The sequence below is a fragment of the Mustelus asterias genome, chromosome 14 (assembly GCF_964213995.1).
Source record: "Mustelus asterias chromosome 14, sMusAst1.hap1.1, whole genome shotgun sequence".
In the NCBI taxonomy this organism is placed as follows: domain Eukaryota; kingdom Metazoa; phylum Chordata; class Chondrichthyes; order Carcharhiniformes; family Triakidae; genus Mustelus; species Mustelus asterias.
In genome coordinates this window covers 82,795,591-83,372,306 of record NC_135814.1, presented here as the reverse complement: position 1 = coordinate 83,372,306, position 576,716 = coordinate 82,795,591, and the positions used below count along the sequence as shown (strand labels likewise).

At 44.3% G+C, this 576,716-nt stretch overlaps 10 protein-coding genes, 1 long non-coding RNA gene and 1 pseudogene across 24 annotated transcripts; 3 read left to right on the top strand and 9 right to left on the bottom strand.

Moving 5' to 3' along the window:
- Positions 1-25,585: 25,585 nt before the first annotated feature.
- LOC144503814 (gamma-crystallin S-1-like) lies at positions 25,586-30,335 on the bottom strand. The gene is made up of 3 exons (XM_078228735.1): positions 30,327-30,335; positions 30,002-30,244; positions 25,586-25,861 (listed from the first exon to the last, which is right to left on the bottom strand). The coding sequence occupies exons 1-3, from the start codon at positions 30,333-30,335 to the stop codon at positions 25,586-25,588; spliced, it is 528 nt and encodes a 175-aa protein (XP_078084861.1).
- A 20,458-nt stretch (positions 30,336-50,793) lies between these two features.
- On the bottom strand, positions 50,794-64,029 carry LOC144503410 (gamma-crystallin M2-like). The gene is made up of 5 exons (XM_078227721.1): positions 63,884-64,029; positions 61,678-61,687; positions 58,922-59,065; positions 54,255-54,521; positions 50,794-51,069 (listed from the first exon to the last, which is right to left on the bottom strand). Exons 1-5 carry the CDS (start codon positions 64,027-64,029, stop codon positions 50,794-50,796), a joined length of 843 nt encoding a protein of 280 aa, XP_078083847.1.
- Positions 64,030-89,433: 25,404 nt separating this feature from the next.
- On the bottom strand, positions 89,434-94,991 carry LOC144503804 (gamma-crystallin S-1-like). 4 transcript variants are annotated; one of them, XM_078228713.1, is made up of 3 exons: positions 94,980-94,991; positions 90,455-90,701; positions 89,434-89,702 (listed from the first exon to the last, which is right to left on the bottom strand). In XM_078228713.1, the coding sequence occupies exons 1-3, from the start codon at positions 94,989-94,991 to the stop codon at positions 89,434-89,436; spliced, it is 528 nt and encodes a 175-aa protein (XP_078084839.1). The 4 variants fall into 4 exon arrangements, with proteins under 4 accessions (XP_078084839.1, XP_078084837.1, XP_078084840.1 ...); XM_078228711.1 differs by lacking the exon at positions 94,980-94,991 and adding an exon at positions 91,036-91,050; XM_078228714.1 differs by lacking the exon at positions 94,980-94,991 and adding an exon at positions 90,806-90,814.
- A 22,082-nt stretch (positions 94,992-117,073) lies between these two features.
- On the bottom strand, positions 117,074-121,279 carry LOC144503805 (gamma-crystallin M2-like). 3 transcript variants are annotated; one of them, XM_078228717.1, is made up of 4 exons: positions 121,271-121,279; positions 120,921-121,163; positions 120,823-120,826; positions 117,074-117,342 (listed from the first exon to the last, which is right to left on the bottom strand). In XM_078228717.1, the coding sequence occupies exons 1-4, from the start codon at positions 121,277-121,279 to the stop codon at positions 117,074-117,076; spliced, it is 525 nt and encodes a 174-aa protein (XP_078084843.1). The 3 variants fall into 3 exon arrangements, with proteins under 3 accessions (XP_078084843.1, XP_078084844.1, XP_078084842.1); XM_078228718.1 differs by lacking the exon at positions 120,823-120,826 and adding an exon at position 120,635; XM_078228716.1 differs by lacking the exon at positions 120,823-120,826 and having other exon boundaries at positions 117,074-117,349.
- Positions 121,280-151,106: 29,827 nt separating this feature from the next.
- Positions 151,107-157,515, bottom strand: LOC144503409 (uncharacterized). The gene is made up of 4 exons (XM_078227720.1): positions 157,064-157,515; positions 154,571-154,664; positions 154,232-154,474; positions 151,107-151,382 (listed from the first exon to the last, which is right to left on the bottom strand). Exons 1-4 carry the CDS (start codon positions 157,513-157,515, stop codon positions 151,107-151,109), a joined length of 1,065 nt encoding a protein of 354 aa, XP_078083846.1.
- A 24,765-nt stretch (positions 157,516-182,280) lies between these two features.
- LOC144503802 (gamma-crystallin M2) lies at positions 182,281-185,618 on the bottom strand. 4 transcript variants are annotated; one of them, XM_078228707.1, is made up of 4 exons: positions 185,610-185,618; positions 185,278-185,524; positions 184,499-184,502; positions 182,281-182,551 (listed from the first exon to the last, which is right to left on the bottom strand). In XM_078228707.1, exons 1-4 carry the CDS (start codon positions 185,616-185,618, stop codon positions 182,281-182,283), a joined length of 531 nt encoding a protein of 176 aa, XP_078084833.1. The 4 variants fall into 4 exon arrangements, with proteins under 4 accessions (XP_078084833.1, XP_078084835.1, XP_078084836.1 ...); XM_078228709.1 differs by lacking the exon at positions 184,499-184,502 and adding an exon at positions 184,754-184,772 and having other exon boundaries at positions 185,296-185,524; XM_078228710.1 differs by lacking the exon at positions 184,499-184,502 and adding an exon at positions 183,021-183,039 and having other exon boundaries at positions 185,299-185,524.
- Positions 185,619-199,879: 14,261 nt separating this feature from the next.
- On the bottom strand, positions 199,880-225,716 carry c9h2orf80 (chromosome 9 C2orf80 homolog). The gene is made up of 8 exons (XM_078229239.1): positions 224,719-225,716; positions 219,583-219,664; positions 215,664-215,746; positions 212,853-212,940; positions 209,556-209,633; positions 204,385-204,469; positions 201,491-201,606; positions 199,880-200,481 (listed from the first exon to the last, which is right to left on the bottom strand). The coding sequence occupies exons 2-8, from the start codon at positions 219,607-219,609 to the stop codon at positions 200,428-200,430; spliced, it is 531 nt and encodes a 176-aa protein (XP_078085365.1). The 5' UTR covers positions 219,610-219,664; positions 224,719-225,716; the 3' UTR covers positions 199,880-200,427.
- Positions 225,717-231,175: 5,459 nt separating this feature from the next.
- On the top strand, positions 231,176-273,432 carry LOC144503806 (uncharacterized). Of its 3 annotated transcripts, none has more exons than XM_078228719.1 (9): positions 231,176-231,747; positions 237,142-237,292; positions 240,319-240,494; positions 240,869-240,973; positions 250,590-250,663; positions 251,380-251,621; positions 257,748-260,645; positions 265,707-265,842; positions 271,769-273,432. In XM_078228719.1, exons 2-9 carry the CDS (start codon positions 237,151-237,153, stop codon positions 271,902-271,904), a joined length of 3,909 nt encoding a protein of 1,302 aa, XP_078084845.1. In that variant the 5' UTR covers positions 231,176-231,747; positions 237,142-237,150; the 3' UTR covers positions 271,905-273,432. The 3 variants fall into 3 exon arrangements, with proteins under 3 accessions (XP_078084845.1, XP_078084846.1, XP_078084847.1); XM_078228720.1 differs by having other exon boundaries at positions 231,426-231,747; positions 240,319-240,422; XM_078228721.1 differs by lacking the exons at positions 231,176-231,747; positions 237,142-237,292; positions 240,319-240,494; positions 240,869-240,973 and adding an exon at positions 247,623-247,655.
- A 3,127-nt stretch (positions 273,433-276,559) lies between these two features.
- On the bottom strand, positions 276,560-302,500 carry idh1 (isocitrate dehydrogenase (NADP(+)) 1). The gene is made up of 9 exons (XM_078228722.1): positions 301,136-302,500; positions 298,522-298,660; positions 295,881-296,172; positions 284,411-284,516; positions 283,654-283,831; positions 283,085-283,236; positions 282,544-282,684; positions 279,728-279,890; positions 276,560-276,834 (listed from the first exon to the last, which is right to left on the bottom strand). The coding sequence occupies exons 2-9, from the start codon at positions 298,644-298,646 to the stop codon at positions 276,741-276,743; spliced, it is 1,251 nt and encodes a 416-aa protein (XP_078084848.1). The 5' UTR covers positions 298,647-298,660; positions 301,136-302,500; the 3' UTR covers positions 276,560-276,740.
- A 3,348-nt stretch (positions 302,501-305,848) lies between these two features.
- LOC144504074 (uncharacterized) lies at positions 305,849-314,986 on the bottom strand. Its single transcript, XR_013499578.1, has 3 exons — positions 314,865-314,986; positions 309,886-310,187; positions 305,849-308,401 (listed from the first exon to the last, which is right to left on the bottom strand). It is a non-coding gene; the product is annotated as an uncharacterized LOC144504074 (long non-coding RNA).
- Positions 314,987-315,196: 210 nt separating this feature from the next.
- pikfyve (phosphoinositide kinase, FYVE finger containing) lies at positions 315,197-477,036 on the top strand. 4 transcript variants are annotated; one of them, XM_078228703.1, is made up of 42 exons: positions 315,197-315,391; positions 354,973-355,153; positions 356,431-356,625; positions 369,021-369,139; positions 370,654-370,825; positions 374,004-374,211; positions 383,158-383,247; positions 386,267-386,405; positions 392,789-392,946; positions 394,428-394,539; positions 403,183-403,330; positions 410,364-410,531; positions 411,589-411,651; positions 412,979-413,108; positions 413,680-413,860; positions 414,606-414,680; positions 414,796-414,903; positions 415,115-415,255; positions 415,867-415,993; positions 417,563-418,782; positions 420,465-420,565; positions 428,956-429,027; positions 433,677-433,848; positions 433,978-434,156; positions 435,069-435,182; positions 435,272-435,380; positions 435,505-435,659; positions 437,320-437,410; positions 438,914-438,974; positions 440,425-440,580; positions 448,875-448,995; positions 450,405-450,500; positions 450,586-450,669; positions 451,843-451,934; positions 452,123-452,287; positions 454,559-454,615; positions 459,027-459,203; positions 461,106-461,209; positions 467,984-468,112; positions 468,526-468,787; positions 470,353-470,427; positions 475,750-477,036. In XM_078228703.1, the coding sequence occupies exons 2-42, from the start codon at positions 354,982-354,984 to the stop codon at positions 475,863-475,865; spliced, it is 6,414 nt and encodes a 2,137-aa protein (XP_078084829.1). In that variant the 5' UTR covers positions 315,197-315,391; positions 354,973-354,981; the 3' UTR covers positions 475,866-477,036. The 4 variants fall into 4 exon arrangements, with proteins under 4 accessions (XP_078084829.1, XP_078084831.1, XP_078084832.1 ...); XM_078228704.1 differs by having other exon boundaries at positions 315,227-315,391; positions 356,431-356,619; XM_078228705.1 differs by lacking the exon at positions 452,123-452,287.
- On the top strand, positions 416,263-416,609 carry LOC144503963 (cytochrome b-c1 complex subunit 8 pseudogene; annotated as a pseudogene).
- Positions 477,037-576,716: the final 99,680 nt, after the last annotated feature.

Below are 576,716 nucleotides of genomic sequence, written 5' to 3'. Positions count from 1 at the left end.
GGTCAATGGACAGCCCGCTACAATTCCCATGGTGGGTGGGACGGGAAAATTCCGCCCTAGGTCGGGGTGGGAATTGGCTGAGAAGTTTGATCTTGCTTCTTGTGAACCCCTGAGAAGGTCACCATTTCGGAGTTCGATTCAAAGAGTTCCAACTTTCTTTCCTGGATAGTTACCCAGGAAATGTTAGACAGAAAAAAGCTAGTTGAACTCCTGGTTAACTTTAAAACTGGGTCCCCAATTCTCACCCTACTTGCAACTGACCCATTAACCCCTTCCGGTCCAATCCAACTACCCACCTCTTGTGCCTACCAACTTTGTCACCCTGACCCCCTACTACTCTGAACTCCCCTACCATCTTGACTTCCCATTACCCTGGCCCCTGACCTCATTTACTGTGCATGAGTGAACTCTGGAGGTAGCTGTCTAACTTGCTTCATAATGATGATGAATGTTAATAGTCCAGCCATTATTCTAAAGGCCAGTCATGGCCATTATATCCTTTCATAGAATCATAGATTACCTGCAGTGCAGAAGAGGCCATTTGGCCCATCATGTCTGCACTAACTCTCTAACAGAATCTTACCCAGGCCCTCTCCCCTGCCCTATCCCTGTAACCTCATACATTTTCCATGGCTAATCCATCTAACCTAGACATCTTGTGACACTAAGGGGGCAATTTAGCATGACTAATCCACCTAACCTGCACATCTTTGGAGTGTGGGAGGAAATTGAAGCACCCGGAGGAACACAAACAGACATGGGGAGAACGTGCAGAATCTGCACAGTGACCCAAACCAGGAATCGAACACAGGTCCCTGGTGCTGTAAGGTAGCAGGGCTGGCCACTGTGCCACTGTGCTGCCCCTTTGATATTATCCTATTGTTCATTCAGTAATGCTTAATTTTTACTTCAGCAAAAGTGGACAAAGTGGTGTTTGAATGGTTTTTTGTGTTAGTTCTCTTATGGGAAGAATGTTTGTGAGAACGAATAGTATAATCATAAAAAAATGGTCTTGGGCAAGTCTGGTAGTCTTTTGCTCCCAACTCAGTGGCACAGTGGTTAGCACTGCTGCCTCACAGAGCCAGGGACGCAGGTTCGATTGCTGGCTTGGGTCACTGTCTGTGCGGAGTCTGCACATTCTCCCCGTGTCTGCGTGGGTTTCCTCTGGGTGCTCCAGTTTCCTTTCACAGTCCGAAAGATGTGCTGGTTAGATGCATTGGCCATGCTAAATTCTCCCTCAGTGTACCCGAACAGGTGCCGGAGTATGGCAACTAGGGGATTTTCACAGTAACTTCATTGCAGTGTTAATGTAAGCCTACTTGTGACACTAATAAATAAACTTAAACAACTTAAATTCTTCAGTTCTGTTGAAGTAAGAGGGATGCCCCATGCACCAGTAACCAAAGCCAGCCCATTTTACACCCTGCCCCATGTTCTCTTCTATTCAATCATCAGATGGTGTCAATGTTTTATTAGCCATTTGACAATACTGCCCAGGGTGAATTTCTACACGTTGGTGTTTCTCATGGATTTCCAACCATCTGTTCTTTGTCCAACTCCATTGATTTCATTGTTATTTCCATTGTTATTTAGATGAACCCAATTCAGTTCAGATAATCACCACAGCATTGCCATGCAGTAGCAAGCACCCAGCACAGTATTGTGTGAAGGAGGCACTGGAGTGACTATGTTCTGCCACACTCAGTCTTTTCCAACGTGTAACTACACATGGATGCATAATGAAGACACTATGAGCAATAAACACACCTAAGTGATACAAAGCGCTGAGTTTAACTATTCAACTTAGATATTCAACTAACCTCAACCATCACAAAAATTAAATATTGCAAAGCGTTAAACTGGAAATTATACCTGCTTGGCAGAGAACAGCTATAACAAGGAAAGCAATCATTCAGAAATCATAGAAACCCTACAGTACAGAAAGAGGCCATTCGGCCCATCGAGTCTGCACCGACCACAATCCCACCCAGGCCCTACCCCCACATTCCTACATATTTTACCCGCTAATCCCTCTAATCTACACATCCCAGGACACTAAGGGGCAATTTGTTTTTTTTAGTATGGCCAATCAACCTAACCCGCACATCTTTGGATATTTCAATTCTTGTGTACAGTAAGTTGGCAGACAAAGAATCTTCCAGATTGTGTTGATTCCCCTATTTAAGTATCTCTCTCTCTCTCTTGTCATTCTCCTTGCATATATAAACTTGAATCTGTACATTCCCAATTCCCATCGCTCCGCCATTGGTGGGCAAGGTTTCAGCTCTCTGTGATTCCTTCCCCAAAATCTCTCCATCTCTCCAACTCCCACATCTTTTACGATACACCAGAGAACATATCTCTGATCAAGCTATTGGCCACCCGTCTGAGTGGGCCACATCATCGGAGTGGCAGTCACAATGGAATGTCGCGGTGGAACAGTGGTTAGCACTGATGTCTCACAGCGCCAGGAACCCAGGTTCAATTCCAGCCTTGGTCACTGTGTGGAGTTTACACATTCTCCCCGTGTCCGCATGGGTTCCTCTGGGTGCTCCAGCATCCTCCCACACTCCAAAGATTGGTAGGTTAGGTGGATTGGCCATGATAAATTGCCTCTTATGTCCTAAGATGTGTAGGGTAGGGCATCAGCTGAGTAAATACATGAGGTCATGGGGATAGAGCCTGGATAGGATGCTCTCTCAGAGAGTTGGTGCAGGCTTAATGGGCCAAATGGCCTCCTTCTGCACTGTGGGGATTCTATGATTCTATGAATTGCCATTCCACTCTTGGTTACTTATCCTAAAATGCAGCCTCACCTTACTCGGTGGATACCAATGTGATGGCTTGAGCAGATTCTGATATCTCTGGCCAGTTTGAGCTTCACTTTAGAAATTCCCAGGACAGGTAATGACTTCCTGTGGATTTTATAGATGTATTTGAAATCATAGAATCCCTACAGTACAGAAAGAGGCCATTCAGCCCATCGAGTCTGCACCGACCACAATCCCACCCAGGCCCTACCCCCATATCCCTACATATTTACCCACTAATCCCTCTAACCTACGCATCTCAGGACACTAAGGGCAATTTTTAGCATGGCAAATCAACCTACCCACACATCTTTGGACTGTGGGAGGAAACCAGAGCACCCAGAGGAAACCCACGCAGACACGAGGAGAATGTGCAAACTCCACACAGACAGTGACCCAAACCGGGAATCGAACCCAGGTCCCTGGAGCTGTGAAGCAGCAGTGCTAACCACTGTGCTACCGTGCCGCCCCGTGCATGTAACCGACCCTCAGGCTGAGAAGAAAAACTCGCGCTACAACAGATCATCTACTGCAAATAATTTAGAAGTTACTATTCTTCCCACAAGTGATGGGTGTTTAAAAGGCCCTCAAATCACCCCCTCCCTCCACGCACACATTTGAATTCATTTCAGGGATTCTATATCTTCAATTAAGCAAAAGAGAAACTATGAGTAGTAAACAATAAGTGTGTATGTTCTGGTTGCCAGGACTACCTCCAGGGTGGATCAGATGTGATGCTGAAGATGAAGGTGAGCAATTGGCTTTGTCTTGCTCCTGGATGGGTGGCACACCAGATGCTGGCATTGAGCTGAAAGTTGGCTCTATCTCTCTCTAACCAGTTCAAATACACAGAATTACCTCATCGCAAAGACTGATATTAACTCAGCAATGACCTTACAGTGCACAGGACGGACTGTCATCTCCACACAGACTTGCCGACTTCTTTTAGGTGGGTAAGCTGACATTGCACCTTTTTGACATGTTAATTTGTCAAATAATACCTGCATACATATATGACTGTGTAGATTGCTCAATGAGAATTAAATGTATTCATTATCTTGTCTTTTTTTTTAATCCATGTTGGTTATTGGGTCAATTATGAATCACATCATTCGCAGATAAACAAGGAGCAGAGAACAAATCAGAAAACTTGTTAAGGTATAAAATGTTAGAAAGTGGATAAAAATGAATCAAACAATTATTTTGAAGTTTACTTATTAGTGTCACAAGTAGGCTTACATTAACACTGCAATAAAGTTACTGTGAAAATCTCCTAGTCGCCACACTCTGGTGCCTGTTCGGGTACACTGAGAGAGAATTTAGCATGGCCAATACACCTAACCAGCATGTCTTTCCGAATGTGGGAGGAAACCAGAGCACCCGGAGGAAACCCACACAGACACGGGGAGAACGTGCAGATTCCACACTGACAGTGACCCAAGCCAGGAATCAAACCCGGGTCACTGATGCTGTGAGGCAGCAGCGCTAATCACTATACCACCATACCACCTGGTGTACATTGCTGTGTGGTGGGACAATCTATTCTGATCCAAAATGAATACCAGCGCAAGGGATGTCAGGAATCTCCTTCGGGGATTGAGTCGCATCACTCTTTTCCCAATCTAGGGCTACATATGACTCCGTTACACACCAATGGAATTGTCAGCTGTCCAATGAATGGACATGGCAGACTGTGTCAACAATCTTTCAAGTGTATAAGTGAATGGGTGATCAGCGTCAGCAATGCTCATATTCTGAATTTAAAATATTATGGCTGATAGCTTCAATCAAACCAAAATCCATAACTTTCCCCACATCTTTCTGGTACCTGTTTCCTTGCTGGTGTACTATGATGACCTTTGAGAGCATTTTCTCATTTCTTGGACAGGACATCTTTGGTATAGGATAGGAACATGGGAATTAGGAGCAGAAGTAGGCAATAGAGCCCTTCGAGCCTGCTCCACCATTCAATCAGATCATGGCTGATCTCTTCCTGGTCTCAAATCCACCTCCCCACCTGTTCCTCATATCCCTTTAACTCATTTTTAAAATCAGATATATGTATCTCCTTCTTGAAACCATTAAATGATTCAGGCTCCACCATGCAGCGAGTTCCACAAATTCACCACCCTCTGCGAGAAGTAGTTCCTCCTCATCTCAGTTTTAAATCTACCAACTCTCAACCTACACCTGTGACCTCTTGTTCTAGATTGACCCACAAGCGGAAACACTTTGTCTACATTTACCTTATCAATCCCTTTTAGTATTTTCTCTGCCTCGATCAGATCCCCTCTCATCCTCCTAAACTCCAGCGAGCATAAGCCCAAACTCATACGTATTGGTGGATCAGTAACTAACAAGAAGAATAAGCACAGAATAAGCACAGAACTGCATTTCTCTCTCCACAGATGCTGCCCGACCTGCTGAGATTATCCAGCATTTTCTCTTTTCATTTCAGATTTCTGCTAACTGTAGTATTTTGCTTTTAACTAACGAGTGAACACAGATTGAAACGAATTTGCAAAAGAACCCAGTGGGGTTAAGGAGAAATGTTCTATGCAACAAATGCTCCCGATCTGGAATACACTGCTTGAAAGAGAATCAAAGCAACTGCGATTCTCGTCTGCTGAAGAATTACCAGTGACCTTTATGTGGTATAAAGGGAACAGACCAATCAACGAATCCAACTCCAAGTTCAGCATCACTTCAACCAAAACCTCTTCTTGATTAATCATCAGGAAATTTGAAGCGATGAATGCAGGAAATTACAGCTGTCTTGCCAGAAATGCAATTGGAGAAAGTGTCCTGAATGCATCCGTGAATTCTACAAAGCATGGTAAGTTATGAACTATGAACAATTCTACACTTGATGCAGATTTGAATCAGCAGTTAGCAAAAACAATTCATTTCAAATTGACTTCAGGTCCTGCATGAATGGATGTTCCATCATGTGTTAATGGACTGTACAAAATTCCCTATTAAGCTAAGCATATTGGGCGGGATGTTCCAGCCGCACTCGCCCCAAGACCGGAAAATCCCGCCCGAGGTCAACGGACCTAGCATGGTCCTGTCCCGCCCACTACGATTCCTGTGGCGGGTGGGACAGGAAAATTCCACCCATTGTGTCAGGTTTTAACATTGTAGTGGAAATGTGGAAAACTGCTGTGAGCAAATCGACCCTCTGTAAAAGACAGTTTGATATCCATTCCATTGCAATCTAAAGAAGGAGCATTGAGTGGATGTGTAGTGAGCAGTCCATTTGATAATCGTGCATTGTACACAACCAGTTAAAATTAAAATTAGTTCCAATATCATGGTTAAAATATTGAATGGTTCATTACTAAAGTTCCTGAAAATATCAATCTATTAATTGGGAAAATAATAGAGATGACAAATCCTTCTTGATTGAAACAAATTAGCCAATGACCCTAAGAGCCTGCCACATTACTTAATCCATGTTCAGGTTTGGATCCAGGGAGTTTGATCCTTTCTTTATGACCATGTGTTAGTGACCTGAAAACACACCACTGTTTTCTTCTAAACTTTGCTTCCATGAAATGCTGAACCCTGTCTTTTACACCAAAGCTGCAACGATCGATCCCATTCTCACAGGGCAGGATTTTCCGGCCACACTCGCCCCAAAACCGGAAAATCCCACCCAAGGTCAGCGGACCTTTCCATGGTTCTCCCCTCGCCCAGTATGATTCCCGTGGCAGGCGGAATGGGAAAATTCGTCCCAGGGTAATTTTAATTCTGGAAAGTGGTAGAAAAGTTTGGTGGTGTCCCCATGCATCTGCTATCTTGCCTTTTTCTGTAACAGAGGTTTGGAAGGTGTTGTCTTAGGAGCCTTGGTAAGTTGCTGCAGTGCAGCTTGTAGGTGGTACACACTGCTGCCATTGTTCATTGGTGGTGGAGAGAGTGAAGGTTCGTGGAAGGGATACCAATCAATCAGGTTGCTTTGTCCTGAATGATGTTAAGCATCTTGAGTGTTGTTGTGCTGCACTCATCCAGACAAGTGAAGAGTTTACTATTCTGTCCTGACACGTGCCTTGTAGATGTTGGACAGGCTTTGGGGAATCAGAGAGTTACCCAGCCTCAGACCTGCTCTTGTAGTCACAGTAATTATATAGCTAGTCCAGTTCAGTTTCTGGTCAATGGTAACCCCCAGGATGTTGACAGAGGGGCATTCAGCGGTGGTAATACCATTGAATGGCAAGGGGAGGTGTTTAGAATCTCTCTTGTTGGCGATGGTCATTGACTGGCACTTGTGTAGCGTGAATGTTACTTGCTACATGCCAAGCCTGAATGTTGTCCAAGTCTTGCTGCATGTGAACACGGATTATCTCAGTAACTGAGGAGTCGTGATGGGGGATTTTAACATTGTGTAATCTTCAGCAAACATGCCCATTTCTGATATCTTGTTGGAAGGAAGGCCATTGATGAAGTAGATGAAAATGGTTGGGCCTAGGGCCCTACCCTAAGGGACTGCTGAAGTGATGTTCAGTAACTAAGATACTAAGTTTAAGCTTATTTATTAGTGTCATAAGTAGGCTTACATTCACATTGCAATGAGGTTACTGTGAAAATCCCCTAGTCGCCACACTCCGGCGCCTGTTCGGTACACTGAGGGAGAATTTAGCATGGCCAAAGAACCTAACCTGCATGTCTTTTGGACTGTAGGAGGAAACTGGAGCATCCGGGGAAATCCACACAAACATGGGGAGAACGTGCAGACTCCGCACAGTGACCCAAACCGGGAATTGAACCCGGGTCCCTGGCACTGTGAGGCAGCAGTGCTAACCACTGTGCCACCGTGCCGCCCTAAAAGATGATTGATGTTCAACAATCACAATCATCTTCTTATGTGCCAGGTATAGAATATAGAACATAGAACATTACAGCGCAGTACAGGCCCTTCGGCCCTCGATGTTGCGCCGACCAGTGAAACCAATCTAAAGCCCCTCTAATCTACATCATTCCAATATCATCCATATGTTTATCCAATAACCATTTGAATGCTCTTAATGCTCTTAAGCTATGACTCCAACCAGCAGGGAATTTCCCTTCCCCGCAATTCCTATTGACTCCAGTTTTGCTAGGGGCTTCTTGATGCCATCTTCATTCAAATGCTGCCTAATGTCAAGGACAGTCACTTTCACATCACCCTTTGGGTTCAGCTCTTTTGTCAATGCTTAAACTAACGCTGTATTGAGCTCAGGATCTAAGTGACGCTGGCAAATTACTAACTGGGATTGAGTGAGTAAGTGTCATTTGCTAACCTTGTTGATGACACCTTCCATCACTTTACTGATGATCGAGAGTAGACAGGTGGGGCAGTAATTGTCCAAGTTGGATTTGTCCTGTTTTTTTGTGTACGGAACATACCTGATTTTCCACATTGCTGGGTAGATGCCAGTGTTATAGCTGCATTGGAACAGCTTGGCTAGGGGCAAGTTCAGTTCAGCTGCCTCAGCAAAGCAGACAGCATAATTAAGGAGCCCACGCACGCCGGACATTCTCTCTTCCACCTTCTTCCGTCGGGAAAAATATACAAAAGTCTGAGGTTACAGACCAATTGACTCAAGGACAGCTTCTTCCCTGCTGCTGTCAGAGTTTTGAATGGACTTACCTTGCATTAAGTTGATTTTTCTCTACACCCTAGCTATGACTGTAACACTACATTCTCCACTCACTTGTTTCCTTCTCTATGAACGGTATGTTTTGTCTGTATAGCGCGCAAGAAACAACACTTTTCACTGTATAGAGTCATCGAGGTTTACAGCATGGAAACAGGCCCTTCGGCCCAACTTGTCCATGCCGCCCTTTTTTTTTTAAACCCCTAAGCTAATCCCAATTGCCCGCATTTGGCCCATATCCGTCTATACCCATCTTACCCATGTAACTATCTAAATGCTTTTTAAAACACAAAATTGTACCCGCCTCTACTACTACCTCTGGCAACTTGTTCCAGACACTCACCACACTTTGTGTGCAAAAATTGCCCCTCTGGACACTTTTGTACCTCTCCCCTCTCACCTTAAACCTATATCCTCTAGTTTTAGACGCCGCTACCTTTGGGAAAGGATATTGACTATCAAGCTGATCTGTGCCCCGCATTATTTTATAGACCTCTATAAGATCACCCCTCAGCCTGCTACGCTCCAGAGAAAAAAGTCCCAGTCTATCCAGTCTCTCCTTATAACTTAAACCATCAAGTCCAGGCAGCAGCCTAGTAAATCTTTTCTGCACTCTTTCTAGTTAAATAATATCCTTTCTATAATAGGGTGACCAGAACTGTACACAGTATTCCAAATGTGGCCTTACCAATGTCTTGTACAACTTCAATAAGATGTCCCAACTCCTGTATTCAATGTTCTGACGAATGAAACCAAGCATGCTGAATGCCTTCTTCACCACTCTGTCCACCTGTGACTGCACTTTCAAGGAGCTATGAACATGTACCCATAGATCTCTTTGTTCTGTAACTCTCCCCAATGCCCTACCATTAACTGTGTAAGTCCTGCCCTGGTTTAATCTACCAAAATGCATCACCTCGCAATAATCTAAATTAAACTCCATCTGCCATTCGTCAGCCCAGTCCATGTAGACAACATCACCTGCACTGCCCTCATCTACCTTCTTGGTTACCCCTTCAAAACCTCAATCAAATTTGTGAGACATGATTTTCCACTCACAAAGCCATGCTGACTGTCCCTAATCAGTCCTTGCCTCTCTAAATGCCTGTAGATCCTGTCTCTCAAAATACCATGTTATACCAATTAACCAATTTACCAAAATACCAATTAACATGTATGTTAATACATGTGACAATAATAAATCAAATCAAATCAAATCAAAAAGTTCTGGAGCACAAGTCTTCAGTATGATTGCTGGAGTAATGTCAGGGGCCAAAATATTCAACACCTTCAGTCACTTTTAATATGTGGAGTGAATCAAGTTGACTGAAGGCTGAAACCTATGATGCTGTTGAACTCAGGAAGAGGCTAAGATGGATTATCCACTTGGCACTTTAGGCTGAAGATGGCCTTGTCTTTTGCAATGATGTATTAGGCTTCCTCATCATTAAGAATGGGGATATTAGTGAAGTTTCCTCCTCCAGTTGGACTGGATGTGGCAGGACTGCAGAGATTTGACGTGATCCATTAGTTGTGGGATTGCTCAGCTCCATCTATTGTATGCTGCTTCTGCTGTTCATATGCAATTTGTCCTGTGTTGTAGCTTCACCAGGTTGACACTGCAATTTTAGGGATGTCTGGTGTTGCTCCTGGCAAGCCCTTCTTTGCTCTTCACTCAACTGTGGCAGTATTGGGTCAATGTCCAATACACTTTTCCATTGATTTTGGCTGGTAAGAAAATTGTGTTGTGTGTAATGTGTGGACAATTCAATATTGTTTGTTTTACGTAATTGCCAAAACATATTTGGGCTTCTTTTAGTTTTTGGCCACAGTATCTACGACGTACAATTTTAATCAGACACCAAAATCTTTTCCTGATTTTCCTTCTAACTAGATTGATGGAAGGGGGTGGAGGTGGCAATTATCAATTCATTCAGCAATGAGGATGCTGGCAGAATGGGATACTCCCACTTGTTTTCCACACCACTAGACTTTATAGTCCTCAGAGTGAGTGGAGAATGACATCATGTGGGACTTTGCCAATTTGGCTGCAGGTTAAAATTGCTCTGCAATGGGATGGAAATTATTTTGGTGTGAGATTTGTGTCCTATTTGATATCAGCAGTTTTACACTACTACACAATGTCAATATTACCCACAGTGAATCCAGAGCATCTCCTCTAAAAGGCTATGGAGAGTGAACTGTGTTATTCATTAACCTGTTAACCTGTCAGCTTGTTAGAATTGACTTTTTGTTCTTTTCTTCAGTGAGTGTGAGTGTACTAGTGAAAGTGAAAGGTGCTGTCATCGGAAGTGGAACAGTCATTCTGATTTTAGGAGGGATTGGAATTTGGTGGTGTGTCAAAAATGATTGAAGTGACTGACATCCTTTTAAAATTGTTTCTCCTGCTTTCTTTGCATGGTTAAAGAGAAGATTGGCCAGAAAATTACATTTCAATATTGGACTGAAATAGTGTTGTGATATTACGATTGTTATAATACTGCTGGATTGAAATCAGATCAAAATTATTCAAACAGCAATAGAGGTAAATGTAGATCAGGACAACAACAGTAATCTTCAAGATCCTAGGAAGGTAGGGGCAGTGAGGAGGCAGCATGGTGGCACAGTGGTTAGCATTGCTGCCTCACACCACCAGGGACCCGGGTTCGAATCCAGCTTCGGTCACTGTCTGTGTGGAGTTTGCACTTCCTTCCTGTGCGTGCGTGGGTTTCCACCCACATTCCAAAGATGTGGGGGTTAGGTTTGACTGGCCATGCTAAATTGACCCTTAGTGTCAGGGGGGCTAGCAGGGTACATGTGTGGGGTTACGGAGTTAGGGCTGAGGTGGAATTGTGGTCGGTACAGACTCAATGAGCCGAATGGCCTCCTTCTATGCTGTATGGATTCTATGAGTTTCTAATGGATTAGACACCAATCATAAGCTGTTTCATCACATTTATTTCTACAACTGAGTCCCCATGTCTTGACATCCTCCAACTTCTGCATGATGCTTTTGCTGCCATCATTATTTTATGTTGCTGTCCCTCATATCTCCTCAACCTGCACTGGAGATTAGAACCATAGAACCATAGAAAATTACAGCTCAGAAACAGGCCTTTTGGCCATTCTTGTCTGTGCTGAACCATTTTTTGCCTAGTCCCACTGACCTGCACTTGGACCATATCTCTCCACACCCCTCTCATCCATGAACCCGTCCAAGTTTTTCTTAAATGTTAAAAGTTTCAGATCATAAGAATGTTTGCATTTACCACTTTATCCGGCAGCTCATTCCACACTCCCACCACTCTCTGCGTGAAGAAGCCCCCCCCTAATATTCCCTTTAAACTTTTCTCCTTTCACCCTTAACCCATGCCCTCTGGTTTTTTTCTCTCCTAGCCTCAGCGGAAAAAGCCTGCTTGCATTCACTCTATCTATACCCATCAAAATCTTATACACCTCTATCAAATCTCCCCTCAATCTTCTACGCTCCAGGGAATAAAGTCCCAACCTATTCAATCTCTCTCTGTAACTCAGCTTCTCAAGTCCCGGCAACATCCTTGTGAACCTTCTCTGTACTCTTTCAACCTTATTTACATCCTTCCTGTAACTAGGTGACCAAAACTGTACACAATACTCCAAATTCGGCCTCACCAATGCCTTATATAACCTTACCATAACACTCCAACTTTTATACTCGATACTCCGATTTATAAAGGCCAATGTACCAAAGGCACTCTTTACGGGTCGTCATAGGGTCTATCCACCTGTGACGTCACTTTTAGGGAATTCTGTACCTGTATTCCCAGATCCCTCTGTTCAACTGCACTCTTCAGAGTCCTACCATTTACCCTGTACGTTCTTCTTTGGTTTGTCCTTCCAAAGTGCAATATCTCACACTTGTCTGCGTTAAATTCCATTTGCCATTTTTCAGCCCATTTTTCTAGTTGGTCCAAATCCCTCTGCAAGCTTTGAAAACCTTCCTCACTGTCCACTACACCTCCAATCTTTGTATCATCAGCAAACTTGCTGATCCAATTTACCACATTATCATCCAGATTAAGGAGGTAACCTCCTCACATCACCTTCCATCACAAACCCGTACTTGTCCTGATTACGCTGTCTCTCGATTTTCTCTTCATCAGGATGGTGGACACTTTCAAACCACTTTATTATTGCTTCCTTTGAAAGATTACCCTTAACTCCATGCTCAGCAACTCCATCATGTTGAAATTAGCACACCCCTACCCCACCTCCTCACTGCCCCTACCCTCCCAGGATCTTGAAGATTACTGTTGTTGTCCTGATCTACATTTACCTCTATTGGAATAATTTTGATCTGATTTCAATCCGGCAGTATTTTAATAATCGTAATCTTTATGCCTTTTACCATGACGTCTCTACTTTTATGTGTATCTTGATACCTACAGGATCATTGATTGATCTCTGTAACCTCCTCCAGCCCCTAACAACCCTCCCTTACTGGGTAGAATCCTATGGTTCCCATAACCCTCCCTATCTCTGTAATCTTCTCCAGCCCATATAAATCTCCCTCATCACCCAGTCCCTAAAACCCCTAATCACTACAGCTTCCTCCAGCCCCATAACCCTCTTTATCTCTGAAACTTCTCCAGCCCCTACAACCCCCAATCACTGTAGCTTCCTCCAGACCCTATAACCCTCTTTATCTCTAAACTTTCTCCAGCCCCTACAACCCTCTTTATCTCTGAAACATCTTCAGCCCCTACAACCTCCAATCTCTGTAACTTCCTCAAGCACCTACAACCCTTTTTGTCTTTGAACCTCCTCCGGCCCCTGCTGTCGTCTCTATCTCTGTAACCTCCTCCAATCTCTACAAACATTCTTATGATCTGTAACTTCCACCAGCCACTACAACTCTCGCAATCTCTGTAGCCTCCTCCAGTCCCTACTATGATCATTATCTCAGTAACCTCCTCCAGCCCCTGCAAACTTCCTTATGATCTGTAACCTACTCCAGCCACTACAAACTTCCCTATCATCCTCCAATCCCTACAACCATCCTTATTTCTGTAATCCCCTCCAGCCCCTACAAACTTCCCTATGATCTGTATTCTCTTCCAGCCCCTACAATTCTCTCTAATGCTATTGGCTCCCCCAATCCCTACAACCATCCCTATCTCCACAACCTTCTCCAGCCTCTACACACCTCCCTATGATCTGTAAACCTCTCCAGCCCCTACAAATGTTCAATCTCTACAACCACCTCCAGCCCCTACAAACCTCCTTATGATCTGCAAGCTCCTCCAGCCTCTACAATCTCCCAATTTCTATAACCTCCTCCTACCCCTATGACCCTCTTTATCTCTGGACCTTCTTTAGTTTTCTGTTGCTTTCTCCATGGCAATGACTGGACCAATCTGCGGTGACTTTCCAACCAACCAGCACCCTTTCCTCCTATGGTATAAATTGTTGATATATTCTGTTGGAATTCTTGCATTTGTCCTGATGGTCAGCATTGCTGTCTCACAGTGACAGGGACCCGGGTTCGATTCCCGGCTTGGGTCACTGTCTCCCCGTGTCTGCGTGGGTTTCCTCTGGATGCTCCGGTTTCCTCCCACAGACTGAAAGATGTGCTAGTTAGGTGCATTGGCCATGCTAAATTCTCCCTCAGTGCACCCGAATAGGCGCCGGAGTGTGGCAACTAGGGGATTTTCACAGTAACTTCATTGCAGTGTTAATGTCAGCCTATTTGTGACACTAATAAATAAATAATAAAAATAATAAATAAATTGTGGCTTTGACCAAGAGCCCAACAGGCAATATGTGCTATAATCAGTAAATTTAGAAACTTAAAATTTAATAATAATGAATATATATATTTAACAATACAAAACACATTGATTTTTTAAATACCAACTGACATCAGAATGTAACTACTTATTTGGTGGAAGTGGGAAGTGTGGAGAGCACTTCACAAGCAAGCATGCTACTTCATCCATATAACTCCTTCAAAAACTTTCTGAATCAAAAAATAACCAAAGCCTATGTTAAATTGATTTTTTTCCAGAATTCTTTCACTGTCTTTCTAATATCTTCTTTATTTGTAACCATTTTTTTCTCCATCCAAGTTCTGATGTTTACTATTTAACCTCATAAGAAAAAGTGTCCTTAAGACCACAATTTTTAATTTATACTGTTTCACAAAAGCAGTCTTGCTTTAAATCTAATTAAATTAAAGCAAAATGCCTTGACCTGCTCAAATTGAGTTTCTGCCAAGTATTTAAACAACTTCATGGCTGAAATTTATAATTTGGGGACAAAAGTATTGTCGGTGCTCTTTGTACAAGGAATTTTTGCTTAAATAAATACACACCAACATCTTTAACTCAAAGGGCAGGGATTATTGGCCTTGCTCGTCCCGAAATTGTAAAATCCCACCCGAGGTCAAGGGTCCTTTCCATTGTTTGCCCCTCACCCGCTCCCATTCCCGTAGCGGGCAGGGTGGTATAATTCCAGCCAGAATGTTACTCCATTCTTTTTATATTTTTCCAATTCTTTCAGTTTCAATAAAATGTTCATGTTTAATTCCACTCAGTACAGAAGCAACTTATCAACTTCAGTGGTGGTTTCCATTTTAATTTTTCAGGATGTCTTTTGCCTGGGATTGACAGGCTTTGTCAGCTGTTCCTTGTGATGTGCCAGTGCTGCTGTCATTCCTGGTTTCATTACAAATTATTGCACGCATATTTAATTCAGGGTTACCACTGTGCCTTCTCAAATCATTCATGAACTGGATTGATTGCTTTCATAATTGCATCTGGTTTGCAACAAGGTAGTAAACTGATTGAAATATCAGGCATGCAATCTGGATATTGTAAACCAATGCATTTTTCACCTTTTATAGAAACAATCACATTTTTAAATATGTAACTAGTTCTTTATTTCTATTATTTTCAAAAATGTAGACTGGTTGTGTTGTAACTCTGTGTGTGGAGTCTGTCTCATGACAGATCCCTGGGGCATTCCACTGGTGACCGACTTCCATTCAGAAAAACCACTCTCTGCCTTCTGCAGGCAAGCCAGTTCTGAATCTACAAGGCAACAGCCCCTTGGATCCCATGCCCTCTCACTTTCTCGAGAAGTCTTGCATGGGGGACCTTATCGAACGCCTTGCTGATGTCCATGTAAACCACATCTACTGCTTTTCCTTCGTCAATGTGTTTAGTCACATTTTCAAAGAACTCCACCAGGCTCGTAAGGCACAATTTGCCTTTGACAAAGCCATGCTGACTACTTTTGAGCATACTAAACTTCTCTAAATATTCATAAATCCTGTCCCTCAGGATCTTCTCCATCAACTTACCAACCACTGAGGTTAGACTCATCGGTCGGTAATTTCCTGAGCTATCCCTATTCCCTTTCTTGAATACAGGAACTACATCCGCAATCCTCCAATCCTCCAGAACCTCTCCCGTCTCCATCCACGAAGCAAAGATCATCGCCAGAGGCTCTGCAATCTCTTCCCTCGCCTCCCACAGTAACCTGGGGTACATCCCATCCGGTCCCGGTGACTTACCTATCTTGATGCTGTTCAAAATTTCCAACACATCCTCTTTCTTAATGTCCACTTTAACATGTTTAGGGTGGAAGCTGGAGAAGTGGAGCATCGTGAGGTTATCCGTGGCCTTGCAGTACAGTGAAGTACTCGCATTCTGAACATTATTTTGTAAATTGAGTTTGTGTCTTTATATGCTCCGTTTGTGAACAGAACTCCCACTCACCTGACAAAGGAGCAGCGCTCCGAAAGCTAGTGGCTTTTGCTGCCAAATAAACCTGTTGGACTTTAACCTGGTGTTGTTAGACTCCTTACTGTGTTTACCCCAGTCCAACGCCGACATCTCCACTTCATGACTTTTCCGATCTTACCAGAGAACAAAAATTGGCATGATCGTGACCCTGCCCAAAACAGGTGAAACGTCAATTTGCAATTTTTTGCATTCATCACAATGTAATTAGTAAGCTTCACTCCCAATCATCCCAGCTCACCTGCCCTAACCACTTCATTCACTGCAGCTGCAATTGGTGAGGGGAACATCTAGTATAAAAGTCGGCTTCAGGCGCTTGAGCAGTCAGGGTGAGTCTCTGCGCTGCTCAGGTGGAGTTGTTTTGTGGCAGCCATGTTGCGTTTCAGGTCAGGGGGGGAGGAGCCTGTGAGTGTGTTGGGGAGGGGGGGGTTGTTGTTGCTCACTTCGGCCTCTCAGCACAAACCGGGTCTTAGTGCTGACTTGGGATTCTAGTGTTGGCAGCAGCAGGCACTGTTGGTGGTGGGGGATGGGCTGGAAACTCTCTGAAGTGGCAGTGCTACAGCCTCAGGACTTGTCAAGCAGCACCGTCTGGGGCCATTACTCCATGGTTCAGGGTGTGTGTGTGGGGAGGGGGAAAGGGGACTCTGTTGCCATTCTGGGGGAGTGTGGGGGAGATGTGGGGGGGGTCTGTGTTGCCATTCTGGGGGGCTATGGGTATGGATTGTTGTGGCTGTGTTGCCATTCTGGGAGAGTGCGGGGGAGATGTGGGGGGTCTGTGTTGCCATTCTGGGGGGCCGAGGGGAATATGGAGGGGCTGTGTTGCCATTCTGGGGGAGGGGGTGGAATTGGAGACTATGTGTTGCTGGAGGGGGAAATGAGCCTCTGCGATAATCAGGGGCAAGGGAGAGAAAAGGTAATGTCACTCAGCAATTGGGGCCAGGTGATGATGAAGGGACCACATGCAAAGGGGTCCTGGGAGGGCTGGGAGGCTAATGATGGGGGGGAAACCTCGTGTCTGTGAGGATGAGTGAGCTGTATCTGGCCCCGCAGGGGTCCGGGGGGTTCTGTCAGGAGAGCTGCTTTTTTATCATTTTCTGCACATGCGCAGCTTGTGGCTCCAATCTGAGCTGCTGACTGTCTGGCAAATTAAGCCCCACCCACTGCCCCTCGTGGCTAGAAATGCTCTAGCCCATAATTTCAATGTCTAAGTACATAAGATTGGGAGTGAAAAGATTGAGCTGTTCATCAAATGATTTTTTTTCACAGCTCACAGACAGGCAGGCAGCTTATTTCAATTTTTAATCGGCTGGCCATTTAAATAAATTGACAACTTGGCAGCTCTACCCACCTTAACCATGCTTCAGGAACAGTTACCATTTCTCAAAAGATTTGTAACTTCCAGATTGCAGGATAAGGCCCTTGCTTCAGTGTTGCAACTCAGCAATGAGTTCAAATTGCCCTGCTGATTTTGGGTTTCCCTCATGTATGAGGCACATCCCACCCCTCACCACCTCACCCCTGCCACCCCCACCGCCTAGAGTGAGTATAGGATCACTCAAAAATTAGGCCAGCATGGTGGCACAGTGGCTAACACTGCTGCCTCATAGCATCAGGGACCCGGGTTCATCATAGAAACCCTACAGTGCAGAAGGAGGCCATTCGGCCCATCGAGTCTGCATCGACCACAATCCCACCCAGGCCCCACCCCCACATATTTTACCCACTAATTCCGCTAACCCACGCATCTCAGAACTCTAAGGGGCAATTTTTAACCTGGCCAATCAACCTAACCCGCACATCTTTGGACTGCGGGAGGAAACCGGAGCACCCGGAGGAAACCCACGCAGACACGAGGAGAACGTGCAAACTCCACACAGACAGTGATCCGAGCCGGGAATCGAACCCGGGACCCTGGAGCTGTGAAGCAGCAGTGCTAACCACTGTGCTACCGTGCCGCCCCGTTCAATTCTGTTCTTGGGTGACTGTTTGTGTGGAGTGTGCACATTCTCCTCGTGTCCTGCTCCAGTTTCCTCCCACAGTCCAAAGATGTGCGGGTTAGGTTGATTGGCCATGGTAAATTGCCCCTTCATATCAGGGGGATTAGCAGGGTAAATACGTGGGGTTACGGGAATGGGCCTGGGTGGGTTTGTTGTCAGTTAAGGCTCGATGAGTCGAATGGCCTCCTTCTGCACTGTAGGGATTCTATGGTTCAATAAACATCTGGGTCCCATCCGTTTTTTTGAAAGTCTCCACGGCTACCTGCAAATCCAGGCCATGGTGTCAAGCTGAACTGCACTGAGGTAACCTATGCCCAGATTTTGGCTCTGGCAAGTTTAGTATGGTGTGACAAAATTACTTTGCATTGGTACTAAGTTTGCAGTGTCAAGACACATTAGATCCAGGAGCTATTTTCATAAAAGCATCTGTACTTCAAGTAGTCAAGTTATCTGTTATTATGGTGGCCATATAATTTTTGAGCAAGTTAATTGCTTTTGATATTATAATTTAATAAGTACCTTCTTGCTTATCTCATTACCAGCTCCAGCAAATGACTGTTTGCATACTGTCACCTGTCTACATCTTAGTAATTAAAGTGAAACAGAATTAATGCATACATTGTACACAGTAATTGCTGCTTTCGATGTGTGGAAGGAACTGATGTATTCGAATCATGCTATTTTTGCCAATATCCTGCGGTGCAGCTTGGTAACTTGATCAGTGAAGAATATTTTGTTGTCTGACTGTGTAGAGGAGCTATGGTCTACAACGAAGCTCTCAAGTTAATGTTATTCTTGTTGATTACAAAGGGCCCTCACTGGGAAAAACAACAGGGCCAACCAAACACTTTTAATCATTTTCATTGTTCTAATATATAAATAGGATTGACAGTGAAATGAGATTGCTTACGTCATGCTGCATCTTGTAGTCAGACTCCAGACAATACAATTTGAGTTTACACACACAGGGAAAATTATAAATCTCTGCTGTACTCAGTTCTGGCATCCCCTGTCAAGATTTGCAACAACCAAGGTATTAGCAGCTCAATTCTGAGGAGATAGCAGTTGATCCCTGTAATTAACTTGATATTTGAAGCATATGTTTCTGCCATGTTATTTTCTAAGTACTCTGATCTTCCCCTGACACAATAGACGAACAAAATATATCTTCATGCCAACATATATCAATGCTGCCCACGTACAGAATTAAATGGGGCTTTCAGAAGAAACTTAGTTAACCAGTAAAGAATGGTAAGAATGTGAAACTTGCTACCACTGGGAGCAGCCAAAATGTTACAGGAAAGCTTAAGGGGATGCAAACAAAACATATGAGGGAGAGGGGAATAAAGGGTTATACCAAAACTAGGGAACACCTGTTTCAAAATTATGTAATCCAGGTCAGAAACTCCAAGGCATTTTATGAAGTCAGTCTAGACCATCGGTGTGATTTTACAGCATCACTCATCCTGAAACCGGAAAATTCCACCCAAGGTCAACGGACTTTTCCATTCTCCGCTCCTCGCCCACTCTGATTCCCGTGGTGGGCGAGGAGCGGAGAATTCCGGCGCATATGTTTTGCACTTTGAATTTGGCACAGGTGAGCATATGCTGTTCCACTCCATGATTCAAGTGACCCTCTAAGAAGCTTTTATCAGTTAAGTGTCCTGTTCCAAGCTAACCAACCCCCTACAAAGCCTCGATTGAGGCTTAGCACAGAAAGCAAGTATGCTCACGTGATGCTGGATTTTGCAGCTTTCCAACAATACCTGCGATAGATTACTCCTTTGGATGTTGAATTGAAAATGCTGGGGCCTTCTCAATTCTGGAACTTCCGGTACACCTTGAGAGACACAGCTTGCCTGTAGCTTCTAGCTGCACCTCACAGACAGCAGAATTTTCACTCCAAAGAGAGACAGAGAACACTGCTTTCAGTCTGCAGTCCAAACATCTTTTGACAAAATGAAAGTAAAAGCTTTGGATTTCTCCTGTGAAACAAAACAATCCAAAGGCACCTGACCTGTCAATCATTTGCAAAGCAAACCCCAGGCAGCAATTCCAAAAGGGTCATAAAACTCCAGGACTCCAGCAATAGACCCAGGTTAAAAATAAACATTGCTTCAATTATCCTGCTTCAGCAGCAATAAAAGATACCAGTACAGACAGGATGGCAACAAAGCGAAAAGGCCAGGCCTGCTTGAAAAACTGCAGAGAAACGTGATTAAAATATATTTCTTAAAGGCACAATATCACACAAAACAAGGAGCCACTCATTTAAGATGGTTATGAGAAGAATTATTTTCTCTGAGGCGCGTGAGTCTCTGGAACTCTCTTCCTCAAAAGGCAGTGGAAGCACAATCTTTGAATGTTTTAAGGCAGAGCTGGATCAATTCTTGGTTAAGAAGGGGCTAAAAGCTTGTCGGGGGTAGGTGGAAATGTGGAGTTGAGGTTAAAATCAGGTCACCCAAGTTCCTAACCCAGGAAGGATGTTCTCGATGGTAGGGGTGTCCAGAACCAGGGGTCACACTCTGAAGATACAGCGTAGACCATTTAGGACAGAGATCTTCACCCAAAGTGTGGTGAGGCTGTGGAATTAATTATCACAGGAAGTAGTTGATGCCAAAACATTGAATATATTCAAGAGGCGACTAGATATACACTTGGGGCGAATGGAATCAAAGGTTATGGAGAGAAAGCAGGAGTAGGCTCAAAAGACCGAATGGCCCATTCCTGCACCTATCTTCTATGTTTCTATCTGATTGAATGGTAGAGCAGGCTCAAAGGGCAGAGTGGCCTACTCCTGTTCCTAATTTGTATGTTCAAATGTATGCCTGGGAGAGGAATGAAGATAGTTGCTAGGGAACGGAGTTTGCAAAGAGGACCAAAGACAATGGGCGGGATTCTCCAGCTGCACATATCCTCAAGACTAGGAATACCCACCCGAGCCCAACAGATCTTTGAATGGTCCGCTGAATGTTCTGTCTAGCCCACGATGATTTCTGTGGCAGGTGGGACAAGTGAATTTTGGCCAATGACTTCAATTTTACTGATTATTCATTGATGAAAATGACTGCGCATCCAGTCCTGAATGTCAGATAAGTAAGTGGTTTGATAACTTAACATAGAGAAGTCAAGTGGTGAGGAAAACTGGAAGGGCACAAATATCCTGGCTGGGAGTTTTGCTAGAGTGTTTCGGCAGGGTTTAAACTAGTGTGGCAGGGGTGTGGGGATCAAAACAGTAGGTCAGTCAGTACTGAGGCTGGGGTCGAGCTGGGGGCCAGGGCAAGGCTAGATAAGAAGAAGAGCATTCTGGAGCAGGATGACCTGAGTGGGCCTGGAGGTCTGGAGTGCATCTGCTTCAATGCGAGGAGCGTAACGGGTAGACAGACGAACTTAGGGCCTTAATGCTTACACGGAATTTAGATGTGGTTGCGGTGACGGAGACATGGTTAAAAGGACAGGACTGGCAGCTGAATATTCTGGGGTATAAGTGTTTTAGGCGAGACAGAGGAGGGGCTAAAAAAGGTGGGGGAGTATCGGTATTAGTTAGGGGGCATATTACAGCGGTGCAGAGGGTGGACAATTTAGAGGGGTCATGTAATGAGTCGCTGTGGGTGGAGCTCAGAAACATGAAAGGTGCAATCACTATGCTGGGGGTGTACTACAGACCACCCAACAGCCCACGGGAAGTGGAGGAACAGATATGTCAGGAGATTCTGGATATGTGCAGAAAAAATAGGGTTGTTGTAGTGGAAGACTTCAATTTCCCTGGTATAGACTGGAAAGTGCTTAGGGCTGGGAGTCTGAACGGGGAGGAATTTTTAAAATGCGTACTGGAAGGTTCTTTGGAACAGTATGTAGATAGCCCAACTAGAGAGGGGGCTATACTGGATCTAGTTCTGGGAAATGAGCCCGGTCAGGTCGTCAAAGTTTCGGTAGGGAAACATGTGGCAAATAGTGACCACAACTCTGTTAACTTTAGGAGAGTAATGGACAAGGACAAGTGCTGTCCTAAGGGTAGGGTGCTAAATTGGGGGAAGGCTAACTATAGCCGGATCAGGCAGGAATTGGTGGCCGTTGATTGGGAGAGGCTGTTCGGGGGTAAGTCCACATCTGGCATGTGGGAGTCTTTTAAGGAACAGTTGATAAGGCTGCAGGACAGGCATGTGCCTGTAAAAAGGAAGGATAGGAAAGGTAGGATTCGAGAGCTGTGGATAACCAGGGAAATTGAGGATCTGATCAAAAAGAAAAGAGAGGCGTACGTTAAGTCCAGGCAACTGAAAACAGATGCAGCTCTGGAGGAATACAGAGAGAGTAGGAAAGAACTCAAACGGGGAGTTAGAAGGGCAAAAAGAGGTCACGAAATGTTCTTGGCAGACAGGATTAAGGAGAATCCTAAGGCATTTTATTCATATGTTAGGAACAAAAGAGTTGTCAGGGAAAAAGTCGGACCTCTCAGGGACAAAGGAGGGGAATTATGCTTAGAACCCAAGGGATTAGGGGAGATCCTAAATGAATACTAAACATCGGTATTCACAAAGGAGAGGGACTTGTTGACTGGGAGTGTCTCAGAGGGAGGTGTTGACCCCTTAGAGAGAATCTCCATTACAAGGGAGGAAGTGTTAGGTTTTTTAGGTAACATTAAAACTGACAAATCCCCAGGGCCTGATGGCATCTATCCTAGACTCCTCAGGGAGACAAGAGATGTAATTGCTGGGCCTCTGACGGAAATCTTTGTCTCTTCATTGGACACAGGTGAGGCCCTTGAGGATTGGAGGATAGCGAATGTGGTACCGTTATTTAAGAAGGGTAGCAGGGATAACCCAGGTAATTATAGGCCAGTGAGCTTGACGTCCGTGGTGGGGAAGTTGTTGGAGAGGATTCTTAGAGACAAGATGTATGCTCATTTAGAATGGAACAATCTCATTAGTGATAGACAGCATGGTTTTGTAAAATGGAGGTCGTGCCTTACAAATTTGGTGGAGTTTTTTGAGGAAGTGACAAAAACGGTTGACGAAGGAAGGGTCGTGGGTGTCGTCTATATGGATTTCAGTAAGGCATTTGATAAAGTCCCTCATGGCAGGTTGGTTAAGAAGGTTAAGGCTCATGGGATACAAGGAGAGGTGGCGAGATGGGTAGAAAACTGGCTTGGCCACAGGAGACAGAGGGTAACAGTCGAAGGGTCTTTTTCTGGAGGTCTGTGACCAGTGGTGTTCCGCAGGGCTCTGTACTGGGACCTCTGCTATTTGTGATATATACAAATGATTTGGAAGAAGGTATAACTGGTGTTATCAGCAAGTTTGCGGATGACACGAAGATGGCTGGACTTGCGGATAGCGATGAACATTGTCGGACAATAGAGCAGGATATAGAAAGGCTGGAAAATTGGGTGGAGAAATGGCAGATGGAATTTAATCCAGATAAATGCAAAGTGATGCATTTTGGAAGAACTAATGTAGGGGGGAGTTATACAATAAATGGCAGAGCCATCAAGAGTATAGAAACACAGAGGGACCTAGGTGTGCAAGTCCACAAATCCTTGAAGGTGGCAACACAGGTGGAGAAGGTGGTGAAGGCATATGGTATGCTTGCCTTTATAGGACGGGGTATAGAGTATAAAAGCTGGAGTCTGATGTTGCAGCTGTATAGAATGCTGGTGAGGACACATTTGGAGTACTGGTCGCCGCACTACCAGAAGGACATGGAGGCTTTAGAGAGAGTGCAGAGAAGGTTTACCAGGATGTTGCCTGGTATGGAGAGTCTTAGCTATGAGGAGAGATTGGGTAAACTGGGCTTGTTCTCCCTGGAAAGACGAAGAATGAGGGGAGACCTAATAGAGGTGTACAAAATTATGAAGGGTATAGATAGGGTGAACAGTGGGAAGCTTTTTCCCAGGTCGGAGGTGACGATCACGAGGGATCACAGGCTCAAGGTGAGAGGGGCGAGGTATAACTCAGATATCAGAGGGACGTTTTTTATACAGAGTGTGGTGGGGGCCTGGAATGCGCTGCCAAGTAGGGTGGTGGAGGCAGACACGCTGGCATTGTTTAAGACTTACCTGGATAGTCACATGAGCAGTCTGGGAATGGAAGGATACAAACGAATGGTCTAGTTGGGCCAATGAGCGGCACAGGCTTGGAGGGCCGAAGGGCCTGTTTCCTGTGCTGTACTGTTCTTTGTTCTCGTATGAGAACCAATCCTGTGCTTCCAGTGTGTCATGGAGGCGCAGCAAAGAAATGAGAAATAGGAGGAGGCGAAGAACAGTTCCTTGGGAGACTCTGGCTACAATGAGATAGATGAGAATAGAACCCAATTGAGAGCAGTCCCACCCAGCTATCAACAATGGAGAGTCATTGGAGTAGGATCGTGTGTCAACTCATACAATAGAATCATAGAATCACAGAATCCCTACAGTACAGAAAGAGACCATTCGGCCCATTGACCACAATCTCACCCAGGCCCTATTCTCCTAACTCTCATTTACCCTGCTAATCCCCCTAACACTAGGATCAATTTATCATGGCCAATCAAGCTAACGCATACATCTTTGGACTGTGGGGAGGAAACCGGAGCACCCCAGAGGAAACCAATGCAGACACAGGGAGAAAGTGCAAACTCCACACAGACGGTGACCAGAGGCTGGAATTGAACCCAGGCCCCTGGCGCTGCGAGGCAGCAGTGCTAACCACTGTGCCACCATGCTGCCCCAACTGTTCTCAAATGCTACACCTTTTATACTCATTCACGTCAGCAAAGCCATTATTGCTTTCTCCTCAATATCATAGAAATCATAGAAACCCTACAGTGCAGAAGGAGGCCATTCGGCCCATCGAGTCTGCACCGACCACAATCCCACCCCACATATTTACCCGCTAATCCCTCTAACCTACGCATCCCAGGACTCTAAGGGGCAATTTTTAACCTGGCCAATCAACCTAACCCGCACATCTTTGGACTGTGGGAGGAAACCGGAGCACCCGGAGGAAACCCACGCAGACACGAGGAGAATGTGCAAACTCCACACAGACAGTGACCCGAGCCGGGAATCGAACCCGGGACCCTGGAGCTGTGAAGCAGCAGTGCTAACCACTGTGCTACCGTGCCGCCCTGACTGCTGTTTCAACCACCAAAGGTTGGATCGGACCCAGGTCCCTGGTGCTGTGAGGCAGCAGAGTGAACCATTGTGCCTCCCTTAACTAAAATCATAGGTAAAATACTCTCTATGAGATGCCTATTAGTGTTATAGATCTTTTCACAAGAATCCAAAAAGTATCCAAATCAGTAAAATTGTGGATGACCAAGTAAAATTTATTTTATTTAATTTCAGAAATGATTCAACATCAATCTTTGTCAAGAACAATCTAGAAATCCCTCATGCGTCTGAAAGATCCGACAGTTGAGTTGTCGCCGCCCCAGTCACTGTGTCTCCTGTATTCACCGGGTCTCATGAAGTACTGTCGACCTCTGTAGTTGGGCTGTTCATAGAAGATCCAGTAACCATCCATCACATGGGAGGAGTTAATGTCACGGTAACGGAAACGATCGTAGACAGAGGGACAGTCATCCATGAATTCCATCATCTGTCCCCCAAAGTCAGGCCTCTCGTAAATCCTCATTTTGTAGTTGCCACCTCGGTTCTGTAATAGAGATGAAAGCTAAGTTAGAATTACCCCCAAATATGCAGTCAGCTCCCCTACAAGAAGGATCACAGTGTGCTTGCTGCTATCACTCTTTGCATCAGCTCTTGTCCATCGAGTCTGTGTAACTACATGTTATTTTCCAAGCTGGAGCTATATTTGCCGTTAGAATTTTACTACGATATCGCATGAATTCTCATTCTATGGTAAGTTTTAAGTTGATCTATCAGTGTCACAAGTAGGCTTACATTGACACTGCAATGAAGTTACTGTGAAAATCCCCTAGTCACCACATTCCAGTGCCTGTTCGGGTACACCGAGGGAGAATTTAGCATGGTCAATCCACCTAACCAGCACGTCTTTCAGACTGTGGGAGGAAACCGGAGCACCCGGAGGAAACCCACACAGACACGGGGAGAATGTGCAAACTCCACACAGACAGTGACCCAAGCCAGAAATCGAACCCGGGACCCTGGCGCTGTGAGGCAGCAGTGCTAACCACTGTGCTGCACAGCTTTCTTTAAACTTAGTAAACTTCCTTTACTGTAATACGAAGAAAGTCATATGTTTGATGAACCTGCAAATACACATCTGTTACATCTGGAGAGGATGCTTCAGAGAGAGGGCATTTATCAATGGATGTAAATGATGTTATTAAAAGGGAAAGCAAAGACTAGTCAATACAACCTTACTACAAAACATAGTATTTGTAAAACAAAACAATAAAATATTTTTAAAACTTTAGGCTGATTTCAGTGGATCTGCGTAGACAGCTATTTATTTAAGTTCTGTGAAACCTGATGTATGAAGTGATCCTTCAGAAAAAAACTCATGTACATCCTACATTAGATATAAATCTGCTGGGGGTAAAACATATCTACTTGCGAACGTGACCAGGACTGCAGAACATGAATGGATGCAGAGATGCTTCAGTGTGATTTGGACAGGCTGAGTGTGTGGGCATATGCATGGCAGATGCAGTATAATGTGGATAAATGTGAGGTTATCCACTTTGGTAGCAATAATAGGAAGACAGAGTACTAAAATGGATGTAAATTGAGACCATTGGAGACACATTGAGACCTTGGTGTCCTTCTGCATCAGTCGCTGAAAGTAAGCGCACAGGTACAGCAGGCGGTAAAGTAGGCAAATGGTATGGTGGCCTTCATAGTGAGAGGATTTGAGTATAGGAATAAGAATGTTTTGCTGCAATTGTATAGGGCATTGGTGAGGCCACACCTGGAACAGCGTGTGCAGTTTTGGTGTCCTTAACTGAGGAACGATACCCTTGCTTTAGAGGGAGTACGGCAAAGGTTTACCAGGCTGATTCCTGGGATGACAGGTTGTCATATGAGGAGAGACTAAGTCGGTTAGGATTATACTCACTGGAGTTTAGAAGAGTGAGAGGGAATCTCATAGAAACTCAAAATTCTAACAGGGGTAGACAGGGTAGATTCAGAAATCTACAGGGGGATTATAGAACGAGGGGTCATAGTTTGAGGATAAGGGGTAAACCTTTTAGAACTGAGGTGAGGAGAAATTTCTTCACACAGAGAGTAGTGAATGTGTGGAATTCACTACCACAGAAAATAGTTGAGGCCAAAACGTTGTGTGATTTCAAGAAGGAATTAGATATAGCTCTTGGGCTAAAGAGATCAAGGGATATTGGGGAAGGGGGGATCAGAATATTGAATTTGATGATCAGCCATGATCATAATGAATGGCGGAGCATGCTTAAAGGGCCAAATGGCCTACTCCTGTTTCTAATTTCTATGTTTCTATATTATATCCAGTCACTGAGTGCTCTTCCCAAAGGCAGGTCAATGGCTCATTGTCTCCTGATGCTTCATCCTGAGCTGTTTTCTTGGCAGCTTTTGTTAGTGGTGGTTTGCTATTGCCTCCCACTCTCAGGGGCAGGATGAGGAGGTAGGTTGCAGGTCTACCTCAGCTGGGAAAGGAATCAAACCCATGGTGTCATCATTATTCTGGATCACACATTAGTCATCGAAGCTAAGCAGCCACCAACAAATCCAACAGCAAATTTAGATGTCTTTACCAGGAGGGTGGCTAGACAGTGGAACTCATTACCACAAGGAGCAGTTGAAGTGAATAGCATGCATGTATTGAAGGGGTATCTACAAAAATACATGCAATAGAGTGGAATAGGAAGATATGTTCATAGAATCCCTACAGTGCAGAAGGAGGCCACTTGGCCCATTGAGCCTGCACCAACAACAATCCCACCCAGGCCCTATCCCCACAACCCCACATATTTACCCTGATACTAAAGGGCAATTTTGCATGGCCAATCATGCTAACCTTCACATCACTGGAGTGTGGGAGGAAACTGGAGCACCCAGAGGAAACTCACGCAGGCATGGCAAGAATGTACAAACTCCACACAGTCACCCAAAGCCAGAATTGAATCCGGGTCCCTGGCGCTGTGACGCAGCAGTGCTAACCGCTGTGTCACCGTGCCACCCTGAGCACAGTAGTCAATTTCATATCAGCATGTGATGGAAATTGGTAACAACATATTGTTACAATCCCAGCTGATGTTACTATGAGAGAGTCAGGTTCCAATGAAATGGAATCCTGCCTCAATAAACGATAACTTTATGATGGACAGATTTGCAGGGCTACCAATTAACTTTTAACCACAGAATTAAACATTTATTAAACATGAAAAGATTGACTATAACACAATACTTCTTCTTACCCCACCTTTAATTTTTTTTCATTCATTCGTTGGCTGGTCAGCATTTATCGCCCATCCCTAGTTGCCCAAAGGCAGTTGAGAGTCAACCACATTGCTGTGGTTCTGGAGTCATATGTAGGCCAGACCAGGTAAGGACAGCAGATTTCCTTCTCTGCTTGAGCCAGATGGGTTTTTCTAACAATCGACAATGGTTTCACGGTCATCAGTAGATTCTCAATTTCAGATATTTTTTATTGAATTCAAATTCCACTATCTGCCGTGGTGGGATTCGAACCCGGGTCCCCAGAACATTAGCTAAGTTTCTGCATTACGAGTGTAGTGATAATACCATTAGACCATCGCCTCCCCTTCACAAATATATACAAATTCTTAAAGCTAACGGAATATATCTTATACAATATATTTCCCCGCAAGGACACAGTCCCTGTAAACCAACAGACCAACTGTGGTCAGACATACCCCCCTCTGAAACCATGTGGCAGATGCCACCCAATCCAACTTCTGTGGATTTTTCATTGAATCTCCCCAGATGCTTATTACACTGTGGGCCATCTGGTCTCACTGGAACTCTGGCTGCCACACAAGTTTTTCCAAACTCAATTCTTATAAGAAACATATCTTAGAATCTCCTCCCAAACAATGCTTTCTCTCAGATGCCTTCATCAAGGATCCATTTACAGGATTTAAACTTCTCCTTTCAGTATTCCTCTGCCGTGCATTGCCACGTGCATGCAAGCTTCCACACCATCTCTCAGGTACCCAGCCATGCCAACAGAAAACCACCATTTCACAGGCTGTATTAAGATATCACCAACCTTAGGATTACTTCAGATATCTGGCTTTTCACTAGCCAACTTCACCAGGTCTGCACCTTACAGTTCTGTCTCTAACTGGGATCTTGTTCAGATTCCCATTCTTTTTCCCTTTGACTCCAGTCTTCCTGGGCTTTTCTCTCATTCCATGGTTTCTAGAACTATCTGTTCTTTAGCTTCTGTCACTTGATTTCTAACCATTGTTCTGCCTCTCTGTTGGCAGTGTCTGTGAGAGCTGCTTTCTTTTCAGGTACCTGGTTCCAACTGAATCACAAGTGCTTATGCTATTCAGTGTTGGCCCTTGGTTGCTAAGCAACAGACCCTAGTCTTTCTTTAAATTCTGTTTGTGTTAATGTGGTAAACACTTTAAGGTAGGCATGGTTTGAAATGAAGCCAAAACCCACAAAAATGCAGGCACCTTTATTTAACATTAAGCTAAGAAAAGTTTTAACCCTTTCTTACACAGAACCATAAAATTAAACTTACTTAAAACTATACCTTGTTTCTAATACACACAACTACAAGTAAGGTTACTTAAAATGATATTTGTTTCCTAACAATACGAAACTGACAAAGATATCAAGTCTTTGTGAATAAGTAGCAACTTACATATGGGTAGGTGCGACAAGACCTGATGTTGTCATTGAATCCCATCCAGCGCTGGTAGTCAGGATATTCTCCCCTGTTCAGAACATACTGGTATCCCGTGTAATTGGTTCTCTCGTACAGCACCCACCAGTCACCCATGACACGGATGGAGTTACAGCGGCTGAAGTATGAGTGCAGGTCAGCACAGTCAGTGCTGCACTCATAGTGCCGACCCTGGAAGTTCCTGTCCTCGTAAAAGATGATCTGTGGAAAAAGATATGTTCAATTACGAAATCATCAGAGAAAGAAATGAAGCATTAATATGGAATGAATACAAAATCCTTACCTTTCCCATTTTGAGCCCACTGTTATCTCAGTAACTCACTGATTCTAGCTCTGAATCATACTGCTTGCTATTTATATGCTGCTGGACTTTTACGGTTCTAACAATTCAGAACAGAAAATCAGCAAAAAAACTATGTCACATGCAGTGCAAAGAGCACCACCTCAAAGCCAATCTATTGATTCTTTCCCTTTTGCCAACATGTAATTTTAATTGTTGCCTTAAAAAAAAAAGAACAGAGAATGAGAGGATTCTGCACTTTCCATGCCCTGGTTCTGCTGAACTTTTGGAGCAAGTTACAATTCCAAAACAGTTTGGTTTGCAATCGTGCAGACTTGCCACCTCTCAAACTGCCCAAGAAGGGGACAAAAACACCCACAATGTAATGGCTACATTATACAATTGTGGAGATCAAGTGTGGTGTAACTACATGAAAAAAAAATCCATGAATTTATAAAGTGTTTGTCAGACTTTAGTGGGGAAATGCTGCAAAACATTATACAAAATACTATTAGGGGTGGCACAGTGGTTAGCACTGCCTCAGAGCGCCAGGGACCTGGGTTCGATTCCCGACTTGGGTCAGTGTGTGGAGTTTGTACATTCTTCCTGTGTCTGCGTGGGTTTCATCCGGGTGCTCCAATTTCCTCCCACAGTCCAAAGACGTGTGGGTTGGGTTGATTGGCCAGGCTAAATTGACCCTAGTGTCAGGGGAACTAGCAGGGTAAATATGAAGGATTATGAAAATAGGGCCTGGGTAGGATTGTGGTCAGTGCAGACTTGATGGGCCGAATGAACTCCTCCTGCACTGTAGGGATTCTTCCTCTTCTACTCAGATCGACGCAGGCAATACGTGAAATGGCCAATATTGTTTTGGACATAAATAATTCATTCATCAACCTGTGGAATCCTGCAGGAATTTAATTTGCCACATATCATTTACTCTGGACGTAAGTGACATGCAGGAGAATAGAACATTTGAAAGGACACTGTGCTTCATCGCCACATAATTACTGTAAAATCAGCTTTCAAAATCTACGCGGCCAATTATGATAGGTCAAGATATGTTTTGAAATGCATTTTGTTAGCAGTTAATAATCTCAAAAAGTTATTTTAACTTTGCTGAGATCCCATTTCAAATATTAGGGCCCATTTTAACATGTTCCACGAGGTGGTAATGAGGCACTAGCCACCTTAGATTCACATTCCCCTTCTGTCTGCTGTTATTTAGTCCAGAGCATTTGAAGAGTGGCTCTAAAGCAGGTAGGAGTCGCATTACATGATGGCAATTGAGAGTTTATGTTGTGATGAACACCTGCATAATATATTCGAGTTTTTAAAAATACATACTTTCTTTGAGACTTATTTCAGTCATAGAGATATAAGGCACAGAAACAGACCCTTCGGCCCAACTCGCCCATAGAACATAGAACATAACAGCGCAGTACAGGCCCTTCGGCCCTCGATATTGCGCCGACCTGTGAAACCAATCTAAAGCCCCTCTAATCTACACTATTCCAATATCATCCATACGTTTATCCAATAACCATTTGAAAGCTCTTAATGTTGGCGAGTCCACTACTGTTGCAGGCAGGGCATTCCACGCCCTTACTACTCTCTGAGTAAAGAACCTACCTCTAACATCTGTCTTATATCACTCACCCCTCAATTTAAAGCTATGTCCCCTCGTGTTAGCCATCACCATCCGAGGAAAAAGGCTCTCACTATCCACCCTATCTAATCCTCTGATCATCTTGTATGCCTCTATTAAGTCACCTCTTAACCTTCTTCTCTCTAAAGCAACCTCAAGTCCCTCAGCCTTTCCTCATACGATCTTCCCACCATACCAGGCAACATCCTGGTAAATCTCCTCTGCACCCTTTTCAACACTTCCACATCTTTCCTATAATGCGGCGACCAGAACTGTACGCAATACTCCAAGTGTGGCCGTACCAGAGTTTTGTACAGTTGCAGCATGACCTCCTGGCTCCGAAACTCAATCCCTCTACCAATAAAAGCGAACACACTGTACTCCTTCTTAACAACCCTATCAACCTGGGTGCCAACTTTCAGGGATCTATGCACATGGACACCCAGATCCCTCTGTTCATCCATACTACCAAGTATCTTACTATTAGTCCTGTATTCCTGTTACTCCTTCCAAAGTGAATCACCTCACACTTTTCCACATTAAACTCCATTTGCCACCTCTCAGCCCAGCTCTGCAGCTTATCAATGTCCCTCTGTAACCTGCCACTTCCCTCCGCACTGTCTACAACTCCACCGACTTTAGTGTCATCCGCAAATTTACTTATCCATCCTTCTACGCCCTTATCCAGGTCATTAATAAAAATGACAAACAGCAGTGGCCCCAAAACAGATGCTTGCGGTACACCACTAGTAACTGAACTCCAGGATGAATATTTCCCATCACCACCACCCTTTGTTTTCTTACAGCTAGCCAATTCCTGATCCAAACCACTAAATCACCCTCAATCCCATGTGTCCGTATTTTCTGCAACAGCTTACCATGGGAAACCTTATCAAACGCTTTGCTGAAATCCATATACACCACATCAACCGCTTTACCCTCATCCAACTCTTTGGTCATCTTCTCAAAGAACTCAATAACGTTTGTGAGGCACGACCTACCCTTCACAAAACCGTGCTGACTATCCCTAATCAAATTATTCCTTTCTAGGTGATTATAAATCCTATCTCTTATACCAAAACTTTGCCCAGAACAGAAGTCAGGCTCACCAGTCTATAATTACCAGGGTTGTCCCTACTCCCCTTCTTGAACAAGGGGACAACATTTGCTATCCTCCAGTCTTCTGGCACTGTTCCTGTAGACAATGACGACACAAAGATCAAAGCCAAAAGCTCTGCAATCTCCTCTCTAGCCTCCCAGAGAATCCTAGAATAAATCCCATCTGGCCCAGGGGACTTATCTAATTTTACCCTTTCCAGAATTGATAACACCTCATGAACCTCAATGCCGACCAGGTTTCCTAAACTGAACTAGTTCCATTTGCCTGCATTTGGTCCATATCCTTCTAAACCTTTCCCATCCATCTTCCTGTCCAAATGTATTTTATATACAAGAAAAACCAAGCAGCGTTCCTTAATGACTATTGGCCGGTGACATCCATCATTATGAAGTGCTTTGAAAGATTAGTCATGGCACGAGTCAATGCCAGCCTCCTGGACTTCCTGGATCCAATACATTTTGCCTACCGCTACAACAGGTCCACAGCAGACACCATCTCCCTGAGCCTGCACTCAACCCTGGAACACCTAGAAAACAAGGACACCTATCTCAGACTCTTATTTCTTGACTACAGCTCAGCCTTCAACACCATTATTCCCATGTAACTCATCTCCGTGGCCTGGGCCTCGGCACCTCCCTCTGCGACTGGATCCTGAACTTCCTAACTCTCAGACTACAATCAGTAAGGATAGGCAACAACACCTCCTCCACGATCATCCTCAATACCGGTGCCCCACAAGGCTGTGTTCTCAGCGCCCTACTATACTCCGTACACACTTATGACTGTGCGGCCAAATTCCCCTCCAGCTCAATTGTCAAGTTTGCTGACGACAGCACCGTGGTGGGTGGGATCTCAAACAATGACGAGACAGAGTACAGGAATGAGATAGAGAATCTAGTGAATTGGTGCGGCAACAATAATCTCTCCTTCAATGTTAGCAAAATGAAGGAGATTGTCACTGACTTCAGGAAGCGTAAAGGAGAACATGCCCCTGTCTACATCAATGGGGATGAAGTAGAAAGGGTCGAGAGCTTCAAGTTTTTAGGTGTCCAGATCACCAACAACCTGTCCTGGTACCCCCATGCTGACACTATAGTTAAGAAAGCCCACCAACGCCTCTACTTTCTTAGAAGACTAAGGAAATTTGGCATGTCAGCTACGACTCTCACCAACATTTACACCATAGAAAGCATTCTTTCTGCTTGTATTACAGCTTGGTATGGCTCCTGCTCTGCCCAAGACCGCAAGGATCTACAAAAGGTTGTGAATGTAGCCCAATCCATCACGCAAACCAGCCTCCCATCCATTGACTCTGTCTACATTCCCCACTGCCTCGGCAAAGCAACCAGCATAATTAAGGACCCCACGCACCCCGGACATTCTCTCTTCCACCTTCTTCCGTCGGGAAAAAGGTACAAAAGTCTGAGGTCACGTACCAATCGACTCAAGAACAGCTTCTTCTCTGCTGCTGTCAGACTTTCGAATGGACTTACCTTGCATTAAGTTGATCCTTCTCTATACCCTAGCTATGACTGTAACACTACATTCTGCACTCTCTCATTTCCTTCTCTATGAATGGTATGCTTTGTTTGAGTAGCGGCAAGAAACAATACTTTTCACTACGTTAATACACGTGACAATAATAAATCAAATTTTAAATGTTGTAATTGTACCCATCTCAACCACCTCCTCTGGCAGCTCATTCCATATACACACCACCCACTGTGTGAAAAAGTTGCCTGTCAGGTCCCTTATAAATCTTTCCATTCTCACTTTAAACCTATGTCCTCCAGTTTTGGACTCCCCTACCCTGGGGAAAAGACCTTGGCAATTCACCTTATCTATGCCCTTAAATGCTCTCATCTGGGGGAGGCAAATGGGATACAAAGAACAAAGAACAGCACAGGAACAGGCCCTTCGGCCCTCCAAGCCTGTTCCGACCGTGCTGCCCAACAACTAAAACCCCCTACCCTTCCGGGGACCATATCCCTCTATTCCCATCCTATTCATGTATTTGTCAAGACGCCCCTTAAAAGTCACGATCGTACCTGCTTCCACTACATCCCCTGGCAGCGAGTTCCAGGCACCCACCATCCTCTTGTAATAAAACTTGCCTCATACATCTCCTTTAAACCTTGCCCCTTAAACCTTTGCCCCTAGTATTTGACTCTCCCACCGTGGGAGAAAGCTTATAAGACCATAAGACATAGGAGCGGAAGTAAGGCCATTCGGCCCATCGAGTCCACTCCACCATTCAATCATGGTTGATTTCAACTCCATTTACCCGCTCTCTCCCCATAGCCCTTAATTCCTCGAGAAATCAAGAATTTATCAATTTCTGTCTTGAAGACGCTCAACGTCTCGGCCTCCACAGTCCTCTGTGGCAATGAATTCCACAGACCTACCACTCTCTGGCTGAAGAAATTTCTCCTCATCTCTGTTCTAAAGTGACTCCCTTTTATTCTAAGGCTGTGCCCCCGCGTCCTAGTCTCCCCTGCTAATGGAAACAACTTCCCTACGTCCATCCTATCTAAGCCGTTCATTATTTTGTAAGTCTCTATCAGATCTCCCCTCAACCTCCTAAACTCCAATGAATATAATCCCACGATCCTCAGACGTTCATCGTATGTCAGGCCTACCATTCCTGGGATCATCCGTGTGAATCTCCGCTGGACCCGCTCCAGTGCCAGTATGTCCTTCCTGAGGTGTGGGGCCCAAAATTGCTCACAGTACTCCAAATGGGGCCTAACCAGTGCTTTATAAAGCCTCAGAAGTACATCCCTGCTTTTGTATTCCAAGCCTCTTGAGATAAATGACAACATTAAATTTGCTTTCTTAATTACGGACTCAACCTGCAAGTTTACCTTTAGAGAATCCTGGACTAGGACTCCCAAGTCCTTTGCACTTTAGCATTATGAATTTTGTCACCGTTTAGAAAATAGTCCATGCCTCTATTCTTTTTTCCAAAGTGCAAGACCTCGCACTTGCCCACGTTGAATTTCATCAGCCACTTCTTGGACCACTCTCCTAAACTGTCTAAATCTTTCTGCAGCCTCCCCACCTCCTCAATACTACCTGCCCCTCCACCTATCTTTGTATCATCGGCAAACTTGGCCAGAATGCCCCCAGTCCCGTCATCTAGATCGTTAATATATAAAGAGAACAGCTGTGGCCCCAACACTGAACCCTGCGGGACACCACTTGTCACCGGTTGCCATTCTGAGAAAGAACCTTTTATCCCAACTCTCTGCCTTCTGTCTGACAGCCAATCGTCAATCCATGTTAGTACCTTGCCTCGAATACCATGGGCCCTTATTTTACTCAGCAGTCTCCCGTGAGGCACCTTGTCAAAGGCCTTTTGGAAGTCAAGATAGATAACATCCATTGGCTCTCCTTGGTCTAACCTATTTGTTATCTCTTCAAAGAACTCTAACAGGTTTGTCAGGCACGACCTCCCCTTACTAAATCCATGCTGACTTGTCTTAAACCGACCCTGCACTTCCAAGAATTTAGAAATCTCATCCTTAACGATGGATTCTAGAATTTTGCCAACAACTGAGGTTAGGCTAATTGGCTTATAATTTTCCATCTTTTTTCTTGTTCCCTTCTTGAACAGTGGGGTTACAACAGCGATTTTCCAATCCTCTGGGACTTTCCCTGACTCCAGTGACTTTTGAAAGATCATAACTAACGCCTCCACTATTTCTTCAGCTATCTCCTTTAGAACTCTAGGATGTAGCCCATCTGGGCCCGGAGATTTATCAATTTTCAGACCTTTTAGTTTCTCTAGCACTTTCTCCTTTGTGATGGCAACCATATTCAACTCTGCCCCCTGACTTTCCTGAATTGTTGGGATATTACTCATGTCTTCTACTGTGAAGACTGACGCAAAGTACTTATTAAGTTCCTCAGCTATTTCCTTGTCTCCCATCACTAGATTACCAGCGTCATTTTGGAGCGGCCCAATGTCTACTTTTGCCTCCCGTTTGTTTTTAATGTATTTAAAGAAACTTTTACTATCATTCCTAATGTTACTGGCTAGCCTACCTTCATATTTGATCCTCTCCTTCCTTATTTCTCTCTTTGTTATCCTCTGTTTGTTTTTATAGCCTTCCCAATCTTCTGACTTCCCACTACTCTTTGCCACATTATAGGCTCTCTCTTTTGCCTTGATGCATTCCCTGACTTCCTTTGTCAGCCATGGCTGCCTAATCCCCCCTCTGATAACCTTTCTTTTGTTTGGGATGAACCTCTGCACTGTGTCCTCAATTACTCCCAGAAACTCCTGCCATTGCTGTTCTACTGTCTTTCCCACTAGGCTCCGCTTCCAGTCGATTTTTGTCAGTTCCTCCCTCATGCGCCTGTAATTACCTTTATTTAACTGTAGAACCTTCACATCTGATTCTGCCTTCCTTCTTTCAAATTGCAGACTGAATTCTACCATATTATGATCACTGCTTCCTTAGTGTTCCCTTACTTTAAGATCTTTTATCACGTCTGGCTCATTACATAACACTAAGTCCAGAATAGCCTGTTCCCTCGTGGGCTCCATCACAAGCTGTTCCAAAAAGCCATCCTGTAAACATTCAATGAATTCCCTTTCTTTGGGTCCACTGGCAACATTATTTACCCAGTCCACCTGCACATTGAAATCCCCCATGATCACTGTGACCTTGCCTTTCTGACATGCCCTTTCTATTTCGTGGTGCATTTTGTGCCCCTGGTCCTGACCACTGTCAGGAGGCCTGTACATAACTCCCATTATGGTTTTTTTGCCTTTTGCCTTTTGCTTCTGACTATCCATTCTGTCCATACCCCTCATAATCTGGTAGACTTCTATCAGGTCACCCTCAACCTCCGTTGTTGCGGTGAGAACAAACCAAGTTTCTCCAACCTCTCCTCATAGCTAATGCCCTCCATACCAGGCAACATCCTGGTAAATCTTTTCTGTACCCTCTCCAAAGCCTTCACATCCTTCTGGTAGTGTGGCAATCAGAATTGAACATTATATTCCAAATGCGGCCTTAATAAGGTTCTATAAAGCTGCAACATGACTTGCCAATTTTTAAACTCAATGCTCCGGCTGATGCAGACAAGCATGCCGTATGCCTTCTTGCCTACCTTCTCCACCTGCGTTGCTATTTTCAGTGACCTGTGTACCTGTACACCCAGATCCCTCTGTCTATCAATAGTCTTAAGGGTTCTGCCATTTACTGTATATTTCCCATCTGTATTAGACCTTCCAAAATGCTTTACCTCACATTTGTCCGGATTAAACTCCATCTGCCATTTCTCCGCCCAAGTCTCCAACCGATCTATATCCTGCTGTATCCTCTGATGGTCCTCATCGCTATCCGCAGTTCTACCAACCTTTGTGTCGTCCACAAACTTACCAATCAAATCAGTTATATTTTCCTCAATCATTTTATATATATTACAAACAACAAAAGTCCTAGCACTGATCCCTGAGGAACGCCACTTGTCACAGCACTCTATTCGAAATGCACCCTTCCATTACTACCCTTCTATGGTGAACCATAAATGGTTACCACTATGGGTACTGAACCATAGATGGTTAGCACTATGGGTACTTGTACATATGTTACTCTTGTTACTGTTGGGGTTAGGGTTGGGGTGTTCCACCTGTTGGTATTGTTCTGTGGTACACTCCGGTTGGCTCCGCCTTCCTATAGGAGTATAAAGGTCACTGCACTTCCTAGTGACCCTTTAGTCTGGGATTGTATTGTTAAGCAGTATGCTCTATTCTTGTTGCTAATAAAAGCCTTTATTTCCCGGGTACAATCAGCCTCCCGCGTGAATTAATCGCGCATCACCTTCTTTGACCGAGCCAGTTCTGTATCCATCTTCTGATCCCATGCAACTTCACCTTCTACACCAGTCTGCCATGGGGGACCTTGTCAAAGGCCTTACTGAAGTCCATGTAGACAGCATTCACTACCCTACCCTCAATCATCTTCATCACTTCCTTGAAAAACTCGATCAAGTTAGTGAGACACGACCTCCCTTCACAAAACCATGTTGCCTCTCGCTAATACACCCACTTATTTCCAAGTGGGAGTAAATCCTGTCTCGAAGAATCCTCTCCAATAATTTCCCTACCACTGACGTAAGGCTCACCAGCCTGTAATTACCTGGATTATCCTTGCTACCCTTCTTAAACAAAGGAACAACATTGGCTATTCTCCAATCCTCTGGGACCTCCCTTGTAGCCAATGAGGTTACAAAGACTTGTCTCATGGCCCCAGCAATTTCCTCCTTTGCCTCTCTCAGTGTTCTGGGGTATATCCCATCAGCCCTGGGGACTTGTCTACTTTAATGTTTCTCAGGAACCCCAATACCTCCTCCTTTTTGATCTCAACATGACTCAAACTATCTACCCACCTTTCCCCAGACTCATTATCCACCAAGTCCTTCCCTTTAGTGAATACTGATGCAAAGTACTTATTCAAAACCTCGTCCATTTCCTCTGGCTCCAAGCATAGATTGCCCCTCCTGTCCTTGAGTGGGTCAACCCTCTTGCTCTTTATATATGTATAAAAAGCCTTGGGATTTTCCTTAATCCTGCTGGCCAATGACTTTTTGTGATCCCTTTTAGCCCTCCTTACTCCTTGCCTAAGTTTCTTTCTACTTTCCTTGTGTTTCACATTTGCTTCGTGTGTTCCCAGCCTCCTAACCCCGACAAATGCTTCCTTTTTCTCTGACTCGGCTCACAATATCTCTCATTATCCACTGTTCACAAAACTTGCCATACTTATCCTTCATCCTTAGAGGAATGTGCTGGTCCTGAGTTCCTATCAACTTACACTTGAAAGCCTCCCACATGCCAGATGTTGATTTGCCCTCAAACATCTGCCCCCCAACTACATTCTTCAGTTCCTGCCTAATATTGTTGTAATTAGTCTTTCCCCAATTTAGCACCTTCACTTGAGGACTACACTTATCTTTATCCATCAGTACCTTAAAGCTTACTGAATTGTGGTCACTATTCCCGAACTGCTCCGCTACTGAAACGTCGACCACCTGGCCGGGCTCATTCCCTAATACCAGGTCCAGTACGGCCTCTTCCCTAGTTGGACTATCTACATACTGTTCCAAGAAGCCCTCCTGGATGCTCCTAACAAACTCTGCCCCATCCACACCCCTAGCACTAAGTGAGTCCCAGTCAATATAGGGAAACATAAAATCTCTGACCACAACAACCCTGTTATTTTCACACCTTGCCAAAATTTGCCTACATATCTGTTCCACTTTCTCCCTCTGGCTGTTGGGAGGCCTATAGTAAACCTCCAATATTGTGACTACACCCTTCCTATTCCTGAGCTCTACCCATATTGCCTCGCTGTATGAGCACTCCGAGGTGTCCTCCCACAGTACAGCTGTGATATTCTCCTTAACCAGTAGTGCAACTCCCCCACCCCTTTTACATCCCCTTCTCTCCTGCCTGAAACATCTGTATCCTGGAACGTTAAGCTGCCAATCCTGTCCTTCCCTTAACCAAGTCTCTGTAATAGCAACAACATCATAGTTCCAAGTAATAATCCAAGCTCTAAGTTCATCTGCCTTACCTGTTACACTTCTCACATCGAATATTCACCTTTATTTCAAAGGGAATGGAGTATAAAACTAGGGAAGTCTTGTTAAAACTATACAAGGCACTTGTTAGACCACACCTGGAATGCTGTGAACAATTTTACAAAGAACAAAGAAAATTACAGCACAGGAACAGACCCTTCGGCCCTCCAAGCTGGCACCGACCATGCTGCCCAGCTGAACTAAAACCTCCTACCTCTCTGGGGACCATATCCCTCCATTTCGGCGTAAACAGGCAGAGGTGGGGTAGGTTTAGACAGTTTTTCCTGTGTCATTGGAAGAAAGGGGGAATTATGATTGTGAGGCCAGTTTGTTGTTCTCAGTGTCTGATGTGGGAGGCCCTGGAGTCAGCTAGCCTCCCGGACGTCCATATCTGCGCCAGGTGCATCGAGCTGCAGCTCTTAAGGGACCGCGTTGGGGAACTGGAACTGCAGCTCAATGACCTTCATCTGGTTAGGGAGAATGAGGAGGTGATAGAGAGGAGTTACAGGCAGGTGGTCACACCGGGGCCACGGGAGACAGACAAGTGGGTCACTGTTAGGAAGGGGAAGGGGAAAGGTCAGGTACTAGAGAGTACCCCAGTGGCTGTGCCCCTTAAAAATAAGTACTCCTGTTTGAGTGCTGTTGGGAGGAGCAGCCTACCTGGGGGAAGCAACAGTGGCCGTGCCTCCGGCGCAGAGTCCGGCCCGGCAGCTCAGAAGGGTAGGGAAAGGGAGGATGAGCAAACTGACCACAGCACCAGGGTACAGGGAGCCGTTCAAGTGGGGGGAGAAACAAAAAATGTAGTAGAAATTGGAGATAGTACATTTTTGGATGATGTTGGGGGGGGGGACTTAGCAGAGGTAAGCAATGGTGTACAGGTCACTGGCTCAGAGTCTGTCCTTGTGGCTCAGAAGGGAAGGGGGGAGAGGAGTAGAGGATTAGCCATTGGGGACTCCATAGTTAAAGGGACGGATAGGAGATTCTGCGGGAACGAGAGAGACTCGCGGTTGGTGTGTTGCCTCCCAGGAGCCAGAGTCCATGATGTCTCGGATCGTGTTTTCGAAATCCTTAAGGGGGAGGGGGACCAGCCCCAAGTTGTGGTTCACATCGGCACTCAAGACATAGGTAGGAAAAGGGATGGGGATGTAAGGCAGAAATTCAGGGAGTTAGGGTGGAAGCTTAGGGTTAGAACAAACAAATTTGTTATCTCTGGTTTGTTACCCGTGCCACGTGATAGTGAGGAGAGGAATAGGGAGAGAGAGCAGTTGAACACGTGGTTACAGGGATGGTGCAGGAGGGAGGGATTCAGATACCTGGACAATTGGGGCTCTTTCTGGGGTAGGTGGGACCTCTACAAACAGGATGGTCTGCACCTGAACCAGAGGGGTACCAATATCTTGGGGAGGAAATTTGTTAATGCTCTTCGGGAGGGTTTAAACTAATTCAGCAGGGGGGTGGATACCTGAATTGTAGCTCCGGTGTACGGGAGGTTGAGAGTAGTGAGGTCATGGATGAGGTTTCAGAGTCGCAGGAGTGTACTGGCAGGCAGGAAGGTGGTTTGAAGTGTGTATACTTCAACGCCAGGAGCATCCGGAATAAGGTGGGTGAGCTTGCAACATGGGTTGGTACCTGGGATTTCGATGTTGTGGCCATCTCGGAGACATGGACAGAGCAGGGCCAGGAATGGTTGTTGCAGGTTCCAGGGTTTAGATGTTTCAGTAAATGTAGGGAAGGTGGTAAAAGAGGGGGAGATGTGGCATTGTTAGTCAAGGACAGTATTACGGTGGCAGAAAGGACATTTGATGAGGACTCGTCTACTGAGGTAGTTTGGGCTGAGGTTAGAAACAGGAAAGGAGAGATCACCCTGTTGGGAGTTTTTTATAGACCTCCGAAAAATTCCAGAGATGTAGAGGAAAAGATTGCAAAGATGATTCTGGATAGGAGTGAAAGTAACAGGGTAGTTGTACTGGGGGACTTTAACTTTACAAATATTGACTGGAAAAGCTATAGTTTGAGTACTTTAGAGGGGTCGGTTTTTGTCCAGTGTGTGCAGGAAGGCTTCCTGACGCAGTATGTAGATAGACCAACAAGAGGCGAGGCCACATTGGATTTGGTACTGGATAATGAACCAGGCCAGATGTTAGATTTGGAGGTAAGTGAGCACTTTGGTGACAGTGACCACAATTCGATGACGTTTACTTTAGCAATGGAAAAGGATAGGTATATACCAAAGGGCAAGAGTTATAGCTGGGGGAAAGGAAATTATGATGCGATTAGGCGAGATTTAGCTGGCATAGGTTGGGGAAGGAAATCTGCAGGGGATGGGCACAATTGTAATGTGGAGCTTGTTCAAGGAACAGCTACTACGCGTCCTTGATAAATATGTAGCTGTCAGGCAGGGAGGAAGCAGACGTGTGAGGGAACCGTGGTTTACTAAGGAGGTTGAATCTCTTGTGAAGAGGAAGAAGGAGACTTATGTTAAGATGAGACGTGAAGGCTCAGTTAGGGTGCTTGAGAGTTACAAGTTAGCCAGGAAGGACCTAAAGAAAGAGTTAAGAAGAGCCAGAAGGGGACATGAGAAGTCTTTGGCAGGTAGGATCAAGGAAAACCCTAAAGCTTTCTATAGGTATGTCAGGAGTAAAAGAATGACTAGGGTAAGATTAGGGCCAGTCAAGGACAGTGGTGGGAAGTTGTGCGTGGAGTCTGAAGAGATAGGTGAGGCACTAAATGAATATTTTTCGTCGGTATTCACACTGGAGAGGGACAGTGTTGTCGAGGGGAGTACTGAGATGCAGGCTGTTGGACTGGATGGGATTGATGTTCATAAGGAGGAAGTGTTAGCAATTCTGGAAAGGGTAAAAATAGATAAGTCCCCTGGGCCGGATGGGATTTATCCTAGGATTCTCTGGGAGGCTAGGGAGCAGATTACAGAGCCTTTGACTTTGATCTTTGTGTCGTCATTGTCTACAGGAACAGTGCCAGAAGACTGGAGGATAGCAAATGTTGTCCCCTTGTTCAAGAAGGGGAGTAGGGACAACCCTGGTAATTATAGACTGGTGAGCCTTACTTCTGTTCTGGGCCAAGTATTGGAAAGGATTATAAGAGATAGGATTTATAATCACCTAGAAAGGAATAATTTGATTAGGGATAGTCAGCACGGTTTTGTGAAGGGTAGGTCGTGCCTCACAAACCTTATTGAGTTCTTTGAGAAGGTGACCAAAGAGGTGGATGAGGGTAAAGCGGTTGATGTGGTGTATATGGATTTCAGCAAAGCGTTTGATAAGGTTCCCCATGGTAAGCTTTTGCAGAAAATTCGGACACATGGGATTGAGGGTGATTTAGTGGTTTGGATCAGGAATTGGCTAGCTGTAAGAAAACAAAGGGTGGTGGTTGATGGGAAATATTCATCCTGGAGTTCAGTTACTCGTGGTGTACTGCAAGGATCTGTTTTGGGGCCACTGCTGTTTGTCATTTTTATTAATGACCTGGATGACGATGTGGAAGGATGGATTAGTAAATTTGCGGATGACACTATAGTCAGTGGAGTTGTAGACAGTGCGGAGGGAAGTGGCAGGTTACAGAGGGACATTGATAAGCTGCAGAGCTGGGCTGAGAGGTGGCAAATGGAGTTTAATGTGGAAAAGTGTGAGGTGATTCACTTTGGAAGGAGTAACAGGAATACAGAGTACTGGGCTAATGGTAAGATACTTGGTAGGGTGGATGAACAGAGGGATCTGGGTGTCCATGTGCATAGATCCCTGAAAGTTGGCACCCAGGTTGATAGGGTTGTTAAGAAGGCGTACGGTGTGTTAGCTTTTATTGGTAGAGGGATTGAGTTTCGGAGCCAGGAGGTCATGCTGCAACTGTACAAAACTCTGGTGCAGCCACACTTGGAGTATTGCGTACAGTTCTGGTCGCCGCAGTATAGAAAAGATGTGGAAGTGTTGGAAAGGGTGCAGAGGAGATTTACCAGGACGTTGCCTGGTATGGTGGGAAAATCGTATGAGGAAAGGCTGAGGGACTTGAGGTTGTTTTCGTTAGAGAGAAGAAGGTTAAGAGATGACTTAATAGAGGCATACAAGATGATCAGAGGATTAGATAGGATGGATAGTGAGAGCCTTTTTCCTCGGATGGTGATGGCTGGCATGAGGAGACATAGCTTTAAATTGAGGGGTGAGAGATATAGGACAGATGTTAGAGGTGGGTTCTTTACTCAGAGAGTAGTAAGGGCGTGGAATGCCCTGCCTGCAGCAGTAGTGGACTCGCCAACATTAAGAGCATTCAAATGGTTATTAGATAAACATATGGATGATATTGGAATAGTGTAAATTAGAGGGGCTTTAGATTGGTTCCACTGGTCGGCGCAACATCGAGGGCCGAAGGGCCTGTACTGCGCTGTAATGTTCTATGTTCTATTTCCATCCTATTCATGTATTTGTCAAGACGCCCCTTAAAAGTCAGTATCATATCTGTTTGCACTCCTCCCCCGGCAGCAAGTTAGAGACACCCACCACTCTCTGTGTAAAAAAACTTGCCTCATACATCTCCTTTAAATTTTGCCCCTCGCACCTTAAACGTTTGGCCCCTAGTAATTGACTCGTCCATACTACAAAAAAGCTTCTGACTATGTACAATGTCCATGCCCCTCATAATCTTGTAGACTTCTATCAGTTCGCCCCTCAGTCTTCGTGAGAACAAAGCAAGTTTCTCCAACTTCCCCTCATTGCTAATGCCCTCCATACCAGGCAACATCCTGGTAAATCTTCTGTACTCTCACCAAAGCCTCCATATCCATCAGGTCGTCAGTCGACCAGAATTGAACACTATATTCCAAGTGTGGCCTAACTAAGGTTCTATAAAGCGGCAACATGACTTGCCAATTTTTAAACTCAATGCCTTGGCTGATGAAGGCAAGCATGCCGTATGCTTTCTTGACTATCTTCTCCACTTGTGTTTCTACTTTCAGTGTACCTGTACACCCAGATTCCTCTGCCTATCAGTGCTCTTAAGGGTTCTGCCATTTACTGTATATTTCCTCTCTGTATTAGACCTTCCAAAATGCATTACCTCACATTTGTCCAGATTAAACGCCATCTGCCATCTCTCCGACCAACTCTCCAACCGATCTATATCCTGTTGTATCCTTTGATGGTCCTCATCACTATCTGCAATTCCACCAACCTTTGTATCGTCCGCAAACTTACTAATCGAACCAGTTACATTTTCCTCCAAATCATTTATATATATATATTACAAACAGCAAAGGTCCCAGCACTGATCCCTGAGGAACGCCACTTGTCACAGCCCTCCAATCAGAAATGCACCCTTCCACTGCTACCCCCTGTCTTCTATGACCGAGCCAGCCCTGTATCCATTTTGGTCCCCTTATCTGAGGAAAGATATGATGGCATTAGAGACAGTCCAGAGAAAGTTCACTAGGTTGATCCCGAGTATGGAGGGATTTTATCAGGAGAGGTTGAGCAGGTTGGGCCTGTACTCATTAGTGTTTAGAAGAATGAGAGGTGACCTTATTGAGATATAGATGATTTTTAATAGCCCTGACAGGGTGGATGCTGAGAGGTTGTTTCCCCTTTTGAGAGAGTCCAGTGTCAAAGTACCACTAATCAGAGTATGGCAATCACCTTAAGAGAAACGTCAGTAAAACATGACAGTCATGAATAGGATCTTTTTCCCAGGGAAGAGGAATTGAAAACTAGAGGGCATGGGTTTAAGGTGAGAGGGGAAAGATTTAAAAGGGACCTGAGGGACAACTTCTTCACGTAGAGGGGGTGTGTTTATGGAATGAGCTGCCAGAGAAAGTGGTTGAGGCAGGTACAATAGCAACATTTAAATAAGTACATGGATGGGAAAGGATTAGAAGGATATGGGCCAAACACGGACAATTGGGACTAGCTGGGAGGACACCATGGTCAGCATGGACTGGTTGGGCCGAAGGGCCTGTTTCCATGCTGTACTATTCTATAACTCTAAAATCTGTAACATTGTTTGTGTTATAAATAGAAACAGCAACAGCACTTTGCAGCTGGAGGTCCTTGTATGCCAGCAGCTCTGAAGTAGAGGCTTATAATAAACCAGCTTGAACCTAAAGACTAGCGTGAAGTGGTTCTTCCACGACAACCATTTACTGTGACCAAGGAGTCACCCATTAAAGACAGAGGAGAATAAATTTCTGCTCTGAGCACAGTCAATTTGTGGAATTCTTTACCAGAGAGCTGTAGAGGTTGGGTTGTTAAGTATGTTCAAGCATGAGATAGACAGAGTTTTAATCAGTAATCAAGGGTTATGGGGATAAGGTGGGGAAATGGAGTTGAGGATTATCACATCAGATCAGTCACGGTCTCATCGAATGGCCGAGCAGTCCTGATGGACTAAAGGGCCTACTTCTGCTCCTACATCTTACAGACTAAAATGGTTTCAAATTAACAAAAAGATGGTCAAATCTAATTAAATCATTAAAGACAAGCCTAAGACAATGTCATCCCTGGGGATTTGTAGACAGCCCTCTCCTTATCTTACTGAAGATATTTATGAAGGTCCCCATAATATTTCAGAATGGAAAACTAACCATTCAAACGTTAATTGCTTGGTGAAAAGTCCTTGATTTTCTTTTTCTAAAATAGCTCTTCAGGCGAGCTGATTAAGCATTTTGTTTAAAGTACAGCTGTTTCTTCAGAAGGAACACTTCAAAATGCAGCTTAGGAAACAACAACAAAACTCACTCCAACTTATAAATCGAAGAAAGGGTTCAATAAAGAAACATCATAGCTCCCCATTTAGTACTCCACCAAGTTACCCACAAGTCTACATAGTTCCTTATTTATAGTGAATCAGTTGGTCAGCTGACTATTACATCACTCTGTGATTGGTTCCATGTTTTACTGGGTCAGCTGACCCTTACATCTTGTTCCCATTGGTCACATTACATCCAATACAAATTTGTCACTGGTTACATTCTAATACCAGCAGTTGCAGATAATTCATCTGAACCAAAAAGCTTTTAGTGTGTGCTTGAAGCACGTGTTTTGGGTAGAACGTCAGCAACATTTGAATGAAGAAAAGCCTTCTGCGCTCAATTTCTTTCTCTCCCTTTCCATTGAAAAACTGAGCCTTCAGTTTGAAGACTGTCTTCACTGCTGTAGTAGACAGAGATTTTAAAAGAAAGAATTCAGTTTCAAGGCAGCATCTCCAGAGGAGAAAGAAATACCAGTTACAATTTTAAACCATCTCAACATTGAATCCATCTCAATCATTAAATCCATTTGGGAGCCAGACAAGATAAAAACAACATGTGGGCTTCTTTTACTGACCAATTCCAGCTTCCCCTACTCTACAGTCTGTGGGCCCTATTTTACCATTTTGATTCTAAGGGCTGGGCGAACTTGAAACTGGGAGTGTTTCAGATCTGACTTTTAGGCTCATTCTGAGGCGCCCCCATACGCGTGGGTGTGGTTTTCGAATGTGTGTGCACGTGTTTGTTGCAGAAGTTGCGACATATTTTTATGTTTCACCAACGGTGGTTTTAGTGCAATAAAACTCACCCTTTACTTTGCTAAAGTCAAGAAAACCTGTCTGACTAGTTCTTTGGGTGGCAAGCATAACTTTTCTTTCAAATAAAAATTCTTCTGTGGTCAAACGAACAGAGGGAAATGAAGGGACCCATTGAACCCTCCTCACCTGGTTCTAATATTGCATCGATAAGACCAGGGATCCGGGTTTGGATTTCTGGCTTGGGTCACTGTCTGTGCGGAGTCTGCACATTCTCCCCGTGTCTGTGTGGGTTTCCTCCGGGTGCTCCAGTTTCCTCCCATTGTCCGAAAGACATGCTGGTTAGGTGCATTGGCCATGCTAAATTCTCCCTCAGTGTACCCGAACAGGCACCGGAGTGTGGTAACTAGGGGATTTTCACAGTAACTTTATTGCAGTATTAATATACAGCTTGGTATGACTCCTGCTCTGCCCAAGGCCACAAGGAACTACAAAAGGTCGTGAATGTAGCCCAATCCATCACGCAAACCAGCCGCCCATCCATTGACTCTGTCTACACTTCCCGCTGCCTCGGCAAAGCAGCCAGCATAATTAAGGACCCCACGCACCCCAGACATTCTCTCTTCCACCTTCATCCTTCGGGAAAAAGATACAAAAGCCTGAGGTCACATACCAATCGACTCAAGAACAGCTTCCTCCCTGCTGCTGTCAGACTTTTGAATGGACTTACTTTGCATTAAGTTGATCTTTCTCTACACCCTAGCTATGACTGTAACATTACATTCTGCACTCTCTCATTTCATAAGAACATAAGAACTAGGAGCAGGAGTATTCCATCTGGCCCCTCGAGCCTGCTCCGCCATTCAATAAGAACATGGCTGATCTTTTTGTGGACTCAGCTCCACTTACCCGCCCGCTCACCATAACCCTTAATTCCTTTACTGTTCAAAAATTGATCTATCCTTGCCTTAAAAACACTCAATGAGGTAACTACAACTGCTTCACTGGGCAGGGAATTCCACAGATTCACAACCCTTTGTGTGAAGAAGTTCCTCCTCAACTCAGTCCTAAATCTGCTTCCCCTTATTTTAAGGCTATGCCCCCTAGTTCTAGTTTCACCCGCCAGTGAAAACAACTTCCCCTGCTTCTATCTTATCTATTCCCTTCATAATCTTATATGTTTCTAAAAGATTTCCCCTCATTCTTCTGAGTTCCAATGAGTATAGCCCCAGTCTACTCAGTCTCTCCTCATAAGCCAACCCTCTCAACTCCGGAATCAACCTAGTGAATCTCCTCTGCACCCCCTCCAGTGCCAGTATATCCTTTCTCAAGTAAGGAGACCAAAACTGTACACAGTACTCCAGGTGTGGCCTCACCAGCACCTTATACAGCTGCAACATAATCTCGCTGTTTTTAAACTCCATCCCTCTAGCAATGAAGGACAAAATTCCATTTGCCTTCTTAATTACCTGCTGCATCTGTAAACCAACTCCTTGAGATTCCTGCACAAGGACACCCAGGTCCCTCTGCACAGCAGCATGCTGCAATTTTTTACCATTTAAATAATAGTCCATTTTGCTGTTATTCCTACCAAAATGGATGACCTCACATTTACCAACATTGTACTCCATCTGCCAGACCCTTGCCCACTCACTTAGACTATCTATATTCCTTTGCAGACTTTCAGCGTCCTCTGCACATTTTGCTCTGCCACTCATCTTAGTGTCATCTGCGAATTTTGACACACTACACTTGGTCCCCAACTCCAAATCATCTATGTAAATCGTAAACAATTGCGGTCCCAACACTGATCCCTGAGGCACACCACTAGTCACTGATCGCCAACCAGAGAAACACCCATTTACCCCCACTCTTTGCTTTCTGTTAGTTAACCAATCCTCTATCCATGCTAATACAGTGGAGCCCCGTTTTAACGCGATGGTTGGGGTCCATAAAATGTGATCATCCACCATTTCAAGTTCGAATTGTCTTTCCGGTTCCTGAAGTTAAAAAACTGCCCCCTCCCCCACTCTCTTTTTATTTTTCTTCTGCTTTTAATCACAATTCAAACTGTTTCATTTCTTTTTCCTGCTCAAACTGTTTTAATTCATCTTTGTTTTTCCCTTGCCATTGCCTCTAATTCAAGCCGTTTCATTATTGAATTCCAGTCAATACCAAAGCAGGCAGTATTTCTGACAAATTTAAATGCTGAGCTATCACTTCAATTATCTCCTTCCTCCTCGCCCCTTCAGGTAAAGCCAACTGCAACTTATTCGCCAATTCCAAATAAAAAAGTAAAATACTGCAGATGCTGGAATCTGAAACAAAAACAGAAAATGCTGGAAAATCTCAGCAGGTCTGACAGCATCTGTGGGGAGAGAATAGAGCCAACATTTTGAGTCTAGATGACCCTTCACCAGAGCTCTGAGTCATCTAGACTTGGAACAGTCCTTTCACTGAACTGAAATGCTCCACATCCCAAATATAAAATACTCTTTCAGAGAGATTTCAAAATAAGCACACATATGAAAACATGTCAAATAAACGTATTTTATTATGTTCAGAAATATTTGCCAGACAAATCTATTCTTTTTAAGAATAATCTAGAAATCCCGCATGCGTCTGAAAGATCCGATAGTTGGACAAGATGCACCCCAATCACTGAATCTCCTGTATTCACCGGGCCTCATGAAGTACTGTCGGCCTCTGTAGTTGGGGTGTTCATAGAAGGTCCAGTAACCGTCCATCACATGGGAGGAGTGAATGTCACGGTAACGGAAACGATCGTAGACAGAAGGACAGTCATCCATGAATTCCATCATCTGTCCCCCAAAGTCAGGCCTCTCGTAAATCCTCATTCTGTAGTTTCCATCTCGGTACTGGAATAGAGACAAGATTGTATTGCATATTTAGTCATATATATTTATATTTTGTATCTATAGAAAAGGAACTTGAATAAAAATATTTGATCATTGAGTTTTTCTACATTAAAGGGAATAAAGTGGAAAAATATGATAACAGTTCCTGAGTGAATCGTTCTATTATAACCTGGTTACCACCATGCATTTTTCATCATTATGTTGGGAACAGTGAAATGTTTGGGAAGAGTTGAATCTAATTAATCTATATAACTGGTTAAAACAGAAAATGTTGGAAAATTCCAGCTGGTCTGACAGCATCTGTGGAGAGAGAATAGAGCCAATGTTTTGAGTCTTTGCCTTTATATAACTGATTAGTTCCTTAACTGAGCAACATTTTAATTATTGTCTTCCTGAGATTGATTGAATGGTTTGTGTGTAAACCTTCAGTCAAAGTGGAGTTCAAACTAAGCTCACTCTCCCCCACCCGCTATCCCTCTCAAATTTTCCCCATCAATCACATAGAGTATTTGATATTAAAATAAGATCTGAGTGTGCGGTTTTGAGATCGTGTAACTTTATTCCAACAATGAACATGGATAGGTATTTCATTGGGAAAGTTTGAGATTTTTACTAGTATAGCACAGGTAAAGACTGAGCTTGTGAAAATCTGAAAAGCAGTGGATAGGTACCAAGAAGACCCAGCTCTGAATCTCTGCCATTAAACACACCAAAGCTCATTGGATGAAATAACAATTCCACAATATTTATTTCATTGGCTACATAGGAGGCCTCTTCCCCCTTCCAAAGAGCATTGGCTGGGAAGGATTGGAGTGATGTCTTGAAGTGTTAAAATGTCAATTCTACATCCCAAAGTGGGACCCACAATTTTGAGTTAGCCATACTTTCGAAGGTAACATTGCTTTGGGTCAAAAGTCATATGTTGACCAGACAAGAGTGCTAGATTTCCTTCCCTAAAGGGATCAAATCGGTTTTTACGACGATCCAGAACATGGTCAACATTATTGATGCAAGCTTTTTATTCTCGATTTATTTAACAACTGAATTTAAATTTCTCAGCTGCCGTTGTCATATTTTAACCCCAAATCATTAGTCCAAGTCTCTGATTTACTAGTCCAGAAATACAACCACTGTTCTCCTCAACTCTTTGCTCATAGGAGCCGGGGAAAGGCTTCACAATAGCCATCCAGAGAATGTGTTCCTAGACAGCCGGGTCCTGGCCTAAGTCCAGCTGTTCCAGTAGGCCCTTGCAGATGTTACTGTTGAGGTCAATTGCAATGACCAAAGATTTGGGGGCCTGTTACTGTTCACAACACATTGGCATCCTTGTTCTTACTCCAGAAATAGGTGAGGATAAAGCCAAGTTCAATAATGAGGAGAACAAAAGTTCAAATCTAGATATCCTTTAGTTTTTGTTTGATTATCTTTGAGGACTGGGGATTTTGTTTGTTGCCTGTTAGCTGAGGGGATTGATGATTGGATTAGAAAGATTGAATTCAAAATAATTTGAGGAAAGAAATAACTCAATATTACAAATACTTTTTTCCTGATCTCGGTTTCCACATTCCTCCATTTATCAATGGCCTTAACTGTATTTACTGCGGTGTTTGGGTTAACAGCTATAAGAATAATAGTCACATATTCTCCACTGTATGGGCGGCATGGCCGCACAGTGGTTAGCACTGCTGCCCCACAGCGCCAGAGACCCGGGTTCAATTTCTCAGCTTGGGGCACTTTCTGTATGGATTTTGCACGTTCTTCCCGTGTCTGCGTGGGTTTCCTCCGCGTGCTCCAGTTTCCTCCCACAGTCCAAAAGACGTGCTTGTTAGGTGGATTGACCATGCTAAATTCTCCCTCAGTGTACGCGAGCATGCGCTGGAGTATGCCAACTAGGGGATTTTCACAGTAACTTAATTGCAGTGTTAATGTAAGCCTACCTGTGACAGTAATAAATAAACTTAAACTAAACTACATTGTGCATGAACAGCTCAGCATCAAAGCAGATAATAATTCACTCCTTATATGTGATTGGTATAAACAGTTAAATTGTCCAATTAACCAGACTCATAGGCCAGAATTCTCCTACTTCATCTACAGTTAGGATTTCCCCCTCCTGTTGCACTGAATGGAGTTCTGGCTGAGTGCGGGCAGCAATGACAGGGTGAACAAGATTGGAAATCCCAACCATAAATTTAGAACATAGAACATAGAACATAGAACATTACAGCGCAGAACAGGCCCTTCGGCCCACGATGTTGCACCGACCAGTTAAAAATAAAAACTGTGACCCTCCAACCTAAACCAATTTCTTTTCGTCCATGAACCTATCTACGGATCTCTTAAACGCCCCCAAACTAGGCGCATTTACTACTGATGCTGGCAGGGCATTCCAATCCCTCACCACCCTCTGGGTAAAGAACCTACCCCTGATTTAGCAGCAACATAAATCATTTGGCACATATATGGTATGCACTTAACCCTTTTCTAATGTTTAGACAATGTACTCCTGAGAACCTACATATATAACTTTACTATTGTATCAGCAATATCAGCCAGTCACTGCAAACAGGCTGGCAGAAATGGCAGGATGGGTGACACTGCTGTGCCTTTAGGAAAAGTATTCTAATCATGTTGCTCTGGAGTTTTTTAAGCAGGCCAGGCCTTTGTTGTTATTGTTTCTGTGATGTCTGTACTGGTATCTTTGATTGTTGTTGAAGCAGGATAATGGGCCTTCAGTTTTTTAATGCAGTGTCCTGGAATTTTATAACCCTTTTGGAATTGTAGGCTGAAGAATGATTGCCAGGTCAGGCGCCTTTGGACAGTTTTTTTTTCTCAAAGGGGAACACAAGGTTTTTAATTTCAGTTTGGTTAGAAGCTGTTTAGACTATAGGCTGAAAGCAATTTTTTTTGTCTCTGGTGTTGGAAATTTAGCTGTCAGTGGCTGGCTTGCTAGAAGCTGGAGGCAAGTAGTGTCTCTGTCATTATCAACCATTATTTTGCAATTCAGTCTGTGTCTAAATATGCCCTGTTTGTGAACCCAACTCTCCACTCACCTGATGAAGGAGCAGCGCTCCGAAAGCTCGCGATACCAAATAAACCTGTAGCACTTTAACCTGGTGTTGTGAGACTTCTTACAGTTCTGGAGGTTGTTGGCTAATATCTAGATCTCTAGCGGCATGGGATACGTTTATCACAAAATTATAACTTACGTGTGGGTAGGAGCGACACGAGCCGATGTTGTCATTGAATCCCATCCAGCGCTGGTAGTCAGGATATTCTCCCCTATTCAGAACATACTGGTATCCCATGTAATTGGGTTTCTCATACGCCACCCACCAGTCACTCTCCACACGGATGGAGTTACAGCGACTGAAGTAAGGGGACAGGTCAGCACAGTCACTGCTGCACTCATAGTGCCGACCCTGGAAGTTCCTGTCCTCGTAAAAGATGACCTAAAGTAAACACAACACATTTAGTCATTAGTTTAGAATATAAAGATACTTGATAAAATGATAATGATGCTTAAAATGAAAGCATATCAAATGTAGAAGCAAAAAGAGTCCATCTTGCCTTTCCCATTTTGAACTGACAGCTTAGTAACTGACAATGTTTTACTGCCTCACACAGCTTGCTGTTTAAATACTGGGCAAAATGCTGCAGTGGACAGTACTTTTGTTGGTCTAATGATTCAGGACTGAAAGTCAGCAAGAAAAGAAACAAAACCCCTCATAACCATTACAAAGAAACACCTGAACGGCACCTGATGTGTCACTGATTCTTTTGAATTTGCAACCACCTCATTTTAACTGTTCTTTGATTGGGAGAGAGGGGGAGAAACAATGAAATCCAGATTGCTTGCTATATATTAATTCGACCGCTCTTTTGACCTGAAATGAGTTTTCCAGCAATTGTTTCAGAAATGCATATCGCAATCTAAGCCTGTTACACACCCCATAGCAAAGCTGGGTATCAGCTGGTTTGGCCAAAGATATCAATGTCTTCAACCTCCAGAACTGAGTTTGGGTATGTTCTCTGCATCAGCTCATGTCACTTGTATTTAGATAATCATTTGGTTTATGTAGGTAGCACTGATCAAGTACTGATTAGAAATCAGCCTTCCATCCATTGACTCTGGGCCCGAAATGGGCGCTAAAACTTGGTAAAGTCGGGAGTGAGGCCATTAACACGATCCGTGCCCGTGTCTGTGCAGATGCCCACTTTACCAAGACCCAAAAATGGCCATGATCCGAACCACGCCCGAAATGGGCGCAATGACGATTTAAATGGCATTTGCATGCATTTAAATTGAATTAATGGGCTGCCCACCCAACTTTACCAGCATTTCCCCCTTTACCACTGCATTCGCCAATCGGAATCGGTGCTCAATATAAGTCCAATTCGGGTGCTTCATCGGTGAGGGTTAGTGAGGAGGTAAATGCATGGCGTCCGACGGCTCTCTGCTGCTCACGGGTGTCCTGTTCTTGCAGCCATTTTCTGTCTCGAATCGGTGGCAGCTCTGTAAATGTGTGGGGGGGGGTGGGGGTGCTGTTGCTCTGCCGAGTCTCCAATGTCTGTCTTGCAGCACAGACCCGGGTCTCAGCACTGACCTCGGGTCTTGTGGTGCTGCTGGGTCCTAGCGCACTCAGGACACTACCAGCTGAAGGATGTGCACAAAGCCCTTGCAGATAGCACTGCTGCAGTCTCTCAACCTTGCAAGGAGCTGTGATTGTGGGGAGCACATAGCTGGGGGAATTGGGGGCATGGGGGGGCTGTGATTGTGGGGAGCATGTAGCTGGGGGAATTGGGGGGTATGGGGGGGCTGTGATTGTGGGGAGCATGTGGCTGGGGGAATTGGGGGCATGGGGGGGCTGTGATTGTGGGGAGCATGTGGCTGGGGGATTTGGGGGCATGGGGGGGCTGTGATTGTGAGGAGCATGTGGCTGGGGGAATTGGGGGCATGGGGGGGCTGTGATTGTGGGGAACATGTGGCTGGGGGAATTGGGGGGGGTGGGAGGGCTCTGATTGTTGATGTGTTGGGGGCAAGCAGCATTGCATGACTTCCACATTTGTTTATCTCCACCTCCATCACCCCCCCGCCCCCACCCCTTCAGAGTGACAAGATGCTTTTGCAATGCAACCAATCGATCTTGCTGTTCATTTGGTTGCTGCTGGAGCTGAGGAGAAGGAATTGGAGGATGAATTGCAGGCAGAGGAGGCCCAGGACTTACCACTTGCAGGACCAGAGGGAGACGACCACCAGAGGCAGGAGATGTCTGCCATTCACCCAGAGCGGGAGCTTCGGAGGAGGAGGGAGCAGAGACCCCGGCAGTTCTGAGCACAAGTGTCATTTGAACAGATGTCGGATACCGTGTGCCGCCGACATCTCTAACTCCGAAAGGAGACCATACGACACCTGTGCAACCTGTTGCAGGACCTGGCATCAAGAGGCGGGAGAGGCACCCACTCTCGGTGGCTGTCAAATTGATGGCCACTCTGAACTTCTATGTGACTGGTTCCTTCCAGAGCCCGAGCGGAGATGTCTGTGGCATCTCCCAGTCTTCAGTGTACACCTGCTGATGACGCCTGTGCGGAGGGAGGCCTGTGTCTGAGGTGGAGATGCGCTATAATGAGGCCCATGTAGCCACCTGTGCAACAGTAGAGAGGTGTATTGGGCCCCTCAAGATGCGGTTCCAGTGCCTGGACTGATCTGGAAGGGCCCTCCAATACAGCCCCCTGATCTCCCCCTGCATAGTGGTGGTGTGCTGTGCCTTGCACAGTCTGGCTCTGCAGCGAGATGACATATTGGAGGAAGAGGAGGCGGAGGATGTGGAGGCTGGCCAGCCGGCCGTCACTGGGGAGGATGACCAACAGGAGGAGGAGGAAGAGGAGGAAGAGCACGCTGAGGAACACCAGCCAGGCGATGGAGGGCTGACATCTCAAATGAGGCATGCGAGGGCAGCAAGGGAGGCTCAGATAACCAGGCGGTTCAGTTGCTAGGAGATGGTGATTGTGGATTCCATTCCCCCCCCCCGCAAATGCCTTCTATATACCCTGCACATTGTCACACCAGAGTGGTGGGCCTGGGTACTCTGTGTTAGTGAGTTTTTTGGCAGGCAGGAGGGTGATGATGACTCGCTAAGCACCATTCAGATGATGCCCTGGTGCAAACTAGTCTGACTCCTACCTGAGCTCCACATGCACGCTGGCACCTGGGCCCACGCCTGTGTAGTGGATAAGGGATCCGAAACCTCCATACAGGGCCCTGGGGCGGGTGGGGTGGGAATCACTCGTGGGGTATGAGAGACCAATGGCTTCCTTTTCTCAGTGACACCGTATTGAGGGGCCTCCCCAACTGATATTAGAGTGTGACCCAGTCTCAGAGGGCACTTGCTGCGGCCATTGAGAGATGGCCTATGACCCAAGTGGCCATCGCGGAGGGATTGACCACCACGGGTAGGACGCAGGTGGCCCTCCAGGACTGGCAGTGCCAGGTGACGCCGGAGCTTCTGGAGCTCACTGCAGAAGCACCAGTGTCCCATGGAGTGACCCAGATGAGGCATCCATCGGGTGATCGTCAAAGGGCCAGGAATCATATTTGGCACAACTTGTTTGCAGGTGGGTGTTGAAAAAAACATTTATTTACAATAAAGGCGTTTAGATAAGCTGTTTAACATAAAAACTTGTGAAAAGAAAACGTTAAGGTGCTTACACTTCTTTCTAACTAGTGCAGCCCTTCACCCGTGCCATCTCAGTGCAACTACAACTTCCTAACCTTACGTGGCCTACCACCACGTCTCAGTGACTCCCCAGAATGTACATTGGAGATGGAGGGGGCCAGCTGCCTACCTCGCCCCATGGCCTGTGATGCGCGTGGCGGGCGACCTCTGGAGGCCCTGGACCTTGAGGGCCCTGGCCGGCTTCCAGGTGTCTGGGATGTTTCCATGACATCCTCTTCATCCCACTGCCCCTGAGATGCCCCGGTGTCAGGAAGTGGGGAGTCAGAAGGTGTAGCTACAGCCACAGTCTCCTGGCTGGAAGGCCCGGCATGGGCTCGAGCCCTTCCTCCTCCCTTGGAGTCCCTGTTGACCCCTGGGTCACTCCATGGGACACTGGTGCTTCTGCAGTGAGCTCCAGAAGCTCCGGCGTCACCTGGCACTGCCAGTCCTGGAGGGCCACCTGCGTCCTACCCGTGGTGGTCAATCCCTCCGCGATGGCCACTTGGGTCATAGGCCATCTCTCAATGGCCGCAGCAAGTGCCCTCTGAGACTGGGCCACCTTCTCAAGGGTTGCTGCCATTGCCCGCTGTGTCTCAGCGCTGTCCCGCTGGGTCTCCTGCAAGCTCTCGAGCCTCTCAGCCATGGGCCACAGAATTTCGAGAAGCCTGTTCAGTCCCTCCGCTGTGACCTGCTGTGACTGGGCCATTGCTTGGAGCCTGTCACCCATGGTGAGGATCCCCTGCCCCAGGTTTTCCACTGCAGAAGCCACCCTTGCAGTGTTGCCGTTGGAAGCACGCAAGACAGGCAATAGCTGGTCCACCTGAAAGCTCTGGGACTCCTCCCAGCAGCCTTACAGTTGGTCCAGTGTGGCCGTCAGCCCCTCCTGCATTCCCTGGCTCTGTTGCTGCATCTCCAGCAGCTGAGGGAGAAGTGATCTCAGAGCCCAGCATGTAGGCTGGAACCAGCTGAGTCTTCACCTGCGGCAGGCCCCCGCATGCCAGAGGCTTCGGACGTTCCCTCCCCCACCCGATGTACATCAGCAGATGTGTCGTGCTCACCTGAGAGTGACCCAGAAGCCTCAACACTGACTGGACCCACCGACGTGTCAGTATCTGGGATGGTGAGTTGTGAGGTACAAGCAGACGGATGAACGGTGCCACCTTTGGAGGTCCCTTCACCCATATCCTCCGAGGACTCGCCCGGGCTGTTTTGACCAGGATGGGTAGGAGCTGCAGCAGGGACCTGCGGTCCAGAAGGCACCGGGGCATCGGGATCTGTCCCTGCAACACAGGACACAAGGTTTAGTGCAAGAGAGGGAGAGGAATCTGGGATGCCAAACACATGAATCACATGTCTCCATTGAACATAGAACAAAGCACCAACAAAATTACATCAAGGAATAGGCCCTTTGGCCCTCCAAGCCTGTAGCGACCAAGCTGCCTATCTGATTTGTTTGCCCCTACCCTTCCAGGGGCCATATGCCTCTATTCCCATCCCATTCAGATAGCTGTAGAGATGCCCCTTAAATGTTCCTATGGTTTCTGCATCCACGACCTTCCCCGGCACCCACGACCACTATGCAAATAAACATGCTGCGTACATCTCCTTTACAACTTGCCCCTTGCACCCGAAACTCGTGGCCCCAAGAAGTTGTCTCAAAGTGAGCGTAGGAATGACAGGTGCTCACATCTGGATGGCAGCCAGACCATGCTGTCGCTCCCAGCCCGCGTGTCCCCTTCTCTGGAGAGCTCCAGTGCCCGCTCCTCAAAGGGGATGAGGACCCAAAAGTCTGGATCACCACCCCCTGTCTTCGCCCTCTCACAGCTGTTGTGCTCGGTCTTCCTCTGTGGCGACAAAAGGATAGTACGAAGTCTCACAACATCAGGTTAAAGTCCAACAGGTTTATTTGGTAGCAAAAGCCACTAGCTTTCGGAGCGCTGCCCCTTCGTCAGGTGAGTGGGAGTTCTGTTCACAAACAGGGCATATAAAGACACTAACTCAATTTACTAAATAATGGTTGGAATGCGAGTCTTTACAGGTAATCAAGTCTTAAAGGTACAGACAATGTGAGTGGAACGAGGGTTAAGCACAGGTTAAAGAGACTGTATTGTCTCCAGCCAGGACAGTTAGTGAGATTTTGCAAGCCCGGGCAAGTCGTGGGGGTTACAGATAGTGTGACATGAATCCAAGATCCCGGTTGAGGCCGTCCTCATGTGTGCCGAACTTGGCTATCAGTCTCTGCTCAGCAACTCTGCGCTGTCGTGTGTCGTGAAGGCCGCCTTGGAGAACGCTTACCCGAAGATCAGAGGCCGAATGCCCGTGACCGCTGAAGTGCTCCCCAACAGGAAGAGAACGCTCTTGTCTGGTGATTGTCGAGCAGTGTTCATTCATCCGCTGTCATAGCGTCTGCATGGTCTCCCCAATGTACCATGCCTCGCGACATTCTTTCCTGCAGCGTATCAGGTAGACAAAGTTGGCTGAGTTGCAAGAGTATGTACCGTGTACCTGGTGGATGGTATTCGACCAGCTGAGACTTTCCAGCATTTTCTGTTTTTGTTTCAGATTCCAGCATCCACAGTATTTTACTTTTAACTTGACTTATGGAGGTTGGCCGGAGGAAAAATGGAGAGGAAACTTTTTCTCCTCATCACCAATGTAGTAATTCAGCCAAACGTCAGTTTCCTATCACCAACACTCTATATTGTGCACCAAAGGAAAGGACCGCTCCTGTGGCTTACAGTCAGGGAATCTTCACCTCAGGACCTACAACAACGGTCTGGATAGAGTAACAGGTTTAAAAACCCCTGCTGACCGCTTCCCATTGGGCGCGCCTCCAGCTTGCTCAATAAGGCAGCTCATACTTCACGAAGCTCAATTGATGTTCCCCCTTGGCCTTCATGGGCATCATAACATGCTCAATTGCTGTTTTCCCCCTTACACTGGTATTCTTGCGAAGTGTCCTGATGAGTGCAAGACAAAAAACTTCCGCACGTCTCTTTTTCCAGCGATACTCAATTTCTGTACCACCAAACAACTATAAAAGGTGATGTCCAAAATTATGACATGTTATTGGTGAAGGAACAGCGAAGGTGTCATGATTATATCGTTATGTTTATTCGATATATTGAATGTCTTGAATTCTTTTAACATCAGCTTTCTCACTTCCAACAATTAATGCAAGGTGCTCTGGAGCTTTTTTGTTGCTCAGGTTGAGTTCATCCATTGAACTGTAACTGCCACATTCTTCCTTCCTTCCACACACCAAGCTTTCTGTTCTCTGACTGTACAACTCACCTCACAATATTGTAAAGTATTTACAGTACTGAAACAGGTAATTCAACCCAATGTATGTCCATCCTGGTGTTTATGGCCCCATTCCTCAGCATTTAACTCCATACAATGTACTTCAATTCCTATCACCCTCATATGCTTATATAGCCTGTCATTAAATGCATCTATTCTATTCACCTCAATTACTCACTTGAGGGTAGCACAGTGGTTAGCACTGCTGCTTCACAATGCCAGGGACCCGGGTTCGATTAAGGCTTGGGTCACTACCTGTGCGGAGTCTGAACGTTCTCCCCGTGTATGTGTGGGTTTCCTCTGGGTGCTCCGGTTTTCTCTCACAGTCCGAAAGATGGGCTGGTTAGGTGCATTGGCCGTGCTAAACTCTCTCTCAGTGTACACGAACAGGCTCCGGAGTGTGGCGACTAAGGGATTTTCACAGTAACTTCATTGCAGTGTTAATGTAAGCCTACTTGTGACACTAATAAATGAATAAATAAAATATCATTGCAAGTTCTCCGTGCTATGCTCTTTTTGAGTAAAAACAACTCACTCTTTCAAATAGCCCCCAGCAAACAGAAACATAACTGATCATTCTAAAATATACCATAGACATTCTGTGAAAAAAAGGATTAACCCTTTAGTTCTGTAGAACTGAAACTTGGGCAGTGTAACAGTACATTCTGGAATCTCTGTGGCTGGACCCAGAAAAGACTTACATGTTCTGCTGCAGTTATTGGAATAACTTGCTGTGAATCTTGCAACAACAAGATTCTTGCATTGAGACCTGGTATGAGCAAACATTTGGTTTAATTGTCTGTGTGAGTTACAGGAAGACAAGCAGTGGCAAAGTAATATGCTCCATGTTGATGTTCTTCGATTTGATTTATTATTTTCACGTGTGATAGTATACAGTGAAAAGTATTGTTTCTTGTGCGCTATACGGACAAAACATACCGTTCATAGAGAAGGTGAGGAGAGGGTGCAGAATGTAGCGTTACAGTCATAGCTAGGGTGTAGAGAAAGATCAGCTTAATGTGAGGTAGGTCCATTCAAAAGTCCGATGGCAGCAGGGAAGAAGTTGTTCTTGAGTCGGTTGGTACGTAATCTCAGACTTTTGTATCTTTTTCCCGGTGAAAGAAGGTGGAAGAGAGAATGCCCGGGATGTGTGGGGTCCTTGATTTTGTTGGCTGCTTTTGTAAGGCAGTGATAAATGTAGACAGAGTCAATGGATTGCGAGGTATCAGTTATACCTCGCAATATAACTGATCACTTTTGTCATTTAATCTGATCTTCTACTCTGTCACAGTTTCCATGATGGTTTGCGTGATGGGTTGGGCTTCATCGTAGTTTCTTGCGGTCTTGGTCAGAGCCATACCAAGCGGATATATCTCCAAAGGATGCTTTCTATGGTGCATCTATAAAGGTTAGTGAGAGTCTTGGCAGAAATGCCGAATTCCCTTAGTCTCCTGAGAAAGTAGAGGCGTTGGTAGGTTTTCTTAACTATAGTGTTGGCATGGGGGGATTAGGATAGTTGTTGGTGATCTGGAGACGTAGAAACGTGAAGCTCTTGACCATTTCTACTTCATCCAGATTGATGTAGACGGGGGCATGTCCTCCACAACGCTTCCTGAAGTTGATGACTATGGTGTCCTGTATCACTTGGAGGAGGAGGTTGTGCAGTGAATCTCAATTTCTAAACCATGTAACTGCAAGGAGGAAGATTTATATTTTGTCATGGAGATAAGGTAAAATGCCTGCATTTGGAATCAATTCATGGAGTTCAAAGACAACTGGCTTCAATGTGATGACCACATGAAAAGTCCACCATTAACATTGAAAAGAATTATGATTTTTTTATTCAAAGCAGGACCATTTAAAACATTGAGCAAATTAAAAATCCCACTGACACACCCAACTGGAACAGAGGATAAGATTTTTAAATTATTGAATAGAATATCCTTGCCTGTAAAAGCACTGGTGCGCCCACCTGTAATGCTAACCTTTGTTAATAATTAAATCATAGAAATCATAGAATCATAGAAACCCTACAGTGCAGAAGGAGGCCATTCGGCCCATCGAGTCTGCACCGACCACAATCCCACCCAGGCCCTACCCCCACATATTTTACCCACTAATCCCTCTAACCTACGCATCCCAGGATTCTAAGGGGCAATTTTTTTTTTTAAACCTGGCCAATCAACCTAACCCGCACATCTTTGGACTGTGGGAGGAAACCGGAGCACCCGGAGGAAACCCACGCAGACACGAGGAGAATGTGCAAACTCCACACAGACAGTGACCGAATCGAACCCGGGACCCTGGAGCTGTGAAGCAGCAGTGCTAGCCACTGTGCTACCGTGCCGCCCTTTTTTTTTTGAATCTCCATCTTTTTAATTCTCATAAATACAGAACGCTCATGCTAAACAGCAGCGGTAATTAATATGACTTATATAAAAATAGGAACAATAGTGGGAACTCTGAAGTCAAACAGTGCAGATGTTGTAGTTGGGGTTTAGGATCAGGCACATCATATCTGTCCTAAGTAATGCCTGGTTTAGAAATATTGGACGCAAAATGTTCAATTTTTGCACATCTTTCACAAAAAATAAACATGCACAAATGCTAAGAAAATTTTAAAAAGATTTTGGTCTATTTGAGTTGAATCTACTCTTTAATTTCACGCTTCATCCTGACATGCCTGTTACAGGATGTGGATGGTCAGAGTTTCTTGATAACAGATTGATGGGACGGTATTTATGTGCAGTAAAGTTCCGTCGATAACTCTGCAGAGATCAACAGTTGTTCTTTACCTTGCTTTCTTGGCATTTAATGTAAAGCAGCTCTTAAGTGCCTGAAACTCTTTTGCGCACATGTCCTTTCTGAGGTCCTTGCTTCCCTGGGTATTTGCAGCCACAGATCTCCCATATGCTGACGCTTCTTCAGCACATGCTGCCATAAAGTGGGGGAAGCTCCTGAGTTTATCCCGGGTGCGGGTCAACAATTAAAGTTGAAAATCTTTGAGAAAAACCTGTTAACTTATATTATTATTGGCATTTTTTCTTGCACAATGACAAAGAAGTTCTTGCTTTAATTATTTAATCCTTCACACTCTTGTCACCCAGATTTGAGACATGAGACACATTTTGCTGGACTTATTACATCTCTTTTTACCTCACAATATAACTGATCATTTTTGTCATTTAATCTGATCTTCTACTCTGTCACAGTTTCCATTTTGTTCTTTCTTTCACTCCACACTTTTCCCCAAAAATTGTTACATCTCCAAGTATTCCCATTTCTGAAAAAGGGCCTTCCAACAGAAGCATTGGCATGGATTTCCATCACCGAGGCAGGTAGCAGGATTTGGGCTCGCCTTGGGAGAAAGTGCCCAGAGAGGATCTTCACTGCCAAGGGCTGGGTGCAGGGCTATAGTCAGGCCAACCCACCCTGAAAAGAGGTCGGAGGAAGTCACAGGAGCTGCTAGGAGCCGGGGTGGGATGTTCTAAAGCTCTGCCTCGAAACTGTGAGACTTCATCACAGTTAAAAATAAACACAGCCTTCACACCCCACACCCCTCATTTACTCCCCATGCCCCAGTAATGTCACCTTGTGACCCACAGGCCAGGTTATTCCCCTCCACCAAAGCTTAATGGCTCCTGTAGAAAGATAGAAAAGAAAAGAGCTACTATAAGATTGCCAGTCTCTGCCAGGGTTTTTGTTTAATCAACTTAGATGCAGAATTCACTTTATCAATGGGCAGCAAGTTTGCTCGTAATTGTAATGAGGTCTTTTAAATACTTTGTAGTTTGTAATATCTTTAATTAGTCCATACATATAAATATATCTTCTATACATTTTTAGAAATTAAACAAAGAAACTTTGATGCACAGTTATAGAGTGCCCTTTTGATACCAAACATATGTTAGATACATTCATTTAAAGCACCCAACTGTTGGGATCACAAGGCCATAAAGGACACTTAATTCCCTCACCAGACACCCTATCAGAAACAACTGATACAAGAGTGAGTTTTAATGAAGCTGCCTTCACAGTTGCTAATCAAAACAGAGTCAGAAAGATATTAATGTCTTAGCTAACAAAAGAGTTGTGGCAGGGGACTTGGTGGGAACTGACAAAAGTTAATGGTAACATGATGATACCCATTTTAATTGTAGGTAGTGATAAAAAGCTCAGTCATTGAATTGATAAGCAATATATACATGTGTTTCATTATGTTGGCAATAAACAAAACTTATCAGGGCTATAATTGGGAAATATCCTGAAGGCAAGATCAGTTGACCACATCCCTTAGAGATTCAGTTAACTTCACTGACAAGGCCATAAAATACTAATGGCTTTTGTAGGCCCCCTTTACCAATTAAAGGATGCCCATCTGAAACTGTTTCAGTGAAGGCGCTTTGTGAGGCTGCTATCAAAAATAGAGAGATGGGGCCTGATTTTACCATTTTCATTCGAAATGCTGAATCTGGGCGCAATTCAGATCTGACTTGGAAACCTGCTTTCAGGCGCTCCCGTACGCACTGAACCTGAAAAAAAATCACGAGTCTGAATTGCGCTGTGGGCGGAGCTTATCACGCCCGAAATGATCGGAGCTCTGAACTGCACATGCGCAGTGAGGAAAAAAATTTGAAAATCGCGCCGCTGTCACATCGCTCCCGGGCCGCAAAAAACGGATAAAGCAGCCTGGGAGCAAAGGTCCCCACAGACATCACCCCCACCCCGACAACACAACTTTCCCCCTTATCCACCCACCTCCCCCCCGCTACCCAGACCAATCATGACCCTCTGCCCCCCTTCCCCCCCCCCACCAGAGAATGATCTGGCCTCCCTCTTCCCTCACCCCTCCCCACCAGACAACGATCTGGCCTCCCCCCCACCACTCCCCCCACCCCACCTCCCCCCCCCCGCACCCCCCGCCACCGCCACCAGAGATACATCTGACCTGCCACCTCCTCCCCCCCATCAGAAAATGATCGGGCCTCCCTTCTCCCACCCCCATCCCCCCACCAGAGAATGATCTGGCCTGCCTCCCTCCCACCTCCACCACCGATCTGAGTCAGAGAGTCGCTGGAAGCTCTTCAGCAGCTGGAGCGCCCGAAACAGACCTTTGCTGGACATCTCTGTTTCGCGCCAAATCTGGATGCGCGAATGCGATTGTAAAGGGGGAAATGCTGATAAAGTTGGACGGGCAGTTCATTAATTCAATTTAAATGCATGCAAATGCATTTAAATCGCCGTTGCGCCTGTTTCGGGCACGAATCGGATTGCGCATTTTCGGGCCTTGGTAAAGTGGGCATTTGCGCGGATGTGGACGCGGATCGTGTTAATGGCCTCATGCCCGACTTTATCACATTTTCGCGCCCTAAAATGGGCGCGACGTAATGGTAAAATCGGGCCCATGGTGTCTGACTAAGAGACTAGGGTAAGAGTTTTAACAACACCAGGTTAAAGTCCAACAGGTTTATTTGGTAGCAAATGCCATTAGCTTTTGGAGCACTGCCCCTTCGTCAGATGGAGTGGATATCTGAGACACAGAATCAAGTTACAGAAACTTGTCTCCTGGACTTGCAGAATCTCACTATCTGTCCTGTCTGGAGACAATACACATCTCTTTAACCTGTGCTTAATGCTCCCTCCATTCACATTGTCTGGATCTTTAAGACCTGGTTGGCTGTAGAGATTCGCATTCTAATCAGTATTCTGTAACTTGATTTTGTGTCTCTGTATGCCCTGTTTGAGAGCAGATATCCACTCCATCTGACGAAGGAGCAGCGCTCCGAAAGCTAATGGCATTTGCTACCAAATAAACCTGTTGGACTTTAACCTGGTGTTGTTAAAACTCTTACTGTGTTTACCCCAGTCCAACACCGGCATCTCCACATCAGAAGAGACTAGAGGACAGGCTTAGGGATGATATATTGGGGTATCCCATAAGGTATCGTGATCTCATAGATCAAGGTGGTTCAATCCTTTTCTCTATTGGATCAATAGTAAAGTATGTAATTTGTAACACTTTTGATTGGATTGTGTCCAACTGACTGTGAGCTGCAGAATTTGTGTGGTGGAGTGGTATCTCTGATCCATTGTGTTGAGAGACTATCCCCCTTGGTAGCAAGTAACATAAAGACAATCTGCCAGTTAAGTATCTTGTGTTAAATGTGTGTTTGTGTCGGAAGTCGAGATTTTGACACCTTCATGCCTCCTATGCCAAGTGAAGCCCCTTAAACACCCCCATGGCTCCTCATGGCCCTATACTAATGTATGGCACCCCGACCCCTCATGACCCCATGCCTCATTACGCATGCTTGGCTGAAAGCCCAGAAATACATTTCATAGAATCATAGAATCCCTACAGTGCAGAAGGAGGCCATTCAGCCCATCGAGTTTGCACCGACTCACCGACAAAGCATCTTCCCAGGCCTACCTTCCTCCCCACCCTCACCCCCACGCCCCACCATGATCTATCCCCATGCATTTACCCTGCTAATCCCCCCTAACCTACATACCTTGGGACACTAAGGTGCAATTTAGCATGGCCAATCCACCTAACCTGCACATCCTTGGACTTTGGAGGAAAATGGAACATCCAGAGGAAACCCACATAGACACGGGGAGACCGTGCAAGCTCCACACAGTCACCCAAGGCTGGAATTGTACCGAGGTTGCTGGTGCTGTGAGGCAGCAATGTCAACCATTGTGCCACCATGCCACCAATTTGCGTTTAGGCATAGAACATAGACATAGAACATTACAGCGCAGTACAGGCCCTTTGGCCCTCGATGTTGCGCCGACCAGTGGAACCAATCTAAAGCCCCTCTAATCTACACCATTCCAATATCATCCATATGTTTATCCAATAACCATTTGAATGCTCTTAATGTTGATGTGTCCACTACTGCTGCAGGCAGGGCATTCCACGCCCTTACTACTCTCTGAGTAAAGAACCTACCTCTAACATATGTCCTATATCTCTCACCCCTCAGTTTAAAGCTATGTCCCCTCGTGCTAGCTATCACCATCTGAGGAAAAAGGCTCTCACTATCCACCCTATCTAATCCTCTGATCATCTTGTATGCCTCTATTAAAAACACCTGGAAACACCTGAGCCCCAGAGAAAGCATTGCTTCATTGACAGCTCTGGGCTCTGATTTCTGTTGCCAATTTCACAATATTTATTCACATAATGCTAAGTAGTTTTGAGTGCTTGCAGTTTCAGCTATTGAGGATTATCTGGAAGATTGACATCTTTATTGCCCTGTAGCAGTATATTCTTGCAAAAATGGAAAGTAATCAATGAAGGATTGTTTTTTATAACTGTTTTTATACATACAGTCACTATAGGTTCCTCTGTTTCGATACATTGCATAGTGGGTGAGTGGGCATGGAAGTACTATAACTTGGCATGGGTGGACTGAGGGGCCATAGAGGTTTTAGGAGGTGGCATACATTGGCATGGGGTACAGGTGAGCCATGGGGATTGTTTGGGGCACATAGCTAGGCATGGAGGGAATGAGGAGGACCTTTTGAACTTCCATTTCAGAGGTCCCCTCATGTAGACTTTAGTCCATCAACATCTCTGAGGTTTTGTGAGCCACAACTCATCAAAACACTGGTCTATCCAGGTCCAATGTGCAAGGTGTGCACTTTTGACCCAAATCCAGCCCGCATCTTTAAAATCACTCCTGAAAATCCAGGAATGGCACCGGGAATCCCAAAATCTGATCCTGGCACCATTTTTAAAGGGCTCCTGAGCCATTCCAACTTGCTGAGAATCCATTAACTCTGTTTTTCTGTCCACAGACCTTAGGAGTATTCCCAGCGTTTTATGTTTTTGTTTCAGATTTCCAGCATTGGCAGTATTTTTATATTAAACAACACATTGCACCTTCAGTTTTCCAGCAACTGCTGTACTTTTTTCCTGTAAGGATATGTTGGGGCCTGCTAACAGTTGGATTTTGGTTTATTCTTTCTTGGGATACGGGTGTCAGCTAGGCCAACATTTATTGCCCATCTTTAATTGCTCTTGAGGAGGTGGTGGTGAGCTGGTGCAGTCTATGGGCAGGATCATCGAGCTCAACGGCTGCCAGGATTATCTGGTACCGCTGAAAGACTTTTGTTTGGAGTGCTGAATTTCCCACGACGAGTCCCACTATGATGAGGCTGGAAAATCACAGCCTGTGCATTGTAGGTACACTCACAATACTGATAGGGAGAGAGTTCCATGATTTTGACCCAGCCACAGTGAAGGAACAGCACAATATTTCCATGTCAGGATGGTGAGCGACTTGGAGGGGAACTTGATATTGGTGGTGTTCCCATGTTTCTGATGCCCTTGTCCTTCTAGGTGGTAGAAGTTACAGGTTTGGAATGTGCTGTCGAAGGAAACTTGATGAGATCCTGCAGTCCATCTTGTAGCTGGTACACACACTGCTGCCACTGTGCATTGGTAGTGGAGGCAGTGGATGTTTAAAGTGGTGAATGTGGTGCCAATCAACTGGATGGAGTTGAGTTTCTTGAGTGCGGTTGGAGCTGCACTAAACCAGGCAATTGGATAGTTTTCCATCACACTCCTGTCTTGTGCCATGTAAATGGTATACAGGTTACGGGGAGGCAGGAAGCGAGTTACTCTCCACAGAGAGTGTACATGTGCACAGATCATTGAAGGTCATGATGTGGAGATGCCGGCGTTGGACTGGGGTAAGCACAGTAAGAAGCCTCACAACACCAGGTTAAAGTCCAACAGGTTTATTTGGCAGCACTAGCTTTCGGAGTCTCAGGCTCCTTCATCAGGTGAGTGAAGAGCTGTGTTTGAGCACAACTCTTCACTCACCTGATGAAGGAGCCTGAGACTCCGAAAGTTAGTGCCGCCAAATAAACCTGTTGGACTTTAACCTGGTGTTTTGAGACTTCTTACTATCATTGAAGGTGGCAGGATAGGTGAAGAGAACAGTTAATAAAGCATATAGTATTCTGGGCTCAATTAATAGGGGCATAGAGTACAAGAATAAAGAGATTATACTGAACTTACGCAAGACACCAGTCAGACATCAACTGGAATATTGTGTACAGTTCTGGATGCCACACTATAGAAAGGATGTAAATGCATTGGAAAGAGTGCAGAAGAGGTTTATAAGAATGGTTCCAGGGATGAGAAACTTCAGTTATGAAGATAGATTGGAGAGGTTGGACTGTTGCCCTTGGAGAGGAGAAGGCCTAGAGGAGATTTGATAGAGGTGTTGATAATCATGAGAGGGCTGGACAGAGTAGATATGGAGAAACTGTTCCTGCTTTTAAGAAGAAAGAGAAAGAGAGCACGGATTTAAGGTGATTTGCAAAAGAAGCAAACGTGATGTGAAAAACATCTTTTTCACACAACGAGTGGTTCGCATCTGGAATGCACTGTCTGGAAGTTGGTGGAAGCAGGTTTAATCGAGGCATTCAAGAGGACATGAGATGGTTATTTGAATAAAAACAATGTGCAGGGTTACGGGGGAAAGGCAGGGGAATGACGCTGAAGTCATAGGCCGGGATTCTCCCATAAAAATTCTGAGTCCCCAGTTTGTGAAAAACTGGAGTTACTCCCTGATGTAGGGGGGCGAATTAGGCTAATAAACACATAACCACAGATTTAGGAACATTAACACGACACTAACTTTAGAATGATGAGCTTGGATTATGGGAACATGAGCCAGCCAGGGCTGTTGCGATAGAAGACAGCTCTGTATGATTGACAAATATTTCTCAATTAAAACGTGTATTTTGAAGTTACAAGATGGATGTGTTTTGCTTTTGGTTACATTTTGTGAAACTTCAGTCAGTGACAAAATACAGGGAGAGGGAAGGAACAATAGTTCCACTGAAATTTCATTCTTCTGGTGGAGCGGGCAGAGGGGGGAGTGATTTTTGGAGGGGAGGGCAGAACTGGAAGATAAGATAAGCTGAATTTATTTTTACTTACTTTTTTCGGAGTTTTTTTTTTTGGTTTTTTTTCCTGAGCAACAGGAAACCGGAAATAGGTCGCAGGGAGACCAGGGACGGTTTTTTGCCCAATAAATTTGAACGGGGAGGTAACCCGAGACTCTACATATGTAATATCTCCACCCTCCCCCTCCTCTAACCTAAAAAAAAAGACTCGGTGTGACAGCAGGTGAGCTTTTTTTTTTCTTTTTCTTCTTTTCTCTTTCGTTTCTTATTAAGGGAAGTTAGCAGGGATGTCAGTGCAGGCAGCGCAATGTTCCTCCTGTGGGATGTTTGAAGTGAGGGACACCATTAGTGTCCCAGCTGAGTACACCTGTAGAAGTGCACCCAATTCCAGCTCCTTGAAGACCGTGTTAGGGATCTGGAGCTGGAACTGGATGAACTCAGGATCATTCGGGAGGCAGAGACAATTATAGATAAAAGCTACAGGGAGGTTCATACTCCTAGGAATGAGGATACTTGGGTGACTGTTAGAAGGGATAAGAAGCAGTCAGTGCAGCGATCCCCTGTGGCCGTTCCTCTGTGTAACAAATATACCGTTTTGGATACTGTTGGGGAGGACGACTTACCAGGGGTAAGCCATGGGGTACAGGTCTCTGGCACAGAGTCTGTCCCTGTTGCTCAGAAGGGAAAGGGGAGGACGAGTAGAGCATTAGTCATTGGGGACTCCATAGTTAGGGGGACGGATAGGAGATTCTGTGGGAACAAGAAAGACTCGTGGTTGGTGTGTTGCCTCCCAGGTGCCGGGGTCCATGATGTCTTGGATCGTGTTTTCGAGATCCTTAAATGGGAGGGGGACCAGCCCCAAGTTGTAGTTCACAGAGGCACCAATGACATAGGTAGGAAAAGAGATGGGGATGTAAGGCAGAAATTCAGGGAGTTAGGGTGGAAGCTTAGAGCTAGAACAAATAGAGTTGTTATTTCTGGTTTGTTACCCGTGCCACGTGCTAGCAACGAGAGGAATAGGGAGAGAGCAGTTGAACACGTAGCTACAGGGATGGTGCAGGAGGGAAGGATTCAGATACCTGGATAATTGGGGCTCATTCTGGGGTAAGTGGGACCTCTACAAACGGGATGGTCTTCACCTGGACCAGAGGGGTACCAATATCCTGGGGGGGAAATTTGCTAATGCTCTTCCGGAGGGTTTAAACTAATTCGGCGTGGGGATGGGAACCTGAATTGTTGCTCTAGTGTACAGGAGGATGTGAGTGGTGAGGTCATGAATAAGGTTTCAAGGTCGCAGGGGTGTACCGGCAGGCAGGAAGGTGGTTTGAAGTGTGTCTACTTCAACGCCAGGAGCATCCGGAATAAGGTGGGTGAACTTGCAGCATGGGTTGGTACCTGGGACTTCGATGTTGTGACCATTTCGGAGACATGGATAGAGCAGGGACAGGAATGGTTGTTGCAGGTTCCAGGGTTTAGATGTTTCAGTAAGATCAGGGAAGGTGGTAAAAGAGGGGGAGGTGTGGCATTGTTAGTCAAGGACAGTATTACGGTGGCAGAAAGGATGGTTTGATGAGGACTCGTCTACTGAGGTAGTATGGGCTGAGGTTAGAAACAGGAAAGGGGGGGTCAGCCTATTAGGAGTTTTCTATAGGTCTCCAAAAAGTTCCAGAGATGTAGAGGAAAGGATTGCAAAGATGATTCTGGATAGGAGCGAAAGTAACAGGGTAGTTGTTATGGGGGACTTTAACTTTACAAATATTGACTGGAAACACTACAGTTCGAGTACTTTAGATGGGCAGTTTTTGTCCAATGTGTGCAGGAGGGTTTCCTGACGCAGTATGTAGATAAGCCAACAAGAGGCGAGGCCACATTGGATTTGGTACTGGGTAATGAACCAGGCCAGGTGTTAGATTTGGAGGTAGATGAGCACTTTGGTGACAGTGACCACAATTGGGTTACGTTTACTTTAGCGATGGAAAGGGATAGGTATATACCGCAGGGCAAGTGTTATAGCTGGGGGAAAGGAAATTATGATGCGATGAGGCGAGATTTAGGATGCATAGGATGGGGAAGAAATCTGCAGGGGATGGGCACAATTGTAATGTGGAGCTTGTTCAAGGAACAGCTACTATGTGTCCTTGATAAGTATGTACCTGTTAGGCAGGGAGGAAGTGGTCGAGCAAGGGAACCGTGGTTTACTAAAAAAGTTGAATCTCTTGTAAAGAGGAAGAAGGAGACTTATGTAAAGATGAGACATGAAGGCTCAGTTAGGGCACTTGAGAGTTACAAGTTAGCCAGGAAGGACTTGAAGAGAGAGCTAAGAAGAGCCAGGAGGGGACATGAGAAGTCTTTGCCAGGTAGGATCAAGGAAAACCCTAAAGCTTTCAATAGGTATGTCAGGAATAAAAGATTGACTAGGGTAAGATTAGGGCCAGTCAAGGACAGTAGTGGGAAGTTGTGTGTGGAGTCTGAAGAGATAGGAGAGGCGCTAAATGAATATTTTTCGTCAGTATTCACACAGGAAAAAGACAATGTTGTCGAAGAGAATACTGAGATACAGGCTATTAGACTAGATGGGATTGAGGTTCATAAGGAGGAGGTGTTAGTAATTCTGGCAAGTGTGAAAATAGATACGTCCCCTGGGCCGGATGGGATTTATCCTAGGATTCTCTGGGAGGCTAGGGAGGAGACTGCAGAGCCTTTGGCTTTGACCTTTATGTCGTCATTGTCTACAGGAATAGTGCCAGAAGACTGGAGGATAGCAAATGTTGTCCCTTTGTTCAAGAAGGGGAGTAGGGAAAACCCTGGTAATTATAGACCAGTGAGCCTTACTTCTGTTGTGGGAAAAGTTTTGGAAAGGATTATAAGAGATAGGATTTATAATCATCTGGAAAGGAACAATTTGATTAAGGATAGTCAATACGGTTTTGTGAAAGGTAGGTCGTGCCTCCCAAACCTTATTGAGTTCTTTGAGAAGGTGACCAAAGAGGTGGATGAGTGTAAAGCAGTTGATGTGGTGTATATGGATTTCAGTAAAGCGTTTGATAAGGTTCCCCACGGTAGGCTATTGCAGAAAATACAGAGGCATGGGATTGAGGGTGATTTTGCGGTTTGGATCAGAAATTGGAGAGCTGTAAGAAGACAGAGGGTGGTGGTTGATGGGAAATGTTCATCCTGGAGTTCAGTTACTAGTGGTGTACCGCAAGGATCTGTTTTGGGGCCACTGCTGTTTGTCATTTTTATAAATGACCTGGATGAGGGCGTAGAAGGATGGGTTAGTAAATTTGCGGATGACACTAAAGTCGGTGGAGTTGTGGACAGTGCGGAAGGATGTTGCAGGTTACAGAGGGACATTGATAAGCTGCAGAGCTGGGCTGAGAGGTGGCAAATGGAGTTTAATGTGGAAAAGTGTGAGGTGATTCACTTTGGAAGGAGTAACAAGAATACAGAGTACTGGGCTAATGGTAAGATACTTGGTAGTGTGGATGAGCAGAGAGATCTCAGTGTCCATGTGCGTAGATCCTTGAAAGTTGGCACCCAGGTTGATAGGGTTGTTAAGAAGGCGTACGGTGTGTTAGCTTTTTTTGGTAGAGGATTGAGTTTCAGAGCCATGATATCATGTTGCAGCTGTACAAAAGTCTGGTGCGGTCGCACGTGGAGTATTGTGTACAGTTCTGGTCACCGCATTATAGGAAGGATGTGGAAGCGTTGGAAAGGGTGCAGAGGAGATTTACCAGGATGTTGCCTGTATGGTGGGAAGGTCTTATGAGGAAAGGCTGAGTGACTTGAGGCTGTTTTCGTTAGAGAGAAGAAGGTTAAGAGGTGACTTAATAGAGGCATACAAGATGATCAGAGGATTAGATAGGGTGGACAGTGAGAGCCTTTTTCCTCGGATGGTGATGGCTAGCACGAGGGGACATAGCTTTAAATTAAGGGGTGAGAGATATAGGACAGACGTTAGAGTAGGTTCTTTATTCAGAGAGTAGTAAGGGCGTGGAATGCCCTGCCTGCAGCAGTAGTGGACTCGTCAACATTAAGGGCATTTAAATGGTCATTGGATAAACATATACAAAGAACAATACAGCACAGGAACATGATATTTGATGATATTTGGATGATATTTGAATAGTGTAGGTTAGATGGGCTTTAGATTGGTTTCACAGGTCGGCGCAACATCGCGGGCCGAAGGGCCTGTACTGCGCTGTAATGTTCTATGTTCTATGAAAGCAGGAATGCTATCAGCAGTGGTCAGGAACAAGGTGGCTACCAATGCTAGCCTTATGAATGCAGTCATACAACTCCGAGAGATAACGCAGTGGCGAGCAGACATGAAGAATTTCTCAGATCGGACGAGAGTCACATGAGTTCAATTCGGTGGGAATCATTTCACTGTCCAGCATCCCATATTGCTGGGCAACAGAAGGGAGGTAACATCCGTAATATAATAACAGATGAAATCCCATTAGGTCATGATGTGTATTCTAATTAGCTGGAGTTAATGACAGGATGATTATTGACTGATTTGTATTAATGTTTACTGGATAATGCCCACCGGAAAGGTAGGCAATATGATTTTGGAAATGTATAATTGCCTTCACTGGGGCATTGTTCTTGATATTCGGCTGCCCGCATTCTATACCTTGAGTGCAGGGCTTCCTCATATCATTCTCCCATTCGATCATTTGGTTAAATAAAGTCACATCTTCAAAATCAGTACACTGCATTTTGAGTCTTTGTATTAGCATTAGTAGCTATACATCGCCTTGAGAGGAAACCCCGTTCTACAATTTGGCGCTGCGGAGCAAGGTGTTATCACTAGCTTCAGACGGCAGGATGGGACTCCTCAGTGGGGGTGAGTATGTTTTTATATTGACCACAATTAGTTAGAGGAGCCCCTGTCAGGCCATCAGGACCGTAAGTTGACTCACCTGAATTACTGTGAGGGGTTGTGGGGCACAGTGTTACTGAGGGCTGGAGAAGACGTGAGTAGTTTGGGGGCTTAATACGGAGGTGAAAAAGACCCCAGATCAGTCCGGGAGCAGCGCCAGAGAGAGAGACGCGCTCACGGGGGGCAGCACCATTGGGTGACGAGACTCCAAAAAAGAGAGGGAGCCGCACCATTGGGTGACGAGACTCCAAAAAAGAGAGGGAGCCGCACCATTGGGTGACGAGACTCAAACAAAATGTTGGCACAACGGTCAGGTTGTACTAAGGGGTGTTAAAAATAAAAAAGAAAGCGAGAAGTCCCCAAGGAGAGAGTAGTGAGAGTCCCGGATGGGCTTTAGAGTGGGACTCCAGTAGTTTACAGAAAGAAAGAGACAGGGATTCAGAGAGACACACAGAGAGAGACAGCGGGAGAAAGAGACAGAGACGGAGAGAAAGAGAGAGAGAGAAAGACAGGGACAGAGGAAGAGAGAGACAGAGAGAGAGAGATAGAGAGAGAAAGATAGAGAGATAGACAGTCAAACAGGCTGTGATCCGGCAGCCTGTGGACCGGACAGAGGAGAGAGAGAGCTGGAGTTAACAGAGAGAAAAAAACCCAGTGAGAAATTCTCAGAGCGGGAAGTAAGGGGTTAAAAAATGACAGCAGAGAGAGAAAGAGAGCGGGTAGACAGGCTGTGGGTGAGTGCGAGAGCACCCTTGTGTGAATGCTTGGGAATTGCAGGTGATGGCAGAATTAAGACTAATGCAGACACTTTATAAATCAAAGATACTAAAGTCTCAAAGTAAGATACTAAAGTCTTGAATTCCACATTTTTGGGGGCTGATCAATGACCAAGATCATTCTTTAAAAAAGAGGGTAAGAATTTGGCAGAGATTTGGGCTCTTTGTGACTGCATTGGTCTAAAAATGGCAAACTGTTGTGTCTGAAAAGTTGTAAGTAGGTGAAGAGAGTGTGATAGTCTTCAGCAGGTATGGTTGAGAATCGGGATACTTAAAAGTGATGATAAAGCTTGTTTTTTATTAATGTTAACAATGGAAAGATAGGGATTAATCTTTGATTCATAAGTACAGGGTTTTGATGTGATGACATTCATTTCAGAAAATGCACTATGCCCTATTTTGAAACAAGAGAGTTAACCCATTCTCTCCCAAATAGAATAGATCTTTGTATTTCAAGATTTTGTGGTAGCTTTCAAATAGTAAAATCATTAGCTTAAATCAAAACATAGCAGAGGGGAGAGAGAGCATTCAGGCATTTAGTGAAGAGTTACATAAAGTAGAATGAGGGTGTGAGTTTAATGATTGGTAGATTGGTAAAAAGAAAGCAGTGAGAGAAATGATCCAGTGGAATAAATGAATGCTTAAAGGAAAGGAACAGGTAAGCAAGGTACAGAGTGAACAGGGTAATAAAAGAGACATTATGGAAGAGATGATAGTAGACAGAGTAGATCAGGATTAAAGGTGGGATTCATTTGGTGAATACAGAGAACAACAATGGTAATAAACGAGATATTTAAAGGGATTCTAAGAAATAAAACACAGTTTAGATGAAAGCTATGGATGAAGGAACAAGCTTTTAAAAAAGAGATGAAAGAGACACTAATGGACAGTTAGAAATATAGAAACATAGAAAAACTACAGCACAATACAGGCCCTTCAGCCCACAAAGTTGTGCCGAACATGTCCCTACCTTAACGATTACTAGGCTTACCGATAACTCTCTATCTTACTAAGTTCCATGTACTTATCTAAAAGTCTCTTAAAAGACCCTATCGAATCCACCTCCACCACTGTTGCTGGCAGCCCATTCCACGCACCCACCACCCTCTGAGTGAAAAACTTACCCCTGACATCTCCTCTGTACCTACTCTCCAGCACCTTAAACCTGTGTCCTCTTGTGGCAACCATTTCAGCCCTGGGAAAAAGCCTCTGACTATCCACTCGATCAATACCTCTCAACATCTTATACACCTCTATCAGGTCACCCCTCATCCTTCGTCTCTCCAAGGAGAAAAGGCTGAGCTCACTCAACCTATCCTCATAAGGCATGCTCCCCAACCCAGGCAACATCCTTGTAAATCTCCTCTGCACCCTTTCTATGGCTTCCACATCTTTCCTGTAATGAGGCGACCAGAACTAAGCACAGTACTCCAAGTGTGGTCTGACCAGGGTCTTATATAGCTGCAACATTATCTCACGACTTCTAAACTCAATTCATCGATTGATGAAGGCCAGTACACCATACGCCTTCTTAACCACAGCCTCAATCTGCACAGCTGCTTTGAGCGTCCTACGAACTTGGACCCCAAGATCCTTCTGATCTTCCACTCTGCCAAGAGTCCTACCATTAAGATTATATTCCGCCATCCTATTTAACCTGCCAAAATGAACCACCTCACACTTATCTGGGTTGAACTCCATCTGCCACTTCTCCGCCCAGTCTTGCATCCTATCAATGTCTCGCTGCAACTTCTGACATCCCTCCACACTATCTACAACACCTCCAACCTTTGTGTCATCAGCAAACTTACCAACCCATCCCTCCACTTCCTCATCCAGGTCATTTATTAATATCACGAAGAGTAAGGGTCCCAGAACAGATCCCTGGGGCACTCCACTGGCGACCAACCTCCATGCAGAATATGACCCATCTATAACCACTCCTTGCCTTCTGTGGGCAAGCCAGTTCTGGATCCACAAAGCAATGTCACCTTGGGTCCCATGCCCCCTCACTTTCTCAATAAGCCTTGCATGGTGCACCTTATTGAATGCCTTGCTGAAGTCCATCTATACTACATCTACTGCTCTTCCTTCATCAATGTGTTTAGTCACATCCTCAAAAAATTCAATCAGGCTCGTAAGGCATGATCTGCCTTTGACAAAGCCATGCTGACTACTCTTAATCATATTATACCTCTCCAAATGTTCATAAATCCTGCCTCTCAGGATCTTCTCCATCAACTTACCAACCACTGAGGTTAGACTCACTGGTCTATAATTTGAAAGTTGAAAGCTCACAAAACTGTTTTCTGAGCTTGGGATAATTCTTAACAAATGATGATGTTATTTAAGAATATGAACGAGCAACCAAAATAAGTTATTGCCCAGAATCAAATTGAAAGGTTTGATTTCTGTTTCAAATATGTTATTATGTTGTAGAAGTCAGTAAGAAAAAGAGGAATTTCATAGGACCGCAAGGTTACATTTTATGTGCAAAGACTTCTCATCAGGAAGGGGAAAGACAAATATTGGAGCCTTTTAACTATTGCAGGAATTTTGTGGAGGATTATGCTGTACTTGCCAAACCTTTACAGAACCTGATTAAGGGAGGAAAGGCTAATAGTGAGGAAGTAGCATGGTGAGACACGGAAGCACAAGCTTTTTCAGATTTAAAACAAGCCATGGGTCTACTGGATCTTACCAAGCTATTTCATATTTTTGTTGGGAGGGTGATGGAGCGAAAGCTGCAGTAGCAACCCAACAGCATGGGGATAGATAGATTCAGTAGCCAGGGGAATGCATCGATGTGTAAGGGCTTTAGCATGTGCCTCCTGGGCCATGAGAGTGTCCAAGCCACTTACCTTGATGGGAAAAATAATTCTCGACAGCCCTCACACAATTGTTCAGCTTTTAGAAGCAGGAAGGTTAAAAAGATGTTCAAAGTGGGAGGCAAATCTTTTGCCAGGAGACAAACATGTAGGGATCAGCTGAGATGTAAGAGGAAATCCTGCAGGAGGGTTAACAGAGCAAGGAACAGAGCATGAATGTATAGCGGAAGTGACAGAAGGAGCGAGCGAAGGGGGTTAGCAAAGGAACCACTCACGGGGAGGGAGTGATTAATCTGTAAGTAAATGGAGCCAGGAAGTATGTCATTGGCCAATTTCGCACAGCATGAATGACGAAAGAACAGTGATTGCAGGAGAACAAATCCCAGGGAGCAATTCAGCACAAGTGGCAGAGTTGTCAGCTTTGACCAATGCTTTAGAATGGGGTAAAGGAAAATGAGTAAATGTGTTCACAACAGCTGATACACCTTTGGCGTAGTCCATGACGACATGACAGCTTGGGGAAGAAGGGGATTTGTAACACCTAATAGGAAACATATCCAGCATGAACATCTAAATAGGAATTTACTTCAGGCAGCTCACAGTCCCTTAGAAGCTGCAGTAATAAAAATACAGGCTCCTCAGATGATTTCCACCCAGGCCCAAGAAGAAGGATTTACTTGCAGCCCTAATCCCCCAGCAGCCCTGACCACCCCCCCCCCCCCCCCCCCCCCACCCAATGGCCAGCCCCGATCACCGGCCTCCCTCTGCCTGTGATCCCAGTGCAGAGTGGCAGCAAGTCCCTCCCCACCTCCACCCATCACCAACAGGCCCCGCCCCCAATAGGCCCCAAGCCCTCTGGCACCACCCCCTCGGCACTGCCTAATGTCCAGTGGGTAGCAGCAAGGTGCCCCTTGGGCATTGCCAGTTTGCCCCTTGGGCAGTGCCAGGTGGCCAGGCTGGCATTGCCCAGGGGGCACCACCTTACCCCCTGATGCACGATTAAATCACTCGGGAGGCTGGATCGTACCCGGGAAATAAAGGCTTTTATTACTAACAAGAGTGGAGCATACTATATACAATACAATCCCAGACTAAAGGGTCACCAGGCAGTGCAGTGACCTTTATACTCCTACAGGTAGGCGGAGTCAACTGGAGTGTACCACAGAACAATATCAACAGGTAGAACACCCCAACCCTAACCCCAACAGTGACAACAGTAACATATCTACAAGTACCCATAGTGCTGACCATCTATGGTTCAGTACTCATAGTGGTAATCAACTATGGTTCACCACATTCACCCCTCCTTTAAAACAAAGGCCGGCGGGGCAAAAAAACAGAACAACTGTCCATATATTCACAAGTTCAGTCGTATTGGAGGACCGCACCGTCTCTGCGACCGTCTCTGCGACCTCCTCAACACTGGCAGTAACGCCGGTTCTGGTGAGCGTGATGACCTTCTCTCCAAGGCGGTGTCCAGTGACTCCTCCAGTTCCTCACGGACAGGTGGACCACGAGGTGGCGACAATCTGCTGGACTCGAGCACGCCTCGAGGTGGCGACAATCTCCTGGACTCAGGCAAGCTGTACACGGGAGTAAGAGGATTAAGTGGTGGTCCCGATACTGCCCGCGCCGTGTCAGGAGAGGAGATAAAGGTCAAGGGGCCCCTAACTAGGGGTGTGGGAGCGACTGGGGTTTCCAAGTCCCCTGCAGGCGTCAGATCTCTAATAGAGACCGTGTCCTCTCGCCCATCAGGATATGCCACATAGGCATATTGAGGGTTGGCGTGGAGGAGATGGACCTGTTCAACCAAAGGGTCGGACTTGCGGGTCCTAACATGCCGCCGCAGGAGGACAGGTCCTGAGTACATCAACCAAGACGGCAATGAGGTCCCAGAGGAAGACTTCCTCGGGAAGGAAAACATCCTCTCATGTGGAGTAGCGTTGGTTGCCGTACACAGGAGGGACCGGATGGAATGGAGCGCATCAGAAAGTACCTTTTGCCAACAGGAGACTGGAAGACCCTTAGACCTCAACGCCAGTAAGACAGCCTTCCAGACTGTAGCATTTTCTCTTTCAACCTGCCCGTTACCCCTGGGGTTGTAACTCGTAGTTCTACTTGAGGCAATCCCTTTTGAGAGCAGGTATTGCCTCAAGTCGTCGCTCATAAATGACAAGCCCCTATCACTGTGGATATAGCTGGGGTAACCGAACAGGGTGAAAAGATCCCGTAATGCTTTGATAACCGAGGCAGCAGTGATGTCTGAACAGGGAATGGCAAAAGGGAATCGGGAGTACTCGTCAATCACGTTGAGGAAGTACACGTTCCGATCTGTCGAAGGAAGGGGGCCCTTGAAGTCCACACTCAGTCTTTCAAAAGGGCGAGTGGCTTTAATGAGGTGTGCCCTGTCAGGTCGGTAGAAGTGCGGTTTGCATTCAGCACATACCTGGCAGCTTCGGGTTATGGACCTGACATCATCCACTGAGTAGGGTAGATTCCGGGCCTTTACGAAATGGAAGAGCCGAGTGATCCCCGGATGGCAGAGATCATTGTGGAGGGCCTGTAATCGATCCTCCTGCACACTGGCACATGTTCCACGCGACAGGGCGTCTGAGGGCTCATTGAGCTTCCCCGGACGGTACATGATATCATAGTTGTAGGTGGAGAGCTCGATTCTCCACCTCATGATTTTATCATTTTTGATCTTACCCCATAACGTGTTGTTGAACATGAACGCCACGGACCGTTGGTCCGTGAGCAGGGTGAATCGTTTTCCCGCCAAGTAATGGCGCCAATGCCGTACGGCCTCCACAATGGCCTGAGCTTCTTTTTCCACCGCGGAGTGCCGAATTTCAGGGCCTTGGAGGGTGCGAGAGAAAAAGGCGACGGGCCTGCCCGCCTGGTTAAGTGTGGCGGCCAGGGCGAAATCAGATGTATCGCTCTCCACCTGAAAGGGGATGGACTCATCAACAGCGTGCATCGTGGCTTTCGCGATGTCGGCTTTTATCCCTTCAAAGGCTAAGCGAGCCTCTGCTGCTAGGGGAAAAGAGGTAGACTTTATGAGCGGACGGGCTTTGTCCGCATAATTGGGAACCCACTGTGCATAGTATGAAAAGAAACCTAAGCATCTTCTCAGTGCTTTGATGCTAGTGGGCAGGGGAAGTTCAAGGAGGGGGCGCATACGGTCTGGATCAGGGCCAAGGACCCCGTTTTCCACCACGTAGCCGAGAATTGCTAGGCGGCGCTTGCTAAATACGCACTTCTCCCTGTTGTAGGTCAGATTCAGGCGAGACGCAGTGCGTAAAAATCTAAGGAGATTGGCATCGTGGTCCTGCTGGTCATGGCCGCAGATAGTGACGTTGTCCAGGTACAGGAAGGTAGCCCGCTGCCCGTTCTGGTCCACCATTCGGTCCATTGCACGCTGGAAGACCGAGACCCCATTCGTGACGTCAAAAGGAACCCTTAAAAAGTGGTAAAGACGACCATCCGCCTCAAAGGCCATATATTTTCGGTCCTCTGGGCGAATGGGGAGTTGGTGGTAGGCTGACTTCAAGTCAATGGTGGAGAACACCCGGTACTGCACAATCTGGTTGACCATGTCAGATATGCGCGGGAGAGGATACGCGTCCAGCTGCGTGTATCTATTAATGGTCTGACTATAGTCTATGACCATCCGGGGTTTGTCTCCAGTTTTAACCACCACGACTTGCGCTCTCCATGGACTAGTGCTAGGTTGAATGATCCCTTCCCTGAGGAGCCGCTGAACTTCAGATCGAATAAAGATCCAATCCTCAGCGCTGTAACGCCTGCTCTTAGTTGCGATGGGCTTGCAGCCTGGCACGAGATTATCGAATAAAGATGGCGGGGTGATTCTGAGTGTCAAGAGGCTACACGTGGTGCGCGCTGGGCAATTTGGAGGCTGCTGATCTCCCACTGAAAGTGGAGGGAGTGGCCCATTGTACTGCAGGGTTACACTCCTCAGGTGGACCATAAAGTCTAGTCCCAGGAGTATCGGAGCGCAAAGGTGCGGTAACACGAAGAGCCTGAAGTTCTCATAAACTGTGCCCCGCACCGTTAGGTTGACCACGCAGCTCCCAAGCACGGTAACAGATCGGGACCTCGACGCCATCGAAATTGTCTGTCTGACAGTCCATACTCGGAGACCGCACCGTTTCACGGTGTCAGGGTGAATGAAACTCTCCGTGCTCCCGCTGTCAAACAAACAATGAATTAGGCGTCCATTTACCTCTATGCCCATCATGGACTTGTCGAGTCTGTGAGGCTTGGCCTGGTCCAGGATGATTGACGCCACCATTGCGTCTTGAGTGCAACTGCAGGCAGCTGAGATGGTTGATGATGGTGACCCCTGCTGGTCGTCTGCGGTCGGTGCCGACCAAAATGGCTGCGCCCATGGATCGCACATGGTCGTTGGCGCTAAAAGTGGCGGCCCCTGCAGGTCACACGTGTCTTGCGTCTTCGTCGTCAGGAATGGCGGCGCTCTGGAATCGCACGTGGTGGAAGACCTCGAAGAAGCTGGAGACAAGGAGACAGGCTCTGGAGAATCACATGCCACGCTGCTATGCTTGGAGGGTGGTTTAGCCCTGCAGACTTTGGCATAATGCCCTTTCTTCCCACATGCAGAGCAAAATACCGTTCTGGCTGGACATCGCTGCCGAGGGTGTTTCGCCAATCCACAGAAATAGCACCGCGGGCCTCCTGGAGCTGCCGCCGTCGTCAAGTCCGAGGTTGAAAGCACAATCGCGCAGTTTTTCTGAGCCGCTGGGTAGAGTTGAGTCGGTGGCTGTACTTGCCACGATGTTCCCACGTGGTCAGTGGGGTAAGTTTCTAGACTTCTGGAGGCCGTTTCCATCGTGTCAGCCAATTCCACTGTCTTAGCGAGGTCTAGGTTACCTTGCTCTAGCAGCCGCAGGCGAATATATGACGAGCCGATTCCCGCCACGAATGCATCTCGGATCAAGTCATTCGTATACTGGGCCGCCGACACTGGCTTGCAGTTGCAGGCTCTGGCTAGCTGCTGAAGTTCGCGCAGGTACTGTCCTGTCGTTTCGCCGGGCTGCCGCCGTCGAGTGGCTGGAAGGTGTCGAGCATGAATCTCGTTTGGCAGTTTGTTGTACAGTTTCTTAAGTAGTTCAATGGCCCCTTTGTAGTCTTGGGCATCGCGGATTGCTAAGTATCCAGTGTCGCTTACCCTTGCGTGGAGTACCCGCAGTCTATCGGCGTCATTTTGAATGGCTGTTGAGGCATCGATGTAGTCTTGAAAACACTTTAACCAATGGTCGAAAGTGTTCGACGCTCCCGCTGCACGTGGATCTAAGGTAAGCCGATCGGGTTTTAACATTTGCTCCATGGTTTTTTTTACCAAAATTTTGTTACTAATAAAATTGATGCGCGATTAAATCACTCGGGAGGCTAGATCGTACCCGGGAAATAAAGGCTTTTATTACTAACAAGAATGGAGCATACTATATAACAATACAATCCCAGACTAAAGGGTCACCCGGCAGTGCAGTGACCTTTATACTCCTCCAGGTAGGTGGAGCCAACTGGAGTGTACCACAGAACAATATCAACAGGTAGAACACCCCAACCCTAACCCCAACAGTGACAACAGTAACATATCTACAAGTTCCCATAGTGCTGACCATCTATGGTTCAGTACCCATAGTGGTAACCAACTATGGTTCACCACAGCCCCTTACCCCCTTGTGCTGTGGGGGGGCTTCAATGGCCTCTTTTCCCTCCAAGGTGTCAGCTGCCTTTTCCCTGTTCATGGGGAGCAGTTGTAAACCCGGTTGGAATTAATCACACCTAGCGGGGCTGGGCGGGGGGGGAGGGGGGCGAGGGCGGGGGATGACACGAGAGGGTTGGGGATTTCAGTCCCGGGCCAGCTAATCAAATGTAAATCCTGATTTCCATATTGTAATCAGCTCAGCCATTTCTGGCGTGGAGCTGGATACGCTGGAAATCTTAGGCTGGGAAACTCGCCTAAGACATCCAGCAGGAGGCCCGCAAAACAGCTTCTGCTGATGTCTCCTGGCTGCTCGAGCAGCTTAGAGGGCTGGGAGAATCACCCCATAATCCGCATTTGGAGAGCATTAGTCTCCTATTGACCCATAACAATTCTGTGATTCTGGTTCTGATTCTGAGTTCCCAGCCTTTGACCTGCTCTAGTATCCACAGTATTCCCATGGCTGAACCAGTTCAGTTTCTGTTCATTGGCAAGCCCCAGGATTTTGATAATGGTGATATCTGGGTCTGGCATTAAGGATATGCAGAGGTCTGGATTCAGTGGGCTGAGTTATATGGGAGGTGGGGACATATTCCATATCCTGTTCCCTCTCCCCCACCCCTCCACCATTTAGCCTGCCCCTGACCTCAGTAACCTAAGGAGTCCAAAATGGTATTGATGGAAAAGGACTAGAATACTGTTGAAATCATATTGATGTTTGATTTTCTTAAGATATTATGATGTAATTACTTGATGTAATTATTATAAGGATGGCTCACTGGCGCAGTGGTTAGCACTGCTGCCTCACAACGCCAGGGACACAGGTTCAATTCCAGCCTGGGTGACTGCCTGTGTGGACTTTGCAAATTCTCCCCATGTCTGCGTAGGTTTCCTCCAGGTGCTCCAGTTTCCTCCCACACTCCAAAGATGTGGAGGCTAGGTGGATTGGCCATGCTAAGTTGCCCCTAAGTTTGTATGTGAGTACGAATGTGGCTATGCTTGATGTGGTGTAGTGTCCCTCAAGCAGTAAGCCCTTGGCGAGAGAAAAGCAACATGTTCCAGGAATAATTAGCCTCAGAAACAGACAAAGTATGACCTCTACACTGTCAGGTGGGGAAAGGTTAAGAGAGAGAGAACGAGGAGAGAGAGAGAGCGAAAAAGGGTGGCATGGTGGCACAGTGATTGCCTCACACAGTGCTGCCTCACAACGTCAGGGACCTGGGTTCAATTCCAGCCTCGGGTGACTGTCTGTGTGGCATTTGCATATTCTCCCTGTGTCTGCATGGGTTTCCTCCGGGTGCTCGGGTTTCCTCACACACTCCAAATATGTGCGGATTAGGTTGACTGGCCATGCTAAATTAACTCTAGTGTCAGGGGGATTAGCAGGGTAAATATGTGGGATTACATATGTGGGATTGTTGTTGGTGCAGACTCGATGGGCCGAATGGCTTCCTTCTGCACTGTAGGGATTCTAAGATTCTATGATTGTGTTATATAGATTTTGCTGTTGCTATATACTGTGCAGTGGCTCAGAACTAAGTCATTTAAACAGCTTGGAAAATATTATTAAAACTATTTAATTGGTTATTCCTTTGGAAGTTGCTGCTTTGCTAAGTGTAGCTTTAAATTAAGCAGTGGGAAATTTGATTCTTCAATTCATGCCGATTAGGTGTCCCATATTGTAGCATTTGGCAGCTGGTTTTGATCTGTTATCGATTAGAAATTTGATTGCACATTGTTATGACCTGTATCAATCAGGAGTGATCAAAGGTGCAACACTATGACCATGTTTGAGGTGAAACATCTTACAGATGGGTGTATATGCAAGGATGATGTATTTTGCTGAAAAAGAGACATGCCATCAAAGCTTTTCATCTTGCACTCATAGAGTCATAGAGGTTTACAGCATGGAAACAGGCCCTTCGGCCCAACTTGTCCATGCTGCCCTTTTTTTAAAAACTCCTAAGCTAGTCCCACTTGCCCGCATTTGGCCCATATCCCTTCCAAACCCATCTTACTCATGTCGCTGCCTAAATGCTTTTTAAAAGACAAAATTGTACCCACCTCTACTACTACCTCTGGTAGCTTGTTCCAGACACTCACCACCCTCTGTGTGAAAAAATTGCTCCTCTGGACACTTTTGTATCTCTCCCCTCTCACCTTAAACCTATGCCCTCTAGTTTTAGACTCCCCTACCTCTGGAAAAAGGTATTGACTATCTAGCTGATCTGTGCCCCTCATTATTTTATACACGTCTATAAGATCATCCCTCAGCCTTCTACGCTCCAGAGAAAAAAGTCCCAGTCTATCCAGCCTCTCCTTATAACTCAAACCATCAAGTCCCGGTAGCATCCTTTCTGCACTCTTTCTAGTTTTAAAATATCCTTTCTATAATAGGGTGATCAGAACTGTACACAGCATTTTAAGTGTGGCTTTACTAATGTCTTGTACAACTTCAACAAAACGTCCCAACTCCTGTATTCAATGTTCTGACCGATGAAACCAAGCATGCCGAATGCCTTCTTCAGCACTCTGTCCACTTGTGACTCCACTTTCAAGCAGCTATGAACATGTACTCTTAGATCTCTTTGTTCTGTAACTCTCCCCAATGCCCTACCATTAACTGAGTAAGTCTTGCCAAGGTTCAATCTACCAAAATCATCACTTTGCATTTATCTAAATTAAATTCAGTCTGCCATTCATCAGCCCACTGGCCCAATTAATCAAGATCCCGTTGCAATCCGAGATAACCTTTTTCACTGTCCATTATGCCCCATCAATCTTGGTGTCATTTGCAAACTTACTAACCATGCCTCCTATATTCTCATCCAAATCATTAATATAAATGACAAATAACAGTGGGCCCAGCACTGATTCCTGAGGCACACCTCAGGACAGTCATCACGGTAGCACAGTGGTTAGTACTGCTGCTTCACAGCTCCAGGGACCTGGGTTCGATTCCCGGCTTGGGTCACTGTCTGTGTGGAGTTTGCACATTCTCCTCGTGTCTGCGTGGGTTTCCTCCGGGTGCTCCGATTTCCTCCCACAGTCCAAAGATGTGCGGGTTAGGTTGATTGGCCGTGCTAAATTGTCTCTTAGTGTCCTGAGATGTGTAGGTTAGAGGGATTAGGGGTAAAATATGTAGGGCCTGGGTGGGATTGTGGTTGGTGCAGACTCGATGGGCCAAATGGCCTCTTTCTGCACTGTAGGGTTTCTATGATTCTCATCAGAACAGCTTGCGAGAATTTTCCAACAGTAGCGGGAAGAACAACAATTTAATTTGCAGCGTGGGAGAACAGAATGCTGATTTGTTGGCAACTGTTAGAAAGTTTTTGTTGAGCTATCCTAATCAGTGCAAGACAAAAAACTTTGATAGCATGTCTCTTTGTTCAGCAATTCTATATAACCAAATGACTAATAAAGAAACAGAGAAACATAGAAAATAGGAGCAGGGTGTAGGCCATTCGGCCCTTTGATCGTACTCCACCATTCAATATGATCATGGCTGATCCTCTATCTCAATGCCATACTGCCACGCTTTACCCATACCTCTTGACATTTTTAGAGTCCAGAAATCTATCTATTTCCTTCCCATTCAGTGACTTGCTCTCCACAGCTACTGTAGTAGAGAATTCCGAAGGTTCACCGCCTTCTGAGTGAAGACATTTCTCCTCATCTCAGTCCTAAATGGCCTACTCCATATCCTGAGACTGTGACCCCCTGTTTTAGACCCCCCAGCCAGAGGAAACAACATTGTTACACCCAGTTTGTCCAGCCCTGTCAGAATTTTATACGTGTCAATTAGATCCCCTGTCATTATTCTAAATTCCAGCGAATACAGACGCAGTCCACCCGCTCTCTCCTCAGATGATAATCCTGTCATCCTAGTAACAGTCTGGTGAACCTTTGCTCCACTCCCTCTGTGGCAAGTATACCCTTTCTTAGATAAGGAAACCAAAACTGCACACTATACTCCAGATGTGGCCTCAGCAAGGCCTGTTATGTATATTCTATATTACAGGATCATTCCCTTCACTTCCTCAATACAACTGTTATTTATTATCTTAGTCATAGAACGGTTTAATGAATTAAATATGCAAAGTATTAGTCAAGTAAATTATATTTTATTTATGCTTTAAAATATTTCAGATAAAGTCAGACTTTCAACACCATTTTAAAAGTCTCTCATGCGTCTGAAAGATCCGATAGTTGAGTTGTAGCCGCCCCAGTCACTGTATCTCCTGTATTCACCGGGTCTCATGAAGTACTGTCGGCCTCTGTAGTTGGGCTGTTCATAGAAGATCCAGTAACCTTCCATCACATGGCAGGAGTGAATGTCACGGTAACGGAAACGATCGTAGACAGAGGGACAGTCATCCATGATTTCCATCATCTGTCCCCCAAAGTCAGGCCTCTCGTAAATCCTCATTCGGTAGTTTCCATCTCGGTACTGGAATAAAGCATTTTAATTTATCTTCAACTTATAAGCATGAAAATGTGCATACTGTAATACAACTGGCATTTTATACGATCAATTTATTGATCAGGAAATAAGGCACAAATAATGAATTTGTATCTCAGCTCGTGCTTAATGATGCATGTCTAATATATGTGCATGTCACTGGCTGGGCCAGCATTTATTGCCCATCCCTAACTGCCCTCCATTTCAGAGAGCATTTAAGAGTCAACCACATTACTGTTGCTCTGGAGTCACATGAAGGCCAGCCCAGGTAAGGACGGCAGATTTCCTTCCCTAAAGGACATTAGTGAACCAGATGGGTTTTTACTAGAATCGTTGGACTTTTAATTCCAGATTTTTTATTGAATTCAAATTTCACCATCTGCTGTGGTGGGATTTGAACCCAGGTCACCAGATCTTGCCCTAGGTCTCTGAATTATTAGCCTGGTGACAATACCACTACACTATAGCCTCTCTCCTCTATTAACAACATTTGGAAAGAAGTAAGTTTTCATTAGGTGGCCCTTGAGCTGAATTTTGGGCAGGATGCCCTTGCTGGATCTAAGTGGACATGGTCTTACCCAACTATTATCAATAGTTAAATAGAGAATGGTAACAGTGTCATAAATGAAGGTTACAGCAATACATTGATTATTAATATTAATATGTAATGTTAAACAAAAAACATAAAACATGTGAGAAAACAATTTATAATTTACAGTCGTGGATTTGTAACTTACGTGTGGGTAGGAGCGACATGAGCCAATATTGTCATTGAATCCCATCCAGCGCTGGTAGTCAGGATATTCTCCCCTGGTCAGAACATACTGGTATCCCATGTAATTGGGTCTCTCATACACCACCCACCAGTCACTCTCCACACGGATGGAGTTACAGCGACTGAAGTAAGGGGACAGGTCAGCACAGTCACTGCTGCACTCATAGTGCCGACCCTGGAAGTTCCTGTCCTCGTAAAAGAAGATCTAGAAGAGAGAAGCAGGGAAAATAAAGAAATAATTTCAATTAATAATTTAGCAATCTTAAGGACAAAAATTACATTACAACATATAAATTGGAAGAGTCTTGCCTTTCCCATTTTGACCTCGCAGTTAGCTAAGCTACTGGCTGCATGTTGCTCTACCCCACACAGCTCGGTATTTATACAACGGACAGTAACACCTTCCTGGGTTGTATCTTTGTTATTCTAATGGTCCAGGATTGAAAGTCAGCAGAAAAACATCTCGGTGGCACATCCATTGTCGAAAAGAAATACCTGTATTCATTTTAAAAGCCGCATCACTAATTCTCTCATTTTGCCTTTAACACTGTCATTGTTCTGTAACAACAAGTCCAAGAATGAAAGCTTGCGTTGTTTCTATGAGCTGTTGTGGTGGCATTTACACACAAAATACTCAAGCACATCTCTGCTGAGTTAGGTATTTTTATTGATTAGAAATCTGAATAACAATTGTGCCTGCATTATTCATATTTTTGTTTTAAAAAAGGAAAGTTTGCATTCAGTTTGTAGATGTGACCTGATGCTTTTAATGGTCAGGAACTTTCTCTGCACTTGTCACCCACATGTGGACCAAAATGTACAATTTATTGAAAGGGGTTTTAAACTGCATTAGGAAAATTATCAATCTCAGTTAAACTGATCCTCAGACAGAGGAAAAGCTAATGCCATGATGCTGAAGAATTAGTTCTGCAAAGTGCTGCTAAAACCAGTAGGTAGTTATCATATATTGTGATACAATATGGTTATGAACTGTTATCGATGACAGGAACACATACAAAAGGGATATAGTGCCACAGGGGAATAGCAGTGTAAAATGGCACAGTTACAGTGCTAATTGACTGTATTTTTCTGGCTGGGTGAGCTAGGATGGGCCAATTGACTTTTCTCATTCTTGTCCATGTTGCAATTCGGGAGAAGTTAAACGAACCACAATGGAGAAATTCAACTTTTTTTAAAAAAAATTATTTATTGATGTCATAAGTAGGCTTACATTAACACTGCAATGAAGTTACGGTGAAAATCCCCAAGTCACCAAACTCCAGCACTAAGGGAAAATTCAGCATGGCCAATGCACCTAACTAGCTTTCAGACTGTGGGAGGAAACCGGAGGACCCAGAGGGAACCCACGCAAAGACGGGGAGAACGTGCAGACTCCGCACAGACAGTGACCCAAGCCAGGAATCAAACCTGGGTTCCTGGCACTGTGAATCAGCAGTGCTAACCGCTGTGCCACTGTGTCTCATGGCTGTTGTAAGGTGTTGGGCATAGTTTGGTAGGCCTTTTAAGGATTTGATGGTCTTCAGTACTTCAGCAGTAAATATTCAAGTGAATCAATAGCTTTTCTAAGCTCCTCCATTGTGTGTTCAATAACCACCTGCACCATGGCAGGCAAGCTTCCTGCCACGTGGTGTCCTGGTGTCTAGAGTTCCTCAATGACAGTGTTCTTTCTCGAGTACAACTCAAGGTAGTGTTCCATTCACTCTCCAGCTGCTCATTGGAGTTGGCGATGGCCTCTCCTGCCTTTGTTTTCAATGGAACTGTTTCCATTGCTGATGGACCTGTTGCCTTTTTGATCATTTCATACATACTCCTGAGGGCAGCACGATGGCACAGTGGTTAACACTGCTACCTCACAGCGGCGGGGACCCGGATTCGATTCCCAGCTTCGGTCGCTGTCTATGCAGAGTCTGCACCCAGTGTCTGTGTGGGTTTCCTCCCAAAAGATGTGCGAGTTAGATGCATTGGCCATGCTAAATTCTCCCTCAGTGTACCCAAACAGGCACTGGAGTGGGGTGACTCGGGGATTTTCACAGTAATTTCATTGCAGTGCTAATGTAAGCCTGTGGTAAACCACTGTTAGATTATTGCCTGTGTGTGTGTGTGACATGCCTGGGCATGCCCCTGTCGGCCCTGCTTGGGACTCCGCCCCCCTGGTCCAGGTATAAAGGTGACTGCTCCCCACCCCCTGCCTCAGTGTCTGGACCCGTTCACCGGCATGGGTGTGCTCCAAGTCTTTTGCTAATAAAAGCCTATTTGTTCCAGCATACAAACTAGTCTTTGCTTGATTGATAGTGCATCAATTTTATTAGCAAAAGTTTTGGGATGGAGCAGATACTAAAACCCGATAGACTTGAATTGGATCCTCAAGCTGTAGGAGCTTCTAACAGTTTCGATCACTGGCTGCGATGTTTCGAAACTTTCCTCACCGCCTCCGCCTCCGTCGTCCGGACCGAAACCGACAAGCTACATGTGCTCCACGCCCGGGTAAGCAATCAAGTATTCTCGATGATTAGAGACGCTGAAACTTACAAGGATGCGATCGAACTTTTAAAAGGCCAGTACAACAAACAGTCTAATGAAATCTACGCCAGACATCTTCTGGCTACTCGCAGACAACAGCCAGGAGAATCGGGCGATCAATTCCTGCGTGCATTGCGAGCACTTGGTAGGGCCTGCAACTGCAAGGCCGTAACAGCCGCCCAAAACACTGAGGACTTAATCAGAGATGCCTATGTCACGGGTATCAGGTCAAACTATATCTGACAACGACTGCTGGAACAGGGTGGGCTGGACCGACAAAAGACTGTGGCGCTTGCCGACTCGTTAGAGGTGGCCTTCTGTAATCTCGAGGCCTACACCCCCGACCACGGGGGTGCATCGTGGACACCGTGGTTGCCGACACCTCTGTACTCAAGAGGGCCGCAGGCCTATGCCACGCCACGTCCCACCAATGACCCGACCGCTGCGGCAGTCTCCGGAGGCCCGAAGTGCTACTTCTGCGGCCTGGGGAAGCACCCCTGACAACGCTGCCGGGCGAAGGATGCGATCTGCTCCGGGTATGGAAAGAAGGGCCATTACGTGAAGGTATGCAGGGCGAAATCGACCTCTAAGCCAAGTAGCGCCGCGTGCGACCCGCGGGGGCCGCCATCCTGGGCGCCGGTAGCCGCGTGCGGGCCGCCATCTTGGACGCCTTCAGCCGCGTGTGAGCTGCCATCTTAGATGCCGTCAGCCACGTCGCAAAATCCAACAGTGGCTTCGATTGCGCTGGACCAATCCAGGCCTCACCAACTCGCCAGGTCCATGATGGACATCGAGGTAAACGGTCGCACTACAAACTGTTTATTTGACTGTGGGAGTACGGAGAGCTTTATTCACCCTAACACAGTGAGTCGCTACGCCCTTTCAGTACTGCCAGTGAAGCAAACGATCTCCATGGCTTCAAAGTCCCACTCGGTGGATGTCCTCGGGTACTGCGTGGCGACCTGACTGTACGGGGCACAGTGTACAAAAATTTCAGGCTCCTCGTGCTGCCACAACTCTGCGCTGCCGTACTCCTGGGGCTAGATTTCCTGGGTCACTTTAAAAGTGTCACCATGGAGTATAATGGGCCTTTTCCCCCGCTCTCCGTTTGCAATCAGCACTACTTAGATTGCCCACTGCGCACCACCTGCAGCCTCTCGACCCTTAAAGTCCCCCCTCCCTCACTGTTTGAAAATCTCACCCCCGACTGCAAGCCCATCGCCACCAAGAGCAGATGGTACAGTGCTGGAGACAGAGCTTTTATCAGGTCCAAAGTACAACGGCTCCTGGGGGAGGGGATCATTGAGGCCAGTACCAGCCCCTGGAGAGCCCAAGTAGTAGTTGTTAAGACTGGAGAGAAACATCGCATGGTCATTGACTGCAGTCAGACCATTAACCGCAACACGCAGCCGGACGCGTACCCCCTTCCCTGCATATCTGACATGGTTAATCAGATTGCGCAATATCGGGTGTTCTCCACCATCGACTTAAAATCTGCATACCACCAGCTCCCTATCCGCCCGGAAGTCTTCTAGTATACTGCCTTCAAGGTGGATGGCCGCCTCTATCACTTCCTTAGGGTCCCCTTCAGTGTCACCAACGGGGTCTCGTTTTTCCAGCGTGAGGTGGACCGAATGGTAGACCAGAACGGGCTGCGGGCCACCTTCCCGTACCTGGATAACGTCACCATCTGCGGCCATGATCAGCAGGACCACGACGCCAACCTTCACAAATTCCTCCACACTCCTAAACCGGATCTATAATGAGGAGAAGTGCGTATTCCGCACACACCGCCTTGCCATCCTTGGTTGTGTTGTGGAAAACGGGACCGCATGCGTCCCCTCCTGGAACTCCCCCTCCCCACCAGCCTCAAAGCACTGAGGAGATGCCTGGGCTTCTTCTCGTATTACGCCCAGTGGGTCCCCAATTATGCAGATAAAGCCCGTCCGCTCATCAAATCCACCTCTTTTCCCCTGACGGCAGAGGCCGCCTGGCCTTCGACCGCATCAAAGCAGACATCGCGAAGGCCACGATGCACGCTGTAAATGAATCCATCCTGTTCCAGGTGGAGAGCGATGCGTCTGACTTCTCCCTAGCCGCCACCCTTAACCAGGCGGGCAGACCCGTGGCCTTCTTCTCACGAACCCTCCAAGGCCCTGAAATTCGACACTCCTCTGTCGAAAAGGAGGCCCAAGCCATAGTGGAAGCTGTACGGCACTGGCGCCACTACTTAGCTGGTAAACGATTCACCCTACTCACGGACCAACGGTCAGTTGCATTCATGTTTAATAACACGCAGCGGGGCAAGATCAAAAATGATAAAATATTGAGGTGGAGAATCGAGCTTTCCACCTACAATTACGACATCTTATACTAGCCCGGGAAGCTCAATGAGCCCCCAGACGCTCTGTCCCGGGGAATATGTGCCAGCGCACAAATAGACCAATTGCAGACTCTCCACAACGACCTCTGCCACCTGGAGGTCACCAGGTTTTTTCACTTCATTAAAGCCCGTAACCTGCCCTAATCCATTGAGGAAGTCAGGTCTATAACCAGACACTGCCAGGTCTGCGCAGAGTGCAAGCCGCACTTCCATCGGCCAGACAGAGCACACCTCATAAAGGCCACCCGCCCTTTCGAACGCCTAAGCATCGACTTCAAAGGCCCCCTCCCCTCTTCTGACCGCAACATATACTTCTTCAACGTCATTGATGAATATTCACGTTTCCCCTTCGCTACTCCCTGCCCGGATATGACCTCGGCCACGGTCGTCAGGGCCCTGCACAGCCTCTTCACCCTGTTCGGTTTCCCTAACTATATCCATAGCGATCGGGGATCCTCCTTTATGAGAGATGAGTTGCAACAGTACCTGCTCTCCAAAGGCATAGCCTCAAGTAGGACCACCAGCTACAACCCCAGGGGGAACGGACAGGTAGAGAGGGAGAACGCGACAGTCTGGAAGGCCGTTTTACTAGCTCTGAGGTCTAAAGGTCTTCCAGTCACCCGCTGGCAAGAGGTCCTCCCTGATGCACTACACTCGATTAGATCACTCCTTTGCACAGCTACCAATGCTACCCCTCATGAAAGAATGTTTGTTTTCCCCAGAACGTCCTCCTCGGGGACCTCACTACCGTCGTGGCTGATGTCCCCAGGCCCTGTCCTGCTCCGGAAGCATGTGAGGACCCGTAAGTCGGACCCCCTGGTCGAAAGGGTCCAACTCCTCCACGCCAACCCCCAATACACCTATGTGGCGTATCCCGACGGGCTGAAGAACACGGTCTCTATTCGAGACCTGGCATCTGCAGGTGCCCCAGGGACCACGATGACCCACAACCCCACACCCCCAACCCCCGTATACAGCACGCCTGAACCCCAGGAGCCGCCACCACGCACCCGACAATCGGAAGGAACTACAGATGACTCGAGCGACTACAGCCTGGCGCCTGAACCAACACCGCGGCCACCGGAACCGACACCACATCCAGCACTACGGCGGTCGCAGTGGCAGATCAAGCCCCCAGAGAGACTAAATTTGTAATTCTGCAAATATTGTTCCACCCACCTCACCCCCGCCGGACTCTTTTTTAAAAAGCAGGGGGTGAATGTGGTAAACCACTGTTAGCTTATTGCCTGTGTGTGTGTGACATGCCTGGACATGCCCCTGCCGGCCTGGCCTGGGACTCCGCCCCCCCCGGTCCAGGTATAAAGGTGACTGCTCCCCACCCTCTGCCTCAATGTCTGGACCAGTTCATCGGCATGGGTGTGCCCCAAGTCTTTTGCTAATAAAAGCCTATTTGTTCTAGCATACAAACTGGTCTTTGCTTGATTGATAGTGCATCAAAGCCTACTTATGACACTAATAAATAAACATAAACTTTATTCCATGTGCCAAGGGACATCTGGATATTATGGCAGTCACCAATGGTTTGGGTTGAGAGTGGATGGAGAAAACCATTTGTCAGAATTTCAATCATTGAGGGTAGCAGGTGTAGGTGAAGCTGACCCCTTGCTCATACAGTTGCTCTGAACTCTTCCCTGTCAGATGAACATGTCCTGCTTTTCTTTCAGTGACCCATTCTGAACAAGCCTGGTTTCTTATAGGGAAGCTATGTCAGCCTATCAAGTTACATTCGATCCTGGCTGTCCTGTGCATGTTATTGACCAGTTGCATGTTGGTTGCCAGTCCCATACAGATGACCCAACATTCCAACTTGTCAGTCAAAGAGTTGGCATCTTCTTCCTTTTTCTTTGTTTTGTTTGTGTGCCTTGTGCGATGGATTCCACCCACTTGTTGAGCAGAGCTCCAAGCACTCATTGAAACATTTGGACCGTGGTGGGGGTTAGCATCTTACTAGTGGGAGCTGCCCAACTTGAGGTGGGTGGTGGCTGGTCAGTGGAACAGGATGGGCCCTTCCCACCACTGGAGACTAAGAAGGCTACTAAAAATAGAATCAAAAGAGCCAAGTTGAACTACGAAAGGAAACTAGCAGAAAAAATAAACACAGACACCAAAAGCTTCTCGGAGTATACAAAGAGGAAGAGAATGGCTAAAGTAAATGTTGGCCCTTTAGAGGACAATACTGGTGAGGTATTAATGGGGAATGCAGAGATGGCAGAGGCACTAAACCAATAGTCTAAACTAAGCCTCTGGCTTCACGGTAGAGAATAATGAAGATTTTCCAAAAGCTGTAGTTAATGCAGTGCAACTTGGTGAAATAACCATCACTCGGGAAAAGGTATTGAATAAACTAATGGAATTAAAGGCAGATAGGTCTCTGGACCTGATACCCTGCACCCTAGGGTATTAAAGGAGATGGCAGCAGAGATACTGGATGCATTGATTGTGATCTTTCAAAATGCCTTGGATTCTGGTAAGGTCCCGGTGGATTGGAAACACGCTAATGTGATGCTCCGAATCAAAAATAGGAAACTATTGGCCAGCCAGCTTGACCTCTGTGGTGGGGAAGTTTCCAGAATCAATCATTAAGGAGGAGATGAATGAGCATTTGGAAAGGTAAAGCTCAATCCACCATTGTCAGCGTGGTTTTATGAAGGGAAAGTCATGCTTGGCAAACTTGCTTGAGTTCTTTGAGGACACAACCAGCAAGGTGGACACAACCAGCAAATGGGGAACCTGTGGATGTGATGTATCTAGACTTCCAGAAGGCATTTGACAAGGTGCCATATAAAAGACTGATCCAGAAGGTGAGATTGCAGTGGATTGGGGGTAGAGTACGAGATTGGATTGAGGATTGGCTGACTGACAGAAAGCAGAGGGTTGGGATAAATGGGTCCTTCTCTGGCTGGCGAAATGTAACTAGCGGGGAGCCGCTGGGGTCAGTCCTCGGACCTCAACTGTTTACAATCTATATAAATGATCTGCAAGCAGAGACAGAGTGTAACATAGCAAAATTTGCAGATTATACTAAAAATAGGTGGGAAAGCAGGCAGTGAAGAGGATATAAAGATTTTACAGACAGATGTAGATAGGCTAGGAGAATGGGCCAAAAATTTGGCAGATGGAGTTAATGTGGATAAGTGTGATGTTATCCAGTTTGGCAGACAAAATAGAAAGGCAAGTTATTACGTAAATAGAAAGCAGATTCAAAATGCATCTGGGCAGAGGGATCTGGGCGTCTATGTTAATGAATCACAGAAAGTTGGTATGCAGGTGCAGTATAATAAAAAAAGGCAAATGGAATGTTGGCATTTATTGCAAAGGGACTGGAATATAAAAGTTGTTGCAATTGTGTAGAGTGTTGGCGAGACCACATCTGGAGTATTGTGTCCAGTTTTGGTCTCTTTATTTAAGGAAGGATGTGGTGGCATTGGAGGCAGTTCAGAGGAGGTTCACCAGATTGATTCCGGGGATGAAAGGGTTGACGTATGAGGAGAGATTAAACAGTTTGGACTTATACTCCCTGGAGTTTAGAAGGATAAGAGGGGATCTGATCAAGGTATATAAATTTTAAAAGGGAGTGATAAAGTAAACGTAGATCAAATGATTCCTTTTATGGGACAATCTAGAACAAGAGATCACAGGTAGAGGCTGAGAGGCAGTAGATTTAAAACTGAGATGAGGAGGAACTACTTCTCACAGAGGGTTGTAAATTTGTGGAACACGTTTGCCCCGTAGTGCAGTGGAGTCTGAATCGTTGAATGGTTCCAAGAGGGAGATAGACATATTTCTAACAAAGGAAGGGAAAGAGGGATATGGGGAACAGGTGAGGAGGTGGGTTTGAGACCAGGGAGAGATCAGCCATGATTTTCTTGAATGGTGGAGCAGACTCGAAGAACTGAATTGCCTACTTCTGCTCCTAATTCCGAAGTTGCTGTGGAGACAACTCTCCCCCTCCCCCATAGCACTTGTTCTTTATGCCAATCAAGTTGGGCTTATTACTCATAATTGCTGTCTTCCATGTTGTGTTAATGCAGAGTAATGAAACTGGATTGTCCTCTCCAGGATGCAAGTCTGGACAAAATTTATGTAGGACCCGGATTACCCAAATGTCAGAGTCCCTCTCTCAACCTCCCCAGCTGAGTCCAAATGATTCATTTGGGGGTGCTAGAGAAGGGGAGAGGTTAAAGAACTCTGCTCGACCCCAGCCCAGCAATACACACTCCCCACGTTCCACCCACAGTCTCCCAGAATGGTAACACAGCCTCCCTATTTTCTCCACAGCCCCCCAAAATGGCAACACAGTCCCTCCCCATCCCCCCCTCCAACTCACAAACACACCCAGAACCCATGCAGTAATGGCCCCAGACAGTGCTGCTTGACAAGTCCTGAGGCTGCAGCAGTGCCACCTCAGAGAGTTTCCAGCCCATCCCCCACCAGTAACAGTGCCTGCTGCTGCCAGCACTAGGATCCAAAGTCAGCGCTAAGACTCGAGGGCAGCGCTCAGACCTGGGTCCGTGCTGAGAGTCTGAAGTCAGACCCCATGAGCATCAAACAGCCCTCCTGACACAGGCCTCCCCCAACCTGAAATGTTACATGGCTGCCATGAAACAACTCCTCAGAGCAGCACGGAGCAGTTTGAACGCAGAGACTTACCTCCTCGCTCACCATCACCGCTGCAGTGCCCGAAACAGACTTTTATACTTGAGGTGTTTTCCTGACCAATCCAGCTGCAGTGAGTGAGGTTGTTAAGGCAGGTGAGCTAGGTCGCATCACACCCAATTTTTTGACTTTTTCCCACCACAAAATAGATGCGGTGAGGCCGTAAAATTCTGTCCTTTGGCAGAGTTTTCTCCATTAACCTTCAATCTATTCTGCACTGCCTGATTATTGCTTTATCAGTTTACCATCACGTTTTCTTCATTTCTAACATTCTAATTGATGAATAAGAACATAAGAACCAGGAGCAGGAGTAGGCCATCTGGCCCCTCGAGCCTGCTCTGCCATCCAATAAGATCATGGCTGATCTTTTCGAGGACTCAGCTCGACTTACCCGCTCACTCACCATAACCCTTAATTCCTTTACTGTTCAAAAATTTATCTATCCTTGCCTTAAAAACATTCAATGAGGTAGCCTCAACTGCTTCACTGGGCAGGGAATTCCACAGATTCACAACCCTTTGTGTGAAGATGCTCCTCTTCAACTCGGTCCTAAATCTGCTCGCCCTTATTTTGAGGCCATGCGCCCGAAGTTCTGGTTTCACCTGCCAGTGGAAACAACCTCCCTGCTTCTATCTTATCTATTCCCTTCATAATCGTATATGTTTCTACAAATAGTCAGCTATTTGTCACTGTTCATTTTTCTTACCGCATATGATTAAACATATTGGCCCCGCCCGCCACGGGAATCGGAGCACACAAGAGGTGGACAATGGAAAGATCCGTTGACCTCGGGTGGGATTTTCCGGTTTTGGGCAAGCGAGGCTGTAACGTCCCACCCATTGTACGGTCAGTATAGTCCCCCCTATTATTCGTCATTTATATAAATGACATTGATGACTATGTGGGGGGGTAGGATTAGTAAGTTTGCGGATGACACAAAGAATGGATGGATGGTTAACAGTGAGACGGAGTGTCTTGGGCTACAAGAAGATATAGATGGAATGGTCAAATGGGCAGAAAAGAGGCAGGTGGGATTTAACCCTGAAAAGTGTGAGGTGATACACTTTGGAAGGAGTAATTTGACAATGAAGTATTCAATGAATGGCAGGACATTGGGATGTTCTGCAGAACAAAGGGACCTTGGTGTGTTTATCCACAGATTTCTGAAGGCGGAAGGGCATGTTAATAGGGTGGTGAAGAAGGCATATGGGACACTATGCCTCAATCGAGGCATAGATTACAAAAACAGGATAGTCATGTTGGAGTGGTATAGCACTTTGGTGAGGCCTGAGCTAGAGTACTGTGTGCAGTTCTGGTCACCACATTATCCAAAGGATGTCATTGCATTGGAGAGCGTGCAGAGGAGATTCAACAGGATGCTGCCTAGGATGGAACATTTAAGTTATGAAGAGAGGCTGTGTAACACTTGGGTTGTTTTGGTTGGATCGGAGAAGACAGGGGGGTGACCTGATTGAGGTGTACACAATTATGAGGGACATGGACAGAGTGGACAAGGAGCAGCTGTTTCCCTTAGTTGAAGGGTCAGTCATGAGGCGACATAGGTTCAAGGTGAGGGGCAGGAGGTTTAGGGGTGATGTGAGGAAAGATTTTTTACCCAGGAGATTGGGACAGTCTGGAATGTGTTGCCTGGGAGGGTGGTAGAGACGGGCATGGGCCAAGTGCCGGCAGATGGGATTAGGTGGGAGTTCAGGTGTTTCAAATGTGTCGGTGTAGATTCGATGGGCCGAAGGGCCTCTTCTGCACTGTATGCTCCATGATTCTATGAATTTATGATTCTATCAGTAAGTATACTTTCGAAAAAAGCATCTGCATTGGGGTGGCACGGTGGCACAGTGGTTAGCACTGCTGCCTCACAGCGCCAGGGACAGAGGTTTGAACTTTGGCGTGGGTCACTGTCTGTGCAGAGACTGCACGTTCTCTCCATGTCTGCATGGGTTTCCTCCGGGTACTCTAGTTTCCTTCCACAGTCTGAAAGATGTGCTGGTTAGGTGCATTGACCATACTAAAATTCTCCCTCAGTGTACCCGAACAGGTGCCAGAGTGTGACGACTAAGGGATTTTCACATTAATTCCATTGCAGTGTTAATGTAAGCCTAGTTGTAACACTCATAAAAAAAATAGCAACACAATGAATATTAAGTTCAAAGGATGAAAACAACACAAATATTGCCCAGATTTTGGAGTCAGTAGAAAAGTGATGGCCTTTACTGCTGACTTTTTAAAAAACTAGCAATCTCTCCAGTGTGGATTTTATCTATCCCAATGTTCATCTGAATTTTGTTTCCAGTAAGGGGATCTCCAGGTACCCAGTAACAATGTAGTCACCCTGCAAGGTAAGCATCCAATTCAAATGAACTTTCACATACAGCAATCAAGGAAGTTAAAAAGACTGATTGGTCTTCATTTTTCCTACGTTTTATAGGGAGGGAAATAAAGATTGAGACCAACACATTAGAAATGGTAATATCAAAAAACAAACTTGAAAAAATCTTATATTAAAAATCGATGGGTTTTTTTGTTATAATGGAAACATTTGTCATTGCACAAATATAACATTAGTTTTTGGGTCCAGAGAGGTTCTCAAGCAATAGATTAAACTTGGCACTGTGTTGAAACAATTGCACTTTATTGATGAATTTTTCAGGGCTTTAAACAGTGATATACAGCATTAAAAGGGCAGTTCTTGCCAATTCAGTGATTTCTAAAGATTACCTGCTGTGGGAACCTCAACAGCACACATTGTGGAAGAGGAAGGAATCACCAACAACAAGCTCTGGATTCCAGCATTTAATCCCACATGCACGGACACCAATGTCACGATTTTATGGTGGAATATTACAGTCCCACCAAAGTGGGGCGGTACGGTGGCATAGTGGTTAGCACTGTTGCTGCACAGTGGTTAGCACTGTTGCTGCACAGTGGTTAGCACTGTTGCTGCACAGTGGTTAGCACTGTTGCCTCACAGTGCCAGGGACCCAGGTACGATTCCCGGCTTGGGTCACTGTCTGTGTGGAGTCTGCATGTTCTCCTTGTGTCTGCATGGGTTTCCTCTGGGTGCTCCGGTTTCCTCCCACAGTTCAAAAGATATGCTGGTTACATGCTAAATTATCCCTCAGTGTACTCGAACAGGCGCTGGAGCATGGTGACCAGGGAATTTTCACAGCAACTTAATTGCAGTATTAATAAAGTTTATTTGTTCGTCACAAGTAGGCTTACATTAACACTGCAATGAATTGTTAATGTAAGCCTACTTGTGACACTAATAAACAAACTTAAACTTAAAGACTTAAACAGCAAATTAAATGGCCCACCACATCTGCTGGGGGTGGGGGGCGGGGAAAGACATGTAAAAGTGTAAAAGGACTGTAAAAGTATTGAAAACCTTGTCAACATTATATCCACAAAGGATGGGAATAGAGGGAAATATTCCCAGATAGAGTAGGGGGTTTTAGTTCAGCCGGGCAGTATGGTCGGTGCAGGCTTGGAGGGCTGAAGGGCCTGGTCCTGTGCTGTAATGTTCTTTTCAAACTGTAGTACTGCAGTGTAGACGATAAATTCAGAGAACATTCAAAACAAAGTTTGTTCTGAATAATAGGGATTTTTCTCATATCTTTCTCTATGATTGTATTTTCTCTCTCCATGAGTTTAGCACAATGTAGATTTCAGTATCAAGCTTGCCTACATTTTCACAGTAATGAGTGAACTTAGGACAATACATTCTTTCATTAGCTTAACTTTTCTTCAAGACTAAAATTCTCTTAATAAACAGATTAACTGGTCATTCATTTTGCTGCTCTTTTGGGACTTGCTCTTTGCACGCAACAACAGTGAGTGCACCGTACAAGTAATTCATCAGGGGGTGAATTCAAAAGACATGACAAGGAATTATATAAATTCTTCCATCTTAATATAAATCAGTACCAGTAAAGTATACGTAAAAAGGACATGAAAACAGATGCAATCATTTCACGTCACCTGCCAGGAAGACAGGACACACTTAATGTTTTGTTCTGGCAGCAGGTCAGCTTTTTGTAAATAATACAACTAATTCCAATTACTTAAATCAAAGTTGGGCCGGAATTCTCCCCGCCCCACTATCGCTGCCAGTGAGAATGGAGAATTTGGCACTCAGCCAAATCTCCATTCACAGCAGCAGGACCAGAAAGTCCCAGCCGCAGGTGAGGTCCGAGAATTCCGACCAAATGGTAGTCTACACTTCCTGTTGTCTTGGAAAAGCAACCAGCATAATTAAGGACCCGACGCACCCCGGACATACTCACTTCCACCTTCTTCCATCATGAAAAAGATACAAAATTCTGAAGTCACATATCAACTGACTCAAGAACAGCTTCTTTCCTGCTGCCATCAGACTTTTGAATGGACCTATCTTGTGTTAAGTTGATCTTTGTCTACATCCTAGCTATGACTGTAACTCTACATTCCCTCGTTTCCTTCTCTATGAATGGTATGCTTTGTCTGTATAGTGCGTAAGAAACAATACTTTTCGCTGTATACTAATACATGTGACAATAATAAGTCAAATCAAATCAAATCAAACATCTCATTTTGAGGAAAATGCTTGAATGGGATTTTTCAAGATTGCAAAACAGACATTTTAACTCGATAAATGAAAAAAAATGTCACTTTATTCAATTCATTTTAAGTTTGAAGGAGGCAGGAAGATAGCTTATAGCCAATTCTGTCAAATGAGTATTCTTCCAGGTGACAGATTATACTGCAATATTTGATCATTTACCATTGCACTTTTCAGATAAGTTAGATAGATAGATAGATACCCTACAGTGCAGAAAGAGGCCCTTCGGCCCATCGAGTCTGCACCGACCACAATCCCACCCAGGCCCTATCTCCATATCCCTACATATTTACCCACTAATCCCTACACATCTCAGGACACGAGGGGCAATTTTAGCATGGCCTATCAACCTAACCTGCACATCTTTGGACTGTGGGAGGAAACCAGAGCACCCGGAGGAAACCCACGCAGACACGAGGAGAATGTGCAAACTTCACACAGATAGTGACCCAAGCTGGGAATCGAACCCAGGTCCCTGGAGCTGTGAAGCAGCAGTGTTAACCATTGTGCTACCGTGCCACCCTGCCACCAAGTTAATTTAGTTGGTCAAATTGCTTGAAAATTAATGACACCAGGTGAAAGTCCAACAGGTTTATTTGGTAGCAAATACCATAAGCTTTCAGAGCGCTGCTCCTTCGTCAAATGGAGTGGAAATGTGCTCTCAAACAGTGCACAGAGACACAAAATCAAGTTACAGAATACTGATTAGAATGCGAATCCCTACAGCCAGCCAGGTCTTAAAAGTACAGACAATGTGGGTGGAGGGAGCCTAAGCACAGGTTAAAGAGATGTGTATTGTCTCCAGACAGAACAGCTAGTGAGATTCTGCAAGTCCAGGGGGCAAGCTGTGGGGGTTACTGATAATGTGACATAAATCCAAGATCCCGGTTTAGGCCGTCCTCATGTGTGCAGAACTTGGCTATCAGTCTCTGCTCAGCGACTCTGCGCTGTCGTGTGTCATGAAGGCTGCCTTGGAGAACGCTTACCTGAAGATCCAAGGCTGAATGCCTGTGACTGCTGAAGTGCTCCCCCACAGGAAGAGAACAGTCTTGCCTGGTGATTGTCGAGTGGTGTTCATTCATCCGTTGTCGTAGCATCTGCATGGTTTCCCCAATGTACCATGCCTCGGGACATCCTTTCCTGCAGCGTATCAGGTAGACAATGACAATGATCCAGCACGTCTTGCAGAGGTTGCTGTGGCAGGGTTGTGTGGTGTTGTGTGATGCTACGGCATCTCCTCCGGAGCCTTCAACATGTCATTGATGAAGACGAACATCTCACCAAGGCCATCCCCACACCCCCACTTCTTGCCTTCAAACAACCACGCAACCTCAAACAGACCATTGTCCGCAGCAAACTACCCAGCCTTCAGGAGAACAGTGACCACGACACCACACAACCCTGCCACAGCAACCTCTGCGAGACGACACGGATCATCGACACGGATGCCATCATCTCATGTGAGAACACCATCCGCCAGGTACACGGTACATACCCTTGCAACTCGGCCAACATTGTCTACCTGATACGCTGCAAGAAAGGATGTCCTGAGGCATGGTACATTGGGGAAACCATGCAGACGCTACAACAACGGATGAATGAACACCGCTCGACAATCACCAGGCAAGACTGTTCTCTTCTTGTGGGGGAACACTTCAGCAGTCACGGGCATTCAGCCTTGGATCTTCAGGTAAGCGTTCTCCAAGGCGGCCTTCACGACACACGACAGCGCAGAGTCGCTGAGCAGAAACTGATAGCCAAGTTCCGCACACATGAGGACGGCCTAAACTGGGATCTTGGATTTATGTCACATTATCAGTAACCCCCACAGCTTGCCTCCTGGACTTGCAGAATCTCACTAGCTGTTCTGTCTGGAGACAATACACATCTCTTTAACCTGTGTTTAATGCTCCCTCCACCCACATTGTCTGTACCTTTAAGACCTGGCTGGCTGTAGGGATTCGCATTCTAATTAGTATTCTGTAACTTGATTTTGTGTCTCTGTGCACTGTTTGAGAGCACATTTCCACTCCATCTGACGAAGGAGCAGCGCTCCGAAAGCTTATGGTATTTGCTACCAAATAAACCTGTTGGACTTTAACCTGGTGTTGTGAGACTTCTTACTGTGTTCACCCCAGTCCAACGCCAGCATCTCCACATCATGAAAATTAATGATGCAGACTTTTTCAACTTAAGTAATCAATAAATATGAAAGTAAAAGTGGTTAACAGCATTTGGAGCTAATTAAACCGTGACAAACTAAAAAATGCACCTTTTTTTGGATTTTATTTGTTCAAAATATAACAGGGTTGACATCAAAATATATCATGGCATCCATTCTGAGTGCATTAAAAGCATTAAAAGTGCATTACCTTTGCTTGCATCTAATTTGCAACAATATTTTTTCATTCATGGGATGTAAGCATCGCTGGCTCGGCCAGCATTTATTGCCCATCCCTAACTGACCACGAGGAGGTGTCGGTGAGTCTTATTGAACAGCTGAGGTCCATGTGGTGTAGGTTCACTCAGTGCTGTTAGAATTCCAGCAATATAAAACATGCAATCACAATGTTCCAGGATTTTGCCCCAGCGACAGTGAAGCAATGGCAATATATTTGCAAGTCAGGATGGTGAGTGGTTTTGAGGGGAACATTTAGGTGGTGGTGTTCCCATGTGTTTTCTGCCCTTGTCCTTCTAGATGGTAGTGGTCATGTGTTTGGAAAGTGCTGTCAAAGAAGCCTCAGTGAGTTCCTGCAGTGAATCTTGCAGATGATACACACAGCTGCCACTGTCTGTGGAGCAAATGAATCTTTGTGGAAGGGGTGCCTATCCAGCAGGCTGCTTTGCCCTGGTTTATTTCAAGCTTTGTGAGTGCTGTTGGAGCTGCACTCATCCAGGCAATGGGAGGGTGTTCCATCACACTTCTGACATGTACCTTGTAGGTGGTGGATGGGTTTTGGGAAGTCAAGGTGGGCGATCTTACCTTCTTAACAAAGGAAAGCTCCATAAAACTCCAAGGCTAAACAGATGGGCAGGCACTGCAGGAAGATAACGTCAAGGAGGACAGCTCTCCGTTTCTCTGATGGAGATCTTGCCAGGTTGCTGGATGTGATGGAGGCAAGGCCAGACACTCTCTTCCCCCCCCCCCCCAGCAGGATGCTGCCCCGGAGGAAGGGATGGAGACGCAGCCTGGGAAGTGGTGGCAGCATGCGTTAGTGCCAGGGCACTGGCCAGGGGAGCAAGGAAGCAGTGCCACAAGAAACTGAATGAACTAATCCGGGCAGCACCTCATCTAGCACCTTCCGCCGACATGACTTCCAGATCTCCCCACCCCCAGCACCCTTCATGCTTCCAGCCCCTGACCCCCAAGCACCTCCCTTCTCCCACACAAGAGTATCACAATCCTTGCCCTCTGAGGGCCACCCCCTGGCACCCTCCTGGACGTATGCCATCAGATTTTACATGGTTCCTTCTTTCCCCACAGGAGAAGAGTGCCCATAATCGCCAGGAGATGGCGAAGACAGAGGTTCGTGTGCCCGAGATCCGGATCCTCAACCACTTAGAGGAGTGGGCACTTGAGCTTGCAGGAGCAGAGGGGATCCATACCATAAGTGACAGCCAGGTTGGGCTGGAGCATAGAAGTGAGCACCTGCCAATTCACTCATTGGAGATATCTCCCTGTCCCTCCCTTGCACTCATAAGACCATAATATACAGGAGCAGAATTCGGCCACTTGGCCCATTGTGTCTGCTCCGCCATTCAATCATGGCTGATATTTTTCTCATCCCCATTCTCCTGCCTTTTCCCCATAACCCCTGATCCCCTTATCAATCAAGAACCTATCTATCTGTCTTAAAGACACTCAATGACCTGGCCTCCACAGCGTTCTGCGGCAAAGAGTTCCACAGATTCACCACTCTCTGGCTGAAGAAATTCCTCCTCATCTCTGTTTCAAAGGATTGTCATCTCTGTTTTAAAGGATCGTCCCTTTAGCCTGAGGTTGTGCCCTCAGTTCTAGTTTTTCCTACTAGTGGAAACATCCTCTCCATGTCCACTCTATCCGGGCCTCGCAGCATATCCACCCTCTTCTTTCTAAACTCCAAGTACAGACCAGAGTCCTCAACCGTTCCTCATATGACAAGCTCTTCATTCCAGGGATCATTCTTGTGAACCTCCTCTGTACCCCTTCCAAGGCCAGCACATCTTCCTTAGATACGAAGCCAACACTGCTCATAATACTCCAGATGGGATCTGACCAGAGTCTTATACAGCCTCAGAAGTACATCCCTGTTCTTGTGTTCAAACCCTCTTGACACGAATGCTAACATTGCATTTGCCTTCCTAACTGCCAACTGAACCTGCACGTTAATCTTAAGAGTATCTTGAACAAGGACTCCCAAGTCCCTTTGTGTTTCTGATTTCCTAAGCATTTTCCCATTTAGAAAATAGTCTATGCCTCCATTTCTCCTTCCAAAGTGCATAACCTCACACTTTTCCACATTGTATTCCATCTGCCACTTCTTTGCCCACTCTCCTAATCTGTCCAAGTCCTTCTGCAGCCTCCTTGTTTCCTCAATATTACCTGTCCCTCTACATATCTTTGTATCATCTGCAAACTTAGCAACAGTGCCTTCAGTTCCTTCCTCCAAATTGTTAATGTATATTGTGAAACACTGTGGTCCCAAAACAGACCCCTGGGCACACCACGAGTCACCAGTTACCATCCTGAAAAAGACCCCAATATCCCCACTCTCTGCTTTCTGCCAGTCAGCCAATCCTCTATCCATGCCAGGAGCTTACCCTTAACACCATGGGCACTTAACTTATTTAACAGTCTCCTATGTTGCACCTTGACAAAGACCTTCTGGAAATCTAAATAAATCACGTCCACTGGTTCTCCTTTATCTAACTTCCTTGTTACCTCCTCAAGGAACTCTAACAGATTTGTCAGACATGACCGCTTCTTGGTGAAGCCGTGCTGACTCAGTCCTATTTTATCATGCACTTCCAAGTACTCCGCGATCTCAATCTTTAATAATGGACTCTAAAATATTGCCAAAGATCGAAGTCAAGCTAACTGGCCTATGATTTACCATCTGCTGCCTCCCTCCCTTCTTAAACAGTGGTGTTACATTAGCTACTTTCCAGTCCTCTGGGACCCTCCCTGCCTCCAGTGATTCCTGAAAGATCACCAATGCCTCCACAATTTCCTCAGCTGTCTCTTTTAGAACCCTGGAGTGTAGTCCATCCGGTCCAGGTGATTTATCCACCTTCAGACCTTTCAGTTTCCCCAGAATCTTCTCCTTGGTGATAGCCACTACTTTCACCTGTGCCCCCTGATTTTCCTGGAGCTCTGGCTCCCACTGGTGTCTTCCACTGTGAAGACTGATGCAAAGTAACTATGCAGTTCCTCTGCCATTGCTTTGTGTCCTATTATTACTTCTCCAGCCTCATTTTCCAGTGGTCCAATGGCTATTTTTGCCCCGACAGCTCGGAAGACTCCTCGGAGGAAGCTGATGGCTGAACATCCAAGGCCTCGGCGGCACGGTAGCACAGTGGTTAGCACTGCTGCTTCACAGCTCCAGGGTCCCGGGTTCGATTCCCAGCTCGGGTCACTGTCTGTGTGGAGTTTGCACATTCTCCTCGTGTCTGCGTGGGTTTCCTCCGGGTGCTCCGGTTTCCTCCCACAGTCCAAAGATGTGCGGGTTAGGTTGATTGGCCAGGTTAAAAATTGTCCCTTAGAGTCCTGGGATGCGTAGGTTAGAGGGATTAGCGGGTAAAATGTGTGGGGGTAGGGCCTGGGTGGGATTGTGGTCGGTGCAGACTCGATGGGCCGAATGGCCTCCTTCTGCACTGTAGGGTTTCTATGTTTCTATGTTTCTATGAAGGGACCTCCAAGGCCGGCATCAGTTTTGCGTCAGCTTCTACCTCACAGTTCAACATCTCAGAGACTCTCACATCAGCAGGTCAAGTTAGTGGCAAGGCATCTGGGTCACTCTCTGGTGAGCACGACACATCTGATAATGTACATCGGGTGAGGACGGAACATCCAAGGCCTCTGGCCCGCGGGAACCTGCCGGAGACAAGGACTCACCTGGCCCCAAGTGACATGCTGGGCCTCTGAGATCACGTCTCCCTCATCTGCTGGAGATGCAGCAACAGAGCCAGGGAATGCAGGAGGGGCTGACAACAACACTGGACCAACAGCAAAGCTGTTGGGAGGTGTCCCAAAGCTTTCAGGTGGTCCACCTATTGCCTGTCTTGCATGGTTCCCAGGCCAACACTGCAAGGGTGGCGTTCGTGGCGGAAAGTCCAGGGCAGAAAATCATCACCATGAGTGGCAGGCTCCACACAATGGCCGAGTCACAGCAGGCCACAGCGGAATCCCAGAGTGCTGCGGCCGAGTCACAGGGGACCACAGCTGAGGGACTGAACAGGCTTCTTGAGATTCTGCAGCCCATGGCTGAGAGGGTTGAGAGCTTGCAGGAGACCCAGCAAGACAGTGCTGAGTCACAGCCCTCGAGAACATGGCCCATTCAAGAGGGTCATGGCTGAAGGGCTGCAGATCATGGCCCAGTCTCAGTGGGCACTTGCTGCTGCTATTCACAGTTGGCCCCAGACTCAGAGGGCCATCGCCAAAGGCTCGAGCGCCATGGTAAGAATGCAGGACTGGCAATGCCAGGTGATGCCGGAGCTTCTGGAGCTCATTGCGGAAGCATCACTGTCTCATGTAGTGACCCGGGGCCCACAGGAACCCCAGTGGAGGAGGAAGGGTTCGAGCCCATGCGTGGGCCTTCCAGCCAGGAGACTGCAGCTGTGACTACAACTTCTGACTCCCCCCTTCCTGACACCGGGGCATCTCAGGGACGAACCTGGTGGCATGGACACACCCATGACATCTGGAAGCCGGCCAGAGCCCTCAAGGTCCAGGCCCTTCAGAGGATGATCGCCAAGGGCATCACAGGCCATAGGGCCCAGTAGGCAGTTGGCCACCTCCACCTCCTATGTACATCCTTGGGAGACACCGAGACACATTGGTAGGCCATGTAAAATTAAGAAGTTGTAGCAGCAGCAAGATGGCATGGGTGAAGGAGCACACCAGTTAGATAGAAAATTTTAAAAGAACAAAGAACAAAGAAAATTACAGCACAAGCCTGTACCGACCATGCTGCCTGACTTAGCTAAAACCCCCTACCCTTCCGGGGAAAATATCCCTCTATTCCCATCCCATTCATGTATTTGTCAAGACGCCTCTTAAAAGTCACTACCATATCCGCTTCCACTACCTCCCCCGGCAACGAGTTCCAGGCACCCACTACTCTGTGTAAAAAATCTGCCTCGTACATCTCCTTTAAACCTTGCCCCTCGCACCTTAAACCTGTGCTCCCTAGTAATTGACTCTTCCACCCTGGGAAAAATCTTCTGACTATCCACTCTGTCCATGCCTCTCATAATCTTGTAGACTTCTATCAGGTCTCCCCTCAACCTCTGTCGTTCCACTGAGGACAAACCAAGTTTCTCCAACCTCTCCTCATAGCTAATGCCCTCCATACCAGGCAACATCCTGGTAAATCTTTTCTGTACCCTCTCCAAAGCCTCCACATCCTTCTGGTAGTGTGGCGACCAGAATTGAACACTATATTCCAAGTGCTGCCTAACTAAGGTTCTATAAAGCTGCAACATTACTTGCCAATTTTTAAACTCAATGCCCCGGCCGATGAAGGCAAGCATGCCGTATACCTTCTTGATTACCTTTTCCACCTACATTGCCACTTTCAGTGAGCTGTGTACCTGTACACCCAGATCCCTTTGCCTATCAATACTCTTAAGGGTTCTGCCATTTACTGTATATTTCCTGTCTGTATTAGACCTTCCAAAATGCATTACCTCACATTTGTCCGGATTAAACTCCATCTGCCATCTCTCTGCCCAAGTCTCCAACTGATCTATATCCTGCTGTAACCTCTGATGGTCCTCATCGCTATCCGCAAATTCACCAACCTTTGTGTCGTCCGCAAACTTACTAACCAAACCAGTAACATTTACCAGGCACTTTAAAGTCTCACTTTCACTTGTTAAATATGAGCATTTTGATGGCATTTTTATTGGCACCAATAAATGTTATTGCACCCCACAGCTGTGACTAATACAAGACTCAGGAGCTCTTTATTTGCTGGTGTGGATCAACTCTCCAGATGCCAGGACTGCACTGGATAGCTTGTCAGGAGTTTAATCAGAATCTTAATGACTGGTAGATATTTGTTAGGATTCTTGTTTAATATCTCTTTACCAAAACTGCTTTGTTTCCAGCAACATTTGGAACATTCCATTTGATTTATTGAATAAAAACATTAGTCGGCTGGAAAGACTGTTGAACATCCTACTTTAAACATGCCAGGGTTCACCCACCCCAAATATTTTTGTCGGAATTCCCCACTTAAAGATGAGCAGGCAGTGTGTAAACGGTACTAGATCAGTTTAGTTTAAACCTTTATTTAGATATTGAGAACAATCCCAATGTATCCCTGTCCATTTTCTGCTGTATCATTTGTTAGTACAGTAATCTGTTAATTGTTGGGGAATTTTGGCGGCATGGTGGCACAGTGGTTAGCACTGCTGCCTCACAGCACCAGGATCCCAGGTTCAGTTCTGGCCTTGGGTCATTCACTGTCTGTGTGGAGTTTGCACATTCTCCCCGTATCTGCGTGGGTTTCCTCCGGGTGCTCTGGTTTCCTCCCACACTCCAAAGATGTGCGGGTTAGGTTGATTGGCTATGCTAAATTGCCTTTTAGTGTCGGAGGATTAGCAGGGTAAATGTGTGGGGTTGCAGGAATAGGCCCTGGATGGGATTGTAGTTGGTACAGACTCAATGGGCTGAATGGCCTCCTTCTGTACTGTTGGGATTGTATATTCTTTATGATTATATATATATCTCTGATTAGGCTCCAACAGGAATGTACTTATTCCGACCTTCACTGGAGGGGCCCTCCACATTGATGTCATTGGTGAAAGGTCCTCACTACACTTCTACTGTGAAAATCAAGGCGCTCAAATCATTCACTGGCTGCAGCTGGTGGCATGCAGTGGCAGCGACTTACAACATCTGCCATGGCAGCCCCAGAACCCGGGAGATATCTCCACCCCCCTTCCCCCACCCACCCTGAGGCCCTACATGGGTGTTCAATGCTCCCTTACCCCCACCCAGAAGAGGGCCCAGGTGCCAGCGTGCATGTGGAGCTCAGATAGGAGTCATTCTAGTTTGCACTAGAGCAAGTTTAAAGTTTATTTATTAGTGTCACAAGTAGGCTTACATTAACACTGCAATGAAGTTACTGTGAAAATTCCCTAGTCGCCAAACTCAGGTGCCTGTTCGGGTACACTGAGGGAGAATATAGCATGGCCAATGCACCTAACCAGCACATCTTTCAGACTATAGAGCTCCCAGAGGAAACACACGCAGAGACAGGGAGAAAGTGCATGCTCTGCGCAGACCGTGACCCAAGCCAGGAATCGAACCGGGTCCCTGGCGTTGTGAGACAGCAATGCAAACCATTGTGCCACCGTGCCACCTAAGTTGTTATTTGACACAGTTGAGGCATTACATATTTTTAGAAAATCTCTTTTAAAGGTTTTTTTAAATCGTTTAAATAAAGTTTGAAGACTGTTTCGGAATGGCCCCAAGCTTCCAGACAGAATTGTGAATTTCTGACTGGGTCAACTCTTCTGAGAGGATGAAAGAGAATCTTTCATTTAGTTATGTTTTGCTGTGGCCTCAGACAGGAGATAATGAAGCTGTGTTGACACCGCATTGTAAGAATGAAAACTTTGCCTTAGCCAGGACCAGAGGTGTGAGAAGGGCTTTTTGAAATGTTGATGCCTTATTAGGGAGATGACTCTTTGATTTGATTTGATTTATTATTGTCACATGTATTAGTATACAGTGAAAAGTATTGCTTCTTGCGCGCTGTACAGACAAAGCATTCTGTTCATAGAGAAAGAAATGAGAGAGTGCAGAATGTAGTGTTACAGACATAGCTAGGGTATGGAGAAAGATCAACTCAAAGTGAGGTAGGTCCATTCAAAAATCTGATGGCAGCAGGGAAAAAGCTGCTCTTGAGTTGGTTGGTACATGACTTCAGACTTTTGTATCTTTTTCCCGACGGAAGAAGGTGGAAGAGAGTAATCCAGGGTGGGTGGGTTCTTTAATTATGCTGGCTGCTTTGCTGAGGCAGCAGGAAGTGTAGACAGAGTCAATGGATGGGAGGTTGGTTTGCGTAATGGATTGGGCTGCATTCACGACCTTTTGTAGATAGAGGAAAGGCATGGAGAAACAGCCACCACTTCCCTGCTCGAAGTAACCAAGCAGTTTGAAAGTGCCAAGCCTGCAGAATCAGAAAAAAGAAAGCCTCTTTACACTCTGAAAACCCCGAACACGCCAACTGAACTGACAAATTAAAGCAACCTCCAGCCATTCAACAACTGCAGGGACATCTCTACAACCTCAAGAACTTCAGGCAAGGGCAGCACAGTGGTTAGCTCTACTGCTTCACAGCACCATTGACCCGGGTTCAATTCCGACCTCAGGATCCCCGTGTGGAGTCTGCACGTTCTCCCGTGTCTGCATGAGTTTCCTCCGGGTGCTCCAGTTTCCTCCCACACTCTAAAGATGTGCGGGTTAGGTTAAACGGCCATGCTCAATTGCCCCTTCACAGAGTAAATACGTGGGTTTAGGGAGGTAGAGCCTGGGTAGGATTGTTTTCGGTGCCGGCTCACGAGGCTGAATGGCCTCCTTCGGCACTGTAGGGATTCTATGAATGCAACTTATCAACTTCAACACATATCAGGCTTGTGCCTAACAGAGATTCATCTTGAATTACATTTCTACATCTCGTTTTATTTTGATTTGTAACCAATCTTTGTGTGTGCATGTGTTAGTAACTTTATCTTTCCTGAAGTAACTTCTAGATAAATAAAATAAGTGAAATAAACTATTTTTTTCTTTTTCAAGTCAAAAGGCTGGGTTATTTTTAAAAATTGAATTATTCACCCCAAGGGTAAAATAAACACACCCACATACAAACACGTTGTTTATGGGTGACTGAGGGGAAACATTTTTAAAGTGTCTGTCACACAATGATACAATGTACCTATTTGACTGGTGTATAATTTTAAACATCTTGAAATGTGACAAACTAAAGCTTTTTCTTCATTCATGGGATGTGGGCATTGCTGGCTAGATTTATTGCTCATCCCTAATTGCCCTTGAGAAGGTGGTGGTGAGCTGCTTCACAGCTCCAGGGACCTGGGTTCAATTCCCGTCTTGGGTCACTGTCTGTGTGGAGTTTTCACATTCTCCCCGTGTCTGTGTGGGTTTCCTCCGGGTGCTCCGGTTTCCTCCCACAGTCCAAAGATGTGCGGGTTAGGTTAATTGGCCATGCTAAATTGCCCCTTGGTGTCCCGGGATGCGTAGGTTGGAGGGATTAGCGGGTAAAATATGTAGGGGTATGGGGATAGGGCCTGGGTGGGATTGTGGTCGGTGCAGACTCGATGGGCTGAATGGCCTTTTTCTGCACTATAGGGATTCTATGATTCTATCATTCTATGAGTCAATGCTGAAGGTGGTAGATGCGCTGTCATTAAAGTGGGTTACTTTGCCCTGGATGGTGTCAAGCTCCCTGAGTGTTGTTGGAGCGGCACTCATCTGTGCAAATGGAGAGCATTCCATTGCACTCCTGACTTGCACCCTGTAGATGGTGGATGGGCTTTGGAGTGTCAGGAGGTGAGTTAATCTCTGCAGAATTCCCAGCGTCTGACCTGCTCATGTAGCCACAGTATTTATATGGCTTTGTCCAACTCAATATCTGGTTAATGTTAACCCCCCTACGCCCCAGGATGTTGATGGTTGAGGATTCAGTGATGGTAATGCCGTTGAATGTCACGGGGAGATGGTTGGAATCTCTCTCATTGGAGATGGTCATTGCCTGTATAGCGTGAATGTTACTTGCCACTTATCCGCCCGTTCTGAATGTTGTCCAGGTCTTGCTACATATGGGCATGGACTGCTTCAGTATCTGAGGAGTTGCAAATAGTGTGGAAAATTGTGCAATCACCAGCAACCATCAGTAAGCCAATTTGTTTTTCCTTTCTAACTAATCATTTATAGGAATTGATATTTTATATAATCTTTAACTATTGATTTCAATTGTATCTCAGTCAAATCACTATTAAAATTATTCGAAAAGCTCCCAAATGGTTTACATGAAAATTCAAAAACTGCCGTAAGCTGACAGCTCAGAGATGGATTCTTTATTTCTGTTCAGAAAATCATTGGCGATTCAAAGTAATGTTTTACAGCAGTTATCTAGTAATCCATCATTCGCCTGAAAGATCCAATTGTTGAACAAGAGCTGCCCCAGTCGCTGAATCTTCTGTATTCACCGGGTCTCATGAAGTACTGTCGGCCTCTGTAGTTGGGCTGTTCATAGAAGATCCAGTAACCGTCCATCACATGGGAGGAGTTAATGTCACGGTAACGGAAACGATCGTAGACAGAGGGACAGTCATCCATGAATTCCATCATCTGTCCCCCAAAGTCAGGTCTCTCGTAAATTCTCATTTTGTAGTTTCCACCTTGGTACTGTAATATAGAATGAGAGAATCTGAGAATAGTACAGCAGAATAAGAGGCCATTCAGCCCATCAGACTTTATCAAATCGCAATTCGGTTAGTCCAATGCCCACAACCTTTCCCCAAACTCCTTCAATTTTACACCTTCAAGTATTTAACCAATTACCCTTTGAAGTTGATGACTGAAACACTATCTATCAGCCTATCTGATAGTGAATGTGAAACCTATTAAGTTCATGAGTTTTTATTTTTGAACGGTATATTTAATTTTTGATGAAATGGAGGAATGAAGAAGGATCATCTGACTTGTTCTAAATTCGACTGACTAAACTTGGTTAAACTTTGATTGTTAAAGGTGACTGGGAAGAAAGTGCAAGGTATTCACATTTGTAGACAATGGCAGAAACGTTTCTGCTGGCAGTGGATAGATTGCTCGTCTTGATAGTCCTAGGAAGGTGTTCAGAATATTTTATAAATGGTTATACTTTAATTGCCTATTTAGTTTAATATGGAATTAAGTTGGGACTCTAAAGGATAACTAATCAGCATTTCTATCTGGATACAAAACATGCATGATCCACATTGCATTGGAGATGGGTTTTGAGAGGGGAAGGGCTTTGAGAGAGGAAGTTATTTGTAGAATTGGGATTCAAGCTTTCCTAAAGATATCCTTGAAACTCACAGACAAGTCAGTCTGTCAACATCTGAGAGAGAGAAAGCAGTTAAAGGCAGTCAGTCTCTTTTGTTCATCACATAAGAATGCAGGGAGGAGCTTACGTTCAAATTGTAAAGGCCAAATTCACAAGGATTTAGAATGAGGCTGGAGGATTTGCCTAACTCGAGCTAGAGGGAGAATGTCTAGGGAAAACTCTTACCATGAAAGATAGTTCTGGAGTTAAATTTCACCAGGCTGGGAAAGGAACATAACAGAAGTAAACCCTCTGGAGAATTACTCTGAACTGGTTCTGGGGAGAATAGAGTGTCTACTTAAAAGGCAGTGTGAAATATAACCATAGCATGGGATTTTAAGTGTGATAAAAGTTAAGGGAGAAAGTTTTCTCCATTGTTTAAAGTATAAGTTGCCTATAAAATAATGTTTAGCTAATTTTACTTTCAGTTTGCTTGTTACAATAAAAGTCTTAAAATGGAGTTTGTAACATTGTAGGAAAAATGTTTTGCTCATGTCACCTCTGGTTCTTTTGCCAATCACTTTAAATCTCTAGTTACTGACACTTCAGGAATTGGAAACAGTTTGCCTTTATTTACTTTATGTACCTTTCATGTTTTCAAACATTTCTATTAAATCTCATCCATTCTTCTGCACTCCAAGAAGGACAACTTAATTTTCTTAAATCTATTCACCATCTAATCTTCTATCCCTGGAGTCACCCTAGTGTATCTCATCTCTACCCCTCCAAATGCTTGATCTCCTTCTTAAAGTATGGCATCCACAATGGATACAATCGTTCAGTTGGGACCAAATTACGGGATTTGCCAGTCTTGAGATGAGCGTGGCCGGAAAATCCCACCCATAAAGTTGGCACCCAGCTGAATGCGACCATGCTTATCATTACAGCAACACTACACTCAACACCATTCTCTTGGCTCCCTGTCCTGACAAACATCACTCCTTCACATATCTGCCAACTTGCAACAACCCACAAAATGATAGAAACAATTTGCAATGCCTCCCCCCGCTCCAACTCACACCTGCCACTTCATGCTGACCTAGTTAGCCCACTCAAGCTACAACTCCCATCAAGAAGGCTGTTCTGGAAAAAATGCTCCCACACAAGACTTAAATGCAAATTCCACCTGGACAAATGAATGGGAATCCTTGGACACGGCAAACAAGTATATGGTCTTAAACCCAACCCAACAGCTGCCTGGTTTCAATCTTCCAATGAAAGAGTGGTCCACCTTCAACAGGTTCAGACCTGGCCCCTGCTTGGCCAACCTCCACAGATGGGGCATTAGTGTCAGCCACCTATGTGCCTTTGGGAAAGAGAAAACTATGCATCACATCATAGAAGAATGTCCAATCCACAGATTCAGCGGAGGCCTATTCACACTCAACAGGGCAGAACCAGGAGAAACTGCATGGCTTAGGTACTTCGCATTCGCTAAATAAATAAATAATCAAAAACAACAGTGGCCTAAGTACCAAACCTCCCCAGAATGCCAATGAATATCTCTCTCCTGTCCAAATACCAGCCATGTTTTCTATCCCGTAACCAATTTTGTATTCATGCGGTTTCTGTTGCTTTTATCACATGGGCTTCAATTTTGCTGCCAAACATTAAATAAGATCATATCTGCGATGAGACTGAGAGTATATAGGGTGAGATTTTCCATTCCCCAGTGACATGTTTTCCGAGCAGTCAGCTCGCAATTGGCCGACTGTGGGATCTTCCAGTCCTGCCGCTAATGTCTATGGTATATAGCGCAACTCGCCCATGCTGCCACTGGGGAATATGCTGTTGGAGCGGGAGGAAGCGCTGCCTTTGGCGGGACTGGAAAATCCCACCAGCAGGAAGGGCTGGAAAATCCTGACTCTACAGACTAATATAAAACAGACCACATCAAAGGAATAACAGGGCTGTTGTAAAAGTAACAGCATTTAGAGGACTTAATTTGTCTTTGCTCCATCCATTTGTTTATTCTGAATAGAAAGTGCAGATCACTGAGCAACACATTTATTGAAAGTATACAGAACCTCAGTGGTGAGTAGAATAGTGCAACTATTGATTTTTTACATGCATGGTAACTAGATCTGATGTGACATCAGTTGTCTTTGTATTTTCATCTTGGCACTAGTTATTTTACTCCAGTAGGTTAGTAAGTGTCAGCCCCCAGTGGAGCTGCTGCCATATTTAACAATTTACCCTTTCTCTAGCACTGATACTTTGCAGGCAAGTTGGAGAAGAGCTAGCCGGCTGAATCGTCATTTTAATTTAGTCTTGCCATAAGATCAATAGCAGGAATAGAAAAAGTTATTGGAGTAGATACAGTATGTGGCAAGTACAGAATATCAGTATCACTGTGGCAATATCTGAAATCAATGTAAGCTATTAGTTTGTGTCCGAAGTATACTACTGGTATTAAAACTTCTTTGATATAATCGTTGGATAAAGGAGCTGTCCTGTTTAATAAAACCTCATAAATAGAATCATAGAAACCCTACAGTGCAGAAGGAGGCCATTCGGCCCATCGAGTCTGCACCGACCACAATCCCACCCAGGCCCTACCCCCACATACTTACCCGCTAATCCCTCTAACCTACACATCCCAGGACTCTAAGGGGCAATTTTTAACCTGGCCAATCAACCTAACCCGCACATCTTTGGACTGTGGGAGGAAACCGGACCACCCGGAGGAAACACACGCAGACACGAGGAGAATGTGCAAACTCCACACAGACAGTGACCCGAGCCGGGAATCGAACCCGGGACCCTGGAGCTGTGAAGCAGCAGTGCTAACCACTGTGCTACCGTGCCGCCCAAATAAAGAGATGAAACAACAGTTCTAAAGAAAAATGAGTTGTATAACCATTAAACAAGTTAGTCAAGTTTGTATCTTACGTGTGGGTAGGTGCGACATGACCTGATGTTGTCATTGAATCCCATCCAGCGCTGGTAGTCAGGATATTCTCCCCTGCTCAGAACATACTGGTATCCCGTGTAATTGGGTTTCTCATACAGTACCCACCAGTCACTGTCCACACGGATGGAGTTACAGCGGCTGAAGTATGAGTGCAGGTCAGCACAGTCAGTGCTGCACTCATAGTGCCGACCCTGGAAGTTCCTGTCCTCGTAGAAGGTGATCTGCAGAAAGCAGTTAAATTATAAATCAATAATTTAACAAGGTGAGGTACTTTAGTATGGAATAAAAATGGAAAATGCCACATGTGAACTAAAAGCGTGAAGGTTACCTTTCCCATTTTGTGTTCTCAGTTGCTCGCTGAATGTGTCTCTGTTTTCTACAGAACGGTATTTATAGTCTGGACTGGAAGGTCAATGTAAAGAATGCATTATTATTCTGATGACTCAGAGCTATACATCAGCAAAAAAAACAATAGAGAATTTCCATACAATGCGAATGCTATTCCTGTAGATATATTTAAAGACCAGTCATCAGATCTTTTCATTTTGCTTTGACCTCATTTTAATTATTCTGTCACTGAATTACTGAAGGAGAGTTCATGATGCTTCTCAAATCTAATGATATGACATGCATTCAAAATGTTGAATGTCCAACTCTTTTAAATATGATCAAAAGTTTTTATAAAGTTTATTTTATTAGTGTCACAATTTGGCTTCCATTAACACCGCAATGAAGTTACTGTGGAAATCCCCTAGTCGCCACACTCCAGCACCTGTTCGGGTACACTGAGGGAGAATTTAGCATGGCCAATGCACCCAAGCAGCACATCTTTCGGACTGTGGAAGGAAACCGGAGCACTCGGAGGGAACACACGCAGACACAGGTAGAACGTGCAGACTCCGCACAGACAGTGACCCAAGCTGGGAATTGAACACAGGTCTCTGGTACCACCGTGCCACCCAAGAAGTGAGGGCTCATTTGGGATTTGAAACCGAGACCTCTTGCATACTCATTTAGTGAGGACCCCGAAGCGAGTATCATACCTCTAGACCAGCGAGCCCAGAGATCATTCTATTGAATTTGTGTTCCTTGTTTCTTTCCTTAAAACCACTACTTTTTCCTCTGTATTTACCAAAAACGAATGTAGAACAGGCATGGGAAATTGGTTGAAATTGGCCTCAGCTTAAGCAAAATCTATGCATTCATCAAGTTAATGATGTTGGTTCATAGGTTTTGCGACACTTATCAATGCTTTTCCACTGCTGTAGTGTGAAAGTATTTTCTACTCCAGCCCTTGACATTCTGATCCTGAAATCATTTAGACTTATGCGCTGAATCACAGTAACTTCATTGCAGTGTAAGCCTACTTGTGACCCAAATAAATAAAATAAAGGTATTGACTCTTTCTCAAACTCACTCTTAGCATGGTTTATTACTAAATCTGCTGACTGCAATTGTTTAAATAGGGCTTCCAATTGTTTGACATGATCTTTTCACGTGTTGCTGTAAATCAGTATGTGATCCAAGTAAACCACATAGTTAGGAACATTAGTGAGTACTTGATTCATTTTTGGGAAGTGGCTGCAGCATTTTCTAGCCCGACTGGCATTACTTGGCATTGGTACAGTCCACTTGGTGAGACAAAAGCCGAGATCTCCCTTGCTCATGGCATTAAAGGTACTTGCCAGTCTCGTTTCAACAAATCTATCTTGGTAAGGAATGTGGCATTGCCAACACTGTCAATACAATCTTCGAAACGAGGGACTGACAGGAATCTGCTTTTGTTACTGCATTCACCTTTTTCCAACCTGTAAAGAATCTGGTTGCCCCATCAGTTTAGACACCAACACAACTGGAGCACTGCATCTGGTACAACCAGGCTTGAGTTAGGTGATTTTCTATTGAAATTTCGCTGTCACTTGAGCTTTTATGTCTGGACTTAAATGATAAGCTGATGTTTTGGCGGTGAAAACTCGCCTATGTCCACATCATTCAAGGCTGAAGTTGTACACCCTGCTTTATCCCTACAGTTTCCTTTAAATTCTGCAAGAACTTCACTAGGTCCTCTCTTTGTCCTGACTCTAAATATGGGGCAGAATTTTACAATTTTTCTTTGAAAGAGCTGTCTTGCGCGGGAAAAGTAGAGGGCTGCCTTGTCATGTTTTTCCTTCACATTTTAAACACTTCAAAAACAATGGAAGGGGCGAGTCCCACAATGCCAGGCTGGTGGAGCGAGTTCTGATACAGCCCGCCAGCAGCATAGGATCTTGAAAAATCGGAGAACCCCCAATGGCCGTGAAACAAATCCTCCCACCACAGACATGGAAACTCCTCCCTACCAACCAACCCCCACCAGCCCCCACAGACACGAAACCCTGCCCCACACGGTCACATACCTCCACCCTATGGAACACCCATTGGCACTCCAGGGTGCAGTGCCTGGGCAGTGCCAGAGTTCTGTACTGGGGGCTGAACTCACCTGTGCAGTTCCAGCAGGCTCTGTTCGGCAGTTGCACGTTGATGCGCGATATAACACACGAGAGGCTGGATGTACTCGGGAAATAAAGGCTTTTATTGCCAACAATAACAGAGCTACCATATACAGTATATGATCCCAGACTAAAGGGTCACCAGGCAGAGCAGTGACCTTTATACCTCTCCCAGGAGGCGGAGCCGACTGGGGTGTACCATAAGGACTATATTAACAGGTAGAACAGCCCAACCCTAACCCCAACAGTAACATATCTACAGACTCATAGTACTGGCCAGACCATCGCTCAGCACTACCTGGTGGGAACCAACAATGGTTCACCACATTCACCCCTCCTTTGAAAACAAAGGCCGGCGGGGTACAAACACAGAACAATTGTTCATCTGTCTATAAGTTCAAGCGGTCTTGGGGACCGCACCGTCGCTGTGACCTCCTCAACACCGGCGATGACACCGGTTCAGGCAATCGCGGTGACGTTCTCTCCAAGGCGATGTCCAGCGACTCCTCCAGTGCCTCACGGGCCGGTAGACCACGAGGTGGTGACAATCCGCTGAACTCGGGCACGCCTTGAAGTGGCGACAATCTTCTGGACTCAGGCAAGCTGTACACGGGAGTAAGAGGGTTAAGTGGTGGTCCCGATACTGCCCGTGCGTATCAGGAGGGGAAATAATGGTTGGGGGGGTCTCAAACAGGAGGTGTGGGAGCGACAGGGGTTTCCAAGCCCCCTGCTGGCGCTAGATCTCGAATCGAGACGGTGTCCTCTCGCCCATCAGGATATGCCACGTAGGCATACTGAGGGTTGGCGTGGAGGAGATGGACCTGTTCAACCAAAGGGTCGGACTTGCGGGTCCTAACATGTTGCCGCAGGAGGACAGGTCCTGAGTACGTCAACCAAGACGGTAATGAGGTCCCAGAGGAAGACTTCCTAGGGAATGAAAACATTCTCTCATGAGGAGTAGCGTTGGTTGCCATACACAGGAGTGAGCGTATGGAGTGGAGCGCATCAGGGAGCACCTCTTGCCAACGGGAGACTGGAAGACCTTTAGACCTCAACGCCAGTAAGACAGCCTTCCAGACCGTAGCATTCTCTCGTTCGACCTGTCCGTTACCCCTTGGGTTGTAGCTCGTGGTTCTACTTGAGGCAATCCCATATGAGAGCAGGTATTGCCTCAAGTCATCGCTCATGAACGACGAGCCCCTATCGCTGTGGATATAACAGGGGTAACCGAACAGGGTGAAAAGATCACGAAATGCCTTGATAACCGTGGCAGCGGTCATATCAGAACAGGGAATGACAAAGGGGAATCGTGAGTACTCATCAACCACATTGAGGAAGTACACGTTCCGATCTGTCGAGGGAAGGGGGCCCTTAAAGTCCACACTCAGTCTTTCGAATGGACGAGTGGCCTTAACGAGTTGTGCCCTGTCAGGTCGGTAAAAGTGCGGTTTGCATTCCGCGCATACCCGGCAGCTTCTGGTTATGGACCTGACATCCTCCACCGAGTAGGGTAGATTCCGGGGTTTTATGAAGTGGTAGAGCCGAGTGACCCCCGGATGGCAGAGGTCATTGTGGAGAGCCTGCAATCGATTCTCCTGCATACTAGCGCATGTTCCACGCGACAGGGCATCCGAGGGCTCGTTGAGCTTCCCTGGACGATACATGATATCATAATTGTAGGTGGAGAGTTCGATTCTCCACCTCAAGATCTTATCATTCTTGATATTACCCCGTAACGTGTTGTTGAACATGAATGCCACGGACCACTGGTCCGTGAGCAGAGTGAACCGTTTTCCCGCCAAGTAATGGTGCCAATGCCGGACGGCCTCCACAATGGCCTGGGCCTCCATTTCCACCGCCGAATGTCGAATTTCAGGGCCTTGGAGGGTGCGAGAAAAAATGGCGACGGGCCTGCCCGCCTGGTTAAGTGTGGCGGCCAGGGCGAAATCAGATGCATCACTCTCCACCTGGAAGGGGATGGACTCATCGATAGCGTGCATCGTGGCTTTCGTGATGTCGGCTTTTATTCTTGCAAAGGCTAAGCGAGCCTCTGGTGCTCGGGGAAAAGAGGTAGACTTGATGAGCGGACGGGCTTTGTCCGCGTAATTGGGAACCCACTGTGCGTAGTATGAGAAGAAGCCTAAGCATCTTCTCAGTGCTTTTGCACTAGTGGGCAGGGGAAGTTCGAGGAGAGGACGCATACGGTCTGGATCAGGGCCAAGGACCCCGTTTTCCACCACGTATCCGAGGATAGCTAGGCGGCGCGTGCGAAATACACACTTCTCCCTGTTGTAGGTCAGATTCAGGCGAGATGCAGTTCGTAAGAATCTAAGAAGGTTGGCATCGTGGTCCTGCTGGTCATGGCCACAGATGGTGACGTTATCCAGGTACGGGAAGGTAGCCCGCAGTCCGTTCTGGTCCACCATTCGGTCCATCGCACGCTGGAAGACCGAGACCCCATTCGTGACACCAAAAGGAACCCTTAAAAAATGGTACAGGCGACCATCCGCCTCAAAGGCCGTGTATTGTCGGTCCTCTGGGCGAATGGGGAGCTGGTGTTAAGCAGATTTTAAGTTGATGGTGGAGAACACCTGGTACTGCGCAATCTGGTTGACCATGTCAGATATGCGCGGGAGGGGATACGCATCCAGCTGCGTGTATTTGTTAATGGTCTGACTATAGTCTATGACCATCCGGGGTTTGTTCCCATTCTTAACCACCACGACTTGCGCTCTCCAAGGACTAGCGCTAGGTTGGATGATCCCTTCCTTGAGGAGCCGCTGAACTTCAGATCGAATGAAGATCTGATCCTCAGCGCTGTAACGCCTGCTCTTTGTTGCGATGGGCTTGCAGCCTGGCACGTGATTCTGGAATAGGGAGGGTGTGGTAATCCTAAGCGTTGAGAGACTACATGTGGAGCGCATTGGGCAATTTAGAGGCTGCGGGTCTCCCACTGAAAGTGGAGGGAGTGGCCCACCGTACTGCAGGGTTACACTCTTCAAGTGGACCATAAAATCTAGTCCTAGGAGTATTGGCGCGCAAAGGTGCGGTAACACAAGGAGCTTGAAGTTCTCATAAACCGTGCCCTGCACCGTCACATTGACCACGCAACTCCCTAGCACGGTGACAGACCGGGACCTTGACACCATCGAAATTGTCTGCTTGACAGTCTGAATCTGGAGACCACACCGCTTCACGGTGTCTGGGTGAATGAAGCTCTCCGTGCTCCCGCTGTCAAACAAACAATAAATCGGGCGTTTGTTTACCTGTATGTCCATCATGGACTTGTCGAGTCTGTGAGGCTTGGCCTGGTCCAGGATGATTGACGCCACCATTGGTTCGTGGGCGCAACTGCAGGCAGCTGAGATGGTTGATTACGACCCCTGCTGGTCATTCGCGGTCGGTGCCGACCAAAATGGCTGCCCCCATAGGTCGCACGTGGACGATGGCGCCAAAACCTGCGGCCCCTGCAGGTTGCACGTGTCTTGCGACTCCGTCGTTCGGAATGGCGACGTCCTGAAATCGCACGTGGTAAAAGACCTTGAAGATGCAGAATACAAGGAGGCCGGCTCCGGGGAGTCACACGCCGCACTGCTGTTCTTGGATGGAAGTTTGGACCGGCGTACCTTGGAATAGTGCCCCTTCTTGCCGCAGGCGGAACTCAACACCGCTTTAGCTGGACATCGCTGCCGAGGGTGTTTCACCCCCCCCACAGAAGTAACACCGCGGGCCACCTGGAGCTGCTGCCGTCGTCAGGTCCGAGGCTGGGAACGCAATCGCGCAGTTTTTCGGTCCCGCTGAATGAAGTCTGTGACTGCCCCTGCCACGCTGTCTCCACGTGGTCGACGGGGTACATCGCCAGACTTTTGGAGGCCGTTTCTAGAGCATCAGCTAACTCTATGGATTTAGTGAGATCGAGGTTACCTTGCTCCAACAGCTGAAGGCGGATGTACGACGAGCCGATTCCCGCCACGAACGCATTTCGAGCTAGGTCGTTCATGTACTGGGCTGCCGACACTGACTTGCAGCTGCAGGCTCTGGCTAGCTATTGAAGCTCGCACGCGTACTGTTCCGTCGTTTCGCCGGGCTGCCGCCGTCGAGTGGCTAGAAGGTATCGAGCATGCATCTCATTCGGCGGTTTGTTGTATCGCTTCTTGAGAAGCTCGAGGGCCCCTTTGTAGTCGGTGGCCCCACGGATCGCTAGGTATACAGCGTCGCTTAACCTCGCGTGGAGGACCCGGAGTCTGTCAGCATCGTCGGTGACCGCTGTGGAGGCGTCGAGGTAATCTTGGAAACACTTCAACCAGTGGTCGAAAGTGTTCGATGCTCCCGCCGCACGTGGGTCCAACGTAAGACGTTCGGGTTTAAGCATTTGCTCCATGTTTTTTTGGCGTTTTCTTTTCAAAAAAAAGAATTTACTTGTTGGCAATAAAATTGATGCGCGATATAACACACGAGAGGCTGGATGTACTCGGGAAATAAAGGCTTTTATTGCCAACAATAACAGAGCTACTATATACAGTATACGATCCCAGACTAAAGGGTCACCAGGCAGAGCAGTGACCTTTATACCTCTCCCAGGAGGTGGAGCCGACTGGGGTGTACCATAAGGACTATATTAACAGGTAGAACAGCCCAACCCTAACCCCAACAGTAACATATCTACAGACTCATAGTACTGGCCAGACCATGGCTCAGCACTACCTGGTGGGAACCAACAATGGTTCACCACACACGTCATAGGGCAATCTGTCGTGATTCGCGCACGCCAATGTGAATGGACAGTCTAACATGGAGGGGGAGTAATCATGGATAAACATAGAAACATAGAAGATAGGAGTAGGAGAAGGCCATTTGGCCCTTCGAGCCTCCTCCGCCATTCCTTACGATCATGGCTGATCGTCCAACTCAATAGCCTAATCCTGCTTTTTCCCCATAACCTTTGATCCCATTCGCCCCAAGTGCTATGTCTAGCAGCCTCTTGAGTACATTCAATGTTTTGGCATCAACTACTTCCTGTGGTAATGAATTCCACAGGCTCACCACTCTTTGGGTGAAGAAATGTCTCCTCACCTCCATCCTAAATTATCTGCCCTGAATCCTCAGACTGTGACCGCTGGTTCTGGACTCCCCCACCATCAGGAACATCCTCCCTGCATCTATCCTGTCTAGTCCTGTTAGAATTTTGTAAGTCTCTATGAGATCACCCCTCATTCATCTGAACTCCAGTGAAAACAATCCTAACTTAGTCAATCCCTCCTCATACATCGGTCCCACCATCCCCAGAATCAGCCTGGTAAACCTTCGCCGCACTCCCTCAAGAGGAAGAACATCCTTCCTCAGAAAAGGAGACCAAAATTGCACATGATATTCTAGATGTGGCCTCACCAGGGCCCTGTATAATTGCAACAACACATCCTTGCTCCTGTGCTCAAAACCTCTTGCAATGAGAGCCAACATACCATTTGGCTACTTTACCGCCTGCTGCATGCTTACATTTAGTAACTGGTGCACAAGGACTCCCAGGTCCCGCACCACACTCCCCTCTCTCAATCTACAGCCATTCAGGTAGTAATCTGCCTTCTTGTTTTGCTTTTGAAGTGAATAACATAGAACATAGAACATAGAACATTACAGCGCAGTACAGGCCCTTTGGCCCTCGATGTTGCGCCGACCAATGAAACCAATCTGAAGCCCATCTAACCTACACTATTCCAATATCATCCACCTGTTTATCCAATGACCATTTGAATGCCCTTAATGTTGGCGAGTCCACTACTGCTGCAGGCAGGGCATTCCACGCCCTTACTACTCTCTGAGTGAAGAACTTACCTCTGACATCTGTCCTATATCTATCACCCCTCAATTTAAAGCTATGTCCCCTCATGCTAGCTATCACCATCCGAGGAAAAAGGCGCTCACTATCCACCCTATCTAATCCCCTGTGAATAACCTCACATTTATCCAAATTATACTGCATCTGCCATTGATTTGCCCACTCACCCAACCTGTCCAGATCATTCTGAAGGATCTCTGCATCCTCATCTCAGTTCGCCCTCCCACCCAACTTGGTATCACCTGCAAACTTTGAGATGGTATATTTTATTCCCTCATCCAAATCATTAATATATGTTGTGAATAGCTGGGGTCTGAGCACCGATCCCTGTGCCACCCCACTAGTTACTGCCTACCAATTTGAAAAACACCCATTAATTCCTACTCTTTGTTTCCTCTCTGCCAACCAGTTTTCTATCCATCTCAATACACTTCCTCCAATCCCATGCGCTTTAATCTTGCACGATAAGGTCTTACGCAGATATAAAATGCCTGATATACATAATCTCTTTAATGTAAATGAGGATCCTGACTTATAAAATCAAGATCCCCATTATGTGTTTGGCGGAGGGCAAGTAATCAGAGAAACCCTGCAGCATAAAAGCCGTTTTGGGTCTCCTAACCAATTCTCCACCCGCTAGGCCATTCCCGCCTCCCCTGAAAATGGGTTCATTCCAGAGGACCTTTTATCACATGTCCATAAATTAATTCAAAAGTACTAAAACCAATAGATTCATTTGGGTAAGTCTCAGGTAGGAAATAAAAGGAATCCCAGTCCTTTGTCCCAGTCATGGGGATGCTCATGGTAACATCCCTTTAATCAGTGTTTTGAGAGTTTGATGATATAGTTTGAAACTGTAACTGCTTGTGTATTCCTGAATCCTGGATTCTGGCTAGTTACCAGCACAGGCCTGTGACTGTCCAGGGTCCTCTCTATATAACTTGATTAAAACAGTTGTTTAAAAGAACTCTGTGACTTGGTCTGGTTACTTGAAGGGTAATGTTGTGATCAATTAAGAGGCTGAACATCAAAGCCTGCAACACAGACAGAAAGAACAAATACACACATTGCGAATGTTTCAGCTGAACAAAATAAGTGACAGCCATTCGCTAGTTAATTCCATTAGGGCAATATCTTGACAATCAGAGTTAAGTTGCCTGGCTTAAATTTCAAACAATGCTTGGCAGTTAACTGTCAGCCACCATAAACTGAAGCATTCTCCATGGCAACATATCCGCCAATCAGATTCCACTTGGCATCCAATCAGCACCCTCTTCTCATACATAAGAACCAAAGAATATAGAAAGTGAAAGCAGGAACAGGCAGTCCAGCCACTCGAGCCTGCTCCGCCAGTCAATATGATCATGGCTGATCTTATCTTGGCTCAACTCCACTTTCCTGTCCACTCACCATAACCCTTCAACCCATTACTAATTAAAAATCTGTCTACCTTTTCCCTAAATTTGCTTAATATCCCAGCATCCATCATACTCTGAGGTAGTGAATTCCACAGATTCGCAACCTTTTGAGAAAAGTAATTTCTCCTCATCCCTGTTTTAAACCTGCTACCCCTTATCCTAAAATTATGGCCTCTTGTTCTGGATTGCCCCACAAGGGGAAGCACCTACTCTATGGGCCCAATTTTACCATTTTGATTCTAAGTGCTGAATCTGGGCACAATTCAGATCCGACTTGAAAGTCTGCTCTCTGGCGCCCCCATACGCACTTTGCCTGAAAAAAAAATCCCGGGTCTGAATAGCACTGTGGGCGGGGCTTATCGCGCCCGAAATGCTGCTGCTCCAATCGGAGCCTTCAACCGCGCATGCGCAGTTAGAAAAGAACAGAAAACGCACCCCTGCCACATTGCGACCGGGCCGGTTAATGCCTTCCCCTAGCCCCCACAGACATTGCCCCATCCCCATAACATAACCGACCCACTTATCCCCCCACCCTCCGCCACCCAGAACAATCGCGGCCCCCTCCCCCTTTCCCCTCCACCGATCTCAGGCAGAGTGGCAGCGGACCCCCCCTTCGCCCTCACTCATCTCAGGCAGAGTGATCCACCTGGCCCCCTCCACCCGACAGATATCAGGCAGAGTGATCCCCCTCACCCCCACCCCGGACCCTCCCGCACAAGGCCCCCATCTCCTCCAGACACCGAAGGCTGTTGTTCACGTCCCTCTCTCTCTCCCCTGTCCCCAGTCATTGAGGCACACATCCACCACCACCCCCCAGCTCCCCCCCATCACCCCTCCCACCACCCCCACCTCTCCAGCAGCACACCTGCAAGTGCTCGCTTGCCTTCCCCTCAGTGCTAACAAGCAAACTGCATGGAACTTGCTGGAATCTTCTGCCAAACTGCCTGCAGCTGATCTGCCCTAATGAGGGGCAGCTCCATAAAAATGGACAGGCAGGCAGGCAGTACAAGGAGAAAATGAGATCACAACTAGCTCCCCGATTTTCTGAGGGGGACCTCAGGAGGCTGCTGGATGCAGAGGTGAGGCGGGACATCCTCTACCCCTCGGGAGGACGCAGACCCAGAGGGGCTGATGGAAATGTGGCCTGGGAGTAAGTCGCCACCTCAGTCAGTGCCAGGGTGGTGGCCCCCCCGAACCGCGACGCAGCGCCGGAAAAAACTCAATGACCTCATCCGTGCAGCAAGGGTGAGTGCTGAACCCCATTTAGTATGTTTCCCCCATATCTCCCCCAGATCCTCCCATCCCCAACATCCTTGCATGTTTCCAGCTCCTGACCCCCAAGCAGCTCCTTCCTTTCCCCTCAATGAGCCCCACTGCGTTTGCCCTCTAAGGGTCACCACCTGATTCTCTGCAGGAGTCGCGCCACCATTTCTTTCATGGCTCCTTCTGTCTCCACAGAAGAAGTGATGTGGAGATGCCGGCGTTGGACTGGGGTAAACACAGTAAGAAGTCTAACAACACCAGCTTAAAGTCCAACAGGTTTATTTGGTAGCAAATGCCACTAGCTTTCGGAGCGCTGCTCCTTCATCAGGTGGAGTGGAGAAATGCTCACAAACAGAGCATACAGAGACACAAACTCAATTTACAGAACAATGATTGGAATGGTAATCAAGCTAATCAATGCTAATACAGCTGAGTCCGAAAGCTAGTGGCATTTGCTACCAAATAAATCTGTTGGACTTTAATCTGGTGTTGTTAGACTTCTTACTGTGTCCACAGAAGAAGACCAAGCACAACACCCATGAGAGGGTGAAGACAGGAGGTGGTGAGCCAGACCTCTGGGTCCTCACCCCCTTCGAGGAGCGGGCTGGAGCTCTCCAGAGAAGGGGAGATGCGGGTTGTCAGCGACAGCATGGTCTGGCTGCCATCCAGATGTGAGCACCTGTCATTCCTACACTCACTTTGAGGCAACTGCTTGGGGGCATGAGTTTCGGGTGCAAGGGGCAAGGTGTAAAGGAGATGTATGAGGCATGTTTAATTGCATAGAGGATAGTGGGTGCCTGGAACTCACTGCCAGGGGAGGTCATGGATGCAGAAACGATAGGGACATTTAAGGGGCATCTCTACAGCTATCTGAATGGGATGGGAATAGAGGCATGTGGCCCCTGGAAGGGTAAGGACAAACAAATCAGATAGGCAGCCTGGTCACTACAGGGTTGGCGGGCCAAAGGGCCCGTTCCTGTGATATAATTTTTTTGGTGCTTTGTTCTATGTTCAATGGAGCCATGTGATTCATGTGTTTGGCAAACCGGATTCCTCTCCCTCCCTTGCACTTAACCTTGTGTCCTGTGTTGCAGGGACAGATCCCGATGCCCCGGTGCCTTCTGGACCGCAGGTCCCTGCTGCAGCACCTGCCCATCCTGATAATGATAGCTGGGACGGGTCCTCGGAGGATATTGGTGAAAGGACCTCCAAAAGTGGCACCATTTATCCGTCAGCTTGTACCTCACAACTCACCATCCCAGAAACTGACACGTCGGTGGGTCCAGTTAGTGGTGAGGCTTCTGGGTCACTCTCTGGTGACCACAACACATCTGCTGATGTACATCGGGTGGAGGAGGGAACATCCGAGGTCGCTGGCACGTGGGGGCCTGCCAGAGGTGAGGACTCAGCTGGCCCCAGGCTACATGCTGGGCTCTGAGATCACTTCTCCCTCAGCTGGTGGAGATGCAGCAACTGAGCCAGGGAATGCAGGAGGGGCTGACGGCCACACTGGGCCGACTGTGAGGCTGCTGGGAGGAGTCCCAGAGCTTACAGGTGGACCAGCTATTGCTTGTCTTGCGTGCTTCCCAGGCCAACACTGCAAGCATGGCGTCTGCAGTGGAAAACCTGGGGCAGGAGATCCTCACCATGGGTGGCAGGCTCCAAGCAATGGCCAAGTCACAGCAGGCCACAGTGGAGGGACTGAGAAGGCCTCTCGAGATTCTGCGGCCCATGACTGAGAGGCTCGAGAGCCTGCAGGAGACCCAGAGAGACAGCACTGAGACACAGCGGGCAATGGCAGCAACCCTTGAGAAGGTGGCCCAGTCTCAGAGGGCCATGGCTGAGGGCTTGCAGAGTGTGGCCCAGTCCCAGAGGGCACTTGCTGCGGCCCTTGTGAGGTGGCCCACGACTCAAGTGGCCATCGCAGAGGGGTTGACGACCATGGGTAGGACGCAGGTGGTCCTCCAGGACTGGCAGTGCCAGGTGACACCATAGCTTCTGGACCTCACTGCAGAAGCACCAGTGTCCCATGGAGTGACCCAGGGGCCAAAAGGGACCACAAGGGAGGAGGAAGGGCTCGAGGCCTCACCGGGGCCTTCCAGCCAGGAGACTGTGGCTATGGCAACACCTTCTGACTCCCCACTTCCTGACACCGGGGCATCTCAGGGGCAGCGGGATGAAGAGGTTGTCATGGAAACATCCCAGACACCTGGAAGCAGGCCAGGGCCCTCAAGGTCCAGGGCCTCCAGAGGACGCCTGCCAAGCGCATCACAGGCCACGGGGCGAGGTAGGCAGCTGGCCCCCTCCACCTCCAATGTACATTCTGGGGAGTCACTGAGACGTGGTGGTAGGCCACATAAGGTTAGGAAGCTGTAGTTGCACTGAGATGGCACGGGTGAAGGGCTGCACTAGTTAGAAAGAAGTGTAAGCACCTGAATGTTTTCTTTTCACAAGTTTTTATGTTAAACAGCTTATCTAAACGCCTTTATTGTAAATAAATGTTTTTTTCAACACCCACCTGCAAACAAGTTGTCTTGAATATGATTCCTGCCCCTTTGACGATCACCCAACAGAAGCCTTTGGGGAGGCCCCTCAATGCGGTGTCACTGAGAAAAGGAAGCCATTGGTCTCTCATACCCCACGAGTGATTCCCTCCCATCCCCCAACCCACCCGCCCCAGGGCCCTGTATGGGGGTTTCGGATCCCTTACCCACTAGATAGACGTGGGCCCAGGTGCCAGCGTGCATGTGGAGCTCAGGCAGCAGTCAGACTAGTTTGCACCGGGGCATCATCAGAATGGCGCTTAGCGAGTCGTCATCACCCTCCTGCCTGCCAAAAAACTCACTAACGTAGAGTACCCAGGCCCACCACTCTGGTGTGACAATGTGCAGGGTATATAGAAGGCATTTGGGGGGGGAGAATGGAACCCACAATCACCAGCCCCTAGCAACTGAACCGCCTGGTTATCAGAGCCTCTCTTGCTGCCCTCGCATGCCTCATTTGAGATGTCAGCCCTCCATCGCCTGGCTGATGTTCCTCAGCGTGCTCTTCCTCCTCCTCCTGCTGGTCATCCTCCCCAGTGACAACCGGCTGGTCAGCCTCCACGTCCTCCTCCTCCTCTTCCTCCAATATGTCACCTCATTGCAGAGCCAGATTGTGCAAGGCACAGCACACGACCGAAATCGCATCTTGAGGCGCCCAATGCACCTCTCTACTGTCGCGCGGGTGGCTACATGAGCCTCATTATAGTGGGTCTCCGCCTCAGTCACAGGCCTCCGCACAGGCGTCATCAGCCATGTCCGAAGCCGGTAACCCATATCAACCAGGAGCCACCCCCGCAGCCTGGGCTTCTCCTCAAATGCCTCCGGGATGTCCGAGCTCCTTATAATGAAGCTGTCATGCACGCTGCCTGGATGTCTGGCGCAGACGTGCATGATGGTCATATTGTGGTCACACACGATTTGTACATTCAGGGAGTGGAACCCCTTCCTATTAACAAATCTTCGTGGATTCTGTAGGGGGGCCCTGAGGGCGATTCTGTAGGGGGGCCCGGGCTTCCTGATGGGCCTGGTCCAGGTTAAATTTGATGTACTGCCCAGCCCGGGCATACAGGGCTTCAGTGACCTCTTGACACAGGTGTGGACTGAAGACTGGGAGATGCCACAGACATCTCCACTCGGGCTCTGGAAAGAAGCAGTCACATAGAAGTTCAAGCGGCCGTCAATTTGACAGCCACCGAGAGTGGGTGCCCCCCCACTCCCCCCCCCTCCCCACCACTCTCCCAACAGCCGCCCTCCACCCCCCGCCCGCCACCCCCACCCCCCGGCCTCGAGGCGCCAGGTCCTGCAACAGGTTGCACAGGTGTTGCACGGTATCCTTTCGGAGTCGGAGATGTCAGCGGCATACGGTGTCCGACATCCCCTCGAAGGAGACTCGTGCATGGAACTGCCGGGGTCTCTGCTCCCTCCTTCTCCTATGGCCCCGCTCTGGGTGAATGGCGGCCATCTCCTGTCTCTGGTGGTCGTCTCCCTCTACTCCTGTGAGTGGTAAGTCCTGGGCCTCCTGTGCCCTCAATTCTTCCTCCAGCTCCTCCTCCTCAGCTCCAGCAGCAACCAAAAGAACAGCAAGATCGATTGGTTGCATCGCAAAAGCCATCTCGTCACTCTGAAGGAGTGGGGTGGAGGTGGAGATAAACAAAGATGGAAGTTATGCAATGCTGCTTGCCCCCAACACATCAACAATCAGAGCCCTCCCACCCCCCAATTCCCCCAGCTACATGCTCCTCACAATCACAGCCCCCTCCATCCCCCCCAATTCCCCCAGCCATATGCTCTCCACAATCACAGCCCCCTCCATCCCCCCCAATTCCCCCAGCCATATGCTCCCCACAATCACAGCCCCTCCCATGCCCCCCAATTCCCCCAGCTATGTGCTCCGCGCAATCACAGCTCCTTGCAAAGTTGAGAGGCTGCAGCAGTGCTATCTGCAAGGGCTTTGTGCACATCCTTCAGCTAAAAGTGAGCTGTGGTGCTAGGACCCAGCAGCACAGCAAAGCCCGAGGTCAGTGCTGAGACCCGGGTCCGTGCTGCAAGACAGACAATGGAGACCCTGCAGAGCAACAGCCCCCCCACCCCCCCAAACACTCGCAGAGCCGCCACCGACCCAAGACAGAAAATGGCCGCAACAACAGGACCCGTGAGTAGCAAAGAGCCATCGGACACCATACACTTACCTCCTCGCCAACCCTCACTGATGAAGTGCCCGAATCAAACTTGTATTGAGCATGTCCGTTTCGCACCGATTCCGGATTGGCGAACACAGTGGTAAAGGGGGAAGTGCTGGCAAAGTTGGGCGGGCAGCCCATTAATTCAATTTAAATGCATGCAAATGCATTTAAATCGCCGTTGGGCCCGTTTCGGGTGCGATTTGAATCGCGGCCATTTTCGGGCCTTGGTAAAGTGGGCATCTGTGCGGACGCAGGCGCGGATCGCGTTAATGGCCTCATGCCCGAGTTTACCACGTTTTGGGCGCGACGCAATGGTAATATCAGGCCCTATGTCTACTTTGCAATACGTTTTATCATCTTCTATACCTCAATTAGATCTCCTCTCATTCTTCTAAACTCTAGACAGTATAGGCCTAAACTGTTCAATTCCTCTTCATAAGACAAACCCCTCATCTCTGGAATCAATCGAGTGAACCCATACTGAACTGCCTCTAATGCCAATCCTTCCTCAAATAAGGGACCAAAACTGTGCGCAGTATTCCAGATGCAGTCTCACCAATGTCTTGTATCGTTGCAACAACACTTCCTTACTATTTGTTAGCTATAAATGCTAAAATTCCATTTGCTTCCCTTATTACTGATTGCACCTGCATACCAGTTTTCTGTGACTCATGCACAAGGGCACCCAGATCCCTCTGCACCCCAAAGTTGCCTTTCCATTTTTACCAACCAAAATGGATAACCTCACACTTATCCACGTCGAACTCCATCTGCCACATTTTGGCCCACTCACCTAAACTTATCTATATCCATTTTTGAATTTCTTATTTCCTCATTACAGCTTGCTGTCCCACATATTTTAGTGCTATCTGCAAATTTAGCTATAGTACTTTCTATCCCTGCATCCAAGTCGTTAATATAAATTGTAAATAGTTGGGGCCTAAGGACCGAACCCTGTGGCACACCACTAGTTACATCTTGCCAACCAGAAAAAGACCCATTTATCCTGACTCTCTGCCTTCTGTCAGTTAGCCAGTCTTCTATCCAAGCTAATGAATTACCCCTGACCCCATGTTATCTTACCTCATGCATCAACCTTTTGTGTGGCACCTTATCAAATGCCTTCTGGAAGTCCATATATACTACATCTAGAGGATCCCCACTATCCACTTGCCCTTTTACTTCTTCAAAGAACTCCAAAAATTAGTGAAACATGATTTACCCTTCATAATAGTTGTACTTTCTCTTGACACTGGTATTCTTGTGAAATGTCCTGAAGAATGCAAGATGAAAAACAATTTCTTTTTTGATTTGATTTGATTTGATTTATTATTGTCACTTATATTAGTATTCAGGGAAAAGTATTGTTTTTTGCATGCTATACAGACAAAGCATACCATTCATAGAGAAGGAAAGGAGAGAGTGCAGAATGTAGTGTTACGGTCATAGCTAGGGTGTAGACAAAAATCAACTTAGTACGAGGTAGATCCATTCAAATGTCTGATGGCAGCAGGGATGAAGCTGTTCTTGAGTTGGTTGGTAAGTGACTTCAAACTTTTGTATCTTTTTCCTGATGGAAGAAGGTGGAAGGTGGTATTTTTCAGCTAAAATATAAAACAAAAAGTCCTGGAAAAACTCAGTGGCCGAGGTTATCTGTCCAGTGGGTGTTAGAGGACTTTAAAATACTCTGGGATTTAAAACACTAATAAAGATTACAGAGACACTGTCTGCATAGAAACACATATAACCACAGTTAGAGAACTTAAACATGTATTTTTGAAAGTGTATTATTGAACAGGCATACATCTTGGCTAATGGTACAGGGTTCAAAGGCATCATGGTAAATAGGCCAGTAAAGTGAACCATATTCCTTATAACAACACACATAGAAGCATAGCTCTTATCAGCATGAACATAGAACATAGAACATAGAACATTACAGCGCAGAACAGGCCCTTCGGCCCACGATGTTGCACCGACCAGTTAAAAAAAAACTGTGACCCTCCAACCTAAACCAATTTCTTTTCGTCCATGAACCCATCCACGGATCTCTTAAACGCCCCCAAACTAGGCGCATTTACTACTGATGCTGGCAGGGCATTCCAATCCCTCACCACCCTCTGGGTAAAGAACCTACCCCTGACATCGGTTCTATAACTACCCCCCCTCAATTTAAAGCCATGCCCCCTCGTGCTGGATTTCTCCATCAGAGGAAAAAGGCTATCACTATCCACCCTATCTAAACCTCTAATCATCTTATATGTTTCAATAAGATCCCCTCTTAGCCGCCGCCTTTCCAGCGAAAACAATCCCAAATCCCTCAGCCTCTCCTCATAGGATCTCCCCTCCATACCAGGCAACATCCTGGTAAACCTCCTCTGCACCCTCTCCAAAGCCTCCACATCCTTCCTGTAATGTGGGGACCAGAACTGCACACAGTACTCCAAGTGCGGCCGCACCAGAGTTGTGTACAGTTGCAACATAACGCTACGACTCCTAAATTCAATCCCCCTACCAATAAACGCCAAGACACCATATGCCTTCTTAACAACCTTATCTACTTGATTCCCAACTTTCAGGGATCTATGCACACATACACCTAGATCCCTCTGCTCCTCCACACTATACAAAGTCCTCCCGTTAGCCCTATACTCAACACATCTGTTATTCCTACCAAAGTGAATTACCTCACACTTCTCCGCATTAAACTCCATCCGCCACCTCTCGGCCCAACTTTGCAACCTGTCTAAGTCTTCCTGCAAACTACGACACCCTTCCTCACTGTCTACCACACCACCGACTTTGGTGTCATCAGCAAATTTGCTAATCCACCCAACTATACCCTCATCCAGATCATTAATAAATATTACAAACAGCAGTGGCCCCAAAACAGATCCCTGAGGTACACCACTTGTAACCGCACTCCATGATGAATATTTACTATCAACCACCACCCTCTGTTTCCTATCCGCTAGCCAATTCCTGATCCAATTTCCTAGATCACCCCCAATCCCATACATCTGCATTTTCTGCAGAAGCCTACCATGGTGAACCTTATCAAACGCCTTACTAAAATCCATATATACCACGTCCACTGCCTTGCCCCCATCCACCTCCTTGGTCACTTTCTCAAAAAACTCAATAAGGTTAGTAAGGCACGACCTACCTGCCACAAAACCATGCTGACTATCACCTATCAATTCATTACTCTCCAAATAACTATAAATCCTATCCCTTATAATTTTTTCCAACATCTTGCCGACAACAGAAGTGAGACTCACCGGTCTATAATTCCCGGGGAAGTCTCTGTTCCCCTTCTTAAACAATGGGACAACATTCGCTAACCTCCAATCTTCTGGTACTATACCAGAGGCCAACGACGACCTGAAGATCAGAGCCAGAGGCTCTGCAATCACTTCTCTTGCCTCCCAGAGAATCCTTGGATAAATCCCATCCGGACCAGGGGATTTATCTATTTTCAGACCCTCCAGAATATCCTGCACATCCTCCTTATCAACTGTAATACTGTCTATTCTACTCCCTTGCAACCCAGTGTCCTCCTCAGCTATATTCATGTCCCCTTGCGTGAACACCGAAGAGAAATATTGGTTCAATGCTTCACCAATCTCCTCCGGTTCCACACATAACTTCCCTCTGCCATCTATAACTGGCCCTAAACTTGCCCTAACCAACCTTCTGTTCTTGACATACCTATAGAACGCCTTAGGATTCTCTTTAACCCTATCCGCCAAAGTCTTCTCATGTCCCCTTTTAGCCCTTCTAAGCTCGCTCTTCAACTCCCTCTTAGCCAATCTAAAGCTTTCTAGTGCACTACCCGAGTGCTCACGTCTCATCCGAACATAAGCCTCCTTTTTCTTTTTAACCAACAAAGAAACTTTTTTGGTGCACCACGGTTCCCTAGCCCTACCAATTCCTCCTTGCCTGACAGGGACATACCTATCACAGACTCGCAGTAGCTGCTCCTTGAAAAAACTCCACATGTCGGACGTTCCCAGTCCCTGTAATCTCCTAGTCCAACCTATGTTTCCTAATTCTCTCCTAATAGCCTCATAATTACCCTTCCCCCAGCTAAAACCACTGGCCCGAGGTTCATGCCTATCCCTTTCCATCACTAAGGTGAACGTAACCGAATTGTGGTCACTATCACCAAAATGCACACCAACTTCCAAGTCTAGCACCTGGTCTGGCTCATTTCCCAGCACCAGATCCAATATAGCCTCACCTCTAGTTGGCCTGTCTACATACTGAGTCAAAAAACCTTCCTGCACGCTTTGAACAAAAACTGACCCCTCTAACGAGCTAGAGCTATAACAATTCCAGTCAATATTAGTCAAGTTAAAATCCCCCATAACAATTGCCCTATTACTTTCACTCCTAAGCAGGATTGACTCCGCAATCCTTTCCTCAACCTCTCTAGAACTTTTAGGAGGTCTATAAAAGACTCCCAACAGGGTGACCTCTCCTCTCCTATTTCTAATCTCCGCCCATACTACCTCAACAGATAAGTCCTCATCAAACCTCCTCTCTGACACTGTGATACAATCTCTGACCAATAATGCTACCCCTCCCCCTCTTCTACCTCCTTCCCTACTTCGACTAAAACATTTGAACCCCGGGACCTGCAGCATCCATTCCTGCCCCTGCTCTATCCATGTCTCTGAAATAGCCACAACATCGAAGTCCCAGGTACTGATCCACGCTGCAAGTTCACCCACTTTATTGCGAATACTCCTGGCATTGAAGTATACACATTTCAAACCCTGCTCCACCCCACCTCTGCAATGCCGTGCATTGCAGTCCCCATCCATGCATCCCTCACTTTCAGCCCCACTACTCAGGATCCCTCCCCCCCCCCGAATCAGTTTAAACCTCCCTGCATGGCCTTAGCAAATTTACCCCCCAGGATATTGGTCCCCTTCTGATTAAGGTGTAGACCATCCTTCTCATAGAGGTCACACCTTCCCCAGTACGAGCCCCAATTGCTTAAGTACCTGAACCCCTCCCTCCTGCACCATCCCCTCAGCCATGAATTCAAACCTTCCCTCTCCCTATTCCTCTCTAAACTATCCCGTGGTACAGGCAAGAGTCCAGAGATAACCACTCTGTCAGTCTTGGCCTTTAGTTTCCACCCCAACTCCATAAATCCCTGCCTAATATCCCCTTCCCCTATCCTCCCTATGTCGTGTGTCCCCACATGTACAATAACTTGTGGTTTATCTCCCTCCCCCCTAAGAGTCCTGAATACCCTGTCAGACACATCCCGGACCCCAGCCCCTGGTAGGCAACACACCAACCCTGAGTCCCTACCTTTAGTTCCGACCCTCCTATCTGTCCCCTTAATTGTGGAGTCCCCAATCACAAGGCCCAGTCTTTTACAGCCCCTAACCACCTGAGCTTTCTCACTCGGCTCACCCCCAGAGATCTGCTCTCTATGCTCAGTTGATTCCTCCTCAACTGTAGCCTCCAGCACCGAAAACCTATTATGGAGGGGAACCGCCCCAGGGGATTGTCTTCCCGATTGCTTCTTACCCCTCCTCCTGGCATTGACCCAAGCCTCATTTCTAGGAGTTACTATTTCTCTATAACTCCTATCAACTTCCACCTCCGCCTCCCGAATTATGCGGAGTTCCTCTACCTCCCCCTCCAGCTCCTTTACACGCTCCTCCAGAAGCTGCAATCTAATGCACTTCTTACAACTAAAATCTCCTGAAACACTACTGGATTTCCTCACCACATACATCCCACAGGAGATGCAGCATACTGCCTGAACTGCCATCCCTGAAGCCATTACCAGCAAGAAAAAAAGAAAACAAAAAACTTCCCCACACTTATAATTAGGTTAGAGGAGGATGGAAGGGTGGGATCCTCTACCAGTGTAGAGGATCGGGTATCTCCTCTGCACCAATTTATAGGGCTAGGGGCCCGAGAGAAAAAAAAACTACTACTGAGGGGGAACCACCCAGGTAACTGACTTTTAAAGTTAAAATAAAAACCCTTCCCAGACTCCTTTGCTGCCCACTTCTAGTTTTCACTTTAAACTTGAAAAACTGCTGTTAAAGTAAAGGCCAAAAAAATACACACACTAGCTGACTAATTAAATAAATAAACAATTCAATTAATCCAATTAATCTCTTACCAGCACTGCTGCTTTTCAATCACCCCTCTCAGCTTGCTCCAGTGGATCAATGAGGGGGAACCACCCAGGTAACTGACTTTTAAAGTTAAAATAAAAACCCTTCCCAGACTCCTTTGCTGCCCACTTCTAGTTTTCACTTTAAACTTGAAAAACTGCTGTTAAAGTAAAGGCCAAAAAAATACACACACTAGCTGACTAATTAAATAAATAAACAATTCAATTAATCCAATTAATCTCTTACCAGCACTGCTGCTTTTCAATCACCCCTCTCAGCTTGCTCCAGTGGATCAATGAGGGGGAACCACCCAGGTAACTGACTTTTAAAGTTAAAATAAAAACCCTTCCCAGACTCCTTTGCTGCCCACTTCTAGTTTTCACTTTAAACTTGAAAAACTGCTGTTAAAGTAAAGGCCAAAAAAATACACACACTAGCTGACTAATTAAATAAATAAACAATTCAATTAATCCAATTAATCTCTTACCAGCACTGCTGCTTTTCAATCACCCCTCTCAGCTTGCTCCAGTGGACCAATGAGGGGGAACCACCCAGGTAACTGACTTTTAAAGTTAAAATAAAAACCCTTCCCAGACTCCTTTGCTGCCCACTTCTAGTTTTCACTTTAAACTTGAAAAACTGCTGTTAAAGTAAAGGCCAAAAAAATACACACACTAGCTGACTAATTAAATAAATAAACAATTCAATTAATCCAATTAATCTCTTACCAGCACTGCTGCTTTTCAATCACCCCTCTCAGCTTGCTCCAGTGGATCAATGAGGATCATGGGTACCAGACAGTTCAGTTAAGGTGGCATTCATTGAGCAAGGACAAGCTAGTGGTTCCAGACAGCTTAATGAACAGGCAGAGTATTAAACCAGATAAGAGTTCAAAACAGGTGGCCATGGGAAAGTCAGGCAGAAGCTGTTAGAACTTATTGTGCCCATGCTGTCAGAGAATATCTGTAATTGGCCAAGGTGGAAGACATTTATTAATGATGATTGACCTGTACTAATGATGATTGGCTCATGATGAGCTAGAGGGGGGGTAAAATGTCTTTTGTAAGTTGTACAATTGCATTGCCAATGTGTTTTAATTTCAGAGAAGAGTTGGATTGCCCTGCACTTTTTTCCCAGTGTATGTTGGTCCATAAAGAAATGTTTTTCGCCAGGATACGGTAGTCGTGAATCTTTATATTAACTAAAGTTAAGCTCAATACTTAGCCTCTGAAAAAAACCAACAGTGGGAAAGCCAGTGAGGGCGGAGAATCCAATGGGAGGCCCCAAATGGTTTTTACCTCGGCAGGGTTTCCCATTCGCAGTGTCCCCATCCGGCCACCAATGGTGTAATGGGTTCCCACCATGAGAGGTTCAATACATTTACATATCATTAGGGGGCTTCCCCAATATATCGTTCCCACCCCCCCCCTCCCACCCCCCACATTAAAGTTTCCACTTCGCTAGTGTGATGTCACATTGGCAACGTTTGCAACGGCTTGTGCCAAACAGGGACCTGGCGCTGGGGGCGCACTGTTAAGTACAACCCCCAGGGTGCAAAGGGTCATGCCGGGCAATGCCAGGGGGCAGTGTCAGGCAGCACTCATCATTCATCCTCTTCCTCCACTGGATGGCATTCCTGCTCTGTGCAACATTAGCATTGACCAGAATGGTGTCCTGCTCCCAAGCCTTGGTGGTGAGGTTAGTGGATCTTTGCCTCTCATGATATGGGATAACTATCTCCCGCCAGTCCTTAGCAATCTGGAGGAGTACTGCCAGTGACCTTTCACAAATTCTTGGACCTTCTTTCTTTGGTGAGGGCACTCTGCGGTTCTCCATGTCCCACCCTGGGCGACAGGGAGCAAATGTGTGTGTGGCGGCAGTTTAAACAGAGTGTCTGCAAAGATCAGTTGATGAGGTAATGAGCCCTGGGGGGTGGGGGGAGGGGAGGGATGGGGATGGGTGACAGAGGAATACCTGCTCGTTCCACCATGTGATGTGATATGCTTTACATTCATTCATACGTAATAAGCTGAAAAGCAAACAAACTGGCACAGAAACCCGCTGGTAGACAGTGAGAAACACGTTCAAAGAACAAAGAAAATTACAGCACAGGAACAGGCCCTTCGGCCCTCCAAGCCTGCACCGACCATGCTGCCCGACTTAACTAAAACCCCCTACCCCTCCAGGGACCACATCCCTCTATTCCCATCCTATTCATGCATTTGCCAAGACGCTCCTTAAAAGTCACAAAGTCACGTTGGGTGGGGTTTTCTGGCCACGCTCGCCCCAATGCCAGAAAATCCCATCTAAGGTCAATGGACCTTTGCATTGTCTGTGTCTCCCCTGCGCTACAATTCCTGTGGCAGGTGGGACGGGAGAATTCTGGTCATTGTCTTTCCTGTCCCCACATCGCTGGTCTCAAGAAAATTCCGCCGAACGTTACGAGCCCAATACGACTCTTCTATAGAACCACACCGAAGTTCAGAAGGAAAGTCAGAATGAACTCAAAATGTTTACTCTGCAGTTGTTAGCATTCCTGCCTCACCACGCCAGGGACCCGTTCCATTCCCGGCTTGGGTCACTGTCTGTGCGGAGTCTGCACATTCTCCCCGTGTCTATGAGGGTGTCCTCCAGGTGCTCCGTTTCCTCCTACAGTATGAAAGACGTGTTGGTTAGGTGCATTGGCTATGTTAAATTCTCCCTCAGTGTACCCGAACAGCTGCCGGAGTGTGGCGATTAGGAGATTTTCACAGTAACTTCATTGCAGTGTCATAGAAACATAGAAAAACTACAGCACAATACAGGCCCTTCAGCCCACAAAGTTGTGCCAAACATGTCCCTACTTTAGCGATTACTAGGCTTACTGATAACCCTCTATCTTACTAAGTTCCATGTACTTACCTAAAAGTCTCTTAAAAGACCCTATCGAATCCACCTCCACCACCGTTGCTGGCAGCCCATTCCATGCACCCACCACCCTCTGAGTGAAAAACTTACCCCTGACATCTCCTCTGTAGCTACACCCCAGCACCTTAAACCTGTGTCCTCTTGTGGCAACCATCCCTCCATTTCCTCATCACAAAGAGTAAGGGTCCCAGAACAGATCCCTGGGGCACTCCACTGGTGACTGACCTCCATGCAGAATATGACCCATCTATAACCACTCTTTGCCTTCTGTGGGCAAGCCAGTTCTGGATCCACAAAGCAATGTCCCCTTGGATCCCATGCTGCCTCACTTTCTCAATAAGCCTTGCATGGGGCACCTTATCAAATGCCTTGCTGAAGTCCATATATACTACATCTACTGCTCTTCCTTCATCAATGTGTTTAGTCACATCCTCAAAAAAAGCCTCTGACTATCCACTCGATCAATACTTCTCAACATCTTATACACCTCTATCAGGTCACCCCTCATCCTTCGTCTCTCCAAGGAGAAAAGGCCGAGCTCACTCAACCTATCCTCATAAGGCATGCTCCTCAACCCAGGCAACATCCTTGTAAATCTCCTCTGCACCCTTTCTATGGCTTCCACACCTTTCCTGTAATGAGGCGACCAGAACTGAGCACAGTACGCCAAGTGTGGTCTGACCAGGGTCTTATATAGCTGCAACATTATCTCACGACTCCTAAACTCAATTCCTCGATTGATGAAGGCCAGTACACCATACGCCTCCTTAACCACAGCCTCAACCTGCACAGCTGCTTTGAGCATCCTATGAACTCAGACCCCAAGATCCTTCTGATCTTCCACTCTGCCAAGTGTCCTACCATTAATATTATATTCCGCCATCCTATTTGATCAGCCAAAATGAACCACCTCACACTTATTTGGGTTAAACTCCATCTGCCACTTCTCCGCTCAGTCTTGCATCCTATCAATGTCTCGCTGCAACTTCTGACATCCCTCCACACTATCCACAACACCTCCAACTTTTGTGTCATCAGCACACTTACCAACCCATCCCTCCATTTCCTCATCACAAAGAGTAAGGGTCCCAGAACAGATCCCTGGGGCACTCCACTGGTGACTGACCTCCATGCAGAATATGACCCATCTATAACCACTCTTTGCCTTCTGTGGGCAAGCCAGTTCTGGATCCACAAAGCAATGTCCTCTTGGATCCCATGCTGCCTCACTTTCTCAATAAGCCTTGCATGGGGCACCTTATCAAATGCCTTGCTGAAGTCCATATATACTACATCTACTGCTCTTCCTTCATCAATGTGTTTAGTCACATCCTCAAAAAATTCAACCAGGCTCGTAAGGCATGATCTGCCTTTGACAAAGCCATGCTGACTACTCTTAATCATATTATACCTCTCCAAATGTTCATAAATCCTGCCTCTCAGGATCTTCTCCATCAACTTACCAACCACTGAGGTTAGACTCACTGGTCTATAATTTCCAGGGCTATCTCTACTCCCTTTCTTGAATAAAGGAACAACATCCGCAATCCTCCAATCCTCCGGAACCTCTCCCGTCTCCATTGATGATGCAAACATCATCGCCAGAGGCTCAGCAATCTCCTCCCTCGCCTCCCACAGTAGCCTGGGGTACATCTCATCCCATCCCGGCGACTTATCTAACTTGATGCTTTTCAAAAGCTCCAACACATCCTCTTTCTTAATATCTACATGCGCAAGCTTTTCAGTCCGCTGCACGTCTGCACTACAACCACCAAGATCCTTTTCCATAGTGAATACTGAAGTCAAGTATTCATTAAGTACCTCTGTTATTTCTTCCGGTTCCATACAAACTTTCCCCCCGTCACACTGGGTCGGTCCTATTCTTTCACATCTTATCCTCTTGCTCTTCACATACTTGTAGAATGCCTTGGGGTTTTCCTTAATCCTGCCTGCCAAGGCCTTCTCATGACCCCTTCTGGCTCTCCCAATTTCCTTCTTAAGATCCTTCCTATTAGCTGTATACTCTTCTAGATCTCTAACATTACCTAGCTCCCTGAACCTTTCGTATGCTTTTCTTGTCTTCTTGACTAGATTCATTACAGCCTTTGTATACCACGGTCCCTGTAACCTACCATAACTTCCCTGTCTCATTGGAACGTTGCTATGCAGAACTCCAGACAAATATTCCCTGAAAATTTGCCACATTTCTTCCGTGTTAATGTAAGCCTTCTCATGACACTAATTAATAAACTTTAAACTCGCTCCACAGCTGCTGAGCTTTTCCAGAACTTTTTGTTTTTATTTCAGATCTCCAGCATCTATTGTATTTTTCTTCCATTACCACGTTCCATGTGGTGTGTAAGATGGCTACTACACAGAATCTTAATTTACATAAAATCAGAGGACGTGTGACAATTCCAATCCACAAAGGTGTTTATCCAAACGGTCGTCTAATTGTAACTCTTTATTCTTTTTGAAGAATTATTTCAAAAATTCTTTAGAACTTCAGTTAATTTTCAATCCTTTCTAGAAACCTGCTTATAACTTTCAATAAGACCCTCCAGAAGTTTTTGTAAATTCCCATTTAAATTAAGCAAGACTTTTTATATGTTAACTTTTAGCAAAGCAATCGCGCACTCAGAACAGAAGCATGAGGAACTAATAAGATCCTTTACAAGATGTTATTCAAATAAAGAGGCATCTGTTCGAACTTATAAGCTATCAAAGAATTTACCAGAGGCAAACACTCCAAGCATTGCCTTCAATGTTTCTTCAAATTGGAGTCAGTAGTCAGGCAGAATGTCTTAAGAGTAAACATTAATGTGAATTAAACCATGAAAGGTTATAGAGGACAGGCCATCATGAACACAATTTAGGAGACACCTCATTAAGAGGGAAATAAATATATACTGTCTTATGTAGGCCTGTGTGAAAGTCCTTTATTAACAAAGACCTGAGGAAGTAAGAGAGCAGTTTGACATATCTACCTGTCTGTGCATCATTAATTTGAAGGTCATCTGAGATACCAAAATTTATTTATTAGTCTCAACTAGGCTTACATTAACACTGTCATGAAGTTACTGTGAAAATCTTCGACTCGCCACACTCCGGTGCCTGTTCGGGTACACTGAGGGAGAAGTTAGCATGGCCAATGCATCTAACTAGCACGCCTTTCGGACTGTGGGAGGAAACTGGAGCACCCAGAGGAAACCCATGCAGACACAGAGAGAATGTGCAAACTCCACATAGACAGTGACCCAAGCCAGGAATCGAATCCAGGTTCCTGGTGCTGTGAGGCAGCAGTGCTAACCACTGTGCCACTGAGTGTGAAGTGAATGACACTAAAAGAATTGAACTATAAAATGTCACACAGATGGTTCAATAGCAACTCTTTCTTAATTGCTTCTTGTAGTAGAAACTGTAGGGATTCTTTGCAGAGTATGTGTAGAAGAACGTCGCTCCAACTGTAAAATATATTTCAGACAGAGAGAGGGGGGAGGGGGAATGGTTATAAATGTTAATATTGTACAGCTACAGCAGACAGATGCAGGTAGTTAAAAATGTGTCACTTAGTTACCTGTCCAAGTTTTCCTGGATTTAAGGGAAGTGATATTTAAGCTAATTAGTTCCAAATGTAATTTTACCTTGAAGAAGAGGATCCAATTCTAGAGATTATGCCTCTTTATCGATCTTGGAAGATGAGTAACACCCTCCCAAAGGATAACAAGTTCGCCTAGACTGAAGGATGTTACATACCTTCTGGAAACATTCTTGAAGGGAAGATTATAGAATTTAACCTATTCAGTAGATAGGCTATCTAATAATTTAAATGTCACAGCTATAAGAAAAGGATCTGAGACTGACCTGAGCTCTACAGTTAAAGCTGAATGAATGACATACCTGAATTCCTCTGTTTCCTAAATTGACACCATCTACTGCATGTTCAATGTTTAAATTTTGTCTTGCTAACTATAGCTTTAGTATGATCTTGAGGTATTTTCGGTGTGTGGGAGAAGATGATCTCCCCCATGGGAAGCACAGATACGCCAGTTTTCCAGATGCCCTGCAGCAATAAGTTGCAGCAGGAAGGAGGGAGAAAAGCTACTGGGAGGTCTGGGTGGGGGAGTCACGATGGGCGGAATCAGAGCAAATGGTGGTGAGGGCAGAGCAAAATCCTGGCGGGTGCTCCAGTCATGGGGTGAGGAGGGAGGGAGGAGGCAAGGGAGAGCAGACAGCTTGAAGACATTCAGCTTGCTATCGCGTGTTACATAGAAACTAGAAGCAGGAATAGGCCATTCTGCCCTTCGAGCCTGCTCCACCATTCATTTTGATCATGGCTGATCAGCAAAATTAATATCCTGATCCTGCCTTCCCTCCATATCCTTTGATCGTGATCCCTTTGGTTATGATATTTCAAAATTCCTTGGATTCTGGTAAGGTCCCCGGTGCATTGGAAACACGCTAATGTGACATCCTTATTTATACAGGGAGAGAGGCAAAAAGTAAGAAACTACAGGCTGGTTAGCTTGACCTCTGTGGTGGGGAATCAATCATTAAGGAAGAGATGAATGAGCATTTTGAAAGGTAAAGCTCAATCCACCTATGTCAGCGTGGTTTTATGACGGGTAAGTCATGCTTGACAAACCTGCTTGAGTCCTTTGAGGACACAACCAGCAAAGTGGATAGTGGGGAACCCGTGGATGTGGTATGTCTCGACGTCCAGAAGTGTTTGACAAGGTGCTGCATTAAAGACTGATCCAGAAGGTGAGATCTCAGGGGAATTTGCATAAAAACTGGAGTAACTGGTTTTTTTCAGCAGGATTTTCACAATGAATCTCCCACACTCTGTGCAGTGCAGAGTGCCTCAGGAAGATTCACCCTGAAAATCTGTGGGTGAGGCCTATTCCCGCCCGAGAGGCCGGCAGCATAGCACTGAGTGGACCACTGCACATGCATCAATCTGTCAGAGCCGAGATCGAGAGTAGAGTAGCCCCACACTGCCAGCCTCCCGATTGCTGGCCAGTTTGATCACTGGCCAGCCCCGCAATGCAACACTGCCCTCTAACCCCTCCAATCGTTGTCCTCCCAGACATCCCTGGGCCAGTCCCAACCCTCCACACCAGCCCCCTAGCCCAGCCTGATCCCCCCCACCCCCCCTCCCCCACAGCAGTCCCAACATTGGGGCGATTGCAGCCGGAAAATCCCACCCTGAGGCATTAAAATGGGATCACACTGGAAAAATGTGGGGAACAATGTTCTATATACTTCTATCAGAATCAGAACACAGTTAATAATGATGATAATGCAATTAAACTTATTTTATTCTGCTCAGCGATGTTTCAACAAAATAATATTTAGCATTTCAGCAACAATCTAGAAATCTCTCATTCGCCTGAAGGATCCGATAGTTGAACAAGATGCACCCCAGTCACTGAATCTCCTGTATTCACCGGGTCTCATGAAGTACTGTCGGCCTCTGTAGTTGGGCTGTTCATAGAAGATCCAATAACCGTCCATCACATGGGAGGAGTGAATGTCACGGTAACGGAAGCGATCGTAGACAGAGGGACAGTCATCCGTGAATTCCATCATCTGTCCCCCAAAGTCAGGCCTCTCGTAAACCCTCATTTTGTAGGAATCACCTCTGTACTTTAATAGAAATAACAGTGTGGCTCTTAATGTAGAGATAGCATATTTCAGGAAAACATATTGCTGAAGGTAGCATAAGATCAAGCAATGGATTCAGTTATTAAACATGAAAACAGATCATAATCAAACTATTCAAATACTGGATTTTCCAGCCCTTCCCACTGACAAGATCTTCCAGTCCTGCCGAAGACAATCCTCTGCAGCAGGTTCCCCGGTGGTAGGGAGGACGAGCCAGAAAAACATTGGCAGAACTGGAAGATCCCACCAGTGGCCAATGACAAGCCACCTCTGCCGCTGGAAAACACTGCCACAGGAAGAGTCCGGAAAATCCCGGCCTTGGAACTTTTGATTGCGTTAGGATATTATAGCTATGGCGTGCTATTTGCTAACGGCGGTATTCTCGGGTCCCACTGCTGTCAATGGGAATTTCCAATGACATAACCCCACACTAGTGGGAAACCCACAGGCGGAGGTGCACTGGCGGCAGGACCGGAGAATCCCACCGGCATGAACAGCCAGAGAATTCCGATCATTATCAGCTAGATATATTTTTACAACAATCCAGTAGTTTTGAGGAGCACACAGTTTTCAGGAGCTTTATTTTCATAACCGGGAGATACTTCAGGCAGGTTTTTGACGAATGCTCTCAGTAAAGTGGCACTAATGCTGTGTTTTAAATCCTTTTTCTTTAGCATTAAAGGAGCAAAGCCGTGGTACTTAACAAAAGGGATCATTCCGAGATTTCCATGTATTTTTGTGATTGTGTGCAGTGAATGTGATTATTGTGGATCTTTGGGGGCCGGCTAAAAGGCTTAGATCAATGTTCTTATTTGCATATCTCGAGTCATCAACAGGATCATGAGTTTCCAAGTTAGGATCATCTACCAGGAAGTGACAGCAGTAGGAATGATCCTTGTGAAGCCTCAAGACCTGCAAAACCTGAACCACAAGAAGGCTATGGGACACTTGATTTCATCAGTCATGGCATAAAGTATAAGAGCAAGAAGGTAATGTTGGAACTGTACAGAATGTTGGTTAGGCCACAGCTGGAGTACTGTGCGCAGTTCTGATCACCTCATTATAGGAAGGATGTGATTTCTCTAGAGGCGGTACAGAGGAGAATTGTCAGGCTGTTGCCAGAGATGGAGCATTTGAGCTATAAGGACAGACTGGATAGGTTTGGATTGTTTAAAGTTTTAAAGTTTATTTATCTGTGACACAAGTAGGCTTACATTAACACTGCAATGAGCTTACTGTGAAAATCCCCCAGTCGCCACACTCTGGCCCCTGTTCGGTTACGCTGAGGGAGAATTTACCACGGCCAATGCACCTAACCAGCACGTCTTTCGGACCGTGGGAGGAAACCAGAGCACCCGGAGGAAACCCACACAGACATGGGGAGAATGTGCAGACTCCGCACAGACAATGACTCAAGCCAGCAATTGAACCCAGGTCCCTGGCACTGTGAGGCAGCAGTGCCAACCACTGTGCCACCTGTTTTCTTCAGAGCGGAGAAAGCTAAGGGGGTCATGATTGAGATGCATAAGATTATGAAGGATATGGACAGGGTGAATAGGAAGCTGCTGGCCCCCTTGGATGAGGGGTGAATCATGAGGGGGCATAGTTCGAGGGTAACGGACAGAAGGTTCAGAAGAGATTTGAGAAAAAAAAATTTCACTCAGAATCTGGAATGCGCTGCCTGGGAAGGTAATCGAGCCTGGAAATCTAACAACCTTTAAAAATATTTGGATGAGCACTTGAAATATCATAATATTCATGGATTTGGGACAATTGTAGGAAAGTGGGATTAGTGCACCTTTAGTGGTAGATATTATCGGTGCAGACTTGATGCGCCAAAGGGCCTTTTCTGCACTGTATGACTCAATGACTCTAAGACACACAAGCCAGAGGATAAGAAATGTAAACACAAATAGAACAGTTGTTTGGGCCACACTGCCAGAGCATTCATCAAGTAAGTAGCTCACAGACCATAGGTGGGACACCCTGAACTAACCAGTCCATATACAGCAAAGATCTTTCTCCAGTACATCATTCCCCTTTGTAACCGGGACACAGATAACTAATCCAGAATAATTACAATTAAACACATTCTATGTCTAACCAGCCTGCAACCAGACTGTAGTAGCTGGTCCCTTTAAGGGGCGTACACTGGGAGGGTCATGTAACCCGATCGCCCAATGGGGGACTAATAAGGGGATCTTGGAGCAGAGTGTGGGCTTTTTCACCCATAGTAGATCCTAGAGCTGGAAGTGTTATCATCGTGAAAGTACTAGAAACATAGAAACTAGAAACGGGAGTAGGCCATTCGGCCCTTCAAGCCTGCTCCCCCATTCATTTTGATCATGGCTGATCATCGAATTCAATATCCTGATCCACCCTTCCCCCCATACAGCCCCAAGAGCTATATCTAGTTTCTTCTTGAAATCACACTATATTTTAGTCATAGAACTCTACTCTTGTCAATAAACTGCTGTAGTTCATTATACTAACTGGTGATCACCAATCCTTCCAATTACTACATGGTCTTACCATATTAATCATAATTTCAAGAAATTTCTTACAGTGACGATTCAGAGCAATATTCTATTCTTACACCTTAAACATAATTGCGTAGTTCACAAATAATATAAAGCTAGCTTTTAATTTAAAATGTGAATTCATTTGGGCTATAAATTGTCACGTTAAATAAAAGATTTCCAATGAAAAATAAATTAGAATAGAAGTTTATTGAACAGACTGCTGGCAACAAAAAATTATCAATGCTCCAACAAGATAAATCACAGAAGAAAATGTTTTACATCTGGTCAGACAATAAAGTTGTAACTTACATATGGGTAGGAGCGACATGACCTGATGTTGTCATTGAATCCCATCCAGCGCTGGTAGTCAGGATAATCTCCCCTGCTCAGAACATACTGGTATCCCATGTAATTGGGTCTCTCATACACCACCCACCAGTCACTGTCCACACGGATGGAGTTACAGCGACTGAAGTAAGGGGACAGATCCCCACAGTCAGTGCTGCACTCATAGTGCCGACCCTGGAAGTTCCTGTCCTCATAAAAGATGATCTGAGAAAAGAAATATAAATTAACCCATTGTTTGAACAGCGTTGGCTTCTTATAAAACAGTTAAAATAATGTGCAAAGTGCAATGGGCAGCCCAACCTTTCCCATGTTGACTTCACAGTGGGATTCAATTGCTATTGCTTTGTATAGTTTGGTATTTATGCACCACATGGAAAGGCCACGGTAGAGAATACTTTTGTTATTTTAATGCGAGATCTGTGGTTCAGCAAAAAAAGGAACAAAGCCATGTCATATACGTTTCAGAGAAACACCAGCATTCGTACTAACAAATGTGCCATTCATTCTTTCATTTTGCCTTCATTCGTTTTTATTGTTCTGTGACAAAGGGAAGATGAGAGGATGACCTTCCACAGAGCTTCGAAGAGCTGGGGTCATCCAAAACGCACATGTTTCAATGCTGAGTCTAATGAAAGTATTCTAATGTTTTCCTTACACTTATATATAATAACGATACTTCTGATTAAAACTTTCTGATTTCTTTTTTAACCAAAGGTCTGGCTATTAGATATAGCTTAAAAAAACAGATTGTTTTCATTATAAACTAAAGTTTATTTATTAGTCACAAATGGGCTTACATTAACACTGCAATGAAGTTATTGTGAAAACCCTCTAGTCACCACACTCCAGTGCCTGTTCAGGTAGACCAAGGGAGAACTTAACATGGCCAATAAACCTAATCAGCATGTCTTTCGGACTGTGGGAGGAAACCAGAGCACCCGGAGGAAATCCATGCAGACACAGAGAGGATGCGCAGAGTCCACACAGATAATGACCCAAGACAGGAATTGAACCAAGGTCCCGGGCGCTGTGAGACAGCAGTGCTAACCACTGTGTACACAGTTGATCAGGAAGTGCTTCCTGTGGTATTATCTTCATAATCTCCATTCTGCTGTGAATCAATTTTGTTCTCAATCATTAATTGCAGAAAACATTATTTAACACATCAGATTAAAAGCAAGATTAAAATATTAAATTTTTCAAAGCATAACCCAAGATTTTAAACTGACGTCATTATTAAATTTGACAAAATTAATTATTTTAAAATGTATCGACACATTTAATAAATTTCAATTCGTTCAATGCATTACTAAATGCATTTATATAGATTAAGTTACAATGTTATATCCAGTATATTGTCAATAAAATGGGGGGAAATTATTTCAGAATTAAAGGGCAGTATCTTCTGCCCTTACGCTTAGCTCCGGGTTCCAATGCTACTCTGGTTGTCAGGGCGCCATCCTGGTGATCTTCCCCGAGTTGACCAATCAGAAGATCTACTTCAGGTCTGCTATCCAATTAAAGATAGGGACACAGGCCCAATCAGAGGTGGGCACTGCCATTCTTGGAGGGGTAATGCAAGATCACAAAATCCAGCCCATTATTTGTGGCACCTTAGACAGGGAAGATGAACATGTAGTTATAGACATTAGTTCTGTACATTTTTACTGTTGATTGGCCTTTCAAGGGGAATGGATCATCAATGAAACATTGTCTATAGAACCCCTACAAATAATTATGTATCTACATCTCCAAGGTAGCTCCATGCTGGCCTCTGCTTGATTCTACTACTGAGTCCACTATCATGCAACTACATCACATTGTAGGCAGCACTATTTCCCCAGACTGTGGCGACTAGGGGATTTTCACAGTAACTTCATTGCAGTGTCAATGTAAGCCTACTTGTGTCACTAATAAATAAACTTTAAACTTTTCTGATACTTGAACTTCAAGTTCTAATTTTCATTAGCAAACTCATATTTTGCACATGAAAGTTGGTACTCTGCGGTGAACAGTTTTCCTTTCGCACAGCCTAATTCTTCAAGCTCACTTCCTGTAATTGCGCTTCTGCTAATTGTTCCAGACACTCTTCATGCTCCGTTGTGATAACTTATAGTTTCACTTGGGTGCGCTGCAGAAGTGAGATAGAATTCCTTGTCTGACTGTTGGATTGGAGCTACAAGTTTTCTACTCTCTGCTGCTCCTGTACACAAGAATTCTTCATCCTCTCCTTTCCCAGCTGAAGTTCCAAAAACTCTGTTGTTCAGTGATGTCTTCACTGTCTCAAATTCTCAACAGGAATATATTATAACTCTTCCAATGTCGGGATGTCTGATTGCAGCCTCGCAATTTCCTCCTGCAATCTTTCACTTTGCAGTTTGAGCTCTGCAGTCTCCTTCTTGTTCTTCTTGGCTTTCCCCTGGAATAGTGAAATTGCTGAGCCTTCAACTGCTTCTTCAGTTCATTCAGAGTAACTTAAATTCATCTTGCTTTCCCTCGTAATTTTCCAGAGGAACATACTTTGACCTGAGTGATCCTTCTAGCGTGGAAGGGTCTTTCAACCGATTTTCCTTTTCTTTGCGAAGGTCAGCTGTTTTGTGTTGAGTTTTCCTGCAATTCATTGGAATCTCCTCAACATTGTTCTTCCATTCTGCTATTCAAGGCAGTCTTTATTTTTTCATTTCTAACATTGACTGGATATGTATTGCTTTTGCATTTGATCTAAAAGGACAATCAGCTGTTCTTTCAAATATTTATTTTCTTGAGTTCCCGCTCTGCTCTTCAGTACATTACTTTGTTGCTACTGATAGCTCCAATGCAACTTTTTCTGAAGTAATATTCAACATGCTTTTAACTCCTCCATGATTTTCCAGGGGCACAGATCGGCTCTTCAAAGAGCCTTTCAAGGCAGCAACTTTTTTGAGTACCCTTTCTGCCTGCTGTTGTGTCTGGCCATACTTCTGGATGAATTCTGCCAATGTCCTCTTCGATTTGCCAACAACCAGAGTTATTACTCCCTCCTTGCACTTTTTGGGAGATATATACTGAGTCTGCACATGCATAAGTTTTTTTCTTATTTCACACATCTCGACATTCAGCCTTTCTGTTTCCTTCAGCATCTCCTTGTGCATTTGTGACACCTCAGAAATGTGTTTGTTCAGATCTTGGTTCATTGCAGATTTTAGTTTATCATGTGTTTTCAAAGTTAAGTACCCTGCTTGAATTTTGTGTTTAAAGTCTTCCATTTCAGCTTTGATATGGTCATTTTCCAACCTTATTCCTGTATTTTCTTCCTCCACCTACAGCAGAGCTTATTCTTTGTCCTTCATTTTGGTTTCACTGTTAATCAGGTATGTCTCCGGCAAAGCCGTGGTTTGTTTCAGATCTGTAATTGTACCAGTTGTGGCTCTCCCACTTTACCTTCAATCTGAACCAGATGGCTCAGCGCTGCCACCTGCTGTTGCAGTTCAGGTAATGTGTCAGCTTTTCAGAACGATCTGTGTTTAACACTTCCAGCTGCTTTTCAGCTTCCATAAGAGGGGGATACAGCTTTACTTTTCCCCCTCTCTTCCTAGATGGCGTTGCCATAATCATCCTTCTTCTTCCCCTGACTATCAGGTCCTGGCTTGATCCTGCTGCGATCACAGACTTGATTCTGTAATTTAAATGATCCTTCAGGAAATATCGAAACAAGCCATATGGGCGAGGTCCTTGTTTTTTTTAAGCTTAAAAACTTGATAGAAAGGTGATTTTAGGCTTTGGCTGCAGTCTCTAAAACTTCTTTTTAGGTGACTGTCTGGTTCAAATGTACTTCAGTCAGGTCGGCACTTCAGTTTTTCATGTCTTCATGCCTTGGGGTTCCAGGGTCCTATCCCAGTTACTTCTGTTCTGAGTTCATGTGTTAGCTGTTAGCAGACTGTCAGGGAATGATCTGTACCTCGCAAAGACTTCTTGAATATTGTGTTTACAAACAAAAACAGAAAATGCTGGAAAATCTCAGCAGATCTTACAGCAAATGCGGAGAGAAAAGAGAGCTAACATTTCAAGTCTGGATGACTCTTCATCAGAGCATTTTCTGGTTTTGTTTCAGATTCCAGCATCCACAGTAATTTGCTTTTATCTTAGTGTTTTATTCACTGCTATTTCTCTTCTAGGAATGCCTACTTTATAAGATAATTATTTCAAAATTTCCCCTTTTACTTAAGGTAAAACAAAAAAACCCAGAAACATTTCAGCTCAGAGACACGCCCTTGTGATCTGGCTTCCATGGGGGGATAAACGCTAACAGAAAGCCATTGAAATGGGGTGATGTTCCAACATTTTTACACAATCTTGCATAAAAAAAGGACAGCTGAGAGGAGGAGCCATTGTTCTGAGAGCAAATTGACCTGTTTTTGAGTTAACCAAGCAGGATGCTCATGGGAGTGGTTTACTGTTTAAAAGGAAGGGATCCAAACAGTCATGACTCTTGTAGATTTAAGGAGCAAGGGGTCACCGAGGTGAACCTTGCTGGTGAAAATTAGATACAGAAAACTTGTGAAATGATTTTCAAAGGATACTGTAATTTTTAATCTAATGTAGTGGTGAGAGGAGGAACTGGAGAGCTGGGAGGAACTTTGTAATCATTCATGTCATGCTAGAAATCTGCAAGACGTGCCGGATCATCGACACGGATGCCATCATATCACGTGAGAACACCATCTACCAGGTATACAGTACATACTCTTGCAACTCGGCCAACGTTGTCTACCTGATACGCTGCAGGAAAGGATGTCCCGAGGCATGGTACATTGGGGAAACCATGCAGACGCTACGACAATGGATGAATGAACACCGCTCGACAATCACCAGGCAAGACTGTTCTCTTCCTGTGGGGGAGCACTTCAGCAGTCACGGGCATTCAGCCTTGGATCTTCAGGTAAGCGTTCTCCAAGGCGGCCTTCATGACACACGACAGCGCAGAGTCGCTGAGCAGAAACTGATAGCCAAGTTCCGCACACATGAGGACGGCCTAAACCGGGATCTTGGGTTCATGTCACACTATCAGTAACCCCCACAGCTTACCTCCTGGACTTGCAGAATCTCACTGGCTGTCCTGTCTGGAGACAATACACATTTCTTTATCCTGTGCCTAATGCTCCCTCCACTCACATTGTCTGTATCTTTAAGACTTGATTAGCTGTAAAGATTCACATTCTAATCAGTATTCTGTAACTTGATTTTGTGTTTGTGTGTGCCTTGTTTGTGAGCAGATCTCCACTCCATCTGACGAAGGAGCAGCGCTCCGAAAGCTAATGGCATTTGCTACCAAATAAACCTGTTGGACTTTAACCTGGTGTTGTTAAAACTCTTACTGTGTTTACCCCAGTCCAACGCCGGCATCTCCACATCATGCTAGAAATCTGCCAGAAGTTTTGAAGTTTTGATTTCACATGTATTAGGAGACAGTGAAAAGTATCATTTCTTGCACGATATACAGACAAAGCATACCATTCATAGAGAAGGAAAGGAGAGGGTGCAGAACGTAGTGTAACAGTCATGGCTAGGATGTAGAGAAAGATCAACTTAATATAAGGTAGGTCCATTCAAAAATCTGATGGCAGCAGGGAAGAAGCTGTTCTTGAGTCCATGATCTCATACTAAAGTTTCTTTCACCCGGCAGAAGAAGGTGGAAAAGAGTATGTCTGGGGTGTGTGGCATCCTTGATGATGCTGGCTGCTTTTCCAAGGCAGTGGGAAGTGTAGACAGAGTCATTGGATGGGGGGGCTAGTTTCCGTGATGGACTGGGCTACGTTCACAATCCTTTGTAGTTTCTTGCAGTCTTGGACAGAAGTGTGGCGCACAGCGAAACAGGCTCCAAGATGCATCTCAATTGCATTAGTTAGTTAATGCAAAAGCACCTTTTATTTAAATCACTGGCTTCTGGTTCCCCACCCTTCCACCCAATGAAAGAGTTTCTCTCTATCAACGCTCTCTAAACTTATGATTTTGAACATCTCCATCAAATCTTCTCTCTACCATTTCTTCAGAGAACAGTCTCAGCTTTTCCAGTCTATCCAGATAACTAAAGTTTCTCTCCCCTGGGACCATTCTCATGAATCTTTTCTGCACCTTCTCTAATGTCTTCACATCCTTCATAAAATATGGGTCCAGAAGTGGACCTGATACTCCAGTTGAAACTGAACTAGTGTTTATAAAGGATTAAAAACTTTAATGTATGCTCATATGTATAAAAGCAAGAATCCCACATTTTATTAACCATTTCCCAATCTGCCCTGCCATTATTTGTACTCATATGCCTGCACGCCCCTTTCTTTATGCACCCCTTTTAGAGATCTACCCACTATTTTATACTGCCTCTCTTGTTATTCCGACCAAAATGAATCATTTCACACTTCTCTGCCACGTGCCCGCCCATTGCATCAGCCAATCTTTGCCCTTTTTGAAGGTTATCACTACCCTAGAATCCTAGAATAGAATCCCTACAATGTAGAAGGAGGCCATTCAGCCCATCGAGTCTGCACCAACTCTGTGACAGAATATCTTACTCAGGCACCCCCACCACCTCCCCCCCCCCCCCTCCCCCCGCACATCCCTGTAACCACACACATTTCCCATGGCTAATCCCCCTAACCTACATACATTGGGACACTACGGGGCAAGTTAGCATGGCCGATCCACCTAACCTGCACATCCTCCTCAAAGTTCACAAGTTTTGTATCATGTGCAAGTTTTGAAATTGTTACCTGTATAACCAAGTCTAGGCCATTAATATTTGTCAAGAAAAGCAGTGATCTCAACATTGACCCCTGGAGAATCCCACTGAATAACTTCCTCCAGTCCGAAAAATTTCTGTTCATCATTGCTCTCTGTTTCCAGTTACCCAGCCAATTTATAATCCATGCCCTTACTGTCCCTTTTATTTAATGGGCTCTATTTTTTCTGATAAGTCTTGAGTGTGGCACTTTATCAAATGCCTTTTGGATGTCCATGTACACCACATCAACCTCATTACTGTCTAGTATCTCATCAAAAACTTCAGGCAAGTTAGTCAAACAAGATTTGCCCTTGCAGATCATTCCTGGCTTTCCTTAAATGACTACATTTAGCCAAGTGGTCAATAATTTTGTCTTGAATTATCATCTCCGAAAGCTTTCGTATCACTAGGATTAAACTGATTGGCTTGTAGTTACTGAGCTTAATCTTGTACTCTTTTCTGAACAAGTGTGAAATATTTGCAACTCTACAGACCTGGCACCATCCTGGTATCGAAGGAGGAATAGAAGATTAAAGCTAGTGCCTTTGCAATTTCCACCCTTACTTCCCTCCGCTTATTTTCAGCATGTGCAGTAATCAGCAAGCCAGGCAATAGTTTCCTCAGTAACGAAATGAAGCTCTCTGATACTCCTCCACTGAACTCTGTCAGCGGAAAGCCTTCAATGATGTGAGTCATTGTTTGGGATGCACCATAGCTGCAGTCCAGATTCCCTGCAAGGCCCCACTAACTGCACGAAGTCCTCGACCAGTGTGGAAATGGTTGATGAGTGCCCAATGTTGGCATGGCAGGTTGAAGCCAGGTGGGCGGGCTGTGGGATCTGTGATGAGGAAGTGGCTTTTGGAGTATAAAAGTAGGCAAGTGCTGTTGTAACCGTATAGGGCATTGGTGAGACATCATCTGGAGTACTGCGCACAGCTTTGGTCCCCTTACTTGAGGAAGGATGTAAATGCATTTGAGGCACTTCAGTGAAGATTCACTGGATTGATTCCAGTGAAAAAGGACTTGTCTTATGAAGAGAGATTGAGCAGTTTAGGCCTATACTCAGTTTAGAGGAATGAGAGGAGATCTAATTGACGCATATAAGATGCTAAAGGAGATTGACAGGTAGATGTAGAGCGGATGTTTCCCCTTGTTGGACATTCTAGAATGAGAAGCCGTAGTTTTAGGCTATAGGATGGCAGGTATAAAACAGAAATGAGGGGGAATTATTTCACTCAAGGTTTGGTGATTCTGTGGAATTCTCGACCTCAGATTGTAGTGGATACCAGAGCACTAAACAAATTTAAGGAGGAGTAAGATAGGTTTTTAATTAATGGTGGGATGATGGGTTATGGAAAACAAGCAGGAAGGTGGAGATGAGGCCGAGATGAGATCAGCCATGATCATATTGAATGGCGGAGCAGGCCCAAGGGGGCGATTTACTTACTCCTGCTCCTAAATCTTATGTTCTTATATTCTTATACAATAGTGTCGCATCGACTCCATTCCTGCTGCCATGGGGCATCTGCTGTTATTCCTTGGCATGGTGGTCTTAGTCATGCAGGCAGGCGTGATGGGAGGTGGAAAGCAGATAGATTGGTCCTGGTTAAAGTGGAAAACTTACATTGATGTAAACTTTCTCCAGCAGCTTTCTTGTTTCAATCTCTCTCTTTATGTGAGGGGGCAGGATGTTAAACAGGACTCAGAACCAAGGGAATTGAGTGGATCAGAAGATACCTGAGATGATATTGTTGCAAAGTTGAGTAGAGTAATTGTAGATTGGTGTTCGTAAAATTGTAAAATGCTAGGGAAAAATCATTGTATGGTCCCTTTAAAAGGTGGTGCATTTTCTGTGCTTAGAAAGTTAAAAAAAGTACAGAGAGAGTGCCCAAAATGAAACATTTGTATCAGAAGGCCAAGCAGCAGTGTTACCAAGGCAACAGGCTTTCAGGCATTTGAACAATTTGAATTCAGCCTATCAATTTGAATTAGGCACATAGATACCAAGAACCTATTAAATTGAAATCTAATGGTTTTGGCAACCTAGGACCAATCCTATTGTGGGGGATATTGATATGTCATCACTGGTATAAAAGAAAGAGGGCAGTGAGACAAGGAGAGAGTGCAACTGCCATCTGCCAGAGTAATAGCTCTTAGTTCAGCTCTCAGCTCCAGAGAGAGAGAGAGAACTACTGGCTCTCATCGCTTCATTTATATCTTAAGAAAAAGCACCACCTCAATAGTGAAGTTAACAAGAAAGAAGAAAGAAGAATCAACAGAGAAGGCCCAGAATATTCCAGAAGACACAAAACCTGGTTGTAATTTAGAGAATGACTAAAATTCTATTTTTTTGTTAATAAGTGGGAATTATATTTATCTGAACAGCATTCCATTAGAATCATGTTTTATTCAGTTTGTTAATAGTTTAGTTAACTTGTTCACTGCTAGTTAGAGAAATAAATTGTTACTTGTTGATTTTAGAGCAAGAGTGTCAGGGAGTTATTTTGATTTAACCACAAACAGTTACTGAAGAGGAGATCGTACTACTTCACACTCACTTTTACAGATTATGAGGTGAGGTGCTCCTCTTTAGGGGTTTTGGTGTTCGTTCTTGGGGGGGGGGGGATCAACCTCCCACTTTATAACAATATGCATTGTTGTGTTGAGCTGGGTATCTACAAGACTGGTATGGGGTGAAGTGAACCATACTGGTGCACAGTACTCTGGGTCAAGTAGGCAACGCAGGAGCTCCCCTTAAGGTTTGACCATCTGCACCCCATGAAGAGGCAGCAAGTTTGCTGAGGAGGTTATTTTGCATTTTGATCTTTGCTGCTGTCTTGCTCAGATATTTGCTGTATGTCAGTGTTTATCAAGGGCAACACCAAGATAAAAGGGATGTTGTTAATGATTCAGTCTCTTGCCATTCAAGGAGATGTTGGCGCTGGCATTGTGGAGGTGGAAAATACATGAGACTGTTTTGTTGTTGCTGGGGTGAAGGCAGTACAGGAAGTCTTACAATAGTTCATCAGCTTTGCAGTATTGTTGCTTCGTGTTGCCTCCAGTTTAGAAAATGTCTGAGCCTGAGAGACACAGCAGGTATCGTCAGCATAGGTGAACTTCCAAGACAGGGCAGAAGGCAGATCGTTGATATCGAGAGGGCGGCACGATGGCACAGTGGTTAGCACTGCTGCCTCACAGCGCCAGGGATCTGGGTTCGATTCCAGCCTCCAGTGACTGTGTGGAGTTTGCACATTCTCCATTTGTCTCCATGGGTTTCCTCCGGGTGCTCTGGTTTCCTCCCACATTCCAAAGATGTGTGTGTTAGGTGGATTGGCCATGATAAATTGCCCCTTAGTGTCAAGGAGACTAGCAGGGTAAATGCGCGGTGTCACAGGGATAGGGCCTGAATGGGATTGTTGTCGTTGCAAGCTCGATGGGCTGAACGGCCTCCTTCTGCACTGTAGGATTCTATGATTCTATGATGGAAACAAATCTCTGGGCAAGTCTCTTGGACTGTTTACTCTGGGCACTTGTCTCATCACCCATGTGCAGCCTGAACGGTCTATCTTGGATTTATAATTTGATGGTATTAGTAAATCCTAGAGGGAGGACTCTAGAGATTTTCAGAAGGAAACCAATGTGCTAGACCATCTGGAAACTACACAAAGCCAATGGGGATAAACACTGAAAGGCACTGAAATAAAGTGTGGTAATGAACCATATCTCCATAGAGCAGACATACACCCCAATGGACACCCACTGCCTCAAAGAGAACTGTCCTTCTCTCCTTCAACACTACGAGGAAACTGGTGACGTAGATGTAGCTGATCATTTGATGGAGTCCGTGGACTTTGTCCACCGAGCAAGCTGGGATGAGACCATCAGAAATTTAAACTTCACCCATTCCAGCCAGAAATGCCAGAGGCTCCTACATCACCATGGAGCAGCCCAGCAACCAGTAACATCAAGCCGACCACCTATAAATGTCCACAAAGTAATGACCCATCTCCTTCAGATAGGAAAGGCGCCCCTAGAGAAAGAAGTGGAAAAACAAATAAAGACTGAACAGAGAACTCTCAAAGTCATTTCAAGTTCAGATCAAGCCCTGAACCCTTCACTCCAGTGGAGTTGGACAACATGCTACAAAAAAACCAAACCTGGCATTGCTGCCGGCTCTGACAACACTCCTCCTGAGTTCCTCAAACATCTTGGCTCACGTGTCCCCTGCTGGTTGATTCAGCTCCTCACAGCGTTATTTGTCAGGAAGGTTGCCTAAACCCTGGTGCATGTCCAAAGTCATTCGGCCTCCTAAAACCAGGCAAAGATCCAAACTTACCTTCAAATTGCCAACCAGTATTTCAGTTCTTTGCGTACTGCAAGGTCAGAGAGCATTTAATTTTACAGCAGATAGAGCCAGAGATGGAGAAAATTTTGAAAGCTGCGCAAGCTGGGTTTTGGCGAGGGAGAACTGCATGGGACCAGGTCCTTGCCCTAACCGCCTTCATTGAAAATAACCTCAAAATGGGCACTGTCTTTCTCAATGTCACTGTAGCATATTCAGAAGTTTAACAACACCAGGTTAAAGTCCAACAGGTTTATTTGGTAGCAAAAGCCACACAAGCTTTCGGAGCTCTAAGCCCCTTCTTCAGGTGAGTGAAGAACTCACTTGAAGAAGGGGCTTAGAGCTCCGAAAGCTTGTGTGGCTTTTGCTACCAAATAAACCTGTTGGACTTTAACCTGGTGTTGTTAAACTTCTTACTGTGTTTACCCCAGTCCAACGCCGGCATCTCCACATCATGACTGTAGCATATGCCACTTTCCTCTGTACCCTTGGATGCATTCACATGGTTCTGGTGACTTACCAACTTTAAGTACAATCAACCTATCTAAAACCTCCTCTTTATAAATTTTCAACCCATCTTTTGCATCCACTTTCAATATGACCTGGGCAGCATCTTCATCCTAAAGTAATGAGAGAAACAAAGTACTCATGTATTAATTCACCCTGTCCTCTCAGTTTAACTCCCCCTTTGGGTCCCTAATTGGCCCCATTGCTACTTTTGACTAGATGTCTCTAGATTCCCCTTCATGTTAGCTTCTCCTACATCCGTTTTCCATCTCTTACTTGTTTTGTCACTTCTCCTTTGCACATTCTATATTCAGCTTGGTGCTCGATTGTATTAGAGTTTAGAAAAAAGAGGGGGGGATCTTATTGAAGCTTACAGGATACTGCAAGGCCTGGATAGAGTGGACATGGAGAGGATGTTTCCACTAGTAGGAAAAACTAGAACCAGAGGGCACAAAGGGACGATCCTTTAAAACAGAGATGAGGAGGAATTTCTTCAGCCAGAGAGTGGTGAATCTGTGGAACTCTTTGCCACAGAAGGCTGTGGAGGCCAGGTCATTGAGTGTCTTTAGACAGAGATTGATAGGTTCTTGATTAATAAAGGGATCAGGGGTTATGGGGAAAAGGCAGGAGAATGGGGATGAGAAAAATATCAGCCGTGATTGAATGGCGGAGCAGATTCGATGGGCCGAGTGGCCTAATTCTGCTCTTATGTCTTTAACCATCAGTCATGTGCACCCTTTTTTCAGTTTCACCTTATTCTCTATCTAGTTTGTCATCCAGGGAGCTCTGAATTCCCCGCTCATGTACTTTGACTGTACTTGAACGAGCTCCTCATCAAAGATAGCCCATTGTTCCACTATAGTTTTACCTGACAATCTTTGATTCCAATTTTGTGAAAAATTTTAAAAAAATTTTAAAAACCCCGTAACTCCCTGGATGACGACACCTAAATGATCATTAATATTCCCAAATATATATGCTGTATAATTCTTGTACCTGTCTGTAATTTCCTTGGAAATTGTTCCTTCTTCCCTTTCCCACTTGATGATCCATCTGGGAAATTTCCAATACTGCAATGTTATTCTACAACATTGGCATGGTGGCACAGTGGTTAGCACTGCTGCCTCACAATGCCAGGGATCCAGGTTCAATTCCTGGCCTCGGGTCACTGTCTGTGGAGTTACGCATTCTCCCCAAGTCTGCGCGAGTTTCCTCCGGATGCTCTGGTTTCCTCTCACACTCCAAAGATGTGCGGGTTAGGTTTATTGGCCATGCTAAATTGACCCTAGTATCAGGGAGATTAGTAGGGTAAATATGTGGGGTTGCGCGGATAGGGCCTGGATGGGATTGTGGTCAAGTCCCCGTTATTGCCAAAGTACCAGATTTCCACAATGTTATCTGTGTCTGTAGCTCACCAACTTTATTTACCACACTCTTGTGTTCATATACATGCATAGTAAACCTATGGGCAGCTCGGTGGCACAGTGGTTAGTACTGCTGCCTCACAGCGCCAGGGACTGGAAATCGAGTCACCGGCTTGGTTCACTGTACAGAGTCTGTACGTTCTCCTTTTGTCTATGTGGGTTTCCTCCGGGTGCTCCGGTTTCCTCCCACAGTCCGAAACACATGCTGGTTAGGTGCATTGGCCATGCTAAATTCTCCCTCAGTATACCCCGAACAGGCGCCGGAGTGTGACAACTCGGGGATTTTCACAATAATTTCATTGCACTGTTAATGTAAGCCTACTTGTGACACTGATAAATAAACTTTAAACTGAGGGAGAATTTAGCATGGCCAATGCACCTAACCTGCACACCTTTTGGACTGTGGGAGGAAACCCACGCAGACACGGGGAGAACCTACAGACTCCACACAGACAGTCACCCAAGCTGGGAATCAAACCTGGGTCCCTCATGTTCCAACATGAATGTTATGACGCACCAAGTGCTCATAAGGAGGCAAAAGAACTCTTACTGTGCCCTAATTCCTAGAATTCTATGATTTTGTCACTCAGTTATCACTCTCCATATGGATGGAGTTACACCAGCTGGTATCACGAGTCCAGTCATAGCATCAACCCTGGAAAATCCTCACCTCATTATAAAAGCCATGGGTGGGATTTTCTACTTCCCGTGGTGTGTTGCCCGGCAGCAGACGCAGCTGGCCATTGTCCGCCGATAGGATCTTCCAGTCCTGCCGAAGTCTATGGTGTTTTGTGTGGCTCGCCCGTCCTGCAACCAGTTATGCGAGGGAATCGCCTTAAGTGGGGCCGGACATCCCACCAGTGGTAAGGGCCACGAGATCCGGCCCTGTGAAGTGTCTTTAAATGCTTGGAAAGTTTTGCAAACAAAATATTGCAATTTAAAAATTGTTTCTCCCCTTCCGAAATCGGCAACAGAAAAGCAACGGACTGCATGTGACAGGATTCAGCCTTTTGTAACGTAGCATATGACAGCGCACCAGAAAAAGCGGCTTTGTTTTTTTTATTGACAAGCTTAATATTAACAAAGGACTTAGTGATGTGCATGGCATTGCTTACACAACATTTCTGTGTTTCATCATTACGAAAATGCTGCATTTTTTGAGTAAGACCATATAAATTAATACCGTGCATATCCCAAATAATTTGGATAGAATACTGCATACTGTGTTTGTTAGCTCTGTACTGGACAACATTGGAAATTAAGCACATTATTTTCACAGATAATATTTGATTTGCTTCCTATTCTCTAAGCCAGTACTCTCTCATCTCCACATCCCTGCTGTGTTGAAATAAAAACTCATCACTGATTCTAAATTATTCGTTGCAGTGTCGGCGCCATGGTGACACAGTGGTTAGCACTGCTGTCTCACACTCCAGGTACCCAGATTCGATTCCCAGCTTGGGTCACTGCGTGGAGTTTGCACATTCTCTCCGTGTCTGCATGGGTTTTCTCCGGGTGCTCCAGTTTCCTCCCACGATCCAAAAATGTGCAGGTTAAGTGGATTGGCCATGCTAAATTGCTCCTTCGTGTCCCATTAGCCATGGGGAATGTGTGGGGTTATTGGGATAGGTCAGGGGAGAGGGCCTGGGTAAGATACTCTGTCAGAGAGTCAGTGCAAACTCAATGGGCCGAATGACCTCTTCTGCACTGTAGGGATTCTATGATTGTAGTATAACTGGAATTATTCACTCCTTCAATGTAAGGAGCTATGAAAATGCATTGATGGCAATGGTAACCTTCATTAAGCTTCCAAGCCTGTCGTTATTTTTAAATTAATGTTTCCACTGCCAACTGTGTCTCAGTGCACGAGTGTTGAAAACATTCACAACTCTGTTGCTATCTATTTATACCATGGTAACCATATTTACTCTGCCAACTGTGTTTTCCCTGCCAATGTCAAACATTGTGTCAACAGTATTAATCATAGCTCTCTTGATAAAAACATGACCTTGTGCTGTTTGTGTTTGCTGACCCAATTATAAAAATGGTGGCTTCCAATAGCTATGTCTGTCACAGTCTCAATATTCATTGCCAAACATGTGCACTACGCTTTCATTGACTGATAATGAATCAAGGTATTGTTGCCAAATGATAAACAGCCAGCTATACTACTGTTTAAAACATGATTGCCATGCCAATTGCTGTCAACTATTTAAAAATGAACGCGTACAAAACCTTTCAAATTTCTACCTAGTAGTTCGAACTTCCCAGGCAGTTAGCTGCCAACCGCACAATCCTTTCTCTGTGTGACAAGGATTCTACACATAACCCATAGTCTACACATAACTCAGAGCATTTTTAGTAGAGCTTTGTGATCAACCAACAGATATGAAATTCACCTGGAGTTTCACACGTTGGGCATGATCTTTCTGCCTCGCTGCATTGGTTGATTAGCGTAGCGGGGTGGGAAATTTAAGCGGGAGGCTAAAAATGCAAATTGTGCCCAGCATCGGGCTGTTTGGGATCCTCCGAGGCCATTTTTGCTGACACAATCAGACCCACGCCCAAGAATTTAAATGTGATTAGTGAGCATTATTGTCCAGTCTCACTTCGCTTTCCGACCTTACCAGTGGAGATCCTCACCAGTGAGGATTACAGATGGTCCCCACCAACAGGGACCTGATGTGATGTCTTCGCCGGTGGGACTGGAGGCCATTGAGGCCCCCTGGGTGGTCGGGGGTAGGGGCTGGCAGTGCCTCTTGAGCAGTGCCAGCCTGGGACCCTGGCACTGCCAGCCTGGAACCTTGGAACTGCCACTCTGGAACCCTGGCACTGCCAGTCTGTCACCCTGGCACTGGCCACCCCTGTCTAGTTAAGAAAGAAGTGATCTTCTTGCCAAGTATACTAGTTTTGTTACTTGTGTGCCCCTTACATTCCCTTATCCTTCTTAAAAATGCCATTAAACATACGTATCCAATTTTCAGTGACCCAACTCTTGGTTATCAACTTCAAAACCAAAAATTTTAAATCAAGCTTACAGGATATCTACCTATTCTCTGACCTACACAGAAAGTATCCTTTTGTAGTTGTTGTTTTTGAAAGTATTTTACTGGTTATGGCAAAAATTAAAGGAGATTGTTGTAATTAGAGTAGTCTACAGTTCTATCAGTTGGGTAATATTATTGTAACTAAGACCTCAAGTTGAAAAGTGGCCATCTAACTGAAGTCTAGGAATTGTTCATGCGAATTGTGCAATATGAGATCTAATTAGCATTAAGATGCATATGCAATGGCTTATTTTCCTACAGCATTAGCAAGTGAAACTATCTGCCTTGTCTTCATTATATCCTGCCAATGAAATTGGCCACTGATATCCTCTGTGTATGTGCACTAATCAGCACATCTGCCTAACACCACTGTTCCCAGCCTGCCAAAAAGCTTTTATTGACAATGAGCAAAACGTGACAGCCACGAAAACAATGGAGGGGCTTTGAGCCACACTCTCTGTCTGCGGGAATGGCGGTGCACACTCAAAATCCAGAGGGCACAATTCATGCTGGCGAGTTTCCGAGTTCGAATCTTCCCGGCCCCTCGCAGTGGAGTAGTTTGAAACACACGGTGGAACCACAGAAAGCTCATTTTAATACATCAGCATGTCATTAGCGTGGACTCTCTTCAGGACTTCCCCCCTCACTGGATATTCAGCTGGTATCGGTGTGACGTCACGTCGAAACCACTTACAACAGGTCAACATAATTGTGAACTGCGTGAATGAGGAGGGTTTCGGAGCTGAGCGCTCAGGCAACCAGCACTGTTCAAGGGGCACTAGAGAGGACTCGGGGGACGCGGATATGTTCAACTTGGGGCCGGGGATGAGGGTCCCAGAATTGCCATTTCAGGGAGAGGGGTCGGGAGGGGTCACTCACTGGGATTACCTTCCCTCCAAGTCGGGGCACGTCTTGGTCTAAAGCAGTTGTGAAAGCCTGTTTGCAGGCAGTGCTTCCTGTGTTCTCCTCCCTGGGTTCCTGTCTATATGTGGAGATACCGGCGTTGGACTGGGGTAAACACAGTAAGAAGTCTCACAACACCAGGTTGAAGTCCAACAGGTTTATTTGGGAGCAAAAGCCACTAGCTTTCAGAGCGCCGCTCCTTCATCAGGTAAGAGGGAGTTCTGTTCACAAACAGGGCATATAAAGACACAAACTCAATTTACAAAATAATGGTTGGAATACAAGTCTTTACAGGTAATCAAGTCTTAAAAGTACAGACAATGTGAGTGGAGAGAGCGTTAAGCACAGGTTAAAGAGATGTGTATTGTCCCCAGACAGGACAGTTAGTGAGATTTTGGCTGCACAGGACCTCCAACCGATGCTATACACTAGATACATCGATGATATTTTCTTCCTTTGGACTCATGGTGAACAATCACTGAAACAACTCTATGATGACATCAACAAGTTCCATCCCACCATCAGACTCACCATGGACTACTCTCCGGAATCGGTTGCGTTCTTGGACACACGCATCTCCATCAAGGACGGTCACCTGAGCACTTCACTGTACCGCAAGCCCACGGATAACCTCGTGATGCTTCACTTCTCCAGCTTCCACCCTAAACACGTTAAAGAAGCCATTCCCTACGGACAAGCCCTCCATATACACAGGATCTGCTCGGATGAGGAGGATCGCAACAGACACCTCCAGACGCTGAAAGATGCCCTCATAAGAACAGGATATGGCGCTCGACTCATTGATCGACGCGCCACAGCGAAAAACTGCACCGACCTCCTCAGAAGAAAAACACGGGACACGGTGGACAGAGTACCCTTCGTCGTCCAGTACTTCCCCGGAGCAGAGAAGCTACGACATCTTCTCCAGAGCCTTCAACATGTCATTGATGAAGACGAATATCTTGCCAAGGCCATCCCCACACCCCCACTTCTTGCCTTCAAACAACCGCACAACCTCAAACAGACCATTGTCCGCAGCAAACTACCCAGCCTTCAGGAGAACAGTGACCACAACACCACACAGCCCTGCCACAGCAACCTCTGCAAGACGTGCCAGATCATCGACACAGATGCCATCATCTCACGTGAGAACACCATCCACCAGGTACACGGAACATACTCTTGCAACTCGGCCAACGTTGTCTACCTGATACACTGCAGGAAAGGATGTCCCGAGGCATGGTACATTGGGGAGACCATGCAGACGCTACGACAACAAATGAATGAACACCGCTCGACAATCACCAAGCAAGAGTGCTCTCTTCCTGTTGGGGAACACTTCAGCGGTCACGGGCATTCAGCCTCTGATCTTCAGGTAAGCGTTCTCCAAGGCGGCCTTCACGACACACGACAACGCAGTCACTGAGCAGAAACTGATAGCCAAGTTCCGCACACATGAGAACGGCCTCAACCGAGATCTTGGGTTCATGTCACACTATCTGTAACCCCCACGACTTGCCTGGGCTTGCAAAATCTCACTAACTGTCCTGTCTGGAGACAATACGCACCTCTTTAACCTGTGCTTAACGCTCTCTCCACTCACATTGTCTGTACCTTTGAGACTTGATTACCTGTAAAGACTCGCATTCCAACCATTATTTTGTAAATTGAGTTTGTGTCTTTATATGCCCTGTTTGTGAACAGAACTCCCACTTACCTGACGAAGGAGCAGCACTCCGAAAGCTAGTGGCTTTTGCTACCAAATAAACCTGTTGGATTTTAACCTGGTGTTGTGAGACTTCTTACTGTGTTCCTGTCCATATCGCAGCTAAGGGTTAACCCTAACCCTTTCTTAGTGGGGGCTGGCAAGTGGATGAAAGGGACATGGCTATGTCATTCTCCACAGGTATGAGCATGGTGGTATCCCCAGGTTTGGTGGCATCCCCAAGTTTAATGGCATGAACAGACAGAGTGGAGGCTCTGTAGGTGAACAAAGTGAAATTTATTACCAAACATTCAGAACAAAATGGTGACCTATCTACACTAGTGCCTATATTCACCTGTGCCCACTCAGTGCCTACGGTTTCTTAATCTTCTTCACCCTCCCACGATGTCTAGGTACCTCCCAAGATTCACATCTGAAGTTGAGGCAGCCTGCTGACTTCCACAGCTTTTTACCTGAGATGACCTTGGTGGGCGTCCTCTGGGAGACCGGGACCTTGGGGGTCCAGCCCTGCTTTCAGGCAGTGCAGATGTTGGACAGCTGCCCTCCTCAGTGTCAGGGGCTGAAGGCATGTCACTCACAGGGAGAGGGTGTCAGATGGGCCGGAGACACCCAGAGACCCCCAGTTGGAGGGCACCGGGCTGTCCTCTTCTCTTTGTGTTCCCTGGGGCCCATGAGATAGAGGGGCAGCTGGAGCGGGATCCAGAAGCCCCGTCATCCTCTGACACTGAACTCACAAAATACCCACCAATGCCTGTACCATGCAGTCTAAGCCCTGCACCATGGTATGGACATCTCCTTCCATGGAGTGCACATCCTGCACCAAGGTCTCCACTGCGATCACCAACCACACAGTGTTGGCCTCGGTGCACAACAGTGATGACTCCATCCCCTTGGACAGAGGGCGATGGGAATCCTCCGAGGAGGGCTGCTGTCATCCCTTCCTGATGCTCACGACTCTGCCTTTGCAGCTACAGCAGCTGTGGGAAGACCGGACCCAGGGGCACATCATCGGTCAGGGGCTCAGCAGAGTCTTGGGATCCGGCACCTCTCCGAGTGTCCTGGGACGTTCCTGCCTCCGCCTGCTGTGAGGTGCTCACCAGTGAGTGACCCAGAAGCCTGTCTACTTATTGGACTGTCTACTTTTTTATTGGACCCACCGTGGTGTGAGTATCTGCGCTGGTGCTGGTTGCATGTGATGAATCTTCAACGGTGGGGTCGGAGAACGGTGGGGTCACTGGACTGCTGGAGTCCGGTGAGTCCAGGGGGTGTGAGGATGGTCCAGCCTGTTCCGCTGATCGGCCTGCAAGAGAAGGGACATGGCATCAGTGGATCACAGGGGGTGCAGAGGGGACATTGATTCTCAGTTGATTACCAGCAGCACAGGCATGGCCTTCCTCCTCCCTGGCCAACTCAAGGGCTCACTTCTCGAAGTATGTGAGAATCCTTGGGCATGACTTTAGCTGGCTGTGCCCACTGATGCCAGTTGTGCTCTAGTTCGTCCTGTAATGACACAGACAAGGAGAACATATGTGGCAGTGCGGACATTTAAGGTGGTGATGAGGTGTGGCAGGCATGGAACTTGGATGGGAGCTGGAGTGTGAGGAGCATAGCAGCTACTGGGGGAACATGGTGATTCAGAGAGGGAGGTTGGGGAGAATCTGGTGCCTGATGTTGGCAAAGGCCAAGGTGGCTGAGTGAGAGAAAGAGTTGGGCGTGCAAGGGGGTCCAATGGGAGACTGGGGGTGGTTCACTTACCCAGGCTGAGTGAAGAAAATCATTCATCTTCTTCGAAACTGATGCCCCATCCTCTTCTGGAGTGCACTTGCACTGACCAGGGCTGCCACTGCATCCCAGGCAGGGGTGGTGACCCCAATGGACTGTTGTCATCTGGAGTGGGGTATAGGTTTTCCCACCACTATCTGGAGCAGTCTAGTGAGGGTCCCTTGAAGTGGGCTTGTTGGCTGCCATTCCCTGCAGTCGTTGTGGAACAAGTGCTGGGGAGCCGTTTATATGGAGCTTCCCAGTGCTTGCAGCAGTGAAGTCATTACGCGGTGGGTAAATCGGAGGGAACACACCGCTGGAGCGGTATGAAACTCATGGGAATAAAATTTAGTGCTAATGAGCTGGCGCCTTCAGTGGAAAACACACTGTTTTTCACGCCAGAACCAACATTCTGCCATATTTTGGTAAGATTTCACCCATTGGCTAAGTCGAAGAGCAAGTCCAAAGAGAAAGCACTATAGGAAGAAGTGAAACAACCCTGGAACAAATTGCAGACCTCTCTCAGGAAAGGGTTGATCCCGTGAAGCCCTGTCCCAGCGCAAGGAGCAGATTTCAGATTGAAATGTCATTGTTTTTAATATAATTCCAGACAGTTTCACTGCTTTAAGAAACAATTGTACTTAGGCAGGAATATTGCTGAAAGGTCTGGATTTACAAGACTTGTGTTTCTATCGTTAAATATAAGATTCCAGTCTGTAAGATTTATTCACAGCTTCCTGTTGATGTCTATTGTCTAGAATTTGATTTGTTTCATTTGCCGACTCTGTCACCATCAATGGTGAGGTGAAATATTAGAACTGTGCATGCACACCATTGGCAGCAAACACAGCCTCCATGATATTGGAATTCTCTTCACATGGTGTTTTAGTGGTTCGCATGTTGCCTATTTGGAAAAAATACTGGAGATAAATTGAGAGAAAAAGCAGAAATCTCAGTCTCACTGTTGATACAAATTATTATTTCCACTGACTTGAATAAGTAATGCCTTGTTTCTTACATGACCCATTTAATATAGCGATAGTCCAAAGGTGGCATGGTGGCACAGTAGTTAGCACTGCAGCCTCACAGCACCAAGGATCCGGGTTCAATTCCAGCCTCGGGTGACTGTCTGTGTGGAGTTTGCACATTCTCCCCATGTCTGTGTAGTTTTCCTTTGGGTGCTCCAGTTTCCTCCCACAGTCCAAAGATCTGCAGGTTAGGTTGATTGGCCATGCTAAATTGTCCCTCCATGGCAGAGGGATTAGCAGGGCAAATCTGTGTGGTTATTGGAATAGGGCCTGTGTGGGAATGTTGTTGGTGCAGGCTCAGAAGGCTAAATGGCCTCCTTCTGCATTGTAGGGATTCTATAAAGAAGAATGGGTTACCAAGTAATGATGTGGAGATGCCGGCGTTGCACTGGGGTAAACACAATAAGAAGTTTAACAACACCAGGTTAAAGTCCAAATAAACCTGTTGGACTTTAACCTGGCGTTGTTAAACTTCTTACTGTGTTTACCAAGTAATAGCAGGAGCCTACAAGTATATATACTTGAAGAATGAGATTTTTAGATTGCTTGCAAAGGTAGGTAGAAGTGTAAACGATGTGGAATAGTTAGAATGAGCAGTCTGGATAGTAGCGCCAAGGATCTGTCACCACTAGAGGAATGGAGCGAGCACTGCACAAGAAGCTACATTTGAAATATAAACTAGATATGGAGGAGTTTGTATATATAAGAGAATTTTAAATTGAATGCACTGGTTTGATGGTCAAAAGGATAAGGTGTGGATAAGTGTGGAACACAATGTTAATGTGGTAGACAAGTTGCTATTTATAGAGGAAAGAGCTATGGAGGCTAATAAGGAAAGTTGGCAAGGATTCTGGTTTCAAAGGTGATAACATTGAAATAAGCAGAGTTGTCACTGAAAGATTGTGCTGCTTTTACTAGTGGATACATCATGGGTTTAAAATGACTAAAGCAGAATACAAGGTAGAAATTATAATCTGGAGAAATGTACAACTGATGAATTATCATCACCCAATTTATATTATCACCCCAGTCAAAATTAATACCTATTCTTCAAGTGAGTTTTACATTTGGTTCCAGCCTTTTGTATGGAGACTCGCTCACATTGGAAAATATAGGATGTTGGATAATTAATTCAAATCCAGAAAGGCTTGATAGCAGTATGTCTCAATACTCGAGTTAATCATTGTGTTCAGATACAAAAAGATTCCTATCAGTCAGCTAAGAGATGAACCAAAAAGTTTAGTTAGATTCACATATTTTGGAACACCAATATTTTAATTTGATTTAATTAGCTTTGCAAACTGATGTACCTCCAAAACATAAAAATGCAATAGCTTTGAACATAGCATTGTACTAATGCTTTTGCTAGCCATGTGTGCATTGTAGGAAAATGACATTTTCAACATTCCTACTGAAATCTGGAAAAGGCAAAGTTAATGCAAAGATCCAAGAATGCTTCAAATCAATACTGTGAACACAATCTACCAACTCATCCACATTAGCCGTTATAGTGAAGCACACCCAGGCTTGACAAGTTGAATGGATGGTTATTTTAAGGTAAGAAAAGCCTAAAATGACTCGAGGCATTCTTAGTTTCTGCTGTCTTGGGCTATTATTTAAACCCAGACAAAATAAAATGAATTTTCACAATTAGTCATGTGAGTGACCTATTCCTTATCTGGATTGTGCTGCCACAATTATTTAAAGTCAAACTAAATATAATGTTTTGTATTTAATGGACAGACCTTGCTTTCTTAGATAAGTCAAAATGTTCTCTTAAATGGGGGCTGCACAGTGGTTAAAGTTCAAGTTTATTTATTAGTCACAAGTAAGGCTTACATTAACACTGCAATGAAGTTACTGTGAAATTCCCCTAGTCGCCACAGTCCGGCACCAGTTTGGGTCAATGCACCTAACCAGCACGTCTTTCAGAATGTGGGAGGAAGCCGGAGCACCCAGAGGAAACCCACGCAGACACGGGGAGAACATGCAAACTCCACACAGACAGTGACCCAAGCCGGGAATCAAACCCAGGTCCCTGGCACTGTGAAGCAACAGTGCTAACCACTGTGCTACCGTAGCATTGCTGCTTCACAGCGCCAGGGGCCCGGGTTCAATTCTGGCCTCGAAGGACTGTGTGTGTGGAGTTTGCACGTTCTCCCCGTGTCTGCGTGGGTTTCCTCCAGGTGCTCCGGTTTCCTCCCACAGTCCAAAGATGTGCGGGTTAGGTGGATTGTCTGTGCTAAATTGTCTCTTAGTTTTAGGGGGATTAGCAGAGTAAATACGTGGGGTTACGGAGATAGGGTGGGATTGTTGTTGGTGCAAACTTGATGGACCAAATGGCCTCCTTCTGCACTAAACAAAAAGAAAAAAAAATGCTTTGAAGGCACTTCCATCACATAAAGAAATCCGTGCCATGAGGTTGATCGATGTCTGAATAAATGGTAGTGAAGATGTTTATCTTGAGAATCAAACACATAATAGATGGGGTTTTAGCACAAAATATGGAAAAAATAGAGAAAAAATGAGCAGTGAATTTTCTATAAATTGTGTACAGGAGTTCAGGGAAGTTAAGAACTCTACTAGACAGGGATAGTCAAATAATCCAGTTGTATATTAGAGATATGCTATTGGGGACAGAAATTTTTTTTATTTCTATCAAGACAGAATAGACATTGGAAGGAATCTGAATTTTGTCATGCTGATAGACCAGTGTTAGATCTGAATTACCCTGATGGAATGCGATCACCAACAAGTCTGAGGCTTGGCTCCTCCCTCTGCAACTGGATCCTGAACTTCCTAACCCACAGACGGCAACCAGTCAGGATAGGCAACAACACCCCCGCCACGATCATCCTCAATACCAATGCCCCACAAGGGCTGTGTTCTCAGTCCCTTACTATACTCCTTATGCACCTATGGCTGTGTGGCCAAATTCCCCTCCAACTCCATTTTCAAGTTTGCTGATGGCACCACCGTAGTGGCTCAGATCTCAAACAATGACGAGAAGGAGTACAGGAATGAGATAGAGAATCTGGTGAACTGGTGCGACGATAATAATCTCTCCCTCAATGTCAGTAAAATGAAGGAGATAATCATCGACTTCAGGAAGCACAGTGGAGGACATGCTCCCATCTACATCAATGGAGAAGAAGTAGAAAGGGTCGAAAGCTTCAAGTTTCTATGTGTCCAGATCACCAACAACCTGTCCTCGACCCCCATGCCGACAATATAGTTACGAAAGCCCACCAACATCTCCCTCTACTTTCTCAGGAGACTAAGGAAATTTGGCATGTCTGCTATGAATCTCACCAACTTTAACAGATGCACCGTAGAAAGCATTCTTTCTGATTGTATTACAGTTTGGTATGGCTCCTACTCTGTCCAAGACCGCAAGAAAGTACAAAGGCTCGTGAACGAAGCCCAGTCCATCACTCAAACCAGCCTCCCACCCATTGACGCTGTCTACAATTCCCGCTGCCTCGACAAAGCAGCCAGCATAATTAAGGACCCCACACACCCCAGACATACCATACATTAGCTCTGCAAACTGATGTACCTCCAAAACATAAAAATGCAATAGCTTTGAACATAGCATTGTACTAATGCTTTTTCTAGCCATGTGTGCATTGTAGGAAAATGACATTTTCAACATTCCTACTGAAATCTGGAAAAGGCAACGTTAATGCAAAGATCCAAGAATGCTTCAAATCAATACTGTGAACACAATCTACCAACTCATCCACATTAGCCGTTATAGTGAGGCACACCCAGGCTTGACAAGTTGAATGGATGGTTATTTTAAGGTAAGAAAAGCCTAAAATGACTCGAGGCATTCTTAGTTTCTGCTGTCTTGGGCTATTATTTAAACCCAGACAAAATAAAATGAATTTTCACAATTAGTCATGTGAGTGACCTATTCCTTATCTGGATTGTGCTGCCACAATTATTTAAAGTCAGACTAAATATAATGTTTTGTATTTAATGGACAGACCTTGCTTTCTTAAATAAGTCAAAATGTTCTCTTAAATCCACCTTCCTCCATCAGGAAAAAAATACAAAAGCCTGAGGACACATACCAAACAACTCAAGAACTGCTTCTTCCCTGCTGCCATCAGACTTTTGAATGGACCTACCTGACAGGGATCAGGTTGATCTTTCTCTACACCCTAGCTGTGACTGTAACATTACATTCTGCACTCTCTCCTTTCCTTCTCTATGAATGGTATGCTTTGTCTGTATAGCGCGCAAGAAACAATACTTTTCACTCTATACTAATACATGTGACAATAATAAGTCAAATTAAATCAAATCAAAAAGGGTTGGAAAGGGAGAGACAAATCAGTTCTGTAGGGCAGCAACAGCTGAAACAGGAGAGTCCTGTTTGTGGATTTTGGGATTAAAGTAGAAATGGCTGTGAGGAGCTAATGATAATGTTAGGGTTGGATTTGAGAGAACTGAGTGCTGCAGATCCAGAGGAAGGTAAGTTAGAGTGAACAAGGGAAGCAGAGAAATTGAGATAGCCAATGTCCTGCTTTGGCCAGCAATTCTCCATGAAAGGAGGATAAGAGACCAGAAGGAGACATCCAGATGGAACAAGAATTGTGAAGCTGGGGGGAAGGAAACCACTATGAGGGGAAAACTTCTGGCTAAGCTGACATTGCCTTTATTCTCCAGCTCCCTTTTATATCACCCATGCCAAGTTTTAAACTTCTTTCCACACAGCACCGAGGTCCACGGTGCTAGACTGCTGACATTAACTGCAATGGCCACCAGCATCAATTGCCTTCTCAGTAACCCCTGGAGGGCATCCCGGTCCACTGAAAGAAAAGGACCTCTCTCTCCTCCTGTGCCTTCCTGCACCAAGGCCTCTCACACTGCATCGGAGGGTGCTGGGGCACGTTATCTGATCTGTAATGCCATTTTCCAAGGTTCTTCTTGCCCCCTGCTGCAATCAAAATGTATCTCATAAGAGATTCAGGCTGGTCTTATGGGGTGCAGGCTATCTGTAAGTGCTGCTAGCCTTGCACAAACTTAGGCTCCCTGTAGCCACTCAACTGTGCGAGCTCCACATCACACTCCTTATAATTAGCATGAAACACCATGTTTGTGCATTGTCTCCATTACTTTGAATGCATGTAGATTACTTGCACATTAATATCCCGTTGCCCACTTCTGCTCCATCCGCACTGCAACATCCAGCTAAAGCCAGAACAGCAAGTGCATACAACCTCCATACTGCATTTTATTAACATTGCCAGAGAACCTGTGGGAGCCGATTAAGGTTCTTTAACTGTCTATTAAGACATGGGACAGGTTTTTCCAGCTGCGCTCGCCATGAAACCAGAAAATCCCACCCAAGGTCAATGAACCTTTCCATGTTGCGCCCTTGGCCCATTCCAATTCCCGTGGTGGGCGGAAGAGGAAGATACACCCCATAATGTCAGAGACAGACTGGAATTTCCCAGAGAGGTCAGGGAACAGCCCAGCTGCTGCTCACTGGTCCAAAGCCATACTGGCTCAACTAATTCAACTTAATCTATAAGACCACGATTTAGGTAGGACAAGATTCAGTGTAGTGGAAATGGAATGAGGTCTAAATACAGAACTTAACGCATTGTTAGAAAGATTGTGTGATGATACTGTGCCTTTAAGAAATGTATTTTTATCATGTTTCTTGTAAGGGGTATATTTAAAATTCAGCTTTGCTTACACAGTGCCAATTTGTCTCCACCAGGCTGCTCTATGCTAAGAATTCAGACTAATCATCTTAGCTAATGGGGTGTTTGTTTAAATCTGAATTAGCGCATGTTTATTTTTGGTTTTTCCCCTGGGGTTTCAGAGTAGGGTTTTTTTTAGGTTGATTGACAGAGACAAAGTCATATGAAGGGAAGGAGGTAAGCTTACAGAGAAAAGCAAGCAGTTTTGGCTTGGGTCTGCAAGAAGCACAATGCATCTCTGCCCCTCTCTCTCTCTCTGTGGAGGCTGCTGTTTTAAAGCTGTCAGAAGACAGGTGTCCCTCTGACTCTCCCTCTGTCCAGGGGTTTTCAAAGGCTCTGGGATTGTTAACAAGTAACAACGCATAAGCCTGTGTTGTTTTCTAACTGATTTTGAAAAGGAGTTAATGTCTATGAGGAATATTGCTTGAATTGGAACTAATAGAGATAAGTTAGCAGTTAAGAATTGTATCTGATTTAAGTATTTCAACTGGTAAAAGTTAAGCCAATTCATTCATTATAGTGAAACTTTATTGTTAAATAAAGGTTGTTTTGATCAAAGCTTCCGAGTGTGTCAATAGAATCACACCTGGAGTGAAACACCGTATCCTCACACTATTGCCAAAATAGAAAAAACTGTTGGCGTCTAATTGGGCTTTGTAACACTTTAAGATTTCTGCTCAGGTACCCTAAGAATTGAGAAATACTGACATTATTTTGTAAGAAATGAATGGAAGACTTATAATTGAAGCAATCAAAACTGTTTATTTCTGAACTAACACTGAGTTCTTAAAATATTTAGAAATCCATTACACGGCGGAAGGATCCAATTGTTGGGCAGGTTGCTCCCCAGTCGCTGAATTTCCTGTATTCTCCGGGTCTCAGGAAGTACTGTCGGCCTCTGTAGTTGGGATGTTCATAGAAGGTCCAGTAACCGTCCATCACATGGGAGGAGTGAATGTCACGGTAACGGAATCGATCATAGACAGAGGGACAGTCATCCATGAATTCCATCATCTGTCCCCCAAAGTCAGGCCTCTCATAAATCTTCATTCTGTAGGAACCATCGCTGGTCTGTTGAATTTTGAAAAACATTAAACTTAATGCAAAAGTTGCTGCCAAAAATACTAATATAAGTAAATCAAAATGCTAATGCAAAGTCCATCCAAAACAATGGATTGAATATTTTAAAAATAACATCATGGTAATAGTGCACTCCATTATTAATGCACAAATCAGTGAGCACATTCAGGGATTAAAAGCTAGACTGTGATCTGTGAATCTCCAGAACATGCTGCTTTATAACTTCATTGCAGTGTTAACATAAGCCGACTTGTGACACTAATTAATAAACTTAAACTTATTTATTCCATTCTGCCAATTGATTCACACAAACTGCATCTCGCCTTTCACTTTCTTGTTATTTTTAAGAAGTTTCCCAATCTGCAGATCAATTTTTCATTAAACTCATCTCATAAAGTTAGAAGTGAAACTCAACTGCAAAAGTACCTTTTCAACAATGTGATCTTTGTTGATGCTACGCGTCAACCACTCTGCCTCAGAAAGGAAACAATTTAATTTGTTCAATCATATTCTAGAATGTAATAAATTCTTAGAGATTTTAAGAATATCAAGTCTGAAATTTACAATTTTTCAAGCTTTCCCTTTTCCTCTTTGTTCACTTGTTCTTTTTTCTCTTTATTTCACTTTGGTTTGACTCACCATTCGCCCACTCCCATTTATCTTTCTCCCTCATCATTCCTCTACTTCTTTCTCGATCCTTAAAACTTATTGGTTAGTGAGATATGGGGTGGGATTTTCTGGCCGCGCTTGCCCCTAGGTCGGAAAATTCCATCCAAGGTCAATGGACCTTTGCATGGTCCGTGTCCAGCCGTTACGATTCCTGTGGCGGATGAGACAGGAAAATTCCCCCCATAATGTTGTCCGCTAAGATCCCTGATGCATCGTTACTCTCAGTACACCACTGTCAGTTCTCAGTCTCATGAAGTTACTGAGAAGGAGGGTGAATAAGAGTTAGGAAGAGAAATAAGGGGGGTGGGGAAGAAAAGTTGGATTAAGAGAGAAACAAAGAAAAGTAAGAAGAATATGTAGAAATTGGAGTGATCAAAACTTTATTTCTGAACTAAGACTGCACTTTTAAAATATTTAGAAATCCATTAGATTTCTAATCGTTGGATGCTCCCTAGTCACTGAATTTCCAGTATTCACCGGGTCTCTCCATGTGACTCCATGGATCAAATTGTTCAATTTCTGAACTGAGAGCTCCGAAAGCTTGTGTGGCTTTTGCTACCAAATAAACCTGTTGGACTTTAACCTGGTGTTGTTAAACTTCTTACTGTGTTTACCCCAGTCCAACGCCGGCATCTCCACATCAATTTCTGAGCCAGAGATGTTGATTGAAATCGCACTAACAATCGTCACCTTGTTAAAATTCTTAATTATAGGATTTAACTTGCTTTAATTCTGCAGGAAACATCACTGGTCTGTTGAATTTTGAAAATCATTAAACTAATGCAAAATTGCTGCATTGTTATATTAACATTGCAATGAAGCTATTGTTAAAAATCACTAGTCGCCACACTCCAGCGCCTGTTCAGATACACTGAGAGAATTTAGCATGGCCAATGCACCTAATCAGCACGTCTTTTGGACTGTGAGAGGGAACCGGAGCACCTGGAGGAAACCGCATGCAGACACGGGGAGAATGTGCAGACTCCGCACAGACAGTAACCCAAACTGGGAATTGAACATGGTCCCTTTGCACTGTGAGGTAGCTGTGCTGACCACTGTGCCACCATGCCACCCCATTTTGGGAGTCCAGTTACATAGCTCAGTATGATGTGATGACTTGGTACAGAAAATAATCAACAAAACTAATGGGATGCTGATCTTTGCATCTAGGGGGTAGATATGCTTCATCTATGCAAAGCTCCACTTCACCCACACCTGAGTACTGTGAGGAGTTCTTGCCACCATAACATTCTGAAAGATATACTGGCCTTTGGTGGGAATTTCCCAAAATGACACCCGGACTTCAAGGAGTAAATTACAAAGAGATTAAACAAACTAAATTTGCATTCCCTGAAATTAAGAAGGTTAAGGATTGATTTGATCAAAGTTTTCTAGATATCAAGGTTAGATACTGAGAATCTATTTCTGCTGGCTGGGGTGTCTAGGACTGGAGGGGACACGGGGAGCAGGGGAGGCATAATCTAAAGATTAGAATCGAACGTTTCCAATTAGGAATGACTTAAAATTAGGGAACACTTCTACACAAAGCATTGTGGAATCTTAGGAATCTCTTCCACAAACAGTAATTAAAGGTAGATCCCGGGTGGGATTTTCCAGCCGTACTCACCCCAAAGCCGGAAAATCCTGTCCGAGGTCAACGGACCTTTGCATGGTCCACCCCTACCCACTATGGTTCCCATGGCGGGTGGGAGAGGAAAATTCAACCCCAATAGTTAATTTTAAATCTGCGACTGATCGATCTTTGTTAACCAAAGGTATTAAGGGATATAGGGGAAATCCAAGCAATATGGAGTTAGTTTGCAGATCAGCCATGAATTCTTTGAATGGCAGAACAGGCTCGTGGAGCTAAACGGCCTGTTCCTGTGGTTATATTCCAAATGCAATTCCTTCAGTGTTTAATACCATTCATCACATTGCAGGATGCTCTACATCTGGTATAAATAAGTCACCAACAAATCATTAGAATAAAGGTGAAATTCACCAAATGGAGAAAGAGCCAAAACTCCTTCAAGAAACTGAAACTTACATATGAGTAAGTGCGACATGACTTGATGTTTTCATTGAATCCCATCCAGCGCTGGTAGTCAGGGTATTCTCCCTTGGTCAGAACATACTGGTATCCCATGTAATTGGGTCTCTCATACACCACCCAGCAGCCACTCTCCACACGGATGGAGTTACAGCGGCTGAAGTAAGGGGACAGGTCAGCACAGTCATTGCTGCACTCATAGTGCCGACCCTGGAAGTTCCTGTCCTCGTAAAAGATGACCTGCAAAAGTAGCCTTGTTTTAGCTGAGACGGCACACATTCAGAGAAACTCGTTTAAAATAAATGCAAAGGGAATTAAAACTTACCTTTCCCATCTTGTCGATACCGTGTGACATTCAGTTTCAGCTCACTCGCAGCAGAGTACCGGCCTCTTTTATACAACTCAATCAATAAAAACCCGGGGATTCTCCATTGTTATTCTAAAATCTATCCTTTATGTGGCCAGCATGCTCTCAAAGCATGAAAATAAATCCTGATTCATCATTATGGAAAATCCAGTATCACAATTTTTTGTTGCTTTGTGGTTAATCATTTCTGTCAAAAGAAGCGTTTTGTTTTGGCCCACATACAACGGCACATTAATCTCTCGGACAAAAGGAATTCTGAATCAACAGTGTGTGACAACTGGGAATTAGTTGTGTCTAGTCTGAATGAAAGCATTCAATCATACTATAATTTGTTTTGATGGGGCAGTGCCCTCATGAAATAAATGCTTGGCAAACCTTTTTCTCTCTTAATTTCACAACATTTCACGTTGAGTAATGTAACAGGGCAACAAGGTGGATGCTTCTCAATCCTCATCTCACCTCATGTGTAACTTTTTTTCAGCTCATCCATGCAATTTTATTCAATTCAGGTTCAAAGTTAACCATCTACTATGGTGGGATTCGAACTCAGGGCCACAGCGCATTGCCGTAAGCTTGTGGGTTACCAGTTTAGTGATCATGCCATACCCCTACCACCCGATTTGTGTTGTGCAAATCAACTAAACTATAAAGTCAAGGCCTGTTGAAGGCTCAGCATGATGACTGTGAGGCCCTGAATCTTACTTTATCTGCATTCAGAATGAAGTGGAGATCATGCAGCAGCATAAAGATGTTAGTGGGAAAAGTATGGAACTGTCAACATGGCATGAATGTTCAAAATTGGCTGATACATTTGAAAATTAGATATCCTCTGTTTTGATTTGATTTATTATTGTCACATGTATTAGTATACAGTGAAAAGTATGGTTTCTTGCGCGCTACAGGCAATGCATACCATAATACCATACATAGAGAAGGAAAGGAAAGGTGCTGGATGTAGTGTTACAGTCATAGCTAGAGTGCAGAGAAAAATCAACTTAGTATAAGATAAATGCAAAGTACTGCGGATGTTGGAATCTGAAACAAAAAGAGAAAAATGCAGGAAAATCTCAGCAGGTCTGACAGCATCTGTGGAGAGAGAATAGAACCAATGTTTCGAGTCTAGATGACTCTTTGTCAGCACTGACACACCCCGTGAAATTAATTTTTTTTAAACTCCTTTCCTTTTGGGGTTTCCACGTGGTAAAGTGAGAGAGTGAGTTTGGTGGAGAGGAAATGGCCATCCAGTCAGTGGCAATGGGATCAGGCAGCTGCATATCACCATGCGGTACGGCTGCATCTTACTGGGAAGCGCACATTTGCAATTGCTGACCCCACAATGTCCTTATGAGTGGCCTCATACAGTTTAGTTTTGTGTACGCCCTCATGGTAAGAACAACAGCGTTCATCTGTGTGTTTGCAGGAGATGGACAGCCCATAATCTAAAGGAACAGGCCAAGACCAGTAGAGGAGTTCCATTCCTGACCATGGTAACTAGCCCCTGTGGAGAAGGAGGCATTGGAACTTTTAGACCAGTTGGCAAGACAGGAGCGCCAACCCAAAAGAGTGAATGACCAAGATCAGAGGCATTGGGGAACTTCTGGCACGAGCAAGGTGTTCATGTGTCCATGACTGGACACACGGAGCCCACGGTAGGGATTGTTGGAATGATACTATGGGAAGCACATAAAATCCTTTATTCTATCTGTTCTCTGAAGCAATCAGGCTCAGAAACAAGGATGTAATGACTGGGGAGACTGCCATCCATCTCTAAGGAAGAGGATGGAACATCTGCGCTCACCAATGTCCTTTAGGGAAGGAAATCTGCAGTCCTTACCTACTCTGGCCTGCATGTGACTCCAGAGCCACAGCAATGTGGTTGGCTCTCAAATGCCCTCTGAAACAGCCTAGCAAGCCACTCAGTTGTATCAGTCGCTACAAAGAAATGAAACTGGACAGATCACCTGGCACTGACCTAGGCACCAGAAAAGAGAACAGCAAAACAAACGGCCGTGTCGACCCTGGAAAGTCCTCATTACTAACATCTGGGGGCTAGTGCCAAAACTGGGAGAGCTGTCTCACAGACTAGTCTGACATAGTCATTCTCACGGAATCATACCTTATAGATAACCCCCCCAGACACCACCATTACCATCCCTGGATATGCCCTGGCATAACCCCCCCAGACACCACCATTACCATCCCTGGATATGTCCTGGCATAACCCCCCAGACACCACCATTACCATCCCTGGATATGTCCTGTCCCACCGGCAGGACAGACCCAGCAGAGGTGGCGGCACAGTGGTATACAGTCGGGAGGGAGTTGCCCTGGGAGTCCCTAACATTGACTCCAGACCCCATGAAGTCTCATAGCTTCAGGTTATCACGTACCATCCTCCTTCGGCAGATGAATCAGTACTCCTCAATGTTGAATCACACTTGGAGGAAGCACTGAGGGTGGCAACTATGATGTGGAGATGCCGGCGTTGGACTGGGGTAAACACAGTAAGAAGTTTAACAACACCAGGTTAAAGTCCAACAGGTTTATTTGGTAGCAAAAGCCACACAAGCTTTCGGAGCTCCAAGCCCCTTCTTCCACTCACCTGAAGAAGGGGCTTGGAGCTCCGAAAGCTTGTGTGGCTTTTGCTACCAAATAAACCTGTTGGACTTTAACCTGGTGTTGTTAAACTTCTTACTGTGGCAACTATAGCAGGGGATACAGAAACCCCTGCTTTTTAGGGACTATTAAAACAAAGTTGATTAGTTTAGAATAGGGACCACAGTGTTCCTTATACACATATCAAAGGTATCACAATGTGCCTCACTTATATATTATACAAAGGTATTGTCTGTATAAGCACATATATAATCATTTTTGAACAAGCATTATAGATTTAAATCATATATTTGTATTTTCTTGTGAGCTTTGGCCATCGAGCAATTTACCCCTTGGCATAATGGGAAATAGGTTTAATTAGACAGACTGCATTCTTTTGGAACAATGAAGCAAAGAGCATAAATCCTATTATCAGGGGCAGGCCAAGCGGCTACAAGCTATCAATGTTTTTGAAATGAATAGAAAGATTCAGTTTCTAGCTGCAATGAATAGGTGTATTCAGCCTCCACTGAAAAGGTGACAGACAACAAACAGGAGAGGTGACTCCCTTCTCGTTCCCAGGACTGCAGGTGTTAGGAGCGACCCTTGAACCTACCAGATTTGTGTAGATAAGGTTACTAGGTAACGGGGGTGGAGGGAAGAATCTCTGGGTTTGGTTGACCAATGAATTCCTAATTCTGCTAGAAGATAGAATGCTATTGACCAAAGTAAATAAAGTGAATGAATGTAACGGCCGTCCAGTTTGGATGACAGGTGAGGCGGGAAGGACAAATCTTCAGAAATGTATATATGTTGTGCTCGTGATGTAACATCAGCGAGAAGTTGGAATCTTCTAAAGCTGTCTCTATCCCAATGTGTGTTAGTCAAATAAAGAATGTCTTTAACTGCATACTGTCTTTTGCAAGTCTTTGTGTTTGCTGAGATCGGCTGAATACAAGACTCCCCAGTGGGACACCCCGAGAAAATCCTGTTACACAAGAGCGAAATGTACTCTGTGTGGGAGACTTCAATGTCCATCACCAAGAGTGGCTCGGTAGCAGCACTACTGATCGAACTGGTCGGGTCCTAAAGGATCTAACTGCTAGACTGGGTCTGCAGCAGGTGGTGAAGGAACCAACAAGAGGATATAACATGTGACCTCATCCTTACCAATCTGCCGGCTGCAGATGCATCTGTCCACGACAGTTTCAGTAAGAGTGACCACCGCACAGTCCTTGTGGGGACAAAGTCCTGCCTTCACATTGAGAATAACCTCCATTGTGTTGTGTGGCACTATCACTATGCTAAATGGGACAGACTTTGAACAGTTATGCAATTCAGGACTGGGCATCCATGAGGTGCTGTGGGCCATCAACAGCAGTGGAACTGTACTCCAGCACAATCTGCAACCTCATGGCCTGGCATATCTCCCACTCAACCATTACTATCAAGCCAGGGGATCAACCCTGGTTCAATGGAGAGTGCAGGAGAGCATGCCAGGAGCAGCGCCAGGCATACCGAAAAATGAGGTGTCTACCTGGTGAAGCTACCAACAGGACTACCTGCATACCAAACGACACAAACAGCAAGTGATAGACAGAGCTAAGCAATCCCACAATCATCGGACGAGATCTAAGCTCTGCAGTCGTGCCACATCCAGTCGTGAATGGTGGTGGACAATTAAACAACTCACTGGAGGAGGAGGTTTCACAAATATCCCCATCCTCAATGATGGAGGAGCCCAACAGAAGTTACAGCACACCTAAGTTAAAGCAAGTATGCCTGTGTTTTGATGGCTAATTTTAAAGAGGGGTTTAAATCTATAAGAGAAATAGGCTAGCAGTTAAGAATTGCATCTTGGCATGTTTAAGTATTGTTCAATTGTTAAACATTAAGCTAATTCATTTGTTATAGTTAAACTGTGTTGTTGAATAAAGTTTTGATAAAAGCTTCCCAGTGCGTCACGCATGGAGTGAAACATCTTGGGGGAGATTCTCCCATCCCACTGCGCTGCTCTTTTAATGCAGCAGGCTGGGAGATTCTAGCACGGGCCGTTTCACAGGCTTCCCGCTGGGCGCCCAGGCCTGAGTACGTCACCTGGTGCCAGATATCCGGCGCTATCAGCTCCACACCGGAAATAGGCACAAAGCTGAATAAATTTTGCACCCACTAATTTTAATAGAATTTGAATGTCATTAGCGGGCCTGGGACTGAAATCTCCAGGCCTGCTAGCATCTCCCCCCCACTAGGAGTGTTTCACTCCAGTGGGGTTTTCCGTAGCTCCCCACTTGCGGAGAGCTGGCGGCCCGATCCCGTTGGAATGAAAGGAGGCAATCAATGCCCGCTAGAGGGCTGGGCGCTGGAACCTTGGCATTGCTCATTAGGCATGGGGCAATGCTAAGGGGGTGGAGCCTAATGGGGGCAGGGCCAGTGGGGGGGGGGCAAGACTTCTGGGGGCAATCAGTAGGGGGGGGGGGGGGTCCCACTGTCACTCTGCAGTCAGGATCGATGGGGGAGAGAGAGGGACCAGGTAAGACTGTTCTCTTCCTGTGGGGGAGCACTTCAGCAGTCACGGGCATTCAGCCTCTGATCTTCGGGTAAGCGTTCTCCAAGGCGGCCTTCACGACACACGACAGCGCAGAGTCACTGAGCAGAAACTGATAGCCAAGTTCCGCACACATGAGGACGGCCTAAACCGGGATGTTGGGTTTATGTCACACTCTAAGTAACCCCCACAGCTTGCCTCCTGGACTTGCTGGCTGTCCTGTCTGGAGACAATACACACCTCTTTAACCTGTGCTTAATGCTCCCTCCACTCAAATTGTCTGTATCTTTAAGACCTGGTTGGCTGTAGAGATTTGCATTCTAATCAGTATTCTGTAACTTGATTTTGTGTCTCTGTGCCCTGTTTGAGAGCACATTTCCACTCCATCTGACGAAAGAGCAGCGCTCTGAAAGCTTATGGTATTTGCTACCAAATAAACCTGTTGGACTTTAACCTGGTGTTGTTAAAACTCTTACTGAGAGAGGGAGGCCAGTGATTGGGGCTGGTCATCGGGATTGGGAGGGCCAGCCTGCTGGGTGAGGCAGGGGGGGGGGGGGGGTGGTTGGAGCTGCCAGTGGGGGGGAAATCGGGAGGGGGTGGGGATCAGGATATCGGAGCTGGGGAGGCCAGGATGGGGTCAAGGCTGGCCCGGACATATTCGGGGGGCCAGCGATCAGGCCATTGGGGGGCGAGAGGGCTGCTGTTGCGGGGGTCGCGGGGCTGTCCAACGATTGAGCAGTCCATCAATCGGGAGGCCAGCAGTGTGGGAACATTGTGCATGCGCCAATCTCAGTACTTTCAGCTCTATGCTGCCGGCCTCTCCAGCGGGATAGGCCTTGTCCCCTGATTTTCAACGGGATTTATGCTGAGGTACTCTGCAGTGCACAGAGTGTAGGAGATTCTTTTTTAAACTCCCTCTGAAAAAACCACTGGGATTTACTCCAGTTTTTACGTGAATTCGACACTTCAAATTTTTTTGGGAGAATCACCCCTCCTTATCTTCACACTAATGCCAAAATAGAAAATTATTGGGGTGTCATCTGGCTTCATATTATGTCTTGGAGTTTCTGATCTGTAACCTATCACAAGGCAAGTGAATTGCCTCTTCAGAAATGAAATGGCCTGTTCGATACGCACTTCAGTTGCCCCTGCATCAGTTCATATATTCCTTGCAGGCGTTAGTAGCTATATTCTTAGTGTATACTATTTTTCTCCTCGTATCCATCCCTGAAGATGGATCAGAGAAGCTGTGGCACCTGGGATTACTGAAATTTGTATACCTCTTGGCTGATCCCTGAGAAACATGCACACACCGAAAGAATCTTTCTGCAGTGGTCATGGATCAGTCGGACACTGATGGAATAGAAGCCCTTCTTGACGAAGCCCACTGACTGACCTGTCAGGGCCTTAATACCCATATGCATGTAGTCAATCAGAACCTGATAGGTTAGGTTAGGATAGGAAAGGTAGGATTCGAGAGCCGTGGATAACCAGGGAAATTGAGGATCTGATCACAAAGAAAAGAGAGGCGTACGTTAGGACCAGGCAACTAAAAACAGATGCAGCTCTGGAGGAATACAGAGTAGGAAAGAACTCAAACGGGGAGTTAGAAGGGCAAAAAGAGGTCACGAAATGTTCTTGGCAGATAGGATTAAGGAGAATCCTAAGGCATTTTATTCATATGTTTGGAACAAAAGAGTTGTCAGGGAAAAAGTCGGACCTCTCAGGGACAAAGGACCCTTAGAACCCAAGGGAATAGGGGAGATCCTAAATGAATACTTTGCATTGGTATTCACAAAGGAGAGGGACTTGTTGACTGGGAGTGTCTCAAGAGGGAGGTGTTGACCCGTTAGAGAGAATCTCCATTACAAGGGAGGAAGTGTTAGGTTTTTTAGGTAACATTAAAACTGACAAATTCCCAGGGCCTGATGGCATCTATCCTAGACTTCTCAGGGAGACAAGAGATGTAATTGCTGGGCCTCTGACGGAAATCTTTGTCTCTTCATTGGACACAGGTGAGGTCCCTGAGGATTGGAGGATAGCGAATGTGGTACCATTATTTAAGAAGGGTAGCAGGGATAACCCAGGTAATTATAGGCCAGTGAGCTTGACGTCCGTGACAGGGAAGTTGTTGGAAAGGATTCTTAGAGACAGGATGTATGCGCATTTAGAACAGAACAATCTCATTAGTGACAGACAGCATGGTTTTGTAAGAGGGAGGTTGTTCCTTACAAATTTGGTGGAGTTTTTTGAGGAAGTGACAAAAACGGTTGACGAAGGGCCGTGGATGTCGTCTATATGGATTTCAGTAAGGCATTTGACAAAGTCCCTCATGGCAGGTTGGTTAAGAAGGTTAAGGCTCATGGGATACAAGGAGAGGTGGCTAGATGGGTAGAAAACTGGCTTGGCCACAGGAGACAGAGGGTAACAGTCGAAGGGTCTTTCTCCGGCTGGAGGTCTGTGACCAGTGGTGTTCCGCAGGGCTCTGTACTGGGACCTCTGCTATTTGTGATATATATATAAATGATTTGGAAGAAGGTGTAACTGGTGTTATCAGCAAGTTTGCGGATGACACGAAGATGGCTGGACTTGCGGATAGCGATGAACATTGTCGGACAATACAGCAGGATATAGATAGGCTGGAAAATTGGGCGGAGAAATAGCAGATGGAATTTAATCCAGATAAATGCGAAGTGATGCATTTTGAAAGAACTAATGTAGGGGGGAGTTATACAATAAATGGCAGAGCCATCAAGAGTATGGAAACACAGAGGGACCTAGGTGTGCAAGTCCACAAATCCTTGAAGGTGGCAGCACAGGTGGAGAAGGTGGTGAAGAAGGCATATGGTATGCTTGCCTTTATAGGACGGGGTATAGAGTATAAAAGCTGGAGTCTGACGATGCAGCTGTATAGAACGCTGGTTAGGTCACATTTGGAGTACTGCGTCCAGTTCTGGTCGCCGCACTACCAGAAGGACGTGGAGGCTTTAGAGAGAGTGCAGAGAAGGTTTACCAGGATGTTGCCTGGTATGGAGGGTCTTAGCTATGAGGAGAAATTGGGTAAACTGGGCTTGTTCTCCCTGGAAAGACAGAGAATGAGGGGAGACCTAATAGAGGTGTACAAAATTATGAAGGGTATAGATAGGGTGAACAGTGGGAAGCTTTTTCCCAGGTCGGAGGTAACGATCACGAGGGGTCATGGGCTCAAGGTGAGAGGGGCGAGGTATAACTCAGATATCAGAGGGACATTTTTTACACAGAGAGTGGTGGGGGCCTGGAATGCACTGCCAAGTAGGGTGGTGGAGGCAGACACGCTGGCATCGTTTAAGAGTTACCTGGATAGTGACATGAGCAGTCTGGGAATGGAGGGATACAAACGAATGGTCTAGTTGGACCAATGAGCGGCACAGGCTTGGAGGGCCGAAGGGCCTGTTTCCTGTGCTGTACTGTTCTTTGTTCTTTGTTCTGACCTGTGGGAATACAGTGATGGTCATAAATCCAATGGTGCTCTGGGTTTGAGCATGTGGGTCAGTGCAGAAAGTAATACATTTACCAGGCCTCTTGAACTGAGCATTGGTCATCATTTTGATGCATCAATGTGCCATTGAATTTGAAATCCCACATGGATCCCTGAAAACATATACAGGGATAGCGATTGAAGGCAATTATGACCTTCAATTCCACGAGCAATAGGTGGCCAACATGTCCCATTGGGCTCAGCTTGTCCTCCATCATGACACACAGTTCAATGTTGGCCTCCCTTAAAAAGTGCAGTCTGCTGCGACACTGTCACTCAGAGATTTGAAAGTAACTGATGGAGGACCCTCTCTGGAAGGCAGCCTCTTCTGCGTACAGGAGGCTGTTGCATGCCTCCCTGGGCCCTTTTCCTATGTCCCCACCCTGAGGCTGTACCTCCTGTCGGTCAAAGCCATTGCTCTTGTGCTGCAAGTGGCTGCACTTCCCTCCATTCTCTGCTCCTCCTCCTCCTCCTTCTCACTGCAGGCCATAAAGCCTGGATGAATGAAGCCAGTGGCAGATGGCTTTTTCCCATTTCCAAGTCCTTTTATTCAAATGGGCCGATCTCTTGCTTTTTCTGTTGAAGTGCTACTGCTCCAATGGCATTGGCAGAACACCATTGCAAGGCTGGCACCTTCCTCCATACTTTGTTCATCTGCTGCCTATGCTGCTCCCCTCTCTCCGAGGCGTTATGCTGGCTTGCTTCATGTTTGCCGGAGAGAGCCAGTATTGAACTCCCTCTTGCTGGCTGTCTGTTTATGCCAGGTGAGTTTCTGAAACTCCATGGATCCCGTGCTCCATTCATAAAACTCAAAAAACTCTGTAAACTTGCTTCCAATTAGCTATTTAATTGGTTTAATTATCTTCTTGCTCTGATCAGGCACGATGTCTCCCTCCCACCTCCATGTCAGCTACCGTCAGGAATATCTGAAAGCAAAATGAAGACATTGGCCTTCTGCCCGACATCCCGCCCTCCAGACTCCAAGCCGATCCCAAAGGGCCCGGAAAATTCAGCCTAGTAGGCCAGACTATTTTATCATGTTTTCAACATTGATAAAATGATACAGGGGATATATGAAGAACTTTATATTGCAGTGGGCGTTAATAACCTAAAACTCACTGCTTATGAGGGTGCTGGAAGTTGTAAACCTTAAATCGTTGCCTCCTAATCCTTATACTATCAGCTAATGGGAACAGTTTTTACCTATCGCCCCTTTCTAAATATACCATAATGTACACCTCCATCAAACCTCCTCTCAATCTCCAAGGAAACAATTCCAGCTTCTCCAAGCTAACCATGGGCAGCACAGTGGTTAGTACTGTTGCCTCACAGCTCCAGGGTTTAATTCCGACCTCAGGGTCACTGTCTGTGCAGAGTCTGCATGTTCTTCCCATGTCTGCGTGGGTTTCCTCCCAGTCCAAGACGTGCTGGTTAGGTGCATTGGCTATGCTTAAATTCTCCCTCAGTGTACCCGAACAGACACCGGAGTGTGGCTACTCGGGGATTTTCAAAGTAACTTCATTGCAGTGTTAATGTAAGCCAACTTGTGACACTAATAAATAAACTTTAAACTAACCTTGTAGAAAAATTCTCTCATCCTGGGAACCATTCTATAAAATCTCATCTTAACTTCCATTTGCCACTTGTCTGTCCATTCTGCTGGCTTATCTTTGTCCCCTTGCAGTCAATTTGTATCATTCTCACTCGTTGTCATAACTGTAAATTTGGTATTGGCAAATTTTATATCTTACTCTCTATTCTCATACCCAAAACACTGATAGGTCATATAAATTTACCCCACATATATCAAAAAAAGCAATAGTCCTATCACTGACCCTTGGGGCACACCATTGTCCACCATCCTCCAGTCTGAAACACTAGGGCTTGGCACAATCACTGGGAATTAGTTGGGGACAAATCTATCTCAGTTTAGGTCTTTATAACTGCTTCAAGAGACGATGTGCATCCCTTAAAATGGACTGGATTCGAACCCAGATGCTGAGATGAAAGACCAGTGTGTTAACCCACAGTCCCATTAAGTCCTACAGTTATATTCGGAAGAATAGTAGATGCCAATATTCACTTTATATTAACTCACATATGACTGCCACTAGACATTTTATAAAAGGTCCGGAAATTGTTCTTTCAGAATACAGTAAATTTATAATATTTAGGTGTACATTGTGTCTGGTGGCTGGCTTTGTATCACGAGGTTCTAAGTATAGAATTGCGACCAAATTAGGAGGGGTGAACTGACTCCTCTCTTTGTCCCACTCCTGGGTTGGTTATAACAAGAGTCTGGATTTAAAAAGGTCATATTGCCAATTCAATACAGGGGCTCAGTGTAAGAAAAAGCCAGCCAGTTAATTAGCAAAGAGTTAGTTTTATTGCTAATACTCACACAGGCAAAGATACAGAAACTATTAACAAAAGCTTTAAAATGTATAAATGTGTCCAACCGCCCACTAATGTTAAAACAACACATACAAAACCCCCAAAAATGCAAAACAACAAAAGAAAGAAAATGCTGCAAAGTATCAGATCTTAAAACTTAGCCAAATAAAAATTAAAGTTGGAGGAAAAAAAATCCCATTGTCTGGTTGCTTGTTACAGCCACGGAGTCACTTTCCACAGCAGCTGCAGGTATTTGAGTTTCTCATTGCAGAGTTGCGGCTGGTTGATTCTCTTTGATTCTGGGGACGATGGTGTTGATTCAGAATCCTCCTTTAAGAACCCTTGGTTTGCAGCAATGAGTCCAGTGGATTTTCACATCACAAACAGCTCAGCTTAAATGAGGGGGTTTCTGATGTCCGTTCTATCCCAATGGCAGTCTATCTCTGATTGTTACTTCAAATCCAGTATCTTTTAGACCTAAGAGCTGGGTCACATGACTTCTCTCTGGTTTCAATGCAAGCTCATCTTAGCCACTATCTCTGACAGCTCTGTATGTTCAGGGGGTGATCTTACCTTCTCAGCCCACCGGTCGATGGGCGGGGTGAGCTGGTAAGATCGCGAGAGAGCCAAAAGATCAGATTCACACCCGGCTTCTCGCTTCTCGCAATCTTACCAGCACTGGATATCCAACGAGATCAGCCTCGCTAAAATTATATTTAAATTAAACGTTATAAGTGAGCCTGGGATACAATTGTTCTATGTTCTAAGTTTGTTCACCCACAGAGTGGTGAATGTGTGGAATTCACTACCACAGAAAGTAGTTGAGGCCAAAACGTTGTCTGATTTTAATAAGGAATTAGATATAGCTCTTGGGGCTAAAGGCATCAAGGGATGTGAAGGAAGGGAGGGGATCAGGCTATTGAATTTAATGGTCAGCCATGATCATAATGAATGACTTAGCAGTCTCAAAAGGCCGATTGGCCTACTCCAGCTTCTATTTTCTATGTATGTTTCTATGTGTTCCATGCCAAGGCATGAAAAAAAAATAAAGGTCTATGTCATCCAGGCTACATTATATAATTATTTTAAATATATATAACAGACAAAGGTTTTACACTTGACTGGAGCCATGACTGGCTACAGCTCACACAAAAGGAATTTCTAGCCTTCAAAAAACCACAGCAACCTTGTGAACGTTAAAGGGATGCTAATAGCTAATACCCACTGTGAGTGCAGAAATCAAATTCCAAGGAAGTGCATAAAGTCCTCTTTGTATTTCTGAAGCAAAACCCTGGCCAATGGAGATGACCCATTCTCCTAAGACAAAGGACCTTGAAACCTCTGGAAAGCTTATTACTGGATGAAAGCATTAACCATCTCAAGAATTCAGACTAGGAACATGCAAAATACATATAGGAATATCCAAAAAAAGAGGAAGTAGTAGAAATTATGTCAAATAGCTCTCCACCTGACTCCACACCCCCAGTCCCAATCCCATCTTACATATCCAGTACACATGCTCTAACCTTGCATAACCAATAGACATGTCCCTATCTCACATATCAATTACACACACCCCCATTTCACATATCCATTACACACATTCCCATCTTACCTATCCATTACATACAACTCCATCTGACATACCCATTACGCACATCTCCATCTGACACGTCCATTACATCTTACAAATCCATTACACATGCTACCATTTTACATCCATTACACACACCCCCAGTTTACATATCAATTACATACGCTCCATCTCACACATGCCGCTGCCTCATATATCCATTACACACACCTCCATCTTACATAACCATTGCACAGCCCCGTCATACATATCCATTACACACACCTCCATCATACATCTCCATTACACACTTCCCCATCTGACATATCAGAATGGCAACCGGTGACAAGTGGTGTCCCGCAGGGTTCAGTGTTGGGGCCACAGCTGTTCTCTTTATATATTAACGATCTAGATGACGGGACTGGGAGCATTCTGGCCAAGTTTGCCGATGATACAAAGATAGGTGGAGGGGCAGGTAGTATTGAGGAGGTGGGGAGGCTGCAGAAAGATTTAGACAGTTTAGGAGAGTGGTCCAAGAAGTGGCTGATGAAATTCAACGTGGGCAAGTGCGAGGTCGTACACTTTGGAAAAAAGAATAGAGGCATGGACTATTTTCTAAACGGTGACAAAATTCATAATGCTAAAGTGCAAAGGGACTTGGGAGTCCTAGTCCAGGATTCTCTAAAGGTAAACTTGCAGGTTGAGTCCGTAATTAGGAAAGCAAATGTAATGTTGTCATTTATCTCAAGAGGCTTGGAATACAAAAGCAGGGATGTACTTCTGAGGCTTTATAAAGCACTGGTTAGGCCCCATTTGGAGTACTGTGAGCAATTTTGGGCCCCACACCTCAGGAAGGACATACTGGCACTGGAGCGGGTCCAGCGGAGATTCACACGGATGATCCCAGGAATGGTAGGCCTGACATACGATGAACGTCTGAGGATCGTGGGATTATATTCATTGGAGTTTAGGAGGTTGAGGGGAGATCTGATAGAAACTTACAAGATAATGAACGGCTTAGATAGGATGGACGTAGGGAAGTTGTTTCCATTAACAGGGGAGACTAGGACGCGGGGGCACAGCCTTAGAATAAAAGGGAGTCACTTTAGAACAGAGATGAGGAGAAATTTCTTCAGCCAGAGAGTGGTGGGTCTGTGGAATTCATTGCCACAGAGGGCTGTGGAGGCCGAGACGTTGAGCGTCTTCAAGACAGAAATTGATAAATTCTTGATTTCTCGAGGAATTAAGGGCTATGGGGAGAGAGCGGGTAAATGGAGTTGAAATCAACCATGATTGAATGGTGGAGTGGACTCGATGGGCCGAATGGCCTTACTTCCGCTCCTATGTCTTATGGTCTTATGGTCTTATATCTATTACTCACATTCCCATCATACATGTCCATTACACACACATCTATCTTACATATCCATTACTCACAGCTGCATCTGAAATGTTCAGTACACATACTCCCATCTCAGATATCCATGACACGCCCTCATTTCACACATCCACTAAAAACACCCCCCATCTGATACATCCATCCCACATGCCCCCATCTTACATATTAATTACACATATTCCTATTTTCCATCTGTGTTACACAATCCCCATTCAGTACACACTGCTGATGTTATATATCCATTACACACCCCATCTTACGTGTACATTGCAAACGCCCCCATTGTACATATCGATTAGACGTGCCCCTATTTGCCATCTGTATTACACAACCCCCATCCAGTACACATCCCTGATCTTATGCAACCATATGCATACATTGCACACTCCTCCATCTTACTTTGCCAAATCACCGCAACCATCTTGCATATCCATTACAGCACCCTTCCCCATCAATCCCAGATTATAATTTAACACCAGAATTATAAATTGCAAATGCGCAGATTTTCATAATATTCAAGTGTTGTAAATTCAATCATTTTTAGAAACAAATTGTGTTTAGAATATATGAGACATGGGGAGAAAAGGTTTGCTTTTTACGAAGATTGCTCTTATTTCAAATGTTAATTGCTTTTTAACTTCAAAAAAATTGCTGTGATAAATTCCTCAGCACTGGGATTGTTTCTTCTTTGTGAGGTATGAGACTGTTTTCATTAACGATAGCAAATTGATTATTTACTTCTTCTAACTCTAGTTAGAGGCTTTTCTCTTCTTCTACTTTCTCTTCTTCAGGCTGGTCACTTGGGTCCTGTTGGACAATACAGGGTTCCACAACCATTATTATAATGCTTTAGTAACATTTTGCTCATATTCACATCTCCACTATCTTTTAAACAACTACCTAAAAGTAAACATGATGGATGAAATTCTCCAGCCTCCCAGCCACATGTTTCCTGCTGGTGGGAGGTGGCACGTTGTTTGCTTGCAACAGGTTTCTCTGGTCCCACCAGAGAATTCCCATTGATGTTACCCTGCACCGGTGGGAAACCTGCAGGCAGGGGTGCGCTATCGGCAGGACTGGAGAATAATGCTGATGTGAACGGACAGAGAATTTTGGCCAACATGATTCCAGTACATTGTTTTCTTCACACAAATGGCTCAATCAGTGGTGCATTATCTGGTCACTGTTCATTTGTACATAAACTTGACCTGGTGTGCAAAAGGGGGGGTCAGCAGAGGTTAATTTATCAGTGGCTGATGAGACTGCACCTCAGTCACCCATCTAAAACTTGTGGTAACAATTGCTACTCCCTTAAACATAGAAAATAGGTTCAGGAGTAGGCCTTCGAGCCTGCACCACCATTCAATATGATCATGGTTGAACATGCATTTGCAGTATCCCACTCCCACTTTCTCTCCATACACCTTGATCCCTTTAACTGCAAGGGCCATGTCCAGCTCCCACTTGAACATATCTAATGAATTGGCCGCAACAGCTTTCTGTGGTAGAGAATTCCAACAGGTTCTCTGAGTAGAGAAGTTCTTCCTCATCTCAATCCTGAATGGCTTACCCTTAGACTGTGACCCCCTAGTTCTGGACTTCCCCAACATCAGGAACATTCTTCCCGCATCTAGTCTGTCCAGTCCCATTAGGATTTTATATGTTTCTGTGAGATCCCCTCTCATTCTTCTGAACTCCAGTGCGTACAAGCCCAGTCGATCCAGTCTCTTTTCATATGTCAGTCCTGCTATTCTGGGAATCAGTCTGGTAAAAACTACAATTGTTCCTGAAAGTTCTTAGTATTAATTGTACATACTGCACTCTGCTGTGTACCACTGCAAATATCACCAGGCTGGTTAACTAATTGGTTTGTTGTAGATGGATCCTTGAAGTTCTGTTTTGCGGCAATTTTCCCTCCTTTTGGGTTTATAACTGTTTAAGAGAAAAAGACAGTGAACACCTAAAAATAAAACAAATGAGTTACACTGACAAACACTGTTTGAGATTTACATTGATGCCACTTCCAGTGATTGGTTGTAGCTACATGTTATAACTACATGTAAGTTATTCCCTCTCCCTAATTGCCCTGAGCAACCCGAGTGGCAATTGTTTGAAAAGATTTCTGGAAAGGAGAAGTTAAATTACACATTGCTTATATGGGAAGTCAAAAATGACAGATTGAACCTTTCTTTAAAATTTTCCAAATGGCAGCACGGTGGCACAGTGGTTAGCACTGCTGCCTCACAGCATCAGGGACCCGGGTTCAATTCCAGCCTCAGGTGACTGTCCGTGTGGAGTCTGCGCATTCTCCCCTTGACTACATAGGTTTCCTCCGGGTGCTCCAATTTCCTCCCACAGTACAAAGATGTGTGGGTTAGGTGGATTGGCCATGTTAAAATTGCCCCTTAGTGTCAGGGGATTAATTAGCAGGGTAAATATGTGGGGTTACGGGGATAGGGCCTGGGTGGGATTGTTGTCAGTGCAGGCTCAATGGGCCAAATGGCCTCCTTCATCACTGTAAAGATTCTATGATTCTATTCTATGACTGTAAACACAGTATAAATCAATACAACTCTTGGCTTAATTCTCATCTAGGGTTGAAATCCTTCTTGTGACTTTGTGAGCAGCACTTTGTCCCTCAATAGCAAACGCAAAACGCCAACAATTGGCAAAACATAATGCGAATGACAGTAGCAATTTAGAGTGTTATGATGTGAAGGTTGATCCCTTTTGAGGAGTAGTGCCGAATCCCCCAAAGAGGAATACCTCACCTCATAATCTGTTAAAAGTGTGTGGGAACGTGAACTGTCCTTCAGTAATATTTAGTGGTTAACTAATGGACACTCACTTTAAAATGAACATTTAACAATTTCTTTATTTAACAAACAGGGACCTTTAAATAAATAACATACCAAATAAAATAAGATTCTACTGGAATGCTGTTCAAATAAATACAATATCCATTCATTAACTAAAAAAAGTAATAATAGAATTTAGTCACTCTCAAAAAAAGTATACAACCAGGTTTTGTGTATTTCTGAATCTTCTGGAGTTTCTCAGTTGATTTCTCTGTCTGTAAGTTCTTTTTGATTTGGTATCTTTTGCTAATTACATGGTGCGTTCTCTTGAGATATTTGAAGCTGGCAGTGTGGAAAGCTGCTCTCTCCCTCTCGAGACCTGAGAGATGGCAGTCGCTAACTGTCGTTTTTCCCCCTTGCATTTTCTTTTATACCCATGATGACCTATCAATTTTCCTACAATAGGATTGGTTTGATTTTGTCAACACTATTAAATTCAAATGTTATAGGTTCTTGGTAGCTGAGTGCCTGCTTTAAATTGATTGGGCAAAATTTAAAAAAAAACAGGTTGTCTTTGTCAAGACTACCGCTTGACTTTTTGATATAAATGTTTCAGCTTGGACTCTGTCTGCACTTTGCATTTTAAACCTCCAAGCATTGAAACAAAACCAGTCTTTAAAGGGACCACACAATGTTTTTTTTTCCTCTAGCATTTGCACAGTTTTTTACATCTTTATCAACATCAAATTCCAAACTCAGCTTCACAACAAGAGGTACAATAGTTTACTGGTTCTGTTACTGGACTAATTGCCCAGAGATCATATGTTCAAACCTCACTCCTGGCAGTTTGAGAATTTGACTGTGAATTCAGTTTAAGAAATCTGGTAATAAAACAACGATATCAGGAGTTAACCAGAAAGCTGTCATATTTTGTAGGAACCTGTCTTGCTCATTAATGTCTGCTCTGCATGAGTCTCAAGTGCCACATAAACATGGTTAACATTTATTTGTTGTCTGAAACTACTTTAATTGAATCAAATTGTTGCTCACTGATCAAGCGGGTGGCCACCATCACCTTCTAAGGGCAAGTAGAGATGGCCAATAAATTCTGGCCTCACCACCAAATGCCCAGATCCTGAGAATGAATAATAGAAAATCAAGGTTTTCCCAACTTGGCATAGTTTAGAGGGTGAAAAAAAATACAGTTGCTACTTATGTACTAAACCCAACTTTGATTTAACTGGGAAGAAGTTGGGAAAAGGCCACGTTTGAGGATTAACTGGACAATGCATGGTGAGTACTCAAATCTCCTAAGCTTTTATCACTTGCTAGCAAGGAGAACAGATACAGTGAATTTCATTATAATGTTCTGTTGATTGATACGAATACTGAGCAGTTATAGTTAATTACAGCAAATGAGAAATGAGCCACTTTCTAATACTTCATTTGTATACATAGTCCACCAATCATAGCATAGCTTTTTGCCCTTATCCAATAGAAACCCGTCTCCTTCATTAACGTAATATGTCAACATATCTTGTTTTTTGACATTTGTCATGGTAACTTGTCTTTGTTTCATCCTGTGGCCAAGGCCGGGAATGCAGTGTTTATGAAACTGACACAAGGTTAGATTAGTCTCTTTTCCTGAATGCGCAACTGCTGACCTCAAATGAGGCCTTGTTTGCCAAGTTTTTTTCCATTCTCGCTGACAGAGTTGCCTTGTTGTTGTTATAACTTAATTTCCACATCAGCATCTGCAGTTTTTTACTGCTTTTAACTATAGTTTCACAAGTCCCAGCAACCCCATTGTGCTTTATTTGAAGTGAGCATTTTTAATCTTGCAAAACAAAGTGAATTAAATATTTGGCCATAGCTGGAATTACAACTTAATTTCCACACTACCCTCACTCGCCTTGTTTTCTAGGATGTTTTGCTGCACAGACTGCAGTCAGCATTGCGAAAGGATGCAGCGACAGACTAGATGAATGAACATGTCTCTTGAAAAGAAAAATAAAAGGTTACACGGTCCTCTGAAAATCCAATCTCGCAAACATACATTGCAGCATCTTCACGTATGTCTAAGGAAATGATTAATTCATTCTGACAGATTAGACTAGCCAACACAACACATCAAGGTATATTAACTTGAAATATTAAATCAATACTTGAAATTGATTTATGTCAGCTATTATTAATGATGAAAACGAGACCAGAGTATTAACTAGACACATCGGAAATACTTGAAACAAAGGAAATTATCTGGGCAAATATTACACATTGGCAACAACTGAGGTATTGCACCATGTTCCTTTGAAGACTCAAAGTTTGTTCAGACAGACTTAGTAACACAGATATCATATGCAAAGATTCCAAATCTCCATTGGATATCTCATGAAAAAGAAGAAGAAAAATGAATCAGATGAATCTCTTCTGATGTCTGGTAAAATTCCATGAGTTGGGACTAAGTGTCCATGCTGCTGGAAAAACGAGAGTATTTCCCGTTAGCACCGTCTTTCAGATGGAATTCACTGACCTGAGAGGTGCTGATGAGCTCATTTTGAGCAACCCGCCGGCTAGCCCCGCTATTCCGAGACCCGGTGGCCATTTTTAAAGGGTGCCAATGTTCAGAGACAGGCCCCCCTTTACCACAAAAAATTAAATGGTGCCCCCACCCACTGATCAGGGGAGAATCACCAACAACCCCTTACCAAAGAGGGGCATCCACCCCTGCACCCCAAAACAATGGGTAAACCCCTCCTCCCACATTACACAGGCATGAGGGTGATCCAACCCAACCCCTATTCAGATGCCCTTCAATTCCTCTCCATTAGACCATCCACTCAGCCACCGTCCCCCTCAGACACCCTCACTCAGGCCCCCCTTCCCCTTCAGACCCCCTACTCAGCCCCCCTTTAAGCCATGCACCTTGGCAGTGTCCACGGTGCACGGTCACACACCTGCAGCTTCTGACAGGGAGAAAGGGAAATCTCTGCGGTAGAATGGAGCGCTCCAATGATTTAAAATCCTGCCAGGTGACAGGGGTGGTGGGTAGGTGGATGGGGTGGGGCAGCATGGAGATTAAAATGACCAGGCCACTTTAACATTTTCACAGCTGACAAGCAGGAATGCAGATTATTGATAACAGGGCTGCCTGAAATCACTGTGTCAGGTGAATGCGGATAGAGAATTCCAAAGATACACAACCCTTTGAGTGAAACAATTTCTCATCAGTCCTAAATGATCGGCCCTTTATCCTGAGTTCATGCCCGTGTCTTAGATTCACCAACCAGCTGAAAAAAAAACTCTCAGCACTTATCTTCTCAAGTCCCTTCAGAATCATGCATGTTTCAATGAGATCACCTCTTATTTTTCTAAAGTCCAGTAAATATAGGCCCAATTTACTAAGCCTCTCATCACAGGACAATCCTCTCATCCCAGGGACCAATCTAATAGATGGACCATTGCCATATCATCTCCAATGTAAGCACATGTTTCCTTAATTATGGAGACAAAAACTGCACACTGTATTCCAGATGTCACCTGACAAAGCTCTGTACAATTGTAGCAAGACTTTTCAATTCCTGTACTCCAATCCTTTGCAAAGTCAACGTTCTATTTGCCTTCCTAATTATTTGCTCTAACTGCATGCTAACTTTCCACTTTTTTTTGTACAAGCATACCCAAGTCTCTCTGAACATCAATATTTACAAGTTTCACACCTTTTAAGAATATTCTGCTTTTCTATTATTACAGCCAAAATGAAATGAATTCACACTTCCCCACATTACACTGCATCTGCCATCTTGTAGCCCATTCACCTAACCTGCTTACATCTCTTAGCAGCCTCTCTGTGTCCTTCCCACAGCTCACCTTCCCAACTAGCTTTGCATCATCAGCAAACTTAGATATATTACCCTTTGTCTCTTCATCTAAGTCATTAATGTACATCGTAAATAGCTGAGGCCAGAAGACTGATCCTTGCAGCACTCCACTTGTCATAGTCTGCCAACTTGCCATTTCTGTCCATTTTTTGTTTCCTGTCCATTAACCAATTCTCTATTCATGCTAATATATTACCACCAACTCCATGAGCCCTTATCTTGCCTTTTGTGTGGCACATTATTAAATGCCTTTTGAAAATCTAGCTACACTTTTCTAAGTGCATTGTTAAGACTTCCTTAATTATACATTCCAGCATTTTCCCAAACAATGGTGTTAGGCCAACTAGCCTGTAATTCCCTGTTTTCTCTCTCTCTCCGTTCTTGAAAAATGGTACTGCATTTGCCAACTTCCAATCTGATGGGACCATTCCCAAATCTAAATAATTTTGGAAAATCATAGCTAGCACATCCACTATCATGCAAACCAGCCTCCCATCCATTGACTCTGTCTACATTTCTGCTGTGGAGATGCCGGCGTTGGACTGGGGTGAACACGGTAAGAAGTCTCACAACACCAGGTTAAAGTCCAACAGGTTTATTTGGTAGCAAATACCATGGTATTTGCTACCAAATAAACCTGTTGGACTTTAACCTGGTGTTGTGAGACTTCTTACCGTGTACATTCCTGCTGCCTTGGAAAAGCAGCCAGCATAATTAAGGACCCCACGCACCCCGAAATGGGCCAGAATTCTCCCAAAGAAATTCTAAGTGTCGAATTCGTGTGAAAACTGGAGTAATTCATGCTGAATTTTTCAGTGGGAGTTCAGAGAAAAATCTCTCACACTCTGTGCACCAGAGGCCACCAGCGTTAATATCATTAAATCTCAGGGGGTGGGGACTATTCCCGCTGGAGAGGCTGAAATCAGTGCGCTGAGCGGGCTACTACTCGTGCTGATCTGTCAGTGCCGAGATTGGCGCATGTGCAGTGGCCCCACACTGATAGCACCCTCCCCCCCCCCACAGCCTGATCACTGGCCCCCCGACCATTCCCGGGCCCAGCCCCAGCCCCACCTCCCGCCTCCCACAATCTCCAGTATGTATATTGGAGCTGGACTTGCAGGAAGGAGGCTACCAAAGGTAGTTATCAGAGCCAAGTTGAGTCAAATGGCAGTTTATGCTGAGTGCTTCCTCTCTCACCCCCAGGACAGTAGACCAGTGCTGGAAAATCTTTAATGGTCTGACAAAAGTAAGCAATGGAGAGGAATAGTAACCTTCCACTTCCCATTTGGCATCGCAGGACCCCACCAACTAATCACACTCACTTCTTAAATGAAGCTATAATTCTTCATTCACAGTACGCTCTAGTTCAATTGTTCGATAAATCTTCCACCTAGAAGCTGTATTTGGAATTCCCTCCATAAGCCCTTCTTGCATTAAGACAGTTACAATGCAAACCTTTCAACAGGCTAGAAGCTTTCAAGGCTAGAAGCATTTACTCTGCAGGATTTGAGAGCCGTAGCTGATTCTGCAGAGCAAACGCTTGAGCTGCTGGAAGGGCAAACCAGCAACGACAAGATCAAGAATGGCAACTACAGCTGAATGCACTTTAAACAACCAATCTGCAACAAACACAGAGCAGTCTGTTACGCTTATACCCATTAAACCACAGGTCCAGCACAAGAAAAATGACAAAAAGATTGATGGTTAGATGATAATGATGGATATCAATGTTTTTGGAAGATAATGAAGAGGAACATAATGATGATAGTGTTGATCATCCCATGCTCTGTGCCCCTGCCATTTACCTTCCTCAATTTCACACCCCATGTCACCCCATGGGGAGATCACAACCGTGAAGATAATATTGCACTGATTTTATCCGTGTAGTTGTAAAGTAAAATTGTAACATGCATTTTATTTTTGTTCTATTGTTTGTTGAGCAGAAAAAATATTGTGAAGCCTGGTTACGGTGATGTGATACATGTTATTGGGAGTCAGAAACAGTAATGTTTATGTATGGAATGATTGGAGTCGGCAGGCAGATTAAGGAGATAGTGATGGAAGTTTGCAAAGGGTACCACTTAAATCCTCAGGGAATGCATTAAGAATAATCTTCAACAAACTTTCAAAGCAACCAGCATATAAGAATCCTTAAGTACTAATCCTTAAAGCTGAATTGCAGATTCTTCAACAACCAGGTCCACATCCACTAAGGGCTCTATTTCCATTCATTTCCAAGCCCACTTGGCAGCACCTTGAAGTGACCTCCCAGGTTGATTAAGGAAGAAAAAACAGTTTCAGAACCCCTTTAGATATCCCAGTAACTGCTCTAGTTGCTGCAAGGATATGTCATTTAGCGATCTGTCCTGAACAGGAGGTTTGAGTCCTGCGTGACTAAATCATTATGAAAATTCCCTGAAAACGTGGCATTGGCATGCAGGATTCATTGTAGCTAGTCACAGAGATTTTGAACACGCTTTCTAAGAAGGATATTAAATAGGTTTACAGTAGGATAATTGGGTCAAGTGTGAGAGTCATCTACTGTTCCTTTAACTTTGGGTAAACCAGCATCTAAATCACCCTACAATACTGCTGTCCAGAAATCAATACAAGATCAATCACACTGAATTATTGAATGAATGAATAATACCAATCAAGATGATTGCCAGAAGTTGCCTCCACATGTATATTTACATCGAACGAAGTGACAGAAGTGATAACAGCTACAACAATTTACACATGTTTCAACCACTAACAGTTCAGAGGAATGAAAAGATTATTAAAGTCAATGAGTAACATTAAAGGGATAGTTTGAAACCAACAGAGTTACTCAAGGATTTGATCTGTGCCTCTACATCAGAGTTAACTGCGGTAAAGGATTGTGTGTTCTGTGGTCAAAGAGTACAACCTAGTGGCAATATTAAATAGTGATGCATGTTTTTGAGTTTTAAAGCCAAATTGTCATAACGAACACAAGAAAAATATATAACAATTTTTCAATATATTATTTGATCTATAATCTCACAATATCTAACTGCTTAATAATGTACTCAATTTTGCAATTAATGCAAAGGCTTGATGACTTAAAAAACAAGTATATTTCTGCAGCTAATGATTGAAATATAGTTGAGATCTATAGAATGATCAAGAATACAGTCATCGCAAATTATTTTTGTTTTTATCCATACATAAGATATCTTACCGTAATTGTCCTACAGAACTGAGTAACTGAGGGTTTATATCTGTAAACCTTGAGGATGTCTTCTAGTGGTATACTGTTCTGAAAACGGATAATCCTTTCAAAGGACTACAGGAGCATTTCATGATAAAAACATAAGATTGAAATAAGCTAAGCAATCTGAGTAAAAGTGTCATTTACAAGGGGGCACAGGTTCAAGGTGAGAGGGAGAAAGTTTAAGGGAGATGTGTGAGGGAAGTTTTTCACACAGAGAGTGGTGGGTGCCTGGAACGCGCTGCCAGAGGAGGTGGTGGAAGCAGGCACATGAGCAACATTTAAGGAGGCATCTGGATGGTTACATGAATAGGGAGGGAATAGAGGGATACGGACCGAGTAAGGGCAGAAGGTTTTTTTTAGTTTAGTTAGGACATCATGATCGGCACAGGCTTGGAGGGTCGAAGGGCTGAACTTTTCTTTGTTCTTTGTAATATTCGCTATATCTGTGCATTCCTCTCATTTCACATTTTAATAATTTTCAGCAATGATTCACAGATATTAATATATTAATTGCTGAAAATGTTTTGATTACAATATTAGGAAACAAATAGAGCATCTGTAATATTGCAGTAGTATTATTTTAATAACAGGTAGCAGGACTGCACTGTCTGAATTTCCAAAGCAGTCACAGTGCATTATCAAAACAGATTGTTGGTTGCTCACATTAGATTTTTGACATTCTGTTGGATCTTTATATGCTACAAATATTCTTTGCTGAAGAGACTTGGATGATCCAAAAAAATGGACTTTCCAGTTGCTCTATGTCTCCAATACAGGATAAACCATCCCACTTGTCTCCCTCATGATAGAGCACTCCACGAACAGATCAGCCAGGAACTAGCAAATTCTGCCCATGAAACTTGCGAATTCAAGCATTTGTAAATTCCGTAATTCCGAATCAGTTCCTATTGCTGGGAAGCTCAGTCTCTGGCTTAGCTATTGGTCCCCTATTTGCTTTCCTTGTTCGGAATAATGCTCAGAAAAATTTAAAGAATTAAAAATTAATGTGGATAACTATAAGGTTATCCATTTTGGCCAAAAAAATAGAAAGGCAAATTATCTAAATGGAAAACAGATTCAAAATACGTCCAGGCAGAAGGATCTGGGTGTCTATGTTGATGAATCACAGAAAGTCGGTATGCAGGTATAGCATATAATTAAAAAGGCAAATAGAATGTTGGCATTTATTGCAAAAGGACTGGAGTATAAAAATGGAGAAGTGTAGTTGCAATTGTACAGGGTGTTGATGTGACCATATCTGGAGTATTGTGTCCAGCTTTGGTCTCCTTATTTAAGGAAGGATGTGGGTGGCATTGGAGGCAGCTCAAAGGATGTTCACCAGATTGATTCCGGGAATGAAAGGGTTTATGTATTAGGACAGATTAAACAGTTTGGGCTTATATTTGCTGGAGTTTAGAAGGATGAGAGAGGATCTGATCAAGGTATATAAAATACTAAAAGGGATTTAGAAGTAAACGTAAACTAAATTTCTCTCCCTGGGGGCAATCAAGAACAAGAGGTGGTAGATTTAAAACTGAGATGAGGAGGAAGTACTTCTCGCAGAGGATGATGAATTTGTGGGATTCGCTGCCACATAGTACGGTGGAGTCTGAATCGTCAAATGGTTTCAAGAAGGAGATAGATATATATCTGATTTTAAAATTGGGTTAAAGGGATATTGGGAACAGGTAAGGAGGTGGATTTGAGACCAGGAAGAGATCAGGCATGATCTGATTGAATGGCGGAGCAGGCTCGAAGAACTGAATTGCCTACTTCTGCTCCTAATTCCTATGTCTGCACCAGCTCTTCAAATGAAGATCATGACTTGGTGCCATTCCCCTGCCTTTTCCCCATACCCCCTGCACATTGTTTCTATTCAATTAATCATCTAATGCTCTCTTGAATGCCTCAATTGAACCTGCCTCCACCACATTTCCAGGCAGTGCATTCCAGAACTGAACCACACGTTGTGCGAAAAATTTGTTCTCACATCACGTTTGCCTCTTTTGCAAATCACTTTAAATCTGTGCCCTCTCATTCTCGATCCTTTTACAAATGGTAACAGTTTCTCCATATCTACTCTGTCCAGCTCCCTCATGATTTTGAACATCGCTATCAAATCTCCTCTCAGCCTTCTCTTCAAGGAGTCCCAAACTCTTCAATCTATCCTCATAACTGAAGTTTCTCATCCTTGGAACCATTCTTGTAAACGTCTTCTGCACTCCAATGCATTTACATCCTTCCTATACTGTTGAGCCCAGAACAGTATACAATATTCCAGCTGAGGTCTAAGTAGTATCTTGTACAAGTTCAGCATAACCTTTTATTGCTCTTGTATTCTATGCCCCTATGAATAAAGCCCAGAATGCTACATGTTTTATTAACTCCTCTCTCCACCTGTCCTGCTACCTTTAATGAGCATTGCTCATATACATCCAATCCCTCTGCTCCTGCACCCTCACCCTTTATTTTATATTGCCTCTCCATGTTCTTCCAAAATGCTTCACCTCACACTTCTCCGCATCGAGGTTCATCTGTCACCTATCTGCCCACTCCACCAACTTGTTCATGTCCTTTTGAAGATCTGCACTGCCCTCTTACAATACTTCCAAGTCTTGTGTCATCCGCAAACTTTAAAACAACAAAATATATCAATATATATCAGGAAAAGCAGGAGTCCCAATACCAATCCCTGGGAAACAGTTTAATTTAGTTTAATTGAAGCTTTGATAGGCACAGTTTGACCTTCATGCACTTTCCTGTGCCACACCAAATGGCTGGTGCTGGAAACAGAGGCAGGAGACATGCTAATCAGCTGCCATTGTTTGGTCATCCTGCCTCCATTCCGTCCCAATTCAAGATGGGAAGGTCCAGTCCTCAGTGTCTCATGCACTTCTGAGGTTAATCTCCCTCCAAGTTGACAGCCATGTTAATGCCCAATTTAGAAAAGATTTCTGAATCGGTGATTCTCTGGAGGGTTCACTTAAAAGAATAAAACTTACACTTCTTTTTATTTTGTTCTTTTTAGAAATAGATCCCTTGGGGAAGAAGAGGCAAACACTGAGCAGAAGGTGTATGATCCACAACAAACAGATTATTTAAGATCACTTCAGATCATAAATTATGATGGAGTTGGATGACTGAGACAATTACAGAAGAGAAATTCCTTAAACTGCTTTAGTTCTGTATCTATGAATGTAACATTCGGGCTCATCACAATAAAAACTATTATACATCTCTCCACTAAATTAAACGTTGACTTGCCATCAGAATTCCAGCAAAAGAAGAAAGGATCATTGCTTCTCTTTCCATTTCATTTGGGTACTTCGAGCCAGTACGACTTGAAATGACCCTAGAAACATGGGATGGAATCAGGCCTAGTTTAGAAACATAATAGCCATTTCACATTAAACACCATTAAACACCATTTCTATGATTTCTATGATTCTATGATTCATAATAGTATCATATTCTGCATTGTAGAGTGTGCTAAACAACATCAGATCCCTGTATATCGAGTTTGTACGCTGACAGAGAGATATGCAAAGGAGTGATCAGTTGGCATGGTGGCACAGTGATTACCACTGCTGCCTCACAGCTCCAGGGACCTGGGTTCGATTCCCGACTTGGGTCGCTGTCTGTGTGGAGTTTGCACGTTCTGCCCGTGTCTGCGTGGGTTTCCTTTGGGTGTTCCGGTTTCCTCCCACAGTCCAAAAGATATGCGGGTTAGGTGCATGGGCCATGCTAAATTTAGTGTGCCAGGATGCGTAGGTTAGAAGAATTAATGGGGTAAATATGTGGAATTATGGGGATAGGGCCTGGGTGGGATTGTTGTTGGTGCAGGCTCAATGGGCCAAATGGCCTCCTTCTGCAGTGTAGGGTTTCTATGATTCTGAGAGCATGTCACTTGCATTAAATAAATTGCAATTAAACCAGTTTTCATGTTCTGATTAAATTTGTACTAACATATTAATTAGTGTATACAAGATATCCTAACATCATTCTAAATGCTTTTGCCCAGACAACACATTATTTACAGCAGCATTTATATAAAACAATACAATATCTACTTTTAATGTGCTTCAGGATTGACACATTGCAACAGCCAACTAAACTACATTATAAACTACTTAGATCCCAGAATTTTTTTCATTTACAATGAAAGCTGTGGAAGTGTGGTTCATCCATAAATCCCTGACGCATATATTTTGAGATAAACAGGTTATTCACTCAATAGAAATTTACTGTCATTCACTCAGTAGAAGTTTATCAGGGGAGAAATCCTCCACTGGTTGGAGTCATAATTAGAACAAAGGAAAATGGTTGTGGTGATTGGAGCCTTCAACATGTCATCGATGAAGACGAATATCTCGCCAAGGCCATCTCCACACCCCCACTTCTTGCCTTCAAACAACCGCACAACCTCAAACAGACCATTGTCCACAGCAAACTACCCAGCCTTCAGGAGAACAGTGACCACGACACCACACAACCCTGCCACAGCAACCTCTGCAAGATGTGCCGGATCATCGACACGGATGCCAGCATCTGACATGAGAACACCATCCGTCAGGTACGCGGTACATACTCTTGCGACTCGGCCAACGTTGTCTACTTGATACACTGCAGGAAAGGATGTCCCGAGGCATGGTACATTGGGGAGACCAATGGGCAGACACTATGACAACGGATGAATGAACACCACTCGACAATCACCAGGCAGGAGTGTTCTCTTCCTGTTGGGGGACACTTCAGTAGTCACGGGCATTCAGCCTCTGATCTTCGGGCAAACATTCTCCAAGATGGCCTTCGCAACACATGACAACGCAGAATCGCTGAGCAGAAACTGATAGCCAAGTTCAGCACACATGAGGATGGCCTCAACCTTGGGTTCATGTCACACTATCTGTAACCCCCACGACTTGCCTGGGCTTGCAAAATCTCACTAACTGTCCTGGCTGGAGACAATTCACACATCTCTTTAACCTGTGCTTGGCCCTCTCTCCACTCACATTGTCTGTACCTTTAAGACTTGATTACCTGTAAAGACTTGCATTCCAACCATTATCTTGTAAATTGAGTTTGTGTTTGTATATACCCTGTTTGTGGACACAAGTCCTCACTCACCTGATGAAGGAGCAGTGCTCTGAAAGCTTGTGCTACCAAATAAACCTATTGGACTTTAACCTGGTGTTGTGAGACTTCTTACTGTAAAAGACCAGGTCAGAGGTGAATAATTCACCTCCTGACTCCCTAAAGCCTGTCCACCATCCACCAGGCACAAGTCAGGGGTGTGATGGAATACTCTCCATTTGCCTGGATAAGTGCAGCTCCAACAACACTCAAAAAGCTTGACACCATCCAACACAAAGCAGCCTGCTGGATTGGCACCCTACCTACCACTTTAAACATTCAGTCCCTCCACCATCAATATCCAATGTCTACAAGATGCACTGCAGCAATTCATGAAGACTCCTTCGACAGCTCCTCCCAAACCCGTGACATCTACCACCTATAAAGACAAGGGCAGCAAATGCATAGGAACACTACAACCTGGAAGTTCCCCTCCAAGCCTCTCACCATCCTAACTTGGAAGTATATTGCTGTTCCTTCACTTTCACTGGGTCAAAATCCAGGAATTCCCTCCCTAACAGCACCAAGTATGTAACTACACCTCAGGGACTGCAGCAGTTTAAGAATGCAGTTCATCGCCACCTTCTCAAGAGCAATTAAGGATGGACAATAAATGCTGGCTTAGCCAGCGATGCCCATATCCCGCAAAAGTAATTTTTAAAAAGTAATTAATAATTAAAAATAATTCAAACAATATATCCTTGCTAGTTCTAACAGGAACTCTTTTGGGAGCCTGCTTTTAGACAATACTAACAGCTTATTTGTTTTGTATTGCATAATGTTCTGAGAATTCTTTCTTCTTCAAAAATGGATAGGTGGCTTTTCTTCAACTAAGGAAAATATGACACTTGTTTGTTTAATAATTTGATTAGTAAAACGTGGTCTGTCTTATGATGAAATATAATTTACTGACATCTTTTATCTGTGACAGATTGTACTCACACTTTCTCATTTTTAAGAACTTCCTGATTTTCCTCTTCATTTAGCCAAAGCAAAGCAACATTGATCGCTAAGTCATAATGTGCCTGTGTAATAAAGATTATGAGATTATTTTAAAATTTGTTTAATCCATCCAATAGGATTATCTCTGTATCATGTTTATAAACTGCTTACTGTTATCATGCACAGTTAGAGTGATTGCTCTTGGAGAGTCAATTAAATGTGGAACAGAATGATTAGCACTTGGCTAAACTCTTCTTTATTCGGTCAACATTTGACTTCGACCATGCTCATATCACAAGACTGTAAACACAGCTGCCCTTTTAACATATATACATTTTTCCCCAGAATATTAATGTATAATTCTAGTGCTGGAAAAATATTGCCACCACTGTCTGTGTGTAGTTTGTATGTTCTTCCCGTGTCTGCATGAGTTCCTCCGGGTGCTCCGATTTCCACCCACAGTCCAAAGATGTGCAGGTTAGGTGCACTGGCCATGTTAAATTGCCCCTTAGGGTGGCAAGATGTGTAGGTAGGTAAATGTGCAGGGGATAGGACAGAGGCGCGTGGGCCTGGATAAGATGCTCTTTAGAAGAGTCGGTGCAGAGTTGATGGGCCAAATTACCTCCTTCTGTACTATAGGAATTGTGTTATTCTATGGTAGATCTGAGTTTATGTGAAAGATTTTATAAGTAATACTTTAAAATAATAAAAGCCCAATAAATTGAACCTTTTATTGTACAATCACAAATACATTCTCCTTGTGTCTGCGTGGGTTTCCTCCGGGTGCTCCGGTTTCCTCCCACAGTCCAAAGATGTGCGGGTTAGGTTGATTGGCCATGCTAAAAATTGCCCTTAGTGTCCTGAGATGCGTAGGTTAGAGAGATTGGTGGGTAAATATGTAGGGATATGGGGGTAGGGCCTGGGTGGGATTGTGGTCGGTGCAGACTCGATGGGCCGAATGGCCTCTTTCTGTACTGTAGAGTTTCTATGATTTCTATGATTTCTATGAAACTATGTATGTTATGAAAATTAAGCCAATGTAGCAGCCAATATTTCTCATCTGTAGCACACGTGCCGTGATCAACAGAAGTGATCTGTTGCCTTGATCTAAGAAGCCGTTTAAAACCCCCATTTTCCAATTGATGCTCTCTCTATAAGTTACAAACCAATTCAGAATGCATAATGTATTTTGGCTGATAGTGGTATGAAGAGAAGATTGTTATTAATAATGCTTTTAGCTCGAGGTTGGTTTGGAACCCTTGGACAGTGATGGAATGGTACCAAAGTGGGAAGCTATAGCTGAGATCTATGGGAAAACAGAATGGAAGAGGATTAATATAGATGGCCACTAGAGAAAATTTACAAGATTTTGAGTTTTTATGGCTAATCAGGTCCAAAAAGAGTGACTAACTGGATGGAGATTGAAGTTTCCTGTGTGCTTGAAGTCATTCTACATGGGTGGCACTACTATAATTTAAATTAGTAACCAACTCAGATCTTGCTTTTACTTTTTCTAAGTACTGTAAGTTGCTTCCTGTAAATGCAGCATATATAGAATGAATTCTGTTTCCTAATTATTGCATTCATTTTTAATCAGCAATTACCTTTCTTTGGGAGGACACATCAAATTACATATTGCATAATTGATTAGAAGTGGAAATGTCGGGGAGTTTTATTCGCTCTGTCACAGGGTGTTCATTATCTGTAGTTTACTAACGTTACAATGTATTTGTTTATGGGATTAAACTTAAATTAGCTTTGTTGTACATGTACTAGAGAGGTGAAAGCAATCATTGCTCTTTTCCTGCTTGCTATCTGGTGTCGGCATGGGGTGTAGATAGGATCAGACACCCATGATTAAATAGCTGCTAACAATCACTATCTGTATAGGTGAGACTAACACTTGGACAAAAGTTGAGAGCTCATGGAACTGTACTCTTGCATGGTTTACTGCCTCAAGAAAGGAGGAAAAAAGCAGCTCATTTTCTACGTTTTAATTTCAGTAGTTTTTTGTGTACAAGGTAATTTAACAATAGTACCAAGGCAGAATTAAATAATGCTTTGACTTGTAGCTAATATGTTGTTGGACAAAATGGTGGAAACTTTACCCTGGATTGAACTGTGCTGTATCTGAATTTGCTAAATGTGAGATGTTAATAATTGGAGAGCTAAGCTTTTGGCGACCCTCATATTGATGAATACTATCAAAATGAAGAATATCTTCTACTTACTTGAGTCATGAGGAAAACAGTGAAAGGGATTAGAAGAGTGTGAGGGGCGGAAATAAAGCCAGTAAACTGAGGGCACAGATAGATCCAGAGAAGCATGATATCATCACTATGAGGAAAATATGGCTTAAGGAGGGACAAAAATGGCAGCTCAGCATCCCTGGATATAAAGGTTCTGGCAGGATAGAGAGTGGGATAAAAAGGTAGGATGGAGTATTATTGATGAACAAAGCACTCTCAGCTGTGAGGAGGGACAACATGTGAACATCAAATCAGGCCATTTGAGTTAAGGTCAGAAATTAAACAATGGGACATCCACATTGCTAAGACTGTACTATAGACCGCCAAATAATGGAAGTCGGAAACACTCGGGGTATCATATCTGGAATTTTAACAAATCTCATCTGGGATAACAGATTTGGGGTCATAACAGCTGGCAGATAAAAGCATGCCACTGTGAGGTGCAGGTTTCCATGGATTCAGAGGCGAGATTTAAGACAACTAGTTCAGTAAAAATACCAGTGTAGAAGATGAATTTATCTTGGAGACGTTCCAGGAGAATAATTAGCATTAACAACAGAGGTTCATCTCTGATGTCTCCGTAAGCTTTCACCATCCCGAAGGAAAACTAGGCAACAAGTTCACCAACTGTAAAGAATGCAATCATTAATAGTGCTGGACACATGGCTGACTACAAGCGCATAAACACGGATCTATTTGAAAAATTATCAAATGTACTGTTAGCTTGTCATTATCCAAGGGGCATAGTCCCTCACTATCTTCATCAAATATGTGAATCTCAGCAAGCAATTAATGCTGAAATACAGTGATATTACTGAACTGCCTTTCTAATCTGTTATTTGGTTCATCAGTTAACTCTATTAATTTTTTAAGTGTTGCTAACTATCATTTTAAGGTTAATAAAGGATTGTTAACTATTGATGTTGTTGTCTCCTTTAATAATTGGTTAGATTAATTAATTCACTGAGTACTCTTGCTAGTGTAAATGCTGAAATAGTTGACAACTCAGCAAGTCACTAGGCACTATTAACTACAAGCACATATTGAATGGTGAACCACATATGGTTTCTTGACAAGGAATTAAGGTTAAGGATTAGTTTGGCACATTTCATAAATATTGTTTGGGTATTAATTCCTGCATTCTCACTAAGATATTTAGGGGAGGCAATGGCCTTGTGGTATTATCACTAGACGATTAATCCAGAAACTCAGTTAATGTTCTGGGGGCCTGGGTTCGAATCTCGCCATGGCAGACGTTGAGATTTGAACTCAATAAAAATATGTGGAATTAAGAATCTACTGGTGACCATGAAACCGTTGTCGATTGTCGTAAAAACCTATCTGGCTCACTAATGCCCTTTGGGGAAGGAAATCTACCATCCTTACCTGGTCTGGTCTACATGTGACTCCAGAGCCACAGAAGCATGGTTGACTCTCAACTGCCCTCGGGAAACTAGGGAAATGCTGGCCAGCCAGCAAACCCCATGTCCCAAGAATGAATAAAAAAATAAAGGGTTTCAAGCAGATTTTCAAGAAAACTTGAAAATAAGTGCATTTACCTGAATAATATTTCATTTTGTGAATTCCTGATAAAGGAATATTCAAAGAAATCAACATTGTTTTCAGATTAACTAGTTAGTAGTAATTATCTCTATTGTTTATAGCTTTACCAAATCATTGAAGTATGTTGACTCCATTTTTCCCTTGGGATCGAAGCTGTTTTCACGAAGTCTGGTGCCAATATAATTTTTCCTTTGTACAGAAACAGATGCTGATTACATGAGAGAAGTACAGCAGGTGACCATAACTCCAATGTTCTCATTAAAAATACAGTTTTATGATCTATAAAAGATCATTGTGCTTTACTGACCTATGTAACTGTAAGTAATACAGACAAAAAAAGGGTTTGATTCTTAGTCTATGCTGCACTAGGTGACAAACTGTGGTAGCATAATTGGCCCCATGGTTCCTGCCCTAAAAAGATGGGAAATTACATGTAAATAATCATACAAAGGGCTCACTCGATTGCTATCAGTGGCCACTGGTAGAAAGTATGCATAATAATGATGCTCACAGCAAGAGTAAGTTCAGTTGTTAACAACCAGGTTGGTCAAATATTTTTGTCGGTGATCTTGTCAGACTTCACATGGGAAGAATTTCCACTTTTAATAAGCACTAGAGGACTGCCAGCATCTGTGGGATCATGTAAACCTTCAGCACACTAATTAATGCAAGATGTGAAAATTAGAAGTGATCAACCATTCTGAAACCCTTCAAATTAAACGTTTTCTCCCCTCTCTCTCACCTTAAGCTGCTGTTTAAGCACACACATAAAACACAACATTTAGAGAGGGAGTTCCCATTTGATACGTACAATAATCTTTCAATTTCTTTCTTTATTCTCCTTTCTTCCACTTTCAGTGACATTCCTGTTCTGCTAAAGTCACTCTGCGCACGAAGACCGGGTATTATATTCTTTAGCTCATCCTCTGCGATGAAGTTTAGGTTTCTTTACTTAGAGTAATACTGCAAAGCTTACCACAGACAACTGAGTTTGCTGACAAGCCATTTTCAATGTTATTCATACATGGCCATTGCTCTTCTCAAATTTAAAATCTTGAAAGTAATTGCAGGTTACCTGAATAATATTTCTCTCAAATACAGAATGGTTCCAGGATCACAGCAGTTCTATCCCTAAAAATTAATATGCAATGTACTCTAGGCTTCTAGAAATGTAATTTAGAGTGACTGATATCAGAAAGCGTTTGCAGGATAAATACTAAGAGGATGCCTTCTTCGTAGCGTTTGCAATTTCCCTACTACTGAAAGACGATACTCTGGTTTCTGAACTCAATCCAAAAAACCAAAGTACTTTTCTTGTTGCTAGGAAACCTTGGTGTAAACACAAATGGCAACAGGTGCCCTGGGCTTAAATTACATACACGTCTCTCACAGCATTGTACTCCCAATTAATTAGTTTGCCAAGTTACCTTCAAATAGGTGACAACTAAGAGATATTGATTTTATAAATATAGGGAAGTTTTCAGACATTTTAACCAAATGCTTGGAGAAGTCTCAAGTGCCTTGATAGAACATAGCTAAGACTATCACTCCATTTTGTGTAAGTATGATCAATTTTGCTTAACAGCTTCACAGCATCAGGGACCCAGGTTCAATTCTGACCTCTGATTACTGTCTGTGTGGATTTTGCATGTTCTCCCCATGTCTGTGTGGAGAACAGACTCTGGGTGCTCCGGTTTCCTCCAACAGTCCAGGTTAGGTGGCCATGCTAAATTGCCCCTTAGTGTCCCAAGATGTATAGGTTAGGGAGATTAGTGGAATAAATATGTGGGGTTAGGGGGATATGGCTTGGGTGGGATGCCCTATTGGAGAATTGGTGCAGACTTGAAGTACCTGGATGAGCACTTGGCATGTCATAATATTCAAGGCTATGGGCCAAGTGCTGGCAGAAGGGATTAGGTGGGATTTCAGGTTTTTCTAATGTGTTGGTGCAGACTCGATGGGCCAAAGGACCTGTTCTGTACTGTATGATTCTATGATTGGCCTCTTTCTGCGCAGGAGGGATTCGATGAATATTTTTCTATCAATATTGACACCAATTCTATCGGTAATGTTGTTCCAGCTTCATAGCGTGCATAAAAAACAGCCTACATGCTAATATTGAATTAATAGCAATACAATTCATCTTTATTCAATTAAGTGTAATTTCCAGGTGACTCCAGGGGGGAGGGGGGGCCGTCCCTACAGTGCAGGGGCGGGAGGGGGGTCGGGGGAGGGGGGTCGGGGGCGGGGGGGGGGGGGACGGAGGGCCGGGGAGGGGCAGAGGGGGAGGGGCAGAGGGGGAGGGGCAGAGGGGGAGGGGCAGAGGGGGAGGGGCAGAGGGGGAGGGGCAGAGGGGGAGGGGCAGAGGGGGAGGGGCAGAGGGGGAGGGGCAGAGGGGGAGGGGCAGAGGGGGAGGGGCAGAGGGGGAGGGGCAGAGGGGGAGGGGCAGAGGGGGAGGGGCAGAGGGGGAGGGGCAGAGGGGGAGGGGCAGAGGGGGAGGGGCAGAGGGGGAGGGGCAGAGGGGGAGGGGCAGAGGGGGAGGGGCAGAGGGGGAGGGGCAGAGGGGGAGGGGCAGAGGGGGAGGGGCAGAGGGGGAGGGGCAGAGGGGGAGGGGCAGAGGGGGAGGGGCAGAGGGGGAGGGGCAGAGGGGGAGGGGCATAGTGAAACAATGCCATATATGTGCTGAGAAGGACGATTGTATTCAGCACAAATACCTTAATGGACCACTTGGGCAGAATAGCCAGTTCCTTTGAATTCTAAAATTCTTTGACAATAGTGTATTGGTGTGCTCAGAAATAGAACAGTACAAGAAAATAACTCTGCAGGAAAACCTAATTTTCAGATCACTAAGAAGTTAAAAATCTGGAATCTCATTTGATTCATAAGCCATTTAGCGCAATCCACATGCTCCCTCCATGCCAAGTTAGAATCAAGACCAGAAAATCTCCTATTTTAATTGGGTATCCATGAGGCGCTGTGGGCTATCAGCAGCAGAAATGTATTCAACCACTGTCTGTAACCTCTGCGACTGGATCCTGAACTTCCTAACTCACAGACCACAATCAGTAAGGATATGCAACACCACCTCCACACCAGTGCCCCACAAGGCTGTATTCTCAGCCCCCTACTATACTTCTTATGCACCTGTGACTGTGTGACCAAATTCCCCTCCAATTCGATTTTCAAGTTTGCTGACGACACCACCGTAGTGGGTCAAATCTCAAGCAATGATGAGACAGAGTACAGGAATGAGATAGAGAATCTGGTGAACTGGTGCGGCAACAATAATCTCTCCCTTAATGTCAACAAAATGAAGGAGATTGTCACCGACTTCAGGAAGCGTAAAGGAGAACATGCCCCTGTCTACATCAACAGGGACGAACTAGAAAGGGCCAAGAGCTTCACGTTTTTAAGTGTCCAGATCACCAACATCCTGTCCTGGTTCCCCCATGTCAACATTATAGTTAAGAAAGCCCTCCAACCCCTCTACTTTCTCAGAAGACTAAGGAAATTTGGCATGTCAGCTACGGCTCTCACCAACGTTTACAGATGCACCGTAGAAAGCATTCTTTCTGGTTGTATCACAGCTTGGTATGGCTCCTGCGCTGCCCAAGACTGCAAGGAACTACAAAAGGTCGTCACGCAAACCAGCCTCCCATCCATTAACTCTGTCTACACATCCCGCTGCCTCGGCAAAGCACCCAGCATAATTAAGGACCCCACGCGCCCCGGACATTCTCTCTTTCACCTTCTTCTATCGGGAAAAAGATATAAAAGTCTAAGGTCACGTACCAACAGCGTCTTCCCTGCTGCTGTCAGACTTTTGAATGGACGTACCTTGCATTAATTTGATCTTTCTCTACAACCTAGCTATGACTGTAACACTACATTCTGCACTCTCTCGTTTCCTTCTCTATGAACGATATGCTCTGTCTGTATAGCGGGCAAGAAACAATACTTTTCACTGTATGTTAATACATGTGACCATAATAAATCAAATCAAAGCCTCATAATCCAGCACATTCCTCACTACACCATGAACATCAAAGTCAGGAAATCAATCTTGAGCAGTCCAACTGAGAATGGCAGAACTACTACCTGGCATTTCTAAAAATGAGGTGTAAATGTGCTTAAGCTACAACAAAGGATTGTATGCATGCCAAACACCAGAAGCAGCACGCAATAGTGAGAATAAGGCAATCCCTAAACCAACAGATCAAAGCTCTGCAGTCCTCTCAGATCCAAGACGGGATTCTCCGGCCACGCTTGCCCTAAAACTGGAAAATCTCACTCGAGGTTAATGGACCGTTGCATGGTCCGCCCCCTGCCCGCTACAATTCCTGTCATGGGCGGGACTAGAGAATTATGCCCAGAATCTTGAATGGTGGTGGATAATTAAACAACAAAAGGCAGAAGGCTGCACAATATCTCCATCCTCAATGATGAGAGAGCCCAGCATAGTGCAAAAGACAAGGCTCAAGTGAATGATTTACCTCGGCCTGTTCCTATGGTCCTCAACATCACAGACACCAATCTTCAGCCAATTTGATTCACTCCACGTTATCAAGAAATAGCTGGAGGCATTGATACAGCGGATGTTACACGGACAACATGCTGGCAGTAGTACTGAAGAATTGTGCTCCAGAACTAACTGCCCCTCTAGCCTAGCTGTTCCAGTACAACTACACAATGGCATCTACCATACAATGTGGAAAATCATCCCGGAATGAGCCTTCCACAAAAAGTGGGACAAACCTATCGGGCAAATTATTGCCCCATCAGTCAAGTCTCGATCACCAGAGAGGGGATGGAAGGTTTTGTCGAGAGTGCTATAAATTAGCACTGACACAACAATAACCTGCTCACTGATACTCAGTTAGGGTTCTGTTAGATACTCAGCTCCTGACCTCATTACAGCTTTGGTTCAAACATTAACAAAAGAGTTAACTCCAGAGGTGAAGTGAGAGGGTCTACTTTTGACTTAAGCCAACATTTGACGAATGATAGGATCATAGAATCCCTATAGTGCAAAAGGCGGCCATTTGGCCCATTGAGTCTGCACTGACCAAATTCCCCCCCCAGACCCTATTCCTATAACCCCACATATTTACCCTGCCAATCTCCCTGACACTAGGGTCAATTTAGCACGGCCAATCAACTTAACTCGCACATCTTTGCATGAAGTGCAGCATCAAGGAGCCCTAGTAAAACTGAAGGCAATGGGTAGCAGGGGAAAAACTCACCACAGATTAGAGTCACCCCAAGTGCAAAGGAAGATGGCTGTAGTTGTTGGCGGTCAATCATCTCAGTTCCAGGACATCACTGCAGAAGTTCCTCAAGCTAATGTCCTAAGCACAAGCACCTTCAGCTACTTTACCACCATAAAGTCAGAAATGGGGATGTTTGCTGATGACTGTATAATGCTCAGTACACCTGTTGTGGGAAAAATCCACTAGTAGTCAGACTTCGAGATTCAGAAAATACGATTTATTAAACGGAGCTCCGTGGAGACAAGGCACATGTCTGTAGCAAACCTTCTCTCACTAGTATGTTGGGAGCGGTTCATTTTTATACCCTTTACACAATAGGTAAACCGGTGATTCGAACATTATCACATCGTTTAAGTGAGTACAAGCAGGTATAGACATTTAACATAATATGAATGGGTACATTTCCTCATGTCTGTATCTGTCAATGGTCAGTTTCGTCTCATTCAGGTGCTAATTGGTTTCCTCGCATTCATATTTTCCCGCGTTTCCCTAACGTTAATCTAAGCTCTTTGTTTCGGGTTTTCCTTATCTTAAAAGATGTTTTGACCCTTGGCTTGGCTTCCTGAGGTGTTTGTTTGCTATGAGTCACTGTCTGTGATTTGGGAATGGCTTGTCTGTTAAGTTTTGACTTAAAGTGATTTCTGAACAGCAGGAGCCTGTCTGCTTTTTTGGCTTCTTTCCCAGTTAACCCTTTATGTGCCAGGCAGCCATTTTAAAGTGTGCTTTCTTGTATTGCCATTTTAAAGTGTGCTCCCTTGTATTTTTCCCCTTACACACCGAAGCAGTCTGTGTCCACGTGCAGTAAGACCAAGACAATATCCAGGCATGGGCTACCAAGTGGTAACAAACATTCACACCACACAAGTGCCAGGCAGTGACCATCTCTCGCAAGAGAGAATCTAACCACTCCCTTTTGACATTCAATAGCATTACTATCGCTGAATCCCCCGCTATCAACATCCTGAGGGTTACCATTGACCAGAAACTGAACTGGACCAGCCATATAAATACCAGAACAGGTCAAAGGCTGGGAACTCTAAGGTAGAAACATACCTCCTGACTTCCCAATGCCTGTCCATCTACATGGCACAAGTTATTATTGCGATTGAATACTCTCCACCTCATTGAAAAAGAGCTGACCAATCGTCCCAAGGTTAAAGCACACAGCAAACATATCACAAGCAGCATCAGTTGCTTGCATTAAAATAAATTAGTTGGCTTGACAAAGATGAACAATAAAGTTAATTACCCATTCTTAGGTCTGTTCAGTCCTTAACCTAGAATAGTTCCTGTATCTAGTCCATTTATTGTTTATCAACAAAAATAAAAACATATTACTGTGGATGCTGGAACCTGAAAAACCCCCCAGAATATGCTGGAAAATCTCAGCAGGTCTGATGGCAGATTCTGTTTTTTTTAATCAACTGTTTTCTCTCCAAAACATGTTTCTGATGAGTAAATAATGAAAAAACGTGAGGGAGGTTTGCTAGTGCCACTCGGGAAGGTTTAATTTAAATAGCAGGGGGTGGGAATCGGAGCAGCAGGTCAGTATGCAAGGAGAAAATAGAGGCCAATAGGACAATCAGCAAGGCCAGTTTAAATTTAAAGAACGGCGAAAGTACAGAAGGTGTATTGAGTGAGTCAGGAGGTAGAAACAATAAAAAAGATGCTGAAGGATGAGATAGAGTGTACAGCCAAAATTAGGATTCTTTACGCTAATGCATGGAGTGTAAGGAACAAACTGAATGAGCTGCAAGAACAGATTCAAATTGGTAACGATGATTTAGTAGCCATTACTGAGACAAGGGTGCAGAATGGTCAGGACTGGGAACTAAACATACCAGGTTATACAGTATATAGAAGGGACAGAGAATACGTCAGAGGGGGTGGAGTAGGCAATTCTGATCAATAACAGAATCACTTCTATGGTGAGGAAGGATGTAATTAGAGGAAAGCTTCCAGTTGGGACCCTATGGGTGGAACTGAGGAAGCATAAAGGAACCAAAACCACAATAGGTGTCATATATAGACCACCTGATGAATGCTTGGAAGTTCTAGACGATATAAATGCTGAAATTAGGCCACTATTTAGTAAAAGCAGAGTAGTACTAATGGGTGATTTTAATCTTAACATAGATGGGGAAGGTTATGAATTTCTGGAGTGTATCCAGGGTAGTTTCCTATGTCAGCATGTCTTGGATGTGAAAAGGGGTCAGGTATTACTGGATCTAGTACTGAGAAATGAACCTGAATTAGTGACCTAGTTGTTCATAAGCGCTTGCCAAACAGTGATCATAACATGATCAAGTTTAGTGTAGCATTTGTAAAAGATAAGCAAAGATCGGATACTAAAATTTTGGATTTGAGCAGGGCAGACTTTAATGGGATGAGGCAACGATTGTTCACAATATATTGGGACATTATGCTCACGGGTAGAACAACTGAGGAACAGTGGAGGGTATTCGAAGAAACATTTAATGCTATTCAGAAGCAGTTTATGCCCATGAGAAGGAAAAGTTCCGTCTCACAAAATAAACAGCCATGGCCTTCTAAGGATGTTAGGGACAGCATAAAATTAAAAGAAACGGCTCATAAGAATGCAAAGAAAAGTACAGATCTCACAGAATGGGAAAATACAAAGACCAACAAAGAGCCACAAAGAGGCTTATAAGAGTGGCAAAAAGAGACTATGTAAGAAAACTTGCAAGGGAGATAAATGACAACAGAATTTATCGTTACATAAAGTGGAAGTGACTGGTTAAAAGCAGGATTGGCCCACTGAAGACTGAGGGTAGGAATGTTGTCAATGACCCTGGCGAAAGGGAGGATAGCTTGCCATACCAAGGAAACTAACAGAGGATCAGGGACAGGGTCTAAGTAGAATTATTTTAAGTGTATCATCAATAATGGGGAAACTAATGGAACTAAAGAGTGACAAATCCCCAGGACTTGATGGTTTCCATCATGTTAAAGTCAATAGAACACATTGCCGGAGTCCTAACTAAAACCTTTCAGAGTTCCCTTCATTCAGGAGTCGTACCCCTGGACTGGAAATTGGCTTCTGTCACTCTACTTTTTAAGAAGGGTGACAGAGAGAAACCAGGAAATTACAGACCAGTTAGTTTAACGTTTGTGGTGGAGAAATTGTTGGAGTCATTAATCAAAGGTAGGGTCACCGAGAAATTTCACTTCATCAGGGAAGAGTCAGCATGGCATCATGAAGGGTAGGTCATGTCTGACAAACCTCTCAGAATTCTTTGAAGAGGTGACACAGATGGTGGACAGAGGGAAGTCGATGGACATCCTTTATATGGACTTCCAGAAGACTTTAGATAAAGTCCCGCATAAGTGATTTATAGCTAAGGTGGAAGCTCATGGAATCGAAGGTAGATTGCTGAAATGAATAGGAAATTCGTTGAGCAACAAGAAACAGAGAGCTGGGTAATGGCTAATTACTCAAATTGGTAGGATATGACTAGTGGTATCTCGCAGGGATGTCTTGGGGCTTCAGTTATTTATAATATTCATTAATGACTCAGATAATGGCATAAAAAGTCAAATATCCAAATTTGTATGTGACACAAAATTGGCAGCATTGTCCAATAAGGACAGCACAAAACTACAACAGGATATTGATAGGTTGGGTGAATGGGCCAAGCTGTGGCAAATGCATTTTAACATAAATGTGTGAGGTTATCCATTTCAGATCAAAAAAGGATAGATCAGAGTATTTTACAGAAGGCACAAAGTTAAATTCAGTGGATATCCAACGAGATTTGTGGGTTCAGGAGACTAGCTCCTTAAAATGCCACAAACAGATGCAGAAAATGGCTAACTGAATGCTAGCCTTCATATCTAAAGGGCTTGAGTATAGGGATGCAGTTGTACAAAACCCTAGTTAGACACCATTTAGCATACTGGGAACAGGTATGGGCACCACACCTTAGGGAGGATGTTTTGGCCCTGGAGGAAGTTCAATGCAGGTTTACAAGAATTATCCCTGGACTTCAGGGTTAAAGTTACAAGGAGAGATTGGACAAATTAGGCCTTTATTCTCAAATACAGAAGGTTGAGGGATGATCTGATAGAAGACTACAAAATATTTACAGGGAAGGACAGGGTGGAAAAGGGTAAATTGTTTCCACTAGTTGAAGGCTCTAGAACCAGGGGCCATAATCTAAAAATTAGGGCCGAGCTGTTCAGGAGAGATGTTAGAAAACACTTCTCCACGCAGAGAGTGGTGGACGTTTGGAATTCTCTTCCTCAAACAGCAGTGGATGCTGATTCAATTGTTAGGTTTAAATCTGAAAGACTTTTTTATTGAGCAGGGGAATTTAGGAAATTTGGGCCGAGGGCAGGTACATGGAGTTAGGCCACAGATCAGCCATGATCTTATTGAATGGCAGAGCAAGTTCAAGGGGCTGAATGGCCTACTCCTAGAATCATAGGCTGAATGGCCTCCTTCTGCACTCTACCAAGCCTGCACCAGCAACAAACACACTTAGGCCCTATTTAACCTAATCCCCCTGACACTAGGGTGTAATTTAGCATAGCCAATCCACCTAACCTGCACATCTTTTAGACTGTGGGAAGAAACTGGCGCATCCAGAGGAAACCCACACAGATATGGGGAGAACATGCAAACTCCATAGTGACCAAAGCCGGAATCGAACCCACGTCCCAGGCGCTGTGAGGCAGCAGTGCTGACCACTGTGCCACCCACACGTTTTCCTGTTCTTATGAAATTAACTTCCCAACAAACTCAGAACTGATTGTTTAGTTTAAGGGCACTAGAAAAAAATTGATAACAGTAAAAGGAAATTTGAAAAAATTCAAGGAACAGTCGTATTACTTAATATAGGACTTGAACCCATGATATAGATGGAGAGCCACACCAGCTCCTAACTAAGCTAACCAATTACATAGGGAACCCCCTCTCCAACCCATTCCCCAACAAATGTGAGATCTGTATGGAAAGGTTATGGCGACGTGTCAAGCCACCCGGGCAGTGCAATTTGCAGGACATGGATAGAGTACAAAACAAACTCTACAGTCACAGCAGCATGCCTTTTAACTTTGACAAAGAGTCGTCTGGACTCGAAATGTCAGCTCTTTTCTCTCCTTACAGATGCTGCCAGACCGGCTGAGATTTTCCAGCATTTTCTCTTCTGGTTGCAGAATCCAGCATCCGCACTAACTTGCTTTTAAACTCTCCACAGCCCTCAACTCCAGGTACCAGCTGGAAAGACAGAAATACGCATGCGCCAGAGACCCGCTCCGCGCGCAGCTCCTCCTGACGCATTTCCAATCGATGTTTGCGCTAACGGACACAACAGAAGTCACCGCCCAGGCTGGGCCTGAGTACCACGTGAACATGTATAGCCAATCGGAAGTGTCTGTCCGCTGCCGCGCCCCGCCCTCCCGCTCCCGCCGCCCCGCCCTCCCGCTCCCGCCGCCCCGCCCTCCCGCTCCCGCCGCCCCGCCCTCCCGCTCCCGCCGCCCCGCCCTCCCGCTCCCGCCGCCCCGCCCTCCCGCTCCCGCCGCCCCGCCCTCCCGCTCCCGCCGCCCCGCCCTCCCGCTCCCGCCGCCCCGCCCTCCCGCTCCCGCCGCCCCGCCCTCCCGCTCCCGCCGCCCCGCCCTCCCGCTCCCGCCGCCCCGCCCTCCCGCTCCCGCCGCCCCGCCCTCCCGCTCCCGCCGCCCCGCCCTCCCGCTGCCCCCTCCTACCCTGCTCTCTCTCCAGAGCAGACCAATTGAAAGGGCGGACAGGCCGCCACGTGTCCCAATCCCTGCACTCGATGGACCAATGAAAGTGTCTGCTCCCGGCAGCCGTATGCGCGTGCGCTCTGCTTCACCAATCAGAGCCATTGTTGTTTTTTAATTTTGGGTTTGTGCCGCGCGGAGGAAAATTCCAACCGGCGGCGGAGAGAGAAAAAAACACTGGGGCGAGAGAGAGAGAGAGAGGACTGGGGTGAGAGAGAGAGAGAGGACTGGGGTGAGAGAGAGAGAGAGAGAGGACTGGGGTGAGAGAGAGAGGGGACTGGGGCAAGAGAGAGAGAGAGGACTGGGGTGAGAGAGAGAGAGAGAGGACTGGGGTGAGAGAGAGAGAGAGAGAGGACTGGGGTGAGAGAGAGAGAGAGAGAGGACTGGGGTGAGAGAGAGAGAGAGAGGACTGGGGTGAGAGAGAGAGAGAGAGAGGACTGGGGTGAGAGAGAGAGGGGACTGGGGCAAGAGAGAGAGAGAGGACTGGGGTGAGAGAGAGAGAGAGAGAGAGGACTGGGGTGAGAGAGAGAGAGGACTGGGGCAAGAGAGAGAGAGAGGACTGGGGTGAGAGAGAGAGAGAGGACTGGGGTGAGAGAGAGAGAGAGGACTGGGGTGAGAGAGAGAGAGAGAGGACTGGGGCGAGAGAGAGAGAGGACTGGGGCAAGAGAGAGAGGACTGGGGTGAGAGAGAGAGAGAGGACTGGGGTGAGGGAGAGAGAGAGAGAGAGGACTGGGGCAAGAGAGAGAGAGGACTGGGGCGAGAGAGAGAAAGAGAGAGGACTGGGGCGAGAGAGAGAGAGGACTGGGGCGAGAGAGAGAAAGAGAGAGGACTGGGGCGAGAGAGAGAAAGAGAGAGGACTGGGGTGAGAGAGAGAGAGGGAGGAGTGGGGTGAGAGAGAGGGAGGACTGGGGTGAGAGAGAGAGAGGACTGGGGCAAGAGAGAAAACGGGCAGAAAAGGGAGAAAAAACTGGGGTAAGAGAGAAGGTGAGAACTGGGGCAAGAGAGCGAGCAGGACTGGTCTCGGGCAAGACAGACTGGACTGAATTGAAGGTAGGGGACTGGACTGGGGCAACAGAGGAGGAGGTGGGTTGGGGGCAAGGGGAGAGGACGGTTGGTCTAAAGCGAGAGAGGGAAGGAGAACAAAATAAAGCAGGGGGGCGAGAAAGAAAACTCTGAACAGGGCGAGACTTGGCGTGTGTGAGAGCATTCAATCACAGAGCCTTCATCTTGGTGTTTGTAAAGGTAAATATCACTCTTCAGATTGGTCTGCGATAGCAGATAGATTGAGTAGGTATTTTGTGTCAATCTTCAGTATAGAGGAAATAAGCAAAATATTGCAGATGATCTAAAACAAGAACAACTTCCTACAGATGTTGCCAGATCAGCTAGGTAGTTAGAATCATAGAATCCCTTCAATGCAGAAAGAGGCCATTTGGCCCATTGAGTCTGCACCCACAACAGTCCCACCCAGGCCCTATTCCTGTAACCCCACGTATTTACCCTGCTAATCTCCCTGGTACTGAGGGGCAATTTACTATGGCCAGTCCACCTAACCTGTGCATTTTTGGACTGAGAGAGGAAACCGGAGCAGCCAGAGGGAACCCACGCAGACACTGGAGGAACGTGCAAACTCCACAGTCACCCAAGGCTGAAATTAAATCCAGGTCTCTGGCGCTGTGAGATAGCAATGATAACCGCCAGTGTGTCAATGAGGTCTTGTGACATTAGCTTGAACACCAACTGGAAATGCGTCAGGAGGAGCTGCACATGAGTACTGGGTCCCTGCTGGGTTCCTGGCACATGCCCAATTCTTCCTGCTGGCTTTCCAACCTTTTCTAGCATTCTCTTCTTGTTTCACTATAGAGGATATATGTAAGATCCCAGAAGCAGCTATAAATCAGGAATTGGAAAGGAAGGAGGAACATTACAGTCACCAGGGAAGTGACACTAAGTAAATTATTAGTCCGGGTCTTCAAGGACTTCATCCTAGAGTCTTAAAATAAGTGACTGGTGAGATAGTTGATGCAGTGGTTTTAATTTTCCAAAACGCCCCAGATTCAGAGTAGGTGCGTGCCTTAATGACTATCACCTGGTGGCTCTGACATCCATCATTATGAAGTGCTTCGAAAGGTTAGTCATGACACGAATCAATTCCAGCCTCCCGGACTGCCTGGATCCACTACAGTTTGCCTATCACCGCAACAGGTCCACAGCAAATGCCATCTCCCCGGCCCTGCACTCAACCCTGGAACACTTAGATAACAAGAACACCTATGTCCGACTCCTATTTATTAAATACAGCTCAGCCTTCAACACCATTATTCCCATGAAACTCAGTGGCCTGGGCCTCAGCACCTCCCTCTGTGACTGGATCCTGAACTTCCTAACTCAGACAACAATCAGTAAGGATAGGCAACAACACCTCCTCCACAATCATCCTCAACACCGGTGTCCCACAAGGCTGTGTTCTCAGCCCCCTACTACTTATACACCTGTGACTGTGGCCAAATTCCCCTCCAATTCGATTTTCAAGTTTGCTGACAACACCGTAGTGGGTCGAATCTGAAATAATGATGAGACAGAGTACAGGAATGAGATAGAGAATCTGGTGAACTGATACGGCAACAATAATCTTTCCCTCAATGTCAACAAAACAAAGGAGATTGTCATCGACTTCAGGAAGCGTAAGGGAGAACATGTCCCTGTCTACATCAATGGGGATGAAGTAGAAAGGGTCGAGAGCTTCAAGTTTTTAGGTGTCCAGATCACCAACAACCTGTCCTGGTACCCCAAAGCCCACCAACGCCTCTACTTTCTCAGAAGACTAAGGAAATTTGGCATGTCAGCTACGATTCTCACCAAATTTTACAGATGCACCATAGAAAGCATTCTTTCTGGTTGTATCACAGCTTGGTATGGCTCCTGTTCTGCCCAAGACCGCAAGGAACTACAAAAGGTCGTGAATGTAGCCCAATCCATCACGCAAACCAGCTCCCAGCCACTGAGTCTGTCTACACTTCCCGCTGCCTCGGCAAAGCAGCCAGCATAATTAAGGACCCCACGCACCCCAGACATTCTCTCTTTCACCTTCTTCCTTCGGGAACAAGATACAAAAGTCTGAGGTCACGTACCAACCGACTCAAGAACCGCTTTTTCCCTGCTGCTGTCAGACTTTTGAATGGGCTTACCTTGCATTAAGTTGATCTTTCTCTACACCCTAGCTATGACTGTAACACTACATTCTGCACTCTCTCGTTTACTTCTCTATGAACGGTATGTTTTGTCTGTATAGTGCGCAAGAAACAATACTTTTCACTGTGTTAATACATGTGACAATAAATCAAATCAAAATAGGTCCAATTAGATTGGAAGATAGCAAATGTAACTCCATTATTCAAAAACAGGGGAGCTGAAAATGGGAAACTACAGGCCAGTTAGCCTAACATCTGTCAGAGAGAAAATGTGAGAAGCTATTCTTAAAGAAGTTATAACAGGGCACTTGGATAAGTTCAAGAAATCAGGCAGAGTCATCATGGTTTGGTAAAGGGAAGTCATGTTTACCAACTTATTGGAATTCTTTGAGGAAGTAACCTGTTCTGTGGATAAAGAGGAATTGATGGATGTACTGTACTTAGACTTCCAGAATGCATTTGATAAAGTGCCACACCAAAGGTTATTGCGGAAAAAAAAATACTGTTGCAGGTAACATATTGGCATGGATAGGAGATTTGCTGGATAGCAGGAAGCATAGAGTAAGCATAAATGGGTCTTTCTCAGGTTGGCAAGATGTAACGAGTGGTGTGCGACAGGGATCATTGTTGGGGCCTCAACTGTTTACAATTTACCAAATGACTTTGATGGATGGAGTGATTGCCAAATCTGATGACACAAGGTTAGATAGGAAAGTAAGTTGTGACATAAGGAGGTAACAAAAATAAATAAATCAGTTAAGTGAGTGGGCAGAGATCTGGCAAATGGCATATAATGTGGAAAAATGTCAAATTGTACATTTTGGCAGGATGAATAAAATACCATATTATCTAAATAGTGAAAGGGATCTGGGTGTCTTGGTACATGAATAACAAAAGGTTAGTATACAGTTACAGCAAGTAATTAAGAAAGCTATTAGAATTATTATTTAATGTGAGGGGAATTGAATACAAAAGTGGGGAGGTTGTGCTTCAGTTATATAGAGTACTGGTAAGACCACATCTGGAGTAAAAATAAAAAATGCTGGAAAATCTCAGCAGGTCTGACAGCATCTCGGGATTGAATGGAGCCAACATTTTGAGTCTCGATGCCCCTCGACTCACCTGAGGAAGGAGCAGTGCTCCGAAAGCTCGTGATTCCAAACAAACCTATTGAACTTTAACCTGGTGTTGAGACTTCCTACTGTGCCACCCCAGTCCAATGCCGGCATCTCCACATTATTGAAGGTGGTGCAATCTCGAGGGGCCAACTCCCCCGAAAGCATATGTTTGTATGTTCATCGCTTACTTTTCCACCTCACAATCTATCATCAGCAAACTTGGATACATTACCATGCTGTCATGTGTGTCATTAATATAGATGGTAAATAATTAGAGTCATAGAGGTTTACAGCATTGAAACAGGCCCTTCGGCCCAACTTGTCCATGCCGCCCTTTTTTTTTAGAACCCCTAAGCTAATCCCAATTGTCCGCATTTGGCCCATATCCCTCTATACCCATCGTACCCATGTAACTATCTAAATGCCTTTTAAAAGATAAAATTGTACCCGCCTCTACTACTACCTCTGGCAGCTTGTTCCAGGCACTCACCACCCTCTGTATGAAAAAATTGCCCCTCTGGACACTTTTGTATCTCTCCCCTCTCACCTTAAACCGATGCTCTCTCGTTTTAGACTCCCCTATCTTTCATAGAATCATAGAAACCCTACAGTGCAGAAAGAGACCATTTGGCCCATCGAGTCTGCACCGACCACAATCCCACCCAGGCCCTACCCCCATATCCCTACATATTTTACCCGCTAACCCCTCTAACCTACGCATCACAGAACACTAAGGGGCAATTTTAGCATGGCCAATCAACCTAACCCGCACATCTTTGGACTGTGGGAGGAAACCGGAGCACCCGGAGGAAACCCCACGCAGACCCGAGGAGAACGTGCAAACTCCACACACACACTGACCTGAGCCGGGAATCGAACCCAGGTCCCTGGAGCTGTGAAGCAGCAGTGCTAACCACTGTGCTACCGTATAATATCTTTGGGAAAAGATATTGACTATCTACCTTGTCTATGCCCCTCATTATTTTATAGACCTCTATAAGGTCACCCCTCAGCCTCCTACGCTCCAGAGAAAAAAGTCCCAGTCTATTCAGCCTCTCCTTATAACTCAATCCATCAAGTCCCGGTAGCATCCTAGTAAATCTTTTCTGCACTCTTTCTAGTTTAATAATATCCTTTCTATAATAGGGCGACCAGAATTGCACACAGTATTCCAAATGTGGCCTCCAATGTCTTGTACAACTTCAACAAGACGTCCCAACTCCTGTATTGGGGATGCAAGTTCTGAACTTTGCCGTACAGAAGCATTAATGTTCGAGGAAGCAGTCATAAAGGGCTCAGTAGGGAAAGGCAGCTTCTGAGGCCCTCCTACCGAGAGGCTGGAAAAGGTTTGACATGCAATGATGGTACATTGTAATTATAACTGTAATAGTAAGTGTAATCAGACACCTCATGCATTGAAAGAAGCTGATCTATGTTGCACTTCATGTGTTGCCAATTATGAATTGTAACACATATTCACAATTTTTGAATAAATTATATTTTTAGGGGAAAGAAATGGACAAGCTGGCCCTCTCTTCCCTTTCGCAACCTTCTAATAGAAATTCTGTGCATTCCTTTCCCCCCAAAAAAAATTATTCAAAACAATTGTGAATTATTTCCAGGAATATAGAAGTTAGCATAAACTTACAAAGATCTTGATAGATTAAGTGGGCAAAACTGTGACAAATGGGTTCGGTGGAGGCAAATGTGAGGTCATCCACTTGAGCCTACAAAGTTAGAATGGGATTTGTTCCAGAGGCTAGAAATGCTGGAGGTTCAAAGAGACTGGGGTAGGGATGGCTGGGGGTGGTGTCAGTTATAAAATATAACCAAAAAGGCTTGCCTAGTATGAGGAGGAAAACACCTTTACAGGCAAAGGGTGAAAAGGAGTTTGGAACTCATTTCTGCAAATGGAAATTACTCAAATCGCTTAGCAAATTTATTAAAGGATATGGGGCAAAGACAAATACTTGGTGTTAGGTCACAGACCAGATGTTGTCTCATTTGATAGTGGAAGGAGCTAGAGGACATCCATGGCCAACTCCCTGTTCCTGCATTCCTTCCTATAAGTTGTTCGAAATCACTTCTAACATTTCCGATGAAAATCTGCCCCTCTTTCAGTTAGGCGTGCTTTCAGTTCATGGGACTGCGCACTGCCATCAGTATGTCAGGAAGGGTGTGTGGGTTGTAAACACGGTATTGATTGGTTGTGTTGTGTATTCTATAATTGTATGGGCAAGTAGAATTGTCATTAATATTTATAATAGGTGTACCATTTTATTGTTTATTTTATGAGAGTGGAATTACGTGCTATATTTTTCTTTCAGGTTTAAATTATGGAAAGTGACGTGATGAATGTAACTGTAAACACCAGCCATTTGGACTTCTCTGGCAAAATGAAGGAAAAACGCAATGGTATTTTAAAAAAGACAAAATACAATGCATCTCTGATCTCTAAGATTAAGACCAAGATTCTCAGTAAGTGTTCTGTTTTCCTTGACTCTGCTATTTTCTGCACATCTCGCAAACCTGACCTTGCTCAACCCATTTATGCAACAATCTGTTGGTGTTTGCATTCAAGTTTTCTGATTTAGAAATTTGGTGGTACTTAAGTATCCAACTTAATAAAATTGTATTTTCAGTTTTAAATTATCTAAATATAAGTGAGGGTTACTCTCACAGACTCTTTTGAAAAGTGTTTCCACAAGGTTATCCATGACCAATGTGTTGTGTGTATGTGTCTATTTGTATATTTTACTCTTGGAGTGAGTAATTCAATTTAAAATGAACCCAGCAGCAAAACCATTATACTTGAAAAGGAAAAGGTTAGCTTATTTCACATCATTGCTCTGGAAGTTACTGAGGTAAAGATAGTCAGTAATACACACACAAAGATTAGTTAGTTACAAGGAAAATAGAAACAATGCTTATAAAAATTGGATAGGTTCAATCAGTCTGTTTGGTGGAGGCCTAGTGTGTTTGAAGTCGAGCTGTTGTGTTGTCTGAAGTTAAGGTCTTAAGCTCTGAGACGCAGAGGGATCTGGGTGTCCTGGTGCATAAATTGCAAAAGGTTAATAATTGGCAAAGCTAATAGAATGTTATACTTTATTCAAGGGGGATTGAATACAGCATTAGGGAGGCTATGCTTCAGTTATACAGGGGATTGGTGAGACTCACACCTGGCGTACTGTGTATATATTGGTCTCCTTATTTTGGATAAGCAGTTCAGAGAAGGTTTGGGCAGGCTGTCTTATGAAGAAAGACTGGACAATTGTAAACTTTCCCTGTCCCTATTGCCCTTGAGAAGGTGGTGGTGACCTGTCGTCTTGAACCACTGCAGTCCTGAGGACCCGGCAACAGTGAAGGTTCTTTTGCCTGTTCCCTTAAATCTGTGCTCTCTGATTATTGACCTTTTCCCACTGGAAACTGTTTCTCTTGTTTACTCTTCAAAAACACCTAATGATTTTGAATATTTTCAGGTTTCCTCTTCATCTTATCTCCTCTGGGGAAAGCAACCTTAGTTTCTCTAGCCCATCCAGATAACAGTCGGCCATCCCTGATAATTCTAGTAAATCTGCTCAGCACCCATTGTAAAGCATTGATGTAAAGTGTGTTCCCAGAATTGACCACAATATGGCAGTTGGGCCCTGACCAGTATTTTATAAAGTATTTCATAAATTCCCTGCTCAGTTCCTCAATTTATAAAGCCAAGGATCCCATGTGCTTTTTGACACTAACTTCTGCCACTTTCTAAAACCTCCTCTACAAACACCCTCTCTGCTCCTGTATCTGCTTTAAAATTGTTTAGTTTAGATCACCTTCTATCAATCTTTCTATCAAAATGAATCACTGCACAGTGTATTAAATTTTATATATTAACTTCCATCTGTCTTGTCACCAGTCCTGCCTGTTACTATTCTAATTATTTACTACGTTTCCAGTTAGTACCAGCAGAGGGAGGGTCACACCATATTTTACTTAAAATCTTGGAGCCCAAATGTAGTATTGTGGCCAATTATTTTTATGCAAGTTCGTATAAATTCCCATCTTCAGATTTTTATAATGGAAATTGTCACGTTGTATTTACACCTTTTCAGTCAGGACTTCAAGGTAGGAGGGATTAATTTGAGCATCATCGGTTTACACAAGCAACTGTCAATTTAAATATGGAGCTAGAAAATTCTCATAGAAAAAGATGGAAAAAAAGTACACAGATTTTAACTATTGTTGCTTTTTCTATGGCATGGCACACAACAAGTGGGAAAAACTGGTTAATATTTTACTTGTCACTCTTTGTCACTGCTCAACAGTCTGCCTCACCTGGATATGTTGTCTCTTTACTACCTTGTATTTAACTCCTCTTGTCTTTCTCTCTTTTTCTCTTTTATTTCAATTCTGATGTTGAGTGCTATGGTGTAATAGGGAAAAGATTATGGACTTGTAATGCATTGAGGTTACAGAAGAAAATGTGCCCCACAGCAGTTACTCCCATCCTACACAGTGCTTCTTCCCTAACCTGCCCCAAACCTCTACGGTAGTCATGATGTGGAGATGCCAGCGTTGGACTGGGGTGAACACAGTAAGAGTTTTAACAACACCAGGTTAAAGTCCAACAGGTTTATTTGGTAGCAAATACCAAATGGTATTTGCTACCAAATAAACCTGTTGGGCTTTAACCTGGTGTTGTTAAAACTCTTACTGTGTCCAATCCTCTACCACATTGTGTTCGCTGCACTATCCTGCTGTTCATTTCCTTCCTTACCACAGTCTTAGTTGCATCGCTGCCCCTACCACTTCCCACTTGCATTCTTTGAAAGATCAAACTAAAGGTTTTCAGTACAGGTCTTGATAATGCATGTCAGACTATGATAGCCTGATGAAAATATTCATCGTAAATCTCTAATCAGCTCAATATTTCCTATTGCTCTTGTGGTTAGAAAAATTATTGCCCCCAATTTAATCTAGTCAAATGCAGACATGTTTCTGCAGCTGATTAGGTTACTATTCTCATACCTATTTTAGTAAAGAAATACGTGTGAAACTTTGAAAGCAATCCCACGAGTGCCCATGCAGAAGGTGACACCACTAATACAATTTAGATAAAAGTCCTATTTAACTAAAGTATCACTTTGAAGGTTAGGCAGTTTGAGCTGCCAACTAGTTAGGGTTGGCTATTGTGACTGTCTCCCAACCTTGTGTTCCTTTTTCTCTGATTTCAATAAAGTTAAAAGAATTGATTTGTGCCAAATGCCATGCATATGTAGGAAGATTTAGGATAGACTTGTTGTTTTTCCTTAAATTCTGTTCTTTTTCTTGGAAATAATAGTACATTTCACGTCAGTTCAGCAATGTGCCCAACTTTTAATTGTTCTAAATTCACCACTTTGCCTTCCTGCAAGCATGGTTAAACAACTGCTACTACAGTAAATCATTCAGACACTGAAAGAAACAATTTCTAAACTGCATTCTGCACTTGGTCCAAAGCAGATATTTTTCTCTTTCAGACAACTCCTCAATGATGAAGATCTCACTTAAAAATAACAACAAAGCTTTGGCATTAGCCCTTACTGAAGAGAAGAAAAAATACAGAACGGCTGAACAAGAAAAAGTAATTCTTCAAAAAGAAATATGCACTCAAAATTATGACATAGTTATGCTTCAACAAAGATTAACTACTCAGGTAATAAGAGCATATTACCAATTATCTCAGCTTATTTAATTTGGGATTGTAATTGAGCAGTTTTTGAGATCCATCTGGGTTTTCCTTTTCTCAGCTAGATACTTTTTGGTTTATTTTATCTGGCTTCTTGCATGTTGGAGTCGGAATGCTGCTTCCAGCCTGAAAATCCATCGGCTTTGTATGAGCATAGAAGGTCATTCCATACTACAAACTCCAGACAAAGGTGCTGGTAGACACATCAGAAACTAAGACTGATAACTGAAAGGCTTTAAGGCAGTAGGAGTGTGTGTAAATGTAATCTGAGTTTGACCTTTGAGTGTGGATTTAATATTTACTGTCAAAAAGATATCTGAATTTGTATCTTTTGAGAACAGAATACTAAACTTTCGACCTTGGAGGGATTCTTGATGAAGATAAAAAGCTGCTTCTCAGATGCTACTGATTACTTGTCAGCCGCCATCAATACCTGTGAATGTGATGTAAGAATTTATCTTTATCCAGTTTCTTTACAACCTGTTGTAGATTTTTAATAGAATCCGGGTACACTATCAAACAACATATAGCAGCCAAATTATTTTAGCTGAAATCTAAAAAATATAATAATGAATTAAAGGCCTGCTATTATTTAATGCAGAAGTGAAGTTAAGATAATTGAGGAGGGGGACAGAAAGGGGAGCAGAGATGAAAAACGTTTATTCAATGAGTTATTATGATCTCAAAGTGCAGTGGAAGCAAATTCAATGGAAACTTTAGTTAATAATAGAATTGGACATCTACTTGAAAATAAGAATTTTTAAATTCTTTCATGGGATCGTTGTGTCGCTGGTTAGGCCAACATTTGTTGCTCATTTGTAATTGTCCTTGTAGACGATGGTGAACTGCTATTTTGAACTGCTACAGCCCCTCTGATGTAGGTATACCTAGTGTAAGAAGACATGGAGTCCACAAAGGGATTTAGATAAGATGAGTGGGCAAGAAAATGGCAGATGGAATATAATGTGGGAAAATGTGAATTTGTCCATTTTGGCAGGAAGAATAGAAAAGCAGTGTATTATTTAAGTAGAGCAAGTAGATCTCTCCCCTACAGAGGTACATGAATCACAAAAAGTTGATGTGTGGGTACAGCAAGTGATTAGGAAATGTTGGAATTTATTGCAGTGAAATTAAGTATAAATGTTGGGATGTTTTTCTGCAGTTTCACAGGGACTTAGTGAGACTGTATCAGGAGTACTGTGTACAATTTTTAGTCTCCTTCCTTAAGAAAGGATATAAATGCATTCAAACCAATGCAGAGAAGGCGGCACAGTAGCACAGTGGTTAGCACTGCTGCTTCACAGCTCCAGGGACCTGGGTTCGATTCCCGGCTTGGGTCACTGTCTGTGTGGAGTTTGCACATTCTCCTCGTGTCTGTGTGGGTTTCCTCCGGGTGCTCCGGTTTCCTCCCACAGTCCAAAGATGTGCGGATTAGGTTGATTGGCCATGCTAAATTTGCCCCTTAGTGTCCTGAGATGCGTAGGTTAGAGGGATCGGTGGGTAAAATATGTAGGGATATGGAGGTAGGGCCTGGGTCGGATTGTGGCCAGTGCAGACTCGATGGGCTGAATGGCCTCTTTCTGTACTGTAGGGTTTCTATGATTTCTATGAAGGTTCTCTTGTCTAATTCCTGGGGTGAAGGAATCTTATGAGGGAGGTTTGGGCAGGCTGGGCCTATAACCATTGGAGTTTAGAAGGATGAGAAATTATCATGTTGAATCATATAAGATCCTGAGCGGACTTGACAAGGTGGATGCTGAGAAGATAATTTCTCTTGTGTGGACTCCAGAGTGAGGGAACACTGCTTTTAAAAAATAGAGGCCCCCATTTAAAACTAAGAGAAGGAATATTTTTTTTCTGTCAGAACATCTTTAGATTGTGGAATTCTCTTCTCCAGAGAGCATGGAGCTGGGTCATTGAATATATTCAAGGCTGGGTTAGATAGACTCTTGATCGATAAACAGAGTCAACAAGAAAGTGGAGTTGAGACCACAATCTGATCAGGCATGATCTTATCGAATGGCTGAGAAGGCTCAAAGAGCCTATGCCTGCTCCTGATTCTTTTGTTCTTGTGTTGCTGCTTTTGGCATGCGTTTCTGCAGTCACTGAACCGGGGTTGGTCTCCTGTCTTTGGTAATGGTAGAGTGAGGGATATGATGGGCCACGAGATTACAGATTGTGGTTGAATACAATGCTGTTGCTGATGATAGCATACAATGGATGTCCAGTTTTGAGCTAAATCTAACCCCAGTCTATTTCATTTTGTTCAGTGCTGCACAACACTTCATCTGCACAAGAACTGTGCAGTGGTCACCCCTATCAGTACTGTCACGGACAGATACAGCAGCGCAAGGTAAATTTGTGAGGTTAGATAGGTTGTTCCATCTTGTTGGCTAGTCATGGCATGAATAAATTCCAGCCTCCCAGACTACCTGGATCCACTACAGTTTGCCTACTGCCGCAACATGTCCACAGCAGACGCCATCTCCCTGGCCCTGCACTCAATCCTGGAACACCTAGATAACAAGGACACCTATGTCAGACTCCTATTTATTGACTACAGCTCAGCCTTCAACACCATTATTCCCATGAAACTTATCTCCAAACTCCGTGGCCGGGGCCTTGGCACCTCCCTCTGCGACTGGCTCCTGAACTTCCTAACTCTCAGACCACAATCAGTAAGGATAGGCAACAGCACCTCCTCCGCGATCATCCTCAACACTGGTGCCCCACAAGGCTGTATTCTCGGCTCCCTACTATACTCCTTATACACCTATGACTGTGTGGCCAAATTCCCCTCAAATTCGATTTTCAAGCTTACTGACGACACCACCGTAATGGGACGGATCTCAAACAATGATGAGACAGAGTACAGGAATGAGATAGAGAATCTGGTGAACGGGTGTGGCAACAATAATCTCTACCTCAATGTCAACAAAATGAAGGAGATTGTCATCGACTTCAGGAAGCGTAGTGGAGAACATGTCCCTGTCTACATCAATGGGGGATGAAGTAGAAAGGGTCGAGAGCTTCATGTTTTTAGGTGTCCAGATCACCAACAACCTGTCTTGGTCCCCCCATGCCAACGCTGTAGTTAAGAGAGCCCACCAGCGCCTCTACTTTCTCAGAAGACGAAGGAAATTTGGCATGTTAGCTATGACTCTCACCAATTTTTATAGATGCACCATAGAAAGCATTCTTTCTGGTTGTGTCACAGCTTGGTATGGCCCTGCTCTGCCCAAGACCGCAAGGAAGTACAAAAGATCGTGAATGTAGCCCAATCCATCACGCAAACCAGCCTCCCATCTACTGCCTCGGCAAAGCAGCCAGCATAATTAAGGATCCCACGCACCCCAGACATTCTCATAGAAATCATAGAAACCCTACAGTACAGAAAGAGGCCATTTGGCCCATCGATTCTGCACCGACCACAATTCCACCCAGGCCCTACCCCCATATCCCTACATATTTTACCCGCTAATCCCTCTAATCTACGCATCCCAGGACACTAAGGGGCAATTTTAGCATGGCCAATCAACCTAACCCGCACATCTTTGGACTGTGGGAGGAAACCGGAGCACCCAGAGGAAACCCACGCAGACACGAGGAGAATGTGCAAACTCCACACAGACAGTGACCCAAGCCGGGAATCGAACCCAGGTCCCTGGAGCTGTGAAGCAGCAGTGATAACCACTGTGCTACCGTGCCGCCCCCACCTTCCCCGATTATTAAATAAATTTATTATTAAATAATAAATTGTTAAATAAGTCTCTCTTCCACCTTCCTTTGGGAAAAAGATACAGAAGTCTGAGGTCACGTACCAACCAACTCAAGAACAGCTTCTTCTCGGCTGCTGTTAGATTTTTGAATGGACTTCCCTTGCATTTTGATCTTTCGCTACACCCTAGCTATGACTGTAACACATTCTGCACACTCTCGTTTCCTTCTCTATGAACGGTATGCTTTGTATACCACGCAAGAAACAATACTTTTCACTGTATGTTAATCCATGTGACAATAAATCAAATCAAAAACCTCATCGCCTATCACAGACCCAATCTGGCAGTCCTGTCCTTCAAGACTTGTTCAGTTTTGTCTAGAGGTGCTAGTGAGCCACTTTTGAAATCCCTCACCTCAAGTGTATTTTGTGTCCTTGCTACCCTCAGTGCAGTTTCTAAGTTTTGTGTTCAACATGAAGGAGGACTAATTCATCAACTGAGGGAGAGTGGTAGACAGTTGTCGAAATGAAATTTTCCTTGTTCGTGACAGTGGGATCTGGAGTCAGTGTTGACGACTTCCAGGGAACCTGCCTCCTGACTGCATACCACCACCTCTGCTGGGTTTTCCCTGCTATGGACAAGATATGCCCAGGGATGTAAAGATGCTGTCTGAGATATTGGCATATTTGGTGAATGTGACTGTCAGGCTGTTGCTTGAGTAGATGTTGGACAGCACTCCCAATTTTGGCCCAAATCCCCAGATATTAGTAAGGAGGACTTTGCAGAATCAACAGGGCTGGATTTGCTTTTGTTTCCAATGTTTTGGTCAGTGCTGAGTGTCCACTTTATAGTCCTTTGACTTTTCTGTAGTGATTTGGATGGCTTGCTAGGTAAGATTTCAGCAGATAGATAAGAGTCCACCTCAATGTGTGGCACTGGAATCACAGGTAGGTCAGATCAGGTAAGGATGGCAGATTTCCTTGTTTTAAGAGCATTAGTGAACCAAATCTGAATGGTTGTGGTTTAAGTGCTGTTGATGAGGACCAATGTCCTTCTGAGGTGGTAGTGCAATAACAATGGGTTGAATAGCCTCCTTCTGTGATGTAATGTTCATAGAATTATACAGTTCAGAAGGGGGAACATCATGCCTGTACTGCCTCTTTAAAAGAGTAGTCATACATATTCCCATATATCCCTTTTTTCTCTAGCCCTGTAAAGTTCTGCATCCTCAAGTACCTATCCCAACTCCTTTTATTAAAGTTATTTACAGAATTGCCTTCCACCACCTATTCGGGTAGTGTTCCAAATCCTGGCAATTAAGTTGGGGGCAAAAAAAACCTGTCGTGATCTTATGCCAGTGATTTTAAATCTGCAATCTCTGGTTATTGGCCAGATGAAATAGAGAAAGTAAAAACTATCAAAACCCCTCATCTTGAAAACATATATTAGATCACCTCTTAACCTGCTGCTTTGTTCAGGAAGAACAGACCTAACTTTTCAAACTTCCTCATAACTGAAGTCTCGACTCCAGATAAATTCCTGCTAAACCTTTGTGTGCTTTCTAAGGTCTATACATCTTTCCTGAAATGTTGTTTCCAGAATTTCCCACAATAATCCAGTTGAAGTCTAACGATCAATTTATAAAGTTCCAACATGATCTATTTGCTTTTGAGCTCTAAATTTTTCTTTAGAAAGTAATGTCAAGTGAGCTCAAACTTTCCAAGCATATTTTGAAATATTTTAATGTATAATTTTATAAAGCTGCATGCAGTCATCAATTTGGTACTTAAACTTGACGTAAGTATCTGTGTATGTCTAATGCATCCCATACAGAGTCCAAAGATTCCACCTCACCAGAGGATGAATAATAGGCTCTGGTAAGCTGGGTACAGTATTAATACACATTCTGATCTTTTCAGCCTTGGTTAGTCTTCCTCAGCTACTGTTTAAAAGACTATAGAGCATGGCTGACCTTGTATTCCTTTTTTAATTATTTCACTGGAAGTGGTAATCACTGACTGGGCCAGCACTTGATGCCCATCCCCACTTGCACTTGGGAGGTGGTGGTGAGCTACCCTTGAATTGCTACTGTCCATGTGTAGGTACACCCACAGTACTTTAAGGGAGGGAGTTCCTGGATTTTGACCCAGTTACAGTAATGGAATGACATTATAGGGACTTGGAGGTGGTGTTCCCATGTATCTTAGAAACCATAGAAAATTACAGCTCAGAAACAGGCCTTTTGGCCCTTCTTGTTTGTGCCGAACCATTTTATGCCTAGTCCCACTGACCTGCACTTGGACCATATCCCTCCACACCCCTCTCATCCATGAACCCGTCCAAGTTTTTCTTAAATGTTAAAAGTGACCCCGCATTTACCACTTTATCCGGCAGCTCATTCCACACTCCCACCACTCTCTGCGTGAAGAAGCCCCCCCTAATATTCCCTTTAAACTTTTCTCCTTTCACCCTTAACCCATGCCCTCTGGTTTTTTTCTCCCCTAGCCTCAGCGGAAAAAGCCTGCTTGCATTCACTCTATACCCATCAAAATCTTATACACCTCTATCAAATCTCCCCTCAATCTTCTATGCTCCAGGGAATAAAGTCCCAACCTATTCAATCTCTCTCTGTAACTCAGCTTCTCAAGTCCTGGCAACATCCTTGTGAACCTTCTCTGCACTCTTTCAATCTTATTTACATCCTTCCTGTAACTAGGTGACCAAAACTGTACACAATACTCCAAATTCGGCCTCACCAATGCCTTATATAACCTTACCATAACACTCCAACTTTTATACTCGATACTCCGATTTATAAAGGCCAATGTACCAAAGGCACTCTTTACGACCCTATCCACCTGTGACGTCACTTTTAGGGAATTCTGTACCCGTATTCCCAGATCCCTCTGTTCAACTGCACTCTTCAGAGTCCTACCATTTACCCTGTACGTTCTTCTTTGGTTTGTCCTTCCAAAGTGCAATATCTCACACTTGTCTGCGTTAAATTCCATTCTTCTGCCCTTGTCCTTGTTGTCAAGGCATGAGTTTGGAAGATGCCATCTAAAGACCCTTAGTGTGTTGTTGCAGCGTATCTTTTAGATGTTGTGCACTACAACACTGACTTGCGGGTGTTCATGTACAAATCATTGAAAGTGGCAGGGTGGGTTGAGAGAGCGGTTAACAAAGCTTTATCACAAGGGGCATTTATACAAAATTAAAGAAGTTATGATAAAACCATTTAAAACACTGGTTTGGGCTGAACTGGAGTATTCATCCATTTCTGTACACCACAGCATCGGAAGGATATGACTCTTGTGTTTGTGTCCCATGATCTTGATTTCCCCAACAGTCGAAGCATCTTCTCAACCTTTTGTAAGAAAAATCTTAAAATCATAAAGGCCTCTATCAGGTAAACCCAAGATTTTGCTGGAAAAAGATGCTCCTGCCTGTTCGGTATTTCCTGACGAGCATGACCTTTCAGTTCAGATTTTTTTTTGCATCCTCTATGGCTCTTCTATATCCTTGTTTTAAAATGGAGACCAGAATTATGCACAATACTTAAAGGCAGCCTAATCAACATTTTCTCTTTCCTTTGAGAAATTGGCCCAGTGTTTTTTGCTTTTTTAACATGCTTATTGAAGTTTATTTGCCAATTACATACCTTGTGTTAGTTCATTAATATTGTCTTGTGTTGTTCCGCAGTCTTCTGCAGTGATAATTAAGCCCCCCGTTTCATGTATTAGGCATGCAAGTATGTTGAGTGGTGGTCACGTTTAGGTAGTTGGCTTAACTTTTGCTCTGCTTTGTGATGGGGTGTTGAATCCTTCCTGCTGTTCTTTCTCCATCCCCTCCCCTGTTGTGCTGACTGGTAGATATTTCTTTTAATTCCAAAATACTTATTACATAATATGTGGATAAGCCGACAAGAGGTGGGGCCACATTGGATTTGGTAATGGGAAATGAGCCAGGCCAAGTGTTGGATTTGGTTGTGGGAGAGCACTTTGGAGATAGTGACCACAATTCGGTGTCTTTTGTTATTGCAATGGAGAGGGAGAGGGCCATACGGCAGGGCATAGTTTACAATTGGGGGAGAGGTAATTATGATGCAATCAGGCGGGAATTAGGAAGCATAGGATGGGAACAAAAATTGTCAGGCAAAGGCACTAATGATAAGTGGAACTTTTTCAAGGAACAAATATTGCGTGTCCTTGATAAGTATGTCCCTGCCAGGCAGAGAGGAAATGGCCGAGTGAGGGAACCATGGTTCACAAAAGAGGTGGAATGTCTCGTCAAGAGGAAGAAGGAAGCGTATGTTAGGTTGAGAAAACAAGGTTCAGTTGGCTCGATGGAGGGTTACAAGTTAGCAAGAAATGAGCTGAAAAAGGGGCTTAGGAGAGCTAGGAGGAGGCATGAGAAGTCCTTGGTGGGTCGGATCAAGGAAAACCCCAAGGCTTTTTACTCTTATGTGAGGAATAAAAGAATGACCAGGGTGAGGTGGGGCCGGTCAAGGACGGCAGTGGGAATTTGTGCATGGAGTCAGAAGAGATAGGAGAGGTGATGAATGAATACTTTTCTTCGGTGTTCACCAAGGAGAGGGGCCATGTTTTTGAGGAAGAGATGGTGTCACAGGCTGATAGGCTGGAGGAAGTAGATGTTCGGAGGGAAGATGTACCAGCAATTTTGAATAAACTGAAAGTTGATAAGTCCCCTGGGCCTGATGAAATATATCCTAGGATTCTTTGGGAGGCAAGGGATGAGATAGCAGAGCCTTTGGCATTGATCTTTGTATCCTCACTGTCCACGGGGGTGGTGCCAGAGGACTGGAGAGTGGCGAATGTGGTTCCTCTGTTTAAGAAAGGGAATAGAAATGACCCTGGTAATTATAGGCCGGTTTGCCTTACTTCGGTGGTCGGTAAGTTGATGGAAAAGGTCCTTAGGGATAGGATTTACGACCATTTAGAAAGATGCAGCTTAATCCGGGTTAGTCAGCACGGATTTGTGAAGGGCAAGTCTTGCCTCACAAATTTGATAGAATTTTTTGAGGAGGTAACTAAGTGTGTAGATGAAGGTAGTGCAGTTGATGTCATATACATGGGTTTTAGTAAGGCGTTTGATAAAGTCCCCCACGGTCGGCTTATGAAGAAAGTAAAGATGTGTGGGATAGAGGGAAGTTTGGCCGATTGGATAGGTAACTGGCTATCTAACAGAAGACAGAGGGTGGTGGTGGATGGAAAATTTTCGGACTGGAAACCAGTTACCAGCGGAGTGCCACAGGGATCAGTGCTTGGTCCTCTGCTATTTGTCATTTTTATAAATGACTTGGAGGAGGGGGCTGAAGGGTGGATCAGTAAATTTGCTGATGACACCAAGATTGGTGGAGTAGTGGATGAGGTGGAGGGCTGTTGTAGGCTGCAAAGAGATATAGATAGGATGCAGAGCTGGGCTGAAAAATGGCAAATGGAGTTTAACCCTGACAAATGCAAGGTGATTCATTTTGGTAGGACAAATTTAAATGTGGATTACAGGGTCAACGGTGGGGTTCTGAAGAATGTGGAGGAACAGAGAGATCTTGGGGTTCATATCCATAGATCTCTGAAGGTTGCCACTCAAGTGGATAGAGCCGTGAAGAAGGCCTATAGTGTGTTGGCGTTCATTAACAGGGGGTTTGAGTTTAAGAGCTGTGGGGTTATGCTGCAACTGTACAGGACCTTGGTGAGACCACATTTGGAATATTGTGTGCAGTTCTGGTCACCTCACTACAAGAAGGATGTGGAGACACTGGAAAGAGTGCAAAGGAGATTTACCAGAATGCTGCCTGGTTTGGAGGGTAGGTCTTATGAGGAAAGGTTGAGGGAACTTGGGCTTTTCTCTTTGGAGCGGAGGAGGTTGAGAGGGGACTTGATAGAGGTTTATAAGATGATGAGGGGGATAGATAGAGTGAACGTTCAAAGACTATTTCCTCAGGTGAATGGAGCGGTAACTAGGGGGCATAACTATAGGGTTCATGGTGGGAGATATAGGAAGGATGTCCGAGGTAGGTTTTTTACTCAGAGAGTGGTTGAGGTGTGGAATGGACTGCCTGCAGGGATTAGTGGAGTCAGAAACTTTAGGAACATTTAAGAAGCTATTGGATAGGCACATGGAGTACTTCGGGATGATAGGGAGGAAATAGCTTGATCTGGGTTTCAGACAAAGCTCGGCACAACATCGTGGGCCGAAGGGCCTGTTCTGTGCTGTACTGTTCTATGTTCTATAATCTGATTAAATTAATGAAAATTAGATTGACCATTTAGTGCATGTATTTGTATTCTCCCCACTGAAACATTTACTTCTTTCAATGTAGTTTCAAGAACATCAATGGAATGGTATGTTATTCCAAAGAAGTAATAGTGTCAGTGAAGATTCCGGCTCTAACTTGTAAGTAATCGATGAAATTATGATACTTTTTAAAAGAAAGTCAAATGATCTGCCAATTACATTTTTAAACAAGTTTAAAGAAAAAGATCAATAATAATTGACACTGCATGAATTTACTACTCTTAAACTCAGGTGAGGTGTTAACTTGTGCGATTCAACTATATTAGAAAACTATATTAGTTAAATTAGAAAATGGTAATAACTGATGGAAGTAGTTCAGGTATACCATTCCTATTGTATGAGAATACTGAAGTCAAGATTGCTTCTTGTGTAATGAGTTACAATTGTTTTGTTTTAACTGGCCCTCACTGATTCCTTTATCTCCTTGTCCTACACCAGCTTAAGAGGATAAGCATCAAACTGTGCAAGTTTTGGCTGCTTTCTTGATAGGTTCTGGGTATTTTTTCCTCTTGGTAAAGCACCTCGCTGAGGTCAGCAAATCCCCTGATGTACTATGATCAACAGTAGATAGCTTTTATGCTAATCTGAATGAAAATTCAGTTAAAATCATCTGATTTCAAACCCTTTCCCATTATGAAAAGTGATCTTTCATTAGACAAATCCATCCTGATAGGTTGTTGGGGAAGACCAAATATAGTGTAAAAGAATTAAGTTGAGATTTCTTCCTTGGGATGTACGGTGAAAAGCAAATGCGAAAGAAAATAAAATGCGCTCAGTTGATAAATTGACCAACTGGATGCCTGTTTTGATTACAGAAACACAAGGTTACCATCAGGACTCCCACCTGAGTTTAAAATTGAAGAAAGATATCAAGCCAGTAACATCCAGGATGACATGATTGATTCCTTGAAACAAGCTATAGCAATTTCAGTAGAGGATTCTACATCTTCAACTGGTGCACCTACATGTCAAGCCTTTATTGCGAATTTCCATGAAAATGTTTCGATCAATGACCCAGACATCAGAGAGCAAACTGAGGTTGGACATCCTAGTCAAGGCAAGGACAATTATTAAATAAGTCTTTTTTTCTATCTAAATACTCCTGCTGACAATCATTTACTACACCCATTGTCTATGTACATTCTAAGCAACATTAGCATCAAACTAGAACTTGAGTAAATACAGTTCTGGGAAAATTAAATTAGAATAATTTATCCACGTAATCCTTGCTTATTACTGAGTTTTTTAGGATAGGGGTGGGGGCTGGTGGTGAGAGCCTTCTGTTTTGGCCTTAACTTGATTCTTCTTCAGAGTCCCTGATTCGGATGAGAAACTCAACAGGTTGAGAGTAGAGTCTGAATCCATCTCCTTTATTGTGCCTTTGCAAAGCTACTCTCTTATAGCTCTCTGCTGGACCAAAACAACCACCATATAGAAACATAGAAAACTACAGCACAAAACAGGCCCTTCGGCCCCACAAGTTGTGCCGAACATATCCCTACCTTTTAGGCCTACCTATAACCCTCCATCCTATTAAGTCCCATGTACTCATCTAGGAGTCTCTTAAAAGACCCTATTGAGTTTGCCTCCACCACCACTGACAGCAGCGGATTCCACTCGCCCACCACCCTCTGTGTGAAAAACTTCCCCCTAACATTTCCCCTGTACCTACACCCCAGCACCTTAAACCTGTGTCCTCTCGTAGCAGCCATTTCCACCCTGGGAAAAAGCCTCTGAGAGTCCACCCGATCTATGCCTCTCAACATCTTATATACCTCTATTAGGTCTCCTCTCATCCTACGTCTCTCCAAGGAGAAAAGACCGAGCTCCCTCAGCCTATCCTCATAAGACATGCCACTCAATTCAGGCAACATCCTTGTAAATCGCCTCTGCACCCTTTCAATCTTTTCCACATCCTTCCTGTAATGGGGCGACCAGAACTGAGCACAATACTCCAAGTGGGGTCTGACGAGGGTCTTATATAGCTGCATCATTATCCCCGGACTCCTAAACTCAATCCCTCGATTGATAAAGGCCAGCACACCATACGCCCTCTTAACCACCTCCTCCACCTGTGGGGCCGATTTTAGAGTCCTATGGACCCGGACCCCAAGGTCCTTCTGATGCTCTACAGTACTAAGAGTCTTTCCCTTTATATTGTACTCCTTCATCCCATTTGACCTGCCAAAATGGACCACAACGCATTTATCTGGGTTGAAGTCCATCTGCCACTTCTCCGCCCAGTCTTGCATCCTATCTATGTCCCTCTGTAACTTCTGACATAGAAACCCTACAGTGCAGAAGGAGGCCATTCGGCCCATCGAGTCTGCACCGACCACAATCCCACCCAGGCCCTATCCCCACATATTTACCCGCTAATCCCTCTAACCTACGCATCCCAGGACTCTAAGGGGCAATTTTTAACCTGGCCAATCAACCTAACCTGCACATCTTTGGACTGTGGGAGGAAACTGGAGCACCCGGAGGAAACCCACGCAGACACGAGGAGAATGTGCAAACTCCACACAGACAGTGACCCGAGCCGGGAATCGAACCCGGGACCCTGGAGCTGTGAAGCAGCAGTGCTAACCACTGTGCTACTGTGCCGCCCCTCCAGACTATCCACAACTCCACCAACCTTCGTGTCATCGGCAAACTTACCAACCCATCCCTCCGCTTCCTCATCCAGGTCATTTATGAAAATGACAAACAGCAAGGGTCCCAGAACAGATCCCAGGGGCACACCACTGGTGACCGACCTCCATTTAGAAAAAGACCCATCTATACACACTCTCTGCCTCCTTTGGGCAAGCCAGTTCTGGATCCACAGGGCAGCAGCCCCTTGGATCCCATGCCCTCTCACTTTTTCTAGAAGCCTTGCATGGGGGACCTTATCGAACGCCTTGCTAAAATCCATATAAACCACATCTACCGCTTTCCCTTCGTCAATGTGTTTAGTCACATTTTCGAAGAACTCCACCAGGCTCGTAAGGTACGATCTGCCTTTGACAAAGCCATGCTGAGTATTCTTGAGCATACTAAACCTCTCTAAATGCTCATAAATCTTGTCCCTCAGGATCTTCGAGAATCTGATTACCAACCACTGAGGTTAGATTCACCGGTCGGTAATTTCCTGGGCTATCCCTATTCCCCTTCATGAAAATAGGAACCACATCCGCAATCCTCCGGCACTTCTCCCGTCTCCATCGACAACGTAAAGATCATCGCCAGAGGTTCTGCAATCTCTTCCCTCGCCTCCTACAGTAACCTGGGGTACATCCCATCCGGACCCGGCGACTTATCTATCTTGATGTCATTCAAAGATTCCAGCACAATCTCTTTGTTAAAGTTTTTAAAAAATATTTTCCTTCAAAATTGTTTTTGGGGGCTTTGAATGCATTCAGGCACGTCAGAGGAAGTTTGTTGTTCTGTTCCTTAAGCTAGAGTGAGGACACTTTATCCCCAAAAAAATATTATACAATCCCAATAATTCTTCACTGCATTGATGGGGAAATTATTGAAGCTTCTTAAGTATGACATGTAACAGTGTGAAAAGTTGCATTCATTTTTATATGATTGAGATAGATCAGACTTGTGAGGCTTTATATTTTGCATCCATTCACTGGGATGCAGTGCATTTGTTGAACTTAATTGAGGATAGAGCTGGTGAAGGAATCTGACAACTGAAACCTTTCAAGGTATACCTTTGAATCAAAGGTGTGAGTTTATATAACACCAAGAATAGTTGAGAATTTCTGTAACTCTAAGGGTAATTGCAGATTTGTATTTTGTATTAAAGCAGTTTCAAATGTATTAAAATTCATAGTTCTGAATGATTGTCCAAGCCATTAGTTATGTCACATCCCAAATGAATGAAATCTTCAGCAATATCTCCTCCTACCTCCACACTGGCCTCCAGAGTCCTCAATAATCTATCCCTGCCTTCCTTCTCTTTCACATCTATGTGGTGGATGTTTACAACAATGTTACGCATGTACCTTTCCATCACCTTGCCTGATCATTTCCATTATGATTTCCATAATTTTCATTCCATTTCCATTTCCATTATATCCATGTTATCAGACTGCTTGTCAAGCATCCAGTCTTGGATCAACTGTAAGTACTAAAACATTAAGTCATGAAACATTGGAGTGAAGCTATTGTCTTTAGCCCTTCACCACAAACTCTGTATCCTTTCCACAAATTCCATCTGCCTCCCTTCCATCTGTCCTCAATCCCAAGCTAAACTTCTGAAGTTATGTTTTTTCCATTATAAATACCAGTTATTTCCATCTCTGTAATATTGTCCTTGATCCTATACTTGCCCGTCCCTTCTGTGACCTTCAAACATGCCTTCTGACCTTCAGACTTGACTATTCTAATGTTCTCCTGTCAAGTTTTCCTTCTGCTACATTCAGTAAATTTCATTTCATGCAATACTCAGCTGACTACAAACTATCCTACAGCAAGGTTGAATCGCCTTGCATGGATATAATGGAAATGGCTCCTGCTTTCCCTGTCTCCACCGTGCTGTCAATTTTTACATTCTCATCTACATCATGACCTAGCTAATCTATCCAGCTTTATAGTCCTACCTGAGCTTGAATCCTCTGATTCTGACCAATTGTCCATTCCTCTTTCATTCTACCTTTAGCAACCGTGACTTCAGTTGCTTATAGCCTATGCTCTGGAATTCTCTGTCCAGCTTATTCTCTCTCTGCTTTTAAAACCCTGCTTAAAACTCAGTAGTTTGACCAATGTGTTGGTCAGCCCTCCTGATCTCTCTTCCTTTGGCTGATGGCCATTAATTTCTGATTCCAACTCTTGTGAAGCGCTTTGCAGCATTTTTTACATTATAAAGATGCAAGTTATTGTTGAAATAAAAATTGCATTTATTTAGTACTGTATGACCTCAGGACTGTTTTCATTGTTGTAATGTAGAAAATGCAGCTGTTAATTTTCATGTGACCAAGCTCCCACAAACAAGCACCATTGTGGTGATGATTAGGTCATCTGTTTTTAGTGACATTAATTGAAAGATAGATATTGGCCAGGACTGGGATAACTCCACCGTTCCTCGTCAGAATAGTGCCAAAGGATCTCGTATGCCTGCTGAACGAGGACCTGTATGCTCTCTTGACCGCTTATCCAAATATCAGTACTGCACTCGATGTCGGTTTGGATTGTTTTTGTGGGCTCAAATCATGAAGGTGGGACTTGAACTCTCAACTTTCTGACTCAGTTGAGTCAACTCAGAGAAAGCTGACAAAATGAGGTATTTTCTTTACCGAACAGAGCTGGTAAGAGACCCACTTTGCCTCTAATTGGCCCAAAGGGAGACAATCGGGCAATGAAGCCACCAGAGGGGCTTCCCACTGCTGGTGGCCTGAATCCCTGGAAGTCCCCCTTGCTGAACAGTGCTGAAGAATCCAAACCAGCACCTCATTTACTCAGTAGTGCCACAAAGGAGGCGGTGGCTGCTGTGGGTACTGTGCTCCAAGATTGTAATGGGACACAGGACAGAGGTAAGAGATGGTGGGAGGGGTCTCTGGAGGGAGTATGGAGGTGGTCAGGAGCACGGCTTGGCTCTCAGTGGGCCCTCCTGATCTTTCTGATGCCAAGTCCCTTAGTCAGGCACTGTGTGACTTTTAAATGAAGGACCCTCCACCACCCCAGGAGACCACAACCAACATGCATAGGTTTGCTTAGAGTGCTCCTCAAATGTGACAGGCCCACCTGGCACCGGTTTTATACCAGCAGAGGCAGTGGTCCTCACCTGCCACCAGCCACCATTAAGAACATAGGAGCGGGAGTAGGCCATCTAGCCCCTCAAGCCTGCTCCGCCATTCAATAAGATCATGGCTGATCTGATAGTGGGTTCAGTTCCACTTACCCGCCCATTCCCCATAACCTTTAATTCCCTTAATGGTTAAAAATCTATCTATCTGTGACTTAAACACATTTAACAAGGTAGTCTCTACTGCTTCATTGGGCAGAGAATTCCAAAGATTCACTACCCTCTGGGAGAAGAAGTTCCTCCTCAACTCTGTTCTAAATTGACTCCCCCGTATTTTGAGGCTATGCCCCCTAGTTCTTGTTTCCATTGTAAGTGGAAATAACCTCGCTGCTTCTACCCTGTCTAGCCCCTTCATTATCTTATATGTCTCTATAAGATCTCCCCTCAACCTTCTAAACTCCAATGAGTACAGGCCCAGTCTACTCAATCTCTCCTCATAAGCTAACCCCCTCATCTCCAGAATCAACCTGGTGAACCTTCTCTGTACCCCCTCCAAAGCTAATATATCCTTTCTTAAATAAGGGGACCAAAATTGTATACAGTACTCTAGGTGCATCCTCACCAGTACCCTGTACAGTTGCAGCATGACCTCCCTGCTTTTATACTCGATCCCTCTCGCGATAAAGGCCAACATTCCATTTGCCTTCTTGATTACCTGCTGCACCTGCAAAGTGAGTTTTTGTGATTCATGCACAAGGACCCCCAGGTCCCTCTGCACAGTAGCATGTTGTAATTTTTCACCGTTTAAATAATAGTCCACTTTACTACTATTCCTTCCAAAGTGGATAACCTCACACTTACCAACGTTATACTCCATCGGCCAGATCCTTGCCCACTCACTTAGCCTATCCAAATCTCTCTGCAGACTCTCTCTCTCCTCCACGCAATTTGCTTTCCCACTCATCTTTGTGTCATCCGCAAACTTTGTTACCCTACACTCGGTCCCCTCCTCCAGATCGTCTATGTGTATGGTAAATAGTTGAGGCCCCAGCACCGATCCCTGCAGCACGCCACTAGTCACTGATTGCCAACCGGAAAAGCACCCATTTATTCCGACTCTCTGCTTTCTGTTAGATAGCCAATCCTCAATCCACACTAACACTTTACCCCCAACTCTGTGTACCTTTATCCTATGCAGCAACCTTTTGTGAGGCACCTTATCGAACGCCTTCTGGAAATCTAAACACACCACATCCACCGGTTCCCCTCTGTCAACTGCACTCGTTATATCCCTATTCTGCCTGATTAAGTGTCCTCCTGGCCTCCTAGCTCTCCATATGGGAGAGCATAAAATCCCACCTTTGATTTGCTGTTCAGTATGCAATTAAGGAGAAAATGTTTCTTTTTTCACTTTTTAAAAAAAGTACTTGATTTTATTTATTTCAGATCGTGTTTCAAATCATACCTGCTTTCCTCAGAATTCCAGAACATCTGCTGGGAATAGTGTTCATATTCCACAAATATCGTTCACTGAACGAATGCCTGACACTCAGTTGAGCGAAACTATATTTGCAAGCCAAAATATTACCCTAAGGAAGAAAGATTCATGCTCTCGAAGTTCTAAAATGTCTATGGAATTAATGGAGAAGAACGGTACTTGCTTGACAAGAGAGTCTTGTTCAAGAAATTCTAAAATCAGTGACACCTCTGAGTATAACAGGACAAGTTTGGTTGTGTCACAAGTTAGAATTACTCCTGTGCAGTGCACTTCACAACATTCTGATTTTAAAAAGGGCAGCACAGATCTATTCGCTGAAGAGCAGTCCGATGAGCCACAGAAACCTGAAGTGACTATCTTTGATGGAGAAATGGATCTAACTTCCAGTGAAGCAGCAGAAATTGTTACTGTTGCAACTAAACCTACAAAATGCAGCATGAAAAAGGCTGAAGGAAATAAGGTGGAAACTGAAAAATTCTCAAAGAATGTGGAAACACTGCGAAAAGTTAAACGGGCAAAGAAAAATAATTCCAACAGTGCGAAAAGAAATTGCAATATTGACTCTCTGGTGTGTGAAAAGAAAAAAAGAAAATGTTCTGATGAATTTTCTGTCTTTGACCAAGGCTTTATAAATAATGAAGAACCCAATATAAGTATTCCAAACAATGGACCAAATGATTGGCTAGTGCATGAAGTAAATATTCCAAACAGTCAGGAGGAGTATAGCCAGGTTGTGAGTGCTTCAAAAGAAAATACTTGGAATATCAAGGAAACAATTGAGAAAAAAACCTGCAGTGTTCACAAGAGCATTAAGGACAGCACATCTAATTTAATTGTACCAGAAGCTAGTGGAGATTATCACGAAGTGGAGTTAAACGAACATCTAAATAATGTGGAAGAGAGCAACGGAATTTCAAATGCTTTGCAAGAGCAGCTTTATAATGTAAAAGAAAATGTTGGCCAAGGGACATTTATTGTGTCGAAGTACCACAACGTTAAAGAAAGTACATCTATACAGAAAGGGGCAGAACATGACATGGAGATGGTCGAACAGCCAGACATAGAAAATTATGGAAATATAGATAACAAGAACACTAGCCGACGGACATTTGTGGTGATGGAGGAGCACAAGAGCATTAAAGATAGCTTGCCTAAATCAATTGGGCAGAAGAAACTTAGAAAGTACAACAATATTAAAGAAAGTACATCTAATCCAGTTATACAGAAAGGGGCAGAACATGATGCGGAAATGGCTGAACATCCAGATATAGAAGATTATGGAAATATAAATAACAAGAACACTAGCCGACGGACTTTTGTGGTGACAGAAGAGCACAAAAGTATTAAAGAGAACTCACCGAAATCAATTGGACAGAAGAAACTTAGAAAGTACAACAATATTAAAGAAAGTACATCTAATCCAGTTATACAGAAAGGGGCAGAACATGATGTGGAAATGGCTGAACATCCAGATATAGAAGATTATGGAAATATAAATAACAAGAACACTAGCCGACGGACTTTTGTGGTGACAGAAGAGCACAAAAGTATTAAAGAGAACTCACCGAAATCAATTGGGCAGGAGAAACTTAGAAAGCAGAATGTAATAGTAACAGGTAAATATCCAGATCGTTCAGAAGAGGGTTCCAGAATTTGTAGTGCTTCAGAAGAAAATATTGGTATGAAAGGCAAAGCTAACCGAAGAGCAGAAAAGCTCAAGAGTGTTAAAGATAACTCATCAAAATCAGTGGGACAAAAGAAACTTAGAAAGCAGAGTGCAGTGGCCAGAAATGAATATTCAGATAGTTTAGAAGACATTTGCAGGACTTGTAATGCTTCAGAAGAAAACACTGGTAATAAAGATAAGGTTAGCCAAAGGAGATCTGTAGTCTGTAAACAACACAAGACTGTTAAAGAATGTCCACCAAATTCAATAATGTCGCAGAAAAGGAAAGAAGAACATGAAGTGGAGATGGTTGAGTGTTTAGGTAACCTAGAAGTTGGTAATGCAACTATTGAAGATAACCAAAAGATGATTGCAGTGCCTACAAGACACAAAAAATCATCCAAGTGGGAAAAATGCAGACAGCAGCAAGAAATGGCAATAGGCAATAAGTTTTGTCTGGGAAATCTTAAAGAGGGCGATAAAAATTCTAATACCGTACAAAAGGATATTAACATTGAAAAGTGCAAGGCTGACAGAAGAACATTTGTGGTATCTAAGCACAGGAGTACTAAAGAAAGTTTGTCTAAGCTAACTAAAGAGGAGAAAGATGACGAACAGTATGTGATAGCTGAACATTTTCCCAGTACAGAAGGGAGCAGTGGAATCTCTGACCCACCACAAGATTATATAAAGGAAATAGCTGACCAAAGGACGTTTGTGGCAAACAAAATACCAATGAATGTTGAAAGTTCATCTAATCTAACTGTGGAAAATGAAGGTAAAGAGCAGTATCTAATCATCACGGATGTAAATCAGCAGTTGAATTGTTTAGAGAAGGGGAACAAGAAAAGTTGCGACCAAAGTGCATGTGTTTCTCCAGAAAACAAGAGCAATATAAAGAAGAGATTGGATAGAACAATTGTTGTTCACAAAAATATTGAAAAAAGCCCAATGCAATCAATTCTACCAGTGAAAAAAGCACTGCAGTGTAAAGTCAAGAAAGAGCAAATAGAGTGTGAACAGAACACCCACAAAATTGATTGGATGGCTATTTCAGAAATGGAATGCAAACTTGATGGAAAATACAGCATAAATGGCTCCAGTGAAACTGTCTCGCAGCTTCCAAGAGAAGACAATATTGCAGTGGATCTTTCAAGTGCACGGTGTTCAAAAGTTCAAGGTATGCCTTTATCTTTGGCCAAACAATTAGCTGATATTCACTTGCATAGTATGTATTAATGGTACTTCACAATGACTGACTTCTGTAGGTGAGTGCACCAATAATGAGTTGGCACTCTTTCTTTGGAAAACAGATCCAAGAAGACAAGATTTTGTGGTGTTTAAAATTATGAAGAGGTTTAATAAGATGGATGTGAAGCAGTGTTTCCTCTTAAATATATTATGCCCATTAAATGGTCAAATGAATTAATGAGAGTTTCCTTTACACGGTGGTGAACATAATGAGCTTGCAACCTGCATGGAGTGATTGGAGCAGAATAACATTGAGGCTTGGTGTACACAAGAAAATGGAGGAATATGGGAGGTGGGGGAGATAGTGAGAAGAGGTAGTAGAGTTGTAGGACTTTGACACTGAAAGAACTCTTCTTCCATCAAAGTTTGTGGGACCTTTTTGGGGAACTTTCCCAGGTCTTCATCCACACAATTGCCCAAGTGCAGTGAAATTCATGAGAATTATGCCTTTAAAGGGATCTGCACAAAGGTAAATGCGCTCTGAAAAAATATATTAGACATGGCTTCTATCAAATGTCTCCTCTGAAAGATAGCATCCATAACAATGCAACATTCCCATTGAACAGTACAGTGTACTGGTGCCATAGTTAGATTTGTGTGACTTTTCTGATCAGCAACAAAGGAAAACTGCTTGCTGTTCATTATTAAAATGAGCCACAGACTTTTCATGAACTTTCTTGTGACAGCTTGAGAGTGCCGATTCAGTACATGGTCATTCAGCACAATTCCCAATTCAGGGAATCTTGGCACATTTGTGAATAGGACAGGAAAGTGACTTCAACAATCAAATTGAAGAATTCTCAGAGCTGCACACAATCTAAATTGGAAATCAAATAGTTAATTGTTAACATAATTCAACTCTATGCTCTGGAAAATATGATATGGAGATGCCAGCGTTGGACTGGGGTCAACACAGTAAGGAGTCTCACAACACCAGGTTAAAGTCCAACAGGTTTATTTGGTAGCAAACGCCACTAGTTTTCAGAGCGCTGCTCCTTCGTCAGGTGAGTGGGAGATCTGCTCATAAACAGCAAACAGGGCATATAAAGACACAAACTCAATTTACAGAATAATGAATAATGATTGCAATGCGAGTCTTTACAGCTAATCAAGTCTTAAAGGTACAGACAATGTGAGTGGAGAGAGCATTAGCACAGGTTAAAGAGATGTGTATTGTCTCCAGACAGGACAGCCAGTGAGACTTTGCAAGTCCAGGCAAGTTGTGGGAGTTACAGATAGTGTGACATGAACCCAAGATCCCGGTTGAGGCCATCCTCATGTGTGTGGAACCTGGCTATCAGTCTCTGCTCAGCGACTCTGCGCTGTCGTGTGTCATGAGTCGTGAAGGCCGCCTTGGAGAATGTAAAATTGTAGTAAAATAACAGACGGTTTGGGGCTGTAGTGGTTCGCTACTGAATCTATGAGTTCATTAAAGGATTTTGAATCTGGCGCTGCTGGGTAGATTACTCTTTATGATGCTGAAAGTTGGAGCCCCGCAAACGGTCAGGAAGATGACGTTTTGCTGGTCGTCGTCTTCTATCCATTTGCCCAAAAGAAACACCTCATTCTTTCGATATAGTGAGCCCATCCTTCACACCTGCATCATAAATGCAGTTTATTTCAATGCACGAGACTTAACAGGTAAGGCGGACGAGCTCAGAGCGTGGATTGGCTCTGAGGACTGGGATATTATTGCCATAACAGAAACATGGCTGAGAGAAGGGCAGGACTGGCAGCTCAATGTTCCAGGATACCATTGCTACAGGCGTGACAGAGGTACAGTCAAGCTTCGTGAGTCATTATGATGGCGACAAGATTCAAGAAAAGTTTCGGACAGCTTTGCCTTCCAACGAACCCAGTAAGGCAGTGATGGGGAGCTAAATGGAAACTGGAAACTATGATGCAGGTGTGAAGGATGGGCTCACTATATCGAAAGAATGAGGTGTTTCTTTTGGGCAAATGGATAGAAGAAGACGACCAGCAAAACGTCATCTTCCTGACCGTTTGCGGGGCTCCAACTTTCAGCATCATAAAGAGTAATCTACCCAGCAGCTCCAGATTCAAAATCCTTTAATGAACTCATAGATTCAGTAGCGAACCACTACAGCCCCAAACCGTCTGTTATTTTACTACAATTTTACATTCTCCAAGGCGGCCTTCACGACAGCGCAGAGTCGCTGAGCAGAGACTGATAGCCAGGTTCCGCACACATGAGGATGGCCTCAACCGGGATCTTGGGTTCATGTCACACTATCTGTAACCCCCACAACTTGCCTGGACTTGCAAAGTCTCACTGGCTGTCCTGTCTGGAGACAATACACATCTCTTTAACCTGTGCTAATGCTCTCTCCACTCACATTGTCTGTACCTTTAAGACTTGATTAGTTGTAAAGACTCGCATTGCATTCATTATTCTGTAAATTGAGTTTGTGTCTTTATATGCCCTGTTTGCTGTTTATGAGCAGATCTCCCACTCACCTGACGAAGGAGCAGCGCTCCGAAAGCTAGTGGCGTTTGCTACCAAATAAACCTGTTGGACTTTAACCTGGTGTTGTTAGACTCCTTACTCTGGAAAATATGACAATGTTGGGGTTGTTTTCTCTAGAGCAGACGCTGGGGGAACATGATCAAGGTGTACAAAATTATGAGGGACATAGAGGTAAATAAGAAGGGACTCTTCTGCTTGGAAGAGGGGTCAATAACCAGGGGCATCGACTTAAAGTAAGGGGAGGGGATTTGAGGAAAAGCTTTTTCACCATAGGGCACTGGGAATCTCTGCCTGAAAGGATGGTAAAGGCAGGAACCTTCAAAATATTTAGATGGACCTTTAAAATGCCATAACATACAAGGCTACAGACCAAGTGCTGGAAAATGGGATTAGAATCGATAGGTTCTTGATGGCCATCGCCATCTTTGGTGCTGTAAAGCTCTATAACGTGGCAACAGAACAATTCTATGCGGAGGTAGTCAGTGCTGAAACTGCGGGAAAATATTTATCATTTAACATTAATTCGATAGCACAAGCAGAAAGTTAGGAGGTTGAGAGGAATGGTATATTCTCTCAAAGTACAATTTGGTTTTGGTGAATGCTTGGTTTAACCATGTGTTTAGACAGTCAGACAAGGGCCACAAAGCAACAAAGAACAAATTAAGAATTCAAGTGGAACACACCACAAGAAAGGATCTGTAAAATGCAGTTTTAAAAGAGAGAAAGTTACTTGATACAGTTGACATAGTCATTGTTTACAGAGATAATCATTAACAAAGGAGGACAACCCTGAAAAGAGAAAATCGTTCACTGTATTGGCTAACTTGGGGGCCAGGAGAAGTTGGGCAATTGGCATTTTACTGGGAATAGGATCACTGGTAGAAGCCTTATGGACAGGGTGAGCTCAGGGAATGAGATGGGATAGGAGAGAAACTAGAGAAATATGCAAGTTCAGGGCTAAGGTGAGCAACAGCATTAAGGGAAGTTTGGCAGGTGTGCTGTTGAGGCAGCGCGGAAGCACAGCGGAGGCAGCTGATTTTATTGTCTCAATCTTAGTGACAAAGAAATCCACAAACTGCTTCTTCCAAGTGTAATCTCACGAACCTAAGGCATAGTGCCAAGAACTGTTCTAGAGATGAATGCGAGCATTTCTTTGTTTTCTTGTTATTTAAATTTCATATCTTTCATTTTAATGACATTTGTACCTGGAGCACCAAGACACATTGAACCTCCACTGTTTCGAGCTTTTCACCATTTATAGTGTATCCTCTTCTATCTCTCTTCAGTCCAACGTAGATAATCTTTTGCCTACATTGAAATCTATTTATTGCAATTTTGTCCAATCACTTTATTCTTATCCTTGTCATTTTATCCTTCCCTCTACACCGTTTACATTGTCACTATACCAAAACAGCTTTTTCAGACTTTGAATATTTTTAAGGCAGAGTTGGATAGATTCTTGGTAAGCATAAGCAAGGGAGCAATAGGTATCGGGGGTGGGTAGGAGGCATTTTGAGGTTACTGTCAGATCAGCCATGATCTTATTAAATGGAGCAGGCCTGAGGGGCTGAATAACCTACTCCTGCTCTATGTTAGTATGTTTTTTTAAAAAAAGGTACCTATAAACTTTAAGACTTTTGTATTTGGAAAAAGTACATTTTTCTGAGAATTCTGCTGTAGTTACGAGGAGCAAAATAGATATCCTCCAGATTTTCCATTAGTCATTTCACTCATTTTTATTCATAGCTCTGGGATATCCAACCCCAACTTGGGCAGATTAGTTTCAGTTAACACTTTAGACTCTAGTTAACATTAGCTCTGGTTTCAAGATGTATACTCATATTGTAGCAGATCTTGTCTGTGTTCTCTCAAGATACCTGTTTGCAGTATTGAACAATTTTCAGAACTGTGAAACAAGCTCAATTCAATAGAAGAGACTAGATTCTAACTTCTCCACCTCAATGTGAACTCCTGAGAAACATTTGTCGGATAGAGTGGTACCTAGAGTATTGAACAAAATTCATAAGTTCCACACAGTAATTCATGTATGTGCGGGTTAGGTTGATTGGCCATGATTGCCCCTTGATGTCAGGGCAATTAGGAGGGTAAATATGTGGGGTTACAGGGATAGGGCCTGGTTGGGATTGTTGTCAGTGCAGGTTCGATGGGCCAAATGGCCTCCTTCTGCACTGTAAATTCGATGCAGCAGGAATGTTATTCGAGAAATTTGATTGATGCAGGATAGGAAGAACTGACAAACTTCATGCTCTTATTTCAGGGAAGAAAGACTGCAACCAAATTTCCAATTCTTTTTTCAGACTTCGCACTTGATGTTTCTTTCTCATCTCTTACTCTGGCACTGATGTATATATACTAACGTTGTCTAAGTTTTTTCAACAGAACTGTCTGACTCATACCAGTTTGAGGATTTGAGGATCATACTCTTGTCAATTCACTTGTTTTTCAATCACAAAGTGAGATTTTCTTTCCCATTTCTTTCAGAGAAGAAAGGATGTGAAGTCCTGAAAGATGTGACAAATGTAACTCCCAGCAAACTCGCTCATCAGTCACAGCACAGTTTACGTGGTAAACGGCAAACTACTGCAGTATTAAATTACAAAGAACCACCACTCCACAGGTATCTTGACTGGATTTTGTTGATCACTTTGGCTATTTCAAAAGTCAAATTCTTTCAAATAGCAAGTTCAGATTAAGAATAATGTTTCATCTCTCATCCTTTTACATTAAGATTTCAACTCTAGTTGAATAAAAGTGCATTTTATGGACCTACATGTAAACTAAAAGTTATCTTTTCCTTCTACATATACATCATGTGGCCAAATAGTCCACGCAGGACGGCAGGTGGCACCGTGGTTAGCATTGCTACCTCGGCGCCAGGGACCTGGGTTCACTTCAGCCTTGGGTGACTGTCTGGGTGGGATTTTATGGCCTCGCTTGAGCGAGACCGGTCATTCCTGCGTGAGGTCAACGGACATTTCCGTTGTCTGCCCCTCACCCGCTCCAATTCCGTGGCGGGCAGGGCAGTAGAATTCCGGCATCTGTGTAGAGTTGGCACGTTCTCCCTGTGGGTTTACTCCCACAGTCCAAAGATTTGTAGGTTAGATGGATTGGCTGTGTTAAATTGCCTCTTAGTCTCTAAAGATGTGTAGGTTAGATGGATCAGGCATGGTAAATGCATGGGTTTACGGGGATAGGGCAGAGGGGAGGGCCTCGGTGGGATGCTCTTTTGGAGAGTCGGTTCAGACTCAATGGGCCGAATGGTCTCTTTCTGCAGTGAAGGAATTCTATGGTTCTGTTCTGAACTTTATCTTGTTCCCGTAGCCCCTTATTCCAGACCTCTCGGTTGCTGAAAGTCTATTTCTAGCTACTGTGTCTCCTCCTTCCATAATTTTAAGCTGCTGTACAAAATCACCCTGTTTTACACAATCTTTACATTTTCTTGTACATCCTAGTAAATCTTTGAACTCTTTCTTTTCTCAACTCCATTCAAACAGTGATGCTCAAAACAGCACAGAAAGGTTTAACTGATTTTAACTACAGTTCATATACATTTGTAATTACATCTGCAATTTATATTCCATGCCTCATACTATAAAACCCAGCTTCGTTTGGGCTTTTAATTATGGCCTTTTCTCCTTGAGATGTTCCTTGTATATTTTGAACCCCAAATCTTTACTGTCCCATATCATGCAGCCTTCTCCCTTCAAAGCCCACCCCATACTTTTCAAAACAAAATATAGTTGCGTTTTAATTCAGAAATATTGGCTGAAAACTTTTGACCTCGTTCACGGTTGGGATTCTCCGGTGTTGCTGAAAGTAAGTAATCTCACAACACCAGGTTAAAGTCCAACAGGTTTATTTGGTAGCACGAGCTTTTGGAGCGTTGCCCCTTCATCAGGTGAGTGAAGAGTTCGGTTCACAAACAGGGCACATATAGACACAAAACTCAATTACAAGATAATGGTTGGAATGCGAGTCTTTACAGGTAATCAAGTCTTAAAGGTACAGACAATGTGAGTGGAGAGAGGGCCAAGCACAAGTTAAAGAGCTGTGTATTGTCTCCAGCCAGGACAGTTAGTGAGATTTTGCAAGCCCAGGCAAGTCGTGGGGGGCTTACAGATAGTGTGACATGAATCCAAGATCCCGGTTGAGGCCGTCCTCATGTGTGCGGAACTTGGCTATCAGTTTCTGCTCAGCGATTCTGCGTTGTCATGATTCGTGAAGTCTGCCGAGAACGCTTACCCGAAGATCAGAGGCTGAATGCCCGTGACTGCTGAGGTGTTCCCCGACTGGAAGGGAACACTCCTGACTGGTGATTGTCGAGTGGTGTTCATTCATCCGTTATCATAGCATCTGCATTGACTCCCCAACGTACCATGCCTCGGGACATCCTTTCCTGCAGCGTATCAGGTAGACAACGTTGGCTGGGTCGCAAGAGTATGTACTGTGTACCTGGTGGATGGTGTTCTCACGTGAGAATATGGCATCCGTGTCGATGATCCGACATGTCTTGCAGAGGTTGCTGTGGCAGAGTTGTGTGGTGTCGTGGTCACTGTTCTCCTGAAGGCTGGGTAGTTTGCTGCAGACAATGGTCTGTTTGAGGTTGTGCGGTTGTTTGAAGGCAAGAAGTGGGAGTGAGGGGATGGCCTTGGTGAGATATTCGTCTTCATCAGTGACATGTTGAAGGCTCCGGAGAAGATGTCGTAGCTTGACATGAACCCAAGATCCCGGTTGAGGCCGTCCTCATGTGTGCGGAACTTGGCTATCAGTTTCTGCTCAGCGATTCTGCGTTGTCGTGTGCCGTGAAGGCTGCCTTGGAGAACGCTTACCCGAAGATCAGAGGCTGAATGCCCTTGACTGCTGAAGTGTTTCCCGACAGGAAGGAACATCCTACTTGGTGATTGTCGAGCGGTGTCCATTCATCCGTTGTCATAGCATCTGAGCAGAAACTGCTAGCCAAGTTCCGCACATAGGAGGACGGCCTCAATTGGGATCTTGGGTTCATGTCACACTATCTATAACCCCCACGATTTGTCTGGGCTTGCAAAATCTCACTAACTGTCCTGGCTGGAGACAATTCATAAGAACATAAGAAATAGGAGCAGGAGTAGGCTATCTAGCCCCTCGAGCCTGCCCCACCATTCAATAAGATGATGGCTGATCTGAAGTGGATCAGTTCCACTTACCCGCCTGATCCCTATAACCCCTAATTCCCTTACCGATCAGGAATCCATCTATCTGTGATTTAAACATATTCAACGAGGTAGCCTCCACCACTTCAGTGGGCAGAGAATTCCAGAGATTCACCACCCTCTGAGAGAAGAAGTTTCTCCTCAACTCTGTCCTAAACTGACCCCCCTTTATTTTGAGGCTGTGCCCTCTCGTTCTAGTTTCCTTTCTAAGTAGAAAGAATCTCTCTACCTCTACCCTATCCAGCCCCTTCATTATCTTATAGGTCTCTATAAGATCCCCCCTCAGTCTTCTAAATTCCAACGAGTACAAACCCAATCTGCTCAGTCTCTCCTCATAATCAACACTCCTCATCTCTGGTATCAACCTGGTGAACCTTCTCTGCACTCCCTTCTCTGCACTCCCTCCAAGGCCAATATATCCTTCTGCAAATAAGGGGACCAATACTGCACACAGTATTCCAGCTGCGGCCTCACCAATGCCCTGTACAGATGCAGCAAGACATCTCTGCTTTTATATTCTACCCCCCTTGCGATATAGGCCAACATCCCATTTGCCTTCTTGATCACCTGTTGCACCTGCAGACTGGGTTTTTGCGTTTCGTGCACAAGGACACCTCTTCACACCTCTTTAACCTGTGCTTAACCTTCTCTCCACTCACATTGTCTGCACCTTTACGACTTGCATTCCAATCATTATCTTGTAATTGAGTTTGTGTCGATATGTGCCCTGTTTGTGAACCGAACTCTTCACTCACCTGAAGAAGGGGCAATGCTCCAAAAGCTTGTGCTACTGAATAAACCTGTTGGATCTTAACCTGGTGTTGTGAGACTACTTACTGCGTCTACCCCAGTCCAACGCCGGCAACTCCACATCATTGCTGAAAGTGAATAGTGTTTTGGCTGGAACACCATATTCTTTGTTCTCACTTGCAGCGGGGCAGACACAGACGAGATCAGAGAATCCTGCCCGTTACATTTCATGCAGCAAAATTAGTACTGTATGAAAATATAGGCACTGTTGTGGAATACAACCTTCCACAATTCTGCAATTATTTTTATAGAGAAAAGGACAATATTGTATGTAGATTTTGCACATTGTCATCATCTAATGTGGTGTTAGTTGGCAAGACCATTGAAATAAAAATGATGGGATGGGAGAAACCTCTGGACTAAATATATTGGATTGGGTTATTATAATAAAAATATCTTTTTATCATGTGCTATTAAAACAAGAGATAGTCTTCAATCTCTTGTATAACTGGGCATTTACAATTAGGAATTTAATAAGTCAGGATAAATATTTTTCAACTAGTGATCAACTTTTTAAGGAGAAGTGGACAGTTTTTTGAGAAGGAAGAAATAAATATAAAAATATATGGGGAGTGCCAACACTTCTGTGGAGAAAAATACTTTCTCAATTCATGAGCAAAATGACTTGTCTGCAAAATTCTTTGCGAAATGTTATTGTACAAGATCATGGAATGCATTTAGCAATATTGAATACATGTTTTAGAAGCTAGGATGATGAGATTAAAAAGTGAATAGCTGGATTCAACTCTAGATCTTCTGTGTTAAGTCCAGTGATGTTTAGCTAATCATTTGAGGGGGGAAAAGTGTTTTGAATTAAAACAAATGCAACCAATTGGAAGAAGGTTCCTAGAAACAGTCAATATTTATACAATCAGATAAACTACATTGAATAGGGATTATTTTTTGTCCTTTTATAAACAAATAAGTTCCTTCCCTCCCAAGCATAATTTCTGGAAAAATTTAAAAGTGTGTGTGCATTAATGATTATTCAATATAGAAAGCACATATATCTACCACGAGATGGAACAGAGTGCCAGGCTTCCAAATAATGCAATGCCAAGTTAATCAAATCTGCTTCATAAAATGTATAAATGCTTATCTGCTGGAATCTATTAGTATACCTCTCTTTCAATTCTCACGGAAACAATACATGTGAACTCGCCAAGATCAAAATAGAAGAGACCTTTTCAAAATTTTAAGATGTACAGGTAGTATTTCTGTCTGGGTTCCACATGAATCCACAATACTATAAACAAGTTCCGTTTATATAGACTCTTTAACATAGAAAGCATTCCAAGCATTTTTTGAGATAAGGGAGGAATAAAAATAAAGGAAAGGACGCTGAGTCATGATGGGCAGGGGGAGAGAGGGTGGAGTTGGAAAAAGTGGCAAAATCTTGTGTTCCAGAGTCAAAAATCCAAGCTCCACTCCAGAGACATGGATACATATTATACACAGATGCTTTAGTGCAGTACGAAAAGTGCTGCTCTGTTGTAGGTGCCGTTTTTTGAACTGACCTGAAGCCCTGCATGAGATCCCATGTCACTATTCTAAGAAAAGCAGGTAGTTCTCAGTGGTATGGCTGACATTTATCTTTCAACCACTACCACTTTTTTAAAAAGTTATCTGCTCCTGGTAAAATTGCTGTTAATGGGTCCTTAACACTGCAGCGTGTCAAAACTTCTCAATTAGCTTGTAAAGTGCTTTGAGGCATATGCATGAAATGCACCATATAAGTGCAAGTTTTTTCTCTTGGATTTGACGAATGATTTCTTGAAGGTTATATGAAGTAGATCTCTCTAGGGAGCTCAGTTTGGAAAATAGGACTAAGGTGGAAGAAGGATCTGTTACAGGTCACAAAACGGCAGTGTATGAAATTGGGGGGGATTTGAAGAGCAATTTAACTGACAGAGTTTGTGCAGGTCGTTTCTCAAATGTTTTGAGCTTCAAACTGCGGGTTACTTTAAGGCACAGTGACATCTATATATGCATGAATGTAGCAATTGTTTGTGTACAGCAAATCCCTACAAACAGCAATGAGGAATGACTAGTTTTATTTGTGCTCGTTAAGGAAAGAAATGTTGGCCAGGGCAAAATGCTATTGTATTAGATTTCCCAATTCTGTTGCTGAATCAGAGAGGAGGTCCGAAGTGTGCAGTTTTGTCTCGTGCTCTGACCATAACAGTAGAAATGCATAATAGCATTATGTCGTCCTTCTGGGGTAGGGATGTAATACAATGTTTAGTTCCACTTGATTTTTAGGTATAGCTGTCTTCGCCCAATCAGTACAAATTCATTTTCAATAATTACTATGCCCTTAGGTGGTTCAGCATTTTACCTTTTGATTATAGTGCATTAGATTTCATTGGTTTGCTCAATGGATAAATGATTTGTAATTCCTTTTAACTTTTAAACTCAGGAGTTTTGCAGGATAGTTTTTTTTAAGAAAAATATTTTATATGCATAGGCACCCTTTTTGATGCAAAAATAACTCATGACAGTAAGGTACTAATGTGTAAAACTCATTTTTTTGTTTTGCAGAAAACTGCGTCGAGGGGATGAGTTCACAGACTCGAGGTTTCTGCGTTCACCTGTATTTAAAACTGGAAAGAAAATAAAGAAAAGATGCAGTGTTCAAAACACAGTCAAAGAAGCATGTGGGGAAAAAGCAACTTAGTTGACTTTATTTCATAATTTCAATTTCCAACCAAAATTTCAGAAAAGCAGCACTTTATTTCTGTATTTTTATAATTTCTCTGAAATTGTCATGTCTACCATAGATGATGATGTTATTGCTCATGTAGATTATATAACTTTGGCACAGGAGAACTTTCTAGTTATTCCAAGGAAATAACCTAAAACGATCTGATTCTGTGTCCAAGTTAGAATCTTAGAAGTGCATCATGGGTTTGATATCTAAATGACAATAGAACAAATTAAATTGCTGTTTTCATGGTGGAAGTACCATAAAATATATAATTACAGTATAACGTTCATGGACACTTAAATCTGTTCAGAAAGTATCACCTTGATCAGAATAATAATTGTTGGCTCCATGAAGCATCTGAGGAGCACAGCATGCCCATTGGCTGTCTAATTGTTCTGGGGGAGGCCTGGTCTACTTTGAAGGCCAGCATTATGAACATAAGGACTACAGGTTACAAATATGCACGTTGGGGCAGGGAACCTCTCAGTTCTAATAATATAAGCTGCAATAGCAGTCAGCCTCTTGACATAAGAAAGGTCTTGGGTCCAGTGGGACGGGTGTGTGATTGAAAACTTAACAGTGGCTTAGACACATTTGGAGAACCTGAAGGAGCATGCCTACTAAGTACTTCCACATTCTCAGTAAAAGTTACCACCTGCTTCAGTTGCATCACCAGATGGAACTGGGCATATGCTCTAGCCAGTATTGTTCCTTAATGCAAAACGAGGTCCTGGGTATGCGATATGATCCCGATCTCCATCTTAACAAGGTTTACTGCCCAGCTCTGGCTGCCTAGCAATGGACTCAGAGAATCTTGTGGCAGCCATAGTGACAACCCTAATCAGTTTTTCATTTGCACTATTGCGGCATTTCCAATGAGCAAAGTGTCTGAAAGACACCTCATTACTAGTTTAATTATTAAAACTTTTGGAACAGGAGGAACCACATAGCTAAAAATTGCTGCAATGCCTTTGCAATTCTGTCACTTAAAATTGTCATACTAGATATGCTATCAACTTAAATTTGGTATCAATTTAAGAAATTTTCACTTTAGATATTTATACATATTTGCTCAATTTACTTAAAATTGTTAATTGATCTTAGTTGGTATAATTTAACTATTCATTGTGGTGATATTTTTTTTTAAAGTATGCATTTTTTCGTGCTTTTCTGCTTTGTGAATAGTTGAAACTGAATAAACTCTTATGCCTGTATCACTATGATAATACATTGAATCACCACTACAATATATAGTTCATAAGATTTGTTTCATACCAGTAATGTACAAGTTCACCCAATGATTTTTTGAATTACAAGTTATTGATGTAATTGAAATTTTTAACTGTCTTAATTTGATTATGCTTTCAAAATTGCATAAGGTTTCATACATCACTGTAAATAATTTGCCTTCCCTTTGTATTTTCCATAATATATTTTTTCCATGCAGTGACTAGACTGAGTGCAATAATTCATAAATAAACTTATGAGTTCTGATTGCAAATTGCATCTAGAAATTTAGAATTTATCAGCTTTCAAAAATGGCAACACGTTTGATTTTCATTCATGTAGTCTTAATAGCTTAAAAATTTCAATCATTGCTTTTCGCTATTGTTGGAATGCTTGTAATATAACCCTAGGCCACTTTTTCTTAACAAAAAAACATGCTTACCTGATGGAGGCAGCATGTGCAAAGTGCAGTGTTTTAAAATTAAAATATTTGCTGGTGAGTTGCAAGAGCTATCCTGATTTTTCAAATTAAGCTAATTTGTAGGCATATTCATTGAAGAGGAAAGGTACTGGTATAGAATCCATATTTAAAATAAAAGCTATATTTGTTTCCAACTTCCAATTGTAAGTGAATTAAATTAGGAAGAGTAAGGATAGACTGCCATGCAACCAGTCTGTAAATTCTCTCATCCATTTTAAATCAAGTATTTAATAAATTTGACTGAAATAAAGCTTCCAAAATGTTATCCAGCTTCAACTTTTGAAAACATAGAAACCCTACAGTGCAGAAGGAGGCCATTCGGCCCATCGAGTCTGCACCGACCACAATCCCACCCAGGCCCTACCCCCACATATTTACTCGCTAATCCCTCTAACCTATGCATCTCAGGATTCTAAGGGGCAATTTTTAACCCAGCCAATCAACCTAACCTGCACATCTTTGGACTGTGGGAGGAAACCCACGCAGACACGAGGAGAATGTACAAACTCTACACAGACAGTGACCCGAGCCGGGAATCGAACCTGGGACCCTGGAGCTGTGAAGCAGCAGTGCTAACCACTGTGCTACCGTGCCACCCTGACAATTGAGCACAAACTAGAAGTTGTAAAATGCTCCAGTTTGACTGACTAAACTGTATTGATGTTTTGTGAAATTGAATAATCCATATATGTTTAGATTGTGCCCTTTTCCTTCAGCTAAGTGTGACATTTCAGAGCAAATCTATCATATCCAAACCCAACATGTTAGAAGAAATTTACCTTTGTGGTGTAAAGACAATTCAACTGAAGTGAAATATGTACGTGTTTAAAAACATACTTTGGACATCATATCTTGTTGAAAATACTTTTCAGAAAGCATTGATTTTTATGGACACTATCATCTAGTAGATTGCTAAAATTCTCATTTTATATTGGAATTTGCATTCAAGTAAGACTGAATAACTACAGTAAAGTGAGGTGAAATTAATGAAGGTCCAGTATCTGAAATACTGATAAGAATTGAGCCACAAATTTCAAATGGATGGCGCATTCTGCATTCTTCACTGTTACCTTTGAGCCGGGTCATTTGAACAAATCTCTAATGATTGTCAATGAAAACTTTTGCAAGTGGACCATATATCATTACAAAGTACTATAGTTTGGATTTGGTTTTTAAGAGTTTTGCCCCTAATCATTACTCAATTTTCAGGATTATGTGCAGAATGAATCAAAATGTAGCTAATAGTAGGCAAGTAACTATATGTATTCTAGAGGGTACAAGGAAAAAGAGGAAGGATCAACTGGATGACTTCCCCAATATTTTAAGGGGCGATATACTTTTACCACTTTTTGATGACCTCTGTATAGCTGGGTGTAACTTATGTCTGAAGAGGCAGAAACAACATTTTGCTGGAGACTGCCTGGATACTCTAGATTATGTCAAATGGCAGTAATAAGGAGTCATCTTGCATCACTTATTGGTCACATGCACTTATTCAATGTAATTTGGTCATCCTATCTCCAAAAAACAGATCAGATTATAAAAATGCAGTGAGGATAATTTGTACATTGGAACAGTGCAATTCTAGATAATAAGTGATTAATTAACATTCTGAAAGTGCCAGAAGAAATTTGTTGATAGAGGGCACGTTATTGACTGTCCGCACAGTAATTTTTTGTTTTGTAATTGTGCAGATGGCTTCAAGTAATCTGTATAATCATAGCTGGTTGATCTGAAAACAAATTTATTTTTGTAAAGTTTTACAAGTGTTAGAAAAAATAAAAATTAAGATATCTTCCATTTTCAGCAAAACTGGAATATCTAGTTCAAAAATATTTGGAGGATTTGAATGTTGCTTCATTGAGGATGAATTTCAATCAAGAACTATATTCTTGCCCTTCCATTTTTAATCCTCATTTAAGTGCATATTAAGTCAAATAATCTTTTCAGTACAAAGTTTAGGGGATTGATAAAACTCATGTCAAGTCAAGATATCTTAGGTCTTCAGGTGGCAATTTTACTTTGTTAAACAAATTAACTGGTGGAGGATGTTTTTAAGTAAATTTTATTTGTGTAATAAATGTTCAAATGACAACTTGTATTCACATTAGTAAATCATTTTAGCAGTTTCACAAGGAAAATTATTCGCAACTATTTTGCAAATGTGAAAATAGACATGTCATCAAAATGGCAGTAAAGCCTTGTATATCAAAAAGGTTTATCCTTTGTTCAAAGCATTCCCTCATTTTATTTAAGGAACTTGTATCTCAAGTCTGGAGCAAATTTTAATTCAGAGATTTTGGGGTAGTATTTCTGTTGGACTGACAGAAGAATGAGAATTGCTGCAAGATTCCAGGCAAAAGTCATAACATTTTTAGACCACTTTGTTGACAACAAAGAGTAGATTTCTGGTTTAAGCTATGAGCTTAGAAATTACCATTTTTATCTGCTGGCAGGGTTTTCCAGAGTCTTGAGGAATGCCAGAATAGCTTTGTCTTCACTAATTCCTTGAGCTACACCCCCTACCTAGGAACACGAGTTGTTTTGCAATAAATGGCTAGAAAGAAAGTCATTTTTTTCAATAAAATCATTCTCCAGAGGCAAATACTCCAAAATGTGGGAATGCTTTGAATAAAGTTTTCCCCTTTAGGGCTTTAAATTTGAAATACATGGTGAACATGGTTTGAAAACACACACATTACGTTCATTAATTCCTGGAGAAGTTTAGATTTTTACAAGTTCTGTGTAGACATTAAAAGACACTTTAAATGGTGCATCTGGCAGGCTATGTAAGTTTCATTATGTAAACATACTTGATTATTTAATTTAGTAATCTCAGAAAAACACAATCTAAGAAAGTCATGATCAAAGCTAGCAGCAACTTTTCAAACTGCTCAATACTATTATTCAACAATGGATGTTTGAAGTTTTATCTAAATATGGAGTAAACTTTTAATATTCAGATAATGGCTCTTTCATCAATATAACAGTTAGATTTGATTCCCTCATTTCTTTTGAAGAGATTCAGCCATTCAATATGTTGAACAGCCCATGTTTAATATTGCAGTGTACCTTCTACAATACATAGTTAGCCAATTTTAAAGCTTGTGTGATGATACCAGCTTCAATTTAAGATTTTCTGCAAGCTTGTCCATGAATTGGAAAGTGTTCAAATAGTCAGAACGTTGCACTCTTCAAAAACAGAAAATTAGTGAATATTAGTCAAGAATTATAGTAACGTTGAAAAAAGACAAGTCAGTTTATTTTTACATTAAAAAATTGACTACAATTTAATTTACCATCAAATTTGTACCAAATTTGTGTGCATTTTAAACCAATAAATATTTTAATTCACAGGATGCTGCATCACTAGCTAGGCAATGTATTGCCTATCCTTAATTGCCCTGGAGAAAGTAGTGGTGAGCTGTCTTCTTGAACCCCTACTGTCCATGTGGTGTATGTATGCCCATAGAGGTTAGGGAATGAGTTCCAGCATTTTGATCCAGCAACTGAAGGAACAGCAATATATTTCCAAGTCCGGATGGTGAGTGGCTTGGAGGGGAACTTCCAGGTGACGATGTTCCAGTGTGTGCCATTGCCCTAGTTAATGGTAGTAGACATGGATTTGGAAGATGCTGTCTAGGAAGCCTTCTTGAGTTCCTGCAGTGCATTGTATAGATGGTGCACTTTGCTGCCACTGTGTTAGTTGTAAAGGAGTGAATATTTGTGGAAGGGGTGCCAATTAAGCGGGTTGCATTATCCTGAACAATGTTAAACTTCTTGAATGTTGTTGAAGCTGCATCTATCTAAAGTTTATTAAAAGTTTATCGAAAGTCACATAGTAAGGCTTACATTAACACCGCAATGAAGTTACTGTGAAATTCCCCTAGTTGCTATACCCTGGCGCCTGTTATCTATGTGGAGATGCCAGCGTTGGACTAGGGTACGCCTGTTATCTAGGCAAACAAGGACCACTCCATCACACTCCTTTCTTGTGCCATGTAGATTGGGAGGCAGGTGGTGAGTTATTTACTGCAAAATTCTGAGCCTCTGATCAGCACGTGTAGCCACAGTAGTGATGTGGGTAATTTAATTCTGAATCTAGTCAATGGTAATCCCCAGGATGTTAATAGTGGGGGATTCAACAATTGTAATGCCACCGAATGTCAAGGGACAATTGTTAGATTCTCTTGTGGCACATGTGTGGGGGCAAATGTCACTTGTCAACCCAAACCTGGATTTTGTCCAGGTTTTGCTGCATTTAGACACGAATTGCTTCAATATCTGAAGAGTTGTGAATGATACTGCCCATTGTAATGATCACTAAATATCCCCACTTCTGACTTCAGGATGGAAAGAAGGTCATTGTTGCAACAACTGAAGAAGTTGGGCCTAGGACACTTCCCTGAGGAGCTCCTGCAGAGATGCCCCGGAACAGAGATGATTGACCTCAAACAACTACCTTTACACTGGTTGGAGTCATACCTAGCATAGAGTGTTTTTTTTCCTGAATCCCATTAACTCCAGTTTTACCAGCTTTGTACTTGATGCCACATTTGATCAAATTTGGCCATGTTGTCAAGGGCAGTTACTTTCACCTCAGCTCTGGAGTTCAGCTCTTTTGTCCATGTTTGAGCCAAGACTGAAATGAGGTTAGAAGCGGAATGACGTTGGTGGAACCCAAACTGAGCAAGGATGTCCCACCATGGTAGATACAGAAATTTGAATTCAATTAAATTCAATTTTTTAAAAAATCTGGAATTAAAATTCTAATAACCATGACACCAATGCTGATTGTTGGAAAGACCCATCTGGTTCCTTCCTTGAGGGAAGGAAATCTGTCCCCTTTACCTGGTTTTGCCTACATATACCTCTAGATCCACAACAATATGCTTGACTCTTAAAATGTCCTCTGAAATATACTCAATTCAAAGGGCAAATAGAAATCCAACATAGGATGCTTCCAATGCATTGAAAGCAGAATGCAGCTAGTACTTATATAGAATACTTTCCGCTGTTAACTGGGTTGGCAACTGAATATTACATATTAAACCTTTGCGACTTTGGGTACAGAAGCATATGTTATGTTACAGGATTTAGAACATAGAACATAGAAAGCCACAGCACAAACAGGCCCTTCGGCCCACAAGTTGCGCTGATCATATCCCTACCTCTAGGCCTATCTATAGCCCTCAATCCCATTAAATCCCATGTACTCATCCAGAAGTCTCTTAAAAGACCCCAACGAGTTTGCCTCCACCACCACCGACGTCAGCCGATTCCACTCACCCACCACCCTCTGAGTGAAAAACTTACCCCTGCATGATGGGATTTAAACTCTTGTCCTCCAGATCATTTGTAATCCAGAAGCCTGGATTAAATGATCTGGAGGACAAGAGTTTAAATCCCATCATGCAGCAATGAATTAAACTAGGTTAAAGTTTTGGAACCAATGACCACAAAAGTTGCAGATTGTTGTAAAAACCCACCTCCTTTAATAATGCCCTTTAGGGAAGGAAATCTTTGCATAATAGTATTCAAGAGTGTGCTTGGTGCATTTTTCTTATTTCTATCAATAGGCAAGTAGTATTAAAGCATATCTTGTGCAACATGTTTGAATGACCCTGCAGGGGCTGGTGGGAAGACTGCACCGGTAGATCTTATTAGGGATAACAGTTGATAAAGTAGATCTCAGGTCCCCAAAATCTGTGTACTCCTGACATTGAATATCTGAATTGAATGGTAAAGTTTGTTTCTGAGAAACCCATTGATCTGTTTGTACCACTACATTAACCTATGATTTTAGGAACTTAACACTTGTTCAATCAATTATTAAGAACACTACTTCAGACAGAATATAATAAGGGTATCTGAATTGAACAGACATATTTATCTTTAATCCCAACAGGAACAAATTATTGCCATCATATTAGACAATAATGAATATTTCTACCAATTATGATTCAGCAGGCAGTGCTAACCATTTATGTACTGAGATTCAAAATAAGCAATCCAGAATAGACTAGTCCTATCAATAAGACAAGATTCTTTAAACTTCTTTATCCCAAGCAGTGGTTACACTTACTTTGGTAAACCTTTGATACACGCAGCCAAATCCTTAGTCATGAAACCAGATTCAATAGTTTCTATACAAACATCTTCTAATAAGGCACAGAAGGTCTGCAGTGCAGAGTTACCATCCAACTTTGCCCGATGAGATAGTCCTCGAGTCCAAGCAAAGATAGAAGCTTAAAGCAATTTGGGGGGAGGGAAAGGAAAAACTTGCATTAAAAACATTAATACACAAGGCAACTAAAGTAATTTTAATTAAATGTTACGATTCAACAGACTGTACTATACACTGCACCATTATTGCAACACGCTAAGTGCAGAAAGCTATTCTTGGGTGTTTCACAGCTCACAAAAGAAAAAATAAACCAAGTAGTGCTGTGCAACAAAGGGAGAGGTGGCCACATATTTTATAGGCTGACAAGAAATGAAGCCAATGATTTTACGGGGTTTAGAGTTTACTGTCATTGGCTGAAGAGAGGGCATAAACAGCAAGGCAGACAGAGGTATCTGTCCTAGATTACTGAGCGAGACAAGAGATGAAATTGCTGGGCCTCTAACAGAAATCTTTGTTTCTTCATTGGACACAGGTGAGGTCCGAGAGGATTGGAGGATAGCAAATGTGGTCCCATTATTTAAGAAGGATAGCAAGGATAACCCGGGTAATTATAGGCCAGTGAGCTTGACGTCCGTGGTAGGGAAATTGTTGGAGAAGATTCTTAGAGATAGGATCTATACACATTTAGAACTGAATAGTCTCATTAGCGATTGACAACATGGTTTTGTACAAGGGAGGTCATGCCTCACAAATTTGGTTGAGTTTTTTGAGGAGGTGACAAAAATGATTGACGAGGGAAGGGCCGTGGATGTCGTCTACATGGATTTTAGTAAAGCATTTGACAAGGTCCCTCATGGCAGGCTGGTGCAAAAGGTTAAATCTCACAGGATCAAAGATGAACTAGCTAGATGGGTACAGAACTGGCTTGGCCATAGAAGACAGAGGGTAACAGTGGAGGGGTCTTTTTCTGATTGGAGGTCTGTGACTAGTGGTGTTCCGCAGGGCTCTGTACTGGGACCTCTGCTGTTTGTGATATATATAAATGATTTGGAAGAAGATGTAGCTGGTCTGATTAGTAAGTTTGCGGATGACACAAAGATTGTGTCATCAAGATTGCTGGAGTTGCGGATAGTGATGAACATTGTCAGGGAATACAGCAGGATATAGATAGGCTGGAAAATTGGGCGGAGAAATGGCAGATGGAATTTAATCCAGATAAATGTGAAGTGATGCATTTTGGTAGATCTAATGCAGGGGGAGCTATACAATAAATGGCAGAACCATCAGGAGTATAGACACACAGCGGGATCTGGGTGTGCAAGTCCACAGATCCTTAAAGGTGGCAGCACAGTTGGTGAAGAAGGCATATGGCATGCTTGCCTTTATTGGACGGGGCATAGAGTATAAAAGTTGGCATATGATGTTGCAGTTATATAAAACGTTGGCTAGGCCACATTTGGAATACTGCATCCAGTTCTGGTCGCCACACTACCAGAAGGATGTGGAGGCTTTGGAGAGAGTGCAGAAAAGGTTTACCAGGATGTTGCCTGGTATGGAGGGTATTAGCTATGAGGTGAGATTGAGTAAACTAGGGTTGTTCTCCCTGGAAAGACGGAGATTAATAGAAGTTTATAAAATTATGAAGGGCATAGATAGGGTGAACAGTTGGAAGCTTTTTCCCAGGTCAGAAATGACAAACACAAGGGGTCACAAGTTCAAGGTAAGGGGGGCAAGGTTCAATACAGATATGTGGGGGACATTTTTTTACACAGAGGATGGTGGGGGCCTGGAATGCACTACCAAGCAAGGTGGTCGAGGCAGACACGCTAGGATCATTTAAGACTTATCTAGATAGCCACATGAACAGACTGGGAATAGAGGAATACAAACGGATGGTCTAGTTAGGAACACATGATCGGTGTAGGCTTGGAGGGCCGAAGGGCCTGTTCCTGTGCTGTATTGTTCTTTGTATACTCGGAGTATGGGAAAGGGTGCAAGGTTAGAGGAAGTTGCAATGTCAAAATAATGAGACCAAGGAAACGATTATAGGTGAAGGCAAGAAGTTTAAATTCAATCATTAGTAACAGCTATTCAGAATAATTCAGATGGATAATCACTGTAGGACAATATACAGGCAGATGAGTCTGAAAAGTATTAAGAGGATAAAAGATCAGCAATGAAAATGTTGAAGAAATCAAAAGAATGGATAAGAAATTTAGTAGCAGCACGAGTTAGTTATGCAGATGACATTGTTGAAGTGAGCAGTTTTGGCAATGCAAAGATTTAGGGTTTGAAAATTAGCTCAGCCAGTAAAGAATGAGGAATTTGTGAAGAAGCTGGAGGGAGGAGGAGTATAATAGCCGAGTTAAAGGAGTTGTGGATTGCCTGGGAGATAAAGCGGTCAGAGATCTGAAGTGACAATAGACAGGTGAGATAATAGTATACTGCTCATAAAACTATACAGCACTTTGATAACATGATGCAAGAAAAGCTATTTCTTGGGCAGTCATCAATTTAAAATAGTCGTAAAAATAGTGATAAGGATTAGGAGAAATTTCCTTAGCCAGGTGTTGACAGCATGGAATGCTTTACTACAGAAAATTCTTAAGACAAATCGTTGAAGCTTCGAAGGAAAACATAGATATGGACAGCTCTAACAAAGATGACACAGAGACAAATGACCTCTGGTTCTAAGCTTGAAAATTATTACCTTATATTTCTTAAAATTAATAATTACTTGTAATTAAATTTGTATAAAGGCAAAATAATTTTACCAATTGGATTGGTGGAGGTTTCCTTGCCCTGCTGATGCATCCGGTAATGGCGTGTCACAGTACCATGGGCTGCCTCAGCTTCTACTGTCTTACCATCAGGACAAATCAACACACTAGTCATCATTCCCAGTGAGCCATATCCTGCACACAATTAGAAAAATATCTTATAAAACAAAAAAATCAAAATAAAGAATCCATATTTCAGTATGAATAATAAGCTAAAAACATGGATTGGAGTAACAGCTCCTAATTTTCTGTCAAATATGGAGACAGAGAGTAGAGACAAGAACTGGAGGCAATTTTCTCAATAATTCTTGAATTTTCTAACAAATTTGTCAATTTATTTCTTCATCTGTTGGATTCATTTGAAAATGGGAAGTCTGGAATTGCAAGAACATTTCTGAATTTGCCATCTTTTTAATAAATTCTGATAAATAAACAATAGGTTAATCTATAAAATCATCAGTAGAATTAGATGTTTACTATACATTATCAAGCATAGTCTATTGTAGATAAATGTAGTTACGACTGGCAAAATTACCTTGAGCAATAGAATCAGATTGTACATCACCATCATAATTCTTACAGGCCCAAATGAAGCCTCCCTCAGATTTTAGTGCTTGAGCTACCATGTCATCAATTAGTCTGTGCTCATACCAGATTCCTTTAGTTTCAAACTGTGCTTTGTATTGTCTGCAAGAGAAAGCAATGCTTGATTCAAAAAAGCATTTTGATGGCCTAAAACAAAGATGTACAATTAGCCTTCTGACCTCAACAACTGTACCACAAAGTTAAGCTTTCCAAATATTTATATTTACGCTGTCCTCCTCTTGTTGTCTCCTGTCACATGTTTCTTACTTAAGTTGGTGAGCTAGCCAGTTTGATTCATAAGCTCCTTTATGGATCACAGACTTCATGATCATGTTTCTTTTTCGCTAATCAAGGAATTACACAAGCAAGTAAATCTTAGTCCAAAGTGCCCATCCTCTTTTGCAATCGAAGAAGTTTCTAAGATTTATTGCAAGCAAGGAAAATAATGAAGTAGCAGAAAAGTGATTGGGCAGGAAGGGAAAGAAAAATATTCTCAAATGGCTATTTTTAAAAAGTTACTTTTCGTAGATTTCCTGGAATATGTCCTTGAATCGTCCGTCATATCTCTTCAAGATGGTATTCTTTGTGCTCATGTATAATGGCCAACCTTTAACAAGTGCTTGCTGGAAGGAGCTATGAGCGAAGTCCCTAATAGAGGAGTCAGTGTTGTACATTCCCAAAGCAACTCCTCCTCCATCTGTAACAGAAAGCAGTTTTAATGACCTTTTTACAAAGCTGCATGTAACAAAAGCATTTGTATTTTGTATTTGTATTTCTGTATTTCTTTGTATTTCTTTGTATTTGTCAATTATTATTTTTGGATCTTACACCTATTGTCAAAAGAACCCTTCATTTTCTAGATCCCCTTTCAGCTCACTCCTTTCCTGTTTATAAATGTGAAAATGAACCCAATTTATAACCATGAAACAGTTTTGTGCATTGCAACAATCGTATGCATTTTTTCATGCTTGCTACACCTATCCTAACCAGGGTATCCCTATATGTACACTTTGAAAAATGAATTTTGTTATTTTGTTTCTTTCAAAACATAAAAACTGCATAGTGGTGTTGTCAGTGTAAGATCCTTGAAGCAAGGATGTAAAAGTGTTATTGAATCTGTTTCAATCTTACCTGCCAGTTAAACATCAACAGTAACTGCACATTTGAAATTCAACACAACCTACTCAACTTAAAGAATCACTTAACATGCACAGTGCAGAACATGTAAAAGTATGGAGTTCATTCAGGACACATCTTCCCATCAAGCAAACTTTACCTGTAAAATGATGAACAGTATATGTGACCGGCTCACCACCATGGTCGGGTGTGTACTTAATTTCAACTGTACCAGGACCAGGTACAACAAAGTCTGTAGCTCTGTACTATGAACAAAATATATATTTATGAACAAATTTGAATCAAAAACATAAATGTTTACACTTTTAAGTTCTACAAACCACATTCAATACATTGTTAAACTATAGGAACATAGGAGTAGATCATTCTGTTCCTCTAGCCTGTTCCAACATTTAACTGGATCATGGCTGATCTTCTACCTTAATGTCATTTTTCCACACAATCCCATATTCCTTAATGTCATTGGTATCTAGAAATCGACTAATTGGAGCCTCCACAGCCCTCCAAGGTAGAAAATTCCAAAGATTTACTATCCTCTGACTGAAGAAATGCCTCATCTCAGTCTTAAAAACTCTTATTTCTTATTCTGAGACTGTATCCTCTGATTCTAGACCAACCGCAACATTGTCATCAAACCAGCAGACAAAGGGGGCCACCGTCAAACTGAACAGAACGGATTACTGCAAAGAAGTGTACCGACAACTGAACAATGAGGAACACTAGAGACAGTTACCCGCAGATCTGACCAAAGAACACACCTGTCAACTCAATAGACTGATCAAGATTTTTGATCCGGACCTTCAGAGCACCCTCCGTGCTCTCATCCCACATACTCCCCACGTTGGAGATCTCCACTGCCTCCCGAAGATACACAAGGCCAACACACCCGGCCATCCCATCATATCAGGCAATAGGACCCTGTGCAAGATCCTCTCCGGCTACGTCGAGGGCATCCTGAAACCCATTGTACAAAGAACCCCCAGCTTTTGTCGCGACACTACGGACTTCCTACAGAAACTCAACACACATGGAGCAGTTGAACCAGGAGCACTCCTCGTCACAATGGATGTCTCGGCACTCTACACCAGCATCCCCCACGACAATGGCATTGCTGCAACTGCCTCAGTACTCAACGCCAACATCCTGGACCACAATGTCTTCACCTTCAACAACCAATTCTTCATCCAGACACACGGAACAGCCATGGGGACCAAATTCGCACCTCAATATGCCAACATCTTCATGCACAGGTTCGATCAAGACCTCTTCACCGCACAGGACCTTCAACTGATGCTACATACATTGATGACATTTTCTTCCTTTGGATTCATGGTGAACAATCACTGAAACAACTATATGATGACATCAACAAGTTCCATCCCACCATCAGACTCACCATGGACTACTCTCCGGAATCGATTGCATTCTTGGACACACGCATCTCCATCAAGGATGGTCACCTCAGCACTTCACTACCACAAGCCCACGGATAACCTCACGATGCTCCACTTCTCCAGCTTCCACCTTAAACACGTTAAAGAAGCCATCCCCTACGAACAAGCCCTCCGTATACACAGGATCTGCTCAGATGAGGAGGATCACAACAGACACCTCCAGACGCTGAAAGATGCCCTCATAAGAACAGGATATGGTGCTCGACTCATCAATCGACATTTCCGACGCGCCACAGCGAAAAACCGCACCGACCTCCTCAGAAGACAAACATGGGACACGGCGGACAGAGTACCCTTCGTCATCCAATACTTCCCCGGAACAGAGAAGCTACGACATCTTCTCCAGAGCCTTCAACATGTCATTGATGAAGACGAACATCTCGCCAAGACCATCCCCACACCCCCACTTCTTGCCTTCAAACAGCCGCACAACCTCAAACAGACCATTGTCCGCAGCAAACTACCCAGCCTTCAGGAGAACAATGACCATGACACTACACAACCCTGCCACAGCAACCTCTGCAAGACATGCTAGATCATCGACACAGATGCCATCATCTCACGTGAGAACACCATCCACCAGCTACATGATACATACTCTTGCAACTCAGCCAATATTGTCTACCTGATACACTGCAGGAAAGGATGTCCCGAGGCATGGTACATTGGGGAGACCATGCAGACGCTACAACAACAGATGAATGAACACTGCTCGACAATTAGCAGGCAGGAGTGTTCTCTTCCTGTTGGGGAACACTTCAGCAGTCACGGGCATTCTGCCTCTGATCTTCGGGTAAGCATTCTCCAAGATGGCCTTCACGACACACGACAACGCAGAATCGCTGAGCAATTCACACATCTCTTTAACCTGTGCTTAACCCTCTCTCCACTCACATTGTCTGTACTTTTAAGGCTTGATTACCTGTAAAGACTCGCATTCCAACCATTATCTTGTAAATTGAGTTTGTGTCTTTATATGCCCTGTTTGTGAACACAACTCCCACTCACTTGATGAAGGAGTAGCGCTCCGAAAGCTTGTGGCTTGTGCTACCAAATAAACCTGTTGGACTTTAATCTGGTGTTGTGAGACTTCTTACTGTGCTTACCCCAATCCAATACCAGCATCTCCACATCTAGACCCCCAGCCAGGGGAAACATCTTTCCTGCATCTACCTGTCAAGCCGTTTTCTAAACTCTATAGAATACAGGTCCAGTCTCCTCAATCCTTCTTCATTGGACAATCTCACCATCCTGGGATTGGTCTGCTGAACCTTTGTTGCACTCTCTATGACCAACATATCCTTTTTTTGACAAGTATATTTTGCACACAATACTCCAGGTGTGGTCTCACCAAGGCCCGACACAGCAAGACTTATCCCTGCACTCTAATCCCCTTGCAATTAAGACTAACATGTGATTTGCCTTTGTAACTGCCCATTGCACTTGCATGTTAGCTTTCAGTGGCTTATGAACAACAAAACCTGAGTCTCTTTGGACATCAACATTTCCCATTCTCTCCCCATTTAAGACATACTCTGCATTTCTATCTTTACTAACAATTCTAATTCCAGTAGAGCTAGAATAATAAAAGTTAATCAGCCCAAAAACCCAGATTAAAAAAACAACTAGCCAAGCTATTTACAAGTAGTAATTAAACATTAAAAATAGCACTATGACAGAGCCAAGGAATGTTTTTATTCTTTCATGGGATACTGGTGCCACAGATAAGGCCAGCATTTGGTGCCCATCCCTAATTGCCTTGAACTGAGCAGCTGGATGGGCCACTTTAGGGCAGTTAAGGGTCAACCACAATCTGTGGTTCTGGAATCACTGAGGCCAGACCAGGTATGGATGACAGATTTCCTTCCTTGTAAGGCATTATGTGAACCAGATGGGTTTTTACAACAATCAATGAAAGTTTCATGGTCACCATTACTGAGAATAACTTCCAATTTTAAATTTTTCAAATACAAATGGCATGTTAGCTTTTATTACAAGAGGATTCAAATATAGGAGTAGGAAAGTCTTGCTGCAGTTGTATAGACCCTTGGTGAGATCTTGGCTGGAACTTTCCAGCTATTCAGTCCAGTGCACCCCCGCTGAGGTGCAGTGAGGGCTGCACTCAACAGGAAACCCCATTGACAACTATGGGACCAGAAGATCCCACCACCAGCCAATGGTGGGCCACCTCCGGCCACCACGAAACATGCAGTGGGTTGTGCAGCAAATCCCACTCCACATCTGGAGTACGGTGTGCAGTTTTGGTCTATTTACCTAATGGAAGCATACACTGGCCATAGACAAGTGCAATGAAAGCTCACCAGACTAGTCCCTGGGATGACAGGATTGTTCTATCAGGAGAGATCAAGGAAACTGGGCTTATTTTCTCTGAAGTTTAGATGAATGAGAGGTGATCTTATTGGACTGTACAAAATTCTTACAGGGCTTGAGAGTAGAATGTTTCCCTCAGCTTGGATCGAGAACCAGGTAATAGTGTCAGAATAAGAGGTAGGCCATTTAAGACCAAGATGAGAAAGAAATTCTTCAGTCAGAAGGTGGTAAATCATTGGCATTTCCTATCCTGGAGGGCTGTTGATACTCAGTCTTTGAGTATATTCAAAGCAGGGATTGAAAGATTTCTAGATTCCAATGACATCAAGGGATAACAGGGATAGTGTGGGAAGATGGTGTTGCGGTAGATTACCAGCCATGATCTGGTTGTATGGCAGAGCAGGTCGGAGGGGCTGGAGGGGTTGAATGGCCTACTCCTGCATTCCTACGTTTAATTATTTAAATTTAAATTCCACCAACAGCTGATGGGATTTGAGCTCAGGTCCCCAGAGGGCTGGCCTGAGCCTCTGTTGAGTGACATTACCACTACACGCTATCTATCCCCCAAAGCCTATCTTCATGTCTCAGTAGCCTACAAGGAATGCAAGGCAACCGCTTGCATAGCCACACTACACACTTAATGCTGATTAAAAAATTTGCCGCCAGCATATTTTAACAAAATATTAACCTGTGAACCCAAAGTGCAGCGAAGTGCTCTTCTTAAATCTTCAACATGTGCTTCTGCATTGTGCACCCCCTGCGTTGACAACTGAAATGGAGGCAGACTGCTGACCTTGATGTTCCATGGCTTTTAATAATCTTGACAATCTGGCTGTCTGAGGCCTACAGGGCAGATTGAGGGTCAACTACAGAAGTGCAGGAATCTCACCTGTCATCACACCAGGAAAGGAGTTAACTCTGATGGATCGATGCATTCCATCGATATGGTGGTATACCTATTACAGGCAATGCGCTGCCTGGCCCCTCTGTCACTGACTAGGTTGGAATTCCTTTCCGAGCAAACTCACCTTTAAGGCATGACAAGGAAAGCAATGTGTGGTGCATTCACTTTCACTGATCACATTAAGTCATTAAGCTTCTTGCAGCAGTGCAGCCAGGTTCAGATTCCAACATCCACAATATTCTGCTTTGAGACAGATTATCTGAATGGCTATAGATTGAGAGAGGGGCAACGAGATCCTAGTGTCCTTGTACACCAGTCACTAAAAATGAGCATCCAGGTGCAGCAGGTAGTGAAGGAGGCAAATGGTATGTTGACTTCTAGTCTAGTAGACTTTCATAGCGAGAGGATTTGAGTACAGGAGCATACCTTGCTGCAGTTATACAAGCCTTGGTGAAACCACACCGGGAATATTGTATGCAGTTTTGGTCTCCTTATCTATGGAAGGACGTTCTTGCTATGGAGGGAGAGCAACAAAGGTTTACCAGACTGGGATGGCAGGACTGAAGTACAAAGAGAGATTGAGTCCATTAGAATTATATTCGTTGGAGTTCAGAAAAATAAGGGGGATCTCATAGGAACCTATGAAATCCTAACAGGACTAGACAGGGTAGATACAGGATGTTCTCGACAATGGGGGAGTCCAAACCAGAGTGACAGTCTGAGGATACGGGGCAGACGTCTTGGGACTGAGATGAGGAGAAATTTCTTCACCCAGAGAGTGGTGAACCTCTGGAATTCTCTACCACTGAAAGCAGTTAAGGCCAAAACATTGTTTGTTTTTAAGAAGGAGTTAGATATATCTCTTCGGGCTAAAGGGATCCAAGGATATGGGAATAAAGCAGGAGCAGGTTACTTAGTTGGATGATCAGCCATAATCATAATGAAGGGCAGAGTAGGCTTGAAGGACCGAAGGGAGTATGAACAGCTAGGAGCTAAATTAAAAAGCAGAACCAAAAAGGTAATAATGTCTGGATTACCAGCTGAGCCACGAGATAATTGGCACAGGGTCAATAAGATTAAGGAGGTAAATGCATGGTTCAAAGATTGGTATGGCAGGAATGGGTTTGAATTCATGGGACATTGGCACCAGTATTGGGGAAGAGGGGACCTGTTCCAATGGTCTTCATCTGAATCGTGCTGGGACCAGAGTCCTGACAAATCATATAACTAGGGCTGTAGATAGGGCTTTAAACTAAATAATGGAGTGAGGGGGGGGGGGGGGGGGGGGGGGGGGCAGGGTTCAGTTGTATGGAGAATTAGAAAATCAAAGTTAAAGGAGATGGTAGAAATGCAGGTTAATGGAGCTGAGGGCTCAGGAGAGGTTAGTAAAGTTTCCAGACCACGTAATAGAACAGAGGGTATAGAAGATGGCAAAAATCTAACCTCACACAGAGCCAAAAAGGTGACAAGTATGAGAAGGGAGGTGGTCAATGCACGACTGAGGGTGTTGTACCTAAATGAGCGCAGTATACGTAACAAGGTAAATGAGCTTGTTGCGCACATTGAAATTGGCCAGGACAATGTTGTGGGCATCACAGAGACGTGGCTGCAAGGGAATCAGGGCTGGGATCTAAATATCCAAGGATATGTGTCCTATCAGAAGTACAGGCAGATGGGCAAAGGGGGTGGGGTTGCATTGTTAGTAAGGAATGAAGTTAAATCGATAACAAGAAGTGATACAGGATCAGAAGGCATTATCATAGAAACCCTACAGTGCAGAAAGAGGCCATTTGGCCCATCGAGTCTGCACCGACCACAATCCCACCCAGGCCCTACCACTTATCCCTACATATTTTACCCGCTAATCCCTCTAACCTACGCATCTCAGGACACTAAGGGGCAATTTTAGCATGGCCAATCAACCTAACCCGCACATCTTTGGACTGTGGGAGGAAACCGGAGCACCCGGAGGAAACCCACGCAGACACGAGGAGAATGTGCAAACTCCACACAGACAATGACCCAAGTCGGGAATCGAACCCAGGTCCCTGGAGCTGTGAAGCAGCAGTGCTAGCCACTGTGCTACCGTGCCGCCTGTGAATCTCTTACCTTTTATACATTATAAGAGAGGCATAGAATCTCTGTGGGTAGAGTTGAGGAATCATGAAGATAAAAAGACCCTGATGGGAATTATGAACAGGCCCCCTAGCAGTAGTCAGGATGTGGGGCAGAAAATAAATCAGGAGATAGAAAAGGCATATAAAAAAGGCAATATTACAATAATCATGGGGGACTTCAATATGCAGGTGGACTGGGAAAATCAGGTAGGTAGTGGATCCCAAGAAAAGGAATTTCTGGAATGTCTAAGAAATGGTTTTTTGGAGCACTTGTGACAGAGCCTACTAGGGAACAGGCAATTCTGGATTTGGTGATGTATAACGAGGCAGACTTGATTAGGGAACTTAAGGTGAAGGAACCCTCAGGGAGCAGTGACCACAATATGATAGAATTTACCCTGCAGTTTGAGAGGGAGAAACTGGAATCAGATGTAACGGTATTACAAAGTCATGAGGGAGGAGCTGCCCAGAATTGATTGGAAAGGGAGCCGAGCAGGGAAGACAGTGGAACAGTAACGGCAGGAGTTTTTGAAAGTTATTCGGGAGGCACAACAGAAATTCATCCCAAGGAGGAGGAAACATCCTAAGGGGAGGATGAGGCATCCATGGCTGATGAGGGAAGTCAAGGACAGCATAAAAGCAAAAGAAAAAGCATACAAAGTGGCAAGGAATAGTGGGAAGCCAGAGGATTGGGAAGCCTTTAAAAGCGAGCAGAGGACAACTAAAAAAGCAATAAGGGGGGAGAAGATTAAATATGAGTGTAAGCTAGCTAGTCATATAAAAAGATAGAGTTTTTTTCAATGTATAAAAGGTAAGAGAGGCAAAAAGACCATTGGAAAATGTGGCTGGTGAAGTAATAATAGGAAACAAAGCAATGGCAGAAGAACTAAATAGTTACCATGCATCAGTCTTCACGGTGGAAGACACCAGTGGGATGCAAGAGCTCCAGGAGAGTCAGGGGGAACAGGTGATTGTAGTGGCCATCACTAAGGAGAAGGTTCTAGAGAAACTGAAAGGTCTGAATGTGGATAAATCACCAGGACCAGATGGACTACACTCCAGGGATCTTAAGGTGATAGCTGAGGAAATTGTGGAGGCATTAGTGGTGATCTTTCAGGAATCACTGGAGGCAGGGAGGGTACCAGAGAACTGGAAACTAGCTAATGTAACACCGCTGTTTAAGGAGGGCGGCAGCAGACAGGAAATTATAGTCCAGTTAGCTTGACTTCGGTCACTGGCAAGATTTTAGAGTCCATTATTAAAGATGAGATCGCAGAGTACTTGGAAGTGCATGATATGATAGGACTGAGGCAGCATGGCTTTCTCAAGGGGAAGTCATGTCTGACAAATCTGTTAGAGTTCTTTGAGGAGGTAACAAGGAAGTTAAATAAAGGAGAACCAGTGGACGTGATTTATTTAGATTTCCAGAAGGCCTTTGACAAGGTGCAACATAGGAGACTGTTAAATAAGTTAAGTGGTCATGGTGTTAAGGGTAAGCTCCTGGCATGGATAGAGGATTGGCTGACTGGCAGAAGGCAGAGAGTGGGGGTAAAGGGGTATTTTTCAGGATGGCAGCCGGTGACTAGTGGTGTGCCTCAGAGGTCAGTGCTGGGACCACAACTTTTCACAATATACATTAACAATTTGGAGGAAGGAACTGAAGGCACTGTTGCTAACTTTGCAGATGATACAAAGATATGTAGAGGGACAGATAGTATTGAGGAAGCAGGGGGGCTGCAGAATGACTTGGACAGGTTAGGAGAGTGGGCAAAGAAGTGGCAGATGGAATACAATGTGGAAAAGTGTGAGGTTATGCACTTTGGAAGGAGGAATGGAGGCATAGACTATTTTCTAAATGGGAAAATGCTTTGGAAATCAGAAACACAAAGGGACTTGGGAATCCTTGTTCAAGATTCTCTTAAGGTTAACGTGCAGGTTCAGTCGGCAGTTGGGAAGGCAAATGCAATGTTAGCATTCATGTCGAGAGGGCTAGAGTACAAGAGCAGGGATGTACTTCTGAGGCTGTATAAGGTTCTGGTCAGACCCCATTTGGAGTATTGTGAGCAGTTTTGTGCCCCATATCTAAGGAAGGATGTGCTGGCCTTGGAAAGGGTCTAGAGGAGGTTCACAAGAATGATCACTGGAATTAAGAGCTTGTCGTATGAGGAACGGTTGAGGACTCTGGGTCTGTACTTGTTGGAGTTTGGAAAGATGAGGGGGGGATCTTATTGAAACTTACAGGATACAACGAGGCCTGGATAGAGTGGACGTGGAGAGGATGTTTCCACTAGTCGGAAAAACTAGAACCAGAGGGCACAACCTCAGTCTAAAGGGACAATCCTTTAAAACAGAGATGAGGAGGAATTTCTTCAGCCAGAGTGGTGAATCTGTGGAACACTTTGCCGCAGAAGGCTGTGGAGGCCAGGTCATTGAGTGTCTTAAGACAGAGATAGATAGGCTCTTGATTAATAAGGGGATCAGGGGTTATGGGGAAAAGGCAGGAGAATGGGGATAAGAAAAATATCACCCATGATTGAATGGCGGAGCAGACTCGATGGGCTGAGGGGCCTAATTCTGCTCCTATGTCTTATGGCCAAATGGTCTACTCCGATTTTCTATGCTTCTATGTTTGTATAACATCCAGCTTTACCTCAGGAAAGGTGAATTTTTACTCTGAGGATGATGAAAGAGAAAAAAGGTAAAAAGTAAGCCAAGTAAAAAGGTAAGAAGATAAAGAAGCAAAGCTAGTAAAAGGAAAATGATGTAATAAGGAAGCAGAGAGAAAATAAAGTGCACAAGAAAGATACAGGATGATGCAGACTATGGGGAAAATTAGGGAGAAAGATTAAAGTGAAAAAAAACATTTTAAGAATAAATATTTCTTCTAAGTAATAATCAGATATCAATGAAACTAAAAATTGTTGAGTAATTTAAAATGTTAGACACATTGAAAGTAGGTTTGCATAAAGAGTAAAATTTACACTGTTTATATAAAACCAACAACAGCTCACTGGATTTGTTGCCCTCGTCTCCAATTTGATTGCCCAATATACAAATCACATTGCAAAGCAAAGTTCATATTTGTTTTATAATTCTTTTGGCACACCAGGATCATTTGTATACTGTTGCAACATAGTTTGCAGATTCTGCACAAATATCGGTATATGCTGCAAGTTTAAAACTACCATTAAGTTGTGCCTGCCCATATTTTACCAAAAGAAACAAGTGGTAAATAAGAACGCACCATCAGATTAATTTTGCTCTTTACTTCAAATGAATTTTGCATAAATGTAAAACTTGACAGGCAATGTATTTCCATTTTTGCCATCTTTGTACTGGTATCCCTACTCTCTGTACATAAACAGGGACGAGGAGACCATTAGCCATTCCAGGCTATTAAAAGTAAAAACTAACAGAGCAAAATGTTTATAAATGATTTACAAAGGAGATATTGGAAGTTGTATATTTAAGGGTATTAAGTAAAAAGAGTGGCCTCTCTTTTTCAAACTATGTTACAGTTTCTGATATATTACAATAATCACAAAGCAAATGGACAACACATGGAAATGAGATTGAGAAAGGGAGAGGGAAGTGAATATGATGAGAAATATGAAGCATCCTATCTGCACTTTTCATTTAATATGGGAATATATTTTAAACACACGTCTTAACGTGAGAAAATTACAATTTCCTTCCTTTTGAAAACCATCATATTGGCTGCCATCATGATCTCATGGATTAAACCATAAGACTGTGTTTCAGACTAGTCCAGTTGTCAATTTGAAGGTATCCAACACAATAAAAGTGCAGATAGGATGCTTCATATTTCTCATCATATTGAGTTTTATGTTGCTCACTTCCAGATTTATATTTATGCCAGTCCAAAGCATTGTGTTTTCAGTTAATCAATGAAGATATATGGAATGCACTCATAATCTAGGTCATCACAGCATCCAACTACCAAAGAATCAAAATAGCATGTTTCCATAGACAATTGAGTATCCCTCCTTCATATAAATCAAGGGATCCATGTGCCCTGTACTGAGAAAGTTAGGTGAAATCCATTATTCTATGCATGAACTGGTCTATGTCCTATTTAAATAACATTTATTCCTCAGCCAAAAAGGAAAAAGAGAAAAGTTGCAGACCTATTTACACTGGAGATTGGAAACTCACATTTGAGTAGTTATACTCAAATATAGCTTGCTAACGTCAGTGCAGGAGTGATAACTGTACCCACTTTTATTAAATTATAAGGGTTTTCAGATTGTGATCCATTTTGGTTACAACCGAACAGATGCTCCAATTACTTTCCCAAAACATCACTAACAGTTATTACAACTTTAGTTCCAGGTCAGTAGATGTATTGTAGTCAAAGATTCAGAACCTAAGGGGTACTTTCTTGGTTGTTGTTGCATAACATATTGACACTGGAAGAAGAAGGGGCCACTATGCTTTCTGGCCATTAGAAAGCCAAATGGCTCCATGAAGATGTTCTAATATAAATAGCCCAGAAGAGGAAACGAAGGAACCGTACAAGACTTTTGGGTCTGTTTTCAATCATTGGTTACAATGAGGCCTTGGTAGAAATTCTGGGGTAAATGCTGCATATTCTTCAGACAACAATGTTCAAAACACTAAACAATGTATATGCAGTTAATGACAATGAGATCTTAAATAAGGTAAAGTTAGCTTCAAAGTTTTCCCTTTTTCAAAGATTATCAAAATAACTTACTGTGACAGTAAAGTTCTTTTTAGAAAGAAATTTAAAAGCATGATAACAAGATTGTTATTTCATCTTACTTGGTCACCATATGCATGACGTCCAATGACAATTGGCTTGATCCAGCCAGATACCAGCCTCGGAATATTCTCACAGATGATCGCTTCGCGAAACACTGTGCCACCAAGTATGTTACGGATGGTCCCATTGGGTGATTTCCACATTTTCTTTAGCTTGAATTCCTTTACTCTGCTCTCATCAGGAGTAATGGTGGCACATTTTATTCCTACATTATATTTTTTAATAGCTTCAGCAGCATCGATGGTCACTTGATCATTCGTAGCATCACGGTTCTCAATTCCCAAGTCATAACTTAAATGAAAAAAAAGTTAATTCATGACTATTGTTTTTAAAAACAATCTGTTTGAAACATATTTGATATTGATGTTATTTTTTCTAAAATAATATTTCTGTACTCCTCATTTAAAAGTGCACCAAATTGCGAAGTATTATTGCTTCAATAAAACACACTCAGGATGGTTACAAATTTATGAAAAAGAAAGAATTTCTGCATCCATTCAAGTGACTGAATTTTCTAGTTCAGACTGAACTTAAGTTAACCAAAAAATTTAAAACTTAAATAGAAATCTAAAGGAAAATTCTCACTTTCTATCTGCAATTGAAGATTTGTTCCAGAGAATTAGCTACTCCAAGTCCCATGTTTCAGTATTAAAATTATCGATGTATTATATTAATTTTGTTTATACCACACATCTAAAAAAAAGGTTTCATAGTCCAAAAGGTTTCCAGGACATTTCTGTGTATGGAAACAGGACAAAAAACCCTGAAACCAGGAGCTTAGCTCGCTTATTTTTAAATTACCATTATTTTATTTTTCTTCTCGTTAATCAGCCATTACATGTAAAAGTGTTTATTCCTTTCCTCATACAAGTATGAAATTTAGTAAGTGGGCTATTACTAGTCGCCTGCAAGGCTGGCTCCAAACATCCAAGGGGCGATCAACCAAAAAAAATTGAAAACAGGAGAGAATGGCGCACATTTTTTGGGTGAGCTCCCAGCCGCAATCTTATGGCACTTAGAAGAAAAAATGAGGCAAAGCGTGGCTCTTGCCAGTACGGGGAGTGGACAGAGTCTATTTATGCTGAGAAGCTGTCTGCTAGATCTCCAAGTGTACTGTGCAAAATTGTATACAGTGCACTGGGAATCTGCTACTTCCCCCACACCCCTGTACATTGCACACCCACTCCTGATCATCACCCCTAATCACAACCCCTCCCAGTCGATCGCCAGCCCCAATTCCCCCCACATACATCCTGCCATATTCCTTCAACTGCTTATTTTTATTTAAATAAAGACAGCATCTCTTATCTAATGAGACATCAGCTATCTTCTTTCCTCTAGAGATATGTCATTTCAGGCTCCTGCTTATACTGCAATTCACTATGGTAATGTCAGTTATGGCAGCCACCATGTTTGTTTTGCATATCTTTGCGCAATCTTTTTTCTTATGGGAATAGTGAGGAAATTTGTAAATCCTTCGATCACTATCAACCTCTTTGGCCATGACATGAAACGCCTTCCAAGGACATCAAGTCCAATAGTGTACATGATGGTGATAACTTTCTGTTAAAAAGAGATAACTTGTTTATTTTGTTTCAATGTTATTTGTTGTATTTCCAAATACTTCAAAAAAATGTGTGCATTATCGCTATTATTTTTTAATAAAGACCAACAACTGCAAAGAATCACTAACACATATTTCCTCAACTTTCCGATGAAACACAGGCTAGGTTTACCAATTAATGGAAGTCAGTTGCTTGTAGGGAAATTATAAAGTAGAAACTCACCCGTTAATAATATGATGCACCTATCAGGTTAACTGGGACTACAAATACTCATATTCAATTCTTAGTTTTTATAGAGTTAGCAAAAGTCAAGCAGGATAGTAGGGTATAGTTGGGGAAGGGAAGACATTAAAATTGGCCTTCCTGCAGTGAAATTATGTAAGAACACTCATCAGTGGTGACCCACTACTGATTCCTTTCCTGTAACACTTAAAGGAAGTCTGCTGAACGTGGATATCAGGGGACAGTAAGAATGAGGCTCAGCTATAAGTTTCTGAAAATACCATGACACAGCTCATACAAAAGGCTTGTCAATAGCTTTGAGACAATTAATACTCAGCAGTATTCACCACTCTCGGAAAAGTATCGAGCCAAAGGTTAAGAAAACAATATTTTATTTAAGTACATATACTATATATTATCTTGTACATACTTGGAGAATTCTGAAAATACTTCAAGGCACTCAAAACATGTTCAGAAGGTAAACATGATAAAGTTGAATATTTATTGAAAAATTTTAAATTTGAAACAATTACTGCATCAGTAAGTATTTTCAGTCGCTCTGATTCAGCAATTTTTCAAGGTTTAGTCTGTATGTTTACTCAAGTGCCTCAACCACACTGTGAATTGTGCACCAATCAGCATTCCCTATCTTATGAAATGGCAATAGAAAGAGGTTATTGGTTAAAAGTGCAATCATAATGTTTATTTTAGTTAAGTTCCAAAATGTAAATATGCAGGAGTACAAGTAGCATTTTTGAAGCCAAAAGATTTTATTCACTTTCAATTTTGTTAAGCTAATAAAAATAAACAATTAGTACAAGCCACATGTTTTTAATGCGGTTTAAATTACAACCTGTGCAGGTCTATCTCCATGTAAGGGAAGATTAGTTTTTCTTTGATCAGTTCCCATATAACTCTGGTCATCTCATCCCCTTTCATTTCCACCACAGAACCAACTTTTATCTTTTTGCTTGACATCTTTTGTCTTGTTTCTGCAGAAAAGAAATAGCCATTGATGACAAAATAATCAATTTAGAGTAATCTTCTAATAGTGTTATACATGGACAATAATCTCTATTACTCATTAAATCAAGGTACTGTACCAGCCTTGTAAGATCATCCTTAACCAGATATCAAATTTCAACATTTTAAGTTCATTATAAAGTTCGCATGATGGAATTTATACTCCAAACTGGTTTTTCATTCTACAACTTCCAAAGACCTTTCATGCTCCAATGCATTCACACATCTTTATGATTTAATGCAGCTCTGTCTTAGTATCTTCCATTTAATTTATTACATTGCTGTAGTCTGTGTCCTGTTATAGAGGGGGTAATTCTCCCAGCCCGCTGCACTGCTCTAGCAGGGACTGAAGTTCCTGGGCCCACTAGTGTGGTTCCCTCCAGCGGGGTTTACAACTGCTCCCCATTAATGGGAAAAAGGCAGCCGGTGCCACTGGAGTGAAGAGAAGGCATTGAAAGCCCCCCCCCCCCCAGGGAAGTCGAGGGTAAGGGGTGCCCCTTGCACTGTGCCAGCCTGGTCCCCTGGCACTGCCCAAGGGGCACCCTGGCATTGCCCAGGTGGCAGGGCCTATGGGGGGGCCTCTATTGCCACCCTGGGATCACAGGCAGAGGGAGGAGGGGCTGGCCATCCAGGTTTGGGGGGCGGGGGAGGGGGGTGGTTGGGAGGTCAGGACTGTCGGAGTGGGGGGGAGGGATTGGGACTGTTGGGGGGGGGGGGGGGCGGAGGAAATGGGGGAGAGACATCGGGGCTTGCCCAGAAAGGTCTAGGATGCCAGTGATCTGAGGGAGGGGGGTTCTGCAAGGCCAGTGACGGGGAGATTGTGGGGGTCGACAATGCAAGCCACGGTGCATGCGTCGATCTCAGGGCTGACAGATCGGCCTGCTCAGCACTATGCTGCCACTATGTGGGAATAGGCCCCGCCCCCTGCTTTTCAAAGCGAATCCCACTAGGATATGTACATAGTGTCGGAGATTCAATCTGAAAATCACACTAAAAAAAAATCGGCTGGAGTTCCTCCTGTTTTCACACAAATTGGGGACTTAGAAATTTTTTGGGAGAATCCCAGCCAGAATCTTAGAATCCCTACAGTCCATAAAGAGGCCATTCAGCCCATCGATTCTGCACCAACTCTCCTACCGAGGCCGTCTCACCTGCCCCATCCCCATAACCCCACACACTTACCGTACCTAACCTACACACGCACATCTTGAGACACCAAAGGCGCAATTTAGCATGGCCAATCCACCTAACCTGCACATTTTTGGATTGTCAGTTGAGACACTCATGCCACATGCCAAATAAAACACCCTCTGAATAATCAGTTATTAGGAAATATGAGTGAATGAGCAAGAAAGAGACAGAAAGGCCAGAGAGTACCTTTTGAAACCCCTGTAATTTTCCCTGCCATAGAGTGGATTCTGTTCAGTCTATTTCTGAGAATGTTAGGATTGAGACGAGGAGAAATGTTTTCATAGGGTTGAGAATCTTCGGAATTCTCTACCAGAGCTGCAGATGTTCAATCATCGACTATATTCAGAGATTGGTAAGATTTCTGGGCACTAAATGAATTACGAGACATGAGAGAGATGCAAGAAGGTGTGACTGAGATGGACAATTAGCCATGATCTAAATTAATTGCTTGTAGGACCAAATGATTGATTCCTGCTCCTATGGGCAGCACAGTGGTTATTAGCATTGCTGCCTCACAGCGCCAGGGACCCAGGTTTGATTCCCAGTTTGAGTCACTGTGCAAAGTCTGCATGTTCTCCCTCTATCTGCGTGGGTTCCTTCCGGGTACTCCAGTTTCCTCCCAAAAGACGTGCTGGTTAGGTGCATTGGCTGTGTTAAATTCTCCCTCAATGTATAAGCTTATTTGTGACACTAATAAATAAACTTAATCTGAGTTCTTGCGTTTCTATTTGAATAAGTCAAGTGGCAGGCAAACAGCCTAAAACAATGTAAAAAAAAAATACAATCATGCTTATAGTGTGTGAAAACAAACCCACGGCACCCAGAGAATTTTTCTCTGCCTGTTGCCACTTGATTCACAGATCTTGTACTTTGCTCTGAGACAGGACAGTCGACTCTCCTCCCCTCCTCCTCCCATTGTAATGCTACGTGAGCTCCTGGGGTGTGCCAGGAAACACCTAAAATTCACTGACCGGGGGGAGGGGTCGAGATAAGGGGAGAACTCGATCACAATAAACAGCAAGTTAATTTGGGGTCATTTACACCGAAAAATGTCGTTTAAGTTAAAAAGCCCGCAGGAATGATCGGCGAAATAGGGAAGGCTCCTTCTGGGCATCAGCGGCAGTGCTTGTTCCAGGCTGCCACAAAGGAGTCGATTCATTTCGGAGCTACTTTAAAATGACACCGCTTCCAAACGGCAGGGCACCAAAAGCGAGCGCAGGAGAAGGGAGGGGGAGGAGAGGAATATCCCTCACCTGCGGCAGCGACGCCAATGATGGGTTTACTTCACCCCCCCCGAACAGCGATGTCAACCGCTAACGCCACTTCACCTCCTGCCGGCTGCAGTCGCTTCTCACTGACTCAGTGACAGCTCCAACCCGGCACCGTCGCCCGGCCTCCTCACGAGATCCACGGTACCCTCCAATCAGCGGCACGGCCCAGGCGGGATCTCGAGCGTTCTGTCCAATGGTGGCGCACCACATCGGTTGCAGTGGCCGCGAGCCGCTGGCTCGAGCTGGGGGCTGGCTGGCGGTTGGTGGCTCGAGCGCAGGAACACTCAGGAGCTCAGTCAGTCTCCTCGGTCCCGGGCTGAGCCGGGAGGACAAGAAGTAGGCTGCACTCTGTCGTTACTGGGGCAGGGCGTGCATCTTGCAGTCCAACAGTGAGAAATTTACATGTCAACCCCCCGGCAGCAGAAGCAATGAATGGGATAGGCCGTATCTGCATAGTTATAGAGCAGTACTGCAGGGAAACAGGCCCTTCGGCCCAAGCAGTCCATGCAGCCCTCCCAGCTGGTCCCAAATCCCCCTAATTCTTTCCCATCCATGTACTTATCCAAATGATTTTAAATGTTGCGATTGAACCTGCCTCAACCACTTCTGGCAGCTCACTCCATATAGGCACGCTTAACATCAACTCGTTTTTAAAAATATATTATTTATTTTTTATTAGTGTCACAAGTAGGCTTATATTAACAAGGCAATGAAGGTACTGTGAAAATCCCCTGGTCGCCACACTCCAGCACCTGTTCAGGTGCACAGAGGGGCAATTTAACACGGCCATTGCATCTAACCAGCACATCTTTTGGATTGTGGGAGGCAACCAGAGCACCCGGAGGAAATCCATACCTGCAGACTGCACAGTCACCCAAGCCAGGAATCAAACCTGGGTCCCTGGCACTGTGAGGAAGCAGTGCTAACCACTGTGTCACCGTGCATGCATGGACCAAATTACCTCCTTCAGCACTGTAGGATTCTAAGATTCTATGCATAACGCTCACTATGGCCCTACTGTGCAGATTGGCTCTCCATTGTATGTTGGCATTGCAGTAAATAATATTCTCATTGAGCCATGAGAGTCTTATGGGTTTGAGGAAGTTGTTTGATGAAATATTAATGAACTCTCCTAATAGTAGCTTTGTTGGCTCAGAGGATGGCAGTCTAGCTGCAATATCCTCACTAATGAGACTTGGAACCTACGTGTAAGTTATTCTGTCATGAGTTATTGGAAATAAACATTTTTTGCTTCTGAAGCATTACTCCATGTTACATAAGGTCCTGGGATGCTCTGTAACCATTTTTTCTGTATGAAATTGATTGTGCAATTAAACACACAATGTGAAACTTGTTGCTGGTGTTGAGCAATAATTCTGGCAAGACAGGGAGCTACTTTCATTCAGCACGCATCAGTGTTGATCCCTAAGGGCTCAGAGGATGTTCACAGTAACTTCATTGCTAGTGTTAATGTAAGCTGACTTGTGACACTATAATAACTAAACTAAAACAGTATTTCCTTTTCATTGCTTAAACTCCAGCTTCATTTCAGAAGGTTGTGCTACTTGAGTCCAACACTTGCAGTGCAGCAGAGAAAAAAAATACAGCTGAATTAATCGGAGGGTTCACACCAAAATGTCTCCAAGGGCAGTTTATGACCTCTGTTGTCTGATGAAATGTTAATAAGCTTCCCTAATGATAGTTTTGATGGGACAGAAGGTGGCAGTTTACCTGCAATAATCCCACTAGAGTTGTAACCCACATGTGTGTAGCAAGTTGCTCTGTCATGAGTTATTGGAAATAAACATTATTTTTCATAGTAAAGTTGTGGTTGCATTATGTCAAAGTCAGTTTTTTCGTGAATAAAATAATATAAGCATGAAACACTATCCAATGTTATTGCCTTGAGCTCTTTACAAAGCAGAAAATCTCTTATTTCCTTATTCCACAGGCAGGAATGGAATATTTTAGAAATACATGTGAATTCATCAAATAGCAGAGTCATTGTTGTGCAGCCGATCAATGCGCTGCAAACCTGTCTCCTGACATTAAATCAATCTGTCATTTGACATTCGTATTTTTTCAGTTCCTTGGCCTTCTGCTCTTCAAACATTTTCATTATAATTTCAATAGCACGACATTGTCAGCTCCTCAGCAAGTGGATGTGATTTTTTGATTTAGCGATTTTCTGTGCCACGATGCGGGTTAAGATTATGAGCTATTTATCAGTGAAAGCTGTGGATTCCATTATTGCTTTAGTAAGCACCTGTTCCAAAATGCTGAGGCCTTTTCTTCAAAAAATGAATGCTGTTTGTCCTTATAAATTTCATTGGTGGCATTTAACCATCTGTAACTAGGAAAAGGTGGAAGAGTGGCTCTTAATTAATGATGGCATTAACACATTAGAGAAGAATGGCCTTGCAACTCGGCCAACGTTGTTTACCTGATACGCTGCAGGAAAGGATGTCCCGAGGCGTGGTACATTGGGGAAACCATGCAGACACTACAACAACGGATGAATGAACACCGCTCGACAATCACCAGGCAAGACTGCTCTCGTCCTGTTGGGGAACACTTCAGCGGTCACGAGCATTCAGCCTCTGATCTTCGGGTAAGTGTTCTCCAAGGCGGCCTTCACAACACACGACAGCGCAGAGCAGAGACTGATAGCCAAGTTCCGCACACTTGAGGACGGCCTCAACCGGGATCTTGGGTTCATGTCACACTATCTGTAATCCCCACAACTTGCCAGGACTTGCAAAATCTCACTAACTGTCCTGTCTGGAGACAATACACATATCTTTACCCTTTGCTGAATGCTCTCCCCACTCACATTGTCTGTACCTTTAAGACTTGATTAGCTGTAAAGACTCGCATTCCAATCATTATTCTGTAAATTGAGTTTGTGTCTTTTTGCGCCCTGTTTGAACAGATCTCCCACTCACCTGACGAAGGAGCAGCGCTCCGAAAGCTAGTGGCATTTGCTACCAAATAAACCTGTTGGACTTTAACCTGGCGTTGTGAGACTTCTTACTAACTTCAGGAAACCAGAATGCAGAAACAGTTTGGGTTGAGATGGGAATGATAAAAGCAATAAATCACTTGTGGGAGTGGTGTACAGGCCCCGGAATTGTAAATACATGGTAGGTCAGAATATATACGAAGAGATAATTGGAGCTTGTTGGAAAGGTACAGCGACAATCATGGAGGATTTTAATCCACGTATAGATTGGAAAAATCAGATTGGCAAAGGTAGCGTAGAATATTTTTGAGATAGTTTGATAGACCAGCATGTTCTGGAGGCAACCAGCGAGCAGACTATATTAGAGCCAGTATTATGCAATGATAGGATTAATTGATAACCTCATAATGAAGGTACCCCTAAGCAGTAGCGATCATAATATGATTGAATTTTACATTCAGCTTGAGGGAGAGAAGACTATGGCATCCTGGACTAGTTTTTTAAAAACTTAAATTAGGGCAATTATGAGGGCATGAAAGCGGAGCTAGCTAGTGTGAACTGTCAAATGTACTTACGGGTAGATAATTAGATGTTCGGTAACAGGCGTTTAAAAAGATATTTCAGAATATACAGAATGGACTAATTCCAATAAATACAAAACCTTTATTCCTCGGTTAACTAAAACATTTAAAGACAGTATTAAAGTTAAAGAAATATCATATATTTCTGTAACGACGAGTGGCAGGTCAGAAGATTGGAACAAATAGAAAGAACATCAAAGAATGGCAAAAATGATTGATAAAGAGGAAAAACTAGAGTACGGGAAAAAGCTAGCTGGGAATAAAAAGGATAGTAAGAATTTCTATAGATATTTAAATAAGAAAACAGTTAAAGCGAATGTTGGTCCTTTAGAAAGTGTGTCTGGGGAATTGATAATGGAAAGTAGGGCTATGGCAGATCAATTAAACAGATACTTTGCACATGGGCAGCATGGTGGCTCAGTGATTAGCACTGCTGCCTCACAGTGCCAGGGATCCGGGTTCGATTTCTGGCTTGGGTCACTGTGTGGAGTCTGCACGTTCTCCCCGTGTCTGCATGGATTTCCTCCAGGTGCTCCGGTTTCCTCCCACACTCCAAAAGATGTGCTGGTTAGGTGCATTGGCCATGCTAAATTCTCCCTCAGTGTACCTGAACAGATGCCAGAGTGTGGCGACTAAGGGATTTTCACAGTAACTTCATTGTAGTGTTAATGTAAGCCTACTTGTGACACTAATAATAATAAATTTTTAAACTTTTTTAAAATGTCTTCACTACAGCAGACACAAGTAACATCCCAGAAATGGCTATAAATCAAGAAATGGAAGGTTAGGGAGGAACTCAGGAAAACTATTTCACCAGGGAAGAAATGGTATTGAGCAAATCGTTGGATCTGTGAGCTGACAAATTCCCGGGTCAGGACGGACTTCACCCTAATGTTATGAAGCAGAGGTGGATCCCCCTCCGAGAACTAACACCTAACCACTCAAAGAGGTGTACTTTGCCTCATAATTTGTAAAAGTGAGTGTGAAGTGATATGATCTGCTCTTCAGCAACTTTTAGTGGTTAAATCAAAATAACTCCCTGACAGTCTCTGACAGTATTGATAGGCAGAGGGATCTGGGTGTACAGGTACACAGGTCACTGAAAGTGGCAATGCAAGTGGAGAAGTAGTCAAGAACGTATACGGCATGCTTGCCTTCATCGGCCAGGGCACTGAGTTTAATAATTGGCAAGTCAAGTTGCAGCTTTATAGAATATTAGTGAGGTCACACTTGGAATATAGTGCTCAATTCTGGTTTCCACACTATCAGAAGGATGTGTAGGCTTTGGAGAGGGTACAGAAAAAAATTATCAGGCTGTTGCCTGTTATTGGGTGCATTGGCTGAGAGGAGACGTTGGAAAAACTTGGTCTCTTCTCACTGGAACAACAGAGGTTGAAAGGCGATTTGATAGAAGTCTACAAGATTATGAGGGGCATGGACGTAGTGGATAGTCAGAAGTTTTTTCCCAGGATGGAAGAGTCAATTACTAGGGGGCATAGGGTTAAGGTGCGAGGCGAGGGACAAGGTTTAAAGGAGATGTATGAGGCAAGTTTTTTACACAGAGTGTGGTGGATGCCTGGAACTCGCTGCCAGGTGAGGTAGTGGAAGCAGATACGATAGTGACTTTTAAGGGGCGTCTTGACAAATACATGAATAGGATGGGAATAGAGGTATATGGTCCCCAGAAGGGTAGGGGGTTTTAGTTCAGATGGGCAGCATGGTCAGTGCAGGCTTGGAGGGCCGAACCGCCTGTTCCTGTGTTGTAATTATCTTTGTTTTTTGTTCTAAAGTCAACAAGTAATAATTTATTTATCTAACTAACAGTAAACAAGTTAACTAAACTATTAACAAACCGAATAAAACAAGATTCTAATGAAATGCTGTTCCGATAAATACAATTCCCCCTTATTACTAAAGTAGATAAATCCCCAGGGCCTGATGGGATCTACCCCAGAATACTGAGGGAGGCAAGGGTGGAAATTGCTGGAGCCTTGACAGAAATCTTTGTATCCTCATTGGCTGCAGGTGAAGTTCCAAAGGGCTGGGGGATAGCCAATGTTGTTCCATTGTTTAAGAAGGGCAGCAGGGATAATCCAGGAAATTATAGGCCGGTGAGCCTTACATCAGTGGTAGGGAAATTATTGGAAAAGATTCTTAGGGACGGGATTTACTCACATTTGGAAACAAATGGACTTATTAGTGATAGACAGCATGGTTTTGTGTAGGGGAGATCGTGCCTCACTAACTTGATCGAGTTTTTTGAGGAAGTGACGAAGATGATTGATGAGAGAAAGGCAGTGGACGTTGTTTATATGGGCTTCAGTAAAGCCTTTGACAAGGTACCTCATGATAGACTGGTACGAAAGGTGACACATGGGATCAGAGAGCTGGCAAGATGGATACATACTGGCTTGGCCATAGAAGACAGAAGGTAGCAGTTGAGGGGTGCTTTTCTGAATGGAAGGCTGTGACTAGCGGTGTTCCACAGGGATCAGTTCTGGGACCTTTGTTGTTCGTAGTATATATAAATGACTTGTAGGAAAATGTAGCGGGTCTGATTAGTAAGTTCACAGATGACACAAAAATTGGTGGAGTTGCGGATAGTGAAGAGGATTGTCAGAGGATACAGCAATATATAGACCGGTTGGAGACTTGGGTGGAGAAATGGCAGATGGAGTTTAACCCGGACAAGTGTGAGATAATGCTTTTTGGAAAGTCCAATGCATGTAGGAATTATACAGTAAATGGTAGAACCTTTAGGAGTATTGAAAGGCAGAGAGATCTGGGCATACATGTCCACCGATCACTGAAAGTGGCAATGCAGGTGGATAAGGTAATCAAGAAAGCATGTGGCATGCTTGCCTCCATCGGTCGGGGCATTGAGTATAAAAATTGGCAGATCGTGCTGCAGCTATACAGAACCTTAGTTAGGCCTCATTTAGAATATTGTGTACAATCCTTGTCGCCACACTACCAGAAGAATGTGGATGTTTTGAAGAGGGTACAGAAGAGGTTTACCAGGACGTTGCCTGGTCTGGAGGGTATTAGCTATGAGGAGAGGTTGGATAAACTCGGTTTGTTCTCACTGGAGTGACGGAGGTTGAGGGGTGACTTGATAGAGGTTTACAAGATTATGAGTAGCATGGACAGAGTGGATAGTCGGATGCTCTTTCCGAGGGTAAAAAAGTCAAGTACTAGGGGACATAGGTTTAAGGTGCGTGGGGAAAGGTTTAGAGGAAATGTGCGAGGCAAATTTCTTTACCCAGAGGGTGGTGAATGTCTGGAACGCGCTGCCTGGCGAGGTGGTGGGAGCAGTTACGATTGCGGCATTTAAGGGGCAACTAGACGAATACATGAATAGTATGGGAATGGAAGGATACAGACTCCATAAGTGCATATGGTTTGAGTTTAGGCAGGCATCATGATCAGTGCAGGCTTGAAAGGTTGAGGGCCTGTTCCTGAGCTGTACTTTTCTTTGTTCTTTGTTTGTTCTTATTAACAACAAAAATAGAATTTTAGTCACTCTCTAAATTATAACCAGGTTGTGTGTCTTCCGGAATATTCTGGGCCTTCTCTGTTGACTCTCCTGTCTGGAACTTCTTTCTTCTTTGGTACCTTTTCTATTGAGATGAAGCTTTGAGTTAATAGCTGTGAGCTGTGGCAGATGCTCCTCTCCTCTGTCGCACTGTCCCATTCCTTTTATACCTGTGAAGACATATCAAGATCCCCACAATATGATTGGTCCTTGGTTGCCAAAACCATCAAATTTAAATGATTAGGCTCTTGGTATCCAAGTGCCTAATACAAATTGATAGACCGAATTCAAGTAATTCAAATGCCTGAAAGCCTGTTGCCTTGGCAACCCTGCTGCCTGGCCTTCCGACACAAATGTTTCACTTTGGGCACTCTCTCTGTACTTGCATTTTTTTTAACTTTCTAAGCACAGAAGAAGCACCACCTCTTAAAGTGACCATACAATGCTTTCTCCCTAGCATTTTACAATTCTACAAACACCAATCTACAATTACTCCACTCAACTTTGCAACACTAAGTTCTTGAAAAACGTGGCTAATGAGATAGTTAGAACATAGAACATTACAGCGCAGCACAGGCCCTTTGGCCCTCGATGTTGCGCCGACCTGTGAAACCAATCTTAAGCCCATCTAACCTACACTATTCCAATATCATCCATATGTTTGTCCAATGACCATTTAAATGCCCTTAATGTTGGCGAGTCCACAACTGTTGCAGGCAGGGCATTCCACGCCCTTACTACTCTCTGAGTAAAGAACCTACCTCTGACATCTGTCCTATATCTATCACCCCTCAATTTAAAGCTATGTCCCCTCGTGCTAGCCATCACCATCCGAGGAAAAAGGCTCTCACTGTCCACCCTATCCAATCCACTGATCATCTTATATGCCTCTATTAAGTCACCTCTTTGTTCTTTGTTCTTCTCTCTAACGAAAACAGCCTCAAGTCCCTCAGCCTTTCCTCATAAGACCTTCCCACCATACCACGCTGGTATCCTGGTAAATCTCCTCTGCACCCTTTCCAATTCTTCCACATCCTTCCTATAATGCGGAAACAGAACTGTACGCAATACTCCAAGTGCGGCCACACCAGAGTTTTGTACAGCTGCAACATGACCTCATGGCTCCGAAACTCAATCCCTCTACCAATAAAAGCTAACACACCGTACGCCTTCTTAACAACCCTATCAACCTGGGTGCCAACTTTCAGGGATCTATGCACATGGACACCGAGATCTCTCTGCTCATCCACACTACCAAGTATCTTACCATTAGCCCAGTACTCTGTATTCCTGTTACTCCTTCCAAAGTGAATCACCTCACACTTTTCTGCATTAAACTCCATTTGCCACCTCTCAGCCCAGCTCTGCGGCTTATCTATGTCCCTCTGTAACCTGCAACATCCTCCCGCACTGTTCACAACTCCACCGACTTTAGTGTCATCCGCAAATTTACTAACCCATCCAGGTCATTTATAAAAATGACAAACAGCAGTGGCCCCAAAACATCCTTGCGGTACACCACTAGTAACTGAACTCCAGGATGAACATTTTCCATCAACCACCACCCTCTGTCTTCTTACAGTTTGTCAATTCCTGATCCAAACCGCTAAATCACCCTCAATCCCATGCCTCCGTATCTTCTGCAATAGCTTACCATGGGGAACCTTATCAAATGCTTTACTGAAATCCATATACACCACATAACCCAGACTGATTACATCCATTTCTAATCGGCCTTTAACATCAGTCGGACTCATAATTGCAGCAGGAGACTCCACTGCTGGTTGAGCTGCCATAAGCGACCACTCCAGCATCCTGTCATGTCTCATGCCTTCCGTGTTTTCCAGTTGCGGTGATGTTCCAGGCTCTTCAATGGTTGATGCATTGTTTTAATTTTCCAAAATTTCCTAGATTCGGGGAAGGTTCCATTAGATTGTAAAATAGCAAAGGCAACTCCTTTATTCAGAAAGGGGAGACAAAAAGCAAAAAGTTACAGTCAAGTTAGCCTAAGGAAAATGTTAGAAGCCAATATTAAAGATGTTGTAGCAGGGCACTTGGAAAAATCCAAAGCAGTCAGGCAGAATCAACATGGTTTTGTGGAAGGGGAATCATGTTTAACTAATTTATTGGAGTTCTTGGAAGGAATCGCACGTGCTGTGAATAGAGGGGAATTGGTGAACGTACTCTTTGTTTCCTGTAAGCTAGCCAATCTTCTATCCATGCCAAGCTATTACCCCCTACACAGGGTGCTTGGTTGTGGGGTGGATGTTATGGGGTCCTCTGGGGGTTGGGAGAATGGGGATGTACTGTGTGGGGCTTGGTCTGAGTTTTTAAATTTGTTTTTCTGGAGTTAGAAGTGCTTTATTTCCTTTTGAATTTTGCCCAATCAATTAAAGCAAGTACTAGGCTACCAATAACCTATAAGATTTGAATTTGATGATGTTGAAAAAGTCGGACCAATCCTGTTGTAGGAAAATTGATAGGTCATCACAGGTATAAAAGAGAGTGCAAGAGGGAAACGAGAATTAGCAACTGCCACCTTTCAGGTTGAGAGGGAGAGAACAGCTCTCCACCCTGCCTTAACCACTGAAAGGTAACAAATCAAAAAGAACTCCAAAAGCCACAAAACCTGGTTGTATTTTTTGAGAGTGACATAATTCTATTATTATATTTTTGGTTAATGAATGAGTATTATATTTATTTGAACAGCATTCCAGAATCGTATTTTATTTGATATGTTACTTGTTTAGTTAAAGTTCCCTGTTAGTTAAATAAATAAATTGTTAAATGTTCATTTTCAAGTTCATTAACTTTCTGTTAGTGAACCACTAAATGTTACTGAAGGACAATGCACCTTCCCACACACCTTTAACAGATTACAAGGTGAGGTATTCCTCTTTGGGGGATTTGGCATTACGTCTTAAAGAGGAACAACCTCCGCATCATAACATAATCCTTTCAGAGTAACTATCAGGGCTAAACTGGCCGAACCATCCGAAGTTAGTGATTTAAATCACTTTGTCGGATGGTTCCGGGAAGTTAACTCTTACATGGGAATTTCCTGGAGAGATTCCCCAGTCCATCATTGGGTTACCCCCACAAATATGATGCTGGGGAACCAAGAAGTTGTAGTCCAATGTTTCCCCTCAGGGAAAATCTAGAAATGCAAAGGCACATTTTAAAAATAAGGGTTCTCCCATTTTAAACAGAAATGGGGAGGATTTTTTTCCCCTGAAAATCATTAATCTCTGGTGGGTGATCAGCTATAGAAAGCAGTGGAGGCTAGGTCATGCATATATTGAAGGTTGAATTCTGTGTTATCACCCATGCATGCAGACCATCTGTGGCAGGACAAACCAGTTCTGGCTGCAGTGAAAAGGCTTACAGGCATGTTCTGATAAAATCACTGGTAGAAAAAGCTGTGCATGTGTGAGTGAACACAGTAAGAGTTTTAACAACACCGGGTTAAAGTCCAACAGGTTTATTTGGTAGCAAATAATCTGGTAGCAAAAAATTTGCTACCAAATAAACCTGTTGGACTTTAACCTGCTGTTGTTAAAACTCTTACTGTGTTCACCCCAGTCCAACGCCGGCATCTCCACATCATGTGTGAGTGGCCACAGTACAAGGCGAGCGTGCCTGCACAGATGTGTATTTGCTTAAAGAGACCTTCTGATCAGCATCAGCAGATATAGTGCAGAATTTTAAGATTTCCATTGGCCTCTTTTAAGGTCAAACCAAATAAACAAACTCAAATTAAATCAGGATGGCAACACCAGAGCTGGGAAGGCCTGACAACTGGCATTGGAGAGTGCCATTTGTATTCTAGCAGGAGTGGTGTCAGGCTATTAGTTCAATTAAATATCATATTAGGACCATTCAGCAGAATATTACAGACAATGGAGCGATGTTTGGATGGCTCCCCATTTTTCCATCTTTCAACTAACTTCAACAGGATGTGTTTTAAAGGAGTGCTGTGACTTTCAAGAATAGATACAAGACAGGTTAAGAAAAAAAATAAACATTTTCCCAACACCCGAAATGTAAACACAGCAACACTGATGGGGGGTAGTATTGAATTCTTAGTATGAGGCCCTTCATTTTAGTTTTACACTAATAAATAGACTGGGTTTAGGTAATTATAAAGTGTCTTATATTTAGTGAGAATTCACAATGTGCCTGGAACAAAACATGCAAAGGTATTCTAGCAGGAGTGGTGTCAGGCTATTAGTTCAATTAAATATCATATTAGGACCATTCAGCAGAATATTACAGACAATGGAACTACAAAGGTATTATAAACTGTATAACCACAAATTAATCAAGTATTATAAGCTTAAGCTGTATTTTCAATACATGTATATTGTGCACCTTGGCCAACTTCATTCTGAATGCAGCATGATGGGGAACACAGTGGTAGACAAGCCAAATTCTGTTAATACAATGGAGCATAGAAAGACAGCTTTTCTTATCTGGATATGTGAAAGGCAAGTTTAATCATAGGTCTGCTACTTAAGGGAGTAAATTCGTTCATGGATGGCAAGGCTGGAGCAGTCTCTCAAGCTGATAAAGGAGGCCCAGGTTCCAGCGAAAGAGTGACTCGTTTCACCAATTAAAAATCACAGATGTTAATAATGGCCTTGGTTACTGGTAATGACGTGGGTTGGTTTTCTAGGTAAAGGGGAAGGAACTTACCCCTAATAATCTCCTATTCCTGTTGATAGGTGAAACGTTATTGGCTAAGGTAATAATGTTGAATATTGTGATTGGACCCTCCAGTCTGATTGACAAGACTGGGTGGGATATTGAAATGTTCAGAATAATATAATTTTATCTAGCAATATTAGCCCAGAGAGGACAGTCAACCCTCATTGACTGTCTTTCTCCTGATGCATGCATTAGCAAATAAATTCCTTTTCGTTCTTTAACTATATACTGTCTTTTGCAGTCTATGTATTGGTTGAGTGAGGTTCAACAAGTACAGAGCATCCCAGGGGATACCTGAGAAAATTCCTCTTACAAACACCACTCACTCATTTACATGAGACGCACATATGCATACAAACTGTTGTGATCCTGGCTGATGTTACTACGGGACGCAAGGTCTCAGAATGGAACCCTGGCTCAAAAGACCATAACTTTTACTTTTTAGCTTAGAAACGTGAATGAATAGAGTCACAGGATTGCAGTGAGCTTGTAACAAAATAATGAAACATTTATTAAGCATGAAAAGATTGACTATAATACAATATTCCTTTATCTCACCAATATCTTCAAAAATGTACACAGATTTTTAAGGCAAACATGGGTAACAGAATATATCTTATACTATAATGTTCTCAGCAAGTACACAGTCCCTGTAAACCAACAGGCCAACTGTAGTCAGACACACCCCACTCTGAAACCAAGTGGCAGATGCCCAATCAAATTTCTGTGGATTTCTCAACAAATCCCCCCAGATGCTCATTACTCTGTGGGCCAATTGGTCTCACTGGAACTCTGATTTCTACACAGGTGTCTCCAAACTCCACTCGCAAAAAGACAAGACTTAAAATCTTCTCCAAAACAATGCTTTCCCTCAGCAGTTTTCAGCAGGATCCACTTTCAGGATTTCAAAGTCTCCATTCAATATTTCTCTGCCTTGAATTTATATGTGCATGCAAGCTTCCACACAATCTCTCAGGTACTCACATGCCAATAGAATACTACTGCTTCTTGGCTGTACTAAGGTCACCAATCTTAGGATTGCTTCATTATCTGGCTTCTCGCTAGTCAACTCCATCAGGTCTGCACCTTTCAGCTCTGTCTTTAACTGGGAGCCTCTCTCTGCCCCTTTCTTTAACAAGGGAATAGTACTTTGGTTAAGTTACAGTTCCTTTTGTCCCTTCAACTTCAGTCTTCCTGAGAATTCACTTTTATTGCTGGTTGCTAGAACTATTTAGCTTCTGGGACTTGCTTTCTTCCCATTACTCCATTGTTCTACTGTTAGTAGCCCCTGTGAGATGTTTCCTCTCCAGCTACCTAGTGCCAACTGCCTTGAGTCGAGCTAAAAACTAAACTCAAATTCTAACCTAAAGATGGCCCTGGTTGCTAAGTGACAGCTCAGTCTTTCTTAATGCTCTGTATGCTTTTTGTGTTATAAACTCTCTAATCAGAATACAGGCAGTCTGAAATTAAACCAAAACACCCATACATGGGGGGGGGGGGGGGGGGGCGCAGGGGGATAGTGCCTGGGTGGGATTGTGGTTGGTGCAGACTTGATGGGCCAAGTGGCCTCCTGCACTGTAGGATTCAATGCAAGGTCTGCACGTTCTCCTTCTGACTGCGTGGGTTTCCTCCCACAGTCCGAAAGATGTGTTGGTTAGATGTATTGGCCATGCTAAATTCTCCCTCAGTGAACCAGAACAGGTGCCAGAGTGTGACTATTAGGGGATTTTCACAGTAACTTCATTGCAGTGTTAATATAAGCCTCCTTAGAATCATAGAATCCCTTCGGTGCAGAAAGAAGCCATTCAGCCCAGCGAGCCTGCACGACAACAATCCCACCCAGGCCCTACCTCAATAACCCCACATATTTATCTGAAGGGGCAACTTGTGACACTAATAAATAAACTAAATGTAACTTTTAATTACATTTTAGATAGCTGCTGGATCATCACCGACAATTCAGGCGCTTCTTCCCTGCACGGAAGCACAAGAGACTCCCACTCAAGTACTTGGTGCGCTTCAGCTTACCCCATTGACCAGGCTGGGGCGGGGCTAAACGGGAGAGAGCCAGCCCAGGGCGGGGCGAGACAGGAGAGAGCCAGCCCGGGCTGGGGCGGGGCGAGACAGGGCCAGCTCAGACGCGCACGCTGACGATGACCGGGGCGGGGGGCGCGCACGCTGCTGCCGGGGCGGGGCGCGCGCACGCTGTTGCCGGGGGCGCGCACGCTGCTGCCGGGGCGGGGGGCGCGCACGCTGCTGCCGGGGCGGGGGGCGCGCACGCTGCTGGTGGCCTGTCATCGGTGTGCAACCGTTGGTGTTGCCGTGAGGAGGGGGGGAGAGGGTTGAGTTGTTGTGATGTTGTGAATGAGCGGTTCCCGGGAAAGGGGCCGGCAGCAGCAGGAGGAGGAGGAGGGCAGCGGCCGCTCTCTCGGTGGGTGTGGAGCTGGTAAGAGGTGAGTACCGGCGGAAGAGCCTGGGCCGCTAAGGCCCCAGGATGTCAATGTCTTGTTTTCATCACCATATCCCGCGGTGTCCTCACTGCCGGCCCCCTGTGTGTGCTTCATATTCATCCTGTGTGTCTCCCGATGGGGTAGGCGGCTGGCACCCCCTCGCCCCCAGTCTGCAGACGAGTCAGGGTCTGGGGGAATGTGCTTGCCATATTAATATCTATTCAATAAGTTGTTTGTGTTGGTTTCCCTTCATGTGTATGAGGATGAGGTGACTGCGCTCAGTCTCATGATCAGTTCCTGATCTCGCTGTTTGCTGCCAGTGGTGATTTTAAAGGCGGGGTACTTGTACCGCAGCCCACTTTCCAACTCGAATTCAGCTTATTTTATCCGCTGTTTTAATGCAACTGTTACCCATTGATCATTTGTAGTCTTCAGGGTGATGCGCAGATCGCCAAAGCTTAGCACAAAAGGCTTTGAAGCCCTTGGTATTCGCCGCCCACTTAGGTGTTTATCAGGAGTGCCATCTTAAACACAAAGTTTATATATACAGCATCGCAAGCTGCCAACCTAACGCCTCTCAGATTTTAAATTTCGGATATGTTTGCCTGTGAGGCAACAGCACAAGAGCAGCCATTCCGAAACATGCAAATCTCCAAAATCCAAACAGGAATAATCATTAAAAAAAAAGTCTGTGTACATATAACTTTCTTGCCTGAGCTTTGTTGGGCTAGATTTCCAAGATTCATGGCATGACCCACAGACGATAGTTTTGGACACTTATGCATGTTGTCTCCAATGTCAGTGAAGACTGGTATATTTTTGCTTATTACAATTTTTGGTTTGTAATCGAGACACTTTGTGCCACAGATGAAATAGTGACAGGATTTGCTGCTGTTCTGAGAAAAAGCTATCCTGATGTGTAGAACTGCAGCCAACTAAGAATTGGGAAATAAAGTAATCCAAAATTTAGAGTAGGGGACAACGACAAATGACCAGACCAGGGATGGTAGTGGCACTCCTCACATCAGCTTCATCTTCTGCTCCTCCCATTGCTACATCTGATATGAGCTGTAATATGCCCTAAGCCTCCAGAAAAAAAATTATGTTTATGACACAAAACTTAAAGTTATGTGAATTTAAGATAAAAATTCAAATAGGGTAAACAACTGTCAAACGTGTAGCTTGATCGAGGAGTGGTGGAGTGAGGATGGAAGCAATGAGTGCTTCATCTATTGATGCTTGCTTGGACCATTACTGTTTTCAAATTACATTAATAGCTTAGATTTGGAAGTTCTTCAGATCAATCTACATGTATTTCTAAAATGTGGGGAGGGACAGGTGAGTTCATTGAGAGAGAAAGGATCTGAAAAAAGTAAAATGAATAAAATCGATGTTGACAGGTGAAGGAAATTTCATAGAATCATTAAATCTTTACTGTGCAGAAAGAGGCCATTCAGCCCACTGAGTCTGCACTAACAACAATCCCACCAGGCCCTATCCCCGTAACTCCAAGTATTTACCCTGCTGATCCCCCTGACACTAAGGAGCAATTTACCATGGCCAATCAACCTAACCTGCACATCTTTGGAGTGTGGGAGGAAACCGGAGCACCCAGAGGAAATCCACGCAAACACAGGGAAAATGTGCAAACTTTGGGCGGCACGGTAGCACAGTGGTTAGCACTGCTGCTTCACAGCTCCAGGGTCCCGGGTTCGATTCCCGGCTCGGGTCACTGTCTGTGTGGAGTTTGCACATTCTCCTCGTGTCTGCGTGGGTTTCCTCCGGGTGCTCCAGTTTCCTCCCACAGTCCAAAGATGTGCGGGTTAGGTTGATTGGCCAGGTTAAAAAATTGCCCCTTAGAGTCCCGGGATGTGTAGGTTAGAGGGATTAGCGGGTAAAATATGTGGGGGTAGGGCCTGGGTGGGATTGTGGTCGGTGCAGACTCGATGGGCCGAATGGCCTCCTTCTGCACTGTAGGGTTTCTATGGTTTCTATGGTTTCCACACAGACAGTCACACAAGGTCGAATCATAGAAACCCTACAGTACAGAAAGAGGCCATTCGGCCCATCGAGTCTGCGCTGACCACAATCCCACCAAGGCCCTACCCCCATATCTCTACATATTTTACCCACTAATCCCTCTAATCTACGCATCCCAGGACACTAAGGGGAAATTTTAGCATAGCCAATCAACCTAACCTGCACATCTTTGGACTGCGGGAGGAAACCGGAGCACCCGGAGGAAACCCACGCAGACACGAGGAGACAAAGCGCCATGGATCGAACCCGATCCATGGCGCTTTGAGGCAGCAGTACTAACCACTGCAACCATGCCAAAATTGCTGATATACAGATGTTGGACTAGTTAAAAGTGATGTTGAAAGAAATTTAGTGGTGTCAGATCTGATGCTTAAACCTTCTATGACTGCTGGTTTTCCCAGAACTAATTTTTATCAATAATATTGTGATTCAGCCTCTATTTAAGGTTGTTTTTTTTTAAAGTTTGACTGAACCACATGTTCAGCCAATTATACTTGTGCTTCCTTAGATTAGGAACGCATTGTAGAACTGTTCACTAGTTAGTGACTTTGGGGCAATCCAGCATTGCTGTTACTGGTCTAATCAACATAGGCATATTCAATTAGCATGGATCAGCGATCAATAAAGCAAATAGAATGGTAAAATTATATTATGAAATCAGTAGTGTATAAATTTTGAGGATGGAGTGTTATATCCATCCAGCACTCTGATCAGACTGCTCTTAAATATTGTAACTGCTTTTATAAATTAATCCGTGGGACATGGGCGTTGCTGGCTGGCCAGCATTTATTGCCCATTCCTGGTTGCCGTTGGAAGGCAGTTGAGAGTCAACCACGTTGCTGTGGATCTGGAGTTGCATGTAGGCCAGGGTCACCATTCTAAGAAATCTGGATGCTGCAATAGTTGTTTCTTCTAATAGTTGAGTTAAAATGGGTCAAATCATCATCTTTATTAATATATAACTCACAGTTTGACACTTCAGCTCCGGTCTGTTAATTGGCACTGTAAGTGATGAAGCTACTGAAAAATCTTAATAAAATGTTCATCTAATTTATTTTCCATATTCAGCAAGAATTCATGTACACAAGTGTCTTATGATGCCTTACAATTTATTATATAAGAAATTGAATATACTTGGAACAGTAGAAATTTTAAGAGTTTACAAATCTTAAACTTTTTGGAGCTTTATTTGTGACACTGCAAATACGACTTTTCTGATTTAAGAAAATGCTTTTATGTATTTTCCTATCGTGTTCACTGGAGAACTATTAAACAAAAGCATATGATGATAATTAATATTTCATTAATAATTGTTTCCATCAACTGTTATTGCTGAAAACTACTGCTTCAATCACTACTGCTGTGATTGAAAATTTTGTCAAGTGCCTGAATAACCAAATACTATAGATATATAAATGCATCAAATGAGGTGAGATGATCTTAAACTATTTTGGAGTCATTAATACCCTAATCCTTTTAAAAATTGTACCTCGTTTGATAAAGCACTCCTTTGGTCCCTTTTCCTGCCTTACCATGTGCAAATTACAACTCATTTAGACTTCTGTGACCTTTTGTCCTCACCCATACTGTGTTCAGCACTCCCAATTTCTTGTCCTTGCTAACCTCCACTGACTGTCTCTTCAAATTAAACTCAGGATTTCTGTCTTTGCTTTCAAATTTCTCTAAGGCTATGGCTTAACTTAAATAAGAAGTACACAAACCAGTAAAGCATGGAAATTTGAAACAAAAACAGAAACTGCTGCAGAAACAGCATCTGTGGAGACAATAGGTGATTGACACATGTTTCCAGGATTTTCTGTTTCTGATCTTGACCTAACCTATATCGGTATCCTTCAACCATATGCAACCTCTGCATCAGAGTCTGTGGTTTAGTTCAATCTCTCTCTCTGCACCATCAGTAACAGCTCCTTCAGTTACAATGTCATTGATCACCTTAACGATATTGCTATACCAGTTTCATCATTGCATTCAAAAACTATAACATTTCTTTTACACATGTTTTCCATTTTATCCTCCAGCTTGCAGAATTCTGAGACATCTTTCCTTATGTGGGCAAATACAATAGAACATGAAATTGTTTAACGCCATGTAACGACTTCTGTGCATATTAAGTTACCATAACAATGGCTGACTATATTATGTATCCCCAGAGTTTTGAATTTTATAACTTGAATTACCTAACAGTTTGTCTGGGATTAGTAAAAATCCTTAAGCAGTACAATTACTTAGAGCAAGAGACTGTCCATAGCTGGGAGGAAGGTTGGGGCAAGAGTAAAGTGGTAGTTGTTGGGATCCAATAATTAGGAGGACAGATAAGACCATAAGACATAGGAGCAGAATTAGGCCACTCGGCCCATCGAGTCTGCTCCGCCATTCAATCATGGCTGATATTTTTCTCATCCCCATTCTCCTGCCCTTTTCCCATAACCCCTGATCCCCTTATTAATCAAGAACTTATCTATCTCTGTCTTAAAGACACTCAATGACCTGGCCTCTACAGCCTTCTGCGGCAAAGAGTTCCACAGGTTCACCACTCTCTGGCTGAAGAAACTCCTCCTCATCTCTGTTTTAAAGGATCGTCCCTTTAGCCTGAAGTTGTGCCCTCTGGTTCTAATTTTTCCTACTAGTGGAAACATCCTCTCCACGTCCACTCTATCCATGCCTCGCTGTATCCTGTAAGTTTCAATAAGATCCCCCTCATCCTTCCAAACTCCAACAAGTACAGACCAGAGTCCTCAACCGTTCCTCATACGACAAGCTCTTAATTCCAGGGATCATTCTTGTGAACCTCCTCTGCACCCTTCCCAAGGCTAGCACATCCTTCCTTAGATATGGGGCCCAAAACTGCTCACAATACTCCAAATGGGGTCTGACCAGAGTCTCATACAGCCTCAGAAGTACATCCCTGCTCTTTTCTCGCCCTCTTGACATGAATACTAACATTGCATTTGCCTTCCTAACTGGCGACTGAACCTGTGCGTTAACCTCAAGAGAATCTTGAACAAGGACTCCCAAGTCCCTTTGTGTTTCTGATTTCCTAAGCATTTTCCCATTTAGAAAATAGTCTATGCCTCCATTCCTCCTTCCAAAGTGCATAACCTCACACTTTTCTACATTGTATTCCATCTGCCACTTCTTTGCCCAGTCTCCTAACCTTCTCTCTTCTGCAGCCCCACTGCTTCCTCAATACTACCTGACCCTCTACATATCTTTGTATCATCTGCAAAGTTAGCAACAGTGCCTTCAGTTCCTTCCTCTAAATTAATGTATATTGTGAAAAGTTGTGGTCCCAGCACTGACCCCTGAGGCACACCACTAGTCACTGGCTGCCATCCTGAAAAAGACCCCTTTATCTCCACTCTCTGCCTTCTGCCAGTCAGCCAATCCTCTATCCATGCCAGGAGCTTACCCTTAACACCACGGGCACTTAACTTATTTAACAGTCTCCTATGTTGCACCTTGTCAAAGGCCTTCTGGAAATCTAAATAAATCACGTCCACTGGTTCTCCTTTATTTAACTTCCTTGTTACCTCCTCAAAGAACTCTTAACAGATTTGTCAGACATGACCTCCCCTTGAGAAAGCCATGCTGACTCAGTCCTACTTTATCATCCACTTCCAAGTACTCTGCGATCTCATGTTTAATAACGGACTCTAAAATCTTGCCAGTGACTGAAGTCAAGCTAACTGGACTATAATTTCCCATCTACTGCCTGCCTCCCTTCTTAAACAGCGGTGTTACATTAGTTACTTTCCGGTCCCCCCCCCCCCCCCCCCCAGTGATTCCTGAAAAATCACCAGCAATGCCTCCACCATTTCCTCAGCTGTCTCTTAGAACCCTGGGGTGTACTCCATCCGATCCAGATGATTTATCCACCTTCAGACCTTTCAGTTTCCCCAGATCCTTCTCCTTAGTGATGGCCACTACACTCTCCAGTGCCCCCTGATTCTCCTGGAGCTCTGGCATCCCACTGGTGTCTTCCACCGTGAAGACATGCAAAGTAACTATTCAGTTCCTCTGCCATTGCTTTGTTTCCTATTATTACTTCTCCAGCCTCATTGTCCAGTGGTGCAATGGCTATTTTTGTCTCTCTCTTACCTTTTATATATTGAAAAGGTAAGAGGGCGGCACGGTAGCACAGTGGTTAGCACTGCTGCTTCACAGCTCCAGGGACCTGGGTTCGATTCCCGGCTTGGGTCACTGTCTGTGTGGAGTTTGCACATTCTCCTCGTGTCTGCGTGGGTTTCCTCCAGGTGCTCTGGTTTCCTCCCACAGTCCAAAGATGTGCAGGTTAGGTTGATTGGCCATGCTAAAATTGCCCTTAGTGTCCTGAGATGCGTAGGTTAGAGGGATTAGTGGGTAAAAATATGTAGGGGTATGGGGGTAGGGCCTGGGTGGGATTGTGGTCGGTGCAGACTCGATGGGCCGAATGGCCTCTTTCTGTGCTGTAGGGATTCTATGATTCTATTCTATGATTCTATGAAAAAAACTCTTTCTATCTTCTTTTATATTACTAGCTAGCTTACACTCATATTTCATCTTTTCCCCACTTATTGGTTTTTTAGTTATCCTCTGCTATCTTTTAAAGGCTTCCCAATCCTCTGGATTCTCACTAATCCTTGCCACTCTGTATGCTTTTTCTTTTGCTTTTATGCTATCCTTGTGTAACCCCCTGCTGACCACTATATGGGGCTACTATTTAAATATTCAATCAACAGGATCCCGAATTCCTAGCGGTTGATGTTGATTTGGCTAATTCCCTGTTTACCCATAAATGTCAGTACTGTAATCGGAATATCAAAAATAAATTTAATAACAATTATAATTAACAGACATTAAACAGTGAGCTCTGATCTATAACCGTTGGGGCCCATCCGTTGGTGCACACATGGGGAAACTCATCCTCAGTAACACATTTGTAGACACTGTTCCAGTTGGATTGTATAGTCCCCACCAGTTACTCACGACACACACACACACACACACACACACACACACAGTCCAGGAGAGACACACGTGTGGAAGATGATGCCGCAGGAGGCAGAGGTGCCGCGAGCTATCCGTGCAGCAACGCAGGTCGAGTGCGCTGAAGGCTGTCCTCCTCGGCAGTAATGAAAAGAACAGGCAGGGGAACGCCTGGCTGCCTCTCACTCCAAACTGAATTCTCACTGCCTGGGAAAAGCTCTCTCTCTGCACACTCCCTCTCCAGCTCTCTCCCTCTCCAGCTCTCTCCCTCTCCAGCTCTCTCCCTCTCCAGCTCTCTCCCTCTCCAGCTCTCTCCCTCTCCAGCTCTCTCCCTCTCCAGCTCTCTCCCTCTCCAGCTCTCTCCCTCTCCAGCTCTGCCGCTGCTTCACTTCCTGGCGCCTTTTTTTCCTCCCGCCCCCAGAGCAATCCCATTGGCCCAGCCCACATCACTCAACCAACAGCATCCTGTTCACAGCACCCACCTGGCAAACAGGACACTGAAACCCACAAGGGACAAAGAACACTGGTAAATGTCTTCCCCACAAATTTTCCTCAGTCCCTTACATTCTCCCCCCACCAAAAATACAGCATGCCCCCATGCTGAAGTACATGACATAGGACCCAGTTAACCAATTACACCATGTACCTTATAGTGTGATGACTGGTATAATAGTGGGTGAAAAGAGTGGTACCTTATTTATACATGACGAGCACTGAGCAAAGGAGTTACACCACCATGTATGACAACTATTGCAGTGTTCAGGAAAATGCATAGTGGGTGGCGTAGCTGAGTGAACACTTGTATGTCCTACTACTACAGACTTTGCACACGGCTCTCCCAGCTTTGTATAATGGAAACGGTCTGCTGGCTTTCTCTCTCTCTGTGATCTCCTTATCTCTGGTTCTGGATTGGCTATGTTAGATGTGTCTGTAGTGTAAGTGCCCTCAACAGAACTGTCTGATTCTACTTCCCTTTGCTCAGTTACTACCTCTTCTATCACAACAGGTAGCCCTTCTGAAGATTCTGAGCTCGCTGCGACTTCTGTCACTTCTGTAGCATTTGTGGGGGGATTGGACTCTGTAGGCATGACATCCTGTTCCGGTTGTTCACAGATTCCCTCCGGATTGTCAATGATCAAGTCCTCTGGGTAATGTCCATACTCTGACTCTGAGTCTGAAGAGTTTTGATCTCCCAGGGGCACATCAGCTGCGGAGTCATCTTTGTGAACCTCAGGAGTTTGATTCCTTTCTTTTGCTTTTCTGCGCCTGAGGGCTCTTGGAGAGGGAGTAGGCTTTGAGTCAACCTCAGTGCTCATTTGGACCTCTTGTCCCAGGGGCAAAATATGATTTCGGTGCATGACCTTAATGGGTCCCGAACCATCTGCAGGCTTTAGACGATAAACAGGAAGATCAGACATTTGACTCTCAACCACATAAGGATTTGCACTCCACCGATCAGCAAGCTTCTGTTTCCCTTTCAGGCCAAGGTTTCGAATGAGGACTCTATCCCCAGGCTTCAAGCAATGGTAGCGCACTCTCTGGTCATACCTCTCCTTGTTACTTTGGTTCATTTTAGCGGAAGTGGCTTGGGCCAACTGATAGGCTGCTTGCAGCTCTTTCTTCATCTTAGACACATACTGCAAGTGGGAAGTTGTTGAGGTCCCATCCGCTGACACGCCAAAGCAAACGTCCACAGAAAGTCTGGCTTCCCTCCCGAACATTAAAAAGTAGGGTGAATACCCGGTAGCTTCATTTGGGGTACAGTTGTACGCGTGGACCAGATGTGCAATGTGCTGACTCCATTTGGACTTTTGACTGGGCTCAAGAGTTCCTAGCATGTTCAACAGGGTTCTATTGAACCTCTCTGGTTGAGGGTCACCTTGTGGGTGGTATGGTGAAGTTCTTGATTTCCTCACACCCAACATGGTCAACATCTCTCTCACCAACTGGCTTTCAAAATCCCGACCCTGGTCTGAATGTATGCGAGTTGGTAGGCCGTAGTGAATGAAGTATTTCTCCCATAGAGTTCTGGCAACCGTTATGGCTCTCTGATCCTTGGTTGGGAATGCTTGTGCATACCGAGTGAAGTGGTCAGTGACTACCAACACATTGCACACATTGCGGGAATCAGGTTCTATGGAGAGAAAGTCAATGCATACAAGATCCATAGGGCCTGAACTTTGGATGTGGGAAAGTGGTGCTGCTCTCTGTGGCAGAGTCTTTCTCTTAATGCAGTGTTCACATGTCTTGCAGTATGTCTCTACGTCTAGCTTCATGCGGGGCCAGAAGAACCTGTCACAGACGAGTGCATAGGTCTTGTCAAATCCCAGATGTCCATTGTTGTCATGCAGTGACTTCAGAATCATACGGTGGAACTGCTTGGGGAGCACAAGCTGTCGCCGTAAGCGTAGGTCAGACTGTTTGACTGTCCTGTAAAGCAGACCCTGCTCGATTGACCACTTCCCCCACTCTCGTTTCAGAAGTGTAAGATCAGGATGGTTTGTCTGTATTTGACTTGCCGGTGCCTTCTGATTGACAGCTAGCCATATTTCTCCTATACACGGGTCGTTTTTCTGAGCAGCTTGAAGCTCTGCTGGACTGAAAGTGGGCAGCTGATCAGCTACTACTGCAACGGTATGACAGAAAGCCTTGGGAACTGCAGACACATGAGCCCCTATTTGTTCGATCACACATGGATAGGAGTCGGGATAAAGGGGGAGGTGGCTAGATGGGTGGAGAACTGGCTTGGTCATAGAAGACAGAGGGTGGTAGTGGAAGGGTCTTTTTCCGGCTGGAGGCCTGTGACTAGTGGTGTACCGCAGGGCTCTGTATTGGGACCTCTGCTGTTTGTGATTTATATAAATGATCTGGAAGAAGGAGTAACTGGGGTGATCAGTAAGTTTGCGGACGACACAAAACTGGCAGGACTTGCAGATAGTGAGGAACATTGTCAGAGGCTACAGAAGGATATAGATAGGCTGGAAATTTGGGCAAGGAAATGGCAGATGGAGTTCAATCCTGATAAATGCGAAGTGATGCATTTTGGTGGGAATAATGTAAGGAGGAGCTACACGATAAATGGAAGAACCATAAAGGGTGTAGAGACGCAGAGGGACCTGGGTGTGCAAGTCCACAGATCTTTGAAGGTGACGTCACAGGTGGAGAAGGTGGTGAAGAAGGCATATGGCATGCTTGCCTTTATAGGACGGGGCATAGAGTATAAAAGTTGGGGTCTGATGTTGCGGTTGTATAGAACGTTGGTTCGGCCGCATTTGGAATACTGCGTCCAGTTCTGGTCGCCACACTACCAGAAGGACGTGGAGGCTTTGGAGAGAGTACAGAGGAGGTTTACCAGGATGTTGCCTGGTATGGAGGGGCTTGGTTATGAGGAGAGATTGGGGAAACTGGGGTTGTTCTCCTTGGAAAGACGGAGGATGAGGGGAGACTTAATAGAGGTGTATAAAATTATGAAAGGCATAGATAGGGTGAACGGTGGGAAGCTTTTCCCCGGGTCGGTGGTGACGTTCACGAGGGGTCATAGGTTCAAGGTGAAGGGGGGGAGGTTTAACACAGATATCAGAAGGACATATTTCACACAGAGGGTCGTGGGGGCCTGGAATGTGTTGCCGGGCAAGGTGGTGGAGGCGGACACACTGGGAACGTTTAAGACTTATCTAGACAGCTATATGAACGGAGTGGGAATGGAGGGATACAAAAGAGTGGTCTAGTTTGGACCAGGGAGCGGCGCGGGCTAATTGTTCCTTGTTTCTCGTGGAAGTGGAAATGACTAGGGTTGGGAAGCATTTTCCGATCAGGGCCATTGTGATCTCCTGGACTCGTTTCGATCGCCTAAGGGGGTCGGAGAGGAATTTCCCAGATTTTTTTTCCCCATATTGGCCCTGGGGTTTTTCACTCTGGGTTTTCGCCTCTCCCTGGAGATCACATGGTCTGGAATGGGGGGGTGGGGGTGAGTTAATAGGTTGTAATGAACAAAGCATCGTAGCTGTGGGGGACAGCTCGGTGGATAGGATATTGGTATGTAGATAGGCTGGAAAATTGGGCGGGGATCCTGGATTCAGGATTCAATCCTGGACCGGGGAGCGGCGCGGGCTTGGAGGGCCGAAGGGCCTGTTCCTGTGCTGTATTGTTCTTTGTTCTTTGAGTGTCCTGCTCGTGTGCTACTCGACACAGTCTGACAGAGAGCCCACACTCCTGGAACTGGGATTTCTTGCCATTCATCATCTGGTGTCATGCTGTCATGTGGACGTCGAGACAACGAGTCTGCGTCAAGGGTGTGCCGGCCTGGTCTATACTTAAGGCTAAAGTTGTAGGTGGACAGTGCTGAGAGCCAGCGATGACCAGTGGCATCCAGTTTAGCTGATGTTGTGATGTATGTCAGGGGATTGTTGTCCGTTCTGACTTGTACAGTAGCTCCGTAAAGATAGTCATGTAGCTTATCCACAATAGCCCACTTGAGAGCTAAAAACTCCAGTTTGTGTGCTGGATAGTTTTTCTCAGATGGCGAGAGACTTCTGCTGATGAATGCAACTGGGCGTAGACCATCATCATGCTCTTGGTATAAGACACCACCTAGTCTGTCCAGGCTAGCATCCACGTGCAGGATGTAAGGCTTCTGTGGATCTGCGAACGCCAATACAGGGGCTTTGGTGAGCCGGGTCTTGAGTCCTTGGAAAGCATGTTCGCATTGCTCACTCCACCGAGAGCCAAAGGGTTCAGAAGGCTTGAAGTAAGTCTTGTCGGGTGAGTTTGCAGTCTGACTCCCCTTGGAGCGGGGACGGGGAGGATATCCTTGAAGGAGTCCGTTGAGGGGACGGCAGAGTTTGGAGAAGTCCTTGACAAAGCAGCGATAGTAGCCACAAAATCCAAGGAAGGATCTGAGCTCTGTCACCGTTTGGGGTCTTGGCCAGGAGACAACAGCCTCTACCTTGGATGGGTCCATCGCTATTCCGTCCTGCGACACTACATGTCCAACGTAGGTGACAGAAGTCCTGCCAAACTGGCACTTGTCAAGCGACAGCTTCAGACCTTCTTCTTGGAGCCGGTCAAGCACTTTGAGCAACCGCTCCTCGTGTTCTTCGAGGGTTCGTCCAAACGCAATGAGATCATCCAGGTACACCAACACCTCCAGAAAGTTCATGTCGCCGACAGTATGTTCCATGACTCTCTGAAAAGTGGCCGGTGCTCCGGAAATTCCCTGAGGCATGCGTTCGAACTGATAAAAACCCAACCGGCAGATAAAAGCGGTCTTCTCCTTGTCAGCCTCACTCACGGGTATTTGATAGTACCCGCTCCTCAGGTCGAGGACTGTGAACCATTTACTCCCAGACAAGCAGTGAAGAGCGTCTTCTATCCTTGGGACAGTGTACTGGTCCGGTATTGTTCGAAGGTTAAGGGTTCGGTAGTCCACGCACATTTGTACCTTCCCTGACTTCTTGCGTACGACTACTATTGGCGATGCGTAGGGACTACGCGATTCAGAGATGATGCCATGGCTTTGTAGTTCCTGTAGGTGCTGGCGCACATCCTCAAAGTCAGCAGGCGACAAGCGACATGATCTCTCTCGGAAGGGCCTTGCATCCTTCAGTCTTATTTCATGTCTGGTGCTTTTAGAACAACCTACATCCCACTCGTGCTGAGAGAAAACCTCTTTCCTCTCCATCATTCTCTCACAGAGACGCCTCCTTGCCTCCTCTGGCATAGGAGAGGCTCCAAAATCAAAAGAGGAAGGGGTCAGTTCGATTGCAGCTTTATTCGCACACTGTGCCCTCGGCAGAGGAACAGGGGCTACTGGAGTCCCACGTTTCAAGGAGATTTCTCTGGATGACAGGTTCTTCACAGTCACAGTAATGCGTCTGCTGGAAACAACTGATGCAAGATGAACCTCAGGCCTCACCCACAACTCTTCAGGGGAAAAAATGTCAATAGGCTGATCTATCAGTGCTAGCTGGTCTGTGAAATCACCAGGAAACTTTGGGAGGCCAGTGACTTTAAACACTTGTCCTGGTTGCAAGGTGATTGGCTTGTGCTGGGTAAACCACACAGTACCATGCTTATCTACCCCTTCTGTTGTTTCAGACTGGGTGAGTGTCTCATAAGCTTCTCGGAGGACGGGGTGTATGGTCAAAGTACCCAAGAAGCGTTCTCCCGCCTGTTCTTTACAGGACTCCACCAACTCTCTCACCAGCCGGGTATTTGCCCCCACCAGCACGGCAATGTTGTCATCTTTCACAGGGTCAGGACATACTAAGGCCAAAGTGTCAACTGTCTGCGGCACTCCGGTTACAGTGGCAGTGAACTCGAGTTGTATGGACAGGTAGCCATCATATGGGTATTGGTGAGAGCTTAAACCCCATATTTCCAGGTCTTCAAGTGGCTGGAGAGGTAAGTGTTTCAGGTAGGTGTCGTAGAAGTTGCAACAAAGAACAGTACAGCACAGGAAACAGGCCCTTTGGCCCTCCAAGCCTGTGCCGCTCCTTGGTCCAACTAGACCAATCGTTTGTATCCCTCCATTCCCAGGCTGCTCATGTGACTATCCAGGTACAAAATGGTTACTTGGGAGCCACTGTCAAGCAAAGCTCTTGCATAAACTCCTTCTATTTGCACAGGTACACCAGAGATGGGCCCCACTAATCCTGCAGGTAACTGTTTTGAGCCTTGCTTCGCTGGGGGTGGACAGTGGGTGGAACGTATTTCACACGGAACCAAGCACCGTTCCTTCACATGGCTCCTGAGAAGTTTCCCTGCTGTCTGCTTGCTTTGATCAGCTTCTGATTCACTTTCCTCAGATCCTCGAGTTCTTTGCACTCTCTCCTTGTATGCCCATCTTGCCCACACCTGTAGCAAAAGATTCCTGCCGGCAGTGGTTTGGACATTTTCACTCGGGGCGACGCGTCCCGAACAGCAGCTTCTGGCGCTTGCTGTACGGACCCAGTCCTTGCTGTCGTACTTTCCGGTGTAGGGGTAACTGGAACGGCGCTCAACAGTCTGGCCACCTGAGAAGTCAGTTACCTTACCTCCTTTCGTAGGCTGTTCAACTCAGACGTAACTGAGGACTGCGGTACACTGGCGGTGGCTGCGGTGGCAGTAGCTTTCACCCCTTCTCTGGCGCTAATCCAATTTTCTTCCTCTCTTACCTCCCGCATCAGCTGGAAGAAGGAAGGGGGTTTGTCCAGGGTGTGGCTCATCCTTACACGCAGAGCAACCATGTCTCGAGTGAGTGCACCCTTGACTAGCTGTTCCATCCGAGCTCGATTCATGTCTGCAGCCGTAATTCCTCCCTTAAGAAGAGCACGATGGAGAAGTTTGTCAAGGCGATATAGAAAAGCAGAGAGTTTTTCTCCTTCATCCTGGTATGTGTGTCTGAACTTGGCCAAGATGTCGGCTCCACTCTGTGGTGCCATAAGCTGTGTCCAGAGCGGATAAATAATTGGTGGCCGTAGCAGTGGGAGTGCTAACTTTCAAAAATCGAACAATGTCAGCAGCAGGCCCTTTTAAACTCTCCACTATACGCTGTCTCTTGGCGGCGTCAGTGCATTGCCACTCATTGATCATCTGGGTAGCCTGCTCCATCCAGGCATCGTATTCTTCCTCACCTGGGGGTACATGTTTCAGTCCTGAAAACAGTCTCAGCTTTCTGTAGCTAGGCCCATCGGTAGACACTTGGTTGCACTTGTCCACCAGTTTGCCAATAGCAGTCACTAAATCCATGTTCACATCCACTTTGGGAGCTTGATTTTCTGATACTATGGCCTGAAAATCGTCCATTGACTTGCCTTCCTGTTCAGGAACAGCATCCTGTGTGTCCAAGCTTTCTAGCGTATGCACAGCCCATGGCCCAGCTTTTCCTTCAATACCTACATCTGGAGGTACAATGTCAGGAGTTAAATCAATGCTAGTCTCCACTAGTATGAACAACTGTGTGCCAGTAGAATCCCCACGGCGACCACAAATCTTGGTGCGACCAAAGACTTTCACTGTGTTTAAGACCCTAGCAATGGTCTCCTCACTAGTATCTATTGGCACATTGCTCAGTAATATGCCACGAGAAAGACTGATATTCTTTTGGCGGCTCCAGTCAGCAGCCTGAGAAAAATCCATTGTCTTAAATGAGCTACTAACACTGTAAAAAAAACTTTTCCTGTTGTAATTACTGGGTTAACTGTTACTGACTGACGGGGAAAAAAATTATTTGACCTGTCTGGTAAACTGGAATGATCTCAGCGGTGCCTCCAAAAATGTAACCCCCTGCTGACCACTACATGGGGCTACTATTTAAATATTCAATCAACAGGATCCCGAATTCCTAGCGGTTGATGTTGATTTGGCTAATTCCCTGTTTACCCATAAATGTCAGTACTGTAATCGGAATATCAAAAATAAATTTAAAAACAATTATAATTAACAGACGTAAAACAGTGAGCTCTGATCTATAACCGTTGGGGCCCATCCGTTGGTGCACACATGGGGAAACTCATCCTCAGTAACACATTTGTAGATACTGTTCCAGTTGGATTGTATAGTCCCCACCAGTTACTCACGACACACACACACAGTCCAGAAGAGACACACATGTGGAAGATGATGCCGCAGGAGGCAGAGGTGCCGCGAGCTATCCGTGCAGCAACGTAGGTCGAGTGCGCTGAAGGCTGTCCCCCTCGGCAGTAATGAAAAGAACAGGCAGGGGAACGCCTGGCTGCCTCTCACTCCAAACCGAATTCTCACTGCCTGGGAAAAGCTCTCTCTCTGCACACTCCCTCTTCAGCTCTGCCTCTCTTCAGCTCTCTCCCTCTCCAGCTCTCTCCCTCTCCAGCTCTGCCGCTGCTTCACTTCCTGGCGCCTTTTTTTCCTCCCGCCCCCAGAGCAATCCCATTGGCCCTGCCCACATCACTCAACCAACAGCATCCTGTTCACAGCACCCGCCCAGCAAACAGGACACTGAAACCCACAAGGGACAAAGAACACTGGTAAATGTCTTCCCCACAAATTTTCCTCAGTCCCTTACACTTGATTTCCCTTGTCAGCCATGGATGCCTCATCCTCCCCTTAGCACGTTTCCTCCTCCTTGGGATGAATTTCTGTTGTGCCTCATGAATAACTCTCAAAAACTCCTGCCATTGCTGTTCCACTGTCTTCCCTGCTAGGCTCCTTTTCCAAACTATTCTGGTCAACTCCTCCCTCATGACTTTGTAGTTACCTTTATTTAATTGTAATACTGTTACATCTGACTCCAGCTGCTCTCTCTCAAACTGCAGGGTAAATCCTATCATGTTGTGGTCACTGCTCCCTAAGAGTTCCTTCGCCTTAAGTTCCCTAAGCAAGTCTGCCCCATTACACATCACCAAATCCAGAATTGCCTGTTCTCTAGTAGGCTCTGTCACAAGCTGCTCCAAAAAAACATTTAGACATTCCACAAATTCCTTTTCTTGGGACAGATAGCATCATTTGCAATCAGGATTCAGAGCCCCATACCAAAGTATGGCACCTTGCCTTCCTCGTGCATCTCAAATATGGTAGAAATGTTATTAGGAGAGGAGGAGAAACAATCCAGTCATTGTGATCCACATTGGGACCCAGCAACAGTGAACAACTATGTAAGTCTAAATTAAGATGGTATGTGACTTGGAGAAGAATTTGCAGGTTTTGGTGTTCCCAAACACCACCTGCCCTTTTAGGTGGGAGAGATCATGGGATTGAAAGGTGCTGTCAAGGTGGCCCTTGCCAATTGCTGCAGATGGTGCACATCAGTGTACCCTCTACTTTTGTTTTGGGGAATGCGGATGATTTGTTTAAGTGCATGCCGGCCCTCTGCAGAGCAATCTGGTCAATTTCACTCCCTTGTTTGATCCCCGTCTGCAGTTATTTATTTCAATTGCCCGTCAATTTTCTTTTGAAATCATTGATTTTGCTTCCACCCTCATGGCCAGTGAGTTCCAGGTCATTGCTTCTCTTTGCGTAAAAAAAACGTTCTTTCTCACCTTCCCCCAAACGTTTTGCCCAGAACCTGAAATCTATGTCCTCCTTGTATATCAGCTAATGGGAACAGCTTTTCCCTGTCCACCTTCTCCAAACCTGTGAATATTATGCACCTCTTTCTAATCTCCTTTCAATCTCCCCGCTCCAAGGAGAACAACCCAAACTTTTTCAATCGTAATTAAAATCCCCCATCACCAGAACCATTTTGGTAAATATTTTCTGCACCATCTCAAGGACCTCCACAACCTTCCTAAAGTGTTGTGACCAGAACGAGATTGAATACTCCTGTTGGAGCGTAACCAAAGCTTTTTTTAAAGTTCAGCATAACTTATCCCTACAGTGCAGAAGGAGACCTGATTCTCCAATAGCGCATCTTAACCAGGACCCCCCACCACCCTATCCCTGTTAACCCAACGGATTTACCCTGCTAATCCCCCTAATATCTTGGGACGCTAAGGGGCAATTTACCATGGCCAATCCACCTATCCTGCACATCTTTAGACTGTGGAAGGAAACTGGAACACCTGGAGGAAACCCACACAGATATGGGGAGAATGTGCAAACCCCATACAGTCACCCAAGGTTGGAATTGAACCCAGGTCCGTTGCGCTGTGAGGCAGCAGTGTTAGCCACCGTGCTGCCTACTTGCCAACGTGCCACCCATTTCCCTGCTTTTCTAATTAATTCCTCAATTCTTTTGAAGCCCAGGTCCCATATGTTTTGCGAACCAATGAAAAGCTAGGTGTCCAGGTATACCAATCATTAAAATGTTATGAACAGGTACAGAAAATAATTACAACTATATTTATATGTCTACCTTTACATGTAAAGGGCTGTAATACAAGGGTAGAAGTCATGCTTCAGGGATACAAAACCCTGGTTAGACCACTCCTGGAATATTGTGAGCAGTTCTGTACACCATACCCTCCGGGAGGATATATTGGCCTTGGAGGGGGTGCTGTGTAGACTTACCAAATGGTTTCTGGACTCTGAGATGAACATTCGGACTTGTAACCAGGAGTAGGCCAGTCCAAGCTTCACGCCCGCTCTGCCATTCTATAAGATCATGGACTCTTTCTTGTCTTTGCCCCATAAACTTTGGCTCATTTGTCTATCAAAAAATCTAACTCGGTCTTGAATAAATTCAAAGACTTAGCCCCCAATAGTTTCTGGGAAGAGAATTCCACAGATTTAACAACCCTCAGAGGAAAAACTCCTCCTATTCTCATTCTAATCTTTTTCAAATAAGGCCATCAAAGTTGTACACATTACTCCAGATGTGGTCCTAGCAAAGCCCTGCACGGTTAAATTTCCAGGAGTGATTATAACATGTTAGAGTTGTATTCTAAGGAATTTAGAATCCAACACCCGGCTCGGCCCCCCCCCCCCCCGCTCTCCCCCCCCGACCCCGCTGTCCCCCCGCTGTCCCCCCCCCCCGTCCCCCCGCTGTCCCCCCCCGTCCCCCCGCTGTCCCCCCCGTCCCCCCGCTGTCCCCCCCGTCCCCCCGCTGTCCCCCCCGGTCCCCCCGCTGTCCCCCCCGGTCCCCCCGCTGTCCCCCCCCGTCCCCCCGCTGTCCCCCCCCGTCCCCCCGCTGTCCCCCGCTGTCCCCCCCGTCCCCCCGCTGTCCTCCCCCGTCCCCCCGCTGTCCCCCCGCTGTCCCCCCCCGTCCCCCCGCTGTCCCCCCCCGTCCCCCCGCTGTCCCCCCCCGTCCCCCCGCTGTCCCCGCTGTCCCCCCCCCGTCCCCCCGCTGTCCCCCTCCGTCCCCCCCGTCCCCCCGCTGTCCCCCCCCGTCCCCCCGCTGTCCCCCCCCGTCCCCCCGCTGTCCCCCCCGTCCCCCCGCTGTCCCCCCCCGTCCCCCCGCTGTCCCCCCCGTCCCCCCGCTGTCCCCCCCGTCCCCCCGCTGTCCCCCCCCGTCCCCCTGCTGTCCCCCCCGTCCCCCCGCTGTCGCCCCCCGTCCCCCCGCTGTCGCCCCCCGTCCCCCCGCTGTCGCCCCCCGTCCCCCCGCTGTCCCCCCCCGTCCCCCCGCTGTCCCCCCCCGTCCCCCCGCTGTCCCCCCGTCCCCCCGCTGTCCCCCCCGTCCCTCCGCTGTCCCCCCCCGTCCCCCCGCTGTCCCCCCCCGTCCCCCCGCTGTCCCCCCCCGTCCCCCCGCTGTCCCCCCCCCGTCCCCCCGCTGTCCCCCCCGTCCCCCCGCTGTCCCCCCCGTCCCCCCGCTGTCCCCCTCCGTCCCCCCGCTGTCCCCCCCCGTCCCCCCGCTGTCCCCCCCCGTCCCCCCGCTGTCCCCCCCCGTCTCCCCGCTGTCCCCCCCCCGTCCCCCCGCTGTCCCCCCCCGTCCCCCCGCTGTCCCCCCCCGTCCCCCCGCTGTCCCCCCCCGTCCCCCCGCTGTCCCCCCCCGTCCCCCCCGCTGTCCCCCCCCGTCCCCCCGCTGTCCCCCCCCGGTCCCCCCGCTGTCCCCCCCCGGTCCCCCCGCAGTCCCCCCCCGGTCCCCCCGCAGTCCCCCCCCGGTCCCCCCGCTGTCCCCCCCCGTCCCCCCGCTGTCCCCCCTGTCCCCCCCCGTCCCCCCGCTGTCCCCCCCCGTCCCCCCGCTGTCCCCCCCCGTCCCCCCGCTGTCCCCCCCCGTCCCCCCGCTGTCCCCCCCCGTCCCCCCGCTGTCCCCCCCCGTCCCCCCGCTGTCCCCCCCCGTCCCCCCGCTGTCCCCCCCCGTCCCCCCGCTGTCCCCCCCGTCCCCCCCGTCCCCCCGCCGTCCCCCCCCCGTCCCCCCGCCGTCCCCCCCCCTTCCCGCCGCCGTCCCCCCTTCCCGCCGCCGTCCCCCCTTCCCGCCGCCGTCCCCCCTTCCCGCCGCCGTCCCCCCTTCCCGCCGCCGTCCCCCCTTCCCGCCGCCGTCCCCCCTTCCCGCCGCCGTCCCCCCTTCCCGCCGCCGTCCCCCCTTCCCGCCGCCGTCCCCCCTTCCCGCCGCCGTCCCCCCTTCCCGCCGCCGTCCCCCCTTCCCGCCGCCGTCCCCCCTTCCCGCCGCCGTCCCCCCTTCCCGCCGCCGTCCCCCCTTCCCGCCGCCGTCCCCCCTTCCCGCCGCCGTCCCCCCTTCCCGCCGCCGTCCCCCCTTCCCGCCGCCGTCCCCCCTTCCCGCCGCCGTCCCCCCTTCCCGCCGCCGTCCCCCCTTCCCGCCGCCGTCCCCCCTTCCCGCCGCCGTCCCCCCTTCCCGCCGCCGTCCCCCCTTCCCGCCGCCGTCCCCCCTTCCCGCCGCCGTCCCCCCTTCCCGCCGCCGTCCCCCCTTCCCGCCGCCGTCCCCCCTTCCCGCCGCCGTCCCCCCTTCCCGCCGCCGTCCCCCCTTCCCGCCGCCGTCCCCCCTTCCCGCCGCCGTCCCCCCTTCCCGCCGCCGTCCCCCCTTCCCGCCGCCGTCCCCCCTTCCCGCCGCCGTCCCCCCTTCCCGCCGCCGTCCCCCCTTCCCGCCGCCGTCCCCCCTTCCCGCCGCCGTCCCCCCTTCCCGCCGCCGTCCCCCCTTCCCGCCGCCGTCCCCCCTTCCCGCCGCCGTCCCCCCTTCCCGCCGCCGTCCCCCCTTCCCGCCGCCGTCCCCCCTTCCCGCCGCCGTCCCCCCTTCCCGCCGCCGTCCCCCCTTCCCGCCGCCGTCCCCCCTTCCCGCCGCCGTCCCCCCTTCCCGCCGCCGTCCCCCCTTCCCGCCGCCGTCCCCCCTTCCCGCCGCCGTCCCCCCTTCCCGCCGCCGTCCCCCCTTCCCGCCGCCGTCCCCCCTTCCCGCCGCCGTCCCCCCTTCCCGCCGCCCTCCCCCCTTCCCGCCGCCCTCCCCCCTTCCCGCCGCCCTCCCCCCTTCCCGCCGCCCTCCCCCCTTCCCGCCGCCCTCCCCCCTTCCCGCCGCCCTCCCCCCTTCCCGCCGCCCTCCCCCCTTCCCGCCGCCCTCCCCCCTTCCCGCCGCCCTCCCCCCTTCCCGCCGCCCTCCCCCCTTCCCGCCGCCCTCCCCCCTTCCCGCCGCCCTCCCCCCTTCCCGCCGCCCTCCCCCCTTCCCGCCGCCCTCCCCCCTTCCCGCCGCCCTCCCCCCTTCCCGCCGCCCTCCCCCCTTCCCGCCGCCCTCCCCCCTTCCCGCCGCCCTCCCCCCTTCCCGCCGCCCTCCCCCCTTCCCGCCGCCCTCCCCCCTTCCCGCCGCCCTCCCCCCTTCCCGCCGCCCTCCCCCCTTCCCGCCGCCCTCCCCCCTTCCCGCCGCCCTCCCCCCTTCCCGCCGCCCTCCCCCCTTCCCGCCGCCCTCCCCCCTTCCCGCCGCCCTCCCCCCTTCCCGCCGCCCTCCCCCCTTCCCGCCGCCCTCCCCCCTTCCCGCCGCCCTCCCCCCTTCCCGCCGCCCTCCCCCCTTCCCGCCGCCCTCCCCCCTTCCCGCCGCCCTCCCCCCTTCCCGCCGCCCTCCCCCCTTCCCGCCGCCCTCCCCCCTTCCCGCCGCCCTCCCCCCTTCCCGCCGCCCTCCCCCCTTCCCGCCGCCCTCCCCCCTTCCCGCCGCCCTCCCCCCTTCCCGCCGCCCTCCCCCCTTCCCGCCGCCCTCCCCCCTTCCCGCCGCCCTCCCCCCTTCCCGCCGCCCTCCCCCCTTCCCGCCGCCCTCCCCCCTTCCCGCCGCCCTCCCCCCTTCCCGCCGCCCTCCCCCCTTCCCGCCGCCCTCCCCCCTTCCCGCCGCCCTCCCCCCTTCCCGCCGCCCTCCCCCCTTCCCGCCGCCCTCCCCCCTTCCCGCCGCCCTCCCCCCTTCCCGCCGCCCTCCCCCCTTCCCGCCGCCCTCCCCCCTTCCCGCCGCCCTCCCCCCTTCCCGCCGCCCTCCCCCCTTCCCGCCGCCCTCCCCCCTTCCCGCCGCCCTCCCCCCTTCCCGCCGCCCTCCCCCCTTCCCGCCGCCCTCCCCCCTTCCCGCCGCCCTCCCCCCTTCCCGCCGCCCTCCCCCCTTCCCGCCGCCCTCCCCCCTTCCCGCCGCCCTCCCCCCTTCCCGCCGCCCTCCCCCCTTCCCGCCGCCCTCCCCCCTTCCCGCCGCCCTCCCCCCTTCCCGCCGCCCTCCCCCCTTCCCGCCGCCCTCCCCCCTTCCCGCCGCCCTCCCCCCTTCCCGCCGCCCTCCCCCCTTCCCGCCGCCCTCCCCCCTTCCCGCCGCCCTCCCCCCTTCCCGCCGCCCTCCCCCCTTCCCGCCGCCCTCCCCCCTTCCCGCCGCCCTCCCCCCTTCCCGCCGCCCTCCCCCCTTCCCGCCGCCCTCCCCCCTTCCCGCCCCCTTCCCGCCGCCGTCCCCCCTTCCCCCCCGCCGTTCCCCCCTTCCCCCCCGCCGTTCCCCCCTTCCCCCCCCGCCGTTCCCCCCTTCCCCCCCCCGCCGTTCCCCCCTTCCCCCCCGCCGTCCCCCCCCCCGCGGTCCCCCCGTTCCCCCCACGGTCCCCCCATCCCCCCCCGCGGTCTCTCCCCTCCCCCCCCCCCCGCGGTCCCCCCTTCCCACCCCGCGGTCCCCCCGCCCTCCCCCGCGCCCCCCCCCCCGCAGCCCCCCCCCCCCCCCCCCCCCCCGCGGTCCCCACCCCCCCCTGCAGCCCCCTCCCCCCGCCCCCTCCCCCCGCCCCCTCCCCCCGCCCCCTCCCCCCGCCCCCTCCCCCCGCCCCCTCCCCCCGCCCCCTCCCCCCGCCCCCTCCCCCCGCCCCCTCCCCCCGCCCCCTCCCCCCGCCCCCTCCCCCCGCCCCCTCCCCCCGCCCCCTCCCCCCGCCCCCTCCCCCCGCCCCCTCCCCCCGCCCCCTCCCCCCGCCCCCTCCCCCCGCCCCCTCCCCCCGCCCCCTCCCCCCGCCCGCCCCCCCGCCCTCCTTCCCCCGCTCTCTCCCCCCCCCGCTCTCTTCTCCCCCCGCTCTCTTTCCCCCCCCCCACCGTCCCCCCTCCGCCCTCCGATTGCAAAGATGATTCTGGATAGGTGCGGAAGTAACAGGGTAGTTGTTCTGGGGGACTTTAACTTTACAAATATTGACTGGAAAAGCTGTAGTTCAAGTACTTTAGATGGGTCAGTTTTTGTTGAATGTGTGCAGGAGGGTTTCCTGACACAGTATGTAGATGGGCCAACAAGAGGCGAGGCCACATTGGATTTGGTACTGGGTAATGAACCAGGCCAGGTGTTAGATTTGGAGGTAGGTGAATACTTTGATGATGTGTACTTCAGCGATGGAAAGAGATAGGTATATACCACAGGCCAAGAATTATAGCTGGGGGAAAGGAGATTATGATGCGATTAGGCGAGGTTTAGGACGTGGAAGGAAACTGCAGGGAATGGGCTCAATTGAAATGTTGAGCTTGTTCAAGGAACAGCTACTGCGTGTCCTTGATAAGTATGTACCTGTCAGGCAGGGAGGAAGTGGTCGAGCGAGGGAACCGTGGTTTACTAAAGAAGTTGAATCTCTTGTGAAGAGGAAGAAGGAGACTTATGTAAAGATGAGACGTGAAGGCTCAGTTAGGGCGCTTGAGAGTTACAAGTTAGCCAGGAAGGACCTAAAGAGAGAGCTAAGAAGAGCCAGGAGGGGACATGAGAAGCCTTTGGCAGGTAGGATCAAGGAAAACCCTAAAGCTTTCTATCGGTATGTCAGGAATAAAAGAATGACTGGGGTAAGATTAGGGCCAGTCAAGGACAGGAGTGGGAAGTTGTGCGTGGAGTCCGAAGAGATAGGAGAGGCGCTAAATGAGTATTTTTCGTCAGTATTCACACAGGAAAAAGACATTGTTGTCGAGGAGAATACTGAGATACAGGCTATTAGACTAGACAGGATTGAGGTTCATAAGGAGGAGGTGTTAGCAATTCTGGAAAGTGTGAAAATAGATAAGTCCCCTGGGTCGGATGGGATTTATTCTAGGATTCTCTGGGAGGCTAGGGAGGAGATTGGAGAGCCTTTGGCTTTGATCTTTATGTCGTCATTGTCTACAGGAACAGTGCCAGAAGACTGGAGGATAGCAAATGTTGTCCCCTTGTTCAAGAAGGGGAGTAGAGACAACCCTGGTAATTATAGACCAGTGAACCTTACTTCTGTTGTGGGCAAAGTTTTGGAAAGGATTATAAGAGATAGGATTCATAAGCATCTAGAAAGGAATAATTTGATTAGGGACAGTGAACACGGTTTTGTGAAGGGTAGGTCGTGCCTCACAAACCTTATTGAGTTCTTTGAGAAGGTGACCAAAGAGGTGGATGAGGGTAAAGCAGTTGATGTGATGTATATGGATTTCAGTAAAGCGTTTGACAAGGTTCTCCACGGTAAGCTATTGCAGAAGATACGGAGGCATGGGATTGAGGGTGATTTAGCGGTTTGGATCAGGAATTGGCTAGCTGTAAGAAGACAGAGGGTGGTGGTTGATGGGAAATGTTCAGCCTGGAGTTCAGTTACTAGTGGTGTACCACAAGGAACTGTTTTGGGGCCACTGCTGTTTGTCATTTTTATAAATGACCTGGATGAGGGCGTAGAAGGATGGGTTAGTAAATTTGCAGATGACACTAAAGTCGGTGGAGTTGTGGACAGTGCGGAAGGATGTTGCAGGTTACAGAGGGACATAGATAAGCCGCAGAGCTGGGCTGAGAGGTGGCAAATGGAGTTTAATGCAGAAAAGTGTGAGGTGATTCACTTTGGAAGGAGTAACAGGAATACAGAGTACTGGGCTAATGGTAAGATACTTGGTAGTGTGGATGAGCAGAGAGATCTCGGTGTCCATGTACATAGATCCCTGAAAGTTGGCACCCGGGTTGATAGGGTTGTTAAGAAGGCGTACGGTGTGTTAGCTTTTATTGGTAGAGGGATTGAGTTCCGGAGCCATGAGGTCATGTTGCAGCTGTACAAAACTCTGGTGCGGCCGCACTTGGAGTATTGCGTACAGTTCTAGTCGCCGCATTATAGGAAGGATGTGGAAGCATTGGAAAGGGTGCAGAGGAGATTTACCAGGATGTTGCCTGGCATGGTGGGAAGGTCTTATGAGGAAAGGCTGAGGGACTTGAGGCTGTTTTCGTTAGAGAGAAGAAGGTTAAGAGGTGACTTAATAGAGGCATATAAGATGACCAGAGGATTAGATAGGGTGGACAGTGAGAGTCTTTTTCCTCGGATGGTGATGGCTAACACTAGGGGACATAGCTTTAAATTGAGGATTGATAGATATAGGACAGATGTCAGAGGTAGGTTCTTTTCTCAGAGAGTAGTAAGGGCGTGGAATGCCCTGCCTGCAGCAGTAGTGGACTCGCCAACATTAAGGGCATTTAAATGGTCATTGGATAAACATATGGATGATATTGAAATAGTGTAGGTTAGATGGGCTTTAAATTGGTTTCACTGGTCGGCGCAATATCGAGGGCTGAAGGGCCTGTACTGCGCTGTAATGTTCGATGTTCTAATGGTACGGGATTAATAGGGTAAATATGTGGGGTTATGGGAATGGGGGCTGGGTGCGATTGTGGTCGGTGCAGACTCGATGGGCCGAATGGCCTCCTTCTGCACTGTAGGGTTTCTAAAAAAAAGATTCCAACTGTTATTAAAATGGCACTCTATTTGTAACTTTGAGCGCCAAATATGTTTAGTAGTAATTAAAGCTTGTCATAGGTTAAAAAGGGGAATTAGACTGAAATGGGCAAGCCTTAACTTCTATGGTGCGGTTAGTTTGTATCTATCATCCATACGGGAATATCACAACATTCAATACATTTGATTGGTGAACCAGAAAGTGAGATGATGTTTGGGAAGCTCGCGTGCGAATGGCATATCTTGTACAGCAACTTCTGGATTTTCACACTTGATCATGTATCTGTCTTACCTGACAAAAATATTGGACAACATTGTCAAAATGACAGTAAGATCAATAAGAAATTCTGACCATTAAGTTCAGTGGCACAGATGTTAAACTAGTTAACCTCAGTGCACTCATTTTACTAGTATACAGGTTAGATTGAGTTGTTTATTATTCTGTCATTCATTTTTTAATTCATTGGTTTATTGTAGAACAAGTCTTATGGTTTCATTCTGAGTACTGATTCCTTAGTAATTTTAGTGTTGTGGAGTTTTATGTTTGTTTGGCTGTCCAACAGTGATATTCACATATGTTATTGTATCGCAACAGTTAATTGATCACAGCTGATGTACAGTGGTTATGGTAGCAGCTGCTGTGCTGTTTGGTTAAATTAAAATTGTTGTGTCAATTTGTCCTTTGACTTTTGATGCTGTAATTTGTTACTCTAGCTAGCTTTCTAACTGTGTTAACTTGAGTAAACCATCAGGTGGTGCAACATGGGGAGGTGCAAGGGTGGAGAACCCAACAGACACTGACCTACAGGACTGTGTCATCTCTCCTGTGTAGTTGCAGAATATTATTGATGTTGGCTGCAGAGAAATCTGTAATCTGATTATACCAATTAATCACTGAAACTGCTGGTGAATTTGAGAATAGCAAATTTGGAACATGGACTATAAGTACTGCTTACAAATTCAAAAGTGTTCCAACATGGTTATAAACTTTTTGATGCACCTCTTAAAGTTGGGTTAGATATTAGACCAAAGGTTCCCAAACTTCTTTAACTGTGCACTTTTCTCTCCCGCTCTGCACCCCCAACCCCCCCTCCCCGCCAAATCCCCATCCCCTGTCCAGCAGAAATTCTGTACTTGCCTCCTAAGATGTGGTAGTTTTTTCTAAGAATGGGAGCTTGGTGAATGCGGAACTAGCAAGGCATTTCAATTATGCTTTAGTAATATGCAGTCAATATTTTTTGGATTTGAAAGAAAAGTCCATGTGTCTTTGATCTCCACGCACACGCGCGCGCACACACATTTTGTTTTTACTAATTGAGTTTGATTAAATATTTTGTCACATCAAATTGGGATTTCATTTTTAATGTATTTAAAGAAATAACAGAAGTATTCTTTCAAATGCATGTTAAAAACTGATGACTTTCTTGATTTCAAAGGAGTTTACCGGTCTTTGTTCATGGAGAAATTAGCTTTATTCATGCAACTAATGTACTAAGTATAAATGTTTAGTCCTGTTTTGAAAGTCTTTTGCAAGACTTAATCTGTTAATTGGTCCCAGCTATTTAATTCCTAATTGGGGCTTTTAAGTATGTGATTTTGTTGCATTACAATGCCAGACAGAAATGTGTTTTCATTGCATTCACATGTTATTTTAGCTAAGATTATGAATCAAGGTGACAAGGGACTGTCACAAAGCTGTGAAGTATTCCATTGTTTTATTTAGTAATATAATCTTTGCTCCTACCAAATAGATGGCTCCAATTCCCCGCTCTCATTTTTAATTCTGATTGACTGCCTTCTGGAAATCTGTAAAAATGACATCTGCAGACACCTTACCTGCCATGTTGATTATTCACTCAAAATTTTCAACTGGCTTCATTGGACGTGGCTTGGGATCACAAATCCTTGCTGTCTTGCTCTGGTCAGCTCTTATTTGTCCAAATGCCCACTTACTTTGTTTCAAATAACAGGTTGTAGTAACTTCCTCAGAACTGGTATTGGGTTGAAAGGCCTGTAATTTCTTAGTTATCTCTTCTATCCTTCTTTAAGTTATGGGGTGATGTAAGCAGTTTTCCAAACCAAGGAGACAATTCCTGATTAGTGTGTTTTGGAAGACTGACATAATGCACCAACAATTTCCTCACCTACTGCTTTTATTACCCTGGGCTGGAAACCATTGGATCCTGGAAGTTTTTAATCTTCAATCTCATCACTTTCTTGGTCACCATTTGACTTTAATTGTAGTTCCTTTCTTTGAATGTTTTTAGTTTCCTTGTATTCCCGGTACTTCATCGTGTGTGTGTGTGTGTGTGTCCACAGCCCCCCCCCCCCCCCCCCCCCCCCCCCCGCCTCCTCCCTGAAACTGTCTTTAAGGGGTCCATGTTTCTCTTGACATATTTGTAAAAACATGAAGCTTTTACACTTTATTTGCACTCTTCTGTTCTTTTTGTAGCTACCCAAGCCTGTGGGATCTTCACTGTTTTAATGCCTTCATATCAATCATTTCTGTTATTTGCTATCTCTCATATTCCATGTTGATCAAGGTTGTTGGGTTGTTTAATTACAGACATACGTCTTGCCCTTCAGAGGTACAGGTCTTGTATTCTACCAAGTTTTTTTAACACCTCCTACTGTTCATCAGTAGTTTTACCTGTTGATAGTCTGCCCAACCTTTGTGGTAAATTTGTGCTTCATCCTTCCAAAGTCGACCTTACCTAAATTTAAAACTTTAGCTTGTGATTCTACTTCCTCTTTCTCGACCCTAATGTTGAATTCTATTATGTTATGGTCACTGACAGCTGAATGTTCGCTTATTGTTAGATTATTTACTAATAAAGGCTCCTTATTCATCACTAAATCTAAGGTGGCCTGCTTTCTTGTTAATTCAAGAATTGGTAGCACAGTGGTTAGCACTGCTGCTTCACAGTGCCAGGGACCCAGGTTCGATTCCCGGCTTGGTTCACTGTCTGTGTGGAGTTTGCACGTTCTCCCCATGTCTGCGTGGGTTTCCTCCGGGTGCTCTGGTTTCCTCCCACATTCTGAAAGATGTGCTGGTTAGGTGTATTGACTCGAACGGGCGCCAGACTATGGTGACTAGGGGAACTTCACAGTAACTTCATTGCAGTGTTAATGTAAGCCTTACTTGTGACTAATAAATAAACTTTAACTTTAAGAACTAGAATACTGTCCCAAATGCTGTGGGAAAAAAAAAATCACTGCCTTTGGTTCTTGTTGTTCTGCTTCCCACTGTCTATAGGAGAATGGAAGTCTCCCATTATAATTACTCTATGTTTATAAAACTTCTCTGATCTCTGCATTTATCTAGCCTGGTATCTAGCGGTCAATAAAACCAAAATCTTGTATCTCTCTCTATTCTTCAATTTTACCCGTAAATCTTTAAATGCCTAGTGCTGTAAAAGTGTCCCTTGCCAATATGGTTCTCTTTAATCTAATTTTCCTTCCTTTTCTAAAGACATTGCATGAAATACTTCTCTCCCAGTTGTTTTTCCATCTTGTAGACAGGTCTCAATGATGTTATACTCACTGTACTGAATTGGGACTTCTAATGTACTTGTTCTATGTCATATGATATTTACATTATTGGATGGCAAATGGAATTTAACGCAGACAAGTGTGAGATATTGCACATTGGAAGGACAAACCAAAGTAGAACGTACAGGGTAAATGGTAGGACTCTGAAGAGTGCAGTTGAACAGAGGGATCTGGGAATACAGGTACAGAATTCCCTAAAAGTGACGTCACAGGTGGATAGGGTCGTAAAGAGTGCCTTTGGTACATTGGCCTTTATAAATCGGAGTATCGAGTATAAAAGTTGGAGTGTTATGGTAAGGTTATATAAGGCATTGGTGAAGCCGAATTTAGAGTATTGTGTACAGTTTTGGTCACCTATTTACAGGAAGGATGTAAATAAGGTTGAAAGAGTGCAGAGAAGGTTCACAAGGATGTTGCCGGGACTTGAGAAGCTGAGTCACAGAGAGAGATTGAATAGGTTGGGACTTTATTCCCTGGAGCGTAGAAGATTGAGGGGAGATTTGATAGAGGTGTATAAGATTTTGATGGGTATAGATAGAGTGAATGCAAGCAGGCTTTTTCCGCTGAGGCTAGGGGAGAAAAAAACCAGAGGGCATGGGTTAAGGGTGAAAGGAGAAAAGTTTAAAGGGAATATTAGGGGGGGCTTCTTCACGCAGAGAGTGGTGGGAGTGTGGAATGCGCTGCCGGATAAAGTGGTAAATGCATTTAACATTTAAGAAAAACTTGGACGGGTTCATGGATGAGAGGGGTGTGGAGGGATATGGTCCAAGTGCAGGTCAGTGGGACTAGGCATAAAATGGTTCGGCACAGACAAGAAGGGCCAAAGGCCTGTTTCTGAGCTGTAATTTTCTATGGTTCTATGGTTCTATGGATGGAACCTTTTAATTGGGCAGTAGGCCCCTAACCTGCCCTAGTGCTGTGATGTTTTACACATATCTTAACTTACCACACCCCTTGTGTCTTTCACTTCTGTTTCATTTTTTATATTAATTTTGGGATTAAAAGGTTTCCTCCAATAATGTGTCATATGACATAAAACAAGTATATTAGAAGTCCAAATTGGTAGCAAGGCCAGCATTATTGTTAACTCCTAACTAACTAAAAGGTGATGGTGCTGGTGAGCTGCAGTCTTGTGCTAAAGATGTGCCCGCAGTACTGTTAGGGAGCTCCAGGATTTTGACCCAGCGCCAGTGAAGGAGAAATGATATAGTTCTAAGGATGGTGTGTGACTTGGAGGGTGAATTGCAGGTGATGGTTTGCCCCTGCTGTTTTTGGTCCCTCTAGGTGTTTGAGGTCATGAGTTTGGAAGCGGTTGTTGAAGAAGCCTTGGCGAGTTGCTGCATCCTGTGTTTGGTATGCACTGTTACCACTTTGTGTCATTGGCGGAAAGAATTAATATTTCAGGTGGTGGATGGGATGCAGATCAAGCAGTTTGTTTTGTACTTGATTGTGTTGAGCTTCTTGAGTGTTTTTGGAGCCACACACCAAGAAAAGTGGAAAATATTCGGCTCATGTCTTGTACCTTGTAGATAGTGGAAAGGCTTGCGCCCCCCCCCCCCCCCACACACACACACACACACACACACACACACACACACACACGGTCATTGCCTGGCCCTTGTGTGGTGCGAATGTTACTTGCTACTTATTAGCCAAAGCCTGCAGAATCCCTACAGTGCAGAAGGAGGCCATTCGGCCCATCGGGACTGCACCGACCACAATCCCACCCAGGCCATATTCCTGCAAACCCACATATTTACCTTGCTAGTCCCCCTGACACTAGTGTCAATTGAGCATGGCCAATCAACCTAACCTGCACATCTTTGGAGCATCCGGAGGAAACCCACACAGACACGGGGAGAATGTGCAAACTGCACACAGACAGTGACCTGAAGCTGGATTTGAACCTGAGTCCCTGGCGCTGTGAAGCACCAATGCTAAATGCAACGGGATCTTGATCAATTGGGCCAGTGGGCTGATGAATGGCAGATGGAGTTTAATTTTGACAAATGCGAGGTGATGCATTTTGGTAGATTGAACCAGGGCATGACTTACTCAGTTAATGGTAGGGCATTGGGGAGAGTTACGGAACAAAGAGATCTAGGGGTACATGCTCATTGTCCACCTGTGACTCCACTTTCAAGGAGCAGAGTGGTGAAGAAGGCATTCGGCATGCTTGGTTTCATCGGTCAGAACATTGAGTACAGGAGTTGGAATGTCTTGTTGAAGTTGTACAAGACATTGGTAAGGCCACACTTGGAATACTGTGTGAAATTCTAGTCACCCTATTATAGAAAGGATATTATTAAACTAGAAAGAGTGCAGAAAAGATTTACTAGGATGCTACCGGGACTTGATGGATTGAGTTATAAAGAGAGGTTGGGTAGACTGGGACTTTTTTCTCTGGAACTTAGGAGGCTGAGAGGTGATCTTATAGAGGTCTATAAAATAATGAGGGGCATAGATTAGATAGATAGTCATTATCTTTTCCCAAAGGTAGGGGAGTCTAAAATTAGAAGGCATAGGTTTAAGGTGAGAGGGGAGAGATACAAAAGTGTCCAGAGGGGCAATTTTTTCACACACAGGGTGGTGAGTGACTGGAACAAGCTGCCAGAGGTAGTCGTAGAAGCGGGTACAATTTTGTCTCTTAAAAAGCATTTAGATAGTTACATGGGTACGCTGGGTATAGAGGGATGTGGGCAATTGGGATTAGTTTAGGGGTTTTAAAAAAAAAGGGCGGCGTGGACAAGATGGGCCGAAGGGCCTGTTTCCATGCTGTAAACCCTCTATGACTCTATGCCACCGTGCCGCCCCACATTGGCCTCCAAAAACCAAGGCCATCTTCCTTTGTGCTAGATATAACTCCAATCAGTGGAGAATTTTCCTCCTGATTCCTATTGGCTTTAGTTTTGCTCAGGTCAAGGGCAGTTGCTCTCTCCTTGCTTGTGGAATTCAATTCTTTTGTCTGTGTTTGGACCAAGGCTGTATTGAGGTCTGGAGCACAGTGGTCTTGGTGGAATCCACATTGACCATTGGTGAGCAGGTTGTCGCTGAGTAAGTGCTGCTTGATAAAACTGCTGATGACACCTTCATCACTTAAATGATGGAGCATAAACTGATGGGGCAGTACTTATCTATGGGCAGCACGGTAGCACAGTGATTAGCACTGCTGCATTACAGTGCCAGGGATCTGAGTTCGATTCCCGGTTTGGGTCACTGCCTGTAAGCAGTCTGTACATTCTCCCCGTGTCTGTGTGAGTTTCCTTTGGGTGCTCTGGTTTCCTTCCACAGTCCGAAAGACATGCTGGTTAGGTAGGGGAGTCTAAAATTAGAAGGCATAGGTTTAAGGTGAGAGGGGAGAGATACAAAAGTGTCCAGAGGGGCAATTTTTTCACACACAGGGTGGTGAGTGACTGGAACAAGCTGCCAGAGGTAGTCGTAGAAGCGGGTACAATTTTGTCTCTTAAAAAGCATTTAGATAGTTACATGGGTACGCTGGGTATAGAGGGATGTGGGCAATTGGGATTAGTTTAAGTGATGAAGGTGTCATCAGCAGTTTTATCAAGCAGCACTTACTCAGCGACAACCTGCTCACCAATGGTCAATGTGGATTCCACCAAGACCAAGCTTGGCCATGCTAAATTCTCCCTCAGTGTACCTGAACAGGCGCCGGAATGTAGCGACTGGGGGATTTTCACAGTTAATATAAGTCTACTTGTGACACTAATCAATAAAATGAAAGTTAAAATCTGGCTTGTATTTGTCATGGTTTTTCTGGACAGGACACATCTGGACAATATTGTGCATTTTAGGGTAGATGTCAGTGTTACAACTGTATTGGAGAAAGGTGGCTATGGGTGTGATTAGTTCTGGAGCACGTCTTCAAAATTATTGTCAGGATGTTTTCAGGGCCCAGAGCCTTTGCTATTTAATATGTTTTGTTGTTTCTTGATGTCATGTGGAGTGAATTGAATTATCTGACCATTTGCATCTATGATGGTACTAACCTCAGAAGGAGGCCAAGGTGAATTATCCACTCAGTATTTCTGACTTAAGTTGGTTGCAAATTCTTCAGCCTCGTCTTTTGCACAGATGTGCTGGGTTGCTCCATCATTGAGGCTGAGAATATTTTTGGAGTCTCCTCTTTTGTGACTGATTGTAGCAGTTTTGGTGATCAAGTGCTTTTGGGATCGCTGAACTTTGTCTTTAACATGCTGCTTCTGGCATTCAGCATGCCTTTAGTCCTGTTTGTAGTTTTACCAGGTTGGTATATGCCTCATACTTTGCTCATTGAACCTAGGTCGATCCCCTGGCTTGATGGCAATGGTAGAGTGGCGGGTATATTAAACCTTGATGTTACAGATTTAAAAAAAAATACTTTTCCAATTCAATCAAATCAAGTCCAATTCAGAGTCTCAACAAGTTGAGACATTTCCGATCCAGGCTGACAAGACAGGGCCTTCACACCTGTCTTGGGCCTGATCTACATGAGCCAAGCTGATTGGAGGCGGGGGAGATTTCCTCCTCCAAGGCTTGATCTCATTTGCATCTTAGCCAAAAGGCCGAGATGTCGCTTTAAAAAATTGCTTCATATGAAAATGAAGCTTGAATGCAACCCAATGACCTCAACCAAGCGCAGCATCCTCTTCATACTACACTTGATCTTAGCCAAAAGGCCGAGAAGCGGCCTTGTTACAGATTGTGACTATGTACAATTCCACTGCTGCGTATTTCCCACAGCGCCTCATTGGAGCTCAGCTCTGTTCTGTGACTTTCCCATTTAGCATAGTGGTAGTGCCACATGGCATGATGGAAGGCGTTCCCAGAATGATGATAGGGCCAAAAGCTTGGGCAGAAAAACAGATTGGAAGATGGGATAGGAAAGGTGGGGAGGAAATTCTATATAAAGGGGATCTAGACAACTGAAGGCTGAAGATAGAAATGTGTGGTTGAATATATTATCTCTGCTTTACCAGTGGTTTGTGGCAGATAATTCAGCATACTCAATTGAGTTTGAGAATTTCATTAGTCTTCTTAACAATAGTGTTGGCATGGGGGGACCAGGACCGGTTGTTGGTGATCTGGATACCTAAAAACTTGAAGCGCTCAAACATTTCTACTCCGTCCCCCATTGATGTAGACAGGGGCATGTTCTCCACTACGCTTCCTGAAGTCAATGACAATCTCCTTTGTTTTGTTGACATTGAGGAAAAGATTATTGTTGCCACACCCATTCACCAGATTCTCTTATCTCATTCCTGTACTCTGTCTCATCATTATTTGAGATCCGACCTACTATGGTGGTCAGCAAACTTGAAAATCGAGTTGGAGGGGAATTTGACCACAGTCATAGGTGTATAAGGAGTATGCTAGTGGGCTGAGAACACAGCCTTGTGGGGCACCAGTGTTGAGGATGATCATGGAGGAGGTGTTGTTGCCTATCCTTAGTGATTGTGATCTGTGGGTTAGGAAGTTCAAGATCCTGTTGTAGAGGGAAAAGCCGAGGCCCAGGCCATGTTTTGTAGGAATAGTGGAGTTGAAGGCTGAGCTGTAGTCAATAAATAGGAGTCTGACGTAGGTGTCTTTTTTATCTATGTGTTCCAGACTTGAGTGCAGGGCCAGGGAGATGGCGTCTGATGTGGACTTGTTGCGGCAGTAGGCGAACTGTTGTGGATCCAGACAGTCCAGGAGGCTGGAATTGATTTGTGCCATGACTAGCCTTTTGAAGCACTTCATAATGATGGATGTCAGAGCCACCGGAAGATTAAGGCACGCTGCTTGGCTTTTCTTCGGTACTGGATGATGGTCATCTTCTTGAAGCAGATAGGGACCTCAGATTGTTGTAAAGAGAGGTTGAAGATGTCTGCGAATCCCCCGCTAGCTGATCGGCGCAAGATCTGAGTGCTCTTCCGGGTACCCCATCGGGCCAGTTGCTTTCCGCGGATTGACCTTTGAGAAAGCTGCTCTGACATCTGCAGTGTTGACCTCAGATACAGGTTCATCCAAGGCTTCCAGGGTGGAGGGCGTGCTCTTGCTGACCTCTTGCTCAAACTGGGCATAGAATGCATTGAGTTCATCAGGGAGGGGTTGTAGGAGCCGGCAATTTTACATGCCTCCTTCTTGTAGCCTGTTATGTTGTGCCCTGATCACCAACAACCTGTCCTGGTTCCTCTCTCTCTCTCTCTCTCTCTCTCTCTCCCCCCCCCCCCCCCCCCCCCCCCCCATGCTGACACTATAGTTAAGAAAGCCCCACCAATGCCTCTACTTTCTCAGAAGACTAAAGAAATTTGGCATGTCAGCTACGACTCTCATCAACCTTTACAGATGCACCATAGAAAGCATTCTTTTTGGTTGTATCACAGCTTGGTATGGCTCCTGCTCTGCCCAAGACTGCAAGAAACTACAAAAGGTCGTGAATGTAGCCCAATCCATCACGCAAACCAGCCTCCAATCCATTGACACTCTACACTTCCTGCTGCCTCGGTAAAGCAGCCAGCATAATCAAGGGCCCCGCACACCCTGGCCATTCTCTCTTCTACCTCCTTCCGTTGGGAAAAAGATATAAAAATTTGAGATCACGTACCAACCGACTCAAGAACAGCTTCTTCCCTGCTGCCGTCAGACTTTTGAATGGACTTACCTTGCATTATGTTGATCTTTCTCTACACCCTAGCTATGACTGTAACACTACATTCTGCACTCTCTCGTTTCCTCCTCTATGAGCAGTATACTTTGTACAGCATGCAAGAAACAATACTTTTCACTGTATACTAATACATGTGACAATAATAAATCAAATCAGAATCTGAGCCAATTTTTTCTTCCCCTAAGTAAGGGCACAGAGTTTAATTTGCAACATCCCTTGCGCCGCTCAAACTGAAACTAGCTAACTGAACACAGGTCATCAGGCCAGAGATCTTTGCAATCTATATAGGTTAACTAATCACTAAATAAGCTGTCAGTGTTATTTAGCCACCTCCAACCTTTTTTTGTTTTTAATTTGTTTTATTATGTATGAGTGCAACAATGCTATACTTTCATATTACCTGACTGGCTCAGAGTACATTTACTGCATCTCCCAATACCAGGAACTGTATTTGCACAGGTGTCACTGGATGAGTACTGAAAGAAAGGAAGTCTTGCAATCGTCAAGTGCCTTTCATGTCTGGCGGACATCCCAATGCACTTTCTCAATGAAACATTTCAATGTGTAATAATGTAGGTAATGAGGCAACTAATTTGCATAAAGCATATTTGGGCAGCACGGTGCTTAATGGTTGGCACTACTGCCTCACAGTGCCAGGGTCCCAGATTCAATTCTGGCCTCGGGTCACTGTCTATGTGGAGTTTGCACTTTCTCCCTGTGTCTGCGTGGGTTTCCTTCGGGTGCTCCAGTTTCCTCCCACAGTCCAAAGATGTACGAATCAGGTGGATTGGCCATGCTAAGTTGACCCTTGTGTCAGGGGGATCAGCAGGGTAAATGTGTTACGGGAATAGGGCCTGGGTGGGATTGTGGTCGATACAGATTTGATGGGCCAATGGCCTCCTGTATTGTAGGGATTCTATGAAATTATACTCCCACAAACAGCAATTGTTAATTCCAAGATTATCTGTTTTTGTGATGTTTATTGATGCCATGACACTGGCGATAACTCCCTTGTTCTTTTTCAAAATACTATCAAAAGAACTGTCAAAGAACAAAGAAAATTACAGCACAGGAACAGGCCCTTCGGCCCTCCAAGCCTGCACCGACCATGCTGCCCGATTTAACTAAAACCCCCTAACCTTCCGGGGACCATATCCCTCCATTCCCATCCTATTCATGTATTTGTCAAGATGCCCCTTACAAGTCACTACCATAATTGCTTCCACTACCTCCCCTGGCAATGAGTTCCACAGTAAGAAGTTTAACAACACCAGGTTAAAGTCCAACAGGTTTATTTGGTAGCAAAAGCCACACAAGCTTTCGGAGCTCTTAGCCCCTTCTTCAGGTGAGTGGGAATTCTGTTCACAAACAGAGCTTATAAAGACACAGACTCAAATTACATGAATAATGGTTGGAATGCGAATACTTACAACTAATCAAGTCTTTAAGAAACGAAACAATGTGAGTGGAGAGAGCATCAAGACAGGCTAAAAAGATGTGTATTGTCTCCAGACAAGACAGCCAGTGAAACTCTGTGGCGGTTACAAATAGTGTGACATGAACCCAATATCCCGGTTGAGGCCGTCCTCGTGTGTGCGGAACTTAGCTATCAGTTTCTGCTCAGCGACTCTGCGCCGTCGTGTGTCGCGAAGGCCGCCTTGGAGAACGCTTACCCGAATATCAGAGGCCGATTTGATTTGAGTTCCAGGCACCCACCACTCTCTGTGTAAAAAATCTGCCTCGTACATCTCCTTTAAACCTTGCCTCTCGCACCTTAAACCTATGCCCCCTCGTAATTGACTCTTCCACCCTGGGAAAAAGCTTCTGACTATCCACTCTGTAATTGCCTCTCATAATCTTGCAGACTTCTGTCAGGTCTCCCCTCAACCTCCGTCGTTCCAGTGAGAACAAACCAAGTTTCTCCAACCTCTCCACATAGCTAATGCCCTCCGTACCAGGCAACATCCTGGTAAATCTTTTCTGTACCCTCTCCAAAGCCTCCACATCCTTCTGGTAGTGTGGCGACCAGAATTGAGCACTATATTCCAAGTACGGCCTAACTAAGGTTCTATAAAGCTGCAACATGACTTGCCAATTTTTAAACTCAATGCCCCAGCCAATGAAGGCAAGCATGCCGTATGCCTTCTTGACTACCTTCTGCACCTGCATTGCCACTTTCAGTGACCTGTGTATCTGTACACCCAGATCCCTTTGCCTATCAATACTCTCAAGGGTTCTGCCATTTACTGTATATTTCCTATCTCTATTAGACCTTCCAAAATGCATTACCTCACATTTGTCCAGATTAAATTCCATCTGCCATCTCTCCGCCCAAGTCTCCAACCGACCTACATCCTGCTGTATCCTCTGATGGTCGTCATCGCTATCCGCAAATCCACCAACCTTTGTGTTGTCCATAAACTTATTAATCAATCCAGTTACATTTTCCTCCAAATCATTTATATATATATTACAAACAGCAACGGTCCCAGCACTGATCCCTGAGGAACACCACTTGTTACAGCCCTCCATTCAGAAATGCACCTTTCCACTGCTACCCTCTGTCTTCTTTGACCGAGCCAGTTTTGTATCCACCTTGCCAGCTCACCTCTGATCCCATGCGACTTCACTTTCTGCACCAGTCTGCCGTGAGGGACGTTGTCAAAGGCCTTACTGAAGTCCATATAGACAACATCCACTGCCCTACCCTCATCAATCATCTTTCTGTCACTTCCTTGAAAAACCCGATCATGTTCATGAGACGCAACCTCCCCTTCACAAAACCATGTTGCCTCTCACTAATACGTCCACTTATTTCCAAGTGGGAATAAATCCTGTCTCGAAGAATCCTCTCCAATAATTTCCCTACCACTGTTGTAAGCTCACCGGCCTGTAATTACCTGGATTATTCTTGCTACCCTTCTTAAACACAGGAACAACATTGGCTGTTCTCCAATCCTCTGGGACCTCCCCTGTAAGAAGTCTCACAACACCAGGTTAAATTCCAACAGGTTTATTTGGTAGCCTGTTGGACTTTAACCTGGTGTTCTGAGACTTCTTACTGTGTTTACCCCAGTCCAACGCCGGCAGTCCAAAGATGTGCAGGTTAGGTTAATTGGCCATGCTAAATTGCCCCTTAATGTCCCAGGATGCGTAGGTTAGAGGGATTAGCGGGTAAATATGTAGGGATATGGGGATAGGGCCTGGGTGGGATCGTGGTCGGTGCAGACTCGATGGGCCGAATGGCCTCTTTCTGCACTGTAGGGTTTCTATGATTTCTATGATTTCTATGATCTCCACATCATGACCTCCCCTGTAGCCAGTGAGGATACAAAGATTTCTCTCAAGGTCTTCAGATAACAGATGGAGTGTTGATTTAGCATCTCATCTGAAAGCTGGAACTTCTAACCGTGTCATGCTCTCTCATTGCACTGGAATATTAATCTAGATTTTGGGCTCAAGTCTCTGGCATGAAACTTGAAGTGGAGATGCTGGCGTTGGACTGGGGTAAACACAGTAAGAAGTTTAACAACACCAGGTTAAAGTCTAACAGGTTTATTTGGTAGCAAAAGCCACACAAGCTTTCGAAGCTACATGCCCCTTCTTCAGGTGAGTGGGAATTCTGTTCACAAATTCTGTTCTGTTTGTGAACAGAATTCCCACTCACCTGAAGAAGGGGCTTGGAGCTCCAAAAGCTTGTGTGGCTTTTGCTACCAAATAAACCTGTTGGACTTTAACCTGGTGTTGTTAAACTTCTTACTGTGAAACTTGAATCCATGACTTTCCGAGTCAGAGGTGAGAATACTGCAAACCTACCATGATTGGCATTGAAGTTGAAAATTTGTTCCATTTCTAATTTTAAATTTTCATGGAGTTTAATATTTTTATTCCAGGTGTTTGGGATGGCAGCAGAGGAAAAGGCCACATCGGCTCTGGATTTTGGGAATGAACAGTCTCACTCTCCTACAAGCCCATCTCATCTCACCCATTTTAAACCACTGACTCCAGATCAAGATGAACCTCCCTTCAGATCAGCCTATAGCTCCTTTGTCAGTCTTTTCCGTTTTAACAAAGGTGAGAAGCATGCATTTTTCTGACTCAAGTGCAAGCAGAAGTCTGCTGATTTGAAGATATATCGAAAACAATGTGTCCAAGTCACGAGATTGATTCTAAGCTTCTGCCAATAATCACAAAAATGTTTTTCTTCCTTTTCAAATGATTGATGTGACTCCAGTATGGTACAGTGACTTTTACTACATTTTGCACAAGGGTTAGCACCTATATGTGCTTTAGTATATTTACAATACAGAACAAGAATTATTTCACCCTGGATAGTGTGTCTTCCCACTCCACTTGATAGGAGCCTTGAAGGAAACCTGCACTCCACATGAGATATCTTTGTTCTTTGGCCCAAGCCTATCTAACATTTCCCGTGTTTGTCAGACCTAGACTCTACCTGGCCTGGGGTTTTCCCTGTTCAGACACAGATCCATTTCTCCTGTGGCCACTGCTGCCTCGTTCTCTTCTAGAGTCTGCCCTTCCTCTGGTTCTGGTAGCTTACAACCTAATAATGCGACTGCTGTCTGCAATGTCTGCAGTGAACTGAGGGTTGATATAAGATTTGGTATTGAGACAGGACTTTCTGAATGGTGGGGTGGTCAATGAGGTGTTGAGCATCTTCAAAACAAAGGAAGACAAGTCAGCCCACCCCATATCTCCACCTTGCAGTAGCAGGTGTAGACAAGGAGTGATTGAGTGAGTGGTCAACCATTGGGGTAAGGCATCTTGATGACTAATCATCAGCCTATGACAATGGGAAGAAACTATTTCTTATTTCATCATGCTTCTTTCAAGGCTAAAGTCAACAGATTGTAGGCTTACTATCTCACATTCTGGCATTGTCTCAGTTAGTACAAACAAAACATAATCAATACAGATTCAACACGTGGAATAGTCTTTCAATAAAGTTTCTATATTTTGTTCCCCTTCCGGTCTCTCCCATACTGTCTCCACCCTGTCCCTTAATGAAAGTTAGGGTTATGCAGTACTTACTGAAGTGAAGTGCCAAGAGTAAGGAGTGGCATTATTGGCACATGTCATTCTCTGCATCTTTTAGTAATTGAACTGTTCAATCCTGATTTTTGGGAATACTGTCCTGAGTGTGGGCGGCAAGAATAAGTGATTGAAAAAAACAATTGGACATGGATACCACAATGATTACTTTGGCAATGTTTTTGTATAAAGCTGTACATTTGTTATGAAATCAGAATTGTTGCTTTGGATGTATTTTGGAAAATTCTGTAAAAAAGAATTATTTTGTTTCCTTACATCTCTCCTCAACCCAACATTAGATGATGGGAGACCAAATACTTCGTACAGAACAGAATCGCCCCAAAGCGAACCACATGGTGCAGAAGTAAATTGGTCCAACCATCAAGTTGATGATCGAGCATATTTAAGATCATCACCAACCTACAAAAACCAACGCAAAGGGGAGAAACCACGAAGAGCATCTAGTGCGTCAATAGTCAAATCACAAGGTGCAGGTAACAAAAAGTCTAATGAACTAATTTAATTGTTCCAGCAAATGTTGTAAATTGCATACAAGCTAACAATGTGATAAGTATTGAATACTGCCAAATGGTCTCTGGCACTGATGAGTAGATTTTCAAGCGTCAAATCTCATTTTTTCAGACTTTAAATACTGAAGATTTTGAAAAATTAAAATGAAATATTGTTTACTTTTGTGTTCTGTCTTAGTTATCGCTCTCAATCTTGTCTTTCTTTCTCCCGCTATTTTGCTTTCTGTTCATGATTTTGAATTGAATTAAATATTTGAATTTACCTTCCTGGTTTAGATAATCTGCTGCAGCAAGAATTCTTTAATCTGATTGGTTAAGGAGATGCACCTTTGCTTGCCCTGTAACTTTCAGATTTGTTGACCAGAAATATTTCTTATCACAAATTTCTACTGCCAGATAAACTATAGCTGGTAACTGTGTTGCATGATTAAAATAGCTCTGTGATGCATCCTGCTGTTCTGTGCTTTATTACTGCTGATTGTATGTGCTCAAAATTTCAACTATGTTCTTGCAATGAAGTCCCTTTCTTTGCTGTGTATAGGAATGCAAATAGCAAGTCATATTCACTGAACTATTATGAATCCAGCAACATGAGTGGAATAAGTGAATTTCTTCCTGCTGGCTTTTAAATAACCTTTTGAATGTTAGTTGCAATGGAATCAGATACCTGAAAGAATGTAATTATTCAGTTGCTGCAATAATTCTATTCTTAAACAATTCATACCACTTAAGCAAAATAATAGAATAGAAAGTTGTCATTTACAATTTCAGTTAGAAATTCAGATGTGAATTCTGGGTTTTATGGTGCTAGATAAATGTGTTTAGAGACTTGGGACTTGCCAACAAAATTGCTTCATGGAATGTTTCTCTAATGTTAATGATATTTATCAGGCCTCCATTGCATTTGTGAGACAGATAAACTAAAATCTTTCCATACTTTGCTGTAGAATTTTGAAAATAAAATGTTCAGGTATCTTAAGTGAATGCTTCTTAGGTAACCAGATCAAAAAAAGAAACTTATTCTTGGAATTTTGTTAACATTCTGAGTTATTAATATCCAGCTGAAGATGTGCGGGTTAGGTGGATTGGCCATGCTAAATTGCCCCTCGGTGTCAGGGGTTTAGCAGGATAAATATGTGGGGTTATGGAGATTAGGCCTGGATGGGATTGTTGTTGGTGCAGGCTCGAAGGGATGAATGGCCTCCTTCTCCATTGTATGGGTTCTACCACATCTGTGATGGGTAAGTTGTTGGAAGGTATTTTGAGAGACAGAATCTACAGGCATTTAGAGAGGCAAGGACTGATTAGGGACAGTCAGCATGGCTTTGAGTGGAAAATCATGTCTCACAAATTTGATTGAGTTTTTTGAAGGGGCAATCAAGAAGGTAGATGAGGGCAGTGCAGTTGACGTTGTCTACGTGGACTTTAGCAAGACCTTTGACAAGGTACCACATAGTAGGTTATTGCATAAGGTTAAACCTCACGCGATCCAGGGTGAGGTAGCTAAATGGATCCAAAATTGATGACAGAAGCCAGAGGGTGGTTGTAGAGGGATGTTTTTCAAACTGGAGGCCTGTGACCAGCGGTGTGCCTCAGGGATCAGTGCTGGGTCCATTGTTATTTGTCATTTATATTAATGATTTGGATGAGAATATAGGAGGCATGGTTAGTAAGTTTGCAGATGACACCAAGATTAGTGGCATAGTGGACAGTGAAGAAGGTTATCTTGGATTGCAAAGGGATCTTGATCAATTGGGCCAGTGGGCTGTCGAATGGCAGATGGAGTTTAATTTAGATAAATGCGAGGTGATGCATTTTGGGAGATGAAACCAGGGCAGGACTTAGTCAGTTAATGGTAAGGTGTTGGGGAGAGTTACAGAACAAAGAGATCTAGGGGTATGCATTCATAGCTCCTTGAGAGTCGAGTCACAGGTGAACAGAGTGGTGAAGAAGGCATTCAGCATGCTTGGTTTCATGGATCAGAACATTAAGTACTGGAGTTGGGATGTCTTGTTGAAGTTGTACAAGACATTGGTAAGGCCACACTTGGAATACTGTGTACAGTTCTGGTCACCCTATTATAGAAAGGATATTATTAAACTAGAAATAGTGCAGAAAAGATTTACTAGGATGCTACCAGGACTTAATGGTTTGAGTTATAAGGAGAGGCTGGATAGACTGGGACCTTTTTCTCTAAAAGGCTGAGGGGTGATCTTATAGAGGTCTATAAAATATTGAGGGGCATAGATCAGCGAGATAGTCAATATCTTTTCCCAAAGGTAGGGGAGTCTAAAACTAGAGGGCATAGGTTTAAGGTGAGAGGGGAGAGATACAAAAGGGTCCAGAGGGGCAATTCTTTCACACACAGGGTGGTGAGTGTCTGGAACAAACTGCCAGAGGTAGAAACATAGAAAAACTACAGCACAAACAGGCCCTTCGGCCCACAAGTTGTGCCGAACACGTCCCTACCTTCTAGACCTACCTATAACCCTCCATCCTATTAAGCTCCATGTACTCATCCAGGAGTCTCTTAAAAGACCCTATTGAGTTCCCCTCCACCACCACTGACGGCAGACGATTTCACTCGCCCACCACCCTCTGTGTGAAAAACTTACCCCTAACATTTCCCCTGTACCTACCCCCCAGCACCTTAAACCTGTGTCCTCTCATAGCAGACATTTCCACCCTGGGTAAAAGCCTCTGAGAGTCCACCCGATCTATGCCTCTCAACATCTTATACACTTCTATTAGGTCTCCTCTCATCCTTCGTCTCTCCAAGGAGAAAAGGCCGAGCTCCCTCAGCCTAGTAGTAGTAGAGGCAGGTACAATTTTGTCTTTTAAAAAGCATTTAGACAGTTACATGGGTAAGATGGGTATGGAGGGATATGGGCCAAATGCGGGCAATTAGGACTAGCTTAGGGGTTTAAAAAAAAAACGGGCAGCATGGACAAGTTGGGCCGTAGGGCCTGTTTCCATGCTGCAAACCTCTGACTCTACGATTCTATTCTAAGTATTGTGAGCATTGATAGTGCAGATCTAGAAGTAGTTTCTGCCTTTGTGGATCGGCTACATCAACACCCCATGCACAACCACACCCCCCCCCCCCCTCCACCATGCCCATCTCCTGTGCATTCCTCACCCTCTCCTATGCTTTCTGCTCTGCTGTCCCAAGCTTTCTGCCCATCCTACTCTCCCCTGCATTCCACCCACCCTGCTCTCCCATGCCATCTGCTTCCCACACTCCAAACTATTCTACCTGAATTTAAGGAGACATAGGGTAACTTTGTTGTCAGGCTCCCCTTCATTTCTTACCTACAAGGCAACTGTATTGAAATGTTTGCTTTTATTGCAATAGTAATTCTTCTAAATCCCCATATTAACTCTCTCATGCTATACCTCTACCATTCCTTTCATCCCTGTCATATCACCCCCATCCCACTCCTTCCTGCTAAATCACCTCAGTCACCATTCCATACTTCCTGTACTATCCCATTCCCTTGCCACACTACATACCCTTCCCATTATGTGCTACCCTTTCTTTCACATGATGTTCACTCCCCAGCACCTCTCATGTCGTTCTTCCCCTTCCCCAATTCCTCAGTAAGGGAACTTTGTTTGCTTGGGCTCTTCTTGCCTCCCGTTGCTTTTAATGCTTCTTCAAAGTCAATTCTCCCCCCACAACCTCCTCCATTGGATAAATTTGGAGGTGAGGACAGTTTGTGCTCTGCTTCACTTCCCAAATCCCAGATGAGAGGAGAATTTGTGAGGTAGTTGGAGTGGGACACTTTACCTGACCATACTCCAGTGGGAAAAGAGAGAGTTGGCACCTTGCCTCTTGTAGATGGTACACACTGTTGCTACTGTGCATTAGTGGGGGAAGGAGTGAGCGTTTGTGGATGAGGTGCCAATCAAGTAGGTTGCTTTGTCCTGGATATGGTTATTCATTAAAGCAAGTTACTGTCTGTATCACAATGCAAGTCTGTTGTTAGAGAAGCTTACTCCTAATAATTGTTATGTGCTTGTTAAGTCATTTTTGGTTTTAAAAGGTGAGCATGAAACGTTTAGAAATCTTTTAGTGGTTATGGCATTGAACATTTTCAAGGTAGTAAAGTTTTCCGTGACAAAATGCAGAAGTTCTGTCGTTAAATCAATTCTTTGACAGGATCTAAGTTTCTCTTTATTGCATTTGAGCAATGTCTGTAGTTTCTTGTTTGAAATGCTTATTAAAAAATAGGTTTCAATTCATAAAGGATTAGCTACACAAATGTGACTACAGTTTATACCTTTTCTTCGTACTCTTGTCATTGAATGTGGTACTAGGTAGGAAGGGCACTTGAGACAAAACTTGAAAGGGAAAAAAATGGAAAAAATTATTAAACCAAAAAGAATTTTGAAACAAGCTTGTGATCACTGCAAACATAGAACCAGGACAAGGATAGCATGAAGCTCATTAAATTTGAGAAAAAAACACTTAGTTGTGGAGGATTGCAGTTGACTCAGTTAAGTAGATTAGTCCACAAATATACTTAGTTTGGACCTTAAGCATGATACTGTAAAATGTGTGCAATTTTCTAAAACTACAGACAAACTTCTGCACTGTTTTTAATCACTTAGTTCTTAAAAAAACATGATGGGGAACAATCAAAAATAAATAAATATGTAAAATAGACATAAAATATATACAAACAAACTGAACCTAGAGGGCAAACATGAAGTAGGCAATGGGTTGCCAAATAGGAGTATGCTTGTTACCTTTAGAGCATTTTGCCAATTAATTCTTTTTTTTAAATGAGAAGGATCCTCTATCATGCTTGCATGTTATTTCTCTAAGGTTACAAAATACTAATGACCTTCCACACTATGACAGCTTATTGGGAAAGCCTATTTCGGGTATCCAATCAGTAGCTAAGAATTATTTGGGAGCAGATTGTTAGCCTATGCTATGAGTATGGTTCTCATTAAAATTGAGGGGCCAGTTTGAAGGTGTCAATTCCCGACCAGATTAAGGAGTTTTCAGTAAGGCTGGCTCCCCAGAGTGAGACCGTGTTACCATTCGTGGCTCTTTACAACTTTTTGGTTTGTGCCTTTAGTTCAAGGTTAATTGTAAACTGAAACCTGAGCTTATATGTGCACTGAGGGTGGGTTGGAATGTTACTGGATTAAAGAAGATCTTCTATTTGTGGCAACAATTGCTAGAAACGTCAGTGTGTTCTGCTTCCTCCTTAGAAAAGCAAAAAATAGAATCCATTCTGTCAAGTTATTCTCCAGCCCCGTATACCTCTGCGCAAATCGAGTTATGGCTGACCCACCCAGTGGAATTCTCACCACTTTTCCTGCCGGAGATGACAATTGTCAGTTTTTGGGAGAATTTGACCCAATATGTGTGGTATAAAACTTACTTTTAGATTTATCTATGTATAGAATAATAACAGGAAAGTGCAATAAGGTCACCATGACCTTGTAATCTTTTATAATTGACAGCATCTCTAGATACAGTCTTTTCTTCATTTTAAAAGTACAATATTATATATAGATAACACAATTCCCTGACTCTTCACTTCTCCCTGTGCTTAAAACACTAACCAAAGAGAATAATTTAACAAAGGAAGATTGGAAAGCTGTGGTTATCCTTTGGCTGTGATTGTTCTTGATTTTTAGTTTTCTAATTTGTCATTCTTAACAGAGTCTTGAAATCCTATTAAATCAAAAAGCCTAAAACAAAAACAATTTCATCAAAAATTTGAAAACCGAATTAGATTTTAAAAAAGCACAACCTTCAAATGTCAGTAGATTAACTTTCAGGCAATGGTTTAAGGAAAGCTAGAGAGTCAATAACGTGCAAAGCCAGGCAAAAAGAACAGAAGGGTTTAAAAACAGATGTTGGAACAAATTGAGCACTGCACAACATGAGATCCAAAATCAGAAGCAGGATGCATATAACATAGGCCTATAGAATATAGAAAAAAAGGGAGACCTCGTATAGTCTAAAACAGCGAGAGGAAAATTTAATGCAAAAGAAAGCACAGCATAACTGCTAACAAATGAGATATCGAGGGCAGTAATTATTCAAGAAAGGAGCCAAACTCCAGAAACTAGCAGATGCTGTTAGCCAATATGAGCGCTTCAGAGACAGGTAACAGAAGGACTAAAGTCGCAGAATCACAGCGCAGAAGGAGGCCGTTTGGCTCATTTGTTTGCACCGGCTCCAAATGAACAACCCACCCTGTACCAATCCCTTGCCTTCTCCCTGTAATGTTTAACATTCTTCTTTTTCAATCTGTCTGATTTCCTTTTGCCTACTTCAACTGAACCTGCCTCCAATACACACTCATGCAATGCATTCTAAACCCTAATCACACACTTTGTAAAAATAGATCCTGAACTAGGACCTCCTGACATACCCAAACTCCCCAAGCAGAAATGTGATCTGTAGTAGTTAAAAAAAGAATGCAGCAGACATCAGCTTGGGATTTTCTAATATTCCCCTTGGTGAAAGTGTGTGCACTAATGTATGGAGGTTTGCCAATGTGTGGCTATTTTAATCCTCTGTAATCTTGTCTTTGTTAAATGTATTTTAAACATTTCTATCTTTTTTTCTACAAGTGTATGCCCTTTTAATTGTAATTGTCTTCTTGATGTTTGTGTGTGTATATACATATTATTTTTGCGGTACTTTGGCTATGTTTTTGATTTTTAACTGATTTAATTGTGAACCATCACCAATTTCCACCTCCAAGCTTGACTCCACTGCTTCAGCTTATCGGCTGCTGAAACGTCATCTATGTTTTTGTAACCTCCATACTTGACTATTCCAACATACTCCTGGTTGGCAAATAGGGCAAAGGTTTAAGTGATTGACAAATGAACCAGAGGCAATACAAGGAAAAACTTATTCTACACAATGAGTGATTAGAATTTTGAATGCTTGGCCTAATAGGGTGGTAGGAGCAGATTCATTAATAGCCTTCAAAAGGAAATTGTGTAAATATTAGAACGTGAAAGAGCTGCCGGGACATGGAAAAGAATTGATGTGAGAGAATACTTGGGATTGCCCTTTGAAGGAGGAAGCACGCACTCAATGGGCTGAATAGCTTCTTTCAGGCCTATGATTTGATGTTTCTAGTTTCCCCAGTTAGAACTGAAGAAGAGAAAATTATGTAGTACTTGCATGGCCTAAAGGTCTCTGAAGTCTCAATGTTTGAGCAGTTCTACTTAAGTGCACAATAGTACAAAATCTTGTATTTTCATTACCTCACCGTTTGCAGCAGTCTTTTCAGCTGTCTTGAATCTAAGCTCTGGAATTCCTTCCCAAAATTTCTCTGTCACTGTATCTCGCTCTTCCTGCAAGATCGTCTTTAAAATTCAATTATTTGACTAAGCTTTTGGTCACCTGGTTTCAAGTCTCCTTATGTAGCTCAGTTTCAAATTTTGTCTGATAATGCAATTGTGAAGCACCTTGGGATGTTGTACCATTTTAAAGGTGCTGTATAAATCAAAGAATCATAGAATCTATGGCACGGAGACAGGGCCCAGTCTATGTTTTTGTTACCTCCATACTTGACTATTCCAACATACTCCTGGTTGGCAAATAGGGCAAAGGTTTAAGTGATTGACAAATGAACCAGAGGCAATACAAGGAAAAACTTATTCTACACAATGAGTGATTAGAATTTTGAATGCTTGGCCTAATAGGGTGGTAGGAGCAGATTCATTAATAGCCTTCAAAAGGAAATTGTGTAAATATTAGAACATGAAAGAGCTGCCGGGACATGGAAAAGAATTGATGTGAGAGAATACTTGGGATTACCCTTTGAAGGAGGATGAGAGATTTACTCTCTCTAGCCCTGTCTCGCTCTCTCTCTTTCCCCCTCTCTCTCCCTCCCACCTGAATGCTGTATGATTCAAGGATGCCATCTGTGAAATCTGCATCTTCAATGGGGGAAGTAGTTACCATATTCCATTCTTAAGATAACTTTCTTTTTTATTCCGACGGGAAGCAAGGGGGGCAATTTTCCGACCCCACATGTTCAGGCACAATTGCGCTGGGGCCATGGAAGATCAGAGAATTGCGGGGAGAAGATTTAGCACTTTTAGCGTATTTAGCACGGATGAGAACCCCCTTTGAGATTCTCCCCACTTTCGTGCCCCGAGCATTTAAATATCTATAGTCAATTTCAAGCTGGATTCTCCCTGCTCATGCGATTCTCTGACTCTCACGTGCAGTGGGAACCCAGCACGAATCACTACTGGTCTCCACAAGCAGAGACCAGGTTTGATTTGATTTGATTTATTATTGTCACGTGTATTAGTATACAGTGAAAAGTATTGTTTCTTGCATGCTATACAAAGCATACCGTTCATAGAGAAGGAAAGGGGAGAGTGCAGAATGTAGTGTTACAGTCATAGCTAGGGTCTAGAGAAAGATCAACTTAGTGCAAGGTAGATCCATTCAAAAGTCTGATGGCAGCAGGGAAAAAACTGTTCTTGAGTCAGTTGGTACGTGACCTCAGACTTTTGTATCTTTTTCTCAACGGAAGAAGGTAGAAGAGAGAATGCGTGGGGTCCTTAATTACGCTGGCTGCTTTTCCGAGGCAGTGAGAGGTGTAGACAGAATCAATGGATGGGAGGCTGGTTTGCGTGATGGATTGGGCTACATTCATGACCTTTTGTAGTTCCTTGCGGTCTTGGGCAGAGCAGGAGCCATACCAGGCTGTGATACAACCAGAAAGAATGCTTTCTATGGTGCATCTGTAAAAGTTGGTGAGAGTCGTAGCTGGCATGCCAAATTTCCTTAGTCTTCTGAGAAAGTAGAGGCATTGGTGGGCTTTCTTAACTATAGTGTCGGCACATGTCTTGGCCACGCCGAGGCCTCAGAGGCCATTGAAGCCCCCAGGCGGTCGGGAACATTTTGGGCAGTACCCATCTGGCACTAGGTCCCTGGCACTAGATTGGCTATGCCAGGGACCTAGTGGTAGAACCTGGGGGCAGGACATGCAGGGGGCATGAAGGGGACTGGGCACCAAGGGAACCCATTGTGAGGGCCCCGATGCCAATCATGTACGTTTAGGGCAGGGGGAAGAGGAGATCAGACTAGTGATCCATGTTTGGGAATGGAGCGGGGGTCTGGCAGGGGAGGATGACTTCAGGGAGGGGAGAAGGGGTCCTGATGTCTGAGAGGGGGGGGAAAGGGAGGTTTTCAATTTCACTTTGAGATTGTGGCACCCTTTAAAAATGGCACCTGATCTCTGTGAAGCTGGTCTTGCTGGCGTGTTTAGTCCTTGCCCCTCATCAAACTGGTACAAAACTCATCCCCCTCCCAAGTGAGGGAAGATTGTGACCCCAGGCTGCCCCCCCCCCCCCCACCCCCCCCCCCCCCCCCCCCAAACACACACACACAAAAGATCATTAGCCCATTTGCGTGCAATTGCTCTTAATTAGTATTGTACAATATGTCTTGAAACTTGTATTGCTCTTCGGAGTATTCCAGATAGCCAGGTGGTGATGGTTATTTATTTATTTATTAGTCACAGGTAAGGCTTACATTAACACTGCAATGAGGTTACTGTGAAATTCCCCTAGATGTCAGGGAACTGGAGCGTAGTCTTTGCATACTTATAAATATTTTTTTATTTACAGAGGTACATTTTACAAACAACCACAGTTGCTCCCATAAGTAGAACAAATGAATCCCCAGATTATGCCTATTGGGGGCAGCACGGTAGCACAGTGGTTAGCACTGCTGCTTCACAGCTCCAGGGTCCCGGGTTCGATTCCCGGCTCGGGTCACTGTCTGTGTGGAGTTTGCACATTCTCCTCGTGTCTGCGTGGATTTCCTCCGGGTGCTCCGGTTTCCTCCCACAGTCCAAAGATGTGCGGGTTAGGTTGATTGGCCAGGTTAAAAAAAAAATTGCCCCTTAGAGTTCTGAGGTGCGTAGGTTCGCGGGATTAGCGGGTAAATATGTGGGGGTAGGGCCTGGGTGGGATTGTGGTCGGTGCAGACTCGATGGGCCGAATGGCCTCCTTCTGCACTGTAGGGTTTCTATGATTTCTATACTTGATTAAACATTGAAAGATATATATATACAATTAACGTGGTGCGTACTCTCCCGAACTCCCATGATTTGGAGCAGCATGCTTTCCCTTATTTTGTTTACAGTGATCCTCTAAGACAGTGGTTCCCAAAGGGTGCGGCGCGCCACACTGGTGTGGCGAGAGAGGATGGCAAGTGTGGCGGGAAGATTCAAGGACAATCAAAGAAACATTTAAACATGGTTTAAACAAGCATTGTTTTATACTTTCTGGATGTCCCATGATCATATTATAAAGTAGTTGTGTTCTATGTTATGAATCAAGCACTGCTAGGAGTTGTTTTTTTTTGTTTTTGAATGTATTTCTCATCAATAAAAAATTCGGTGTGGCGCGAGCAAATTTTTATTCCGAAAGTGCGGCCCAGTGGAAGAAAGTGGAACAAAGTTTGGGAACTACTGCTCTAAGATATGCAGGAGAAATTAAAGTTTTTAAACTCTGCTTTTCTTCAGTTCCCAATGCTTAAAAAAGTTGTAATATTATTCTTTGTAATAAACTTTGCTTTAAGGCAACTTATTTTTGTTCGTGGTAAGATACAGGTTCACAGTGGTTACATTACAGAAGGTGTGTTTTCAAGCTTAGCTATAATTGATGGTGAGGCTGTGGGAGAGGAGAACTGAGCTCAGCAGGGGGTCGGCCAGGGAGCCAGGAAAATCAGCACATCAGCAGCAGCACCCTCACTGTGGCCTGGCTGTCACTGCATATACATGAAATAGACAGCACAGACATACTATACCTATCAACAGGACACAGTTGAATGTTCTTACTATTAGCACCAAATCTGTAATTAAGACACAAATAAGTGACCATTTTCTAAACGGACATTCCATCCATCTACCACTAAAGATTGTCACATTACTGATGGGACACGATTAAATAGCTATTGTCTCAGGCCTACCTCTTTGTATCACGTGCAAATAAGTTACTGGCGTATGTGGCTAGAAACAATTATCTTTACTAGAAGTTGTAAGATATGCCCTACAAAAAAGGCTGACCATACACAATTGAGCAGAGCAGACTGAAGAAGCCTTAGGGATTCTCCAGTTCTCCCCTTATCCATAAGACGGCAGTAAAGGATCCATCACTCGTGAACGCTGTGTCCGAATATCTTTTTAGCTCCGACAAGGATGTATAAAGGGTGTCTTCCCACCTAGTTGCCTAGGGAGGTGAAATGATGGAGGTATCGATCAGCTAAGGTGGCATGAAGTATCCAACAATAATCTAAGGTTACTAAGCTTTCATGTAGGCAACAGCCTAACTTTGGAATTAACAATGAATAGGGGCATTGATTTAGCTCCTATCTGCCACAGTAAGCAAGTATGCAAGACAGAAAGCCAAGAGTGAGGCTAAAGCGTAGTAATTCAGAGTGCAGGAGGTGGGAAGTGATGTTCCACGAGGGCAGTGTAGAGACCACTGCTATTCACAGTTTACATTAACAAATTGGACTTTGGAATTAAGAACAAATTTTCTAAATTTGAACATGGTACCAAATAGGACTGAGGGGGACCGCAACAAATTACGGGAAGAAACTTTCAAAATGGGCAATAAACTGGCAAATGAGGTTAGAAACAAATGAGAGGTGGTATATTTTGAGTATGAGAGTAGGTAGGTCACTTATTACTTGGAAGATGCAAGTCTAGGTGGTAAAGGAGCAAAGAGATCTTTGAGCACAATTACAGCAACTGTGCCATAGATGAGACATAAAAACAAGCATTCAGCTTTATTTCCAGAGGAACTGTATTAAAAAGGGGAGAAGTTATGCTAGATCTTGTATCCACCTTGGTTAGGCCACGCAGTTGCCCATCAGTGGGTAAGAACATAGCTTGAGGCCATCAATATGTGATAGTCGCCAAGCGATTCAGTAGGGAATTCAGAAGAAATGTCTTCACCCAAAAAGTGGTGAGAATGTGGAACGCACTACCACAAGAAGTAGTTGAAGCTAATAGTATCGAAGCATTTAAATGGAAACTTGACAAACCCATGAGAAAGAAAGAAATAGAGGGTTATGGTTGAGGTAAAAGAGGAAACAATGACTGGACTAGAGCAGAAACACTGGCATGGACTGGTTGGGCTGAGTGGCCTGTTTCTGTGCCTTACATCATACATATTATTTCAAACTAGCATAAATGCCAGACTGTAAGGAAAGTTGCAAAACATTCAGCTCTGGAACAGCTCAACTTAAAAAATTAAAAGGAAATTTAAGTAATGTTCTAATCGAAGTTAGTTTTTAAAAAAAATATTATGACTTGTATGGCTTTTGATTTATTAATTAGATGGTCATAGAAAACCAGATGTGTCGATGGGAAGCCATGATCCTCGGACAGCCGTACAACTGAGGAGTCTTACTACAGTTCTAAAGCGCTTGAAAGAAATCATGGAGGGAAAAAGCCAGGTACAGTATATAATAAACAACGATTTAAGTTTATGAACTTATTGCAACACAAATCCCAAAGGGAGAAACAAGCTCATGGGGCAGTAATGGATGCAAAAAGTGGGGATAAATGAGGACCCTCTGAACCATTACATAGAAACTTACAAGAGACTTTAATCACTAAAGACAAGGTTGTAGCAAAAGTAAAACAAAGGAAATATTCAGTAGGTCAGGCAGCAAGTTTGTTACCAACTGGAAGATATTAAGAGAGGTGAGCAATGCATTTCTGTTAAACAGTCAATAGAAGAACAGAGATCCACCATAACTAACTTAGAGTGACAAGCCAGAGCAGTGTTTGTGCAGAATTACATGAACTGGAGAAGAGAACTTGACTGCCATCCTGAATTTATTTGATTTTGTGGGGCAACACCAAACATTTGGACAGAAAGATCTTTGCCAAGCTTCCCAATAAGTGGGAACAGAAGCAGTTGTAATAAGTGCTGTAATGTTACATCTGTCCTTGGTAACTTTATCTGTATAATTACCCAGAACAGAATTAGGTCGACCATTGTAGGCTGCCTTCAAGAAGAGCAAGTTGATTTTCTTCGAGGTATGTTTCAGGGACTGCAAATTTTGAGGATAACAGTGCAGGAGAGAAGATGAATTTTCTTTGGCCTTATTCTGAGTGTGCATGACACACAGATCCAGGAGTGGACATGAAATTGAAAGCTAAGGGAGAAAAGAACCTAAAGTGTGACCAAGAGTAACTCCAAGAAATACAGTGACTGATGCGATTGCAGTGCACATGCAACTAGAAGAGCATGGTGCAAAAACCTGAAACAGAATAGTGATCTGTTTTATTGCCTTAGGTTCCTCGGGGACACAAAAGAGTTAAGACAAATGTGAGGAATTTGAGGAAACGCATTTTCGTCCCACATTCAATACTGTTATTCAAATTTTAATGCCCAACAGTGTCTTCACTTTTGTAAGAAATAACATTTATTTAGGCACCAATTTAGGGCTTTTTGGGTTAGTAGGGCCATTTATTAGAATTTAAATAGTGGATTTCAGTTTCATGATGATTGATGTATAGCTGTTTCTGTTTTTGTGTAATAAATTAAAGAGAGTACATTTGAAATTTTGGCAGTATTTGTGTAGTTACCATACTAGGTAAATTGACTTTACTAAAAGTAAATTAGCACTGCATAAGGTAGGCATGTATATTATGTTACATCTTTTTGAAAATATGCATGTACCCAAATGATGTAATCATTATCGAAGTTCCAGTAATGCCTGACTTTTAAGTTTAGTCAAATTGGTTTCGAGCTTCATCAGTTCTGTCATTCTATTGATGGACTACAATGGATTTCCATCTAAGTATTCTGAAATGCTAAAATAGAAAAGGAAAAATGGAGGGGAGGGAAGGTTTAAGTGGAGATTAATTAGCACTTGAGATTCATAATGTTTAATTCTATTGTGCTTTAATAGTTCAAAACCATTGAACCCTTGATTATTACTTCTACTTTGCAATACAGGATACTGACTTGAAGCAGTACTGGATGCCAGATAGTCAGTGTAAGGAGTGTTATGACTGTAATGAGAAGTTTACCACCTTTAGACGCCGACATCACTGCCGTTTATGTGGACAGATCTTCTGTAGTCGCTGTTGCAATCAGGAAATTCCTGGAAAATTCATGGGTTATGCTGGTATGTAAATATCAAAGTTAATTTCAGATTGTATGTGCCAGTGATTAATCTATTTAAACAACTAAAGAGAACCAGTAATAGTTTAGTATATTGTGATGGGTTAAGTTTAGTATATTATGGTGGGTTAAATAACTGGATAAGTATAACCAACAGGCCAGGAATATGGTATTAGTTTCTTTCGTGGGTGGAAAGAGAAATGATCAAGCTTGATTAAAATATTTTTAGAAAATAAAATGGTGGCAAAATTTAACCAGGAAACAAGTTGTTGAAGTTCGAAATCTTATAAAAGTCAAGTTTTTGAGACCAGTCTTTTCGGCCAAAAGTCATTGATTTTCATACAGTTAATGCTTTTGGGGATTGACATCTGTGCTGGATTTGAGCTGAAAAAGACCCTCAGAATGGAATAGAATAAAAACAAACAACGCTGAAGATTTAATACTAATTCTCTAACATTATTTTATAACATCATAAACTATATACGTTTCATCCAACACAATATAACTACATACCATAATGAATTAACCATAGTACTTCACATTGAAATCCTTCAGAATCACTTTTGATCACTATTTGAACCACTGAACAATTAATCACACCAACCTGATTGTATAACATCTTCGTATGGGTCTTTTTTGTCTTCACGACAAGGCCATGAGACATAGGAGCAGATTTAAGCCATTCAGCCCATCGAGTCTGTTCCGCCATTCAATCATGGCTGATATTTTTCTCATCCCCATTCTCCTGCCTTTTCCCCATAACCCCTGGTGCCTTTATTAATCAAGAGCCTATCACCATTAACTTCAGTAGCATCATTCCACATGTAATCATCCTCGGTACTGCTGAGCACATTCATTATTCCACAATTTTGAGATGATTTTTGGACAATATTGGGATCAAGTTCATCCCATGCTAAGATCCATTCATACAATTTTGCTTCTGTGCCCACATATTTACATCCTTTGTGGTTGTTTTTTTTTCCCTTCCAACATTCAATTGTTCCACATTTTTTGTCCTTGAGGGATTCAATTCTCAGGGCTAAACAGCACTCCTAAGACTGCTGGGAATTGCTGCCATGTCGGTGTTGGTTGACTTCACATCACTGCCTATGTTATTCACAAGGTGGGATTTGAACGTGTCCCAAATTAGCAAGTTTTTTTTCATAATCCTCTTGGTCTCATGTTGCACACTTCTTTGATCCATTTCTTGCAACAGCCTTCATCCGTTCAGCCTTTCTCATGAACATAGATGACAAAGCCTCTCTGAAATTTCTCTTTGGGGGAGATTATTGTGCTTGAGTATCACCATCTGTTTTAAATTTATGCCATCTGCCAAGATGGAACCAATGTGAATTGCAACTTCCTGTGACCTATTGTCTTTACGACAGTGTGCCACAATCTTAATTTTCTAGCATGTTGAAACTAATCAGTATTGTTGTGGGAAATGTACCACTGAGTCAGGCTTGAAGGTTTCAAGAATACAGTTTTATTTTAACGAAGCTTCGTGGAGAAAAGGCACTAACAAGCAGCAAACCTTGTCTCAATGAGACAATAGGAGCGGTCCATCTTTATACCCTTTACACAATAGATGGACATCTAGCCATTATCACATCGTTGTAATCAAGTAGATGATCGATTGTTAACACATTGTTATAGACAAATACAGACAGATACAGACATAAGCATGTTAACATCGCATTGTTCTATGAATGGATACATTTCCTTCGTCAGTGACCATCAATGGTTTTAGTTTCGGTCTATTCATATAGTAATTTATAGTAATTGGTTTTCCTGCAGTTATGTATTCCCGATCCCACCTGTAGCTAATCTCGTTATCTATCCCTATTGTCCTTATCCTAAAGAGTGCCTCAAGCCCTGGCTGGCTTCCTGTAGGATTTGATTCCTGAATGTTTAACTTTGAATAGCTGTCTGTCCTTTATGTTTTAATCTCAGGTGACTGTCTGTACTGAAAGTCAGTGCCTGTTTAATGTCTTTGTTTATGTGCCAGGCAGCCATTTTATGTCTACCCATCTGTATATTTTTCCCACTTCAGTATCAATAGGCATTTTACACTGGATGTCAAATAATAAAATGTCGGAATGTGCTGACTTTATCATTACGCTCAAGTGGCTGATGCCATGACATTTTCGTTTTCAGATTGAATACTAAATCATGCCGTTTCATGAATTTTGCACACCATCCTGCATTGACCTTGAATCCTGGAATACCATCTTTCTTTGCTTTTCTGAGGGTGTTGAGTGAGATAGCTCCATGAGTGATAATATTACAATTTGCCAATGTATGTTAAAGCATTCTGCTACTTTTTTCTTCAGGTGAGGCCACTTGCTTGGTCTTACTCTGCTGGCGCATTTAATTCTTCAGCACCGTTCAAGTTCATTCAATATCTTTCACCAGTCTCTTAATTATTTTCTTGGAAACATTAAAACTCTTGCTGCTGCACAATTATTAGTCTTCTTGACAATTCAACAACTTTTATTTTAAATCGAGCTGCATTCTTGATATTCTTTCTCAAAAACATTGTGATAAATCGTTGTGGTAGACATTAGTCTTGTCATTTGGAGGTGGTGTTGCTGCTCAAATTGACAGAGGGAAAATCTAAAGGTTCCTGTATGTATCTTAGTAATAACCAGTAAGTAATTAATAATCACAACACTGTTTGGTCCCTAAAAAACGTAGAGTCAACTTTTAGATGCGGTTTATGGCAAAAAAAAGTAAAGGGTTGACTTCTATACAAGTATATATGGTAAATGTAAGAATTTTAGTCTTCCAGTCTTTAAAATCATTCTTGGTACCAAGGGCTGCTGTTAGTTACATTTGCTAATTTACTATTGTACTGTAGGCTGCAGGTGGTCGAAAATATCTATTCATATATATATGCTCCAGAACTGATATATAAGAAATATAGTTAATAAAATTCAGTCACTAGGCTTATCTCGTGTGAAGCAATATTGCCTGTGGTGTGAAGCATTGTTCATGTGCTCGGTTTGCCATATATAACAATAAATAACACTTGTTTCGAAAAGGCATATTATCTTGTAAACATGGAAAATGAGTGCTTGCCTTTAAAACCTTCATTCGAGCTGCCGTATAGGTTTGTGAACTTTTTCAAATGTATGCATTTCTTGGAAACGATTCTAAACTATTCACAATTTTCTTTTCAGGTGATCTTCGAGCATGCACTTATTGTCGTAAAATAGCTTTGAACTATGCACATTCCACAGACAGCAGCTCCATTGGTGAGGATCTAAATGTCTTGACTGACTCAATGTACTCTGTATCCATTTTGGATCCGAGTGAACCTAGAACTCCTGTAAGTGGAAGAAAAGTCATCAGAAATATATTTTTGGAAGAGGACCTTGCATGGCAGAGGTATGAAAAGTATGGGTTCATATTTTAACAGTCTTTTACAAATGCAATATGGGTTTGGGTCCAGGGGAAACTGGTGAAAGTCTCATTCCCGGTTGCTACAAATGACATGAGAAATTTCCTGGTTGCTACAAATGACATGAGAAATATATTTCTGTAATCTCAGTCTAGTTTCTTACGTGCCGATTCATGGCACAAGTTGGTGATTAAATGACACTCTTGCCTTGGTTATAATGCTAAACGATTTAAATAATAGACCCGCGTTGATGCGATAGAAACCACTCATTCAGTTACTGCATCTTGTTTGATCCAAAATTTTCTCTCTTGTGGTCGAAGTTGTGCTTAATTTTGGATTATTTATCTTGACAGAGTTCTGAGAGTGGAAAATTGCTCCATAGTATCTCATACTGGCATCTCTTACAATGAGTAAAGTTCTCCAAAACATTTTATGGAAAGCCTTTGCAGGGTGCTGGGGCATTGCATTTAAGAGCAGCCAAAGCTGAGCCAAGTTAACGACAATTGTTTTTTTTAAAGAATTCAGAGAAAATGTTTTGTGATGTGAAAGGTTTGAGACATACTGTGAAGGAAAAACAGTTATTGATGTCTGATGTATGCAGCATATCACAAATTATTTTAGCTTTGAAAGATACAGGTCCCTTGATTTGTATTTTTAAATTCAGTGTCAGTAAGCTAAGTGAACGACCCTTGTTTTCTCTGTCTGGCCATTCACTGAATATGTTGTCATCATTGCAGATTTGGTTTCACATGAATATCATTATTGGAAGGAAACTGTGCCCCGTTGTTTCATGGTTATTAGTGTGTGAATTGTTTCTTATTCAATTTTCTTCATTCAAATCAACATTTGCATTTAAGGTTAAAATTTCCTGTTCTTCAAAAAGAAAGGCACCCTGATGGGGTTGCCTTCTCAGGCTTACAATCAAGTCTTTGGGTTATTTAGTGTTCTTCCCTGTTCTCTCTAGTAATTTTTTCTCTTTCATTGAAAAGGCTTTGTTTTTCCCTGTTATCAGACTGATTCTCTTAACTCAGCCTAGCATATTTTCTATAATTTGCCAGCTGTCTCAATGAAAATTTTCAAGGAAAGATTTTCTCCCCTTTTTCATTGAGTTTACACTCGCACATAAAGTAGTGTTTATCAATAAATCAGTGTTATTTTGACACTACTAATATTCACTGCATCATCCTGTTCGATGCCATTACCCAACATTAAAACCACAGCTCCTATGGTGCAGTAGCGGGTATAGGCTAATGTTAATATTCACCAAATGATTAAAGTGTTGCAGTGGTTAAATATGAAAAGTGCTGGATGCAAGGGTGGGTGGGCAGTGTTGCCTCTGAAAATATTGCTGGGTGACAAATTAGCATTGTTTCACTAAAATGCCCATCAAACCTTCAGAAAATGTGGTCAGATTTACTTCTGTGAGGATCGGATGAATGTTGTTTTGGAAATGAAGCACAAGCAAAACTTGTAGGTTCTTTTAGAGATTAGCCTTAGAGACACAACACTCAGCATGACTTGCCCTGCGCATGAAAGAATCCTTTCAGATATCAGTTGAGCTTGCCCAGGACAAAACATTGCCAGTAATCTAGAGAAATCCCATTTACAGTATGTTCTGGACACAACTATCTCCAGCTGGATGGCAGATTCATGGTTGTCTGACCTGATTCCCAGTTACAATCCAATATTTGCATGAAGTATTATTTGTGTATCATTGCCTTCATGTCAATAATCCTTTTTGTGCCCTTTGCACCATTTTATAATATCTTTACAATCTCCATGAAAATCAATGCTTTGGACAAACATTCTTCAGCAGCATTTTTCACAGACATGAACATAAATGATCTATATTTCACTTAATGCATAGGAATGATAGAATTTTCTGTGCCAGTCATAATGGGACTGTGCTCTAGGTAATAGTGGCTATTTTATATTGACAAAGGTACACACATTTCTATTGTTACTGGACAGCTGGAATTCCAAAGATCATTCTGCAGCGTACTTTGCAGGAGTGCTGATACGCTAGTGGATGATCGCAGCTAAAAATTAATCCAGCCACAAAGTGGAGCCTTCCATTTGTGGGAGCAGCCCCAAACTCCTTTTCAACAGGAGGTTTACAATGGCTTCTTCCAAAAGATAGAAAACTCCAGAAGATCTGCTGCATACATGTGAAATACCCTTCAACCCAGCATAAAGATTGCTATATGGTTTCCTCCATTGGTCTTCATAGCTTGGATAATTCACAAGATTAGGGTAGAGATTACATGACCCACAGTGTAGTCCTCAGATCTTCCAGCCTTCAACAACAGCCTCTGTCAAGATTTTCTGATTCAGGTGGATGGTCAGATCTGACACAGGCTACAAGGCTCCAGATTGGCAACAGAGTATTTGAAAGGCTAAACTGATGTAACGGAGTTCTTCAGCAATCTGTAGGCTCATTTTGACCTTTGGAAATAAATATTTTAAAAGTTTACAATCAGAAAGCTTCATGTCATTATGTAAACACAATGATAACAATTCAACAAGCTGTATGATATAGCAACAGTTCCATTGTTCGTAAATATTATTAGAATGGAGACACTCTGTTGTAATAGTTGCCAAGCATCTTGATGTTGAAGTCAATGCAATGTCCTGAACTTTGGATATTTTTCCATTAGTTCGGCACAAAACCCAGGTGGAAAAATTAGAGCTGTTCCATTTAAGAGTGAATTTTTATTGAATGGTAAATGACAATTGCTGGTGAACAATCTCCCTGGCACTTAAAATTAATTTTATAAGTGTGAGCTCTTATTTCCTCAGAAGAAAGTTAATGATAGAGATGTAAAAGAAACCAACTGTTTAGTTTCTGTCTATTATTCTCTCCCTTAATCCTATTTGTATTTTCCAATTCTACATTTTGCTTTCTGTACATGATTTGAATCTAATTTATAATTCCTAGTTTATACTTTCTTGTTTGGACTTTGTCTTGTGCGGACTCCTCAATCTGGTTTAAAAAACCTGGCTGTGACTTGCCATGGTCAAAATTGCCGCAGATTCCACGTAGAGTGGTCATGCTGAAACAGATGGTGAATTGGTGATAATGTCCATTGACAAGACTAAAAAGTCTGGATAGTTGTCAATGAGATGAGTGGCAAAAGTTGTTCCTTTGATGCTGGGCACAAAATCCAAGCCAATTATTACAATTCATGTCTTACTGTCATTTAATTTTCTCACAATTGGGAGCTGTGCAGTACGCTGTGGTGTCTTGAAAGTATGACCATCATTCCTTTTGATGATTACTTACTTTGACTTAGTAGCACCTGTGTCTGGGGATTATTGAGACAGACAAAACACTCCATTCTCTTCAGTCCACAGCCAATGTTCCTGATCATTCCAAAATCTATTGACCAGCTACTATGTCTAGTCGGAGCACACTGCATGGTCAGATGGGCAGGCCATGATGATAGAAGTTGTGTGAGATGGCCAAACCAGTCACACATCTGTTTTGCAGATGCCAGATGAAACTAGAGGCTGTTCTGAGTTTTTTTTAGTAGTGTTTGCTCAACTGAGAATCTTTCGAAGACATCTGGTATCAAATGCATTTAGGTTTTTTATTAATGACTTAGAGGAGGGGGCTGAAGGGTGGATCAGTAAATTTGCTGATGACACCAAGATTGGTGGAGTAGTGGATGAGGTGGAGGGCTGTTGTAGGCTGCAAAGAGACATAGATAGGATGCAAAGCTGGGCTGAAAAAAATGGCAAATGGAGTTTAACCCTGATAAATGTGAGGTGATTCATTTTGGTAGGACTAATTTAAATGTGGATTACAGGGTCAAAGGTAGGGTTCTGAAGACTGTGGAGGAACAGAGAGATCTTGGGGTCCATATCCACAGATCTCGAAAGGTTGCCACTCAAGTGGATAGAGCTGTGAAGAAGGCCTATAGTGTGTTAGCTTTTATTAACAGGGGGTTGGAGTTTAAGAGCCGTGGGGTTATGCTGCAACTGTACAGGACCTTGGTGAGACCACATTTGGAATATTGTGTGCAGTTCTGGTCACCTCACTATAAGAAGGATGTGGAAGCGCTGGAAAGAGTGCAGAGGAGATTTACCAGGATGCTGCCTGGTTTGGAGGGTAGGTCTTATGAGGAAAGGTTGAGGGAGCTAGGGCTGTTCTCTCTGGAGTGGAGGAGGCTGAGGGGAGACTTAATAGAGGTTTATAAAATGATGAAGGGGATAGATAGAGTGAATGTTCAAAGACTATTTCCTCGGGTGGATGGAGCTATTACAAGGGGGCATAACTATAGGGTTCGTGGTGGGAGATATAGGAAGAATATCAGAGGTAAGTTCTTTACGCAGAGAGTGATTGGGGTGTGGAATGGACTGCCTGCAGTGATAGTGGAGTCAGACACTTTAGGAACATTTAAGCGGTTATTGGATAGGCACATGGAGCACACCAGGATGATAGGGAGTGGGATAGCTTGATCTTGGTTTCAGATAAAGCTCGGCACAACATCGTGGGCCGAAGGGCCTGTTCTGTGCTGTACTGTTCTATGTTCTATGTTCCTCAACCATATTGGATGATGGAGGGTGAAGAGTACATTTGCACTTTTAGAACCTTTTATTTTCATGGAAAGTTTTTTACTATTCCAAATAGTTTTCAGCTGGGCTGGTTACTGTTCTCACTGGGTCTTGCGCATGACTCCTCACACCATTCTTGTAAATAAAATTATACATCAGCGTGAATTGGTATTCCAGGTTGGGACACCCTCACAGATGACATCAGCTGGGTTTGTGACACCATGGTATTTCAGCAGAAAAGTGAAAGAGAAAACACTGCCTTTGTAAATAAAGATGAAGAGGTGAAGAGGAATGCCCAGAAAGACACAGGAGAATTTATCAACAAACAAGCAAGAAGCACAAGACTCAGCTGGCTACATTGACTGGAAATCACTGTTTCAATTTGGAAAGAAGATTATAGGTGGCACAAAAGTAAGGATGACACCAAATAGTGAGAGATGGTACATTTACCTCAAAAGTTGAAGACAGATTATCATTGTTGGCCGAACACTTTCAGTAGGTTCTCAATGATCAATCGAGCCCAAGCTGATCAGCCCTCGACTGAACTTCCAAAAAGTGTAGAGATGATCACTGAAAACAAAAGGTGCAGCCAATAGCTACACTCAAGAACAACAGACTTCCCTGGATGGATGTCATTGCAGAAATGCTCAAGGCAGGTGGAGAAGCAGCCCTCCAGTCACCATGTAAATTTTGTAATCAGCGTTGGGACACTGGTGTTCCCTAGGACTGGAAAGGTGGGTCAATTGTCTGTATCTCTTTTAAAAAAAAAGACAGTCTCACTGAATGTGACAGTTGGAGGTGAGTAATTCTCCTATCAAAGCAGGTAAAATCTACTGCCAACTTATCCTTAAACCATATTTGAGATGTAGTGGATGGTGAACTTTGAGAAGAAGAGGCAAGCTAGACTCTTTTCAAATGTGTGGATGCAATCCATACGAACTAGGGGTTTGCTGAGTTTATTTAGTGTATCCCATCATTTTAAGTGCCCTTGTCTTTTTATTAAGCGGATCATTCATTGGCACGCCTACCTGGGCCATAAAACTATAAGATGTAGGAGCAGAAATAGACCATTTGGCTCATTGAGTCTGCCCTGCCATTCAGTGAGTTTTGTTTAAAGTTTATTTATTAGTGTCACAAGTGGGCTTACATGAACACTGCAATGAAATTACTGTGAAAACCCCCTAGTCGCCCCACTCCAGCACTTGTTCGGGTACATTGAGGGACAATTTAGCATGTCTAATGCACTGAACCAGCACGTCTTTTGATTGTGGGAGGAAACTGGAGTACCCGGGGGAAGCACACACAGACACTGGGAGAACGTGCAAATTTTTCCACACAGTCACCCAAGATGGGAATCGAACTCGAGCCCCTGGTGCTGTGAGGCAGCGATGCTAACCACTCTGCCACCGTGCTGCCTATGACTGATCAGATCATGACTGATTTGATATGATAATCTTCAACTCCACTTTCCTGCATTGATGCCCTTCCTGATTAAAAACCTGTCTACCTCTGTCTTGAACATCCTTAACAGCCCAGCCTCTACAGCCCTCTGTGGTAAAGAATTCCACAGATTCACTACCCTCTGAGGGAAGAAATCCTTCTCATCTCTGTCTTAAATGGGCGATCCCACACTCTGAGATTATACCCTCTGTAATAGGCAGAGCTAAGCGATCCCACAACCAATGGATCAGAACTAAGATCTGCAGTCCTGCCACATCTAGCCATGAATGGTGGTGGACAATTAAACAACTCACTGAAGGAGAAGTCTCCACAAATATTCCCATCCTCAGTGATGGGGGAGCCCAGCACATCAGTGCAAAAGATAAGGCTGAAGAATTCGCAATAACCTTGAACCAGAAATGCCCAGTGGATGATCCATCCCTGTTTCCTCCGGAGATCCCCAGCATCACAGATGTCAGTCTTCAGTGATTTGATACATTCACGTGATATCAAGAAATGGCTGAAGCTGCTGGATACTGCAAAGGCTATGGGCCCTGAAAATATTCCAGCAATAGTATTGAAGACTTTTGCTCCAGAACGTGCTGTCCTTGACACCAAGGCAGCATTTGACCAAGCATGGCATCAAAGACCCGTAACAGAACTGGAGTCAAAGGGGGAAAACCCTCGGCTGGTTGGAGTCATACCTGGCACAAAGGAAAATGGCTGTGGTGATTGGAGGTCAATCATCTCAGCTCCAGGACATCACTGCAGGAGTTCCTCAGGGTAGTTTCCTAGGCTGAACCATCAATAACCTTCCTTTCATCATAAGGTCAGAAATGATGATGTTCGCTGATGACTGTACAATGCTCAGTATCATTCACAACTCCTCAGATACTAAAGCAGTCCATGTCCAAATACAGCAAGACCTGAACAATATCCAGGCTTGGGCTGACAAGTGGCAGGCAATGACCATCTCCAACAAAAGAGGAGTTAACCATCACTCCTTGACATTCAATAGCATTACCATTGCTGAATCCCCCACTATCAACATCCTGGGGGTTACTATTGACCAGAAACTGAACTAGACTAGCCATCTAAATACTGTGGCTACTACAGCAGATCAAAGGTTAGGAATTCTGCAGCGAGTAACTCACCTTCTGACTCCCCAAAGGTTAGGAGTGTAATGGAATACTCTGTATTTGCCTGAATGAGTGCTGCTCCAGGAACACTCAAGAAGATTGACAACATCAGGGACAAAGCAGCCTGCTTGATTGCTACCCTTTCCAACATTCAATCCCTCCACCACCAACCAACAGTGATAGCCATGTGTACCATCTATAAGATGCACTGCAGGAGCTCACCAAGGTTCTTTAGGCAGCACCTTCCAAACCCACAACCACTACCATCTAGAAGGACAAGAACAGCAAATACCTGGAAACACCACCACCTGCAGGTTCCCCTCCAAGTTATTCACCATCCTGACTTGTAAATATATCGCTGTTCCTTCACTGTCGCTGGGTCAAGATCCTGGCGTTCCTCCTCCCTGACAGCACTATGGGTGTACCTACACCTCCGGGACTGCAGTGGTTTCAAGAAGGCAGCTCACCACCACCTTCTCAAAGACTTTTAGCCTCATTGGTTTCCATGGTACTTTTTCTCCAGTGATTGTTATTGTACACCCACCCCTCTTTTGCCCCTTGATCGTTTAGTATTTTTGAAATATTAATAGTGTCTTCCACTCTGAAGACTGCTGCAAAGAGTTAAATTCTCCCCCAAAAATTCTAAGTGTCAGATTCGCGTGAAAACTGGAGTAATTCACGCCAGCTTTTTCAGTGGTTGTTCAGAGAAGAATCTCCCACACTCTGTGCACAGTTGAGACCATCAGCATGAATCTCATTAAATTTCAGAGGGCGGGACCTATTCCCCTGCTGGAGAGGCTGAAATCGGTGTGCTGAGCCGGCCACTGCGCATGCACCGATCTGTCATTGTCGAGATCACCGCATGTGCAGTGGCCCTGCACTGATTGCCTCCTGATTACTGGCCAGTCCGCGACCCCTGCAGGCACACCCCCCCCCCCCCCCCCCCCCCCCATTCAGGATCGGTGAACACGGTGGTAAAGGGGGAAATGCTGATAAAGTTGGGCGGGCAGTTCATTAATTCAATTGAAATACATGCAAATGCATTTAAATCGCCGTTGCGCCCGTTTCGGGCGCGAATTGGATCGCCGCCATTCCGGTAAAGTGGCCATCTGCGCGGACGCGGGCGCAGGTCACGTTAATGGCCTCACACCCGACTTTACCACGTTTTCGCACCCGGACGCAATGGCAGAATAGGGCTCCTGCGTGTATTGCTCTGCAGACATCTTAACTAATTTTTAACATGATGTTCTCCATTTTACTCGACGATCTTTTTATACTCCTGTTCCATAACTACTTATTCTCTTGCCATCAATATCCATTCCTTTATTTTTTCTCCATGATCAAGGTGTTGTGATTTGAAGTTCTTAGCAGGTTAGTACTTTAGGTAATTTTCTTCCAAAGGGAAGGAAAAAGGAAGAACATTGACACTCTTTTTTAATAAGATCCTTTTATACTGTATAGGTTTGAAGTAAAGAATCCCAAAGCCAAAAAAGCAGCTAAGATTTTCTCAGTAACTGATGTTGCTGAAGGTGTGCTGGTCATCAAAATACATGATTTGAGTGCATCTTGTATGCCATATGATAACAAGGATAAACTGCTTTGTGTGGTAATCTGCTGTTTAATTTGGTAAATTGATCTTGTGTAAGTAACATCAGTTGAGTTTGAAGCGCAAGCTGTTTTTGAGCTGTAGTTTTAAGCACATGCAATGTATCTGTTAAATTTTAAACTTTGCTGTTAAGATAGGGTAGTAAAAATTTAATTTTGGAATTGATTACATTATCTTTTCCTTCAAATCAGCTTGGGCCACCAGGATTCACAGAGTAATACTATGTCAAGTCGCCTCACCACTGTGCAAGAAGATGGAGGAAAGTCACCTGCACGGAAAAGGTATGTTTCTAACATTCTTTTAAACAATGTTTTTAACGTTTTTGGCTGTTAGCTGTCAGGCCAAACTGGCGAAACAAATATTGAAATACATTTGCAAGTTCCCATAATTCATTAAGGGAAACTTTAAAAATACAGAATTCAATACTTTTTAAAAATCTTACAACCATTCTAAAAGGCACCTTGAAAATGTGACCAATAAGAATGTACTGGCCTTACATTGTTGTTTTCATTCATATGGTTAATGGAACAATAAATTAATACTGAATTACCAGTTCTGTTGAAGAGTATTTTGAAGAATAAGGGAAGTGCAGCAAGGGGGAATGGAAAGAGTGAGTGCTTTCAGTATGAGTTTCCAGCTTTTTAACTGTCATGTCTTGTATCTGCTTAAAATATCTTTTCCCCCCTTTTTGGGTTTTTGCTCGCATTTCGCATTGCTGCGGCATGTGATGCAACAAAATCTTCATGGGCTGTTTTTTGTCCTTTAAATTCAAAAAATGAGAAAATTTTATTTTCATTTTCTTTATTTTAATATGGTGATAACTTCAGATATCCTGGACCTATAACACCAAGTGGAAATATATACATGCTTTTTTATTTGGTTTGACCATTTACTTGAATTGTGTAATAACCCAATGAGTTTAGAGTAGCTGCATTGTTTGTGGAATTGGAGACCGGAAGAATGCTCCTTACATATTCCTACAATATCCATAAGTGTCTTCTGCTCTCGTTTGCAGTTGGACTCTTTAAGGAAGAATTTCCCTGTCAGCTGATTCATGCAAGGTGCCTCAGTTCATGAACACCAATAAGCAGTCTTTGATGCATATGAGATCTAAACTTGTTTGTTGCTTCACAAGTTTTTGACCCTTAAATTCCACCATAAAAAATAATGCTGCTTTGGCTTTCACTGGAGGGCTGGGTGAACTTCAGGTTTTGATCAATTTAAAAAAACCTCCATCTGCCATGAGAATAGGGTTCATCTTAGAATTATCGTTCCTATAAACTCTTAGTGTAAATCTACAGCTTGTATTAAACTTGTATTGAAAGGATACATTTTGCAGAACAAAATAGTTGTCTCTGCTCCACAGAGTAATCTTTGGGATATGTTTTCTGGTTGGAGAATTGCCTTGTGACTTGCGTTTTTTTTAAATGTTCTTACCACTTAAGATGAAGGATATGATTTGAAAATATTAAAAGCTCCTTTATCTTGTGCATTTCACAAAAATGTTAATCTGCAGAAAATCTGTAAAACAAATTATTTGGAGCGATCCCAGTATTTCTGCTAAAGTAATTTGCTTTTTGACCAATGTTTTCAACATAGTCAATATGACCCACACTACTATTTTTGAGTGTACTAAGTGGTCTGATGACTTATCCAACAAGTTAGCAAAAATTACCCAATAGTCTAGTTATCAAAGGCAAGACTGATTGTGTTCTCTGTCTGTACTGAGTTACATAGAAACATAGAAAAACTACAGCACAAACAGGCCCTTCGGCCCACAAGTTGTGCCGAACACATCCCTACCTTCTAGACCTACCTATAACCCTCCATCCTATTGAGCTCCATGTACTCATCCAGGAGCCTCTTAAAAGACCCTATTGAGTTCACCTCCACCACCACTGATGGCAGCCGATTCCACTCGCCCACCACCTTCTGTGTGATAAACTTACCCCTAACATCTCCCCTGTACCTACCCCCCAGCACCCTAAACCTGTGTCCTCTCGTAGCAGACATTTCCACCCTGGGAAAAAGCCTCTGCGAGTCCACCCGATCTATGCCTCTCAACGTCTTATACACCTCTATTAGGTCTCCTCTCATCCTTCGTCTCTTCAAGGAGAAAAGACCGAGCTCTCTCAGCCTATCCTCATAAGGCATGCCACTCAATCCAGGCAACATCCTTGTAAATCTCCTCTGCACCCTTTCAATCTTTTCCACATCCTTCCTATAGTGAGGCGACCAGAACTGAGCACAGTACTCCAAGTGGGGTCTGACGAGGGTCTTGTATAGCTGCATCATTATCCCTGGACTCCTAAACTCAATCCCTCGGTTGATAAAGGCCAGCACACCATACGCCTTCTTAACCACAGTTAACTGATCTCATGCTGTAAAACAGTTGAAGTACCGGGTGGCACGGTAGCACAGTGGTTAGCACTGCTGCTTCACAGCTCCGGGGACCTGGGTTCGAATCCCGGCTCGGGTCGCTGTCTGTGTGGAGTTTGCACATTCTCCCTGTGTCTGCGTGGGTTTCCTCCGGGTGCTCCGGTTTCCTCCCACAGTCCAAAAATGTGCGGGCTAGGTTGATTGGCCATTCTAAATTGCCCCTTAGTATCCCGGGATGCATAGGTTAGAGGGGTTAGTGGGTAAATATGTAGGGATATGTGGATAGGGCCTGGGTGGGATTGTGGTCGGTGCAGACACGATGGGCCGAATGGCCTCTTTCTGCACTGTAGGATTCTATGATTCTATTGTGACTGGCCTCCATTCATCTAAGCATGAAATGTGGAAAAATTGTGGAAAATAAATGGTCTTCTGAATTGGACAAGGGTAGATGCAGCATGAAATTAATCTGGTGATCTCCACAGTTAAGAAAACCTGTTCTCATTCTTTTTTAGCTCTGGTGTAGAATAGTAATGAAATGATTTAAGGCAAAAGTGTTAACACTTTCAAGAGAGCAGAAGATAAGAAAAAATAAAGCTACTGTACCAGGAAACATCTTCATATCCTAGTCCAATAGTTTTCATTCTACCCCCTTTTGGAACGAGCAAATATGCATGGCTGTTATTGTGATGTTCATTATAGTTAATTTGGAGCAGTTCTTTTCCATTATGCTGCATATTCACTTATTTCGCTGAGAAAAGAATTAGCGTCACTTGAGAATGTATAAAGTTGCAAGAAAACACGTCATCAAATCTAGTAAGGGTGATAGATTTGTTTTGGCTCAGACTTGTATAGTTTTGAGTGAAGATGTTTCAAGTCTCTTCACTTTTGTTCATGATGATTTTATTTTCCTTTTTATGACAGGTCTGCAAGCATCACCAATCTTTCTTTGGACCGGTCAGCTTCACCCATGGTTCCTTCGTATGATAGCTCTATTAGTCCTCAGGCCTCTCGGGCATATGTTAAAACAGACCCCAATGAAGATGAAAGAAAAATTCTTCTGGTACTCATGCAACTTGGGTTTTAATGGTTTCTGGAAGTTAGAGAACATATGAGAGTCGGAATCATGAATCATAAAATCCCTGCAGTGGCCCATTGAGTCTGCACCGTCTCTCTGACAGATCATCTTGCCCAGGGCCATCCCCCATACTATCCCCGTAATCTCTCACATTTACCTCGCCAGTGCCCCTAATCTACACATTTTGGGATACTGAGGGGCAATTTAGCATAGCTAATCCATCCTGCACATCTTTGGACTGTTGGAGGAAACCAGAGCACCCAGAAGAAATGCAGACACGAGGAGAACATGCAAACATCATATACAGTCACCCAAGGCTGAAATTGAACTTGGGTCCCTGGCACTGTGAGGCAGCATGGCTAGCCACTGTGCCTCCCACAGAGTTTTGTCTGATGTAGTGTAATGCAATTTTCTGTGGTACTAAATGCGGTCTTTTCCTCTTTGTCCACTTTCATTACTTAAGTCATTCTTGCTTCTTTAGTCCCTAACATGTCCAAATATATTTGTGTGCTGACACATAGGCCGATAACTTCTTGGCTCTCCAGCATCAGATTTGGGAGTGCCCCAAAAATGGGCTGGGAAATCCCTCTTGGAAGTTCCCCGGTAAGTGTTTATGCGACAATTGTCCAGAAGTGCTAACTTTCCCATGACAATTGCACTTTGTTGGGAACTATCCAACAACACGATTTAAGTTGCCAACTTCGGATGGTTGTGCCAAGGGTTTGCTAGTTACTCAGGAAAAGTTTGAAGAAATAAAACCACCTCTAACACTGGTGTAACTATTTAAATACCCAGATCTGTCCCAATACGGGACACCCCACCCCCGCCTGCCACAGGAGAACTCTCCTACTTTCTTCCCCCACCGAACAATCAAAGAACAAAGAACAGTACAGCACAGGAAACAGGCCCTTCGGCCCTCCAAGCCTGTGCCGCTCCTTTGTCCAACTAGACCAATCGTTTGTATCCCTCCATTCCCAGGCTGCTCATGTGACTATCCAGGTAAGTCTTAAACGATGTCAGCGTGCCTGCCTCCACCACCCTACTTGGCAGTGCATTCCAGGCCCCCACCACCCTCTGTGTAAAAAACGTCCCTCTGATATCTGAGTTATACTTCGCCCCTCTCAGCTTGAGCCCGTGACACCTCGTGATCGTCACCTCCGACCTGGGAAAAAGCTTCCCACTGTTCACCCTATCTATACCCTTCATAATCTTGTCCACCTCTATTAGATCTCCCCTCATTCTCCGTCTTTCCAAGGAGAACAACCCCAGTCTACCCAATCTCTCCTCATAGCTAAGACCCTCCATACCAGGCAACATCCTGGTAAACCTTCTCTGCACTCTCTCTAATGCCTCCACGTCCTTCTGGTAGTGCGGTGACCAGAACTGGACGCAGTACTCCAAATGTGGCCTAACCAGCGTTCTATACAGCTGCATCATCAGACTCCAGCTTTTATACTCTATACCCCGTCCTATAAAGGCAAGCATACCATATGCCTTCTTCACCACCTTCTCCACCTGTGTTGCCACCTTCAAGGATTTGTGGACTTGCACACCTAGGTCCCTCTGTGTTTCTATACTCCTGATGACTCTGCCATTTATTGTATAACTCCTCCCTACATTATTTCTTCCAAAATGCATCACTTCGCATTTATCCGGATTAAACTCCATCTGCCACCTCTCCGCCCAATTTTCCAGCCTATCTACATCCTGCTGTATTGCCCGACAATGCTCTTCGCTATCCGCAAGTCCAGCCATCTTCGTGTCATCCGCAAACTTGCTGATTACACCAGTTACACCTTCTTCCAAATCATTTATATATATCACAAATAGCAGAGGTCCCAGTACAGAGCCCTGCGGAACACCACTGGTCACAGACCTCCAGCCGGAAAAAGACCCTTCGACCACTACCCTCTGTCTCCTATGGCCAAGCCAGTTCTCCACCCATCTAGCCACTTCTCCTTGTATCCCATGAGCCTTAACCTTCTTAACCAACCTGCCATGTGGGACTTTGTCAAATGCCATATAGATGACATCCATGGCCCTTCCTTCATCAACCGTTTTTATCATTTCCTCAAAAAACTCCACCAAATTTGTAAGGCACGACCTCCCTCTTACAAAACCATGCTGTCTGTCACTAATGAGATTGTTCCATTCTAAATGCACATACATCCTGTCTCTAAGAATCCTCTCCAACAACTTCCCTACCACGGACGTCAAGCTCACCGGCCTATAATTTCCTGGGTTATCCCTGCTACCCTTCTTAAACAACGGGACCACATTCGCTATCTTCCAATCCTCAGGGACCTCACCCATGTCCAAAGAAGTGACAAAGATTTCCGTCAGAGGCCCAGCAATTTCATCTCTCGTCTCCCTGAGCAGTCGAGGATAGATGCCATCAGGCCCTGGGGCTTTGTCAGTTTTAATGTTCCCTAAAAAACCTAACACTTTCTCTCTTGTAATGGAGATTTTCTCTAACGGGTCAACACCTCCCTCCGAGACACTCCCGGTTAACTCGCCCCTCTCCTTCGTGAATACCGATGCAAAGTATTCATTTAGGATCTCCCCTATTCCCTTGGGTTCTAAGCATAATTTCCCTCCTTTGTCCCTGAGAGGTCCGATTTTCTCCCTGACAACTCTTTTGTTCCTAACGTATGAATAGAATGCCTTCGGATTCTCCTTAATCCTTCCTGCCAAGAACATCTCGTGACCTCTTTTTGCCCTTCTAACTCCCCGTTTGAGTTCTTTCCTACTCTCTCTGTATTCCTCCAGAGCTCCATCTGTTTTCAGTTGCCTGGACTTAACGTACGCCTCCCTTTTCATTTTAATCAGATCCTCAATTTCCCTGGTTATCCACGGCTCTCAAATCCTACCTTTCCTATCTTTCCTTTTTACAGGCACATGCCTATCCTGCAGCCTTATCAATAGTTCCTTAAAAGACTCCCACATGCCAGACGCGGACTTACCCTCGAACATCCTCTCCCAATCAACATCCACCAATTCCTGCCTAATCCGGCTATAGTTAGCCTTCCCCCAATTTAGCACCCTGCCCGTAGGACAGCACTCATCCTTGTCCATTACTATCCTAAAGTTAACAGAGTTGTGGTCACTATTTGCCACATGTTCCCCTACCGAAACTTTGACGACCTGACCGGGCTCATTTCCCAGAACTAGGTCCAGTATAGCCCCCTCTCTAGTCGGGCTATCTACATACTGTTCCAAAGAACCTTCCAGTACGCATTTTACAAATTCCTCCCCATCCGGACCCCCAGCTCTAAGCACTTTCCAGTCTGTGCCAGGGAAATTAAAGTCCCCCACTACAACAACCCTATTTTTTCTGCACCTATCCAGAATCTCCTGACATATCCTTTCCTCCACTTCCCGTGGGCTGTTGGGTGGTCTGTAGTACACCCCCAGCATAGTGACTCCACCCTTCCTGTTTCAGTACATTAGAGGGGTCATGTACTGACAACTTAGAGGGGTCAGTACATGACCCCTCTAAGTTGTCTACCCTCTGCACCGCAGTAATATGCTCCTTAACTAATATCGCTACTCCCCTACCTTTTTTAGCCCCTCCTCTGTCTCGCCTAAAACACTTATACCCCGGAACATTCAGCTGCCAGTCCTGTCCTTTTAACCAAGTTTCCGTCACCGCAACCACATCCAAATTCCGCATAAGCATTAAGGCCCTAAGTTCATCTGTTTTACCCGTTACGCTCCTCGCATTGAAGCAGATGCACTCCAGACCTCCAGGCCCACTCAGGTCATCCTCCTCCAGAGTGCTCCTCTTCTTAGCTAGCCTTGCCCTGGCCCCCAGCTCAACCCCAGCCTCAGTATTTACTGACCTACTGTTTTGTTCCCCACCCCCCTGCCACACTAGTTTAAATCCTGCCGAAACACTCTAGCAAAACTCCCAGCCAGGATATTTGCTCCCTTCCAGTTAAGGTGTAACCCATCCTTTCTGTACAGTTGCCATCCTGACTTGAAGATTTCCCAGTTATCTATGAATTTAAAACCCTCCCTCTTGCACCAGTCCTTTAGCCACGCGTTCAACTGTAGAATCTCCCTGTTCCGAGCCTCACTTGCACGAGACACCGGGAGCAGTCCAGAGATTGCTACCCTGGAGGTCTTACTTTTTAGCCTAGCACCCAACTCCCTGAATTTCTCTCATATGACCCCCCCTGCTCTTCCTACCTACATCATTTTCACCAATGTGTACAATCACATCCGTTTGACTACCTTCCTTTTTAAATATGCTTCCTACCCTCTCGGAGACATCCAGTACCCCGGCACCAGGGAGGCAGACTACCATCCTGGATTCTCGTTCACTCCCACAGAACCGCCTGTCCGTGCCTCTAACCATTGCGTCCCCCACAACTATCGCTCTCCTAAACCCCTTCTTTCCCTTCCGGACCCCTGAGCCTGTCTCCGTGGAGGCGATCTGGTCCTCGTGGCTTACCCCTGGAGGGTCATCCCCCTCCACAGAATCCAAAACAATATACCTATTTTGGAGGGGGACAACCACAGGGGATCCCTCCACAGACTGCTCACTCCCTTCCCTTCTCCCATCTGTTGCCCATCCCTTTCTTTTATGGGAGACTGCTACTGGGGTACTTTCTGGCACATCACCCTTCTGACTATTACCCCATCTAACTGTGACCCACGTGTCTTCCTTCCGAGACCCTGGTGTCACTACCTGACTGTAACTTTTATCTATTAATCTCTCATTTTCCCTAACTAAACTGAGTTCATCGAGCCTCAGCTCCAGCTCCCTTACACGATCCTTCAGGAGTTGCAGTTCCACACATCTGGCACAGATATGGACTTCCGGGAGGCAAGTTGTCTCCCGGAACTCCCACATCCCACACCGAATGCAGTATACTGGCCTCCCACTCATACCAGCCATGTCCTTTTTAGTTTTTGGGAGATAAAACAAAAAAGAGGGTGTAACAGAAGAAAAACAAACAACCTTCCTCGCCTTCGCCGAAGCCCCGTGAGCCAAAGCCCTTATAGCTCAAACTCTGCTTCCCACACACTCCACTGCCCGCTCCTGACGCTGCCCGCTGTATACTGCAGCCTACCTTTTATACTTCACGCGCTTAAAAAACCCTTCCCAGACTCCTTAGCAGCCCACTTCCAGTTTTCACTTTAAACTTAAAATTCTACTGCAAAAGTAAAGGCCAAAAAAAAACACACACTTAGCTGACTAATTAAATAAATAAACAATTCAATTAATCTCTCACCAGCACTGCTGCCTCCAATCACTCCCTCTCAGCTTGCTCCAGTGGAACAATCACCAACCCCTTCATTCCCAGACAGCCCTCCATGGGATTCTCCACACCCACCCCATACAGCCTATAGGCTGACTCTTATCTCCGAGCTGACCCGACCACCCTGACCCAGCCAGAACCTTCCCATAATGTTTCATATTGATCTCTGTAAATAGCTTTCCTCTGCATCTCTCTTTAAAAACCTGGCTAAAGTTGTGCACTCTGTATTGGAAACTGCAGTGATAAAATTTTAATGACATTTCCTTGCCTTGTTTTGTAAAATTTTGTGTGACAGCCATAGCTCACTTGATGAGTCAGAAGGTTATGGATTCAGGTCCCACTTCAGGTCTTGGGTGCACAAAGTCTGACTCTTCAATGCAGTACTTATGCTGCAGCACTGTCTAATGCTGCACTATTTTTGAGGTGCTAAACTGACGCTTCAGGTGGATGTAAAAGATGCCATGGTCAATATTTATCTTTTTACCAACATCAGAAAAGCCAATTCTCTGGTGATTATCGCATTGCTGTTTTTGGGACCTTGTGTGCAAATTGACTGCAACTTGTTCCTTTATTACAACAGTGACTACAGCTCAAATATACTTTATTGGCTGTGAGACATCCAGTGCACATGAAATATACTCTGTAAATGCAAGTCTTTTTCATTGATAAATAATCTGTTGTGACACGGTGGCACGGTAGCACAGTGGTTAGCACTGCTGCTTCACAGCTCCAGGGTCCCGGGTTCGATTCCCGGCTCGGGTCACTGTCTGTGTGGAGTTTGCACATTCTCCTCGTGTTTGAGTGGGTTTCCTCCGGGTGCTCCGGTTTCCTCCCACATTCCAAAGATGTGCGGGTTAGGTTGATTGGCCAGGTTAAAAATTGTCCCTTAGAGTCCTGAGATGCGTAGGTTAGAGGGATTAGCAGGTAAATATGTGGGGGTAGGGCCTGGGTGGGATTGTGGTCGGTGCAGACTCGATGGGCCGAATGGCCTCCTTCTGCACTGTAGGGTTTCTATGTTTTCTATGTCTATGTTACATGAAGACATGATGAAATATTTTTGTTATTTTAAAATTAATCTTGAATTTTTAATTTACCTTTTAGGACTCTGTGCAACTTAAAGACCTGTGGAAGAAAATATGCCATCACAGTACTGGCATGGAGTTTCAGGATCATCGATACTGGTTGCGAACCTATCCTAATTGCATAGTGGGAAAGGAATTGGTGAACTGGTTGATTAGAAATGGACATATAACCACACGGTAAATTTGCATAGTTGAAATTGAGATGCACCGAAATGTATCTACACTTTTACACATCAATCAGTGGAGAAGTGATCTAATAATACAAATACAAAATTTATCTCCCTGTTTATTTTGGTGAGAAAGCCTATTTGAGGAAAATGAGACTGAGCTGCTTTATTTGCATTTCTCTTGTGAGCATTTTTTCCTTCTGTCACAAAATAACCAGGTTTTACTTCTAATTCTTGATGTGTTTTTTTATCAGTTTAAGGTTAGTAGATGTTTGAGCCATGCACTGTTCCAAAAGATGTGGTGTTTTGGGGCACCCAAAGACTATGGATTTGAGTCCCCTATCCTGTGGAGAAAGTGTCTGTTCTAAACTATGCACCTTCCTGGTGTGTCCCCATAGGGAATCCCTCTCTGTGGTAAATTGTGGACATGATGTGGAGATGCCGGCGTTGGACTGGGGTAAACACAGTAAGAGTTTTAACAACACCAGGTTAAAGTCCAACAGGTTTATTTGGTAGCAAATGCCATTAGCTTTTGGAGCGCTGCTTCTTTGTCAGATGGAACTCCATCTGACGAAGGAGCAGCGCTCTGAAAGCTAATGGCATTTGCTACCAAAAAACTTGTTGGACTTTAACCTGGTGTTGTTAAAATTCTTACTGTAAATTGTGGATGCAAACCTATATCCTTTCTGAGCTGAACTCTAACACACACTAGCTTTAAATATAATTTTTACTTTGAGACAGCTTTTCCTTACCTGCTTTTGGTTTCTTGTGAAAGTGAAGCTGTTCTGGTGGTTAAATTGGATCCTAAAGCCCCTGTAGCTCTTTGTAAAGAAGAGCAGGAAGTGTTCCTGATGACTTGTCGATGTTACTTTCCTCACCATACACTTTGTAAAACAGCTTAACTAGTTATTCATAACCATGCCATTTTCAGTGCAAAATCTGTGTTGTATTAGCTTATCTATCTAATCACTGCATTTCAAAGTTGTTCTTTTTTGAGACTTCATTGGTAAATATGAGATGCTGTCTAGATCCATTTTTTTTTCTTATTTTTATTTCTTACTCCACTTCAGCTTGTTTTATTGTGAAAATACAATTTACAACTGAAATTACATTCCATTTTAATTATGATTTGTGAGCAGTTGTAACAATTTCATTTTAGTTCTATTTGTTCTCTAAAAGTCAGCTTTGTGCAAAATTAAAAGCAGTGCTTTAGAATGAAAATATTAAATGTGAGTTTGTCCTCTTTTCCTCAAATCTAAAATTTTATACTATGTTTTGTGTCTGAGAATAGAAAGTTTCTGCTATGTCAGAGTGCCCAGCGTGTCTCAAAGACATTAACCTGTCACAGAATAATACTCCACATTTTATTTTCATTTATAGAAGATTGAGCCATACTTTGGAAATTTGTAATGTAACACTCTAACGCAAGATGCTGTTTTGTGTGTATTTGTGCTATGACAACTTTTCTTTCATCCAGTATATCTTTTTCAGAGCACAGGCAATTGCTATTGGTCAGGCATTAGTGGATGGACGATGGTTTGATTGTGTAACCCATCATGATCAGCTCTTTAGGGATGAATATGCCTTATACAGGCCTTTGCAGGTAAGTGAATATAGCATTTGCCTACTTCAACATTGCCAATTTCTGGTTACACCACAACAATGAACAGTGTGGTTATATGTGTATATGTAATAAATATATGTAGTTGATAATTTATTTAACTTATCCTTATCTCCGAAGTCCTTAATCGTACTATTACCTTCTGATCTATTCCCAAACACTATGTTCAGATCCTTCCAATCTGCTTTCTGCTCTTGCCACTGGGATGAGACAGAATTCCGACTTTTGAATTCCAAAATTCGGCCTTAATTTTTTCCCTGAACTCAGCCTATCTTTCTATAATCTGGCGCCAAATCTGATCTGATATTGACTTCTATTATGTTTCAGACGACTCACTTTTTGTGATTGGGAGATGCAGAGGCTGCAGCCAATAGCTGCTGCTTTCATGTGAGCCCTGCAGTGTGCCCTCCTGCACTGGGCCGTTTTCCTGGTGCCGCCTCTGCTTTGGGAGTGAGCTGCTGCTGGTGGAGGATGGCATATGGAGTCACATTAATTTCAAAGACTTTATTTGATGCATGTTCATTCATGGGATGTGGGTATCATTGAAAAGGCCCCCATCCCTAATTGCCCTTGATGATGGTGGTGAGTTAAAATGGGGTCACATTGGAAAATACTCTGCAAAGCACAACTATTTTGGTATGCTTGTGCTTTATATACTTACTGCTGCATTGTCATGTTCTGTTGTTCACATGGTCTTCACCTTGTATTACATGCACTAACTGCATTGAAATGTTGAAGTCACTTTGATGATTTGATACAAATGCATTGGTCCACATTCTTGATGGTAATTGAAGGCAAGCTAATGTTTCTACCCATTCAGTCTAATAATTCCATTCATTTGAATAGTCCAGAAGCATTTGCATTTCACTACAGATTACAGAGGACTCTACAATCTTTCTTAAATAGTGGTCCCACTATTTAAGAAAGGTTGTAGAGACAAGCCAGGGAACTACAGACCACTGTAGTCTGTGATTGGGGAACGACTGGACAAGATTCTGAAGGACAGAATCTATCTCCATTTGGAGAGGCAAGGTTTGATCAGGGATAGTCAGCATGGTTTTGTCAGAGGGAGCTCATGCTTAACAAATTTGATTGAATTTTTTGAGAGTGTAACCAAGTGTATGGATGAGAGTGATTGATGTAGTTTATGTGGATTCGAGCAAAGCCTTTGACAAAGTCCCACGTGGGAGACTTATTAAGAAGGCTAATGGGATACAGGGTGATCTGACAAGATGGATTCATAATTGGCTTAGCGGTAGGAGACAGAGGGTGGTGACAGACGGTTGCTTTAGTGACTGGAGGCCAGTGACCAGTGGCATACCACAGGATCCATGTGGGCCCCCTATTGTTTGTCATTTATAAATGACATAGATGACTATGTGGGGGGTAGGATCAGTAAGTTTGTCGATGACACAAAGATTGGCCGGGTGGTTAACAGTGAGGTTGAGTGTCTTGGGTTACAGGAAGAAATAGACAACATGGTCAAATGGGCGGATAAGTGACAGGTGGAATTTAACCCTGAAAAGTGTGAGGTGGAAGGAGTAATTTGACAAGGAAGTATACTATGGAAGGCCTGACACAGGCAAGTTCCGAAGAACAAAGGGACCTTGGCGTGTTTGTCCATAGATCTCTGAAGGTGCAAAGGCAGGTCAATAGGGTGGTAAAAAAGGCATATGGCACATTCGCCTTTATCAATCGGGGTATAGATTTCAAAAGCAGAGAGGTCATGATGGAGTTGCATAGAACTTTGGTGAGGCCACAGCTGGAGTACTGTGTGCAGTTCTGGTCGCCACATTATAGGAAGGACGTGAACGCGTTGGAGGGGGTGCAGAGGAAATTTACCAGGATGCTGCCTGGGATGGAACATTTAAGTTATGAAGAGAGGTTGGGTAGGCTTGGGTTGTTTTCGTTGGAGCAGAGAAGATTGAGGGGCAACCTGATTGAGGTGTTCACGATTGAGGGGTATGGACAGGGTGGATAGGGAGCAGCTGTTCCCCTTAGTTGAAGGGTCAGTTACGAGGAGATACAAGTTAAAAGTGAGGGGTGGGAGGATTAGGTGGGATTTGAGGAAAAAGCTTTTTACTCAGAGGATGGTGACGGTCTGGAATGCATTGCCTGGAGGGTGGTGGAGGCGGAGCACCTCACATCCTTTAAAAAGTACCTGAATGAGTACTTGGCACGCCATAACATTCAAGGCTATGGGCCATATGCTGGCAGTGGGATTAGGTGGGCAGGTCAGGGCATTTCATGCGTTGGTACAGACTCGATGGGTCGAAGGGCCTCTTCTGCACTGTAGTATTCTGTGATTATAAATGTGCAATGGCAGGTACCAAGGGCTCAATATGCCAAAGCCCTAGTGGAGTATAAAAAGTGCAGGGGGAACTTAAAAAAGCAAATTAGGGAAGCTATTAGAGTGCGTGAAAAAGCTTTAGCGGGTAACATAGAAGAAAGCCCGTGGGGGTCTTTCAAGTGCAAGAGAATAACTAGGAAAAAAGTAGGCCAATTGTGGATCATATAGATAATTTTTGTGTGGACCCGGAACATATGGGTACAGTCCACGATGAATACTATGCGTCAGTCTTCGCAATGGAAAAGAACAGCACAGTGTAGACATCGGGGTGAAGGACTTTGAAATATTAGAGGGAATTAACAGGGAGAGAGGAGTTATTGGCAGCTTTAGCAACGTTAAAAGTGGGTAAATCCGTAGGCCCCGGATGACATGTATGCTTGGTTTTTGAGAGAGGCAAGAGAGGAGATATCAGGGGCACCTGGCAGTAATTTTCAAATCCTCTCTGGCCACAGGTGAGGTACCCGAGGACTGCGAACATTGTTCCATTATTAAAAAAGGGTGATAGAGATAGACCAGGAAATTATACGCCAGCCCGTTTAATAATAATGTTGGGGAAGTTACTAGAAAGAATTCTGAGGGACCAAATATATCTACTTGGACAGACATGGATTAATCAGGGAAAGTCAGCATGAATTTATTAAGGGAAGATCTTGTTTGACAAATTTAATCAAATATTTTGAGGAGGTAACCAGGAGTGTTGATGATGGTTATGCATTTAATACAGTCTATATGGATTTTAGCAAGGCTGTTGATAAAGTCCCTCATGGCAGACTGGTCAAGAGATTAAGGACCCATTGGATCCAAGGATTCAAAATTGGCTGAGAGACAGAAAGTCTGTTTCCAGTGGGGTTCTGCAGAGTCCTTGCTATTTGTTGTGTACATCAGACTTAAATGTAGGTGATATAATCCAAGAAGTTTGAGGATGACACAAAAATTGATAGGGTGGTAAATAGTGAGGAGGATAGCAGTAGAGTGCAGGAGGATATCAATAGACTGGTCAGGTGGAAAGAGCAGTGGCAAATGGAATTCAACTCGGAAAAGTATGAGGTAATGCACTTGGGGAGGGCTAACAAGGTAAAGGATTAATGGTAGGATTTAGTGGTAGGACTCTGGAAACTACTGAAGATCAGAGGGACCTTGGAGTGCATTTCCACAGACCCTTGAAGGTGGCAGGACAGATAGATAAGGTGGTTAAGCAGGCATGTGGGATACTTGCCTTTATTAGCCAAGGCATGGAACAGAAGGCATGGAGCATGGAACAGACTGTTACTGTGTTCACCCCAGTCCAACGCCGGCATCTCCACATCATGGAACAGAAGAGCAGGGAGGTCATGCTGGAACTGTATAAAATGCTGGTTAGGCCACAACTGGAGTACTGTATGTAGTTCTAGCCACCACATTCTAGGAGGGATGTGTTTGCACTGGAGAGGGTGCAGAAGAGATTTACCAGGGCTGGAGGGTCTGAACTATGAGGAACGATTAGATAAGCTGGGCTGTTTCACTTGGAACAGCAGCGGTTAAGAGGGGACCTGATAGAGGTGTATAAGACTATAAAAGGCATTTTTTCATCAGTAGAGGGACCAATAATCAGGGGGCAAAGGTAGAAAACTGTGAGAGGGGAGTTGAGGAGAAACTTATCAGTTGGGTGGTGGGAGTCTGGAACTCACTGCCTGAAAGGTTGTTCGAGTCAGAACCTCTCATAACGTTTAAGAAGTATTTAGATATTCCCTTGCTCTGCCATGACCTCCAGGGCTTTGGGCCAAGTGCTGGAAAATGGGATTAGTGTAGTCAGATCTTTTTTGACTGGGGTGGGAACGATGGGCCGAAATGCCTGCTTCTTTGCTGTAAATGTCCACGAATCTATAAATAACATGATTCCATGTCACAAAATAAAGTTGACCAAATAAAGAGTCTTCAATCACATTTTCAGAACTTTTTGTCTTTGGCCACTCTCACCTCGGTACTGAAACAGCTCTTAACTAAGTCATAATGAGACCCGATGTGACTGTGACAAAGGTAAACTTTTCCTCCTTTTCCTTCTCGACCTGTCTGCCTTTGATGGAGTTGACCACAGCATTCTCCTCTGAAACCTCTCCAGTGTCATAGAAATAGAAATCATAGAAACCCTACAGTACAGAAAGAGGCCATTCGGCCCATCGAGTCTGCACCGACCGCAATCCCACCCAGGCCCTACCCCCATATCCCTACATATTTACCCACTAATCCCTCTAACCTATGCATCTCAGGACACTAAGGGCAATTTTTAGCATGGCCAATCAACCTAACCCGCACATCTCTGGACTGTGGGAGGAAACCGGAGCACCCGGAGGAAACCCACGCAGACACGAGGAGAATGTGCAAACTCCACACAGACAGTGACCCAAGCCGGGAATCGAACCCAGGTTCCTGGAGCTCTGAAGCAGCAGTGCTAACCACTGTGCTACCGTGCCGCCCCTGTCATCCAGCTAGGTAGAATGGCTCTCAATTGGTTCCATTTTTTATCCATCTAATCGTAGCCAGAGAACCACTTACATAAGAACGGGCGGCACGGTAGCACAGTGGTTAGCACTGCTGCTTCACAGCTCCAGGGTCCCGGGTTCGATTCCCGGCTCGGGTCACTGTCTGTGTGGAGTTTGCACATTCTCCTCGTGTTTGCGTGGGTTTCCTCCGGGTGCTCCGGTTTCCTCCCACAGTCCAAAGATGTGTGGGTTAGGTTGATTGGCCAGGTTAAAATTGCCCCTGAGATGCGTAGGTTAGAGGGATTAGTGGGTAAATATGTGGGGGTAGGGCCTGGGTGGGATTGTGGTCGGTGCGGACTCGATGGGCCGAATGGCCTCCTTCTGCACTGTAGGGTTTCTAACTCGGAGCAGGAGTAGGCTATCTGGCCCCTCGAACCTGCTCAGCCATTCAGTAAGATCATGGCTGATCTTTTTGTGGACTCAGCTCCACTTACCTGCCCGCTCACCATAACCCTTAATTCCTTTACTGTTCAAAAATTTATCTATCCTTGCCTTAAAAACATTCAATGAGGTAGCCTCAACTGCTTCACAGGGCAGGGAATTCCTCAGATTCACAACCCTTTGTGTGAAGAAGTTCCTCCTCAACTCAGTCCTAAATCTGCTTCCCTTTATTTTGAGGCTATGCCCCGTAGTTCTGGTTTCAGCCGCCAGTGGAAACAACTTCCCTGCTTCTATCTTATCTATTCCTTCATAATCTTACATGTTTCTATAAGATCTCCCCTCACTCTTCTGAATTCCAATGTGTATTGTCCCAGTCTATTCAGTCCCTCCTTATAAGCCAACCCTCTCAACTCTGGAATCAACCTAGTGAATCTCCTCTGCACCTGCTCCAGTGCCAGTATATCCTTTCTCAAGTAAGGAGACCAAAACTGTACGGAGTACTCCAAGTGTGGCCTCACCAGCACCCTATATAGCTGCAACATAACCTTGCTGTTTTTAAACTTCATCCCTCTAGCAATGAAGGACAGAATTCCATTTGCCGCCTTAATTACCTGCTGCACCTGCAAACCAACTCCTTGAGATTCCTGCACAAGGACACCAGGTCCCTCTGCACAGCAGCAAGTTGCAATTTTTTACCATTTAAATAATAGTCCATTTTGCTGTTATTCCTACCAAAATGGATGACCTCACATTTACCAACATAGGACTCCATCTGCCAGACCCTCGCCCACTCACTTAGATTATCTATATCCCTTTGCAGACTTTCAGCATCCTCTGCACACTTTGCTCTGTCACCCATTTTAGCGTCATCTGCCAATTTTGACACACTACACCTGGTCCCCAACTCCAAATCATCTATGTAAATCGTAAACAATGCAATGGCTTCTCCTCCTATAACCCAACCATTACCATACATGTCCTCCAAGAATCACTGTTTGGTCCCCTTCTATTTCTCTGAAGGCACAATGTTAGTTTTCATATGTACGCTGGAAACACCCAACTCTACCTCAGCACCATCTCTCTTGACTCCTAGCTTGCTAAATTATCAGACTGCTTGCTTCTCACATCCAATCCTGGATGAGCAGAAGTTTCCTTCAATTAAATATTGGGAAGACTGAAGCCATTGTTTACTGTCATTCCCTAGCTACCGACTGAGAATGGCACAAAATTATAATGCTTATTTGGAGAGCTGGTGCAGACATGATGGGCCAAATGGCCTCCTGGACTTCACCTGTGTCAGCTCGTTTGCTACTGAAGCCCTCATTCATGTTGTTGTTACGTCTAACTCAAATATTCCAATGCACTCTTGGCTAGTGTCTCACGTACAACCTTCTCTCAACTTGAGGTCATTCAAAATCTGAAGGCTGCATTTTTAACTTGCAGCAAGTTTGGTTCCCCATCACCCTTGTGCTCACAGATCTGCATACGGCAATAAAATTCTCATCCTTGTTTTCAAATTCCCCTTGCTTTTGCTCTCTACCTGTTTGTGTTAATTCCTCCAGCCTCACAATTTTTAAGATATCTGTTTGCCTCTAATTTTGGCCTCCTGTGCATTTTCAATTTTAATTGCTCCACCATTGATGACTTTGCCTTTAGTTGCTTAGGCCCCTAGCTTTGGCATACCTCCCTACCCCTCTCCACCTTTTTAACCACATTTTCCTCTTTTAAGGCACCCATTAAAACCTGCCTCTTTGACCAAGCATTTGGTCATCTGGCTTCATGTCTCTATGTGACTTGGTGTCATACTTTGTTTCATAATGCTCCTGTGAAGTGTCTTGAGATGGTTCCTTACATTAAAGGCACTATATGAAAACAAATTGTTTTGTATCCTAATGAATTTTTGCTATTCAGTAATTGGAAAACTATACATGCCTTTTTACAGCAATATTAACAGTCATATATTCTAAATATACCCAAGGGACAAATAAAACAAAAAAATATCTAAATGATTTGAACCATGTGAGGCAGAGGAAGATAAGCAAAGTATCCTGACAGTTCAGCTACAGTTCAAGCCTCTACTGCAACCAAGTGTTGGCTGTATTCATCTTATTCAATGGTATTTTCTTTTGTAAACTAATAAATGAACTTTAGCTAAGCAAATTTGTTTTCACTGTCAGATAGATGTGCTTGTTCACAAATCTTTAAGTTCGGGGGAAAGCCTGGAAAGCACATTCTTCCATGTCAAATGGCCCTTTTGGCACTATTTTGCTTATTGTAAACTTAATGTTGGCTTTGAAAAGCAGGCGTGGCCAACTTGCTTTCAGCCCTTCAAATAGGAGGTCAGGAGAGAAAACTGGAATTTTGCTCTTCAGCGTGGAATTCTAGTGAAGCAGGATATTTGCCTATCTTACCAACTGTGCCCCAACTCTAAACTATTTTCCATGTTCGATGTTCATCCCATGAGCATGGTGAGTTCCAAATGGATTTCTTGCCACCAAAAGATAACCTGCCATTGTAAAAGCACAAAAGGCTGGCAGCATTGCAGCAAATGTGGTGAGAGACTTTAAAGAGGCAGACACTCCCCAAATGTGCCACCCAGGCTCCAAGATCAAACTTATGTCAGGTCAGTTCTGGATCAGACTTGGTTGCAGAGGAGAGTGTTACAACACCCTTTGGTGGACGAAATCGGAACCTGCCCTCTGCGTCCTGGGACTTCCTTCCACATGGTGGAAAGGGTGGTAAGGCACACCGATGGGAAGTTAGCCTGGGACCTGATCACTCTGCAAAACTGCCGTTTTTGTGGAGTTGGCAGGGAAAGAATGGCTGGTGATGATGCTCTTGGGGTTTGGGGGCGAAGAATCGTAATTAAAGCAGTGAGATGATACTAGCCCTCACCATGTGAATTTTCTTCTATTCCCAATGCATTCCTGTTCAATTTTGTGTAGGACTTTAGCCAAATCACTTGTGTTGAAACTTACCTTTTGGTCCTTCTTGATTGTTAGTTGGTTTGCTACATGGTGTGTGTGTTTTGTTCTTCTAAAAAAAAAACTGCATTCCCGTAATACTGCTTGGAGGTATTAAATTTCAAACTTCCCTGTTAAACAATAAAGAAATGAGAGAATTGAAAGTGGTATCTAAGGAAGTTATTGAACAACAGGAATTTCTTTTTCTATATATCCATGTTTCATACTGAGAAAAGTTAGTCTGTGTTAAATGTAGTATCTGAGGTTTTCCATTTGTACACTGACATTTATAAACAAGTTTTAAATAATATACATTTTTACATGCCATATAACGTATCAAGATTTGAGTTTTGTACAGGAAGAAGTGTTTTCTTTTCCATTTTGGTTTCAAAAACCAATGTCTGAATTTCAGAGCACAGAGTTTTCTGAGACACCCTCTCCGGACAGCGATTCAATAAATTCAGTCGAAGGCAACTCTGAACCATCATGGTTTAAGGACATCAAGTTTGATGACAGTGACACCGAGCAGATGCAGGATGATGGAGAAGAAATCATGCAAAGTAAGTCACATTTCTAAAGCTGCAGCAGGTGAAGTTAATTCCTTATACTGAGAGGTAGAAAGAAGTGAGAGCATACATTTTAATCGCATCGGAGTATTTTTGTTGCCCATAGAGAAAACAATTAATTTGAAACATGTACATAACAATTATTTGATGGTTCTTGTCAAGTTAACTTTTTTCCCACAAAAGACAGGGCAAAACAGGAACTTTTGGAAAAAATGTTACTCGGTATACATTCTGAGAGCACTTCGGATGCTTCTGCATCTGTGAAATTGGTGGAGCGCATTTATGAAATTTGTTATAGCCAGTTATAATAACCCTGTTATTTATCGATCAGTTACACCAAACAGAATGAGTTCCTTATCAACCTGCTTAGTAGCCTTCAATCTTGAGGATTGTATTCAAGAGCTTGTAGTACATACATAAAAACATTAAAAATAAGAACAGAAGTAGACCATATGGGCCCTTAAACCTGCTCCACCATGCAAACTATCTTGATTTCCATTCTCGATTCTGTTTTCTGCCTGTTTTCCATATCTTGGGAGACCCAAAATATATCTGTCCCAACCTTAATTATCAACAATTGAGCACCAAAGCCCTCTGGGATAGAAAACGCCAAAGATTCACAACCCTTTCGATAAACTAATTCATCCTCATCTCAGTCCAAAATTATTAATCCTTTATAATGAGTCCTCATATTGTTTAATAATCTTTGGTGTGACACCTTATTGAATGTCTTTTAGAAATCCATCCAAAAGAACTCCTATAAATTTGTCAAATGCGATTTCAGTTTCGTAAAGCTATTTTAACTCTGAATAATCACACTTTGATTTCCTAAGTGCATTGTTAAGATTCCCTTAATAATGGATTCTAACATTTTGCTGATTTTATTAATAATAGACTCTAGCATTTTGCTGATTTTTAAAAAAAACTTCATTCATGGGATATGGGTGTCACTGGCTGCGCCAGCTTTTATTGCCCACCCCTAATTACCCTTCAACTGAGTAGTTTGCTTGGGCATTTAGAGTCAACCGCATTGCTGTGGGTCTAGAGTCACATGTAGGTCAGACCGGGTAAGGATGGCAGATTTCCTAAAAGACTTAGTGACCCAGATAGGTCTATACAATAATCAACAATGGTTTTGTGGTTATCTTTAGACTTTCAATTCCAGATTTTTATTTTAATTCAAAGTTCACAATCTGCTGTAGTGGGATTATAGCCCGGGTCCCCGGAGCATTTCCCTGGGTCTCTGGAGTGCCTGTCCTGTGACAATACCACTATGCCACTGCCTCCCCTCATGATAGATGTCAGACTAACTGACCTCTAATTCCCTGTTTTTTTTTCTCTCTCCCTCTACTTTCTTGAATAACAGTGTTATAGTTTCTAACCTCCAATTTGCAGGGATTGTTGTAAAATTTAGGAAATTTTGTAAAATTATAACTAGTGCATCCACTATTTTGGCTGCAACCTCTTTTAGAGCCCTAGATGTAGGCCATCAAGTCCTGGGGATTTGTTGGTTTTTAGTCCCTTAAATTTTCATCCACATTTTTGTTTGGATATTAATTATTTTTTAAGTTCCTCACTCTAACGAGTTCCTTGCGTACCCTGTATTTCTAGTATGTAATTTGAGTCTTCTATTTTGAAGATAGATGCAAGATATTTGTTCAACATCTCTGCCATTTCCTCATGCAGTAAGAGTTTTAACAACACCAGGTTAAAGTCCAACAGGTTTATTTGATAGCAAATGCCATTAGCTTTCGGAGCGCGGCTCCTTCATCAGATGGAGTGGATATCTGCTCTCAAACAGGGCATACAGAGACACAAACTCAATTTAAAGAATAATGGTTGGAATGCAAATACTTACAACTAATCAGGTCTTAAAGATACAGACAATGTGAGTGGAGGGAGCATTAAGCACAGGTTAAAGAGATGTGTATTGTCTCCAGACAGGACAGCCAGTGAGATTCTGCAAGTCCAGGAGGCAAGCTGTGGGGGTTACTGATAGTTTGACATAAATCCAAAATCCCAGTTTAGGCCGTCCTCATGTATGTGGAACTTGGCTATCAGTTTCTGCTCAGCGACTCTGCGCTGTCGTGTGTCGTGAAGGCCGCCTTGGAGAACACCTACCTGAAGATCAGAGGCTGAATGCACGAGACCGCTTTTGCCTGGTGATTGTCGAGCGGTGTTCATTCATCCGTTGTCATAGTGTCTGCATGGTTTCCCCAATGTACCATGCCTCGAGACATCCTTTCCTGCAGCGTATCAGGGAGACAACGTTGGCCGAGTTGCAAGAGTAGGTACCGTGTACCTGGTAGACGGTGTTCTCACGTGCGATAATGACATCCGTGTCGATGATCCGGCACGTCTTGCAGAGGTTGCTGTGGTAGGGTTGTGTGGTGTCGTGGTCACTGTTCTCCTGAAGGCTGGGTAGTTTGCTGCGGACAATGGTCTGTTTGAGGCTGTGCGGTTGTTTGAAGGCAAGAAGTGGGGGTGTGGGGATGACCTTGGTGAGATGTTCGTCTTCATCAATGACATGTTGAAGGCTCCGGAGGAGATGCAGTAGCTTCTCCGCTCCGGGGAAGTACTGGACGACGAAGGGTACTCTGTCCACCGTGTCCCGTGTTTGTCTTCTGAGGAGGTCTTCACGACACACGACAGCGCAGAGTTGCTGAGCAGAAACTGATAGCCAAGTTCCGCACACATGAGGACGGTCTAAACCGGGATCTTGGATTTATGTCACACTATCAGTAACCCCTACAGCTTGCCTCCTGGACTTGCAGAATCTCACTGGCTGTCCTGTCTGGAGACAATGCACATCTCTTTAACCTGTGCTTACTGCTCCCTCCACTCACATTGTCTGTATCTTTAAGACCTGGTTGGTTGTAGAGATTCGCATTCTAATCAGTATTCTGTAACTTGATTTTGTGTCTCTGTATGCCCTGTTTGGGAGCAGATATCCACTCCATCTGACGAAGGAGCAGCGCTCCGAAAGCTAATGGCATTTGCTACCAAATAAACCTGTTGGACTTTAACCTGGTGTTGTTAAAACTCTTACTGTGTTTACCCCAGTCCAACGCCGGCATCTCCACATCATGATTTCCTCATGCGCCATGATAATTATTCGGTCTCTGTCTCTCATGGACTAGCATTTACATTCACCAGCTCTCTTCCTATATATACACTTGTCAAAGCTCTACAGTCTGCTAAGATAAAAGCAAAATATGCAGATGCTGGAATCTGAAACAAAAACAGAAAATGCTGGCAAAGTGACTGGAAGGTCATCCAGATTCAACACAGTAGCACTGTTCTCTCTCCACAGATGCTGTGATTCCTGCTGAGATTTGCCAGCATTTTCTGTTTTATCTACAGTCTGCCAGTTAATTCTCTTCCATTTTTCGCTCTTTTTATTAACTTTTTGGTCATCTATATCTGGCTTCTAAAATTCTCCCACCCCTTTGTCGTACTAATTGTCTTCACAACATTATAACCCCCTTCTTTTAATCTAATGCTATCCTTAACTTCCCTTGTAAGCCATGAATGGATTTTTCTCTTTTTTTTAATGAAACATTGTTTTGTTGAACATTTTGATTCATTCCTTTAAATGTTTTGCACTGTCTATTTAAGGTCATACCTTTTAGTCTATTTACCCAATCAAATTTAGCTGGCTCTTTCCTCATACCTATGTAATTGGCTTTAAGTTTATTATTCTTGTTTTCGACTCAAAAATATTGTTGTCAAACTTAATATGGAATTTGTATCACAATTACTCTTTCACAGAGAATCCTTCACTATGAGATTATTAATTAATCCTAGTTCATTGCACAATTGCAGACATAACTAGCTTTGTAACTATGTGGTTTCATAGCGTGTTGTTCTAGGAAGCTGTTGCGAAAGCAATTTGATTTGACCAAACTAGATGAAGTTAGGTTTCCCACAATTATTACATTGCCTTTGTTGCAAGCTTCAATTATTTCTTGTTTAATGCTCTGTCCAATGGTATAACTAATGGTCAAGGGCCGGTAAACTACTCCCACCAGAATTTTCTGACCGTTGTTATTCTTAATCTCCTCCCATACAAGTTCTAATGCTTGATCTTCTGAGCCACGATCTTTCCTTACTACTAATCTGTGTTATCCTTTATTATCAGGATTACTGCTTCTGTTCCATTTTGCTTGCCTTTTCCAATGTTGTGAACTCTGGGATATTTATTTCTGAACCTTAATCACCTTGCAATTATGTGTCTGCATTGGTAATTTTATCAAATCAGTTTATTTTTATTTGTGGCGCAAGTTCATCTAGTTTGTTACGAATGCTTTGTGCATTCAGTTACGAGCTTTTTTACCCAGACTTCTCTGCTGGACCTCTGTCCCATGCTGCATGTCATTACTACAAATAGCTATACTGCTCTATTGCCTCGATTTTTCATAGAATTCCTATAGTACAGAAGAGGCCATTCGGCCCATTGAGATTTCCCCAACTCTGACAGAGTATCTTACCCAGGCCCTCTCCTCCTCCCTATCCTCATAACCCCACACATTTCCCATGGCTAATCCATCCAAGCTACACATCTTGGGACACTTAAGGGGCAATTTACCACGGCCAATCCACCTAACCTGCACATCTTTGGACTGAGAGGGGAAGCCGGAGCCTCCGGAGGAAACCCACACAGACACGGAGAGAACATGCAAACTCCACGCACACAGTCAACCTAGGCTGGAATTGAACCTGGGTCTTTTCTCTTTTTACTTTTCTAAATCACCCTTCATTTGACCCTCCCCATTCTTTAACTTGAAGCACTTTTCATAGACCAAAGTGTAGGTCTCACCAGAAAGTTTGTCATGCACAGGTGATTGGGGCTGGCTATCGGTGTGTGGTGGGGGGAGGGGGAAGCAGATTGCTGGAAGAAGGGGTGTCGGAACTGCGGGGATGGGGTAGGGGGGGATCGGGAGATCGGGGCTTGGCGGGGGTGTTGGTTGAGGCTGGCATATTGAGGCGGGCTGGGAGAGGCATGGGAAGGCGCAGGGAGGGCCGGCGATGCGGGGGTTACAAGGCTGGTCAGCAATGGAGAGGCCGGCAGATGGGCCACACCGCATGCGCCGATCTCGGGCACTGACAGATATGCTGCCGGCCTCTCCAGCCGGAATAGGCCCCCACCCACTGAATTTCAACAGGATTTACACTAGTGCACTGCAGACTGCACGAGTGGGAGATTCATTTTGAAACTCCCACTGAAAAAACCAGCGTGATTTATGTAAGTTTGACACTTAAAATCTTTTTGGGAGAATCGCCCCCCAGTGTGTACATATGAGAATTTGTTTGTGCAGTAATGTCCATTGAGCATGTTCTATTGGTAATGGTACATTTACATTGTTTGTACTTCATTTCTTAAATGATTTAAAAGTTCATCTATTGCCCATGTCTAAGTGGGAGGTTTTTAAAAAAGTTTTTTAAAATTACCTTGTATAGCTTCTCTGGCACTTGAACACTGTGTATCTATATATATATATATATATATATATATGTGTGTGTGTGTGTGTTTGCTGTCCACTACTAAATTCTAGCATTGATTAGTGGTTGCTTAATCATTTTATTGTTTTTTTCCACTTCCCATTTTGTACTTGTGCAGAATCAGCAAGATTCCTCTGTCCCATGTGCTGTTTGGTATATTCTGTTTATTAAAATGTATAAACATAAAAAACAAGCTCCATTACAATCGGCACACTTTTAATGGTCTGTTTACAGTGCAGCCAAGAGTTCAAATCAGTCCATTTTGAACAAGATTATTTTCTTCTGTGGACAATCTTTACTTCTAATACAGCATAGAATGTATTGTAAAGTTATACTATTTTCAGTTTTGTTAATTGAGCATTGTTTGTTTGTGGTGAACGGTAGGAATATGGTTGCTCAAAATCCAGAATACGTGCTATTTAATACTGCGTGGTGTATTTATATTGTATCTGTAGTGGTCATAGTTGTGAGGTCTTTCATTCCTGTTATTTGTACTGTTGTCCTGCCATGGATTTATGAAGCATTTATGTAAGTGACAAAATTGTTACTATAAATTTAATTTTTAAAAGGTGTTCATCCTGTGTTCTTGCCCCTTCCCCCTACTGTAGTGCTTTGGATACTTCACAACATATAGGTAATCTGTAAGGTTATTTTGGTCATGAAAATAGCTTCTTGTATTCTTTGATGTGGAGAACTTTCTTGTGCTTTGAAGTCTAGAGGAAGCTGCTAAACTGAACTAGGGAAATAGTTATAGCTTTACACTAGCATGCAGTTTTCCAGCATTGGCATACATGTTACAAAAATAAAGCATACAAAGCATACATGCATTAAATAGTTGAGTGATCAATGTAAAGTACTGTATTGAGGAAAGAAGAAAAGAGCTTCAGAACTGGTAAAGGAGATGAACAAGAACGTGGATGCCAACACGACATGATGACATTTTAATTTTTAATGCAGCTACATAATCTATTACATTAGAAAAATAAGAATGACATAAGTGATGGCGAATCACTTTGAAATTGTGCCATTAAGTGTACACCTACCAGACTGTTACATGCCGACATCAGTGAGATTTATGGATTTCCTGTTTATAGTGTCTATCTCTGCCTGTTCAAAGTCACTAATTTTCCCATTCCAATTCCAGAGCCATCTAACTGAGAGGGTGTCCAACATATGAGCTAATCAAAACACAGACTTCAAGTGCAAATATGGCTTCATGTCATGCCATGCATGAATTGTGGAGTGCTGCTAAATACCTTGGACAAATTAAGATTTTTCAAATTTGTTTTCACTTTCCACTAAAATTAAAATTGCTTCCACTGGCACCTATGCCATAGATTAGCCACTGCTGTGATACAGGCTACATTGGGCCACGACAAACAGATTCAGAATTGAATACCAAGTGTTTAGTGTTAAATTTTGAAAAAAACAAGCCATAACCTGGCTTGGTACACAATTTGCATGTCATAGGCTGAAAGTGCTTTGCTTGAATTTCCACGAACACAGTCATCATAATTTTTTACAGGCTTTTCCAGCCCTAGCAAGCGTACATCAGTAAGCAGCTTTCAGTCAGTCGTGGACAGCGACTCTGCAGCTTCTATCAGCCTAAATGTGGAACTGGACAATGTCAACTTTCATATCAAGAAACATTCCAAGTACCCGTATGTCCCAACACATCCAGCAGATCAGAAAGGTATGGAAGGGAAAAGGAAAAGCAATGAAAGAGACAGTGGTAGGAATGAAGTTTAGTTCTTTACTCCAATGTTTTGGAAGAAGATAATGCCCAAGCAAAAGTACATTTGACTGAAAGTTAAGCAATGGTTGCCGTCTTATGGTTAGTGTAGAGTTTTGAGCTCTAGCTTTTACTTTGAGAAAAACTTTCATTTAAAAAAATGTTGCTTTTTTTGTTGAAAAAGTGAACCTGCTGCCTCTGAATACTGGACTGTCTTTGCACCTTGGCTTGCCAATGAAACAGTCCTGATTATTTTTCCTCCTCTTTCATAAACCTCCCCCTCCCCTCCACTGCTTTATCCCCACTCCCTCTACAAAAATATATATATAATCATCAGCGCTGTAACCTTTGTTTTCCAGATTTCTGCATGGTAATGTTTGTTTTTATACCTGCTTTGCAACCAGCTTTTGCACTCTGACTTACCTAGCACTTTGCAGATAACATGTCATTTAGTGTCTTTTTACTGTGCTGGATACCTACATTAGACTGTTTTAAGTTCCTATTCTGGTTTATCTTTTTCATCTTTCCCTGGCCTGTCAATTTTAAACTACATTTATCAACCATCGCAGTGCTGCTGTTGTTTAAATACCTCCTTGTATTTCAGCTTCCCTTAGCCAATGTCATTGTTGCTGCAAAGTGCTGTAATTTGCTGAGTAATATGCATCTATGTGATTTTGGTATTGCAAGTTTTCTTCTAATATACCAAGTTTTGTCTGGTCTTCTCTATGTGTTCTTCTTGATAGCCAACCATTGCACACAAATCTTCGTTTCGACCAGTTGGGACATAGCTAAGGCTAAATGGTTTAGTATTTTACATTTTTGAATACTCAATTTCAAAAAAAAAGTACACAAATTTTTATTTTGTGTTAATAAACTGACTTGGTTTCACTGCTATAAACATTGTTTAAAAAATGCTGATTTCAATTCGAATAGTGACTTGTAGGCATGTGGGCTTTATAATGTGAATGACAAATGTCCGGATGCTGGCTAACCCATATAAATTTATGTCCTTTGACAGAGTTCTTGGTATCTGAGGATGGAATCCAACAAGTCATTGGTATAAGTGATGCTTTTATTAAAGGTAAGTAAAAGTTTAGGTGTAAAATTCATCAAGTTAATAACTAGAGTATTTGATCAAGGGAACTGTAACGATGACGTGCTTTAAATGGCTGAGAGATTTAAGTAAAATTTGCAAGATGTACTGCTCTTTGTTCTTGTGTGTAAACTTAATTAGTCACACTCCTACCTCTAAAACAGGTTGAAGTCCATCCACGAAATCCGGATTTAGTCTAGGCTGATACTGAGAGAAGTGACTTTTTTAAAAGAGGAAAAGTTTCTCCCTACTTTCCAGATGAATACAATAAACATCATGATCCTATTTAAAAGTAGAGTCTCCTAAAGTGTCTCAAAAAACATTCCTTCAATGTCACTAAAAACGCAGGTTACCTGTCATTTGTTGTTTGAGTGACTTCACTATACACAGCCAACTGCTGTATTTGCCTGATTAGCAATAATTGTACGTCAAAAACAATTAAATGGCTGTGAAACACTTTAAAGCATCCTGAAGATATGATGAGATGACTTAAAAATGTCAGTTCTTGCTTTTCTTTTCAATTGAGCCGTATGCCAGAACCAGATTGCTTGTATGCTAAAACAAAAAACAAATTCTATTGTTGAATTTCAATAGTAAATGTTGATGAACAGTTAAGTGTTTATATTGCCAACAAATATACAATACCATGGATACTTGTCTGGTAATATTGGCAGTAATTTCTAAACTCTGGTCATTCATTGTATCTTTAAAGTTCAATTATAATCCAGAACAAATTTAATGGAAATAGAAATTCTGCTTTTGTGCTCGCCAACAGATGTTTTTTGGAACAGTAAAGAGAAAATCATGGGCTGCTGAACATCAAAGCTATATTTTAACCCATTGTAGAAGAAACATAGAAAATAGGAGCAAGTATCAGTGATTTGGCAGTTTTGAGGCTGCTCCTCTATTCAGTATGATCATGATTGAACTTCTATCTCAACGCCATACCCCCGCTCTCTCCCCATTGTACTGAAAAATATTTATGTGCCGCATTAAACTATTTCCTGTGTTTTTTAATCAGTAGCATGGTATAAAATAATAAAATACTTGCATTTACGTAGTGCCTTTTGTGACTACCAGACGTCCCAAAGATTTATGTACTTTGAAGCGTAGTCAGTGTTAATTGTTGTAATACAGGAAATGTAGTAGCCAGCTCCCACAAACAGTAATGTGGTGAAGACCATTTAATCAATTTTGTGATTACTGGATAAACATTATTATAATGTACTGAAAAAAATAAAGATCTTGATTTTTGCAATTTCCTTCTGAATTGTTGAAAGATATATTTTAAATTATTCCTGTACTTTGCCTCCAGAATCTCTCTTTAATCGTCGGGTTGAAGAAAAATCCAAAGATCTCCTTTTTACACCACTTGGGTGGCATCACAGCTCACTGGAACACCTTAGGGAGGAAAATGGGGAGAAACAAGCAATGGAGAGACTACTGTAAGTGCATGTGTTAAAGCTATAATGTGGTCTATTGCAGCGCATGCATTTTTAAGAATAAAAGCTTGCTTTGCTGAATGTGGGGCAGAAGTGTGAAATAATGGATGCGTGGTATATTACATCAGATCTGTTACCAAAGAATGCAGCTCTTATGTTTAAAATGCATGAAGCACTGCTTAAAATGTTTGGTAACTTATCTGTCCACAATAGAAACAAATGGAAAATCAAATTTCATTTGAATATTTTAAATATTAATCTGTTTAACATCTATTTAACTTGATTAGTGTAAAAGAAATCGAGCTGGCATTTAAAGTTGTGAGCAATAAATAATTTGTATAAATGATTTATATACATGGAAAAACAATAGTTAATTTATCGTTGTTCATTTTTTGTCATTTCTATTTTAGAATATATTCAGGAAACATTTTTCATTTGTGTAATATTTTGAAAGCCAGAACTTGAGTTATCACTAATTTAAAAAGGAATTGCTTCTTTTAAGTTTGCAAGTAGCATGTTTGTTGCAGCAGAAAATATACATTTATTTCTCTCTCCTCTTATTTTTTACACACAGTTCAGCTAACCATAGCCATATGATGGCCTTGTTGCAGCAGCTGCTGTACAGTGAGTCTCTCTCACTATCCTGGAGAGATATAATTGTTCCTGTGGTCCGCCAGGTTGTACAGACTGTGCGTCCTGATGTCAAGAACAATGATGATGACATGGATATCCGTCAATTTGTTCATATAAAAAAGGTACAGTTTGCTGAAGCTGAGTTACATGCGCACATCAACATGAAAAATTGTGCTCCGTTTACAAAGCTTCATGTCAACACAAGCACCTTTTTTTAAAAAAAAACCCTGTCTACCGGCTGAAACTTCTAATTGCTTTTGTTTTTGTCAGTAGGTCTCAGCTGTGGCTCAGTTGGTAGCACACTTGCCTTTGAATCAGGAGATTCTGTGTTCAAGTCTGACTGCAGGACTTGAGCACAAAAATCAAAACTGTAGATCCAATGCTGTACTGTTAGAGGTGATGGCTTTCAGGCGAGACATTAAACTGAGGCCCCATCTGTCCCCATCTGTGGACATAAAAGATCCCATGACACCATTTCAAAGAAGAGCAGAGGTGGGATCCCAGATGCCCTGGTCCCTGGTCAATGTTTATCCCTCAGTTAACTTCTCACAAAATAAGTCTTCATTATTGCAGTGCTCTTTATATGAGCTTTCTATGTGCAAATTGACTGCTGTGAACTCGTATTACAACAGTGACCACACTTTAAATTGCTTTGCTCCCGATGAAGTTTTGGGGACGTAAAAGATCCTATATAGATGCAAGTCCTGTTTTCTCATAATCTTTTTGCCCTTTTAAAACAGGGATTTCATGTTAGAACTAGTTTTAAATCCAAAATGATTTTTTCAATTCCAAATACCTTAAATTCATTTGCTTGTTTAACATGAAATGTAACCTATGATTATATGTCATTTGCTCTTTCCTTTGCAGATACCAGGTGGTAAAAAGTTTGATTCCGCAGTTGTTAATGGGTTTGTTTGTACCAAGAACATTGCCCATAAGAAGGTAACGAAAAACTTAGTCTTCTGCTAATTATAATTCACACTTTACAATTTCATTGAGGTTATGTTTGTGTTCAGTAACATTCTTTTACTGTAACAATGCTTTTAAAATTCCACAGATGAATCCTCACATAAAAAATCCAAAGATTCTGCTGCTGAAGTGCTCCATTGAATACCTCTATCGAGAGGAGACCAAGTTTACGTGCATTGATCCTATTGTCCTACAGGTTTGTGTTTTTGATTGTGTTAAAGATCATTCATGGATAAAGTTTGCTACTAACAGTCCCAAAAACTAGTCTGCATCTGGATGAAAATTAGTCAAATTATATTGTACAAGGGTAATTGGTAGGACAATGTCAATATGGTTTTCAGATCTTTATCATGTTGTATGGTTTATTCATACTGGAGAGTAACAGTGACCTCCATCGTTGTACTTAGGAAAGAGAATTCCTGAAGAACTATGTACAGCGAATAGTGGACGTTCGACCAAATCTGGTTCTTGTGGAAAAGACGGTTTCTCGTATTGCTCAAGACATGCTTCTAGAAAATGGCATCACCTTAGTTATTAACGTAAAACAAGTGAGTTCCCCAATTTTATAAGTTAGTGTTTAACTTCTTGACTTTCTGTCATTATGTTACACATGCAAATCTATAAGGTCTTCAGTTTTTTGCATCCCTTATAAGAGAAACCAACTGCTGTGTAAGTGTTAATCAAAATGCATTTGAGTTTGGTGTCATTGGTTAAACATTTCAGTGATCTTGAAATTCTGTAAACTTGATTCCTTTTTTGAGAGATACTTTTTCAGTGGCATTTTCAAGACCTTCACTGCAGCTTGTCTGTTACTATTTTATTCCTGTTTCAAAGCTTATTTGGAAAAATATTACTGATCAGGAGGTGGAATCCTAGTTGAATTTCCTTTGGCTAGCCTAAGGACACTGTTGTGAATTGTGCATATACACTTAGACAATGATAGGCTCTGTAAGTAAATACAAATCAAAAATATTGCATTGTAAGTTGTAAAAGCCTTATTTTTGAAAGTTTGTTTTACGAGTTTAACCTTTAGATGGGGAATTTGGTGAGCTCAGTGCAGAAGATTGAACATTGGCAAGGGGAGGGAATGGTGAGATTTCAATATTTGTTTTTATGGAAGTTGATGACCATGAACATCCCATTTGTTTTTCGCGCATAGCAAGTGCTGGAGCGAGTAAGTCGCGTTACCCAGGGTGATTTGGTTATGTCAATGGACCAACTTCTTACGAAGCCTCGCCTTGGAACGTGCCATAAATTTTTCCTTCAACCATTCCAATTATCTAATGGTAAGTAACTTCATATCTTGCACCTACACATTTTTTTCTACTGTCCTGAAGGTAGACTTGATGAAATTTGATGGGTGCTTGTGGACTTATTTCCTATAGTGGAGCTAGACAACTGAATATTGTTAGATGATTTCAGCTTAGCAAGCTGTGGCAGTCAAACTCTTATCGTATGCTCACTTGGCATGTCTTCTGTATCACATTTTACCCCCTGCACAACCCACTATTCATCTACCCTTATCAGAGTAGGTGTCATTGGCTAGCAATTGGAAATGGAAGTTCTAACTTGGAAGTATGTTGCCAATTTAGTGGCCTTGCAGCTGAGTCACAGCCAAGGAGATGGGAAGAGCTTTGGATTTAGTGGCTGCAAGGTGGGTCCCCACTTTGGAAACTTGACCAAGTTATGACACATCATCAGCTACACCATCTCTCCCTTTGAACAGAAGGCATTGAGAGTTATTTCTCCGAAGGTATTCCCAACACATGGAGGCCATTCAAGGGTCAAGTGCTCCAGGTTGTTTCTGCATTTGTGTTATCGCACCTTACTTATACCCTGGCTATCCATGAACATGAATTGTCACTGAGGAAGAGCCCGGCTGACTACGTGCACGATAAATGAATGGTGGTATGTGGAGAGTATAATTTCTGATGATGTACCAAGGATATTCCCGACCAATTGTTCGTTTTCCCTGAAAATATTCTCTCTCTGTGTTTAAAGATGAAGTATTTATAGTATAATAAAAAACTAGGCATAGACTAGATATTGAATCAAAGGTTTACTGATCCGACTATCTCAGTGCCTTTCAAATAGCCCCAGAACCACTATTTGTTTCCTTATTCTTCTCCCTAATTTGGGAATGTTTTGATTAATTCAAAAATAAATGAAACCTTAGTACTATTGTGAGATTATTATAATTCACTGAATTGCATTATCATGTTCTGTTTAAAAAATTGTAATCCTCTTAATATTTTAAAACTGCTCTGTTTGCAGAAACATTGAGTTTTGCTAGTCACAGCCTGGCAATTTATAATTTTTTGGGGTAAGTTGGGTTGTAGAGGCAAGCTGATTGTTGCTAGTCAGTGGTTGCTGCACGTAAACCAGCATTTTCACTGTTTGCAGTATTTCATAGAAACATAGAAACCCTACAGTGCGGAAGGAGGCCATTCGGCCCATCGAGTCTGCACCGACCACAATCCCACCCAGGCCCTACCTGCTAATCCAAATCATGGCACAAACAGCAAATATAGAAATCCACAGGATGTGGCAGTGTGCCTACTCTTACCTTAAATCCACCTACAAATAGGATTTATGCCTTGCAGTGTTAAGTGATCTTTCACTCTGCTGTATCAAGTCTCATGCTGAATTACTTTAATATTATGACAAGAGGCAACACCCGAAGCAATATTTTAAAAAAATACAAGCATTGGGAGAAGTTTCAAAATACATCAGGTCGGAAAGAGAAGTGTTGGTTGGCAATTTTTATTTGTGACTGTCTTTGCTCGTGAATGTGACTAAACAGGCATGTATATAATTTTGAAATGTCTTGAATTTGTTTGCATTTTCCCCACCAGGTCACACAAAGACGCTCATGTTTTTTGAAGGTTGTCCCCAACATCTGGGCTGTACCGTGAAGCTGAGAGGTGCTTCAGAATATGAATTAGCAAGGGTAAAAGAAATTCTCATATTCATGGTCTGTGTAGCTTATCATTCTCAGCTGGAACTTTCTTTTCTTATGGATGAGTTTGCGATGCCTCCAAGTTTATCTAAAAGTGGATCAATCCATTCCATTATTGATGAAGAGACTGCTGAAAGTGATGGGCAAGACTTGTTTAATGATGAGAAGATTGGCAGTTTTTCCAAAGACTCTGACGCTCCAATCGAAGATGTCTCCTTGGGGTCTGAATTTGCTCCAGCTACCAGTTTTGACTGCCTGAAAGAAAATACATATTGTGAGGAGGAGAAGCTGTTGAGAAGAAGTGTTTCCCGGGACAGTATTTTTGTAAAACCTGAGGGACTCACACCTGATAGCGCTCCTCCAGATTTTGAGGCCCCTTTTCTTGATCCTTCTATGACATCTTCTGTTCATGCATCCATAATTGACTCACTGATGTCTGAAAGTAAGAAAGATCAAACACCTCCAGACACTTACCACACATTCTTACATGAGCATCCCAGATCGTCAAATGATTCTGACGATCAGTCAGTGGGAAACAGGCCTAAACTTTTCCGTGATCCCCTTCAGGATGATACAGATCTGTTCATTACTGAACATGTTACTTCCTCTGAAGATAGGCTGAAATCCTACTCTGTTGCATTCAAGCAGGAACTGAAAGATGTCATTCTTTGCATATCTCCTTTCATTACTTTCAGAGAGCCTTTCCTATTGACTGACAAAGGTATGAAATGTCCCACCAGAGACTACTTCCCAGAACAGGTCTATTGGTCCCCCCTCTTACACAAAGATATAAAGGAAATTGAATTCAGGAGAAAGAAACAACTGCTGAAGGACTTGACAAACCTTCAGGGACTGAATGGCAATGTTCAGGCAAAGTCGACTCAAATTCTTCCATCACATGATCTGCTGAGTGCCAGAATAACTCATTCCTTAGGAAGTAACCAAAGCTTGTCAAAGCTGTTAGCTGATTATAGAGCTCGAGGTGGTAGAATAAAGAACAAAGTCATAGATCCTTTTATGCAGAGCAAAGAAGACAGCAATAAAACAATGATGAAAGATGGAGAAGAGGAAAGTCAGCGAGGACAAATCCAGAATGAGTTAATGTGGGCATCAAAGGTAAGGATGTTTTTTTTTCTTAAAAGGTAGCTTCAAGGTCAAATGTTTAAGTTCCCAATAACCAGCTACCCAGTTTAGGAGTGTGCTGGGCAGATCCATATCATTACTCACTGAGTAAATGGTAAAAAAATACTGGAAATGCGCTTCACGTTTGGCGGCACTTGTGGCGAGAGAAATAGAGTTACTGGGCCGGATTTTACAGCTGGCAAGCCCCAAAGCCGGAAAATCCTGCCCAAGGTCAATGGACTGTTGCTTGGTCTGTGTCCTGCCCACTGCGATTCCTGTGGCAGGCAGGACGGGATGGGAAAATTCCACCCAATGTTTCAGAATAACGACCTTTCATTCCTTTTGGCTATGCACCACCACTGTTTTGTCATTACTCTCTCCTGTCTTCCACCAATATCATAGACCATCCTTTTTTCCCCACCTTCCTCCCTTTCACTTGACGCCTACTACATTCCTAACTTTACCCAGTTTTGATGGAAGATCATTGACCTGAAAAGTTAACGCTGTTCCTCTCTCCACATGTGTTGTCTGGCCTGCTGACTATTTCCAGCATTTTTATTTCAGAAACTTCTCTCCTATCTCCTCTACCCTCTCATTCAGCAACAAGTGCAAAGAACTCATGGACTTCTTCATTACAAAGATCAAGGTCATCAGAGAAGCTGTTTTTGCCCTTTCCCGTAGCTAACTAGATTAAAATTCCTTTGATGCACTCCCCTGCCGTCACCCTGAGTTGGTATCTTTATCTACTTTCTGATCTATCTCCCCATATGCTCCCCATGAGATTAGCCAACTGCTCCCTCAACTCTTGTTCCTGTTACACTGCTGGACACCAAAGTTCTTTCCTGTCCCCATGTTAACTGATATTTTTAATAGTTCTCTCTGCCCAGGTTCTGTCCCTCTTTTTAATCTACTGTCATCACACTGCTGTTCAAAAAAATTGGCTGCTGACCCCATCTTTCTTGCAAGATATTGCCTCATACCTAATTTTTCTTCTCCAAAATCCTCAAGCTAGTTGTTACCTCCTAAATCCAAGCCAATCTTTCCCAGAAAACTCCATGTTTGAATCCCTCCAATCAGGTTTCCGTCTCTACTTCAGAAAATGCTCCTCTCAAAAGCACTAATGAAATTCTTTGTGATAAAGGTAAACTATTCCACCTCATCCTTCCTGACCTGTAACATCTCCCATATTATTGTTGTGCTCTTCTGACAAACTACTTATAAATATGGGTGTAAAAATATCTTTATTTCACTTGTGCATTAGAAAAGTTGTGCCAAAAACATGAGTACTCATAGGGATCAAAATACTTTAAACTAGCCGTACAAAATGTTGCTTGCAATGAAACTGCTTTGGGAACAGGTATTTTATATTACCATGAGAAGCAATCATAAACTAGTTTTATACTCACACGTAGAGAAAAGGTCAGTTAATGTTTGGTTCATATAATGACTGACCTGACACTAAAATAATCATGACTAATAAAAGCTTGAGTGATAAAGTCCAGGGACCCATTAGATGAATGTGTGGACCAAACAATGGCAGGTTATGAGTTAATCACTGGTATGAGTGAGATGCTTTTTGTATTCAGCACGTGGCCATCTGTATGATCCATAAGAATGGATGCAGTGTTTTGGCATACAAGAGGAATGTGCTGGTCAGATCTATTTTTGTTTTTAAGGTGGACTGTTTGAGCCCTGCAAATCATCAGAAGCTTTGTGTTCTCTTCAGTAGTTCCTCTGTGCAATCGAGCAATGCACCTAATCCATGCGTTAGTCCGTGGTGAGTAACCATTTTGCCTTGTGTCACAAATAGTTTACTAAAACATAACCTATAACTTTGAGGTCTATACTGGTTATTTTTGTAGTGTGTATTTCCACTGCAAAAGAAAATCAGTGCTCTTTGGCCCCTTGTCTCCTCCCCCTTGTCCTTTTCTTTTTTCTTTCGTTTTAAATGCAGTTCAAATGTTGACAATAATGTTTCAATGCAGGAAAAATGTGCAAGTTTGTTGTGGAAATCCTGTTGTCGATAATTATTTGTTTTTGCATAACAACGCAGTGTGCTGCTTGCCATTTCCTTGTAAGTGCAATAAGTTGTTTAATATATATTGTGAAGTAAGTAACATGATGAGAACAAATCTTGCAGTACCATTGTACCAGTCATGTATTGTAAACTTCAAATTTTAAAAAATGTTTGTGTAACGGTGTAATACGCACCAGAAAAGCTTCACAAAATGAGAACTGTGGAGGTGAGTGAAAATTGTAATTAAAAATTTTGTTTTTGTCATTTTGGGTGGATTTTTCCATTCCAGAGACTAAATTTGTGGCAGGCAGGAAGCCCGGTGTGATTCCTGCTGGACAGCGGGGTAGGTCTCGCATCAGAGCTTCCAAATTTCAGTTCATTATTTGTGCGTCAGTGAGGAGCTTGCAGTGGGGTGGGCAGTGATTTGTCAATCCTGCTGCTACCTGATAATGTTAAAGGTTCTGGCGCCACATTTGCAGAGCACATTCACTCTCTGCAGCCCAGGTGTTCTGTGGTTCAGGTTCACAATGACGATAAAGGATTTGAAGCCTCAGCGCCACAGTTCAGTGAGGCCTCCTTGGAGAGACTCCTAGCTGTTCAGGACACTCGGAGGACTGCTGGAGACCAGGCCCTTGCTGAGTCTGAGCCTGATGACAAGCATTTCGAATCGGCTTAGAGAGAAATATTGGAGATGCAAAGGCAGGCAGGCAAACATCAGGCAGAGTTGTCAGGGGCCATCAGTAGATTGGAAAGAAGAATAGAAGAGTCGGTCCATGTTCTGTCTGATGTCATGGCATGAGAGCGTATCACAGTCTTCATTGGAAGGGTGGCAGCCACCTTGGCGACCCAGGTCCAGCAGGACACAGTTTCTGTGGGATTGGATCTCGTACCTGCACTTCATCGCTCTAGCCGTGGGTGTGTTGCAGCAGTGGCTAGACGAGAGAGGATTTGAGTCACATTGACATTCCAGGTCTCTCTCCTCAGGGAGTCGAGGAGGGAGCCTTGAGCGCTTACAGGGAGGAGGAACATCAACAAGACTCCTCAGCGAATACACTCAGAATATTCTAAGGATGTCCAGCTTCTCCATAATCCCTTTGCCCATGACCCCATCGACTCCAGCCTTGAGGACGGTGCATCTGTCCCCGAACAAGAGACTCTTAGCAGGCTGGAGCCCTCTAAGCCTCAGGCCTTCAGAGGATGCCTCCACCTCTGCTTCGGATGTTGGGGATGCACAAAGACATAGTGGTAGGATAAGAAAAAAATGAAGAAGTTCTGAATGTACAATGGTGGCATTGGTGTTCAATCACTGTATATAATATGCACCTTTTGTAAGTATGTTTTGCTTTTCTCCCTCAATGTCTCAGGTACTGATTGGCTCTTCCATGTGATTCAATGATCCATAGTCTTCCAAGGATAACAGATGCCCTCCTGCCCCCCCCCCCCCACCCCCCCACCCGTTCAAGTATCTCCCATCGTGTCCCTCAGTTCCATGTTGTCTCACTCAAAATCTCATCTAAATAGTTGTCTTTAGTTCCACTTAAATGACATGAATAAAAGCAGTTCCTGTTATGAACATGATGGTTGGGCAATGCACATGTCGGCCTCGCATCAGAGCCTTACATTAATATGGTCTAATGAGTATTGTTCTTGGAATGCTATTGATTATCCTGATGCAGCTGCACTAATATCTATTTATGGTACAAGTTATAGATGTGGAGATGCCGGCGTTGGACTGGGGTAAGCACAGTAAGAAGTCTCACAACACCAGGTTAAAGTCCAACAGGTTTATTTGGTAGCAAATACCATAAGCTTTCGGAGCAATGCTCCTTCGTCCGATGGAGTGGTCTCTGTTCTCAAACAGGGCACAGACACAGAAATCAAATTACAGAATACTGATTAGAATGCAAATCTCTACAGCCAGCCAGGTCTTAAATGCACAGACAATGTGGGTGGAGGGAGCATTCAACACAGGTTAAAGAGATGTGTATTGTCTCCAGACAGTACAGCTTGTGAAATTGTGCAAGTCCAGGAGGCAAGCTGTGGGGGTTACTGATAATGTGACATAAATCCAACATCCCGGTCTGTACTGTACATTTGTCTGTACATTTAAGACCTGGCTGGCTGTAGAGATTTGCATTCTAATCAGTATTCTGTAATTTGATTTCTGTGTCTGTGCCCTGTTTGAGAACAGAGACCACTCCATCTGACGAAGGAGCATTGCTCCGAAAGCTTATGGTATTTGCTACCAAATAAACCTGTTGGACTTTAACCTGGTGTTGTGAGACTTCTTACAAGTTATAGAGACAGAGGTGGCACAGTGGTTAGCACTGCAGCCTCACAGTGCCACGGACCTGGATTTGATTCCAACCATGAGTGACTGTGTAGAGTTTGCACATTCTGCCCATGTCAGAGTGAGTTTCCTCTGGGGCTCCGGGTCCTCCCCAGTCCAAAGATGTATAGGTTAGGTGGATTAGCCATGGTAAGTGGTTTGAGGTTACAGGGATAGCGCGGGGGGAGGGAGGGAGTGCAGACTTGATGGGCCGAATGGCCTCCTTCTGAACTGTAGGGATTTTATGGGATAATTTATCACCACACGCATTGGAATCATTCCAACCAAGTGCATTTTGCAATGGTCTTTGTTTAATGACTGTCATGTTTGTGTTTCAGTTTGACCATTGCCTTTTACGCCTACTTGCAGCATTATCTTGTATCCATGCTTAGGGTTGAACATTGCTTTTTCATTAGTTCGCACTCTAATGGGAATGATGCAGAACAATGAAAATTGGTTGCACTGGATGACATTGGAAATGTCTGCGAGACAACAATGAGTCTGATATCATAGGTGTATGCCCAGCCTGATGAAGGGGTGGCACAGTGGTTAGCACTGCTACCTCACAGCGCCAGGGACCATTCCCGACTTGGGTTACTGTCTGTGCAGAGTCTGCACATTCTCCCAGTCCTGTGCGGGTTTCCTCCGGGTGCTCCGGTTTCCTCCCACAGTCTGAAAGATGTGTTGGTTAGGTGCATTGACCATTCTAAATTGTCCCTCATTGTACCCGAACAGGTGTCGGAGTGTGATGACTAGGGGATTTTCACAGTAACTTCAGTGCAGTGTTAAAGTAAGCCTACTTGTGACACTAAATAAATAAACTAAACATGATGCTGGCCTGTTACACGCCAGGATGTTAGTTTGCCTGAAGGTCTGCCTAACATGGCTTGACTGAATCCTTATGTTAAGTCCCAGAAGGACAATGGACATGAATCTCGTTACATGACAGTGCAATCAGTGACTTGGACTTCCTTGTCCGTATCACACTCTGGCAGATTGAACATGTGGAGAGCTGTAATGGGATGATAGCAATGTCCCTGCAGACCTCCTGAGTGCTTTTCAATATTTATTCTGATGATCTTCATTAAGATGTTGAAGATTACGTACCCTGATGCGTACCCTGTATCGAAGGAGAACTGATTCCGATTAGCCTGTGTCTTATTCACCCCAGAACCCCCCGGCTTTCATAGTGCTAGGTTGTGTAGGGTGCAACAAATGACAATGTTGTGGGGTACACGCTATGGCAAGTACTGGAGAGCCTAATCAGTCCAAACATCTAAAATGCAACTTCAGCATGCCAGTGGTCTGCTCTTTTTAAAAACCTTGCTGCAGAATGTGGCATTATTGTAATCTCAGATGCACCATGTGAACAACAAATGGGCTTCATTAGCCATGCCTTTTGGGAGTACCCCTTAACACTGAAGAGACAATCCTGAATGTGCTGATCTGTATCACCAATGAGTGACTCAGGATGTAAGAGGCATGCAGGCTCCCGGCTACCTCGTGCAAACATGCATTATCTTCTTTTGGCGATCACCAATCAATTGCATTTTTACAGAATGGAATCCTTTTCCATTAATAAATCCTACTGCTAAGGAGCTCTTAAGGCCACATGTGTGCAGTCAAGGCCCTACAGTTGGGAAGCTGGAGGTAGCTGCAAATCCCACAGATCTGGTAGTCTGGCCTGCACCATCCATGACGAGCTCGACAGAATGACGTGCTTTATTTCACCTTCCTTTTGCACTATGAATGAATGATTGTGAGATTCCGCAGAGGCTTCCAGTGGAACCCTGGAACGATTCCCTGGCAAAAAAGTAGTTACCTTCAGAACGACTGCCATTGGATGGCCTCCCAATCCATGCGGAGTGAGATTCTCATAGAGAATGTGGCAGATATGACCTACCACATCCGAGATAAGTGAAAGCGTCTGCATGGCATTGCCTTTTGTTCGCCTCCCTGTCGACCTTTAGTCATGCCAAAAGTCTCAGTGGATTTGTCGCTCCTCATCAGTATCTGGATCTTCATGGAGCCCCACTGGCTCTTGTTACTCAGAGCGAAGCTCTTCCTGGTGTTGTATCAATTGACAACAGGCCCTCCTTCTCTTCACTCACATCAAACTTATCAAGAAGGCAGCGCTGCCCGTATTCTGCATGCCCTGGCAGTGTGGCCTCACCCCTGGACAATCTCACACTGCTACCCTCTGTAGCTTTAGCAATCTCTCCCCCTCCACTACTCCCACTCCCTCCCTCCCATCCTAATCACCCAATCATGCATCTGTGTTCCAGTCTTTTATCCTCCATTCCAGTTAATTACCAGCTCCGCCCCAGTCATGCCTCTAGGAAAAGAACAACACTCAAGTTAAATTACTCCAAAGTTTTACAAAGAGGGAAATAAAGACTAGAGTATACACAGTGGATGAAGGTATGAGTTGAAATATTCTGAAAAAGCTTTTTATCAATTGCTTATATTAAAAATATTAGTTTTGTAAAAATTAATAATTAATCATAATGGAGGCATTTAATGCTCCACAAATAGGAAATTAGCTTATTCAGCAAAAGGTATAAGTCATATTACCATGAAAAGCTCAATTACGCCTCATGGAACAAAGTATAACTTCCTATTGCCGATAAGAGGGTTTCTTGCCACATCTAATTTCAGTGATTGCTGGAGTTGTGGCTGGCTTGTGGCAGAGCAGTGAGTTAAAGGAATGCAGCTTCAGGATTTCATCATTAATCTACCGACGCACTAAATCTTGAAATTGCAGTTAGTTTCAGAGTGGTAATGACTATGCTGGCAGTTCTTCATCAACCCTGTCTCCCATCCTCTGCTTATAAATATTTGGCATTTGTTGTGAGTTTAATTAAATAGAATGTAATATAATGTAAAGTAACCCACTTGGCTCAGTGCTGTAGTGTTGTGACATTCTGTTCTGTGTAGGGAATATATGTTGGAGTTGGGCATGAGATTTTAACTTATTCCGAATTCTCCTCACTCCCGGATCCCCCGGTGTCGTGTTTTGCAGTGGTGGAGGTGGCCCGCCATTGCCTAACATGCCGCCGCTGTCAATCAGGGAAATCCATGACAGCAGTTTGCCATCGGCGGAACTGGAAGATTCTGCCGGCAAGAACTGTCAGAAAATTCCAGCCATTTTTTTCATTTAAAGAAAATGGGAGGAATCCACCATGCTGTCCAACAGCACTTTACTATGTTTAATAAACTGTAAAAATGCAAGATGTTTTTAGCAACTCACTGGAGGAGGAGACTTCACAAATATCTCCATCCTTAATAATGGAGTAGCCCAACACATCATTGCAAAAGATAAGACTGAAACATTTGCAACAATCTTCAACCAGAAGTGCCGAGCTGGAGGTCTCCAGCATCACAGACATCAATCTTCAGCCAGTTTGAATCACTCCATGTGATATCAAGGAATGGCCAAAGGCACTAGATACTGCAATAGCTATGGGTTCTGGCAATAGTACTGAAGACTGGTGCTTCAGAACTTCCTCTGCCTCTAGCCAAGCTATTGCTGTACAGCTGCAACAGTCACATCTACCTGGCAACGTGGAAAATTGCCCATGTATGTCCTGTACCCACAAAGCAAGAAAAATCCAACCCAGCCAATTATCAATCTATACTCGATCGTCAGCAAGTTGATGGAAGGGCCATTGATGCAGTCAAGTGGCACTTGCTTAGCAATAACCTGCTGTTTGATGTTCAGTTTGCGTTTTGCCCGGGTTACTCAGCTCCTGACCTCATTACAGCTTTTGTTCAAGCATGGACAAAAGCACTGAACTCCAGAGGTGAGGGCAACTGCCCTTGATTTCAAGCTGCATTTGACCAAGTGCGGCATCTAGGAGCCCAAGCAAAACTGGAGTCAATGAGAATCAGGGAGAAATCTTTGCTAGTGGGAGTCGTGCCTGATGCAAAGCAAAATGGTTGCGGTTGTTGGAAGTCAGACATCTCAACTCCAGGGCACCATTGCAGGAGTTCCTCGGGAGTGTCTTTGGCCCAGCCATCTTCAGCTGCTTCATCAATCACCTTCCTTCCATTGTAAGGTCAGAAGTGGGGATGTTCGTTGATGATTGCACAATGTTCACAACTCCTCAGATACTGAAGCAGTCCATGCTCAAATGCAACCAGACCTGGACAATATCTTGGGCTGGAAAATGACTAGTATCATTAGCACCATGCAATTGCTGGGCAATGACCATCTCCAACAACAGAGAATCTAACCACCATCCCTTGATACTCAATGCCATTAACACTACTAGATCCCTCACTAATAACATCCTGGGTGTTACCATTGATCAGAAACTGAACCAGACTAGCCATATAAATACTGTGCCTACAAGAGCAGGTACTTCAAAAACTCATTTCCTGCCCACAATCTACAAGACACAAGTCAGGAGTGTGATGGAATACTCTCCCCTTGGTTGGATGAGTGCAGCTCCAACAACACTCGAGAGGCTTGACACCATCCAGGACAAAGCAACTTGCTTAGTCGTCATCATTCCACAAACATTTCACTCCCTCCTGCACAGATGCACAGTAGCAGCAGTGAGTACCAAGTCCAAGATGCACTATGGGAACTCACCAAGGCTTCTTAGACAGCACCTTTCCAACCCAGGATGACTGCCATCTAGAAGAACAGAGGCAGTAGACACAAGGGAATACCACCACCTGAAAGTTTCCGTCCAAGCCATTCACCATCCTGACTTGGAAATGTGTCACTATATTCCTTCACTGTCACTGGGTCAAAATCCTGGAACTCCCTCCTTCATGGCACCGTGGGTGTATCTACACCACATGGACTGCAGCATTTCAAGAAGGCAGCACACCACCACCTTCTCGAGCAATTAGGGATGGGCAATGAATGCTGGTCTAGCCAGCAAATCTCACATTTCTTAGGGGATGGCCTTGGTGAGATGCTCTTTTGAAGTGTCGGTGCAGACTTGATGGACTGAATGGCCTCTTTCTGCACTGTAGGGTTTCTATGCAGGCCTTTGCTTAATGTCTAATCTGAAAGATAGCACCACAAGCAAGTGTCACACACAATTCAATATTGCCCTCAAGTGTTATCTTAAATTAAGTGCTGAAGACTTTGGAATGGGGTTTGAACTGATTGACTTCTGACTCAGGTGACAGCCAAACCGTGAAGTGGAGGCACCAATGAGACAATGACTAAAGTGCAACCTGTCTGCTTGCACACTCAATTTATGGTGTCAAAAAAGAAGGCCTATTTTTTTTTTTTAATGAGAAATATAGTAAATTTAAGTGATGTTCTTTCACAAGTTTGAGACATTTTCAATTGCTAGTAAGTTAGTATGAAACATTCACATTTATGAATAGCAGATGGTATGCATTAACTGTTTATCTAAGATTTACTTTCATTTAAAGTTCTTGTAAATTCCCAATGTTATTGAGCATTTCATTAATTCTGTGGTTAGCCTTTCTGAACCCATTTTGAGTTGGATATAACTTAGTCCCACGATATTGAAAAGTTTTAATAAAAGTTTTCCTTGAATCTCCAAGTCAAAATTTATATGAAAACACATTTGCCAATAAATTATACGGGATGAGTGAAATGATAAATTTACAATTATTTCTCTTAAATATAGATCTGAGAAGTAATTTATTGTAACACTGTTATGAATTGCGAAACTTAAAAATATTGCTTTGAATAGTTCCAATATGTATTTAAATATGTATCTGTAGCATTACTACTTTAAGTGTCTAATTATTTTAATTAGACACTTAATAATTTTAATAATTTTATCAAATATGTTTTAATTATTGATCGTGGTGGTTGCACTTATAGGATCGTCACAATGGAGTTTTATGGAAAAAATGATCTGACTTTGGGAATATTTTTAGAAAGATATTGCTTCAGGTGAGTGTGGTGGTTTTCTACCAATTTTACTAATTCATTTATTTTATTAACAGATCTACAGACAAATTCAGAATTTAGATTATTTGCATTAAATTCTACATAAAGTCTGTCCTCGAGCACTAAAACTCCAGTTTAGCAGCAAGATCAACGTTCTTAAAATAGTGCCTGAAACTGAAGTTGCACTGGTCCAATATCCTGTTCATGTGCTTGGTTCCCTTTTCTAAAAAAAAGCGATGATTATACAGCATCCAGCATGCTCATCTACATACTTGTCTTCAAAGTGTGAAGTAATCAGTTTTAATATTACTACTTTGACTTCAATAAGTTGACAATTTATAGCAACATCAAATATATCATTGGGAAGCATTCTGACCAGAATAGGTATTGAAACGGGGAAAAATCTTTTGTTTTTGGAATTCCATTTCAATTTAATCTGGCAATAATCTTGGATAAGGCATGTATAAAATAAGATCTGTTCTCTCTCCATAGATGCTGTCAGACCCTACTGAGATTTTCCAGAATTTTATGTTTTTTCAGGCCCCAGCATCGGCAGGAATTTGCTTTTATAAAATTAATGTGCCTCACTTGTGAACACAGATTTGTAGCAAAAATGGAAGACCTACCTTTGATTGAATTATCAATACAGCATGCTGCAAATGTTACTGATGTGGAGGCTGTATTTATAACAAACTCAAAATTGTAACTGATTTTTGCTGCTTATGTAGCCCGGTCACTCTTATCTGGAGCCAAGTGAGAAGAAACCCAACTCTGTGGCAGACTACCCCTTCAAGTCCCATTAATGAGCCATACTTTTTTTGTCACCTCCAACTAGTGGGAAAGACAGAAGTAAGTTTGCACACAAATTGGAGAGGTACAAAACGATAGAGTAGCAATAATGAAGGGCTTCAATTGTCCTAATACAGACTGGGATAGCAATAGTATAAAGGGCAAAGAAGGGGAAGAGTTCTTGAAGTGTTTTCTTGATTAGTATGTTCCAAGCCCAACAAGGCAGGGAGCATTGCTGGATCTGGTTCTGGGAATGAGGTAGTTTGAGTGGAGCAAGTGTTAGAGGAACATTTGGGAAACAGTATATCATTACTAGTGGAAAAGGACAAGGAGCAATTTGAAGTGTAAGTACTTAATTGTAGGAGGGCCAATTTCAGAGAATGGACATGTCCCGGGAAAATTGGAATCAAAGATTGTCAGATGAAACTATAATGGAACAATAATCCACCTTTTAAAGAGAAGATGTATTAGGTACAACATGAGGGGGGATAGGAAAAGCAATCAAAGGCAGAACTCCCTGAATGAAGATATTGAGAGAGGGCAAGTTGAAACTGATAAAGGGTGTGCACGGCAGATGTAAGGTTAATAATATAAGGCTGAATATTGAAAATTAAAAGAGGAGATGAAATGGGAGACCGAGAGAGAATGAGAAGAGACTGGCCGTTAACGTGAGAAGGAATCTAAACAAGCTTCCATTGATACAGAAATAGCAAAATGTAGTAAGAGGGGTGAAACCAATTGGGGAAAGAGGATCGATGCATGGAGGAGAGGCATAATTGAAATACCAAACGAGTACTTTGTATCTGTGACATAGAGAGACATAGAGATGTACAGCATGGAAACAGGCCTTCTGGCCCAACTCGTCCATGCTGACCAGGTTTCCTTAACTGAACTAGTCCCATACCTAATACATCTTCTATGTTTGGCCCACATTCTTCTAACCTTTCCCATTTATGTACCTGTCCAAGTGTATTTTAAATGTTGTAATTGTACCCTCCCCTACCACCTCATCAGATGCTAACATCATTGAGAGGAGGTTGTTGAAACATTGGGTGAGCTAAAAATTTATCAAGTGCAGTATTAGAAAGTCCAGCTGCTCATAAAGTTGATGCATCAGAGGAATATGAAGGATGTATGAGTGGAAATTAGGGAGGCACTGGCCATGATCTTCCAATCCTCTGTAGAAGCAGGGGGCTGCCATAGGATTGGAAAATTCCAAATGTTACACCGTTGTTCAAAAAAGCAAGTAAGGATAAACCTAGAAACTACAGACCCATCAATGGTGGGAAAACTGATAGAAGGAATCTGGGGCAAAATTAACAGTTCCTTGGATGGATGCAGATTAATTAAAGAAAACCAGCACAGATTTACTATGTAAAAATCGTATATAACTTGGTTGAGTTCTTTGAAGCAAAGGAGAGTGTTGATGTTCATCATGTACACAGACTTCCAAAATGAGTTTGATAAGAGTGCCGTATAATGGGTCTTTCCAGAAAAGTAGAAACCAATATAATAAAAGAATATAAAAGCAAAATATTGTGGATGCTGGAATCTGAAACAAAAACAGCAAATGCTGGAAAATCTCAGCAGATCTGACAGCAGCTGTGGAGAGAGAAAAGAGCCAACGTTTCAAGTCAGGATGATCCTTTGTCAGACCTGCTGAGATTTTCCAGCATTTTCTGTTTTTGTGTGGAATAAAAAGGAAAGTGGCAGCATGGAAATAAGGTTGATTGAGTGACAGAAAGCAATATTGGTGAATGATTGTTTATTGGGTGTAAGTAGGGTTCCCCAGTGATCAGTACTAGGACCACTGCTTTTCTTTCCCTACATTAATGACTATAACGTGGGTGCATTGGCTGCAATTTCAGAATTTGCTCATGACACAACTTGTAAATATTGTGAACTGTGAAGAGATAGTGGTATCAGGAGGGTATGGGCTGCTGGAATAGACACACGTGGCAAATGAAATTTAATGCAGAAAAATGTTACAATTTAGTAGGAAGAATGAGGAGAATCAATCTGCAGTAAAAGGTACAATTCTAAAAGGGGTGGAGCAAAATGGGCACAAGTTATTAAAGGTGCAGGGCAAGTTGAGAAAGTGGTTTAAAAAGATATGTAGGTATGAAAGTAAGAAAATTCTGATGAACCTTTATAAAACACTGTTTTGACCTCAACTGGTGTATTAGGTTCTATTCTGTGCACTACACTTTGGGAAGAATGTGAAGACAAAAGAGCTTTTTGAGAATGGTTCCAGATGAGGGACTTCAGTTATATGGATAGTTTTGGGATGCTGGGTCTGCTTGTCTTAGAGAAGTGAAAGTTGAGAGGAGATTTGGTAGAAATTTTCTAAATCATGGTGGCTCTAGACAGAGAGAACCTGTTTCTATTGAAGGAAGTGTCAAGAATCGGAGATTTTAAATGATGGGATGAACATTTAATGGAGATGTGAAGAAGAACGTTTTTATGCAGCAATTGGTTGGAATCACGAATACATTGCATGAGATTGTGGTGGAGGTAGATACAATCTTGACTTTCAAAAATGAATTTTTAAAAATGTTTTGCTACTGGGAAAGGGCAGTGAATTAGATTAGCTGAGTTACTTTTGTAGAGAGCTGATGCAGACACATGCCATAACCCATTGATGCGACCAGTATCACTCACCATGTTCTTCACACCCTACAGATGATCTAATAAGCAATGAAACAGGATATTCCTGTGTTGCTGTGACCATCAAAATTATAGCTAGAAAGCAGTTAATCATGATAGAATAATATAACTTGCATGATTATATTCATTTTTTGGGTTTTACTTAATTTTAGCTCCATAATAAGGTATCATTAATAACCAACATAATTCTAATGTTGGTGACCTAAAATCTGTGGTTAAATTGTCTGTAAATGGCTGTAAATTCAGAATTGCTCCAGTGATTGACAGGATTCTCAAATGTAAATTGTAACCAACAAGGTTTCAGCTATTTTTACAATTCTTTAATTAGCTTAGTTTGTGCTGTTATAGATATCCTCAAGTGTTCTGCATGCTAATGAACACTTCTGCCCATGGCATCTATTCGTTGCTCAGCTGATACTGGTACCTCATAAATTCAGTGATTCTTGAGTTTATATTTTAATTAGATTTAGTCTATCACTGTTACTGAAGTATGATATGATTGATGTGTTCTTGTGTGTGTTTTAAATTTTAAAACATTGTATTTTGATGCAAAGTCAATAGTTTGATTGTTTTCTTTTTACAGCACTGATATGTATTGTTGCAAGTTGTGGTTTAAGAGCTCACCAGTGTTTCAGTGAGGTTATTTGGTGGTTTAAGTTAGTGGTTGCAGATTCTGAATTGCAGCACTTCAAGTGCATAAAATAACAAGTGCAAGAAATATTCTTATTAGTTTATTGAACAATGTATATACAACACTTCAAGCATTTGTAGTGGCTGATAGGCCAGGATGATTGGCATGGCTTGCTTACGTTACAATAAATTATTAAACTTTACATCATAAACTTAAGTGATTACTAGAATTAGAAAGTTATTTAATAAAAATGAGGGATTACTGGTTTGCATACATATCATTTGATTATTTAATTAAGTTGCACCACTTCCGACTTCAATCCTTGTTAATAGATAACATAGGGCTTGATTTTGAAGAACAGACACAGCTGAACTTCTTTTTAGCATACTTGAAAACATTTAATGCTATGCAGTTTTATGAAAAAGTTGATAATCACAGAATGGGATCTCGAAATACTAACAAATTCCAAAATATCAAAGGATAAAAATGAATGATGAATCATAAAACCTTTATGACTTTAAATATTTAAGGTTTATATATTTCTATATTTTGATTTTCTTTGCAGACCCTCCTATCAGTGTCCAAGCATGTTCTGTGAAACACCTATGGTGCATCATATACGCCGTTTTGTGCATGGTAATGGCTGTGTACAAATTGTATTAAAAGAGCTGGATTCTCCTGTTCCTGGCTATCAACACACAATCTTAACATACTCTTGGTGCAGAATATGTAAGCAGGTACATCAGCATAATCACTCGTTGAAGATAACCATTTCGTAAAGTTAAATATTATTCTGCCAGAGTTTAATGCAGTGTATGTAGATTTTTATTTTTGCAGTACATATCATATATTGTGTATTGTTGCAGGTGACTCCAGTGGTTCCACTCTCCAGGGATTCTTGGTCCATGTCCTTTGCCAAGTACTTAGAGTTAAGATTCTATGGCCATCAGTATACCCGTAGAGCAAATGCAGAGCCTTGTGGTCACTCTATGCATCATGATTATCACCAGTATTTCTCCTACAATCAGATGGTTGCATCTTTCAGGTAAATAAAAGAGACTGGTCTATTCTATTTTGGTATGTTGTGCTCATTATCAATGTTTCTTAATCAAAATTTACCTTGATGAAACTTCTTAGAATGTTTAGGAAACTATATTTTATATATATATATTTAACAAAAACTATATATTATATATATATACCTTTTAATGCTGAAAAGATGATTTCTCATAATGGAAGATGTGAAATGTTCCTATTAAAGTTTCATGCCAGTTGTGTGAACAAACACATTCAGCAAATTAACTTGCATGTGGATATAAGTTTCATTTATTCATTTTTGTCCTGTGATTTTTGCTACTTGATGTGCTTTGTCAATAACTTGTGATGCACCAATTCTTTTGTTCAGAGTGATTACTGGCCTGAGGTGACCTGACTTATTAATTGCCTCCAAAATATGATAGCTGTGTAATTACCCAATCTTCTGATATTGAGGCCAGTGGTGGCATCTTAGTTAATTTCAATATCCTGTAAAGAATGGGAATTGACTGCTCATCCTGAATTTCTAAAGCTTCATTAAAAGGTCCTTGTGAACAGATTAGAATTGTAATGAAGAATCATAGAACCATAGCATTCCTACAGTGCAGCAGGACCCAAATTCCCTGCTTTGTTGCAGCCAGAAAGGGTAACAGTATGAGAGGAAATTGGAATGCACCCCTTCCACCTAATATTAACAAGGAATGGCCACTTTCTAAAAATATTTCTACTCACCAACTAAAATCATGACTTCGAATGGAAATTACAAAATATTATTTCTTATGTTCAGCTTATTTATTTTCCTGTTTTTTGAGTGAGTTACTTTAGTGGAATAATTGCATGTTTGCATAGTTTTCTAGATACTAATTTTACAATTGACTTGTTATTTCTGATTGACAGATATATTAACTTTCTGTTCTACCAGTTTTGCCCCCATTAGGATGCTTGAAATTTGCCTTCCACCACTAGAAATATACATCAAACATCAAATGCCATCAAAGCAATTGATTATTCAAGATTTGAAGGATTTTTCGCAAAAGTAAGTTTGAACCCAAATTGGTCAACAATTGCTCTCTGATGGATAGTTTGATTAAGATGATTACTAATAAAAAATCTGCTATTATTCAGGGTATCACAAATCTATTCAGCAGTAGATGATCGCCTTGTGTCCCTGAAAACCGATACCTTCAACAAAACAAGAGAAGAAAAAATTGAAGATTTGTTTGCACAAAAAGAAGTAACTATCTTTTTCACACCAGTTTGATCATATCATGTGTAAAATAATGTTCAAAACCATGCCAACTTCCTTATAATTGAAATAATTCATTCTGGAGGCTGAAATGTTTTATCTGTTGACACAGATGGAAGAGGCAGAATTTCGAAACTGGTTTGAGAAAACTCAGGCAAGGTTAATGTCCTCCCCAATCGACAACCCTCAACAATTGCTACTTGTGGATGATTGCCTAATTACCAAGAAACAGAATCTGTGTGAGCTATTGCAGGCTTGGAATAACAGGTGCGGTTGAGGTTACTATGATCACTTCAAATATTTGTATTTCGATAGTGATGGATTTTAATAATAGACAATTGTATTATGCTTAGTGACAAAGGTTAGTCATGCCATAGCGGAAATGTGAAAATTACATCATGAAACACCAGGTTAGACTAGATAAAGTTGAAAAGAGTGATAATCAATAACTAATGGTAATTACAGCCTGCTATTTACAAGGTATGTTGTATGTCATCATGCCACCTGATTATTATAATAAGATTAAAATAATATTTAATTGACAAATGTCTAATTTAATTGATGCAATTACTAAAGGCGTGGTATGTCTTAATTTGCATTAAGGATTCATTTTTTAAAATTCTCTCATGGGATTGAGCATCGCTGGCAAAACCAGCATTTGTTGCCCGTCCCTAATTGCTCTTCAACTGAGTGACTTGCTTAGCCATTTCAGAGGCCAGTTAAAAGTCAACCATATTACTGTGAATCTGGAGTCACGTGTAGGCCAGACCAGGTAAGGAAGGCAGATTTCCATCCCTGAAGGACATGAGTGAACCAGATGATTTTTTACTATAATTAGAACATAGAACATAGAACATTGCAGCGCAGTACAGGCCCTTCAGCCCTCGATGTTGTGCCGACCAGTGGAACCAATCTAAAGCCCCTCTAATTTACACTATTCCAATATCATCCATATGTTTATCCAATAACCATTTGAATGCTCTTAATGTTGACGAGTCCACTACTGCTGCAGGCAGGGCATTCCGCGCCCTTACTACTCTGAGTAAAGAACCTACCTCTGACATCTGTCCTATATCTCTCACCCCTCAATTTAAAGCTATGTCCCCTCGTGCTAGCCATCGCCATCCGAGGAAAAAGGCTCTCACTATCCACCCTATCTAATCCTCTGATCATCTTGTATGCCTCTATTAAGTCACCTCTTAACCTTCTTCTCTCTAACGAAAACAACCTCAAGCCCCTCAGCCTTTCCTCATACGATTTTCCCACCATACCAGGCAACATCCTGGTAAATCTCCTCTGCACCCTTTCCAACACTTCCACATCTTTCCTATAATACGGCGACCAGAACTGTACGCAATACTCCAAGTGCGGCCGCACCAGAGTTTTGTACAGCTGCAACATGACCTCCTGGCTCCGAAACTCAATCCCTCTACCAATAAAAGCTAACCCACCGTACGCCTTCTTAACAACCCTATCAACCTGGGTGCCAACTTTCAGGGATCTATGCACATGGACACCCAGATCCCTCTGTTCATCCACACTACCAAGTATCTTACCGTTAGCATAACATAATTGATGTTAGTTTCATGGGCGAGAATCTTCTGGCCTCTCTTGGCGAGATCTTCTAGTCCCACCAAAGTCTGTGGATGTTTGAATGGCTCACCGCATCTGCAGTGGGCCTGTACGACTTATGATTACCATCATTGAGACTAGCTTTCAATTCAAGATTTTTTAAAATGAATTTAAATATAAATTCCACCAGCTACCTTGGTGAAATTTGAACCCGTGTCTCCATAACATTAGCCTGCACTAATGATTCGTTAGTCCATTGACACTACACTACCATCTCCTCATTTAGGGATAACAAAATAGATACTGTTAAATTTTGTAGCACAGCACTGGTATTTTTAAAAACCGTTTCTTGTAGGCTACAGGATCTATTTCAACAAGAGAAAGGACGGAAGCGACCAACAGTACCACCAAGTCCAGGCAGATTGAGATCAACTGAAGAAACCAAGGTATTCAATTTCTTGATTAATTGAGTTAATATGAATACGTCAATAAGCACTCAGTTTCTAGTTTCTTGAGGTTCTTTACTGACCCCAAAAAGTTGTTGCCAGCAAAGCAATGGTGGTTTTTCGGAATTTGAGACTGAGATTCCCATTAATAAAAAACTAAAATATTGCAGGTACTGGAAATCTAAAATAAAGATGGGAAATGCTGGAAATACTCAGCAGGTCTGGCAGTAGCTATGGCAAAAAAAGCATTCATGTTTCAGGTCAGTGACTTGATTAAAAGGTCATCGACCTGAAGGGCTAACTGTTTCCCTCTCTGAAGATTCTGCCAGACCCACTGAGTATTTCCAGAATTGTCTATTTTAATTTCACACTTCTCATCCTTATTTTCCAATGATTGGAGTAGCTGAAGGAATTTTCGATGTAGCTTGCATCATGTGGAATTTCGGTCTTTAAACAGTCCCACTTCCAATGGGTTGTTTCCCCTTTTTTTACTGAGTTGTATTGTTCAGCAAATGTCAAAGGCCTTTTCCCTCAGTCTTCTGAAAAATTTCAAATGAGTTCCAGCAGTAAAGCCAACGTTAGTTATTTCTTCTCCTGGCTTCACTAGGACTCATCTTCCAATTTCACACCTGAACACCAAGGACCTGATTTTACCAAAACTTGACGCCCGTTTTCGGGCGCGCGGTAAAGTTGGGCGTCGGGCCTTTAACGCGATCTGCACCCGAATCCGAGCAGATCGCAGCTTTACCAACACTCGATTCGGGCGCGGGTCAGGCACGTGCCCGAATTGGGCGGCCCAACGATTTAAATGCATTTGCATGCATTTAAATCGACTTAATGAACTGCGCGCCCAACTCTACCGCCAAATCCCACTTTACCATCTTCTGGCCTGACCCACATCCGCGCTGTTACTGACCTGCAAAATAAAAGTCTGAAGTTGCCGCTGCAGCCTCCGAAGAGCGGGACCAGAGATTGCAAAGGCTCTCTGACCCAGGTCATCCTCTGGTCAGGGCGGGAAGGGGGGTGGGAGGAGGAGAGGGGATGTGACGTCTCATCCCCGGGGGAGGGGGTGCATGGAGAGGGGGTGTGACGTCTCATCCTCGGGTGGGGGGGTGGAGAGGGGGTGTGACATCTCATCCCCTGGAGGGGGGGTGGGTGGGAGGAGAGGGGGTGTGACGTCTCATCCCCTGGGGGGGGGGGGGGGTGACGTCTCATCCCTTTGGGGTGGGGGGGGGAGGGTGGGTGGAGGTGGAGAGGGGGTGTGACGACTCATCCCCTGGAGGGGGTGTGACGTCTCATCCCCTGGGAGGGAGGGGGTGGAGAGGGGGTGTGACATCTCAATCTCTGGTCAGGGGGGTTCCGCTGCCTGTGTGCGGTCAATCTCTCCTAGCACCATCACTGGTACATTACCGGCCACAGCCAACCCTGGAGTTGTAAGGTAGCAGTGCCAACCACTGTGCCACCGTGCATTGTTTAATGGCTTGTCATTGTTGTCTTTCACAGAGCAATGTACTGGATGCTTCTCCACGCAATTCTTCCTCAGGATTACCGAATGGAGACAAAGGTTTGTATGGTCACTTTCAAAATCTGATCAGTTTGAAAAATCCTTTATTGTGTCTGAGCTTAAACCAAGTACCACTATCAACACAGATTTTTCCAAACTGATTTTATTTGATTTGATTTGATTTATTATTGTCACATGTATTAGTATACAACGAAAATTTTTATTTCTTGCGCACTATACAGACAAAGCATACCGTACATAGGGAAGGAAACGAGAGAGTGCAGAATGTAGTGTTACAGTTATAGCTAGGTTGTAGAGAAAGATCAACTTAATGCGAGGTAGGTCCATTCAAAAGTCTGATAGCAGCAGGGAAGAAGCTGTTCTTGAGTTGGTTGGTATGTGATCTCAGACTTTTGTGTCTTTTTCCCGACAGAAGAAGGTGGAAGAGAGAATTTCTGGGGTGCGTGTGGTCCTTGATTATGCTGGCTGCTTTTCTGAGGCAGCAGGAAGTGTAGTTAGTGGATGGGAGGCTGGTTTGCGTGATGGACTGGGCTTCATTCGCAACCCTTCGTAGTTTCTTGTGATCTTGAACAGAGCAGGAGCCATACCAAGCTGTGATACAACCAGAAAGAATGTTTTCTATGGTGCATCTGTAAAAATTGGTGAGAGTCGTAGCGGACATGCCAAGTTTCCTTGGTCTCCTGAGAAAGTAGAGGCGTTGGTGGGCTTTCATAACTATAGCGTCCGCATGTTCAAATACAACTTTCTAGTCTGCTGTTGTTTGGTAAAGATTGCCTGAAACCTAGATTTGGAAGGTTGAAGTGTAAATCTAATTGACAAGTAAACTGCCCAAAGTTATTTGTATTTATGTGTGAAGTAAAATTTTTCTGAAATGTTGTATTCCCGTTTTCACCATCAATTTCTTCTCTTTTTGGGTGGGAAGAATGGGAAGAGTTCTCCCTGGCATGATCCACTATCTGTGCCAGCCTGAGTTTTGCCTTATTTCTGTTTTTTAACCAGCCAAAGTTGTTCTCTTTCTTGGTTTCCTTCTGTCGGAAACCCCCTCCCCTTTGCTTGGCAATAACTCACAGTGACATATTTACACTAACTGTCATTGAGGGTGCACATGTATGTTTTATCGCATGGCACAAAGTTGTACCCATATACAAAAGGTTGTGAGACCACTTTTTTGGCTGTTCTCAAAACATCTTCAATGTGATCAGAAACTGAAGTTGTATTGTGTTCACTATAGAATTAATATCTCAGCTGTCTTTTCCTCTATTACGCACAATGATATATATGCACTTTTAAATGAAATGTGTACTTAGTTATTAGGTGGAAAAAATCTGCAAGCATAAGTTGAATCTCATTATTTTGATGATTTTTTAATTTTGAGTGTATTCAACGTAATTTGCAGATGTAATAAAATAGTTGATGAAACTTAGCACCAGCTTTTGTGATCTCAAAGTTTTGTAACTGTTGTGTGATGAAAGTAAATTCTGTTTTACAGAAGATCGCTTATTGACTAGTATGGCAGCTAACTCTACAAACAATGCCAACTCCCAGTTACCCTCCTCTCCCGATATATGCACAGAGCAACTGTCTGCTGGGCCCAATATTCCAACAGTGTCCATTATCAGTGACCAAGATACCAACAATGCTGACGGTAAGTAATTCATAAATTCCTTTGCCGTGTCAGTGACATGAATAAGGAATAAAAACAAAAACCTGCTGGAAACTTGCTTTCATGGTGATGTTCCTCAATTCTTTTGTTTTCTCTCTAAACAGTTCTATTTCCTCTCCTGTCTGTGGTCTTTTATATTTAAGAGATTGGGTGAATAGGCTGCCTCAGTCACTTTGAGATGCTCTTCAGGTGACAGCAGTTCTTCTACTTGCTTCTCTAGAATGCTACTCATTACACTTTTGGAACTTCTCCATATAGCAGCCAATTTGATGCAACAATTCAGCACTGTACAAAAGGAATATGCCTCCCAACATTTAGGCCAAGTACTCGGTTCACTTTTAAGTAAAACCTGTCTTTTTTCTTGATCCCCATGCATCTTCATTGATTCATCAGCCAACATGAAATTGGGTCCTATTTCAATGCAAAAACAAACAAACCAGCTTTACTTTGAATTTGTGGTGGATCTTTAAAGTTTCATCTGATTACATAAAGTGACGAGCCAAATCTTTAACGATATTTTCAGCTGTTTTATGGGCCCCTAATGAAGCCTCCAATGAAAACTTGGCAGGTGGCCCAAGTTAGGGATGAATAACTAGGGGTGAATTTTCATAAAATAAGTGAATGCATTTATGTGTCCATGTTGGTAAAAGTAGTAAAAGATACAGGGCAGAATTTTCCCAAAAATGACCGTGTCATTTTGGGTGAGAATGGACGCTTGTCCGACGGGAATCAGATCGCAATCACCCCACACTTAGTCATTTTTAGAAGAGTTTTTTCTGGTTTGAAACTGAGGAATATTTTGGAATTTAGCCTTTTTATCTTTTATTAAGTTGATGTTTAATAGCCTTGGCTTATTTTTACTTTCCCTTTGCTAAAATCACTTATTGGCCCCGATTTTACCAACAATTTGTGCCCGTTTTCGGGCGCGAAATCGTGGTAAAATCGGGCGTGAGGCCTTTATCGCGATCTGCACCCGTGTCTGAGCAAATCGCGACTTTACCGACACCCGATTCGGGCACGGATCCGTTCCGCGCCCGAATCGGGCGGCCCGACAATTTAAATGCATTAGCATGCATTTAAATCGATTTAATGAACTGCCCGCCCAACTCTACCATCAAATCCCATTTTACCTTCTTCTGTTCCGTTCCGGATTCACGCTTTTAGCGACCTGCAAAATAAAAATCTGAAGCCGATTTTTATTTTGCAGGGGAACCTCCTAAGCGGGTTCAGAGCCTGCAACGGGTCTCTGACCCAGATCATCCTCTCTGGGGGTTTGCGGGGGGGCGGGGGGCGGCTCAGATGTATCTCTGGTTGGGGGGGGAGGAGGAGGGGGTGGGTCGGATCATCCTCGGGGGGGAGGAGGGGGCGGCTCAGATGTATCTCTGGTTGGGGGGGTGGGTGGGAAGGAGGGGGCTGGTCGGATCATCCTCTGGGGGGAGGAGGGAGGTGGGTCGGATGGATCTCTGGGGGGAGGGGAGGGGGGAGGCGGGTCGGATGGATCTCTGGGGGGGGGCAGGGGGGTCCACTGCCACTCTGCGAGTGATGCCTCCTCCCCACCGGAGAAACAAATCCCTCTTCCCGGAGCGGACGTGTGGCCACTCCGGGAGGAGAGATTTGTCCCTCCGGTGGGGAGGAGGGATCGCCCACAGAGTGGCAGCGGACCCCCCTGCCCCCCGCCCCCCCCCTCCAAGAGATCCATCTGATCGCCTCCCTCCTCCTCCCCCCCCCCCGCCCCCCCAGAGCTCCATCTGACCCACCTCCCTCCTCCCCCACCCCCCCCCAGAGGATGATCCGACCCGCCCCCCTCCTCCCCCCCACCAGAGATACATCTGAGCCACGCCCTCCTCCTCCCCCCACCCCCACCAGAGATACATCTGAGCGCCCCCCCCCTGCCAAGAGGATGATCTGTGTCAGAGAGCCGCTCTCTCCGCTTTCTGCTTTTTTTTTCCTGCAACTGGTTTTAATGATACATCACACAAACAACTAAATATATGCAAGTCAAATCCACACAAATGTAGTCAGGAACAGGAGGCACAGAATTAAGGTGAATGGGTATTGTCTAATTAACATTCAAAGCATTTTCTCCTTGCATTTAAGCCATGTAATAGTAGAAATAAAACAGGAATCTGTTTTTTCATTCCCTGTATCCTTCCTGTAGAAACACATTTTAACAAAATAAATGGATTAGACCATAAATAAAAAACACAACTTATTAATGACATCACAATAATATGTGCATTTGTCAAAGTTCCACTGATGTCAACACCAGTCCAGTGATGGTTGTTTCTAAAATCCAGAATTTTGAAGACTAATTTTTCTTTCAGATTTTGCTATAATTGTCAACTTTAAATTCATCTTCAAATTGCTCCTCTTTCATTCTAGCTCTTTTGGGAACACGTTTGCGTATTCTTGCTTTCCTTCCAGCTTCTGGCAGAAGGGAAACATCGACTGGCATCATAATAATTTTTTTAGGCTCCTTGTATCGGATATTGATAGTGGACCCATCAGGTCGAACCAGCAAAACAGGATACAGCCTGGCGTAGACCTGCCTTCCAAAGCAAACTACTGATGTTCTATTTGAATTGTCCCGCCTGGGTACACTGGACACAGGATACACAACAGGAAGCAATCTTTCAGAAACATTTAGCTGTAAAGAAGCCCGGGCGCGCTTTTTCAAATTTTTTTCAAACTGCGTTTGCAGTTTAGAGCTCCGATCGTTCCGGCAGCGCTAAGCCCCGCCCACAGCACAGATCGGACTGGAGCCGGCTGAAAGCGTATGGGCGCACTGGAAAGCGGATTTCGAGGTCGAATCTGTACTACGCCCAGATTCGGCAAAATGGTAAAATCGGGCCCATTGTGTAACTAAATTGCTGATCATGTTTGATGTTCGGTAAAAACAGGTTGAGCTTTGTAAATTCTTAAGTTTAAAAACAAATTGGCAAAACCTTCAATAATATTGACTTCATACTTTTTATTTATGAATCCTTTTCACGCACTGCATATTTGTATTGCTATGGCTCAGAACTTCTGACCTCCAGATGGTTGTACCTCAAAGGCACCCTCCCCAAAATGGGCTCAGGACCTCTTAAGTCCCAAAGCACTAAGTGGGATTTGCCTGGGACATTTGGATTCAAATGGGCAATTCCCCTGTGTCTGAAACTCTCTGAAATTCTGAGTTAGGGTTGGAGTGTTTTGTTTTACTCATTCATGGGATGTGGGTTTTGCTGGTTAGGCCAGCATTTATCACCCTTCCCAAATTACCCTTGAGAAAGTGGTGGTGAGTTGCTTTCCTGAACCGCTGCAATCCATGTGGTGTAGGTACACCCACAGTGCTGTTCCACAGGAGGAATTCCAGGATTTTAACACAGCGACAATGAGGGAATGGCAATATACTTTCAAGTCAGGATGGCGCGTGGCTTGGAGGAGAACTTCCAGATAGTGGTGTTCCCATGTGTCTGCTGCTCTTGTCCTTCTAGAAGGTAGTATCTGTGGTTTTGGAAAGTGCTGTCTTAGGAGCCTTGGTGAGATCCTGCAGTGCATTATTGGTGAAAGGAATGATTGTTTGTAGATGGAACGCCAATCAAATGCACTGCTTTGTCCTCGATGGTGTTGAGCTTATTGAGTGCTGTTGGAATTGCATTCATCCAGGTGGAGAATATCACGCTACTGACCTGTACCTTTTAGATGGTAAGAAGTCTCACAACACCAGGTTAAAGTCCAACAGGTTTGTTTGGTAGCAAATACCATAAGCTTTATTAACGATAGAGGGTTGGCAGCAGGAGAAATACTTAATACAATTAATGTTACCAGAGAGGCAGTGCTGGGTAGACTAATGGGACTGAAGGTGGACAAGTCCCCGGGTCCGGATGGAATGCATCCCAGGGTATTGAAAGAAATGTCAGAGGTAATAGTGGATGCGTTAGTGATTATTTATCAAAACTCGTTGCATTCTGGGGTAGTGCCGGTTGATTGGAAAACGGCTAATGTTACGCCGCTGTTTAAAAAAGGAAGGAGACAAAAGGCGGGTAACTATAGGCCGGTCAGCTTAACGTCTGTAGTAGAGAAAATGCTGGAATCCATTATTAAAGAAGAGATAGCAGGGCATCTGGATAGAAATGGTTCGATCAATCAGACGCAGCATGGATTCATGAGGGGAAAGTCGTGCTTGACGAACATGTTGGATTTTTATGAAGATGTGACTAGGGCGGTTGATGGAGGAGAACCGGTGGATGCGGTGTTTTTGGATTTCCAAAAGGCGTTTGATAAGGTGCCCCATAAAAGGCTGCTGAAGAAGATTAGGGCACACGGAGTTGGGGGTAGTGTGTTAAAGTGGATTGGGGACTGGCTATCCGACAGGAAGCAAAGAGTCGGAATAAATGGGTGTTTTTCCGGTTGGAGGAAGGTAACTAGTGGCGTGCCACAGGGATCGGTACTCGGGCCGCAACTGTTTACCATTTATATAGATGATCTGGAGGAGGGGACGGAGTGTAGGGTAACAAAGTTTGCAGACGACACAAAGATAAGTGGAAAAGTGAATCGTGTGGAGGACGGAGAAGATCTGCAGAGAGATTTGGACAGGCTGAGTGAGTGGGCGAGGATATGGCAAATGGAGTATAACGTTGATAAATGCGAGGTTATACACTTTGGAGGAAATAATAACAAATGGGATTACTATCTCAATGGAAACAAATTAAAACATGCTACCGTGCAAAGGGACCTGGGGGTCCTTGTGCATGAGACGCAAAAGCCCAGTCTGCAGGTACAACACGTGATCAAGAAGGCAAATGGGATGTTGGCCTATATTGCGAGGGGGATAGAATATAAAAGCAGGGATGTCTTGATGCACCTGTACAGGGCATTGGTGAGGCCGCAGCTGGAATACTGTGTGCAGTATTGGTCCCCTTATATGAGGAAGGATATATTGGCATTGGAGGGAGTGCAGAGAAGGTTCACCAGGTTGATACCGGAGATGAGGGGTTTGGATTATGAGGAGAGGCTGAGGAGATTGGGTTTGTACTCGTTGGAGTTTAGAAGGATGAGGGGGGATCTTATGGAGACTTATAAGATAATGCGGGGGCTGGATAGGGTGGAGGCGGAGAGATTCTTTCCACTTAGTAAGGAAGTTAAAACTAGAGGACACAACCTCAAAATAAAGGGGGGTCGGTTTAAGACAGAGTTGAGGAGGAACTTCTTCTCCCAGAGGGTGGTGAATCTCTGGAATTCTCTGCCCACTGAGGTGGTGGAGGCTACCTCGCTGAATATGTTTAAAGCGCGGATGGATGGATTCCTGATCGGTAAGGGAATTAAGGGTTATGGGGATCAGGCGGGTAAGTGGTACTGATCCACGTCAGATCAGCCATGATCTTATTGAATGGCGGGGCAGGCTCGAGGGGCTAGATGGCCTACTCCTGCTCCTATTTCTTATGTTCTTATGTTCTTTTGGAGCGCTGCCCCTTCGTCAGATGGAGTGGTTATCTGTTCTCAAACAGTGCAAACAGACACAGAAATCAAATTACAGAATACTGATTAGAATGCAAATCTCTACAGCCAGCCAGGTCTTAAATGTACAGACAATGTGGGTGGAGGGAGCATTCAACACAGGTTAAAGAGATGTGTATTGTCTCCAGACAGAACAGCCAGTGAAATTCTGCAAGCCAGGGAGGCAAGCTGTGGGGGTTACTAATAATGTGACATAAATCCAACATCCCGGTTTAGGCCGTCCTCATGTGTGCGGAACTTGGCTATCAGTTTCCGCTCAGCGACTCTGCGCTGTCGTGTGTCGTGAAGGCCGCCTTGGAAAACGCTTACCTGAAGATCAAAGGCTGAATGCTTTGATCTTCAGGTAAGCGTTTTCCAAGGCGGCCTTCACGACACACGACAGCGCAGAGTCGCTGAGCGGAAACTGATAGCCAAGTTCCGCACACATGAGGACGGCCTAAACCGGGATGTTGGATTTATGTCACATTATCAGTAACCCCCACAGCTTGCCTCCCTGGCTTGCAGAATTTCACTGGCTGTTCTGTCTGGAGACAATACACATCTCTTTAACCTGTGTTGAATGCTCCCTCCACCCACATTGTCTGTACATTTAAGACCTGGCTGGCTGTAGAGATTTGCATTCTAATCAGTATTCTGTAATTTGATTTCTGTGTCTGTTTGCACTGTTTGAGAACAGATAACCACTCCATCTGACGAAGGGGCAGCGCTCCAAAAGCTTATGGTATTTGCTACCAAATAAACCTGTTGGACTTTAACCTGGTGTTGTGAGACTTCTTACTGTGCTTACCCCAGTCCAACGCCGGCATCTCCACATCATGACTACCTTTTAGATGGTGGCAGGCTTAGGGGAGTCAAGAGGCGAGTTGCTCACCACAGGATTCTTAACCTCTGATCTGCTCTTGTAGCTATAGTATAGCTTTTATGAATTCTATATAAACATGCAATTTAACTGGTTTGATTACTTAGACATGAACACAGTAGGCAGAATTTTTATTTTCCATTAATAACCAATAGTTGGAAAAAAGAGCAATTGGTGGGAATCTGTTTTAATTGAAGGATTCCGTTGATAACTTGAAAATGTAATCTCAACTAAACTATGTATATGTAATTTGATATATTTGTACTTCTAAGTGTTCGCAGCCTTGGGTTTTACGTTGTGTCTCTGGACCAGATAAAAGGATACAAAATGAGTAATAATGAAAGTTTTCCAATGTCGCCTGTAATCTCGTTAAAGAAGCTTGTAATGCAGTAAATTGACAAATTTGTGTTTCTGCATCCTGTCAATGCCCTATTCATTTTACTAGAACAGATTATTTTAGTTTTTGTGGGCTGTCTTGGATAATAAAATGCTATGTTCAAGTAAAGTAATTTATTGATTCATTTGGCTTGTTGAACAACAAGCAATAGCCTTGAGGCAAAGAACTCATTCTACATATTTGGTTCACTTTCGTGAAATAGTTATTTTCGGTAGAAATTTCCCGAAGGCTTGGGGGTAAGGGCTGCAGGGGGTAGAACAAGGGTACATTTGAGACTTTGACATCCTTCAATCTCTTTGTGTTCACATGGTTACAGATAGGAGGAAGATTAATTTAAACAACCCTGATTTCTTCTCACTACCCGTCTGTAAACAAAAAGATGTTTTGATTTCATGTGGGGGTGTATTTTCCTCAACCCTTCAGTTTAGTGTGATCCAATCCTCTGTTAATAGTCCCACAGCAAACTCAAGATAAGGTAAAGTAAGAGAGTTGGTTTACTTCGCCACACGCACACACACACCGCAGGATGGGATTTTGCAACATCCACCCCTTTTTGCATTCATACAATTAGAGGAATAAAGGAAAGAAAGAGGTTCAGGGAAAGACCATTATAAAAATAAGAGCTATGGTTTCATGTAAGACCAGAATCAAAAATTCAATGGCATATTCTTTTAGTGTGTTGCAGGATGACTGTTGCAGGGTGATCTGTCTTTCCAGAGCAAAGGGCTTCCACAATGGAAGAAGGCACTCCGTGATGAATTTGTCTTGAAGGCACAGATACAGAGGCTGGAATGTTCTAGCTGTTCTCACCGGCGAGATCCGGCGAAGCCCCACCATGGGTTTCCTGGCAACGTAGAACAGAAATCCCATTGATGGTGGCAGGAACAACTTCTTCCTGTCAGTGGCAGGCTGTCTGCGCTGCTGCAAAACACACCATGAGGAACATGGAAAATCCCACCCAGAAGTCCCAATGTTGCAGTAGTTCACAGTATTGATGAGTGCTCGGCATTTAGCTGGACAGAGCTCTTTTTGCTGCTACTTGTTTGATGGTACAATGGTAGACAGCCTGGATTCAGTTCCACGGCAATATGACAGATTCAAGCAGCATGGGGGATGTCAAGTGACATACCTCCCACTAATTCTCCTGCATTTTAGGTAAAGGATCTATTTTCCCAGGTCTGGAATTCTGAGGTTTTGGCTGGAACCCTACTTTCAAAATGTTAAGGCTGTTGGTGCGTTTCTTTGGAATTTGATTTCCTGCCATCACCAATGGCATTAGCATCTCTTTAAAGATAACACGGTCCCTGCTAGTTTCTGAAGGTTTGAAGTTCCTTTGGTCTTAGTAATGGCTAGCCAGGGTAAAGCCTTGTCCATTTCAAAATTATTTTTTAAAAATTAAAATAATTTTATAGAGTAGTCAGGTTGATGTAGATATATAGTTTCCTTCTGATCTTCTGGCTGGGGCAACATGTTATGATTTTGAATGTAATGAGTTTTAAAAGACTACTTTAATACTTGCAGATGTATATGATGGACACCTTCTGGGCTCCACTGACAGTCAAGTGAAAGAAAAATCAACTATGAAGGCTATTTTCGCAAACTTACTTCCTGGAAGCAGTTATAACTCCATTCCTTTCCCATTGTAAGTTTTGTTCTTATCAGTATGATTTAAGTCAAATCAAAATGTTTCATTTTTTCACTTTCTGATGTGTTTGATGCCGTTTTGAATTCATTCCTAAATTTTGGTGAGTTCCTACTTTGCAATCGTGGAATGAAAACTTGATTCCTGTATTCAAGTTTTCTTTTTCTGAAAAGGAGACTTTTATTATGAGGTACAAACATATTTCTGTTTATTGCAATTCCTCAATTAACCCAAACTCTGGTATAATTCTTTGAAAACACATCTACAAATAAGTGAAAGCTGATATCATGAATGCTGATCACAGTGACGCAAACACCAGGCCTCGTAATCCCAATTTATGATCATTCTTCATTTACAGCTACATAAAGAGAAAGTACATGAAGAATTAGAAATGACCCAAGATTCAGAATGAAACATAGCCAGTTACTAATAAAATCAAATGAATACAATAAAACTCTAATCCTTTGTGAACTCAATAGTATTTTTAAAGCAATTTGCATTCTGGCATTATACTAAGTACTGTTGTCTGTAAAATATTCTACTTCAATCAGTATGTCACATTTGCTCAAGTGCTTTTACTTTGAGACAGACAAAGGACTGTGATTCAAAATTACCTTTATAAAAGCACTCACGGATTAAAGAAACAATTTTTACAAAATAGATTAAGTTAACTTTCTCCAAACTAGGCTAATTGCCTGAGAAACAGATACTAGCCATTCTGGTGAAATTGATTTGGGCTATTGGATTCACTTCGCTGAGCTGAAGACGACAGATGAACTCAGGGTCCTCTTAGCACAAAGGTGGATCTCGCACGCCCTCTTGCGCCATCACAGTAGGTTTGGTGGTGTCTACTCTGGAGTTTGTGTTGAATATGGCTGTTTTTATCCTTCTCCTTACTTCTTCGAATGTTGCTTTTGGCCAATGAACACCCAATGAAGCTAGCCCAGTCATCCTAGTTGTACATATCTCTTTAATAGCAGGGAGTCTGGTTGATGCTAGGGCATATACAATCATAATGTCTTCTGGCTAAGTACCTCCTGATGGGTTTTGGGGTATAATGATTCTTCCATTGTAAAGTATGAGCCTCTCTATCCAATATGTAAGAGGTCTGAGTTCGGGTAATGATGACTTCTCTATTGTTAAGGTGAAGTACCCTGTTCGATATGCAAGACAATTCTAGTATGTGTCCCTGTTGACTTTTGATCTGTGGTAATCTCATAGAAGCAGTTTTTAGCAGTATTAATTTAAAATGTCCAGTTTTATGCTGGGCCCAATTTCTCAGGCCTTGTCCATTTGACAATAGTACTCAAAAAGGGAATTCTGAGGCAATGGCCAGGGCCATGTTATATATACCATATTAAAGGATTTTGGTATGGTTGTGTGACCATGACTTTTTAATTCTTTAATAGTGATCCAGATAAGCATTATCTTATGTGGGAACATGAACGTGTACCAATTACTGTATGTGAGAAGGAGCCAAGTTCAATCATTGCATTTGCACTCAGGTACTGTGTTTGGTTTCTATAATGTTGTTCTTCTTCACAAATATTGTGTAAATAATGGCCATTAACTTATCAATATTTTCCGCAGCTGCAAGGAATACAAAAATGCCGTGGAAGATCTTGGACGAGAATCTATGACGAATGGGAATGACGAAGGAGTACAACAGGCAAAGTAATTTGGATGGGCCGGGAGGTGTGGGTGGGGTGGGGTAGTCGGGAGTCAGGGAAAAGACTGTGGAGGCAAAATTCTTGTATTTACTGATGATATCAAACCCAATGGTGTCTGGATTCTTCAACAACATTATTTCTTAAATTGGACTTTGCTAAGTGACCCATCATTTGAATTAGACCAGCTTTGTTGTTTAGATTTTGTTTCTTTGTGAAGCACTTTGAAATATTCTATTACATTAAAGGCTCCGAAATAAAATGAATTTCCACCCAGTTTATATTGAGCATATCTTCCAAGCTCCCCAGCGCCAGATTGTGGATGGGTGGGGAGTCCAAAGATGCACTAGGGAATCCCTCTGGGAACTTCACAGGTAAAATTTGCATAGCTATTCCCCAGAAGTGCAATTGCCCTGCACTAGAAACCATCCGAATATGCGATTTGAATCGTAAACTTTGAATGGTTCCAACAGGCCCACCTGACTCCCCCGCATCCCTTGCACAGTCTGATCCATGATTTCCGCACCCCCCCCCGCCCCCAACCTCCAACATGTACATTCTTTCTGGCCTGTTAAGGACCTTTAAATTTCAGTGGGACCTTTAATGTACCTGGTTACGGCAGCTAGCGCTTAAAGGAGGTGTGTCCTCCTTCACTTTGACAGAGCTGGACTTCGACGCTGGGCCTCGAGGATGTGCTGCACTGCCTGGATCTCGCCCACCTCGAGTCAGATGGTCGGGTGAGTTAGGATCAGAAGAAAAATCACAGAGGTAGTTGGGGACGGAGTGGCAATCTGATACTGATTGCCACTCTGAGGAAGTTATGGCCCATGGTGTTGCTCATTCTCAAGCTCTTCCCCTTTTACGGTGGTATTAAATTCTACCAATATCCCATTGTTTCTGTTTAATACCTTTCTTGTGCAGCATAGTGGGAAACTCTTTTTACCTTTGGTGCCTTAACAGTGGGAAAGTTACAGTCTTTGTTATAAACCAACTGAATAAAACTTCTGAAAGGTATCCAGTACAGATTGTTTGCTACAAAGTGCTGGGACAGGTTTCTGTACTAAATCTGATATTTTTTATTCATGAAAAGAGATTGAGATATATTGTACATTTAAGCTTTTTTTATATATTTAAAGAAGTATTGGTATGGAATGTTTCACTTATGTTGGCTATGTTTCAGTAATGTTGACAGACCAAAGACCAATAGCCCTGCAAGGCATTTGGAAAACAACAGTGGTCAAGGAAATCGCAGCACTGACTCTGAACAGACATGTAAGTTTATTTTCAAAGGCTTGTTTAGACGCAGTACCTGCTTTGTAGTGCATTATAGCATAAACAGCTCAGCAGCGTCACAGCTTTCATTTCTTTGCTACCACTGGCTCGCTTCTTGTAGTTGTTAGCAAAAGCGGATAGGAATTCATTTAGAAATTATAAAAAAAAATGTTCTTGCTCTTTTCTAGCAAGAAAGACATCTGGCGTTTTGTCATTTTTCCGAGGTTCAGGGGGTAAAAGCCCTGATCTGTCCATTCAGAGAAAAGAAACTTTGCGAGGTGCAGATAGTGCTTATTACCAGGTCTCTCAATCAGGGAAAGAAGGGGCAGAGAATCAAGCTGCAGAGTCGCAAGGTACTGTTAAACTCTGGTCACTGACTCACTAAAACTTATAGAATAACAATTCATTTACCGTTTGGACTTCTACATTGTTGATAATAACTTTTCCTTATTCCATTAAAGTTTTTTTTTGGAAATGCCATTCCTGAAAGAGACTCTTATTTTCCCTCATCAGTGCTGCTGTTGACAAGCTTTCTATAATGAGAGCCACTCTGCCTCAACAGTTGGGTGTTGTGTATGAGGTAGTTGCTTTAATGATAACGTAATTATGTAATTATTGCACAATGCATTTGGTTATTTAATGGTGTGAAAGGTACTATCTTGGGTCATTTGTTACAAGCAACTTGTATGAATTGGTATGCTTAATAACCTATATTATTAGCACCCCAAAAACGCTTTTTAATTTTAAATACCTGTTTACACATTCTCTCTCGAGTTTGATTATCGGAATGCTTAAACTGAGATTCCTCCAGCTGTTCATCCTTTCCCAATAAAATGTTGAATTTGTTTATCCACTAACTTGGCACTTAAAGCCTATTTAAAGATAGGCAAGTCTGCTTAGCCCTCTGAAATCCATGTAAAACAAACTTGCCTCCATTGAAATATTTATTTCATTGGTTCTCAATAGAAGATGGTTTACTCCTGCAATTCTCTACATATCAACTTATAATTAACTATAGTATAGTAAAAGGTTGAGACCTGAAATGAGGAAACATGGGGACCTGTGCACACCATAAGATTGGCTGCAATATTTTATGTACAATGATGAAATATGTGTCTCCAGCATTTTCATTAGTTTCTGTAGAAGGTTTACTGGTCACGTTTTACATAACAGTCAAAGAAATGTGTGTTTTTACTGTTGCAACCCTTAAACTTTTGAAATTTAACAGTGAAATGACAGTTTCTCTGGTGTCGAAAGATGCAGTTTGTATCAGCGCAACGCAACACAGCAATACATTTATATGACAAAATTATAGCAAATTAAAAATAAGATATTCAGATTTTCTATGTATGATTTTCTTCAGGTACATAATTGATAACACATTACCATTCTATACCAAACCAGTGTTTATCTACATAAAATTATATTTTTAATATATACAATTGAAAACATATTATAATAAGTCAAGATTAGAAGCACTTTCACATGGCTTTAAGCTTTAGCCTCCTTCGGAGCACTTGAGTTGCACAGCCATACTTTGTGGCTTCTACCACAACATATGGAAACAGAACACTTATGTCTGTTTCAAGAGGACTGGGCAGCCAGATAGGCTTGAAGATCATGCTTTTTCAAGCAGAGGGGAAATTTTGTTTCAAAATACACATATTTGAGTCTAAAATATAGTGTGTAAAAGTTTTTTTTCAAAATCAGTGCCCCTCTAAGCCCATCAGCTATATTTTCAGAATAAGTTGATAACACTTTTTCAAAGTTTGGTCTCCAAGGCCAGAATTTTACCGTCCCGCCCTCCAAGGGATTCGGAGCGGGCGAGGGGCGGACCATGGAAAGATCCGTTGACCTTGAACAGGATTTTACGGTTTCGGGATGAATGAGGCCGTAAGATCCTGCCCCATGTGTCCTATTATACGGAAAATAATTTTCGTATCTGAATGAATGCAGTATGCAATGTATTAGATGAGAAAAAATTTAGGTTTGATGCCAGTTATTTATTGTGAATTTAGACTTGCTGTTAAGAGTGAGTTACTTTATATCTATATAATTGCAGTAACAACTATACTGATGCTGTTCACCTAAATCAGATTAGATACATAAACCACTGACAGATAGTTGTTGTTTTATGAAAGCAACTGAAACTAAGCCAGTAATTGAACGTATGGCTAAAGTTTGTACTTTCTTTTTATAGCAGTCTTTCTTGAGCTGGCATATCAAAACAAATATATCAACATATAAATGTGGTTTTAGGACCTATGGTACATCACTAACCATTTTTATTAACTTGAATGATGCATGTAGGTCGCCTGTTCACTTGGTCTGACCAATGAACTGTTTTCACCTTCAGACTTCCCCGAAATATGTCTTCAAGTGACAACTATTATGTGGAAGTATACATTGCAATAACACTTCACCAAATAGCAGATTTGCAGTGTAAATGCATATGAAATTGAAGGGTGATATTATCTGTAACTTAGTGTTCTTCTGATCATCATCTTCTCATTTCAACCGAAAAATTATCATACAGAACAATATATGAGCAATATGCTAAAGAAGGTTTAAAATTGTCTAGCCAGCATTCCCTCGTTAAGTGGTTCAGTGTTGTTTTATTTTAGATGATGGTGATGGAGACAAACAAAAGAAGCAACTTGGAAATCCACATGTGGAGCTACGTAAGTTTTGTTGATGATCTGTTGAGCTTTCTGAAGTACTCTTCACTGTCAAATATATTCAGCTTACACTTTTAATAACCAACTTGTAAATGCACGACATGATTTGACATGAGGGATACATAACAAGTAGATTCTTGATTTATGGCAAATTAGTTAACTTCAACTGGGACTGCTGTGGAAATGCTACAGTTGCCTTGAATGCCCCTAAACAAAAGAATGAAATGAAATTCCCACTCTCGCTTTCTGGTATTTTCTCAATTCATCTGCTGCTAGTGATTAGGCTTGAATATTGGCTTCGACAATTTGCTAGTATGTGTTATTCCTAATATGCACAAACACATTGCAACATAATGTAGTTGGTGAAAAAGCAAACTTTAAAACTGTCTGTTTTGAGACAGAGGTAATGGTTAGCCTCATTTGTAAATATGATACAATATGTTTATGTGAAGATCCCTTTCAGCTGTAATTTGGAATAATTTACTTAAGTATTTCTACCTCAACAACTATTTGGTGGACTGTAAGAGGGTTTGCTGTTGGAAAATTTAGATAAATTGACCATTTACTTTTCTTGGCAGATAATTTAACATTTGAAACTGCTTTAAGACTGATGACTTTAGTTGTACAATTTCATGAGGAGAAATCTTGACTTGGCATTTTTGTTTATAACATCCAACCCATCTACAGCACTCCTTGGAAAATTCATTCTATCCCAGCTACACTCCACTCAGCTTTAGTACTAGTTAATTTAAATTCCTTTTACATTGCCTTCCAGTCCTTCGGCTTAGGTGTCAGCCTTAATTGAAGAATATAATCCAGGTTGATAGTGAGGGGATGCTGCATCGTCAGAGGTGCCATCTTTTGGATAAGACATTAAACCCATCTCCTCCCTCAGAATCTCATGACACAATTTGAAAGAAAGTGGGAGAGCTCTCCTGTGTCCCGCCCAATTTTTTTTTTGGTACTTTATTCCACATCAAAAAGTCAATAAGCCCAATCAGAGTCCGCACATGAGGGACAAACCAGATCCAAGCTGACAAGACAGGATATACATTCCATCTTGGGCTCGATCAACAAGATCCAAGCTGACAGGATGAGGTATTACACCCTTTCCCGGGCTTGATCTGCCCTTCATCTTAGCCAAAGAGGCCCAGATGGCTTTAAAACATTGCATCAAGTGAAGCCTCAATTTAACCTCATTGGCTCCCTGGGTGCTACTACACTTGATCTTCGCCAAAAGGCTGATCTTTCAGTAAACAGATTATCTCATCATAGCCTGGTTTGTGGCAGATTGCAATGTGCAAGTTAACTGACAGTTTTATTAAACAGTGACTACACTTGAAATACTTAATTAGGTACAAAGAGCTTTGGGGTGTTCAGACGTTGTGAAGGTTGCTTTGTAAATATAAGGCTCTCTTTAGTGCAATTTGTTTTTAACAAAACAGCTTTCATTTATGTAGCACATTTTCACATAGTAAAACACCCCAAGGTACTTGACAAGAGCCTTATCAGGCAAAATTTGACAGCTCTCACATCTTTTTGTCATGAAGTTGCATATGTAGTGAATAGTACTCAAATATTATACTACTGGGGAAAAAAAATCTAATACCATATTATACTGCAGTTAGCTTTAAACCACATTTCATGAGTATTTCCACCTGCATTCCACAAGTTCTATTGCATTCGCCATATGCACCAAAATATTGCAAGTGAAAGAGTAATATTTTGAATGTACCTGGTAGTAAAACAGCTGACTGGCAACATTTTGGACTTTGCTGATTCCATGAAGCAACTGAAACATTGCTATCTTTTCAAATCCACGGCCGCTACCATCTAGAAAGGCAAGAGCAGCATAGGAACATCACCACCTAGAATGTCCCTTCCAAGCCACTCGCCATCCTGACTTGGAAATATATTGCCATGACTTCACTGTCACTGGGTCAAAATCCTGGAATTCCCTCCCTAACAGCACTATGGCTATATACCTACACCTCATGGACTTCAGCGGTTCAGGAAGGCAGCTCACCATCAACTTCTCGAGGATAATTAGAGATGGCCCATGTCCCTCAATTGTAACACCACAGCCTGAATTTTGAGCTTGTCGGGCACATGTGATCCCGGAAGCGACACAATAGGTGTTTCTGGCTACAATTGGACCCCAACTGTGATTGACGCTGGTTGGCCAATTAACTGGCAGATGACATGAAATGCCTGCTGAGAAGACTCAGCGCTGCAGGGTGGAAGGAGGTTGGCGTCGAGCAGAATGAGGGTGGGTGTTTCCAGCGAGCTCCCTGAAGGCTGGCAGCTGGTGTGGAGTTGCCTCGGGGAGCTGCAGTGCTATATAAATGAAATGAGCTCAAAGAAATGCTGCAAACGGTATTTACATTGCAAATTGAAACAGCTGACAGATCTCATAGGACCTCAGGCTTGGAACATCTTTTATTTTGCATCACCCTGGACATTTAACCCGCCCTGGAACATGTTTGTTGCAAAAACACGAGGCCGCCAGTCCAATTGGCCCGTCTGCCAATGATAAAAGTAGATGGGCCACGTGATATTACCTTCAATTGCTTCTTTAATGGGCTAAATTGCAATTGCCCGCTTATTTATCAGCAGACGCACTTCAGACTTCCACATGTGCCCACCGACCATTATATTGCACTTGAGCGCAATGACATCAGGGCATACTTGCGGCTTCTTGCACGATTTCATATACTTCCAGTTCAGTAATGCACCTGCTCAGTTAATGTAAATGCTGGCCCACCTTTCATGATGTGGAGATGCCGGCGTTGGACTGGGGTGAACACGGTAAGAAGTCTCACAACACCAGGTTAAAGTCCAACAGGTTTATTTGGTAGCAAATACCATAAGCTTTCGGAGCACTGCTCCTTCGTCAGATGGAGTGGAAATGTAGAATTTATATTTTTGATGATTTTAGCCTTCTAGAATTGATCCAATTCTGCTGGCTTCATGAAAATATGCCAAAATTATTACTTTCACTGGCTCAAACTCTTACACTAGACCTCTGCATAAGTATCTTTAATTTCCCCATTTTCAAAATTCGTTCACGGGATGTGAATGTCATTGGCTAGACCCAAATTTGTTCCCAATTTCTAATTGCCCTTGAGAAAGTGGTCAGTTGCTGCCTTGAACTGTTGCTGTCCATGTGGTGTAGGTATACCCACAGTGCTGTTTGGGAGGGAGTTCCAGGATTGATCCCTTGACAGTGAAGGAACTGCGATATAGTTCCAAATCAGGATGCTGGGTGGCTTGGAGGGTAGAATAAAGGTCGCAGGTTTGGAAGGTGCTGTTAAAGGAGCCTTGGTGATCTGCTGCAGTGCATCTTGCAGATGTTGCCACTGTGCATCGGTGGTGGAGGACGAAAGTGAATATTGAAGGTGTTGGTGGGGTGTCAGTCAAGTGGGCTGCTTTGTCTTGAATGATGTGGCATCTTAAGTGTTGTTGGTGTTGCATTCATCAAGGCAAGTGGAGAATAATCCATCAAACTCCTCATTTGTGCTTTGTGGATGGTTGATAGACCTTTGGGGAGTTGGTCAGTGAGCTTCTTGCTGCAGAATTCCCAGCCTCTGACCTGTCCTTGCAGTCATATTATGGCCCAGTTCAGTTTCTGAACAGTGGTAACCCCCAGGATGTTGATTGTGGGGGATTCAGTGATGGTAATGCCATTGAATGTCAAGAAGCAATGGTTAGATTCTCTCTTGTTGGAAATGATCATTTCCCAGCCCTTGTGTGACGCTAACATTACTTACCACTTAGCAACCCAAGCCTGATCTTCTACAAATCTTGCTATATGTTGGCACAGACTGCTTTCTTAACTGAGGAGTTCCAAATGATGCTGAACATTGTGCGATCATCAGCGAGCATCCTCACTTCTGATCTTATGATGGAAGGAAGGTCATTGTTGAAGCCCCTAAACAAAATTAGGCCTTACCTGAGGAAATCCTGTGGCAATGTTCTGGAGCTGAGGTGATTGGCTCTCACAATCACAGCCATCTTTTTTTGTGCTCGGTATGACTCCAAGCAGTGGAGAGCTTTCTGCTTGATTCCCCCTGAAGTTGAGCATTAACTTTGCCAGAGCTCCTTAATGCCATACTCAGCAAAATGCTGCCTTGTAATCAAGGACAGTCTCTCTCACCCTTCTTGCATTCAGCTCCTTCATTGGAGTAAGACTTTAATGAAGTCAGGAGCTTCGTGGCCCTGGCAGAACCCACAGTGTGCATCAGTGAGAAGGTTGATGCTCTGTAATTGCCACTGGAACAGCACTGTTGATGGCAGTAATGGGTTAGTCTTTAGCCAAACAGAGAGCAAAACCACCAAGTGCTTAAACGAAAATCTGACAGCAATTGCCAGTAACCAAGTTTTGTTTATAACGATGTTTCTCTCTTTTGTACAGAATTTTCAGATGCCAACGCTAAGTTTTACTGTCGGATTTATTATGCTGAAGAGTTCCACAAAATGCGAGAAGTGATTTTGGCAAGCAATGAAGATGATTTCATCCGATCTCTGTCTCACTGTGTGCCATGGCAAGCCCGAGGAGGCAAATCAGGAGCTGCTTTTTATGCTACAGAAGGTAAAATAATTTGCTGATTCAGTAAAGTGGGATAAAGAGACTGGGACATTTTTATTGAAACAGGTATGTAAATAGTTAGTAAATCAGTTACTAGTACAATATAGAAAGTACCTTGTGCTGAACTTTGTATCTGAAAAGTGTAGCAAAGTACACTTCAGATAAAATAAATATAAAACAGTAAAATTTTTACAAAACTGGACGCTGAGAGTACAAAACATTTTAAATTTCAGAGATCCTTACAAAAAAATGTAATACTTATAAACTGAGAACGTTTTAAAATTAAGATGATTTCCTGGTTTAAATTTGCATCATTTCTGCTGAATCTTTAAAATTACACATTGTATATCTCTAATGTCTTTCATGACATCACGAAGAACCAAAGTGTTTGTGTGTAAATTTAGCAATATTTTGAAGTATAGTAGCTACTGTGTTAAGCAGGTAAATGCAGAAACCAATTGGCATATAGCAAGGTCCCACAAACAGCAAATGAGATAAGATAACTATTTAATTTGATTTGGTGATATTGGTTGAGGAAGAAATGTTTGCCAAGGTGTTTGGCAAAGATCCTGCTCTTTAAATAGCACCTTGCAATTCTTTGCAATGTAGTATTTAATTTAAAAGATTGCATAAAACAATTGTACATATATCAGAGAAGAATAGAATCAATACAGTGCAGAAGGAGGCCATTCAGTCCATCAAACCTGTACCGACAACAGTCCCACCCAAGCTCTATCCCTGAAATCCCATGTATTTATCTTGCTAATCCTCCTGACACTAAGGGGCAATTTATCATGGCCAATCCATCGAACGCACACATCTTTAAAGTGTGGGAGGAAACCGGAGCACCGGGAGGAAACCCACACAGACACGGGGAGAACGTGCAAACTCCACACACACTCACCTGAGGCCGGAATTAAATCCGGGTCCCCGGTGCTGTGAGGCAGCAGTGCTGACTATAGTGCCACTGTGCAGCCCAAATGTTTGGATAATTGGTGAAAAAGGCTCAAGTCCTATGCATTCATAGAATTGAGGATGTTGGGTGGAGGGACAAGAATTCAATGGGAATTCAAAATGTTCATAGATGTTTAGAAGCGAATAAATTTGTGGAATATCATAGAAACTGACGTCTGAGATGCCCAAATTTTTGCATATTACATATTGCATGGAAATTAGAGCACATAAACATGCCATTCGGCCCATATGGTGCATACTGATCCACACATGCCTTCTCTTGACTTGTTTCATTAAGTCATATTGGCATAATCTTTTATTCCTTTCTGTCTTACAATTAAGAGATTTCTATGTTTTGTAGATTTTTTAAAGTTTTTATTTTTGAAAATACTTGATTTTTTTAAATCATTGTAAATTTTGGCAGTAAATTTATTATGGTCGTTCCATGTGATGTGTACCATACAAATGATACACATGATACAAATGATAGTGGACCCTTCCAGAATGGAGAAATAATGACTGGTCATCCCGTTCATTCACCGTAACTACACAGAAAGTGTATCTACACTTAACTTCACCTTTAGTTGAAAACCCAATTACACTGGAAAACAAGCCGACAAGCCATTGTTCATCTAGTGGTATATCATCAATAGGAGCCGTAGCGGTGCCTTGCAGCCGGTTTAAGTGATTATTCTTTGGGCAAGACCCAATTGACAGTCATATTAACTATGTTGAAGCAAAATAAGAGAAATTGCAGTACTCTGCATTTTTGTTCTACTTTAATTGAAGGTGTAGTTGTAATATTGCATTCAAAACTTATGTTTTTGTTAAGAAATCTTAGTGTATTTTTTAGAAGACTTTATTTCAGTTGTAAGGTGCTTTGCCTTGACTTTAAAGTGCTGTAAAAATCCTCCATGCAACTTTTATCATTTTTTAAAAAATCTTTTCTAGATGACCGCTTTATTCTGAAGCAGATGCCTCGCTTAGAAGTCCAGTCGTTCCTGGACTTTGCACCTCATTATTTTAATTATATCACAACTGCTGTTCAACAAAAGGTAAGTGAGGTTGAAAGTGGGGGATGGGGGTGGATGTTTCTCATTTTCCTGCCAATTCTGCTTCTCGCACAGACCTTTGAATCTATGCTATAACAAAAAATCAGGATATCTGTTTTCTTACAGTCCTTGCCCCAATTGCAGTCAGTGGGTTGTTAACCAATGGAAACTTCGCAATAAAGCCTTTCTTATTGTTCTGATTAGATTGGGAATGACAGACTTTGTTTGTGTGGTGCTAATCTCCATTCACTACACTATCATTTTTGTGTGCTAGATGCACAATTTTACTGCATAATGTTCTTTTAAATTATTACAGTGCTAGTGCTTTTAAAAAACGTCATGCTGAGGTAGTTGAATGTTGGTTCATCAAGACTTCTTCAGACAGTTTGAGCATCTGATTTTGACCATCTTGGAGAGCTATAGATGCAGGTATTTGCTTGTCTGCAGGGGGAAATTGGAGGGTGAGCCATATTGGGAAACTTGCACTCCTCCCAGCATCTACTGACATATCGTGGGCCAGTGCACAGATTATTATTAACACCATTCTCATGTCAAGAATGTTGAAATAAAAGAGTTTTAGACAAATAGAAACTTAACATAATTAATGGGGTAATAATCATTTTCAACAAAGGAAATACTCAGCAGCTTTTTCGAGTTGACTATGACTCTTGGTCAGAACTGAAGGAAGGTAGAACTGTGATGCCATCAAAAGTGAGGAATGAGAAGAAGAAGAAAAGGGAAGGTCTGGGGATAGGGTAGAGGACTGGATTGATTAAATTACAAAGATGTCATGGGACAAAAGGCAATGGGTGTGGTAATGCCCATGGTAAAGACAGAAAACATTTGTCAGTATGTGTGCGAATGCCAGAATAATGAACAGCTCTGTCCTAAAGCAAAAACATGGAAAACAAGCTTCAGTCTGGCTCATGGCAAGAAAGCAAAAATCAAAATGGAGGACAAAGTTCATGGTCTGACATAGTTGAGTCTAGAAATGGCAAATTAGCCATTAGTTCAAATCTGCAGCCTCAAGAAATTACAGTAACTGTATGCAATATTACCAGACAAATGCACCATCTGGTGGAGATGTGTGTGTGGACCTGGACCATTTCACTCTTTGAACTGAAAGCAATTTCGGGAAATGGATACAACCAAAAAAGTTGCTAAAATGTATACAGAAGCTAATTGATTGATGTATACTTCTATCCATTGTTTCCAAACTTATTTTTCTAGAGATTGCAACTTACAGTTTCCAAAATAATTTATCCTATTCCCCAGGTTGGAAGGTACCAAATGTAACACAACTATTTAGGATAGGAGGGAAAGCGAAAAGAGGGAAGACAATTAGCCTGACCTTGGAAGTTGGGAAACTGCTAGTCTATCGGGCATGATAAAAGGGTGCTTAGAAATTGATTATACGACGAGGCAAAGTCAGCACAATTTTATCAGAGGAAAATTATGTTTGGCAAATGTCTTTCAGAAGACATTTGATACATTGCCACCCAAAAGATTGTTACGCAAGACGATTGTAGGTAATATATTAGCTTAGAGTGAGGATTGGTTCATGGACAAAAAATAGAGTCAGAATAAAGACAATAAATGTTGGAAAAACTCAGCAGGTCTGTCAGCATTTGTGGAGAGAGAAACAGAGTTAATAGACGGAATTTTACGAGATCTTTTTCTGAGTGTCCAGCGAGGGTGAAAACGGGAGAGTTACTGATCCATTTCTCGGGTGAGTTTTCACGCCCAATCATATGCACTGAGTCTTTGAAAATATGGGCTAAACCATTTCTGGCCACAAGAGGCAGTGGGCGGGGCCTAATTCACCACACATCGGCAGCTCACACCGGTGCCACAAACTGCACATGCACAGGAAAAGCGGGAGAAAAAACTGACAGAACCTCCCCCCAGCCAGGTACAGCCTCCCCCCTCACCTCCCCCACGGACATCGGGGACCACATCCCCAATATTACTGACCTCCTTACCTCCCAGATCCCTTTGCGTATGGCCCCCTCATCACCCCTCCCCCTCCCCCTCCCAGACCTGATGGCTGACCTGACATGACCCTCTTTCTCCCCTGCTCCTGATCATCACAGAGGCACAAATTCCCCTCCCACCCCCATCAGCACATCTGCAAGTGTTGACTTGGCTTCCCTTCCAATGAAACAAGGCAAACTGCTTTAAACTTGCTGGAATGCTCTAACAGGCACATGACTTGCCCAAACTGCCTGCAGCTAATCTGCCCTAACAAGGGAGAGCTCCATAAAAACCCAAAGGATGGAGACAGACAGGCAGGCAGGCAATGCAGGAAGATGGCCTCAAGGAAGACAGCCCCCCGATTTTCCAATGTTGATCCTGCCAGGTTGCTGGAGGCAAGGCAGGACACCGTCCCAGGGGAAGCGATGGAAATGTAGCCTGGGAGGTGGTGGCATTAGTGCCAGGGCACTGGCCAGGAGAACCGGGAAACAGTGCCGCAAGAAACTGAATGACCTCATCCAGGCAGCAAGGGTGAGTATTTTACCTCATCTAGCATCTTCCCCCTAAATGACTCCCAGATCCCCCACCTCCAGCACACTGTATGCTTTCAACCCCTGACCCCCAAGCACCTCCCTTCTCCCACCCAAGAGTATCACAACTCTTGTCTTCTGAGGGCCACCCTCTAAAACCCTGCAAGACTCGTGCCATCAGATTTTACATGGCTCCTTCTGTCCCCACAGAAGAATACCCATAATTACTGGGAGAGGGCGAAGACAGGGTTTGGTGTGCCTGAGATCTGGGTCCCCCCACCCCTTGAAGAGCGGGCACTGGAGCTTGCACGAGAGAGGGCATGCAGATCATTAGCAACAGCATGGTTGAGCTGGAGCATAGAATTGAGCACCTGCAAATCCTCCACTTGTTTAGAAATCTCAAGTAAGTTGTATGCAGCCCAGAGTCCTCTACCTCCCTTAACCTTGTGTCCAGTGTTGCAGGAAGGGACCCCAATGCACCCAGGCTATCTGGCATCACGGCCCCTACTCCTGCTTCTACCCATCCTGCCCCTGACAGCTCAGAGGAAGCAGGTGAAGGGATCTTTGAGACCTGCTTGTTGATGTCAATGGGGGAGGCCCCTCAATGCACTGCCACTGAGAAAATCAACAAGCTCAAATATTCACTGGCTACAACGGGTGGCATGCATTGGCAGCAACTTACAGCATGTGCCATGACATCTCCAGAACCCACGAGAGATTCCAAGGGTGCGGAGTGGGGAATGGAACCCAAGTGCAGCAACACAGACCCCTAGTGACCAAAGTGCGCGGTGATCAGGGCCTCCCTCGCTGATCGCGCATGCCTGATCCTTGCTGCTGCCAGGCCTCCAAAACCTGGGTGGTGTTGCTTGTCATCATCGTCCTTTTCCTCCTTCTTCTGCTGGGCAGCCTCCTCCCCAGCAATGCCCTGCTGGTTAGTCTCCACATCTTCCTTCTCAAAACGGTCTCCTCACTGCTGCACTAGGTTGTGTAGGGCACTGAACACCACCACAATGCGGGACAATATCAGGGAGCTATATTGGAGGGCTCCACCGGAGCGGTCCAGGCAGCTGAACTGCATTTTGAGGAGCCCTATACATCGCTCCACTATTGAACAGGTGGCGACGTGGGCCTCATTATATTGGGTCTCTGAATCAGTCTCAGGCCTCTGCACAGGCGCTGTCAGCCAATCCGAAGCAGGTACCCCATGTCCTCCATGAGCCCTCCCTGTACCTTGGGCTCCTCCTCAAAGACCTCCGGGACATCAGAACTCCTCGATATGAAGCTGTCATGCACGCTGTCTGGGTGCCTGGCGCACACGAGCATGATATTCAGCTGATGGTCACACACCAATTGCACATTCATTGAATGGAAGTCCTTACTGTTCACAAATCTTGCTGGATTCTTGACCGGGATCTTGAGGGCAATGTGAGTGCAGTCTATAGCCCCCTGCATATTTGGCATCCCCACAATGGCCACAAATCTTGCAACCCAGGTTTCCTGCTGGGCCTGGTCCAGGTCAAATTGGCCAGCCCGGGCATATAGGGCATTCATGACCTCCTTGACACACTTGTGGACGGATAGTTGGGAAATGCCACAAAGGTCTCCACTGGAGGTCTGGAAGGACCCGGAGGCGTAAAGGTTTAAGGTGGCCGTCACTTTCACAGCCACTGGGAGTGGGTGGTCCTAGGTGCCAGATCCTGCAATAAATGGCACAGGTGTTGCACTGTCTCCTTTCGGAGCTGGAGCCATCGGTGGCATGTGATGTCCGACGGTTGCTCAAAGGACACTCGCGTGCGGAACTGGCGGGGTCTCTGCTCCCTCCTTCTCCTGCCACCCCCCCTCCTCGGGGCGAATGGCAGCATGTCCTGCCTCCAGCGGCCGTCTCCCTCTACTCCTGCAAATGGTAAGTCCTGGGCCTCCTCTGCTCACAATTCATCCTCCTGTTCCTCCTCCTCAGCTCCAGCAGCAACCAAAAGGACAGCAAGATCAATGGGTTGCATTGCAAAAGTCATCTCGTTAATCTGAAGGGAGGGGGGGAATTTGTTGAAGGGGAGAAACAGATAGGGAGGTTAAAGAACTCAGCTTGCCCCCAGCCTAGCAACACACACTCTCCATACCCCCCCACAGACCCCCAGCAACACACACACCTTCAAACCACCCCCCCCCCCAGCAACAAACACTCCCCATACCTCCCCCCACAGACCTCCAGAACACATACTCCCTTAAACTCCCCACAGACCCCCAGCAACGCACAGTCCATACCCCCCCCCCCCAACACAGATCCCAGAATGGCAACACAGCACCCCCCCCCCCCCCCCCCCCCAATCCCCTATTCCCCCTCACTCACAAACACACACCCAGAACCCATGCAGTAGTGGCCACAGACAGTGCTGCTTGACAAGTCCTGAAGCTGCAGCACTGCCACTAGGACCCAGAGTCAGCGCTAAGACCTGAAGTCAGCGCTCTGATCCGGGTCCGTTCTGAGAGTCCGGGGTTGGACCCCATGAACAACAACAGCCCCCCACACATACTCGCAGGCCCCCCCGACATGAAACGCATTATGTCTGCCACAAAACAACCCCCCCCCCCGAGCAGCACGGAGCAATTTGAACGCAGAGACTTAGCTCCTTGCTCACCCTTACTGCTCAAGCACCTGAATCAGACTTTAATATCTGAGGTGTTTTCCTGACTGATCCGGCTGCAGCGAACGAGTGGTTAAGGCGGGTGAGCTGGGACGATCAGGAGTGAAGCTTGCTAATTACATTGTGATGAATGCAAAAAAATGCAAATTGACGTTTCACCTGTTTTGGGCAGACTCTTGATCGTGCTGAATTTTATTTCTCGGTAAAATGGGAATGGCGCGAAAATGGGCACCATTCCCACCAGCCGCATCATGCCTGATTTTACGAAATTTTCCTGTCGCAAAACAGGTGCAGTGAGGTCATAAAGTTCTGCCCAATGTTTTGAGTCCCTACGACGCTTCATCAGAGCGGAGCAGAGTCACACGGGCTTAAAACATTAGGGGCAACCTTGAGCCTGCACATTCTGTCCGTGGGATCAGTGGTCAGGGCTCAAGATCTGGCACAACCCAGAAATCGCGAATCTTGCTGGCGAAATCGCGATTTCTGATTTTCACCATCCCTCACTGGTAAGATTCCGCCCACTACTGTTTCTCTCTCCACAAATTTTGCCAGACTTATTGAGTTCTTCAAGCATTTTCAGATTTCCAGCATCCACAGTTTTTTGCATTTATGTCAGAATGAAGGGATAACTTATGAATTGGCAGGTTGGATGTTGTGGGTGCTGCACGGGTCGGTGTTTGGATCTCAGCTATGTACAATATATATCAATGAACTAGATGAGGGCGCTGAATATAATGTATCCAAGTTTGCTGATGATACATAACTAGAGAAAGTAAAGTGTGAAGATAACTCAAAGAGGCTGTAGAGGGATACAGACTGGTTAAGCGAGTGTGTCAGAGGGTGATGAATGGATGAATGTGACAAATGTGAGATTATGCATTTTGGTCAGAAAATTAAAAAGGAAACATTTTTTTAAAAGCAAGAGACCAGTAAATGTTAATGTGCAGAGATACATGGATGTTTTTATACACGATTCACAAAGTTAAATATAGTGGTGCAGCAAACTAGGAAGTGTGACTTTATTGCAAGGAGTTGGGTGTACAAGAGTAAGGCAGTCTTGCTGCAATCATATCGAGCTTTGGTGATACTGTACCTGGAGAACTGTGTGCAGTTTGTTTTCCTTAGTTCACAAGATTGATTGCTGGGATGATGCAGTTACCCTATGAGGAGAGATTGAATATTCTTTGGAGTTCAGTAATAAGAGAGGAGATGTCATTGAAACATACAAGATTTTGAGAGGGTTTGACATCTAGGAGGCTGCATCCCCTGGCCAGAGAGTCTGGAACTAGAAATAAAGTAAGAATAAAGAGTTGACCACTTCGGACTGAGATGGGGAAAGATTCCTTCACTCAGTGTGGTGAATCTTTGGTACACTCTACCCCAGCAGTTTGTGGATGTTCAATTTTTGAGAATCTTCAACACAGAGCTCAAAATATTTTTGGGCACTCAGAGAATGATGTGATTTAGGGGTTAGGGTGGGAAAGTAGTGTTGATGAAGATCACCTATGATTTTATTGAATGGTAGAGGAGGCTTAAAAGGATGTATAGCCTATTCCTATTTCTTGTATAGTATCAAATCACTTGCTTTAAATTGGATATCCAATTTATTTTCTTTCCTCCCTAAAATACAGAGACCTACTGCATTAGCAAAAATTCTAGGGGTGTATCGTATTGGCTACAAAAACTCTCAGAATAATACAGAGAAGAAACTTGATCTGTTAGTTATGGAGAATCTCTTTTATGGGAGAAAAATGGCTCAGGTATGTGGCATGAGCAAATGATTCTAGTTTATATTCAAATGTTGTTTTACTTCAAAATTATTTTGTAAAACATTGTAAACTAGATAATGGTAAAGAATTGGGAAATGAAGATGATTCCTATGACCCACCTATGTAGAAATGCAATATAATGGTTTAGAGTTAATAGAGTTTCTAGTTGATTCTGAGCCATTGAATAGGAGTAGCATGATATTTCTAAAGATCACCAAGTTTAAATTGGAAAAACAGTACTGATAACACAACAATCTTTTCTTTGGATTACCTTGTATGACAAGCTAATGACCAATCCAGGTAGCATTTTAAATGTTGTAGTTCCAGCACTAGACTATGAGTTATTTATTTTCTGAATCCAAACCTTTGCATTTTTGAGTTTAACTAATTTATTTTCCCTGCAGGTTTTTGATTTAAAAGGTTCTTTAAGGAATCGAAATGTTAAAACTGAAACTGGAAAAGAGACGTGTGATGTTGTATTACTAGACGAAAACCTATTAAAAATGATTCGTGATAACCCTCTTTATATTCGATCACACTGCAAGGCAGTGCTGCGAGCATCCATTCATAGTGATGCATATTTTCTGTCGAGCCACCTCATCATTGACTATTCCCTGCTTGTGGGCAGAGATGACATTACAAATGAATTGGTTGTTGGAATTATTGGTAAGTGGAATAGAAAGTAATTTATGGTCCTGAACATACTTCATTTACCGCAGCACCATTCACCACAGCACAATGTGGACATGGTTATCACTACAAGAGGGGAGAGAATACAATGAGGTGAACACAGTGGTACAGGATGACAACTCTTCTCTCATTCAGGGAAGATGACTTGTCCTTTCTCAATAACCATTTTATAATTAGCTGATTTCAACATGAAAATAAATAGGAACCCACAGTGGAGTAAAATAGAAAATTTACAGCACAGAGGGGGGCCACTCTGCCCATTGTATCTGTGGTAGCCAAAACACAACCATCCAGTCTAACCCCACTTTCCATTTCTTGGTCCATAATACTAAGTGTGGACCATCGCCTAAATGAAAATTCTCCAATTCTTCTGCCACTTAATTACATCTATGCCCTTGGTTATTGGCAATGCTACTTCAGGAAGAAAAACACTTTGTAATTTTACTTGCGTCTAATAAATCTTGCCTCAGCATCCTTGTTTTCAAAGAAAACAACCCAAGCCTATCCAAATCTACCCAATCCCCATATCTAGAATTCTCCAGTCCTAGCAATATCTTCATAAATCACCTCTGTACCTGCGCCTGTGTGATCATCTCATTTGTCTAATGCAATGACAGAACTGTACACAACACTATGGTTTTATTAGTGTTTCATACCGTTCTTTCTTAAACTCCCTGCTTTTGCATTCTGTGCCTCTGCTCATAAAGGAAAGTATCCCATTTGTCACCCTCTCCACCTTCTTTCCCTGTACTGCCACCTTATTCCAACCATTATTCATGTAAATTGAGTCTGTGTCTTTATATGCCCTGTTTGTGAACAGAATTCCCACTCACCTGAAGAAGGGGCTTGGAACTCCGAAAGCTTGTGTGGCTTTTGCTACCAAATAAACCTGTTGGACTTTAACCTGGTGTTGTTAAACTCCTTACTGTGTTTACCCCAGTCCAACGCCAGCATCTCCACATCATCACTGCCACTTTCAGGCAACTATGGTCAAGCACCCCCAAGATCCTCTATTACTCTGCACTTCTCCATTCTGACTGTTTATTGAATATTCCCTTGGAAGTGGTAGGGCAAAACAAGATATTATCTCACACATCTGTGGATTGAATTCCACTTCCCACTTTATCTGCCCATCTAGACTTCCTGCAGTATTGCGATTTTAGTCATGGGCATAAACTTCAATTATTTGTCTTATCCTATCGTGTATGCTCTTTGACCAAGGACTGTAGACTTGGGAGTTCCACTTTTCTTTGTGGGAACATGTTTGTCATGAATCTCCTCTGTCTGATTCTTGCATGATTCCTTCTGCTCTGACACTAATTTGCCTTCCAATCCACTTTGCAAATCACATCTCAGCTTAATAAAATTGGCCTCTGCCCACTTCTGGTCTATCTTTATCTTTTTCCATTGTACATAATGCACTGCAAATTCAACTACTTTTTTTTAATTCATTTTGCAGGAACAGTAAAAATGCAAAGAAAACTTATGTGGCTTATTTTCCTCAAATCCCCTCCCTGACTCAATTCTTTTGGTTTATTTAGATTATATCAGGACTTTTACTTGGGATAAAAAACTTGAAATGGTTGTAAAATCTACAGGAATCTTAGGTGGACAAGGTAAGTCTGTATGTAAATAGTTGTTTGTCGCCATTGTGTACAAGTTATTGAAGAAAAGAATGACAAAATATCCTACAAGATTATAGACCTTGAAGAAAAATGTAGCTGGGAAGCAAAAAAGCGTTTTTGTTCTAATTATATTTTCATATTTGCCTGTTTTCCTTTTCCAAGAACATGATTTTGTTGATAAATCATGAAGCATTGTGCATATTATCCCAACTTTCAGCAAAATAGCATGTAGTTGACTATACTCTAACTTTCTGAGCTTACTTGGAACCATTTACTGTTTGTCCTTGCTGCCCAGTAAAACATCTTTTGCTGTTCTGTGTCACAGTTATAAATATAAGAGCAACATTCTCACTGCTGTGAATCTTGCACTTAATTTATTTCATGTTGTTATACTTGTGTTGCATTTAACCGTAAATTATCATCAGTTAAAACATCATCTGTTAAACAATCCATGTTCTGTAGACTAGTTTTGTGGGGATTGTCTGCATGCTGCACTGTTAGTGTGCATGATATGTTTTTGATCTTTTCAGCCTCCCTTACTGTGTGAATTGTTTCAGCTTTCATATTTTACATTACTACCATGGGTGAGTTCTAGCTCCCCATACCTTCAAACTGTTTTCTGAAGCATATCTGACCAAAAAAAGAAACCTTTTCCATTAATTACATTATTTTGATTTGATTTATTATTGTCACATATCTTAGTATACAGTGAAAGGTATTGTTTCTGGCGCGTTATACAGGCAAAGCGTACCGTACATAGAGTGAGAAAGGAGAGAGCGCAGAATGTAGTGTTACAGTCATAGCTGGGTGTAGAAAAAATAAAGCATTGTTAGAGAGTTTAAAGGAGTTAGAATAAAGTTTTAGAAGCATAGAACGAGAGTAAAAAATAGAATGAGAGGGTATGCTGACATGAAGTCGCCACGCTCCAGCACCATCTTGTTAAGCTATTGGAATTTATACTCTACGTCCAAGGTCGATCTAATTTCTTCCTGCTGGTCCAACTTAACATTTCCTCTGAGCAATGCAGGTTGAATAATGTCCTATTGATGTGCTGGCCTATGGATGCTGTGACAGAATTCAATTAGTAATGCTATACTATAAACTTAGACCAAAATACTTCAATTTTTTATCATAGTGTTGACATTGCATTTTGCTTGACTGCCTTCATGCAGATTAGTTTTGTAGATTTTTTACTTGAAAGTATTCATTATGATTGTTACCCTCCATCTAGAATTTAAGGAGTGCCACTCAAGTTTTTAAGCAACTCTTGCCAAAGCCTGTAAGAAAATTTTTTAAATATTCATGTCTTTGTGTCACAGATATTGGCAAAAGTTAATTGAAAATTGGAATGGAACGTAAACATTGATTGTGCTGAATAGCCTGTTACTTTGATTTGATTTGGATTTATTATTGTCACATGTATTAGCATACAATGAAAAGTATCGTTTCTTGCGTGCTATACAAACAAAGCATACCGTTCATAGAGAAGGAAACGAGAGGGTGCAGAATGTAATGTTACAGTCATAGCTAGGGTGAAGAGAAAGATCAACTTAATGCAAGGTAAGTCCATTCAAAAGTCTGACAGCAGCAGGGAAGAAGCTGTTCTTGAGTTGGTTGGTACGTGACCTCAGACTTTTGTATAATTTTCCCGATGGAAGAAGGTGGAAGAGAGAATCTGCGGGTTGCGTGGGGTCTTTAATTATGCTGGCTGCTTTGCCGAGGCAGGGGGAAGTGTAGGCAGAGTCAGTGGATGGAGTGTGTGATGGATTGGGCTACATTCACAACCTTTTGTAGTTCCTTGCGGTCTTGGGCAGAGCAGGAGCCATACCAAGCTGTGATACAACCAAAAAGAATGCTTTCTATGGTGCATGTGTAAAAGTTGATGAGAGTCGTAGCTGACATGCCAAATTTCCTTAGTCTTCTGAGAAAGTAGAGGCGTTAGTGGGCTTTCTTAACTATAGTGTCGGCATGGGGGGACCAAGACAGGTTATTGGTGATCTGGACACCTAAAAACTTGAAGCTCTCGACCCTTTCTACTCCATCCCTGTTGATGTAGACTGGGGCATGTTCTCCTTTACGCTTCCTGAAGTCAATGACAATCCCCTTTGTTTTGTTGACATTAAGGGAGAGATTATTGTTGCTGCAGCAGTTCACCAGATTCTCTATCTCATTCCTGTACTCTGTCTCATCATTGTTTGAGATCCGACCCACTTGAAAATCGAATTGGAGGGGAATTTGGCCACACAGTCATAGGTGTATAAGGAATATAGTAGGGGGCTGAGAACACAGCCTTGTGCAGCACCGGTATTGAGGATGATCGTGGAGGAGGTGTCCAGTAAGGAGGTATCCTTACTAATTGTGATCTGTGAGTTAGGCAGTTCAGGATCCAGTTGCAGAGGGAGGTGCCGAGGCCCAGGTCACGAAGTTTGGAGATGAGTTTCGTGGGAATAATGGTGTTGAAGGCTGAGCTGTAGTCAATAAATAGGAGTCTGCTTATACTCAACGTAAGGCCTTGGTCTCCGTGACCTAAACTCTATCTGATTCACTGCATTTGAGTGGGTTTGATGATGCAATTTCTCACTTTGTAATTTTGACACTGTGGTTCCATTTATTTATTAGCATGTATTCCTTTGGAAATTCCCATAATCCCTTCACTTTAATTATTCTGTCAGTGTGGAAAATAACAAAGTATTATACAAAGCTTGTAGAAAGTGTAAAGAGACTTCTGGTACTTGCATTATAAAGTATAGTAGTAATGAATAGTAAATACCCAAGTCTATTATTTTGGCAACTTTTTCTGTATCTATGCAATGTATGATGCAGATTAGCTTAAAGTTTATTGGGTAATGAGAGTTTTTTCTTGTAATAATTTCAGATCTATAGATATTAAAGCCAATTAAGTACCTTCGTTCTGATACTAGTTTTCTTATGTTGAACAGTGAAAATCTTGTACTATATCTGTTTATAAAACATCGCAATATTGAGTATCACTGAAAAAATCCATTTGAAGCTTTTCCTCTTGCACTCAGCAGGACAATGCGCAAGAATGCCAATGTCAAGTGAAACAACAACTTTATACTGTATGAGAAGAAGGTGCTGATTGGTTGGCAAGTGGACTCTGTTTAGTAGAGGCATTGCCATGGAGATGTCAGTCACCAGTCGATGGTGACTGACAGTTAACTGCCAAGCATAGTTTGAAATTTAAAGACATTGCCCTGTGGAATGAACCAGCAAATGGCTATCACTTGTATTGCTTAGTTTAACTTGATGCAATATGTATACATATTCTTTCTTGCTGCGAAGGACAGGGCCCAGTCTATGTAGTTTCCAGTACACACATGCACCACACACAAGCCCAACTGGCAATCATAAATTGGTTGTCAGCATAATGTTTAGCACACTGAGGATTATTTCTCAAATGGTGTCTAATGGCAGAATCATACTCAATGTTGGACACTGCGTTTTGTATTTTCCAATAGCAAACTGATTGGGTACAGTCTACCTTTTCCATTGCGAACAGCGGGAAGGACATGCTGTTTGATATGATCCACCAGTCTTTAAGATGTACTGCCCGCATACTGAGCATCACATGGGTGTTGAAATTCATATAGCACATTATTCATTGTGTGATAGGAAGAACGTCTGTTTGGCTTGATGGCCAAATACCACTCGTGTTGTTACTCCATAGTGACAGCGTGAAACAGCTAGCCTCACCTGCTGCTCAAATTTTTCAGATACCTTTCCCTTCCTGGATAATCTGAGATAGACCTTATCAGGGCTGAATGTGATGGCCTTAGGCCTGTTCATGTGATATACAGCGCAGAATGATCTGATCGGTGCAACCATTATCCTGCAGGAAGTCTTTGATGCATCCTATTTCAGCTTCACGCTTGGACAGTGAAAAAATGGTTCAGACCCTATTTACGAGATTGCTGATAAGCCCAATCTTATAGCACATAGAACTGTAAGAATCTCAATTCGTGTATTGACCAGTGAAGATAGGCTAGCGGTAACCCATGGTCGAGAACCCACTGGCAGATTTCTCAACTAGTATGTCAAGGAAAAGGAGTTAATTTAACTGCTCAATTTCAATGGTGAATTTGTATGCAAGATGGAGCCCATTAAGACTTGCGAGGAAATAATTACATGCTGCTGCAAATCTAAATATAGCAAAAGTATAATGCATATATCGGAAATATGCTAGGAGTAGGAGGTCAGGTGTCATTCCATCGAAGTCATTCCATGGAACCCAACAAAGATGATTATGAGAGCTGAGCCTAGAAAAGATCCCATGGCAACACCATCTATTTGGACATTTAGGTGTTGTTAAAGCTGAGCTCAACTCTGAGTTTGTAAACTCAATGAATATTTAGGCATGCAATGGTGACGGATCTAAATTGCCATGATATAGTTCTGTAGCACAAATATCAATGGCTTTCTGACGTTGAACACTTGTGAATAGACTAGAAATGTCAAAACACATTCTGTCTATCTCACAAATGAGTAATGTCGCATATGAATTTCAGTGCCATTGTGATGCTAGATATCTAGGCTGTACATCCCAAAGAATGGCAAATTGTATCAAACAGCATGTCCCCTATGCTGTTCACAATGAGCAAAGTACAGATCGAACCCAAACAGTCTGCGCTTGCAAAATATAGGCTGGAATTTTACCGTTCTGCCCGCCACAGGAATCACAGCAGACGAGAGGCGGACCATGGAAAGGTCCGTTGACCTCAGGCGGGATTTTACTGTTGAAGGACAAGTGAGGCCCTAAAATCCCAACCATAGTGTCCAATATTAGATGAAATTCTGCAACTCGACAACATTTGCTAAATAATTCACAGTGCGCTCAAAATTACACTGACTACCAATTTAAGATTGTCAGTTGAGTTCGCAGTGTGGCACATTTGTGTGTACTGAGAGCTACACATATTAATAGACAAGGCCCTGTTCTTTGCAGATAAAAAGGACATATGTACAGATTGTGCCTGTTTCAGCTAAACAAAATAGTGATAGCCATTCACTGGTTAATTCCACAGGGCAATGCCTTAGCCTGCCAGAGTCAAGCTGCCTGGTTTAAATTTTAAACAGTACTTGGCAGTTAACTGTCAGTCAACATTAACTGGTGCATTCTCCTTGCCAACCAATCCATATCGGTATCGGTATCAACAATCAATATTTCATATCGATATTCTTGCGATTGTCCTGATGAGTGCAAAATGAAAAGCCTCGACAAAATGTCTTTTTTCAGCAATACTAAAATTCTGTACTGCCAAACAACTATTACAATATTGCTACTTTTTCACGCAGGGAAAATGCCAACTGTGGTTTCTCCAGAACTTTATAGAACTAGGTTCTGTGAAGCAATGGACAAGTATTTCCTGAAAGTCCCAGAACACTGGACAGGCCTGGGTGTGAGCTGCTGAAAAGACGGGCAGCATTCTGGACATTGACGGGTTAAACTGCCTAACAACATCACTGAAGATATGCCACGGAAAGGGCGCATATGTGGATTGTTCATTTGAAAGGAAACTGATTCCATGGACAGCACTGAGTCAGAAAACACTGTATATATAATGGGTTTCATTACAGTATTACATCAGAACAGAAAGAGAACTTGCCAGTTTCAGTGGGAAAACAAACTCTAAATTTTTAGGTTTATTTTGTGTGGATGAAAACTACTGTTTCATAAATGGCCCTATTTGAGGGATATGAATGAGACCTGCAAAACTTGAACTATATTTCCACTTTGACATGCTTAAAATAAAGCATTATTAGATAATGCAAGTCATTGAGGGTTTACCTTACAAAAAGCACAAAGTGCTTATCTCAAATAAATATTTCAATATATGTATACTTACACTGTAGATGCTCTTTATAATACCTTTGTGAGCTATAGGGAAAGCATGTATTAAATGGGGTATTGTACATAGATTGCCAGACTCTGGGATCTATAAAAATACTTGTTATTTCAGTGTTCATATCTTAAGAGTATACTGCCTGTAAATAGAAGATTGGATAGGTTTCAGTGTTGATGTAACACTCCCATTGCAATATGTAACTGCAGAGCTGCAGAATTAGAATCATGTATTCAAATTTCAGAACTGTTGCCATGAATTTTAATCCTGCAGTATTTTTCCCAGTGGTGCACTTTGTAAATCTTTTTTCTAACACGGGTACAGGTAGATTTGTAAATAGAAAATGCTGAAACTGGCAAATTGTGTTTTGGGTTTTTTTGCATTCCAAATTCATGCAAGTGTCTTTATATAACAAGTAACTTGAAAGAATTATAATTCAGGCTAATTTGACAACTGTTCGTGATGCACTTTGAAAAGTTGTTTTTGATCATGTTTGGAAACAGACGCAGTGTCCAACACATCTGGAATTTGAATTCACTATGGGATAAAATTCATTTTAGAGGATTGTCTAAGAGAAAATAAATATCACCAAAACTATCTCTGGAGCACTAACGTATAATAAATCTTCAAATTCTACAAGGTGTTTTATAATGCTCAAAATGTGTTGTTATTTGAGACCATGTTGGTACTTCTGAAAATAACTGTGCTAATGGATATTACAATAAAATATGAAGAACAATGCTATGTTGGTGCATTTTTCACAATATACCATTTACTATTTAGGCCACATGTAGTGTCAATTTATTAAATTGCTTTATTTTGTGGAGATAATGAAACAAATTATTGATTAAAAAAATACTGTGGATGCTGGAGATCTGAAATAAAAACAAGATGCTGGAAAATCCCAGCAGTTCCAAAGACGAGTCATGTTAAACTCAAAACATTAACTCTGCTTCTCTGTCCACAGATGCTGTTAGACCTGCTGAGTTTTTCCAGCATTTTGTTTTAATTCAAATTATTTAAATTTGGCTGGATTTTTCAAACGTTGAAAGGATAAATATTTCAAACTCACTTGTGGGTTTTTTGCTAGTTGCTTGAATTCTGTGTCAATAACCCCACTCTTGCACTAGAAGTGCGATTTAGAATAGAGTGTTGGGAATTGGGTAATTAATGGAGTAAGGAAAGAAGGAGATGCTCTTTGCTTTTGTTTCCTGATTTTCTTATCCTGCAGGAAATGGCCTTAATCTGCTTCAGAATAGGAAACTTGTTATTTGGCAAGTTTCTGGTAAGTGACTATGGTTTTGCCTATCCCTAAGGTTCAACATAGTCTAATATCGGGTGGTAAGGTTAATTTAAAAAGTAAAATATAAAATTGAATAAAATAATTAATTAGAGCACATTAAAGATGGCAGGACAGGTGATGTGTTGCAGCTGCAGCATGTGGGAGCTCCTGGATGTCATTTTGATCCAGGACAAATCTGCAGTTAAATGTTTGAAGTTCGAGCAGCTTTGGCTCAGAGTTTGAGCTGAAGGCTGAACTACAGACACTGCGACACATCAAGGAGGTGGAAAGTTACCACGAGACAGTTACACCTCTAAAGGCAGAGTCTTCTGATTTAGTCAAAGATAGGAGAATGTGACTACAAGTGAGGCAGATAAGAGGACTCTGAGGGATGGAGCACAGAAGTCTCAGCCTTTAGAATTGGTTAAAGTTTGTTTATTAGTGTCACAAGTAGGTTTACATTAACACTGCAATGATGTTACTGAGAAAACTGTCCAACAGGCTTGAGGTCTTTTCAGCTTGTTTGGGTGAAATGGAAGTTGCAGTGTGAGTGAGCTAACTGAACATGGCATCATAGTACAGGAAGCCATTCAAGTGCGGGGGAACAAAAATGAATGGAGTGATAGCAGGGGATGGTACAGTCAAAGAGATTGACACTGTTCTCTGCAGCAAAAAGCATGAGTTCAGATGGCAATGGCAGTGTTGCCTGCCCAATGCCAAGATTCGGGACATCTGCTCAAGGCTGGAGAGAAACTTAAAGTGGGAGGACACAGTTGTCGGGGTCAAGTCCATGTAGGTATGAATGACATTGGCAGGACAAAGGAGGAGATTTTACATTGTCAGTATGACAAATTAAGAAGCAGAACTTCAACGGTCATAATCTCTGGATGATTATCTGAGCCACGTGCAAATAGGCATAGGACCAATCATTCACAATCGTTGAATGTGTGACTCAAAGACTGGTGTGGGAGAAGTGGGTTTTGGTTCATGGTACACTGACACCAGTACCGGGGCAAGTGGAATCTGTATCTTTGGAATGGTCTACCCAAACATGCTGGTGTTCACGTGTACCACATAACTAGGGAAGTAGAGAGGGTTTTCGATTAAATCGTGGGGGCAAAGGCTTAAAATTGGGAAAATGTGTTAAATCAAAGAGCAGAGACAAGGGAAAGATATTACAAGAAATGAAAAACAGATTGTGATGATGGAGGGATAGTGAGCACAAATCTAACAGTAAATCAACAGATGAGCCTAGAGGTTATCTTTTAAAAAATGATAAAAGATAAAACTAAAACCTTATCTGAATGCTTATGGCATTCAAAACCAAAAAGATGAGCTGAGAGAGTATATAGAAATGAATGAGTACGATTTGATACTCATTATGGAGACATGCCGCAGCAGGGTGTGGATTGGGATCTGAATATGAAAGGATTCACGATATTTAGGAACGACAGGAAACGAGGGTAAGGTGGAGAGATGGCTCCGTTAAAGATGATGTTAGAACAATACAGAGGGAGGATATAAGTTCAGGAAACCAGCCTGTGGAAACGTTTTGGGTAGAAATGAAAAAGGTAAAAAGAAGTCACTTGTGGAAGTCATGTACAGGCCCACTAACAGTAACCACATGGTAGGGTGGAGAGAAAGGAAGAAATAATTGGAGCTTGTCAGAAAGGTACAGCGATAACCTTAGAAGATTTTAACATGCATATAGACTGGAAAAATCTGATGAGCATAGGTAGCCTCGAGGAGGAGTTAAGGATAGTGGAACAGCATGCTCTGGAGTCAACAAGAGAGCAGGCTATACTAGACTTGGATTTGTCCAGTGGGATGGGCATAATTAATGATCTCATCGTGAAGGCGGCCCTAGGAAGTAGTGACCATAATATGATTGAATTTTATATTCAGTTTGAGGGAGAGAGGAGTGGGGGCAGAATCATAGGAGAATTTGGCAGAGTGTCAGTTCTGGTGAGAAAACTGGCGTAAAACTCTCCAGCTCCACTGGCCAGTTTTCTCTCCAGATCTTGTCACTTTAACTGTCAAAAAAAAAGTGTGCGTGGTTTGCTTCGTCACTCTGGCGAGGCGGGGACTCTTAGAGCTAGGAAATGACTCCACTGAGATCAGGGTGCCATTCTTACAGGGAAAGATCACAAACAAAAATTAATACCCCCCCCCCCCACCCCCCACGGAGGTACCTGTGGTCTATACTGACCTTTGTGCCCCTGGGGGGGGGGATCCCCTCTATGTTTACATATTGGTGAATCTGTTGTAAACGTCACGTTGGCGAGGTTTAAAAATCTTGTAAGGTGGGAAGAATCTGGCGAGGGGGTCTTTAATTACATTTAATATATGCATTAATGAAAGTTGCAATTTCCAGGTTTCGCCAGATCTTGAGCCGCTGCTGGCGATCTCAGAGTGTGTGGACTCAAGATCCCGCCCATATTTTTAAACTTAAGTAAGGACAATTATGATGGTATTAAAGCTAAGGTGGCTAAAGTAAATTGGCAAATTAAAGTGACAAACATTTAAGGGGATATTTCAGAATGCACAGAATAGTCACCAGAGAAGTGGTGCTGAGTAAATTGCTGGAGCTGCAGGCTGATAAGAGCCAGGGTCCTGATGGACTTCATCCTAGGGTCTTAAAAGAAATGTATTGTAAGATAGTTGATGTAGTGGTTTTAATTTTCCAAAGATGCCTGGATTTAGGGAAGGTTCCATTAGATTGGAAGGTTGCAGAGGTAACTCCGTTATTCAAAACAGTAAGGAGACTGAAAGCTAGAAGCTATAGGACAGTTAGCTTAATATCTGTTAGAAGCTATTAGTAAAGAAGTTATAGCAGTGCTTTTGGATAAGCTCAAGGTAATCAGGCAGAGTCAGCATGGTTTTGTGAAAGGGAAATCATATCTAACCAACTGATTGGAGTTCTTTGCGGGCGTAACATGCTGTGGATAAAGGGGAACCAATGGATGTGCTGTACTTAGATTTCCAGAATGCATTTGATAAAGAGTCACATCAAAGGTAATTATGGAAAATAAAAGTTCATGTTATAGGAGTGTAAGTTTTTCGGGCAACTCGGGCCTTTTTATGAGCTGGGAAAAGGACTTGAACCCTAAAGAACTGTGAAAGTGGCCACATTTGGCTGCAGGACTTGACCAAAAATTTCCCAGGGAGCTCAGCCAGCGTGTGCGCGTGTGCGCGCGCAGACAGACTGCTGATTAGGTTATCAGCAGCACAAAAAGGAACTCACGACATCACCAGACTAGGCCGGCAGCAAGACAATACACCTGGTCTGGACTCAATACAGGTGATAATGGCCTTGTCCCAGAGCGAGGAGAAGCCCATTTCCATAATGGGAAAACAATTAAACGATCTCCGATGGAACAATAAAGGACAGCAAGAGACCTATCACCTGGGATGGGATCATCTGGTCTAACACTAGCAAGCCTTTGTCTGTGGAACTGCCGCAGCCCGAAGCCCACTGGGCGCTTCGAAACCACCCACTCAGGAAAGGCTGCCAGGTAGTGGATAGGCAGCAGTTTCCTTTTCCCTCTCTTGGGAGCACTACTCTAGTGAAGTAGACGCAAGGTGGCCGTTGTTCCATCGGCGAGAGAGAGAATCACTCGTGCATTGGTGGGGTTTGGGTGACAGAGAACCAAACCTAAAATAAGCCCAGTTGAGTTAAAAAGAGGGATCCCGCTACAATGGCGACCGCGACAGTACTCCGGTGGTCTGGGATATGTGACTTATCAGAGAGGGTGAGGGAAAGAAGCAAAATGGAGGAGAGAATCTCCTCATATCTGTGGAAAAAGGTCAACCTCACCAAAACGTGGGTATTAGCACTAATCAATGCAGAGCAGCCCGTAATGGCTGCGGCTGCATGGACAGAGAGCAAGGAATACACTAAAGGGCTGGAAAAGGCAGTTTGGCTAGCCTGCTTGTCCCAGCAGGTAGCCAAAATGGAAAGGAGAATTGCTGTTCTGGAGGGAGAGTTGAGCAAAGTTAGGGCCAGCGCGGGGGACAGCGCTAGAGCAGAGGAACAGTTATTTAATGAATTAACTGATGCGAGGCAGTGCATCCTACAAGCTAGCAAGTCACACCGATATGAAAAGGAATTCCTCCAATGCCAGGTAGTTGAGGCAAAGGAGAGGGAACGGGAGGCCCAGGAACTCCTGGCTCAAGGTGCGCAGAGGTACAAGGAGCTGGAAGGGAGGTTCGGGGACATCCAGGCAGCGTACAGGGTGGCTTGCGACGAGTTAGGTGATGGCGAGCATAGGCCGTGCCAGGCACGGATAGAAGAGCTGGAGGAGGCTCTGTCCAAGGTCAGGGGACGGGTGCACCTGGGAGGTCCAGGAGGGTCCCCTAGGGGCAGAAGGCTCCTCGCAGCGGATGATTCCCCGGGCGCTAAGGGGAATAGACCGCCTCCTGAGGCGCCGGAAACGTGTCCGGGTCGGCAGGTGAGGTTCGGGCTGTCCAGAGAGGGGCAGGTCCAAGGGGGGATGAACGGGGTACCCCCAGGTGGCAGCGTGTCCGCCGGGTATAGCGCACCATTCTTTTGGAAAAGGGAACAGACCGCTGCCTGAGATGCCGGTAATGTGTCCGGGTCAGCAGGTAGGGTTCGGGACATCCAGGGAGGACGGGTCCAAGGGGGGTCAGTGGAGTATCCCCAGGTTGTGGTGTCTCCGACATGGGTAGCACACCCCGGAGTGGTGGGGCTATCGAGCATGGAGGGAGAGCCGGATGCCGATGAGACAGGGGGGCAACAGCCCCAAGTGGGGCAGATGTGCCCAGTTAGACAAAGAAAGTATGGTCTCCCGGTGGGAGGGGACGCAAGGGGACCGATAGAGAGCAATATAATAATTCCCCATGGGGCACATGTGCTCAGGGGGATGGTAACCCACATCCCAAAACTGACTAGGGCGGGAGACCCGTCATTACATTTTATGGAGTTACAGCAGGCAGCTGACATAAACGACTGTGATGAGGTGGAACGGGTAAAACTATTACTGATGACCCTAGACTCATATCTATGTAAGGCAGTGACCTCCAGGGAAGGGGGAAGACCTGCCACATGGGTAGCGGCACAGATAGCTGTTCTGGAGGCCATGGGGTTAAATCAGGGTAGTCCCTTCACGAGGGTGTGGGAGACAAGGCAGCAAGTCGCAGAGTCCCCGGACATGTTCGCAGACACGCTGTGGACAGTGTATGAGGGAGCGTGTGGGACTCCCTTAGACAGGCAACATCTGGACGAGAGGACAGCCCACTGGCTGAAGACTCTCGTGGCTAACTGCCTTCCGCGAGTTACGGCAAAGGCCGAGCATTGGTTCGACCCGCTGGACCCAGCCTTAACGAGGCGGAGGTAATAAGAAAGCTCACCCTTGCGTATCGCAACGGGGAGAGAAGTGAGGAAAAGCCCCATAAGGGCAAGGTGCATGAGGTCGCACCGGCACCCCTCCCTAGGAGGGAGTGGAAGCAGGAAGGCAGCCGGGCCTCAGACCGGAGGCCGGTGTGCTACGGGTGTGGGAAGCCCGGGCACCAGGAGGGAGTGTAGGAACCCGAGCAGGGAGGAAAGGGCTCCCATGAAAAAGACACCAACCCCGGTGGTAGGAGCATTTACCCCGGAGACGATCGATGTAAAGGATCTGCTGGCTTATCTGCAGACCAAGGCAACAGGGTCCGGGCAGGTAGCGATGGCAACAAGCCAGGGCCAGCCCGCACCCGCACCACGAGCTCCCTTATGACTGCCAGCAGGGCAGCCCACCTTCCTATGTCCATTAGAGTATGGCCCATGCGGGAGACCCTGGGTCAGGATAGAGGTCCAGGGTGTGGTCGGGAGTTACCTACTGGACACAGGTGCTTCCAGTACCATTGTCCACACGGACAATCCCCAAACATCCCCTCTATCCAGCGGGGCGCCCTACAGTCTTGTCGGCTTCAGGGAAACGAGAAGACTGTTTTTTTCTCTGTTCCCCTGTCCATCAGGTTGGGGACACTCCAGGCGCGGTGGAAATGCGTCCTGATGAGATGGGAGCAGGAGGGAAAGGGGATCCTAGGCGCCGATTTTATAGTGGCTCATCAGGTCTTAGTGGACCTGAGGAACCACTGTTTGTGGGGCATAGCAGGGGAAGGGGCTGAGAAGGAGGTCATGGTCATAGAGAGGGCACAAGAAAGGGGGGCTTTGTGTGTAGTGAAACCCAAGGAGGGGTATGATTTGGAAGCCATGGTAGGGAATACCTCGGAGGAATATAGGGGATATGTCCGGAAGAATTTGGCCGCCTTTGCGACCCACAAGCACGATTGCGGGAGGGTCACTGGGACAGAGGTCAGGATAGATGGAGACCCCATGTCCCGACCCCAGAAACAGTATAGTTTCCCCCGGGAAGCGGAGGCAGATTTAGAGGTGGCCCTAAATTCACTGGTAAGGCAAGGCATTTTGAGGCCAATTGCCACACATGTGAACTCACCGCTCTGGCCGGTGAGGAAGCCAGATAATTCCTGGAGGGCCACAGTGGACTACAGAGTCCTTAATAAGAATATTCCGGCATGCGCCCCAACGGTAGCAGCCGTGGCGGACCTGTTAGGAGAAATTCCAGCGTCAGCCTCTGTTTTTACAGTGCTGGATATTTCGAATGGGTTTTGGTCCATCCCAGTCAGGCGGGAGGACCAGTATAAGTGTATAAGTTCGCCTTCACGTTTAAGGGGCAGCAGTATACATGGAGCTGTCTCCCACAGGGTTTCCACAACAGCCCCAGCATTTTTCACCAGTGCATGGCCGAATGCCTGAAAGAGTTTAGTGAGCCCCACAGCCTGGTCCAGTATGTGGACGATATACTACTGTTCACAGACAGTAGCGAGGAACATGGCCCCCTGGTAGACGAGTTGTTGGGGTTACTCCGTAAGGGAGGGTTAAAAGTTAACCCCAAGAAAGCCCAAATCGGGTTGAGGGAGGTCAAGTTCCTGGGTTTAACCCTTAGGGCTGGGGAGAGAGGGATAGATGCGGCCAGGAGACAGGCAGCGCAGGAACTCCCAGTCCCGGTAGATGTTAGGGGGGTACGGTCCTTTTTGGGAGTCACAGACTATTGCCGTGACTTCATTGAAGATTACGCCGCGACTGCAGCGCCTCTGCTCAGGCTGCTGCACAAGGGGGTGGAATGGGAGTGGGACAGCAAGTGCGAGTCGGCATTCGTCCGACTCAAGGAGGACTTGCAAAAGGCCCCAGCTCTGGGAGCCATTGACCCCCGGGAGGAATTTTTCCTGGAGGTAGCAGCAGGCAGTGATAGCCTGAGTGCTGTACTCCTCCAGGAACGGCATGGCAAGTTGAGGCCGGTGGTGTATTCCTCCCGAGTTCTCACAGAAGTGGAGCGGGCATACTCCAACTGTGAACGGCACTTGCTAGCCACATACTGGGCGGTGAAGCGGGTGCATGTTTTTATTAGAATGGCACCCATCACCCTCCTGACCCATCAAACCCCAACCCAAATGTTGTTAAACGGTCAGATTCAAGATGGCATGGTCAGTAGTGCCAGGATCACCCGGTGGACTCTCTTGTTGTCCCAAATGGCGCTATGGGTGAAGGGGCTGAGTGAGCCACAGCTCGCAGCCAACCTGGTGTACCCAGGGGAGCCACACCATTGTTCCGTAGAGGGGATATGGGAGGTAGGTTTTGGTTTTCGGGCAGGGCTGCATCCCACGGGTAGGGAGATATACATAGACGGATCCAGTTCCGTATCGGGGGGCATCAGATTCACGGGTTGTGGGATCTGGGACCCCGAAGCAGAGATAGCCCTGGCCCTCAAGCTCCCCCACACACTGAGCGCTCAGCAGGCAGAGCTGGCCGCAGTGATGTATGTGGTCACACATCCGGAGCGTTTCCCCATTCCATACACCATCTGCTCGGACAGCATGTTTACGTGCAACTCGTGCACGGAGTATCTGGCCATCTGGTCCCGCCGAGGGTACACCTCCTCGGATGGGAAGCCCCTCGCCACAAAACCCCTGTTAGAGAGGATCGTGGCTGCTGTAGGAGAGGGCGGGGATAGGTACATCCATAAGGTTAAAGCCCACTCCAAGACAGAGCCACGGGGTGAGGGGAACCAGAGGGCAGACAGTCTGGCCAGAGAGGGGGCTAGGTACGGGGTAGAGTGGGATCCTTACGGGGGAAGGACAGGTGGCAGCAGTCAGGGGACAGCCCCGGAGAGGGGATCCAAGAGTGACCTTGGCCCCAGACCTAGCCACTGTTCAGGCACAGGACCCCGAGTTGAAGACCGCCATAGCAGCCCTGGGTAGGCAGGAAAGGGTAGAGGGTCCTTATGGAGAGAAGGACATGACCTTAAAGGAAGGCATGCTCTTTAGAGGGGACCAGTGGATAGTGCCTTCCAAGCATAGGAGGGAATTCATAGAGGTAGCTCATGAGAGCCCGGGAGCGGGACACCCCGGTCCCGAGACCACCTGGCAGCGGGTAGAGAAGGTAGGATGGTGGCCTGGCCTCCGGGAGGACGTTCGCGACTTTTGTGCGAACTGTTTAGTGTGTGCCACGAATAACCCCGATCCCCAAAAGAGGAAGGTTTTGCTGGGGCACGTCCGTAGGGTGGAGGGGCCCTGGCAGTCGGTACAGATCGACTATATTGGACCCCTTCCCACCGCTGCAGGGGGATACAAGTACTGCCTTGTATTAGTGGATGTGTTTTCGAAGTGGGTGGAAGCCTTCCCGTGCCGAACAGCCACCGCTGTCGGCACGGCCAAGATCCTAGTCAGGGAGGTGTTCTCCAGGTGGGGACTCCCGCAGTTTGTGGAGTCGGACCAGGGGAGTCATTTCACGGGGCAGGTCATGCAGGCGACCCTTAAGGTCCTGGGCTTCAGGGCAAAATGGCATGTGGCCTATAACCCCCAGTCCTCGGGTCCTGTAGAGAGGTTGAACCGCACCATTAAAGAGAGGTTGCGGAAGGAGACCGGCAACTCTCCTAACCGGTGGGTGGAAGTTCTGCCCCTAGTACTCATGGGGATCCGGGCTAGTCAGTCCAGGAGTACAGGATATTCCCCACACGAGCTCATGACCGGGCGAGTCATGAGGACTCCGATTCATGTCATGGTACCTGCCCTGACAGAGGGACAGCTCAGGGAGGTCAATAGGGATAAGTTCGCAAAACAGCTGTTGGAACAGCTGAAGCAGGTTCACTGGCAGGCAACCAGTAACATGGGGGCCCAGCACTGCAGAAACAGGCTGCTGCTGGAGCCCCGCACAACTCACGAGTGGGCCATAGGAGAGCAGGTGATGGTCCGCAATTTTGCGCGGGTGGGGACCTTTGAGCCACTGTACGCGGGGCCGTACAGTATAGTGGACAAGGCCAGCCCCATGGTATACGCTGTTCAGCTCCCCCGCAAGGTGAAATGGTTTCATGTAAACCAATGCAAGCTCTTTGACCCCACCAGGGCCGGGAAGAGCAAGAAGGGAGTGAGGAAGGGGGTAGCAAGTGAGGAAGCCCCCGTAGAGGTGGAAACAGTAGGGGAAATACCTGACCCCACCGTTACCCAACAGGTGACAATGTGCTGTCCCAGCTGGGCAGCACCGGAGGTAGCAGCCGCAGTGAGGTTAACAGTGATACAAGCACCCAGCCCGGGTAATTTTAAACTACCCGAGCATCAGCTCACTGGCCGGGTCAACTGCCTCAGTGAGGCCGAAGTTAGGGAGGCAGAGGAGATGGAGGTATCACCTCTGGTATGGGAGTCAGGGAGGGGTCGTCGGAGCAGCAGGGTCTCCAGACCCCCGGTAAGGTGGTCTCCCTCACACATGGCACCTCGGGGCCCGACCCCGCAGCAAAAGGGCCCGGGTGGAAAGTAGAAGGCGTGGGGCACTACCAAGTGCGGCCACGGGTAGCCCAGTCTCCGCAGGGAACGGAGAGGGATTCCGGAAACCATTTGGGGAAGGGGAGGCCAGGGGCAGTCAGGACCCTCGGCCCACGGAGGTCCGGACCGGACGGTCGGGCCAGGCAGACGACTGGCCTCAGCAGGGTGAGGATCAGTTTTAAGTTGGCCACCGGAGACGGGTGGCGGTGTAAATAGATATAGGATTCACGTTCTGGTTGTTTTAGTAGTTTTCCGTGTAGATTATTCTGTGTATGTGATGTTTTCCGAATTGGGAACAGTAGTGTGGAGGTCGGGAACTTCCACTGTTTAAGAATGGACGCAGGGCACTAGGACCCTGGGGAGCCGGGCTGCGAAATACAGTACCGCAGCCGGCAGCTTGTGAAATTGCACGGCGGCAATTTCTAAAGCGGTAACTGCAGGCGAAGAATACAATGGCGCCCTTCCGTTTGAAGTGGTTCCAGGAAGGGTGGACGGCAATGTGGAGGCAAGGAGGTCTTCTGTTTTGTTTTACAGATGGGTCGTCCTGCCATATGGATACTGAGTATAACAATGTGCCTGGAGATGTGCGAGACCCGCAGAGGGGAAATGGAGGAGTCGTTGGTATATGGGTGCTCTGGCGGCAGGGCACCCCTCGTAACTACCAGTCAGGGAGACCTGGTGGCCTCGGAGCAGGCACGCTACTCCCACGTGGGGAGGTGGCCTGGGTGGCTGGGGTCGAACTCAACCAGGTACCCCAGCCACCAGAGCTTCACATACGGAGAGGCCTCTGTACTCTGCAAAGAGATACAGGTGGCGACTGACCGGGTTAGGGTGACTGAGGGCAGGCGGGTGTGTTTAACCTGTAAGGGGGATGTTCCTTTGGGGAGGTGGTGGTGGCTCAGGAAGCTGAGCCCGGGCATGAGGGATTGATCCTCGGACTGGGAATGACTGGACAATGATACCTACCGGACCATCACGGGGTCACCATGAGGGATTACTGTATGTTGGGAGAAGTGGTGGGCTTATGACCAGGGGATATATTTGTGCCAATGGGGGTCTGCCAGGGTATGTCCACAAGGGGCATCGATCACCTTCGTGAGGTGGTGGCAAGACTCCGGGGGCGGGATAAATTGGGACCGCAGTGGAAAGGGATGCGTAACTCCCAGGGCTGGGATGACTGTGAAAGCTACCAAACTGCTGGTTCAGGTAAAGAGACCCCTGCCCATGGCCCAACCGATCGACCCCCACAACTGTCCGACAACCACCAAGGGGTCCGAGAATGGCCTAGTGCTCGTCCCCACCAAGAAGTTATTGTACCAGGGGGTACATTACGCTGTTGCCTCTGTTGTGTTAAATTTGACTGAAGTGCGTCTACCAGCATGGTGCCCTCGCGAGACAGAGCTATTATACCAGGCGTTGTTAAAAGAAAAACCGCTACTGTATCCCAATGCTGTGAAGTTTCTGTACATATATGCGGTAACTCCTACGTTTGGGGGCCGCTGGTTTATTGCTGTACTTGTTGTATTTAATGTTTGTCCATCCCGCATATTGCAAGGGATTGTTGTAATGTATCTACCTATGTCACCTTTCTCTGTGTTGCTGTATATAAAAGGGGTGTAGCTCAGATTAAGGGGACTCCTTGGGACACAGGGCTTCGCGAGTTAGTAGGGGGGCTGTGGTGAACCATCGTTGGTTCCCACTGTGGGATTGTTCTAATGTTGTTGTTGGGCTAGGGTGGGATTGATACACCTGTGGTTGTTACTGTTGTGGCACATCCCAGTCGGGCTCCGCCTCCTGGGAGAGGTATAAGACCCCCTGCTTGGGCGGGACCTCTTCAGTCTGGGATAGTGTGTTAAAGTTCTGATAGTTCCATTGTTAGTTAATAAAAGCCTTCTTTTACCGAAGCTTCGAGCCTCGTGTCCAATTGATGCGCATCAATTTTATTAACTAACATTAAACTCTCGACGAAAAAAAAAGAAAGGAGAGTATGGAGCAAATCCTAAAGCCAGACCGTCTGACGCTAGATCCACGTGCGGTGGGCGCTTCTAACACCTTCGACCACTGGCTGAAGTGTTTTGAAGATTACCTGGCAGCCTCCGCAGCGGTCACCACAGTTGATGACAGACTCCGGGTCCTCCATGCGAGGGTAAGCAACACAGTCTACCTCGCGATCCGTGCGGCCACCACTTACCCGAGGGCCCTCGAGCTTTTAAAAAAGCGCTATACGAAACCTCCTAACGAGATCCACGCTCGTTACCTCCTCGCTACACGACGTCGGCAGTCGGGCGAAACCATGGAGGACTACGCCAATGAGCTCTTGCAGCTTGCCAGGGGCTGTGACTGCAAAGCGGTGTCGGCTGAGCAGTACATGTACGACCTCGCCCGAGATGCGTTTGTGGCCGGGGTCGGGTCTTCATACATCCGTCTCAAGCTGCTAGAAAAGGGAAATCTCAACCTGACCCAAGCTATGGAATTAGCTGAAATGCTTGAGGCGGCTTCGAAGAGCTTGGTCCTGTATCCGGAGGACCACATGGAGACAACGTGGCAGGAGCAGTCGCAAATCCCTCCTCGCCCCACGGGCTTGAAGTGCAGTGTTATGGCGTGCTCCCATGTGGACCAGCCAACGGCTGCAGCCCCATGCGGCCCGCGGTGCTACTTCTGCGGAGGAGCCAAACATCCACGACAAAAGTGTCCCGCTAAAGCGGTAGTCTGTACCTCATGCAGTAAAAAGGGGCATTATGCGAAGGTGTGCAGATCGAAGCCCAAGAACGGCAGTGCGGCCTGTGACCCTTCGGAACGGGGATCATCACCATCGTCGTCGAAGTACTCACGGGGTTCGTCCACGTGCGAGTCCAGGACGACGCCATTGCGGTCGACGGAGTCGGAGGAGGATGACCACCAGGAGTCGCTACGTTTGGCGCCCTCACCCATGTGCGATTCATGGGGGCGGCCATTTTGGTCGACGATGACCATGAGCGACCAGCAGGGGTCCTCAGCATCGACCTCAGCTGCCTGCAGTGACGTTCACGGACCAACGGTGGCGTCGATCACCCTGGACCAGGCTAAGCATCACAGGCTTGATTGTTCGATGATGGATATACAGGTAAATGGTCGTGCAATTTATTGTCTGTTTGACAGCGGGAGCACTGAGAGCTTTATTCACCCTGACACTGTGAAGAGGTGTGGACTCCAGATTCAACGTGCCAAACAGACAATCTCTATGGCATCAAGGTCCCGGTCTGTTGCTGTGCTAGGACGTTGTGTGGTAACTTTGAAAGTGCAAGGCACAATTTACGAGCGATTCAGGCTCCTTGTGTTGCCGCATCTTTGCGCACCAATTCTCCTCGGACTAAACTTTATGGTCCACATGAAGAGTGTGATCCTACAGTACGGTGGGCCACTCCCTTCGCTGACAGTGGGGGAACAGCTGCAGTCTCCAAATTGTCCAAAGCGCCCCGCCTGCAATCTTTCTACGTTAAAGATCACCACACCTTCTTTATTTCAGAATCTGGTACCAGGCTGCAAGCCCATCGCTACTAAAAGTAGGCGTTACAGCACTGAAGATCGGATCTTCATCAGATCTGAGGTTCAGCGACTCCTCAAAGAAGGGATCATACAGCCCAGTGTTTGTCCGTGGAGAGCACAGGTTGTGGTGGTCAAGAGCGGGAACAAACCCCGGATGGTCATTGATTACAGTCAGACTATTAATCGATATACGCAGCTAGATGCGTATCCCCTCCCGCGCATATCTGATATGGTCAATCAGATTGCGCAGTACCGGGTGTTCTCCACCATAGACCTTAAGTCCGCCTACCACCAACTCCCCATTCGCCCAGAGGACCGACACTACACGGCCTTTGAGGCGGATGGTCGTCTGTATCATTTCCTTAGGGTTCCATTTGGTGTCACCAATGGGGTCTCGGTCTTCCAGCGTGCTATGGACCGAATGGTGGACCAGAACAGGCTGCGGGCTACCTTCCCGTACCTGGATAATGTCACCATCTGCAGCCGTGATCAGCAGGACCATGACACAAATCTCCAGAACTTTTTACGCACTGCATCTCGCCTGAATTTGACCTACAACAGGGAGAAGTGTGTATTCCGTACGCGCCGGTTAGCCATCCTGGGATATGTGGTGGAAAACGGGGTCATTGACCCTGATCCAGACCGTATGCGCCCCCTTGCTGAACTTCCCTTGCCCGCTAGCGCAAAAGCATTGAGAAGATGCCTAGACTTCTTCTCCTATTATGCGCAGTGGGTCCCCAACTACGCGGACAAAGCCCATCCGCTTATTAAGTCCACGACTTTTCCACTCACGCCAGAGGCCCAATTGGCCTTCAAGGAATTGAAACACGACATCGCGAAAGCCACGATGCACGCGGTAGACGAATCCATCCCTTTTCAGGTGGAAAGCGATGCATCTGATTTCGCCCTGGCCGCCACACTAAACCAGGCGGGCAGGCCCGTCGCGTTTTTTTCCCGCACCCTCCAAGGCCCCGAAATTCGGCATTCAGCGGTGGAAAAGGAGGCCCAGGCCATTGTGGAGGCCGTCAGACACTGGCGCCATTACCTGGCGGGAAAGCGGTTCACCCTGATCACAGACCAGCGGTCCGTGGCGTTCATGTTCAACAACACGCAGAAGGGCAAGATCAAGAATGATAAGATCTTGCGGTGGAGAATTGAACTCTCCACCTATAACTACGATATCATGTATCGTCCAGGGAAACTCAATGAGCCCTCGGATGCCCTCTCGCGCAGAACATGCGCTACTACGCAGGAGGATCGCTTGAACGCCCTCCATAATGACCTGTGCCATCCTGGGGTCACTCGGCTCTACCACTTTGTCAAAGCCCGCAACCTGCCTTACTCGGTGGAGGACGTCAGGTCGGTGACAAGGAGCTGTCGGATTTGCACGGAATGCAAATCGCACTTTTACCGACCTGACCGGGCACATTTGGTCAAGGCCACTCGCCCCTTCGAGAGGCTGAGTGTGGATTTTAAGGGCCCCCTTCCTTCAACAGATCGGAACGTGTACTTTCTGAACATAATAGATGAGTACTCCCGGTTCCCGTTTGTTGTCCCCTGTGCGGACACGTCGACTGCCATGGTGATCAAGGCATTCCGTGATCTTTTTACCCTGTTCGGGTACCCCAGCTATATCCATAGCGACAGGGGCTCGTCGTTCATGAGTAATGACTTGAGGCAATTCCTGCTCTCATACGGGATTGCCTCTAGTAGGACCACGAGTTACAACCCTAGGGGTAATGGACAGGTGGAACGAGAGAATGCTACAGTCTGGAAGGCTGTCCTATTGGCGCTGAAGTCCAAAGGCCTTCCAGTCTCCCGTTGGCAGGAGGTCCTCCCTGATGCGCTTCACTCCATTCGCTCCCTCCTGTGTACGGCAACCAATGCTACTCCCCACGAGAGGATGTTCTCATTCCCTCGGAAGTCGTCTTCGGGGATATCCTTACCAGCCTGGTTGACGTACCCAGGACCCGTCCTCCTGCGGCGACATGTAAGGGCCCGCAAGTCCGACCCCTTGGTCGAACAGGTCCACCTCCTCCACGCCAACCCTCAGTATGCCTATGTGGCATATCCTGACGGGCGAGAGGACACAGTCTCGATCCGAGACCTGGCGCCCGCAGGGGACGTAGCAACTCCTGTCGCTCCCATACCCCCAGTGACGAATCCCTTATCCCTTATTTCTCCCCCGGACGTGGCACGGACAGCATCGGGACCAGTGCTTAACAGTTTTACTCCAATGCACAGCTTGCCTGAGCCCCGAAGATCATCGCCACCGCAGAATGTGTCAGGATCCCCTGCACTACCGTTTCATCAGGGTCAACCGGCCCGTGAGTCCGTGGGAGAACAGCTGGACGCCGTTTTGGGGAGAACGCCACCGCAAGTGCCTACTCCGGTGTCACCGCCGGTATTGAGGAGGTCACAACGACGGTGCGGTCCTCCAGACCGTCTGAACTTATAATCTGTTGACATTTTAGTCTGTTTTCGTACCCCGCCGGCCTTTGTTCTCAAAGGAGGGGTGAATGTGGTGAACCATCGTTGGTTCCCACTGTGGGATTGTTCTAATGTTGTTGTTGGGCTAGGGTGGGATTGATACACCTGTGGTTGTAACTGTTGTGGCACATCCCAGTCGGGCTCCGCCTCCTGGGAGAGGTATAAGACCCCCTGCTTGGGCGGGACCTCTTCAGTCTGGGATAGTGTGTTAAAGTTCTGATAGTTCCATTGTTAGTTAATAATAGCCTTCTTTTACCGAAGCTTTGTGCCTCGTGTCCAATTGATGCGCATCAGGGGCTTACAGTCACGAAGGAGGAGAAGTGTTGCCCCTCAAACGTTTATATCGATACGGTCCGAGCTAATCCGGACGTATCGAAGGGGCATCTGTAAGTTTTTCGGGCAACTCAGGCCTTTTTATGAGCTGGGAAAAGGACTTGAACCCTAAAGAACTGTGAAAGTGGCCACATTTGGCTGCAGGACTTGACCAAAAATTTCCCAGGGAGCTCAGCCAGCCTGTGTGTGTGTGTGTGTGTGTGTGTGTGAAGGGGTCCAGTCCAAAAATTGCAAGCAGCCAGAAACCAGACGGGCTGCTGATTAGGTTATCAGCAGCACAAAAAGGAACTCACGACATCACCAGACTAGGCCGGCAGCAAGACAATACACCTGGTCTGGACTCAATACAGGTGATAATGGCCTTGTCCCAGAGCGAGGAGAAGCCCATTTCCATAATGGGAAAACAATTAAACGATCTCCGATGGAACAATAAAGGACAGCAAGAGACCTATCACCTGGGATGGGATCATCTGGTCTCTATGGACTGTAAGATTGCAGCTGCAGATAACACTAGCAAGCCTTTGTCTGTGGAACTGCTGGTTGGAAGGGGGCGGAGTTGGCAGGAAAAAAATTCAAGTTTTACAATATAAAAGGATGGTCAGGCCAGCCATCTCTCTCTTTTCTCTTCGGACCAGGATGGCAGCACTCTTCTCCTGTTTCCTGCCTCTCGTTCGTCTCCAGCACGCAGCCCGAAGCCCACTGAGCAATTTAAACTAGGATTGTGAGTATCCCCTGGTAATTCGCGAAGTTCCCGAGATCATCATAGTGGATGAGGCTTTGGGGAAAGGGGGGGGGCTTTTGTATGCACTTTTCATAGTTTAAGACATGGTAAACTTGTGTAAAGTAAGCATTCCAGTGTTCCTTCCATAGCTATAGTCTTATAGAGCATAAGGCATGGTGTGTTGTTTTCCTGGTGTTTGGTGACCTTTGACCTTGATGTTTTTATATATATATCTTTGACTTCCATTGGAGTCCGTTTTGATCTTTTCAATTTCTCACCAATGATCTCTGACTAAGTCACAATTTGAAATATTCCTTACCATAATTCCGGAGTCTAGAACTGAGGGTACCCTGGGTGCTTCGAAACCGCCCACTCAGGAAAGGCTGCCAGGTAGTGGATAGGCAGCAGTTTCCTTTTCTCTCTCTTGGGAGCGCTACTCTAGTGAAGTAGACGCAAGGTGGCCGTTGTTCCATCGGCGAGAGAGAGAATCACTCGGACATTGGTGGGGTTTGGGTGACAGAGAACCTAACCTAAAATAAGCCCAGTGGAGTTAAAAAGAGGGATCCTGCTACAGGAGGTAACATTTTGGCATGGATATATCTGCCAGGACCCCGGCAATTTCAACACTAGTCTCCTTCAAGGTCCGAGGGAATACCCTGTCCGGTCCTGGGGATTTATCTACACTGATTTGCCTCAAGACAGCATGCACCTCCTCCCCTGTATAGGTTCCATGACCTCCCTACTTGTTTGCCTTATTTCCATAGACTCCATGCCAGTTTCCTTCGTAAATACGGATGCAAAAAACCCATTTAATATCTCCCCCATTTCTTTTGGTTCCATACATAGCCGACCACTCTGATCTTCAAGAGGACCAATTTTATCCCTTACTATCCTTTTGCTCTTAATATACCTGTAGAAGCTCTTAGGATTATCCTTCACTTGTCTGCCAAAGCAACCTCATGTCTTCTTTAGCCCTCCTGATTTCTTTCTTAAGTAGTTTCTTGCACTTTTTATACTCCTCAAGCATCTTATTTGCTCCCTGTTGCCTATACATGTCGTACATCTCTCTCTTCTTCTTGATCAGAGTTCCAATATCCCTCGAGAACTAAGGTTCCTTATTCTTATTCACTTTGCCTTTAATCCTGACAGGAACATACAAACTTTGCACTCTCAAAATTTCTCCTTTGAAGGCCTCCCACTTACCATTCACATCCTTGCCAGAGAACAGCCTGTCCCAATCCACGCTTTTTAGATCCTTTCTCATTTCTTCAAATTTGGCCTTTTTCCAGTTTAGAACCTCAACCCGAGGACCAGATCTATCTTTATCCATGATCAACTTGAAACTAATGGCGTTATGATCACTGGAACCAAAGTGTTCCCCTACACACACTTCCGTCACTTGTCCTAACTCATTTCCTAATAGGAGATCTAATATTGCATCCTGTCTAGTTGGTACCTCTATATATTGATTTAGAAAATTTTCCTGAACACATTTTACAAACTCTAACCCGTCTAGACCTTTAACAGAATGGGAGTCCCAATCTATATGTGGAAAATTAAAATCCCCGACTATCACAACTTTATGTTTCCTGCAGTTGTCTGCTATCTCTCTGCAGATTTGCTCCTCCAATTTTTGCTGACTATTGGGTGGTCTATAATACAACCCCATTAATGTGGTCACACCTTTCCTGTTTCTCAGCTCCACCCATATGGCCTCAGTAGACAAGCTCTCTAATCTGTCCTGCCTGAGCACTGCTGTAACATTTTCCCTGACTAGCAATGCCACCCCCCCACCCTTCATCCCTCTGCCTCTATCACGTCAGAAACATCGGAACCCTGGAACATTGAGCTGCCAGTCCTGCCCCTCCTGTAGCCAAGTTTCATTAATGGCTATAATGTCATAATTTCATGTGTCAATCCACGCCCTCAGTTCATCTGCCTTCACCACAATACTCCTGGCATTGAAATAGACACACCTCAGAAGATTATTACCACCACACACAACCCTTCTATTTGTGATTTTGCATGAGCTATTAACATCATTTATTTCCACCCCCGCTCCACTATCTGCTCTGGCACTCTGGTTCCCATCCCCCTGCAAATCTAGTTTAAACCCTCCCCAATATCACTAGCAAACCTCCCTGCAAGTATATTGGTCCCCTTGTAGTTCAGGTGTAACCCGTCTCTCTTGTACAGGTCCCACCTGCCCCAGAAGAGCTCCCAATGATCTAGAAATCTGAAATCCTGCCCCGTACACCAGTTCCTCAGCCACGTGTTCATCCGCCCGAGCATCCTACCCTTACCCTCACTGGCACGTGGTACAGGTAGCAATCCTGAGATTACTACCCTCGGAGTCCTGCTTTCCTGAGGGGTCTTCACAGGATAGATGTGGAGAGGATGTTTCCTCTTGAGAGTGTCTGGAACTAGGAGTCACTGTTTAACAAGAAGGGGTTGTCCATTTGAGGGAAAGATGAGGTGAATTTCTTTCACTTGGAGGGTTGTGAACCTTTCTTCCTCAAAGGGCAGTGGAAGCAGAGTTTTTGAATATTTGTAAGACAAAGGTAGATAGATTCCTGGTTATCAAGGAGGTGATAGCTTATTGAGAGTAAGCAGAGTGGAGATTTGAGATTACTATCAGATCAGCCACGATCATATTGAATGGCGGAGAAGGCTTGAGGGTCAGAATGGCCTACTCCTGTATGTAAATGGACTTCATGTCTCCTACAAGTCAAGGCTGTTTCATGTCAAGAGAAATATAGCAAAGCCTTGGTACTGAATAGAGAACCCTTCCTGCCTTACTGAAATATATAACATGTGCTCCTTCATAAGGTGAGATGAAGTAAAGTAGGGCAAGGTTGATGTACAGACTAAACACTGGCATACACCTGTTTAAAGAAAAGTGAGAATAGAAATAGTAACTGGAGGGGGCTATATGAAGTCACCTGCTGCACAAGTCAATAAGATGATGGCTGATATGACCTTGGCCTCAACTCAATCTTTCTGCTTGTTCCACATAACCTTTGAAGTGCTCACTGGGAAAGGCTGAGTGCTGCTGTGGTGGGTGGGAAAAGGGAAGGTGCTTCTAATGTGCTCCTTCAGGGGAATAGCCACTGCGGATCTATCTCGGAGCTGCTGACCTGTAAAAAATTAAATAGCGATGGAAAAGCTATACAAAGAATTTCCCCTCACATTCAAGCACAAATCTCAGTCCCAGGGCATGTTTTTAAAAAAAATTTATTCCAGCCCTGACATTTCATCCTGCTCTAGATTGAGGTTACAGCTAAAACAGGCTAGACAATTAGCCTGCCCGCCAACCGTAAAAGCAGATAGGCAATGTAAAATTGTGTCCAATTAGCTTGTTGATAGGTTAAATTGCTTGCTTGATTATAAGCCGACATGATGTTTGGAAAATAAATAAGAAATCGGAAAAGGGGAAGGATTGTTGAGTTATGGGAGAGAGCAATATCAAGAGAAGGGATATCAACAGCGCAGAGAAAGTGGAGGTCAGTCAGAGCTGTGGGAGAGAGTGAGTAGTCAGTCCTCCAACAGGAGCCAGTCTGTGGGTTCAGGACCTAAAAGTCAAACTGTAACGTCACAGGGAAGCAGGTAGGTGATTGGCTGGTGAATATTTCCCATTTATCTTATTAAACTGAGGAATTTCAATCGGGGTAAGTAGAACATTGATCAAAATATGTATGTAAGCACAGGCAAGAGTAGAGGATTGGTTTATGAAATTGCCACAATGAGTTTCAATCTCAACCTGTAGAAGGTGCAGGTGTAAATTCACTCAAAGTTATGGACTTATCCTCAACAGCAGAAATGCCATTTAGATAAAAGCTTATACTTAGGAAGAAAGTGTACACATGGAGAAAGACCATACGACATAGGAGCAGTATTAGGCCACTCGGCCCATCAAGTCTGCTCCACCATTCAATCATGGCTGATATTTTTCTCATCCTCATTCTCCTGCCTTTTCCCCATAACCCCTGAACCCCTTATTAATCAAGAACTTATCTATCTCTGTCTTAAAGACACTCAATGACCTGGCCCCCACAGCCTTCTGTGGCAAAGAGTTCCACGGATTCACCTCTCTGGCTGAAGAAATTCATCCTCCGCTCTGTTTTAAAGGATCGTCCCTTTAGCCTGAGGTTGTGTCCTTTGGTTTTAGTTGTTCCTACTAGTGGAAACATCCTCTCCACATCCACTCTATCCAGGCCTCACAGTATCCTGTAAGTTTCAATAAGATCCCCCCTCATCCTTATAAACTCCAACAAGTACACACCCAGAGTCCTCAACCGTTCCTCATATGGCAAGCTCTTCATTCCGGGGATCATTTTTGTGAACCTCCTCTGGACCCTTTCCAAAGCCAGCACATCCTTCCTTAGATATGGGGCCCAAAACTGTTCACAATACTCCAAATGTGATCTGACCAGAGCCTTATACAGCCTCAGAAGCACATCCCTGCTCTTGTATTTTAGCATCTCAACATGAATGCTAACATTGCATTTGCCTTCCTAACTGCCGACTGAACCTGAACATTAACCTTAAGAGAATCTTGAACAAGGACTTCCAAGTCCCTTTGTGTTTCTGATTTCCTAAGCATTTTGCCATTTAGAAAATACTCTATGCTTTCATTTCTTCTTCCAAAGTGCATAACTTCACACTTTTCCACATTGTATTCCTTTTGTCACTTCTTTGCCCACTCTCCTAACCTGTCCAAGTCCTTCTGCAGCCCCCCTGCTTCCTCAATACTATCTGTCCCTCTACATATCTTTGTATCATCTGCAAACTTAGTAACAGTGCCTTCAGTTTCTTCTTCCGAATCATTAATGTATATTGTGAAAAGTTGTGGTCCCAGCACCGTGCCCTGAGGCACACCACTAGTCACCAGCTGCCATCCAGAAAAAGACCCCTTTATCCCCATTCTCTGCCTTCTGCCAGTCATGATGTGGAGATGCCGGCTTTGGACTGGGGTAAGCAGAGTAAGAAGTCTCACAACACCAGGTTAAACTCCAACAGATTATTTGGTAGCACAAGCTTTCGGAATGTTGCTCCTTCTTCAGGTGAGTGAAGAGTAGTGTTCACAAACAGGGCATACATAGACATAGATTCAATTTACAAGATAATGGTTGGAATGCGACTCTTCACAGGTAATCAAGTCTTTACAGGTACAGACAATGTGAGTGAAGAGAGGGTTACGCACAGGTTGAAGAGGTGTGAATTGTCTCCAGCCAGGACAGTTAGTGAGATTTTGCAAGCCCAGGCAATTTGTGGGGTTACAGATAGTGTGATATGAACCCAAGATCCCGGTTGAGGTCGTCCTCATGTGTGCGGAACTTGACTATCAGTTTATGCTCGGCGATTCTGTGTTGTCGTGTGTCATGAAGGCAGCCAATCAATTGCCAGTCAGCCAATCCTCTATCCATGCCAAGACCTTACCCTTAACACCATTGGCTCTTAACTTATTTAACAATCTCCTATGCGGCACCTTGTCAAAGGCCTTCTGGAAATCTAAATAAATCACGTCCACTGGTTCTCCTTTATCTAACTTCCTTGTTACCTCCTCAAGGAACTCTAATAGATTTGTCAGACATGACCGTTCCTTGGCGAAGCTGTGCTGACTCAGTCCTATTTTATCATGCACTTCCAAGTACTCCGCGATCTCATCTTTAATAATGAACTCTAAAATCTTGCCAATGACTGAAGTCAGGCTAACCGGCCTATAATTTCCTGTCTGCTGCCTCCCTCCCTTCTTAAACAGTGGTGTTACATTAGCTACTTTCCAGTCCTCTGGGACCCTCCCTGCCTCCAGTGATTCCTGAAAGATCACCACCAATGCCTCCACAATTTCCTCAGCTATCACCTTTAGAACCCTGGAGTGTAGTCCATCCGGTCCAGGTGATTTATCCACCTTCAGACCTTTCCGTTTTCCCAGAACCTTCTCCTTAGTGATGGCCATGGCACTCACCTATGCCCACTGACTCTGCTGGAGCTCTGGCATCCCACTGGTGTCTTCCACCATGAAGACTGATGCAAAGTAACTATTCAGTTCCTCTCCCATTGCTTTGTTTCCTATTATTACTTCTCCAACCTCATTTTCCAGTGGTCCAATGGCTATTTTTGCCTCTCTCTTACCTTTTATATATTGAAAAAAACGTTTTTTTAATCTTCATTTATATTACTAGCCAGCTTACACTCCTATTTCATCTCCCCCCCTGCCCCCGCCCCCTTATTGCTTTTTTAGTTGTCCTCTGCTCGCTTTTAAAGGCTTCCCAATCCTCTGGCTTCCCACTAATCCTTGCCACTTTTTCTTTTGCTTTTATGCTGTCCTTGACTTTCCTCGTCAGCCATGGATGCCTCATCCTCCCCTTAGCATGTTCCTCCTCCTTGGGATTAATTTCTGTTGTGCCTCCTGAATAACCCCTAAAAACTCCTGCCATTGCTGTTCCACTGTCTTCCCTGCTAGTCTCCCTTTCTTATCAACTCTGGCCAGCTCCTCCTTCATGTCTTTGTAGTTAACTTTATTTAATTTTAAATACCGTTACATCTGACTCCAGCTTCTCCCTCTCACACTGCAGGGTAAATTTTATCATATTGTGATCACTGCTCCCTAAGGGTTCCTTCAGCTTAAGTTCCCTAATCAAGTCTGCCTCATTACACATCAAAAATCCAGAATTGCCTGTTCCCTGGTAGGCTCCAAAAGCTGCTCCAAAAAACCATCTCTTAGATATTCCACAAATTCCTTTTTGTGGGATCCACTACCTACCTGATTTTCCCAGTCTATGCATATTGAAGTCCCCCATGATTATTGTAATATTGCCTTTTTTATATGCCTTTTCTATCTCCTGATTTATTTTCTGCCCCACATCCTGACTACTGCAAAAGAGATGTACAAGGATGGTTCCAGGGGTGAGAGAGAGGTTTGGGACTGCCCTCCTTGGAGAGAAGATGGCTAAGAGGAGATTTGACAGAGATGTTAAAAGCCAGGAGGTGCTGGACAGAGTAAATAGGGAGAAACTCTTCCTACTTCGAAAAGGATCAAGAATGAAAGGGCACAGAATTAAAGCAATTTGCAAAAAAAGCAAATGTAATCATAGAAATAGAATCATAGAAACCCTACAGTGCAGAAGGAGGCCATTCAGCCCATCGAGTCTGCACCGACCACAATCCCACCCAGGCCCTACCCCCACATATTTTACCTGCTAATCCCTCTAACCTACACATCTCTGGACTCTAAGGGGCAATTTTTAACCTGGTCAATCAACCTAACCCGCACATCTTTGGACTGTGGGAGAAAACCGGAGCACCCGGAGGAAACCCACGCAGACACGAGGAGAATGTGCAAACTCCGCACAGACAGTGACCCGAGCCTGGAATTGAACCTGGGACCCTGGAGCTGTGAAGCAGCAGTGCTAACCACTGTGCTACTGTGCCGCCGTAATGTGAGAAAAAACTTATCAACACAGTGAGTGGTTTGGATCTGGAATGCACTGCCTGGAAGTGTGGTGGAGGCAAGTTCAACTGAGACATTCAAGATGGCATTAGATGATCATTTGAATTGAAACAATGTTCAGGACGATGGGGAATAGGCAAAGATGTGCAGGTCAGGTTGATTGGCCATGCTAAATTGCCCCTTTATGTCAGGGGGATTAGTGGGGTAAATACATGGTGTTACAGGGATAAGGTCTCGGTAGGATTGTTGTTGGTGCCGGCTCAATGGGCCAAATGGCCGCCTTCTGCACTGTAAGGAGTCTATGAATAGTGCTAACTCATAATGCTGATTCGGAGAGCAGTTGCAGACACAATGAGCCAAATAGCCTCCTTAAGCACCGTAATAATTCTGTGATTCTTCTCCGGCACTCACTGCACTCCCCAATGGTGTTCTGTTGTTATTCAAGATTTTAAACAGTTAGATTTTATTTTTCTTTCTCAATCCAATCTTTGGTCTTCATATTTCTTTTTGTATTTAATGTGGCTCCTATTCACTGTCTGTATTTTTCTATTTCTTTTTTCAATACATTGTTTAAGGGGACGCATGCAGTGTTGGAACCATGAAGATGCCCGGTTAGCCTCCCATAAGACTTTTTTTCAACTGAAGGGTGAGGAGTAGAAATCTCATCAAAGTGTACACTGCAGCAAAATACAGGTACATGCAGGGACAATAGCAAAAATGCTGGAAAATCTCAGCATGTTTGACTGCATCTGTAGAGTTCTATTCTCTCTCCCCAGATGCTGTCAGACTTGCTGAGATTTTCTGATTTTGTTTCAGATTTCTGGCATCCGCAGTATTTTGCTTTTATCAGGAATGAGCAGGAACTGAAGATGCTCAGCAGCTCCCTCTGCTGGTGCAGGCGGGGATGTAAGGAAGGGAGGAGGCGGGGATGGAAGGGAGGAGGCGGGGCTGTCCGTCTATCTCTCTCTCTGCGCACGCGCCGGGCCTGTATATCCAGGCGGGTCGAGTGGGCATCTTTCTTTCGGTTCTGGGGTTTTGAGGTGAGCGTTTGGAGGTTTGGCACAATCCAATCTGTATCGGCTATCAAAACCAACCATCGGTTGACACTAACCTTTCCAATCTCTTTCCTTTACAGATCCTTGTCGACATGAGAGCGAAGGTAAGCGTCGCTAGCTGTTTAAACGTTTTTTATTTAAAGGTGACGGCTCGGGCCTAGTTATCGAGTTCGCCGCCGCATTGGGAGAGGATGCGGATGGAACGTTGGCTGGGGAGGCGGATGGAACGTTGGCCCGGGCGTCGCACGCGCTTCGGCCTCGCCGGCCCCAGCTTCCAGCATTGCCTTTTGTAGCATTTGCCCCAGCTCTGGGAGGCCATGCGGGGCTAGGGGGGTGTATCTGCTCTCCATAAAATGTAATGTTGGGGTGGGGTTCTTTCCCCTCCATCGCTGCAGTTTCTACCAATTGTATATTAAATAGTTTTATACCGGCAGGAAATGCATTGCTTCATTTTGCCAAAGCCCTCATTTGCAGTTTTGTCCATTTCAAAGACTGATATGTTGTTCATTCAGTCAGATATAGCCCAATATGGGCCTATAGTACTACAGTATGGTTTCCCTGTTATTCCTTGTCAGTTGTCCTGAAGACTGTGTGACATTGCCAATTTAGAGAATATTGAAGGTAGCTATAACAAAGTTCACTTGTATCCCAATATAAGTTGGGCAGCATGGTGGCACATTTGTTAGCACTGCTGCATCTCTGTACCAATGGCCTGGGTTTGATGCCAGCCGTGGGTGACTGTGTGGAGTTTGCATGTTCTCCCACGACCCAACGGTTAGGTGGATTGGCCATGGTAAATCTGTGGGGCTACAGGGATGGGCCTGAATGAGTAAGATGCTCTTTCAGAGAGTTGGTGTGGACTTGATGGGCTGAATGTCCCCTTCTCCACTGAAGGGATTTTGTGGTTCTAAATTGTCAACTTCAAACTTTTTTCCTTTCTTTTCAGTGGCGGAAGAAGCGCATGCGCAGGTATGTAATGTGAAAATGTAAAATGTATTGCAGTTCCTATTCGATGGAGTGATGTGCTGAAAAACGTCTCGTGCAATTGTCTATGTTTTTATTTCTCAGTTGCAAGTGCTGCCTGGCTACTGATCATCTTCCTATGTGTGTAATTCTGAGCATTTAGCAGTTGTGATGCACTTTCAAATGGGTGGATTGCAAGTTATCAGTCCAGTAAAATTCCCTTGTTTATCTCTTAAATCTATTGCTTGCGACCTGCATTTATGGCTTCGCAAGCAGTTACAGTGGCTAATAACATGAGAACAGGAGTAGGCCACTTAGCCCCTTGAACCCACCCACCATTCAATAAGATCACGGTGGCACAGTGATTGCCATTGTTGCCTCACAGTGCCAGGGGCCCAGGTTCAATTTCGATCCTGGTCACCTTTGGTCAATGTCTGCGAAGTTTGAAAGTTCTCTCCGTGTCTGTGTGGGTATCCTCCCACACTCCCAAAGGTGTGTTAGGTAGGATTGGCCATGATAAGTTACCCCTTAGTGTGTCAGGGGGATTAGCAGGTTAAATACATGTGGTTACGGGGATGGGGCCTGGGTGGGATTATTGTTGGTGGGCCGAATGGCCACCACCTGCACTGTAGGGATTCTATGGCTGATCTGCGGCCTAACTCCATGTACCTGCCCTAGGCCCATATCCCTTGATACCCCACTCAATAAAAGTCTATCTCAGACTTAAAGCTAACAATTGAACCAGTATCCACTGCCGTTTGAAGAAGAGCATTCCAAACCTCCAGCACTCTGCAAGTAGAAGTGTTTTCTAACATCTCCTGAATGGGTTGACCCTAATTTTTAGATTATGGCCCCTGGTTCTGGAGCCTACAACTAATGGAGCGGTTTATCCTTAACCAATCTGTGCTTTCCTGTAAATATTTTGTAGACTTCTATCAGATCACCCCCTCAACCTTCTGAATTTAAGGGAATAATGGCCCAATTCGTCTAATCTTTCCTAGTGACTTAATCCCTTGAGTCCAGGTAGCATTCTTGTAAACCTACGTTGAACTCCCTCCAGGGCCAAAACATCCTTTCTAAGGTGTTGTGCCTGCACAATAAGGAATTGATTTGAAAGTGTTCACCAAGATGCAATGAAAAGGAACAACCTGTTTGCACACACCAAAGTGTCATGGGCAGTGAGATTTATGGTGGTAAAAGAAGCCATTTCCTCTGAGGGTACCCAGGACAGATGGTGTAACTTTACAATTTGTTCCACCATTCAAGTGTGATAGATGTGTTTCTAGCAGACACGGTAATGGTAATCTAAGTGATCTTTATGTATTTTTGAGAGGTGACGGTAATGAGAGATATAGAGATGGAGTGAGTAAATGGAATTCATAGGTTAGTCATGATCAGGCTTTGGAGAGGCTGCCCTCGAGTGTCTTCTGTTCCTTTGTAGCAGTTGAATTGCCACTCTTAGTATCCAACTCTACCCACTCCTTTTGAATAGGGGTTGTGGCTCTGTCGTTAATTGCAGGCCATGTTGAAGTATTTACCTTTTAGTTTTTAGAGGGATATGCCAGCTTTTGTGATGACAACACTGGGGGAAGAGAATTTTCCTGCAATTAGACATTGGGAAGACTAAAGCCACTGTTGTCAGCCCCTTTTCTGAACTCTTTCCTAGATACTAACTCCATTTCAATCCCTGTCACAGTTTATGATTAAACCAATATATTCACAACCATACCCTTCATTTGACCCAGGGGTGAATCCCTACAGTGCAGAAAGAGGCCATCTGGCCCATCAATTCGCGTCGACTTCAAAAGATAGTCAATCCCTGGCCCTACCCTCATAAATTTGTGCATTTACCATAGTCCACCTAAGCTAGACATCTGAACAGGCACCGGAGGGTGGCGACGAGGGGATTTTCACAGTAATTTCATTGCAGTGTTAATGTAAGCCCGCTTGTGACTAGTAAATAAATAAAATCTTTGGACTGTGGGAGGAAACCAGAGCACAGAGAGGAAACTCATGCAGACAGAGGAAGAAAGTGCAAACTCCAAACAGACAGTCACCCAAGTCCCTGATGCTGAGAAGCAGCAGTGCTAACCGCTGTATCGCCTATTAGCTTCTGGCCAGATTCATCATTGATCTAGATGAAGACCCAGCTTGGGTTGCTGTTTGTGAGAAGTCTGCACGTTCTTCCCTGTGTCTGCGTGGGTTTCCTCTGGGTGTTCCAGTTTCCTCCCACAGTCCAAAGATGTGCAGGTTAGGTTGATTGGCCATGCTAAAATTGTCTCTTTAGTGTTAAGGACACTAGCAGGATAAATACGTGGGGATAGGGGCTGGGTGGGATTGTGGTCAGTGCAGACTCGATGGGCAGACTGGTCTCCTGCACTGTAGGGGTTCTATGGTCCTACCTGAGCACATTGTGGCTACATTTGCAGGTGATGCAAAGATAGGTGGAGGGACAGATAGTATTGAGGAGGCATGGATAGGCTGCAGAGGGATTTGGACATGTTAGGGTGGACAAAAGTGGCAGATGGAATGCAAAGTAGAAAAATGAGAGGTTATGCACTTTGGTAGGCAGAATTGGAGCGTAGACTATTTTCTAATTGGGGAGAGAATCCAGAAATTGGAAACGCAAAGGGACTTGGGAGTCTTAGTTCAGGATTCAGGTTGATCATTCGCTTTTGGAGTTGACTCCCACTCTGACATGAGAAGATGCTGACTTAGCCTTTGCTCAGTGCATTCTATTGCTGCTCCTCCATCCACCTTCCCAAATCACAATTGCACCCTTCTTGACCTATTTTTTTCATCCAACTAATGTTCCTGATTCTTTTGCAGGCTGAAGCGTAAAAGGCGAAAGATGAGGCAGAGGTCCAGGTGAACGACTGCTGAAGATGCAGTACTGACCAGGCTTTGTTAAATCTTACATGGCAAATGGACTCTGACGCTTCTGTTTATACATCTTTTTCTAAGACCATCAGTTTAGAGGCACCTCGGATGCTGGTCATGAGAAGATCTTGTGCATTGATCTGTTGTGGTACTGTGCCTTTATGTACAGTAGTTGCGAAATAAAATGGGAAAACTAATTTGTATCTTGCTTGATTGTTTTCCAAACGATTCGGAAATGTGTAGCACCAACACGGGCATTGAGAACATCCTAGTTGCTCTAATTGTATTGGGCATCTGATTTCATATATATCAGATACTTTGGTTCCTTTTGTGACTGATGGGTGGTTGATATTTAAATATATACAGCTTTGAGTGAGTCCCTGCAATGTGCATTCTACTGATATTAGTGGCTGTGGCCATTGGTCACCTCTCTGTATGTAATTATGAGCAGTTTGCACTTTATAATGAGTAGTACCATCAATCCAGCTAAGTTCCTTTAGTTTATACAGTATTGCCTCAAATAAGTGACTGCACCGTTAGTTGAGGCTCATTTGTCAAATTGGTGTTGTGCTAAATTGAAATAAATTACTAAGCTAAATGCAAAAACAATTGAAGCCATTTCTGAACTGAAGTGACAGCAGAGAATATGCAAGGTATGCCACTTCTGTATGGAAAGAATTCCTTCCAGTGATTCATGGGATCTAGGTTGAATTGTTGGTTTTGTTTCAAACAGGAGGATGGTTTTTATTTTCATGATCACCAATGTGCCGCTTATACAGAAATGACACATGGATGTAATAATTAAAGGGTTTTTGTTAGCTCCAGGTGGAACTGAGCCATGTAATTAAATTGTCCAAGTTGGGTGAAGTTAGAATTGTTCATCACATTTAACTCATCCTGAACATTTGTTGGACTAACCAGTTAGCACTTTGCTGCTGAGATTATTGGTTTGAAACACTAACTCTCCTCTCACACTGCTAGACCTGACCTGAATGGTTCCAGCATTTGGTTCCACTTTTTTTTTGTGTGCGCCTTCGAGTTCTGCTTATCTCTGCTCTTTGCTCCATTTTCTGCATTGTTTTGTACTGCAGTATCAATGCAAATTTTTTTGGATTTGACAGGAGTGGCCTGTGTCTCAGTGAAATGCATTCACAAATAGATGGTATGAAAATTTGTCCCCTTTGAAAATGAAATAAGCAGTCATAAATTTGTATCCTAATTATTCAATCATACCAAAGCTGCATATTACTAGATTTTCAGTCTAGGTTGTTTTGATCAGGTTGAGGGGTGCATCTATAGGGTGGAGGCATGAGGCACCTTTTTGGCATTTTTGTTGGCAATGGGCATTTAATTTCAGGTTTAGATGTCATCAATTTTGGGAGTGGGGAAATGGTTTAAACACTTTGTGGCATTCAATTAAACTGAAAACGTTGTCTCAGTTGGTACCAATGTAGTTGGTGGAGGGTAAAAGCAGTGGCAGATAAGTCTTGGGGTTAGGGTGCAGAGGTATGGAATGAGGATGGGTATGCTGTAGGAAGAAGTGGTGGGATGAGATCATAGAATCCCTACAGTACAGAAAGAGGCCATTCGGCCCATCGTGTCTGCACCGACCACACTCCCATATCCCTACATATTTTACCCGCTAATCCCTCTAACCTACGCATCCCGGGACACTAGGGCAATTTTAGCATGGCCAATCAACCTACCCCGCACATCTTTGGACTGGGAGGAAACCGGAGCACCCGGAGGAAACCCACGCAGACACGAGAATGTGCAAACTCCACACACACATGTTGGAATTGACAAAGTTTGGCAAGATGATGGGGATGGTTATTTGATATAGTCCGAGGGAATTCTGCAAGCAGAAATGGTATCTTATACAAGGTGCACAAGACTGCCTTATCTTTTGGAGGGGTTGGGGAAGGTGCCTTGCAGATGACATCAGGGGCTTTCTAAAGAGAAATCCATGTGCTGTAGTAATTTGCTGTTGACTATCATTTTTGATAAACCACCACCCATTCCTGGAGCATACTGGATAACTCAAAATGTTACTGCATATGGTTGAAGGATACCTTTTTGATGAAGGTGATTTGCAAGGAGATGGCTTTCTGTAAGAGTGGCAATGGGGGTGCGTGAAATCACGTGCTTTAATTCACTTGTATTATTAGCAGTGATGCTTTATTGAATTGACCTGTTACTGTTTTGGATTCTGTAGGTTCTGAATCCTGTGAAATTTCTATTTCATTGATAATCTCTTTGTTTCAACAATTGACTTAATTCATGGCAATATGCCACCACATTACTCATCTCAGTTGAATGAATGGAATCATTGACCTTACTGTAAGCAAATGAAGCATTTGCTAAGAAGCTTTAGATATTTTCTGTCTTTCCTCCTAATGGATTGAGTGCAGTACTTTGAATAAGCAACATTTATACATAAAGTTTTGAAGTGGGTACTTGAGAATATTTGACCTGTTGCTAAACTGAGATCCTGCCACTACAATATCAAGATGTGCCCAAGAGACCACATTGGCTCTGGTGATATTTGCCCCCTAGTTAATTAAGCTGGGAACGTAGATCTCAGAATTTCATGGTCTCTAGTCTGGATAAAGCTGCACGGACAGAAAATAATGCTACTTAATGTGAATGCTGAGACTGAAATAGAGATGAAGGTCGGTTTATTCAATTTTTAGAGGGAACATCAACTAAGTTGCCCAGTAGATGGAGCTATCTAACTGCAATGTACTCAAATCAGCTTGATAGTGAACAGATTTTCACTATTGTACTAACCTTGTCCAAAAGATGTCTTACTCTGACCTCTGCCTCATCTTTTGGAGGGGTTGGGGAAGGTGCCCTGCAGATGTGTGGCCGGGATTTTCAACCAGTCTATCCCATCCTTGACTATGCACACCTAACTGAACACAGTCAGTAATCTGTAGCGGCCTGGCAGGCGTATGCTACAAAAGTTGTTGCCCTGATCATAAAATTTCCCTTCATCTACAAGGAGATGTATGATGCACAAATCCAATTGGAAACTACATATGGAGACATGTTGCTCACAGCTATGTCTAAAGTTACTTGTTCTGCATCCCAAAATGTATTGCTGCAAGTTAGTTTTGAATTTCCCCTCTTGCTCCCTTATTTTCAGTCAAGCATTGTCCTCTGGCCAAGCTGAAATGGTTTGTTCATTTAGGTTTCTTTAGAATCCTTTTACAAAGGGAGTGATGTTGTCAAATGACTAATGTAATATCCTTGAATGATCTAATTGTAAGGGTTAAACTGATAAAAGGGATTAGAGTAGTAGGAAAATATTTCCATTGGGGAATCAATTAGAAGTACAAATTTACGTGCTTGATCAAGTGGAACTTAAACTACAACAACTCAGCTTTATTTCTCCAACAGCTAATTTATATCCTCTAGACATTCAGTTGGGTGTAAACATATTGAAGTCTGGTCCTTTTTTTTTTGCTGGAATAATATTTAATCACTCGAGTACAGCTGCATATTAAATTTCCAGAAGTAAGATTTGGAGGGGTTGGGGCTCTGGTGAAAATGAAAATTTTCATTTTCTTAGTTCCTGTTCTGGCTAGCCCCAGCTTAATTCCTTGAGCTCTTAACAGCATGCTTTTAGGCACAGTGGTTAGCACTGCTGCCTCAGCGCCAGGGACCTGGGTTTGATTTCCAGCTTGGAGTCTGCACATTCTTGTGTCTGCGTGGGTTTCCTCCAGGTGCTCTGGTTTCCTCCCACAGTCCAAAAGATGTGTTGGTTAGGTGCATTGGACATGCTGAATTCTCCCTCAGTGCACCCGAACAGACACTGGAGCGTGGCAACTAGGGGGTTTTCACAGTAATTTCATTGCAGTAAGTCTACTTGTGACACTAATAATTAAACTATAACTTAAGCATAAGTCATGCAAACTCCTCAAGGAAGTAGAAATCTGATTAGATGTGATGTTGGTGGACCATGAGTTTTTCAGTCACCTGTGCTCTAAAGTGCATTTTATTGTTTAACCTGACTTGTGGCACATCAGAAGTAAAGTGCACTTAAAGCAGTTTTGCAAACTGATTTTAATATTTGGAATATTTATCAGTGCAAATGAATATCACATTTTGCCTAAGTGTTTTCTGCAGATTGCGCCTTTTGAACAAATATTGCGTTGCCATGGAAATGTCTTGGAACATTTTTATCCACTTGTGCTCTAGATCTCTGTCATGAAATGAGTCAAGCACATTGGAGCGCTCATTTATGGATTATAATCAAGTGAAGACTTGATTCCATTCAGTTCTGTGATACCAAGGATCTGGTGATTAATGAGCTTAATTTGTACATATTAAAAGCAAGCGCACTGACATTGCAGACTTGGTAGCGTAATGAAAACGTTTCATATTTCAGATGAGTAAAATTACAGAATAAATAATTTCCTACTTATCAAGCTATAACTGATTTAATTCTGTTTAAAATCCTCCGCTATTCAGACAAACCAAGGTTTTTGAGCCTATTTAGATGTTCATAGGGCTCGAGCACAGAGAGTCTGATTTGATTAAAAGGGCTCGGTAACACCTCACATTGTGGAATGTTGCCCTTAAAACTTATAACTTCAGGGAATGTGATTCTAGCTTGTGATACCTGTCCTTGTAGTTTACCTTTTGGGGGTGGCACAGTGGTTAGCAGTGCTGCCTCAGTGCTAGGGACCCGGGTTCAATTCCGGCCTTGGATCCCTGTCTGTGTGGCATTTGCACATTCTCCCCGTGTCTGTGGGTTTCCTCTGGGTGTTCTGGTTTCCTCCCACAGTCCAAAGATGTGCAGGTTGGGTTGACTGGCCATACAAAATTGCTCCTTCATGTCAGGGGAATTGGCTAGATAAATACATGTGGGTTAAGAGGTTAGGGCCTCGGTGGGATTGTTGCTGGTGCAGGTGCGATGGGCCGAATGGCCTCCTGTACTGTAGGGTTTGGCCCACAAGTTGTGCCGAACAATTTCCTTACCTTCTAGGCTCATTTATAACCCTCTATCCTACTAACCTCCATGAACCTATCCAAAAGACTCAATCGAATCCGCTTCCACCACCACTACCGGCAGCCGATTCCACACACCCACCACCCTCTGAGTGAAAAACTTACCCCTAACATCTCTATACCTACTCCCCAGCACACTAAACCTGTGGCCTCTCGTGACAACCATTTCAGCCCTGGGTAAAAGCCTCTGAGAATCCACTCTATCAATACCTCTCAACATCTTATACACCTCTATCAGGTCACGTCTCATCCTTCGCCCCTCCAAGGAGAATAGACCTAGCTCTCTCAACCTATCCTCATAAGGCATACCACTTACTCCCGGCAACATCCTCGTAAATCTCCTCTGCACCCGTTCTATGGCTTCCAGATCCTTTCTGTAATGAGGCGACCAGAACTGGGCTCAGTACGCCAGGTGGGGTCTGACCAGGGTTCTATACAGCTGCAGCATTATCTCCCGATTTTTAAACTCAATTCCTCTATTGATGAAGGCCAGTATTCCATACGCCTTCTTAACCACAGCCTCTACCTGCGATGCTGCTTTGAGCGTCCTATGAACCCGGACCCCAAGATCCCTCTGTTCTTCCACACTGCCAAGCGTCTTGCCCTTAATATTATATCCTTCCATCCCATTCGACCTGTCAAAATGAACCACCACACACTTATCTGGGTTGAAGTCCATCTGCCACTTCTCCGCCCAGTCTTGCATCTTATCTATGTCTCGTTGCAACTGCTGACATCCCTCTACACTATCCGCAACACCACCAACATTTGTGTCGTCAGCAAACTTGCCAACCCATCCTTACACTTCCTCATCCAGGTCATTTATAAAAATCACAAAGAGCAAGGGTCCCAGAACAGATCCCTGGGACACCCGACTGGTGACCGACCTCCACTCTGAAAAAGACCCATCTACAACCACTCTTTGCCTTCTGTGGGCAAGCCAGTTCTGAATCCACAAAGCAACGTCCTCTTGTATCCCATGGCCTTTCACTTTCTCCATGAGCCTTGCATGGGGCACCTTATCAAACGCCTTACTGAAATCCATATAAACCACATCTACCGCTCTTCCCCTGTCTAAGTGTCTAGTCACATCTTCAAAAAACTCAATCAGACTCGTAGGGCATGATCTGCCTCGGACAAAGCCATACTGGCTACTTCTGATCATACTATTCCTTTCCAAATGTTCATAAATCCTACCTTTCAGGATCTTCTCCATCAACTTACCTACCACTGAGGTTAGACTCACCGGTCTATAATTTCCTGGGCTATCTCTTCTCCCTTTCTTGAATAACGGAACCGCATCCTCCAATCCTCCGGAACATCTCCCGTCTCCATTGACGACGCAAAGATCATCGTCAGAGTATCAGCAATCTCTTCCCTCGCCTCCCACAGTAACCTTGGGTACATCCCATGCATTCCCGGCGATTTATCTAACTTGATGCTTTTCAACAGCTCCAACACACCCTCTTTCCTGATGCCCACATGCTCAATCTTCTCAGTCCACTGCAAGTCTGCACTGCAACTACCAAGATCCTTTTCCACTGTGAATACTGAAGCAAAGTATTCATTGAGTACCTCTGCTATTTCAAACGGTTCAATGCAGACTTTCCAACCATCACATTTGATAGGTCCTACTCCTTCACATCTTATCCTCTTGCTCTTAACATACTTGTGGAATGCCTTGGGGTTTTCCTTTATCCTGTCTGCCAAGGCCTTCCCATGTCCCCTCCTGGCTCTTCTAATTTCCCTCTTTAGTTCCTTCCTACTAGTTGTATACTCTTCTAGATTTCTAACATTACCTAGCTCCCTGAATCTTTTGTAGGCTTGTGATTTTCTGACAAACATATTAAACTGACTTTCCCAATTTTTTAAAGGAATGGATCCAAGCACCAATGTTTTTGGCAATTTCCTCACCCTTGGACAGAAACCACCTAGACAGTATTATTTAACAGGGTCCCCACTTTCTTGATGATGATGTGAAAGTGCACATTGTCCTTTTTATCCTAACATAATTGTATCATGTATTCTATCAGCCTTGTTGACCTGGCAAAGCCTTCCTTGTTAACATCTGGGGGCTTTGCCAAAATTGGGAAGCCGTTCCACCAACTTAAGCAACAACCTGTGGTAGTTGAGCTCTCAGGCGATGTCCCAGACATCGCTACTCCTGGGTATGTCCTGTGCCACCAATGGGACAGACCTACCAGAGGTAGTGGTACCAAAACAATATTGATAAGCTAACCACTATGCAGTACTAGAAGAGACAAATTCTTGTCATCACATTGAGGAAACGCTCTATCGTGTACTGTGCCACTGCTGAATGGAATCTGTTTCAAACATCTAACAACTCAAAATTGGCAATCCATGACATGCTGTGGGTCATCAGTGGCAGAATTGTTACACAATTCAAATCTGGCCTCATGGCCTGGTATATCCATAAAGCAAGGGAAACAACTCTGGCTCATGAGTGTAGGTGGATATGCAAGGAGCAGCACTAGGCAAATCAAGAAATGGCTAAAGGCGCTAGATGCTCCAACTCTGCTCCACAGTGGCAGCAGTATGTGCCACCAGAAGATACACTGGCAACTCACCAAAGCTCCTTTGACAGCGCCATCCATATCTGTAAACTCTACTGTAGATGAACAAGGGCAGCAGACACATGGAAACACTTCCACTCGCAAGTTCCCTTCCAAGCCACACTAGCCTGACTTGAACTATATCGCTGTTCCTTCACTGCTTGGTCAAAAACCTGGAACTCCCTCTCTAACAGCGCTGTGTGTACACCTACACTATGTGGACTCAGTACCACCTCGAGGGCAATTGGGTGTCAGCCAGGCCAGCAATGCCCACATCACTGAAAATTAAAAAGCAAAATTCATTTTGGTATATCTTACAATTTGCTTTACATGCTCCTCCTTGTTTTAACTCTTACTATATTTATCACCTTTCCTGATCTTTGTGAAGAACCTGAGAAAGATATATGCCATGGAAGGCTATTATTTGGCCCATTGTCTGCGCGCTAGCTGAAAGAGTAATCCAGTTCAAAACTTAACTTGCGGCTCTTGGTCTGCAGCACTTTCAGGTACAGCATCTCAATTGCATATCCAAGTGTTTTATATGTGCTGAAGGGAAGCTGCTAATCATTTAAATCTGTGCTTTTTAGTTATTCTTTGCTCTTCTCTGGACCTGGCAAATCCTTGTAAATGCCTTCTGTGTCTGCAGCGTGATCGCATCCTTTCTGTAATGTGGTGACTACCTCCGTATGTAATCTTCCCTGTGGTCTAATTAGCTTTGCACAGTTTGAGCATAACTTCCCTGCTTTTATATTTTAGGCTTCTGCTAATAAAGCTAAGAATCCCATATGCTGCCTTGACCACGTTATCTATGTAGCCCACTACCTTCAGGATCTGCATGAATTCTACCATTTATTGTGTAATCCCATGTCTTGTTTGCTTTCTTAATTACATTTTCTCACTCTTCCCTGGATTGAATTCCATTTGTTAGTTCCTATCTGAGCAGTCCATTGATTGATATCATCATAGAATCCTTACAGTGCAGAAGGAGGCCATTCGGTCTATCAAGTCTGCACCGACCACAATCCCACCCAGGCCATATTCTCATAACCCCACATATTTGCCCTGCTAATCCCTCTGACACTAGGGTCAATTTAGCCTGGCCAATCAACCTAACCCGCACACCTTTGGACTGTGGGAGGAAACAGGTGCACCTGGAGGAAACCCACGCAGACACGGAGATTGTGCAAACTCCACACAGGCAGTGACCCGAGGCTGGAATTGAACCCAGGTCCCTGGAGCTGAGAGGGCAGTGCCCACCTGATCTTCCTCCACTTACTTGCTATGTATCAACCATGCAGCCAATTCTTATATCATTGCAAACATCTTTATTGTATACAATATTTTAATTCTAAATCATTGATTTATGCATCAAGAGCAACAAGAGGCCCAGTGCTGAACCCCATGGAGCACTGCAGGGTGTCAACCATTACCCTTTGCTTCCTGAAACAGTCAATTTTGGATCCAACTTGCCACCTTCCTTTGGATCCTGTAAGCTTTCGATTTTCTGACCAGTCTCCTATGTGGGACCTTGTCAGAACCCTTCCTCGAATCCATATAGATTCCATCAAATATACCACCTTCATCAATCCTCCTTTTGCCCCCCTCAAAATATTCAGTCAAGGCTCTCATCTTCTGTTCAGCCATCCATGCTGGCTGCCTTAAGTTAATGTGTGACTCTCTAAATGACTGTTTATACAGTGCTCAGAATCTGATCCAGTAATTTTCCCACCACCAAGGTCATGCTGACTTGCCTAAGATTATGGCTGAAGGGTTATGCCTTTCTCCTTTTTTTAATCAATGGTACATGTTAACAGTTCTGCGGCATAATGTCTGTTGGCAGAGTGGATTGGGAAATGATGGTTACACCCTCTTATTTCTTTCCTTGCTTTGCTTATTGGCCAAGGAATCATTTAATCTTCTCTTGGTTTTCCTACTTTTGATCTCAATTTTGCCTCTGTATTCTACTTTGGGGTGTTTCGGTGGCACAGTGGTTAGCACAGCTGCCCCACAGTGCCAGGGACCTGGGTTCAATTCCAGCCTTGGGTCACTGTCTGTGTGGAGTTTGCACATTCCCCCCCGTTTGCTTGGGTTTCCTTCAGGTGCTCAGGTTTCTTTCCACACTCCAAAGATATGTGGGTTAGGTTGATTGGCCATGCTAAATTGCCCCTTAGTGTCGGGGGACAAGCAGAGTTAATATGTAGAATTACAGGAATAGGGCCTGGGTGGGATAGTTGTTGATGCAAGCTCTTGGGGCTGAATGGCCTCCTTCTACATTTTAGCGATTCTGTAATTCTTCCATACTCCCCTAGATTTTCTGCAGTAATAAGTTCTGGGCAACTGGTAAGCATTTTATTTTGCTTCATCCTACTCTTGGATCCCCCACAAGGACTAAAGGTCTCACTCATCTGACTCTGCTGCTGGTTCCAGAGATTGGTGGGTCCAGCAGTAACATTGCACCTCTATGGGAAGAAGCTCATGCTCTATAGAGTGGGAGTGAATAGTAAATGAGAGGATGGATAATAGCTTATTTAGATGAGACATTGTTGTTTTTAATAGAATATAAGGACTAAACTGAATATGGTCAAAAGTTTTCTTGTATTAGTAGCATGTTTATCAAAATTGTATTTTCTCTTGGCAATAGAAACTTGTGTCATGAGTGACTTTGTCAGCTCACGATCAGTAAGCTTTGCACATGAGAAATGAGAGAGAGCACGTCCTGAGTGAGACACAGCCAGAGTGAGTGTGGATATCAGGAATTTGGGACACAGTGGGAATTGAACTGGGAAGTCTCTCTTTAAATTTTGTAAATTCAGTAGTCTAGTTAAGGATTTATTATTGTCGCATGTATTAGCATACAGTGAAAAGTTTTGTTTCTTACTATACAGACAAAACATACCGTACATAGGGAAGGAAATGCGAGAGTGCAGAAGGTAGTGTTACAGTCATTATTAATGTGTAGAGAAAGATCAACTGAATACAAGGTAGGTTCATTCAGAAGTCTGATGGCAGCAGGGAAGAAGCTGTTCTTGGGTCTGTTGGTATGTGAGCTCAGACTTTTGCATCTTTTTCCCGATGGAAGAATGTGGAAGAGAATATGTCCGGAGTACGTGGGGTTCTTAATTTTGCCGGCTGCTTTTCCAAGGCAGTGGGAAGTGTAAACAGTGACATTGGGTGGGAGGCTGGTTTGAGTGATGGACTGGGCTTCATTCACGGCTCTTTGTAGTTTCTTACAGTCTTGGGCAGAGCAGGAGCCACACCAAGCTGTGATACAACCAGAAAGATTGCTTTCTATGGTGCATCTGTAAAAATTGGTGAGAGTCAAAGAACAAAGAAAATTACAGCACAGGAACAGGCCCTTCGGCCCTCCAAACCTCACCGACCATGCTGCCCGACTGATCTAAAACTCCTTACCCTTCCGGGGACCATATCCCTCCATTCCCATACTATTCATGTATTTGTCCAGACCCCCTTAAAACTCTATCATATCTGCTTCCACTACCTCCACAGGCAATGAGTTCCAGTCACCCACCACCCTCTGAGTAAAAAACACTTGCCTCATACATCTCCTTTAAACCTTGCCCCTCGCACTTTAAACTTATAAACAAAGAACAAAGAACAGTACAGCACAGGAAACAGGCCCTTCGGTCCTCCAAGCCTGTGCCGCTCATTGGTCCAACTAGACCATTTGTTTGTATCCCTCCATTCCCAGACTGCTCATGTGACTATCCAGGTAAGTCTTAAACGATGTCAGCGTGTCTGCCTCCACCACCCTACTTGGCAGCGCATTCCAGGCCCCCACCACTCTGTGTAAAAAAACGTCCCTCTGATATCTGAGTTATACTTTGCCCCTCTCACCTTGAGCCCGTGACCCCTCGTGATCGTCACCTCCGACCTGGGAAAAAGCTTCCCACTATTCACCCTATCTATACCCTTCATAATTTTGTACACCTCTATTAGGTCTCCCCTCATTCTCCGTCTTTCCAGGGAGAACAAGCCCAGTTTACCCAATCTCTCCTCATAGCTAAGACCCTCCATACCAGGCAACATCCTAGTAAACCTTCTCTGCACTTTCTCTAAAGCCTCCACGTCCTTCTGGTAGTGTGGCGACCAGAACTGGACGCAGTACTCCAAATGTGGCCTAACCAGCATTCTATACAGCTGCAACATCAGACTCCAGCTTTTATACTCTATACCCCGTCCTATAAAGGCAAGCATACCATATGCCGCCTTCACCACCTTCTCCACCTGTGCTGCCACCTTCAAGGATTTGTGGACTTGCACACCTAGATCCCTCTGTGCTTCTATACTCTTGATGGCTCTGCCATTTATTGTATAACTCCCCCCTACATTAGTTCTTCCAAAATGCATCACTTTGCATTTATCTGGATTAAATTCCATCTGCCATTTCTCCGCCCAATTTTTCAGCCTATCTATATCCTGCTGTATTGTCCGACAATGTTCATCGCTATCCACAAGTCCAGCCATCTTCGTGTCATCCGCAAACTTGCTGATAACACCAGTTACACCTTCTTCCAAATCATTTGTATATATCACAAATAGCAGAGTTCCCAGTACAGAGCCCTGCGGAACACCACTGGTCACAGACCTCCAGCCGGAAAAAGACCCTTCGACTGTGACCCTCTGTCTCCTGTGGCCAAGCCAGTTTTCTACCCATCTAGCCACCTCTCCTTGTATCCCATGAGCCTTAACCTTAACCAACCTGCCATGAGGGACTTTGTCAAATGCCTTACTGAAATCCATATAGACGAATCCACGGCCCTTCCTTCGTCAACTGTTTTTGTCACTTCCTCAAAAAAACTCCACGAAATTTGTACGACACGACCTCCCTCTTACAAAACCATGCTGTCACTAATGAGATTGTTCCGTTCTAAATGCGCATACATCCTGTCTCTAACAACCCTCTCCAACAACTTCCCTACTACGAACGTCAAGCTCACTGGCCTATAATTACCCGGGTTATCCCTGCTACCCTTCTTAAATAACGGTACCACATTCACTATCCTCCAATCCTCAGGGACCTCACCTGTGTCTCACCTAGTAATTGACTCTTCCACCCTGGGAAAAAGCGTCTGACTATCCACTCTGTCCATGCCCCTCATAATCTAGTAGACTTCTATCAGGTCGCCCCTCAACCTCTGGCGTTCCAGTGAGAACAAACCCAGTTTCTCCAACCTCTCCTCATAGCTAATGCCCTCCGTAAGTGGCAACATCCTGGTAAATCTTTTCTGTAACCTCTCCAAAGCTTCCATACCCTTCTGGTAGTGTGGCGACCAGAATTGAACACTATATTCCAAGTGCAGCCTAACTAAGGTTCTATAAAGCTGCAACATGACTTGCCAATTTTTAAACTCAATGCCCTGACCAATGAAGGCAAGCATGCTGTATGCCGCCTTGACTACCTTCTCCACCTGCGTTGCCATTTTCAGTGACCTGTGTACCTGTACACCCAAATCCCTCTGCCTATCAATACTCTAAAGGGTTCTGCCATTTACTGTATATTTCCTATCTATATTTGACCTTCCAAAATGCACTACCTCACATTTTCCCGGATTAAACTCCATCTGCCATCTCTCCGCCCAAGTCTCCAACCGATCCATATCCTGCTGTCTCCTCTGATGGCCCGCATCGCTGTCCGCAAATCCACCAACCTTTGTGTCATCCGCAAACTTACTAATCAACATGTCAAATTTCCTTAGTCTTCTGAGAAAGTGGAGGCGTTGGTGGGCTTTCTTAACTATAGTGTCGACATGTAGGGACCAGGATAGGTGGTTGGTGATCTGGACACCTAAAAACTTGAAGTTCTCCAACATTTCTACTCCGTCCCCATGGATGTAGACAGGTGCATGTTCTCCAGTACACTTCCTGAAGTTGATGACCATCTCCTTTGTTTTGTTGACATTGAGGGAGAGATTATTGTTGACGCACCAATTCACCAGATTCTCTATCTCTTTCCTGTACTCCGTCTCGTCACTGTTTGAGATCCGACCCACTACGATGGTGTCATCAGCGAACTTGAAAATCGAGTTGGAGGGAAATTTGGCCACGTAGTCATAGGTGTATAAGAAGTACAGTAGGGGGCTGAGGACACAGCCTTGTGGAGCACCGGTGTTGAGGATGATCGCGACGAAGGTGTTGTTGCCTATCCTTACTGATTGTGGTCTGTGAGTTAGGAAGTTCAGGACCCAGTTGCAGAGGGAGGTGCTGAGACCCAGGCTACAGTGTTTGGAGATGAGTTTCGTAGGAATAATGGTGTTGAAGGCTGAGCTATAGTCAATGAATAGGAATGAAGGTAATAGATAAGATAGAAGCAGGGAAGTTGTTTCCACTGACGGGTGAAACTAGAACTGGGGGGCATAATAAGGGGAAGCAGATTTAGGACTGAGTTGAGGAGGAACTTCTTCACACTAAAGGTTGTGAATCTGTGGAATTCCCTGCCCAGTGAAGCAGTTGAGGCTACCTCATTGAAGGTTTTTAAGGCAAGGATAGATAAATTTTGAACAGTAAAGGAATTAAGGGTTATGGTGAGCAGGCGGGTAAGTGGAGCTGAGTCCACAAAAAGATCAGCCATGATCTTATTGAATGGCGGAGCAGGCTCGAGGGGCCAGATGGCCTACTCCTGCTCCTAGTTCTTATGTTCCTTATGTTCCTTATGATCCTTATGTTCCTTATGATCCTTATGATCCAGGCAATCCAGGAGGCTGGAATTGATTTGTGCCATGACTAACCTTTCAAAACACTTCATAATGATGGATGTCAGAGCCACTGGGCGATAGTCATTAAGGCACACTGCTTGGCTAATCTTTGGTACCGGGATGATGGTTATCTTTTTGAAGCAGGTAGGGACCTCAGATTGTTGTAAAGAGAAGTTGAAGATGTCTGCGAATCCCCCGCCAGCTGATCCGCGCAGGATCTGGGCCAGTCGCTTTCCATTATGTTGACCTTCAAGAAAGATGCTCTGACATCTGCAATGCTGACCTCAAAAACAGGTTCATCCGAGGCTTCCGGGGTGGAGGGCATGCTCTCGCTGACCTCTTGCTCAAAACAGGCGTAGAATGCATTGAGCTCATCAAGGCGGGGTGCGTTGGAGCTGGCGATTTTACATGCCTTCATCTTGTAGTCTGTTGGCTTTGCAGTCCTTGCCATAGTCGGCGGGGGTCGGTGTGGCTAGCCTGGGATTCTAGCTTGGTCTGGTACTGTCTTTCGGCATCTTTGATGAATCTCCTTAGATCATATCTGGCTTTCTTGTATTGGTCAGGGTCGCCTGACTTGAACGCCTCAGACTTAGACTTCAGCAAGCAGTGGATATCCCTGTTCATCCATGGTTTCCATTTGGGAAACACACAGATTTACTTCAGGTGCTTCAAGTGCAGCAAGTGGTGAACAAGGCAAATGGTGACTGTCACAGTAAGAGGATTTGAGTACAGAGATGTCTTGATGCAATTATACAGGGCTTTGGTGAGGCCACAACTGGAATATTGTGTGCATCTTTGGTCTCCCTATCTGAGAAAGGTTGTCCTTGCTTTGGAGAGAGTGCAGCAATGGTTTACCAGGCTGATCCCTAGGATGGCAGGACTGATATATGAGGAGAGAGAGTCGGTTAGGGTTATGTCCATTGGAGTTTAGAAGAATGAGGGGGAGACCTCATAGAAACTTATAAAGTTCTAACAGGGCTAGACCGGATAGATGCAGGAAGGATGTTCCTGATGGCCATGGTGTCCAGAACCAGAAGTTTTAGTCTAAGGATACACCTGAGATGAGGAAAAATTCCTTCACCCAGAGTGTGCTCAGCCTGTGGAATTCACTACCACAGAAAGCGGTTGAGGCCAAAGCATGGTAAATTTTCAAGAAGGGGTTATATATAACTCTGGGGCGAAGGGGGATCAAAGGAGATTGGGGGTGGGGGGTGGGATCGGACTATTGAGTTGGATGATCATGATGAATAGTGGAGCAGGCTCTAAAGGCCGAATGTCCTGCTCTTAATTTCTATCTCACGTTATAAGGCCTTACCATATTGTGTATCCCAGCTGGATGAAAATGAATGCTTTCAGCAATCATTAAGTTATTTTACTGTCTGCCTACACACTCAGCTGGAGTTTGCTCCTGGCTAGCCTGTAAAATGTATAAATCTAAAAGAACTGCTTAATAAAAACAGACAGAATCTGATAGCAGAAACAAATCCTCAAACTAATACACAATATGTAGTGGAAGGAGGAACTTTTGATCAATACTCCACTTTGTGATGCAAGGGAAAGTGCAGAATGATCATTTTAGAATAAAATAGATCTGATTCTAATGGCATTAATTCTACTGATTTGGCAAATTCTACAGTGTAAGGGAATGTGGTAATATAATCAAGGCCTAGTTTTAAGGCTGATTAAATTGGATATCCTAAATTTTAAAAATGGGCATATTAAAATCAAACAGTCAAACCTCCGGCAGGCCAGACTCGATGAAAGTCAAATATACAAAGACACAGGAACGTGTTTGGGCCTGGCCCATCAAACATCCATCAAAGGTCATTACACTCTGCTGGAACCCAGCAGGAGATCATCGCACCCCATTGAAATGTACCGGCCTATTGTTAGAAGCCCAGATCGAGCCAGACTTTCTCTCACTGAGAGTTCCTGCAGTTACCTTATCTGGCAACAGGTTACATGTAAGCGACAGTAAGTAGTCTCATAACACCAGGTTAAAGTCCCTGATGAAGGGGTAATGGTCCGAAAACTCGTGCTACCAAATATACCCTGTTGGACTTTAACCTGGTGTTGTGAGACTACTTACTGTGCCTACCCCAGTCCAACACCGGCAACTCCACATCATGTAAGCAACAACATGGAGGTGAACACCTGTGGGTGGGCCCCAGCGTGCTGTCAGGCAGACATCAAGAAACCCACTGGGTATTGGGATCCCCCCCTCCTGGGACCTCATTGGCCGGAAACCAGAAAAGTTTCTGGAAAGGCAGGCAGGAGGTGGTGGGTGGGGGTGGGTGGGGGTGGGTGGGGGTGGGTGGGGGTGGGTGGGTGGGTGGTGGTGGGTGGGTGGGTGGGGGGAGGTGGTGGGTGGGTGGGGGGTGGTTGGTGGGTGGGCGGGCGGGTGGGGGAGGTGGTGTGGTGGGCGGGGGGAGGTGGTGGGTGGGTGGCTGGCTGGGGGAGGTGGTGGGTGAGTGGCTGGCTGGGGGAGGTGGTTGGTGGGTGGGGTGGGGTGGGGGCAGGTGGTTGGTGGGTGGGGTGGGGTGGGGGCAGGTGGTTGGTGGGTGGGCGGGGGAGGGAGGTGGTGGGTGGGTGGGGGGAGGTGGTTGATGGGTGGGTGGGGGGAGGTGGTGAGGGGGTGGGTGTGTGGGGGAGGCGGTGAGGGGGTGGGTGTGTGGGGGAGGTGGTGGGTGGGGGGAGGGGGTGGGTGGGGGGAGGTTGGTTGGTGGGTGGGTGGGGGGAGGTGGTGGGTGGGTGGAGGGAGGGGGTGGGTGGGGGGAGGTTGGTTGGTGGGTGGGTGGGGGGAGGTGGTGGGTGGGTGGGGGTGGGTGGGTGGGGGGAGGGGGTGGGGGGAGGGGGTGGGTGGGGGTAGGTGGTGGGAACAATACAGCACAGGAACAGGCCCTTCAGCTCTCCAAGCCTGCGCCACTCATGTGCCCACTAGACCATTCGTTTGTATCCCTCTATTCCCAGTCTGTTCATGTGGTTATCTAGATAAGTCTTAAACGATCCCAGCGTGTCCGCCTCAATCACCTTGCTTGGCAGTGCATTCCAGGCCCCCACCACCCTCTGTGTAAAATACATCCCCCTGACATCTGTATTGAACCTTGCCCCCCTCACCTTGAACCCGTGACCCCTTGTGTTCGTCACCTCCGACCTGGGAAAAAGCTTCCCACTGTTCACTCTATCTATGCCCTTCATAATTTTATACATCCTTGCTACCCTTCTTAAATAACGGGACCACATTTGCTATCCTCCAATCCTCTGGGACCTCACCTGTGTCTAGTGAAGAGACAAAGATTTCTGTTAGAGGCCCAGCAATTGCATCTCTCGCCTCCCTGAGGAGTCTAGGATAGATGCCATCTGGCCCTGGGGATTTGTCTATCTTAATGTTTCCTAAAAAACCTAACACTTCCTCCCTTGTAATTGAGATTTTTTCTAACGGGTCAACACATCTCTCTAAGACACTACCAGTCAACATGTCCCTCTCCTTTGTGAATACTGATGCAAAGTATTCGTTTAGGATCTCACCTACTTCCTTTGGTTCTAAGCATAATTCCCCTCCTTTGACCCTGAGAGGTCCGATTTTTTTCCCTAACAACCCTCTTGTTCCTAACGTATGTATAAAATGCCTTAGGATTCTCCTTAATCCTGTCTGCCAAGGACATTTCGTGAACCCTTTTTGCCCTTCTAAGTCCCTGTTTGAGTTCTTGGTGGGTGGGGGGGGAAGACTGACTGACCAGAGAAGGAAGGGAGGAGGAAGATGGTCGAAAGTATCTGAGAATTAACAGGTACATCAAGAAGGTTTTTTTTAAAAGGAATGATCACATGGTTTCTTAAATTAAGAAAAACATTTTGGGAATATGAAAGAGACTGAACAACCCAGTCGCTATTTTGTTCAATTGATTTTATTTCCCTGTCCACAATCTTCCCAACCCAGACCTGTGTCCAATTGTCTCCTCGGTCACAGAGTCATACAGTACAGGAGAGGCCATTCGGCCCATCGAGTCTGCAGCCAGAAATCTACACTAATCCCACTTTCCAGCACTTGGCCCATAGCCTTGAATGTTATGACATTTCAAGTGCTCATCCACGTTCGTTTTAAAGGTTGTGAGTTTTCCCGCCTCTACTATCCTCCCAAGCAGTGCATTCCAGACACCCACCGCCCTCTGCGTGAAACACCTTTTCCTCAAATTCCCTCTAACTCGCCCGCCCCTCACCTTAAAATTATGCCCCTCATTATTTAACTAATGGGAACAGCTAGTTCCTACCCACTCTGTCCATATCCTTCATAATCTTATAACCTCAATGAGATCCTCCCCCACCCCTCCTTCTGTTAGAAGCATAGAATCTTTACAGTGCAGAAGGAGGCCATTCAGCCCATCAAGCCTGCACCGACAACTATGCCACCCAGGCCCTATTCCCGTAACCTCACGTATTTGCCCTGCTAATTTTCCTGACACTAAGGGGCAATTGAGCATGGCCAATCAACCTAACCCGCACATCTTTGCACTGTGGGAGGAAACTGGAGCACCCGGAGGAAACCCACGCAGACACGGGGAGAACATGCAAACTCCGCACAGACAGTAACCCGAGGCCGGAGTTAAACCTGGGTCCCTGGCGCTTTGAGGCAGCAGTGCTTACCACTCTGCTCTCAAGAAAACAACCCGGGCCTATCCACACTTTCATCATAGCTCAAATGCTCCATCCCAGGCAACATCCTGGTGAACTTCCTCTGCATTCTGTTGACCTCAAATTGGGGTGTCAACTGATGTGAGGGACCAAGAGACACTAACACGAGATATTTCATACAAATCACTCTTTATAATGTTGATAAAAACTGAACTGCTCTTTACTTCACTAGTTAGAGTACTGGCTATTTGTTAGCTATGATAAATGGGCTGCACAGTGGTTAGCACTACTCCCTCACAGCTCCAGGGACTTGGGTTCGATTCCCAGCTTGAGTCACTATCTGTATGGAGTTTGCACATTCTCCCCGTGTCTGCGTGGGTTTCCTCCGGGTGCTCCGGTTTCTTCCTCCAGTCCAAAGATGTGCGGATTAGGTTGATTGGTCACGCTAAATTGCCCCTTAGTGTCCTGGGATGTGTATGTTAGAGGGATTAGCAGGGTGAATGTATTTTGGAAAGAAGAATGAGGATAGACAAGATAAACTAAATGGTAAAGGAAGGGGATGAAAAGGGAGACCTGGAGATTTACTTATCTTTAAATCTTGTCTCCCCATCCCTCCACCCCCTTCAAATAGTGGCCTAGGGGATAATAACATGAATGTTGCACTAAATCTTTATAGATTAAACTTCATAGAATCATAGAAACCCTACAGTGCAGAAGGAGGCCATTCAGCCCATCGAGTCTGCACCGACAACAATCCCACCTAGGCCTCTAACCCCACATATTTACCCCACTACTCCCTCTAACCTACATATCCCGGGACACTAAGGGACAATTTAGCATGGCCAATGTACCTAACCAGAAAATCTTTGGACTGTGGGAGGAAACCGGAGCACCTGGAAGAAACCCACAGTTGGAGATTGGTCTAATTTTGGGAAAGATGTCAAGGTTTTGGACAGAGTGCAGAGTAGAGGGGCTACGATCACGAGGGGTCACGGGCTCAAGCTGAGAGGGGCGAAGTATAACTCAGATATCAGAGGGACGTTTTTTACACAGAGGGTGGTGGGGGCCTGGAATGCGCTGCCAAGTAGGGTGGTGGAGGCAGGCACGCTGACATTGTTTAAGACTTACCTGGATAGTCACATGAGCAGCCTGGGAATGGAGGGATACAAACGATTGGTCTAGTTGGACCAAGGAGCGGCACAGGCTTGGAGGGCCGAAGGGCCTGTTTCCTGTGCTGTACTGTTCTTTGTTCTTTGTAGAGGTGTATTTGATTGGTATGAGAGATTTCAGTTATGTGGAGAGATTAGCGAAACTGGGATTGTTCTGTTTAGAAAAGTTCAAAAGTGAGATTAACATGGGTATTCTCATTTTTGAGGGATTTTGACAGAGTAAATAAGGAGAAACTTTTTCCAGTGGTATAAGGGCTGGTAGTCAGTGGGCACAACTTAAGGTGATTAACATTAAGACTAAGGAGAGGTGATATTGTTTCTCTTACACAGCAAGTGTGGTGGAAGCAAATTGAATCATAACTTTTAAAAGGTAATTGTATAAAGTGAAAAGAAAAATTACATTTTAAAGTTTATTTTATTAGTGCCACAAGTAGACTTACATTAACACTGCAATGAGGTTAGTGTGAAAATCTCCTGGTAGCCACACTCCGTCGCCTGTTCAGGTACACTGAGGGAAAATTTAACATGGCCAATGCACCTAACCAGCACTGTGGGAGGAAACCGGAGCACCCAGAGGAAATCCATGCAGACACGGGGAAAATGTGCAAACTCCACACAGTCACCCAAGGTTGGAATTGAACCTAGGTCCTGTGCTGTGATGCAGCAGTACTAACCACTGTGCCACCGTGCTAAAACTCTATGGGGTTACAAGGAAAGAGGCTAGTACTTTGATGGGGTGAATGACCACCTCTTTGGTTCTATGATTCTGGGGTGGAAAAGAAATGGTTTGATCATCCGTATAGTCTGAGATTGTATAATCATAATTATAAGGCATAGATAGGGTGAACGGTGGGAAGCTTTTGCCCAGGTCGGTGGTGACGTTCACGAGGGGTCATAGGTTCAAGGTGAAGGGGGGGAGGTTTAACACAGATATCAGACGGACATATTTTACACAGAAGGTGGTGGGGGCCTGGAATGCGCTGCCAGGCAAGGTGGTGGAGGCGGACACACTGGGAACGTTTAAGACTTATCTGGACAGCCATATGAACGGAGTGGGAATGGAGGGATACAAAAGAATGGTCTAGTTTGGACCAGGGAGCGGCGCGGGCTTGGAGGGCCGAAGGGCCTGTTCCTGTGCTGTATTGTTCTTTGTTCTTTGTTCTTTGATCTGTTTTACATTTGGAGTCACCTTGCAACCCCTGCAACCTCAAAGGTGTCCTCTCTGTGGTGAGCAGAATTTAACAATGGTCCAAGTATGGTGTGCATTAGACCAAATGCATTCTTCAATCTCTGAAGATTTGAGGTTGACATTCTGACCTGTAGGAAATAAGGTAGTGTAGGATTTTCATCACTGGTCACAGTGCTGAGCCCAATGGGTCAGCTGCTTTACACAGGCAGATAGGCGCATGTTGACTATGCAAATAGAATGGGGAGAGGAGGAAAAGGGGCGTGGAATTAGGGAGACGAGGATGTATTGGAGGAAGCAGACCTAATAGGATATAAAACCTGCTGCTTTTTAAAAGGGCAATGGCAGCAATCGGGTCAAGCAGGCAAGGCTGGAAGCATGTTTGAACAGGCAAGTGGCAAACTACATGGAGATGTAAATAGAAGCCAATAGTGCAGATGCTGGATATCTAAAATAAAAACAGAAAATGCTGGAAAAACTCAGCAGGTCAGGCAGCATGTTTAGAGAGAGAAAGAGAGTTAATGGGCAGGATTTTCTGGCCTCGCTCATCCCAAAACCTTAAAATCCCATCTGAGGTCAACGGACCTTCCCATTGTCTGCCCCTTGCCAGCTCCGATTCCTGTGGCGGGCGGGGCGGGGCGGTAGAATTCCGCTGAATGTTTACAGTCCACACGACCCTTTTGCATCTTTGGACTGTGGGAAGAAACAGGAGGAACTGGAGGAAATCCACGCGGACACGGGGAGAATGTGCAAACTCCACACAGACAGTGACCCAAGCCGGAAATCAAATCTGGGTCCCTGGCGCTGTGAGGCAGCAGTGCTAACCAATGGATGTGGGGGAGAGGGGGCAGAATAGGAGGTTAGGGCTGTGTTGGAGCTAAGGAGAGACTGACAAAGATTTCATGGACACAAGACAAAGGGGTGTTAATGGTGGCATTAAGGACTGAAGAAGTTCAAATAGTGGCATCAAGGTAAGAGGACTGAATGTGTTAATAGAGCAAAGATCAGTGCTCAGTGGGCATTTTCTGTTTTTAATTCATGGAAGTGTAGCTATCTTTCCCTTCTGATATGAATATTAAATCATACTTCATCTTCAAAGGAATATAAGTTCAAATATTGGAATTTGCTTCAAAACAGAAATCTGATTAATTATCAGGGTAATTGCTTCCTTAATGAATTCCAGTTTTCCCCAAGTCTTCACTGCTTAAATATTCGGAGCCGTGTTAAGAGCTGACACAATGCGTGACTTTTAAAATCTCACTCACCTGAATGAAAATGTGGATTGATAGAAAGGAAATCATCTTGTAACTTTACAACTGGAATGACAATCGAAATACTGAGAGCACTTTGGGATACAGGAGCTCATAGAATCGTAGAATACCTACAATGCAGAAGGAGGCATTCAGCCATCGAGTCTGCACTGGCTCTCTGATAGGCATCTTTCCAGGGCCACTGCCCACCACCCCAATGGATCCCCCTTCATGACCCTCAACCTGCCCCTCTTCATGCTCCAACGTTGCATGATCCCTCTGCATAGACACCCCTCCCCCCGAGATAGTCCCCATTCAGGGCCCACCCCTACTCAGGCCCAGCCCTCTTGGCATTGCCCCTTTTGATTTGATTTATTATTGTCACATGTATTAACACACAGTGAAAAGTATTGTTTCTTGCGCACTATACAGACAGAGCATACCATTCATAGAGAAAGAAACAGAGTGCAGAATGTAGTGTTACAGTCATAGCTAGGGTGTAGAGAAAGATCAACTTAATGCAAAGTAGGTCCATTCAAATGTCTGACGACAGCTGTGACGAAGCTGTTCTTGAGTCGGTTGGTACGTGACCTCAGACTTTTGTATCTTTTTCCCGAAGGAAGAAGATGGAAGAGAGAATGTCCAGGCTGCGTGGGGTTCTTAATTATGCTGGCTGCTTTGCCAAGAGGCGGGAAGTGTAGACAGAGTCAATAGATGATTTGCGTGATGGATTGGGCTACATTCACGACCTTTTGTAGTTCCTTGCGGTCTTGGGCAGAGCAGGAGCCATACCCAAGCTGTGATACAACCAGAAAGAATGCTTTCTATGGTGCATCTGTAAAAGTTGGTGAGAGTCGTAGCTGAGATGCCAACTTTCCTTAGTCTTCTGAGAAAGTAGAGGCGTTGGTGGGCTTTCTTAACTGTAGTGTCAGCATGGGGGACCAAGACAGATTGTTGTTGATCTGGACACCTAAAAACCTGAAGCTCTTGACCCTTTCTACTTCGTCCCCATTGATGGCCACACAGTCATAGGTGTATAAGGAGTATAGTAGGGGGCTGAGAGCACAGCCTTGTGGGGCACCGGTATTGAGGATGATCGTTGAGGAGGTGGTGTTGCCTATCCTTACTGATAGTGGTCTGTGGGTTAGGAAGTTCAGAATCCAGTCACAGAGGGAGGAACCGAGGCTCAGGCCACGGAGTTTGGAGGTGGGTTTCATAGGAGTAATGGTGTTGAAGACTGAGCTGTAGTCAATAAATAGGAGTCTGACATAGGTGCCTTTGTTATCTAGGTGTTCCAGAGTTGAGTGCAGGGCCAGGGCGATGGCGTCTGCTGTGGACCTGCTGCGGCGGTAGGCAAACTGTAATGAATCCAGGTTGTCCGGGAGGCCGGAATTGATTCGTACCATGACTAACCTTTCGAAGCACTTCATAATGATGGATTCAGAGCCACTGGACAATAGTCATTAAGTCTTGCTGCTTGGTTTTTCTTAGGTATCGGGATGATGGTCATTTTCTTGAAGCAGATAGAGACTTCAGATTGTTGTAAAGAGAGATTGAAGATGTCTGCGAATACCTCTGCCAGCTGGGCCCCTGGCACACTAGCAATGCCCAACTGGCACAGCCAGGGTGCCTGGTGAATGTTGCCAGTGCGCCAGGTGGACACTGCCTGATGGATATTTTCCAGTCATGTCCCTGACCATCCGGGGCTTCAATGGCCTCCAAGCCTCACTGGTCTGGCCATTGCGCCAGGTCTCTGCTTGTGGAGACCAGTAGTGATTCCCACTGTTCTCCTGCTGCACCCAAATGTTGGAGAATCCTGGGAGCTAGATGTTGAACAGGCTATGCTTGTTTAAATGCTACTTTAATCTGCCTCGCGCCCTTTCTGCGTGTGATCCGGTTTGCCCCATTAAAAAGAGACTGGGACAATTGCAAAACATTTGATGCTGGGTGCGGAACTGAATTTTAGGTCTGCATTGGCAAACCATTTGGTACCAGGCACAGCGAGGTCGGAAAATTGCCCCTGAAACCAAAACATAGCTGTTTTTCCTGTAATAGGTAATCCCATTTTGTCCAAAGTCCGGGCTTAAATTGCATCACTTCATTTAATCAGAGTCTGTCTGCAATATAGACCCAATATAGCCTAAAATCACGCAAACTAATGGATCAGAATATATTGGACATTCTCCTCGTATCTGTATGGGTTTCCTCCGGGTGCTCCGGTTTCCTCCCACAGTCCAAAGATGTGCGGGTTAGATTGATTGGCCATGCTAAAATTGACCCTTAGTGTCCTGATATGTGTAGATTAGAGGGATTAGCGGGTAAATATGTAGGGATATGGGGGCAGGGCCTGGGTGGGATTGTGGTCAGTGCAGACTCGATGGGCCAAATGGCCTCTTTTTACACTGTAGGGTTTCTACTGTAGGGACAAAAGTGGGGAATTATGCTTGGAGCCCAAAGAAGTAGGGAAGATCCTAAATGAATACTTTGCGACGGTACTCACAAAGGAGAGGGATGTGTTGACTGGGAGTGTCTCGGAGGGGAGTGTTGAACCGTTGGAGAAAATCTCCATTACAAGGGAGGAAGTGTTAGGTTTGTTAGAGAATATAAAGACTGACAAATCCCCAGGGCCTGATGGAATCTATCCAAGGCTGCTCAGGGAGACGAGAGATGAAATCGCTGGGCTTCTGACGCAAATCGTTGTCTCGTCACTGGACACAGGTGAGGTCCCAGAGGATTTGAGGATAGCTAATGTGGTCCCGTTATTTAAGAAGGGTAGGAAGGATAACCCGTGTAATTATAGGCCGGTGAGCTTGACGTCCGTGGTGGGAAAGTTGTTGGAGAAGATTCTTAGAGATAGGATGTATGCGCATTTAGAAAGGAATAAACTCATTAACGATAGTCAGCATGGTTTTGTGAGAGGGAGGTCATGCCTCACTAACCTGGTGGAGTTTTTTGAAGAAGTGACTAGAATGGTTGACGAGGGAAGGGCCGTGGATGTCGCCTATATGGACTTTAGTAAAGCGTTTGACAAAGTCCCTCATGGTAGCCTGGTGAAAAAGGTTGGGTCTCATCGGATAAAGGGGAGGTGGCTAGATGGGTGGAGAACTGGCTTGGTCACAGAAGACAGAGGGTGGTAGTGGAAGGGTCTTTTTCCGGCTGGAGGCCTGTGACTAGTGGTGTTCCGTAGGGCTCTGTATTGGGACCTCTGCTGTTTGTGATTTATATAAACGATCTGGAAGAAGGTGTAACTGGGGTGATCAGTAAGTTTGCGGACGACACAAAATTGGCAGGACTTGCAGATAGTGAGGAGCATTGTCAGAGGCTACAGAAGGATATAGATAGGCTGGAAATTTGGGCAAAGAAATGGCAGATGGAGTTCAATCCTGATAAATGCGAAGTGATGCATTTTGGTAGAAATAATGTAGGGAGGAGCTATACGATAAATGGCAGAACCATAAAGGGTGTAGATACGCAGAGGGACCTGGGTGTGCAAGTCCACAGATCCTTGAAGGTGACGTCACAGGTGGAGAAGGTGGTGAAGAAGGCATATGGCATGCTTGCCTTTATAGGACGGGGCATAGAGTATAAAAGTTGGGGTCTGATGTTGCAGATGTATAGAACGTTGGTTCGGCCGCATTTGGAATACTGCGTCCAGTTCTGGTCGCCGCACTACCAGAAAGACGTGGAGGCTTTGGAGAGAGTACAGAGGAGGTTTACCAGGATGTTGCCTGGTATGGAGGGGCTTAGTTATGAGGAGAGATTGGGTAAACTGGGGTTGTTCTCCCTGGAAAGACGGAGGATGAGGGGAGACTTAATAGAGGTGTATAAAATTATGAAAGGCATAGATAGGGTGAACGGTGGGAAGCTTTTCCCCAGGTCGGTGGTGACGTTCACAAGGGGTCATAGGTTCAAGGTGAAGGGGGGGAGGTTTAACACAGATATCAGAAGGACATATTTTACACAGAGGGTGGTGGGGGCCTGGAATGCACTGCCGGGCAAGGTGGTGGAGGCGGACACACTGGGAACGTTTAAGACTTATCTAGATAGCCACATGAACGGAGTGGGAATGGAGGGATACAAAAGAATGGTCTAGTTTGGACCAGGGAGCGACACGGGCTTGGAGGGCCGAAGGGCCTGTTCCTGTGCTGTATTGTTCTTTGTTCTATGATTCTATGATATAAGCCCATCCACTAACATCTCAACAGAATGATGATATTTAAGTGAAGCTAGGTAAGTCTGTGAGGGAGTAAGAAGTAGGATGTATTGATGAAGTAAGGTGGGATAACGCTCTATGTGGGGCTTAACCCCAGCATAGACCTTGGTGTAGGTCAGCTTGTATTTGTGCATTTTTCATGAATTCTTTATTTGGAGCTGCAGTACGAAATGTACTCAGTATTGGAATACTTTAACTCGTTTTAGTATTCATTTCCTAATCCATTTACTAATTAAAATTCTGCTAGGAGTACGATATGGTTTCAAGTGTCTCAAGAGCTTCAGCCTTTTTATTCCCATGTTTATTAATCAGGTACTTAAGTTTGTGTTATAAGAATATCAATGCATTCACATCAGCTGGTACTGACCCGGTGGGGCCAATTTTCAGCCCGAGTTTAGCAGTCAGAACAGCGGCGTGGGCGCAAAATATTGTGAGAGTGCCGCATCTCCTCGGATGAGGAGGATGTCAATGAGGGCGGTGAGGGGCAACCTGCAGAGGAGGCAGAGGAAGGACCTTAGGCAATGGCCAGGGCCCATATGGCCTCTCAGATTGGGGTTAGAGTCATAGAGGTTTACAGCATGGAAACAGGCCCTTCGGCCCAACTTGTCCATGCCGCCCTTTTTTTTAAAAAACCCCCTAAGCTAATCCCAATTGCCCACATTTGGCCCATATCCCTCTATACCCATCGTGCCCATGTAACTATCGAAATGCTTTTTAAAAGACAAAATTGTACCCACCTCTACTACCACCTCTGGCAGCTTGTTCCAGACACTCACCACCCTCTGTGTGAAAGAATTGCCCCTCTGGACACTTTTGTATCTTTCCCCTCTCACCTTAAACCTATGCCCTCTAGTTTTAGACTCCCCTACCTTTGGGAAAAGATATTGACTATCTCGCTGATCTGTGCCCCTCATTATTTTATAGACCTCTACAAGATCACCTCTCAGCCTCCTATGCTCCAGAGAAAAAAGTCCCAGTCTATTCAGCCTCTCCTTATAACTCAATCCATCAAGTCTCAGTAGCATCCTAGTAAATCTTTTCTGCACTCTTTCTAGTTTAATAATATCCTTTCTATAATAGGGTGACCAGAATTGCACACAGTATTCCAAGTGTGGCCTTACCAATGTCTTGTACAAATTCAACAAGACATTCCAACTCCTGTATTCAATGTTTTGACCGATGAAACCAAGCATGCCAAATGCCTTCTTCACCACTCTGTCCACTTGTGACTCCACTTTCAAGGAGCTATGAACATGTACCCCGAGATCCCTTTGTTCTGTAACTCTCCCCAATGCCCTACCATTAACTGAATAAGTCCTTGTAGTGGGGGAATTAAAGAAATGGTTACCTGACACACAAAATGGTTACCTGGGAAGGGACATTAACAGGCACTGGCTTTTAGCACAGACAGTTACTTAAAGTTAAAACATGCACTAACCGAAATGCTGCAGGAAGCTAGTCAGAGCCTGAGGCACTTTAAGTTAAGGACAGACCCAGAACAATAAGTCTGATAATAAGATCAGCCACAGATGGGAACATAAATGTATAAATGCAACAACATCAGCCACTGAATGTATAGATCAAAACCAGTCATTGAAAGAGGAAATGTATCCATTCTATGAACAATGCTATGTTAACTGTCCATGTCTGTACCTGTCTGCTTGTAACAATGTGTTAACTACCGATGTCCGTAATCTGTCTATTCAACTTATAACGATGTGTTAAACGGCTAATGTCCGTACTGCCTATTGTCTAAAAGGTATAAAAATGATCAACTGCCATTGTGTAATTGAGAAGGTAGCTGCCAAGTACTGCGGAGTACCAGTGCTTTCTCCCCGAAGCTTCGTGTCTGAAATAAAACTGTATTGTTGAACCTCCAAGTCTGACTCCGGTGGTAAATTTCCCACAACAGTCCTGTCCTGGTTCAATCTACCAAAATGCATCACCTCGCTTTTGTCTAAATTAAACTCCACCTGCCATTCGTCAGCCCACTGGCCCAATTGATCAAGATCCCGTTGCAATTGGAGATAACTTTCTTCACTGTCCACTATGCCATCAATCTTGGTGTCATCTGCAAACTTACTAACCATGCCCCCTATACTCTCATCCAAATCATTAATATAAATGACAAATAACAGTGGATCCAACACTGATCCCTGAGGCACACTGCTGGTCACAGGCCTCCAGTTTGAAAAACAACTCTCTACAACCACCCTCTGGCTTCTGTCAAGAAGCCAATTTTGTATCCAATTGGCTACCTCACTCTGGATCCTGTGTTGACCAGGACTAGGGCACCATGGGGTGGGGGAGAGGAGGGTTGTGAATGTTCCATGGATGTGGGGTGCTGTGGGGAGTGCACCAGGTGCGGCATGTCTTTACTGCGTCAATAGTGTTGGGAGGTGGGAGAGAGATTGCGTTACCATTCTCACACTGGCACAGGGATGGTATTGAGTTAGAATAGGGGTATTCGTGGAGCATGGTGCCATGACATGATATTGTGGAGGATCTGTATGGGTGAGCAAAGTTATTTCTAATTCTAGTGCGCTGTTACAATGGTGACTTATCTCTACTACTGCCTAGGTTGACCCAAGATATACCTATCGTTTCTTACTCTTCCTCACTCTGCCGCTACATCTAAGTGCTTCCCCAGGATCTGCAGCTGAGGTTGAGGAGGCCTGTTTACTTCCACCCCCTGTTGCCTGAGATGAGCTTGGTGGCATCCCATTGGTGGGTGGGACCTTGTGGGTCTGGGCCTATCTTTGGGCTGCACAGTGCAGTGCTGCCCTCCTTTGAGTGTGAGGCTGGAGCTGTGTTGCTCGAAGGGAGTGGGGATGGGTGTCAGATGGACTGGACACCCACAAGGTCACTTGTGTAGAAGGCCGTGGGTTGACTTCTGCCGATCCTCTTCCCTTCGGTTTCCCAGGGTCTTTGGGCTCTTTCATGGGATAGAGGGGCAGCTGGAGTGAGATCCAGAAGAGACACTGTCCTCTGGCACTGATACTCAGGGATTCTCATCAGTACCTGCAGCAGGCAGTCGAAGTCCTGCACATGGAGCTCACACCCTCAGACAATGGAGGTCAGGAGCTGAACCTGGGTGGCACAGTGGTTAGCACTGCTGGCTCACAGCACCAGGGACCCAGGTTCTATTCCCGGCTTGGATCACTATCTGGGCGGAGTCTGCACGTTCTCCCCATGTCATATGGGTTTCCTCCAGGTGTTCCAGTTTCTTGCCACGTCTGAAAGACGTGCTGGTTAGATGCATTGACCATGTTAAATTCTCCCTCAGTGTACCTAATGTGTGGGTTAGATGGATTGGCCATGCTAAATTGCCCCTTAGTGTCAGGGGGACTAGCTGGGGTAAATGCATGGGGGTTATGGGAATAGGGCCTGGGTGGGATTGTGGTTGGTGCAGACTCGATGGACCTCCTTCTGCACGAGGATTCTATGATGTGATGATTCTATGATACATGGGTGCAGACATCCCCTGCCATGGAGGGCACATCCTGCGCCAAGCTCTCTACTACAGCTATCGCCCTCACAGTGAAGGTCTTGTTGAGTAAGAGTGATGGCACCACCTCTTTGGATAGAAGGTGATGCGGCTCCTCCAATCGGCCTTGCAATCAGAGAACGGCTGCTGTCATCCCTTCCTGATACTTGCGACCCTGCCGTTGCAGCTCCAGCAGTTGTGGGACGACTGGGCCCAGGGGCACATCATCGGCCAGGAGCTCAGCAGAGACCTGGGTTCCAGCATCCCTCCGAGTGCTGGTTCCCTGGAATGTCCCTGGCTCTGCCTGCTGTGCATCATCAGCTGTGAGCTGCTCACCAGTGAGTGACCCAGAAGCCTGTCTACTTGGTGAACCCACCGAGGTGTGAGTATCTGCACTGATGGAGGGTGTGGGTTACGGTATGACGCCTCCTTTATGTTTGTCTCTGAGATGTGTCCCTTGGTGCTGCTTGGGTCTGTGGTCTCCAGAGGGTGCGAGGATGGTCCAGGCTGGTCGACTGTTTTAGCCTGCAGGGAAAGTGAGATGGCATCAATGCATCACAGAGGCTGACTGATAGGAATTCAATCTTATTAAACCCGTTTGCTCTCTCGTGATTACACAGATAATTTTATTAAATGTGGATCATGCAATATGATGGGAGAAAGTTACATGAGGCTTGCACCCTGGCTGGATGTCACTTTTGCCTTTTGCCCCCACTCGCCCACTGCATGAGTGTGGTTCTGCTCCTCACCGGCCAGTTCAAGGGCCCTCTCCTCAAAGGGCGTTAGGCATCTCAGCTCGGGCATGACACAGGCTTGTGGTGCCCGCTCATGCTAGTTGAGCTCAACTTTGTCCTGCAATGAGACAGATGGGGAGAGGGTTGGTGGGTGTCCTGCCAGTTCAGATGGTAATAAAGTCTGGTATATGTTGGATGGGAGTGGGAGTGGGTCTGTGAGCAGCAGATTATCTACTGGGGGAGGGAATATGGGGAGTGGGTGTGGGTAGGGGTGGCATGATAAGTGTTGGGACCCTGCGGGATGACTTGAGAGTGATTACTGTAGACATGTGATGGATGTGCTAAGGGGTGCAATGGGAGTCATGAGGAGACAGACTATCTCTGCCTGCACCAAGAAAGTAATTCATCTTCTTCCAGCGCTGTAGCCCCATCCTCTTATGGAGCCACAGCCTCCCAGGCAGGGTTGGTGCCCTGGCTTGATGGATGCCTGGCCGATGGTGGGTACAGAATGTTGCCCCTCTGCCTCACACCATCCAGTAGTTTGGTATGGACTCCCTCAGTGAATCTTGGTGCTGACTTCCTGGCAGCCATTCTTCCGACTGGATTTGGGACAAGTGCTGGGGAGGTGTTTAATAGGAGCATTGATTACAGAGATTAAGTTTTCCTAGGGCAAGTGAATTGGAGGAAAGCTGCCATGGGTGTGGCAAGAATCACATGGAAAAAGATTTTTGTTAAAGAGGTTGAATTTATGGCGAGTTTTCCCACTGTCAGAGCCTTGGGATTCTCCCTGGTTTTCTCATTGGGACCGACACTTTGAAAAAATATCGGAAAGTTCTGCCCGATGTGTTGTATTCCTGTGACAGACATTGAGTCTGCCTTCACCCCGAGCTTGAATTTTTGATCATTGTCTCAAAGTCGAGGAACTTTGTCCTGCGATTTCCTTCAATAGATGAGATCAGTTAAGTTAAAGATGGTCATACTCTCCAACATTACCTCCCCGCCAAATTTTAAAAATTCAAGTGCAAATTTAAAATGGTGAAATAAATGTCATTGTTGTTTCTGAATTAATTGTGTAATTTATTCCCTATTATAAAGGAAGAAATTGCACGATCCACATTTAATAAAACTATCCTTCAATTCACAAGTGGAGCAAGCTGGTTTAATAAGATTAAATTCCTATCTTCATTCACTGATGCAGTTTCAATCTTTAATTTTCAGAGTGGGAACTGTAATGCTGCACAATTGTCTCTGGTAGTGCTTTTAGCTTTGAGTTGTACTGATGTTTAAACTTGAAGCAGTAGCATTGCTTCACTGTATATCTTGTTAAATCTTCTGTGCATCCTTTCTTAAAGGGTATGAAATCAGACCTAGCTTTGGTGGCATGGTTGCACAGTGGTTGGCACTGCTGCCTCATGGCACCAGGGACTCAGGCTTAGGTCACTGTCTGTGCGGAGTCTGCATATTCTCCCCATGTCTGCGTGGGTTTCTTCCAGCTGCCCCAGTTTCCTCCCACAGTCCAAAAGATGTGCTGGTTAGGTACATTGACCATGCTAAATTCTCTGAACAGGTGCCGGAGTGTGCCTCAGGGATTTTCACAGTAACTTCATTGCAGTGGTAATGTAAGCCTACTTGAGACACTAATAAATAAACTTTAAACTATATTTTGTACTCTGGTTTCTCGAGAATATGATAGTGTTTAATCTCAAGCTTTTCTGTGAGATAACTACCTTAAATTTTCAACGTTATTTCTGCCCCAACTGTTTACCAACCAAAGAAAATGGTGACTTGATAACTACAGGAAATAGAATGACATTTCACCAATCAATTTCTCTTTTTGTTGGCGGCACAGTGGCTAGCACTGCTGCCTCACAGCGCCAAGGACCTGGGTTTGATTCCAGTCTTGGGTGAATATGTGGAATTTTCACGTTCTCCTCCCACAGTCCAAAAATGTGCAGATTAAGTGGATTGGCCATGCTAAATTGCCCCTTATTGTCCCAAGATGTGTAAGTTAGGGGGCATTAACAGGGTAAATACGTGGGGTTACGGATATAGGGCCTGGATAAGATGCTCTGTCAGAGTGTCGGTGCGAACACGATGGGCCAAATTGTCTCCTTCTGCACCAGAGGGGATTCTAGGATTCTATAGATCATTTTTATTAACTCTTACAGTTTGTGTGCTTGTATTTCAGTCACAGGTTCCGGAACATTTGAACACTCTTGCCAATGCACACACAAGACTGACAGCGGTGGTGTGTTGCAGCTCACTCGCAGTCTGAAATGCTGTGGCAATGTACACGTTTACATGTATATTGTAATCTGGAGTTATGGATAGCAATGGTGGAGGCTCCAACATTCTTTCCATTACATGGCTGACCAGGAACATCTTCCACTCTTACCTCCAGACATTGTGTGTGTTGGAAGGATTAGCAAGTTGATACTCAATCTGTTTGATTGCGGTATGAATACCCAGCCCTTAGCCCTGAAGTCCTGGGGTGGGACTCAAACCCAATGCTTTTTGATTGAGTCAAGGACGTTATCCACTGCACCACATGACCTCCCATATCTGGACTGATGCCACCACCTAAATTACTCCAGCTGAAGTGACTATGGCACCACAAGTGCATACTATTTAACCCGAAATAAGATAAGATGGTGATTAAGTATAAAAATTGACATCTCCCATATGCCCTCTTCTGTGTGTGTGTGTATATATATAATATATATTTGTAAATGTTACAGCATACTGCACAAAACTCTTGATTTGTTACGACGCTGAAGGAGGCCATATGGCCCATTGTGTCTGTACCGGCTCTCTGAACAAGCATCATGACTTGGTGCCATTCTCCTGCCTTTTCTCCGTACCCCTGCACATTGTTTCTATTCAAATATCATCTAATGCCCTCTTGGATGCCTCCACCACACTTCCAGACAGTGCATTCCACTCACTGTGTGAAAGTTTTTTCATATTACGTTTGCTTCTTTTGCAAATCATCTTAAATCTATGCCCTCTTGTTCTTGATTCTTATGAGCAGGAGCTCATTCTTCCTATCTACTCTGTCCTCAAGAGTTTTAACATCTCTATTATATCTCCGCTTAACTTTCTTCTCTCCAAGGAGAACAGTTCCAACCTCTCCAATCTAACCTCATAACTGAAGTTTCTCATCCCTCTTCTACATTCTCCCCATTGCGTTCACATCCTTCTTATAGTGTGGCAGCCAGAACTGTACACAATATTCCAGCTGAGGTCTAACTAGTATCTTGTAAAAGTTCAGCATAACCTAGTTGCTCTTGTACTCCTTGTCCTTATTTAAAAATCCCAGAATACTACATGTTTTATTAACTGCTCTCCATCTGTCCTGCCACCTTCAATGATCTATGCACATATACACACAGGTGCTCCTGCACCCCTTTGAGAATTTTACCCCTTATTTTAAATTGTCTTTCCATGTTCTTCCTGTCAAATTTCATCGCCTCACACTTCTCCGCATTGAACTTTATCTACCACCTATCTGCCCACTCCACCAAACTACCTATGTCCTTCTGAAGTTCTATATTGTCCTCTTCACAGTTTACAATACTTCCAAGTTTTGTGTCATTCACAAACTTTTAAATTGTCTCCTGCACAGCAAGATCTAGATCATTAATATGCATCAGGAAAAGCAAGGGTTCCAACAGCAACTCCTAGGGAGCATCACTACAAACCTTCCTCCAGCCTGAAAAATATCCATTGGCTGTTACTCTCTACTTCCTATTCATCAGCCTATTTATATCCACACTGTTCCTGTCCCCTTTCCTCCATGAGCTATATCTTTTCTCATAAGTCTGTTGTGTGGCACTGTATTGAATACTTTCTGAAACTCCATGTACACCAAAAAACAGCATTACCGTCAACGACCTGTTACCTCCTCAAAAAAACTCCAACAAGTTAGTTAAATCTGACTTCCCTTTTAGAAATCCATGCTGGCTCTTCCCAATTAGCCCACATTTTTCCATGTGACACTAATTCTATCCCGAATTATTATTTCTAGAAGATTGCCTACTATTGATGTTAAACTGACTGGCCTGGTTATCATAAGAACATATTTTGGAAAAGAACATAGAACATAGAACAGTACAGCACAGGACAGGCCCTTCGGCCCACGATGTTATGCCGAACTTTATCTGAAACCAAGATCAAGCTATCCCACTCCCTATCATCCTGGTGTGTTCCATGTGCCTATCCAATAACAGCTTAAATGTTCCTAAAGTGTCTGACTCCACTATCACTGCAGGCAGTCCATTCCACACCCCAACCACTCTCTGAGTAAAGAACCTACCTCGGACATCCTTCCTATATCTCCCACCATGAACCCTATAGTTATGCCCCCTTGTAATAGCTCCATCCACCCGAGGAAATAGTCTTTGAACATTCACTCTATTTATACCCTTCAGCATTTTATAAACCTCTATTAAGTCTCCCCTCAACCTCCTCCACTCCAGAGAGAACAGCCCTAGCTCCCTCAACCTTTCCTCATAAGACCTACCCTCCAAACCAGGCAGCATCCTGGTAAATCTCCTTTGCACTCTTTCCAGCGCTTCCACATCCTTCTTATAGTGAGATGACCAGAACTGCACACAATATTCCAAATGTGGTCTCAGCAAGGTCCTGTACAGTTGCAGCATAACCCCATGGCTCTTAAACTTCAACCCCCTGTTAATAAAAGTTAACACACTATAGGCATTCTTCACAGCTCTATCCACTTGAGTGGCAACCTTCAGAGATCTGTGGATATGGACCCCAAGATCTCCATGTTCCTTCACAGTCTTCAGAAACCTACCCTTGACCCTGTAATCCACATTTAAATTAGTCTACCAAAATGAATCACCTCGCATTTATCAGGGTTAAACTCCATCTGCCATTTTTCAGCCCAGCTTTGCATCCTATCTATGTCTCTTTGCAGCCTACAACAGCCCTCCACCTCATCCACTACTCCACCAATCTTGGTGTCATCAGCAAATTTACTGATCTACCCTTCAGCCCCCTCCTCTAAGTCATTAATAAAAATCACAAAGAGCAGAGGACCAAGCACTGATCCCTGTGGCACTCCGCTAGCAACCTGCCTCCAATCCGAAAATTTTCCATCCACCACCACCCTCTGTCTTCGATCAGACAGCCAGTTACCTATCCAATCGGCCAATTTTCCCTCTATCCCACACCACCTCATTTTCATCATAAGCCGACCATGGGGGACCTTATCAAACACCTTACTAAAATCCATGTATATGATATCAACTGCCCTACCTTCATTAACACACTTAGTTACCTCCTCAAAGAATTCTATCAATTTACAATTCTCCAGTCCTCTGGCACCGCTCCTGAGTCTAGAGAAGACTGGAAAATTATGGCCTGTGCTCCTGCAATTTCCACTTTTGCTTCCTTCAATATCCTTGGAGGCATCTCACCCGGTCCTGGTACCTTGTCAACTTTCAGTACCTATAGTCTATTCAACACTTCCTCCTTATCAATTTTGAACCCTTCTAGGGACAGAGTTTCCTTGTCTGTCTCCGTGGTCTGGGTAACATCTCCCTCCTTGGTGAGTACGAATGCAAAGTATTCATTTACTACCTCAGCCATGCCACCAACCTCCAAGTGTAAATTCCCTTTTAATCCCTATTCAGCCCTATTCCCCCTTATGCTATTTACATGCTTATAGAAGACTTTGGCATTCCCCTTTACGTTGGCTGTCAGTCTTTTCTCATAATCCCTCCACTTTTCTCGCGTGCTTTTTCACCTCCCCTCTGAACCTTGCGTATCCCTCTTGGTTCTCAACTGTATTTTCTACCTGACACCTGTCATAAGCACTTTTTTTTTTCGTCCTTATATGTGTATCTCCTTTTTCATCCAGGGAGCTCTGGATTCGTTTGCTCTACTTTTCCCTTTGAAGGGAATACACCTTGACTGTTTCCAAATCATTTCCATTGTAAAGGTAGCCCATTGTTCAGCTACAGCTTTTCCCACCAACCTTTCATTTCAGTCTAACTGGCCCAGCTCCATTCATAATATCTCTGACAGAGCATCTTACCAAGGCCCAGCCCCTACCCTATCTCCATAACCTCACACATTTATCTCACTCATCCCCCTAACCTATATATCTTACACTTCAGTCAGGCCTTTGACAAGGTCCCACATGGCAGACTGGTGCAGAAGGTGAAGTCGCATGGGATCAGAGGTGAGCTGGCAAGATGGATACAGAACTAGCTCAGTCGTAGAAGACAGAGGGTAGCAGTGGAAGGGTATGTTTCTGAATGGAGGGCTGTGACTAGTGGCATTCCTCAGGGATCAGTGCTGGGACCTTTTCTATTTCTAATATATATATAAATGATTTGGAAGAAAATATAATTGGTTTGATTAGTAAGTTTACAGGTGGCACAAAGATTGGTGGAATTGTGGATAGTGATGAGAACTGTTGGAGGATGCTGCAGGATCAGTTTGAGACTTGGGCGGAGAGATGGCAGATGGAGTTTAATCTGGACAAATGTGAGGTAATGCATTTTGGAAGGTCTAATACAGATGGGAAATGTATAGTAAATGGCAGAACCCTTCAGTGTATTGATAGGCAGAGGGATCTGGGTGTACAGATAAACAGGTCACTGAAAGTGGCTACATGCAAACTCTACACAGACAGTGACCCAAGCCGGGAATCGAATCCGGGACCCCGGCGCTGTGAGACAGTAGTGCTAACCACTGCGCCATCGTGCCGCCGCTCTAGCCAAGTTTATTATCAGGAGCAGTGATTGAATAACTGGGAGGTGAGCAGTCAGATTTGGCATCCTATGACCTGACAAGTCAATGTAGGCTGAAGAAGTAAGAGGGTCTTCAGTTTGAATGGGAGATTCTGTTGAAGGGAATTAGTGGCCAAGTCTCTAAAGGCCAAGCTGAGACCTCCTCTGAGGAAGATAGAATTTGAAGAATCCTTGTGACTCTCAATGATCCCTGACATTTGGGTGGGCTGCTAAGAGAATTTGTAGTTCTGTTTTGACTGTATCTGCCTTTTGGAAGTTTTTCCCTATTGATAGCAACCACAGTTTGCCTGTTAATTCATGTTTACCTCCTGTTGATTCTGGCTGTTAGAGCATAGGATAGTTACTTAATGTTTGGGGATATAGTAAAAATTCTTCTGATTATTTAAAACATGGAATCTTGTAGCTTTATTTTCTTGTTGAGTAACTGGGATTTAAAATTTCACCTACATTTTAAAAAAATTACAGGTTCCTAACCAGATCATAACAACATTTCGGGGTCTGGTCTGGGATGCTGTTGTTCATGTATCAGACTTGATGGTGACTGATATTTGAGGAATCTGCTTTTTAGTCTTTACTGCAACCTCTGCTGTTTTTGGTTTAGTTTGGACATCATCTGTGGTTGTCTTCACTGGAATCAATGTAGTGTTCAAATGTTGACTCGGTGTTGAAGTATCCTCAACTAAGGTACTGTCTTCCCTAATTGTCCTGGTTATGGTCAGGTACTCAGGTATGCTCAGGTCTTCATCTGGCACAGCTTGTTGTGGACTCTCGGTTGATTTTGTCTCCGGGAAATTGGTTCTGGTTGCCAAAGGTTGGCCTGCATGACTTCTCCATACTCATTTTCTCGAGTTTATTTGATTCGATTTGATTTATTATTGCCATATGTATTAACATATAGTGAAAAGTATTGTTTCTTGCGCGCTATACAGCCAAAACATACCATTCATAGAGAAGGAAACGAGAGAGTGCAGAATGTAGTGTTACAGTCATAGCTAGGATGTAGAGAAAGATCAACTTAATGCAAGGTAGGTCCATTAAAACGTCTGACAGCAGCCGGGAAGAAGTTGTTCTTGAGTTGGTTGGTACATGACCTCAGAATTTTATATCTTTTTCCTGACAGAAGAAGATGGAAGAGAGAATGTCCGGGGTGCGTGGGGTCCTTAATTGTGCTGGCTGCTTTGCCGAGCCAGCAGGAAGTGTAGACAGAGTCAATGGATGGGAGGCTGGTTTGTGTGATGGATTGGGCTACATTCACGACCTTCTGTAGTTCCTTGCGATCTTGGGCAGAGCAGGAAACCAGCCCAATCTGTGCGAAGACGATGGCAGATATCCACTTCTCACTGGCGGTACAGTACGTTACCAATACTTTTTGACCCCTATGGAAAACACAGACTTAGCCTTGTTCTCACATCATATAACATGACCTTGCTGTTTCTTCTCGACAATTTATCTTGGCTTGGGTGACTTAAGCAAATCACACTGGCAACTGATATTTTATCATGAGCAATGCCGGAAAACCTTGGGTTGTTGAATGTATAGTATTCGTGTACAGCATCAGGAATAGGCTCATTCATTAGGACAAGAACATAGCTCTCTTGGTACTTTCAATAAATGTTTCATTGTCTGTACAAACTGTTCTGCCAGCCCATTTGTGGCAGGATGGTAAGGAGCAGATTGGATGTGTTGAATCCTGTTCTTCTTTAAATGGTTTGTGAATTCTTGTGAAATGAACTGTGGCTTGTTGTCGCTCACAAATTGTTCAGGGTAACAAAATCCTGCCGAAATCTCACTCAGTCTTTCTATTGTTCTCTCCGAAGATCTTCTTTTCATAGTAGCGAATTCAGGTCACTTTGAGTGTGTGTAGACCGCAATGAGAAACATACATCCTTTCAAAGGTCCGGCATAATCTATGTGAACTCTATGCTTTGGCCCTTCTGGCCACTCCCAAGGATGTAATCATAGAGAATCATAGAATCCCTACAGTGCAGAAGGAGGCCATTTGGCCCATCAAGTCTGCATCACCTCTCATACAACAATCTCACCCAGGTTCTATCCCTGTAACCCCACGTACTTACCCCATTAATCCCCCTAACCTACACATCTTTGGACATTAAGGGGAAATTTAGCATGGCCAATCCACCTAACCCGCACATCTTTGTACTGTGGGAGGAAACTGGAGCACCCAGAGGAAACCCATGCAGACACAAGGAGAACAAGCAAGTTCCACACAGTCACCCAAGGCTGGAATTGAAACCGGGTCCCTGGCACTGTAAGGCAGCAGTGCTAACCACTTTGCCACTATGGCACCTTACTGTGCCCTATCGTGCTGCCCCACTCCATGCCGTGTAATGGCACTAGTGGTAGCAAGTTCTGAACTACTGCACACGATGAACACATCCCCAATTCTCCTCAATTTTGGTATCGAGCCTTGGCCACCAAAAATGGCTTCTGGCTTCCTCCTTCATCCTTAATATACCACAGTGACCTTTGTGTAGTTAGTTTAATACCGGTTTCCTTAATAGTGGTGGAATGATGACTCTCATTCCCCAGAGGAGACAACCAGCTTGGACAGATAGTTTAGGTCTTCGGGTGACTGCAACACTAGGTTTGCTCCTGTGGTCATACCACAAGGTACCATGTCCATAACTTCTGACAGTATTGGATCATTTCTGGTATAATTCTTAACTTGTCCTGTGGTTACAGGAGTGTTATCTACTTACTTGAAGTAGAAAATGTTTCCACTTGAACTTATTGACGACTTGTTGAGTAATGGTAATTGGCAGTATCCATCAGTGATTTTAAAATTGCCACAAATGGTACTTATGCATCTTTCTTCAACACTTCTCCAGTATAGGTTTTTAATATTATATTTGAGGGTTTCAAGGCAACATGTCATAGTTTTCCTTGATGTGGAGATGCCGGCGTTGGACAGGAGTGGGCACAGTAATAAGTCTTATAACACCAGGTTAAAGTCCAACAGGTTTATTTGCAATCATGAGCTTTCGGAGCGCTGCTCCTTCATCAGGTGAGCAAATTAGCAAAAAGCAAAAGAGAATAATTAAACCTTCAGTCTGCAATTTTGTACAGCGCATTGACAGCTGGGTGAGTCAGTGTGAATTTGAATATTCCAGTATCTGTTCCCATAGAAACATAGAAGATAGGAGCAGGAGGAGGCCATTTGGCCCTTCGAGCCTGCTCCACCATTCATTACGATCATGGCTGATCGTCCAACTCAATAGCCTAATCCTGCTTTTTCCCCAATAGAAACTCAGATTTAGAGTAGATTTAGAGATTGATTTGATTTGATTTATTATTGTCACATGTATTAGTATACAGTGAAAAGAATTGTTTCTTGTGTGCTATACAGACAAAGCATACCGTACATAGAGAAGGAAAGGAGAGAATGCAGAATGTAGTGTTACAGTCATAGCTAGGATGTAGACAAAGGTCAACTTATTGCGAGGTAGGCCCATTCAAAAGTCTGATGGCAAGAGGGAAGAAGCTGTTTTTGAGTCGGTTGGTACGTGATCTCAGACTTTTGTATCTTTTTGTATCTGAGAGATTTGAGAATGAATTAGGAATTCTTCCAGTCTCAATGGCAGAATAATGAAATTACAACAGATTTAAACAAGAAACTTGAACAAATCAGAATAGAAGGAAAGAGTGCTGGAAGCTGTACTGCACCCAAGACCTTACTGAGGGGCCGAAAAGCCAATCGCGTGAAATTTTGGAGGCCTTGAAGTCCCATTTTGAATCCTCGACTAATGTTACTTACGAACAATTATATATTCAACACCAGATTTCAGGAAGAGGGAGAGAATATTGATCAGTATGTGACTGCATTGTAATGCCTAGTGAATCTTGAGTTTGAGCAATTGAAGGATGAGAACAAGAGGTGCTGCAGAGAGCACGTCTGAAGAGAAACTTGCTCTGATGAAGGCTACTGATATATGCCGAGGTTGACAATCATCAGCTGAGGAGACTAGAGAACTATTGAGGCTGTGCACTGTGCGAAGAGGCAGCTCAGATCTTCCAGCACAAGACAATGGAGATAATGAGGCACTATTCACAGACAGGCCAGCAGAAAGATTGAGGCCAAAGTACAGGATGGAAATACTGCAGAGGACACCACACAAAAGAAAAAGAAGCATGTCCACAGTGGGAAAAGCAACGCTCTAACTGCAAGAAGCTGAATCACTTTGCACACAAGTGTTACACTGGAAAGAAGGAAAGCAAGCCCATAAAGATGGTTACTGGAGAGAGGGCGGACAATGGGCGGGATTTTACGGAAAGAGTAAAGAAGAGAGCGTGGAGGAAATGATTTTCACTTGAAAAATATAGTTTACTGATTTTGGGGAATACAAATGATTAATACACAGGAAAATAATGTAAGAGTAGATGATCTGACCAACACATTTTCTCAGAGATCCTGCACCTCAAAATTTGCCACTATACCAATGGGTAAAAGGATGGCCTGAAATCATCAAAGGACACACAGGGACAAAACAATTATCCAAGATGGCATCTTGTACGTAGGACTATAGTCATCGTCCCTCAAGAGATCAGAAAAGAGATGCTGAAGGCCACCCAGGCAAGCCACCAAGGAATGCAGTCTCATCTGAGGAAGGCAAGAAAAGTGCTCTACTTACCAAACATGAACAATGTGATAAAGGACCACTTCAGCCATGGAGTCCTTGTAAGGAAGATCAAGCTAAGCAAAATAAAGAGCTGCCCATGACACATGACATCCCACAACAGACGAAAGAACAAAGAAAAGTACAGCACATCAACAGGTCCTTTGGCCCTCCAAGCCCATGCCAGTCATGATGCCCTAACTAAACTAATATTGTAATCAAAACATTTTCAGCAATTAATATATTAATATCTGTGAATCATTGCTGGAAATTATTGTTAAAATGTGAAATGAGAGGAATGCACAGATATAGCGACTACTACAAAAAACAAAGAAACGTTCAGCCCTTTGGCCCTCCAAGCCTGTGCTGATCATGATGCCCTAACTAAACTAAAAAAAACCTTCTGCCCTTACATGTCCGTATCCCTCTATTCATGTATCCATCCAGATGCCTCTTAAATGTTGCTAATGTGCCTGTTTCCACCACCTTCTCTGGCAGCGTCTTCCAGGCACCCACCACTCTCTGCATGAAAAACTTTCCCCGCACATCTCCCTTAAACTTTCCCCCTCTTACCATGAACCAGAGCCCCTTCTAACTGACACTTCCACCCTGGGATAAAGCCTCTGACTATCCATCCTGTCTGTGCCTCTCATAATTTTGTAGACCTCAATCAGGTCTCCCCTCAGCCTCTGTCTTTCCAGTGGAAACAATCCTTGTTTATTCAACCTCTCCTCATAGGCAACACCCTTGAGACCAGGCAACATCCTGGTGAACCTTCTTTGCACTCTCTCCAAAGATTCCATGTTCTGCTGGTGTGGTGACCAATAAAAAGAAGAATTTTCTTTCTTCATGCACGGTGACTTTCTTTACAAACTGTATGTGGATAAAACAAAGTTTAGTAATTAGTCACAAGTAGGCTTACATTAACACTGGAAAATCCCTAGTCGCCACACTCTGTCCGGTGTCCGTTCGGGTATACCAAGGGATAATTTAACATGGCCAATACACCTAACCAGCACGTCTTTTGGACTGTGTGAGGAAACCAGAGAACCAGGAGGAAACCCACACAGACATGGGGAGAATGTGCAGACTCTGCACAGACAGTGATCCAAGCCGGGAATTGAACCCGGGTCCCTGGCGCTGTGAGGCAGCAGTGCTAACCACTGTGCAACCGTGCCACCCCAATTCCCAACTGCAAATGATAGTGCATGCAATTTGTACGAAAAGGGGAGGTGTTTGGAAAATGCCTTTGTGCATTGTTGCATTTGAACAATTCGGCTTGCCATAGTCATTTAAATCGGAGGTCACCTTTGCTCAAAGGAAGGATTGAGGCAATAGCTATTTTCGCTATCACATGGAACTGAGTTCAAGGTCAACTTTTGCATGTCTTATTACTACTGAGCCTGGGGTTACCTGCTTCAGCACAGAAAAGGGATTGATCCTGTGACCCACTGGCCGGTGTAACTTCATTACATTTTAAATAAATTCAAATGTGTTGTCAAAGGAATCTACTATACTGTTTTGAAACTGTTGCTAAATGTGAGTTTATGCGTTGCAGGAATAGTCTGGTATCAAACTCTGCCATCAGAGTTTGCACGTTTGGACTGTTTATATCTTTCTGCCTGCTTCAATGTGGCATTTTGTAGTTTGACTTTAAGTTAATTTAAAAATAAATTGCAGTTGCAAGTATGCAAATATTATTGCATTTCCAATGGTGCTATTGTGAATCTTTCTGTTCACGCACCTGATTAAAGATTCTTTGGAGTCAGATCCCCAGCTAACTGCATCCTTAAACACTTTCATTTCACCTGACTGGTGAATTTGCTTTGAGCAAATTTGTTTTTCATTGTTTGCAGGCGAAACAATGAAGTCTTCCTTTGCATATTCTCTAAAATTACTCAGAAATGTATAAGAACCCACGGAATGCCAATATTATTGATTTTGTGATGATGTTCATTCCTCCTGGATAACCGTATCAATTTTGTCAGCCAGCTCCTGATTAAGTTCAGAAGTAGCAAAGGACCTCCAGGCAACCACACGTTCCAAAGATTTAATATACTCTTGCTCATGTGGAACTTATGCTGAATTCGGGGAAAAGTTTATTTCTTCTAACTTGGAATCGAAGACAGATAGGAATACAATAGCGTTGACAACATTGTCAATTGTCCTTATATTATTACAGACTAATGTCCCTCTGCTTAGGTAATGGCATTGATTGTTCCATCCTCCTGTTAATCAACCCGGGGGGTTGGGGGGAGCAGTGGGAATGGACAACGATTGGAAGCATCGCAATGTGTGTTCCCAATAAAGGTTAAGTTTGTTTGCACCAAACCAGCTGTTGCCTCGGGTTATCACAGTAACACTTGCCTTCAGCCTAACATCTGCTTTTGTAGCAAGTAGATGAAGCTTCTGTCCCTCATCTCAGGCCAGCCAATGCAACCAGGTCTTGGCCATTTTGTGTGGGGTTTTATTTTGAGTTACGGTGGAAGAAACGACATTGCCTTTGATGATGCGCACTAACTCAGAAATGTCATACATAGTTTAGCATTAAACAGTAATGTTCGTATCAGCTGCATGACAAAAGGTTTGGCCAGAATAGTTCAAAATGGCTGTGATCAATCTATAATATGCTACAATCATTCCATATTTGAGATGAGTAGACATCTGGGGTTTTGCAATGTTTTAATATTGACAATTATTGATCTTCATGCCTGGAGGATTCCCCATTGCAAAATTCAGCAATTCCCGTAACCATGACCCTTCAGGCTGCAGCCCCTGCTCTGCCACGAGATGGAGTTCAGAGCAATTTTTAAATAAATAGTGTCTAAATTAAGTCCAGTTGCTTAAAATGATCGATCTTAACATAAATATTAAAGCTCAATCCGAGTTTCCTGTTCTGTCTCTCCCATACCCAGCCCCAACTTCCCCACTCCAAAACCCCCACTCCCCCAACTGCCATACACCCCAATCCCCAAACTCCCATACCCCCCACCCCCAACTCCCATATCACCCCACCCCCACTCCCCCAACTCCCATCCCTCCCCCATCGACTGGCTCTTCCCACAGCTCATTCTTTCCTTCCTGTGCTTCTCACCACCTGGAGATTCAGTGGGCTGGAGATTCAGTGGGCTGCATCGCGGGGTGTACCCCATTAGTCACACCTTCTCCCTCCCCTTTCAATTCAAGCATTTTTTCGGTTACATTCTTCAACTGGTTCTGACCTAATTTATTTGATCTGCTTGCAGGGCACATTGGCAACTCAGAGGCAGTTGTTCCCACCTTTAAACACACAGTCCCTCCAGGAGGGCAGCTTTGGAGCCTCTGTGTACTCACTTGGCTCTCGCTGACAAAGGAGAGGTTAGGGCTTTCTTACCAAAGCCCCCACATTATCAGCACAGCATCCCTGTGAAGCACCAGATAGACAACTTTTTACTCTTTATTTTCTGTCTTAATCTCTAAGGGTTAACACTCATCCTTATTTTCTTTAGTCCACTATAGCAAAAGGGAACACAGGAGAATGAACATGTTACTCCATAGGTGGAGAAGATGCTGAGGAGTTATTGTTCTCGTAGAATACCTACAGTGCAGAAGGAGGCTCTTCGGCTCATCAAGTCTGCACCGACCACAATCCCACCCGGGCCCTATTCCCGTAACCCCACATATTTACCCTGCCAATCCCCTGACACCAGGGTCAATTTAGCATGGCCAATCCACCTAACCCACACATCTTTAGAGTGTGGGAGGAAATCGGAGCACCCGGTGAAAACCCACATAGACACGGGGAGAATGTGCAAACTCCACACAGACAGTGACCTGAGGCCGGAATTGAACCTGGGATACTGGCGCTGTGAGGCAGCAGTGCTAACCACTGTGCCACCATGATGCCCATTCTCTCATTGAATATGACAATGTAGATGTTAAGGAAGAGTATATGAATTGGGACATCTTCCCCTTGCAGCTGCTCCATCATGTCCCACCATTTTCTGCACTTCAGTTGCACAATGGTGAGCACTACTGTCTCACAGCGCCAGGGACCTGGGTTTGATTTCCCAGCTTGGGTCACTATCTGTGTGGAGTCTGCACATCCTCCTCATGTCTGCGAGGTTTTTCTCCGGGTGCTCCAGTTCCCTCCCACAGTCCCACCCCCTGACACTGGGATGCAACCAGTAATGGCACTATCCCAGGATGAAATTGCCATGAAACAGTGTGAGGAGGCAACCACTTTCCACCAGAAAGTGGCATCTGGAAAGGAGTGCTGGAAGAAAAGTTAGAAAGGCAAGTGATGACACCCAGGGAAAGCACCTTGTTAAGGAAGGTACGTTTATAAGAAAGAAATGAAGATGGGACATGTTTGCATTTTGCAATTATTGTTTTAAACTTTGTTATTCATGGTGATTACAGGCACATAGGAAAGAGTTTGGTGCTGATTGATTTACTCAGGTGTTCATTACTGGCAGCGTCAGGTATGGTCAAAGTGTTGCTGTGTTGTCATGTAATTCGATGAGTATTTGTTTAAGCAGATGTCTGTTTATTGGAAGGTTGGCAGGAGCAAGTCAGGCTGTGGTGACCAGGGTAGCCTGAATTAGAAGATTTCGAGGATGCTTCTTGCAGCATTTGGCAATGACTTCTCTGAGTGAACTTTATCCTCATGATCTACTCTGTGTTGTCCTTGATCCATATCAAAGATCTGCCTAGACTTGCCTAATAACAGCAGTAGCCAGCATTCAAAGGGGATGATGAGATGTGACTGTTCCCAGGAATGAGATTAGCAGACAGAATGGGATGTAAATAGATAATATCAGGAAACAGCTTACCTAGATGACTAAGGGATCAGTGGAGGTATAGAGATGCTAATTGTGAGAGTCACGGTATGTGAGAGATGCAGACAGCTCAAATACACAGGGGGAAATCAAAGAGGAACCAGGGTATAATTGCCAGCACCTGCAGAAGCAGGCAGGCTAAGTTAACATTTCACAACTGAGAGGCCAGTTAAACATCGGACAGCCAAGAAGGCATTGTAACACCTAAGAACCAAGAGGCCAATTTAACAGCTCAGAACCTGAGGGGCCATTTTAACATGTAAGAAGTGATAGAACCAAAATAGTGCAGGATACTTCACAGAGGCAGTTTAAATATCGTCACTGGACAGTAAGGATAGGCAACAATCATCCTCAACACCAGTGCCCCACAAGGCTGTCTCCTCAGTCCCCTACTATACTCCTTATACACCTATGACTGTGTGGCCAAATTCCCCTCCAACTCGATTGTCAAGTTTGCTGATGACACCACTGTAGTGGTCGGATCTCAAACAATGACGAGACAGAGTGCAGGAATGAGATAGAGAATCTGGTGAACTGGTGCGGCGACGTTAATCTCTCCCACAATTCCAACAAAACGGAGATTGTCATTGACTTCAGGAAGCGTAAAGGAGAACATGCCCCTGTCTACATCAACAGAGATGAAGTGGAAATGTTCGAGAGTTTCAAGTTTTTAGGTGTTCAGATCACCAACAACCTGTCCTGGTCCCCCCATGCCGACACTATAGTTAAGAAAGCCCACCAATGCCTTTACTTTCTCAGAAGACTAAGGAAATTTGGTATGTCAGTTACGACTCTCACCAACTTTTACAGATAGAAACATAGAAAAACTACAGCACAATACAGGCCCTTCAGCCCACAAGGTTGTGCCGAACTTGTCCCTACCTTAGTGATTACGAGGCTTACCTATAACCCTCTATCTTACTGAGTTCCATGTACTTATTTAAAAGTCTCTTAAAAGACCCTATCGAATCCACTTCCACTACCGTAGCTGGCAGCCCATTCCATGCACCCACCACCCTCTGAGTGAAAAACTTACCCCTGACATCTCCTCTGTACCTACTCCCCAGCACCTTAAACCTGTGTCCTCTTGTGGCAATCCTTTCAGCCCTAGGAAAAAGCCTCTGAGTGTCCACTCAATCAATACCTCTCAACATCTTATACACCTCTATCAGGTCACACCTCATCCTTCGTCTCTCCAAGGAGAAAAGGCAGAGCTCACTCAATCTATCCTCATAAGGCATGCTCCCCAACCCAGGCAACATCCTTGTAAATCTCCTCTGCACCCTTTCTATGGCTTCCACATCCTTCCTGTAATGAGGTGACCAGAACTGAGCACAGTACTCCAAGTGGGGTCTGACCAGGGTCTTATATAGCTGCAACATTATCTCACGACTCCTAAACTCAATTCCTCGATTGATGAAGGCCAGTACACCATACGCCTTCTTAACCACAGCCTCAACCTGCACAGCTGCTTTGAGCGCCCTATGAACTTGGACCCCAAGATCCTTCTGATCTTCCACACTGCCAAGAGTCCTACCATTAATATTATATTCCGCCATCCTATTTGACCTGCCAAAATGAACCACCTCACACTTATCTGGGTTGAACTCCATCTGCCACTTCTTCGCCCAGTCTTGCATCCTATCAATGTCTCGCTGCAACTTCTGACATCCCTCCACACTATCCACAACACCTCTAACCTTTGTGTCATCAGCAAACTTACCAACCCATCCCTCCACTCCCTCATCCAGGTCATTTATAAAAATCACAAAGAGTAAGCGTCCCAGAACAGATCCCTGGGGCACTCCACTGGTGACCGACCTCCATGCAGAATATGACCCATCTATAACCACTCTTTGCCTTCTGTGGGCAAGCCAGTTCTGGATCCACAAAGCAATGTCCCCTTGGATCCCATGCCCCCTCACTTTCTCAATAAGCCTTGCATGGGGCACCTTATCAAATGCCTTGCTGAAGTCCATATATACTACATCTACTGCTCTTCCTTCATCAATGTGTTTCGTCACATCCTCAAAACATTCAATCAGGCTCGTAAGGCATGATACACCATAGAAAGCATTCTTTCTGGCTGTATCACAGCTTGGTATGGCTCCTGCTCTGCCCAAGACCGCAAGAAAGGTCGTGAATGAAGCCCAATCCATCACGCAAACCAGCCTCCCATCCATTGACTCTGTCTACACTTCCTGCTGCCTCGGCAAAGCAACTACCATAATTAAGGACCCCACGCACCCCAGACATTCTCTCTTCCACCTTCTTCCGTTGGGAAAAAGATACAAAAGTCTGAGGTCATGTACCAACCGACTCATAAATAGCTTCTTCCCTGCTGGGAAATGAGCCCGGTCAGGTCGTCAAAGTTTTGGTAGGGGAACATGTGGCAAATAGTGACCACAACTCTGTTAACTTTAGGATAGTAATGGACAAGGATGAGTGCTGTCCTACGGGCAGGGTGCTAAATTGGGGGAAGGCTAACTATAGCCGGATTAGGCCGGAATTGGTGGATGTTGATTGGGAGAGGATGTTCGAGGGTAAGTCCACGTCTGGCATGTGGGAGTCTTTTAAGGAACTATTGATAAGGCTGCAGGATAGGCATGTGCCTGTAAAAAGGAAAGATAGGAAAGGTAGGATTCGAGAGCCGTGGATAACCAGGGAAATTGAGGATCTGATTAAAATGAAAAGGGAGGCGTACGTTAAGTCCAGGCAACTGAAAACAGATGGAGCTCTGGAGGAATACAGAGAGAGTAGGAAAGAACTCAAAAGGGGAGTTAGAAGGGCAAAAAGAGGTCACGAGATGTTCTTGGCAGGCAGGATTAAGGAGAATCCTAAGGCATTCTATTCATACCTTAGGAACAAAAGAGTTGTCAGGGAGAAAATCGGTCCTCTCAGGGACAAAGAAGGGGAATTATGCTTAGAACCCAAGGGAATAGGGGAGATCCTAAATGAATACTTTGCATCGGTATTCACGAAGGAGAGGGGCGTGTTAACCGGGAGTGTCTCGGAGGGAGGTGTTGACCCGTTAGAGAAAATCTCCATTACAAGAGAGGAAGTGTTAGGTTTTTTAGGGAACATTAAAACTGACAAAGCCCCAGGGCCTGATGGCATCTATCCTCGACTGCTCAGGGAGACGAGAGATGAAATTGCTGGGCCTCTGACGGAAATCTTTGTCGCTTCTTTGGACACGGGTGAGGTCCCTGAGGATTGGAGGATAGCGAATGTGGTCCCGTTGTTTAAGAAGGGTAGCAGGGATAACCCAGGAAATTATAGGCCGGTGAGCTTGACGTCCGTGGTAGGGAAGTTGTTGGAGAGGATTCTTAGAGACAGGATGTATGTGCATTTAGAACGGAACAATCTCATTAGTGACAGACAGCATGGTTTTGTAAGAGGGAGGTCGTGCCTTACAAATTTGGTGGAGTTTTTTGAGGAAGTGACAAAAACGGTTGATGAAGGAAGGGCCGTGGATGTCGTCTATATGGATTTCAGTAAGGCATTTGACAAAGTCCCACATGGCAGGTTGGTTAAGAAGGTTAAGGCTCATGGGATACAAGGAGAAGTGGCTAGATGGGTGGAGAACTGGCTTGGCCATAGGAGACAGAGGGTAGTGGTCGAAGGGTCTTTTTCCGGCTGGAGGTCTGTGACCAGTGGTGCTCCGCAGGGCTCTGTACTGGGACCTCTGCTATTTGTGATATATATAAATGATTTGGAAGAAGGTGTAACTGGTGTAATCAGCAAATTTGCGGATGACACGAAGATGGCTGGACTTGCGGATAGCGATGAGCATTGTTGGGCAATACAGCAGGATATAGATAGGCTGGAAAATTGGGCGGAGAGGTGGCAGATGGAGTTTAATCCGGATAAATGCGAAGTGATGCATTTTGGAAGAAATAATGTAGGGAGGAGTTATACAATAAATGGCAGAGTCATCAGGAGTATAGAAACACAGAGGGACCTAGGTGTGCAAGTCCACAAATCCTTGAAGGTGGCAACACAGGTGGAGAAGGTGGTGAAGAAGGCATATGGTATGCTTGCCTTTATAGGACGGGGTATAGAGTATAAAAGCTGGAGTCTGATGATGCAGCTGTATAGAACACTGGTTAGGCCACATTTGGAGTACTGCGTCCAGTTCTGGTCGCCGCACTACCAGAAGGACGTGGAGGCGTTAGAGAGAGTGCAGAGAAGGTTTACCAGGATGTTGCCTGGTATGGAGGGTCTTAGCTATGAGGAGAGATTGGGTAGACTGGGGTTGTTCTCCCTGGAAAGACGGAGAATGAGGGGAGATCTAATAGAGGTGTACAAGATTATGAAGGGTATAGATAGGGTGAACAGTGGGAAGCTTTTTCCCAGGTCGGAGGTGACGATCACGAGGGGTCACGGGCTCAAGGTGAGAGGGGCGAAGTATAACTCAGATATCAGAGGGACGTTTTTTACACAGAGGGTGGTGGGGGCCTGGAATGCACTGCCAAGTAGGGTGGTGGAGGCAGGCACGCTGACATCGTTTAAGACTTACCTGGATAGTCACATGAGCAGCCTGGGAATGGAGGAATACAAACGATTGGTCTAGTTGGACCAAGGAGCGGCACAGGCTTGGAGGGCCGAAGGGCCTGTTTCCTGTGCTGTACTGTTCTTTGTTCTTTGCTGCTGTCAAACTTTTGAATGGACCTACCTTGCATTGAGTTGATCTTTCTCTACACCCTAGCTATGACTGTAACACTGCATTCTGCACTGTCTCGTTTCCTTCTCTATGAATGGTATGCTCTGTCTGTATAGTGCGCAAGAAACAATACTTTTCACTGTATGTTAATACATGTGACAATAATAAATCAAATCAAATCACATCAAGAAACATCTGATCTGGGGCACACTGCACATCCCAACCCACCTTGCCCAGTGAAAGTACACTTTTAACAACCTGAAGGTATATTGATGAACAGAAATTGAACACAGCAAACTGCAGAACCTGTATGATGCCCTTCAAACGTCCTGTGGGGTGGCCAGTTGGGTTGGACTAGATGGGGGGGGGGGGGGGGGTGGCGGGGTGGCGGTGGGGGGGGGGATTTAGGGGCAGGAGGTGGCAGCTGGGCCTGTGTGGGTTGAGGAGCAGTGTGCAGGTGGGGGAATAATGTGGGGTGTCCTTGGGATGTGTGGAATGTAGGGGGCATCCCATGTGGGGAGTCAGTCTGGGTCTTTATAATAGTTACTCAGAAGTTAGAAGAGGTTTTAATTCTTTTAAATTTTTTTGAGTAACTATTGGTGTAACCCTGTTGGAGCCATCCAAATTTTGCAATTTAAATTGCATTTTTGATTGTTCACAGAGCATCCAATTGCCCTGGGGAAGTTTACACTTCTGGCAATTGTCGTTCAAATGCCATCACACCCAGCTGTGAAGTTCTGAGAGGGATTCCATAGTGCATCATTGGCGTTTCCTCCAAAATCTGACACTGGGGAGCTCAGATGTAATGGCCAATAATTTACTGGTTCTCCAGTGGCGAAGTGGATCTTCCAGTAAAGCTGAAGTTTTACAAGCCAGGTGGTTCCAAGACTCAACATTTGGTCTGTTCTGAAGTAGGTGATCTCAGCTCATGTTAATGGGGATACCAGAAGTGGTCTCCACATCTTTGGAGTAAGGAAGTTAATCAATCAACAGGATTGTCACTCCAGTCTGGGCGGCACAGTGGCACAGAGGTTAGCACTGCTGCCTCACAGCGCCAGGGACCCGGGTTCGATTCCCAGCTTGGGTCACTGTCTGTGCAGAGTCTGCACATTCTCCCCGTGTCTGTATGGGTTTCCTTCGGGTGCTCCAGCTTTCTCCCACACTCCAAAATTGTGCGGGTTAGATTGATTGGCCATGTTAAATTGACTGTTGACTGTTAGTGCCAGGAGGATTAGCAGGGTAAATACGTGGGGTTACAGGAATAGGTGGGACTGTTGTCAGTGCAGGCTTGATGGGCTGAATTGCTTCCTTCTGCACTGTAGAGATTCAGACCCCTTGAAGCTCACCACTTTCTGGATCTTAAGTTTACTTATTGGTGTCACAAGTAGGCTTACATTAACACTGCAATGAAGTTACTGTGAAAATCCCCTAGTCGTCACATTCCAGCGCCTGTTCAGGTACACTGAGGGAGAATTTAGCATGGCCAATGCACCTAACCAGCATGTCTTTCGAACTGTGGGAGGAAGCCGGACCACCCGGAGGAATCCCACACAGACTCCGCACAGACAGTGACCCAAGCCGGGAATCAAACCCGGGTCCCTGGCACTGTGGGGCAGCAGTGCTAACCACTGTGCCACCGTGCACGCCCTTGTAGGCACTTTCAGCTTGAACATTTGCAACAATGTGCCTCAGGTTACAGGTAAACTGCTCCAAGGCACCATTAACCTTTGCAAGGTTGCATTTCCCCCTGTACTGTGATCCTGCAATGTATTTGCAGCAAAGGTTTACAGCTTGTGCTGGACTGTATTTTAACAATGTATTTTGTCACAATTCTTACCACAGGACAGATATGATCATTAAACTCGGGTGTCCTCTGCATTCCATGTTGGGATTTCTAACAAGTTGGATATTTTCATGGATATGACTGCAATTTGAAGTTTGTTGAAAACATCAGGGACAAGGCTTTGATATCGCCATGGGATGATGCAATGACATGTGCCAGTTACAATCGCCCTGATGCACCAAGAGATATGACAGCCACCAATTAAGAGATGCACAAATATATCTGAAAATGTCAATACCCAGGAGAGGGTTAAAACATTCAGATGACGTTGTTCCCACTTGAACTCCATGAGAACATTCCCCACATTAATAGCATAGGTTCAGATACAGAGCACCATCTGTTAGTTAATTATATAACTCCTGATCCTTGTTCACTTCAGCATCTTTTTAAATTTGATATCTTCTATGGAAGTAACCCACGCTTCTGTTCCCATGTCCCCAGCCTTTCCTCGAGCAAGTGACGTGATTCGTTTCATAGAAACGTTGGAACTAGAAGCAGGAGTAGACCATTCGGCCCTTCGAGCCTGTTCTGCCATTCATTTTGATCATGGCTGATCATTGAATTCAATATCCTGATTTCCCCTTCTCCCCCATATCCCTTGATCCCTTTAGCCCCAAGAGCTGTATCTAATTTCTTCTTGAAATCAGACAATGTTTTGGCCTCAACGACATTCTATGGTAGTGAATTCCACACATTCACTACCCTCTGGATGAAGAAATTTCTCCTCACCTCAGTTTTAAAAGGTTTATCCCTTATCCTCAAACCATGACCCCTAGTTCTGGATTCCCCCACCATTGGGAAATTCTTTCTGAATCTACCCTGTCGAACCCTGTTAGAATTTTATAAGTTTCTATGAGATCTCCTCCCACTTTTTTAAACTCTAGTGAATATAATCCTAACTGACTTAGTGTCTCCTCATATGACAGACCCGCCGTCTCCGGAATCAGCCTGATAAACCTTCGCTGCACTCCCTCTAAAGCAAAGACATTCTTCCTCAGATAAGGACACCAAAACTGTACACAATACTCCAGATGTGGCCTCACCAATGCCTTATACAATTGCAGCAAAATATACCTATCCCTATATTCAAATCTTCTCACTCTGAAGGTCAACATACCATTTGGTATGGTTTCAGAATCGGAATCACCAGTTTCGGGGTCAACACATGTCAGCTTGATTTCTCGGGCCCAATATTGCAAAAAGGTAAGTCAGGCCTGGAGTTGGCAATAGGTGCCAGGCCAGGATAAATGGGTTGGCACTCTCACTCCTGAGTGAGGAGGTTGTGCACAAAATCTAGGCTGATTCTGCAAGGGGTGCTGCTCTGTCAATTCAAAACATTCCTTCCTGTTAATTCTTGGAACCAAACAGCATTTCCTCCTTCTGAACCTGACCACGAGTTATCAGCCAAAGAACGCGAGGTCTCCTGAGTATCAAATTAAACGAACATTCCGGGATTTTCAGCTCAGCCACGACTGACTGACTGCTCCGTAGCCAAGCAATTCAGCCAATCGTAGGCTGATTCCTCACCGCATTTGCTGCTAATAGGCTCAATCCAGGAGTCAACCTATCAAACACTACAGTTAAGAAAGCCCACCTGAAGTCGGGAATGGGTTAATGAACTTTGTCACACTTAAGCATTAAGACCCGAACTCTGTGATTTTGTTGAGAACACTGCAGAGTTCATGTTTTCGTCAAGAGTTCGGTGTTTTTCATGTCTGTACCAGATAAGAGGAACAGCTATTTTTTGCTGTCTCCACTGTTATTCAGAAATGCGATTAACCCAGCTTGAAATAAGCTAAACAGTCTCCATTTTCATGTACCTTTGTTTAACACGATGGAGTTGACATGTATGCCTTCTATCTTTGTATAACCATAGATTTATATATATATATTCATCATACGTTATTCATCTTATCCTGATATAAAGTATTATACAAACCTGTATGTATATTCGTTAACTTGTTTGTGCAAAACCTGTGATGTTGTTTCAAGGATGTAAATGACAAACAATCGTGGCCTTGGAGATCGAACAAACTACGCAGAGGAAGATACTGCTAATACAACAAGAATCTCACCATGAACAATGACAGACATCTTAGAGAATTGCAATGTAATGAGGGCGGGGCCCAGGACATATATAAACTCTGTTCTTACTTGTGTTCGATGAGAAGGCCTGGGTCCACTGTTAGGAACCTCACTTCTCCCACAATTGTGAAAATAAACACTGCATTTTGAACCACTAATAGTGTCAGAGGTTTTTTACCTACAACAATTGGGGGCTCGTCCGGGATAATCTGTTTACGGTCCGGTTGAATGGCCACGACCGGGACAACGGAATAGATTATCGAACTCTAAATAGAGTGGGTCAAAATGCAGTGCGTAATCATCTGTGATAAGAGTGTGTGATGTTTAGACGTGAGTGAGATAGAGACTGTCTGAGTGATCGCCGGGGTTTGAAGGAAAAGCCTTCATGTGTAAGAGTTAGAAGGAAAAGCCTTCTGAGGAAAAGCCGGCTTAAAAAAAATAGTATAAGCGGTGGTACGGAGGGATCTGATCAACCCTTACAGGTATCACCGGACTCTGATAAGAGCGACCTGGGAGGGGGAGAGCGAGAAGGGAGAATAAGTCACTCCAGGTGGTGAGTATAAACTTATCAGTGTTATGGCGGGACAAAGACAGTGGGGACCCCCTGGGTCCCTAATAAATGAATTTATGATTAAGAGGGACAGACTCATAAAACAGATGATAAAGGGAGATGGAATTTAGACCATCCACTAGACCAACAACGAAAATGGTTGGAAAAGGAAAAGAAAAACAAAACTAAGAAATTTGGAGTTCTCTGGATTAATTGAACAGGTTTCAGCCTCGGGTAAGAAATGGGCTGATGTCAAAGAAAAAATTAAAATGTTAATCAACAAAGGGGTGAAAGAGCCCCCGAATTTGGGGAGCGACTCTTTAGAATATACCAAGAATGTTGGGGAGTACCCGAAACTGCCCAAACAGTTAGAGCCTTTTTACAAGCATTTAAAGACGGGCTGTCTCCAGCTCACCAAAAAATCCTTAAAATGGGAGTTCTCAATATCCAGACTTATGATGAATTAGTGGAATGGGCATCTGGAATTAGAGATGGACCAGATGAGAAACCATACCTACAAATAAAACAGGAAAATGTTAGTGCCAACAGTGGAGGAGCTAAACCAAAGGATGCGTGCCATAATTGTAGGAAACTGGGTCACTTTGTCAGGCACTGTAGGGCTCCAAAGGTGGGTAGTGAAGTCTGCAAAATGGCAGATAATGAAGGATGAGGGGATCTGCAGGTCCTCTCATTGACGTGTACTTATCAAAGAAAAAAGCATTAATAAAGAGGATGCAAAAGGATGGCTGGGATGCGTCTCAGACCTTAGAGTAGCAGAAAACGTGGATATATAAAGAAAAGAGAAACGAGGCAAAGAAGATAGGAGTATTGTTAATACATCAGTTAGCTGGACTAATTGAGCAAGATAAAGAAAAGATTAGAGAGTTAGAATTCAGAATAAGAGAATTGGAGAAACGAAACCAAGTCTTCGAAGAAAAACAATGGGGAGGGGAAACTGTTCCTCTACCTCCTAATGAGTCCACACAGGGACCACCCGCTCCTCCAGAGGAGTAGGAAGTGCTAGAATACAACTCAGCACCAGTAACCCGGAGGGGAACTGGTGCGCGGCCAAAAGCAAAATTATAAACCCACCACCCAGTGGAAAACAGAGATTCAGAGAGTATTAGGGAATGCTCCCACTTATTGGAGCAGAATTACCACAATAAAATAATTAAGAAGAGGGATCAGTGAATGTGAGAATCAAAGGAAAGATAAAGAGGTATCTGGCTTGCCAATGTTGTTCCAAAATCCCGATACGAATGAACAGGAGTGGTGGAATTGACCCAGTGTAGATAATCACCAGACGGCACTATACTCAGTCCTGAAACACTTAGAAGAACAGGGACTAAAGGCGAGCCCCAGGAAGGCCCAAATAGGGAAAGCGCAGGTGTTATATTTGGGACACCTGATATCCTAGGGGACCAAAGAAATGCCATTGGACAGGAAAACAGCCATACAGCAAATGCCAAGACCAGTAACCGTCCGAGGGGTAAGGAAGGTTTTGGGGTTGTTTAATTACAGCCGCAACTTTATACCAGAATTCGCAAGGCTAGCCGAACCAATACAAAGGCTAGTAAAAGGGGGGAAACCCGCTCTAGAAGTTATAGAATGGGGATCAGAACAGGAAAGGGCATATAGTAAACTAAAAGTAGAACTAATGAAGGCTCCAGAACTTGGACTGCCTGACGCTCGTAAAGATTTTTATATCTATTGTAATAACGAAGGGGGGGGTTTATTCGGCAGTAGTCACACAGGTCCATGGGGACAAACAGCGACCCGTGGGTTATTATTCCACAGTGGAGGGCCCCGTAGTAACCGGGTTACCCAGATGTATAGCCGCACTAGATTGCGCGGCATGGGCAGTAAAGGTCAGCGAGCCCATCGTCATGACGGGGAATATTGTTTCACACACCAAACATACCTTGGTGGAAATGCTGAACATAGGAAAATTGCGGTCTGTCTCAAACATGAGAAGGGCGAAGTGGGAGGCTGTGCTTCCCCCACCCACTAAGTCCATCACCATTGTTCGAGACATGGGAATGAACCCCGCAGAAGGAATGTTAGGTGAAGGGTCTTCACTCATGTGGGGACGTAGACGAAGAGGTAGAGGAGAGTAGAATAAAAGAAGTGCCCCTGGAGGCACCAGATTTGGTCCTGTTTGTGGATGGATCACGGAAATATGCAGATGTAGGCCCATTACGGGACAGGATTAGACGATATGTATTAGAGTTAAGCTCCCAATTAAAAGATATGCGGAAAACAGTACGGGACAAACAAATAGTGATAGATGAGCACAATAAGCTAGAACAGACCCCGGAGGTACCCCCGGCGGGCAGCAAGGTTATGGTAAAAACACTACCAGGAAAACCTGGATTTGCCCCCAAATGGAAAGGCCCCAATGAGGTCATTATCAGTGGAGACACCTGTGCCTGCATAGATATGCAAGGTAGGGGTGTCTGGAAGCATTGGACTCAGTTAAAGGAATACACCAATTACCGCAACAAAACAGTTAAAAGGGGAATAAAGGGTTAAAAGAAAACAAGCAGGTTGTAAGTTTCTCTCTTCCTTAAGAGAGAGAGAGAGATGTAAGATGAAATTGCGAGCGAGAGCCTCATGTGCTGGAATGGGGTATAGCAGATCAATGCGAGTTTAATAAATTACGTTCCCCAGTAAATTTTACGATAATGCATCGGACAGAGATTTGGGGAATGTGGGAATAATAGCATTAGATTACATCTGAAGAGTCGTAAGGAGAGTTAGCCATTTAAGCACACAGTAGATTCGATCTTGCATCTGCCAGTGTAAAGATAATTATTTTAGGAGGGATATTTAAAAGTGATAAAATAAATGGATTATTTGGATCAGGCTTTGTTAAATTTGAAAATGTATTTTTGATAGAACTGAAGTTGAAAAGATAAATAGAATTATTCCTGCGTATTTGAAATGATGATTAATCACTTGTTTATGTTCCTCTGAGTTATAAGACTTGCAGTAATTTTAAGATATAGTCAAAATTTAACAGAGAAGGGAGTTACATAAGGTAGAATGGGAGTGCGTGTGTCATACTGGGAATTATTATACTGCCATAATGCATTCTAATTAAAATGTGTTACATGGATCAACCATGAAACTGTATTAAATGACAGACCGGCTAAAAGGGAGTGCCCGCCTACAATACCAAATTGACAAATCAATATAATTAGAGATGAGGGAAATAATTCAGTGGAATAATGAGATAAGAAAATGCTGGGGAAGTATTTGTTACAAACGGTTGAAGATTAAAGTGATAAGATTTCTTGAATTTAATTCTGTTTTGAGTTGAATTACAGTTTGGAAGGCAGCAGAATAAAAGCGACTGTTAATCAACGGTCTGTATTCTTAAATGTTTTACTTCCATCCCAGTTTAAGATGTTAAGTCTGAATAAATGTTGGAAGCTTCCATGTGTATCTGTGTGTACCTGTGTGTTTAACAACGTGATTGCGTGAATGTTTTGTTGTTGTTTGTTTTAATGTTGAGAAAGGAGTTAAACCTTGGAAGGACCATGTGCTCTTTCCTTGTCTTGAAGTTGAAATTATAAGAGTGTAGTTGAGAAGTTAAAAAAATAATAAGTAATTTTGTGAAAAATAGAAAAGCAGGAACAAAAGAATGAGGTGAATATACTGTCTATGAGTCAGTTTAAAGTCTATCAAATCAATGAATCGTAGTTCTGATTATCCCAATTTACAGCAGGAGATTAATCAGTTGAAACCTCAGTTGTTTATACAAATAAAGATGTTGTCCTTGAGTATTTTTAATTTGCATTTGATGCCAACCATTGAACACCATGAATTATTGGAACTTGTGTTGCCAGTTAGTTACCGATATGAAATTCAAGACTTGTGTGATGTTCCGATAACATGCAACAAATTACATCATTTAAATCATAGAAACCCTACAGTACAGAAAGAGGCCATTCGGCCCATCGAGTCTGCACCGACCACAATCCCACCCAGGCCCTACCCCCATATCCCTACACATTTTACCCGCTAATCCCTCTAATCTACGCATCCCAGGACACTAAGGGGCAATTTTAGCATGGCCAATCAACCTAACCCGCACGTCTTTGGACTGTGGGAGGAAACCGGAGCACCCGGAGGAAACCCACGCAGACACGAGGAGAATGTGCAAACTCCACACAGACAGTGACCCAAGCCGGGAATCGAACCCAGGTCCCTGGAGCTGTGAAGCAGCAGTGCTAACCACTGTGCTACCGTGCCGCCCTAACATTGATGATAGTTCTGATAGTGTAGCTAGTTAAAATTATATACTGCCGTTGGAATTGTGCCATCTATTGTTCAAGGTTTTCCAAATATAAGAACACTGCAAAGCTTAAAACCTAGCCAGCTAGGAAGCAAACCAAAACATTTCTAATCAAGTAACTCTTGTTATTGTTATATGTATTGTGCTTGTTATCGTTCTGAAAATGAAGGAATTCTGATCTGGAGCTCAGTTTAAAAATGGAAACAGATTAATTTAAAAATTAAATTAAGAGGGTTTTGAGATACCCGATATAATATATATTGTGTATTGATAAAAACATAAGTCTGTGAAAAAAAAGGCTAGTTATTTCAAACATGTAACCATTCTTTGCCATAATTTGTAATAGCTTGCACAATTAATATTAACATGACAGGAAGTGAAACCGGATTACTTAAGAGAGAGAGAAAAAGAGTAGGAGACTGGCTTTGCAGCCAGACTCAAAAGTCTTGCAGCATTCGACTGCACACAACAAACGGCTTATTCGGTTATCTGTGTTTTTAAAGAGCTGTGTATGGCAGCATACAATTGGCATCTATGACCACGAAATACTGGTGTTTACCTTATGAGACAATCTGTCTATAGAAGGATCATTTCTGCTGAAACATTGCACTTTCAAATGTGGACAAACAAATGATCAAATTAGATATAATGTAAGAATACATCATACAAAGATCGGAGTTGTATGGTATGTGATTTAAATGAGAAAAGCGATGCCTTTTGATAGAATGTCCGGCTGCAGCCAGTGCAAAGTGTTGTGTGATTCGCACCAAGCCAACTGAAGGGTCTGTTTATTTCTTCAGAATAAACTTGACTGATCTGAAGTAAATATGCCTTTCTTTAAGCATTGTTTTCGAAATAACGGTTATTTTAGAGAAAGAAGGAGAGAGAGTGAAAACAGCCATACAAGCAGTCTCCAGCTACATCAACAACTTGGCCATGAGAAAGTTCGTTTACCTTACATTGTACTATCAGAGAATGCAGCTAAATTTCTAAGTTGGACTCAGAATTCCAAGCTGATGAGGCCAAAGTAGCTTCAATTAACTTAAAGCATAGCACAATTAATTACATTGGGCAAAAATACTTTGCACTGGCGAAGGCCATACAGACATCGGAAAAAAAATGTGGATGAAGGTATTGCCCACCATACTAAATGATTTAAGGGTTGCTACAAACCGAACAACCGGATTAACCCCTTATGAGCTAATGACAGGACGGACGACACAATTACCAAAAAGCATCATAACAGGTGGGACCGATGTAGGTCCACTAAAAGATAAAATCAGGAGATATGTTTTGGAACTAAGCACCCAATTAAAAGGGATGCATAAATCGGTAAAAGACAATCAAGCAATAAGAGATGCAGAGAGAGCTTGAAATGCTCCCTGACAGTCCCAACAGTGGGATGTCCTAGTAAAAATATTACCTAACAAATCAGGGCTTGTACAGAAATGAAATGAGCCGTATGAAGTTATAATTAGTGGAGATATCTGTGCCTGTATATACTCAGTTGAATATGTTGAAATTAATTGGAAAAATATGTGATATACTCCAAAAGCAGATATAAACAAACAACAACTGACCTCCAAGCAAGCTGAACGGGCGTGCGGAAACTTTGTGCGTGGGCGATATAGCCTTTGGACCATTGTATAACGGTCGCGCGGGATATTAGTAAGTGATAAGATGCTTCTCATGCTGATACTCACGACCCTGGCCCTGTTAGCCATAGGGGGAAAGTATAAATTGAATTATGAGGAGTTAGGGATGAAGCACAATGATCATCTCTGTAACGATGACTCTGTCTATTGTATGAACACCTTTGTGTATATGTCTTATCTGTATGCATCACAATCGAATCTGAGCAAGTGCTGGGTCTGTTCACACATTCCCACGCATGGAGGGAAGGGAGGAATTCCCTTTTTCCTATCCCTTTATCAGCTCCAGAAGTAATTGAATGGGTTTTAAATCAGAATGGAACCCAGAAAGGGACAAGGCAACTGACATTTAAAACCCCATCGGGTACCACTATGCAGGGTATCAGCAACAGTGATGTTGTTTCAAGGCTAGGGGGCAGAGGGTGCACTTTATCGTCCTTTAAGAAGAATTACCAGCCCAGCTACGACAGATCAGGATCCCCACCCTACTTTGTTGTGAAAAATAAACAGAGGGGATCTATCTGCCTGATAAGAAATGGAACCATACCTGTTGGCCGTAGCTACTGTATACAGCAGGTTGATATCACTAATGACGCTGGGGCCATGATACAGATCACAATCCAGTGCCCCAGAGCCACCGTCCCGGTTAGCCTCTCCTCCGCTTATATAAGCGAGATGACTGCATATAATGGTACCTATTTTGTCTGTGGAAACAATGCCTATCCGTGGCTTCCCTGGAATTGGACAGGATCGTGTTATTTGGCATATGTGGTGCCTTATATTCACCATTATACTGACTTACAGGACCACCCCGAAATACACCTGCTTCGGGCTAAGCGAGCCATTAGTGAGACAGAACGATTCTTCATGATAGCCTACCCATTTTTTGGGACGGCAAAGGCAGCACAGGAACTTATACGGATGGCCTCAACCCTAGAGAAAATTGCAAATGAGACTAAAAATGGGTTCGAGGAGGTGAGCACGGCCATCTCTGAAATGTCAGCAGAGGTCGTAGCTATTCGAACTGTGGCGTTACAGAACTGATTGGAACTCGATCATGTGCTAGCCTCCCAAGGTGGAACATGTGCCATAGTTGGCTCGAAATGCTGTACGTATATTCCCGAAGCTTCGGAGAATATAACTCGCTTAGCAGATCATATTAAAGAAGTAGCAAAAGCAATACAGGAAGAAGGGAACCAATATCATAATTATAACCCTCCGGGCTGGCTGGGGCAATGGTTCAGGTCGTGGGGTTCATACCTGATGCATGGATTGATTGTATCAATTGTAATTGTAATTACTTGCTGTGTTTGTATGGCATTATTGAACGCCTGTTGCAAGACAGTAACAGCACGAATTATGGCGGTCGCAAGTGTACAGGGGGAGGGGGCAGACCTCCCGACTAGGGGGCTGAGCCCATCCCCCGATAACATGTGGTTCTGAGTTGGTCATAGATGCCATGTTTGGACCTGGCATCCGACCAAAAGGCGGGAGTGAAGTCGGGAATGGGTTAATGAACTTTGTCACACTTAAGGATTAAGACCCGATCTCTGTGATTTTGTTGAGAACACTGCAGAGTTCATGTTTTCGTCAGAGTTCGGTGTTTTTCATGTCTGTACCAGATAAGAGGAACAGCTATTTTTTGCTGTCTCCACTGTTATTCAGAAATGCGATTAACCCAGCTTGAAATAAGCTAAACAGTCTCCATTTTCATGTACCTTTGTTTAACACAATGGAGTTGACATGTATGCCTTCTATCTTTGTATAACCATAGATTTATATATATATATTCATCATACGTTATTCATCTTATCCTGATATAAAGTATTATAACAAACCTGTATGTATATTCGTTAACTTGTTTGTGCAAAACCTGTGATGTTGTTTCAAGGATATAAATGACAAACAATCGTGGCCTTGGAGATCGAACAAACTACGCAGAGGAAGATACTGCTAATACAACAAGAATCTCACCATGAACAATGACGGACATCTTAGAGAATTGCAATGTAATGAGGGCGGGGCCCGGGACATATATAAACTCTGTTCTTACTTGTGTTCGATGAGAAGGCCTGGGTCCACTGTTAGGAACCTCACTTCTCCCACAATTGTGAAAATAAACACTGCATTTTGAACCACTAATAGTGTCAAAGGTTTTTTACCTACAACACCACCAATGCCTCTACTTTCTCAGAAGACTAAGGAAATTTGGCATGTTCAATAAGACTCTCACCAACCTTTACAGATGACCCATAGAAAGCATTCTTTCTGGTTGTATCACAGCTTGGTATGGCTCCTGCTCTGCCCAAGGCTGCAAAAAACTTCAAAGGGTCATGAATGAAGCCCAGTCCATTACGCAAACCAGCCTCCCATCCATTGACTCTTTCTACACTTCCCACTGCCATGGAAAAGCAGCCAGCATAATCAAGGACCCCACGCATCCTGGACAGACTCTCTTCCACCTTCTTCTGTTGGGAAAAAGATACAAAAACCTGAGATCACGTACCAACTGAACAGCTTCTTCAATGCTGCCATCAGGCATTTGAATTACTTTTGAACCTCCTATTAAGCTGATCTTTCTCCACACTGTAGCTGTGACTGTAACACTATATTCTGCACTCTCTCCTTTCCTTCTCCCCTATGTACTCTATGAACAATATGCTCTGACTGTATAGCGCACAAGAAATAATACTTTTCACTGTATACTAATACATATGACAATTATAAATCAAATCAAATTGAAATACTGTTTTTGCTGAAGTCAGCTCAGTCTAATTGCGATTTGGACCCAGGACATTCAGGTTTGTACAGTTCAGAATTATTCACCAAGCAATCTGAGTTCTTTCAATCCATGTGGTCCGCTGAGACACTTCGGCTTCTCCTGAACCTGGGAATTATATCCACATAAATGGCTCAGTATCCTGGGCAGCATGGTGGGATAGTGGCACAGTGGTTAACACTGCCACCTCACAGTGCCAGGGGCCCAGGTTCTATTTACGGCCTGGATGACTGTCTATGTGGAGTCTGCATGTTCTCCCCGTGTCTGCGTGGGTTTTCTCCGGGTGCTCCGGTTTCCTCCCAGTCCGAAAGACGTGCTGGTTAGGTGCATTCTCCCTCAGTGTACCCGAACAGGCGCCAGACTGTGGCGATGAGGGGATTTTCACAGTAACTTCATTGCAGTGTTAATGTAAGCCTACTTGCGACACTAATAAATAAAACTTAAACTAGAGAAGCAGCAGCCAATGACAATTAGCTGTTACCCATGGACACTTCTGTCTTTCAACATTCTTGATGTCTTTATTTTTACTTGTTTACAAGACTGTAACTTCACATTGAAAATGAAAGCAGTACACAAGATCCTGACAGGCAAAAATTCCTGTCTCTTCAAAACAAAGAGAGGTAAGCTTGGATTTCACCAATGCAAGTATTCATACAGGCATGTTTTTACAAGTGAAGAAGGATTGAAGTTGGGGGCCCCTTGAGGGGGTGTATTCAGGGCTGTAGTGGGGGGGGGTTGGCGGGAGGCACTGTGAATATTTGTGGTGTGGGTGTGTACTCAGAGTTGGGTGAGGGGTGGGGGTGAGTCATAAGGAGAGGTTATGATAGGTCAATGCGATAGTTACCCAGGAGCTAGAAGTGGTTTCAATTCTTTGAACTGTTTCTGGGTAGGGGGCGACACGGTGGCACAATGGTTAGCACTGCTGCCTCACAGTGACAGGGACCCGGCTTGGGTCACTGTGTGTGCGGAGTCTGCACATCCTCCCCGTGTCTGCAATTTCCGCCGGGTGCTCTGGTTTCCTCCCACAATCCGAAAGACGCGCTGGTTAGGTGCATTGGCCCTGCTAAATTCTCCCTCAGTGCACCCGAATAGGCACTGGAGTGTGGCGACTAGGGTATTTTCACATTAACTTCATTGCAGTGTTAATGTAAGCCTACCTGTGACAATAATAAGGACATAAACTTTAAACTTATTGCTGTGTGGCTGTTGGAACCATCTGAAGTTTGCTATTTAAATTGCATTATAGGACTGGTTCCCAGTGGGGGACAGTTGCTCATTGAAACTTCCTGGACAATTGCTGTGTCATCCTTATTCAGGAATATCCAAAGGGGGGAGGGGAGGAACTGTACCCCAGCACATCTTTGGGATATTCCCCAGAATTACTGGCCTGGAGTTCAGAATTCATTTACCAATTCAATCACTGCAAATATCTGGCAATTACCTTTTTATAAAGCTATCAATCGAACAAATCTTTTAATGAAATTCAAAACGGACTAATATTTTCAGAATAACATTTTTTTAAGTACTTAATGTGTGGATTGTTTGACTCCCTCTAGCAATATTTGCAGCGTGTAATGCTAATTGAATTCTCATTAAAAACAGTTCTTTTAAATTATCGCAGTACTTCAAACTTTCGGAAATTAGATTAAAATGGTGAGTGTATAAAAATTGTAAAAATTCTTAAGGTTTGAAAGTGGCTACATCTCTGGCATGTCACAAGCTCCTGATCTGTTCAAAATTACTGCATGCCCTTTACTGCTTTGGTGTGAACTGCTTTGTGATTGTTAAGATAAGTGATAAGGTGCTGCACAAATTCAATCTTTCCTTATTTACGTAAGTTAATTTATCGTTTATTTTGAATCATTTGAAGCCATGCCTTTGTGACTATCTTCAAAGCATCTTCATGTTTCTATGTGAATTAGACCACAGTGAATTGATCCAGTAATCACTCGTGCGTCACACACTCCACAGCTTGATATCCACAGGCAGGTGCATTTCATAATCCGTGTGGGTGGAACTTGTAATTTTTACTTCTCAAAGCACTTTAGCTGTTTTTCCCTTTTGCAGGGCTTGCAGGGAGAGTAAAGAGAGTGACAACATGTGACTAGCTGAGAGAGACTTCCGGATAAATCATATTGACAATGACTTTTGGATTGCATCACTTTGTAACAATGTTTAGCAAATGGAAACTGTCAGGTAACCTTTGCCCACTCTTTAATGGTAGCCATGATGTGGAGATGCCAGCGTTGGATTGGAATGGGCACAGTAAGAAGCCTCACAACACCAAGTTAAAGTCCAACAGGTTTATTTGGTATCACAAGCTTTTGGAGCACTGTTCCCTCATCAGGTGAGTCAAATAATCCACTCACCTGAGGAAGGAGCAGCGCTCCGAAAGCTCTTGATTCCAAATAAACCTGCTGGACTTTAACTTGGTGTTGTGAGACTTCTTACTGCACCCACTCTTTAATAATTCAGTTACCTTGTCCTATAATTCTGTCAGTGTCCTTGACACTCAAAGGTCCATAAGGAGGAAAGTTCTTTATAAGACATTTAATACTATTGACTTTTTAATGTTTATTCTTGTATGTAAGACTCTGGCTCCTGGTGGAAAATGGGCAAGGTGGGTACCCATTAAAATAAGGGCAGCAACTTGCTCTCCATGCTCCTGCTGCCTTCCTGCAGGTATCCTGTTCAACTGCCCTAAAGAACATGTTAAAAGCGGGACCTAGCAGGAAGGCAGAAGGATCATAGCAACACAGGAACAGGAATAGTCCATTCCATCCCTCAAACCTGTTTCACTATTCAAAGAGATCATGGTACATCGATATCTTAATCACATGTTAAATATGTAGGTACCAACCATATAACCATAGAAAAGTTACAGCACAGAAAGCGTTCATTTATCCCATCTTTACCATGCTAGCCTCAGGACACCCAGGTGCCCTTTCTATTCCCACCTTCCTGCACCCAGCCCATATCCCTGTAGCTTACAGCACTTAAGATGCAGATCCAGGTAATTTTTAAAAGAGTTTACAGTGTCCCCCTCCACCACCAACTCGGGCAGTGAATTCCAGACACCCATCATCCTTTGCGTAAAAAAGTTCTTCCTCATGTCCCCTCTACACCTACTGCCAATTATCTTGAATCGTAGAGTTTGTAGAGTTTTTCTGGTATCTGGGAACACATAAGCTTCACAGAGAACAACAACTATACTTTTAAACATTCCAGCCAGCATCTGTTTTTAGTTAGAAAACTGATTGGATTTGGAGTGAGTCAAGATGTTTTTAGAGAGGATATTCAAAAGTCTGGTGGAGAGCATTCAGCACAACAGTCTGGTATGGTAACCTGAGCGTGAAATGCAAAAGTAAGCTGGCCAGAATTGTCATCACTGCAGGTAAAATCAATGGTTGACAGTAACATAGCTCAATAATCTATTTAACAACGCAGTTAAGAGAAAAGCTCATCGGTGATCCCTCTCAATCTTTATATCATCAAATTGAAAGCCTCCCTTCAGGCTGATGCATTAGAATGCATATTGTCAAGAAAAATCTGTACAAGAGGTCTTTTGTCCCCAAGGCCATAAGCTTACTGTAATAAGTCTTTAGAGGCATAAGTCCCTTCACCAAAATCCCTTTATTTACAAACTCTTACAGCAGTACACAGAATGCTAGTAGTTAGCAGTCTATCTCCGGGAGTGCCAGAGGAACTGACACTCCCACTTAAGTACAAGGCAAACACTCCCTGATTGGTTCATCAATTGGGTCCTTAATCAGGGAGTTCATACTCCAATAGGTCAACCTCAATGGCCTAACTGAAGTCACTTACTAAATAACATATTGTGAACTCAACCTACTGTTTATATTTATTTTATTTACTCAACTGCAGTAAGTGTTTTAACGGCAGAGAGCAATGTGTTATGTTTGTACGGTGTGGATGTATGTTATATATGTACAAATGTATGAATGTATGTATACATGAAATATTCACTGTTTTTAAACTAATAACTGTATGATTATATGTTATACTCGATGTGAAGCCAAAGACAAATTTCACTTCTACGTGGACAATAATGTTCTGTTCTATTCTATTCTAGATGGGGTCCCAATGACACCATCAAAATCCAGTTCCAATTTTAGTCTGGGGCTTGTTTTGCCTTTCACTTTGCATGGGAAACTGGTGGTGTATGAAGATAGTCACATTGTTCAACCATTGGAAGAATGTAGGGGCCGGGTGGTCAGATCCAGGAAGACATTTGTTGAAACCACCAGGATTTATGTCCAACCAGAGTTGGGAACCCTATTTCCCACCCTTTCCCTGCTCACCACTTAACTGACAGCTGATCCCCAGGGCCACCGACCTCCAGTCGCCAGAATTCCCACTCCTGTTGGCCAGATCGAGGATGGTCAGATTTGGAGAAGGGGGTCTGACAAAATTCACGGAAGCGGGATCCTACACATAAAATGGAGCTGGCCTCGAGACCTCCCTGGTCTTCCTGGCACACTTCCTAGTTGGGGCATGTGTGCAAGATATTCAACCTCCAATCAAATCAGAGCCTCTGTGTCTGTAATGAACCAAATCATAGAATTCTACAGTGCAGAAGAGGCCTTTCGGCCCACCAAGTCTGCACCGATCACAATCCCACCCAGGCCCTATTCCCACAACCACACATATTTACCCTGCTAATCTCCCTGACACAAAGGGGCAATGTAGCATGGCCAATCCACCTAGCTCACACATCTTTGCATTGTGGGAGGAAACCGGAGCACCTGGAGGGAACCCACGCAGACACGGAGAACGTGCAG

Bases quoted from the DNA above. Each gene is read 5' to 3' on its own strand.
- LOC144503409 (XM_078227720.1), bottom strand. From the start codon at position 157,515: ATGGAAGACTTTAAACACAAAATTCAAGCAGGGTACTTAACTTTGAAA. The intron at 154,665-157,063 runs GTAATGTACTGA...AAATAACAAAAG, and splicing joins GAGCTATCAGTAGCAACAAA to TATTCTCTACCGTGGCCTTT. The intron at 154,475-154,570 runs GTTGGGCTGCCC...TTCTTTTCTCAG, and splicing joins GTGAAGTCAACATGGGAAAG to ATCATCTTTTATGAGGACAG.
- LOC144503410 (XM_078227721.1), bottom strand. From the start codon at position 64,029: ATGGCAGCATGTGCTGAAGAAGCGTCAGCATATGGGAGATCTGTGGCT. The intron at 54,522-58,921 runs GTACCTCACAAC...TGTTTACTTTAG, and splicing joins CACCGTTCATCCGTCTGCTT to GTCATCTTTTACGAGGACAG. The intron at 51,070-54,254 runs GTATCCCATGCC...TCTCTATTCCAG, and splicing joins GTTATAATTTTGTGATAAAC to TACCGAGATGGAAACTACAG.
- c9h2orf80 (XM_078229239.1), bottom strand. From the start codon at position 219,609: ATGGAGTCAACATACTTCAATGATTTG. The intron at 212,941-215,663 runs GTGAGTACAATC...CCATGTTTCTAG, and splicing joins GTTCTTAAAAATGAGAAAGT to GGTCATTTCAAGTCGTACTG. The intron at 201,607-204,384 runs GCGAGTGAGGGT...TCTCTTAAACAG, and splicing joins AAAACATCCTAGAAAACAAG to TTATAAACCCAAAAGGAGGG.
- LOC144503806 (XM_078228719.1), top strand. From the start codon at position 237,151: ATGGAAAGTGACGTGATGAATGTAACTGTAAACACCAGCCATTTGGAC. The intron at 237,293-240,318 runs GTAAGTGTTCTG...TTTCTCTTTCAG, and splicing joins GATTAAGACCAAGATTCTCA to ACAACTCCTCAATGATGAAG. The intron at 240,974-250,589 runs GTAAGAATTTAT...CTTTCAATGTAG, and splicing joins TCAATACCTGTGAATGTGAT to TTTCAAGAACATCAATGGAA.
- idh1 (XM_078228722.1), bottom strand. From the start codon at position 298,646: ATGTCAAGCAAAAAGATAAAAGTTGGTTCTGTGGTGGAAATGAAAGGG. The intron at 283,832-284,410 runs GTAAAGTTTGCT...TTTCTGTTACAG, and splicing joins TACTGTTCATCATTTTACAG to ATGGAGGAGGAGTTGCTTTG. The intron at 282,685-283,084 runs GTAATTTTGCCA...AATTGTGTGCAG, and splicing joins ATCTGATTCTATTGCTCAAG to GATATGGCTCACTGGGAATG.
- LOC144503804 (XM_078228711.1), bottom strand. The intron at 89,703-90,454 runs GTTACAAATCCA...TCCAGTACCGAG, and splicing joins TCGCTCCTACCCACACGTAA to ATGGAAACTACCGAATGAGG.
- pikfyve (XM_078228703.1), top strand. From the start codon at position 354,982: ATGGCAGCAGAGGAAAAGGCCACATCGGCTCTGGATTTTGGGAATGAA. The intron at 413,861-414,605 runs GTACAGTTTGCT...TTTCCTTTGCAG, and splicing joins AATTTGTTCATATAAAAAAG to ATACCAGGTGGTAAAAAGTT. The intron at 451,935-452,122 runs GTAAGTTTATTT...GCTCTTTTCTAG, and splicing joins CACTGACTCTGAACAGACAT to CAAGAAAGACATCTGGCGTT.
- LOC144503805 (XM_078228716.1), bottom strand. The intron at 117,350-120,920 runs GTAAGATACAAA...TCTATATTACAG, and splicing joins CATGTCGCACCTACCCACAC to TACCAAGGTGGAAACTACAA.
- LOC144503814 (XM_078228735.1), bottom strand. The intron at 25,862-30,001 runs GTAAGTTGCTAC...TCTCTATTACAG, and splicing joins CTTGTCGCACCTACCCATAT to AACCGAGGTGGCAACTACAA.